Consider the following 524,820-nt stretch of genomic DNA (forward strand, 5'->3'; position numbering starts at 1 on the left):
CAGGGAGTCCGATGCGGGACTCGATCCCGGGACTCCAGGATCACGACCTGAGCGGAAGGCAGTCGCTTAACCAACTGAGCCACCCAGGCGCCCAAAGCTGTCTCTATTTTTAGTTGAAAGTGCTATAGATTATTTATTGGGACTTCTTGCATGTCTTTTGATATAAGTCAGACCCCAGAAAGCTAATACAACTTAAAAAAAATCTACTCTAGGCATTGGGTGAGGAGGTGGTATATTTTCTAATGAATTTTCATTTATAGTAGAAATATTTGTTTAAATAATTGGGTTACAATTTTCTTTATCAAAAGATTCATGGAAAGTTTTTTAGTTAACTGACTTTAAAAATATATGAAGTACCTGTTAGAAATGTATTGTATTAGACAGTCGGTACGAGTTTGTTGTAAACGTTCATTTTCCATTAGTGCATCTTAGTTCCACTAGTGCATCTCAGATGATAAATAGTATTCTTCTGATACTCACAGTTTTGTTTTGGCTTTATGAAATATTGAAAGCAGATTTCCCTGATGTTTTTCAGGGAACATTTAAGCTCAAGTGGATAGTATCAGGCTCAGTGGGGAGGGTAACTGGTATGCTGAGCTATTCTTCAGTCAAGTGAGTTGGGGAAACCTTGGGTTGAACCCAGCAGTCAGGTTTCTATGGGACTTGTTAGAACTTTCATACATGCATTGTGAATTTCTGAGATGGGATATCTTGTGCAAGGAGGAGCATTCTCATAGTAAAAGTGTTTTATTGAAGATGCTTGGCCCCGTTTCTGTATGTTTTTTTTTTAAATAAAGCATTTGAAATATAATTCACATACCATAAAATTCATTTTTTAAAGTATGCAGCTCAGTGTTTTAGTGTATTCATGGAATTGTGCAACCATTAACACTATCTGGTTTCAGAAATTTTTCATCACTCCCAAAAGAAACCTCACACTCCTTAGTGATCACTCCCTGTACTTGCAGTACCAGGCAGCCACTAATCTACTTCCTGTACCTGTGCATTTGCCTGTTTGGGACATTTCATATAAGTGGAATCAAAGCATATGTGGCCTTTTGTGTCTGGCTTCTTTTTTTTAATCAGTCTCAATGTGTGTCTTATGTCACATTGTGAGTGGGGATATCCTTTTATTTATTTATTTATTTTTAATTATTTTTTTTTTTAAAGATTTTATTTATTTATTTGAGACAGAGAGAGCACATGAGAGGGGGGAGGGTCAGAGGCAGAAGCAGGCTCCCTGCCGAGCAGGGAGCCCGATGCGGGACTCGATGCCGGGACTCCAGGATCATGACCTGAGCCGAAGGCAGTTGCTTAACCGACTGAGCCACCCAGGCGCCCCAGGATATCCTTTTAGTTTGGAACTTTCAAATGCATTCATATGCCTCTTAGGAGAGAAAGAAAACTCATTTAACTTTAAGATTATTAACAAGATACCTTAGCTCTGTTATTCCTTTATGGAACATGGCGCTTCAAATTTATAATGCCTCAGTTTTTTTCATAGTTCATAAAGTTTGCTAAAAGCTCTTAGTACATGATAGAAAATATATTTTTACTGAAAGACAGCTTGGAACCAACTGTGGGTTGTAGAGTGCAGTTTAGATTTGACTGGACTTATCCTGGACCCTCTGGGCATTCTGTCTTTGAAATGCTAAAGGAATCTTTATACAAGATGGGGCTCAATTGAAGGGTCTGACGGCATGGCCTTCCAAGTCAACATCACTGTGAGGTTCTAACACACATGGATTTACAAAGTTTCAGTGAGCATAAATAAAATCATACAGCTACCTAATTGTACCTGTGCAGAAGCTGAATCCTTCATGGTGTTCTGCCTGTCTAGAAATATTTTTATGTATAATAAGAAAGGTAGTTTGGCATTATCAAAAGCAAGTAAGATTTTTGTTCAAGAAACATTATGGAACTTGAGAATGTAAGGTGAAAGTTTTTTTTTTTTTTTAAAGATTTTATTTATTTATTTGACAGAGACATAGCGAGAGAGGGAACACAAGCAGGGGGAGTAGGAGAGGGAGAAGCAGGCTTCCCCGCGGAGCAGGGAGCCCGATGTGGGGCTCGATCCCAGGGTCCTGGGATCAGGACCTGAGCCGAAGGCAGACGCTTAACGACTGAGCCACCCAGGCGCCCCTGTAAGGTGAAAGTTTTGAAAGAGTTTTCAGTTTTTCGATAAAAACGCTTAAAACTATTGAGTAGTGAACACAGAAGTCCTAGGTAGATTTTCTAAGCGCTAAAATACTAAGCGCTGTGAAAATAATGCATGAATATAGCTACTTTTCCGAAGAACTAGTTTAATTCATCATTTTCTATTCTATTATGCAGATGAGAGAGGGAAGGAGATGATTTGAGTTCTAAATACAAAGTTCTAATCAAATTTTGCTCCATTCTTCTTTATTGGGTTATTTATTATTGAGATATAATTACATAGAACATTATATAAATCTAAGGTATACAACTGTTGATTTCATACATCTATACATTATATTATTACCATAATGGTATCATAGTATGTTAGCTAACACCAATCAGGTCACATAATTATCATTTTCTTTTTTATAGTGAGAACATTCTCCATTATTAGAATAAATTCCCAGTGAATCAGATACAGTCTTACCTTGCTGCTGTGTTAATTATTTTAGCAGTGGATTATGAGACAGCAATTTTTATTTGAATCCACACTATACATCCAGAGAAGAATTAGCATAGCATCTGTGTAGACAGATGACCTGTTTGGTAAGCTGTAATGCTAAACAGGCACATAATGAGTGATGGTCTTTTTTTCCCTTAAAGGAAAGACTGGAGGGGGGGCTTACTAAAAATTATTTTAAAATAACTAGGAAGAAGAGAGATTGTTTTTGTGAAAGGGTTTTTCTTAGCCTAAAGAAAGTATTTATGAGATGGCTAATGGTAAGTAATTTTGGAATATAGTGTATGATGGAGCATTTGAGTAGCTTTCTGTAGGCTTCTTGTTTAGATAATGCATTATTATAGTTCCAGATAAAAGATTATAAAAGGGTTTTTAAGTGCAAAGTTTTTCCTGTTTCTCCCCTAACCACCAAGTTTACTTCTCTAGAGGCTGTCATTGTTACCGGTAGGTAGCGTATTCTTGCATAAATATATTGTGCATATACAAGCAAAAATATATGGGGCGGGGGTTTGTGTATAGCTTTCCTTTTTTCTCCCTCTTCTGTACAAAAGTGGTAATAGCATAGATTGCTGTGCACTTGGTTTTTCTTCTCTGTATCTGTGCTTACATTCGCACAGAAAGAACTCCCTCCTTTCTCATAGCTGCACAGTCTAAATAACAGCTTAATGGGAGATGAGGCTTTCAGTATTCTGGATAATCGAGAGTTGAATATATTATCTTTTAACTCCAATCTGCCAGGATGGTCTGAATTGACTGAGAAAGTTTACCAAGAAGAGGAGTTGAGAATAGCCTTTGACATGAAGATAAATATGCTTGTTTTCTCAGCGGCTGTCAGCAAATTTGGAAAAGATTCTTTTTTTTTTAAGATTTAATTTATTTATTTGAGAGAGAGAGAGAAAGAGCAAGCATGAGCAGGGGGGAGGGGCAGAGGGAGAAGCACACTCCCCACTGAGCAGGGAGCCTGGTGCGGGGCTAAATCCCAGGACTGTCAGATCATGACCTGAACTGAAGGCAGACGCTTTAACGACTGAGCCACCCAGGCGCCCCTGGAAAAGATTCTTAACTATAGAAATACAGCAGCTGTCAGATATCAAGGCCTGTAGAGATAGACAACATTTATTGAGTGGTTACTATATGCCGGACACTCTGTTTACTGCTCTGTACTTACCTGGTTTGAGCCATGCAGGCCGGACGCTCTGTTTACTGCTGCGTACTTAGCTGGTTTGAGCCATGCAGGGTGGACGCTCTGTTTACTGCTGCGTACTTACCTGGTTTGAGCCATGCAGGCCGGACGCTCTGTTTACTGCTGTGTACTTAGCTGGTTTGAGCCATGCAGGAGTACTTTTGAGGCTGCTGCCGTTCTTGCTGTCACATGCAGTGGGGAAAGTGAGGATTTTAGTGGACAGGTTACTTGCCCAAGGTCACATACATAGGAGGTGGAAGAATGCACATTTCTCTAAGTACCTGCATCTTACTGTCTGCCACAGTATTGTTAACTTTTGCCTTATATCAGAGAAAGTGCTGAAAAGACTTGATATCTGAAACTACTTTTGAGTTTTAAAGAAGTAGTGATGTATATTTAACCCAGAGTGAAATTTTATGTTGTCTTGGTAATCTGATTTTCAAAACACATATACTTTGTGTATGGTCTAATAAAAGATTAGAGATTATCTGAAAACAGTCTTTTTTTTTTTTTTAAAGAATTTATTTATTTATTTGACAGAGAGAGACACAGCAAGAGAGGGAACAGAAGCAGAGGGAGTGGGAGAGGGAGAAGCAGACTCCCTGCGGAGCAGGGACCCCGATGCGGGGCTCGATCCCAGGGACCATGACCTGAGCCAAAGGCAGATGCTTAACAACTGAGCCACCCAGGCGCCCCTGAAAACAGTCTTTATAGTAACTTGAGTTAACAAATGTCGAACCTGTTTTTATATTTGATAAACTTTCCTTTCCCTCAATTAAATTTAAATATCTCTTTCAAAGTTTTATGACATCTAATTATATTGAGTATACATGTTTTGCTCAGTATAATCAGTCGCAACAAATAAAAATAAACACTTTGGGTTGTTGGTATTTTTTTAGTCAAGTGTTGTGATTCATAATGAAACCTGACAAGGTAGTTTCAGTAGTTTTACTTTAGGTTAAGCCATTTATGACATATGTATCTTTTTTTTTTTAAATGAGTGAGCAAATCCATGTCCTTATATATATATATTTTTTAAAGATTTTATTTATTTGACAGAGAGAGCACAAGCAGAGGGAGAGAGAGAGAGAAGCAGGCTCCCTGCTGAGCAAGGAGCCTGATGTGGGACTCGATCCCAGGATCCTGGGATCATGACCCGGGCCGAAGGCAGCCGCTTAACCGACTGAGCCACCCAGGCATCCCTCCATGTCCCTATATATTAACTCTTCCTGTCAGAAAAGTTAAAGCTTTAGCTGAGTTAAAGGTTTTGTGTTGTATTTCTTTTTTGTTAAAGATTTTATTTATTTATTTGACAGAGAGAGACACAGCGAGAGAGGGAACACAAACAGGGGGAGTGGGAGAGGGAGAAGGAGAAGCAGGCTTCCCGCCTAGCAGCAAGCCCGATGTGGGGCTTGATCCCAGGACCCTGGGATCATGACCCGAGACGAAGGCAGATGCTTAACAACCTGAGCCACCCAGGCGCCCCTGTGTTGTATTTAAAATTAAAATTTTTCCAATTTTTTCTTCTTCCAGAAAGTGATGCCAAGTTTTTTTGTAACGGTTTAACAATAATAGGATTATTTACTTGATGTTGCAAATAGGGTATTTAATTCTAATGTTAAAATGCTCTGGGGCTCAGTCTAATGTTTAACAAAAGTTTATTATCCATCTTACTCACTGGAATGTTAAGTTCCATGAGGGCAGGATTTTTTTTTTTAAATTGTTTTAATCACTGCTATATCCCTAATACCTAGAACAGTGCCTGGCACATGGTGGGTGCTTGAAAGAGGATTGTGGAATGAGTGTTGAAGTAAAGCACTAGTTGATTTGGAAAACATTTTCAAATTCTCCTTTAGCGTTTAAAAAGACATTTTGGTTGCTAATTGAATATACTGCTGGTTACAGTAGGGTCTTTTTATAGTCTGAAGAGTACTATATGAGGTGTCAGCAGATGAGGACTGAGTCTGTGCTAGTCAGTCAGATTAGGAAAGAGACTTGCTATGGGGACTATATTCAGAATGGATAGTAAGTAACTTTTTTCTCTCTACTTAAAGCTGCACAGTTTATTTTGTTTACTTATCTTTTGAAGTGTTCTTTGAAGATATTTTAAACCCGATCTAGGGAAAAGTATAGTTGTCAACCAAGATACTTAGTGTTAACCTTTTTTGGTGGTAACAGACAAGCAATAATGCCGACAGACTTTGGGTTTAAAAATAGGATGGGAGGTCATTGTTTTTGAGGGAGCTTTGTTTTTATTTGTAAAATCATTTTGAGAACTGTTTGCATCAATTGAAGTATAACAAAGTACACTTTTGTTTCTAGGTGAAAAATTTAGAGAACTAATGGATAAGTTCCTGAGGGTTAACTTCAGTAAAGGCTGCCCACCCTTGTTTACTACTTTGAAATCTTTATATTACAATACAGAAAAGGTAAAATTTGGTCTTTATTCAGTTTTGCTATAATCTTTTTACTAACTTATTATAGAAAGACTTCCATGTAAATAATATGCTATGATTTAATAATTTTCTCTATTCTAGTAATGTAGTCACCTTAGTTTAATAATAGATGAACTGAAATTGTATGTATGTAGGATAGATACTATCAAAGGAAATGTCAATCTGTGAAATTTACAGAATAAAGGCTTTATAAAAGCACTAAGATTATAAAGGTTGTTGTTTTTAATGGGTATACTTTTCTCGTAGAATTTTTAAACTTGATATTGACACCAGAAGTCTATATTTAAGTATTTCATGATTATTATTTCATCGTTTGTGGATTTTTAAAGTTTGTTATGCATGCTTTTAATGTTAGAGCATGGATAACTGAGCTAGTGCAACAGTAAAATGCCATTTGGTCTACAGAGTATTATTAGTTTTAACTAGTAGGCAACATTTTAATAAATAAGGATAGTTTTGGCTAATTCTTGAATAAAGAGAATAGTATTTTTCTACCTTTAAAATTAGAAAATAGGCACTTCGTCTTAAATTAGGTAATTGGAAAATTAAAAACAAATACAAATTACAAATACAAGTTATACTTCTGTTTCCAGGAATTGCTTTTTCTTTCTTAAGGTGTAAAGTCTTATGTTCTTTTCTGTAGTCAGAATGTCTGAAAGTTACTAGTGGATAAAGAAAAGATGTTATTAGAAGTGCTAATATATTTGTAGTGAAACCTATCACTTATGAGTTTAGTTTTGACCCATAATTTGTAAACTAGCAGTAATTGTGAATAGAGAATATTGAAAACAAGGTCAACCATAGGTGGTATAACCGATGACACTTTCTTTTCTGGGGAAGCAGTTTTCGTAAATAAAATGGGACAACTGGTAATATGTAGTGCTCCGTAAGTAAAAGGTGTCATTTACATTTTTAAAACAGTTTATAGTTCTTTAATGTCTGTAGCATGCTCTATTTTTTTTTTTTTTTAAGATTTTATTTATTTGACAGAGAGAGACACAGCAAGAGAGGGAACACAAGCAGGGGGAGCGGGAGAGGGAGAAGCAGGCTTCCCGTGGAGCAGGGAGCCCGATGCGGGGCTCGATCCCAGGACCCTGGGACCATGACCTGAGCCGAAGGCAGTCGCTTAACCAACTGAGCCACCCAGGCGCCCCTGTGGCATGCTCTATTTGACTGTGGTGGTACTGCTGTCGCTTTTTGGTAAATATTGTTTGATTCATGTGAAAACATGGAACAGTGCCCACCAATAATTTCTGTAGGTTATTCAAAATAACATTTGCCAAAATTCCTCCCTTACTCTTTTGGGCAAGGGTGAGAGAAGAAAGGTGAGATGAGACGTCAGAAATAATAAAGAACTTCCGTGTGTGAGTTTGAATACAGGTTTCTCCTGCCACCTGAAAGTAGAGAGTTCCTGTGAAATTTCTCTTAAGCTGAAATGGTGTAAAGTTTGAAGAGCAATTAGCATTAATTTATATGGAAAATTTCTTGAACATTAATTTATATTTGAAAAATTTTTGAAATTCCCAGACCCAAAAAATACCTCTCTTTGGCTTTTCTGATGTCTTAGGACACATCTTGCTAACAGGTAAACAAAATAAATCGAGGTAAAGCACAGATGCTCACAGATACGGTTCACATCTATGGTGACTTGATGCTGAGCGGCCTTCCTGGGGGACTGAGCTTGGCGGGGTCCCTCTCGATGCTCAGAGTGCGCACTGCCTCTGTGAGGGCTCACTGCAAAACAGATGCTGAGCACTGTTTTCACTTTTTGCTTTTTGTGAAAACCAAAGTACCAATATCGGTCTTTGGCAAAAGTGAAGTGGTGTCACGTGAGGCGTGAGCTTTTGAAAAGCCCGGGACAGCTGTACTGCTTTTGTAACAACATCTTGCAGCAGAAGCCGACTACAGTGGTCTTCAAAGGATTTGTTCCTCTTAGGCCACTGAGCCTTCACAGGCTGTCAGTTTTCACAAGGGGCACAGACTTTTTTGTGTGTGAAAGATTTTATTTATTTATTTGACACAGAGAGAGCACACAAGCAGCGGGAGAGGGAGGAGCAGGCTCCTCGCTGAGCAGGGAGACAGATGTGGGGCTCTATCCCAGGACCCCAGGATCACGACCCCAAGGCAGACGCTTAACTGACCTAGCCACCCAGCCGCCCCATACTTTTCTTTTTTTAAAATCCCTTCGGTATTGACCCCAAATTACCATCCTAAAGATGTAAAACATTTGTTGGTATTTTATACAGCATGGAAATTGCATTTTATAAGAAGGCACTGAGAATGTATTAATTTATATAGGAACCTTTGATATCTCTTTAGTGTTATTTTTTTTTTCTCTTTTTATTTTTATTTGCATTTATTCTGCAGAATTTACTCCCAGGCCATAAGTTTTTGTTTCTTCAGTTTCTTCTGGGATATCTTTTTCTTCTGTGCAACCTCCTCTTCTGGTTTAGGAACAGTCTGCTCTTTTTCAGTAAGTGCAACCTCCTCTTCTGGTTTAGGAACAATCTGCTCTTTTTCAGTAAGGATCATCTCAGTATGGCAGGGAGAGCTCATATATGGGTTAATACGGCCATGAGCCATGTATGTTCTACGCCGCATCTTGGGGGCTTTGTTCACCTGGATGTGCTCAATGACCAGAGAATCAGCATCTAAACCCTGAAGTTCAGCATTACTCTCTGCATTTTTAAGCATGTGCAGTAAAAATTCAGCGCTCTTCTTGGGCCACTGACCCTGTGTCCAGCCCCACTGTTTGGCCTGGGCACACCTACCAACTCCACCATTGTAGTGACAGAATGGTACACACTGCTTCTGTAAAGTGACGTCTTTCAGATACTTGGTGGCTTTTCGGATACGCATACCCTTGATGGCCTGGGCAGTTTCACGTGTGTTCTTAAAGTGAATACGAAGATCTGAACCTCTTGATTTACATGATTTCGTAGGGTTTTCTGGGTCAAGCGAATAGCGAACCATTTTCAGAGGTCACCTCAGACTGCTTAGGGAAAGAGGAAGAGCAGTGGCTCCTAGGAGAATTCATCTCTTTAGTGTTATTTTTAAGCATGGAATAGGAATGTTTACCAAGTGCTTTTGAGAACTAAAACTGCAGAAAATTGAGTTCAGGTTATCAGAACGTAGTATGGTAAGAAAAAATGTACAAGCATGGGAAGTGCTTTTCAAATAATTTTGGCCACATATATTTGCCACTTCTAAGGGTGTTTTAAAATTGACTTCTAACCAGTAGTCAGTCTGTTAGCTAAACACTGCATTTTAACTCTGGAGGAACTATTTAGAAGAGATTAAGGCTGATAAACAATTGTGGTTTCATAAACTTCCAAGTCTTAAAGAATGATCCATGTTAGGTAGCATGAAAATAAAATAATCTTTTGAAGTTAGCCCAGGATATAGTACAATTGTAAAAAAGTATTTTATTTTATTTTTTTAAGATTTTATTTACTTATTTATTTGAGAGAGAGAGAGAGAGAATGAGAGAGAGCACATGAGAGGGGAGAGGGTCAGAGGGAGAAGCAGACTCCCTGCCGAGCAGGGAGCCCGATGCGGGACTCGATCCAGGGACTCCAGGATCATGACCTGAGCCGAAGGCAGCCGCCCAACCAACTGAGCCAACCAGGCGCCCTAAAAAAGTATTTTAAAAATGTCTGTAGCATTTTAAATTTTGAATATGCAATTTAGAAGCATGGAGAGCATTTTTTATGTAATTCCTATCAAGGTTTTTCCCCTGTGAATTTATTTGTGGTGTCTGTATGTAGCTGTAATAATTTTGACCATAAAGTTTTGTTTTTCCTTTTCCCCCCTTGCAAGTTCATAAGCATTTTATGTGTTACTGTGTAGTCTTCTTATGTGTTACTGTATAGTCTTCATTATCTTCCTTTTTGATGACTGCAGAGTCATATCTCCATTGTTGAACTTTGGTTTTCCAAGCTTTCACTGTTAAAAAAAATTATAAGTATCTTTGAACACATAGGTTTACTCAGGATTATTTCCTTCTCACAAATTCTCAGAATAAATTAATGGGTAAAAGGTATGTATGTTTTGTGGTTCTCAGTAAACACTGGTACTTTGATTTCTATGAGGTTGTAGACACCAATTTGTATTATCACTAGCAGTGTATGTGTGTGAAAGGTTCACTGTATCCTGATCAGCATTAGATACTCTTAAATATTTTCCCTTCTTCTGTTTGCTTTTCCATGGATATAGTTTTTTTTTTTAACATAAAGAGGTTAAAAATGTAATACAACTAGGTTTGTTGATCTTTGTTTCCTTTTTTTTTTTTTTAAAGATTTTATTTACTCATTTGAGACACAGAGATACAGAGAGAGAGAGAGAGAGCATGAGCAGGGAGAGAGGCAGAGGGAGAGGGAGAAGCAGGCTCCCCGCTGAGCCAGGAGCCTGATGTGGGGCTCCATCCCAGGACCTTGGGATCATGACCTGAGCCAAAGGCAGACACTTAACCATCTGAGCCACCCAAGCGCCCCTGATCTTTGTTTCTATTATGGAAGTTCATCTGTTGTTCTAGAAACAGTTTGGAGGGTCCTCTTCCTCTAGGGCAGTATTTCTCAAGTTGCAATGAAGGAGGGGATTTTGTCCCTCAAGGGACCATTTTGCAACGTCTGGAGGTATTTTTATTATTACCATATTTTTATTATTACCAGCCCAACTATGCTACTGATACCAAATGGGTAGAGGCCAGGGATGCTGTTAAACATTCTACAATGCAAAGGACAGCTTCCCACAGCAAAGAATTCCATTATTGAAAAAATATTGTTAAAGTGATCTACAGATTCAAAGCAATGCCAGTAAAATACCAGCTGGTTTCTTATAGAAACTGAAAAGCTGATTCTGAAATTCAAATTAAAATAAAAGGAATCCTGAAGTGTCAAAAGAATCTTGAAAAAGAACAAACTAGAAAGATTCATACTTCACTTCCTAATTTTAACTTATCCCAAAGCTACAGTAATCAAGATATTGACCTGTTGGGCTAGATAATTTGTTATGTGGGACTGTCTCTAGCATTATAGGATATTTAGCAGTGTCCTTGGCCTCTACAAACTAGATACCAATAGCTTCCCCTCAGTATTTTTGTTCTTGTTAATAGCTTTATTGAGATATATATCTACTTACTTGAAGTGTACAATTCAGTGATTTTTTAAATATATTCAGAGTTTTGTAGCACTCACCACAGTGTAATTTTAGAAAATTTTCATCACCCCACAAAGAAATCCCATCCCCGCTAACATTAAACAACCATTAGTCTATTTTCTGTGGATTTGTCCCTTCTGGGCATTTCATACAAATGGAATAATACAATATGTGACCTTTCATTCTCTAGTGTTTTTTATTTAGCATGATATTTTCATCGATGTGGTAGCGTGAATGACTACTTCATTCTTTTGTATCACCAAATAATATCCCATTGTATGGCTATACCACATTTTAGCAGTCGATGGACACATTGGTTGTTTCTACCTTTTAGTTATTACGACTAATGCTGCTGTGGATATTTGTGTGCAAGTTTTTATGTGTACATTTTCTTAAGATTTTATTTATGTGAGAGAGAGAGCACACATGAGCAGGGGGACAGACAGAGGGAGAGGGACAAGCAGACTCCCTGCTGAGTGGGCTCAATCCCAGGATCCTGGGATCATGACCTGAGCCGAAGGCAGATGCTTAACTGACTGAGCCACCCAGGCACCCCTACAAGTACATTTTCATTTCTCTTAATACCCAGGAATGGAATTGCTAGTTCAAATGGTAACTCTGTGTTTACACTTTAAAAAGACTGCCACATTGTTTTCCAAAGTGGCTGTACCATTTTATATTCCCACAAGCAGATAGTATATGAGGATTCTGATTTCTACATACCCTCACCAATAATCCACTTATTATTATTTGGCATTTGATTATAGCCATCCTAGTGAGTGTAAAGTTGTCTCTCGTGGTTTTGGTTAGCATTTCCCTGATGACCAATGATGTTGAACAGCTTTTCATGTGCTTATTGGCCATTTGTAAATCTTCTTTGGAGAAATGTCCATTTAGATCCGTTGGGTTAGTTGTCTTTTTATTATTAAGTTGTAAGAATTCTTTGTATATTCTAGATATATGTCCCTTATCAGATAAATGATTTGGAAATATTTTCTACCATTCTGTGGGTTTTCTTTTCACTTTCTTGAAAGTATTCTTTGATGACAAAACTTAATTTTTATGAAGTCCAGTTTATCTTTTTCCCTTTTGTTGCTTAAGCTTTTGTGTCATATTTAAGAAACCATTTCAAATCTAGGGTCATGAAGATTTACACATATTTACTAAGAGTTTTATATTTTTAGTTCTTTCATTGAGGTCTCTGATCCATTTTGAGTTCATTTTTGTATATGGTGTGAGTCAGGAGTCATGCTTTTGCATGTGACTATCCAGTTTCCCAGCACTATTTATTGAAAAGATTCTTCTTTCTCCATTGAAAGGTCTTGGCAGTTTTGTTTTGTTTTTTTAAAGATTGTATTTATTTATTTGAGACAGAGAGAATGAGAGAGAGAGAGAGAGAGCGCACATGAGAGGGGGGAGGGTCAGAGGGAGAAGCAGGCTCCCTGCCGAGCAGGGAGCCCGATGCGGGATTCGATCCAGGGACTCCAGGATCATGACCTGAGCCGAAGGCAGCCGCTTAACCGACTGAGCCACCGAGGCCACCCTGAGAATTACAGATTTCTTACTAAAAGGCAAAAAAAAGGGAGTCAACAATACCTATTTTTTTTTTTTTTTAAGATTTTATTTATTTATTTGTCAGAGAAAGTGCACACACAAGCAGGGGGAGCGGCAGGCAGAGGGAGAAGCAGGCTCCCCACTGAGCAAGGAGCCCGATGTGGGACTCGATCCCAGGACTCTGGAATCACAACCTGAGCTGAAGGCAGATGCTTAACCGACTGAGCCACCCAGGCATCCCAACAATCCCAATCTTTAAAGATTCCAAAAGCATTATTTGCAGTGGTAACAGTATCTGAGAACTCCCCAGCCAGTACTTTTGAGACATTCTGATCAATAGTAAATGATAATTATAATTATGTGCATGAATGAGTTTTTTGTTTGTTTAAAAAGAGTTTTAAATTTGGGGAGAGGAAAATAAAAGCAAGTGCTTCTCCTACCTAGAAAGACGTCACAGTATAGTATAATGTCTGCTGACATGCATTTATTAATCTCCCTCATGATTTTTACCAAATCGAGGTAACACTGATAGTATTATTTATTTACTTCATATTTTTCACTAAATTTGATTGCTTTTTTGTTTTTCATAAAACCATGGGTTTGTGCTGATACATTTTTTATAACACACAGAAAGTAAAAATAAAACTTAAATTACAGTTGTTGAATTAATTATAATCATCTTGTATTCTACCATATGCACCACACTTTGGGAAATACTGGTCTGGGGTAAAGAGCATTGTTTTGGAATCAGGCCTGGTTTGGAATCCTGATTCCATCACTCTTTGCCTGGGTAATCATCTGAGTGTGTTTCTGGATCTTAAAGTTGAGAAAAGACATACTTAAAGGTTGGTATGTATTTTAATTAAATGATAAAATTTGTAAAGTGCTTGTTGATTTAAAGAAGATGTTCAAGAACTGGTCCTTCTCTTACTACCCCATCCTAACACCTCATCTCTGCAGGAAATCACTTAATTTTAACGTTGTAGTTCTTAGACAACTTATCTCTGTGACTAGCTCCTTCCAAACCAAAATCGTCACTACCAATCATACGTTTATTGGAAATTAATCTAGCAGTTTTGGTCCTTGTTGATAAACTATTGTGCTTAGTTTTTTAATTTGGATAAAAACCAAAAAATTTCAGTAGCTTTTGTGTTGCAGTAACTATTTTAGACATGTGATTTGTATGTGTATGTAAAAAATCTGTATTGTGCAAAATTGTGTATTGGATATGGCGTTATAGAACTTTGTTTTTAAGGTTAATAATTCTTTTAACTCACATAAGAACAGCAGGTTAAGGGCCATATTTTAGGAAATTATAGTAGTCACAGTATTTGCTCAGGTTAGATTTTATTAGCAAAAATAAAGCTGCTTCAATCCTGATCAGATATTTAAATCAAAAGAAGGTGATTGAACTTGGAAATTTTTCAGTTCATAAAAAATTTCGGCTTTATAAAAATTTTAAGATGTCCATTTTGAGGCTTTAAGTTTTTATTGTGATCTTAGATAATAAACTCAAGTGGATTGGACTTCTTGATTTTAAATGGCAGTGGCAAAATACTATTTTCAAGAAAAATATCCATTACATATTAAGTTTTATAAAAAAAGAGTTGAGTTTACTTCCTCATTGAGATATAAAGTGTAAGTAAACTTGAAATGGGTCCTTATATCTGAATAAAATTCTTTAGACTAATTTCATAGACAAATTTGGAAAATTAATTGTTCACTTAATTACTAAGTTAGTGATTAAAATACACATTTTTTAGATTAAAGAAGTATGCCTAATGAATCAGGATTGCTAGTGTTCGCCACACTTTTTTTTTTTTTTAAGATTTTATTTATTTATTTGAGAGAGAGAGAGAATGAGAGACAGAGAGCACTAGAGGGAAGAGGGCAGAGGGGGAAGCAGACCCCCGGCTGAGCAGGGAGCCTGATGTGGGACTCGATCCCGGGACTCCAGGATCATGACCTGAGCTGAAGGCAGTCACTTAACCAACTGAGCCACCCAGGCGCCCACCACACTTTTTTTATTTAGGAGATTTCATGTGGACTTTCCATTATCTTGATTTTTTTTCTTTAATCAGATTTTATTTTATTTATTTATTTATTTATTTTAAAGATTTTATTTGAGAGAGAGAGAATGAGAGACAGAGAGCATGAGAGGGAGGAGGGTCAGAGGGAGAAGCAGCCTCCCTGCCGAGCAGGGAGCCCGATGCGGGACTCGATCCAGGGACTCCAGGATCATGACCTGAGCCGAAGGCAGTCGCTTAACCAACTGAGCCACCCAGGAGCCCCTCTTTAATCAGATTTTATTGTGAAGTCATGAAGCTGGAGATCTGTTTCATTCAGTAGTTTTCATATTCCTTTATGAAGAATTATGTGTAACTTCAGTGTATGTTTTATTGTACTTTTTAAATTATTAAAACACATATGTTTTACCCTAGAAATTCAGATAACACCCTTTACCTAAAACCTGCTCTAGCTGCAGTTTTTGTGACTACCAGTAGATGGCATTGTAAGCTCGTGAAAAAATAATTGCCTCCATAAAGTAAACAACTTGAATACTGAATTCTAAGCCTGGAAAGTTTCAAAGTTACAGATATTCTTTTTTTTTTTTTTTTTAAAGATTTTATTTATTTATTTGACAGAGAGATACACAGCGAGAGCAGGAACACAAGCGGGGGAGTGGGAGAGGGAGAAGCATGCTTCAGGCGGAGCAGAGAGCCCGAAGCGGGGCTTGATCCCAGGACCCTGGGACCATGACCTGAGCCGAAGGCAGGCACTTAACGACTGAGCCACCCAGGCGCCCCAAAGTTACAGATATTCTAAGTGAGATTAATGGAATGGGATTGGTCATGGTGGGCTAAAAATGTCTGTTACCTTTAATTTTTTCTTATATAAAAAGTTGGTGGGGTTTTTTGGGTAACATTTATATCAGTTTGCAATCTCTAGTGTGTATCTGAATTAACAGGAAAGCTTGCTAAAAACAGATTGCTGGGCCCAGAGTTTGATTCTGTAAATCTGGAGTTTGGTACCAAAATTTGTATCTGACAAATTACCAGGTGGTGCTAATGCTAACATTAATGATGTTAGTAGGCTGAGGAGCACACTTGAAGAACCGCAGGTTGGTTGGTTGTTTTTTTATTGTGGTAAAATGCACTTAACATAAAGTTTACTGTCTTATGATTTTAAATGCACAGTTCATTGGTATTGAATATGTTCACATTATTATGCAGTCATCACCACCATCCATCCCCGGAACTCTTTCCATCTTCTAGAACTGAAACTCTATACTCATTAAACAGTCACTTCCCACTTTCCCCTTCTCTGGGCCCCTGGAAACCGTCATACTTCTGTCGCTATGATTTTGAGTACCCCAAGTACCTCATTTAAGTGGAATCATAGCATTTTGTCTTTTTGTGACTGGCTTATTTCACGGAGCATGATGTGTTCCAGGTTCACCCGTGTGGTAGCATATTGCAGAATTGCCTTCCCTTTTAAGGTTAATACTGCCTTGTGTGTATACACCACGTACTGTGTATCCCTTCATCCACCAGTGGACAGTTAGGTCGCTTTCACATTTTGGCTGTTCTAATGTTGCTGTGAACATGAGTGTACAAATATCTCTTCAACACCCTGCTTCCACTTCTTTTGGGTATATGCCCAGAAATGGAATTGCTGGACCATTTGGTGATTCTATTTATAGATTTTTGAGGAACTGACCATACTGTTTTCCAGAGTGACTGTACCCTTTGTGTTCCCATCAAAGTTGTTTTCTGTTTTTTTGATGGTAGCCATTTTCCTGGGTATGAGGTGCTGTCTCCTTTTAGTTTTGGTTTGCATTTTCATGATGATTAGTGGTGGTGTGCATCTTTTCACATGCTGATTGTCCATTCTTATATCTTCTTTGGAAAAATGTCTATTCAAGTACTTGACCCATTTTTGAAGTGTGTTGTGTTTTTGTTATTGAGTTTTAGGAGTTCTCTATATATTCTAGCTATTAGTCCCTTATCCAATTTGCACATATTTTCTCCCGTTCTGTGGGTTTCTTTCTTTTTTACTCTGTGTAGTGCCTTTTTTTTTTTTTTAAGAGATTTTATTTATTTATTTGACAGAGAGAGAGACAGCAAGAGAGGGAACACAAGCAGGGGGAGTGGGAGAGGGAGACACAGGCTTCCCGCTGAGCAGAGAGCCTGACGTGGAGCTCCATCTCAGGACCTTGGGATCACGACTGAGCCGAAGGCAGACGCTTAACCACTGAGCCACCCAGGCACCCCTCTGTGTAGTGCCTTTTGATGCACAAAATTTTAAATTTTCATGAAGTCCAGTTTGTCTTTTTTTTTCTTTTATAACATGCCTTTGGTGTCGTCTCCGAGAAATCATTGTATCCAGTGTCATCAAGCTTCTGTCCTATGTTTTCTCTAAGAGTTTTATTTTTCTAGGTCCTTCATTTAGGTTCTTTATTCATTTTGAGTTAATTTTTATATGTGGTATTAGATAAGGGTCCAGCTTCATTCTATTGCATATGGATATCCAGTTTTCCCAGCACCATTTGGGAAAAGACTGTCTGTCCCCATTGAGTGGTCTTGGCACCTGTGTCAAAAATCCTTGGACCACATATGTGAGGGTTTATTTCTGGGCTGTTTGTTACATTCCAGTAGTCCCTATGTCAGTCTGGGCTGTTTGTTATATTCCAGTAGTCCCTATGTCAGTCTTTATGCCATTATCACACTGTTTTGATTACTATATTATAACCTACTGTAGTAAGTTTTGAAATCTGGAGTGTGAGTCCTCTAGTTTTGTTGTTTAACAAATTGTTCTCGCTATTTTGGGTTCTTTGAGAGTCCATGTGAATTTTAGGATGGGCTTTTCTATTTCTGCAAAAAAAAAAACACCCAGAAACAAAAACACACACAAAAAAACATTATTGGGATTTTGATAGTGATCACATTGAAGCTATACATCTCTTTGGGTAGTATTGACATTAAAAATTTTTTTATTGAAGTATAGTTGACAAGAATTGACATTTTAATAATATTAAGTGTTCCAATCCATGAACATGGGATGTGTTTCCGTTTATTTGCGTCTTCCAGCCATATTTTGTAGTTTTCATTATACAGGTCATTCACTTCCTTGGTTAAGTTGATTCCTAAGTATTTTATTCTTTTTGATGCTATTGTGAATGTATAGAAATACATTGTTCCTGTATAGAAATACAACTGGTTTTTGTGTGTTGACTTTGTATCCTGTTACTTTGGTGAATTCATTTGTTAGTTTTAACAGTTTTTTGTTGTTTTTGGAATTGTTAGGGTTTTTTTTTTTTTTTTTTTGAGGTAGGGGAGGGGCAGACAGAGACTCTTAAGCAGGTCCCACACTCAGCATGGAGCCTGACTCAGTGCTCGATCCCAGGACCCTGAGATCATGACCTGAGCTGAAACCAAGAATCAGACACTTAACTGAGCCACCCCGGTACCCCAGAATTGTTAGGGGTTTTACAAGTAAGGTCCTTTAATTTGCAGACAGAGATCATTTTCCATTTTCCATGCTCTGGCTGATTTAATGGGCACACCTGGTGTTTTGTGCACTAAAACTGATCAGGGAAAGTTCCTGTCTTGCTCTTAGTCTCTAGTCTTAATGTATCCCTGTGAGTCCAGGAGAATTGCCCATTAGTTATAAATGTTCCGTGCCTCATCCGCTCATTGATACACCAAGTAGTTAGAAGCCACTTTCTGGAGCCTTGTTGCTTGGGTTAAATTCTGGCTCCACCATGGTACACTTTCAGCTTATTTTTATTTTCCTTTCACCTGTAAGATCAAGTTAATAATAGTGCACACCTCATAGGGTTCTTCTGAGGTGAGTTAATACAAGTAAAGTACCTAAAACAGTGCCCTGTCGGGTTGACTAGTTACTAAAATTATTACCTTAATACATGTAAAGCACTTAAAACAGTTACTGGCTTCTTGCTGTCGATCCCGTCTGGTATGTTCCTTTTGTCTGGTGGTATGAGTGGTACCCCAAGTTGTAAAACTAGAAAACTTTAAAATTGTCACTATTAAAATAATACTCCATTGGTCAAATACTATTAGAAGTTTTAATGGATTTCCTTCACTTTTAAAACCTTTACTCTTTTTTTTTTTTAAAGATTTTATTTATTTACTTGAGAGAGAAAGAATGAGTGAGACAGAGCACAAGAAGGGGAGGGTTAGAGGGAGCAGCAGGCTCCCTGCTCAGCCTAGAGCCCCATGCGGGACTCGACCGGGGGCTTAACCCGGGACTCCGAGATTACAACCTGGGCCGAGGGCAGATGCTTAACCAGGCGCCCTAAACCTTACTGTTTGGAGTTCACAAATGAGATAGTTATATTTTCCAGCTCATTCTGAGCAGTTAACATCAATAGGCATTTAAAACCAGCTGTATGATAGAAGCTGTTCTTTTCTTGCACTTCGGATCCATGTCACGTTTTGTTTGCCATCTTCAGAGCAGAGCAGAGTTTACAGTGTGGCTCATCGTGTTTCCGTCCTACGTGAGGGGCCGTTGAAATGCACATCTGTTCATCAAAATGGTCACTAAAAGTAAAGGGAGTGTAAACACCCAGTTTAGAGTTTACTTAACCTTTTCCATTGAATCACTATGTCATTTGGATCATTTCTCTTGACTTTTTTGTTATGAGTAAGTAGCTTTAGAAAATCTGAATATATAATGGTTTACAATTTCCCAGTGTAACAGTGAGAAGCAAAAGGCAAATAAACTGTTGGCAAAAAAAAAAAGGTTTTGTAGTAATTTTTGTCCTTCAAAAACTCAAACCTCCTTATTGGGATGAGAAATTAATGAGATTCTGTTTTACTATTAATAAAGAAAACAGTATAATTTTCTGTGTTTTTCTTGCTTTCCCCTCACACAGTGGGGAGCCGGGGGAGGGTGGGGGGAGAACAGACACCCTAGTAGTTTAGTTAATTTATAGTCCTGAAAAAACCTCTGCATTGTTTCCAAATCTAGTGTACTCCACAGTAAATACCAATACCCTCAATAAAATATTTAAAAATTTTAAAACTATGTTTCTTTAACAGATTTCTGTAATCCAGGAGCTTGTTACGAATTATGAAGCCTCTCTTAAAACGTGTGACTTTTTTAGCCCTTATGGTAAGTTTAAATTGATTGAATTGGAATTTGATTACTCATTTCAATCCAGTTTTTAAAACTAGCTTATATTTTATGTATGTGCTACATGATACCTGTTTAATAGTTTTTGGATTAGTGAATGAAATGAGAAGAGCACTTTCAGTCTTACTTAATTTAAATTTTCCATCATCTTTGAGGTGGGAGTTAACTCTGTTTTAACATGAGTAAACAGACATGAGAGGTTGAGTGGCTTGCTAAGATCATACAGTTAGTTTATATTGAAACTCCTATTTTTCCCAAATTCCTACTTCTGTATTCTTTCTATTCTTTTATTACATTAAATTCTGTATGATTTGGTCCTTTGTTTCTCTCTTTATAGGGAAATATGTAAATCAAGGCATCTTAGTTTAGAAAACATTCTAGAATGCTTTCAGTCTTGCAGATGGTAACTTTAGTCTGAGTTCTTCATGTGTCTTTTACATGTTACTGCCCTTTTGTTTTTGTTAGTTTGAAACAAATTTCGTAATAGCAGACACAGAAGTAAATAGGAGAATGAACCCTTGTGTCCCCATCACCCAGCCTCTGTGGCCAACATTTTGCCAATCCTATCTGAAGTTATCTTCTGTCTACTTTCTTTTCTGGGGTATTTTTAAAGCAGACATCCTGTTTTACCTGTCAGTACTTTAGCGTGCATCTAACTGTTTAAAACACTTACACAGAAGATGGAACCATGGTGCTGTCTCACACAAATTAACACTCGTATCATAATATCTAACACCCAGTCCACATGCAAGTTTCCCCAGTTACCTCAAAAAATGTCTCTGTATAATTGGCTCATTTGGCTCCAACAAAGGTCTAGACTTTACGTTTGGTTATGTCTCTGACAGTCTTTTAATCTTTTTTTTTTTTTTTAAAGATTTTATTTATTTATTTGAGAGAGAGAGAATGAGAGAGAGAGAGCACATGAGAGGGGGGAGGGTCAGAGGCAGAAGCAGGCTCCCCGCCGAGCAGGGAGCCCGATGCGGGACTCGATCCCGGGACTCCAGGATCATGACCCGAGCCGAAGGCAGTCGCTTAACCAACTGAGCCACCCAGGCGCCCGACAGTCTTTTAATCTTGAGCAGTAACCTCCCCTCCCATTAAAAAAAAAACAAAATGCTATTTGTTGAAAGGTCATTTGTCTTATGGAACGTTCCATATTATGGATTTGGCTGATTGCTTTCTCCTGGTATCATTTAATATATTTTGCTCTCCATATTTCCTGTAAACTTATAATTAGATTTACAGGCTTGATTAGATCCAGGTTTTTTGTGAATACTTAACGTGATGCTTTGTACTTCCTGTTGTTTCACATCTGGAGCCAGAAGACATTCTGGTTGTTTCTCTTTGTGATGTTATGATTGATCCGGGTTCAGATGTGGTCAGCCTGATCTGCTGGTTAAAAAGTTCCTCTTACCTGATGATTTTGGCAGTCCCTGAGGACCGTTGCCTCAATCCCTTATTTCATTCGAGTCATTTTTTCCCCTGCATTTAATAACTAGAATTCTTCTTATAAAGAACTTGCCCTCATCAAATATTCGGTTCCCCTGAAATATGGTTTATATAAAAGGAACAGGATAGGGGTGCCTGGGTGGCTTAGTCGTTAAGTGTCTGCCTTTGGCTCAGGTCATGATCCCGGGGTCCTGGGATCGAGCCCCGCATCGGGCTCCCTGCTCAGCGGGAAGCCTGTTTCTCCCTCTCCCACTTCCCCTGCTTGTGTTCCCTCTCTCGCTGTTTCTCTGTCAAATAAATAAAATCTTTAAAAAAAAAAACAAGATAAATGCTTGTCTCTTTCCCTTATTTATTATTTGTTTTAATTTATGCTAATTTCTGTGTTTACATTGTTCTTTCATTTGATTAGCTAGTCTAGGAAACCTGTTTTTTTCCTGTGGTGTGGGTATATTCTTCTTTCTTCTCTTTCTACCTAATTTCAGACCTGTATGTCTTCCCTGCTGAAATCCATTTTGAGAGCTTGGTATTTCTTGATCTACTCTCCTGTAGCTCAAGGTTCAGAGTGGGGACCAGGATAGAGCTCAGCTGGCTGTGGGTGACTGCTTTCATCCCATAGTAGGGTTCACTCCATCTTGTCAGGAAGGTCTCTTCATACCCTTCAACTTTGGCTTCCCCTGATGTAGCGTTGAGACCTAGGAAATGCAAAGCCCTGGCCTGTGTGGGTGTCTCGCAGTGGTTGTTAGGGACTTCTCTTCACCCAGCTGTTTCCCCTGACTTTTCCTGGGCCTGCTGCCTTACATTCTCAGCCAGGGAATTCATAGAGTTAGACCGATTGACCTCTTTCCCCCAGGACGGTTTCTTCGGAGTGACGTAGGGGTTAGAAGCCTGTGAAACCAGCATCTTGTTTCTCTGCCTGGCCTCTGCTATTTGAACTTTATGGCATGAAGTCCTACCTTTCTCTTTTGAAATTGATCGTTTTTCTGCGTTTTTACTGCTTATTCTTATAATAATTATTAATTTCATCATGCGTTGAGGGAGAAAGTATGTGATTTGCTTTACTTTGCCTTCTTCTCTATAGTAATGTTATATTTGTTTGATTGCAGAGAATGGGGAGAAGGAACCCCCGACAACACTGCTCTGGGTTCAGTATTTCCTGGCACAGCACTTTGATAAACTTGGGCAGTATTCTTTGGCTTTGGATTATATTAATGCTGCAATTGCTAGTACTCCAACTCTAATAGAATTATTCTATATGAAAGCAAAAATTTACAAGGTAAAATCTTAGTCGTGTTTTTCAATAGTTGATGAATTTGACACTTTAAGAATCCTTGGAGTTTTTTCTGTATTTAAAATAACTTCTAGGGTACCCTGATAATCTATTTCTAACACTAATAATCCTAGGGAGTTTTATGTTACCTAGTGGTATAATCAGTGTATTAATCAGTGGTAATCCCTTGACACATCTCTTAGTAAATGTGAGTTGTAATTTATCTGAAGATTTCTAGATATATTTGATAGAAATGGTACCAAATTTCTAGTTTGTCTTTATCAACTTTTTCTATTCATGTTTACCCATAATCTCTTAGTCATAAATACTGTGGTTTCTTTAATACTTTCATTTCTTAAAGCATATAGGTAATCTCAAAGAAGCTGCAAAGTGGATGGATGAAGCCCAGTCTTTGGACACAGCTGATAGATTCATCAATTCGAAATGTGCAAAGTATATGCTCCGAGCAAATATGATAAAAGCAGCGGAGGAAATGTGCTCCAAGTTCACAAGGGTAGGCGATCCCATTCGTGAGCATGCACTTCTCTGAGTTAGTAAAGTTAAATCTCCGCTCCATGCTGATTTGTGAGCTTTGCCACTAAAATTCAGAAGAATTCATTTTGTTACTATTTGTATGAATCCCGTCTGGGTCGAGTCCTGAGTATGGTTTCTTCCTGTGGTTGAGTGTGTGTATGCTTCTGGTGGCGGATGGTTGGAAGACAGTACTGGGAACAGAATACCTTTGTACACAAACAAGCAATACGCCAGACTTCGGTGCTTATGTGTAATACTCAGTTTACAACTTTTTGGTCTCATTAGTAACTTGTGGCAGCTTTTTAATTTCTCTTTTACAGTTGTTGCAGAACTGCTCATAGAATTCTTTCTATGTAGAACTAACATCTGTGGGGGCGCCCTGGGTGGCTCAGTCGGCTAAGGGTTCAACTGTTGGTTTCGGCTCAGGTCATGATCTCAGGGTCGTGAGATCAAGCCCCACGTCAGGCTCCACTCTCTGCAGAGTCTGCTTGAGATTCTCTCTCTCTCTGCCCCTCCCTCTCAAATAAATAAATCTTTTTTTAAAAAAAAGGACTAACATTTGTGGACTATAGTCTCTGGCATTTTAGAATTTAAATTCTCCAAAATTGTTGGGCTAAACATCTATTCCTTTCCTTTCCCTCCTTCACCATTCTTACATATCTTTTACCACATGGACTTTCTATCTTGTTATGAAAATAATAAGTTTATGGTTAAAAATATATGTAGACTAGGGGCACCTGGGTGGCTCAGTCGTTAAGCATCTGCCTTTGGCTCAGGTCATGATCCTGGGGCCTTGGGATCGAGCCCCGCATCGGGCTCCCTGCTCAGCGGGAAGCCTGCTTCTCCCTCTCCCACTCCCCCTGCTTGTGTTCCCTCTCTTGCTGTCTCTCTCTCTCTGTCAAATAAATAAATAAATAAATAAGTCTTTAAAAATATATATATATATGTAGACTAATGGAACAGGTAAGGTCAGAAACAGATTCACGCATATTTGGAAACTTGGTATATAGCCAGAGGTGCTTTCAGAATCAGAGCTGGAAAGACATTGCTGACACAATGAGTTATTTGTATTGACAAAATGACATATTTCTAGTGCACATAAATCAGTTGCATCTTGATTAAAGAAAGTATTGTAATTCATCTTTAGAGTTTGAGGTAGGAAGCATTTCTTAAGGCACTGAAAACCTTAAGTGTAAGAGTAAAATTAATATATTTGACCATATTAAAATTAAAGTTCACCTATAACAAAAATAACCATAAGCAAAATAAGAAGGTAGGCCATAGAATTGGAGAAGGTATTTCCAGTCCATATGATGGAATAAGAATTTATAAAGACTTCACAAAGAATTCACTGAAATAGTTATTTAATACACATTGAATGTGACTTTGAGGCATAATGAGGAAACCATGTTTCCAAGTATAATTTCCTACCTTTAATGAAGATACTTGGGAGTAAATGATTTTTACCTACAAGTGCACATTACATACACAGTGGAGGGCTTTAGTGCTGGTGTTTGTGAGTAAGTGATTTTAGATGAAAGTAAGTTGGTACTGTGCCCTGTGATACTAAGGTATTCCTAATACAGTCCCAGTGTACCACCTTCCTTAAATGTTAACTAGATTCTGGTTGTGTCAGGGTGTTTATAAAAACCTCCTGTAATTTAGAAGTCACAGAATGGCTTGAGCTTTTATTGTGAAAATTTAACTACTTAGAAGAATGTCATAGAAACAAAAATACACTAAACCTCAATAAGATAAAGACAAGAGAAACATGGGCAAAGCATGTGAATAGTTGGTTCACAGAAGTGGAAAATGGGGCGCCTGGGTGGCTCAGTTCGTTAAGCGACTGCCTTCGGCTCAGGTCATGATCCTGGAGTCCCAGGATCGAGTCCCGCATCGGGCTCCCTGCTCGGCAGGGAGTCTGTTTCTCCCTCTAACCCTCCCCCCTCTCCTGCTCTCTCTCTCTCAAATAAATAAATAAATAAATCTTTAAAAAAAAAAAAAAAAAGAAGTGGAAAATGGAATGGCCAAAAAAGTTGCTTTCATTAGTAATCAGGGAAACAGTAAGATCTCATTTTGTACTATCCAAGTGGCATAAATTTAAGTCTGGTGTTAGTAGGTATTGATAAATAATCTGTCATATATACAGATATCTCACGTATATGCATATATGTTATATATATGAAATATATGTTATGTGTATTTATTAGAGAGAGACAACAAACGGTGTATAGGTAGTAGCCTTTTATGAAAATTTAAATGTGTGATATATTTGTGTGTGTATGTGTATATATCTGTGTGTGTAATATGTGTATATATGTGTGTGTATATATATATATCTCACTCATTTAAATTTTCATTAAAGGCTACTACCTATAGACCATTTGTTGTCTCTTTGTCATCATAAAAATGGCTTTTTCTTCTGAACCTGCCTGAATTCTACTTTTTCATATTTAGAGTAATGCAAATAATTTGTACACCATTTGTAAGGGGAAATAGAAAGTAGCTTTAACAGTTACTAAGCACTGAGCTAAGTACTTTATATCCATAATCTCACTTAATCCTACCAGTCCTCTGATATCATTAGTCCCATGTTACAGTTTGTGTGGTTTTTTTTAAAGATGTTATTTATTTGACAGAGAGAGACACAACGAGAGGGGGAACACAAGCAGGGGGTGTGGGAGAGGGAGAAGCAGGCTTCCTGCTGAGCAGGGAGCCCAATGCGGGGCTCAATCCCAGGACCCTGGGATCATGACCTGAGCCGAAGGCAGACACTTAACGACTGAGCCACCCAGGTGCCCTAGTCCCATGTTATAGTTAAGAAAATATTTAGAGTGATCAGGTACTGTGCCAGCTGGAGATCAGCCAGCTAGTCATTCATTTTGGAGCCAGGATTCTAGCTTAGGGGTCTCTGACACTAAAACCCATGTTTTAGAATTGTAATAGGAGCAGAAACTGCACTGACTAATGTTTCTGAAATTCACATGCCGCAGGATCAACAGATGCAAAATGGTAGATGTATTGTGGGGGAAAAGCATTAGCAAGAATGATGGGTATCAGGTTAGGAGAAAGAAAAATAAAATGAGGAAAATCATGATAGTGTTTATGTTCACGTAGCACTGAACCATGTGTTGGCATTTTGCAGCAAGGTGATCGAGGCTCTGAAGGGGTCACATAGTACACAGTGCTGGGGCTCACACGCTTCCATGCCCTTCGCACTGCAGCACAGTTTTGGAGATGGGAAGACGGTACAAGAATAGATGTAAAAGCAGCAGTGTTTGTGCAGAAGAGAACCACCTGGAAGGCCAGAGCGGAGATGAGAAGGAAAGTGCAAGTAAAACGAGTCTACAGAACTTAAGTTGAATAAGTCCAGTGATTTTAAAAACCAACATGCACATGTGCACCCCAAGCCACACTCAGCCAGGATGTGTCTGAAAAGGCACCACAGAATGAGGAAGGGGAAGGGTTGGCTGTTTGAGGAGAGGAGTCTCTGTAATCTGTGGTCCAGCTGGCTTGTCAGAATTGCGTCTGGTCATCTACTCTTGACAAGTTGTCCTGCTGGATGGAGAGCTCCTTCTGTTGGGCCAGTCTCGTTCCTTGGCCAGGCGTGTCCGTAATGGTGGTGGATAGCCTTCTGAGCCAGAGGAGGAAGACTGCTAATCTTCAACAGTCACTTCACGTCTGATTATAAGTGATTCTATCTGATGCTAATAAGTCAGTGAAGTGGCACATTTCCTTCTTGCAGATTTTCCACAGGTTTTTTAGAGTTTTTGTACAGAGTTGCTGATGCAAGCTGGACAGTTCTAGTTAGGAAAGATTTTCAAATGAAAAATAATGTAGATTTCTTACAAAAATATGTAGTTATCAAAAAATGGAAAATATATACAACCATAAGGAAGAAATAGCATACACCTATAATTCCATTTACTGAGAGATAACCAGTTTTTATACTTTTAATGAGAATGCTGAAAATTGAACTGGTCACCCAAAAATGAGTGTGAAAAAGAACTGAAGACTGAAATTATTTATGTACATGTACCTTTATCATCTTCCCTGGTGGGGCACATAAAATATATTTGAAATAACTCTTGTAAATTGTGACAAAGCTTCAGTGGCCCTCCATTGAAACTAGGTACTTTAGGTCTTACACTCTGCTCAGAATTCTCATTGAACCCGAGTTAACAAGTATTCTTCACAAATACCCTTATTTGGCTTCATCAGTCACTGCAAATGAGAGGAGCTGGCATGGAACAGGAAGCAGACACATGGACATGAAGAAAGTATCAACCGATAGCCTAGGATGAAGGGAGGAGACTGGGACCCTGGAAAGCAGGCTTGGAACTATTCCTAACAGATTCAGCAATAATGGGTGTACATCATAGTGACCCTGAGCCATCAAGGAAAGGCTAAACAGCGTCTGCTTAAAAAGAAGATAGGCAGTGCTTCATAGAATAATGGTTCATTCATTCATTAAGTAGGCTTCACGCCCGGCATGGAGCCCAACACAGGGCTTGAACTCAACCCTGAGATCAAGACGTGAGCTGAGATCAAGAGTCAGACACTTCACCAACTGAGCCACCAGGCGCCCCTGTCTTAAATAGTTTAAATAAAAGTTTTGGTGTTCAAAAACTTAGCTTCAGCCATCTGATGTCTTTTCTGGGTAGAGTGTTGAATACCCTGACAGAGCTGGGTAAATTAAGACGTTATGTAATTTCGAATCAGCAGGAGCCTTTGGAAGCACCCTGAGATATTTGTTTATTGCTATTTATCGTCATAGTAATACTTGTAGCCATAGTCGTAAAAGAGAAAATGAGGTTTTTAGGATCTCGTTTATTGTTTGCTTCCCATATTTATGAATGCTTCCTTTTCAGGAAGGAACATCTGCCATGGAAAATCTAAATGAAATGCAGTGTATGTGGTTTCAGACTGAATGCATTTTGGCTTACCAGCGTTTGGGGAGATACGGGGATGCCTTGAAAAAATGCCACGAAGTAGAAAGGGTAAGTTGTAGAATTTTGACTTTATTTTTCTCCTGTAAGGTGACGAAAAAAGCAGGTTGATTTCTACATGGGATCATCTACCTGTTCTAACTACTTTGGAAACTTCATTGTGAAAAAAAATCTGGATCTTTAGCCTTTCAGACATTCAGAAGTTGTGAACAAACAGATGACTGCTTTTTTGATCCTCAGATGGTTATGATTGTGACATGTCTACATAATTTGGTCTGCAGGAAGAAGGAAAAGATTGATTTATCAAGCCATTATTGCTGTTATTAACATATATTCAGAATTTGTATTTCATAATCGGGCCATTGTTTGATTTCATCACTAGCCCAGCAGGACACACAAGCTGATGGCCACCTCTTTCCCCTTTACGTCAGGATCTGCTCTGTAGTCAGCCTCTCTCCAGTTTGTCTTCCCAGGATATTTGTTCTCTTCGAACAGCAGTCTGTGGCTGCTTTGCAGGCTTATTGTATTACTTGCTGTTAGGATTATGTGTGATGTGCCTTAGTTGAGGGGACTTTTCTTTTCCTTTGTGTGAATTTTGTTTTCCTGTTCTTTGTCATCTCTGAAGCACTCTCCTTCCAAATGGACAACAGGAGGAAAAGAGCCACAAAAGCGCGCCTGAGGCAGTCCTCAGCAGCCCTCAGTTGGGGGCTCAGTCGGCACCACTGCTCCCATGCTGACGCAGTCAGGTGAGCCTGATGTCTGCACTCGGCAGTCACTTTGGCCTTTTTCCCGTGTGAAACTTCTGACGTGACCCAGGAGAAAGGCTCAGTCTTAGGGGGTGGCTTTTGCTGGGAACTGGAACGAGGATTCTGCCTGAGCCCTTTCAGAAATAACCTAGTCTGTTTGTTTGTTTGGGGGTTTCTTTGTTTTCTTTTTAAGCCTGGGTCTGATGGCTCTATCTCTGGGGAAAATCCTCATCTTCTCCTTGAAAGATAGAAAGCCCTCAGATGATACGTGAAATATTGAGGCAATATTCGAGCCTTCTCGTTTAAATCCGGCTCTTATTTCTGTGATAAAACCCTAGATCACGAGCTTGTTTCAGCACTCCTAGATGACTAGCACTTCAAACACATTCTTCTTGTTATTGAGGAAAGATAACATTCGTATGAACCAGGACGTTCTCGGTGAACAATAGATTATTTCCTGAATGGAGAAGATACTTATGGATCAGTAATTCCATTATGACCATAGCTAGAAATTTATCACATTTTCTGTGAAAGTGAAATTTGCACATCCTTAGCATCATTATATCTCCAGCTTCAGCCCCACTCCTCCTAACATTAATGACTACATATTCCTTTGTAATATTTACTGAGGATTGTTAGAATATGATGAATAGCTGTTCCATTACTACGTTTCATTTAGATTATGCTCTCCCTTAAATTTATAGTGATGTTGGCTGAGTAACATGAAATAAAATTCTGTAATGTCAGATCAACTATGTCTAGTTCAAGAAATATGATTTGACTGGTAGAAAGCATTTTTGAAGAAAAAAAGAAAATCATGACTGTCAGATTAAAATACGGCAGAAATTGTCACCTTCTGTTCATGTTACATAATTATTGCTAGAAACTTTACTGTTTTTATTTCGGATTTGTTAGTGCTTGAGGAGAGAAAGAACTAGACACAGATTAAAAAAAAAAAAAAAAAGGAACTGGGGTGCCTGGGTGGCTCAGTTTGTTAAGCGTCTGCTCTCGGCTCAGGTCGTGATCCCAGGGTCCTGTGATGGAGCCCTGTGTTGGGCTCCCTGCTCCGGGCTCCCTGCTCTGGGCTCCCTGCTCGGTGAGAAGCCTGCTTCTCCCTCTCCCACTCCTCCTGCTTGTGTTCCCTCTCTTGCTGTCTCTCTCTGTCAAATAAGTAAATAAAATCTTAAAAAAAAAAAGGGAGCCTATTCTTATGCCACTTGTAAGCTAGTCTTTTATAGTGAGTAATTCATAGTAAAAGTAAGGCTTAACTCTACTAGTGGTTTTATGTAGAAATGTGAATGCTTAGTACAAATAGGGTGATTAAATATTTATTGGCTGATTAATGCTAAAATTCATTTCTAATAAAATTAACATCGAAAAGAATTCTTAATGTAATTTGTAAGGATTTGAGAGTAATTACAGAATTCACAGATTTTTTATGATAAATATTGTGCATGCGTTGCTTTTGTGCCTGGATTTTAAGTATTTTAGTAAAGAAATGAGCACCTTTCAGAAATAAAACTTTGCAATTTACCTTCACCTTCAATGAATACAGATAAAAGTTCAAATAAGGGCTAGGCCTTTCTTCTGCCTTCAAAAATCCATTCAAGAATTCTCCAAGGGCAGTTTCAGCTATGACACATATTGCTGTGAGCTTTTAGTAATTGGATTTAGAATGTTAGAATTCTGGAATGGTCCAGTGTAGTCCTTGTTCTGCTTTCATCTTGCCCCCCGCCTCAGAGGATTGTAGGATTATATGTAAAGGTTATGAAGTCCAGCCTAGTCTGTTTAGAACTTGAGTTTTATTAAAAACAAAACAACCATCTTCAGAATATTGGATATAAACTTGTGTTCAGAATAATTTTAAACTATTTTATCTTTTAAGAATTTCTTTCTTTTCCTTTTTTTCCAGGTGATTAGTTTCTTATCATTTTAGTGTGCTGGTTTATATCTGAAACAGAGCAGCAATATATATTTCTAAAACTTTATGATAAGATCTAGGATTTCTGATAGATCAGAACCATAGGCAGTTCATAATGTGATCTTCTAGTGCATCTTAATCTTGATCCAATTGACATGTGCTTTATAATGACAGATTTTCTATAAAGGACATGGAGTTGCGTACTACCCTAGTTGGTCTGGTTATTATTTTTGAGTCAGAGGTTTTTGTTGCCTTTCTGTGTAAGAGCTCTTGTTGGTCTCCTCCAGCAACTCTGAGAAGTAATGGAGTGGGAGATTCTGGGTGAGAAGAGAGGGACTAATAGGGAATTCTTAAAGGAGTCCACACTTTTAAACTGTGACTAGCATTTCTTAATTCTCCACTGACTTGTCTTACTTTGATTCAAGCCTAATTTTGACAAGTTAAGCAATTCCTGCTGGCATTGCCCTCCCCTCCCCCACCCCAAAAGAACTAGTAGTTTATGTTGAGGGGAAAATTGAGTTAAAAGCCTGAGGTATATGTTAAAATTTGGGTACCTAGTTTCTGCAGAAAGCTGATAGGTGACCATATTGTATTACTGTTTGGCTAAAGTATGGAGAAACTAACTTCACCTGTTTGTGTCAGCTAGTAGATTTTTATGTTTTATAAATCTGGAGACTTAAAAAAAAATCACCCCAAGGTTGTGTAAGGGAGATTTTGTGGTGATGGAATAGTTCTGTGTCTTGATTGTGGTGGTAGTTACATGAATCTACATATGTGATAAAATCACCTAGAACTATATACCCACATTGTACCAATGTCAGTTTTTTGGTTTTGTTCTCAAACTGTTGTTATATAGGATATAACTTATACGGGGAAACTGAGAGAAGAGTATACCGGGTATCTCTATGCTACCTTTGTAACTTTCCCTGAATCTATAATTATTCCAAAATAAAAAGTTTTTAAAAAAGAAAATCAAGCTAAGATTATTTAGTTGTTTCTAAGTAGGATTCTGCAATATAGCATTTCTTCCCAAAGCAAAATTATTTTGTTAGTATCCTCCTTTTTCTAATGTACTCCAGCCGTATCCTGTCCACCACTGTTAGCTTACTATAGAGTGACCAACATCCAGGTTTGCCTGGGGCAGAGCACGTTCTTAAGACACAGGGCTTTCCCTGGAAAACCGGGAAAGCCGCAGACAAGCTGGGATAAGTTGGTTACCCTATGTATGGAAGACTAACTGGAGAGAGGCAGCCTGTGGGCTGTTGCTGATAAAGAGGCGGCTTAAATGTTTGTGGTTCCCTCCGGCTCCCTCTAAGACTGGACTTAGCACCTGTATCTGCTAAAGCTGCTAGAGTATCTCTTGAAACTTGTGTCTGCCTTTTTACACATAAATGTTTCTCAATTTTAAAAAAGTCCTGTAATCTCTTAGATGTTGTCATCGCATTATGTATTCCTTGATTTTTGGCATTGCCGTTTTTCCTCAGTTGTATTGAATTTTAAGATCTTACGGTGCTAGACATAACTTGATTTACGTTAACCACGAACAGCTCTATGAAATACGTAATCCTTTGATTAAAAAAAGGTTCATGTTAATTCTTATGAGTTGATTTCTTATTGATGAGAGGAATGCAGTTTTAAAAGATAACCTATTAAAGCATGATTCTTAAAGTTATCAGCTAATGTTAAAGGTTCATTTTCCCCCCCTGCTCCACACTGTGTATTCTTATTCTTTTTATCTTAGAATTTTTCCCTTAAAGTCTCAGGTACTTAATGTAATTCTGTGTATAGAGTATTTCTAATTACCAACACAACTAAAATTATGAAATGATGTGGACAATTACTAATGTGTCTTCTGCACAGTGAGTTACTTTGGCCCCCAGGACAGAGGACAGATGAAGTAGGAGAAGAGCTTAATCTGGTCTTGTGTATCGAATCATTCATTTTTCTGTGTATTTTTGGAGAAGCTAAAATAGAGGAAAAGTAAGAAGATGGAGGTAGAGATGCATATAGGAAAGAAAATAAAAGTATACATTGTTTTGAAGTAGGGATGTTAATTGTCTTCTTGCCATGTAAGGAATTAGTTCTTTAACTTCTGGGGCTATCGACCCTTTGAGAATTGAATGAAAGCCTTGAACTCTGTCCTTAGGAAAATGTATTATGCTTGTTTATACATAGACTACAGATTAAGAACCATTGCTAAAATGGAACGTTGGTAGATTAATGGGAGTTTATTGAATGAGAAAAAATCATAATGCTCTGTGTCGTGAAATTTAAAATATCTTCTTATTTGATTTCTTAACAACTTTATGAAATTGGCCATATAGATTTCTTTCTCCTCACTTAGATTAAATATTTGAGGCTGTAGGAAATTAAGAGGTTACACATGCCTGATAAGTAGCTTCTCTCTTGAGTTGGCAAAAATTGTGCTTACTGAATGTTAGGCCCTATGCCAGGCAGTAGGGATAGAGATGACAGGGTTTACCCTCAGAGAACTTACAGTTGAGTAGAACAGTCTGATTTGTGAACACTTACTGTGAACCTATATGTATTTGACCTTCATTCAGAGCTCTGTTTAACCCTGCCATGCTGATTTTTGGGGAATACTGAGGAGAAATATTTCATTAGAGCGAAAAATGAATATGTACTGATTACAGAGTTTAAAAAAATCTGATCATCTAACTTACTACACAGAAATTGAGTATCATCACAAAACATGATTTATAGGAAATGGCTGAGGATTGTTGTAACAGAAGCTTACATTGAATACAAAGAACAGTTTGATGTCTTTTGTAGTGTTAAGGACTGCCCACTTCGAGAGGGCAACTAAGTGAAATTGTGACTGTTTACATTGTATTAGGGGCTTTTATGATTTTCTTTTTAGAAATAGACATTATTGACATATATGTAAGGGATAATTTTATGGTTTTTTTTTTTAAAGCATTTTTTTGAGATAACCGATGATCAATTTGACTTCCATACATACTGCATGAGAAAGATGACCCTTCGTGCCTATGTTGACCTTTTGAGATTAGAAGATATACTCAGAAGACATGCCTTCTATTTCAAGGCTGCTAGATCAGCGATTGAAATATACTTGAAATTGTATGATAACCCCTTAACCAATGAGAGCAAACAACAAGAAATAAATTCAGGTAACTGAAAAAGGAACTTACTTTAAAAGGATTGAAAAAAACACTACATTTCAGAATGTCATTAGCATAAACAACATATAGAAAAGCATATTGTCAAAACATCAGGTAGCTTGTATGCTAAAAAAAAAAAAAAACGGGCGGGGGAGGGGGATGCTTAGAAAAAGTCAGCCGGATTGTGTTCTGTAGCTGACACTTCTAAATAGCCCTAATGGATGACTTGCAATCTTATTTATTTAAAGATTTTTTTTTTTTTAAGTAATCTCTACACCCAGCATGGGGCTCAGACTCACAACCCCGAGATCAAGAGTCCCACATTCCACCGACTGAGCCAGCCAGGCTCCCCGCAATCATTTTTATTTTTATCTTCAGTAAAGCCAATTAGGGAAAAATAGAAATGTCTGGGTTCTTTTTCTTTCTTTCTTTGTTTTTTTAAAATAGTTGAGCCCCTTTGGGAAGAATACATATTTACAACTTCTAGTGCCTAGTTGATTGAAAAAAATAATGCCATTGAGAACATATGTACAGATTTTTATTCACTAAAATGTTAGTATCTATAAATATTTGAGAGAGAGTAGCATGGAGGCAAATTTCTGAACAGATCCCAAGTATGTGTAAATGCATTGTCTCACTTACCCTTGATATATTCCAAGAGGATTGTTGGTGTCATCACCCCACTGCATGCAGACTGGGACTTGAGACCCAGCAAGATGAAGTGATTTGCCCCAAGTCATGTTGTGTAGGAGGTGGAACTGGGCCAAAATTGATTGATTTTATTTTATTATTAATTTTTATTATTTTTTAGAATTAATTTTAGTTGATGCAGTGTCCGCTGGTTGCCTTCTGTGTGCCAGGGTATGTGCTAGGCAGTGGGACTACATGTTCTACAAACCTCTCTTTCTGGGGCGCCCGGGTGGCTCGGTCGTTAAGCGTCTGCCTTCAGCTCAGGTCATGGTCCCAGGGTCCTGGGATCGAGCCCCGCATCGGGCTCCCCCTGCTTGTGTTCTCTCTCTGTCTCTCTCTCGCTGTGTCTCTCTCTGTCAAATAAATAAAATCTTAAAAAAAAAAAGCAAACAAACCTTTGTATCCTTGCCCCTTCCCCCTTTCCCCTCTTTAAGCTGTATTGCTTTAATACAGTACTGTGTATTGCAGAAGAATGTGAGGAAGATGGAAACCTTGATTTAGAATTTGTATTCATTTGGATATTTATAGAAAACCTGTCAGCCAAAGAGTTGAAGAAAATGCTCAGTAAGCAAAGAAGAGCTCAGAAAAAGGCTAAACTGGAAGAAGAGAGAAAGCATGCAGAAAGGGAACGCCAACAAAAAAATCAAAAGAAAAAAAGAGATGAAGAAGAAGAAGAAGCCAGTGGTCTCAAAGAAGAACTTATACCTGAAAAATTAGAAAGGGTGAGATGAATTTGCTGTCTTTATTTGTAGGATATATGTTATTTGGTTCTGTTCTGGTCATGAACGTGTTTTAATTAAATCTAGAGATTGGAAGCCATTTTGTAATATTTCAAGGTCATTATGATAGTAGTTAATTGTTTTTGAGAAATAATATGCAAATTTTGGTTAATGCAAATTATACATAGAATTATAGTTGTGGTGGGCAGCATAGTGGCCCTTTAAATCTGGCCTCATTCCAAATCCTGAAATTTGAGAATGTGTTACATTACATGGCAAAGGGGAATTAATGTGGCAGATGGCCTTTATTAAAATAAGGAAGTTCGCCTGGATTATGTGGGTGAACCCAGTATAATCACAGTGGGTCTTCAAAGTAGAGGGAGACAAGAGAGGGGGTTGGAGTGGCATGAGGAGGACTCAGCCCTCTGTTAAGTGGTTCTGAAGAGGGAATGAGGGAGCCACAAACGGAGATTGTGGGCAGCCTTGAGAAGCTGAAAAGGGCACTGAAACACACTCTTCCTTAGAGCCTCCTGAGGGGACGTGGTCCTGCTGGCGCCTTGATTTTTAAGCCCCGCCAGACCCATGTTGGACTTTAGACCTACAGAACTCCCAAGATAATAACTATGTGTTGCTTTTTATTGACACTCAAGTTTTGGTAATTTGTTACAGCAGCCAGACAATTATCTATTACATCTGGAAACATAGATCTTGATAGGTTTTAGCTACAAAGAGAAAGCACTTCATCTCTGGGATTTTCTCAAAGTGTCCATAGTTATTTAGGGATCAGATTTAGGGAAATATTTAACTTTCAGGTTTATTTACTGTGGAATCTAGTATAAGGATTTTATTTTTTATTTTTTTTTAAGATTTTATTTATTTATTTGACAGAGAGAGACACAGCGAGAGAGGGAACACAAGCAGGGGGAGGGGGAGAGGGAGAAGCAGGCTCCCCGCTGAGCAGGGAGCCCGATGCGGGGCTTGATCCCAGGACCCTGAGATCATGACCTGAGCTGAAGGCAGACGCTTAGCGACTGAGCCACCCAGGCGCCCCTAGTATAAGGATTTTAAATTGGTCATTTTTTCCAGTTACCTGATGCAATTGTATTTGCCTCCTTACTTTAAATGTTTCAAGAATAAGGGCTCTCAGTATTTGGTGTCCCATCTCCTTAGTCTATGGAATAATTTCTTGGACTTTTTGGAGTTTTATGAGATTATATTAATTTTATGATCATAAAAACAATAGAGCTATTTCCATTTTGAAATTATTGACTATTTATTTTGAATTTGTTTACAGATGATAGTTTTAAAATGTTTTCTTGCTTATTTGGTCATATAAAGAGAACTGTAAATTACTTTAGATATGTGTTAATATGAGATTTGGGGGGAAATTTAACTTGTGTAGCTGTTTTTAAATGTAATAATTTTCCTTTCTGTTTCAAAATAGATTGAAAATCCATTAGAAGAAGCTATCAAGTTCCTTATACCTCTTAAGAACCTTGTTGCTGATAACATTGACACTCATCTATTAGCATTTGAAATATATTTTAGAAAAGGTAATTGTTTGAATTCAGTTGTTAATCCTTATTATATTGGTGACCAGATTCAGTGTAATCTTTATCAGTTAGATTGGTTTTCTTTTCATTTGTTAGAGTTCCATTTCAGCCTTCCATAAAGGCTCCCAATCCCTTTTTCCTTTGCTACTCAAAACTTTACAGGGCGATCAGTTAGAATATTATGATTAAATCCATTCTGAGAATAGTTCGAACAGTCATACAAATTGTTTACCTGAAGCATTCAATTCTACATGATTTCAAGCTTTCCTTTAGAAAATAAAAGTTGTCTTTGATAACAAAGTCAGCTTTGAATTTTGCTTATGAATGTTACAGGAAAGGTAACATTTTGTTACTGGAATTTAAGTGAGGCTAAAATAAAGTGACTAAAATAACATACATAAATATTGATGCTGTTAACCTTTATATTTTTTTCTGAAATAGGGAAGTTTCTGTTAATGCTGCAGTCTGTCAAACGAGCTTTTGCTATCAACAGTAATCACCCATGGTTACATGAATGTTTAATTAAATTTTCTAAATCTGGTAAGTATAAAAAAGGTAATATTAATGTAAAAGCAAATATGACAGTTCAGCAGTCTTCCATTAAGCTGGACATTAAAGAGATTGGCAGAAAAAGGATAATATTTATAGTGCATCGGGCGCCTGGGTGGCTCAGTTGTTGGGCGTCTGCCTTCTGCTCGGGTCCTGGTCCCAGGGTCCTGGGATCGAGTCTCACATTGGGCTCCCTGCTCGGCGGGGAGCCTGCTTCTCCCTCACCCACTCCCCCTGCTTGTGTTCCTGCTCTCACTATCTTTCTCTGTCAAAAAAAAAAATCTATTTATAGTACATCTATAAATTAAACATGCTAGCAAAGATATGTTAGAAATTAGTGCATTTTTAAGCTAGAATGTATTTATATTCGAAAGGAGCAATATTTTTACTATGTAAAATATATCAAGCTTAATAATAAATCTAAATGTATTTCAGTTGATTTTGTTTCAAAGGACAGATTAAAAAAATTTTTAATTTCAAATGTTTTGTTTTTATAGTGTCTAATCATAGTAACCTTCCAGACATTGTGAGCAAAGTTCTATCTCAAGAAATGCAGAAAATATTTGTCAACAAGGATTTGGAAAGTTTTAATGAAGATTTTCTCAAACACAACGCTACCTCTCTTCAGCATCTGCTTTCAGGTCAGCGTCTGACTCCCGGGGTTAAAACATTTATGGAAGAGGTTAGAATGTGATGAAAATAAAAGTTTGGAAAGATGTTCAGCCTTACAAATTATCATAGAAAAAGAAATGAGCACAATACCATTTTTGATCTTTCGGATTAAGAAAGGTTTTTTTTGTTTGGGAAAAGGAGATGAAAGTATGGTGAAGACATGGTGAATAAGCACTCTTGTTTTTTGCTGCTGAAAGTGTAAACTGGCCCAGCCATTTAGGAAAGCAGTCTGTCATTCTTAGTAAGAGTTCCACATCAGGGTGCCTGAGGGGCTCAGTCGGTTGAGTGTCTGACTCTTGTCGGTTTTGGCTCAGGTTATGATCTCTGGGTCCTGGATTGAGTCCGGTGCAGGCTCTGCACTGAGGGGAATCTCCTTGAAATTCTCTCCCCCATCCCCTCATACATGTGCGCACGCGTTCTCTCTCTCTCTCAAGTAAATAAAATAAATCTTTTTTTTTTAAAGATTTTATTTATTTATTTGAGAGAGAGAGAATGAGAGAGAGAGAGCACATGAGAGGGGGGAGGGTCAGAGGACGAAGCAGACTCCCCGCCAAGCAGGGAGCCCGATGCGGGACTCCATCCAGGGACTCCAGGATCATGACCTGAGCCGAAGGCAGTTGCTCAACCAACTGAGCCACCCAGGCGCCCTAAATGAAATAAATCTTAAAAAAGATTTTTTAACTGCTCATTTTTTCTTTAATCTATGTGTACATTAATGCTTTTATTATGTAAAAATATAGCTGGATTTTGTTGTAGCTATTTTTATTCCTATTTAATTTTCTCAGTCTTTTTTTTTTTTTTTTTTTTAGATTTTATTTCTTTATTTGCTAGAGAGAGCATAGGCGAGAGAGAGTGAGCGAGAGAGTACAAGCAGGGGGAGCTACAGGCAGAGGGAGAAGCAGGCTCCCTGCTGAGCAAGGAGCCCGATGTGGGACTCGATCCCAGGACTCTGGGATCAGGACCTGAGCTGAAGGCAGCCACTTAACCAACTGAGCCACCCAGGCGTCCCAATTTTCTCAGTCTTAAAATAGCCAAAAAAAAGAGAGCTTCACATTATCTGTGATTTTTGGCTGTAGTTATACTTTTGTAAATAATTTTGAAGAATTAATCCAAAGCAGAGATAGAGCTTTAAGTGTAAAGATGTTAACTGAAATGCTGTGTGTGAGTGTGGGAAATAGAATGGAAACAAATTTAATGTATGTCTAAGAAGAGAGGAAATAGTAGTAGGTTTGTAATGAAATGGAAAACCAGGCAGTCCTGTAAAATGATGTTTATTCAGAAAATTTGTAATAACAGGGGTAAATAATTTTATAATACATACACAGAACTAACATACAACATAATCTCAACTATGTAAAAAAAAATAAATTTGGGATAAAGGCTGAAAAGAAATACATATGGAAGTTTAAGAGGTTGCCTTCGTGGTTTGTGGTTATGAGTAATTTATTTTTTCTTGTATTTTTTCTACTTTATGTATTTTGTATTTCAAGGATTTATTTATATCCTCCCTGTTACAGGAAGGATTTTAGGCAGTTTATACAAATTCATAAAATGACAAAATGGCATGGATGGACAAGATGATAAACTGGACAAAAGATTGTGGAAAAGGAATTGGGGACAAAATGAAGTATATAATATAATTAACTATGCTCCTACAATAAGCCATATACTTAAATATTTCAACCTAAGTTTTCTTGTTCTACAGGGAAACTTCTTGATTCTGATGTCTGTGGAAAAAAACCCTATGAAAAATTACGATTTCTTGGTAGTAAGGGCAGATAAGAATGTCTCTTCAAGAATACAGGATAATGAAGGAAAGCATTTCTTTATTGTTATTATGGGAAATGCCTTCCCAAATATGTGAAATTCTCAGGATAAGTAATTTTGCCACGTAAAAATAAAAACCGTAAAGAAAGTCAGAAGGCTGGGGCACCTGGCTGGCTCAGTTAGTAGAGCATGTGACTCTTGATCTCAGGGTTGTGAGCTCGAGCCCCCTGTTGGGGGAAGAGATTACTTAGTAAGTAAAAATTAAAAAAAAAAGTCAAAAGGCCAATGGGAAAAAAAAATTTACAGATATGCAATTAATAAAAAGCTAATAATATATGTAGAGCTCTTGTAAATTAACAATAAACAATATAAATTGATAAAAGCCCAATAGAAAAATGAGCATAGAGTACAGACCAGGAGATATAGGAGATACAGACATGGAGAAAGAGGTTATTTGAATGAATACCTGTTGTCTCCATTGTGAAAGGGAAGACTTCACAGGTGAATTCTACCAAACATTTAAAGAGGAGTTAATACCTATTCTTCTCAAACTATTCCCAAAAATAGAAGAGGAAGAAAAACTTCCAAATTCATTCTATGAGGTCAGCATTACCCCGATACCAAAATCAGATAAAGACAGTACAAAAAGAGAACTACAGGCCAATATCCCTGATGAACATAGATGCAAAAATCCTCAACAAAATATTAGCAAACCATATCCAATAATACATTAAAAAATTGTTCACCACGATCAAGTGGGATTTCTTCCTGGGTTGCAAGGGTTTTAGTATTTGCAAAACATTGCATCAATGAGAGAGAAAAGGTAAACACCATATGATCATTTTAGTGGATGCAGAAAAATATTACATAGGAATAGGGATAAAAAAAAAACCTTTAAAAATTACTTATTTTTTTTGTTAACATGCAAGCATTTTCCTTTTGTCCCTCCGCCACAATTCTCTGTGACAGTAATTTTTTCCTTAGTTGTTTTATTTGAGGATATCATCTTTAAAAAATGATTTTAGCTGAAATATTGATTGATGCTACAGGGTAACCCATATTTATATTTTGAGTTATAGCATTTTAGGGGGAGGGGTGGTTGTTAAATCTGGTCTCCTGGTAAGCGTTTGACAACCATATCTTTTTAACAGAAGAAACCCTGATGTGCAGCATTTTGCCATAATATAAACACTCCCATTGTGGTCCCAGTCTGTCAATAGGATGTCATTGAATTGGGAGTTGGGCGGAAACTTTGCATCTGGCTCCCAAGTCCTGGTAGGAGCCAGCTCCAGCCCACTGGGACCTTAACACTCGGAACCTTATTTTAAGTCACTGTTCGATGTCAATCAAATAATTTTAAGATCTAGGAGTTCACTCATTTTGTAGTGTCTTGTTATTTCAGGGGCTAAAATGATGTATTTTCTGGACAAGTCAAGGCAAGAGAAAGCAATTGCTATTGCCACTAGATTGGATGAAACGATAAAAGATAAAAATGTAAAGGTAAGATTTTTCAGATTGGTTTCTACAAATTTATGGATACTGAGTGCTCTGACAAAACATGTGTCTTTACAACAAAATGCTTGAGTGGACCTTCAGAGTTAGGTCTGGATTTGGATCTCAGCTCTAGCAGTTACAATATTTGTCACACGCGTTAGGCAAATTTCCATTTCTTGGCTTGCTCTTCCTCATTTATAAGATAAGAATGAAAATACAGGCATACCTAGGAGATATTGTGGGTTCAACTCCAGACCACTGCTGATAAAGTGAATAGCACAACAAAGTGAGTCCAGTGAAGTTTTTGGTTTCCCAGTGCATATAAAAGTTATGTTTATACTATACTGTAGTCCGTTAAGCGTGCAATAGTGTTATGTCTGAAAAAACAATCTATATGCCTTAATTAAAAAAAAGTTTATTGCTAAAAAATGCTAACCATCATCTAAGGTTTCAGCGAGTTGTAATCACTGATGACAGATCATCATAACAAATATAATAATAGTGAATAAGTTTGAGATATTTGCAAGAATTTTCAAAATATGACACAGGGACACAAAGTGAGCAAATACTGTTGGGAAAATGGTGCCAACAGACTTGCTCAACACAGGGTCGCCATAAGCCTTCAATTTGTAAGACACACAGTATCTGCAAAGCACCACGGAGCGAGGCATAGTAAGCCCTCAGGAAATGGGAACTAGTGTGGTTAATAAAGGACTTTTTTTTTTTTTAAAGAGACATTTTCATTTTAGTGATCAGTTTTGGAGAGTCACTTTTTCAAGTATTAGAATTTTACCATTTTTTTAAGGCTTTGCAGAATTGATTTCTAAAATGTTCCAGTTCTAAACTGAGAACCCTCAGTTGGAGGGGAGGTGGGTGGGGGGATGGGGGATGGGGTTACTGGGTGATGGGCCTTGGGGAGGGCACATAATAGGATGAGCACTGGGTGGATTGTGTGCAGCTGATGAATCCCTGAGCTCTACCTATGAAACTAATGTTAATTAATGGAATTTAAATTTTAAAAAATAAGAAATAATAAAATGTTCCTGTTTTGAGGTGATTACTTACTGTGAGTAGCAAGAAGTTATTTTACACTGAGGCCTTGCCAGTGTTCTTTTGTTTAATTAACACATTGCATCTTTTGATTATTAAAGTGATTAGTAACCAACCTTTTTTCTTAAAAATTATTTTTATTCTCGTCTTTTTTGATAGACTTTATTAAAGGTTTCCGAGGCACTGCTTGATGGCAGCTTTGGGAACTGTAATTCCCAGTATGAAGAATACAGGGTGGCCTGTCATAACCTGCTTCCTTTCACTTCCGCTTTCCTGCCCGGTGTGAACGAAATGGACAGCCACAGTGTGGCACTCAGCCATACAGCTAACTGTGATGCCTTGGCAAACGAAATTTGAAATCCCATAGAAAGTTGACTCCTGTAAGACTCAGAGCTGAATTCAGATCAGGGTTTCCTTTTCAGGGTGTATTTTAATATAGGTATGAAATGGAATAATGGGATAGAATTTGTAAATGGAGTATTCGGTAAACTTACTTTATCCTTTATCTGACTCTGCCAATTTACATAAACATCTGTTGAAAATTACCTGTTTATACTTGTACAGTTTTCTTAAATTTTCCGATTATCAGCATTGTGATGGATGCTGTCACTTCTGTATCATAAATATAATTTCTTATTAAGCTAAGTTGTATACAGCCCCACTGTATTATTTTCTTGAAACCCTGGTTTCAGAATCTGTGTTTTGATGTTACGGGTTTGTTGTATTATTATTTGCTTGCTTTTTAATTAAAGCACATCAGTTTTAAAGTGTCAACTGTATGTTAAGATGAAACTTTTTTTTGGCAGACATAGAGGTTTATTTTAAAATTTATTTCAGTTTGCCCTTTTTCCACCTTAATTTTTTCATGATTTACCATTTCCTTCTTAATATCCATGAAAATGATACTTTCTATTGAATAAGAGTACTCCAGTTTTATGTAGATGATTCAGAATGTGGGGATTGGTTTGCCTCCTAATCATGGAAATTCACTGGTAAATTTGTTGCATATCCCTAGATCATTCTTTTAAAGACCCATGGGTAAGAATTATGCTATCTTGATTAAATTGCTTCATGTATTAACAAACAGTTTATATCTAAGTGCTTCAGGGGGGCAGAATAGGGAAGAATACAAATTATAAGGAAACATTCTTACTCTTATAGCCATGCATTGACTATTAAATACGTTTTTGTATCAGCAAAATGAGAATTTAAACTATTTTTAGTTTAACTATTAAAGCATTGTTGAGCAATATTTTAGGGGGGGAGTATAGTATAGGTTTTCGTTTTATCTTGTACAGAAAACAATAATGGAATCATTCATTATATTTCTTTCAGAACTGTGTAAATATGTCTAATATTAATACGTCCCTTTAAGGCAAATATGAATTCAAAAAGGGAGATTTTATTTAGAGAAGCCATTCTAATTAAAATGGTTTTCCTTTGCCCTAAGCTATTTAGATTCATAATTGTTAAGAGAAAAAAAACTCACTGTAAAATAATGCAACCTATATAATACTGTAATAAATTATTTTGTACACAGTTGCTTATTTGTGTTTGTGTTATTATTTCACATAAAATATTTTTGCAAAATGTTTTTTCTTTGAAAGACTAAAAACTTAATCATCTTCATTTTTACAAGTTTATAAAAAAGGAAGTTGGTTATTAAAAAATAAACACCTACCAGTAAATTCTGGTGCCACAGCAGCTTGGCTTCTTTTGAGCGTTTCAATAATTTTCGAGCTTGGCAGTCTTTGTCACTAAGTGATCCTGGCAAACATGTAATTCATTATGTTATTTTCAGCAAGATGCCACTTGCGTAAGTGATTCCCATTAATCGTAATGTGGAAATCATGCTGGCAGCGGCAGTCTTTTATTTATTTCTATTTTTTTCAGTGGCAGTCTTGTTACAGGGTGGATACACTTGAAATGGGAGGAATTGGGTTCACGATCTGGAAGGCAGGATAAAGGGTGAAATCCAGTAGTGTCTGGGTCAGTGTATGGAGGTTGTATCTGTTCTCCTCCCTACTCCCATCCCACTTTGAGTATAAACATCCTATAAATCTGGGATAAGGGCAGGGATCTTTTTAGTTAAGGGAGGCAGGGGTGTGTCATGTTCCCCCACCTCCTACCTCCACCCTGCCTCCAGCCTTGGCAGAGGCCCTTTACATTTCAGAAAGCTAAAGGAGAGGCATCTGAGAACCAAGTACTTGGAGAAGTCTCTAGTCTCAAGAGAAAAGTGTGAAGTCCTTTGTCCTGGGTGATCCTGCCAAGATTATCATAACAGCTAGGAAAAGACACAAAGATTCAAAAACATTTTTTTTTTTTTTGCTCTTTTTCTAGTTTTCTCAGAAGCTTAGATTATCGCTTTAGATCTTTCTTCTCTAATACATGCATTTAGTGCTATAAATTTCAGTCTAAGCACTGCTTTGCTCCATCCCACAAACTTCAATAAGTTGTATTTTCATTTATCTCAAAATACTTTTAAATTTCTCTTGAGACTTCCTTTTTGATGCATGTGTTATTTAGAAGTGTTTTGTTAATCTCCAAATATTTGGAGATTGCTCAACTATCTTTCTGTTATTGATTTCTAATTTAATTCCATTGTAGTCTGAGAGCATGTTTTGTGTGAATTCCATTCTTTTATATTTATTAAAGTGTGTTTTATGACCCAGAATGTTCTCTGTCTCGGTGAATATTCCATGTCAGCTTGAGAAGAACATGTATTCTGCTGTTGCTGGATGAAGTTATCTATAAATGTCACATCCAGTGGACTGATGATGCTGTTGGATTCAACTGTATCTTGATTTTCTGGCTGCTGTATCTGGCCATTACTGATGGAGGGGTGTTGAAGTCTCCCACTGTTACTGTGAATTTGTCTATTTCTCCTTGTAGTTCTAGCAGTTCTTGCTTTATGTATATTGATGCTCTGTTGTTAGGCACACACACAATTAAAGATTGTTATGTCTTCTTGGAGAATCACCCCTTTAACATTATGTGATGTTTCCTTTATCCCTGATAATTTTTCTTGTTGTGAAGTCTGTTTTGTCTGAAATTAATGTAGTTACTCCAGCTTTTTTGAAAAATTGATGTTAGCGTGGTAGGTCTTTCTCCATCCCTTAACTTTTAATCTGTGTCTTTACATAAAGTAGATTACTTATACACAGCATATAATAAGGTCTTGTTTTTTAAAATCCATTCTGATTGTTTTTAATTGGTATGTTTAGACCATTCACATTTCAAGTGATTATTGATATAGTTGCATTAATATCTACCATATCTGTAACTTTCCATTGCCCTTGTTCTTTGTTTTAAGAATTTTCCAAAATTAATTACAGACAACAAGCCAACAGATCCAGGAAGCTCAGAGAATACCAATTCAGGTAAATACCAAAAAACTATACCTAACCAAATTATATTCAAACTGCAGAAAATAAAAGACAAAGAGAAAATCTTATAAAAAGTCAGAGAAAAACAAACCCCACTTTATCTTTAAAACAGCATGGATAAAAATTACATCAGACATCCCTTTAGAAACCATGCAAGCAGAAGAGAATAGAGTGAAATATTAAAAGTGTTGAAAGAAAAAACCCACCAGGCAAGAATTGTTTATGCAATAAAATTATCCTTCAAAAGTGGCCGAGAAATAAAGACTTTCTCAGATGAACAAAAATTGAGGGAATTTGTCACCAGTAGACCTGTCTCATATGCAATGTTAAAAATTCTTCAGAGAAGGAAAATGATATGAGAGTTAAATTACGTAAAGAGAAGAGTGTTAGAGATGGAATAAATGAAGGTAAAATACAGTGTCTTATTTTGAATAACTTATTATTTCTTAATCTTTAATCGATCTAACATAATGGTTTCTCAGAATAATAAGAGCAACAGCATATTGGATGATTACATCTTACGGATAAGTGGTACGAATGACCACAGTGTCATATGAGACAGGAGGGAGGAACTGGGAATACTTTCTTACAAGGTACCTGCACTACCCATGAAGTGGTATAGTGTTACTTGAAAGTTAGATTAGTTGTCCCAAAGAATCCAAAAACACTAATTCAAAGGGATACATGCATCCCTGTGTTTATAGCAGCATTATTTACATTAGCCAAGATATAGAAGCCGCCCAGGTGTCCAATGATTGATGAAGGGATGAGGAAGATGTGGTACACATACACAATGGAATATGACTCAGCCATCAAAAAAAATGAGATCTTGCCATTTGCAACAACGTAGATGGAGCTAGAGAGTATAATGCTAAGCAAAATAAGTCAGAGAAAGATAAATACCATATGATTTCGCTCATATGTGGAATTAGAGAAACAAAAGGAAAAAAAGATCAAGAAACAGACTCTTCACTATAGAGAACAAACTGATGGTTACCAGAGGGGAGATTGGTGGGGGGATGGGTGAAATAGGTGATGGGGATTAAGGAGGGCACTTGTGATGAGCACTGGGTGATGTGTGGAAGTGTAGAATCACTATGTTGTACGCCTGAAACTAACGTAACTGTATGTTAACTAACTGGAATTAAAAACTGTAAAAAAGAGAACGCTGAATTAGTTGTAAATGTATATTGCAAACACTAGGGCAACCACTTAAAAAATTGTAAAAGAAGTATAATTAATATGCTAAGAAAGGAGAGAAAATGAAACCATATAAACCGCTCAGTTGAAACGAGAGAAGGCAGAAAAAGAGTAGATCAAAAACAAAACGACTCCCCCCAAAAAACCCAAGCAAAAAACAAAACGGGGCAATGAATTGAAAACAGTTTCTATCTATTCTCTGTCTCTCTGTCTGTCTGTCTGTCTCATCTAGTTTCTGTCTATCTGATCTGCAATGTCCAGTTTGGTAGGCCTAGCCACACGTGGCTACCAAGCGCTTGGCTGTGGCTAATGTGTCCGAGGCACTGGATTTTAAGTTCTATTTAAATGTAAATAGCACAGATGGCTAGTGGCTACCACACCAGGGACATCTGTCTAATAGTTCTTCCCACAGGGGCATCTTCGTGCAAGTCAGCCCCCCAGAGCAATGCCTTTTTCAAATCCCTTTGAAGGCAGCTCTTCGTGCTAGCAGCTGGGGGGCTTCTTTGGGTTCTCCATCCACTGAGCTTGACTGTAAGCTCCTTAAGGTCCCCGAGCCGGTCGGTCTAGAGGGGGAAGCCCAGAGCTCAGCCCAAAGTAAGTGTCCATAATGCTGTCGATGGATGCTTCCAGACACAAAGTGCTGTCACTAATCTATTTGCCCTGCAAGAGAGGCATCAACACCCTCATTTTCCAGGACACCAAAGCCAGTAGAGAAACCAGCTTTTCCCAGGGTCACACAGCTTTTCAGCAACAGAGCAGGATTCCAACCTGCTCCTTCCAACTTGGCATCATGTTCCTTCCCCTCTGTCACGATGCTCAGTAATCGTGTGTCTTCCTCACCCATCTGGCTCTGTTTGTGTTTAAAGTCTCATTGTCTCAACAAGAGAGCCAGTTCCCTGAGGGCCGGGCCCACACTGAGCCCACCGTGGGGGCTCCCGTTTGTCCCCTGACATACTTCTTTCCCAATGAGCGCACTCACGTGTGGTTTCAGGGCTAACATTGTGTTGCTGGAACCCTTTGAAGTACGCTGTTAGTTCGCTGTTTCCCCACTGGAGGGCAAACTTTTCCAGTTTTATTTACTTTTCTGATTTCTTCAGAATTACAAGAACCAGCGTAGAAGGGCCTGGGTTGTTTTCTATGTTTTCATTGTTTCAGGGAAATTAGATGGTTTCCATGCATGAGAAGTTGTGTAATATATACATTTCTAGTTCCATATGTCCTGATAGCTGCCCTCTGTAGACCCTACAAATTCCAGATGCAGCCTTTGTTACGTGGAGAGCGCCCCCCGCCCCGTGGTTTGCAGGTGTGGTGGAGTTTTGTGCGGCAAGAGGGTCCTGGTCTGAGTGGAGGAACCCGCTCTCAGGCAGGCCCCACCCGCCCTTCTTCTTTGCAGTGAGGAGAGTTATCAAGGCGATGGGAACTGCATGGTTCAGTGTTCTCAAGCTGGACTCCCTCAGAGTCATGGATTGTGCCAGACCCATGTTGGTGACCTCACAGGCACCTCCCCTGGCCCAGAGGGAGTCCCCTGGAGCCCAGGGGAAGTTATGCTCGGCAGCCTTCTAATTAGAGGGTAGAAGTAGCCACGGTTCTGTGCACCATTTAGTGAACTTGGCCCTCTTCCTGGGCTCAAAAGTCTAGACAATGAGAGTTTTGAATGTGGGACAAAAGTGAACCAAGCCCTTTTCTTAAAAAAATATTTATTTACTTATTTATTTTAGAGAGAGCTGTGAGTGGGGGTGGGGAGCAGAGGGAGAGGGAGAATCCACAAGCAGACTGGTCCCGGGACCCTGAGATCATGACCTGAGCTGAAACCAAGAGTCAGCCGCTTAACCGATGGAGCCACCCAGGCACCCAAAAGTGAACCAAGCCTTTTTGTGCACCCGTCCAACTTGTTCCACATATAAGATTAACATGTCAGCTTATATATGCAAATGTAGCTGCCTGCTGTCATGCACAGGAAGATTCTAGGTTGCCCCCGTGCACCCACAGGTCTGCCTTTAAGCTTCACTGCAAAGCCTCTGTCTGCAGACTCGGAGGCATGTGTCACAGCATAGCTCCACGTGTTCTCCCGTGGTCCCCAGGGCATCGGAGAGTCGTGTGCACCGAACGCAACCTCTTCCAAGCGACATGCCCATCAGCCGCTTTCACCAGGGGGATGGAGTCACTTGTATTCCCTGGGTTCTGAGACGCCCTCCTCTTGTCTTTGTCTGTCTTTGTGGTGGGAAAGAAGGTAAGTCAGCAGCATGGGGCACTAATCAGTGGAGGTTCTCAGCTCAGTTTGGGAGGGGCACCGGGGTCAGAATACTTGAGAGCCTTGTAATAATCTCATCTATTTAATCCCACACTAAACAGAAGGAATCTCCGTCTTAATAACGGTCTTACCCATATAACGTGAAATGGCAACCACTGATAACCAACAGAGAAAACAAGTTGGAGAACGGAGGATTGACTGTGACTTTCATGAATATTCATTTGTTACATATTCTTCTTACTTATGAGGACTTACACGTTCTCGGGCATCAAAGCTTTAGGAAAATTTGTGACGGAGAAACTTGAAATGGAAAAAAACACCATTAGCTGCTTAATTTTCTCACCAATGGTCTGAGGCTGCCATTATTCCAACTTCGTGGCAAAACACTCGTATGGAGCTGAAGATGTGTCCAGACCACCGAGAAGCAGAGTTTGAGGACCACTAAGCTTTGAAGGCTCTGCTGCGGTGCCCCCACCTCGCTGAATGCTTCCCCGATTTATTCTGATGAAGTTCATCTACCCCCAATACACGTCGAGCCCCCTTACAGCACCTATCATGCCACATTTATCATGCTTTATATCTTGGTGGGGCCTTATTTGGACGCATGGCTCCTCACCACTACTGGACTGTAACTGAGCTGATCCCAGGGATGAGCGTCACTGTCTGGGTTCGAGTCCCGACTCTGCCACTCAGCAGCGGTATGATTTTTGGCAAGTTCGTTAACCTTTCTATGACTTCGTTTTCTCATCTATAAAATGGGTCAACAGCACCTTCTTCATAGGGCTGCAGTGAGGATGAAGCCCTGTCAGTATGTGCTATTTAGACCACTATCTTTGTATCTCCCATGGCACCTTGCCAGGGCTTCCCACCAGGACCTGGGCTCCTGATGGATTTTGCAAAGTAAGATGGCTTTCCACCGTGCCTTGAGGAATTTATTTTTAGACAATAGGAACTTCTGACCAGTGCCTCACTCCTCCTGGGACCGCTGAGGCCTCCTGTGTTCTATTACCCTGAAGGAAACGGAATGCTACATTCAGGAGCTCCCCACCAGGCAGCCCATGGCCATCCTCTGGGGAACTTTAGAAATCCATCCAGGGCTCCTCACAGGGAGTCTTTTTTCTTAATTATCAGTGTATAATAATGGTCTAATATATCCCACAAGTCAACTTATGCAAACAGATTTACAAAGTATGGCAATTCTAACAATACCCTACATTAAACTGTAGAGTGACCTTGTCTAAAAAACCACACTCAGAGATTCGGATTGACTGGCCTGGGCCGGAAGCTGGGAAATACTTCTTTTAAGAACCTGTGCATTCTGGGCAGAGAACTACCATGTTTGGCTCTGGGACAACCCTCGGCTGCTCATCACCAAGAGCTTATAAAACACACTTGGGACCCTCCCTCCAGATATTTCAATTCCATTGATTTGGGTAGGGCCTGAGCACTGGCTCTTTTTAAAAGCTCCCTTTAGAAAAAAGCAACCTAATTTTGATGTTGAGTTCCTCTGCTTTGGACAATGGTGGGATAGGAGATGATCAGCCTGCTGGAGGGAAGTAGCAAGAGGATCTGGGGAGACCATTCGCTGCCTTATATGAGAGCAACATCTTCCTGGTTCTTCACAAACCCCTTCCTAGCACATGATCTGAGACTAGTGCATTGAGGAAAGGACCCAGCTTTTGGAGTAAGACAGGCATGGTGATACACCCAAAGATGGGTGACTTGGGGTAAGTCATTTGTCCACTGTATCTCATCAGTGCTGCGGTGGGGGCCTGATGTGATTGGAACTTGCCAGGCAACACTCTACAAATGAGAGCTGTTATCTTTAGTAAATGTTTGAGTCTCCTCTTTTTGTTTGTCTGCAAGGTGGCTTCTGAGTCCAAAGAGGCAATTGCTTCTTCAAAGCCCTTTGCATGTGAGGGAGGGTCGCAATCCTCCCATACCCACAAGTGCCAGGGTCAAGACTGTCCCTGATACAGTGACCGTGTGTCCTGAACCAAAGAGCCACACTAAACCTTATAAACTGTATTAGAAGTTGTGAAAGTTTATATGAAGAAGACTCTAAGAGGATAAAAATTCAACATCTTTAGGTAATATTTCGTATTTTTTAAATGCAAGTATGTACAGATTTCTGGTTTTTATACACTATGTGATTCTTTAAAATTGGAGCCAGTCTGGAAAATTCAAGTCATGGGTTCTAACTTTGCATCCTTATTTTTCTCACAGCATCTGGGTGCTCAGAAAATGAAGAAAGAAATCAAATTCAGAGATGTATGGAGACAGGTAAAGATCTCAAGGCTCTCAGTTTCTGGTTTGTTGTTCTCTTATCCATGGTTACTGTTGTTTGAAATATAAATGTCTATTGCTAATAATTATTTTTTCACTTCCAATTTCCTCCTGGTCTTTAGAGTTGCCACTGACATGGCCCAAAGCATATTATGAAATACTCAAGACTAGCTTGTGAGGATCCTAATTAACAACGGGACCCATGACAAGTGCTGTTCTGAAGGTTATAGGCTGGCCTGAGGGCACGGTGCTTTTCTTCTCATCAATATCGCATGTGTGTGTGTGAGAGAGAGAGGAACAGATGTTGGGTTGTGTTTCTGGCTTGTCATCTCCAAGATGGACAGAACTTGGCTTACTCTCTTTCAGTAGAGGGATGCCCTCCCACCAGCTATTTTTACTCTTGTGTAAAATGATCTGGTGACATAAAGGCCCATGAATCCCACTCCCAGGAATGTATCATGAATAACTAATCAGAAACAAAGAGAGCTGTTTAAACTTATTTTTGTAAAACTGAAAAAGAGAAGCAGTCTAAATATTGGTCAATAAGGATTTGGTAGGGTAACTGTGGTCAGAGCAGTGGAACATTATGCAGCCATTAAAAATGACAGGGACAATTATACCAATGAGAAAGGAGTTCCACCGCATATTGTTGAAGGAAATAAGCCACTTACGTAACAGCATAGATAACAATCCTCTTATATCATATTGTGTATATTTGGACACCTCTAAGTGTGTGCATGCACATGTCTATGTATGTTAGCACGGGGTCAGGTTGACTTTCTTTGTATTTTTCCAGATTGTTTTATTTACAGTGAACATGGATTATTATTATTATAAAATAGTTATTTTATAAAAACTGCATTCATAAAGATATTTACTATAACATTCTCAATAATAGAAAATATTTATAGAGCACTGTATTAGTCAGGGTTCCCCAGAGAGATAGAAATAATAGGATAGATAGAAAGATAGATAGATAGATAGATAGATAGATAGATAGATAGATAGATAGATGATAGATAGATAGACAATCAGAGGATAGAAGAGGAGATTTATTCTAGGAACTGGCTCGCCCGGCTATGGAAGCTGAGCAATCCCCCAGCGCGCTGTCTGCACGCTGAACGAGGGAAGTCGGTGGTGTAATTCAGGGTGAGGCTGAAGGCCTGGGACCCCGAGGGCCGCTGGTGTCAGTCCTGGAGTTCAAAAGTCCAGGTGCCAGGAGCTCAGATGTCTGGGAGCAGGAGAAGACATATACCCCAGTTCAAGAAGAAAAGGAGAGAATTCCTCCCTCCTTTGCCTTTTTGTTCTAGTTGGGCCTTCAGTGGATTGGGAGATGCCCATCCACATTGGTGAGGGCAGATCTCTTCACTTAGACTACTGAATCAAATGTTAATCTCTTACCCAGAAATAAGCTACAATTTTAGCTGACACCTAAAATTAACTCTCACAAGGATTATATGCCAGGCACGATGCTAAATGTTTTTCATACATTATCTCTAGAATTAGCCAAAGCAACAACAAAACCAAACACCGAACCTGAAGACAATCTAAATTATTTGACAGTAGAAAAATTGTTTAAAAAGTAGAATTGTAGGCCCTCATTAAAATTCCAATTATGAAGGCTGTATTGAATCATTGGAACACACTTAGCATAATGTTCAAAAGGCAAAGATGCTGATTGCTGCCAGGTAAATTATGTCTACCTCAGGTTGAAGTCTGGAAGGTGTCAGCAGAAAGCGGTGGGATTATGATGGGTGTCTTTTTTCTTCCTTTAAAAAACCTGCCATGTTGTTATATCATCTTACCATTTAGAACATCAAATTTATTCTTGCAAACTTATAAAACCCAAACAATTCAGCCTGACTTCCACATTCTTCCTGAACCTTCCACATTCTACCCCACCCCTCCCTGCTCCACTTTCTGGTTCTCTGCTCTAAGGTGTTACAGATAAAATGATCTCTTAACTCATTGCTTCGAACAGAGAATGTACCAGAGTAATCAGTTTATTAATTTTCTTTGGCTAAGAAGAGAGGATAAAGTTTTAAGGGTCTTCTGTTGAACAAAATAATTTGGACTTGAAATACTTTAGGAGTAACAAATGACTCTTAAATACATTTTTAATACAATTGGGTATATCCAGCTTCATGATAGTCAGGTAATTTAAAAATTATTATGGAAATTTTCAGGGATGCTTGGTTCAGGGTGCCTGGTTAAACATCTGACTCTTGGTTTCGGCTCAGGTCATGATCTCAGGGTCGTGAGATTTAGCCCTGCATGGGGCTCCCAGCTCAGCAGGGGGTCTGCTTGAAGATTCTCTCTCCCTCTGCCCATCCCCCCCACTCAGGCGTGTGCACACTCTCTTTCTCTCTCTAAAATAAACAAATCTTAATAAGATTATTATGGAAATTTTCAAATACACCCACAAGTAGAGAGAACAGGATAACAACTCTCATGTACCGATTGCCCAGCTTTGACTGAGAGAAAAGAATTAAGAAATGGGGTCCACATACATCGGACGTGGCACCAGCAGCTGTTGATCTGATTTTACCTGTTCCCATATCTCCCCCGTGACCCCCCTTTTTTCCTGGAACGTGTAAAGGAAAGTCCAGACCTCCTGTCCTTTCACCTGGCTTTCTCCCCCTCTCTAAACACCATACCATGGCCACCCCGCATGTAATGTTTTGGGATTAAAGTTTACCCAGCACAGAAGAGAGCGGTAAACTTTAAAAGGCCACCCGCTGCCAAGGGGACTTGTCACAGGCAATCCTGTACGGATCCCTTCGTGGACAGGTGCGAGTGTACATTCTCAGGGAAGCCACTGCAGAAGGACAAGCTGGTAGGAGTTTTTCTCCTGAATATTTTCGGCCCCCAGATTTGTGTAGTCAGTTTTAAACGGCTCTGATTAGCATTTGTCTATTCCCTGTAGCTCCACCAACTGCTTCTCTGGTCTGTCAGTAGCTTTCTTAATTCACAAAGGCCAACCCGGACACCCTGTAGGCTGAGGGCTACGGTCAGGATTCCACCTGCCAACCGGAATCCGAAATGCAGGACCCGAAGGCAGACAAAGGAATTAACTGGTTTTGTTTTTGAAAGAAAACACCACGTTTATAATGTTCTGCTTCCGTTCTGCCTTCTCCCTCCTCGTGCCCACCCTCCGTCCCTCCACGAACCTTGGTGCTCCAGCCGCCCCCCGCCGCCCCCCGCGGCCCCCCATCCCTCATCTGCTCCCTTTCCTCCATTAGCGCACCAGCCACTCTGTCTCCCTCCTTCCCCTGAACTCAGACCCGATGTCCCATCTTGGGGCGTCTCCTGTGCTGGTAGGACGGGCAGTTGGTCTCCCGAGCTGGGCAGAGGGGTCCTCGCTTGGGGTTCCCGCATCCCCTCAGCATCTGGAGCCCGCAGTGCCTGGCTGTCTCAGAGGGGCTCAGCGGCGCTTCAGGGCATGCATCAGCTTGTGGCTTTTCAGAGGCTGGCTATTCTTCCTTGGGACTTCCAGCCCCGCCTCCCCTCGCCACCTTAGGATGGTCGTTGCCTCTCATTTCTGCTGCCAGAGGCTGGGAAGAGGCAGAGAATGCAGCACACCCCAGCAGCCGCTACTGTCATTGGGGAAGTTGAACTTGGGCAAGTGTGTTTGGATTCTCCGTGCTGTTAGCTTTTTCCCCCTGTCATTCATTAAACCGAATTCCCCGAATCTTACGATGACCTTGAGAGGGGGGTCGTCAGAGGTTGTGTCTTCAAGAATGGATTGGATTCAGACTCAGCTGGGAAAATTCACTCAGGCCAGTCTGCCAGAGCAGAAGTGACGCGACCCAAGGCAGGTCCGTGGGAGCGATCCCCACACTGTGGGCAATGGAGTCACCGACTTTGGGGGTGGCTCCTCTTCCAGGGGATTCTAGCCACATTTTGGGACACACTGCTTGGGTACTGGGTTCTCTGTGTTTCTGGAAGTGGCAAGAATGCCAAGAGGGCGCTCACTTTTCTGTGTGCCTAGCCTGTGCTGGACTGCCTTCCACATACCGTAGTATCGAATCCTCATACCAGCCCTTAGGAAGAGATTATCTACAGTTTAGCAACAGAGTATGACAGGCTGAGTAACTTGCTGAGATTCAGGAATAAGTGAGGAGCCTGGGCTCAAATCCCAGCTCTCTCCCCAACACACGTTCTTTCCATTCCTGTAGATGCTAGTGATACAGAGAAGCGCTTCCCACCGGGTGGGATCCAAGCTGGGGGGCCTCAGGAATATCCAGTCACCTATTCATTCACAGGCAGGCCCTAATTCACCCCAAATCACTCAGTGAGACAAGTATTTCCTTTTAAAAAAAAATACATATTTTTTTATTATGTTAGTCACCATACAGTACATCATTAGTTTTTTTTCCAGTTTGTTTCTCTTTTTTATTTTTTAATTTATTTTTTAAATTTAATTTTATTATGTTATGTTGGTCACCATACATTATACCATTAGTTTTTGATGTAGTGATCCACGCTTCATTGTTTTTGTATAACACCCAGTGCTCCATGCAGTACGTGCCCTCCTTAATACCCATCACCAGGCTAACCCATCCCCCCACCCCCCTCCCCTCTGACACCCTCAGTTTGTTTCTCAGAGTCCATAGTCTCTCATGGTTCATCTCCTCCTCCGATTTCTCCCCCTTTATTTTTCCCTTACTTCTCCTAATGTCCTCCATGCTATTCCTTATGTTCCACAAATAAGTGAAACCATATGATAATTGACTTTCTCTGCTTGACTTATTTCACTTAGCATAATCTCCTCCAGTCCTATCCATGTTGATGTAAAAGTTGGGTATTCATCCTCTCTGATGACTGAGTAATATTCCATTGTACATATGGACCACATCGTCTTTATCCATTCATCTGTTGAAGGGCATCTCGACTCTTTCCACAGTTTGGCTATTGTGGACATTGCTGCTATGAACTTTGGGGTGCATATGGCCCTTCTTTTCACTACATCTGTGTCTTTGGGGTAAATACCCAGGAGTGCAATTGCTGGGTCATAGGGTAGCTCTATTTTTAATTTTTCGAGGAACCTCCACACTGTTTTCCAAAGTGGCTGTACCAACTTGCATTCCTACCAACAGTGTAAGAGGGTTCCCCTTTCTCCACAACCTCTCCAACATTTGTTGTTTCTTTCCCTGTCCATTTTGGCCATTCTAACTGGTGTTAAAAAAATTTTTTTTTAAGATTTTATTTATCTATTTGAGAGCGAGAGCACGAGAGTGAGAGAGCACAAGCAGTGGGGAGGGGCCAGGGGAGAGAGAGAAGCAGACTCCCCACTAAACAGGGAATCCCACGAGGGGCTTGATCCCAGGACCCTGAGATCATGACCTGAGCTGAAAGCTTAATCGAATGAGCCACCAGATGCCCCAAGTGTTTCCTTTTTAATTCCTTTCATTAGTCTTTCTTACAGGGAATATCTCGGTTTGGCGTTAGTGTATCTCTACTACTTCCCGAACACTTGCTAACCACCCCCCCTTTTCATGAGAAAGGAGAGCTTCAGTAGTCATCTGGATCTCTAAAATTTTATAGGGTTTTCAAAATTTTTTATTATTTTTTTCTTAGTATTTTTGTACGTTTGTTTTCTGAGTATTTATACTTATGTTCTTCTCTTTTTATGACAAATTATAATTGCTTTTCACTTACAGTAGTGCTATAGCATGTTCTTTTAAAATAATTTGTTTACATAAAAAGATTAGTTGATTTAAGGCAAAATTAAGTAAATAAATGTGTAAGTTCAGCTTTGGGTTGACCAGACAGCCACATGCAAAAGAATGAAGTTGGATCTCTTCCTTACACCACATGCAAAAATTAAAATTAACTCAAAATTAGATACAGATATATGAGCTAAAACTATAAAACTCTTGGAAGAAAACATAAAAGTAGATTTGAGACCTTGAGTTAGGCAGTCTCTTCTTAGATATGAAGCCAAGAGAATAAGCAACAAAGGGGAAAATGAATAAATGGGATTTCATCAAAAGTAAAAACTTCTGTGCTACAAGTGATACCATCAAGAAAATGAAAAAATAACCCACAGAATGGGAAAACATATTTGCAAATTATCTATCAGATATAGGACCTGTGTTCTTTTTTTTTTTTTTAAGATTTTATTTATTTATTTGACAGAGAGAGATAGCGAGAGCAGGAACACAAGCAGAGGGAGGGGGAGAGGGAGAAGCAGGCTTCCCGCTGAGCAGGGAGCCCGATGTGGGGCTCGATCCCAGGACCCCGGGATCATGACCCAAGCCGAAGGCAGACGCTTAACGACTGAGCCACCCAGGCACCCTAGGACCTGTATTCTGAATCTATTAAAGAACTCTTACAACTTAATAATAAAAAGAGGAATAAGCCGATTAACAAATGGGCAAAGAATCTGAATAGTTGTTTCTCCTAAGAAGATACGCAAAAGGCCAATCAATAAATATATGAAAAGAGACTTGATATCATCAGTCATGAGGGAAATGGAAATGAGATACCACTTCACACCTATTAGGATCGTTATAATAAAAAAGATAATAACAAGTATTAGCAAACTTATGGAGAAATTGGAACTCTCATACATTGCTGGTGGGGATGTAAAATGGTGCAACTATTTTGGGAAACAGTTTGTCAGTTCCTCAAAATGTTAAGCATGGAGTTGCCACTTAACCCGGCGATTTCACTGCTAGATAAATGAAAACATATGTCCACACAAACATTTGTACATGACAAAAAGTGGAAACAAAACAAACTTCCCATCACCTGGTGCATACATAAATAAAACGTAGTTACGATGGTTAATTTGATATATCAACATGGCTGGGATATGGTGCCCAGATATTTGGTCAAACATTATTATGGATGTTTCTGTGTAGGTTTTGGGAAGCAATTAACATTTATTTTTTATTTCTTTTTTTTTTATTTTAAAAGATTTTATTTATTTATTTATTTATTTATTTATTTATTTATTTATTTATTTTAGGGAGACAGAGAAAGCAAGGGGAGGATCAGAGGAAAGGGACAAGCAGACTCTGTGCTTAGCCTGGAGCCTGATGCAGGGCTTGATCCTGGGACCCCGGGATGACCTGAGCTGAAACCAAGAGTCAGGCACTCAACTGACTGAGCCACCCAGGTGCCCCTGGATGCAATTAACATTTAAATTGGTGGGGACACCTGGGTGACTCAGTTGGTGGTTGCACGTCTGCCTTAGGCTCAGGTCATGATTCCAGGGTCCTAGGATCGAGTCCCGCGTGGGGCTCCTGCTTGCTCTCTCTCTCTCTCTGACAAATAAATAAATAAAATCTTAAAAAAAAATAAATTGGTGGATTCTGAGTAAAGCAGTTTACCCCCCAAAATGTAGGTGGGCCTCATCCAATCAGTTGAAAGCCTAAATAAGACAAATGATTGACTTGCCCTGAGTAAGAAGGAATGCTGCCAGCAGACTGCCTTTGGATTCAAACTCCAACTCTTCCCTGGATCTCTAGACTGTCAGCCTACTCCATCAGATTTTGGACTCACCAAGCCTCCACGAACATGAGCCAATCCCTTAGAAATAAATCTTGCTCTCTTTCTCTCTCTCTCTCTTTCTATATATATATACATATTCTGTCGGTTCTATTTCTCTGGGGAACTCTGACTAATACAGTGGTATATATAAATTAAATAAATATTATTTGACCATAAAAAGGACTGAAGTACTAATTCATGCTACAGCATGGATGAACCTTGAAAACAGCCAGTCACAAATTTTATGATTTCATTTATATGAAAAGTCAGAATAGGCAAATCCATAGAGGCATAAAGTAGATTAATGGTTCTTTAGGGCTGGGGAGTAGGTGTGTGGGTTGACTGGGATGGGGTGACATTAGCTACTGCTAATGGATATGGGCTTTCTTCTGTGGGGGATGAAAATGTTCTAAAATTAGATTATGGTGATGGTTGCACAGCTCTGTGCATATACTAAAAATACGGAATTGTACACTTTAAATAGGTGGATTATATCTCAATACAGTTTTTTTTTTTTTTTAAGCGCAGGTAGTAAGTGGATATAACAAAATTCATGAAGAGAGTACAAAAATGTCTGAAATTCTGGGAAACACTGAATTGGAGCCCAATGTGCCTCAGAGAATCTTGTGAACCTCTCCGGAGACACACTGTCTGTACATGTTTCCTTTTTATCCCCTGTTGTGTTATTCATAGTCACAGCAAATCAATCCAATTTTGTCCTAGACTGGTAGCTGCATTACTCAACCTGATTAAAAATATAAGAGCAAAATATAGGTTGGCTTATGAAATAAGAGGTAGAGACGCTGACAGATGCTCAAGAAGGAATCTAAAATACACATTGGACCACTGCCTGGAAGAAGGATGGAAATTTATTACATGAGGGAGGTTTATGTGATACTTCATGTTCTGAGTGTTTCCCTCTGTGAACAAAGAGCTGACCTGCTTCTCAACCTAAGTGGAGACGGAGGTGGTGGGGGCTCGCTGCACATCCAGCGTCCTTGATTGTCTCTGACAATCAGTGTGCCTCAGAGATTTTTTTCAGAGGGTTGGTGCCAATATATTTCTGAGTGGCCGCAGTCCATTCCTTCAAAAAAAAAAAAATTTTTTTTTTTTTAAAGAATGGATTAAGCAGAAAAATCAGTTCACTAGGGTTCTATGTATAAAAAAACACTTTCATATTGAATAAAAACCTTCGTTAGGTAGTCAAACTTTTTTAACGTACCACCCGCTTCTCTGATTTCATTCATCAATAGATCACGTACTTCCCAACCCCTTGTGGCCCCTGCTGAGTGCACAGCAAGGGTTGTGACCCCACCTCACTGGCCACAGTGGATTCCACCAGGGGGAGATATCTGACCCACACGGGGCCATCAGACCCTCTTTCCTGGAAGTGTGGGATTTGGATATAGAGGTTAGTTCATATGCTTCCTAAAAGAATTTTAGAGTGACTTACGAAAGTTTTCATTGTACGTGTATGGAATTGCAAAGGATGTTTTTTCCTGGGTTTTACAAATTCTTACAATTTAAAATAAAACAACCATATCACTCTTTACCCTTATCCAGTGAAATCTAAATTCAACCATTAGGGACACCTGGGTGGCTCAGTCAGTTAAGCATCTTTGCCTTTGGTTCGGGTCATGATCCCAGGGTCCTGGGATCGAGCCTCGCATTGGGCTCCCTGCTCAGCGGGGAGCCTGCTTCTCCCTCTGCCTGCCGCTCCCCCTGCTTGTGCTTGCTTTCTCTCTCTCTGACAAATGAATAAATAAAATCTTAAAAAAAAAAAATATCTCTTTAAAACTAAATAAAAATAAATTCAACCATTAAGAAAAAAAAGAACAAGTACTTTATTAACAGCAGGACCTTATACATCATTCTTTTTTCTCTTTAAACCTATGTTTACATTGCAAATTCTCCATTTGTGTTGATCACAATATCTTATTTTCCAGAACAAAAATACTTACATAAATTGAAGTTAGAAATTTAAAAATCTGCAGTGCCCATAAGGCTCTGTGTTAAAAACAAGTAAATATGCTACATATTTTCTTTTTTTTTTTAAGATTTTTTATTTATTTGACAGAGAGAGACACAGCGAGAGAGGGAACACAAGCAGGGGGAGTGGGAGAGGGAGAAGCAGGCTTCCCGCTGAGCAGGGAGCCCGATGCGGGACTCGATCCCAGGACCCTGGGATCATGACCTGAGCTGAAGGCAGTCGCTTAACCAACTGAGCCACCCAGGCGCCCAATATGCTACATATTTTCAAAAGTATCCAATGTAAAGTAAAATATTATTGGCCTTTTAAATTCTTGGTTCATGTATTCGGTGATAAATACTTCATACTGATGACTATCCCATATTCCTACTTATCCCCATTTAAAAAATCATATCTTTAATTATATGTATCTTTAATTGATATATATAATGATTTTGTCCAAATAAATGTGCAAAGGAGACTGGAAGTAATTTGCATGCTAATGTGTCACTCCGTTCTTTGACATTCTTCTCAGCTTTCTGCCGCAAATCCCTTAGTGATCTTCCATCAAATATTATTTTAATGATCTATCAGTGGACAACTCTAGTAGCTCCTTCTTCAGTCGTGATACAAGCAATAAAGTGGAAACTTCCTGACTTGCCTAGTGGCAGATACTATCAATGCCCCACCCACTCCTGGGAGGCACTAGCATTTTGGGCAAGTTGGTGTCCTATTACAGATATATATGACTGTCTCCAAGAGCTTTCCCTTTGCCTGAGTGTGAGGGAGACAAGTGTCAGGGAGTTAATGTCCCTGGGGACAGCCTTCAGTCAATGACAGGAGATTCTGAGCATCTCTGCTTTGGAGGTGGGATAGTGCTGAGGTGTGTTCTATGCCATCGCCCCAAGGTTCCCTATGGAAGTGAGTGCTACTAGTTTCCCAGGAGTAACTTGCAAATAGGGCATTCTATATTGGCTTCCTTCTCTTCCCTGTCACTTCCCACTCTCCTGTTGGTGCTTCCTGGGGTCACTTCCCTCATATTGCATTTGCTTCTGGGGTAACCCAGCTGCAGTGGGTTGAATTGTGACCCCCAGAAAGGTATGGCCACGTCCCAACCCCCAGAACCTGTGAATATGACCTATTTGGAGAAAGAGTCTGTGCAAAAGTAATTAAGTTAAAAATCTCAAAATGAGATCATCCTGGATTACCCACAGAAGGGTCTCTAAATCCAAAGACCAATGTCCTTATCAGAGAAACAAAAGAAGGCCCAGAGTCAGAGAAGGTCGTGGGAAGACAGAGGCAGAGATAGGAACGATAAAGCCAGGAGCCTGTGAATGCCTGGGGCCACCAAAAGCTGGATAGAGGCAAGGAAGGATTTTCCCCTACAGTCTTTGGAGGGAGCATGTCCTGCTGACACCTTGATTTTGGACTCCTGGCCCCTAGAACTGTGAGCAAATAAATTTCTGTGGCTTGGAAGCCACCAGATTTGTGGTAATATTTGTTATGGGGGTCACCGGAAACCAAGTTCTGGGGATGGAGGGTTGCGCAGCAACGTGAATGTACTTAAAGCCACTGGACTGGACGCTTGAAAATGGCTAAGCTGGTAAATTTCATGTTATGTGTATCTTACTGCCCCCCCCACCACAACAAAAAAAGAAATAAAGACAAAATAATGGAAGCTAGAGATTAATAACAGTATTAGATTTAGTTAGTGCTCAAGGGATCCCATGGATTGGGAGGGAGCACAGGAGACCTTCTGTCATGTGATATGGGGTGGGGGTTGGGGTCCAGAGGGGTTGGATTTTTTGTCTTATCTCACATTCCCCAGCTGTATCCCTCAGTGGACTTGGAAGAACAAACCAGAAGGCATCCTCCCATACAAAAACCAACCAAACAAACAAACATGGCATGACTTTATCTGGAATATAGCAAGCTTTTGCATCCTCTAGATGTGGAAAGCTCTAGCAGAGCTCTTTCTCGCCTGACTCCATGTCTCCAGATGTGATGACTGCTATCAGTGAAACTAGGCTGAGATTGCTAGGCACAGCCTTTACACCAGTGAGGGTTCTTGAATATTCTTGGTTTGGGATTCCTTTGAGCATCTTTGATACTCAAAGCAATACTTTGATGACAGGTATGAACTTTTTCACCTGAAAAATCTGCATATACCCATCCTCTCATGGATCCTCCTAGGAGTTTGTGGATGTAGGGTTACATGCACCTGTTCTAGAGGCCGAGCACTTTCATGTAGGCATTGTGCATGCTATGTGAGCAGGGTCAACCTTGGTATCAATTAGGCCTTACTCATAGTTGCTCCTAGAAGCTCCCAATCTCACAGAGGACACATACAGGACACACACAAAATCAAGGTGTTAGCTGGGACTTGCCCAGGCTTAAGTGATAAGTAAACTCATCTAACAAGCTTAAGTTAAAAGTCAATACATTTGGTTCTTTTAATTGGGAATTTCAGGGATGCAGGTTTCAGGCACCTCTGGATTCAGACTTCAAGTGTATCATCAGGATTGAGTTTTTTCATCCCACAGCTCTGCTCTCCAATGGGTTCTTGGATTCTCCTATGGAACCAAAGTTCTAGGTGTCTGTGGTATTAGTACTAGTAATTTGAGGGGGAGAGACAAATTCTTTCTCTTCCAGGGTCCAAATCAAGCCTCCAAAGAGAGCCCTGCTTGGGTCACAGATCTACCCTGGCTGCGTGGTCAGCTTCATCTGGTGCCTCGCCTGTGTGTGGGAGAGGTGGGGGTCGTGTAATTGACAGCCCTAAAAAGTGGAGAAAGGAGTTTTTGAGAAGAAAAGATCCAGGCCAGAACAAAGGTAACAGATGTCTGCTGCAAGTCAGCATGAGGGATACGCTAAAGGAAACATGACAAGGTCCGTTGGGGACATCGAAGGGGTTATCAACTCCACTGGATGTGTTCCAGGTAACGCCAAATAAAGCCTCATCGACGATACCAGGCATGATGCATTTTTAAAAAATTGAAATAGAAATATATTGATTATAGTCAACACTGTTTCTCTACAGCTCCATGGCTATTGTCTTCCTTGTTCATTTTTTATTCCTGGATCCAAGCACAGTCCTTGCATATTTTAGCGACTCAACAAATATTTGTTGAATTGGAGTTCTAGAACAGCAGTAAGATAACCTCCTGTTGAGAGGAAGATTTAAAGAAGTTGAAGCACAAAAAGATCATGCTGAAATTTACATCCCACTTTTTGGGACTCTTCTAGTTAACTTTTATCCAGAGACTCCTCAGAAGTCAGTTTTATCTTTCATGTTATTTTTTGTCACAAACATCTGACAGCCTTGATTTTATAAGTTCTCAGGCTTCTTGCCCCATGATCAAATGAAGCATTATATGAGAACACTATGCAGACTGTAAAATCATGGGAAAACGTAAGCCGCTTTTATGATTTAAAGTTTGGAAACTCTATCTTTAACATATTCTTGTGATCTAGTGGCAGTCCATAAAGAATCTGGAGTGTTCTTAGTCAGCTTGCTTCTCTTTCTATCCAGCCCCTCCTTAGAGAAATGATTTATAGATTTTTTTTTTTCACTCTGATCCAAACAGGCCCGAAAACACATAGAATTAAGGCAGACTGCGTATTTATTAACTAGCAGCTAATCAGGATCCGGTGAAAAAGTTACTAGGGTGAGGAATTTTGATTTATTCATACCTGTTACTTATCCTCAATAGCTTTTGATCTTTGTTTTTAAGCACTGTCACTTCACACCTTAGGCCAGCTCATTTCGCAAAGGGTCTGTACGAATTTTCTCCCCCAACTGTATTTTCAATGGATCTCAGGCATTGAACTCATGCCCTTGGTTTACCTCCCACTCATCTCTGGTCCATGTGTGGCTCTCTTTTATTTTATCTACTTGGATGTTTATTTGTTAATAATATAATGAACACCCATGAACTCACTATCTAATTAAAGAAGGAACACACTGACCATAATCTTCCAACTTCCAAGTGCTCCTGCCCTCACCCAGTTACCACTCCCACTCCCAGAACTCCTCCCACTAGATGTAATTACAATTCAAAATTTTGTATTTTTATTCATTCTTTTTTTTTTTAAGATTTTATTTATTTATTTGAGACAGAATGAGAGAGAGAGAGAGAGCGAGCACATGAGAGGGGGGAGCGTCAGAGGAAGAAGCAAGCTCGCTGCCGAGCAGGGAGCCCGATGCGGGACTCGATCCAGGGACTCCAGGATCATGACCTGAGCCGAAGGCAGTCGCTCAACCAACTGAGCCACCCAGGCACCCCTTTTTATTTATTCGTGATTTAAATTTTTTTTTATCACACATACATGCGTGCAACCATATAATGATTAGTTTTAATTGCTTATGACTTTTTTGGAGAAGATATTATGCCCTATATAATCTTCTGGGACACCGTTCCCATTTAGTTTTCTATTACCAAGATCATTACCAATCATTCATATTGTTGTAGCTGCTCTGAGTCATTCATCTTCACTGCTATGTAGTATTTCATTGGGTGAACACACCAGCATTTATTTATCTGGCCTCCTGGACACTGGAGTTTAGGCTTTCACATTTCTTGCTGTGATAAAGAGAGCTGCAGTGGAGATTTTCACACATGGTTCTCTCTCCTGGTGCATACCTGGAGCTGTCTTCGGTTTATACCCAGGAATGGAATGTGGGTTGGTGGTAGGGTGTGGGAATGTTCAACGTTGCAAGACAATGCCAGACTGTTCTCCAAAGCAGTTGTAACAACTTATGCTCTCACCAGCAATATGTTAAGGCATGGTATTGATCTGTCCTCTTCAGAACTTGGTATCACCAGATGTCTTAATTTTTGCCCATCGAATGGACGTAAATTGGTATCTTTTGATGGTCTTCATTTGCACTTCCTAGATTATTTATGAGGGATTCAATAAATGGGACAGGAAAAAATGATTATCCATATGAAAAGTAAATCAGGTTCCTATCTCACATCAGACATGCAAATCAACTCCAGATGGATTAAGGATTCAAATGTCAAAAGCAAAACTTAAAAATTTTTAGAAGAAAACATGGGAAAATATATTTAGGTCCTGAGGGTAGGGGAGGATTTCTTAAACATTAGACACAAAAAAGCTCACTATAAAATGGAAATTGATGAATTTGACTATAATGAAATTAAAAACCTGTATTCATCAAAAGACATGTTAAAGAAGATGGAAAGATGAGCTGCAAACCAAGAGAAGATGTGTCACATACAATGAAGAATCTGTATCAAAAATATTTTAAGAGTTCCTACAAATCAGGGGGGCCTGGGTGGCTCAGTCGTTAAGCTTCTGCCTTCGGCGCAGGTCATGATCCTGGGATCGAGCCCCATATCAGGCTCGCTGCTCGGCGGGAAGCCTGCTTCTCCCTCTCCCACTCCCCTTGCTTGTGTTCCCTCTCTCGCTGTCTCTCTCTCTCTCTCTGTCAAATAAATAAATAAAATCTTAAAAAAAAAAAGAATTCCTACAAATTAGTAAGGAAAGGACAACAACTCAATAGAAAAACAGGCAAAAGAGGAAATGTATGAAGCTGATATGCATAAGGCAAACTCAATTTCCTTAATTTTGAGAAGCATCTTTTGACTAAAAACAGGAGAGTTTAAAAGCTACTATGGTCTTCGTCGAGGCAAAGAAAAAATAAACATCTAGAAAAACACAATGTGCAAAGGGTCTGTACGACTAAACATTCCTCAAATAGTCCAGGAAAAGCAATTAAAACTAAAGGAAAGTAGAATATTTACTAATGTATTCTAAGTTTACTCTGATTTTGTTATTCCTGTTGCCTTACACATTGTTGGCACTCAACAATGGTTAATTAATTGATTGATTCACTGTGCCTGATTCTGTGTAAGCCTAACTTTGATTTCTTTCAGACTTGGAACAGATGGGCACGTAGTTTTAAGACATTAATAAACATTATAAAACATGATCTTCTTTCTCTGAACTCTGTGCCTTGTTCGCTATAAGAATAAAGTATCCACTTGAAGGAAGAAATCAGATTTAATCTAAAAGGCATGGTATAGCTGTGCAGAGCCCAGACCCTGTGGTTGAAAACAAAGTGCTTAGTCGGCATTGCTAGGGAGAATCAGAGCACAAAAGAAGAGAATACCCCCAGGCCCCCTGCACAGCCGGACCTTGAAATCAAACAAATGTGCTTTTATAAAACAGGCACATTGTAAGGTGCCGTCAGAGAGCACTAGTTTGATAAAGGTGACATTTCCAGAAAGTAGGTACTTCTTTTGTATCAGATTGTTAACATGTGAGCTCATCATATTTTATTTACAATTTTTTATTTAGGAAAACAGCTCAGAATGTTCACACTTCTGAAGACTGGTCAGTAGGAGAGTATCTAAAGAAAATTGATTGATTTGCTAATACTGCCTGGTATTTTCTGCAGAAGCTATGCCCTAATTAGTATAATCTTTGTGTTGGTTGGTTGGTTAGAAATTACATACTAAAAGACTTAGAATTTTATATTTTCTTTGACCCAACAATTTATGAATTTATTCTAAGGAAACAATCATGAATAAGCCTAAATATATAGTTACTAAAATATTGATCAAAGTATCATCTCTAAAAGTGAAAAAATGAAAACAATCTAAATGTGGAAAGTGGGGAATTGATTAAATTGTAATCTATGCACATAGCCATTAAAGTGATGACAAACAATATTCAAAGACATGGAAATTGATCTTATGGTCACAGGTTATCGAGCTGTATATAAGGTATGATCCTATTTAAAGCATATACACCAAAGTGTGCCTAAAGAAAACAGACTAGAGAAATACACACCAAGTAGAAGAAGAGAAAAGGCAGCACAAATGAATAGAGGGCCACAGGACAGCCACAGAGCACAGACAGATTGGCAGAGATAGAAAGATTAGGAGTGAAAACACAAACACAGAAACAAACAAAAAAACTTAGGAAAATATTGGTTTGAAGGAATTAAAAAAAAACCATATGCTTGAATCAACTCTCAAGATAAGAAAACCAGTGAAGCTTGTGTGTAGTTGGTGCTGTAACAGATTTCCACAAACTTAACTGCTTAAGACCACAGAAATTTATTCTCTGACAGGTTTGTGTGTTAGAAGTCCAATCAGTGTTCTCAGCGGGTCAAAGTCAAGGTGTTGGCAGAGCTGTGTTCCTTCATGGAGTCTCTAGGGAAGAGTCTCTTTCCTTGCCTTTTTCAGCCTCTAACGACCACCCATGTTCCTTGGCTTGTTGTCCCTTCCTCCATCTTCAAAGTCAGCAATGCTCTATCATCAACCATTCATCCTTTGTCACATCTCCCTCTGACCACAGCCAGGAAAGCTTCCCTGCTATTAAGGACTTGAGTGATTCCGAGTTATCTCCCCATCTCAAGGTCTTCAACCTTCATCACATAATGGTCATTTGGCCACGTGATTATGGGGATTTGGACCTGGATATATTTGAGGGGCTGTTATTCTGCCAACTGCAGGACCCTTGTAAGCATAATATTTCTAAGATTCCTCCATGTTGTTGTGTGTGTCAGTAGTTTGTTCTTTCTATTGCTGAGCAGTATTCTGTTGTATGAACACATCACAGTTGTACATCTATTCTGTTGATGGATGTTTGGGTTATTACCAATGTTTGGCTACTATGAATAAAAATGCATTTTTAGGTTGTTTTCTATTTCTCTTGGGTAAAGATGTAAGAGAACTGCTAGAATGCAGGGTAATCCCATGTTTGACTTTTCACGTGTTAATCAGTCATTCATAGATCTTTTGTCAGGTGTGTGTTCAAGTATTTTGCCCATGTTTTGCTTTTACTAGGCTGCTTGCCTTTTTATTATTAGTTTGTGGATGGTTTTTCTATGTTCTAAAAACAAATCCTTTGTCAGATACATGTATTGCAATATTGTCTTTCAGTCTGTGGCTTGTCTTTTTCTTTTTGTAATGGTGTCTCTGATGAACAAAAGTTTTAAATTTTGATGAAGTCTGATTTCTCAAAAGAAGGTCAAGGAGAGACCTGGAAGTCAGAGTTTAATTTCACAGAGGAGGATTCCACAGGACTCTGAGGAGAAATGGTGAGGTGGTTAGGTGGATATTCAGGACAAGTTGTAAGGAGAGAGTGGTCAATGGTGTGAATGCGGAAGAGATGCCAATTAAGACAAAGAACTAGTGTTAAAAATGTAAGAAGTTGTCCTGTTTCAAAATCATAAGCTGCCTCAAGTCTTTTTCTGGAAGGAGACCTGTGGGACCAAATGACCTTTTGGAACCAGAAATGTGTGTAAATCCCAGCGTGAGGCTGTATGGTTAATTTAGGTTCAGGGCTGGTGAAATACAAGGCTCCCCACCCCTCCTCAGGAAGGAACAAGGTCACACTTGAACTGTGAGGTCACTTATCATCTTTGTCAGTATGGTCATATGGCCGGGACCATAGGAGCCCCTGGAGTAGGAAACGGAACAAGTCAAAAGGCTCAATGGACTACAGGTTTAACCTTTGCCTTTTGTCTGGTTCTACAGCAGGAGGAACACAGCAGTGGACTCATGTAAGCAATACGAGATAGGTAGGAGCATGTTAACTGAAGCATTGTCTGCGACAGAGAAAGACTGGAAACAAGCCAAATGTCCATCAACTGGAGAGTGGATAAATAAACCCTTCTGTAGTCACTTAGTGGAATTCGATTTGGCAGATTCAGTGAATAAACTCGATCTGTGTGTATCAACATATGTAAAGACAATGTTGAGTGAAAACAAAGCATGTTGCAGCACTAAAGTAGTTATGTAAATTTTAAAACCACATAAAGCATTACTATACATTTTTTTACATAAACATATAAACATAATTTCAGTACAAAAACATAGACTAGGAGGGTACTTACCAAATTCCTGGTACTGGTTGTCTCTGGGGAAGGAGGGGGCGAGGGCTGGAAAGGACAACCAAGGGGATATTGACCTTGTCTGTATTGTTCTATTTCTCTTATTAAAAGAAGCACAGGAAAAGGTGGTCAATTTAATTACTTATTAGGAAAATGTAAATGAAAGCCACAGGAAGAAGAAGGAGGAGAAGGAGAGGGAGGAGGAGGGAGTGGGGAAGGAGAGGGGTAAAGAGAAGAAGAATTGCAGTCAGGTACCAGACACAGTCACCAGAATGGCTAAAATTAACAAGTCTAACAATATCATATGTTGACACAAATACGGAGCAACTGGAATGCTCATACATTGCTGGGAGTGTAGATTCATTCGACCACTGTTGGTTTGAAAACCGTTTGTCAGTATCTTTGAAAGCTAAGCATATGCCTATCCCGTGATTCTGAAATGCCACTCCTAGGTATAAACCCAAGAGAAGTATGTGCCCCAAAAGAGATATACAAGGCTGTTCATGCAGCTTTGTTTATATTGGCCAATGACTAGAGATAATCAAACCAATTTGCTTATACTACTTCTAGATACATATCCTAGAGACTCTTTATCATGTCCACCAGGGGACAGGCCCAAGAATACTCATTGCAGAGCCACTTACAGTAGTGACAGCAACAACACCAAAATAACAATGCAGGTGTCCACCAGCAGGAGGATGGCTTAATACTGCAACAGTATAGATGAATCTCGAAGACATTATGTTAACCAAAGAAAGCCAGATATAAAAGAACACATACAGTGTGATTTTGTTTAAGGGTTTTCAAATGAGAAAACCAATACCTGGTAACAGAATTCAGAATAGGGGTTACCATAAGGGTTACTAATGGGGTGTTATTGACTAGAAAATGGCATTAGGGATCCTTCTGGGGTGCTGACAAAACACTGCATCTTGATCTGGTTGGTAATCACGCAGGTGTATACATAGGTAAAAATTTATCAAACTGTACTCTCAAGATCTGTGTACTTTACTGTATGCCATTTTTGTATCAAAAAATATCCAAGGCAAAAATGACAATGTTAACATGTGTTAATTCTCAGTGTGGATACAGAGTACCATTACCTAATCCTCTATATTTTCCTGTATATTAAAATTTGTAATTAGGAAAGAGAGAGAGCAGTAGTCCTCCACAGCCAAAGTGACACCCATCCTGGAGGGGCCTTTTGCCCAGCCATGTCCCCCACGCTTGGGTGAGTTCCCTTACAAAGGAGTACAGATGACAACAACCAACCAACCTCTCCTAGTAGAGACAAGGCTATCTTCATTGTCACTCGCTCAGGAAATTGACACGGCTCCTAAAAAGTGGGGCTGTTTTGTAGGCTCTTCCGAAGGTCAGCCTGGCTGATTCTTCAGCTGACAGGGACTCGGAGCCATCCTGCATGACCTGGGCTGGGGTGTCCACCACCCTGCATCCCAGCCCTGGATAAGAAGGCAGAACTGCGTTTGGAAAGCAGCTCCCTGGCCTCAGTTTCCAGATTGGTTGCTGCTCTGTTAGCCCGGGCATCACCATTGGGTGCCATGCAAGTTAAAGAGCATGAGGAAGGAAAGGAGAGAAAAAAAAAAGAATTTAAAAGGGAGGTGGGAAAGGTGCCTGGGTGGCTCAGTCGGTTGCCTTCATGATCCCAGGGTTCTGGGATCGAGCCCTGCTTAGGGTGCAGCCTGCTTCTCTCTCTCCCTCGGCCTGCCACTCCCCCTGCTTGTGCTCTCTCTCTCTAATAAATAAATAAAATCTTAAAAAAAAAAAAAAAGGAGGTGGGGAAAATAAGAAAAAGAGATAAAATGAAAGATGCTTTGCCTTGTCCCTTCAAGAACCTGGGTGATCTGCTTTCCTACTTGGAGCCTTACAGTTCTTCACCTTACAGGTGGAGGAAGGGAGGGTGTGGTGAAGCCCAAAGTGGCTCTGAAACCAAACAGACCTGCCTTTCCATCACTGGAACTGGACTGGCAACCTACTTAATCTCTGGTGCCTCAGTTTCCTCACCTGTGAAACTAGCAGTAATTCCACCTGTCAGGATCGCTGTATGGGCTGGAAAAGGTGCATGCCAGAACCTGACCCAGGAGGCTCTTGATAACCAGGGTAAGGTGCCTCTCTTCCCTCCCAGGCCAGTTTTGTGGGTCAGAGACCCTGGCAGCCTTGTCCAATAGAACTTTCTGCGATGGTGGTCGTTGAGGGCTTAATATGTGTCTGGTGAGCCTGAGGGATTTGAGGTTTTCATTATCTTCTATTTTAGTTGCCTTACATTTGCATAGCCACCTGTGGCTAGTGGCTGCCTCCTGGGACAGTGCAAGGAGAGTCATTCGGACCATGACTGGGTCCCTCGCGAGACGGCTGGGCAGGGTTGCCCATTGGTGCGGACACTGAAAGGCGCTGGGTATGCACCGCATCTACGCAGTCATTTCTTTCCCTGACAAAAACCCCTCCGGAATAAAGTGACGCAAGACCCCCTGGCAAGAAAGCCCAGGACAGAGTCAAATTCCGGGCTCTCGGATGGGAACAGTTAAGGCTTGTAACCGCGTGGACTCCACGAGTTCTGTCCCTCTCATCCTCTACCCTCTCCACTCCGTCTGCCACAATCCGTAAGTCCCCTGGGGAAATGCGGTGGGGACGCGGGAGCCTCCCTCTGCGTGTGTGACACCCGTCTGGGCCTCCCAGGGCTACTTTAGGCTTCGCAGCAAACCCCAGAGGCTCAGCTCGTCCACGTCACAGATGCGGAAACTAAGGCTGGAGGAGTAAAGGGCACGCGGCAGGAAGCGCGGGGGAGCTGCGGCCCAATCGTAAACTCTTCGGGGCTCTGCTGGCGACAGAGACACTTCAGCGAGTCGGGTTGTCAGGGCGCGCGGGCGAAGCGGCGAGTACATATTTGGGGCTGTAACCCGGGCTCCGGCAACGCACAGTCACTGCGGTCCCGCGGCGGGCGCGTGGCGGGGGCGGCGCCTGAGGGACAGGGGCGTCCCCGGCGCCTCGGCTGGCGCACGCCCGCCGGCCCCGCCCCGGCCCGCCTCCGCCCGCGGCTATAAGACGGCGGGGCTGGAGGGTGGCGGCGGCGCGAGACGGAGCGGCGTGCGCTCCGTGCGGGAGGCGACGCGGCGCGAGCGCGGCCCGGCGAGCGAGACCCGCAGGCCGGGAGCGCGGGCGGCAGAGCGGGCGCCGCGCAGCTGCGGCCTCGGCGCGAGCGGCTGCACCGTCCCCGGGCTCAGCAGCCCGCCGGACCCTCCGCCGTGCGCGCGGGGCCGAGCCCGCCCATGAAGCCGCCCGCCGCGCAGAGCAGCCCCGCGGCCGCCGCGGCGGCAGGTGAGTGCGGGGCCCTTAAAGCCCTGGCCCTTCAGGAGAAAGGGGTCCCGGGGCGTCCCCTTACCCGCCGGACCCTGCCCCTGGCGGGTTCGGGCGTCCTCCCCGCGCCGGGCTGGGGTCCTTACCGGGCGCGTCCCGACCCAGTCTTCCCACCGCCACGCGTTCGCACGCGCCCCCGGGGGGACGAGCGTGGGGACGAGTCCCCGAGGGCGCGTGGGAAAGTGTTCCGCTGCGTCGATTAGCTGGGTGACCTTTGGTCGGCACCCTCACACGGCGGAGGCTCGGTTTCCGTGTCTCTGAAATGGGCCGGATAATAGAACCGCTGCGGGGGCTGGTTGAGAGCATGCAAAGAGAAGTAACGGGCCGCGACAGCGGGGCCGTCACTCGGCACGCGCGCCGTGAATGTTAGCTATCCTCGGGGATGGTGGCGGCCCCCTCCTGGCCCCGGGGCGCGATGGCCGCGCCGCCCCGGCACCTGAGCCCGCCATCCCTGTCCCCAGCCCCGGCCCTGGACTCGGCGGCCGCCGGGGACCTGACGGATGCGCTGTGCGAGTTTGACGCGGTGCTGGCCGACTTCGCGTCGCCCTTCCACGAGCGCCACTTCCACTACGAGGAGCACCTGGAGCGCATGAAGCGGCGGAGCAGCGCTAGCGTGAGCGACAGCAGCGGCTTCAGCGACTCGGAGAGTAAGTGTGGCCCCAACGGGGAAAGTGCCGGAGCCCGGGGAACTCCCAGTAAGGAGCACTGGGGACTCGGGTCTCAGTGTGCTGATCTGTAAACCGAGGGGTGGGGCCCAGCGAAGCGAGCCCAAGGCACCGAGCCGTCCTAGGACGCCCGCGGCGGGGACAAGACCCCTGGGGCTGTGGCTCAGAGGCTCTTGGAGGGCCAGCTGGTCTACCTGCCGCCTGCAGGTCTCCAGAAGGCAGGGGGGTTTCAGCAGCTTGCCTTGACCCAGCCAGACGGGACTCCTGGGACCTAAGCCAGGCTTTCCCACAGTTACCTCTCCTGCCGTCCCCTGCCCTTTTCTCTCTCTCTGCAGTCATTTTTTCAGAGTGTGTGGGGCAAGTGCCACAGGAAGGGGGGTGGAGGGAGACATGGGAGGGCACAGTGCTGAAAAATTTGTGACACCAGGAAAGGTTTCATAAGCTGCTGTTCTTGGGATTTTTGAAATAACTTCTTGCATTATTTTCTTCTGGCTCTGAGCTCCCAGACTTTCTGCTGCACGGCGTGCAGTTTTCAAAGACTCTGGCGCAGTGGAGTTCCAGTGTTTTAGAAAGGGCCCCTGTTTCTTCAGGCAGGTCCCACCACCGGGACTGCTGGCTTCCACACCGCCCCCCACCCCCGCTCGGGCTGGAGAGGGAGCCAGAGAGCAGATGGAAATAGAGGTGCCTCCTGGCCGCTTTTCTCATAACGGAGACTGACTACCCCTGGGTCTCTTTGTCTTAAACAACCTTGCAAGGAGTGAGGCAGTTTTTTTTGAGGATCAAATGGTCTGTAAGGATTATAGACATCTGTTTAGGTGTCAAACAGCAAATTTGGTGACTTTTCAATATTATGTGATTGTTGGTTTTCAAATTCTGGATGACTTACTATTTTTCAAAGTGAACTTTTCTGAGTTATTCTTGAGACTTCATTGCCTGGATGGGTTACCAGCATGAATGTCACTCCCTTTGCTGCCCTTGACTCTGGAAGTGAAAGCAATGACACAATGACCTCTTCTTGTGACTCTCTTCTCTTGAAATCTGAAGCTCTTCTTTGTTTCTGGGAAAAGACGCAGTCCCAGACCTCAACATGAGCTGTCCTCCTGAAAATGAATAAAGGCACTCGTCACCCTGTCCAGGGTTTGAGTCAGAAACCTGGGGTCCCTCTTGACTTTCCTTGGCAGCCCTGCCCAAGGGTTAGATTTAATTGCAGCTTTTGAGGTGGACAGGAATGGAATAGTGTGCTGTTAATTTTCTGTTTTGTATTTTTGGACTTTATGGGTAATGACTGGACCGCTTATTTGCAATTTCAAAGGGAAATATAAAAACTTTTTAGATTTGTCTCAATATCTGTGGCCAAGCTTAACTATGTCTCCTTCTGCTGGGGCATGGAGCAAGTTATTTATCAAGTACCAGTTCTCTCCCCCACCGGAAAGAAAGCTGGGACAGTCTGTCCAGTGCCGCGCTATTGCAAAGAACAACTCCTTTCTAAACCACAGCCGCAGTTGGCTAGACTATGGTCTGAGCTGGCCCATCATATGGGTGATTGCAGTTCCCTCGGGGTAGGATTTCAGATTGGAGATCTGTTTTCAGGGGCCTCAACGAGAAGGCACTCAGAAACACATTCTTAATGATTTGGGGGGAGATATTTGGAATATTCTATAGTTTCTCTTGGGGGGGGTGGCGTGTGTGTGTGTGTGTGTGTGTTTTGCTTTCTGCTTTTGTTGTTAATTGTTACGCGGACCCTTAGTTTGGTGGCTAGAGGAGTAATGGGGATGGTATAAAGAAAACTCAGATGACAGCAGTCTTCCTTATAAATGTGTAGTTTGTTCCCCATAAGACTGGTTAGAAATAGTGTTGGCAGAAGCAGCGTGTATCCAAATAGTAATTTCTTGAGGAAGCATAGTGTGCTTAACTGCCACCAAGAACTGAGCACAAACATTTATTAGACATATTTGTCTGTTCAGTGCTTTTCTGAGGCAGAGAATGTTTGGAAGAGGTGGATCCTACTGAGATTTAGGCCACCAAAAGGGAGACCTACCAGGATAATGATAACAAGAGCAGCTCACTTTTACCAAGCCCTTACTAGGATTATTGTTATTATTTATTAGCTCTTACTAGTAGTGATCTCTTCGCTGTGCTTTAAATGTGTTATCTCATAGAACCTCTACCACAGTCCTATAAGATAGGCACTATTATCTCCATTTTTCTGATAAGTACAGAACCACGGGGGCCCTCTCTTAAGACCTTGCTCTTGTCACCATGGATGGTTAGCTGGAATGGGAACTAGGTCCTCAGGAATAGACTTGAAGTCCTGTTGGACCCGAATCACAATCAATAGTGGTTGTGTCTGAGGGTGTCTCTTCAAGGCAGTGGTCATCTGGCCGGGTCAGTGGGGTCCAGACTGAGTTCTGTCAGAGTCCTGGGCAATAGCTGGGCCTCAGTTTCTCTAGCTGTGAAATTGAAAGGATGCTATTTAGTAGTGCTAGTCAAAACAGCCATAAGCTCATGGTTAGGAAGAAAAAATTTGCTCTGTTTCATGCTTTCAAGAAAACATTAAAATGCATACGCCAGGCTCTATTACATAGATCAGATACATTTGAGCCGGTGTCTTGCATGGAAATGTTACATATGAGCTATGTACCTTAATTCTCACTCTGCCTTCCACCTACTGCTCTATCACTCAGAAAATGTACAGCCGCCTTACAAGATTACTCAAAGCAGCAATTCTGTTTTTTGAAGAACCCTTCCTTGGGGGCGCCTGGGTGGCTCAGTCTGTTAAGCGTCGGACTCGATTTTAGCTCAGGTCATGATCTCAGGGTCGTGAGATTGGGCTCCGTGTGTGGGGCTCTGTGCCGAGCATGGAGCCTGCTTAAGATCCTTTCTCTCCCTCTCCCTCTGCCCCTACCCCTTCCCACTAAAATAAAAAAATTAGGGTTGCTTGCATCCAAAGAAGAAACATAAACATCCCTTCCATCCAAAGAAGCAAATTACTTAGATAGAAGAATGTGCATTTAAAAAGAAATACTCCCTGTTCCCACTTACAGGGGGTCCTCCAGAGATGTGAAGAGAACCAAAATGAAAATTGCAAGATAACGCCACATGATGGGTGGAATTCAGATGGGGGCTGATCAAAACAGGCTTGTTCCTTCCCCTAAGACTTGGGTCCAACATGTCATCTCAGACACTTTGGTGGGAGCTGTTTTAACGTCGGCAGTAAAAGGGCAGTGTAATTAGGAGCCAGGGCAGTGTTGTTCAACCTTGATCCTTAGAGGTGCTCCAGAGGTTGTAAACTTCTTTGGTTTGAACTTAATTAAAAATATATATATACTGTTTTTCAGTATTTTCAAAACTGTAAATGCACACCATGATTCCTCAAATACGCTTAATGAAATTTTAACTCATGATTACAAAGTTTTAACCAACGTGTTAATTTGTTTCCACCGAATGATTTTATGCAAAGTTTATAATATTAACTTGAACTTTAAAAAAGGTGGTAGGAACTTCTCTCTTGGCTGTGTTGGGGTTTCGCACACCTTTTTCCTTTGAAGTGGGGGGATGGGGGGTGCGAGTGTTTTGCTACTTAACGGGAAGGATCCGAAGGCTCCTGTGTATGCGAGGGATGTTGTGATATTGTAGAGCCGTTTCAGGGAAAGAGGAACTGGCTTCTTTAGCATGTGCAAGACCAGAAAATTTGTCTGTCTTTGCCTAGAGTCTTCCAGCTTGCGCACCTGCTGGACCTGGGTGCCAGCATGACAGGTAGCGTATTGGCTGATCTGGCATAGGAACTCCAGAGACTGGAATCCGAACTTGTTCAAGCCAGGAGAGAATGCCAAGTTCAGAGCCCCCAGGGTGCCCTGGCATGGTGGTAGGGGTTCCAGGTGGGGGGCGGGGCTCACTCTGACGGAGACCTGGAGAGGTGTCGAGGGCGGCCGAGCAGTGCCAGAAGGGAAGCTGGGGTGATAGTCTTGAAAGGAGATTCACGCCCCGCCCCCGCACGCCCCCCCCATTCCCTGTGGCAAAAGGGAAACAGGTCCAAGGCTTTCTTTTTCCCAGTTAATTACTATAGTTTGCTTGTCTTCAACGTGTGGGATTGTTCTATATTTACAGGAGCTCTGGGCAAGGCTTACCGTCTGTGGCTTTCCTTCCCTCTGGAGTAGCACATGTCGGCGCTAACCCTAAATTACCTTTCTCCCCACCCCCAAGCTCAAAAAGCACAACTACCTTTCAAACAAGCTTCTGTTTTTACAGCTGAGTTTCTCAAGCTGTGTGGGTGAGCACTAAAGTTGGATGTTTGTATATTGAATATGCTGACATTTCTTGAGCTGGTGTCTTAGAAAACTTGGTCCCTGAGCTCGAGGTTCCTGGCTTCGGCTGGCCAAGTTGACTTGCCAAGGACATTTCTGATGGGGCTTTGAGATGCTCATGAGATGGGGCTTTAGAGCTGATTGAAGTAGATGCTGTGGAGCCCTGAAATATCTAGTCTTATCACCTGCCAAGGTTCCCCAAATCATCCCCGTATGTGCCCCTGGAACCCCTGTTAATAACAGCACCTGATATTGGGGCGGGGCGGTCATACATTAAAACGCTATCAGCCAGCAACACGTTGCTGTCATTTTATCAGACTGACTGGCCGTTGTTTTGCAAGGGATAGAGTTCCAGAGGAGTGAAAAGAACAGGAAGTCAAACTTTCCTTACCTTCTCATCTACCACAATGCCTTCCATGAGATCTTCACGGAGGGTACTTAATAAAAGTCCGTGGAGTGAAATCTTATTGGATAAAAGGAAGCGAGGTCTAGAGCTTGGGCTCCTCCTGTGTTGGTGGCTTGTTTTAGGGAGGTTTCCTCTCAGGTGCCTCCGAAGATAAGCTTCTCTTAATTAAGAGTTTTGCTACTCTCTGAGGGAGTGGAGGAAGCCTGGCCCCAGAATCTTGATGGTTACTATTCTCTGTGGCGACCTCTCCTCTCCTGGACATGTCATCCTCCATTTCGCCAGGAACTTTAGAATAAAATCATGAAAACCATAGGAATCATACATGGAGTGCCTCATTACTATTCCCCTTCTGCTGCAGAGGAAACTGAGGCTCAGAGATGAAGTGATTTTCACAGGGTCACACAGCTGTCACGGCCTCCCATCCTGAACGTCTCTACCGTGGCAGCTTCTGCTGGGCTTCCTAGTAGCTTTGGGCTTCTGGAAGTTGCTTTCTTCATGAATGACGTGTGTACAGTATTACCACAGGGTGGAACTAAACTGGGGACAGGTTTGGCTCAAGGATGCTGGGGGTTCATTTCCTGTTGATGGTTGAATATCTTGGAGCCTGGAGTCAGGTCTGGCTCAGATTGTGCGCTGAAACTCATGGAGAGAGAGAGGAATCGAGGTGTGGCAATGTGCCGGTGTGACGTGTGTGTGTGTGTGTGTGTGTGTGTGTGGTTGGGGAGGTGTAAGGGGAGAGGGGAAATGGGGAAGGGAGCACTTGCTATGTTGACATGCCTGTGTGCGTGTGTTTATATATAGATACTGTAACCTAGTATTTTTTTCTCTCCCTCCCTCATTGGGGGAGTAGCATGAGTTCATTAGCCGTAAGAGAAACTTCTGATTATTTTAAGTTTGGTTTGCAGCCAAATTTATTAGGCAAGTAACAGCCGGTTTGTCTATATATTTTCTAAGTTTGAGGAAAATACTTGGATCAAAAAGGCATTTTCACACCAGGTTTTAAAGGCCAAGAGGTCCACTGTGGCAATGTCCTGGTCCTATGACTCATTCTCTACAGAGTTTCAAAACCACCTGAGTGACCCGGAGTTTTTCCTGAGTCCTCATTTTGCAATAGCCTTTTCCATGTTGACATCATTTCTTCCCTGAAAACTCAATGACATTAGTCTACTTGTCTGTGAGGAAAAACAAATTGTGTGTGCGTGTCTCCCCCACCCCCACCCCCGCCTCCTCCAAAGGATGAGTATATGTGGCTGGGAAATTGTTGAGTTGGAGCAGAAGAGAGATGAAGTCCAAAGTCAAGGCTAGGGCTGGTAGTGCAGGGCAGGGTGGAGTGAGGTGTGATGGCAAAACTGGATCTCAAGGACTGACTGCTTTGGGGAGATAGAGACCAGAGGTGTGGCCACTAAAGTCTGGGCCAGCAAGTCTCTGGGCTGGGCACTCTGGGCCAGGGATGCAGGTGATGCTCTCTAGTGTCCTTCAGAACCAAGATTATGTGCCAAATGCCTCATATCCCTTCCTTCTGGCTCAGGGGTCTGGGCACGAGGTCGGCCTCCCTGGGGGCCCTCTCTGGTTTCCTTGCCTCTTAAGTCTTACCTCATCTTTTCCCTACAAGTTTCTCAGGTTCTATTTGTGGCAGTTCTCCTCCCTATTATGGGGTGACACACAGTAATGCTCTGCTGTAGGTCTGCAGCAGATGTGACCACTTTCTTGTATGTAAGGGAAAGGCTTTCCCTTGAGAAAATCCAGACTGCTCTAGAGGTAGGCTCAGCTGACAAAGGCAGAAAGGCTTCCCCAGCTGAGTTCCATGGAGTGCAAGTGTCCTGAGAAATATTAACTTGCTGCCATGAAAATTGTGTCCCATAGTTAAATTTGAGAAATAAGGCCAAGCTGGTTTATCATAAGACTTCTCAGGGACCTTAAAGTGGGAGGACACAGGAGGAATCTTGAGGGGTGCTCAGTGTTTCTCAAACTTAGTTGATTACATGGTTCTTCTTTCCAAAGGACCAGTGTTCTGAGGAATATATTTTTGGGGAAGTACAAGAATGAGGTTTGGTATTTTGGATCTTAGTAGGTGTTCATCATCAAAGCCCTGAAAAGTGACTGTGGTCCTTTTAGGTGACTTGGGCTGGACCTCTGAAGGGAGAAAAAATCGGGAAGGTTGGGCATGTTTGGAAGAGTGGACAAGATGAGTGTGTAGGTCAGGAAGACGAGATGGCGCTGGGGCCACCTGGTCAGAGGAGGGTGGGAGGAAAGGAAGCTGGGTGTCGTGCCTGAGAACCTGAAGCAGCCTTTTTAGGGATGAAGCTGAATTCTTTTGGGATGAGAAACCTCTGGTTGTGAAAACCCTTTTTCTTCTGAGTATATCTATATTCTGAGTATACCTGCAACTTAATTCAGGTTCACTTTAAGTTATGGAGACCAAAGAAAGATGTTTTTGCCTCCTCCTGAGTTGGACGTCCCTGGATTGAAGTGGTGAATCCCAAAGAAGAGTAGAGTCCTGGCCAGGCCCTCTTGATTCAGCTGCCCTCTCTCACCTGAAGAGCCTTTCCAGAGCTCATCTCTGCCACAACCATGGCTGGTTTTGTGTTTTGCTTTAACCAGGAAGGCTGTTACTTTGTGACCTCACAGACCACATCCTGCTTCGGCTGGCTGCTCTGCCTTTGAGCCCTTTGAGTGGGTGCAGCTCAGCCACCAGTTCCCTTCTTGTGTCACGGCCACATGGCTGGGCTGGCCGTGGGTTGGTTTCCTCCTTCTTGGCAGGGTCTAGAGAAGTAGACTCTCAGAACTTAAGAGCTGGAAGGGACTTGAAGGATTATGAAGCCTTCCCATTTTATTGGTGGCTAAGCTGAGGCTCACAGATACTGTCTTGCTCAAGGGCGCCTGAGTCCCTAAGTAGCTGAGCTGGTTCCCTTGACTCCCAGTGCAGCCCTGCTCCTGGGACCTTGCCTTGCTCTTGCCCTGGTCTTTGGGGGTATGACAATAGAGGGAGCCACAAAATCACTCAAAGTGTCTGTAATTGACAACCTCTAGAAGAAGTATTTATCTCTGACCCTCTAGCTTATCCTTAGAGTGAGTGTAGGTTCTCAGGAGAACCATGACAAAGACTCTCTTGAGCAGCCAGGAAGGATTATTATTATTCTTTTTTAAACATTTCTTCAAAAGATGTATTTATTTTAGAGAGAGAAAAAAAGAGGGGTGGAGGGGTGGAGGGAGAGAGAGAATCTCAAGTGGACTCCCCGCTGAGCATGGAGCCCGGCACAGGGGCTCGATCTCACAACCCTGAGATCAAGACCTGAGCTGAAATCAAGAGTCAGTTGCTTAACCGACTGAGCCACCCAGGCACTCCCAGGAGGGAGGATTATTAACTAATGGGAACAAACCTTGTATTTGTATTTTAGAGAATTCAGAGGGCAGAAGGGACATTTTTTAGGAAAGAGGATTCTTTAGGTCTAAAATCCCAAACACCCCGAGTCAGCCAAGTATTGGCTTGGTTGTCAGTTAGACACCTGGACAGTGGGCTCCTCTGTGTTGCAAAGGAAGCTGATCTGGTCATGAGCATCCTATCTCACTCTCCATTTGTTAGAGAAGCAAGGCCCCTGGTGTGCATGACACACACACACACACACAACACACACACACGCACATTCCCCTGCCTCAAGTCATTTCGGGGGCATAAATATAAAATCTGGAAATCAACCTGTTTTCTTTACAACTTTGCTCCTTTTAGAGAGGAGCTGTTGGTTATCAATAGATGTGGCCTGAAAACCACCTTGAATGAGTTACTTTTTCTTTCCTGAAAGGTGCAGATTCACTCTACAGGAACAGCTTCAGCTTCAGTGATGAGAAACTGAATTCTCCAACAGATTCCGCTCCGGCTCTGCTCTCGCCGGCTGGCACTCCTCGGAAAGGTAGGCTCATTAGCTGGCGTGGGAGCTTTTTGGCTTCCTTACGGCCTTCCCCTCTCTGCCTTTCCTCTCCTCCCCCTTATCCCTGACCAATCTTCCCCAAACGTGTGAAACAAATAGAACTAACATCCTCACACGGGACAATGTGAAGTGCAATTTGTTCTTTCTCAAGATTCTGATCAGTGTGAAAATGAATCAGATAAATGGGGGGTGGGGAAAAGAATCCAAATTCGCAGGGAGAGAGAAAACCTATATTTCCAGCCTCTGTTTTCTCTCACATGGTGTAATCAAGACTGCCAAATGACAGTGCTCTCTCCCGGACTGGTTGGTTCTAGAATTGAAAACTCAGCAGCAGTTAGGCTTTGCAGAAAGTGGGATTCTTTCCTTTTTTTTTTTTTTTTTTTAAAGATTTTATTTATTTATTTGACAGAGAAAGAGACAGCGAGAGAGGGAACACAAGCAGGGGGAGTGGGAGAGGGAGAAGCAGGCCTCCCGCTGAGCAGGGAGCCCGATGCGGGGCTCGATCCCAGGACCCGGGGATCATGACCTGAGCCGAAGGCAGACGCTTAACGACTGAGCCACCCAGGCGCCCAAGTGGGATTTTTTTCTTAACTAGTTGACCAACACTTTCAGATTACCAATTTAACAATTAAATGGGGTCATCCTCATGAGACAAGCAATGATCTAACATGATTTAAAATAGCAGCCCCAGCCTGGCTCTACTGTGGTATTAATAGACCTAAAAAAAGTTTTTAAAGATGCATGAGCAGTTTCTTATTTTTTGGAACTTGTCAAGTGTCTCTAGCTAGAGAGCTGAATGTTCTGTTGTATTGGACAAGTGCCCTTTTGAAAACAAAAGGAGTTTTTTTCCTCAAGAAACATTATACTGCTGAAAATAGTTGCAGAATGCAATAAAAATGGAACACAGTTAAGAAAGACATAGGAAGATTCTATTACTTTTCTCACTCCTGGCATTAAGGAGGAATTTCCCTCTTTTTCAAAAGAGTGATTTTTAAATTCTCCTCTCAACTGAGCAGTGTTAGCACCAGCCAGTGGGATCTCTGCCATTGTCCAGCTCCTTGTGGGTAGAACGGAGCTATTGAATTCAGAGAGACAGAGCAGTCTAGGAAGTGACTTCAAACGTGCCCAGATTTGCTACCTGATCCTCCAGAGATAGGAATTAAAGACAGAGAAAAAGCTCTAGTGGCAAATTAACTCTAAAAGCGAAGAACAGGGGCGCCTGGGTGGCTCAGTCGTTAAGCGTCTGCCTTCGGCTCAGGTCATGATCCCAGGGTCCTGGGATCGAGCCCCGCATCGGGCTCCCTGCTCCGCGGGAACCCTGCCTCTCCCTCTCCCACTCCCCCTGCTTGTGTTCCCTCTCTCGCTGTGTCTCTCTCTGTCAAATAAATAAATAAAATCTTAAAAAAAAATAAAAAATAAAAGCTAAGAACAAGGAGCTATTTGTAGCCAGCAAGGGTTAATTAATAAAACTATCCAGGAATGCATTTCAGAGAAGGCATGAATGATGAGCTCTACAGGGAAACGTGTATATCTCAGGATACAGAGGGAACAAAAGCAAGATAAGGACCTGTTGCCTTGTGCGGCCACCTGGATGGGATGGGGCTGTTCCGGACCCGGAAGCCTCACGTTGCCTTCCCCGTACCATTTTGACAAAGCACGGTGGCTCTTCGTTAACATTTCATCCTGGAGGGACTCAGAGCGGCAGTGTTGCCCTGGGGTGATAGCACAAACAAGAACGGGTCAGAGGTGAGGCAGAGCGGGCAATTGACTCTGGGTGTCCGCTCTGCACAGTGCCATGCTTACCGAATATTTTTTGATAGATAATTCATATCCTACATAATCAAAAAATCAAAACTTTATTTTTTAGAAAACTTTTTTTTTAAAGATTAAAAAAAAATTTATTTATTTTAGGGAGAGTGAGCCAGAGAGAGAGAGAGAGAGAGAGAGAGACAGCACAAGTGGGTGGGAGAGGCAGAGGGAGAGGGAGAAGCACACTCCCCACTGAGCAATGAGCCCGATGTGGGACTCGATCCCAGGACCCTGGGATCATGACCTGAGCTGAAGGCAGATGCTTAACCGACTGAGCCACCCTGGCGCCCCAAAATCAAAACTTTTATCTTCTCCCCTAGCCCCTCACTCCCCCTGCCCTTTTAAGGTAGTGAAGGGAGATTCTCCTTCCAGGTTGTTGGGGTGGGGGTGGCTGGAGGGCTGATGAACTGAAAAAACAAGAAGGAGACTTTTAGGTGAATCTTCAGAATCAGTGTCTGAATTGACTATAAGAAACACCAGAGCAGACACTGAGGGTTGGTATAGGACACTTGAAAATAATGTCTCTGTAGATGCAGGGATGCGAAATGGGGTCACATAATCCTGGGAACCAAGGGCGGCATGAGCTGTTGATATGGAAACTGAAGGTCGATTCTTGTTTTTCAGCCAAACTAGGAGACACGAAAGAGCTAGAAGACTTTATTGCTGATCTTGACAGAACATTAGCAAGTGAGTACATGCCTGGTATTTAAAAAAAAAAAAAAAAAAAAAAATCAAACAGAAAACCAACCAACACTGCTGGTAAAGTGCCATAATATTTACTACCTTGCTTAGGGGCAGGAAGTTACATCATCAGGCTTCTTTGGGTTCCAAAACAGAACCCTAGTGGCTCAGAAAGAAATTCTGAGGATAATCTTGCGTTCATGTGGATCGTGTGTCTTTCCAAAGGGTGAGAACGGGCCACCAGCAAACAATGACATTTTGTTTGAGAAATGCAGAGCAGTTGTTAGAGCAAGATGGGAATTTTACCACCACGATGGCCCGGCAGGCTTTTCAGAGGAGAAATGAGCCAACTGACCACAAAAGCAACATGCTAACAAGCCAGGCGGTTCCATCCCATGGGCCAGGGAAGTCCTCCCAGGTTAGATCCAGGGGCTTGGGGAGGTCTGACTTCTAGAGGGTCCCAAAAGAAAGAATTGGCCTGGGGAGACCCTGTAACCAAAGGCCCACGCCAATCAGTGAAAGACCTGGGTTAAGTACACACTACCTTGTTTACCATTTGGCATTTGCACTAATGGTACCCCTTTTGTGTGACCGAAAATGTGGGGAACTGAAGATATCAGACCATAACTACAGCGTCGGGAGGGGAGGGGCCTCCAGAAGATGGGGCCCTGAGATTCAGTCTACCCCCTGTGTTTCAAAAGGAAAGGACTGCAAGAGCCAGAAGGATCAGCTAGAGCTTCCGGGGTAAAAGTTTCAGCAACTCTACTCTTGGCAATCACAGAGCAGAAGAATTTTGTCCTAGCCCCTTAATTTTTCAACCAAAGAGTTGATTTTCCCTAAGAAATATTTTATGCTATACTCTGCTAAACAGCCAGGTCAAACCTGAAAAATGAGATCCAAAGCTGGTTATTTAAAAATGACTCTGTTCCCAACACTGAGACCTAACTATCAGGTGGAAAGTCCTTGTGTATTTTCTATTTATTGGAGAATTTTATGGCCCATTCTCTTCCATGCGGTACCATCCCACATCAGAAGACCAAGGCCTGTTTTGACAGAGATTATGGTAATTACAGCACAATTTGTATGAGACCCATCCATGGAACAAGCCTGCCTACTTCATGGAAATTGCAGCTGGCTGCCCAGTTGTACCAGTTAATCAGACATAGATTACGTGGGAAGCCTGCCGTTACGTTTGGTGCTTTCATGCCTGTGATGGTGTCATCTGGTTAAGCAGAGGCGCTGGAAACTTCTGTGAGTGGATAACCTTATTTATCTCTTCTTTACAGGCATGTGAAACAAGGAGAAGCTCTGGGTCCTTTCATCATAAGGGAGAAGCTTCGGAAAGCTCCAAGGACCTGGTAAAATGAGAGCAGACAGAGATGAGCGCTCACCTGCCACCAGGCCATTCTCAGGCTTGTCCTAACACCAGCCTTTGAGATCATCTCTGGGCAATTTAGACAGTGACACTGACTTGGTTTACCAGCTTACAGCTTATTAGAACAGATGATCCACGCTAATATTCTATTTTCTCTCAAAACCTAGCTTTCCCGTAATTTAAAGTGCTTTTGTGAACATATTTGTAATTAATTATATATAGTTGGAAACAGTAATATGCTTTTCCCAGTATAATATATTTTTGTATGCAAATAAAATTTGAACTAGAGTGTGTATTTTTGTTAACTTCTTTTTTTTCCCCTTTATTTCTTTCAGTGTATTCCCAGTCAAATAATATTCTGGTGGGAATAACACACCTCTTGACATCTAACAAGGGCCTTGGGTGCCGCCACGTTGCTCTAGACAGTAGGCTGGTGAATTTAAGGGTCACTTTGAAGATGCTTCAGTACTCCAGAGGCGAAATGTTGGCATATGATTCGTGGGAAATTTTAATTTGAGGATTGTAGAGTTTTTTAGTGAGGTATAGTTGACATACAATATTATATTAGTTCCAGGTGTACAACATAGTGATCTATGCATTACCAGGCGCTCACTGCATTAAATGTATCTGTCACCATAGAAAGTATTACAGTGTTATTGACTATATTCCCTATGTTGTACTTTTCATCCCTGTGACTGAGGGTTGTAGTTTTGGTGGAAGTTGGGTTTCTCTTCCATCTCTATTCTCCTCATATCTTACCACCTTTTCAGGTGCCATGGGCTCTTCCCTTCAATTAAGGGAAACACTCTTTGCACTCAAAATCCAGGACTGAAATATGAAGGAACGTTGGGGCAGCTGAAGGACTTGAAAATGATGGTGCTCTTACCAGATCTGTGTGCGAAGGAAGATTTGATGGTGTTGGCCTTGATGCTTGTGTTCAGGTGGCTTCCGTGGAGCTGGAGGGTTCAGATGCAAAGTCTTCCACAGAGGTGGGCTTTGCATGTGGAAGCCAAAGACCACCTCCACTCCCTGCCACCTGCCTTTTGGGGAGGATGGAGAGAGCACAAAACCAAGAAAGTCCATAATTTTCTTATCTGTGCTTTTCTTATCTTTAAAACCTCTAAAGTAGGGGCGCCTGGTTGGCTCAGTTGGTTGGGCGACTGACTCTTGGTTTTGGCTCAGCTTATGATCTCAGGGTTGTGAGATTGAGCCCCGCGTCAGGCTCTATGCTCAGCGGGGAGTCTGCTTAAGATTCTCTCTCCCCCTCTCCCTGTGTATCCTCCCTCCTTCTTAAGTGTGCATGTGCACTCGCCTCTCTCTCTCAAAAATAATAATAATAAAAGCTCTAAAATAACCAGACATTACTTTGATAATTGGAATCAAGCTATTTATAAACTCCAATCCTTATGTTTCTATAGGATACAAGTCCAAAACATAAGTACTCAGTTTTTATTTATATCTTCAGAGGCTAATTACCATATTTGACCTGTGTTTTAGGCAATCAGGAAACAACATGACCTTTTCTTTAACCTTTGCCTTTTCCTCAGTTTCCGGGAAAGCTTTTGGGTTGAGCCCAGATATTTTCTTCACTTCTTTATTGAGATAAAATTCACATGCCTTAACATGCATCCTTTTTTTTTTTAAAGATTTTATTTATTTATTTGTCAGAGAGAGAGACAGAACACAAGCAGGGGGAGAGGCAGGCAGAGGGAGAAGCAGGCTCCCCACTGAGCAAGGACCCCGATGCGGGACTCGATCCCAGGACCCCGGGATCATGACCCGAGCCGAAGGCAGCTGCTCAACCAACTGAGCCACCCAGGCGTCCCAACATGCATCCTTTTAAGTGTACAATTCAGCGGTTTTTAGCATATTCACAGAGTGTGCATCTTTGCCAGTACTTGATTCTCTGTCTCTCTGGGTTTGTCTATTCTGGATGTTTTGAATACATAGAATCATATTGTATGTGACTCTTCATGTCTGGCTTCTTGCCCTTAGCATACTATTTTCAAAGTTCATCCATATTGTGCATGAATCAGTCCTTCATTCCTTTTTATGACTGAATAATCCACTGTATGGATATGCCACATTTTTTTATCCATTTATTAGTTGAGGGACATTTGGGTTGTTTCTACTTTTTTGGCTAATGAATAATGCCATTATGAATATTCATGTACAAGTTTTCGTGTGGACGGATTTTAAAACTTCTCTTGGGTATATAACCTAGAGTGGAATTGTGAAGTCATCTGATAATCCTATGTTGAACTTTTTGAGGAATTGCCAAATTTTTCCATAGCAGCTGTGCCATTTTACATTCCCATGAGCAATACACGTGGACTCTCCTTTCTCCACATCCTCACCAACACTTGTTATTGTCTGAATTTTTGAATAAAGCCATCCTATTGGTTATGAAGTGGTAACTTACTGTGGTTTTGATTTTCACATCCCTGATGACTAAAGATGTCGAACAGCTACTCATGTACTTATTGGCTATTTGTATATCTTCTTTAGAGAAATGTCGATTCAAATCTTTTGCCCATTTTTAAATTACGTTGTCTCCATTATTATTTTTTTTTTTAAAGATTTTATTTATTTATTTGAGAGAGAGAGAATGAGAGAGAGCACATGAGAGTGGGGAGGGTCAGCGGGAGAAGCAGACTCCCCGCCGAGCAGGGAGCCCGATGCGGGACTCGATCCCGGGACTCCAGGATCATGACCTGAGCCGAAGGCAGTCGCTTAACCAACTGAGCCACCCAGGCGCCCTGTCTCCATTATTATTGAGCTGTAGGAGTTTTCTATGTATTCTGTATATAAGTCCCTTATCAGACATATGATTTGCAAGTATTTTTTCCTATTTTGTAAGTTGTCTTTTCACCTTTTTGTTAGTATCCTTTGAAGCTCCAAAGTTCTAAATTTTGATGATGTCTACTTTATCTATTTTTTCTTTTGTCACTTATGCTTTTGGTGTCATAGCTAAGAAATTGTTGCCTAATCCAAGGTCACAAAGAGATACTCATGGTTTTTGTTTTTGGGTTTTTTTTTAGGAGTTGCATAATTTTTGACAACTCTTACATTATATGAATCTTACTTTTAGATCTTTGATGTACTTTGAACTAATTTTTGCATATGATGTGAGCTGGGGTCCAACTCCATTCTTTTACATATAAATATCCAGTTGTCATTGCACTATTTGTTGAAGAGACTATTTTTTCCTCGTTGAATTATGTTGGCACCCTTGTTGAAAATCAGTATGGGTTTATCGATGGACTCTCAGTTCTGTTCCAGTGATCTGTATGTCTATCCTTATTCCAGGGCCACACAGTTTAGGTTACTATAGCTTTGCAGTAAATTTTGAAATCAGAAAGTATGTTTCCTCCAAGTTTGTTCTTCTGCAAGATTATAATGGCTGTTCTGGGTTCCTGGCATTTTTCTGTAAATTTCAGGATCACCTTGTCAATTTCTACAAAAACGGTAGCTGGGATTTTCACAGAGATTGCATGGAATTTCTAGATCAGTTTGGGTTGCCATTTTCACAACATTATGTCTTCCTTCTAATTCATGAACGTGAAATATCTTTCAATTTATTTAGGTCTTCTTAATTTCTTCCAGCCATGCTTTGTAGTTTTCAGGGCATGAATCTTGCACCTTTTTTGTCAAATTTATTCCTAAGTATTTTATTCTTTTTAATACTATTGTAAATGGAATTGTTTTATTCCATAATTTTATTTTCAGGGTTTTTTTTTTTTTTTTTTTTTTTTTTTAAAAATAATTTTTTTTTTTCCAATTTTTTTTTTTTGGGTTTTTTTTTTTTTTTTTTTGGTAGTGTAGAGAATATACTTGACTTTGCATATTGATTTTGTATCCTGCAGTCTTGCTGTACCTGTTTATTCTAATAGTTTTTTGTGTGTGAATTTTGTATGAATTTTGTTTGTACAAAATCATACCTTTTCCAAATAGAAGTAGTTTTACTTTTTCCTTTTCGGTCTAAATGTATCTTCCATTCTTTCTGCTGCCTCACTGCCCTGGCTAGAACTCCCAGTACAACGTTGAAAACAAGTGGTGAGAAGGCACACCTATTCTTCTTGATCTTGGAGGAGAAGCTTTCGGTCTTTCGCCATTAAGTGTGATAGTAGTTGTGGGAATATTTTCTTTTTTAATCCAACAAGCCCTTGACTTGTTTTCTAAGTACAACTTTTTCATTATGTGGAACTGTTTCTTGTTCATGCTTGGGAACTTTATTTGCTTTGGATAAATCTTTTTTCATCAGAATACCAGTGGCTGTTCATTGTCACTGTCACTTTTATTACTAGCTTTTTCCAGAATTGAGGATCTACCTGCATTTGGCAGCCCTTTTTTTCTGGTCTCCTGGAGCTGGGACTCCCAAAGTGCAGGGTATGTGGCTTTGTGGGCTGTTGTGAGGATAAGGTCAGTGGTTTGGGGAAAAGAAGTGCATTCCTTTAGGGCATTGTTGGGCTGAGGGTATTTTGTATTTTATAAACTTCTGTTAGATGAATAACTGGGGACAAGCAGGCTGTGGGCCATGTCACAGCTTGGGGTTGTGGGTGTGTTAAAAAGAGTGTTTTCCGTATTTCCCAAGATACATTTTAAGGAGCACATCCCTAATCTGTTTTGAAAAATAGGTATTAAGATCATATGTACTTGAAAAACGCTACATGATATGTATTCCACTTTGAGATTTATTATGCACATTAGTACATAAAATACTTAGGGTTCAGTCTAAGTTGATGGATCAGAGAACCCAAATAGAGTGGCTTAAACAGTATGGAAGTTTCTTTCTCACTAACAAGTGAGCGGTACAGGGCTGAGTGCCTCACTGGTGCAAAGTGGCTGCTGCTGCTCCTGTCATCACATTTATATTCCATCCAGCACAGAAGAGAAAAAGCAAGGCAAGCACAGGCTTATTTCTTTCAATGACATGACTAAAGGGGGCACAGATTCCTAATGCTCATATCTCCTTGTCCAGATCTTAATCACATGATCATTCCCAGTTATAAGGGTGGGGCTGGAAAAAAAAATCTCTTGCTGGGCTAAAATCTGAGAGCTCTATATTTATTTATTATTATTTTTTTAAAGATTTTATTTTTCATTTGAGACACAGAGATACAGAGAGAGAGCATGAGCAGGGGGAGAGGCAGAGGGAGAGGGAGAAGCAGGCTCCCCGCTGAGCAGGGAACCCGATGCGGGGCTTGATCCCAGGACCCTGGGATCATGACCTGAGCCGAAGGCAGACGCTTAACCATCTGAGCCACCCAGGCTCCCTAAGAGCTCTATATTTAAATAAAGACGAAGAGGATGGGTACTAGAGGACAACTAGTCATCTCTGCCACAGAATGTCGAAGGCTTTGAGAAATCCTACAGCCAAAAGACTTTTTTTTTTTTAAAGCTACCAATAATCCATAGATATAAGGGAAATGCTGTTGTAGATAATCTCACTCCAGTGGGGTCTACTGCACTCCACCTCCTCCAAGACCAGAAAGTCAACAGCGTGGCCCTTGCAAGCTGCTGAATTGTTAGGTGGAGAGTGTCAGCCAATGGGCTTTTCTGGAACAGAACAAGATCAGATATTGAGCATGCAGAGCTGGTAGGATGTGAATAGTCTATTTTTGAGCTTGGGGAATTTGTGTTCTAACTTCTGGGAGGAATAGCTAAAGCAAAACAAAACAAAAAATGTGACACACACCCAAAGTAAGAGCATCAAGTGCCAGCCCAAATACTCATACACCAGCCAGCCTCTGGGATGGGACAGAGGAACCAATAGACACCTCCTCTTGTGGAATTACGATGGAGGCTGGCCACCGAGTACATCTGCCCCAAGTGTGAGAAGGCATATCTGAGCCAGGAGACGGGGAGCCGTAGATGGTGATGGGTGGCCTCCTGGCAATCAGTCAAGATGGGGACACTGAGGAGATGTCTCCACAGAAATATCCTTCTGGGTATGGGATGGGGAAAAATCAGAAAGTATGGGCTTTCAAACTAGACCAGGTTAAAATCTCATGGAGCCACCCTGCATCTGGGCAATCCTGGGCCAGTGTATCCTCCTTTCAGAGGCTCTGTTTCCTTATTTATAAAATGGCGGTGTGAGTCGTGTTTCCCAGGGTTGTTGTGAAGAACAGATATAGAAGGTGTAAAGCCTCTAGCACTCTTCCTCCCCCTCCTCCCTATCGGGAGGATATCACAAGGACGTTGGGCTCCTGTACCAAGGGCAAAATTAAGCTCCACCTCCAGTGGTCGCAGAGGGCAATTCCAACCCCACTGTTCCTCATCTGATAGAAGAAAGCCCGCAGCTCTGGTCTCACGGGGCGGACGGAGTGAGGCAGGGAGAGAACACAGGACCGGGGGCAGGGAGAGAGGCTTCAAGCCCCTGCCTTGCCATGGACTGCATTCGGGCCCCTCTCTGTGCCCTAGTTCCCCCCAGGTGCAGCCCCTACAGTCGAGTGGGCTCTGGCCCTACCTCAGACTTGCAGCTCTTCTCTGGGAGGCAGATGGGGTATTTTTCTTGGTTTTTCAATATGTGTTTCTTCCACACCCTTCTCCAAAATGTTTTCCTTTGCTAATTTATTTGGCTAAGAAGGTTTGTGGTGACAGACCCTGAACAGGAAATGGCTGTCAGAGCTGCTGTCTGCAACTCTGTTTTTTTTTAAGGCTTTCTCCTGCATAGCTCACCTTCTCTGCATTGCTTGGTATTGATTTAAGTGCAGGGCTAAGTGGAAGGGGAAAGGGAAAGGGAAACGTATTTTTAGAAAGGAACATTTTCTTTCAAGTTCAAAGTTTATTAAAGGTAAAGGATTATGCACAATGGCAGTGTTAGGTGGCTCCTTTCCACCACCGGGCCTTTGCACATACAGTTCCCTCTGCCTAGGAGGCTCACTCTTCTCTGTTTTTCTAGTTAATTTTACTTCTTTAGGATTAGCTCGAGCATCACATCCTCAGAAAGCCTTCCTGCCTGCCCTCCCCTCCCGCAGTCTAGGTTGGTTCCTTGGTGCTATTCTGATAGAGCCCTCTTTAAGTGCACTCACCCTGGTTTCAATGAAATGGTCATTAGTGTGATTTGGGGGGTTACTTGCCTCCTGCAAGTGGACCATAAGCTCCACGAAGGCAGGGACCATCTCTCGTCTGGTTTGCCGTCGTATCTGCAGTGCTTGACATGGCTCCTGGTACACAGTCAGTGCTCAGTCTGTATGTGTTGAAGGAATGAGTGCAACTTACCTATTCCACAGCCCAGGCAGGTTGGGCATGAGACGGTGTCTGTGGGGTGCTTGTTTGTCTCGTCTGTGCTGTCCCCCGCTCCCCTTGCAGGTTTTTTTCTGCTTTCCCTTCCCCAGGGTCTTGCTCCCACCCTACCAAAGCATCTGAAGAATTGATCCAGACCAAGATTGCTTCTGGAGGGCCCATAACAGGTCTTTCCCAGCTACTTCTTAAGTGTGGGGCAAGAAGGGGTCGATGAAGACAGAGAGACCTTTGAGGCCCAAAGGAACAAATCTGTACTGGTGGAATTTCAGACACCCTAACTGGTAGTAGGGGGAAAAGAGGTGGACTTCCTAGTCACTCCAGGGAGATGTCTGATGTTAGGTGGACGCTGGTCCTGACACAGTATTTTTTTTTTTAAAGATTTTATTTATCTATCTGAGAGAAAGAGAGAGAGAGCATGAGCAGGGGGAAGGGTAGAGGCAGAGAGAGAAGCAGACTCCCCACTGAGCAGAGAGCCCGAGGCGGGGGCTTGATCCTAGGACCCTGGAATCATGACCTGAGCTGAAGGCAGATGCTTAGCTGACTGAGCCACTCAGGGGCCCCTGACACAATACCTTCTCCTGGAACTCAAAAATTAACATGTGGACCGAATATGATGAACATGCTGAGTGTATGGGAATGTAGGCATGCATGCATATATGTGTTCGTGTGTGCTTGTGTGTACTTGCTTGGGTGTGCATGTGTGTGCATGTGTGTGTTACGGATTGGTTAGAAGGAGGGACACGAAGACGCGGGCTCTGGTTTGGAAGACCCACGGGAGAAAGCAGGGCCGTGAGAGAGTCTGGTGTTCAGCTGTTCCCTAGACAGTTCTGCTCCCTAGAGCGGGCCTGGCCCTCCCTCTGATGGGCTTGTCCTTGCTTATCAACATTGCAAAATAGGATTACTTTTGTAATTGAGTTTTCATGCCTCACGTGGGAAGGGCCCATTCCCTTGTGCTCCTGGGAGACGTGTGACCTGTTGGCCTAGGCCTGGGGCCAAAGCTGTTCTGGAACCAGAAGAGTAAAGGCTTGGTTGTAGATTCTAAGCCAGAGGAAGCCCCTACCCAGCCAAGAACAGGTCTGGGAGGGGCAGGACAAGAGGGTGACCACTCACTGGTCAAGGGTATCTGGAGGGCAAGGCCTCGAGCTGCAGGAAGGAGGGGGTGGGGTGGGGAGCAGCAGAGTCATTAAGGAAGGGATTCTGAGTGAGAAGCCTGCCCCTGCTTAGGAAAGAAAGAGTGTGGAGTAAGTTCCTGGGGTAACTCGGGTAGACATGGAGTTCAGGATCATTCTGGAGGATGGGTCGGCCGCACACTTTTCAAACCGAACAAGGGCTGCCATCTGATCCCTTGTCCCAGCCCTGCCCACGACCGGCTGTGTCGCCTTGGGCTGATACACAAACAGCTCATCTAGTCAAGCTGTCTCATTCTAAGCACCAGAAAACGGACGCCGGGCCAAATGGTTAAGTGACCCTTAGACAAAAGTCTCAGACAAAAAAGGTTCAGGAAGGGGAAATCAGAGACATAAATGCACCAGGGGGAAAATGAGCTCCCCAAACCTGAATTATAATTAACCATCACTATCTCAAGATCTGGGCCTGATAGAGAGATTAGCAGGGCCCAGAAGGACATTCGTTTACCAATTGCTCGAGCACAGATAAGAGAAGTTGCGTAAGGCCGGCTGGCTAGGGAGCCAGGGAGCACGCAGACCAGGAAAACACTTGGGGAGGGAGGTCACCTTGATCTGAGGAAGCCCATTGTGCTAAGATTAGAGCCTGCCCTCCAGAGAGGCTCTGACACTGGCGAGGGCCGTGGCCCATGGGGCCCAGGGCACGTGGGAAAATTAGATCTTGATCCTTCTCTGATTTTTATTTTATTTTATTTTATTTATTTTATTTTTTTAAGATTTTATTTATTTATTTGACAGAGAGAGACACAGCGAAAGAGGGAACACAAGCAGGGGGAGTGGGAGAGGGAGAAGCAGGCTTCCCGCTGAGCAGGGAGCCCGATGTGGGGCTCGATCCCAGGACCCTGAGATCATGACCTGAGCCGAAGGCAGACGCTTAACGACTGAGCCACCCAGGTGCCCCCTATTTTATTTTTTAAATAACAAAATTTTATTATTATTATTAACATATAATGTATTATTTGTTTCAGGGGTATAAGTCTGTGATTCATCAGTCTTACAAAATACACAGCGCTCACCACAACACATACCCTCCCCAATGTCCATCACCCAGCCTCCCCAGCCCCCTACCACCGTCCCCTCCAGCAGCCCTCAGTTTGTTTCCTGAGATTAAGACTCTCTTATGGGGGCGCTGGGGTGGCTCAGTCATTAGGCGTCTGCCTTTGGCTCGGGTCCTGGGATTGAAACCCGTGTCCGGCTCCCTGCTCAGTGGGAGGCCTGCTTCTCCCTCTCCCACTCCCCCTGCTTGTGTTCCCTCTCTCGCTGTCTCTCTCTCTCTCTGTCAAAATAAATAAATAAATAAAATCTTTAAAAAGAAGAGTCCCTTATGGTTTCTCTCCTTCTCTGGTTTTATCTTGTTTCATTTTTTTCCTCTCTTCCTCTATGATCCTCTGCCTTGTTTCTTAAATTCCATATGATATCATATGATAACTGTCTTTCTCTGATTGACTTGTTTCGCTTAGCATAATACCCTCTAGTTCATCCACGTCATTGCAAATGGCAAGATTTCATTTTTGACGGCTGCATAATAGTCCTGTGTGTGTGTGTATGTGTGTGTGTATGTGTATACATACCACATTTCTGATTTTTTAATCTTGACTGAGACAGTGAAGACTGCTTCTCCTGGGCAGGCTGCTGAATGGTGTTTTTCAGACTGCGCACACTGTTTCTAATTTGTGATCTGAGATACCAAAGTAGAAAATTTTTCCTTGTGTGAATCCTGCCTTCTCAATCCCGCCACATCCTGGGGTTCAGAATCCTGTTTATGTTGTATTTAGTCCTGTTTTTGAAGGCAAAATGGTTTCCTCGTTGGAAATAAAAAAAAGATTCAGATGCGCTATCATTATCTGAAAGGTCGGACTAACATTTTCTCCTGATAATTAAGACTCTGTGCAGAGAATCACTACTTTATTTCTCTTAAGACGACAAACACCTGATTTGTGTTTCATGGCCCGAGCTTAGATACTTGTTTTCTGAGCATCACATTGGCCACACAGTCCAAGAGAGACGCAGGGAAACGAGATGATCTGAGGGGAGGTATGAGGTGTCAGGACATAAAACCTCTCATTTCAAAGGGCTGGGCTTACATTGTCCCACTTTCCTGAATGACTGGCAATTTAATGCCACTTAGGAGAGGTTACCTGCTTTCCATATCACCAAAGATGGACAAGGGATATTGGGCCATGTTGGACACACTAATCTGGTGGTGAGTGTGTAGGAGGGAGGGGTTTGCTTTCTCCTGAGGCTTTATCGTTTTTAAAGGATAGATTTTCATTTGTCGGAAAGGATGTAGGGAAGAACCCTTCTGAGGGGAGAGGGGTGTCCCTGACCATCAGGGTTTTCCGGCCCCATGGTTGTTCCTTCCATGTCTCCAGTCCTCACTGCGGGCCTCTTGAGCTGTTTCTACTTTAAAGCGCGGAATTCCACTTTGATGCTTGAACCGTGCATGAACGGGCGCCTCCGTGCACACAGCCTACGGTGTCGGCTGAAAATGAGAACCTGATGTAGGCCCCACCTACTGTCACAATTTCAGCTACGTCTCATTTGGCCATGGGATGAGGGGACTGTCACGCGAAGTGCGCCCTTTCCAGGGTAGCTCAACAGCCTCAGAGGTCACACTGCGGTTTCCAAAGGCAAGGACATCCTGTTCTGGGTTTTAAATAGATAAGTGTGGCATTTAAGGAGTGTGAAGTAATCCTCAAAAATGGCCACTTAAGGAGGGATGTTTATGAAAAGGCAATGCTGGGTGAACCCCCTCCAGGGCTTTTAAAGGGAAGCTCTGTGAGCTCTTGTGGCCGGAATTCAGTGCCAATTACAACAGTACCATGTGTGGGGCCTTTGGCAGAGGTGGTCTCCTCCCATTCCCAGGGCAGCCTGATGAGGCAGGCCTTATCATCCCCAGTCCACAGATAAGGAAACTGAGGCTTGGGTCACAGCGGTGGAGAGCTGAAGAGCAGGACCACAGCTGGGCCCATCCGGGTTAAGCGCCTGCTTTTTTTTTTTTTTTTTTTTTTTTTTATCATACCAGCCAGCCCTCAAGGAAAGTTCTGGCTTAATCGGTCTCATGCCACTCAGGGCTCAGAGGTTGGCATCCTTGGGACTTTGGTCAGGCAGAACTTTCGGAGACTTTGCCCCTTGTCGATGAAACTTAGTGTTTCACTCATCTTCCAGCCAATGGCTGACACTTTCAGAACCAAGGTCAGTGTGGCCATGGTTAACAGCTGACTTCCAGAGAAGGAGCTGATGAGTGAAGCCTCTGGGGCCTGCTTCCCAGGCTAGGCCCGGGGCAAACGTGGACAAGCAGAAACAAAGAAATTACCTGGAGAGTGCAGAGAACCAGCTTCTTCAGGAGCCAAGCAATGCAGATAGCTGATGTGGCAGCCAGCCAGCTTGGTACTCAGGGTGGCCAGAGTGACTGGGATGAGATTCATGCCAACTGCAAACCACGGCGGCCTCCTTAGCCTCACGACCCCCTTTGTGTCCCTAGCACGGCACCTGTTTCACACTCTGCTTCAGCCATGACCAGGCTTGTACAACCTGTCTCTTCCATGACCCCATGAGCTGTTTGCAGGTGTGAGTAGTCGCCCCCCACTGGGATTCCCTGGGAGCTGGTTTGTGCCTGGCACATGGTAGATCGAGGCTTGGCTGAACTGAGAAAAAAATTCACATCAGAAGCAGCCAAGAGATGCTTCTTGGCCCTTCTTGGCACAAACAGCAGTGAGAAGATGAAATTAATAGCTCCCCCTTTTTAGACTAGCTTGGACTAATGAGAATATGGCTAAACCACGAGCTAGGAGAACTGATTCGAATCTGGGCTCTGCTACTCTTTCTAGTTGGATGACTCTGGGCAAGTTATTTGATCCATTTGAGTTTGAGTTTCTGGCATAAAAAACATGTCCTGGGGCGCCTGGGTGGCTCAGTTGATTAAGAGTCTGCCTTCAGTTCAGGTCATGATCCCAGGGTCCTGGGATCGAGTCCCATGTCAGGCTCCCTGCTCAGCAGGAAGTCTGCTTCTCCCTCTCCCTCTGCCTGCCGCTCCCCCTGCTTGTGCTCTCTCTCTCTGTCAAATAAATAAATAAAATCTTTTAAAAAAATGAAAAAATAAAAAATAAAACACGTTTCCTAATCAATCTGAGGCTTAAGAGAAATGCATGAGCTCACACAGATGAAAACACTTGTAAATGGGAAGTACAAGGTGGACAATTTTTGTGCTATTGAAAAAAAAGTAATGAATAAGTCCAGTTATTGTAGCAGGGTTTTGCTGTGTTTTGTTCTCTCTCTATTACTCTTCTGCAATCACCACTCACTTCCCCACTCTTATGGAGCTCAGGTCAGAGTGGGGGAAAAAGGCAAGAGAAAACATAACGATGTATTAACATGCGTACACACCGGGAGCTGGCGATTTACCAAACACTTATGCTTCTCTCTGTGCAGTGTAGAATTCTGGTCCCAACAGGAACGAGGATTACACTTTCCTGCCTTCCCTCTATCCCAGAGGGGCCATGGGATTAATTCTTGCCAGTGGAGTGTGAGTAGAAGTGAGGCATGTTGCTTCTGGGAGGCGCTTTTAAGAAGTGGGTGGGTTTAGGGGCGCCTGGGTGGCTCAGTCGTTAAGGGTCTGCCTTCGGCTCAGGTCATGAACCCAGGGTCCTGGAATCAAGCCCCGCATCGGGCTCCCTGCTCAATGGGGAGCCTGCTTCTCCCTCTGCCTCTGCCAACTTGTACTCTCTCTCTGTCAAATAAAGAAATAAATAAAATCTTAAAAAAAAAAAAAAAAGAAGTGGGTGGGTTTTCTCCATACTCTCTCTCTCCCTCTGCGGTTTGAGCGTCAGGGACTTTGAGGCCATAAAGGGTGGCAGGTCCACGAGATGGAAGGAGCTTGGGTGCCAGAACGCCATGTGGAAGGAAGCCATATCCTGACCAGGAACATCCTTCTGGGCTGATACAGGAGTGAGAAATCAACTTCTTTTGTCTTAGGCCACTAAAATGGCCTCATTTTCCTTACACGAAGCATTAGTATTTTCCCTTTGACCCCCTTCCTCCTAGTCACACAAATAATCTTGCTCTGGATCCACCCTCTTTAAACAAAGTAGAGCAGGGGTTATAGATACCCATAAAGTTGTTTATCATAGCAAGAACTAAAAAAATGCCTGTTTTCTTCTTTCTGCCTTTTAAACACCCACAATATCTGCCAGAGCATAAGCACCCCCCACACCTTTATTGCGTTGAATCAGGGTGCTAGGAAGTACACTGAGTTGACTAAAAGAAGGCACAATTTATTTCGAAAGTGGAGCTGTGATGACTAGTATCTTAACCAGGCACATGAAAAGGGTTGTTGACCCACCCAGTGATGCAGGAGGAAAGGGCTGCTTCATGCCCACGTGGTGGCAGCTGACAGATACCAACAGGTGTTCCTGGCTTCTCGCCACCTCATGGCTCTTTCACATCTAAGTTCACCGGCCACGGACACCTGCGTTTTTGCATGTTGTTGCTCAGACCACAAAAGTACCCTGAGGGGTTAAGCAATTTGCCTAAGGTCACATGGTAGGTGAGAGGAGGAGACGGGTTTCCTTGCGGGTCTGTCTGACCCCAAAGTCCACTGCTTTCCACTAGCATGTTTCACAGCAGAAGGTGCAACTCCTGACTTGTGTGAGCGACCCAAGTATGACGCTGGGATACGGATCATTCCCAGAGCACACCCCAGAGCCCCAGGCGGTGTGGTTGGACTGGTTCAGGGCCTTTGCTGGGGGTTCAGGTCAGCTTGGAAGTGGGCTTGGAAAGAAGGAGAAGGAGAAGAAGATGGAAAGGGCTGGTTTGTGCCACTCCTTGTGCAAGGAGAAAGAGTGGTGAGGGAGGTGGGGAAAGACAATTTCAGGCTGCACTAAGCATATCCTGATGCTATTAATGCACGTTCTTTTTGTGTGTTTCCGTTGAATGGCGGTCCCCATATGATGACAGAATCCCAAACCAAATCTCCCATTGAGGGAACCTGGTGGCAGGTAGCTCAGGCTCTAGCCTCCAGCCTCTACGAAATATTAGAGTGGGGCTTTGCGATGCAGGGTGGACTGGATGGCGTTGAGGCTGGCTTGGACGGCTCAGAGAGGCTTCCGCCCCTGGTATACCCAGGAGAGAGAGAAAAGACATGATTTTTAAAATTTTATTTTATTATGTTATGTTAGTCACCATGTATTACATCATTAGTTTTTGATGTAGTGTTCCATGATTCATTGTTTGCGTGTAACAGTGCTCCATTCAATACATGTCCTCTTTAATACCCATCACCAGGCTAACCCATCCCCCCACCCCCTCCCCTCTAGAACCCTCAGTTTGTTTGTCAGCGTCCACAGTCTCTCATGGTTCGTCTCCCCCTCCGATTTCCCCCCTTCATTCTTCCCCTCCTGCTATCTTCTTCTTCTTCTTTTTTTTTTTTTTAACATATAATGTATTATTTGTTTCAGAGTTTCAGGTCTGTGATTCAACAGTCTTACACAATTCACAGCGATCACCACAGCACATACCCTCCCCAGTGTCCATCACCCAGCCACCCCATCCCTCCCACCCCCGCCACTTCAGTAACCCTCAGTTTGTTTCCTGAGATTGAGACTCTTATGGTTTGTCTCCCTCTCTGGTTTCATCTTGTTTCATTTTTTCCTCCCTTCCCCTATGATCCTTTGTCTTGTTTCTCAAATTCCTCATATCAGTGAGATCATATGATACTTATCTTTCTCTGATTGACTTATTTTGCTTAGCATAATACCCTCTAGTTCCATCCACGTTGTTGCAAATGGCAAGATTTAGGGTTTTTTTGATGGCTGCGTAATATTCCATTGTGTATATACACCACATCTTCTTTATCCATTCATCTGTTGATGGACATCTTGGCTCTTTGCATAGTTTGGAGAAAAGCCATGATTTCTTTTTCTTCCCTAGGCTGATGTCCATTAACCTGCTGACCCATCTAGGCTGGTTCTCTGGCTCAAGTCTCTCCTCTGGAGGAGAGGGGTATGAGAAATGCTGCTCAAGGACTGAATGAGGGGCTGGGGGGTGGGTGGGGTGGGGCTTTGGGGGTGGAGTTTCAACAGGGATATTGAGAAAGTACCTAGGAATAGGAGCTGTCCACAATTAGATTTTGATTAAGATATTTACTCTTCGTAAATTAATTTCTACCTTCCACATTTGCATTTTTAAATTTTTCCTTCTCTACTGGTAATGGTAGATAGATTTATTAGCTCAGATTCTTCACCTCTCCTAGGTATTCATTCACATCCCTTCCCATGCGATTCTGCAGGTCCTTCCACTAGGGAGTTTATTTGTTCTTGTCATATGACTTGTTTTGGCCAATGGACTGTTAACAGACACACAAGCAGGGACTTGACATATATTTGCGTGGTTGGGCTTATTTTTTCATGCATTTGCCTACATCATGAGAACATGCCAAGCTAGCGCACTGGTCTAAGGAGGATAAGAGACACGTAGAGCAGATCTGGTCCCAGTTTGCAGCACGAGTCGGACGCTCAGTGGGCTGTGTCACTCAGACGCCCCAGCAGCTGAGTTTTTTAACCAGAAGCAAGAGACACATCATCTGAGCATTGAAATTGAAGTAAATTTTAAGTTAACAGCTCAACAAGTAGTACGCAAAGGCTCGTTCCGTGCCGGGCTCTGTGCTTGGTGCTGGAGACCGCAACTAGGATAAGATGACCGTGGTCCCTCTCAGAGGTTCAGACAGGGAGTCAGGTGATGCTGTGTGAGCAGGGATCTAAGCAGGAGGCACAGGAAGGGAATTCCGGCTTCTATCAGGAGAGCTTCCTGGAGGAAGTGGACGTACACAGAGATTTGAAGACAGAGACCAAGAGTGGACACAGCCAGGAGAAGGACAGAAGAAAGAGTGTTCCGGCTGAAGGGGATCAGAGGATCCCCCCTCACTTGCAATAGCAGCTTTAGTATACGGTTTATTTTGAGCTGAAGGCACTTGAGAAACAGCAAATGCAGGGAGAGCTTCCTGACTTCTCCTTTTCTACCTAAAAGCAGGTGATAAAATTTCCCCTGAGAGCGATGCCCTCCCTGCACCAGGAAGAGAACATTCTTAGCAGAGGAGACTGGGAGTTGATGCTGGAAAGGCTCTTTACAAACCCACCCACTGAAATCACTCTGATCTGTCACTGGTGTCCCTCATGGATTTCCTAGTCACTGCCACACAATTTATTGCCCCAGGTCCAAGGTACCTTGTCTTGCCACATCCCCACCATTGGTCATTCTTCGTTTAAAACGGTGACTAAGCTTTGGGACCCAATGGCTTCTTCAGGTTTTTTTTTTTTTTTTTTAAAGATTTTATTTATTTATTTGACAGAGAGAGACACAGCAAGAGAGGGAGCACAAGCAGGGGGAGGGGGAGAAGGAGAAGCAGGCCTCCTGAGGAGCAGGGAACCTGATGCGGGGCTCGATCCCAGGACCCCGGGATCATGACCTGAGCCAAAGGCAAGACGCTTAACGACTGAGCCACCCAGGCACCCCGGCTTCTTCAGGTCTTATTTTCCTTTTGAAGACTTGAGCAGACATGTACAAATATCAGAAAAAATATGTATCCTTTCCTCCTGTTGATCTGTTTTATGTCAGTTTAAATCTTTGCTCCATCCTCAGAGGGCTGAAGGAAATTATTCCTTCTCTACACCTCTGAGGGTGCATCACGAGGGCGGTACCAGGACCTGACATGCTAATCATCCCTGAGCCTTAGGAGAGTTGATAGATGTTGCAACCTGCCCTCAGCTGTCTTGAGGGGAATGGGGCGCCCTGTGCCTGCACTTGGGCCCTCCCCTTTGAGCCCATGGGTGATGACTGTGGTTATTATGGAGAGGTCCCCAAAGGGCAGGAGTTCTGGAGGACATGAGGCTAGGCCTTCCAGTCGAGTCTACTCACAATGAGCTTTTACCCCTCTGCCAACTTGGGATGATCCAGGGGCTATTTTGTCAAGGCACATAGCAGCTTTGCTTAAATACTTAGACGCAGTTTGGATGATCAGTTGCTTCAGTCCCCAGGAACAGGAGGGAGACTATTCTGTGGAGAGGTAAGGAGAGGGTGTTGGAGCCGGAAGCTCGTTCTGGAGCATGGCGCCTGGTTCCAGAGGGCACTCCTGGTGGCAGGGGCCCTCAGAGGCTGGGAAAGCCGAAGGACATCAGGGACCTCCAGCAAAGGGGGCTGACAATGAGGAGAGAGCAGACTGGCAACGTGGGAGTGAGGCTGGGGTTTAGAGACCGTTTGGCCCGGGGCTAGCCCTGATGACATAATTATAACTAACGCTTATGAAGTGTTCATGTGCTACCTCCCAGAGTGCTTCACGGAAGGGGGCGGATCCATTATTACACGCCCATGGTTCCCCGGGGAAACCGAGGCACGCGAGAGTCAAGTAACTCGCTTAGCATGCAGCTCATTAGCAGCAGAGCCTGGATTTGAACTCGAGCTACCTGGCTATCCCAGCCTGTCCGTGATGCCGGGAGATAATGACGATGACGTGCATGTGCACACGCACACGGTCCGTATCTTGCTCTGGTATTGGTCTGGGTTCTGGAGGGTCAGTGCTGAACTGCCCCAGAACAAAGCCCCTGCTCTACGGGGCTTACATTCTAGTCAGACAGAAAAACAACAACAACCACCACCCCACAGCCGATAGAGAACAATGCCCAATGCCCTGGAAAGTGACCAGTGCTACGGGAAGTCCGGGCAGGAGGCTGTGACAGAGGAGGACGCGACAGGAGTGCAGGAAAGGCTCACCGAAGGGATGACTGTGATGAGCAGGGCAGCAGGTACCTCATGAACGAAGACGACCCTAAGCTAAGCCCCCGCCCCTCATGGTCTGCAGCCTGAGGTCTCCCCCGGCCTCCCCGGATGCCAGGAGGGGAGCTCGCCCGATACAGGGATGTTTCTTCAACAATCTTTTCCCCATTTGTCCAGGGATGTCAGACTTTTAGTGTGGGTATTCATTATGCATGCTATTCTAACATTAAACGTTACTACTTCTGCTTGACAAGAGAGCCCTTGGGAACTAAGAATCGTAACTTTTGAATTATAATATTCCCTCTGCTAAGCATCCCAAAGCAACTGACCTTTCTCGAGAGATGGGTCATTCTGGGTCTTTCTGGGATGGGTTGTGAATGGAAAGGGAAAATATCCCAATTTTCATGCAATTCAAAGTAAATACCAGAGGAAGGTCAGTGCCTTTGCGTAGTACCTCCCTCTGCAAAGGAAACACATGGAGCATAAAAGCTTTTCAAGAGTTCTATGGGAACAGGGCCACTGGCTCACAGTCTGTGGAGTGTCACACCAGCCCCGCACCCACCAGTCCCCTGAGCTTTAAAACCTGCAAGACAGGGTCCTGTCACATCTCCTGGTCAACAGCTGGGTCAACAGCTGGGTCGCAAATAAGGAAGGGTCTGTGCCCGGTGCAGTGACCAGAGCGGGCAGGTCAGTGCCCTGAAGGCTGGGTTCTCAGCAGCCCTTCACTGTCCACCCCCCGCCCCAGGCCATTACAGGCGCCTGGCTGTGAGGCTCCCTGTGTTCTGCGCCTTCCCCCTCCCTTCTGTTCCCTGCCTCGCTCTGTCATTGCCTAGTTCAGGGAAAGGCAGGGTAACTGCAGCACCCCCCCCCCCCCCGCCCATGGGTGGAGCTGGGACTCTCGGGTCAGCATATCTAGCCCCAGGTGTGCGAGCAGGAAGGACAAGGCAGGGAGTAACTGGCAGTGGGCAAGACCACAAAGTCACAGCAAGTCCTGGCCGGGGTGGGGAGAGCAGGATGGCAGTGGGGAGTCAGGTGACAGGTACACGCACTCTGCAGGGGCTTCCACTGGGAGTGGGTGTCAGAGGAGAGTGACAGGTAGGTAAGGCGTAGCCTTATCAGGGGACCGTGGTCAGCTTGGCAAATTAGGTCATTTCTCTGGACTTCAGTTTTGTCCAAAAAGTTTGGCTATGGCCTTCGCCTGACTGGGCTTCCCACTGAAATGAGGGCGTTCAGATGGCGGGCAGGGGCTCCAGGCGGGCTGCTCGTGCTGCAAGGTGCAGATCCAGCTCTCCGGTGGCGGCACCAGCCAGCGTGGCTTGGGTCCAGGAGGCAGGGCTGAGGGCCGAGCGGGGCCTCAGGGTGGGGCCAGAAGAGCGGCGAGAGTCCCCCGAGAACCAGGCTGGCACGGGCGCCCCACGGGTGGCGGGACTGGTTCCACAAGGTGGCCAAGGGAAGGAAGGGACGTCGTTAAGTAATTTTGAGGGGGGGAATGCCTCATGATACAGCCCCTCCTTGGTGAGTTCTAAAACCTCGAACCTACTAATGGCTTCGAGAGTCCTGCAGTTCAGAAGACGTTTTAGCTTTGCTGGTTCTCATACTACTTCCCCGCTTTTCCTGAGTAATTAACATCACTAGGAGCTATAGATGCCAGAGCCTTTTCGGTTTTATTTATTTATTTTTAAAGATTTTATTTATTTATTTGTCAGAGAGAGAGAGAGAGCACAAGCAGGGGGAGCGGCAGGCAGAGGGAGAGAGAGAAGCAGGCTCCCTGCTGAGCAGGGAGCCCGATGTGGGGCTCGATCCCAGGACTCTGGGACCATGACCTGAGCCGAAGGCAGCTGCTCAACCAACCGAGCCACCCAGGTGTCCCTGCCTTTTCAGTTTTAAAATTCTCTAAATTCCTGCTTCCTCCAGAGAGCATTGGTCTTAGGCTTGGGGCTGGGACAGAGGGCTTGGAAGCAGCCTAGCTACGAGGAAACGCTGTAGGAGCATGGCGTAGGAACGTGGCAGGGCCTGACACTATTTTGTTTCTCTTTTTAAGAAAGATTATTTTGGGGGCGCCTGGGTGGCTCAGTCGTTAAGCGTCTGCCTTTGGCTCCGGTCGTGGTCCCAGAGTCCTGGGATCGAGCCCCACATCGGGCTCCCTGCTCAGCAGGAAGCCTGCTTCTCCCTCTCCCACTCCCCCTGCTTGTGTTCCTGCTCTCGCTGTGTCTCTCTCTGTGTCTCTCTCTGTCAAATAAATAAATAAAAAATCTTTAAAAAAAAAAAAGAAAGATTATTTTGGATTAACTGTAGATTTATAGGAAAGTTGCGGAGACGGCACAGAGAGTTCCCATTTTCCCTTCACCCAGCGTCCCCTAATGTTAACATCGTCCATAGACACCGCAGTACCTTTGTCAGAGCTAGGAGATGAACGCTGGGCCAGGACACTTCACCATCTACACACTTCATTCGGTTTGCATCAGTGTTCCCACCCTGTCCTCTTTCTGCTCCAGGACCCAATCCCAAGCACCACATTACACCGAGCTCAGTGTCCTTCTTCCTTCCTTCTCTCTCTTACTCTCTCACCCCCAGTTCGTGTGTGTGTGTGTGTGCCTCCTATTGTCCCCCCTCGTGGTAGGTGAGGGGGACAGCGAAGAGAGTGCAGGAGTCCTCTCTACTGGGGACAGGTCACTGTGATGCCTTTTGTGAGGTGAGCAGTGCTGTGGGGAAGAGAAGCCCACAATGTGGCCAGATGGGGGCCGTGGGGACCTGATCGCCCGTCATGAGCAGGCAGAGGAAGCCGGAGCCCAGCAGGCTGAGAGAGCAACTGTCCACACCTGGGGAGTAACAAGACGGGACGGGGAACCCATGAAGCTCAGGGAGCCGCTTTCTGAGGACAGTAGCCCCACGACTCCCATCTCCGCTGTGGCCGCAGGCAGAGTGTGCAGAACAGAGCAGCCCCGTTTGCGGAGACCCAGCTGGTTTGATCAGGCTCCACACCGTCTGTCAGTCAAGGCAACTGGCCAGGTGAGGGAGAGCTGGAGCACCAAGGTGTCTTGGCAGGACTGGCGCTCAGAGAGCATGCTCCAAGGTGACTGAAACAAGCCGACCAACCTTTCCCTGCGTAGTTGAAGGATAAATGCTAGGCGAACACAGAACAGGCTGTGTGAGCTCCGGAGCCGTGTGGGGGAACGCGGAGAGACTCCTCTGGGTTTCTGCGAAGCCCACCCCATACACCAGTGGAGCAGACACTTCTGGATGCCTGCCCAACGTGGACTTATTCCCTTCCTCCTTGCTGGTTTAGTTGAGGTCTCTACTCCCTGTCTAAAAGTCTAAAGGGCAAATGCTTCAGGGAGGCTGGCTTCTGGGAGTAGGTCCCAACTGGTCTAAACCCATCAAAGTGCTCCCATACTGCTGGCCAGGGATTGGTTTAAGCGGGGGCATGTGGTACAATTCTGGCCAACAAGGTAGATGTGCGAGAAAGTCCTCCAAAGTAGGGGTGTGGGTGTTCAGAAAGAGCTTTCCTCACTCCGAAAGAGCCTCAAAGGTGAGATGGCTTTCTTTCCTGAGTCTTGGCCGTGGTGTACCTCGGAGGCAACATCTGGAGCTTCGGCAGCCGTCTTGTGACTGAGAGCAGTGAGCCTACAAGAACCGACTGAGGGACGGGCTCAGTTGGCATCAACATGCAACTCTTGATCTCAGGGTCTTGACTTTGTGCCCCGTGTTGGGTGTAGAGCTTACTCTCAAACAAACAAACAAGCAAGCAAGCAAGCAAACAACAGGCTGATAGGATGAACCACGTTTCTCCATAATATCACTGAGTCACCAAACCAACCCAGCTTGGTTGGGGCCACCTGCCTTTGGACTTCCCCTTGTGTGTAAGCCGGGTGAGTTGGGTTTTTATATTACTTGCTGTCACTGAATCACCCATACTAGGCGATCTGTGACCTGGTGGGTCTCTCCCTCCTGCTCCTATGAATCCTTATCCTAGATCTCTGTATTTATTTCCTATTGCTGCCCCAAAATATAATGGCTTAAACCAAAACAAATGTATTTTCTTACCTTTTCGGAGGTCAGAAGTTTAAAATCAAGGTTTTGCCAGGGTTGTGTTCCTTCTGGAATTTCTGGAGAATCCGGATCCTTGCCCTTTTCAGCTACGAGAGGCCCCCTGCATCCCTTCACTTGTGGCCCTGTCCTCCCATCACTCTGACCTCTGTCTCCCTCTTGTAAGGTCCTTTGTCATTGAGTTGGGCCCACAGATAATCCAGGATAGTGTCCCCAGCCCAAGATCCTTAACTTAATCACATGTGCAGGGTCTCTTTTGCCATGTAAGGTGACATGTTCTCAGGTTCTGCGGATTAGGCCATAGATATCTTTGGGAGGGGGTTTTTCAGCCTAACACCCTCGCTCACCAAAGGTGATCCATGCGTCCTCTCCTGGTTCCACAGATGATAGTGGTTCCTGTGGTGTCCCCTTCAGGGTATGACTTGCACAGACCCCAGCCTGACATGGTTTACCTGGTATTTCTCACCACCAACTAGGGAGACTCTACTTAAGTCTAGTGTCTGCTCTTGGTGGGAGAGGAGAGTCTGGGTCAGAGAGAGACAGGGATTGTGGAAACAGAATGAACTTTAGCTACTTCAAAGTGGAGAGAAATAGGGGCCTTGTGTGTTCTCAAGCTAAAAAAGATGTTGTTAGAGGTCTACCAGATGGCTTAAATGAGGCTCAGATTTTCCTTACAAACTCACTGCTTTTGAGGACCCTCATAGACATCAGAGCCCCAGAAACGCTGAGATCAGGGTGTTTGGGCGTCTCTCAGGGAGTATGAACATCATAGTTGGACTCTAACACCAACAGGCCACTGATCTGTTTCTCATCCATTTTGGACACTTGGGTAGGTTTGTGGTGGGGAGAATTCAGAAGAACTGCAGGGTCAGCTTTGGGGAGCTTTCCAGCCATTTTTCTCCTTTCTGCCACATGCTGGGCTATTGGCCGGGCCAAGGAGCACCGTGTATGAGTCCCGAGTGTACTGTCCACGTTGCAGCCCAGAACAGGCCTTTGCCTTCTGCCTTTGCAACACGTCTGGAGCAAAGGTCACCTTGACTGTAAAACGACGGGTTGGGAACAATCTCAAAGATGAACAGCTTTCAAATGCCATGGCTTGTGGTTGGGAAAGGGACATGGAAGAGAAATTTCTGGAGCCAGAAACAATGAGGCCAGAGCATTTTCAGGCCTCTTATCCTTAGCTCAACCCCACAAAAGGATGTGGAGGGAGGATGTCAGAGAATGGCAAACCAGTGTTAATAAAAGACAAACCTACTAGATGCTTCTGGAAGCATTTCAGCTCTTCCCTTATCTCCTTTCCCACACTCAGCAGCAAAACAGCTAGAAAACCACAGGCTCCGAAGAGTCTCTGGAGAAGGGGTGGTGGTGGTGGTTAGAGCTTGTTTTCTAGAAAGCCAAGATAAAGTGAGGGAGCAGGCACACACATCCACATGGAGACATTTTGCTTCAATAATGGTTAGAAAGGTGGCCAGCGTCTCGACATCAAGGGAGATGGAGATGGAGGTATCAGGTATAGGGTTGGGGGATATCCTCAAGGGTGTGACCACTGGGAGGCCATTCTGTCCACACTGTCCATTGGCTAAGGACCCTGGATACTTGACATACCCTTGAGAGGCAGAATTTGGGAAGATGGCATAAGGGAATTCCCTCTTTAGCCAAGAAAAGGCAAGGTCCTTTTTCAGTCAGGGCTCATAGCTGCAAGCAAAAGCAGCTGATCTTGGCTGATTAAGCAGGGAGAGAATTTATCAGCAAGACATTGAGCAACTCACAGCATCTCCGGGAGCTCTGGGCATCTGGTTTGGAAGCTGCACCCCGGGTAGAGCACCGCAACTTCTGCCATAGGACCTGGAGGGTGAAGAAACACTTGCTCTGCTGTGGGGCCCACGGCCAACACCCCAACACTGGGCACTGGGTGCCGGCTGGAAACAGAGACCCTGCTGCCTCTAGAAACTGGAGGCCCTGCCCCCCCGTGACCACCACTGCCCACTGCCAGAATACATTCTGAGCTCTTCCAGCTGCTTCTTGTAGGTGACAGAGCCCAGGCCACTTCCCTGCCTACCTGTCAGGGAACCGGAGAAGCCAGTGTCTGGCCCCTTAGGTTTTTATAGTGAGAAGTGGGCTCTGCCTCACAAGGTGGGGGGGCACACAAGCACAGAAGAAGGTACGATCCTTAGTGACCAAAGAGATGACAGTTGTCCCCCACAAGGCACGAAGTGATAGTTGCTGACTGCAGGCATTTCTGGTGCTGCTGTACTTCTTCGCCTTGTATTGATTCTGGGAACCACTATATTCTGGCTTCTTTCACCGATACTGTTCTTGTGAAGGTCTCCCATGATCGCCATCTTGCTAAAGTCCGTGGTCATATCTCCATCCACATCTTGGGCAACCTCTTAGCAACATTTGCCGGTTAGTAACTCCTTCTGGAAACACTGTCGTCTCTTGGTTTCCATGACACCTCTGCCCACTGATTCCCCTCCACCCACCTCCTCCTCTGTCATCTGGGCTGGCTCTGCTGACTCTGCCTGATGTCTGAACATCAGTGTTCCCCAGATGCGGTCCTGGCCCCTTCTCTTCATCTTTCATGTCTCCTCCGTTAGCACCTAAAACACCTGTATTCTCTTTACCCACATTCACCTCATGTGGACATTTACACCATTTGTATGTATGTACCTGTGTGGGACACACATATACACACACACACACACTTTTTTTCCTCAACCATTTGGGGGAAAGTTCCATACATCATGGCCTTTTACTTCAAAAACATTTCAGTGTTTAGGGGTGAAGTGTATTCTCTCATTCTCTCACATAACTCAGAATATTATCAACCTCAGTAAATTTAACATTGCTACGGTACTTTGATCTCATCTACCATCCCCATTTCAATTTTGTCAGTTAACCCCAACATATTTTCTATGGTGTTTTTTTTCACCTCCTGTATAGGATTTGGTCTAGGGTCAGACCTTGCATTTGACTGTCATACCCCTTTGGCCTCCTTTTACTGGAATATTTCCACAGTCTCTTCTTTCCTCATTTTGGGTTTGTCTGATGTTTTCTCATGATTAGGGCCAGGTTACTTATACTCTGCTGGAGTATTACGTGGGCTAGGCTGTGTATTTGTCAGCATGTCACATCTGGAAGCACAGTGGCCCTCACTGGTGATGTTAATTTTGGTCACCTTGTCAAGGTGCTTCTGATTTCTCCACTGTGCAATTACTCTTTTTTTTTTTCCTCATAACTATCACATGGTCTGTGGGGAGACACCTTAAAACCATGCAAACATCCTGTTGCTCATCAAAATTTACCTCTAGATTTAGCATCCATTGCTGATTCTTGTCTGATCCATCTGTTACTGGGATGGTTGGAAAATGATGCTTTTCTAATGCTAAGACTACCTACACGTTGACCTGTCAACCCTTGACATGCTGCTATAAATAAGAGCCCTCTCTCTCCCCCATCCGTCCCTTCCTTCCTCCCTTCCCTCCTTTCTTTTTAAAAATTTTTAAGTTTATTTATTTATTTAAGTAATCTCTACACCCAACGTGGGGCTCGAACTCACGACCCCAAGATCAAGGGTCACATGCTCTTACGACTGAGTGCACTCAGTGCCCCTGCTTCCCTCTCTCTTTCCTTATCAATTTATTATCAGAATGGACTCATGAATTTTTCAAAGGTTTGTCATTCATTAGTGCCCTTAATTATTTAGGTGCTCAGATCATATTTTTGACATCTTCACTTGGCTGTCTCACAGAAAGTTCAAACTCAACATGTCCAAAATGGAACTCTTAATTTCCCACCACAAATGAACGAACCCCCCATGTCATCTTAGTCTTCTCTTCCTAGGAAATGTCACCATCATCTCCCCAGTTGCTCAAGCCAGAAACCTAGATGTCATCCTCAATTCTTCTCTGTTCCTCAGCCTCTACACCTAATTCATATGCAAGTCCTGTTGGGTCTAGCCCCAAGAATACATCTTGAGCCCCCCTCCTGGCTCCATTTCCAGCCCATGGCTCGCATCCCCGCCACCCTCATCGCTCACCCGAAGAGGGGCAGTATCTCTCCCTGCTCTACCACTGCTCTGAAGCCCCCTCCAAGGCCTTTCCCCTCACTAGCCAGCGTGACTGTTTAAAAAAAAATTTGTAATCAGATCATGTGTTTCCCCTGCTTCAAACCCTCCAACGGCTTCTCATTGCATCTAGAATAAGCTACAGCCATTGGCACAGCCTCCGGAAGTCTGCAGCCTTTTTGAGTGCATCTCCACTACTCCCCCCTCCCTGTCCCTGTCCCTGTCTCCCCCCGCCCCCCCCCAGGCCCTGCTGGTGCTGCAGGCGGACATGCAGACACCTCCATCCCAGGTACATGACTGACTTCCCCGGCCAGCCTCGCCACACGACCTTCCCCAGAGCGCTTGCTCAAGAGGACCCCAGATTCTGGGATGAGTTTTCCCCTGGATCTTCTCCCTATTGAGCAGCTGCTGCTGTTGGAGGGGTCATCCTCCCAGCCCTTGGATTCGAAAGTGGTTTGTGGACATGACTCACCTGTGGCTTCATGTTCAAGAAAGCCATGGTTTATGGTTTGGTTTTGTTTGTCAAGGAAAGCGGGAGATTATGAGAAATAGGCAAAAGTTCTCCCCGAAGTCCATGAAGGACAGTGGGCCCAGGCCCCTCTCTGAACCTCTTCTTTTTTAAAGATTTTATTTATTTATTTGAGAGAGAGAATGAGATAGAGAATGAGAGCACAAGGGGGGGCAGCGGGAGAGGGAGAAGCAGACTCCCCACTGAGCAGGGGAGCCCGACGCGGGACTCGATCCCAGGACTCCAGGATCATGACCTGAGCTGAAGGCAGTCGCTTAACCAACTGAGCCACCCAGGCGCCCTCTCTGAACCTCTTCTTAACTCAGAGGAGGGGCTCCCCCAGTGGCCGCAAGTCCACCCAGGGCCTCTCGGCTCTCCCCGGGCGCCCGGGAAGGGGCTGGGGGCTAGCGACGGTACCGCACCCCACGCCTTTTCTGGTCCCCACAGACTTCCGCTTTTATAGCTCTGGACCTTGGTTGGTATGCTGGACTTTGGTGTTTGGTTCTGTCCCTGGACTGTTGCTTTTTTGGAGATGCTGGGTCACTCTCTCCTAATCTCACTTGTCTAACAGACAAAACCGAATGGAGACCTTCTCCTCTGGGTTCAAATGGGACTTCTGGTCAACTCTCACTCCACCCTGTGCTACCCAGTCCTGCCTATCTCCCGCCCTCCAGCCTCCCTGCCTGTGTAACACCCCAGGAAACTTGGCCCCCCCCCCCCACAATGTGACTCCCTGCCCAAGTGCCCGAGTTCTTAAGCCAAGACCTGGGGTGCTGGCCATGAACACGCTGGCAGCCCCACCTAATCACTTCTCCAAGCACCCGGTTGGGAGCCGTCCTTCCCGGCAAGCAGACCCTGGCTCTCTGGACCCTTGGGGCCCTGCCTTGGCAAGATGGGGTCCCCATACTACTTGGGCAGCGGGAGGGCAGAAATCTAGTCCGCGGTGTTTGCCTCTCCCTAAGCCTCGCTTAAACTCATAGGAGGACTGGCCTTAGCTCCTGCAGAACAGGCCAAGGCTGTGCGAACAGCCTGACCCCCGGAGGGGGCTCCCGGGGCTCCACCAGGGGCTTCTGCATCCCGTGCATTTCTGTTTTGCGGCTTTTGAGTATCAGCCACAGCTGACTGGCTCCGCTGGGCTTCTGAAAGCGGAGGGCTGTCTTTGGGAGAGGAGTCTGGGCATTTCTGAGGCTGTCACCTGAGCTGTGCCACTTACCCCCTGTGTGGCCTTGGCCAAGTTACTTCGCCCTTTCTGTACTGTAGGTAGGGATGGTATGAGTCCTCTGACCCTGGAGTCGGGAGGGCAAGTGAGCCCAGCACACCATGAGTTCTTTTTTTTTTTTTAAAGATTTTATTTATTTATTTGACAGAGAGAGACACAGCGAGAGAGGGAACACAAGCCGGGGGAGTGGGAGAGGGAGAAGCAGGCTTCCCGCTGAGCGGGGAGCCTGACACGGGGCTCGATCCCAGGACCCTGGGATCATGACCTGGGCCGAAGGCAGACGCTTAACCATCTGAGCCACCCAGGTGCCCCTTCTTCCTTTAGTTTTTGTCAGTCTTTTTTTTTTTTTTTTAAAGATTTTATTTATTTATTCATGAGAGACAGAGAGAGAGAGAGAGAAGCAGAGGGAGAAGCAGGCTCCCAAGGAGCAGGGAGCCCGATGCGGGACTCGATCCCAGGACCCTGAGATCATGACCTGAGCCGAAGGCAGACGCTTAACGACTGAGCCACCCAGGCACCCACACCATGAGTTCTTAATAGTGGTTATCACTGTTGGTGCGACCACTTACTCATCTCGTTTGTAATTATTTGTTCACTTTCTGTCTTCCCCAGTAGCTCCTTGCTCCGCATCTGCCGCATCCTCCTCTCTGACCCCAGAGCCTGTCATACATATTGTTTGATGAATGAATGAGTGAATGGATGAATGAATGAATTTGTCCTGACAATTAAATGAGGTGCTGTGAAAGCTCCAGGCGCAGAGAGGCTCTTCATCTGGGGCAAGGAAGTGGACGGGCCATCAGCAGCTCGGCTGGGGCAGGCCGGGTGGGCAGAGGCCCGGGTCTGAGCGTCGGGCACACAGAGGGGGAGCCCAGGTGCTGCTGTGGGAAGGTCTCCTCACTTCCGGCCCCTCTCTCCCCGTGGCCTCCCGGGTCTCCTCAGAGGAGGACAGGAAGCGGCTGCGCCATCTTGCCGGCACCTCCGATCTCAGGGGCCTGGGTCTGAGCCGTGGGGGACGGCTGTAGCCAGTCCCCAGGGGAAAAGCCATCTCTTTCCGGGCAGCTGACTCTCACATTTACATTGTTGCCAAGCTGGAAAAAAACAGTAACATAAACTCCCCTCCCCTGTGAGCCCCTGAAGAGAGAGGAGAAAAAAGCCCACCCCCGTCCAGGAAACAAAGTCCCCTCTGTTGGAAGACACGGGCTTCTGTTCAAGTCCCCAGAGCCCCTGTGGCGGCAATGGCTTGAGCTGGGCCCAGCAAGTGGGGTCTACTGTGTGGGCTGGGGCGGCCCCCCACGGCCTGGCCTTGTTTCTCACCATGGGAGAGGGGCAGCTCCCCCTGGCTGGGGCACCCGTCAAGGGGCTGATTCCTCCAGCCCTGTGGGATCCCGGGGGCCTGAATGCCTCTCCTGTCCCTGGGGGTCAGTGCCTCCCAACCCCGGCCCTGGGAGCCCTGGTCAAGGGCACGGCATGTCCCTCGCCAAACTGAAGCCCAGCGTGCATCCAGAGTTCCTCTCCTTCAGAACAGTCTTCCTTTTCACTGCCCTGCTCAGGAAGCAGAAAAGGTTAAAGTTTCCATCTTCCGCCTTAATTCCTGCTGCGACTCAGTCTCTGACAGGAGTCTTTTTTTCTTTTTCCACCTTCTGGGGCAGAGTCTGAGCTGGAGACTCAAAGCAGAGTGGTTGACAACATGGAGCATCTTGGATGTGCCACTGGAGAAGGCCATTTTGCCACCTCTACCCCCGTGTGGCCATGGGGGCAGGCAGCCCTAGGCCCAGGGCCCGAGAGAGGCTTGCTCTCCTGCAGATTTGAGAGGCAGGCGAACCTGAAAGCATCCCCCTCCTGGCCTCCCCGCCTCCCCCGCAAGAGCCACACTCACCTTCCCTTGCTCTATTTCTGCATCAGCCCAGCCTGTTCTCAGCTCATTACCTCATGGCTCTGCTCTCTGTTTTCTCAAGTGACAGCTCATTTATAAAGAAACCCTTGCCCTGTAGAGCTGGGGGCTTGTGGAGATGCCACACCTTAACTTTGAAGGCTCTACGGCCCCCAGGGCATTGACGAGGCAGACCCCCAGGAGCCCCAGCATCCCGGGTCCTGTGCTTTCTCACTCACTCTGACTTCTTGGGAAATAAGGATTTTTTCCCAGCAGCATCCTCTGGTCAGTTTTCCCTTACTTTAATTTTTCACACTAAGATGCTTCTCACAGGGCCTCTGTGGCATCTGGGCCTTTGTTTTGGACAGGGGCCCGGGGTTCTGGAATAGCTGCCCGCAGTTGGGTACGACCCTGAAATGGCTGAGCAGGGCCTCATGGCCACGAGGCCCTCAAGGTTTGGGGAAACGTGTGCGCTGAGCTGACTGCGAAGTATCTGGGGCGCCATGGTGAGCGTTTCTGTGGTGACTCAAAGCCAGCCTGCCTTTGGCCTGGAGATCTGTTAACCCGGGGACCTTCTCTGGTGCATTTTAACTTTCCGATGGTAGAGTAGGGAGTGAAATCATAATCAGCTGGAGTCACCGGTGGAAGCGAGACAAACGTCTGACCAGTGGCTCCAGGAAATGCTAAATTTTCAGCCGGATGTAAATTGTTCCACAGCTATTATAGTTTTCGCTGCAATGGGGACATCCTGAAGGGTGTTTTGCCACATTCAAGAATGCAAAAAAAGAAAAATAAAATAAGAAGGTGTTTGGAACCTCTAGTCGAGGCTTATAAAATCGAGACCTAGGTTCTCAGAGTACACAGGAAAAATGTCAGGATATGTCGATTTATTCCTATCCCTAACCTCAGAGACAGTTTCTTGTTGTTTATTTATTTATTATATTATTTATTTATTTATTTGGGAGAGACAGAAATAGGAGAGAGAGCACAAGCAGGAAGAGGGAGAGGGAGAAGCAGACTCCCCGCCGAGCAGGGAGCCCGATGTGGGGCTTGATCCCAGGACCTTGAGATCATGACCTGAGCCGAAGGCAGACGCTTAACCAACTGAGCCACCCAGGCACCCCTCTTGTTGTTTTTTTAATTGTAAAACTAAATATTGGAAAAAAAACCAAAAAATTTACACAGAATCCCGTCACTTAACATACCATAGTTATTTGCTTTGATGGCTTGGTTTTAATTTATTTGAGCCGCTTCTGGTTTAAATACAATTTACATATTTGAAATCTAAATAACGATTATGATTGCCAGACAACTGGCAAATTTGATCAAAACCCTCACAACAGACAAACTGGAGGCTTCTCAAGAGAAATTTCCCCAGTCATTCACTCATCTCTAATTTATCTAACAGTAAATTAACGTCTCTTTCAGAAGGGATTTAAGACGAATTAGAGGAATAAAGATACAAATAAACAAGTTAACTACTCACTATTGTGTAGATCAGAGGCTCTCAACTTCAGGGCAGTTTTTTTCTTTTTTTTTTTAAAGATTTTATTTACTTATTTGACAGAGAGAGAGAGAGAGAGAAAACACAAGCAGGGGGAGTGGGAGAGGGAGAGAGAAGCAGACTCCCCACTGAGCAGGGAGCCTGACATGCGGCTCGATCTCAGGACCCCAGGATCATGACCTGAACCAAAGGCAGATGCTTCGCCGGCTGAGCCACCCAGGCGCCCCTCGAGGGCAGTTTTGTTTCCCAGGGAACATCTGGCATGTCTGCAGACGGTTTTGGTTGTCCCGCCCAGGAGAACGGCTGCAACCAGCACTCGGAGGGTAGAGGCCCAGCGTGCTCCAGTGCTCAGGCTACTCTCCCCGGAGCCCCCACAATAAAGAATGATCTGCTTTAAAATTCAATAGTGCTGAGGTTGAGCAACTGTGGTACAGAAACTATGAGAGATATTAAGAAGCATAAGGCACAATTACTATTTTTTAGGAATTCACAAGCTAAATCATTTTTTGTGTAAATGCTGCATGATGGAAACCCACTTCCGCCTTCCACATGTCTTTCCTTGCTCTGGCCCGTGTTTCGGATTTATGCAAAAGACAGGAGTCCTGCCACGCTCCTGAGCCAGGCATTGTGGGGAGGGCCGAAGCGGCAGAGCCAGGGGCTGAGGTGACGGGTGTGACTTGCCATGGCTGGCTAGTCCCTGGACTCTGCACTCTCCTCAGGGTGCCCGTGAACGACTAGACCCATTTGTCCCTTCAGAGGGTCCACGGCTCTGAGCCCACCCAAGAACTCCAGGGCCGTGAGCTGCATTCTGATGGAGGAAGATGAGGAGAGGGCGTGTGGCTACAGAGGCTGCTTCCAAGTCCAGTCGGCTTTGGGGAGTCTCCTGCCTCTTTGTCTGTGGTTCTCTCGCTGTCCTCAGGCTCCCAGGTCCCCTGGGTTCCATCTAGCACCCAGAACTGGAGCTAACACCCTGGGGCCAGCCCGGCGCTCTCATCTCTCTGCCACGTTCCACAGGTGGGCCTTACCGGCGGGGGGGCCTTCCTGGGTGGGGCCTGGCCCAGATTAGACTGCTCACACCTAGGTACTGTGTATGGCATTGTGGCTGGAAAGGGTAGTCCTTGCTTCTAGAGATGCATGCTGAGTATTTAGAGATGGATGAAACGATATGATGTCTGTGATTTGTATGAGAATAATCTGCAGGGTGGGCACTGGGGAGAGCTGGTGAGGTGACAGAAAACAAGATTTGCTGTGAGCCTTGGGTGATGGTCCATGGGGGTTTACTGTGCATATCTCTCAGCTTTTGTGTATGTTTGGAATTTTCCATAAAATATCTCTAAGCCACGCTTGACCCTCAAAGCCGGGCAGGGCATCAGGTAAGTGCCAAGTCTGTGAAGGGACTGAATGAAGGGACCTTCCAGTTCTCTCTCAGAGAATGTTATTTGATTTCATTTCTGACTGCAGGCCTGGGTTTGGAGTGAGAGTTTTTAATATCATCCTGTTTATGTGGAAGATTAGGACTCCTGTCAGGTGGGTGGGTCTGGGGGGCAGTGCTGGTGGAGTGGGAGAGAAGGGGGGTGGAGGAAGTGTCTGTCAGGACGCGATGATGGGGCTGGAGTCCAACCCTTGGAGCTGCTCTGGAGGCGGGAGGGTCTGGAGGAACGGAGGCGGCCGCGTTGGCCTTCGGGGTTACGAGGACTGGATCTAGAAGTGCCCCCTGGGCAGAGAGAGTGAGCAGATGGTGACTCAGAGGATCAGGATCACAGGTGACTCCTGTGTTTTAAACCTGCCTACAGTAACTAAGAAACAGGCAGCCCAGGTCTCAGTACTTGATGTCCATCCCATCCCCTGGGGTCCTTTGCACTTATGCTTTGTGTGGAAAGGTTGGGGGATTTGATTGTAGGGCCTTTCTCTCTCTCTCTCTCTCTTTTTTAAGATTTTATTTATTTTTGAGAGCGAGAGAGCATGAGAGTGCATGAACAGGGGGGAGGGGCAGAGGGAGAGAGAGAAGCAGACTCCCTGCTGAGCAGGGAGCCGGACGTTGGACTTGATCCCATTGATCCCAGGACCCTGAGATCATGACCTGAGCTGAAGGCAGACGTTTAACCGACTGAGCCACCCAGGGGCCCCATGGGCCTGTCTCTTAGATGGGGGAAGCAGGAAGTTACTTAAGAACAGCCCCAGGGGTGCGGGTTGCCTGGGTGGCATAGTCCGTTAAGCATCTGACTCTTGGTTTCTGCTCAGGTCATGATCTCAGGGTCCTGCGATTAAGCCCCGCATCGGCCTCTGCGCTCCGCGTGGAGTCTGCTTGAGGTTCTCTTTATCTCTCCCTCTCCCTCTGCCCCTCCTGCTCTTGCCATCTCGCTCCCTAAAAATAAATAAAATCTTAAAAAAAAAAAAAAAAAGAACAGCACTGGGGACTTTTTCAGTTATCTATGGCTCTGTAACAAATCTCCTCCAGACTTAATGACTTAAAATAGTGAGCATCTTACCACTTCCCAGGCTCAGCGGGGCAGTTCTTGGGCTGGTCTCCCATGTGGTTGCAGTCAGGTGACGCTGGGGCTGCAGCCACCTGGAGTCTCCTCGGGTCTGAGAACAGTTGGTCTCTTCATGTCACCTCAAGGCATCTGCTTCCCATATGGCCTCTGCAGGACGTCTCCATGTGGACTTTCTGGCAGAGGAACTGGGCTTTCTACCCGGAGGTTCAGGTCTTCCCAATGTGCCACCGCAGAAGCCTTTTCAGGGCTTAGCAGGGGATTGGCCCAGCATCACTTCTACCGCCTTCTGATGCTTAAGCATTCGTGGGCCGACTCAGGCTCGAGCGAAGGAAAATAAATTCCAGCTCTTGATGAGAAAATGACAAAGAATTGGGGCCATCTTTAATCCACGGCAGGGATTCTGCTTGGAAGCCTGCGTGGAGTCTGCTTGGAAGAAGAAGAGAGCTACATTCATATTAAATAGTACCACCTTGTTGATGGGGGTGATCCCAGCATTGCTGTCCCTTGCTCCTTCCCCATTTTGTCTCTGACTTGGGCAGGCACAGGGATGGTGCTTCTCCAGACCTCATGTCATCATCTGTGAAATGGTGTCACAGTGATCTGTCTCTGGGGCCAGTCCTGGGCCAACCACCTCACTGTGCACGGTTCTTGAAAGCCATTCACCCAACATGATTCTGAAGTCAGACCTGTCCCTCCACGCTGGGGGCCTCCTCCATGAGGTCAGGCTTTGGCCACATCCTGGCTTCTCTTAGTCTGTTTGGGCTGTTATACCAAAAACACCAGCGACTGGGTGGCTAGGACGAAAATCATGTATGTCCCTCAGTTCTGGAGGCGGGCAAGTTCAAGTTCAAGGTGCCAGCAGAGCCAGTGTCTGGCGCGAGGTCCTGCCTCCCAGTTCACTGATGGCTGTCTTCTTGCCATGTCCTCACATGGCAGGAGTGGAAGAGCTCTCTGGGATCTCTTTCTAAGGGCACTAATCACCCAATCACCTCCCAAAAGTCCTACCTCCAAATGCCATCACACTGGGGATACGATTTCAACAGAGGAATTTTGGGGGAACAAAAACATTCAGCCCATAGCCTGGTCCTTTCATTCTCCGCCTTCTGGACCCACAGAAAGGAGGTCTTTGGGGAGGGATGTGGGAATGCGACCCTGACTCAGCTTGAAGTGAGTCTGTCAAATAATGGGTCCGGTGGGCAGCCGAGGGGAGCCGGTATAACAGAACACCTTCACATGTTAGCATCTGCTTAATCTTCCCGCGAGCCCGAAGCTCAGAGGTTAATATTGACCTTAAGGCTCTGCAAGCGGTCGTGGAGTCAAGGGTCAAGGCGAGGTTGGCCTCACCACCGCACCCAACCTTTCCCCACAGCGCCGAGTCACGGTCCCCACGGCCTCCCTTCGGTGGGCGGGGAGGGAGGTGGGTGTAGAGGGAGTCAGCCCTGCTCTCATGCCCAGACTCCTTGGGGATTCCTTTTCCTTAGTTCCAAAGAGCCTTCCCTTTGGTTTGATACCCGGGACAGATGTTCTCAATTTTCAAGGAGCAAAACGTTTCTCGTTTCATCTTACCTTAATCAAATTACTTGGGTTCTGTCCACAAAGTGTCTGGGGAGCTGGATAAATGGCAGGGGGTCCCAGCCACCCGCAGACCTGGAGGGGAGAGTCTGTGCAGTGAATGGTTCCTCCGTCTGCTGGCTGCGGACCGGCTGACCCCGGCGCGTTGCCGCAGAGGGGAGCGGAGGGGAGCAGGTCGCTCTGGCTCCGGGTCTGTAATTGCGAGTTGACCTGTTTCCAAGTCCATATGCCTCGAAGGAATCCTTCATTCTCTCCCTCTCCTCTGCTTCCTGGCCACCACCCCGTCGGTCCCAGGGCCCAGGTGGGATCTGAACACTCCAACACCGTGGGCTCAGCCCCAGGCTCTCTCCCTTCTCTGCCACATCCCACACACGGGTGGGCTCTGCTGGGAGACATTCCGGGGCAGAGCGTGGCTGGAGGTCTTAAAGGTCCTTAAAAAGTCTTTGAAATACACTTGTATTCAAAGCAGGGCTGGAGGTGGAGGAGTGGAGTGAGATCATGTAGACTGGCAATGTGTTCTTGGAGAGACTGATTTGGTTTCAGTTCTGAGCAGAAGAATGCTCTGCAGCCCTTGTGGGGGTCCCCTTACTTTACAAGGACAGGGGTGTTTCCGTGCCCCCCTCCCCCACTTAGCCCCTTGCTAAGCACAGCTGGATTCAGCAAACACCGGGAGGCACCAAAAAGAGCTCTTGTTGATTCAGGGTCGTGGCTCCCAACCTTGGCTGAATGTTAGAATCTTCTGGGAAACGGAAGAACACGGATGCCAGGCTCCCACCTGTAGATGTTCTGATGAACTGAGGAGAACTCCCCACGTGATGCCAACGTGCAGACATGGTGGCAAGCTCCCACTCTGACGTCCTTTCCTTCTCCTCTGCCAGCCCTGCTTGAGCCTGTCCATGCCTCAGCTTGGGAGGGGCTCATGTGGGGGTCCATGGCGCTGCCTCTTGTCAGCCACTGGGACCTGGTCAAACTCTGCTGGTTCCCAGTGTATTCACACAGTGTGACCCGCAGGAACAGGGTCTCAGCTGGAGATGTCCAAAGTGCCTTCAGTCCACAACTGTGGGCAGTCAAAGGATACAACTTCCCGGTGTCTGTAGACGGCTCGGGAAGCACTGCAGAAGGCATGTCATGCCACAGCTGCTCTTTGTGCTATCAGTGGAGGAGGCTTTGGAGGTGGAAGGTGCGGGGCAAGCTTCACCCCTTCTCCTTTATCTGCTTGGCTTCCCTGTCTCAGTAAATGGCAGCTTTATGCTTTCGGTTTCACAGGCCAAATGCCTTGGAGTCATCTTCGATTCCTGGCCTTCTCTCACATTTCACATCTAATCCATCAGCAAATCCCACTGGCACCACCTTCAGAATATCTTCAGATTCTGACCACTTCTCACCGCCTCTACTGCTCACCCAGGTCCCTGCACCATCTATGGTGCAACGAACTCCTTACCTGATCTGTCTGGGTTCATCCTGGGCCCTCCATGGTCTATTCTCAATATGGCAGCCCAAGTGTTCCTTTCAAAATGCAGTTCAGAGTATGTCACTATTGTGCTCAGAACCCTCCATTGGCTTCCAGACTTACATCCTGTAAAATCCAAAGCTCTTCCAACATAGTGTGGAGTCCCATCTCTCTTTGGCCTCATTGTCTGACACTCTCCCCTTGTTCACTCCAACCCAGACATACCCATCTCCTTGCTGTTCTTTGAGCTTGTGAAATCTGCTTCCACCTCAGGGCCTTTGTACATGCTATTCTCTCTGGCTAGAATGCTCTATATCTTTGATATTTGGGCAGCCCAGGACCTTACTTCCTTCAGGTTTTTGCTCAATTGTTGTCTTATCAGACTTAGGCTTCCCTGAGTACCTTATTTAAAATAGTGCCCCCTGAGGCGCCTGGGCGACTCAGTTGATTAAGCATCTGCCTTTGGCTCAGGTCATGATCCTGGAGTCCCAGGACTGAGTCCTGTATCGGGCTCCCTGCTCAGCCAGGAGTCTGCTTCTCTCTCTGACCTCCCCCCCGCTCATGCTCTCTCTCAAATAAATAAATAAATAATCTTAAAAAAAAAAACAGTGCGCCCCAACCCAACCTTAACTCTCTTTTATTTGTATTCTCAGAGCTCATTACTACCTGCATATTTTCTGTTTATTTTTGGCCTTACCACTAGATTGTAAGTTCCACAGAGCAAGTTCCTTGTTGTAGCCCAGCCCAGGGTAGCGCCTGAAACAGCAGATGCTCAGCAAATATTTGTTGAATGGGTGAATAAATTGATGAGGCGAAGCAGTAGCAAAGAAGATTCTTGGGAAATCCTTCTCTCAGAAGGTCCTGTGGCTAGGCTTTGAAGGACGGAGGGGTGGGCAGATGAGTGATGGAGTGGGAGGGCATTTCCAGCAAATGGGAGGACACACACGGTCAGTCCCAAGCTGTGGCCGACTTCGGTGCTGGGCATGGGTGGAGCGTTGGGAGAGGAGGCTGGAGGAACACTGGGTCCTCCCGGGGCTTGGTGCCTTGCTACTTAACTACCCTGCAGGGCTGCCGTGAGGCTGGGATGACGGCAGTGTGCCCCGCTCGCGTGTTCAGCCAGGTAAAGGCACTGCACAGAGTCAAGGTTTACTGCCATTACTTAGTTGCTATTCCTGGTTGATACCACAGACCACATAACCTCCGAGTTTGGTCCTCTTAGACTCATTCATGTACTAGGAAAGTCTCCCTCGCCAGGGCTGGCCTGAAGTGAAGGTGGATGGAGCTGGGGTGGTTGGAGAGGAGCAGGGTTTTTCTGCCTCCCGCAAGTTGCTGTGGCCTGAGCCGGCTGTGGCTGCGATCAGGCTTGGGACCCGTGAGCAGAACCGGGTTAAACCCTCAGCTCCCTGGAGAGGTGGAAGGATAATAATACAGTTGAGGAAATGGAGGTATGAGAAACTTCTCGAGAGGGGGTAATGTGAGTGAAAATGGTGGGGTCAGGACCTGAAAATCCTCCCTTACATAAAAGCAATGAGAACACTGGCAAAAAAAAAAAAAGGTCAGAATCAACTGTTTCAAAATTCGGCAAATTAACCAAAGACTTGTAACAATCGAGAGCATATATTTAAGAAAAGTGGCTGAATTTTAGTAAGAACGGTGAGCTTCATGGTGTTTTGGCTTGCCCTATCACAGCTAGTAAACAAGTTTGGCGAGATGGTAAGATGCAAGCTCGATATACAAAACTCAGTTGTATTTCTTTTCTTTCTTTTTTTAAAAGAGTTTTTATTTATTTATTTGACAGAGAGAGAGCACAAGCAGGGGAAGCAGCAGGCAGAGAGAGAGGGAGAAGCGGACTCCCCACTGAGCAGGGAGCCGGATGCCGGGCTTGATCGCAGGACCTGAGCCGAAAGCAGATGCTTAACCCACTGAGCCACCCAGGCGCCCTCAGTTGTGTTTCTGTACTTGAGCAATGAACAATCTGAAAATGAAATTAAGAAAATAATCTCATGTACAAAAGCATCAAAAAAAAAAAATACTTAGGAATAAATACACACACATCCATACTTAAGAATAAAAATGAAAGAAGCGCTAGCATTGTACAACTGAAAACTATAAAATATTGTTGAATGAAATTAAAGAGCTCATCTTGTGTTCATGGATTGGACAATTTAGTATCGTTAGACGACAATACTCCCCAAAGTGATCAGCAGATTCAATGAAATCCCTATTAAAATCCTGGCTTTTTTTTTTTTAATGACAAGCTGATTCTAAAATTCATATGGAAATGTAAAGGACCCAGAACAGCAAAAATAATCTTGAAAAAGAATAAAGTTTTAGGATTCACATTTTTCAAATTCAAAACTTACCACAAAACTCTACTAGACAAGACTTTGTGGTAGTAACATAGGGATAGTCATATAGACCATCAGAATAGAATTAATAGTCTGGAAATAAACCCATACATCTATGGTCACTTACTTTTTTTCTTTAAATATATTTTTTAAAGATTTTATTTATTTATTTGAAGAGAGAGACACAGCGAGAGAGGGAACACAAGCAGGGGGAGTGGGAGAGGGAGAAGCAGGCTTCCCGAGGAGCAGGGAGCCTGATGTGGGGCTCGATCCCAGGACCCTGGGATCATGATCTGAGCCGAAGGCAGATGCTCAACGACTGAGCCACCCATGTGCCCCTATGGTCACTTACTTTTTGACAAGGATGCCAAGACGATTCAGTTGGGAAAGAACTGTCTTTCTAACAAGTAGTGCTGGGAAAACTGGATATCCACATGTAAAAGAGAAGTTATACCCTTATCTCACACAAAAATTAGCTCAAAAAGGATCAAAGGTGAGAGCTTAAACTATTAAACTCTTAGAAGAAGATGTAAGCATAAATCTTCATGACTTTGGATTAGGCAATGTTCTCTCTCTCTTTTTTTAAGATTTTTAAATTTTTATTTTTAAATAATCTCTATACCCTACATGGGGCTTGAATTTACAACCTCAAGATCAAGAGTCGCATGCTGTACCGACTGAGACAGCCAGGCACCTCAGCAATGTTTTCTTAGATGTAACACCCAAGGCATAAGCAACCAAAGAAAAAGTGGACATATTGGACTTCATTAAAATTAAAAACTCTTCTGCATTGAAGGGCATTTATTGAGAAAAGGAAGGCAACCCACAGAATGGAGGAAATAATTGCAAATCATATTATCTGATAATGGTCTAATATCCAGAATATATGAAGAATTCCTACAATCCACAATACATAGACAAATAGCCAATTTAAAAAAAAATGAGCAAAAGATTTGAATAGACATTTCTCCAAAGAAGGTATGCAAATGGCTAATAAGCACATGAAAAGATGTTCAGTATCATTAGTCATTAGGAAAATGCAAATCCAAACCACAATGAGATACCATTTCACATCTGCTAACATGGCTATAATCAAAAAGATGGAAAATAGCAAGTGTTAGAAAGGATGTAGAGAAGTTGGAAGCCTCATATAACTGGTGAGAATTTAATGGTGCAGCCATTTTGGAAAATAGTTGGCCAACTCCTCGAAAAGGTAAACAGAGAGTTACCATATGACCAGCAATTCCACTCCTAGAGAACTGAAAACATATGTCCACACAAAAGCTTGTATGTGAATGCTCATAGCAGCATTATTCATATCAGCCAAAAAGTGGAAACAGCCAAAATATCCATTAGCTTGTAAATGGGAAAACAAAATGTAGTATATTGATACAACTGAATATTATTTGGCCATAAAAAAGAGTGAAGTAGTGACCCATGGTACCACAAAGATGAATCCTGGAAACTTGGTAAATGAAAGAAGCAAAAAAATGTCCCATGTTAAATGAATCCATTTATATGAAATATCCAGTGAAGGCAAATCCATTGAAAGTAGGTTAAAGTTGACAGGGGGTCTGGAGGAGCAATGGGAAATGACTACTAATGAGTATGACATTTCCTTCTGGGGTGATGAGAATATTCTGGAATTAGATGGTGATGATGTTTGCACAACTTTCTGAACATACTTCAAACCACTCAACTGTGTGCTTTAAAAGGGTGAATTTTATGGTATGTGAGTTATATCTCAATAAAAAAATGTTTAGAAGACTTCTCTAGGACAGAAAACTAATTAGTATGGTAGTCATGATTTGAATCCAATGCCCAATGAGCTTAAGGATATTTGTTGCCAAGTCCTCTGTGCCTTGCTAAGCAGCACATGGTCCCTTGGAGCTGATTCACTTACCCATAGAAAAATGGTTTCTGTTGGGTGTCACTGTGTGTCCTGGGCACAGCTGCCTGGATGTCCTCTTGTTGCCAGGGGCTGACCTGGACACAAATTTACGTTCAATACCATGCAGCATCCTTGCCCCTCCCACTACTGAGATTTTGTTATAGGGTCAAGCTTGGGTGTCTGACTTGCTCTTCTCTTGGGATGACATTCTCTCCTTGTGGCTCCTCATCTCTCATGTAAATGGATTAGGGGGGAGTCCTATGCTGTCACTCTAGCCGATGTGACAGAATTCCTGCTTAGGCTAAAGCTGAGTCTCTACCTCTGCTACACTATTATTACTAACAGTGGTACTAATCTCCTTTCCTTGAGGTATTTTAAATAGGATAACATTTCTCCTCTTCAACCCATACACACACCCATCCACCACCCCATCCATCCATCCATCCATCCATCCATCCATCCATCCATCCATCCAATTTGACCAATCCATGTTGTGCTAGGCTCTTTGCAAAGCTACTTGCTAAAGCGCAGTTTTGCCTGGGTTTGGGAACATGGGCCAACTGATTTTTTCTAAGTCTTCTAGAGATTTAGAAGTCTAGGGAGGCAGGGATACTTTCTGGGTTGTGTGTAGGGTTGAAAGGCTTGGCAGCCATGATGATCAGCCAGGGGTCCCAGGCAGCCTCACAAAGGTGGAAATGATTCTGAGTCTCCCTGCTAATTTTTCTTTTCTTCTTTTCTTCTTTCCTTCCTTCCTTCCCTTCCTCCCTCCTTCCTTCCTTTTCTTTTCTTTTTCCTTCTTTCTTTTCTTTTTCCTTCCTTCCTTTTTCCTTCCTTCCTTCTTCCTTTCTTTCTTCCTTCCTTCCTTCCTTCCTTCCTTTCTTCCTTCCTTCCTTCCTTCCTTTCTTCCTTCCTTTCTTTCTTTCTTTCTTTCTTTCTTTCTTTCTTTCTTTCTTTCTTTCTTTCTTTCTTTCTTTCTTTCTTTCCTTTCTTTCTCCTTTCTTTCTCTTCCACAGAGCAAGCCATTTTCAACAAAAGGGCTTGCAAATGTACAAGCTCCTCCCCAAGGACTCCTTCTGCATGGCACAGACCTTTCATCACCAACGCAACTTGTAATCTTGGGTAAAAGAAGGTTCTCCACTCATTTTCAAAGAGAAAAAAAAATGCAAAGCAAAACAAAACAGCCACATCATGAAGTCGCTCCATGTAATGAGGCTTGCTCTGTGGAGCTGTCATTACTCTGGGCTCCAGGAGGGCCTGGACTGCCCACTGGCCTCCCCCTCCCCCTGGCCAGTCAGGGCTGGAGTTAGCAGCTGGAGAGCCCAGAAGGCCACCCTGGAGGCTCTGAGGAGAGGCTGTTTTTCGGGCCTCACTTAGAAATTCCTGGCTGGTCAGTGGCAGCCAAGTGGGGGAGAACAGTCCTATCAGGCCTGCCACTTCAGCTACCCCTCGGAACATTCCAAATTCAGGCTTTCGCTCAAACCACTCTTACCCCTACCTTCCCCCAGGACTCCCTGACCAGTGCTCTTGGCTCACAGAATCTTGCTTATCCTCAAGAGCCAGTGTAAGTCCTGCCTCCCAGGACCAGGGAGACTCTGCATCCCACAACTATTCATTCAACAACAGTTTATCGAGCACCTTCTCAGGGCCAGGCTAAAGACAAGCAAGCCTGGATCCCTGCCCTTCCATAAGGAGGGTAGATGTGGAAACAATTACGGGACAGCTTGCTGAGCACCCATAGCTAGTCCCACTGATTTTCAGGGTGCCATAGGCACTTCTCTCTCCCTCAGTCAGCCAGTTGGCCTCTTCTTTTCTCTTTTAGGGTAGACTGTGGTCTATGCCTTTGAAATAAAATGGGAATAAGAAGAGTACCCATTTATGAAGTTGTTGTAAGGATTCAATGAATTTGTTTATGCAAAGTGCTTAGGAAGTGCCTGGCACGTGGGAGGTCCTAGATAACAGCTATTATTATTTTGTGTAATAGTAATAACAATTTTTATTGTTCTCCCTGCATATGACAGAACATGGCATCTCAGGCTTAGCCTTCCAAGACTCCTCAGTCACCCTCCCAGAAGGGACCCATTAAAGGGACCGATTCTTTCAAGGGCTATCTGAATACTTCGCGGAGTCAGGAATTCTCCCCTGATTTGAGGAAGGGGTTCAGGCCAGGGAGACATCCAGATGGACTCTGCTATAGTCTTGACTTTGACAACAGTTCTGGTGCTAACAGCCTCCAGCAGGGAAAGCCGTGGGTGCAGGCCACATGGCTTGGGGCCACTCCTAACAAAGGCCATTGTCCCTCACCCGAGACAGGCCATGGTGAAGCCTGAGAAGAAAGGTTCTGACCAGGGGACAAAGTCTTGACTGCAGCCATGTCTGTAAATAGAGAGCCTGGGCTCTGTCTGTCCTGGAGGGACGGAAAGCCCTGGAGGCTGAGTGGCCTCCCATCGCCTGCCCCTGCACCCCAACCACTCGGCCGGTATCTTCCTTTCTTTGGTCCCCACTTCATTCACCCTGGTGGAGAGGCTGCCCTGGGTTCCGCAGCCATTCTGAGGTGTTTGACCAGGCCAAAGGATGTCCTGGCCGCCAATCATAATTGGTCCAAGTCCCTCACCTCCCAAGGGACCCCTTCTCTCTTGGGGAAACGCCTGAACTGGCTGCCCCTTTCTGCTTATGAGGTGCCTTGCTTATTTTATTTCAATCTTCATAAACCCTGAGATATCCGATTATTATCCTCATCTTAAAGGTGAGAAGACAGAGCTCAGAGAGACCAGGAGATGCGTCTGAAGTCATGGGGCTTGCTTGCAGGGGCAGCCAGGATCCCGCCCCAATGCCCTTGACTCCGCATCCGGCACCACGCAGAGGGGAGTTTGGAAGTTCTTGGGTTCCAGGGCCGGGCAGGGATGCATCTGACTACAGACACGAGGGTGAGGCTTCTCTCTGTCTTCTGTGCTCATCCCTTGGCTCATCTGACTTACGTACTATTTGCAGGGTTCCAGCCGTGTGGCTTTTCAATCAGACCTTGTTGGGATAGTCTGATTTAATGATGCTCAAATGACAGGACCAATGAGATGGTCACGTGGAGGAACTGATGTGGTTTTAAGAGAGAAGCTGATGTCATGGTTTTTATAAGCCTTTGGGGAATGACAAGTAATGAGGGGAGGGGGTCATCAGCAGGCTCAGGAAATGCAAAGCTGGTTCTCTTTATATGTGCGATGACAGATGGGAACTGGCCGTATTGTGGTGACCATTTCACAATATCTACCTACATTGAATCATTCATTATGTCGTACACCTGAAACTCATATAATGTTGTATGTCAATTATACCTTAATTAAAAAAAAACACTGGTTCTCTTTGGAAGGGGAAAAAAGAGAACTGTCTCAAAGAGAAACAAAGGAGCTTTTTTTAAGAAGCCACACTCACTTTTCAAAGGTCCTTGATTTTTTTAATGCTAATAATATGTAAATGTTTTTAGAAACTGTTACACATACAGCTACTTCCTAAGGTCTGAATTACAGACGCTTCTACAGACTTCTACAGAAACTTCCTAGAAGTATACTCAATATTCCCATTGTATAGGAGGAACATTCTGGGTTTGAGGCTCCTGCTGATCTCATTCCAGTCCTCACCAGGATGGAACTCAGGAATTCCACGGCTCCTTCCTCAGGAACCTCCCCATGGCTTGCGGTGCCTGCGTCCCACGGGTGTGGCCCAGCCCTGCTTCTGCAGGGGAGGGAAGTGTCTTCCAAGAAGGGTTGTGGCCTCTCAGGGTTGTAAATTCTCTTTGGAAAAGCGCATAGTGCGGGGTAAAACTTCTCTTGGCAAACTGAAAAAAAAAATGATTGGTTGGCTTCACCAGAGACATGGCCCAAGTGTTGTGGGGCAGGTGCCCAATGTTCAAGCGCCTTGCCCTTGCTAGGGAATCAACTCCCTGATGTGCGCCCTGCGCCTGACTTTGCAAGCCAGATGCCAGAAAGGTGGAGCTTCCCTAAGCAGGACGGCAAAATGCAAGTGGAAATCTGGGTGTCTCTAAAAAAGCAGGGCTGCAGAGAAGCAAGCCACCGCCCATCCACACCTGACAAAGCCTGCGCCGTGTGCTCTCGAGAGGATGGAGAGACCACATATGCAGCCCCAGGAAGACTGTCACCCCCAGTGAGCCCTCGTCTCGTGCCCGCACGCTCTGTCCCCGGCCCGGTCCCCGGCTTGGGTGACGCTCCAAGCTGCAAGCACCCCCACCCCCTTCTACTTCCTCACTGGAACCTTCATCTCAGCTGGGGCCTGGAGGAAAGCGTGTGAATGAAGGAATTCAAACCAAGATGAGCGTGATGGATAGCCTGTCAGGGCTATTTGTATTTTAAAAGAGAAGCCCCTCTCTCCGGGAAATGCCACTCTAAAGACAGACCTCAGATGTTAGGGGCGAGGAGCCAGGCCAGCTGCGTGGAACTGTATTCCAGCCAAGTGACTGTCTGCGCTCAGGCCTCAGGCCGTCTTGTGGAACTGCCACAAACTCCCACCTCTGCAGAGAGTGTTCCCATTTCTTCCAGGCTCCACCGAGATGTCAGAGAGGGAAAGAGATTCTTTGGTTTGGGCACTGTATATTGAATAGCAGATCTCTGTACTTGAGCCGGCAATGTATGGACATGCATATTCTATCAGCGTTGGAAATAGTCATTCAAAAACATCCGAGGCCCCAAAGGACACTTTTCAGGTAAAAATCCCTTCTTTGTCAACTGCAAAATAAACAGGTATATTTCCTAGACCATGTGTTGGTTAACTAAGCCCGGAACCTTCCCGGGTTTCCCGTGTCATCTGCCCTCTTTATTTTTTGTGTGTATCTGAGCATCCTGACATGTTGCAGAAACCCTCGGGTTCCTCACCAGCCCTGGGCTCTGTGGGACGCTCCCTCAGCCGCCCCTCCCCTCCCCCCCGGCCTCAGGAGCCAAGGCCAAGGCTGGTCAACAGGCTGCTTCCCCAGGGCTGCCATTTGCTTTCCACAGGGCCTGCACATACTCTGTTCTGGGCCAGTGTTTTCAGGGCTGAATTTTATATGGGTCAGAAAATATCTGGTAGAAGGAAATGGACCCATTAGCTTTGTTAAGACTCACTCTATTCCTGGAGCCCCAGTGATAAAACAAACAAACAAACAAACAAAAACCACGTCTTAATTAGTGTTGAAATGAAGAAATGCTCAGTCTCGTTAAATTAGCATCAGTATTTATTAATATAAATATATTGCACTTAAAAACCCAACCTTAATGTCCTGTCTGAGTAAACATACTTATTTTTCTTCATTTCAACTAATAAGGCTTCATGTATGGCATCATGAGACCAATTACCCAGAGTACTCTTGACAGGCTCATTATTTGCTTGCCCCAGTCTGGCCAGCATAAAGAGACAAACCTGCTGCGGGATGTTCAGACTGACAGTTCCCCCTTCCCTTTCCAGGTCAAACTCTCGCTACTGTTTCTAAGGCTTCAGAGTTGCACGGAATTTTAAGAAATCCTGATACTCTGAAACTCCTCTGGGCTCACACCCACCATCTCTGGAGTCAGAGTTGATTGGCCAACACGGATTGCTTTTTCAGGGAAAGAGAAAGCACTTTCACAAAGCCTCCGAGAAGAGAGGAGCCCCAAGGTGAGTCTGGCGCCTGCCTGGGGGAGAGGACCGTGCGTGGGGCCGATGTTCCTTAGAGCTCACGTGTCCCCTGATGAGATTTCTTCGAGCTGAACAGGACGTTCTCGCCACACTCTGGATCCAAACCACCTTAGAAGAGTGTTATCCTTTGCTCCGAGTGGCCAAATACCACAAGCGCCACTCGATTTTGAGATTATGTGACTTCGGCATTCCGAAGCCGCGAGCACAGACACCGCCTCTGTTGGAAGGTGCAAGCCCCAGACGGCGCTCGGAGTCAAAAAAGAGTGTCAGATCATTTTCAACTGGGGAGGACTGCTTGGCAAGCATTTTTTCTCCTCTGGAGGAGATTTTTGTTTACAGGATTTAACAATGAACCCCCCCCACCAACACACAATTGTGCATTGTTCGGCTTGCGGCACTAAGGGCAGCTCCGGGCACCCAGTAGTTTTCCAATTCCTGGTCTTTTTGATCCCACTGTGCAGATCAGCAGATAGGGAGTTCTATTTTAAGGCAGCAAAATGCAAAGTAAGAGACAATGGGCAGAAATCTTGTGAATGACTGTCCAACAGAAGTATCTGTCCAGCTGATGGGGGAAAACCCTGCTTGTCCAAATCTAATGATGTTTTTGTAGCTTTTAGAATTGCATATTCTGTCAGTAACACTATATTGTCGGGGTAATGGGTTTAGGTGCCCAAATCCTCTGTTTAGTAGGGGCTGTTTGTGGGGTTCTGGAGGCAAAAACACACTGAGATGATGTGGTTCTCCTAAGATGTGTGAGGCAGAGAGTCAATTGGCTTTATGAGATCTAGAAACAGGAAGTGTAGTGTTAGAGATAATTTGGTTCAACTTTTTAAATTTAAATTAATTTTAAATAGATGAAGCAACTGAGACCCAGAAGTGACGAGCCCAAGTTCACACATCACAGCAGCATCTAGAACTTTCTTTCTACTGAGTAATTCTACTTAGAGTTTATAAATTCTCCCACCACAAGATCGAACACTGGAATTCCTTTCCATTACCTGTAGTACTTTCGTTGCAGCAAATCTAAGAAAGGTAAAGGAAAGGCAATGGTCAGAACTTTATGATAATACTCTGGCCAGAAAGTGGGAGCAAATTAGACTCTTCATCAAAGTATTTTAAAAAGCCAGATATGTTACCATTGGAATAATTTTTTTGAAAGTGGACATTTTATTTCCTAAGCTGAAAAAGTAAGGTACAATTTGCTAAATACCAACGGACAGGTGACTATTCTTTGATGCGATTCCAGAAAAAAAGTTGTCCAGGCTGGAGATATTGGCTTAGAACTTGTGGAATCTCTCTCATAACTGCGACTGTTGGGCCGTAATGGAAAGAGGACACACAGGCGGCCACCCTCCTGTTGCCCCAGCCCCACACCTCTCTGCTCCTTTCGCGGAGGAATTTAGTTCTGGCTGAGCAGACAGGCACGGGAAGGAGCCAGGTGGAGGGAGGGTCGAAGCCTCTGGAGCTGGCTGTTCAGGAACACTGATGATGCCGTCCATGGAGAGCTACTTCTAAATGGCTTTCAAAGCCCTCGAGTTCGTTCAGAGAAAATCCTGCTGGCATTGATGGATTTCTCCTCCTCTGACAGTTCACAGGAAAGAATGAAATGATTCATTCCAAACACGTGACAGGCTCGAGTAGTCCTGCTCAGATCCACACCTCGTGGCTGGGCTCGCTGGAGGGGCCCCATGTGTGATGAGGTCATCTTGCTGGGGCACACAAAAGACTCCCGGGGGGGATACACAACACATAGACGGCGGCCATTCATAGGCTTCATTCCTCCCCGTGCTCACGGGTCACAATGAACCTTCTCAGCACTACACGGGCTCACTACGGGAAGAGCTGGTTTAGAGGCCTTTCAGTGGAACCCCCCCCTGAGGCAAACAATGCATTTATTATAATGTCTTGGCCCTGGGGGGCCTGGGAACAGTTTGGAGTGGCCTATAATTAAGTACATTTAATAATAAAGGCACAAACTTCTTAGGTATTCCAAGAAGTGAAAATAACCTCAGCTCCCCTCTCTCCGCTCCTCTCCCCCATCATCTTTCCCTTTTACAAATAAGTCAGGAGTTACATGTTTTTGTGTGTGTGTGTGTGTGTTTTTTAAATAACAGTTGCAAGGATGTCTGGCCAGTGGGGAAAGGGAAATTGAATTAATGAGAACATTCTTCCCATGTTAAAAAAAAATGGCTTCTGCTCACTCAGGTAGTCAGGGCACAGGCAGAATTTGTTAGAAGGCCATTCTGTTACTGACTCTTGGATTCTGGGCGAAGCATTTGGGGGCTTTGACCCTCCCGCAGAGGGGGCACCCCAGGGGTTAAGCTGTCGCTGAGCCCACGAAGGCCCGTGAGAGGTGTCCCTCCCGCAGTGGCTCCTGTCCTGGGTCCCCACACGCTCCTCTGAGTGCCCGGGTGTGTGCAGGGAGAGGTCCCAGGGAGAGGAAGAAGGCTCCCCAAACCGTGGTCAGGCTGCAAGAAGACAAAGGAGCCAAGACGGCAAGAGCTCGCCTTCCGTAAGAATAATCCATGAAGGGGGCCAGCGTAGCCCCGCTCGGCCCCCACCTGACTGTGAGTGTGGCCTGTTTTCTTGAACTTTCCTACGCCTCAATTTCCTTATTTGTCAAGGAGGATGTTAAAAGGACAATGGTCAATTTTCCAGTTTTCAGAAAGTGACTTATCTGTAAAATGAGGCAAGAGATACCTGTTTTACATGCATCGTTGTGAGGGTGGAATGGAACGATGCCTGAAGTCACGTCGCATACCTGGGATGTTGTAAGTACTCAGTAAATGCTAGTGGTTGTTGCTGTTATTATTATTACTGTTGCTAATTCGGATACAGTTTTGAAGGTACTTATTGGATTGAAACTGCATCACTGGCTGATTCAATACGCAGAGCGCAGAGCAAGCGTCTGGCTGGAGAAACGAGACGAGCCATGTGAACTCATTGGACAGGACAGCACTGGGAATCGGATTGCTTTATTTCTTTGACAGTTGATAGGGAGTTGGGGTGGAGGAACAAATGGCTGTTTTCTTTCCTATAATGGATTAAAATGAAATGAATCAGTACAATTTCAGGCTCTATGGGCAAGTAAGGTAATATTATTAACAAGACTAATTCCTCCAACTCGTGACAAGAAAGTACACATCCACTGGTGCTCCCCGCAATTTTGACTTTGCATCACTGGTGGAGAGGAGCTTCTTACGTGGTTGAACACAGCCTGACTCTGGCTGTGGCATTTGATTTTAAACAAAGTGACATCGGACCTGTTGATAAATAAAGGTCAGCCTAAGGGTAGGTGGGAATAAGGTGCACTTTGAAAGAAAAAAGAATGCATCTTGAAAAAAAGAGTTTTTTTTTTTTTTTTTTTAACAGCTAAAGAAATCTCCAGTTCCCATTCAATTCAAACATACTGCCTTGTTTTTACTTTGCTTTAAGTAAAACCATAAGTGTTTGTTATTTCAAGCATTACACTTCGGACACCGAAATATGTGAAACTTGTGAGAAGTACTGGAGGAACAAGACGACATAGGAAGTTCAAGGCAAGACAGCCTTTATCCTTCCACGTTGGCAGCATGGAAATAGGACGTTTGCTCCTCATTATTTAAAGAGTCTTTTAAAAAGTCAAATGGGAAAGGAAGCGATGCAGGGATCTTCTGATTCCTTTTGGCTTTGGCCAAGAAAATGGAATTATTGAAAAAAAATCTAACCTTTTATAAAATACTGCTGTTAGGAGGCTTTGTAGTGGGTTAAATACTATAAAAATCATTGTTTGCCAGGCGATCAAGGGTGGAGGAGAAAATAAAAATAATTACTGGGCAGGAGCAGGTTGGGTGAGCTTACACGGGCTTGTATCTCAATGACAGAACATGGCATCAGAATCACTTCTGTTACCTCAGGTGACCAGACGTTGCGTTAAGGCAAAAGCAAGGAATTCTTTCTTCCTCAGGTTTCTGGATACAAACCAAGCACCATAGTTCTCAAACCGCCTTCCTTGACCCCTGACCTTTCATAAAACGCAGGTCAGCTCGCTTCCCTGCGAACCCATCACTGGTGGTAGATTTCCACGTGCAAGCTCCCTCCGGCTGCTTTCCTGAATTCTGATCCCTGAGTGAGCCCAGGAAGCGCCAGGAATGCCAGAATCCTTCAGTCACTGCGCAGGTTCACTTTATAGATGTCGTCTTTTCTTTGGGGGACTCTTTATGCCTATCTTATTTCACGTCCCAGGGTCAGCAGGGTGAAGAAGGGCCCGTCCTATACAGTGGACAGCATGGTGGAGGTGAAGATCTGTTGTAAAATCTGGGGGATGTCCTTGGTATCCATGGCAACGAAGGACCGGCCAGCTGGTAAAGTTCTCTGAAGCCTGCCCGGATGGAAAGAGAAAGAAAATTACCATTGCAAATGGGAGCTACCTCCTGCCCCCGAAAACCACAGCATCCAAAGGAAGTGTTTACTTTCTAATACCTTGCCCCTGCCTGCAAGGGAATGGGCTGTCAGCAGGCAATGAAAGGCTTGGACGGGCCACAGAACAGAGAGAGGCACACTGAGAGCAGTGAACCAAAAGTAAGGTCTTTTCAGTGAGAAAATCAGTTAATTTGAAAAGAAGAAATTTCCTTCCTTTTATTACTGTCATTTCCCGGTATTCCCTTGGCAGAACAGAGCCCTAGGGACAAATCTGGGATTAGCTCACCTGGATCCAGCAAATGTGTTGGCCTCACCCTGTGCTTCTAAGTGCTTTCCCTGCCTTAGAACACAGGCCCCGAAAAATGTTGCCCGGCCAAACCGCAGGTGGTTCTTTCTTTCTTTCCCTTTCTCTCTCTCTCATTTTTTTCCCCTCACGTCATACAACGTGAAGGGCAATCTGACTTACCCAGTTGCAACTTTGATGACACCAAGCTTATATAGACTTAGGATAATTTTTTAAAAATGGCCATTTATCATCTGGAACAAAGGGCCATTTTGAAAGCAATGAAAGTACAAGACACAGTTCTATCCAAAAGAACGCCTCCTTTCACTGTGCCAACAAAGTTTGGTTTTGGAATGACATTTAATAAAAGTCAACCATCCTGTGTAGTATCATACATTTGGCATGCCTGGTAGACCAGCTAATTCTGCAACATATCTTTTGCCAGTGGATGTTGGACCATTTCCCTAGGAAACCACAAGGGTATTATTGTACTTTCTTAAGTATTCAAACAGGATCTGTTCACTAGAAAGACAAAATAGCTATTTCAGCTCAACCAGTATTTGTTGAACTTGCTGTCTGCTTAACATTGGGCTGGTCCTGAAGGAAATCTGGGTAGAAAAAAGCATGGTTTGCATTTGAGGACATGGAAGTTCTAGAAGAGGCAAAAATATAAAACTGAGAAAAATGCAGTCAGTTGTAATGAAGTGACTGTAACGACATGATACTAAAGGCAGTTTTGTTTCTTTTTTTAAGATTTTATTTATTTATTTGACAGAGAGAGACAGCTAGAGAGGAAACACAAGCAGGGGGAGTGGGAGAGGGAGAAGCAGGCTTCCCGCTGAGCAGGGAGCCCGATGCGGGGCTCGATCCCAGGACCCCGGGATCATGACCTGAGCCAAAGGCAGACGCTTAACTGACTGAGCCAGCCAGGCACCCCCTAAGGCAGTTCTTAACCTTACTCTGCAATCCTGCAGCAAGGCGAAGGGAATAGAAAAAGATGCCAGCTCTCTGGAGGCTAAAACATTTCCTAGTCTATACAGGACTCTGTATTTCAGAGTGTGACAGACAAGTAAAAGACAGGAATGGCAAAAAGGTATGTGTTCTGGGCAGGAATGTTATTTTTCGGGGGTAGGGGAGATATACTTTCATTTGTGTTTTCTGCTTCATACAAATATTTCAAGCAGAGAAAAATCCCAAGTTCTTTCTGTTTATAACTCAAAAAGATAAATGTTAGTGTGTTTGAGAAATCAAATCCAGATCTCTCCTTTTAGTTCATCCACAATGGTATTTGTTATCTTACCATAAACTTCTCTACTGATTATTCAACATGTTCAGTGTAGCATCTTACTGTATATTCTGTCTTACATTGTCTCCCAATGTTTCACCTGCCTGTCTCCCCAGTGAGAAGGGATATATACACATATAAGGGGGGATATCTAAGATAGATAGATAGATATCCATATATTATCCCTGTGTGCCACGTCTCTCTCTGTCTGTATACAGATATACACTATACACATTTTATATATTATTTATATACACATTTTATATATTATTTATATACACATTTTATATATTATTTATATACACATTTTATAGACACACACATACATATACACAATCTCTTATACTAGGAAAAGTTTGCTACTTTGATGTTTGCTACTTTGAATACGATTTGAACATGAAATCGTATTCAAAGTAATTGAACTGATTAGAACTGAGCTTGAGACCTTGATCTTAAGTGCAAAATATATAAAATACTGCCCAATTTATTAGTGGACAAATCAATTTGTTAATTATTCTATTGTTGGATTAAATATAAGATGAAAAATAATTAATTTAAAACTATTATTGCTCATCCAAACATAAACTAGGGGATTATATCCTCTCAACCAGACTATCATACCAGCTCCTTGAGGGTGGCAGATCTGCTGGCTACTCTTCTTTCTTCTCCCCACTGCCCCTCAGGAGCCAGTCCCATGAAATGGCATGTGTTAGGCAGGCACTCAAGCATCTCTATAGTTGTCCTTTGCTGTATCCTGAGGTGACACTTACCTGGTTGCTTGATCACCTAAAGATCCAATGAAAATGGCAAAAGCATTTACTTGAGGGTTACTTGTCAGGATTTGGGCAAACTTGGCAGGATGTATTCCATATCGTGACAGGTTTGCATCACTTAAGACGATGACAAAGTACTCGTCAGCTTCTTCTTTGACAATCTCCTTGATGGCGTGTTCCGTCCCCTCTAACGTGTGGTCCCCACTCATGCAGAACTGAGCATGGGCATGCATTGTCTGGGAAGCAGAGATGTTGCACAGAAGCCGTGGGTGAGAAACGTTGTAAACAAACATCATGATATTTCTACTGACCATGAGAATGCACAAATACCAATTCTTACACTTGAATAGGAAATCTGTACGTGAGTTCTATTTAATTTGCACCTTAGAGTGACAACAGTACACAGTGATATTTGTATGTGGTTAAGACTTTTGTTAGAAACAGGAAATGTTCCCAAACTCTCCCAGCTGCACTGACTTTTGAAACTCGAGCTGCCATTTAAAGTGAGAAAATCTAAGAAAACATAAAACTTGGCATCTCACACACACACACACACACACACACACACACACACACAGAGTGGTAGGCAGAATTCCAAGGTGGTCTCTAAGATTCCTGCCCCCTGGTATACACAGACTGCATAATCCTTTCCCCTTAAATGTGGGCAAGACCTGTGAATATACACACACAGGAGAAAAGTAAGGAATGGGTTGAATTTCTAATAAAGTTGTAACACTAAACACTGTACTTACAACAACAGCTATGGAGGAAATTTACTTTAAGCTCATGGTGTGTGTGTGTTTCTACTGTAGATCTAAGTATGTGAAATTGAATTTATCATTAGAAAATACTAAGGACATAAAATTGGGGTTGGAGAGTACTCTAAAAGGGGTAATTCTTTTTCTTTTACTGAAATGTGTAGGGGCTAAGAAGAACTGTATAGGATACAGGAGGGGACCCAGGCTGTAGAATCCAGATATAATCCTGAGTACTCTGAAAATATGTAGGGAACAAAGTTTAAAATTTGTAGAGTAGAGGGCACCTGGGTGGCTCAGTTAGTTAAGCGACTGCCTTCGGCTCAGGTCATGATCCCAGAGTCCTGGGATCGAGCCCCGCATCGGGCTCCCTGCTCAGCGGGAAGCTGCTTCTCCTTCTCCCATTCCCCCTGCTTGTGTTCCCTCTGTCACTGTCTCTCTCTCTGTCAAAATATAAATAAATAAATAAAAAATCTTTAAAATTTGTAGAGTGGAGAAAAGGATTTTAGGCATGATGAGTAAAACGTTTTCCCAGTTTAATGCTTGAATGCCTGTAAAACAGAGTCTTTTTCTTTCCTGTAACTCCTGCTGCTTCAGTGAATCTTTTCAGTGATCAGAAGATACTTTACATCATCTGGTTGAAGTTTTCACAATAGAGAGGTGATTTATTGTATTTACCTTCAGAATTTCTAGTCTTTGCTTATTGTCCTTGGGGATTTTGTTAAGTGGAACTAGACCAATGCTGTAGCCATCTCCAGAGTGTCCAACGATGTCATACTACAGACGAGAGAATCAGAGAGTTAGAAGCCTCTGTCCACTAAAGACCTATATATAGGTCATCAGACCTATAAGCCTCCAACTTTTTGGGCTGCTACTATGCAGACGTACTCAGCGGAATGCCATGGAGAAGTACAGAAAGACAGATGTGTGTTTATCAACAAAGGCAAACTCCAGGCTCCATCACTTCTGGTCCATCCTCTTATGTGATTTCTGCCCCAGCAGGAGGTAGAAAGGACTTCGGGGGGCTACCAAGAATTTCATTCTTAACTCTCAGGGGAGAGTTCAAATAAATCACACACACACACACACACACACAGTGGTAGTCAGAATTCCAAAGTGGCCCCCAAGATTCCTGCCCCCCGGTATACATAGCTTGCATAAGCCTCTCCCCTTAAGTGTGGGCAGGACCTGTGAATATGATAGGATGTTGCTTGTGATTACTTAAGTTATGTGGCAAAGGGGGTTTTGCAGATGTAATTTAGGCTGCTAATCAATCGACTTTGAGTTCATCAAAAAGGGAGATTATCTGGGTGGGCCTAATTTAATTATATAAGCCCTAAAAAGCAGAGTTTTTCCGGCTGGTAGCAGAAGGGAAAGACAGAGAGACTTGAAGTATGGGGGGATGTGACATGTGAGAATTATCTGTGGCTGAGATGGGGGGGGATGATGGGGTGAGGCTCTGAGAGTGGCATCCAGGAATGACCCTGGCTGATAGCCAGCAAGGAAACAGGGACCTCAATCCTACAATACCAAGGAACTGAACTCTGCCAACATCCAAATGGGCTTGACAGCAGAGCCTCTAAGTAGGAAGCCCAGTCTGACTGACATTCTGATTCCAGCCTTATGAGATCCTGAGCAGAGAACCCAGCTGAGCCTTCCCAGACTCCCAAACTCCAGATCCAGGACCTAATAAATGGGTATTGCTTTCAGATGCTATGTTTGCAATAATGTGCCACACAGCAATAGAAAACACATAGACTTTTTTTCCTGAACGCAAAAGTGAAATCTATTCACCATAGAAATGACAGAAAGGCACAAAAAAGAAAGTAAAAATTATTCATGATCCCATTATTCAAAGATAACATCTGTTAATATTTTGTTGTATAAGTTTTGAGGCTTTTATTTCCTTTCAGTGTGTGTCTAAGAGGTTGTACATTCACACACACACACACACACACACACACACCCCTACATCAACAGAACTTTCAACTGAAATGGATAACGTTCACCATGTGGGTTTTATAATCTGCTTTTATACTTTAGTGTATGACATATATTTTTTGAATTTAGGAAATACCTTTTCAATTCTCTGTCTCAATGCACATGAGAAAAGGCTAGAGCTGAGAGTGGGGTGCAGCATTTTTATGGAATCTGGAAAGAAGTTTGGGACCTCGAAGCAAGTATAACTGGAGCAAGGTGGTTCTTAACTGTTGGGTTTGCTCCCAAATTCCCTTCTGCCCTCCCATCTCCCTCTAAGAATTTTCATGATGCTGATGTGAAAGTTAGAATAGACTTCAGGGTATCTGGGCCACTGGGGCATCTGCAAAGAAAACTGAGTGTGGGCAACAGATTTTCGGGAGTATTGGGAATACCACTGAGGGACAAAATGCTTAAGATTTACTGCTTTCTATTCACCAACTGACCGCCCATCAACAGCTGTCTTTTGAACACCTACCATGTGCAAAACATGACTCTAGGTGCTGTAGCGGAATGCAGTAATTTCTTTTCATGTCTATTCCTTTTTAAGTTCCTTCTTGAGTTCTCTGAGGCCATATCTTATTCATCTTTGAATTTTAGTATCTGTGAGTGTGCCTGGTGTGTTTATTGCACAGATGCAATCATGCTGGGGCAGTAAGAAGCTTGCCTTTCCCATGTGGGCTACATTCTTTTACAAATAAGCTGTTTGGAAGCTGGAATGCATTTTTCCCCACCATGTGATAAATGGTGGTTAGCCCAAGCTAGCTGACAAAAAACCCCATACTGTAACTGAAACCATTGTACTTAAAATGAAAAGAAGTAGAAAAATTCCCGTTGAAATAATTTTTATGCAAAAAAGAGGGAGTCAGAAGGCAAGTTGGGTTCATTGTGGAACATGCTGAAATTGTGCATTTGGGGAGGCATCAGAGTGGAAATTTATTTCATGGAGTCAGAGATGTGGCTGTCCTCCCCAGGAGGGAAACATGTCTGCCAAGGGCAAATGCATAGAGAAGAGCAGAGGACCCCTTCGGCTGAAACCTGGGGAGTATCCTCCTCAGAGGGTGGAAGAAGGACACACAGCTGAGTGGAGAAGACAGGAGAGACAGCACTTGGCGAAGCTGGGTAAGGGGACAGCTGTGGGGAATCTGTGTGTAGGGTCTCAGGGGGTGGTTTGCAACTGTGCTGAATTACACTAACCACAGCCATCCCAGAGAATGGTGTCTAGTGACCTCTGGGCCTCAGAATCAACAGCGACCTCTATGGCGACAAGATTAGTGAAAAGTTTGTGGGATAAGAAAGAAAAATGGAACAGCATCTAGAGGGGGCTTTGGGGGAGAGGTGTCTCTGCATTTTGCAGGCAGCAGAGAGGATGCAGCGGGGAAGGAGATCAGGGTCACAGTCAGAGGCTCTAGTTTGGAGAAGGAGGGAGGACACTCCTTTTTCTGAGACTAAAAAAGGCAGAAAAAATGGGAATGGACAGAGATAAGTGTATAATTGGAAGGGACAAGTGTACAAATGAAGGCCCATGTAAGATGTCTAAATATTTAAAATCTATAAATCAGTCTACAAATTGTTAAATAAGATCGATTCTATTCTCCTTCTTTGATCAATAAATATAGATTATAATGACCTGGAGAGAAAGGAGGCCTTCAGTTCTGTGTCAGGACAGGGTGGTGGGGGCTGCACTGGCCCCTGGCTTGCAGCCCAGGCCCTTCTCTTTCTGTAGTTGGCCCTGTCCCGTTCCCTGCGGTGCCTCCTCTGCACGTGTGTGCGAACCCAGCTCTCTTGCAGCTGCACGCCATCATAGCCCTCCACACGGTTGCCCCGCAGCCATACCTCGGACCTGGGTGTTCACACCATTGGCCAGTCTGCCCGAAGAAGACGGACCTACGAAAGGGGCCCACGTAGGGCCTGGAAGCAGCCTTGGCCTCATCTGAGGTTTCTTGGGGTATTCCAGAAACCAGGAGCATGACTGAAAAATTGGCTCTAACTGGGCCTACCCCCTTGGCCCCATAGACTCTTCACTTCATGGGAGGGGTACGGTCAGAGGAGGGCCAGAGTGGGGTCTTGGGCAGAGGCTGGGACATTATTCCAGACTTGGTTTTAAGATTTTTTTTTTTTATTAATACCAAAATGATACAAAAGAATTGTGAGGGAAATTGACCAATACATTAGAAATGCTTGATAACAAATGCTTTCTAAGGATGCAATTAATTCCATATGTGAAAAAAATATCTCCTTAGGATAGTTTGCTATCAATCTAGTGAAAAGGTAACAATTTGAACCCTAAAAGCTCTACAGCTCTTGACAATGGCTAACTGCAGTGCTGGCTTCAGCAGATGCCAAGGTCGCCCTTCAGCGCCGGCATTGGCCCAGACATGGAGAAAGCCTGCCTGATTCCTCCATGGAAGCATACTCGAGGCTCTGTCAAGTCTGACTGGACAATGGTCACGGCAGGAACTGTTTCAAGCCAAGAATAAAGCTGTCCTGAGAAGGTGCCAGGCAGGCTGCTTTTGTTAGGAGCCTGGTGAGGTAATCTGTTAAACAGGATCTTACACAGGAGGGGATAAGATCAGTTCCTTGAAACAGAAGTAGGTTTCTCTTATTTGGCTGAGGCAAGAGGGCTATAAATGTATTAGACTTTTTCCTCCCTATTAACTGAAGGTTAAAATTCTTCGTAATCAGATGACCGTGGATGAGACTATATGGATATGTATTTGACCATGTGGTCTGCTCACAGGGTTGACGTAACTGGTTACTACAAGGAAAAGAGTTGATTATTAAACAAAGAGCAGCCAAATGAGCTGCTGGATGGTCTTTATCAAAAACAGATATTGGCTGATTAAATATTTCAGAAACATTTTAGTAACTATCCATCTATCATTTGCTTGACCAATCTACCAACCTACCTACCTACCATTTAACTTTTTGCCCAGGAGAAGAAAGCATACTATCCTTTTTCACACAGTTGAGATAAAGATAGGTGAATTGCCGATCTCCCTTTCTTCCTCCCTCTCTTCTTCCCTTTCTTTCTTCTCCGCCCCGCCCCCCCCCCCTTCCTTTCTTTATTTGTGGTAAGGAAAGTGCTATTTGCAGAAGGATCCGCCTTTGTCTGTGCTGGGTTAGTACTGCAAAGACTGAGAAGACACACCTAAAGGACAGGATGGGGTTTATAAAATGGTTTGCAGGCTCTGGTTCTCATTTTCCAGACAGGCTTGGGGATTGTTCTGCGCACAAAGTAAATAAAATGGTTGAGAGGAATCCAAAGTACGTCCAAATGTGGAGCATTCCCTGGTGTTACTGTAGATCATTTTAAGCTTCCATTAAAACCAATACTTCTATGTCATAATTATTTAGTATCTGCTATCCAAGGACCCCAACACATTTTACAGACAGAAATTTGCTAATCCTCAAAACTGTCTGGGCTAAAGGAAAAAAGTACATAAACTCATTCATTTCCATTCTCTAACACCTGATCTTGCCATTCACCCAGTCTGGTTCCTGCTGTGATCACTGTCAAATCAGACTCGACAGGGTCTTAAGCATGCTTCTGCATGTGGAGGATCAGAGAGTCATTAAATAACAACCTCACTGTCATTATCAACCCCCCTAACATTTAGATCGTAACTTTTTTTTGAGCAGCTCAAAATTTATATCATCATGATTTCTCCACTTCTCATGGTCTCCCGAGTCCTTGTAGAGTCTTGCTTTTAGCACACACATAAATAATAAACTACAGTAGTAAGGAACAGCCTCAATGAGAGAAGGCCAATTTTAATACTTCTTTGCTTTAGAAGCTTGCTTTAAATGCCCTTTTGCTATATTTTCTTTTGAAAATCTCATTCATCTAGAGAAAGGCATAACAAATGAAAACAAATGCTGAGTTTCAGTCCAAGACACATTTATCAGCAAATAAGAAGGCTGATTTGTGATACTGAGACTGCAAAGAAATCTCAGCTTAGAATAAAGAACTATTAATGGTTTTTTAAAAGATTTTATTTATTTATTTGAGAGAGAGTGCACAAGAGGGGGGAGGGTCAAAGGGAAAAGCAGACTCCCTGCTGAGCAGGGAGCCTGATGCCCTGTTCCGTCCTGGTACTCCGGGGAACGGGATCGGATCGGGATCTCGACCTGAGCTGAAAGCAGACGCTTAACTGACTGAGCCACCCAGGCATCCCTAGCATTTTTTTTTTTTTTTAAACGAGTAAGATTGATTTATGTTTAGATTTCTATGGGGAAGGATAATCTTCTGCTAACTTTAGGACAGGCTTTGCTTTATTACACATCCACATTATAACTAGGTATGAGACAATCATCTGAGGCTATTTCTGAAGACCAACGATGTGTGAAATTCTAATCTCCTTCTAGAAATCCAAGTATACCATTCTAAAATGGCACCATTGACAGTGGGCAGCAAAGGCTTAGAAGATGAATATGTGATTTAAAAAGTCAAGAGAAGTGCCAACAGAATCCTAAAGTGCTAGTTAGCCCGTAAGCTACAGTAGCTAGCTAGCTTACCTTTCTTCAGATCACAGATGTCTGTGCCGAAAGGATGATCTGAAGGCCAAGGAAGGATTCTAGACTTAGCTCTGATATTACCAAGCTTTTTGACCTAGGGCAAGTCACTTAACTTTTCTAAATCTTGTTTCTACCTTATAAATATCACTGGTGTAGATGACCTCTAACATAATACGCTTATACGTCACTTAACCTCTCTGACAAACAGGAATAATCTCTGTTTTATCTAACCTCACAGGGTCACTGAAAGTATAGGACAATACATTTAATGAGTAGAATGTCAATGTTTGTATAGTTCTTCATAGTTTATAAACTGCTTCTATATATCTCATCTCATCTTGATTCTCTTCACAAACTTTGGGGTGGGTATTCTTTTTTTTTTTTTTAAGATTTTATTTATTTATTTGAGAGAGAGAGAACGAGAGACAGAGAGCAGGAGAGGGAGGAGGGTCAGAGGGAGGAGAAGCAGACTCCCCGCCGAGCAGGGAGCCCGATGCGGGACTCGATCCCGGGACTCCAGGATCATGACCTGAGCCGAAGGCAGACGCTTAACCATCTGAGCCACCCAGGCGCCCCTGGGGTGGGTATTCTTAACCTCATTTCACAAATGAAGAAATGAATGCCTGGAGAGATGAACAGCCTTTCTTAAGGTCAGAAATCGAGTGTTGGCAGAGGTGGAAGCCGAACCCAGGTGCCCCGACTCTAAATCCAATGTCTTTACCATAGAGAAATAATCATTTCCTAACTGTTCCCCTCCCTATCCTCCCCCGCCCAACCTCTTTGGTCAATACTTCTACAGCAACAATCGAGTCCATTCTGAATTCTTTCATTTTGAGTGGACCCAGAGAACTCTGTACACCCTTCTTTGGTTTTATCTCCATGTTGCAATAAGAATTTATTCAAAGCCTAAGCCTGAGAAGATGATCGGTTTCCATTTCTAAATGTGTGAAATGTTCCTGAGTCATTGGGAAAAGGTTCATTATGGACACTGAGCTAAGTTGTTGATAGAAGGAATTTTCCCAGCAGGTGCTAGTTTGTGAGTCATACCTTTCCACATCCTTCTGAAAATTAACCCAGCCTTTCTGACCAAGATAGCTTTGAGAAAAGTCATGCCTATTATACTTCACTTGGATGATGAAGTGCTAAGGGGAGGAAAAGATAGTCTTTTATGTAAATGGTACATTTGCTCCTGAATCCCAGCTTTGTCAAAATACTGATTGGGCAGAAATAAAATGGCTGCAAAAAAACCAGGGCTAAAACATCAAGAAAGGGCCCTGAAACAGGAGTCAGAAGTCCTGACTTTTTACCATGTAGCTGTGTGACCTTGAGCAAAGGACTTAACCTCTCTGGATCTTGATTTTCTCATTTGTAAAACAAAGAGGTTAGTGAAAATGATTGCCAAGATCCTTCCTGTTCCCAAGGTTCTATGAAGAGTCAATGGTTCAGTCTAGAAACAGAATGAAAAAAGTCTGCTTCACTTAGTCGTAGGAAAATCAGTGTCTTGCTTTCTCTTGTCAAAGGAATGAGTCACCTAAATGTACCTGAGGATTGATGAAGTATTTTCTAAAAAGAAAGCCCTCAGACTCTACAAGAAATAATCCAATTTTGTCTCTAGAAGAGCAGTTTTCTAACTTTTTAAAATATTTTTAAACAGTGGAAATGGAAGTCTTTCTCCAAATGAAATATTGCACAAAAGCCCAGATTATGAAACATCATGCAAAATCAATATAAGTGGAATTGTTTTGGTTTAATTGGGGATGGAAGGGGAAGGGGAAAAGTCCCATCCGTTCACCATCACTCCCCAACAGCCTTCGAGGGTTCCTTGTCGCACTGTTAGGAAACCATGGCCTTAGAGTATGATTTATTCTCCACAAAAACAATAAATTTGAATACAAAGTGCAACTTCTCAATAACTAAATAAATCTGTTTTCCGGTGTCACTACTTGAGCGCTCAGAGGAGAAACAGTTACCTCACTTTTGATGAGATGGAGTACTTTGAAGGAAAAAAAACAAAGGCATTAAGGGCTTTTGAAAAGGAGGTCTACTTTAAGGTTCCGGTGAAAACATTCTCAGGGGCTTGCAGAAATCACAAGAAACAAACTGGAATGAAGATAAAGGTTTGAAAAAATGCTTCTGGACTTAAATAAAAATGGTTCACACAACCGTTACCGTTCCTCTGTTCACTCCAGTGTTTCAGTGCTCTGTGAGCAGTAACAATTTTGCTGGTTATAAGATTAGAGGAGTTTATGATGATTATTAGCAAATAATGCTATTCCTGTCTGAAGAGACTGACTGTAAATGCTGTCCCTGAGAATAACTGAATGCAGTTGGCAGACCGATTATGAGAAACTGTAAAAGCTCCAGATGGCTTTGAAATGTGTCCTGCCACTGCATTACCTTTTCTTCTCAGTAATTCTTACTCGAGGGTCCCTGTGGTTTGGCATGGATCATGCTAAGATGGAATAGAAAGTGGAGGTGGACTCTAAATGAGCCTCCTAGACCTGGACTGTAATGACCCAGGGCTGGGGAGCAAGCCCAAACCAAACAAGACACACAGCAGATGCCAAGAGAGAGGTTTCAGGGAAGGGTCCAGATCACCGGGCCAGGCCGGTAGCTTCTGAAGGTTTCCAGCAAAGACAGACTGAACCCCTTAACGAAGGAGGGATAAGTGCAGGAGGACCACATTCAGAGTCATCTGGATCTGGGGAGTGGGGAGTCTCAGAGCACACTGCTAATTCTTAAAGATGCCACGTGCGATGCCCTCCGGGGCTATGGAATATAAACTTTTCACTAGGAACTCCTAAAGCTGTCATTTGTGCATCATTTTGTATTTGCTGGGAAAGTTACATACTTCCATTAGTTATTCCTAGGCCGCACCCTTCTCTGGCAAAGGAGAACGTGAGCACGCAGATGAAGGGAGCTGAATGTGATCATGCAGCGCACACAGACCTGAGGGAATGGGACACGCCTGATGTACACGCATCAAACAGCCCTGAGAAGACACCACAAAAAAGTCCACTAACAGTGGTCGCCACCCGAGGGGGAAGTGGGGGCGGGGGCAGAGGCTTACACAGAGGCCTCTCTCCCCCTTCCTGTACCTTCTACGCATGTCTAATTACATGTTTAATTACAAAAAAACGCTCTCACAGAATGTCAGTAGCTCCATCCCACCTCTTTCCCACACTCGACAAAGGATGCTGGGGAGCCCCAGCAGAGACTGGGTGGCCAGTGGCCACTCACACCGTAGACATGTTGGGGGGGTGGTGAGAAGATTATGTGAAGTCTCCAGGGCACCCAGTGTTGGGGGGGTGGGGCAGGGAAGCCTGTCAGAAGTTCTGGAAATTTGGGACAAGGTAAATGGCACTGTGAGGAAATAGCCAGACGAATCCAGGATAAAGGACATGCCGCAAAACAACTGATCTGAACTCTCAAGAGAGCCCCCGCCCCAAAAAGCAAAGAGGGTAGTGGCAGGGGAGGTGGCCGCTCCAGATTAAAAGAGGCTAACAAGACATTGCAACCAAAAAACAAGTGTGGGCTTTCACTGGATCCTGGATTGTGTGTGTGGGGGGGGGGGGGGGGGGGGGTACCAACTAGACAAAACTCTTTTGGGAAAGATTTATCATGGGAGCATGGAGTGATGTATGGAACTGTTGAATCATTATGCTATACAGCTGGGACTAATATAATCCTGCATGTTTATTATACTTCCATAAAAAAGAAGATACCTCTGCGATAGCTGGGAAAAGAGAATGTGGACTGGACATTAGAAGATATTACGAAATTACTGGTAATTTTCTTAGGTGTGATAATGGTACTGAGGTTGTGTTAGAGAACGTCCTCACTGTTAGGAGAAGCATAATAAAATATTTGGAGGTAAAGCATTATGGCATTTATAATTTCCTTTCAAATGAGTCAGAAGAAAGAAAATTATATATTTAGAGAGAAAACATAAAGCAAATGAGGGAAAATATCAACAGCTGGTGAATCTAAGTGAAGGCTCGTGGGTGTTCATATTACTGTTTTTCAACTTTTCTGTAGGTTCACATTTTTTCAAAATAAAAAAGTTGGGAATTAAGGGAAATTTTAAAAACAAAACAAAAAGTACCAGAAAGGGAAAACAAACAGAAGGGGAGTCCTGGCCCCATCCTACTCTGTCTCCAACTAGCCTTCTGACTTTGGGAAAAGTCCTTCATGTTCTGGGTCTCGATTTCCTATGTGAAGAATGAGGTAACTGAGTAAATGACCTAGGAAAGCGAGCCTGTTCTGAAGTCCATGGACACGGTGAGGAATTTGCAGGAAGGGGACTCCTGTGCCCTCCCCGTCCCGCCTCTCCCCCAGCCCTTGACGTCCTTGCCCAAGGACCGCTTTTCCTCAAAGAGCTTATTTTGTGAAGTCTTAAATGTCTTTTCTTTTTGTTGGAAAGATTTTAATGCACTGGAGACTTTCTGTGCTCTTAAAAAAGTTCTAAAGGAACTGCAGTGAATGTAAGGAATACATTTATGAGAAAACCCCAAACAATTAAAGTGCTGTCTATTAAGGATCTAATAGCATTAAAAAAACCAATAAACATACTTCAAACTTTGAAGGAAGTTTTGTCTTATCTTGGTGTCTTGCTATAATTTCTTGCTCTAAATAGTGACTGGATTTGGTAATAATTGGTATTACCATAGTAACATATGGTTATCTTCTCAATGTATCTGTGGTTTTACTGATAAAGACCGAGGAAAGGTTTGTGCTGTTGTGGGAATCAAAGACTATCAGCAAAATACTACTTTCAGGGTTATGGCCCAGAGTGGGGGGAGATGTCTGGAGAGGAGTGCGCTCTGTTCGTGCCTCTGTTACCACACGTCTCTCGTCGAATCTTCCATTAGAATTAGTAGTCTTTATGTGTCACCCTCACTAGGCTCTCAGCTCACGGATGGCAGGAAACTCTGCACCTGGCAGAGTACTCTGCTCTTAGCAAGTACACAATTTAGATTTGTCATTTTATGGAAATCCAGTACATCACATGGCAACAACTGGGTTGTAACTGTCAATTAGAAACAAAGCAAAACAACATCCCGGGACATGTTCATTTCCTTGATATTGGTGGTTTTTTTTTTTTTTTTTTTTGGTGCGATATGTCCAGTCTCATTAGTAGTTGTTCCAAACAACAGACTTTTCACAGAGAGAACTGGACAAATCTCAATCTCTCTGCACACTCTGCTGTGTGAGATGGAATGAAATATTCAGCACACTCCATGATAATCATACCATCTCCCTGCAGGCTGTGGAAATGGCTCTCTGAAACCCTATTACCTTTGCCACCTTCCACCTTCTGTCTAATTCTTTACCCTTCCCGAGGAGCTGTGTCAACCGATTTCTTGGTGAACTCCTAAAAAATCTTTCTAAAAACTTAGAAGAAGTAGTTTCACCTGTTAGAGCAGTTCCGTTCTCAAAGGCACAAAAAGCTTCTAACTGGAAATTTTATTCTCACTAATATGAATATGTATGCCAATTTTAATAGTGGTATGTTTGCTATGATCTATAATGGATCAACATCTCCATATAACTCAAAGGAAGCTGAGGAACACTGACCTTCAGGATTCACACAAGAGGCAGATGGGCTGATCCAAATATTAGCAGAACCCAAGGGTTTTAAAGCATTGAGTGAGATTTATGCAGATGTAGTGGATGAATGTTTAATTACCCTCTGGTTGTCTGTGGTCCAAGAAATTTAGGAATTATACTCACTCCTACGAGAAAGGATCTAAAATATTTTAAAATATTTTCTAGAAAACCATAAAACATAAAAAAGTAAAAAATCAAAATCAAGAAAAACTTACATCTGAAGGGATGGAGGGTCAAGGGAAGGAAAAGGCTGAATACCAGGGCACAACCTACAGGCCATAAAGCTGGTCTTTGAGTTTGGCTCTGAGTTTCTGGCAACTAAAACCACGAGGGAATCTTGAACAGTTCTGTGGTTTTCACGAATCACAGGGGGACATGCAATCCCATTCTTCAAAGGAAACAAAGCTGCTCCCTACATGGAAAGTCCACATCCTATTTGTATTTGCATCCTGCACTTGTACAGAGCCTGGTAACCCCAGCACTCCCTGACCAAAGCCACCTTTTCCTACCACTTCATTCTAAGAGGAATCTCTCACGTACAGCTTTTTTTTTTTTTTTTAAAGATTTTATTTATTTATTTGAGAGAGAGAGAATGAGAGAGAGAGAAAGCACATGAGAGGGGGGAGGGTCAGAGGGAGAAGCAGACTCCCTGACAAGCAGGGAGCCTGATGCGGGACTCCATCCAGGGACTCCAAGATCATGACCTGAGCCGAAGGCAGTTGCTTAACCAACTGAGCCACCCAGGCGCCCTCACGTACAGCTTCTTATAAGGGACCCTGGGAGGCCTGGAGCTCTAAAACAGGCTTAAAGTAACCCACGTGATGGGTTCCATCGATCTGTTTCCATCATAACACACAGGCATGTCTAAGGACAGTGATCCTATAAGTGGGACGTCGAGCTAAATAATGATCTAAGACTGCCTATTTCTGCAGGACATGTGTGATGCTGAATATGATCTAGAATACTGATGGGTAGATGGTGCACCCGCTACACACGTCTGCACAGACACCATTTCTCTCCACTGCACTTTTGATTAGAACCACACAGCACGTGCCGTGGTATCGGTTCTGGTAAGGGCAGAGTGCAGGTGCTCTTGTGGCTGATTAAGAGCAGACTGCTGGACTCACCCTGGGCGGTCACCTGGCTATGGGGGAACCCTTCTCCACACTCTGACCTCTGAAGGAGGATGCAGAGCAAATTGAGCAACCGCAGAAGGGACGTAGTTTCAATGGGAGACTGCATTTCTCCCAGGGTTGCCGTCTGCATTGTCGGGGGGTCATCAATTACTGTGTGATCCTCCCTCACGTGGCAAGGCAAAGCAAGGCTGAGAATAGCGCTCTTTGCGGGTGTCCTCAAACCTCGGGAGGCTGTCTGCTTGGCCATGGGGCTGGAATGGGGTGTGGCGGGAATGGGGATGAGGAGGAAGGCTCTCAGAAATTTGGGGAAGAGATTTGTGGTGCGTCCAAATGCCTGTTTTCTTCCCCCTAACATTACGACTAACATCACACACTTCTAAAGGGCAGTGCTTTCTTCGGTAGTAATTGGTCCTTTAAATCATTCTCTGATGATTAAGGCAGATAAAACAAAGGCTTCTCTTTCTCTATGCTGACAAGTGAGCTGATGAGGAGATGATTTTTGTCCACTCAGGTGAAGCCTGCACCCGATGAGGAGATGATTTTTGTCCACTCAGGTGAAGCCTGCACCCACCTATCCATCATCATGCCCTAACTCGGGGTGACTTTTGGGCAGATGTGGTCAGTGACGTCTCTCATCATTCTTAGTTCATGCCATACCTTGAACTTCTCCTCATAGTTCTCGAAGGCTTCCATGACCATACACACGGCCTCCATCGAGCGCTCCAGCCGGCCGTCGACCCCGTTAAAGCGGTACATGCTGCCAGATACATCGACCACCAGGCGCAGGCGCTTGGGTTTCTGTTGGGGGCTGCCCAGCTGAGGGGGGGAACACAGAAAAGCCTTGTGAACCAGAAAGCCATCCCTAGTTGCTGTTGTGAGGGTCTCCAGAGGCCCCAGAGTGCCAGCCGCGGGGTGGGCCTATCAGTAGCCTTGGCCTTGCACAAGGCGGTCCTGGCAGGTGGCAAGGTTTGTATTTCAGTAAATGGAATTTCAGACTTGGGCTGGCAGTTGGGGCCATATGGGAAAGATTTTCCTTTCGAATATGGTCCTTACAAAGCCCAACCTCAACTAGTAAAACCTTACCGAGGCTATTATTCTTAAAAATAATAATCTGGAAAGATATAAACCCCAACATGTCATTTTCATGTCATGCCTTGGAATCAGTTACACTAGCAAGACTGAGTTATTTTGGAAGGCCACATCCGTTTTATTCCTACCTGTTATGTAGTGACCTGCCAATCATTTCCCACAAAGCCTGCCAGAAATGTCAGATTCCTAAAACAAGGTTATGTGAGACGGGGTCTGGTGAAGAACTGAGGGAATATGTTTCCTCAGTGTCTCCTGTTATTAGTAAGCTTTCGGGTTTCTCTTCCTTCCAGTCCCTGCATTATTACTTCTCGGTACTTTTCTCGGCAGTTACAGCATGAAAGTAGCATCTAACTGCACTTGAGTGACAAGTGTCGATCAAAATGTGAAACTCCTGCGAGTTTCAGTTTGATTTTGGACTCATGCCTGCCAGTTTGCAGAATTAAAAACAAAAGTATGTTTGTCAGTTTTACTTACAGGAAAAAAGGAAGATGAAAAATTCCAGAGTATTCTGTTATTATTCACTCGCTGACATGCATGAAAGCTAATGAGCGAGGTTAGTAATTTCCAAAACATAGTGTGGGTATTGGAGGGCAATGATTTCAGACAAAATTCAATATATTTCTTAAAAACTTGCTGAGTCTGCTTAGATGAAGAACAGCGCCACATATGCTTCCATGACCACTCGCAATTCAGATACATCTGAACACATTTGTTGACCGTGATGAGTCAGTAAGGAACGTAGTTGTTGACTCATGCCAATGACACAGAAGTGAGTACTGCCCAAATTTCCAAAAGATCCTCTCTGAATAAACATCAAAATGGAGTAAGTGACTACCCTTCCCCACCAGTCACTGCACCCCCAGCTCTCAGTGGTTGCTCAGCAATTCTGGTTATTCTGGGACACAGGAGATCACAGAACGCTCCGAGAGGAGAGACGCAGTATTTCACCTACTGCCATTTTATGTTTGCCACTCTGTTGCAGGTATTTTAATATTAGGGCTGTCTAAAGCTTTACATATTATGGTTGGAATTAGTCAAGGGAGAGTTTCTTATTTTCTAAAATTTTCTTCAGGTATAGGATGGGAAGAGACCTTTGAAGTCACAGGACAGTAGAAGACCACCAAGATTGCTCTAGGGCTTTAACCAGCACAACCCTCCAGGATTCATGGATACCGACTGTCTTCCATTTCCCCTCCAGGGGCACCCTGCTCTGTGTCCTAGGAGCTGATCTGCATGGACAGCATCAGACTCTCCCTCAGCTGCTAGCTCCTGGTGGATTCTGCGGGTGGGAGGCCCTGGCAGGAGATCGGGTTGCCATATTCAGGGTTTTTGGTGTTTTGACAGAGATGGCAACTCAAGAAAGCGTTTGTCTGTAAAGAGGGCTGCACTCCACAGACTGGAGGCTACTCGTTCACCATTACTTACTTGTGGCTCCAGATCACCCCGGCGTTTGTAGATGGCTTTTTCTCCAGTCAGCCCATCAATGATCTTGGCATCATCTAGCTCCCCTGTGGCTTGGTGTCTTAGCCACTGTCTTTCTTTACCTTTAGCCTACAATGACACACACACACATCCTTATTTTAATGACTTCTGGAGGGTACCCGACATACTTTCTGCATGAAAAACAGGAAACACACCCAGGATCTTTTCAAATAAGTGATGTTTCTGCATGAACACAGTTTCATCAATGGACTGCTTTCTGCTCTGCTGACAAAGAATGCCCTTTAGGTAGATTTTGTCAGTTTTAATCGTTTTAACACATGGGATGATAAAATGAACTCACTTAAAGCACACACAAATGGGAAAGAGGTATGCAAATGAGCCCTTGGAGAAATGTGCGCAGTCCAGAAATGCAGTGGTGATACATTTCTTATGTATCTTCTGTCACGGTACTTCTGGCGAATTTCTTAGGTAACCAAATAATCAGCTTGAACTTGTTAACACTGACCACAGGCGCAGAGAAAACATGATCTTCAGAATTCTTCCTTTTGGAAAAAGAATTTGTTATTCGAATCCCCTGTGACTTATGGTGCAGGTGGAAACAGCTGAAAGTAATAGTTCATGAACATGTTGCATCCCCCATGTCAGAGAAATCTTCTGAATTACTTTCCCAAAGGTATGGCCTCATAATACTTTCCCACAATGACTTATAACTATGCCAGGTGGACCAAGATGGTAGTTAAGTGATGAAGAATGACAATATCCCAAATCAAGGCATGGGTTTGTTACAGCCAACGACTATATTTACATTAAGAAGTGGGAAGAATAGCTAAAATATTTGTATGCGTGCAAATGAGAGTGGTAGTTAAGATCATGTGAGTGCAAATGAGAGTGGTATAGTTAAGATCAGAGAGCCTGGTCTCCATCCTCCCTTCATGATCAGATATCTGACCTCAAGCAAGTTACTTAACCTGTCTGCATTTCAGTGTCCTCAACTGTAAAATAAAGATAACACTAGTTCCTACTTTGAGTTTTTATGAAGAGTAAATGAGATACTACATGGGATTGGCTGAGGAAGAGCCTGGAAGTCTATGTCAGAGGATATCATCATCATCATCACCAAGTGAGACACATTTCGGACAACTAAGCCCAGATTAATTTAAGCACACTTCCATCACTGTTTCATTGGAGGCGGCTGCAGGACAGTATGGTCATTGAAAATAGAAAGCCAAGCTTTAGGCAGCCGGTGTCTCCTTTAGGGGCAGACCAACCACTGCACAAAGAAGCTCCAGACACTATAACTCTAGGCAGGACTACCTATGTTAATTTCTTATTCCTGATACCCTTGCTGCAAACTGTGCAAAATTCCCTCATTTGAATACAAATATATTCATGTGAACATGAAAAGAGATACTCCTAAACCACCAGCATACAGAAATTACATTTGGTGGGCAGTTAATTCCAGGAATTATCTTACGTGCACCCCTTTGGAACTATGTTCTTCCCTAATGTGTGTTCTTCGTAAGAACACCATGACCTTATAGGAAAATTGGATTCATTGGAGCATAGCTCAATGAGCTCATGAAACTCTATGAGATAGATATTCAGCTGCAGCTGGTAGGAGGAAGGGGTGAGCAGAGTCTTCTAGAATCCTTTCCCACTGGGCTATGTATCAAGACAGACAAGCTTGACCACACAGTGCTGGCCTTCTCAGGCTCCCTCCCCTGCAACAGTGATTGGGACCTGGTTCCTATTTCCCTTCCCCATCATGCCTGATGTTTGGAGTGGATCATTCCTCAGGTTTCCAGGATGCTTTATGCAGGGAGATGCAATTGGGGGTGAACACTGAGGTACCTTTCGATCCTGAGGTTCTCTGATTCTTGGAGATACCAAACTGCAGAGCACTGGATGAGGACAGACCCTCACAGACCAGTCTAGACTGGGAAAATAAGTACTGCAGAAAAGTATAAGAGAATGTGGTAGCAGTAATTAGCTGTCATCAAAGCAGCACCCAGGGCTGGGTTTAAGAGGAAGACGGGATTACAACAGAAACAAGATTACGTGACATGTCACATAACAGCTGTGCTACTGTTACTATTAAGCCTTGATTTTCCAAATTTCATCAATGTGTTGACAAGGCAATGATGTTGAAGAAGTTCAAGTGAAGCTGTTCAGTTTCTAGTGATATGTAATTCAACTAAATAAAATATGGAACTCTCAGTTTAACCAAATAGTAAATGGAGAGCACATCACAGTTTCTGATAAGGCTACAAAATACATGTCAATCCTAAAGGAATGGAAGAGGTCCAAGATCATGAGCATGGGTTATTAAAAAAGAAAAAAAAAGCACTGTGCCACTTTGTAGCTCATCCCTGTTTTACTTTCTTTATACTTATCACTGTTTACAAATGTATTATTTACCTCTTTGTCTCTATTATCTGTCTGCTCCAGTAGAAAGTCAGGCTTATGGGATAAGAGCCCTTACATAACTGCAGCATCTAGAACAGTGCTTGATATGTAGTTGGTGTTCAATAAAAATTTACTGAAAGTTGATTGCTACTGGTAAAATGTTACATGATAATCATATAAAAGCATGTCCATACAGTATTATCTCAATGTATATTTATGTACATTATATACATGCAAGGAAAAATATGTGGGAGAAAACAAAAATATTAAGTCATAGTTATTTTGGGGTTGTGAAATTATGGGTGATACTGTTTTCTTCCCTTAATTTCTTTATTTTCCAATCTCCTTCCTTCCTTCCTCCCTCCCTCCCTCCCTCCCTCCCTCCCTCCCTTCCTTCCTTCCTTCCTTCCTTCCTTCCTTCTGAGTGAGAGAGCACATGCATGTGCACAAGCTGGGGATGGGGAGGGGGCGAGAGAGAGAGAACCTCAAGCAGACTCTCATGCTGAGTGTGGATCCCAACATGGGGCTCAATCCCACGACCCTGAGATGATCATGACTTGAGCTGAAATCAAGAGTTGGATGCTTAACCGACTGAGCCACCCAGGCGCCCTCCAGTTTTCATATAATGAACTCATGACTTTTATAATCTGAAACAAAAATAAGTTCTTTTTTCTCAAAAGGATTTAAAAATATCCTTTTATATTTTTATGAAATACATCTTTGAGACTAGCTTGCAAGTTATGGAGTGTAAGACTTCTCAAACTTTAATGTGCATACAAATAACTTAGGGATCTTGATAAAATGCAGTTTTTGATTCAGTAGGTTTGTTAACAACTGGCCCAATAGCACTGTGGAATTCTGCTAATGATTAGTAAAAATGATAAAAGGGGGTCCTTTTTAGGGGACCTATTATTGCCCACGGTTGGAAGGCTGCAGAATTATAAAATGCTTACTTTTCCCTTAAAATAGTATATTTGTTGGGGTGCCTGGGTGGCTCAGTCATTAAGTGTCTGCCTTTGGCTCCGGTCGTGGTCCCAGAGTCCTGGGATCGAGTCCCACATCGGGCTCCTTGCTCCGCAGGAAGCCTGCTTCTCCCTCTCCCACTCCCCCTGCTTGTGTTCCCTCTCTCGCTGTGTCTCTCTCTGTCAAATAAATAAGTAACATCTTAACAACAACAATAAAAGAATAGTGTATTTGCTGTCTCTGGATTCACCATTATGGAAGAAGCTCGGGATTTTAGGTCTTGATTTTCTTATGCCAATGTTGTTTCTTTTCCTAGATATGATTATCATCCCTCAAGGTGCTCTCTAGGTTGAAGACTATTTCCATTGTGTGTGATAGAAGAAAAGAACTTAGTAAAATTTGGGGTAAGAGTGAGGGAAGGAACCTGTTTTTTCCAATAAATCTGCTACCCCTTTTTTCCTTTTTGGGGGGTCAACTTTTACAATTGAAGTACAGCGTACTTGTAAGTAAAGTGCATAACATCTTAAGTGCAGAGCTCAATGAACTTTGCAAGTGAACACTCCATGTAGCCACCTGTACCTCCACAGCCCCCCAGGGCTCCTTCTGGAATTTCCCTCCCCCTGCCAAAGGTAACTTCCTATCCTGACTTCCACCAGCATGGCTTAGGTTTGCGTGGCTTTGGACCTCGTAAAAATGGAGTCCCACAGTATGTGCTCTTTTGTGTCTGGCTTCTCTGGTTGCGCATGACTACTGTCAGGTTACCTATGCCGCTGAGTGCGGCGCCTCTTTATTCTCGCTCGCTGTTGTGATAGCCAATCCTATGATTCGGTCGCAATTTATCCACTCTGCAATGGCGCTGTTTCCGCTCTGGGGCTATCACGAATAATGTCGCCAGCAGTGGTCCTGAGCATGTCTCTTGGAGCAGATGTGTGGGTACTTCTGTTGGGCAGGAACCCTGGATACGTTCAGCTTTAGGAGATACTGCTAAACAGCTTTCCAAAGTGTTTTTTCCAACTTATATTCCCATGAGCAGTATAAAGGTTTCATCTGCTCATATCCTCACCAACACTTGATATTGATGGCTTAAGAAAAAAAATGGTTAGCCATTCTGGTGGGGGTACAGCATATGCCCTTCCCTTTTATTTTTATCTGTGGAAAAATGAATTTTGATTCCGCTGGTCATTGGTATTTTTGGGAACATGAGCCAGTAGGTTTTTTTGAGAAGTGGAAGTATGTACTGGCTTTTTGATCCAGAGCTACTGGGCACAAAGACATTTTTATAATAGTAGCACTATTCATTAGTTTTCAAGTCTAGAACGTGCAGATAAATATGGCCAGATAATTTATTGTCTGCCATCTAGCCAGTCTACCAATTTTTGGAAACTCAAAACAGGAAGAGGCCTGTCAGAATGGATACTCTTGGAGGCAAGGGGCTGAAGCGGGGGAGCGCTTTAAAAATTTACTGTGGGCTGGAACAGAAATATTTATTATTATGGACTGTGTATTTTATGGGACTCACTGAGATACCTCCTTAACTAGTAAGTTCCTACTGCATTTAAAGATATGCTTTTATGTATAACAAAGGTCCAAAAATGAGCTTTATAGTATATTCCTATTGCATGAAGTAAAGTGTTCTTATAAATATGTCCATCTGTTTTGGATTATACAATAAGTTCATACTAATGAGAATTTATTATACATAAAGCTAGGTTTCACTAGTAAAAATCTACATTACAGCCTTTCTAGAAAAGAAATACGGTTTTATTATGCTCATGTAAAGAACACCTAGACTAATTGAAATGCTCAGAGGATGATGTATTCTGGTTAATTTATTTTCTGGGAAATAACTGGTTAACCAGAAAGTACATCCACACTCATCTGTGGCAGTGAGGACATTGGGAGGAAGACACTTGACAAAAACCAATTATCTTGTGGTTTGTGACACTTGATCTTGTGTTTGCCGCACTGAAAGTATTCTGATTAATCTTAAGTCTTTGCTTATCTGGGTTGTGGTTAATTAGGACTTCCTTTACCTGTAAACTCTACAAGTAAGCTGATTTTCTATTATTCCTTCAGAATTTATTTAATGAGGAGATTAGAAAGATTTAAGTAGCAATTTTTGTAGAAAGCACATACAGTCTACAGAATAAAGCATATAGATGATCATCACTAAATACTTCCTGTGTGAATGAATAAATGTAAGCAGATGTCTGAGGATACCTGGGAGCAGTGATTCTTTCATTAAACATTAGCTCCTGTTATTTGTAACATTTCTCCATGTTCAACCAACATATACTTATTATGCTATTAATCTGCACCTTTAAAAAAATAAGATGCTGGATTAAGGTAAACTTTTGCACAGTATTTAGAAAATAAATTATAAATCAGTGGAAACAATATAACATTTTCTTAATGGTTCTCAGTATTTTGACATAGCAAAAAATATTTTTCTAGACACCTGTTAGGTTTGCTAGCTGCTCTAAATGCTGAAACAGGGCTGCCCAGGGAAGAGAAGATACAGACCTTCCTATTTTAAGGGATTCCCTGTTTCTTGAAGTGACATCTCGCCGCAAGGTTAAATACAGATTCATGTACTTAACAAAGACCACCCTCGTTACAAGAGTTTGTTCTCCTGCTTGCTGATGTGAAACTAAACTACGACTTTGAGTCACAACGTACTGTCATTTTATAATTCATTTTTATGAATAAAAGCAATTTTATGCCTGTTCTTCAAGAATTCAGTATTTTTTACCTCCAAGGAGCCGGGAACCACACGTAGCAGTGTGGATGTATAGCAGGTACCGCAAACTGACCAGTTCGAACGGAACCCTAGATCCACCCGGTCCTGCATTCCCCCAAGTCATCCTCATCTCAGTAAGAGCAGCTGGACAGCCCCATTCTTTGGGCTGGTCAGACCACAGGCCTACAGGCGTCTTCACCTCCTCTTTCTCCCACAGCTCATGTCTAGTGCCCGGCAAATCCCCTCAGCTTCCTCGTACCCACCATCTCTTCCCATTTCCATCCCATCCCCAGCACAAGCACCTTCTCTCTCGCCTGGGCCACTGCCATGGTCTCCTACCTGGCCTCCCTGCTTCTCCCCTTGCCCCCGTGGGCCCCTCTCCACATAGGAAGCACAAGAGTCTTTATGAAAACACATAGTAATTTGCAGCAAATGCATTAAAAAATACCGGCATGATTAAATTTTTAAAAGGCCTGATTGAACATCTCTTTCTTCTTCTTTTTTTTTTTATAGATTTTATTTATTTATTCATGAGAGATAGAGAGAGAGAGGCAGAGGCGGAGGGAGAAGCAGGCTCCCCGCGGAGCAGGGAGCCCGATGCGGGACTCGATCCCAGGACCCTGGGATCATGACCTGAGCTGAAGGCAGACGCTTAACCGACTGAGCCACCCAGGCGTCCCTGAACATCTCTTTCTCTAGTTATTTTCAGGAATGAAATATAGTATTTGTCTCTCTCGCATGTAATATGAATTATCACACTTTCTGCTTCCTCCTATCCTTCCTATCGACTTCTTGATTTTTGCTTAATTTGTGAAATACTATGAGAATTCAGGCCCCGCTTGTTATTATTAAGTTCACTTTTTTCATAGCCTTATTCTTGATATTTGAGTTTTCTTTAAAACATATTGATCATAATTATTTAGAGCTGAGTCTGGGTTTAACTGATTCTGATGCTCATTGCGAGTCCTTTTATACCATGAATTTCCCATTCTTAAAGAATTCTAATTCCCTTCTTCATTGGCTGGAATATTTAAACCTATGTGCTTATTTTATATATGTATATGTGTGCACATGTGTGTATACATATTTCCTTCACAATTATTTTCAAAAAGAGTACTTAAGTGACATATATTTTAAGTCTCTGAATATCTGAAAGGGTCTTCTGTCTCCTTGTACTTTGGTAAGTAGAGAATTCTCGGCTCACAACTCCCCCGTCCCCCCCAAATTCTGCAGATGTTCTGTCACCATCTTCTGGCATTCAATGTTTCAGAGACAACTAACGTAAGATTAATTTTTATCTAACAATAGCTTGTTTTTTGTCTGCTGGGATGCTTTTAGGATATTTTCTTTGTTTTGGAAATGTTAGTGTTCTGTGAGGTTGTGGTGAGGTGCTCATCTCTTTTGATGACTTTTGCCTGGTCCTCCGTGAAGTGTTTTTCACCCATAGACATACGACTGTCTTCAGCTCAGTACAGTTTTTTTGTTGTTGTTGTTATTGTTGTTGTTATTACTCTGATTATTGTTTATGTGTTCTTTTAGGTTCTCTTTGGGAATATCACTGGCTCATTCAGCATGTATTTTCTAAACACTCACCATGTGCCAAGGTCCTACTTAACAGTAGGGCTCATGGCTCAGTGTGTTAACTCTCTGCTCTGTTTTTATTGATCAGCTTTCTTTTGGTTTTTATCTCCTTAGTTCCCCTACAGTCTGGAATAACAATTCAAGTTTCCACTTACGTTAGTACTTCGACTTAAGACTGGATTGAGTCTGTTCCTTCTACTTTTAATGTAGATTTCAGTTTGGCACAGCATTTTTAGTTTTTTTAAATAATCTTTCCTTATTGCATTCAACTCCCTTATTATTCCTGCTTGCTTCTTGGCCAGACTTTCTTTAAATCCATGTCTTATTTCACATACTTCAAGTTTCTTTGAATTGTGAGAACGCAAAGCAGATGTTTTCTAGAACTCTGGTGCTTTAGGAAGAAAATACTCTAGCCCAGCAGCATCATCTTCCTCTACAACTTGGATGCATGTTACTCTACCTCACTGTAGAATCATCTCTTAGATCCCGTGTTATTTCGTTCTTGGGTGTCCCTACTCTTGAATGATGAGACGGCTATACAAAATTGTTTAGGAACAGACTGGGAACAGACTCTCCTTGCTTGCACTGACTCGCCACTTTGTTATTATCAGAGTTCTCCTTGAAGATTTCAAACAGATGCTCTTAGCTGAATTAGATCTACACTACTTAGCTCAGGAACTCAGTAGGGAAGGAGCTGGAACTGTGGACAGTCCCAGTGTGAGAACTTCATCTCCACATCATTTCTTACTTTGTTTGGAAAAGCCATTGCAAGGGGGCCACTTAGCATTTGTTTGATCTCATCTTCAGGCCAAGTGTAAGTTAAGGCTGGTCTGGCCCCTTTCCCGGTGTTATTTCTTCTCCGGCTTTCTGGTTGTTGTATCCACGGCCTAAAATCTAGGCCTCTCCACCCCCACTGCTCTCGGTGTTGCTTCCAACTGCTGTTTGGCAGTGACAACGTGGAGGTCAAGTGATCTGCTACTCACTAGCTTGAGGTTTCTGGCTTCCATTCGCCACCTCTCCATGCAAGGGAGGCCAATCTGACTCTACTGGGTTTCATGTACTTTCTGGCTGGTAATGCTATTTCCTAGGGAGGTTTTTGAGTTGTCACTAATACTGTCATTCATAGGGTCTCATCACACTCCACTTAGCACAAATTCTTCAAAGCTTCTTGCATGTCACTCGCACTCTTCCCTAATTTCTCCTGTCATATGGTTTTTCACTGTTAGCAGCATTTTGTTATTTTAACATGTTCATGGTCGTCCAGTGAAGACTGAGTTAGAGGCCCGTGCTCAAGCAGCCTGGAAGTCAGGACTGTATTTCTAGGCTGCACTTGGTTGAAGTTGTCCCTCATGGCCACTAAGGCCATGTGCTGAGTGATGAGCCATTCAGGTGCTAAAAAGAGTAACTAGTCAGAATGGCTAAAATCAACAAGTCAGGAAACGACAGATGTTGGCGAGGATGCGGAGAAAGGGGAATCCTCTTACGCTGTTGGTGGGACTGCAAGCTGGTGCAGCCACTCTGGAAAACAGTATGGAGGTTCCCCAAAAAGTTGAAAATAGAGCTACCCTACAACCCAGCAACTGCACTACTGGGTATTTACCCCGAAGATACAAATGTAGGGATCTGAAGGGGTATGTGCACCCCGATGTTTATAGCAGCAATGTCCACAATAGCCAAACTGTGGAAAGAGCCAAGATGTCCATCGACAGATGAATGGATAAAGAAGATGTGGTACATATACACAATGGAATATTATGCAGCCATCAAAAGGAATGAGATCTTGCCATTTGCAACGACGTGGATGGAACTGGAGGGTATTAGGCTGAGCGAAATAAGTCAATCAGAGAAAGACATGTATCATATGACCTCACTGATATGAGGAATTCTTAATCTCAGGAAACAAACTGAGGGTTGCTGGAGTGGTGGGGGGTGGGAGGGATGGGGTGTCTGGGTGATAGACACTGGGAGGGTATGTGCTATGGTGAGTGCTGTGAAGTGTGTAAGACTGGTGAATCACAGACCTGTAACTCTGAAACAAATAATACATTATATGTTTAAAAAAAAAAGAAGAAGATAGCAGGAAGGGAAAAATGAAGGAGGGGAAATTTGAGGGGGATACGAACCATGAGAGACTATGGACTCTGAGAAACAAACTGAGGGTTCTAGAGGGGAGGAGGTGGGGGGATGGGTTAGCCTGATGATGGGTATTAAAGAGGGCACGTACTGCATGGAGCACTGTGTGTTATACGCAAACAATGAATCATGGAACACTACATCAAAAACTAATGATGTAATGTATGGTGATTAACATAACATAATTAAAAAAAAAAAAAAAGAGTAACTGGCATTTTACTGTTCTCCCCAAAATGCAGACGTTCCTTGATGTGGCTGTTTCCACCTTTCCTTTCCCTTTGCTCTGTACCCTCACCTTAGTCAACACACCTTTTCTCTTGGCTTGGGCAGTTGCTCTACACAGATGACCTTAAGAACGCAGACACAGGTATGTCTACAGATATGCAACCTATCCAGTCCTAACCTTGCCCCCGAACTCCAGAGCCACCTCTTAAAATCTTCAAATATCATGCTTGACATTTTTATGTGGTGTCCCAGGAGTGACAAAACATGGTAACATCCAAACCAAACATTTGCTTTCTTCACAAGCCTCTCCTCCTCCTGGCTTCCCTATTGCTGTTCTCTAGGGCTTGAAAACCTCACCATTCCCCTCACTTCACATTCAATCAGTCACTGTCTTCCCGTCCTACCTCCAAACTGTCTCATCCTTTCCATTTTCACTTCCATTACCCTGGCTCGGGTTCTTATCACTTCTTACCTGGATACCGAAAGTAATTTTAATGATTTGATTTCCGGGTTTCCCCACCTCTCTCTTATCTGATACTTTCTCTCTCCATGGTTATGAAGCCTCCTAAAGAAAATACAACTATACGACTCCCTTTCTCAGTCACGTTCACACTCCTCACTGATTATGGAATACAGTTAGCATGGTGTTCAAGGCCCCTCTTTTTTTCTCCTACTACCCACTGCCCCCGGCTTCATCCCCAAACTCTGAACTCTTGTCCTTCTGGACTGTTTGTTGTTCTCCAAACATCCTTGTATTCAAGGCTTCTTCCTCTGCTCATAGGTTCCTTCTGTCTAGACCAGAGCTATGCAAACTGCCTTTGGTGAGTAAACACCTGCTACTGGTCCACGGTGAAATAAGTTACAGAAGTGAACAGTAAGCATTTAAAAACTGGTATGGCAATATGACAAAGTGCTTTTTGTTTTCTGAATCGAATATTAAATAATACGGGTTTGTATCTTGTATGTTCATTTTTATATCTTTTTTTCAGTAATTCATTTCTATTTTATTTTATAAAAGCATTAGCTCATGGTCAATGAAAAAAACCTGGCTTCTCTCCACAGGCTGCAGAAGCTCTGGTCAAGACAATCCTTCCATCCCCATCCTTAGCAAGAGTTACCAATTGAAACCATGCTCATCCTTCATGGTCCAGCTCAAATGGCACTTCCTCTGAGTTTTCCCTAACTGCACAGCCTAGAAACTGCTCACACATTTGTCTACATAACACGGTACTTGATTTAAAATACCACTGTGGCATTTACCATATTGTGTCTTCTACTACAACTACACATGTATCTTCTTTCCTAAGTTAGTCTTTGAAGGAAAGAAATCTTAGGCAAAAGAGATACTCAACAAATGTCTACTGGATGAAATACAGTTATTATAAATTAAATAAAAGGAATGGGGAAATGCTTTCCGTTCTTTACATATGAATAAAGTGGGTGCTCAGAATAAAGTCTCAATTCCTTGCTGGGCACCTATCTGCCTCTTAGCCCCAAGTCCTTGTGTGCATTTTACGCTGAGTGGAATCCTGCTCACACTGGAGATCAGCCCTCAGCTCACCCCTGAGACCGCACAGTGTCATGCCTTTGTCTATGCCATGTTCTCTGCTGGGGCATTGGTTTCACTTTCCTTTAACTGGTGAATACTCGTGTATCCTTCAAGAGCCAGCTCATGTATATCCTTTCCTGAAAAATCTATCCTAGAATCCCTTTCCTCTGGCTTCCACCGCATTCTATGCATCTGTCTTCCTAGACACCTACCATACTCAACTGAAATGATCTGTTTGGGTGCCCGTCTTTCCCACTCCTCAAATGTATAGCCTTCTTGAGGACAGGGACAGTATCCCGTGAATCTCTGTGCTCTCAGTGCCCAAGCATGTCACACATCAATGTTCAAAAACACTGTTTATCTCAGCCTAAGCTCATTGCAAATTACTCAAGGGAAAAAAAAAAGAACATAATTATTGGTTCATGGAGATATCATGCTAGCCAAAGCAATCAGAGAAAGGCTAATTTAGTTTAGCCTGAGAATGAAATTACTGATTGTAGATCAGCAAAATGCTGGAGAGAAGATATGATTACAATCAGTGGCTTTTTGTGGAACGGATATTTTCTTTTGTCAGGGAATGGAGGAATCATTCAGATTCTGAACCAAGTATAATTGAAGTTATGACACTCTATTCTAATAAGAAAATTTTTGCTATTGATTCATAAAAGGTCCAATAACCAGGACCCTACGATATCCCATATAGAATCCAGTCAAGAAGCAAAGGGAGGTCACCGGTGATGGTTATCTTAACTGGGAAGGCCAGGAGTTGCAACGGACGCATGTGTTGAAGCAGATATTAACAGGAGTGACAACAACATTCCCTTTCTTCACATCTCAGCCCTACCGCCTGGAATCAGTGCATGGGTTTGAAGCTGTACTTTGAGAAGTCATCTCAAATGATGATTTGCTAGTTCCTGGCCAGACGATCTGCTGTTCACCAAGGAAACACCCATGGTTACTGGGATTACACAGCAACCTCAACACAGCTGGGAGCTATTAGTCAATCAGAGCCACGCAGGACTGGCAGACGGTGGCGAAAGGGGGACCAAACAAAGCCTTCTTGTTTTGGTTACAATCTAAAGACTCATATTCCACTGGAGGCCCTGTCTATCCTTGGCCAGTAGCTGTTTTTAACTAGCACTATCTGTCTACGTGGAGGACTAGAGGGCCCACCTGAGAATAACACTTCTGCGGATTTGAGGGAAACACCTGAAAATGCTATGTTGGCATCTGGATAATGATGCAAAATGCTTTACGAGTATATGTGAGAATGATTCTTCTTATAGAATTGTAGAGCTGGCAGCGGATAACAGACGCCTAATAGATAACAGGGACCCGAGCTTCAGGCTCAGATGCCCACTTCACTAGCCATATGACCCAGGCCAAGTCACATCATCTTTCTACTCTTCAGTTCCCTCAGTACAAAGCGGGAACAAAATAGCTACATTTCAGAAGACTGTGAGGATGGGTTACATGCCTCGGCTTCCTTATCTATCAAATGTAGAAAATAGTTCTTACTGGTTATCATAAGGGATTCACCAGCACAATGAATGAATGTAAAGTATGTGACTGGGTGTCTGGCTTGCAGTCCAGGCTGACGAATATTAGCAAAAACTAGGGAAGTAATGATGAAACAAATTCTTCCGCAGGGGCGCCTGGGTGGCTCAGTCATTGAGAGTCTGCCTTTGGCTCAGGTCATGATCCCAGGGTCTTGGGATCAAGCCGCACATCGGGCTCCCTGCTTGGCAGGGGGCCTGCTTCTCCGTCTCCCACTCCCCCTGCTTGTGTTCCCTCTCTCGCTGTGTCTCTCTCTGTCAAATAAATAAAATATTAAAAAAAAAAAATTCTTCCGCAGAGAATGCTACGTGCTAGGCATTGTTTAAACGGTTTGCATGTATCATCTGAGTCAATCTGCATAACTGCCCTATTATCTGTCATTGCATTTTACAGAACCCCGGGCTGTCTGGCTCCAGAGCTGGTGCTATTAGTCACTAAACGATGCTGATGACAATGATGATGATGGAAGAGATCATGATAATGGTGCTGATAACGTGAGGCATCTAGTAGAATGTCTGGCACATGGCAATTGCTCAGTAAATGCTTGCTATTATTAAAATGCTTGCATATTTGGAGAGATGGAAGCTCTATATCCGTTTTAGGTTCTCCTCCAAGGATTACATCATTTTTATTCCCTTTCTTATATCTTAAAACTCTTTCTTGCTATTATTTAAGCCTAGTTTCTCTTTTTCAGATTTCCAAGGAGGAAGAGAAAACGTCCTTGAAATAATTAGTTACTCTATTTGAGGATATCTAGAAAGTTATTAACCCTGATCCCCTTATGGTTTTTATATAGGTGCCAATTTCTTGTTTTCCATTGTGTTTGTTTCTTTTCTTTGAGCCCTTCACAGTTTTCTTTCACATCTCTCTTTGAGGATGGAAAGCAAAACTGGACACTGTTTCTGGTACTGGTCTCATCACTGTGGGCTTTAGCAGAAGTCATTCCTTAATGGTAACCTTAACTCTAACCCAGGCTTAATGGGTGTCCTACTTGAAGAAGTCACAGTAGTAGGTCTACCTTTTCTTCCTTTGGCTGATCTGGTGAACATAGTATCATTTATCTTAAAGGGCTGATGTGAGGATTAAATGTAGTGATGTTTATAAAAGTAACTAAAGCCTGGTGCCCAATGAACACCAATCAAGGCATGAACTAATACCAGATGAGGATTCTCATTCCTTCAATTAAAAATGTGTTCTCACATTCCTCTCTGGTACTGCCAATAATCTAATGGCCTATTTGTACACAGGGTAACACTCAATGTTGTCTGCATGTAATCATGGAAACCAGGGCCAGATTGTGATCTGGTCTCTGTGATTTTTTTTAAAAAGATTTATTTATTATTTATTTGAGAGAGAGAGAGAAGAGAGAGGGAGAATCTCAAGCAGATGCCCCGTTGAGTGTGGAGCCCGGTATGGGACTGGATCTCAAGACCCTGAGATCATGACCTGAGCCGAAATCAAGAGCCGGACGCTCAACTGAGCCACCCAGGCACCCCAAGGTCTCTGTGGTTTTGATGGCCTTCTCCTTTGCCACCATCCCCTACCACACACAGGCTCTTCTCAGTCCCACTGAACAACCTGCACTTGTACATCTTGTGTCCTATGTCTGGAACGCCCTGACTCCTCAACCATCTGGAAAGTCCTCAGCATCTTTCAAGTGTGAACTCAAGCATTACATTCTCCACGAAGCCCTTCTTCGTTCATTCCATAGCATTGTGCACATACTTCTCTATAGAATCTAAGAAGTCATCTGCCTATTTGTCTTTGAGTTCCTTCTTTGAGGGCAGGGGCTGCATTTTATTTTTCTATCCCTAATGTCTGGAGTGCATCAAGAACTTAAGAAATGAATGACTGACTAAAGCACTCATTCTTCAGTCTTAGCATGAGCACTGCCTCTCATCACCCTCATCTCCTGTGAACCACTTTGGCTCTTTTTCACCTTTTGCCTTGCCCTGGAGATCACCCAGAAGTTGCCCTCAATGCCCAGGGTGATAAGCACTGGTAAAGTGAGTGTCTTTACTGGAAAAAAGTAAAGTGAGTGTCTTTACTGGAAAAAAATCCAATCATTCCATGTTACTTTGTTCACACAATTTGCCTATGGATTTTTTTTTTTTTTAAGCAAATTCTCCAAATAGCAGATCTTTGTTTGGGAAATACCGAAGCATCTTAATCCACATTTTAAGGGGCAAGAGAAGTATTAACTGCTTCTGAGACAACCACGGTCTAAAACTGAAAAATGGCAGGCAAAGCAGGGGCAGGGGGAACATAGGAGGAGACGCCAGGAGACCCAGAGAATGCACAGTTTGGATGACCCAAAATGCTCTTCTGTCTCTATAGTCCATGACAGTAAAATGATTTGTAGGAAGAGAATTCTATCTGTGAATTTCTAGTTAAGGTGGGATGCTCATAGATCTTATATGAGGGAAATCAGGAAATCTAGTGTCTTCTAGGGTTACTGGTCAAATTATTGCTTCCTGGACAGGATAGGTGGGGTCAAATATTCTTCCTTGGGGAACTCACCTGAGAAGGCCATGGAGTGATCCACAGTCTTACTCAAACATTTTGGCATTAATATTTTCTGACTGGCTTAATAGGGTTTGGATAACTTTCTCTAATAGTTCTGGGATGGGTCCAACTTTGGGCCCAGATTATTTTCTTAGTCCACTGTTGGAGGATTACCTGTAAATTATCCAGGATGACTCGGAGTGAGTGCACCTGCCGTCGAACAGCACCTGAGAACCTTTCATACGTGGCGGCATCATACTCACTCATTTGGATCTCCTTTAACCTGAAGCCAGAAGGGGTAGAAAAGATAATAGCTGAAATCCTGTACATGTGGTCTTTTACTTCCATTCATCTGCTGCTAGAACTCTAGCAAGGTCCTTGGTAACTGAGGTTGCCTGGGAGGAGAAAAGGCAAGAAGTAATGTCTCCAGCTAGGAGTTTCAAAGGAAGAAGATGTCCAGCGGTGGGCTGGTACATGGTGAACAAGGAGCCTTCTAGAACAAACAAAACAAACTGAACCAATCAAACAAAAAGCCCTGATGTATAGTATTTGCTGATTTCTACAGTGTAAATAGTCCCCTCGTGATCAATTCCAAGCTACTAACAGTAAGATCACCGAGCACTGACTTGGAAAGAAAGGTGCACAGTTGGCCCTCATGAACCCGTGAGTCAGCTCTAGAGCAAACTGTTGCCATATCCCAAAGACCTGTCACGATGTTGGCAGCTGGTCAGTTCATGGGGCAGGTTCCTAGAAGAGTTCTGTGGGCTGCTTTCAGAGACCAAGGGCAGGTATTTGGTTGACTAAGATTAACAGCTCAGGCCCAAAGAATGTAATTTAATGTGTTGCTTTGTAGGATACAAGAGTTTTCTGAAGTTGCTGTGTGCTTTTAATAGGATGATTGTGTTTTCATATGATTGTGGCTTCGAAGTCCTTTCCTGCTAGTGCAGTGCTCCTTTCGATCGTTCTTCCTCATTAGCTTCCACTGCAGCCCCACCAGTGTATTTAGAGACCCCTGAACATGGCACAACCCCACCTCTCGGAGCTCCTGCCTGGGCTGCTCCCCCTCCAGGAACTTCCTTTCTCTGCCTCTTTGCCTGTAACTCCCACTTTCTCTTCAAGAGTCAAATCAATGAGGACCACCTCGAGGAAGCCTACACTGATCCCAGGTCTGTCTTCTTTGCTCTCAGAGCACGTTGTGCTTCTCACTATCAGAGCATTTCCTCCCCCTGCTATGCCCATCGGCTGCCTGTCTCCCCAACTAGGCTCCTTTATGAGAAGGATTGAGTCTCATTGTTATGTGTACAGTGCCCAGCATGGTACCCGGCACTTAATAGATGCTCAAAATGGAATGAAATGAATGACTGAAATAAAAATAAGACTCAGGATTATTTAAAATGCAGCATCTTAAACCAGTCATAAGGAGAAGGTTCATTCACTGAGTGAGGCTCTCTTGGGTTTTACAGGGTTGTATCCATAATATACTAACTTGATCAAGTGTTTCTGTAAGTTTCGATAAATGTAAAGGCGCTCATCCTCAGATAGGCACTAATGAATATACATCAGCAGAGCTTAGCAATAATAGCACAGTCTTCTAAATTGCTGTGCGTGCACACGCATGCATGTATGGGTGTGTGCAGTATTGGGAGGTATGGATCCCAGATCCATAGCTGAAACTCTTATCTCAAATACAGATTTATCTTCTTGGGAACAGAAACCCCAAATGCTGAATGACAGTGAATGGTCTCTATTCCTCCATGTCAGGCCAAGCGCCGGGGAGAATCCAGCCAACACAGGGCAGAATGTTGGAGGCTTGTCAGAATCACATAACGTTAGGCCCACACTGCCAGGGGCAGATCTGCAATTCCTGCCCTGCCACCTGCAGGGGTTGGCTAATACCAACTCAGCTGTCAAGATTCCGCTTGAAGTCTTGCTTGATCCCTCCAGTAAAACTGATCATTCCCATTCATGAATCTTCTGTAGATATCTACTATGAAACCTCTGCACATTATGGCTTTCGCTAGAAATGTCTATTTCCCTCTATCACAGTGCTTTTCAAACTTTATTTTCCACACAAGGCGATATGCTTTACACTGAGATCCAGTACACAAAACACATATGCACGTGTGTTTGTATAAATTAAACCAAAAATTCAATGAAACATACATTTACTACATATGATTTACTACATGGATATTTTCTCTTCTATTCCTCTGGGAGAAGAAATAGTCTTATTTTTTCTTTGAATCTCCAGTACCTACCACAATGCCTGGCACATGGTAGCACTCAATAAACACTGTTAGATAACACTTTGAAAACACTGACTATCAAAAGGTAAATAATAGCTGAATGGTGTTTCCCAGGGTGACATGCCAAGGGGCCCTTCTAAATCTGATTTACTCTCTGTTCTGAAGAACAGCTAGGAATACGTGCACAGGACTTGACCTCCCAACAATACCTCGTATGTTTGGTTTTGGCAATCTCCTAAACCTCTCTATAAATTTTCATTAGATTAAGTTATGTCTCAAGTATCAAGGCTGACAGAAGCTGGGCACCATGAATATTGCAGGATATGCTACTTCCTCCCTTCATACACAGGAAGCTAATATGCTCTTTTCCAAAGAAGGGGGATTAGTACTTTTCCAAAGGGAGGTTAGAAAAAAAAATGTGGATACAGCTTGTCCTTAGCAGGAGGAAAAATACATACACGCACGGGCACACACATGCATCAAGAAAGGAATCAGGCAGTTGGTAGGTCACCTTGGGCAGACTGGTCTTTGTAGTGAGATCAGAATCAGCTCCATTTATAAGGCTACTTCTGGCACGATCGTGTTGCACCCAAAAACACACCACATGCTGTTTTAATTATGAAGAAATCTGGAAATCATATTCCAGGTTGTGTCAGCTTTCAGAAAGATCACCTACAAGGTGTTCAAAGCTGATAAATTCTGAAAGATGAAGACTGACGCAGGGAATGGGGAAAGAAAATAGGAAATTATAGCCTTTGGATCAGATAAGCTTCCTGGTGCTAATACTCTCAAAGCCCACAAGACTAGCTGGAAATATGTCTTTTTGCTGCTTTAACCCTGATCAAAACTGCAGGGCACAGCTGCTTCACATCCTAGTAATCTATGTGGACTAACTGCATTTTGTTGGCACAGTATACTTTTAAAGGGTGTATTTATTGTTATGTAAGAGTCTGGGAATTTGGGTTCTCATTTTACTTTTCTTATAGGTCAGACTTAAATATTATAATTTTGGACCAGTTATGAGGAAAACAAACCTAAGCTGAGATCTACTGTGTAAGACTGATTCGTTTTACAAATGCTAGTAGGTATACCTTCCATTAGCTGACGCCTGCCTCGAACGCCCTTTTATTTATTTATTTATTTTTAAAGATTTTATTTACTTGACACAGAGAGAGCAAGAGCGAGCGAGAGAGCGAGCGAGCAAGCACAAGCAGGGGGAATGGCAGGCAGGGGAGAAGCAGCTCCCCACTGAGCAAGGAGCCCAATGCGGGGCTCAATCCCAGAACCCTGGGATCATGACCTGAGCTAAAGGCATCGGATTAACCGACTGAGCCACCGAGGCGCCCCTCGAACACCCTTTTAGGCATGGAAAATACCTCACCATCAATCTCATTCATGTTTTATTGGTTTAATGTTTCTGTCCTGCTTTCTGCATGTCTTATGCTTGTCTACCTCTGTTAGTCTTCCCGAATCAATCCTTTTTTTCAAAGTTTTAATTTAAATTCCAGTTAATTAATATACAGTGTAATATTAGTTTCAGGTGTAAAGTATCAACCAATTCTTGATATATAGAAAGAGGTACAGAACTGGAATTCAGATACAAATGAATGCTAACTAGAGGCTATTTTGATGATGACAAGAGCCAATCAGTAGTATTAGGCTCTTTAAGGCAATACGGGGGACCTCCAGGCTGATGGATGGGTCTGCCTGTCACTCTGGTTTCAGCCAGTTTCTTTTTTTTGTTTAAGTTTTTATTTTAATTCCAGTTAGTTAACATACAGTGTTATATTAGTTCTGGGTATACAATATATATTGATTTAACACTTCCATACATCACCTGGTGCTCATCACAGCAAGTGCCCTCCTTAATCCACATCACTCATTTCACCCATCCCCCCACCCAGTCTGGTTTAGCCAGTTTCTGAACTAAGTATCAGCCAGACTCTGAATAAAGCATTGGTATTCATGTGTGCATTATTCATTCCACACGTGTGTATGAGTGTTTGCCATGCACTGGGTTCTGGGATAGGTGCTGGGATGTACTAGAGAACAAAATCCCCTCCCCTCAAGGGACTAAAAGTCAGTGGAGAAGCAATCAACTCTTCATACAAATAATAATACAGTGGGAAAGAGTGATAAGAAGTGTGGAGAAAAGGTAGAGGACACTATAAAGCATAAATGGAGGGACTTGACCTCATTCTACATATGCTGAGAGTTGCAAAATAGCTTTAAAACAAACTATTTGATGATAGTGAAGAATTATTACTTTTTAAAGATACGATAGTTGAATTATATGTTTTTTAATTTTTTAAAGGGTTTTTATCTTTCAGAGATATACTCTGAAATATTTACAGTGAAAAGATAGGACATCTTGGATTAGTTTCAAAACAACGTAGGGATGGAGACTGGGAGTGGAGCCAAATTTTTCTTCTTGAAGCTGGGAGAACAGGTCCATAGGGTTCTCTCTCTGCTTCTCCCTCTTTTTATTTATGTTTGAAAAATTTCATAATAGGGCGCCTGGGTGGCTCAATTAAGCATCTGCCTCCGGCTCACGTCATGATCTCAGGGTCCTGGGATCAAGCCCCGCATTGGGCTCCCTGCTCAGCGGGGAGTCTGCTTCTCCCTCTCTACTGCTCCCCCTGCTTGCTCTCTCTCTCTTATAAATAAATAAACTCTTTAAAAAAAAAGTTTCATAATAAAAAGTTAAAGAGAATCTTCAGCAGTACTAAATTGGATACTCACCAAATAGGAGTTATTTACTACATGAAAGTAGAAAGCACCCTCTTTGCTGTGTTTTGCTATGCCCTGATTTTCTCAGGATTTCCATGTGTTTTTATTTCTTCCCCTCTTTTTTCATACTCTTGCTCACTTCCTGTCTTTCAACCACCTTATGGTCTTCTCTTTTACTCGGACTAGATTCTTCTCTGCAGTAATTAGCAGAGGTGTATGGTTTTCTTGCTCCCTTCCCCATTTCTTCCCTTTCCTCTCCCACAGACACTAAATTTAGTTGCCTTATTATCACATATGCTCCTTGACTTCTTTCCCCTGCACGGTGGTGGTGAACAGAACCAGGTCTCTTACCCCTATTATGGAAATCAGAGAAGGGGTTGCATACTCGTACCCAAGCACTTCTGAAAGGTCTTTCCACCTCCCCACGAACTATGTGTGTCAAAGCACGCTATTTGTCCACTTGTGCAAAAACTGAGACCACTCTGAGCATGGCAACCTAGGAACTCAGTAGTCGGGGAGGGGAGAATGAGGCGTATCTCATGTTTGGGTTCTTTTCCTAAGTGGATGTTTCGTTGTTTATATGGAAGGTTGAGCAGTCTGAATCCTAACAAGATCTTTCATATAGCATTCCTCCCACCTTTTTTGGAGAAGGTGAAACTGCTTTCATTTCTAACATAGTTATCTGTCCCCTAACTTCTTTGAGAGGAGGAAGAGAGGCAAGTCACCTATCTCCATGCAAGCCAATTCGGTCACAGTGAGGATAAATACATTGTTCCAGGGCTCCTGGGAAGTCAGCAGAATGGCTTGGAGGGACACTTTTGCCTTATTTACCTGCTGGGGACATGAAGCTCCTACTGCTCATAGGCTTTCCTGAGGGTGTGGCAGGAGGGGCCTGCATTCTTGTCCCTATTGTTCTGTGCTGTTTACTTGCAGGATGTGTAAGCACAGCGTGTAATGTAATACCAGATGTTCTACGTGGGAGGAACTTCATAACTCACACACACACACACACACACACACACAAGCGTGCTTTTTTCTAACGGCACCCAGCCCCTTCCATTGAGCACAACAATGTAAAGCTGCCTCCCAAATCACTACCAATTCCCTCACTCCTAAAGGAGGTACTGCCGGTCCTTTGGTATTTTTGGCTTTTAGCTAAAGAACACATGTGGATGTCTAGTGAAAGCATCATGTGGATTCTCATTTTTTAGATGGTTCCAATCAAAGTGGCCCACATGGGTTCCGGATCATCTAAAAGCCACAGGCTCGCTGGCCTGGATTTCAAGGCCTCCACGCACTGGCAGGGACTCCACATTCAACCTCCCTCCCCACCCACCCAGCTGGTACCCTTTCTCCTGGATGGGCAAGCGGGCTCTCTCCGCCACAGACACTGTGCTCATCCTGCTCATTTAGGTTTCCCCTCCTGGAAGATCCAAACCCTGGCTGAGCTCAGGCCCTACCTCACTGACTTATCCTTGTCTACACCAGCAGGAGGCATGGCTTCCGTACCATGACTGCAGCACTTAAGGAGTGTGTGTGAGTGTGTGAGTCTGAGTGTGCATATGCGTGTTTACGGGTCCTGTCCCCACACCCATCTACGAGATTCCTGAGGGCAGGAAGGGAACACTGCCTAGAGTTTGCTAAATTCCCTCTGGGGCCTAGGAATGGATGTGGATGGAGTGATTTGAACTTTAACTTCTCTTAAGAGCGGTCTCTTTGGTTTTCGTTTCTAATGGACTCAGTTCCTTTTTCTACTCAGCCACGTGTGATCAATGCATTGAACTGACCACATCAAGCAGAGAACGAGGCCTTATGTTCCCTGGGCTGTCTCTGCCGGGGAGGTGGGCGCTATGGGTCTCAGTTTGTGCTGTGCCAGGTGAGGGGTGACCCACTCACCGTTGCTGAAAGGCCTTCTGGCCCATCTCTCTGGCAGCTCTCTTCACCTCCTCGGGAACCGCGTCCTTCTCAGCCTCCGACACCTGGTACACGGTATGGCCTGCGTCCAGCCGGTATGGACCTCCTTTGCCGCCCAGACCTGCGGTGTCTCTTCCTCCTGGAAGGAAACCGTGAAACTCCAGGTGGTAAGTCTGATCCAGGCCACAAGACAAAAGTCAGATCATGGCTTGAAAGCCATCCCGTGAAGCATGTTAACTGTACCTAATTAGTAATTAAATATTCAAATGACCTTCTTCTGGAAACAAAGGGTACCCCCCTGTTTAGATGCCTTTTCTCTTCTCCATCCGCCAAAGTTTACCCATATTCCAAGGGTCAGTCCAAATCCCAGGACACCTCATCTGGTAACTCTACCTCATAGGGATCACTCCTGGCCACTATTTACTACCCTTTAATATTTATTTTTTTCTTTTCTCACCAACCATATGATGGGTGGGATTATATCTTATATACTTTTATACCTTTGTACCTATAAGAGTGGCTTGAACTCCATGGATAACTTGGTACATATTTGTTAATTAAATGAGCAACACTCCTCGTCCCTCACATGTTACCTTATTTTTCCCTAAAATAAGAGAAAGACAGGGAGGATAGAGGATACAGTCAGCTTTGGGTACTGTCCGTTTCAGAACAGTTTTTCCAATATAAACCCAAGTCTGCATGCTTATAAGTGTACACTGTTTATGTTGTAAATATAAATTAAATGCCTGGAAGACCAGGTGAGGACCTTGGCTAGCTAGAGAAAGCTTGCCTTATCTCAATACATTCAAATTATTTTAAAATACTGTGTTGACCCCCAAAATACATATATTGGCTAGATTTGGCCCCTGGGCTACCAGTTTATTACCTCTTCTTTATAATGATTAAAATACTAGCAATCAGTTTCTTTCATTCGTGCACACATAACTTGGGCACTTAGAAGAGAACTCAACATCGGAGAGAAAGTATCGTATCGTATCCTATCGTATACTAGTGTTATATAGCAGAGCATCGTACAGTTAAACTGGACTGCGTGAGTTTGCATCCTGCCCCCATACACTATGTGGGTGTCCTTGAAGGAAGTTCCTGAACTTCTGTGTGTCTCAGTCTCCTCAGCTGTAAAATGGAGATACTAATATGATTTACTTCTTGGCACTGTCATGAGGCTACGATGCTTAGAACAGTACCTGGTGCAAAATAAGAACTACCATGATTATTTAGACAACTTCCGGTCACAGAATGAGAATGAGGTCATTTCTAAGTTGCACAAAGTGGAAATTTTGAAAGCTTTTAGGTTTTGGTTAAATGATGTTACATTTATCTTTTCTCCCTTGGAGCCTTAATTGGTGTAATAAACTAAAAGTAAAACTCAGTATGCACTGCTTCCCTTACCAGGGTCCAGGCAGGTCACTTCCTTTTGGGAAATACCACGAGAACAACCTATTAATGATCGTATGTTTACCCTTTGATTTGAGCACATCTGATTTCACTCTTATTTAGAAATTGGGGGTGGAAAACTCCTTCTTAGACGTGTGTGATTCCTGGCTCTCACTCAGGGACAGCCTGGAGGCAAAGAGGACCAGGAACTGGACAATGACAATGAGCTCCAGAGGCAGAAAAGCTGTTTCTGTGACCCGATTCCCTTCCTATAGGAAGTTCTTCTTAGGCATGGGTGGGTCACAGATTCGAGTGGAACACTTCCTGGGTGCTGAGGTAACATCAGTCTTGGTGAAGAGGAAAGTACCCACAACTGTTCAGAGGCTGGTATGAGCGAGGCTCAGCATGAGTCACAGGAACCCTCGGGAAGGTTGCACCAGGGTGAAGAGGGCATGAGCGGGGAGCTCTTCATGACCTCTGCTTCTGAGAGCCTTTAATTTGTACTACTTAGGGCGCCTGGGTGGCTCAGATGGTTAAGCGTCTGCCTTTGGCTCAGGTCATGATCCCAGAGTCCTGGGATCGAGCCCCACATCCGGCTGCTGACTCAGCTGGGAGCCTGCTTCTCCCTCTCCCTCTCCCCCTGCTCGTGCTCTCTCTCTCTCTCTCCCTCCCTCCCTCTCTCTCTCTGTCTCAATGAATAAATAAAAAAAAAATCTTAATTTGTACTACTTAAATGAAAATGCTGGTCAGAGGTTCTAGACTTCAGGGCATAATCTTGAAGCTAATCCTGGACACCCTAAATCAGCTCCGAAAATATGGGAGAACACGCAAGGGAGGTGCTCTGATGATGAAAGAGGGATCAAGTGACTTGGGTCAGACTAAGTTCCACATAGAGAATTCTGAGGGAGAATGACAGACATAAAAAGAATTTGAAGTAAAAAAGATTCGATAGAAAAATAAAGGCCGAGGGAAACAAAAACATCGTCTTCAGTCTGGACAGAGGTGAGCTAGTAGATTCAAATGGAATAAAAAGCGAGAATCTCCGCTCCAGAGTAGTCCACCGCTGGGAAAAACCTACATCTGGCCAACTCGTTCCACAATGCATTCCATATGGATTAAATCTTGCTGGCTTGACACTAATTTCAAGATCAAAGGACATTTCTAAAAATATGCTTTCTTTAAAGCTGATGCTTGATGAATAAACAGAATAGGCAAGAAGTCTCCAGGCCTATTTGATAGCAATTGTCTCAGCACAGAAACCCATTTCCTCCCGAGGCTGTCAAGGCCAAGAGGCACACAGCGTCCTCGGGGAAGGTGAAGCACGGAGCTCGTACCAGAGCGGCTCATGGCCGAGATACGATCAGACAGTGCCCACACAGTCTGGCCCTATTCCTGCAGCCCAGCAGATGTGTGTGCCCCAGCGGCCGCAGGAAAGAGGAAGACAGCAGTCATGGGAACAATGCTCCTGTCAGGCAGCCAAGAGGAAGGAATGGACCAGAGCCATCAGTTCAAACTGCAGCCCACTCTCTTATCTCAAAACCCTGCATCCTCAACATACTCAGATGGGGAAGGCAAAGCCCATTTCTTTTCCAAGTCGGCTGGCCAAGAAAGAATTTACGATAGATTCCTGGCGTGATCCCAATTTAAAAGAAGGGCTTAACTTTTTTAACGAACACATTCTTCAGACCAGGTCGTGTGCTCAGCACTTTATAATCACAAGTTCATGTAATCCACACCACAACCTTGTCAGGCAGCTAATATTTTCCCCTTTCCCTGATGTGGCAATGCTGGGAGTGTCAGAACTGTCTTTGGTCCCAGGGTGGCAGAGTCTGTGGGACTCCAAATGGCAGTTTTTCCATGTCTTGACGTCATGCCGGGACGCAGGGCAAAAGTACAGAACAGCTGACTAACGGGGGAGGCAGAGAAGGCAAGTGGTCCCTGAGCCTTCTCAGGGGTGTGTGTGGTTTCCGCAGGCTCGGGAAGTCTCGGGACGCTCGACCCAGGAGGATGCCCGTGCTACCAACCTGTTCCGCCAGCCCACGTATTGCCGCCCACATGGGGCATGTTGTTTGGGTCCTCCTTCCCGTGTTTGGGGGAGCTCACGTCTTCACCGCTGTCTCTGTTGATTGTAATCTACAAATGAAGATTTGAGACATTATCACTCTCTCATGACCAACACCAGAAACTGCAGGATGGAAAGAAGAATTCTTTCCTCCTAAATCCTTAAGGTATCTTATAACCTCAGGCCACAGGACACAACAGATGCTGTTAGTGTCTGGCAAAGAATTTTATCAGAGTTAACATCCATTTGGTTGGGAAGGAGACATTTAATTTTTTAAAAAATTCCTTAAAAAGAAAAGAAACTAGACTGAGTTACAGTTTCAGAATTTTCCTGGTGCAGATCCTGCCTCAAGCGTTTACACAAGGAACACCACCTACCAGAAGCAGGGAGAGTGGATCTCACCAGAGACCGACACTCTCTAAACAGTTTAAAAGGATCACTGCCCGGCTGTTCCAGCTGAGTAACAGCAGATATACATCTACCTATTTAATTTTTGAAGAAATACCAGTCTTCTGAGAAATACTTTGTATAAAATATATGTAAAAGAAAAATAGAAAATGTATCTATGTATGCTTCAGTGACAAAGTTATACACACAGACACGAAAGACTGCTTATTTATTTTCCGGACCCTCTCTAATTTTATTATGGTATTTTGTAGCTTTCCTATTTCAGCTTTATTTTAATACTGGAGTTACCGTTCCTGCAATGGCAAACAGAATAAGCTGCATTTTAGCCCTCCTCTGTGAAAGCCTGTGGCTCACTGGTCCCTAATTTCATTCAGCACAGATTCACCAAAATGACTGGTAATCACCCAAGAATTCCAATCCTACTAAGTTAGTTCAGTAGATATCATTCCACAATAAAAGAACTCAAAGCAGTCCCACTTCATGAATCCTATGAGCCGGCTGTCAAATGTAATGATTTTCAGGGCAGACCAGATCAAATATTCATTTATTTGTCCAGTAAGACTTATAGATGATGTACTGGGAGGACATCATACGAAGTACCACGGGGCCTACGAAAGCCATAGAGGATTGGTCACTGCTCTCTAACTGCTGAGGGTAGAGCAGGGCGCTTGCAGATGGACCAGAAGCCAGATGCCAGATCAGTTTTTAGAGCTGACCCACTCCTTGTTAGTGCCTGGACTTCATTCTGGATGTTGGATTAATGAAGGTAGGCAAGTAATTTGCAGTCTTTGCAAATAAAATGGATATTAAGAATGAATTCAACAATAAAAAAAAGAAATAAAAAATAAAAAATAAAAAACATTTTTATTTTTCAAAAAAAAAAAAAAAGAATGAATTCAACATACAAACCAATATCCCTGATGAACATGGATGCAAAAATTCTCACCAAAATACTAGCCAATAGGATCCAACAGTACATTAAAAGGATTATTCACCATGACCAAGTGGGATTTATCCCTGGGCTGCAAAGTTGGTTCAACATCCGCAAATCAATCAACGTGATACAATACATTAACAAAAGAAAGAACAAGAATCATATGATCCTCTCAACAGATGCAGAAAAAGCTTTTGACAAAGTACAGAATTCTTTCTTGATCAAAACTCTTCAGAGTATTGGCATAGAGGGTACATACCTCAATATCATAAAAGCTATCTATGAAAAACCTACAGCAAATATCATTCTCAATGGGGAAAAACTGAGAGCTTTCCCCCCTAACGTCAGGAACGCGGCAGGGATGTCCACTATCACCACTGCTATTCAACATAGTATTAGAAGTCCTAGCCACAGCAATCAGACAACAAAAAGAAATAAAAGGCACCCAAATCGGCAAAGAAGAAGTCAAACTCTCACTCTTTGTAGATGATATGATACTTTATGTGGAAAACCCCAAAGACTCCACCCCAAAACTGCTAGAACTCATACAGGAATTCAGTAAAGTGGCAGGATATAAAATCAATGCACAGAAGTCAGTGGCATTCCTATACACCAACAAGAAGACAGAAGAAAGAGAAATTAAGGAGTCGATCCCATTTACAATTGCACCCCAAACCATAAGATACCTAGGAATAAATCTAACCAAAGAGGTAAAGGATCTATGCTCAGAAAACTATAAAATACTCATGAAAGAAATTGAGGAAGACACAAAGCAATGGAAAAACGTTCCATGCTCATGGATTGGAAGAACAAATATTGTGAAGATGTCAATGCTATCTAGAGCAATCTACACATTCAATGCAATCCCCATCAAAATACCATCCACTTTTTTCAAAGAAATGGAACAAATAATCTTAAAATTTGTATGGAACCAGAAAAGACCCCAAATAGCCAGAGGAATGTTGAAAAAGAAAAGCAAAGCTGGCGGCATCACAATTCCGGACTTCCAGCTCTATTACAAAGCTGTCATCATCAAGACAGTATGGTATTGGCACAAAAACAGACACATAGATCAATGGAACAGAATAGAGAGCCCAGAAATGGACCCTCAACTCTATGGTCAACTAATCTTTGACAAAGCAGGAAAGAATGTCCAATGGAACAAAGACAGTCTCTTCAACAAATGGTGTTGGGAAAATTGGATAGCCACATGCAGAAGAATGAAACTGGACCATTTTCTTACACCACACACAAAAATAGACTCCAAATGGTTGAAAGACCTCAATGTGAGACAGGAGTCCATCAAAATCCTAAAGGAGAACACAGGCAGCAACCTCTTCGACCTCAGCCGCAGCAACTTCTTCCTAGAAACATCGCCAAAGGCAAGGGAAGCAAGGGCAAAAATGAACTATTGGGAGTTCATCAAGATAAAAAGCTTTTGCAAAGCAAAGGAAACAGTCAACAAAACCAAAAGACAACTGGCAGAATGGGAGAAGATATTTGCAAATGACATATCAGATAAAGGGCTAGTATCCAAAATCTATAAAGAACTTATCAAACTCAACACCCAAAGAACAAAGAATCCAATCAAGAAATGGGCAGAAGAGATGAATAGACATTTTTCCAAAAAAGACATCCAAATGGCCAACAGACACATGAAAAAGTGCTCAGTATCACTCGGCATCAGGGAAATCCAAATCAAAACCTCAGTGAGATACCACCTCACAGCAGTCAGAATGGCTAAAATCAACAAGTCAGGAAATGACAGATGTTGGCGGGGATGTGGAGAAAGGGGAACCCTCCTCCACTGTTGGTGGGAATGCAATCTGGTGCAGCCACTCTGGAAAACAGTACGCAGGTTCCTCAAAAAGTTGAAAATAGAGGTACCATACGATCCAGCAATTGCACTACTGGGTATTTACCCCAAAGACACAAAAGTAGGGATCCAAAAGGGTACGTGCACCCCGATGTTTATAGCAGCAATGTCCACAATAGCCAAACTATGCAAAGAGCCAAGATGTCCATCAACAGATGAATGGATAAAGAAGATGTGGTATATATATACAATGGAATATTATGCAGCCATCAAAAGGAATGAGATCTTGTGGTTTGCAATGACGTGGATGGAACTGGAGGGTATTATGTTGAGTGAAATAAGTCAAACAGAGAAAGACATGTATCATATGACCTCACTGATATGAGGAATTCTTAATCTCAGGAAACAAACTGAGGGTTGCTGGAGTGGGGGGTGGGGTGGGAGGGATGGGGTGACTGGGTGATAGATACTGGGGAGGGTATGTGCTCTGGTAAGCGCTGTGAATTGTGCAAGACTGTTGAATCTCAGATCTGTACCTCTGAAACAAATAATGCAATATATGTTAAGGAAAAAAAAGAAAAAGAAGAAGATAGCAGGAGGGGAAGAATGAAGGGGGGAAGTCGGAGGGGTAGACAAACCATGAGAGATGATGGACTCTAAAAAACAAACTGAGGGTTCTAGAGGGGAGGGGGGTTGGGAGGATGGGTTAGCCTGGTGATGGGTATTGAGGAGGGCACGTTCTGCATGGAGCACTGGGTGTTATGCACAAACAATGAATCATGGAACACTACATCTAAAACTAATGATGTAATGTATGGGGATTAACATAACAATAAAAAAAGGGGAATGAATTCAACATAACTTCCCTTGTCTTTGTCCAGACTAGTTAATTTCAAATGTTGCAACATCATAGAGAGATTTCTGCCAATAGCTTTGGCAACATTAACATAGTTTTGGCCACAATTTTAGCATACTTTAAGAAAATTTAGCAACCAGGACATGACAATTGATATGAATTCCACACACATAATCATGCTCTAAAAATGGGTCAAAATAAATATTTTCTTTTTAAAATTAAGCTATGCAGAATAGCTAGAAACATTTAGAGAACAAATAAACATTTAAAAAAACTTTCCCAGAACTTGTCACCACTTTCTAACTTGTCCAGAGGTAATATAAGAGATAAGCAGTAAATTAAAATATGTATATTGGCTGTAAGAATTCTAGACCAGCACTAACCAATAAAACTTTCTGTGCTGATGGAAATGTTTGCATCTGTGGTGTCTAATATGGTAGCTATTTGTCCAATGTGGCTACTGAGTACTTGAGGACCTGAATTTTAAATTTTATTTAATTAAAATTAAAATTTAAATAACCACACGTGGGTAGTGGCTATTTCAGTGGACAGCCCAGCACAAGGACAAGCTTGCCTCAGCCCAGCAGATACTGTTTGGAGCTCTCTGTAGCATCTCATAGATGTTCTCCATGAGAAATGAGAAAAACAAGGAACAATTAAGAACTGGAATAGGGTTTTATTCTGTTGCTAATTTAAGAAATTTATATAAAAGTTGTAACTACAGTCTAACTATTTTTTTTTTAAACAAATATAATGGAACTTACATATGGAGATACATTTACTATAATAAGAATATAAGCTTTTTAGGGGCGCCTGGGTGGCTCAGTCATTAAGTGTCTGCCTTCAGCTCAGGTCATGATCCCGGGGTCCTGGGATCGAGCCCCACATCAGGCTCCCTGCTCAGCGGGAAGCCTGCTTCTCCCTCTCACACTCCCCCTGCTTGTGTTCCCTCTCTTGCTGTGTCTCTGTCAAATAAATAAATAAAAGCTTTAAAAAACATATATAAGCTTTTTAAAAGATGCATTTATTACAATACTGTCACTGCTCAAAACACTTCTGGACTGCTTCTGGAAGGATCTACAGAGTCTGTGACAGATTCTTTAATATTTTTAATGGTGGCAACTATGTGTTAAAACAAAAGTTGATTTTTAATAAACAGCCAAAGGATAGAGTTGATTTCTGGTGTAAACTGTTTGCTAACTTGTTATGTACTCTTTAGCAAGTCAATTAACTTTTCTAGCCCTCAACTTTCTCATCAGGAACTAAGGGGGGTTGAACTAAATGATTTCTACTATTCCACCTAGTGTTGGGATACTCTGATTCCAAATCTGGTAAATAGGGTGATTAAGCTGGGGTTTTAGTCAAAACCAGGTACACTTATATAATAATGAGACTAGTTTGCTTATAAGAGCTGTGACTCTTCTTTAGGCTAATTCTAAAAGATGAAGTTCCAAAAATGGTCTGAGCAATGACAGCATTATTGGAATAACTGTTCTGAGCATCATTCCTCACCTTGGGGTGCACGTGGGCGTGTGTGCGTGTGTGTGTGTGTATTCAGGTACGTTGTAAATAAAATAAAAGAACTTCAGAAGAGAAATAGAAAGCGAATTCTTATGTGTCTAGTCACTTTATTTTAATCGAAAATTAGTTATCTTCTTTAGACATTTCCTACAATCCAGATATTCTGGCATAAGAGAAGAGCCTTTTAAGAACAAATACTAAAAATGATGGCATAAGACAAAAGAAAAAGCCCCTCAAATTGCCCCTCTCAGTGACTTCTGAAATCATGCTCTTGGAGTTGCAAAGACAGCTATAATGGGCCAAGAGGGAGGCAGAAAATTGGCTATGAAACTTCTGGGCAGAAAGGAACTGGCATGTTCTCTGCCGCCTGTGTCTTCCCGGGCCATCTGCTGGGAAATGGCACTGCTCACATTGCCAACAACAAGGCAGGCTTACACCAATCCCAAATGGGAGTCTAGAGGTGTTTCAAAATTGACAAATTCTTGACAAAAACAATCACCAGCCCAAACCTGATTTATTCCAGAGAAATATATACCACAAAATTCCAGGACACTTAAAAAAAAAAGGCATTTTGGGAAGTTTATCTAATTTTTTGTCATTTGATGAATGCCATTGTACTCACAGGAATATATTTCTCTAGCGCATCTGCCAAAGGGTTTTCAAAGGCATTTTTAGGGCATCTCCTACATGAACTGACAATGATTCATAAAAAGTACAAGGCAGGAAGTCTAAGACAGTGCAAGCCAGGACAAAAACTGAAACAGATACTAGGGCAGGCCTATCATTTGAGGAAGCTTGTTTCCTGGGGACAGACAGACATGAGCCACTGGTCATTCTGAAAGCTGATAAACCGCTGAATATTTTGAAGTATGTGTTGAGGATTTGGAATGCATTTCCTTTGAGGGCTGGTTTCACCTAGAAAGAACTTAAGTAAATCATTCCAATTCCTGAAATGGACACTACTATATTCACTTAAATGGATCAAAAATTTCCCTAAGCCACAAATATCATGCACCCTTACAAAAATTGTTTAAGATTTATTTATTTATTTTAGGGAGGCAGGAGTAGAGGGAAAGAGAGTCTTAAGCCGATTCTGGGCTGTGTGAAGCCTGATAAGGGGCTCGATCCCACGACCCTGAGATCACCACCTGGGCTGAAACCAAGAGCTGGACACATAACCAACTGTACCACTCCAGATCCTTACAACTTTTGGTGCAAACTGATGCGTGTGCTGAGACTTTTGATGTGTTTCTGATGGCTGACACAATCTACTTCCTTTTAGGTAAGTGTGCCGTAATCCTAAAAACCGTAGTCCCAGAAATCCTCTTACATATGAATTAAAATGGAAAAAACACGGAACTTGTAAAATATAACTCATAAAAATGTTCCGGAGTAAAGCAACCCAAAGTCAGAGCAGGGAAAGGACATGACTCACTAAAACCTTGTAATTCTGGGCAAGGCTCATATATTTTAGGCTCCTCCTCAAGTTCAGGATTTTTAAAAACCATCAGTAAAATGATATAAATAGCCAGAATATAATCCTGGAAGAAAAGTTAGCTCTTGGAGGTATGACTGGACAAGAGAGCTGATTCTCATTTTTCAGCTGGAGACTAGGTGTGGTACAGCAGATATTTCTAGTTGCCTACCCAACATCCATGCCCTCCTCCTCCTCCTTCTTCTTTTTAACGATTTTATTTATTTGAGAGAGAGAGGGAGAGAGAGAGAGCACAAGCAGGGGGAGCAGCAGAGGGAGAGGGAGAAGCATACTTACCACTAAGTAGGGAGCCCAATGAGGGACTCGATCCCAGGACCCTGGGATCATGACCTGAGCTGAAGGCAGACATTTCACCGACTGAGCCACCCACGCACCCCTGCCTCTTTCCTCTTTCTTCTTTTTAAACAGAAGTCAGATGAATCATTGTTGAGTGGAATTAAGCACAGCAATCCACTGCCCTCTGCCAGTGACTGGTATAGGGAAAGGGATGTGAGCTGAGATGGAACAGAAGGTCCACGAGGAGGTTTCTGGGAAACGTCTTCCTCCCAGGTAAGAGAAGAGCTTGCTTGCTGCTCTGGATGCACGGCCCTGCTCTCCCCTGCAACACATGCGCACTTGTTGCCTTGGGAAGCACGAGGCTGTGATGCACAGAGAGGCAACCTACATCTGATAACCACGTGGCAACGAGACGAAGGTGGCGGAGGGAAGGATGGAGGAACTTATGTCCCCGATGGCACTGTGGAGCTGCTAAACCAGCCCTGGAGTCACTTAACTCTGATCTTCCACATAAGCAAATAATAAATGTCTGTATATTTGGAGCCAATTGCATGCAAATTAACAAATTCATGTGTTGAAGGATGAATGACAGGCAGCAGGGCAGAAGCTATTGTCTTGACCTTTTGGAGGATGTCCTATTTCTAACAAGAAGACATTCTTTAAATTTTTTGACATCAAAATTGTCATAAGAATAACAGCACAGAAATCCTATTTATTATGGTTGCCTACAATTTTCTTGATTGATTAGCAGCCAAATGAATGAATTTATTCGTTCTCTTATTCAAACATTTCTGTGTATGGTTATGGTACATCTGCTACTCACTGGGACACACAGACACATGGAACAGGATCTTTGCTTCTAGAAGGATACTATATAAAGGGGAACAAAGTCACAGTGTAGGGTGATAGAGGCCATAATAAGGTACTGAGCATACCTGCCTAAAACATATTACTCTCTGAGGTTACTCTTACAGATTAGAAATTTCTTTCACAGATACAATGGAAGTCACATTAATATGTCCCTAGGGATGATGGTCTTTCATATGAAGACAGCTGGTTAAAAAAAAAAAAGCTGACTCTCACCCAGTTTTCATAAATAACATGTAGCTTCTATAATGAAATGCGTGACAAAAATACCTTTGTCCTTAGGTACCTTCTACGTGTTCCAATTTCAATTTCTGGCAAACCATCAAGTATGCAACTCATCTTCAGGTCTTCCCTGGCAGATGGCAACATCTGCTTTCAAATACTCAATGGCCTCCTGCCCTCTTTAATCCCTCTTCATTTTTACAAAGCAGGGAAGGATCTGATTTTTGATCACTAATATTAAAAAGTTACACTGTAGCTGATATTCATTCATGTTAAATCATCAACCCCAAAGGGCATTCACATTGTGTCTTTAACACTAACGGAGCAATCAGATCTTTCCTTTGTTTGAAAGTCTAGGAATAAGCAAGCAGGCAGAGGTGGCAGCAGGAGCGGATGGGGTAGGGGATGGGGGGAGGGGGCCAGGTCTGTTCCCTGGTCCTGAAGACAAATGCCTGTTGGGGCGATTATCATATTACACGTAAGAAGCAGGTGGTCTATGGTAGCAGCTCTTGCTGTGATGGAGTGGATGGACTCTTCTGGCATCAAAAAGGGTTCCTGTCCTTTCTCGTGGGCTTCTTCACATCAACCAGCAGCCCTTCTCTCCTGATTTGGGCTGGACTCCTTTGCCCACCTCCCCAAACACAACCAAACTCTGTCCTACCCTCTTCTTTTCTGCTTCAATACTCCTAGTATGTGTATGTTGCTTCCTGGCACAAGCAATGTGCTTGGTAAGTATTTTTAAACATTTGAAATGGTAATCTAAAACACCTCCCTTCCTCTATCTGATACGCTGTTCTGGAACACATATCTATATACATCCTCTGTTACTTCTCTGAGTTTACAGTTTCTGACAAAGAACTTTCTCACTGAAATGACCCTCTTTATAAGTCTACTATTACGCAACAAAAATACCCCGCTTGATTAAAATGAAGGACACTTTGAAGATTTCACCGACTTGGGCTAAAAAGGGGGGCAAAGTATCAGTTTATTATTTTACTTTGCATTTTGTTATCTGATAGCAGTAGTTGGCACAGTGGTTTATACATATACCCTTAAACATCATCGATGCTTAATAAATATGTTAAATAAATGTGTGGGAGACTGCTCGCAACAGAATCTGAGTTTAATCCTCTGTGTACAAACTTATCCACAACAGGGGTGCCTGGGTGGCTCAGTCGTTAAGCGTCTGCCTTCGGCTCAGGTCATGATCCCAGGGTCCTGGGATTGAGCCCCGCATCGGGCTCCCTACTCCGTGGGAGGCCTGCTTCTCCCTCTCCCTCTCCCCCTGCTCGTGTTCCCTCTCTCACTGTGTCTGTCAAATAAATAAATAAAATCTTAAAAAAAAAAACAAAAACTTATCCACAACAAGCGGTCAGCTGGGTGTCTGCTAGGACTCTTCCTTGGCTCTTTCCTGTCAGCCTCTAATGGGCAACCAGCACAGCAGGGCCCAGTCGCTGGGCAGCAGATAGCCGGCTCCTAACAGAGGCAGGGAACACATGGCCCTCGTGGCTCTGGGTGCTCTGGGTGTTCTTCCATCCTGACCCTGCTCCTCCCTCTGCTTGACTCTGATCCCTGCAAGGCCTCAGCTCCATTTCTGGCTGCACCTTTCAACTGGGCCTGGGAGGACTCCCTCCCGTGGCCTCTGAGTCTGTGGGCAGGGGCCTCCTTGCTCTCCGACCCAGCTAGAGCTCTTTGAATGGCTGTCCAAAATCAAATTACAAGGCTGCAGAATCCGTCCAGAACAACCTCTTACTTTCCTTAGAGTATTTATTCTTCTCTTTCTTCTACTTCGATTCAAACAGAAACAAAAGGCGAAGGAGACTTTTGGAAAACGTGAGACTATGGAAGAGAGAGGACGGGCTCAAGAGGATGTTTCATGGGATAAGAGGCTAAAATTACAAACAAATCTTTAAGGGAAACCGAATGTTATCATCGTGTGTAGGTGAGTGTCAAAAACACATCAAGAAACCACAAATAATTGGCATGGCGACAGTTGACTGGCATGGAAACACTCCCCTCCTGCTGCCACTTGTGAGCACATTCTACGGCGTTCCCCCAGAAACAGCTGCTAATTAAATTCAGACCGCGGAGGGGGGGCAAACCAGCAGGTCTTGATATATTCTACCCTTTCTATTTTTGCCTCTTTAATTTTCAGGAGCCCTCAAAAGGTTCACATTCAACAACACTAGTGGTCAATTGAAGCCTGGCCATCCGGCTTCCATAGTCAAGGAAAAGATCAGCAATGCATGATTACCTCAACTATAGCAAAGCGTGTGCAGATGCTTCGGTTTTGGTCTGTATGAGGTGGCCCTGGCGAGAGATAGCTCCTGCCATGTACTTTGATCATTATTGCCGCTAAACGATCTCTTGAGACGTTTCCTGGCCAGGTGATTTCAGTCGTAGACTCAACTTTTGTGTTCTAAGACATAAAACCTATTTGGCAATTTTTAAAGCTGTCGTGCTTTCCGTGTCAACAGAATTCTCTGAGGTGTTGTGAGGCTAAGGAAAAGGAAGGATGGGTAGAAAGGCCATCTGTACCACGAGAGTGGGCAGAAGCAACAGAGGCTTTTTTTTTTTTTTTAAAGATTTTATTTATTTATTTGAGAGAGAGAGTGAGAGAGAGAAAGAGCACAAGAGGGGGGAGCGGGAGAGGGAGAAGCAGACTCCCCGCCAAGCAGGGAGCCCGATGCGGGACTCGATCCCGGGACTCCAGGATCATGACCTGAGCCGAAGGCAGTCGCTTAACCAACTGAGCCACCCAGGCGCCCAACAGAGGCTTTTAATATGACCCAGGTTCTAAAAGTTCTTGGAAGCACTGATCGCAACCCCACGCAAATGCACTTAACATAGGAATTCTCTGAAAATAGGAACGCTAAGTGCATCAGTGCTGGACAGGTCCTTACGGCATACTTCCTACGGCAACTGGTTCCCCATTTTCTGTTTTCACTGACGTCACATTCCGCCGCTGGCTATCCTTTCTTCCAGTTATCCTTCATACAATGGTTGGTTCATCATCTCAGGCCATAATCATGTTCATAACGTATTGCCTACTGATGTTTGAGCTGTGCTTCCTTAACCATTTCCCCAGGCACATGGAGTTCTTGTAGAACTTGTGTTGTAACATCCAGCAGCACGGTCCTCCTGAACAGGACCAGTGTTCTCACACACTTCTGACAGCCACTGTGGGTCGGAGAATGCATGGTAAGGGCATAAAGAGAGGCCAGAGAGAAATAAGCTAGATGCACTGCATACACACACACCTGAGGATAGAGCGGTGCGTTGCTCATTAGCTGAGCACTTCTGGTTTGGTGCTCCCAGGCTCACGGTGTGAGGGAGTGCTCCCGGCTGCTGCACTGGCTCAGATGGGCTGAGAGTATACGTGGGCACAATATGCATGTTAAGTGACTGTGATGTACACTTTTATTATAGTACCTTTACATACGTGTATACACATACACACACGTTTAAAAGAAAATGTTTCTTTAAGTGATAAATAGCATTGCAGTGAATCCGTGAACCCCTACAGGGGACATGCTGGAATATGTGGCCAGATAGGCACACTGGTATGGATTCTATGCTGCGAACATCCAGAGGGCAGGGCTAGGTCATAGCATCTTTGTGTCACCTTCGGCACCTGGCACAGCCTCTATGGTCATTTCAAAGCTGCAGGATGGCTCCACAAGATATTCTTGTGGTATACACGCCACACGAATATCTAAAAACCTGATAATCGCTCTCCTGGGACTTAAGGAGGCAGGTTGCAAAGCAGGAACTTTGGGGTAGGAGAAAAGAATACTACTGGATCTTGCTTTTTGTGAAACATTCTTCTAACTTTACTTGTGCCTACTATGTGAGCAACGGATTAAGACCACTAAACACCAGTGGGTAAAACTTTCTAATGAAATTTGGGCATAGTTATATGATGCAAATTATGTTATGTATCATAGATACTGAGCTACATAGTAATTAGATACAAACAAATGATTCCTAGTAATGACTATAATTAATTAGGGGCTTATATAATCAAACACAAGTGAGTTTGTCATCTTCTCCTTTGTGTTAGTCTTCCAGTTTTTTTCAACCGTTTCCATTTACACCCCGAAACTCATACTCCCCCAAAGACAAAAGGATGCCATCCCAGCAAGTTCCCTCTGTGCTTGCCTCCTGAGGTTCCCTCTCTCCCTGCACCTTGCTCTGTGGCCTGGATCTGAGGATTCTCCCAGCAGCTCCAATTCTTGTGAAGCCTGGAGGTCAAGGGCAGGAGGCAGCATGGACTCGGGGCATGAAGTGGTGTGTTTCTAGGAGTGCCGCGACAGGGTCATGGGCAATAAAGGGGATCGCCCAGGAGGGAGAGGAGAGAGCACACTCCAAAGAGACTCTAACCCAGGGCCTCGGGGCTGACCTGGGGTGAGTGGGGGGGCAGCCAATCCTTCCTCTGTGCCCTCCCGGGGCTGGTACTGTCTTCTGTTCATGACAGTAATTCTTCATGATACTTAGGAATGTTTTCTTGTCGGTCTCCTTCATCATTGTATTCCCGGTCCCCATGCAGCGTGCCGTTCTATGTGCGGTTATGCGAGGTCGCTTAACAGAACCCTGGCTTTAAGAAGTGTATTTATACCCTGCTTTTGACTTACTTTAACAGGGTTTAATGTCATTTTCCGGGGATGAGTCCGTTGAATGTAGAGAGTAAGTTTAATGTTGAGGCATGTGTAAGAGAGATGTGATATGAAGGAAGGGGCCTGCAAGGAGGTGAGCGGTGTCTGAGGGGACGGGGGTACACCGCCGAGGGAGCGTGGGCTTGGAGCTGAACTGGGATTTCAGCCCCGTGGGGCTCTAAACTCACTCTGTGACACTCGGCAAGTCATTTTAACCTTTTGGGCCTTAGTCTTCTTGTCTTCAAAATGAACAACCAGATGAAATTCTTTCTAGCTCTATGTTCTTTACTTGGGCCCTCATCTACATTTATCTCGGTTCTAGTTTATGAGAAATATAAGCTGTCACCAGGGATCAATTTGACTAAAACCAGAGTTAAGTGTAAAGAATATTTTGATAGAGTCACATAAACACTTGGCTTTTCTTCAGATGGGTTCACTAAGATTTTTAAATTAAAAAAAAAAAATGTTTTTTGAGAGGCAGCTTGATGTCATGGAAAAACCATTTTACTGGGAATTAGAAGGCTGGCTTTTGACCCTGGTTCTGGCACTAAATGGCAAAATGGTCCTGGCTAAAGTTACTTATTTTCTCTTAGCTTTCTTCACCCAGAAAATGAGGAGGTGACTGGCAGAAATGTAATTCAAGTGCATTACGTGGTTATTCTGGTTGATAACATTTTACAGAGTATAATGTGGAACCTGAATGCTGGTCTAACCAGAATCCCAGCACAAATTTGTGGCGGGGGGCGGGGGGGGGGGGGGGGGGGGAAGGGCTGTGTATCACACACCAGGGATAGGGAGGTACAGACTGTGCCTCATGCAGTAGGGATGGGAGAGTGTAAAGGTGCCACACTTGAACTCCCATGGTTGAAGGGAAGACATAATACTTAAAATGGAAAACCAAGAAGAAACAGAAACATGTAGTTGAGAGATAATGGGGGCAAAAAAATAAATCAGCAAAAGGAGTTGAAAGTGTTTGTCTCTGAACTATTTTTCATAACAAGTCTTTTGAAAAATTTTAAAAAAGATTTATTTATTTGAGAGAGAGTGAGCGAGTGAGCAAGGGATGGGGGGGGGGAGTGGCAGGCAGAGGGAGAGGGAGAGACAGTCCCAGGCAGACTCCGTGTTGAGTGTGGAGCCGGACACAGGGCTTGATCTCACGACCCTAAGATCACAACCTAAGCCAAACCAAGAGTCGGACACTTAACTGACTGCATCACCGTGGTGCCCCACGAGTCTTTTGAATTTAATTTTAAAACCATATATAACTTAGATGTACCTTCAATTGCCTCCCTTTCATCCTTTCCTGTCAGACTGCCTCCCTGCCTGTAGTAGTTTTCAGCAAGCACAGACCATCAGTGGGCCCTCCTCTAGATGCTAAGGATACAAAGACTCCTGACTCAGTCCTGTACCCTGGGGAGTTTTCACCGGCGTGTAGGAGGAGGTGGGTCTGTTCTTATTAATCAGTGCAGAGAGTGGGTGGAGTGCCATGCCAGGGGTAGTAAGCACAGTGTGTCAGTGGAATATACTGAAAGGGCTCCTGAGGATGGGCGTCAGGACAACTATTGGGGAAAGTTTCCTGGAAGAGGTAATGCCCACGAAGAATCTTGAGGGAAGCGTAAGAGTTGTTCAGTACAGGAGGCTGGAGGCTGGAGATTTCAGGCAGAAAGAACAGCAGTTGGGGTGCTGAATTGAAAAGAAGGGGGTTAAGTGATAGTTGGCATGGGGAGCCCTTTGTCTGTGCTCACACAGCTCTTGCTACAGCACCCAGGAAAATCTACCCGCATAATACATATTCACTGCGGCTTGTGATGATGAAACACCTCATCCTAGAGCCCACCCATGCTGCCAAATCTAAGTAGAATAAACTAATCACTGGCCCATCTGGAAGAGCTACATTCTGGTAGCTTCCATTTTATTTTGGAAGCACAGGACTAGAATATTCTCTGAGAATACGGGAGAGAGTAGCTTGAAGTTTGAGGAAAGTAGAGGCTGTATGAAAGTCACTCTGGAGATAGGCTGAAAAGACTTTTTTTTTTTTAATCTCAAAAGAATTTTAAAATTTCCAAACATGTTCCTTTAAATGGAAGTTTTGTGGAGTATAACCATCTGTTTGGAGATTAAGTATTAGATATGTTGGTTGTGGAAAAAAAGATAAGGAGGCTGGATTAGTGAAATCTACAGCTTTAATTTGGACAAACTGCAAGCATCTGGGCCAGGAAGACAGCCATCCTGCAAATGCTACCTTCTAGAAGTAGTTCCTGAATTTCCCCAACAAAGGATGCTTTTATTCCTCCGGGCTCCCGCAGTACTCCTTCTCCACACTGTCCTCTGTGCCCTAACAGTCTGACAACCCATGTATGCCTGTCCACCTGCTAACCTCTTTGGGCACCGTATGGGCAAAAGGCCACAGCCCATAGCTTAACTGTACAGTGTGTCTTCCAATACATGTTTGCAACCTCTGAAATGGTTATGTAATCAAGAGGAAATGTTATCTGAGTTCTACAAATTGGCCTGATGTTGAGGCAGACTCTCATGGCATAACGTGAGGTATCTCTGTAAGAACAAAGGATTTCCAGAAACAGCAACATAACAAATGGGCGGGCCACGGCTTGGAAGCGATGTGCTCTTTACGTGGGTCATGTCGCCACTCTATTTTACAATTTCAAGAGTCCGAGGTAGTCTAGCAAAGAAAATTCAAGGAAATGAAACAACTCCCTCCCCCTACTCCTATTCTTCTAAGATACAAAAGACAGATAATTATCTAAATTGTTTCTCAATATGAACAAAATGGAGACGTGACCTTTGAGTCTGTGACAAAGTCTATTCACGTCAGTGTTTTTAGCAGAAGCAAAGCCATGTCCAGGCTTAGAGAATGCGCACAGGAGCCAACTTTTGCTCTCCCTCATGTTACACAGACCATAAATAAATAGGCACAGTTTAACGGGCGGCCAGACCCACATGGCTTATACTCACCTTTGGGGAGTGATACAATTCTCCTGCCGGTAGACTTACATAAACTAAGATGCAGTGAATTTTTTAAGGATACTCCCTTTGCTCAATAAACCTGAATGTTTTAAACTTGAAAGATGGCTTGACTACGAGGGAAAAATAAATCAATCTGGCAAGAAAAAGCAATCATTCAAAGTGTTGGTAGAATAACTGAAACATAGAAGAGATCAAATTCAGTGATTTAAAAATCATATGCTTGCTAGCTAAAATCTCCATTTCTAGTTTTCTGCCTATTTTAAAACACACTAGAGGAGCTTTAGCTAGTTATCTGGCTACTTCATGCTAAAACTGGACCTTCTGTCTTGTTTATATTCAAAACAGAAGGTAGAGTGAATTTCAGGGTCTGACGCTTCTTACAGATTTATCTATTGGTTGGTGGCAGTTATTATCAGATCATAAGTTAGTTAATATAGTTGATCATTCTGATGATGATGACAATCTTGGATTTTTGGGGAAAGTGACATTTCTAATTTATTGAAGCAAAGTATCCAAATAGTTAATTGCTTTATTCTGTTTAAAAAGAAAAAGGCATAAGTTGACTATACTGGAATTAAAATAAAAAACTTGGTAACAAAACAAGACAAAAACACGAGAAAACCACAAAAACAAAAAGGACAAGATAAACAAGAACAGTTTGGAGGAAGCAGTAGGGGAATGGGTCTGAGAAGCCCTCCTATCCAGTCCCGATCTCTGATAACCACTGGGTTTATCAGCAACTTGCTAATACTGAATAGCACGTACATGCTCTGTTCTCAAGAACCCTCATTCTTTCCTCCGAGTTATATGTGCATATTTTAAAAGACTTTCAAACACCAGCTTGAATGAAGACAAAGGATAAGAAGGAATAGCAGGGGAGTTATGTTGTTTGTGGACAAGATAAGGAGAGAAGGTGAGGGGCACTTTCTGGGGGAAAGTACACACAGAGTGTACAAGTAGAGTAAGAATTATAGTCCTTTCAGAAAAAACGTAATCTTAAATATTTGTAAAACAAAACCAATTCAAACTAAAATATTAATTCTATGATGAACAATTAGGTTTCAAAGCATTTAGAAATTACAGGTTTTTGAGAGAATTACAATGCCAAAGTCAGGTAGATTATTTCACTTTGAAATCTCTTTAGAAATTTACTGTTTGGGGGACCTGGTTAGGGTCATGCATAGAAGGTCAAGTTTGTCTGGAATTCTGAATCCCTTTATGTGCACTGGCTCAGCTTTTGTGAAAAGAGTTATTATAACATCTATTTACTGGCGAGGGGCCGGTAATGCTGTGGTGCTGATTCTTAGTTTTAAGATGCTGTTACGCTCTCTTAGTACTAAAAGAAAGCAATTTCCATCAATCTTGGGAGATTCTGACCATGGGAATGATGTCCTCCCTGGCAACTCCAGGATCTTAGGTCGTATTCATACTGTGTGGTGTTCTAGAATGCATTATAGGTTTATAATGCCAAGAAGACTTTTATTTAAAAACTCCATAAGTGGGAGGAGTGGGCAAAATCTTTTCTTGGTATGCAAATATGTTTCATATGATCATATGTTCTGGGTTTATATTTCCAAAATACCAGAGGAATCCTACAAAACTGCATTCTAAATAAAATAAAACAAATGGAAATAGAATGCCTAATAACCAGTTTATCATACGTCCTGCTGTGCTGGGACAGTCCCCAATTAACGCCTGTTGTCCCAGGGTAATTATTAATGGCACCATTTCCGTCTCGTAAGTGGAATTATACAATCATCCTATAATAACTGAGCATTGTACATGTAACCGAGCCCCTTGGAGGAGTTCATTACTCCACCTGGGTATTGAATTAAACTCTGTTTCTGGGCAGCAACTGCCAAGGGCAATACTGGGTTACACCCACCTTGCCATCCGATAGAAGAACGCGTACAAGTTTGTCTATATTTGTCCATAAAAATCTGTTTATTCCATGTCCATATTAATAGCAATTTTGTTGAATGCAGAAGTTCTTGAATTTTGAAATAAAAAATTTGAAGTTTTGAAATTGTCTTCAAAATTCAGGTAAGTTTTCGTGTATGTTTCTTCCAGTGCCTCTTTATGAAAAGTTAACAGACGAATTTCAGCCTTTTGAGGTAATTCTATAGGCTCTGGACTAAGGTGGTCTGACAGCTCTGGCCACTTAGCCCCAGATGCCACTCAGCCTCAGGTCAGTCCTGCTGTGGGTCCCCTCTCTTTTTGCACTTTACATCTTAACTGACCTTCTGACTTTTCCCTTGGGAACAAGCACCTACCCTGAATCCCTTTTCTTGTAACCAGGTCCCAATTCGGTTTCCTACTGCATGATTCTATGCTTTAATTCCCCGCTGTGTCCTTTCTCTGGAGTTTTAGGGATCTCTTCGCTTGATCCTGAACCTTTCCTCCCTGGGCTCCCTGCCGTTGTCAGGCATCACACTCCCGATTCTCTCCTTCGCCTGTGTTCCTGACAATAAGGCTAGACATTCAGGACTTCTCATCTTTGAATAGCTGGCACCTGGTACAGGGCCTGGAGCATAGGAGATTCTCCACAAACAGCTGTTAAGTGAATGAGGGATGAGTGAACCCTGCAGCTTTCTTCTCATTGACTGGAGCTGGGTTTCCTTCCAAGTACCACTTCCACCCTGGCTCTTCTCACTGTTGACAGGGCTCAGGGAGCGAATGTTGTGTGCATATATTACTGTTGGGTGAGACAAGACAGGCATGGAGTTTAAAGAATGCTGGGGCTTCCGTAGTTGGCGTGTCCCTTACTGGGCAGCTGCTGTCTTGGCTGAGGGAGTGTGAGTGGGGCTGGAGTTCACACGACCCGGCTCGTGTTGCTAGCACCAGGCACGGGAGGGCAGGCTAGAGAAAGAGGCTCCCCCCTCCCCAACTGGTTTGTCCAGAGAGGGCCCCTTGGCAATCCACTGTCCCCGGGGGAGAGCCTTTTCTCCACTTGTGTCCGGTGGCCCGGTGTGCTCGAAGAGGCACTGGTAGGACCATCACTCCCAGGGAGAAAGGTTTTATGTGAGTTTCAGCAAGTGCAGCTCTTAAGGAACAAGCACCTGTGAAGGAGTCAATCTACTATCTCCTTTTGCTTCTTATTGTAGGTAAAATCCAATCACTTTGCTAGAAAGTTCATATAGATAGATTTCATCAGAATTTAAAGACAAGAATTTCAGTATGGTAGCTGACTAATTCAGATGTTTTTATTGTGCCATTATATTAAAGTGTATTTTCCCCAGGAAAGTGACCCTTAGCCTTGGGAGAACCCTTGGAGGGCTCTTTGGTAGGATCGCCTCATAGCAGCCTCCAATCCACACATGAAACCTAGGCACGTTGCACGTGAAGAAAAGCAGAGTGTAGAGAGAGGTGGCTTGCCTTGCCAATAGGTACTTTTCTAGGATGGTCAAAGAGAAATGAATCTTAAGAGAGATATGTATTACCGCTACTAAAAATGGCTTCTAATGTAGTGGTTAAGAGCAAAGACATGAACCAGATCGCTTGGATTCAAACCCTGGCTCTTGACACTTACTAGCTGGGTAAGGTACCTCATCTGTATGAGGATAACCACAATATCTACCTCATAGGGTCACTGTGGGGGTTAAAAAAAAAACCTAATCACTTAGAACAGAGCCTGGCCACAGTGTTACATAGGTTAGTTATAATAACCATTGCTTTGTTTTCTGAGAGTGAAAAAGGTATTGCTTAGTATAAAATATTCATTTTTCAGTAGAGATGTGCCAGATATATATCAAGTTAATATCAGCATTGGGAAAAAGTAACTCAGGATTTTAATCCAGGGTATTTTCTAAATTTAAGTTGAATGAGAATTCAATACTCTGTCCAATTCTTATACTAACACCCATGATCTGCAGTTCATTCATGACCTCATACAGGAAGTTCATTGTTGCTCCAAGTATTACAAATACCAAGCTGATGTTTCCTAGGGCAGTGCTTTGCCCAGAATGCAGCAGGCCTCTTTTACAGCTCTGGCAGCTGGAATGAAAACTTGATTACTTCTGAGCTCCTGAAAACATGTTTACTCTCAGCTGCAAAAGACGTGACATGAAGGGGACTCAAAACATTTTCAGCCATGTAGCTACTCCAAGCAAGACTTGAGAGAAATGGATACCTTAAAAAATGAGAATAAAATGGGGGCGGGGTGCCAAGGATAAGGCCATTCTTTGCCTACAAACTCCAAGTTAGGATTTGCACTTTATTATTATTATTATTTTTTTAAGTAGGCTCCATGCCCAGTGTAGAGCCCAATGTGGGACTTGAACTCACAACCCTGAACAAGATCTGAGCTGAGATCAAGAGTCAGATGCTCAACCAACTGAGCCATCCAGGCGCCCCAGGATTTGTACTTTAATGCACTTTACTTGTTTACTTGTTAGATTAAAATTTTTTTTTTAAATCAGGTAATATTAAATGTGAGTTTCGCATTTACCTCATATTTTTCTGGTTGCATTTGTAAGAGCGAAAGGCATTTCCAACAATGCAAAGATGAAAATGTGTACCATTTTTCTTCCTGCTAAAACTTCTTATAGAATTTTCCTGATTTATATGTGTGAAATTGAACAAGGGTACCTACCTAATCTGGTTGCTGAAGAGAATTCATGCATTCACTCACTCATTCACTCAGTAGATACCGGTGATGAGTGCCTCATGTGTCTGTCCATGCACTAGGAAGCTAATGTGGACGACATGTCCATGATCCTTGCCCTCATGCTGTTCACAATCTAGGTACTTTACACATATTAGGTCTAATATTCACAATTCTCCATGTGAGGCACTGTTATTTCTACTTTGCAGGCCAGCAAGCTACGGCCAGGAGATGTTAAACAACTTATTGTCACACAGCTTGCAGGTGGTGGAGCGAGGATTCAAGTCCCAGTCCATCTCATTCCAAAAGCTTAGGTTTGTTAGATTCTTTTTACTATATCACACTGGCTTTAAATCATAAATGTGTTCTTGAAAGTCACAGAATTCAATGTTTTATAAAGCATATCATAGTTTAAGAAAGCAAAGAATATTTCTGAAAAGCAATTGCTTTTTCCTTTTTACTATACATCAGATTTATAGAAAACAATGAATATTAGTAAATGGAACACTGGATCAAAGGGCCGGTATAGTTTTCAGAAGGTGGGTAAAATATAGTACTTATATATGATATATGGTCTGGACCAGTTTTATCCCAGACAATCTTGAACAGACCTGGCAAACTCAATGCCTGCTTTGGTGGCACAAATCTGACAGTGTCCCTTACTGGCCACAGGACACTGGGTGTATTACATAATGAGCTGCTGTTTCTTCATCTGTAAAAATCACCACCTATCTCATGGAGAACTACAAAGAGTGAGTGGAGGAAAGTATATAAAGTGCTTAACAGCGGGGGGCAAGCCCCAGACTCTCCTCCTCCCCCCACATACAACGCCCCAGCTTCTCTAACAATGGTAGTAAAGCATACCTCTGTTTAGCATTGACAAAAACCCCTCCAGTGGAAATGTACCAGAGCATGAAGATCACTGACTCTGATGCTCTGCTTATGGTAAAACGTATAAGACATAAATGAGGAGTAGAACCTTTTGGGATAAATTTCTAGATGACTCAGGTTTAGGGTGACTGAAGAAGGGTTTGAATAGCTAATCCCTAACCCACAAGTAATCTCCCACTTATGCAAATAAGGTAAGGACAGAGAAACACACAGAGTATACCCACACACCAGTTAAGATTTAAAAACAAACAAACACATGTTCATGTAAAAGACTTAATTTGAAATTGTTATCCTGGAAGGGTATGTACTTATTTCATTCATTCATCTAACAAATGTTGACAGGGTGTCCAGTAAGCTCAGGTCACTGTATTAGCACTGGGTATATGGGGATGAATAAAACAGCAATGTTTTGTCCCTTCAAAATCAGTTCACAGGGGCGCCTGGGTGGCTCAGTTGGTTAGGCGACTGCCTTTGGCTCGGGTCATGATCCTGAGGTCCTGGGATCGAGCCCTGCATCAGGCTCCCTGCTCGGCGGGGAGCCTGCTTTTCCCTCTCCCTCTGCCTGCCGCTCCCCCTGCTTGTGCTCTCTCTCTCTGTCAAATAAATAAATAAAATCTTGAAAAAAAATCAGTTCACATAGGGAGTCAGTCACAGTATTTATTGTTGAATAAATAATGCTAGAGAATTCAGATCAGAGTGGTCTAAGCCTAAATTTATCATAAAACTAGTTCTGGATCCCGCCAACTAGGAGAAAACATTAAACCACACATATCTTAGAGCATTCATGCACTTAGCGGAGCAGCTCTTTCCCAACGCAATAGAAAAGTGCTTTTGGACTAAGTCTGTAGCCCCGAGAGAGTGGTCTCCTATTTCCTGAGCCTGATCACTGTTAATTATGATGATAAAAAAAGATTCCCTTTTTTTAGCCTTGGAAAAAATCCTATCCAAATAACTTTTTTGAAGCTTGAGATGACGTTATTTATCTCTTTCAGGTTTTAAAAATGTTTCTGATTTTTTCTGCCAATAACCAAGCCCTCTTTCCTCACAGAGAACAATCTTGATTCCTGAAGCAGCTCTTCCCTTGACATTACTTGGGAGATGGGCATTATTTCCCCTGAAAAGCAAACAAGGGAATAAAAACAAGGTGACTCAAAGGATGAGGAAGTATGTTTTTCTAGAGAACAAAAGATCCTTTCACAGTATGTCAAAGACTTAACTGTGAACTTTCCTGAATGTAAACACTGTTCAAATGGCAAAAGGAATTTCATCTATGTCTATAAAAGGTCCTGCACAATAGTTCTTGCTGGAAGCTACATTTGGCAGGCAAGGAAAATAATCGTTTCTTCAGATACTTTGCATACAGACCTACAAAAACTTTTTTTTATCGTCTCAGGAATGATACAACTATAATTACCTCCACAGTAGCAGTAATAACACATAGATCAGAGTACCGCTAAAGGCAAGTAATGCTGTAAGTTACAAGTAGTACCATTTATGCTTAGACTCTTCAGGAATAAAGAAATGCTTTAGGAGAAAGTTTAAAATAATAGGCTGATGCTTTCCATTTAGCATAAGAGTTTAAAACTTACAGGGCACTAGATCTTTAAAACAGATTTTGTTATGATCATAGAAGAGGACTATTAATATTTTAAACTGACAGGAATTACAAGATATCAGTTAGCTAAAATAAATATTCAACTTTTCCCACATTAAAGTTTTATTCTTCACAAACCTCCTTGTTCTAATAAATTTAAAATTGATCCTGGTAATTATGTTTATAACATTTAACAGAGCTATATGCTATGCCCAAATTGTGTAATTATTACGGAAAGGTCAGAGATCTGTCCTTACCCATCTGTAGATTTTAACTTTTAAAATTATTTAAACTAAATGGTTATTATTATTATCAATCCAAACCCTACTGTAGCCTACTGCTGAGGTTCTATCTCCTACCATTAGAGAAGGATTGCTCAAGTTCTAGTCAATGATCTATAAGGGGTAAATGAGGATGTTGAGATTTTATTTCTGGTTCTCTATTTTCAAACAAGGAGTATAAAATTACAGTAAGATGTTCTCCAGGACCCTCTGGTGGGGGGTGAGAGAGTGAGGGCAGTGGCAGGGTTACTGTGCCTCAGAGATCAGCCTCTGGGTGACATTCCCTCTATACCTCCACTTCCATGGGTCTCTGCAGGGTCAGTTCTTAGCAGGATCGTGGAAGGAATGTGTCGTTTGGTCAAATCCTTGAGAAAGGAGCTTGGTGCTTCCTCAGAGTCCCTGGGAGAGAAGGGGGCACTGAAGAGCTCCTGAATGATTTATTCCATGTGGAAGAAAGAGGATATAATGTCTAGAGAGGGTGATGACATCTCCTGGAAGTCACCCTGGCCGGAGTGGGTCCGGCACTTCTCCTGGAGGGCGGGAGGAGCATGTGATTTCAGCTTCCTGGAATGGACTCAGGTGGGCAGAGGAATCATGAAGTTCATGTTCTAAAAACAGTAAGAAAGAACGATCCCTCCAATTCCCTCTTCCTCAATTCCCTTTTCTGAAGGAAAGGAAGAGTCCTAAAGATACAGAACTGTCTTTTCAACTTCTGCCATGAAATAAATGTATCATTTCAGGTAAGTCACTTAATCTTTCTGGGACTCAGTTTACTCATCAGGAGTGCCTGTGATCGCTGAGATTCCTAAAGTTAATAACAATAGCAAACATTTACTAAACACTAATATTTGCCTTATGATGAAATATACTCTATGCACGGATTATCTCATGTCTTCATAGCTCCTCTTTCAAATACTGTCATTCCCATTTAATATGGAGAAACCGAGGCTTAGAGAAGTATCGTTAAATTGCTCATAGTCACACAGCTAGTCTGGAGTGGAGCCCAAAGACTAGTCTGTCTGATTCCAGAGCTGGTCCTTTTCGGAGTTATGCCAGATTGCCCCATTCCATGATTTTCACAATAATGAACCGGTGTGAGTCATTTGTTATAAAAAAGGAACCATTAGTTTTCTACAGGAAGAATAAACTAGACATCATCTACAGCTTTGCTCCTTTTAAGAGCAAAGCTTCCCTCAGCTTTTGTCTGCCATATCTCCCTTCTTATCATCTGGCAGGGAAGAACTGCCAATCTGACTTGTCAAAGACCAGGACATCTATTGGGTTAGATTTTTTTTTTTTTTTTTGAGGGTGCAGAGCCATTGGGCATTCAATGTGTAATAGGCTCCCTGGTAGTTCCTACTTTGATGAAGTGAGCTGACTGGCATATGACTTCTCTCCGTTATGGGGATCCAGCCAATCTTTTTCTTTCTGTTCTGCCTCTTCCATGCTTGTACCCGAGAGGGGAGGTCAGGCTGGGGCTTCAGAAGATCTAGTTTAGAGTTTAGGGGAAGAAGCAGTAAGACCCTCCTCAGCTTCCAGACTCAAGTTTTGCTTTCTTTGTTTTTAACTACTCCTGCATTAGTTATTAGTTATTAGTTATAACACCTGTTCATGATTGTGAAAATCATGGAATGGGGCAATCTGGCATAACTCCGAAAAGGACCAGCTCTGGAATCAGACAGACTAGCCTTTGGGCTCCACTCCATACTAGCTGTGTGACTATGAGCAACTTAACGATACTTCCCTAAGCCTCGGTTTCTCCATATTAAATGGGAATGACAGGATAGTTGGGTATTGGTCCATTTACTAATAAATGAGTACATATGCATTGGTACTTTGTGTCCCATTTGGCTTATTTTCTTGAATTTCTAGCTCCCTTAGTTTAGAACCCTGAAGAGAAAAAGTGTAAGCAATAGGTAAGGCATTCCTAAGTCCTAGCCCAATATCTAATACCTTCAAGATCTCAGGTTGCCTATAAGAAGTATAGAGATTGAATTAGTGACTTAAAAAGTTCCCACAAAGGACAGTCCAGGCCCAGATTGTTCACTATTAAATTTTAACAAGCATTTAAAGAATTATAATAACAATTCTTCACAAATTCCTTGAAGAGGAAGGAACATTTTTCATCTGATTCTATGAGGCCAGTATTACTCTGATACCAAAACCAGAAAAAAGACATTATGAGAACACCATAGATCAATACCTTTTATGAATATAGATGTAAAAATCCTCAACAAAGTAATAGCAAACCTGAATCTAGCAATATATTATAAAAGGATTATACACTATGGCCAAGTAGGCTTTATCCCAGGATTGCAAGGTTAGTATCACATGAAAAATGATTCATTAATAGAATGAAGGAAAAAAAAACACATGATCATCTCAGTAGATGCATAAAAAGCATTTGACAAAATTCAGCACTCCTTCATGATAAGAACACTCACAAACTAGGAACGGAAGGAACTTACTCAACCTGATAAAGGGCATCTACAAAAACGCCACAGCTAATATCATACTTAATGGTGAAAGACTGAGTGTTTTCCTTCTTGATGAGATACAAGACAAGGATGTCTGTGCCACATGTATTTAACAATGTACTGGAGAATCTTGTCAGGGCAATTAGGTAAGAAACTGAAATAAACATCCAGATTGGAAAGGAAGAAATAAAACATCTCTATTTGCACAATGAGGTCTGTCCATTTCAGATCTACTAGGATGACTACAACAAAGACAGACAACAAGGGTTGGCAAAGATATGGATAAACTGGAATCCTCATACGTTGCTGATGGGAATACAAAATGGTGTCGTTCCTTTGGAAAATAGTCTGGCAGTTCCCCAAAAGGTTAAACATAGAGTTGCCATAGGACCTGGCCATTCCACTCCTAGATATGTACTCAAGACAACTGACAACATCTGTCTACACAAAAATTTGTATACAAATGTTTATAACAGAAATATAATAGCTATATGTCCATGAATGGATAAATAAAAAAAATATGGTATATATACAAAATGTAAACTATTCAACAATAAAGGAAATTAAGTACAGATACATGTTACAACATGGATGAACCCTGAAAATCGGCTAAGTCAAAGAAGCCAGTCAAAAAGGACCACATATTGTATGATTCCATGTCTATGAAATGTCCAGAATACGCAAACCCAAGAGACAGAAAGCAGATTAATGGTTGCCTAGGCCTGGGGGGGAAGAGGAAATGGGCAGCAACTACCTAATGGTTATGGAGTTTCATCTTGGAATCAGTTAAAACCATTAATACCAATCATCACTGGACATTAAGTGGTTTAATTTTGAAAATTATTGATTTGTGAAGTATAATACATACCAGGATCTAGAAAAAATAAAAACACAATCCCTGGCTTCAGATACTTTAAAACCATACAAAGGAGAATAATGCAATTTCATAAGCAATTCAAGGCAGGTTGTGATAAGTACCATATGAAAGGTATAAACCTAGTAGGTGGGGTGGGTGGGGGGAGGTAGCATTTGGGATGGATCTGTGAGACTGGATGGCTGTGACCCACAGAACAGGAAAGAAAGAGTGGTAGAAGGGAACGTGCCACTGATGGAAAGTAGCACGAGACCGAGTGCAGAAGGGGCAAGGATGGGCTGTGTTGGGAAACAGCCACTAGTTTAGCTTATGGTGTAAACTGGGTGCTTCCAGGCTGGAGCATACTGTGAATGCCGGCAAGCATGGCTTGTATTTTGGGTTGACAGTGGCTCAATTTCTGAAGGTTTCTGACCTAGAGTGACATGTTTAGAGCTATTATTTATGAAGATTTAATTCAGCAGTTTATGTAGAATGGATTCGAGTAGGAAGACTCTGGACCTCAAGCAAACTTCCATTTTTAGGTAAGGATTAGATATTGCAATGTCATTCTTCAGTTACTGAAGAATACTAAAATAGAATGCTAGGGAATACAGAGGCATACTTGTATCAGATGAACAATCTATGAGTTCTAGTCTGGCAGAAAATCATATTATCTGTATTTCTGGTGCGATACTTTTACTTTGTGTTTTTTGATGAATAATTTTAAGTAGAGCAGTTTTTTGTTGTTGTTAATATTTTGAGTATTGTTACTTTTTTTAGTATTGTTAGTATTTAATTACAAGGTTATTATTTTTTTCCATATTTTGTCAAAACGGACTTCCAACTTTATAATGTTTCTTAGTGTCAAAACAGAACTCACTTCCAGTAAAAAGACATATCAAAGCACAGAATTTTAGAGCTCAAGAAGCTATACCAGAATATTCTATGTATATACTCAGCCTCATATCTCAGAAGGAAGACATTCTACCACCAGTGGTTCTTTTATTATCATACAATAATACAATTAATTATATATTCATTTACCGATTCACTGATTCATCAAGAATTTATTGAGCTCTGGCCCTGTGTAAGCTCTCAAGCAGATGGCTCAATGGGACATGAATTCTGCTTTTGAAGAGCTTGCCGTTCTGACACCAGCAGTTAGAGATCACATGTGGCCAGGGCACATGGACACCAAGGAAGGAGGGATGAATTCAGCCAGGGGTGCTCAGCCTTGAAGAGTGAGACACAGAAATAGGTGATGGTCATTCCAGCAGAGAGGACGATGTGAGGGAAGGCACAGGACATGAAGATGCGCGTGGAAGAGCTGTGTGGGGAGTGTTCTAGCCTCACCCTTCTCATTCTTGTTATTAGCAGAGAATTTTGCTTTGTCATTCATAAAATGCATTAAACAAAACCACTCTGGAACCAATTAGATTCCTCTCCTTACAATTAAGAGCTACATTGTTTCTCATTATAACTTAAACAGCATACAAACTAAAAAAAAAAAAAATACACTTGATATACTATGGCTTTTCTTAGAGGATATACATGTAACTTTGGAAGAAGAAACTTACTTTTTATCTCTTTATGCCTGGATAATATTTTGAGATATTTATGTTTATTTTTCTCCCTTTATTTTCCCCCTTTCCTTTCCTCTGATTTAGGTAGATTCCATTTTTTAATCTCAGGGTAGGAATATAACAGGGCAGAAAGCAGAAGTAGATTGTCCATCTTTTTGGCTTTTGTATTCTAAACCAGGGGTTGGCAAATGTTTTCTGTAAAGAGCCAGGTAATAAATATTTTAGGCTTTGCAGGCTATGATCTATGTTGCAACTACTCAATTCTGCTCTTGTAGTACAAAGCAGCCATAGACAATGAATGAATGTAGTCATGTTCTAATAAAACTTTATTTAAGGACACTGAAATTTCAATTTCATATTATTTGTACATGTCACTAGATATTGTTCTTTGATTTTTTCAGCCATTAAAGATCTAAAAACCATTCTTAGCTTGTGGCCATACAAAAACAGGTGGTGTAATTTGCCAATTTTGCTTAACTCCATTAGGAGAACGTAAAAATTTTGTAGAGCAAGTAAGGGAATTTACCAACATAGGTAAGTTCCTTGAAAAAGCTTGTAAGGGCATGGGGCTTCATTTCTTGACACAGCTCCTCCCTGGTGAGAAGAGAGACAGATCTGTGGGTCCCAGAGTATCCTGTCATCTCTCCACCCACAAAAAATTCTGAATTTGTTGCCCAATTTTCAAATTAATGAGATTTCATTTAAAAATCTGGATTTTGGTCTTCTCTTGAAAATGTCCAAATTGAGCCTACATTCTCACAACAGCTAAGTAGAGGCTTCTTTCTTAGTTGGGGGCATGACTTCCTCTTTGCCTCAGATGTTCCTGGCCTGTGTCCTCCATCCAGCACCTGTTAAGCACTTGATCTCCAGAGCAGAGAAGGAATGATTTTCTCCTCTAAGGGTACACTCTCCATTGAAACTAGTCTTTTGGCTCTAGGGAAGCCATGTGATGAAGAGGAATAAAAACATGGCCTACTGAGTTGGAGAGATCTAGGCTGAAATCTCAGTTTCGTTCATTGTTTAGGAGAGTGACCTTGGGCAAATTACTTCACCCAACCTCAGAATAAAACAATAAAATGGCGGTTGTAATGATTATCTGAGAGAATGTACTTATAGTGACTAGCATATCCTAAGCAGTCAATAAAAAAGAATCACTAGTATGGAGAAGTTCTTTGATGTTTATCTTATTTTTAGGTCTTATCTTCATTATTGCCCTTTGTAGAAGGGCCCAAAGGATCAGCTTACAATCTATCTCATTTTGTGGATCAAGAAATTAAGGCCCAGAGGGATGGTGTGACTGCCTAAAGCCACACATGAGGTGGAACCAGGAAGACGATCTAGATCTCTTAATTTTTGACCTGAGAAAATTCTTCTGTGCACACAACTTCACTGAAAGTTCTGAATTCTCATAAAAGCCTTTCGTTTAGGGGCGCCTGGGTGGCTCAGTCGTTGGGCATCTGCCTTCGGCTCAGGTCATGATCTCAGGGTCCTGGGATCGAGCCCCGCATCGGGCTCCCTGCTCTGCGGGAAGCCTGCTTCTCTCTCTCCCACTCCCTCTGCTTGTGTTCCCTCTCTCGCTGTGTCTCTCTCTGTCAAGTAAATAAATAAAATCTTAAAAAAAAAGCCTTTCATTTAATAGTCAAAAGATCTTCAAATGGAGAGAACATTGACTCAAGTGTTCTGGTTACCCTGACTACGCTTTTAAATTACAACTTCCAAATATAGAGAAATGACAACAGTTATTAGTTATTGAAGTTCTATTAGTTGTTGAAATTATCTGAAATATTCCTGTTCTAAGCTCACAGACACCCTCATGTGGTCAGTAGAAATACTAATTCCAGCCAAATGAACAAGAAAAATCTGAAGCTACTTAATGATCAAGTATAGCAAGATGGATAGATAAGGGTCAAATAACAATAATCAAGAGTCACTATAATAATATTATTTTAGGTCCTGGCCAATGGCCAGAGGAAAATTTATCTCTCTCTGACCAAATCTTTAACGAGACTGAAAGATTATAATGGATGATTTCTTAGGCCTTGTTCACAACACAACTCTGTTATAATGAAAAAAATATTCAATCTAAATGCTGGCTATATTAACACATCTTTATAGATTTTCCTCCATTATATATGACTATGAATGACAGAGCACTCTGGGACTCTCTGAGTGTAACTAGATAGTTCAACCTGAAGGTTCTGCTAAGCTGTCTCCCGTCAAACTTAAGTACAACTCAACTAGTAGGAGTAGAAGGGCTAGGGCATATTAGAGAGAAGCTGATGAGCTGCAAATGTTCAAGCTGTTCTGGACATCCATTCAAGAGGGTAGGTTAATTTGGTGAGTTGATTAAATGGAAGAAGTTTAGAATGCTTCTTTTCTATAAACAGGTTGATCTAAGTCAAAAGGCAGGATCCAAAGAAACTGCCCAAAGAAACAGTATTTCTACCAGGACAGAAAATCAGAGACAAAAGTAATTGGATCTATTTTTTTGTGCCAAAAATTAAAGAAGTACTAAAAAAATGACTGAGGCATGTCAAAAGGACAAAGGAGCTGGCTTGAAGGGGTTCCCACTGGCTAAATCTGGAACAATTTGAACATCAAAATAAATAAGAATGGCAATAGACTATAACCTGTTAAATTAGATAGAAATCCATGAGGTAATACTAATAAAAAGCAAAGGGATAAGAAGGGGAGGGGGTCCTTTCTTAGCTTAGAATGCCAACTGATAAATGTAGGAGGACTGATGAAACTGGAAAAAATCACTGTTTGGCAACCATTGTAGTAATGATTAATTCAAATAAGAATCACTGATGGATGGTGAAATTAATGAAAGAAAGCTTGAGGAGAAATAAGAGATTTACATAGTCTCTAAACATAGGCCCACAAAAGACATATATTAATTATAAAAGGAAAAAATATTAGCTTCACGGTGGAGAAACACAGTGGAGATAACACCGTAACCAGATGTTCGAAGTTAACATCACCAGTAATGGGACAAACCAACACTGTGCCAACTAATAGGACACATTGAGAAAAACATGGCATCATTTCTGTGATATTCCTGCCACAGATGCATAAACTGAATCTAAAATGAGAAAACAGTAGCTACACCCAAATTGAGGAATGTTTTTACACAGGAATTAGACTATGCTCTTCAAAAATGTCAAGGTCAAGAAAGCTAAGGAAAGGTGAGAAACTGTTCTGGATTGAAAGAGAACACATGGGACGCCTGGGTGGCTCAGTCATTAAGCGTCTGCCTTTGGCTTAGGTCATGATCCCAGGGTCCTGGGATGAAGCCCCGCATCGGGCTCCCTGCTCAGCGCGAAGCCTGCTTCTCCCTCTGCCCCTCCCCCTGCTTGTGTTCCCTCCCTCGCTGTGTCTCTCTCTGTCAAATAAATAAATAAAACCTTAAAAAAAAAAAAAGAAAGAGAACATGTGATCCTGGACTGCCTCTTTGTGCTAAAAAGGATGCTATTGGGACATGTGAAATTTGAATAAATTCTAAATAAAGTCGGTGACCAGACATTGATGATGTCTGGTTGCCGACTTCCTGATTTTGAGGTTTGTATTGTGGTTATGTAGAAGAGTGCTTTTGTTTTGAGGAAATACTGAAGTGTTTAGAGGTAACGGGGTATCATGTCTATGGCTTACTTTCAAGTGGTTCGTGAAAAAAATATATATGGAGAGAAAGATAAACAAAAAGTTTTAAAACATGTAATTAGATTTGGTGAGGAAAAATAAAAAATTAAATTATTTGTTTATACCTGAAGACAGAAATTACAAATAGGCTTGGATTTAAGGCTCTGAGGGGGAATGCTTTTCCTTTCTATTGTTTTTATCAGCAGTTGCCCTTAGTGAACAATATGCTCCTTTCAAACTCACCAAAGTTTAGAAGAGACAGTAAAAAACTCAGAGTGGAAGAGTCACATATATTTATAAACATAAAAATAAGTAAATATAAATATTCTTTCTTTCTATTTATCTGTCTACCTACCAACCTATCTATCTAACTATTTCTTAAGCTGGGCTTGAGTGAGAAGGAGAATTATATTCAGAATTTTGAAGCCTGTTTAATCTTGAGAGCAGTTAGAAGCTTATCCTTATCGTCAAACCAGAGAGATGTGCAGCTAATTTTTTTAAAAGATTTTATTTATTTATTTGAGAGAGAGAGAGAGAGAGAAAATGCACAAGCGGGGGGGGGGAGGGGCAAAGGGAGAGGGAGAAGCAGACTTCCCACTGAGCAGGGAGCTCAATATGGGGCTCGATCCCAGGACCCTGGGATCATGACCTGAGCCGAAGGCAGACCCTTAACCGACTGAGCCACCTAGGCACTTCTAAGTAATTATGGGCTGTAAGTTAGGAAAAAACATTGTACTTTAGTATTAAGAGAGCCACAGTAACAATAATAGCTTCTATTTATTGCTGTGAGACAGTCCTTACATATTTGTTGGGAGTTCTACGGGTTAACTCAGACCAGATTTAGAACACATGAATTTGTTTCTGATATATGCCAGGGTTTCCCCTTTCTGGGCAATGACTTATATATGTAAATATGATGGCAGAGTGGTTGAGGTAATGACTCAGTCAAATGTGGCACTTTCCCTTTTGGTTAGCACAAAACCTAGTTAACATTTTAGACTTCCCTACCGGGGCTCTAGAGATGTCACTGGTCTTTATGGAAAGGATTATTCAACCCATACCAGCATTGTGAACTGTAGGGCCTTTAACAGCATTGTGTTCAGTTCTTAAAACAGAAATATCTAAAGAAAAAAATGATGAAAATGATCCAATATTAAGTTCTTTTCTCTGGGAGAAAAACCCATGGTAATACCATCAGAGCACTGTCAGAAATGACTGAATGACTTGACAATTTCATTCAGAACCCTCAAAACTGGGAAGTCTCCAGACAATTGTAACTAGAGTATTTATTTCTGCCCTACATGTGCTTAGAAAACCAAACATATACTTCTGGTACTCGCTCTAGGAATTAAATGGAAGGTGAAATTAATGAATACTATAGAACAATCATTGGCCTAATCTTCATATTGCATTTGCTAAGACTCATGTTTCATGAATGTCATGCTGAGTGCAAAACAAAATAAATCTGACAATAGTTCTAGCCTTCAGGAAGCCCTAGCCTAGAAAGGTCATTAGTTGTCACTTGCAAGGGGGTGGCTTTAGCTGTCAAAACTACAAAAAAAAAAACCCCCAAAAAACCACATGGTCATGTTTTTTGCTTATTCAGTATTTCTTTTGGGGTATTTCCCTTATTCTTAATTCCTAATTTTGTGTTTCGCATGGGACCGATAGGGTCCTCACTCATCCCAAACTCTAGGAGTGAAGACTTGACCTAGGTCTGACCAATTAAGAATATCTCACCCTTTTGGTCACAGTGATTGGTTCGGGATGGGCAAGTGACCTCACAGGCCTATTGGAGTACCCCTTAAGACTTCTGCTGAAATTACTGGCAGAGACGTGCCCCTTTTGCTGGGATTGTTATCTATGAGAACCATTTATTTCCTAGCGCTACCAGGGCTATCTTTGCCACCAGATGGAGAAAGGCTTTGTAAGAATGAAGCCACTCCAGAAAAAAAGCAGAGCCAAAGTGGAGAGAGACTAGGTCACATGAGCCAATAAATGCCCTTTTGTAGTTTATGTTAATGTAAGCTGAATTTTTGTCACTTTTAATGCTCTATGTAAGCATCATTTTCATAATTTTTTCCATACTAAATCTGAAATCACATGAAATATTAGGTCCTCTCTTCAAAGATACAGGGATAAATTATTCTTTTAACTGTCAACCCTAGCATTCCAGATTTATTCTCTGAAGTCATAAATGCCATACAATGTGGCTGTATCCTGACCTATTCAGGTCCAGAATTAGCATGAAGGTCTTGTCCTAAGAGATCTACTACACAAAGTCCATGGTGAACTGGAGTGAAGAAAACCAGGAATATAAAGACTGTCAATCAGGGCGCCTGGGTGGCTTAGTCAGTTAAGCGTCCAACTCTTGATTTTGGCTCAGGTCATTATCTTGCGGTCACGGGATTGGGCCCTGCATTGGGCTTGGCTCAGTGCTCAGTGTGGAGTCTGCTTTGCTTGTCCCTCTCCCTCTGTTCCTCCACTCCCTCTCCACTCGCGTGTGTGCTCTCATATAAATAAATAAATAAATAAATAAATAAATAAATAAATAAATAAATAAATAAAATCTTTAAAGACTGGCAACTTGCTGAAATAGTCAAAAGAATCTGAATAGATTTGTGGACTACCGAGCTAAACAAATTAAAGAGGTTTCTTTACTGGTACTTCTCAAAGCCAGATATTTCCTAATTGTAATTTCATCTCTAAGAGGCTGCTAAATTATACAGTGTCTTCCAACAGCTTGAACGTGGATTCCTTATTAAAGAGGGTTCTGAGAATATCCTTTTGGAAATATCGGTAGGTTTTTCTAAAAACAAAGCTCAGTTGTTCTGATCATTCCCTCTATTCTCCTTAGCATCTAACCATTTTCATGGTTTCAAATAAAATCTGACTGATAAAGATCGTTACAACTCTCGCTACCTTGAATCTCTAGTCCAGTGATGTATTTCTAATTACCAACTGTACACTGTCCGTGAAGTATCTCACCATTACCTCAGACTCAGCATACTCAAAATGCCTGAATTCTATCACCTCTCCAACTCTCCTGGTTCCTACAATGATCTGCCATTTTGCCAGATCTCCAAACTAGAAACATCCATAATGTCTGCCTCCATGTCACGTACTCAGCCTTTCTCCACCAACTCATACCCATGCTCACAGTCGCCCTAGTTCATTTGGGGTTCTTTCCCAGACTGCACATCACTACCAAGTCCATCTTCCTCATGCAGTCTTCAGGGTGGCAGAGACATTTTAACAATGTTATTCTTCCGATCCATGAGCATGGAATGTTTTTCCATTTTTTTGTGTCTTCTTCAATTTCTTTCATGAGTGTTCTGTAGTTCCTAGAGTATAGATCCTTTACCTCTTTGGTTAGGGTTATTCTGAGGAATCTTATGGTTTTTGGTGCAATTGTAAATGGAATCGATTCTCTAATTTCTCTTCCTACAGTTGCATTGTTAGTGCCTAAGAAAGCAACTGATGTCTGTGCATTGATTTTGTATCCTGCCACATTACTGAATTGCTGTATGAGTTCTAGTAATTTGGGGGTGGAGTCTTTTGGATTTTCCACATAAAGTATCATGGCATCTACGAAGAGAGAGAGTTTGGCTTCTTCTTTGCCAATCTGAATACCTTTCACTATTCTATTTTTCCTAGTCAATGACCTTCAGCAGCTCCTAGGCACAGGGAACCTAGAAGCCTCATTGGACCTTCATGCAGCCTAGTTTCTCCTATTCAGGTGACTCCTGATTGCACTACTCACCAAAAGATACCCCTTGCTTTTAGTTAAGTTTGTCTTACAACTTGCTACAGATATGCCTAAACAGACTAACATCCTTTCAACTGCTTTTAAAAATGTCCTGTGCCAGTAAGACTGTGCTGAAACTAAATCACACCCTGTCTTCTGAAATCCCCCAGCCTGTGCATTTCTGGTGGTTGCAGACCCAGCTCTTACTCCCACCCCTGCTCTGGTATACCCTCCACTGTCTCTTTGGTTTAGTTGGTGTTCAACCTGGATTTGCCCTCTGGGCTTTGAGCTTGCATCACACTGGCTGTGATGTTTGCCTACCATTCCCCTGGTATCTGCACCAGGTCTCTCCTGGATTTGTTCTGATCCAAGCCTATGGCACAATTCATCCTCTTATTAAGAAAACACACGGTGCTCATTTGTATCTGTGCCTGTGGTCATGATTTTTGGAATGCCTGGAATGCTCTGACCTCTCCTTTTGAACTATATAAAGACAAATAAAATAAAATAATGTTCAACCCAAGCCCCATTTTCTTCACTTATAAATTTTGTCTGCATACATATTTCTCTTCAGAACTATTATGGCACAGGGCCCAAACTCCCCAGTCTACACTGAACGACACATGGTTTTGTACTACTTGCCGCTGTTTCATGGCTATCAGCCTTATCTCCCCAATCACATAGTATAAACTCCCTGAGGGTAAAAACCAAGCTTTGTGTTTCAGTATTTCCACATCTCCCCACAGGTCTTACATTGGTGGGGACAGAGCCAAGTGTTACACAAGAACATTCTGGATGACTGGTCCCCAAGGGACTCAAATATCTATTGTTTGTCCATAATTTCCATAATTCAACAGATGACCACCAGCCCATCCCACAAAGAAACTCTACAGCTAGGATTGCCACCATCTTCCTAGGAGATAATGGTTTGTTGACTTTCCTGAAGCCAGGCCTAGAGTATATACACTGTTATATGAAAATCAACTAGAACTATGGGGTGGGATTGGGGGGGAACCAACAGAGTTTTTAAGGAACTGAGATTCAACTAATAGAACCATTAGATTATAGATATAATGGCACAATAGGAAAACTTCTTTCTCACCAAAAAAAGTATTATGGTGGCAAATATGTAATTATATTTGGATCTATAGGTGTCAATTGTGGCTTGAAATTTGTTGCTGGAGGGCCATTCGTTAATACATGTTGAGATTATATTTAAAAGTTTTCAGTATATTTATATGCAATTACTGATAAATCAATTAATTTAAAAAACGCAGGGACAGTTTTGTTTTTGTTTTTTTGTGGGTAAACAAACGTGGCTGAAATAAGATTGATACTTGACTGGTTAATTAAATAAAATCATGAGAACACAGCAGTTTGGAAAAGAAGAACAACTTCTAAGTGAAGAAAATGCCAGCCTCCTCTGAGACAGACCAGCTCGTCTGGTTCCTCTGGCTTTTGGGTCCCAGCCAGTTTTCTGCTCTGCCCTGTAGCTTGTAAGCTTCACACTCCCACTCCAGAAATAGTGCACGTTTCTCTAGGGGATCCAATGCTTTTAGCAGTTTTCTGATGGAAGCAGAGAATACTGATAGTCCTGTCATTCGGCTATAGGTCATGGGGTAAATACACAGGCTGTGCTCTGCCTGGAAAGTGAGCAGAAGTCCATGGGAGAAGACTCATTTTCCTACCTCTGTCTTCCTACAGAGGTTCACGTGAAACTGGTTGTAGAAAATCATTTTAACCCCCTACTGGGCCTTGTGTTTTTTAATTTTTAAACTTTTAAATGTGTTATAGAATTAGGAGAAAACTAGCAAATGAATGTCCAACCTCTTCTATAGAATTTATTCTTGCTACCACTTTTTCTCCCTCCATATAGCATTTGTTTATTTGGTTGGTTGGTTTGTTATTTAATTCAGTATAGTTAATATGTAATGTTATATTAGTTTCAGGTATACAATATAGTTCAACACTTCTATACATGACTCAGTGCTCAACTTCCACGACATCTTTCCTGTTCATTGAAAGTTCCTATGTTAAAATAGCATCACGTTTTTGTTTTATGATTATCGTATTTTCTCTTCTCTGAGAGTATCAATTGTTACTTTGTGAAATGTTCTTCTTTCTGCATCATCTCTATTTTCTCTGTTCATTTGTTCTGATTTCCATTTTTTTTTGTATAAGAGGCTATCCATTAATATTTAAGAATAAGGGGGCTGAAAACTTTTTTGCATAAAGGTAGGTCTTGACAATAAGTGGGTCTTCTTGTAAGGTTATTAGGGAGAAACTTCCAAATATTAGCATCAGAAAGGCTTTTCTCTTGGACATGTCAGTTTCCAGAAAGGATTTTTCTACTCTTCTGCTCAAAGTGTATAAATGTGGATGACAGCTTCATGGGATCTAAATAAGAAAAGCAGACTTTCACTTTATCTTCTTGATTTCTATATGATCTTACTCTTGTCCTAGATTGTATAAATCTCCACTACAGCTCCTGTTTTTGATCGGCCTAGAGAACAGGCAATGGCCCAGGTGCATAAGATGGAGGAGAACATCTGGATATCTAAATGGTTGCTATACAGACTTTCAATTAATCTTCCAACTTTCGGTGCCACCCTGCGCTCTCCAACCTTCAGAGGTACATGGTGTCTTCAAGTCCTGATGTCCTAATGCTTCACAGGCTTTTACGGAGTACAGCATCTTGCGTCTTATTTGCTCCCCGCCGCTGCCATGACCCCCCCCCCGCCCCCCACCCCCACCACTGGAGGAATGGGTTTAACTCTTTCCAGTTGATAACTCATTACCACCCACCCATTTATTTTCCATCCTCCAAAGTGTTGTTGCATCTCTAGTTCTCTTTGTCTGTGTGGGGTTTGTACTTTTCTTTGATCCTTTATTGTTCTTTTACTGGGATTTTGGCAAGAGACAAAACCAATCACATGCATTTGATTTATCAGGACTCCCTTCCCCCTTCCTGAAAAACTGGGTTCAGGGATTATTTCATCTTGGAATTTCTTCCAAAGATAGAGTCAAGTTTTTCTGTGCTGTCTTCTGAGCCTTTGATCATGCTCCTATCAGTTTATTTACCACATTGCACTACAATTTATTTGGTTATAGCTCTACGTGACTGTAAGTTCCCTGGGTCAGTACCTGGATCCTATTTCTTTCTTTCTCCTAGCAATTCTGGGTGCTTAGCATATGTTAATTAAATAAATGGAAGAATGCTTGGAATTATTCAAAGAAGAGCGGTTAGAGATGGTGCCTGTGGCCTGACCTTGTGAGGAAATAGAAAATAAAAAGAGAGACATTTTTAGAATGTTGTAAGGAGAGACAAAAGAGTACTGCAAATGGAAAAACTAAGAAAGACAAATCCAAATTTGACTTGCTCTTTTTACTGTTCTCAGGACTCAGGCTAAAGATGATGTATATTTTGCTGTGTGTTTTTTGGTCCTGTTCTAATCTGTCTTTTGAATAAGGCTAAACACTATAATCTGCTGCTGACAATTGTTCTATCATTGATTTCCTGCTTTTCTTCAAGCTGACAGGTTTCGGCACAGACCATTTTTTAAATTCCTTTTTTGGGCCTGACAAAACTTTTCCTAAACAGGATTATAAACAAACCTCACATCTTATAACACTAAGGTAGATGATGAATTATCTAACTCATTGGGTCATGATTTAATATTAGGTGTTTGGGGAACACAAAAACCTCTTTTTAATTCGGTTTTGTTTCCATATAAGCATTAATGAATTCTATGGCCCAATATTACCTAAATTCTAAGTTTCTAGTTTTTATTTGTTTACTGAGTACCTCTGTGCCAGGTATGAATGCATTTCATTCTTAAAACAACTTTGTAAGGTACAGTGGTTTTGTCTTTATATTATAACTGGAAAGTAGAGTCAATAGGCTATACTGCTTATGAATAAAATTACAGCTTTATATATAAATGTAACAGCAAGGTTTTATTTCTATAGTCATTGTGTTGTGATTATACAGAACTACATACATAATGAGTTCAAAATCATGAAAATTCTAGAGCTATTGCTTGTCAACATTTCACTGCATTTGACATCTCAATTTATAACTAATATATTACAGAATTAATTTATTTTCCTTACATACTTTAAATATTGCTAAGATTACTTCTTTACTTGCTGATCATATTGTTAAATAATATGCACTGAGGATATAGTAACATACAGAATAATGATCTCAAGGGCCGTCATGAAAGAAAGGAACTAAAATACTTCTGTTGCTGATGATTTGAAAAGCAATTTCCTAAGGTTAGGTCTTTTCTACAATGAGAAAGCGAGATGATATTTCTTTTTTTAATGTTAGTTTAAGACACTGTAATGCCCACAGTTATTGTAATTTATAGGATTATTATTTTTGTTGGATATGCACCAAAGCTTAATGAAAACTCATGGCCTCCCTGAAAGTCATAAGCTTGTTGATTTGCTCGTCTTAGGGAGGTGGTTGCTCATTTAATTTTCATTGTATTTAGCAATTACCCACAAAGCTGTGATCTAATGGAAGCACTGCTTCTGGAAGAATGTAAAAATCAGCTGGTAATTTCCTTCTGAAATGGTGTATATAAGAAAGGAGGCTTGTACTCATGAACCCATGAGTGTCATCCTACTTGAGTGCAGACTTCTTTCCAATTCTTTCCTCAGACTGAATTCCTGGTTCAGAAAGAGCATTGCCAATCTATAACTGGGACAACTGCAGGCCTCAACATTTCCCAGGAATAACATGATACCATCTTACCTGTGTTCTTCGTACTTTCCTTTTTCTGCTGCCTTTCCCTCTCACCCACATTTCTGTTGCCTGATTTCTGAAAGACCTTGCAGATAGGTAACTCTGATAATTCTCCTCGGGGAGTTAAAGGTTTAATCAGGCCAGTGGCATGCTGGAGCCTGACTGTACCACTTTGTGAGAGATGGCTGCTAAATATTCAGAAATTTAGCAAGTAGACTGTTAACCTTCGGCAGCTTGAAATCTGCCATGGAGGGAGTATTTATACCATGGAAATTGGCAAACATTATAAACGGCCCCACTCTCCCTCCCCAAAGAGCTGGTCTATCAGCACGCCACGGGGTATTCCTCCCCTGCCATCTTGCATTTTCATTAGAAACCTTATTCAAATCTGAAAGTCTTATTCAAAATCTAGATTTAAAATGAATTTCTATGGCTGGGAATGTCTCTAACAGGAACAAACATGGGAAAATCATTAGAGGCATTGCTCAAATGTTACCGCATAGGCAAACGGCTAGACCACCTTGCTGAAAACCAGCTCTACTCACATACAGCTAGGAGATACGGTGGGAAATTATAAAAATTAAAAAAAAAAAAGCATTAGCTTTTTGAGCCAAAGAAGATTTCCAAAGATATATATACATATAATAATCCTATAAAATATGGACTGTTCTATAATAATTGAATTATTATATGAATTAGAATTATATTGAATTAGACTGTTAAGTATTTTCAGAATTACTGGCCAAAGCGAAGAATGAAGTACAAGAGTAAACTATGAACTATCCTTCTTAAAAAGGACAAAGAATTGCAAACCCCCTCAGAGCATGTGGAGAGTACAGTCTGCATACTGCAAAACTAAATGTACTATTAGAGGTCCAATGAAACGATCTAGTGGTTTCCAAAACCGGAAGCAGGACTTCCATCTTACTGAGATTTTAAAAAAACAAACAAACCTGTTGAGCTACTGGTTTAAGACCAGGATTACTTCCCAAAGTACAGCAATCCACCTTTACTCATATTCCTAGAATATCTTCTTTAAAAGTGGGAAAGGATTAATGGTGCTTAATATAAATTAGTTATCTTTTCTATGTATTTGTTTCATGCCTCTACTATGTATCTACTGTGTACCGGGCACTATCTTCACTGCAGAATGAGTAAGTTCCAGTCCCACAATGTGTTTCAAAGATTCTATCCATTTTTTAAAAGTATATTAGGTAAGGAAGTACTGTTCAAAGGCCTCAAAGAGATTCTACCAGTAATATATAGAGGATTTTCTTTCTAATTAGTTTACTGTAATTAGATAATAACATTTGACAGCTATAACCTTTTAGCTTTTGTGCTCCCACAAGAATAGTCACCAGGAGCTTTTTAGAGAAGATGATCTGGTTTCTGAAGAAAAATGGGGTGTAGCTTTGCCTTCTTGGGATGAATCCAAATGTAACTAAATAAAAATGTGAAAAATATACTTTATAGAGAACACTATGAAGCATGGTCAGAAAAATTTTGACTTATAATTAACACATGCTTCTGAAAATATGGAGTCGAAAAGTATAAATAGGAATTCTTTCTTTAAAAAATATTTATTTGTTTATTTGAGAGAGAGAGAGCATGAGTGGGAGGAGGGGCAGAGGGAGAGGGATAAGCAGACTCCCCACTGAGCAGGGAGCCCGACACAGGCTCGATTCCAGGACCCTGAGATCATGACCTGAGCCAAAGGCAGATGCTTAACCAACTGAGCCACCCAGGCACCCCATAAGTATGAATTCTTAATTATGGGCTTTTAGAACGATAGTTACGCTGACACTGAGTTTGTTGTTATAGTTGTTTGCTGTAAGAAAAACACATGTTCCTATCAAAGCATGTAAAATTAATGAGCACATTTTCTATGCAGAGCTCAATACTCTTTTGTAAACTGTACTCATGAAAGAAAACTATCAATGAATTCATTAGGTAAAAATAAAAATTCAAAGAACAATGGCTACAGAACTAATAACTCTAGAAGGCTGAAATGTAGCAAGATATAAAGGACAATGATAAAGCGTGTAACTGATGTTTATGTAAATATCAACAGTTCTTTTGTTACCATGCAGAAGAATCAGGGAAAAAAATGGGTAGGTAAGTGGGGCATGGCTTGGCAGGTTGTTTGCCTGCCTTCACTGCTGACCTGAAGGAGCATCTCGTGACCAACAGGAACCGCACAAGCCAGGCGTGTGTATACCTCCCATGCCAGCAGGCCTGGGCTGCCTTAAACGACTAAAGTGCAAAGCAGGCCTTTTAAATTTCCGTGATGTAAAGTAAGTCCATCTCGCCACTAGATGGAGATCAGGTTACTCTGCCAGGAGCAGGGAAAGCGGCTGGCATTTAGCCAGCGATAAGGATGGCACTGAGAACACACTCTCTTTTCTCAATATTTCTAAGAAAGGCATTTTTCAAGCTCCAAAACCAGGAGTAGACATCTGCTGAATAAAGGGCCCATAAATGAGGAACAGCTTGAGGGATCACACAGTACGGGAACTGCTTAAAAGACACATTTTTGCTTGTTATTACCATTGCTCCATAATGATTCCTATTTGGATTTTGTTGTGTAAACTACTCGTAAATAATAACATGAACTGGTCTAAATAGGAGCAATTAAATATACTGTCTTTTTTATTTTTTTCCAAGATTTTATTTATTTATTTGACAGAGAGAGACACAGCGAGAGAGGGAACACAAGCAGGGGGAGCGGGAGAGGGAGAAGCAGGCTTCCCGCTGAGCAGGGAGCCCGATGCGGGGCTCGAATCCCAGGACCCTGGGATCATGACCTGAAACCAAGGCAGACGCTTAACGACTGAGCCACCCAGGTGCCCCTATACTGTCTTATTATTTACCAAACAAGGAGGGGAGGAGAGATACGACCAAAAACTAAAATAATGGTAGACCATTTGGACAATTAATCCTGTCTGTTTACACATAAAGATGCATGCTCACAGTTTGTTTCTGGGTTTGAATATGTATATAAATATATATTTCAATATCAACCAAAATGGATTCAGGAACATCAGAAATGGAAGGAGAAGGTTGGATAACATCTAAGTTTCTAAATGAAACTAACATTCAATTCTCAAATGTGTAACTTTATTTCTGAGTAAGTTTTATTTCTGCTACAGCTGAACTTTGAACTGGAGACATAAAGTTATACATTTCCTGGAAAATGTTTGGTCTGGGAAGGATCAGATGTTGCCTTGCAAACAGTAGCCAAGTATTTTGATTATTTTGGGGATGTTAGAGAATATATTTCTGTTCATTTCTAACTTATTAACTATAAATACTCATTTAATAAATACTTATTCGGTTACATTAAAAACAAATGAATAATTCCTGACAGTTTAAAAGAACAATTCCATTTCTTATCAAATAGCTTCAATGGCCAGTGCAATTTAGTATATGTGAGTGTGAGCATATACAAACATATTAATTCCCTCTGTGTAACAGTCATTATGCTAGGAGCTGGGAATAGGAAGATGAACAACAGAGTTGGGGAAGTCATGGGGATGAAGAACATACGGCTAAAACACAAATAGGGGTTAACTTTTCTAGCCGTCAAGACCAGTTATGAAAATCATGAATAAAATTCCTTTTTAAAGTTCTATTGTGGAAGAAACTTAATTTAGGCCACAGTCTTGACCATAGGAAACATATGACCTTTCATCTCTATGACATATGAGAAATTGAAATAAAATGCAAGAAATGCAAAAACAATAGTATTTACTCTTAGGCCTCAATCACCGTAATGAAAAAAGGAGCTTAATTCACAAGGAGACACTAATGCTTAGAATAATAAGAGAATCAGAACCACAGTTAATTAATTTTCCAATTATTGTTATGGGTAGTGACCAACAAGCAGTCTGTTGCTATAACAGATTCACTGCACTTAATGACATGTTTATTTTAGAGCAATACATTTGTTTTAGCTTAATTAAATTAATATATTCATACCCTTTCAAAAGAAGTTGAGGTTGTTTGCCTATGTTGGTTTGTGATCTTCACAATGTTCCTATAAACTTTTAAGAATCTAAGAGAAATATGTATTATTCATTTGCAAATCTAAATAGTTCTCCTTTAAGGGAAATCACAAAAATAACCACATAAAAGAGTAATTATTAATCAGGTATCAATGGGATAGTTTGTGGAAATTTTTTTATCTTGCTAATTGGCTCTTTACAGAACCACACAGCTGACAGGAACCTACTTTTCTTTCTTACCTTGCTGGATAAAAATGAAATGTAGACACTGAAGTTTTCTTCTGAAGATTAAAATATATCAATTACAAATAAATCCTTTGATGATATGCTTCAGTACTTAAGGGTACACAGCTTTCCTCATTGTTCACGGGAGTTCCAGACAGCAACCAGATTAGCTGGTGACTGAGTCATTTCTGGAGTTTCCTCTCACCTTAGTGCCCTATTTCCATGTTTCTTTCCAGTGCAGGGTTGGGTCTACTTCTCCCCACTGCTAAGTCTGCATGATTGGGACATAAGGAAGTTTGGAAAGATGCATCTCTACTGGATGCGTCATTTACTTATCTTCTCCAGGCTCTAGGCTTTGGCCCTAGGGTAATGGGCTGCATTTTATAGCAGTATCTCTGCTTCCTTGGTAGCATGTAGAGATGCTGAAAATGATGGCAGTGAAAGTCAGAACATGTGAAGGCGGTGCTGGAAACTGATTAATGCTGGAGGTTAGACAACAAATGTTGATTGTATTCTCATGTTGTGATGTGAGGGACCTGCATATTTAAGAACTGACCAAAAAATGGGCACATTTTAACTTTTTCACTCACTAGAGGGATAGATTTGTCTTTTTCTATTACGAGAAATTATTATAGCTATTTAAGCAATGATATTCAAGTTTGGGGGCCAAAAGTTTCCACAACTGTGGCAACTGGAACTAAATTATATACCTGAATATGCACCTTTAAGAGAGAAGGTCAATTCAAGTGGTACCTGCATATGTCGGTCACCTTCTTGTCCAATCATGTTTCTCCATTCCGTGAGTGATCGCTGCAGATGTTCAAGTCCAGTTTCCCAGAGTCTGATGCGACCTCCCATATCAACAGTAACAACACCACCTTTGCCCCACTCAGCTAGCAGAGCATCTGTGTCTGAAATAGTAGATAGCCATGTGGTATATGGCGAGAGAGATTCTGATCTGATAAGGAAATTATAGTAGTTAGTCAATTGGTAGTGATGAAGCTAGTTTACCTAATTTTGGTTCATTAAACTGGCTATAAAGAATTCTAGGGGCGCCTGGGTGGCTCAGTTGGTTAAGCGACTGCCTTCGGCTCAGGTCATGATCCTGGAGTCCCTGGATCGAGTCCCGCATCGGGCTCCCTGCTCTGCAGAGAGTCTGCTTCTCCCTCCGACCCTCCCCCCTCTCATGTGCTCTCTCTCATTCTCTCTCTCTCAAATAAATAAATAAAATTAAAAAAAAAAATTAAAAAAAAAAAGAATTCTAATAGTAAGCACATTAAAAGATACCAAGAGATTCATCTGTAAGAAAAAAAATAACACAGTTTTCTATTGGTTATTTACACTTTTCTGTATTTGTGGACTCCCGATGATACTAGCATTCACTGTCAGAAGGAAAAGAACTCTAAACCATCTCATATCTTATTCACCTGCAATGCTGGACTCACTATTTAGGGCTCTAAGTTTCAGTCTAAGTGCTGAAACTGATGTCTTGTTCATGGGCTTTAACTGCATTTGTATTTAATATTTTGCATTTTCTAACTTAGGAAGTTAAGGAATTTATAACAAGGAATTTATGTATTTCTCATATTACATATATCATACATATACATACTTCCTTTGTTATATATTCATTTCTAGGAATGCAGCTTTTGCCTATAAGTCAACTGCACACTTCCTTTTTCTGAATATAGCTCTCACTAAACAAAAGAAACAGATTAGAAATTCTAATTGATCTTTAAATACATCTGATACTTTCTATATGAAGTAAATGGTCTAAAGGGATAGTCTGATCAGATAATAAAAACACAATAAGCCATCAGTGTAGATCTGGGAAAAACCACAAAACCACTATATGTTGGGTAAAATCTTATAATATCCTAAAGAATAAACCAGGACTACTTTGACCTTTCTTTCCAGTCTGCCTTAGTAGATACTCAACACAGAGTGACAGAGCTAGCCTCTCTGGGACACAAAAGTTTTAGAAAATGTTAATATGAAGAAGATGATAACAGTAGGATGGGTCCCCAGGTTTCAGAACTACTTTACAGTTCTAGAAGGACTCACAGAAGGTAACATTTGATATAATACAGGGTTTATCTCATGGTGCTCTCCCAAAAACATGTGCCTTAGTAAAAAATTAATAGGTACAGATGGTGAAGTAAAGGGCTATTCCAGAACAATGAAATTTATCTATGTGAAACAATAATGTCTGAGATTCTTCCAAGAGCACTCAAGATGTAAGACTGTGGAATACTCTATTTACTGGCTAAATGTTTAACTCTTCATACCATGAAACTTGAAATTTCTACAGGCAATTTCTTCAATATGTCAAAAAAAAGTGCTGAAAAAAATCACATATTTACTACAATTTGCTCCCCAGCTCTAGAATCTCTTCTTCACCTTGTTTTAAATGCATCTTCCCCTTACTACATAATAGCAACGTCATTAAAGAATACACAGAATTATAGTAGAGTGAGGCCCAGATTTCCATACACCCACAGATGAGAGCTAGGCAGTATCATTTCACAGATGTAAATAATACAAAAATTTGAGGAAAAATACTCAAGTTTTACTGGGGGCAAAAGTGATGTATTCATTTTGGCCCTGTAGTTATATACAGTGTTACTGTATTTTCTGTTATTTGAAGTTAGCCATCAGATGGAAAATTCCAGCTATCTAGCAGAATGCTAAATTTAAGCAACTAGCAGGAAAACTGAAATCCAGATGGGTTGTTCTCTTGGATTGCATATATGCCAAAAATGGCAATAGCTAATCTCAAGAGAAATTCAGGATATACTGATAATGAACAGACTCCAAATCACATGGCACTTGAAATATGGCAAGTCCAAACTGAGATGTTCCAAAAGTGTAAAATACATACTGATTTCAAAGACTTAGAAGAAAAAAGGAATATAAAATATCTCATTAAAATTTTTATATTGAATATGTGTCAAAATGGTAACATTTTATGCTTTTAAAATTTATTAAAAATATTTTACTTATTTATTTTAAGGAGAGAGTGTGCATGAGAAGATAATAGTGTTTTAAATACATCGGGTCAATAAAATGTGATTAAAGTTAATTTCACCTATTTATTTTTCCTTTTTAAAAATATAGCTAATAAGGACTAGACAATGAGTGACATTATCTGGCTTGCATTCTATCTCCGGCGGGCGGTGTGGCTCTGAAGGAGCAGCCGCTCTGCCAGGTGTTCCTCCCTGGCAGGCATCACACACGGTTCACACAGAAGGTTAAAAGAGAAGAACAATGAAATAATTTCTAAGAGAAATACTGGAAAAAAGTTATTAATCCTTTTGGAAATGTAAAAAAACCAGAAGTTGTTCTTTGCTTTTGTTGCCTGAACTAATAGTATATTTTAATAAGCATATACTTCATATGGAATAAGGAATTTCCCCAAATGACTAAAAGCCATTTTCCATTAAACTGACACATAAAGATGCTCTAAGAAGGCATACTTATATATGTTGGAACAAGTAAATCTATTTTTTTTTTTTAAGATTTTATTTATTTATTTATTTATTTATTTGAGAGAAAGAAAGGAGACAGAGAAACAGCACGAGAGGGGAGAGGGTCAGAGGGAGAAGCAGACCCCCTGCTGAGCAGGGAGCCCGATGCGGGACTCGATCCCAGGACTCCGGGATCATGACCTGAGCCGAAGGCAGTTGCTTAACCAACTGAGCCACCCAGGTGCCCTCTATTTTTTTTTTTTTTTTTTTTAGTAATGCTTTGATTATTCGTATTTATTGAACCTGATTAAGGGTCCTAAGAAATGAAACTGTGTTTCTCAGTTACTGTGACCTGTCAGGCTGGGCTAGTCTCTTCTAGGGGTTGGAGGAGCGGCTAGAAAGCAGCCTGGTGATGCTGGGGGTGAGTGACAGGTCTCCGAGTAGCCGGCCTTTCTCTCATGCTGGAAGGCTCTGCAGGCTTCTCTGCTAGAGAGTTCCGGTGAGGTTTTCATCCCTGTGTTGTGAGGACTTAGTCGCCCGTCAGGGAGTGTATGTTATGAGGGGATGTAGTGTCAAAGTCCCAGAGCAGTTCTGCTGAGAGAGGGAGATCAGGCATGGATGCATCCAGAAAGGGACAGGCTACTGGTGAGGATACTGTGGTTCTCAAGGGTAGAAACCAAGCACGTAGTTTTCCTTCTGTATCCCCGGTCTAGTTGGTTTAGATACTTTGCTTCCATCACTGGACAATAACAGAAGCAGTGAATGGTCATGAGTTCCATTCAAAATCTCTGGAAGCCTTTAGCCACTGTATAGCCTTCACAACATTTTTTAAAAAATCATTTTTAAAAATGCTATTTAAATTCCTTTGACATTTTTTAACACATTTACCTCTGAAAACTACTATATAAAGTTAATAAATAAGATGGATGGAGTTCGAGAGTTATTATGCTAAGCAAAATAAGTCAGTCAGAGAAGACAAATACCGTATGATTTCACTCACATGTGGAGTTTAAGAAACAAAACAAACAAGCAAAGGGAAAAAAAAGAGAGAGAGAGAGAGAGAAACCAAGAAAGAGACTCTTAACTGTAGAGAACAAACTGATGGTTACCAGAGGGAGGTGGGCAGGGGGATGGGCGACATAGGTGATGGGGATTAAGGAGTGCACTTGTCGTGATGAGCACTGAGCAATGTATGGAAGTGTTGAATCACTATATTGTGTACCTGAAACTAATATTACACTGTGTGTTAACTAATGGAAATTCAAATAAAAACTTAGAAAAAAAGAAAAATAAAGATGAAAATTTTTTGCAATACTGAAAACGCTGTTTTAGATAAATTAAATTAATCACTGGGATAAATCAATGAACAGATCAATGACAGAGAAATGAAGCCTTGAAGGTTGTTAGACTTATACCTATATAACGTTTGAACATTTGTCCCAAATGAAAATAAAAATAGCAGTAAAGCACGCAGAACAGCAGCAAGATACAAGCCAACTGCAACTGGGGTGGGGCGGGGGGAGAAGAGCCTGCTATTTCAGGAGGCAAAAGCACACATTTATTCGGAGTGCTCGGTAAGACTTGACTTGCTTTGATCTGACATATGAACTGGGAACAAAGGTGAACGTGGATTACCTGGGAATAGGGATATATCGGAGTTTCTTTGATTGAAGATCAGTGATTTCTATATAACCAGCTGTTTGCGGAGGGGTCACATCTGCAGACAAGTCATGACATGAGCTGAGTATTAAATTACTGCATGATACCAAAATAAGACCAGAAGAAAGCATGAATGTTGCTAAAAGTGCAATGAAGTTACCAGTAGCCTAGGGCAGAGCTCTGAGACCCACCTGACAAGGTCCTGGGTCAAGTCTAGTCTCTCGGGTTATGTTTTTGTCAACAAAACACAAAGATTGTCAAATACATACATATTAGGCCATGATTCTTCACTGTCAGAAACTGACCTAAGTCCTTTTCATGGTCTTTGCTAGCTCTCCAAGACGAGACGTTATAGCACTTAGAGTTTATTTGAAAAGATTTCATCACGTGAATTCTGTTTTTCCTTCCTAGGAAGTCACAATGACAGTACAAAGTAGGGGATGCAGCACCCACTTTGTAATCGGACTGGCCACTGGCTCTGACATTTCTGAACTGTGTTTTATGCTGGTCAAGTTATCTTGCTTCTTTTGTCATTTGTAAAATGGGGATAACAACAGCATCTGAGCATCATAGACATTATTTTGAGGATTAGATGCATTTAGTGACTGGAAAGCATTTAATTAGTAGCTGCTCAGCACATGGTACCTGTAATTATTAGGGCCCCCCAAGACAGGAGAGGGTGTGGTGAGGATGGGCCCGTGGGATGAGGACTCTGGATCATGGATGAAAGGGTGGGGGCAGGAGAGGGTATGACATATAGGGGCCAGAGCCCCCACCTCTAATTCTGGAGTTGTTTCCCAGCCAATTCCAGGGGTCTGCTGACTTCTCTTCCAAAACCCTGAATACCACTACTCATCATCACTAGCTGCCACTACTGTGTGCCAGAAACTCTGCTTAGTCTTTATAGGCAGGGTGTTTAATCCTGACCACAAAGACTCATGATTCCTGCTGGAATGAGGAGGAAGCTGAAGCTAATAGAGGTGCGATGATAATGTGACCTGCTTGAGGCGACACAGCTAGAGAGTGATGGAGATGGCTTTCAAACCCAGGACTTCCTGGCTTTGAAATCTCTGCTCTGTCCACTACTCCACACAGCTCCCTCTAAGCTGACCCTAGGGCAACAATTTTTAAAATGGCCTCATTTTAGAAGATATCGGCCATTAATGTCTCTTAAAAAAAAATCTCCCCTACACAGAACCCATACTTTTTTTTTTTTTTTTAAGATTTTATTTATTTTTTGACACAGAGAGAGACAGCGAGAGAGGGAACACAAGCAGGGGGAATGGGAGAGGGAGAAGCAGGCTCCCTGCGGAGCAGGGAGCCTGATGTGGGGCTCAATTCCAGGACCCTGAGATCGTGACCTGAGCCGAAGGCAGACACTTAATGACTGAGCCACCCAGGCGCCCCCAGAATCCATACTTTAAATTTAAAGATTTTTGTCTGTTGTCTGTCCTTATTACAACTTCATGTTAGAATGAGATATTCAGGATGTTCACACTGAATTTATCCAATGTAGTTTACAAAAAATAAGAAACTTGGCATTTTTATTTCATGTTTGCAGCCGGAAGTTTTTGAGTAGACCCTCCAAAAAATTCAAAACTCAAAATATGTCTTATTTATTCAACAAACAGGGTTAGGTTTACTTTGCACCAGACACTATACAAAGCACTGAGGAGAGAGAAGGAGATGTGATTCCTGTTTCATCTGAGGAGTCCACAGCAGAAAGAGGAAAGTTCCTTAAAAAAAACAAAAACAAAAAAACATAAAAAACCCCCACACAACAAAACAAAACCCATCGTGGGCCTTTGGGGACCCACAGGCCTGGGGGCTAGGTATGAGCCGCAGAGCAAGGCAAGGAGGAGTGCCAGAGGTCAGAGGGTTAGGAGGAAAGGAAGGTAATGTCCAGGGATAGCAGAGGGTAAGAAAAGAGAGTTACTATGGTAACCTGACCACCAGCTGAATTGGCTGTCCCTAGATGGCCATTTATATAAAACAAGCATGCTTATCATCAGTCACACACAGCCTGCACTGCAAATGCTGCCTGGGATAGAAGGTCAGCCTTGGATAAAGTTTTGCACCATATATCACTTTTGACAGTTCCTGCTGCTAAGACCTATCCGAAGTAGGTTGAATTATTTATAGACCCAGGTTCTTTGCCAAAAATGACCAGTTACTGAAGCAGTTGGGATGACTAGAGCTGTCTCGTTAACCGACTTACATTTTGGCTTGTCACTCACGGGCACTTTTTTTTTTTTCATAAGTAGTACTATTAAGCTGAGCTATGGCCACCAGTACTTTCAGACGGCCCATGAAAGCAAAGCACAGTAAGCCAACTTATTTTAAAATATCTTTTCTTTCACTGTGCAAATTAATTCCGTGGCATAAAGAGGGTGAGAAAATGCAGTAATGGCTGTGTCTATTTCAAGAAGAGGAAAGCAAGAATTTTACTCCTGGTGCTAAAAAATATTTTCACATATCAGAAAAGGCACTTTGTGGCTATAAAGCACTTTTCAAAGCAGTATTAAGGGAGTGGTGGTGGTGGTGGTGATGGTGAGCACTTGAAAAATAATCAGCATTGACGTTTACTGATTTGAAAACGAATCAGCTCGGAATACATGACTGAATTAAGGAAGTGAACACCGCAGCCAGATTTCCCTCCAAACTTGGCCAAATCCTTGTCTATCCATTTTAAACGTTTCAATGCTGTAGAGAGGACAGAGGCTCAGTAAATTTCCATTACATTTATAATCAGGTGGATTTCAAGGATAGGTGTAAGCTACGCGTGAAGATGAGTTCACTAATGATGAAAGGGAAGTCAACGGCTGTGTGTTTACTGCATAGTTCCCGGGAATAGTGGGGACAGCTTCTGTGCACAGCACCAAGGTTAGGAGGAGGTATAAGAGTTGTCAGACAAAACAACTGAGAACACATTTGGAGGGAAGATGAAATTATATTAAAAAATTCACTCCTTTTAGCAATGTAATTTGATGTACATCTGTTAACTACCAAGTTTAATGCACTTCTGCGCTCACAGATTAAGAGTGATGAGCGTCCTGCAATAGCGCCAATGCCAAATCTTTTAAAACACAGAGTATCACTTTTAATCCAGAGTTGTTACTTTGTGTTTGAAGAGCTGAGGTCTGTGATTAAAGAAAAAAAGTAAAGAAAAGAAAAAGCAACTAACAACTAGGGGAAAAAAAAAAAAAAGACTGGAAGAAAGCAGTAAATCTCTCCCTGGCTGCATTAAACAAAAGTTATGCCATCTTTATGAAAGCCAGCAGAATAGCCTTTATAGTTTCTATTGATTTCTTTAATAAAAGGCTGATATGCATTAGTTCCAGACTAATCAGATGGTTGGATTCTATTTACTTAAAAGCCAAACTATTTTTTATACCAGTGTCAGCTCAAAGATTGCTTCTTAACCAGAGCAAAGAGTTCTTAAGCCATAATCTTTCCTCTACTACTTTGGAAGTTATATACTCTATTCCTAACTTACTGACATACAAACTTAATCAATATCGCATCCTTCCTCCTGAACAATGTAAGGCACTTAGAAAACTTTAACATTAGTCATTCCTCTCCTAACTTGTAGATTCTAATTGTCTCATAGTTTCGATATATGCTTCTTAAAATTTCACAAACTTTTATTATTTTTGTTCCTTATAATTAATGCTTGTTAGCCATATATTTACTACTTTCTCGTGTATTCTCATCTGAACTGGTTGATCCCTAGGCCTGTGCACAGCTATCCTCCTGGGATCTCCCTTCGTCATTCTCCTAGGAATTTTTTTTTTTTAATAGCCCACATTTATAAAATTCTTCCTATGTGCCAGACACCATCCTAAGCACTTTATGTATATTTGAAATATTTAAGGAATACTACTTAAACAAATGAGGGGAAATAAAACTCCTAGCAACAAAGAGAAAAATGGTCAAAGATATAAACAGGCAATTCTCAGAAGAGTAAATCACAGCATATGAAAAGATTCTCAAAGTTCTTAAAAATTAGGGAAAGATAAACCGAAACCACAATAGAAGGTCTGATCCCTACAAGAGTAGATAAGGATGGGGAGTGTCAGGACCTCTTTTATGAGGCTGGAACAACATTGAGAAACAATTTGGTAATTCTACTCTTAGATGTATCCCCTATGATTTCTTAGCATGTACACAAGGAGAGGGGTACAAGGATATTCATTGCCCATTATCTGTAATAGCAAAAATTGGAAAGAACCTAAGTGTACATCAACAGAGACCCGATGAATAAACTACAGTGTTCAGCAGTGAAAGTAAATGAAGGAGCTATCAATGTGGATGATGACAAAAGATCATCTCCTTTGACCAAACTCTAGTCAGGCTCTTCTGGATCCTCTTCCCAAACAGGCCCCAACTTTTAGGCTTCTGTATTCATCTCTGTACTGTTCACTTTTATCAAGAGTCCTGCTAAGTCAGTTTAACTAGAATCCCCCACCCTCCACATGTGATCAGGTTCCTCATCCTCCACCATTCCTGAGGTAAGGTCTAATCACCCTGGCCTGCCTTCAGCAAGAATCCTCCAGGGTCAATTTAGCTAGAAGTGTTCCTTTTCCTTGATTTCCTTTTAGTAGTTTTCTATCCACTGATCCCTACCAAAAGTTAGAAGATCTATACTACCTGATTTTGACACTCACTATAAAGCAGTGTCAAAGCTAGAAAGTAATCGAGTGTGCTATTAGTGAAGCGATAGACACAGAGATCAATGGAACACAAAAGAAAATACAAAAATAGACCCCAACATGTGTGGTCAGTTGATTCTGAGCAGAAGTCCAACTGCTGAAATTCAATGGAGAAAGGACAGATCTTCCAGCAAATGGTGCTGGAACAAGTGAATATCCGCATACAAAACAATGAGTCTCAGTCCACACCTTGCACCATATAAAAACAATTATCTCAAAATGGAACCTTAAATGTAAAATCTAAAACTACAAAATTTCTAGAAGGGAAATTTTCCCTTCATCAAAATGGGAGAAAACATTTGAAAAGAATATTTGATAGTGGACTTGTACCCAGAATATATAAGGAACACACAAAACTCTTTAAAAAAGTCACCCAAATGGGGTGCCTGGGTGGCTCAGTTGGTTAAGCCACTGCCTTCGGCTCAGGTCATGATCCTGGAGTCCCTGGATCGAGTCCCGCATCGGGCTCCCTGCTCGGCGGGGAGTCTGCTTCTCCCTCTGACCCTCCTCCCTCTCATGCTCTCTGACTTTCATTCTCTCTCTCTCAAATAAATAAAATCTAAAAAAAAAAAAAAAAAAAAAAAGTCACCCAAATAACCCAAGGGCAAAAAATCTGACACATTTCACTAAGGAAGGTACACATGACAAGATGCTCAACATCATTAGGCACTGGGAAAATGCAAATTAAAATCATAATGAGATACTGCTGCACAACTACTAGAATGGTGAAAGACTGGTTATACCAAGTACTGGCAAGGAGGCAGCAGAACTAGAACTTTCCTTCATTGCTAATAGGAAGGCAAAAGGTATTGTCACTTTGTAAAACAGTTTGGCAGTTCTATCATATAACGTAAAAATGCCATTCCAACGTATTTACCCCAGTGAAGCAGAGACTTATGTTCACTTAAAGATTTGTGCACAAGAGTTCACAATAGCCTTATTCATTATTGTCAAAAAGTGGAAATGATTCAACTGTCCATCAACTTGTGAATGAACAGACGAAGTGTGCACAATCACACAAGAGACTACTACTTGGCAATAAAATGAACTACTGGCACAGACAACAATATTAATGATTCTCAAAGACACGATATTAGGTGAAAGAAACCACTTGGAAGAACATATACTGTATGATGCCATTTATATGAACATTCTGGAAAAGGCAGATCCGTAAGGCCAGAAATCAGTTCGGTCAGGGGACAGGGAGTAGGTGGAAAGGCTGACCACAAAGTAGCATGGGGAGATGGAACTGTTCTCTGTCAGTTATGGTGATGGTTACACAACTGTATGTGTTTGTCAAACTCACTGAACTATATACAAACTGAACTATATATAAACTGAACCTTAATAAGAACAAAGGCATACTTTAAAAATATCACTCTGTCTGATGCATGGAGAATGGGTAGGATGGGGAAAGAGTGGAAGAGGAAACGTCAGGAGGCTGTTGCAATATTCTAGTGCAATATGGCGGTGATTTGGATGTTGGTAATAGAACTCTAGTCAAGTGGGTAGAATCAAAATATATTGGTGAGGTTGTATCAAAAGGACACGGTAATTTATGATGGGATTAGATAGAGAGGATGAGGGAGAAGAAGTATCAAGGTAGACTCCCGGGTGCACTGAATTCTAGTACAGAATTTCTTGTATTTCCTGGGATGGTGTCATGCCCCTGTACCTTTCACACAGGGTTCCCCCTTCCTGAAACAATTCCTTCATTTGATTCACTCCCATTCATCTTTTCAAGGGTCAGCTCATAATCACCAGTCTGGACTGTAAGCTTCTCCTTTTGTAGACACCTTGTGAATATTCCTGTCATAGCACTGTACTGAGACTGTCACTTTATTCACCTGCTTCTTCTACCTTAAGAAACATTTTGAGGAAATGGTGATTTCTTTGGAAGGAACTAATTCTAAATATCATCATATAACCAGGACTTGTCAACCCAGTAATAGAGTATAATACATTTAGCATTATATTTATTAAGTCCACAGTGATAATGACGAATGTAAACACAAGACAACATTTACTACCACTATGATGCAAATAACAAACAGTGGCTCAACGAGCAAACATTTTCATAATTATCCATTATGGTGAAAGCCCATGTGGTTCAGCAAGAATAGCCCTAGGCTTGGGATTGGAAGACCTGGTGCACATCTGGGCTCTGCTGGCCACTGGTGGGGTGGCCCTTGGCATGCCATCTTACCTCCCTTTGTCAGCCTCCCTGCATACAAGTTCAAGAGTACACTGATGACAGAATGGGGATTTGAATATTAAATAAAGGTATACAAGGAAAAGTGATCGGCACAGGCCCTGGCCTATGTTTTGCAGTAATAAATATAAGATGACCCTGAGAGCACTGCTGAGGGGATCAGTCTGCATGAGTCTCTGGCCTTTCATCATAGCTGGCCCCATTTTCTGTGCCTGATGGTCTAATAATTTTTAAAAGTCTATTTGAAAACATCTTCTAAGTAAAGTTACTGTGTAGATTGTAAGGCAAAGGAAGAAGAGTTTTAACAGCAGTGCCTTCCACCACACACTGCGAGAAACTGAGTGAAAACTTTCTGAGCACACACAGAGGTCTTTTTAGCTACTAGACCCTGGTAGAATTATTCACATTTATACATATAGAATGATAATGATAAATTAAATATCCTTACCCAAAGCAAACTACTTTTACTACCTCAGCAAATTAGGAATTGGTAAATTTCTTACCTTTTGGGTAGACATCTTTTAGAGGGACTTCTCCAGGGGGCAGAATCCTGACTATCTGATTAGTATCTAAAAGAGTCACACAATTGCTCTGTTTTGGAGTTTCACTTTTCTTCTTTCCTCCATAGAATGTTCTGTCAGTGACACTTGGTTTATGCAAGGATGATGGCCTTCTCCAAGAATAGACTTCACTGGGTGACTGAAAGAAAGAAAAGATTAAAGTACTGAATATAGGGGTGCCTGGCTCAGTCAGTAAAGCATCTGACACTTGATCTCAGCTCAGGTCTTGATCTCAGGGTTGTGAGATCAAGCCCCACGCTGGGCTCCATGCTCGGCATGGAGCCTACTTAAAAAAAAAAAAAAAAAGTACTGAAATATAGTTGACCCTTGAACAACATGGGTTTGAACCGTGCAGGTCCACTTATATGCGGATTTTTTACAGTTCAGTAAATGTGTTTTCTCTTCCTTATGATTTTAATGACATTTTCTTTTCTCCAGCTTACTTTATTGTACATATATAATGTTTATAACATGCAAAATGTGTGGTAATAGACTGTTTATGTTACCAGTAAGGCTGCCAGTCAACTGTAGGCTATTAGTAGTTAAGTTTTGGGGAGTCAAAAGTTATTCATGGAGTTTTGACTGTGTGAAGGGGGTCAGCGTCCCTAACCCCCATGTTGTTCAAGAGCCAACTGTACTATAAACTACATTCACCACACCCGGTACAATGCAGCCCTTTAAGCGGATACCAGTGGTAAACTTGTATTTCCAAGTATAAGAAAATCAAATTACTTCTTAACCTTTTTGAATTTGGTATAGGATATAGCTGCTTCACCAACAATCATATTTTTCAGGCAAATGTGAAATATACAACATATTTTTTACGTTGAAATGAATTGTAACTAAAGAGAGGGAATATAACAATATAGTCAGTTTAAAAATAAAATAAATCTCTACTACATCTACTCTGTGGCATTACCAGCATTCTGAAGTACCTGAGTGTGCCTTTCCATTCATATTTCCTTCTGTCTGCCCTAGATGTTTAGAACTCTTCTGGAATTTTGTATATTTTTTCCCTCTTGCTTTACTTAAAATTTTTATCATATATGCATTTATCCTTCCCTACCCCAAGATCATAAATATTCTCCTATATATTCTCTAAACGTTTTAAAGTTTTGTCTTTCACATTTAAGTCCTTAACCCATTTGGGATTTATTTTTGTGAATGGCATGAGGCAGAGATTCATATTCATCCTTTTTCACATGGATAGCTAATTGTCCAAATACCGTCAAATACCAAACAGCACTATCAACATTGCTATTATAAAATACAGTTCTGAATATGCATGCATCTGTTGCTGGGCACTTCATTCCACTCTCTTATTTATTTTTCTACTCCTACGTGCATACCATTGTCTTAGTTACTGAAGCTTTATAATAAGCCTTGAAATTTAGTAGGGCAAGTTATCTCTGCCTCTATTTGGTTCTTCTTCAGGAACATCTTGATTATTGTTTGTCTTTGCTCTTTCATAAAATTGTATGAGAGTTGGATTTGCTCTGCACCCTTGTCAGTATTTGATATTGTCAGTATTTTTTAATGTTAGCCATGTAGTAGTGTCTTATCGTGATTTTAATTTGCATTTCCCAAATGACTAATGATGTTGAACATCTTTTCATGTACTTAATCTCTGTATCCTCTTAAATCATCTGTTCAAGTCTTTTGCCTTTTTTTTCACATTTACCTCATTATTTCTGTATCTATCTAAATATATTGAAAACTGTGAGTTCACACAAATAGATTCAATTCCAATGCAATGACTATAGGATTCATTCTAGTGTTCCTTTCTCTATCTGTAACTCCCTTCTCCAACAGTGAGAAACTAGACTTCATTATCTTTAATATATTTACTTTCTTGCTCAGTTCCACTGAATGTGATTCATATCCCATCCCACTACTAACTTTCCCTCGCAAGCAAATGCCTTCCTTACTCTGCTTGGTCCTAATAGTCCACGCTGGGCTACGCTCATGAATGGACGCCCTCCTCACCTTACTTGGGCTCCTAAATCCTACACCAGGCTACCTCTACCTCCTCAGGGGCACCTCCAGGCATCGTGCCTGGAGTTCGTTACTATCACTGGTGATTACACCCTTCCCCATCTGGGATGTCCTCACCTGCTCAGCCTCTGACCTCTGACACCTCACACTGAGCCACTGTTTGCCCATTTTCTATATTGGATGATTTGTTTTCTTGCTCTTGAGTTTTAAGAAATCTTTGTATGTTCTAGATACAAGTCCTTTGTTGGAAATATGATTTGCCAATATTTTTTCCCAGCCATATCTTTTCATTCTCTTAACAGTGTCTTTTATAGAGCTGAAGTTTTAAATTTTGATGAAATTCAATTTATCAAAAATTTTGTTATGGATCATATCTGAGATGCTAGTAGAGTGTTTAATAGAAGTGATGATGGTGAGTATCTTGTCTTATTCTTGATATTAAAAGGAATGCTTTTAATGTTTCACTACTGAGGATGATATTTGCTCTAGGTTTTTATGGCTATTTGGCATTAGGTTAAGGAAGTGATAATAAGTTAATAATAATTTAGGTGCCTCGGATAATGCTATAAAAAGTTGATAGGTGACATATCCCTTTATTGATAGCTTTATGAAGAGTCAAAAGAAATTCACACAAAAGCAGAAAGGCACTGTGGTACACGGGAAAGGATACAGGTTTGAGGGTAAGTCATCCTTGACCTCAAATCCCAGCTCCTTTACTCATAATTTTTGTGGCCTAGGGGATACATCTTTCTCCGTTTCTGTTTCTTCATCTATAAAACCTTATAAAATTGTTTTAAAAATTGTCATGTATGAAAGGGTTTAGAATAGTGCAATGCCTGATTTTTGTATTAGGGTCTAAAAAATACAATTTTATCATAGAATGTTGAAAGGCTGCCTAACTGACCCTAGTCTTTCATTTAACAAATATTCACTAACACCTCCTATGTGTTGGTTACCATACTAAGTAGGGGGATAGAACTTTTTTTTTTTTTAAGATTTTATTTATTTATTTGACAGAGAGAGAGACAGCGAGAGAGGGAACACAAGCAGGGGGAGTGGGAGAGGGAGAAGCAGGCTCCCCACCGAGCAGGGAGCCCAATGTGGGGCTTGATTTTAGGACCCTGGGATCATGACCTGAGCCGAAGGCAGACGCTTAATGACTGAGCCACCCAGGCGCCCCAGGGGGATAGAACTTTTAATTTAACAAGGTCACTAGTCCTACCAGCTATGAAGGATTTCTATAGGGTTAATACAAAGTGTCTTATACTCAGTGCCAAATACTTTTACTTTCTAACCCTTTTTTACAGTAACATTATATTTCTATACTAATTTCTTCAATCAGAAGATCAGTATTTTAAATGATTCCACCTTCAGAAATATAGCTCTAGTATTTTCCCTACTGATGGCAGCAATTATTGAGAAAGCATATTAAACACAACTCTCATTTAGTCAAGGCTGCTGTAGATACTGTATTCCAACAACATGTTTCATTTTCAGTTATATAATACCATAGCAAATGCTTTTTACTTGATAATTAGGAAGACATATGGCAAAATCCTAAGCCACATATTATACACTGGGTTTTGGATTTCAGATGTCTTATACCCTGAAATAGTCACCATTCATTAATTACATTAAAAATCTGAGATTATGTGAGATTGGCGTACCATCAAGCAGAGCCCATATTTTTATCTTTAAATGATTCTATTAAAAAATAAAAGCTACAAAGGAAATTATGAAAATTAAATGTTAAATCAAAACACATGGAGCTACATCTAAGGTTATTAGATGGCATCTTAGACTTAAATAACCTTTATATTTAATTTTCCCCCCTTTCCATTAGGAGAAGATGGTGCCTCATTTCACCCGAATTCAATTACAAATAGCCTCCTCTTTACAGATAACAGTACACAACAGCAGAAGGGATCACTTAAGAGCAAATTAAGTTGAAACTATCACCATAATCTGGATGCTGCAAAGATATGATAAATCAGAGCAAAACTCAATGGAAAGTGAATTGATGTTCATGAGTGTTGAAAACATTTAATCTACAGGAATGAGACCCCCCCTTCTAGAACTTTAAAAAATTCTAGAAGACGTGTTATTTTGTTAGTCTCAAACGTTTCTCTTGACAGATTACATAAGCACACATTAAGACATGATGTAAAATTACAGTCAGTAGGTTAAACATTTCACTGTGTCACAGGGACTCATACGGGAAAATACCGGTTTCCCCTTATTAAATTACATAATTACATTACCCTTTATTTTATTTTTTATTTTTATTTTTTTTCATTACCCTTTAAATGTTAGTTTTAAAAAAGCAATGAAACTCTATAGGTAGAATGCATTTTCTTTTTTTAAAAAATATTTTATTTATTTATTTGACAGAGAGAGACACAGTGAGAGAGGGAAAACAAGCAGGGGGAGTGGGAGAGGGAGAAGCAGGCTTCCTGCGGAGCAGGGAGCCTGATGCGAGGCTCTATCCCAGGGCCCCGGGCTCATGACCTGAGCCCAAGGCAGACGCTTCACGACTGAGCCACCCAGGCGCCCCTAGAATGCATTTTCTAATGACTGATTTGGAATATAGACTTGATCTGAAATGTTTACCAGAATATCATTACATTTTTAACTAACCCTCAAATAGCCTTACAGATTATAGGTTAAACTGGAAGAAGAAATATTTATTCAATAATTGAGAAAAACTGGTGCTTACCACGAGATCTGGGAAGCCAATAACAACTGTAGCATAACTATTCTCATCTGAGAGAATTCGGTTAGGAGAGGCAATCTTTTGTCCGACAGCTGAACTTAGATTTTCAGATGATAGTTGATCACTTGAAATTGTATGAGGTATGCTGAGATCTGCTTCTGAGGTGTCAGAGAAACATTAGATACCATATGCCCCTAAAATGCTCCAGGAATTAATTTTTGCAAGATTTCATTCTTGCCAACTCAAACAGAAAAGCACAAGTTAAAAAAGAGAAAACACTTTAAATTATATTCATGGCCTTTTGTTTGAGAAAAGTCAGTGTTTACAATCAAGGCATCTTCTCTAAGTGAATGCAAGTATTTACTGAATTCAAAATTTGATTAGCAATACCTATTATCATTAATAGCACCCTGCAGGAAAGACATGAAACTGATCCAACCCAGTGCTGGTAATGGTATGTTTTAGTTTTTTTTCTAAGTACTATTCACTCCCCCCAAAATTGTGATGAATTAAGTAGAAATCCTGAGGGGCTGTGTAAAAAAAAGAAAAGATGCTACCCTAAAAGACTAATGGACTTGGAACCTAAATGTATAGAAAAATTCTGATTTCTCAGTTCAAAAAATTCAAAGACAGAACTGAAAAGATTGTACATTCTTATTTACTAATTCTAATGTAGTTACTAAGTTCTCTCTTTTGGTATAAATTTAACATATGTTGATGTTATTGTTCTTAAATGATTCTAGAGGACTGTAAGCACATACCATACAGCCATAAGCACAAAGAACAGGGAATTTACCTTGTGTAACTCCAAATCCTGTGCTAGGGGGCTCCTCTTTCAACATGTACAACTGGCAAACCCCACTATCCTCAGATGCAATGTGTGCAGGCTTACTTAAAAGATATCTCCTGTAAACAAACAAAACATCTATGTGAAAAGCTTTTCTTCTTTAATAATTGTGAGTCCAGACTATGAAAAATCAGAATTCCACACCCCCCCCACACTCCAAAGCCTTGTTTTTATATTCTGAGTATAATTTGCAATTTCAGAGTTACATCATGAATTAACAAATAACTTCTCAACACTGTCTAGAGGGAGTAGTGCAAAATAACAATGCAGTAATAAATAGGAACTAAAATCCAACACTTCCTGTATGAGGACGGGCTGGGGGAAAAAAAAAGCAACCCTAATGCGACACACCCCCATTATCATGGAACCTGCTACTGATATGACTGTTTGATCAGCCAGCAAGTTAAGTGGGAATCTGGCCTCTTATTTGTGACTAGCTGAGGGACAGAAGCCCTCACCACTGTAATCCCCTTGATCTACCTATTTTTAAGATTTCTAAAATAGGCATGTATAAATAGCCAGAAATCTTTTGCAGAAGGATACTTCTGCTTGTCACCCTAGGGGCAGAAAGAGTCTGTATTTAGCCAGTGGAGGTAATGTGTGAGGGAGGGGACTCAAAATTTAGTGTGCACCCTATTTATGCCAAGTGCATATAATGTCCCTTTCATCAAGAAGTATACAATCCAATGGGGGGAGCTACACAAACATGAACATGACTAAGTAAGAGCAACCAAGATAAAACGAAGAAGAAACTCCTAAGGGGTGAATTCTGTGAAGCTCCAAAAAGGCAACAGCTCTAGGACAGAGACCCTCTGAAGAGAGGATAAATCAAAAATCTATTTTGAAGTGTCTCTAGTTGGCAAGAATACTGTGAATTCTCAATATACTAATAGGAAAAAAAAATCCAAAGAAATATGGATCATACGTAAAAGTCATTATGTTTTTACTGTTAATTTCAATGTCATTCTCTGAAACACTTTCATAATTACTCTGCGAAGCAATATTTAATTTATTTTAGTTTTCCCCCTCCCTTTCTTCTTTCACCTACAGAGATGCCAAATTCAGAAACTGTTAAAAGACGGACGTTGGAAGTCAGAACAGTAAGGATGCTGGATAACTGATAAACATGGTTGAGCTATGGTATACTCCGTGAGATGCTATGTAGATCTACCCACTGGTTTGTTTTGTCCTCCACCAGAAGCCACTTGTCCTCTGCTACAAGAAAAACTGTCTTGAGGTTGATGGGAAGTGAGATGGTGTGAGTTCGCCCTTCTAGAACATCCAGCACAGTCAGGCTGTTCCTGAAAGAGGAGAAGAAAACTATCTGAAAGGAAATGGTGAGGATAATGGTTGAGTAATGACGGCACAGTCATTTCATGATCTATCATGCAATGCTAAGAAGAAGGTGTTCAAGACTAAATAATAACAAAGAAAAATGGCAATTGAGACAACGGGGATGGGGAGGCAGAGGGAGAGCGAGTATCTTAAGCACCCAGCACAGAGCAGGACACGGGGCTCATCTCATGACCCAGAGTTCATGACCTGAGCCGAAATCAAGAGTTGGAAGTTTAAGCCACCCAGGCACCCCAAGTTCTATCTGTTCTTAGGTCTGTTTTTAAATGTTCTACAATGTGGGAAGAGTTACTTTTATAATAAAACATTTGCAATTTGGTTACACTGGTTTTAAAATAAGAAAAATATAATTAAACGAGGAAAGAGTGGACAAAATAAGGATCCCAGTTTAAATCTTCTATAACAAAGAGCTCACCCATTTTCTTTGTAGAATACTAGCCAGTTTTTGTGCGAAAATTCTTTACACATTTTATAAGTTTCCTAAAGACAAAACAAAACAAAATATTCACATTAAATGTGTGAGATGCAGTCATGTCTCTTCGGCTCCTTTCCCTTAAATAAAGTTCTTTGACATATAAAACATGTAATTCTCTGAGAAGCGACCTCTTTACTTAAGACTCTTATGGTAATGTGGATCAAAATATATTTCAAAATTTATTTCATCTTTAGGATAAAAATTTTAAAAATAATGCCAAATACTGGTTAGAAATAAACCTGCTATCTGGTGATTAACTGTGGAATTTATATTATGACATAAACATACAGGAAACACTGTTTTTTGTAGATTTGGATACATTTATGGCATTTAAATTATCTGGTTTTTTTTTTTTTTCATGGTCTTTTAAGACTTAAGTATGCTCTTCTGCAGGGCAAAAAGTCTTGCTTTTTCTGAATGGCAGAATAAATTCTCTTGGATTGGCCTAGAACTTATTTACTAGTTTAATTTAGTTAATGTATTCAAATGTTTATTTATCTAGTAGGTGCAATCAGATGTCAAGCTCATCAGTTTATTACATAAATCCAAAACGTAAACACATAACTTGAAAACAGTTCAGTGACTACATGGTCAGGAACTTGTCATGACTATCATGCTCAAAAAGCTCATGATGTTCTATTATTATTATAGTTCAGTCCTGACAAGTCTTCATGTGAGTATGATGTCTACAAACAAAAAGTTACTGGTTACTTAATTATAAGTGTACCTATGTCTATTTGTATGACATGAACATCTACAAGTGCACAATAAGAGAATTCTCTTGTGCAGTGTAGTAGTAAACCAAAGGCATGGAGAGGGATGGGCATGCATGCATCTTTAAGGTAGAAAGCTCCAGAAATCAGAAATCCTTGGCAATTTGCTGGACACGTTGGGTGTTCCTTACTGTTTCCTCCTTGTTCCACCAGGAAGGTTTCTTAGATGGACCCTCTTCTGAAGGGAGGATGAGACGTCGAAGGGCTTGGCCAGTGGTATCTAACAATAGGATGACATTACTCTGGAAATAAAGAGAAGAGTAAAAAGCTCAAGATTTGTTTTTTTTTCCTTTTTTCTTTCTTTCTTTCTTTTTTTTTTTTTAAGCAGCAGCCTCTTGGCAACCTGGGAATAAAGGATACAGTGGTAAACCAAAGGGAAGATGACAATATTGAAAGACTTAAGAGACAGCATAAAGACACTAAATGGTTATCCTTAATATAGAATATAAAGTACTAGATGGTTATAGGAAGATATTTCCAATTATGTAATGCAGAATGTATTCTCTTTGAAGACTTTATCTTAAAACCATCTCCTTCTAAATACAGGCTACTTTAACCATGATTCTGTTTTATTATGTACTTGAGGAAATTAAGAGGATCAATATTTTTTAAAGTCCAGTTACTTTTATTAAAACTACACTTATAAAGAATATTTTGTTGAAAACTGTCTTACGTTGTGCATATTAAATCTCACCTATGTTTTCCACAAATCCAGGTTTACTTCAGAAGATATGTACATGATAAAAAGACGGGTTAGCAAGAAAAGATCAAGGATCCTAAGAACCTAGTTCTAGAATGAATGTTTCTTCATTTTAAAATTCACTAACCTTGAAGATCTCACAGTTGGTGCTGCAAAAATGTTCAAACGAGAGGTTTCTCCAGCAGTATTAATCACAGTTTTGCAAATGAAGTAATAATCTCTCAGTAATTAGCATTTTTTTAAGAAAAAAATTTTTAAATAAACCTTAAGCATTAAAATCAATGAACAGAGACAAATGAATAAGAACTTAAAATTGAGAAAGCCAGAAAAGGTGAAATATTTTATTTTATTATTTATTATCATTTTTTAAAGATTTTATTTTATTTATTTGAGACAGAGAGAACATGAAGGGGGGCAGAAGGGGAACCAGACTCCCCTCTGAGTAGGGAGCCCAACATGGGGCTGGATCCCAGGACCCTGGGATCATGACCTGAGCCGAAGGCAGATGCTTAACCAAAAGGTGCCCTATAAGATGAAATACTTTAAAGAGATGCAATGAACTTGGCTTTCTATGTTTGAAGATTAGACAAAAAGGTGTGCAAAAAGGGCACCTTTAAGTTGTCAGGCCTCATTGTTATGCAATTGTCTTCTTGTTTTTGTTTTAAATTTGAGGCTCCTCCAGTTATCCTAACCCCTATGAACTTTTCATTTCAAAAACTTTCTTTGGGGAAAATGAAGTCATAAGGCATCCAAAGAAGTAATATATAGTTTGCAAAATATAGGAAACAAATAAGAAATGTCTGTTTGCTTGTCTTTAATATTTACTGAGCAGCTTATGTTTAAAGCACAAAGGAGAACACAATGATGAATTAACCATGACCCTTGCCCTGTCTTACGTAGTCCAGTTGGAAATAAAAAGAAATGCAAAAAAAGACTGATGATTCATCTGCAAATCTGGGACCTCATCGTGTGGTTTCACGTTTATTTGACTAGCTAATTGTATTGAAGTGCTCAAGCATCAAAGTCATATTTGTACCACATAGATTCCTTCTCTCCAAATCTCGGCTGTATTAAAAAATCCTACTAAGCATGTCGACAGAGCCTAAACTTCTCTGCAAACACCACTCTTCAAGTGCATCATTGGTATAATATGCAATTCTCCTTTCAGAATGTGTGTTAAGGATATTCTTTATAAAATCATCATTTCCTATGAGAAGTATTATTTCTAGCCTCTGAAAGTTTGAAAATGATGGCAATATCTTAAAAGTTTTACTTAAGAACATGTATTAAGTTAAAAATTTACAGTCTCCATCTAGAGTAAATCTTTTCTAGCAAGTATTTTTTAAAGGAGAAAATCTTTCTCGTATGATAAGTCTGAACATTAACACGAATTCTTAGCACTTTAGCAATTTGGGATAATATTAACTCTTCTAAGCAAAACAAAGTCCTAAAAATAATGTTTGATTCCAAAACATGATTAAGCAGAAGAATAAGCAGATGATTAAACAGATACGATTAAGCAGAAAAAATAAGTTAGTACGGTTTTGCATTTTTCTTCCTTTTTAGGGTCTGATACTTATATGTTCATTATTTGGCATAAGTGGACTGAAAAACTGTATCTTTCTAAGTAAGTGACAGAAAACATATATATTTCCAGCCATGGTTGTATTTAGACTGTTTTAGAAGCAATTGGCAACATGAAGGAGTTCTGTTTCTCCATCCTTTTAGATGCTAATGGTTTCCTTCTGTAAATGACTAATAATATATTCTGTCTGAGTTTAAAAATAGAATTTTGCATCACATCTGAGTACATGTAACTGTGGCTTTGGGGCTCCTTTAAGGGGGCAGGGAGAAGAAGCAAGTGAGCAATTTTATTATGTTTGTATCTGACTGGGAGAAAAGTAACCTCTGGATGACCTCAATGTCCTAAAGTCTGAAATTCTAAACTTTGTACAGATGAAATAAGTAATCTCATGGCAGGGGAGGGGGAGGGGAGGAGGGTCTTTATTTTTAGGCATGGCAAAGTTTCCCTTTCCTCACTTAAGATTTTATTTTAGCAAGGAAGTTGAGCAACTTTTTTAGCCAGGGAAATGCATCCATAGCAAAGCTTTATAAAGACAAGGCCCAGAGGAATTAATGGGAGTACTTCTCTACGATATTTTAGCTCTGCTTTCAGGGAGGGCAGAATGGGGAAAAAGGAATTGAGGACAGTGCACTCATTTGCTAGTTGATTAAAATTATTTACCATTTGTTAAATTTTACAGACGCATGCTGTTCATTTGGAATCAAAGAGGTCTTAGCCTCCTAACAGGGCCATAATATAAAATAGGCAGCTAAGATACTATCTCTGGGAAAAGAAGAGGCAATTCAGAGTCCAGTGCAAGTACTCCTATAAGCTGTGCATGCTTGCTCAGGGGTGCTGAGATAGTTTTCTAGAAAACGGTTCAGACTGTGGTCAAAGGGCCAAGTCAGGTGGTAGAATGCAAGAATGCCAGGAGGCCAAGGGCTGCTATGGAAGTTAGGTACCTCTTTGCACTCAACAGAGTATTAATCAGCGATGTTGCCAAATAATTGGATCTTTTGAGAAAATATAATACTTGCTAGGAACCTAAAAATCTAGTACTTTCAAAGAATTGGTATATGTAGATTTGACAGTTAATTTGACAGCTGGAAATTGGGCAGGACTGTTTGAATAAATACTCCAAATTTAGATTTTTATTGAAATGCGACTGGCTTACTGAATTAAAAATCACCAAGATATCATGTGCTTTTTATGACAGACTCTTCTCCTTGTGGAATTCAATTCAATGGCATTGATATTTTATTAGAAACCTATAAAGTAAAACCCTTATTCCATGTGAAAATTAAAAAAAAAGTGAAAATCAGAAAAAAATTTAACTCAGAATTTATGATAATTTATGCAAGGCCTAAAGTTAAAGTTGACTTACTGACTCAGTGAAACACTGACATGTTATTTATGCAATATTTCCTCTTGATTAGACATGGTCTAAAAATATTGTTTCTTGGTAACTCTTTGCTTTCCTGGTGACTTTAAATACTTATAAATAACAACACTGCATTTCTTTAATATCTTCCTATTGTGAATACTTTTTAATTATTCAGATTATTCTTTTCTCCAAGTAGCTGCTGTGAGTGAAATGGTGGATGAAGATTAATTCTGGTGTGGCCAATCCAATTTGGTTTGAATCTCAGTTTTACCATGTATCTACTGGGCAGGTTATCTAAACTCTCTGAGCCTCCATTTCTCCCATTTAAATAAGGTTAAGGGCAGCCTCAATGTGCTACTGGAAGAATAACATGAAACAATGTATGTCATCTTTTATTTGGCACATTGCCAGCATTTAATAATTGATCCTTCTCCTTGAGAGGCTCATCACTTGCTTTCTGGGATACCACACTCCCTGGTCTGTCCACCTACTTCGCTGGCCACTCATCTTTAGTCCCCTTGGCTGATTTTCCCTGTATCTCCTTGATTTCTTAATATTTCATTGCCCCAGAGCTTGGACTTCTCTACCCACACTCACTCCCTTGGTGACCTCTTTCAGTCTCATGGTTTTCAATAACATTTTTCTGCCAAGTACCCCCAAATTTATATTTCCTGTTCTGATCTCTCCACTGAACTCTAGGCTCATCTACTTGGATGTCTAACAGGCATCTCAGATTTAATCAGATGTCTAATCCCTCACAAATCAGTTCCTCATCTCAGCTGATGGCGACTCTACCCCTTCAGTTGCTCAGGCCCTAAACCTTGAAGTTGCCCTTATTAACTATACCCTCTTTCACCCCATGCATTTGATCTGTCAGGAAATCCTGTTGGTTCTACCTTCAATATACATCCAGAATCCATCATTATTGACAATCTTCATTCTCTAAACTGCAATGATCTCTTGCTGGATCACTGCAAACATTTCTTAACTAGTCTCCTTCTTTCTGCCTCAGCACCTACAGACTATTCACTGCGGAGGAGCCAGAGAAATTCTTAAAAATATAAGTCAGGTCATGCTACTCTTCTGCTTAAAACACTCTTAACACTTTCCTCTTCCACCCATAGGCAGGGCCCAGGACATTACAATGGTCAATGAGGCTCTGCACAATCTGCTTCTCCATCCCTTGCACCATGCCCCTTCCCCAACCAGCTGAGCAACCTCTGTGACCTCCACCTCCCTATACTTTCCCCCTCACTCAATCTTCCCCACCACACTTCTTTAAAGATGGAACAAAAGCATGCTCCAGCCTCTGGGCCTTTGAACTTACAATTCCCTTTGCCTAGAACTCTCTTATTTTAGATATCTTTTCTCCCCCTCACTTCCCTAAAGTCTTTGCTTAAGTATCCCCTCCTCATTTAGGCAATCCCTGCCTATCCACCCTATTTTAAATGGCAATCTTCCGCCAGCCTTCTCTTTTACTCTCCCTTGCTTCTCATCTTCTAACTTGAGATATAATTTAATGATTTCTTTTGCTTATTGTCTACCTCCCTGCACCAGAATGTAAGCTTTTCAGGACAAAGATTTTTGTGTTTTGTTTGCTGCAGCATCTCCAGGAATAGGCACATGATATGTATTTGCAGAATGAATAATATGCTCAGTATTGTGGATACTAGGTGGATAATAAATATGCAAAAACATTACACTTCCTTCTATTGGTATAGTACAGAGTAACTTAGACCTTTAGAATTCTCACTAATTGCAACACAGCCTGCTTTTTGATCTCTACCTTCTGTTTGGAATTATTTTAAGCTTGACTCTAAGCATCTGTACGACCTTGAGCATCATTACATACCAAAGGATCTCAGTGTAGTCTTGCAGTGAACTGAAGGTTTACGTCCTCCCAAAAATCGTATGTTGAAATCCTAAGCCCTGATGTAGTAGGAGGTGGGGCCTATGGGAGGTGAGGAGGTCAGGAGGGTGGAGTCTTCATGCATGAGGTTAGTGCCCTCATCCATGAGACACCGAGGAGATGCCCTGCTCTTTCTGCCAAGTGAGGTTATGAAGACACAGCGGTTTAGGAAGTGGATTCTCACCAGACACCAGATCCAGATCTGCTGGTCCTTGATCTTGTTCTTCCCAGCCTCCAGACGGTGAGGAATACATTTCTGTGGTTTGTAAGCTACCTAGTCTATGCTCTTTGTCTGACAGTAGCCCGAACAGACCAAGACAAGTCCATTCACTATATTTATATGGCTATCTCTACATGAAGAAGGTCATTCAGGTTTCAGATAAAATGTCATCATCCAAGAGGAGCACTCTTTAATACTGTTCACTCTTCCACCTCCTCCTACCCCATCCCTATCACTCCCTAGGACATTACCTTGTTTCGACACAGCACTTAATCACTACCCGAGATGGGTGCATTTATTTGTTGGCTTCCTTTGTTGTTTATCTCCCCAAAGAGAATGGAAGCTTCACAACAAAGAATTATCTGGCCTCAAATGTCATTAGTGCTGAGGTTGAGAAACCCTAACTTACAGGCTTCCAGAATCACAGGTCATGTTGAAGTCTCTGCAGAGAGGAAGATATTAGCCTACCTTTGTGGTACTGACAAAACACAACTCTGATCCCTCCCCTCCATCTTTACGAAAGCAGTATTTTTACTTACAGGTTGCAAGTCACTCTTGCCTTTTCCTTCACATAGCTCATTGTTGGCATAACTAAGCAGCCTGGGATGCCTTACCTGCTGCTCATGGAGAATCACTTGACCCTTGAGGGGATTTCCCAGTGATGCCACTGTCACAAATGGGTGCCAAACTCTACTGGCCATTCTTGGGAAGACGTCAGAAAAGTCCGCCAAGTAGCCACTTTTCCCAGTCATGTTCATAAAGTATAAGGTGATGGGATTGCATGCAACTACATAGAGGGTATTTTCCTCATTTTCTGTAATGACAAAAAGGTGTTAATTTTGTGGTCTGCATGAGATTTTCTGACTGGTCAAGAGGTCCGGTGAAATCTGAATCAGGAGACAGAGTGCACAGTTGGAACTCAGCGGATGACTTGTAGATGGACTGATTAGGAGATAGACATATATAGAAATTAACTGATTCTAAGCTTTTCTCTCACAAACACAGAAGAGGTAAAAAAGCAAAGAAAAAACAACAAAAACTCTAGTCTGCATATGCGGACAATACTGAAAGAGAGAGTTAAATGATAGGAAGGGCAGCATCTGGGTTTTGTTTTTAAGGGCTAATTCTGACTGACAGCAGCTGCCTGGAAGGTTGTTTTGAAACGGCAAAGGCCAGGACAAGGTTTCACCAGAAAAGCGTCCTGATTAGCCAAGCCTCTCGTAGGCGTGGGCCGAGGATCACGCATACTTATTTCCTATCCTGAAAGATGCCACAAGGGCCAAAGTTCAAACTTTATCCGCAAAATCCATATTTATTCTCTACTAGTGAATGTAAAACACCTTCACAAGAGCACCAGTCTGCTACCAAAAAGCTCTGTATATTTTAAAGCACATACTTTTATTCAACAAAGCTGATTTTAGGAATAAACAATATTCATAGAAGTTATATGAGCAAAAAACTTGCTTCTGTCTTTTCGCCTCAACGATCCCCATCTTAGGGAAGTGACTTTCTCCCTTTCCTCTGTCATCACCTCTGTTTAACAGGATCTTAGTAACTGCCATCAATTGAAAACTTCTGCCAAAACGTACCCAAGGGCACAATGCATGAATCAGTATATAATGGCAACAGTCCAGAAATGTAGATGCCAAAAATTCACATCCTTTATTTGCCATTCTTTACAATAAGTTTAATGATTGCAAATTACTCCAGCCCTGCTTTCGTAGTTCATGTAATCATCAAACTGGAATCCCAGCCCCCAAATCCAATGTTTCTCTTTTTCTTTTCCCCTTCTATTTTTAGCATACACCTGGGTGTGTTTAACTTTGTGCTACAACTGTAATGAGAAACAGACATATGCATACAAGCTTAGCAGGGCCTATGTGGATTCCACAAAAGTATTTTGTTAGGTTGTTATAGGAAATTAGTTCTAAATTACATACAATTACTATCCAATCCAAAAATGACACAGTTACTGAGTCTATCATAGACTTCTTGATGTTTAGAGGTTCTTTTAATCCCTCTTTTTAAAAAAAAATCAGTGCAGGAATGAAAAATCAAAAGAATAAATTGACATACCGTGTGATGTAGCAATGTCACAGATTAAGTTAATTTCATCCAATGGTAACTTCCAGGAGGCACATTCTTCAGTAAAGGTTTGGGATCTTTCTTCATATCTTTCTACTGGATACTCCTGTATGTTTATAAGGGCTGGACCCTATAATAAAGTAGTTATCTGGGTTAAGGAATTTAGGTAGTTACCAAAATGTAGGAAGGCTAAAGTTCTTCGAAAATATAGAGTGTAAATTTAAATACGCAACATCATGAATTACCTCCTCTAATTTTATTGACTGACATGGTACCTATAACAATAATACCACACACTTGCATTTATAAATGCTTTCATTTGTGCTATCTTATTTAATTTCTCACTTTCTTTTCTGTTTACTCACAAAATATACCAGATGTAAAATCCCATAGGTTTCTCATTACTTCATTCCTTCCTAAGCCAAGAGCAAGTTTTGAACTGCAAGTATTAGGACCCAGGGCTGTCCAAACCAGGAGAATAATCAGTAAATGTATGAATCAGGGCCTGATACAGTTCCATTGTAAAGAATGATTATTATATCATTATATAGAAAGTATGGCCTGAACCTGGGTCTTTGAAATAAAATATATATAAAAAAAGTGACATTTGAAATAAAAAAAAAATAACCACTGATAACCACTACCATTATTTACAAAAGGCGGACTATAACACAGGTAGTGAACATTACTCAATATAAACAGAAGGAGAGGAATTAATTTAATAATGTTATTGATATTAGGGCTGGGTCCTTCGAGATGCGAACTATATAGAACTATATAGATGTAACCACACTTTCAATATCCGCATGCCGTACAGTCCTTAATTAATTAAAAATGTCTGGGTTAGACAGTGACTCTTGTAGCATCCCTGCCACCCTCGACCCCGCCCCTTTCTATCTGGTCCCTATCTCAGGAGCCGGAAGTCTAAAAACTACGTTCCTCATACTCCCATGAAGTAAGGGTTCCGGACATGATTTAGGTTCTGCCAATGAAATGCACTTGCATGGTCCACAGGTTAAACCTGACCCACTGCCTGCTTTTGTAAATAACATTTTATGAGAACACAGCCACGCTTCCCTGCTAACATACTGTCTACAGCTTCTTTTGTGCGACCCCAGCAAATGGAATAGCAGCAGCAGAATCTGCATGGCCGGAAACAGTTACAATCTGGCTCTTTACAGAAAAAGTTTGCTGATCCTGCTTGGCTATGTAGCTGCCAGCAACAGGGGTGGTGGTAGAAGCAGAAGCACTGATCTTGAGACTGAAAATCCAGTGGTGGCCCTTTGACTTCTGTTTCTTCTGTCCTTTCTGGTGATTTTATAAGCATCCAATTCCCCACAGTAAATCCCTTTCTGCTTGAAATACCTAAAGGAGTTTCTGTTGCAACTAATGATTGATACTCTTTCCCTTTGCCTTTTTACACGGAAACAAGTATCGTGGAGTCAGTGTCCTAGGATAACACACAACATACCTGACTCTAACTCAGGTTAGCTCTTAGGAATTCTATTAGCCACTAGCAATGATCTACATTGAGTTTCTCAGAGGCCAGACTGGCTTGAGAGCTGGAGCAGAAGCTAAATCTAAAATAACCTCAGAACAAGTCATTTCTGGGATTGTATGGGCTTTTCCCAGGGAAGATATAGAAAAATCTGTAACATTCAACATTTTAACGAAGAAATAATGATACCAACCTTTACGTCTATATGATGAGTTTCTGCTGGACACAACAGTTTTTGTATTCCATTTCTTGACTGACCAATCGTCCAGTAGCCCATGAACGTCGGCTCTGGCAGAGGCAACCTGGCAAGGATGATTTGAAAAGTAAACATTTCTTCTTGTTTCTAAGTCATAGAAAAAAAATTACGAGCCGTCTATTATCAACCACATGAATAAATTTGAAGAACGCTTCACTTAGAAGTGAGTTATATTTTATTTTATTAAAAGTCTATAGTATGACATTTAGAATATACTTTAAGAAGAAGATTACACTCCTGCCATTTGCAACGACATGGATGGAGCTAGAGTATAATGCTAATCGAAGTAAGACACAGAAAGGCAAATACCATATGATTTCACTCATATGTGGAATTTAAGAAACAAAACAAGAAAGGGGGAAAAAAGAGAGAGGGAGAAATCAAGAAACAGACTCTTAACTATAGATAACCAAAGTGATGGTTACCAGAAGGGAGGGGGTGGGGGGGATGAGGGAAATAGGTGATGGGGATTAAGGAGTGCGCTTGTTCTGATGAGCACTGGGTGATGTATGGAAGTGTTGAATCACTATATTGTACAAGTGAAATTAATATCACACTGTATGTTAACTAACTGGAATTAAAATAAAAACTTAAAAAAAAGAAGACTTCACATTTCTGAAACTCAGAAGGTAAGGTCCTATTCTGTTTTTACCTTGATGACAAATATAATTAAGGTTTACTCCTTAATTTCTCCTTGACTTGGTAAAATACTTAGCAATTTAACACCTCAATTCCTAGTGAAGTACAGGAAGGATTTAGAGAAAAAAATGAAATAATCCATCTATTTTTTTATTCTTTTAAATTTGGAATCAAATAATAAATAGTACACAATACTACAAGTCACATATTTCTAAGTTGTACAGGGCAAGTTTCATAGAGTGTATTTTAGTACTTTAACCTTTCCTCCTCCTCCTTCTCCTCCTCCCCTCCACTCCTCCTCCTCCTCCTCCTCTTCTTTTTTTTACTTTGAAGTGTAATATACATACAGAAATGTTCACACCAATGTATCACTTAGCCCTGAATGCACCGCTGTATCCAGGTCCTCATCTCCACTAAGGGAGCTACTATCCTGACTTTGAATGGAATGATTCTGTGTGTATTTATTTATTTATTTATTTATTTAAAAGATTTTATTTATTTATTTGACAGAGAGAGACATAGTGAGAGAGGGAACACAAGCAGGGGAGAAGGAGGGGAGAAGCAGGCTTCCCCGCGGAGCAGGGAGCCTGATGTGGGGCTTGATCCCAGGACCCTGGGATCACGACCTGAGCCGAAGGCAGACGCTTAACGACCGAGCCACCCAGGTGCCCCGGAATTATTTGGTGTTTAGATTCCTTTTTATTTAAAGTGACTTTTACATAAAGTGATTTGTCAAAATATGGCAATGCTAAACTATAAAAGCACAGACAAATTTTTGAGAATAAAGCCTTCTCATTTTAATCATACTATCTCTTCTTTGAATCTTTAAAAAGAGAACCATTAATTTGTCATTTAATTTATTATAAATTTATTCTATGGTAAGTTAAGGTAAAAAATGATTCAGAGTTAAAAAGTCATTTAAAAATAAAGCATGTGGGACTATAAATTGAAATACATGCTTGGAATGAGTTTGATGATTATTAAAAGAGTATATATTAAAAAATAGTATATATTTACATTTAGTAATTATTTTATTTTCACTAGAAGGAGTACACATATTTCCATATGCTTAATAAGACCATGTTAAGGCTCAGACAGTTTTTGCATAAAATAATGGAACCAAGCATTCTGGTAATACGCCTCTTGCCCCTTTGAAATGCTAATGTTTAACATACACACAAAAGAATTTTACAGCGAAATTCTTCTAATTCATATGACATAAATCTCTCAAAAGGAGGTATGTGCTTTTTTATCTATCATCTAAAATACATTTTAAGTGTCTGGACAATTACCCAGATTGGTCAGCCACTTCCCTGTTTTTACTAGAAATGGGGTGGGAGGGGCACTGAATCAGGGGATTTACCATTATTGTGTTTTCTCTTTTAAATGTAATAAAAACACATTTCAGTGTCAAAAGGGCAGATCTTGAAAACATGTTGCCAACTAGAATCTCTCCTTGTTTAGGGAATGAACAGCATTTTTCACTTGTTTTCAGCAGTTTACTAAAGGAGAATTAGATCTCCAAATAGAGGAGAATATAAAGGAAGGACACACCTAATTTCCCTCTAGCCTGGAAGACTTAGTGAAACAAAATGCAGGAGGCCTGTGTTCTAGTTCTTCTATTAACTAGCTCTGCAAATGTGGGAAGAGAAAAGTCAGCTAATTTCTCCGAGTGTTAATTTCTTCCTTTGTGAAATGAAAGGGATGATCGGCAAGGTTCCTTATAGACTGAGGAGTCTCTGATGATCTATCGCGGGAGCGAGTAGAGGGAAGTGTCAGTCTCTCAAGAGCCTTGCAGTACCTTCGTGCTCTGAAGTGAAAATACTCAGAATGAAAATACCTATACCCACCAACAGAATCAGTGCCCTTGACAGATAAGTATGCTTCATTAAAGCTTATAAAACAGGCTCTAAATACATCTCAAATTGGCTCTTCGAAGACAACAGAAACAGTTACACATCTTGAAATCTAATTAGAAGTGGACAATTGCTTTAAAAAATGATCCTAGGTTGACAGGTTGATATCTACCCTAAAAAATGGATCTAAAATAGCCTCTAATAATCTCACAAAAATATACAGATGCTTAAAAAAAATTCATCCACTTGAGAAAAAGTAACTTTATTCAACTTCCAGTTTTTATGGACAATTTCTGGGATGCTCATGAAATCTGGTTTGAACTTGCAAACTCATTCTAAATAACACTCATGGAAGATCAGGCTGCCTGGTTCCATCTAAAAATAGCACTAGCTGTTTGGTTGGCAGCATGTGGGAAGAACCCTCAGGTACCCCATATGGAAACTATCTGGAACCACATAACAAGATTGCTATTGGCAATAACAGCTAAAACCAAAAGACACACGTTGGGTATTCTGGAGTCATACAACAAACTGACTCCACCTTGCTTCTTGGTAACACGAAGTGTTGTCCTAAGACTTTTCCTGTGGGCTGGATCCAGACTGGCCAACTGAGGTAAACCAAAGCCCCTCATTTATTTTTCACTACTAAGTCCTCCCGATAAGCTGTGGAAAAATGTATTACTAACTCTTTCCCCTTCAATAAGTCAGTAGTCAGGGGAAAGGGGAAGCACTGTATTTGGGTGCATGAGTAAGCTTTGGAATTGGAAACATAATCAACACTAATTTGGGGCTAACTCTAAATGAATAACCAGTTAGCAAAAGACCCTATATTCCATTACTGAAATCTGTCATCCAACTTTAATCACATTTAAATTGTTACACCTGATTTCATGGAAATGACTGGTATTTTCCATGATTTTTAGATCTTGACACTTGTATTGTTTAACTCTATTAAAGTCTTAGCTGGAATGATGTCTGGATTTGATTTTAAGGGGGAGGAAGATGAACTTAAGGCCTATAAATAGCACTACTTTTTATCTTCAATGTCATTCATGAATTTATGTTTTTTAAAACAATGTTTCAATTCATATGTTGTGATGTTTCTTAATCCCTGGTGGAAGTATTAATAAAGATCTGGAAATAAAAGTTGTTTTTTTTTTTAAGATTTTATTTATTTGACAGAGAGAGATAGCGAGAGCAGAAACACAAGCAAGGGAGTGGGAGAGGGAGAAGCAGGCTTCCCGCTGAGCAGGGAGCCCGATGCGGGGCTCGATGCTAGGACCCCGGGATCATGACCTGAGCCGAAGGCAGACACTTAACAACTGAGCCACCCAGGCGCCCCTGGAAGTAAAAGTTTTCACGAAAAGTGGGGCGCCTGGGTGGCTCAGTTGTTAAGTGTCTGCCTTCGGCTCAGGTCATGATCCCGGGGTCCTAGCATCGAGCCCCGCATCGGGCTCCCTGCTCAGCGGGAAGCCTGCTTCTCCCTCTCCCACTCCCTTGCTTGTGTTTCTGCTCTCGCTATCTCTCTGTCAAATAAATAAATAAAATCTTAAAAAAAAAGTTTTAACTAAAAGGTAAATACCAAAATTATAACTCAGATCAAATTATACAGAAAGCAAAAAAAGAGTTTTTTCCTAAGCATGCCCACAATTCATAACATGATGCATATGGACACCAAAGCTGAGTAACAGAGTCTGAATGACATGCAAGAGATTTGTCTAAGATTGTTTCCATAAAGAGGTGATCTGGGGTTTTAGAGTATGTTCTGGCAAATTTCTGCCTTCTCTGAACATTTGCCAATACTATTTCTGGAGTCTGAAAGAAACACAGAAAAAGATTTGGATCTTTCTAGGGGCATTATGCAATTGGAAGTTGTTGACGTACTTATTAGCAACAATTCCTAAAACATCTCCTTACCACAAGAACTACTAATTTTCACGGGAATAGTGGAACCCCTCAGGGTAGTTCCATCAACTCTCAAAACCTCATCAGTTACTACCATCTTGGAGAAGAAAAAGAACAACTTTGATTTTAGCAGTCCTCACTCACTCCTAATGTTTTAGATCTAACCTCTCGTAAAAATTAGGTTGGACTGTCCACCTGAGTTTACTAGAGCCTTTCATAGAATAACCCTGACAAATATGTCCACTTTTGGCTCTTATGACTTCCTCTTACTCTCTAGCCAATTTAGGCCTTAGCCACCTTGAACTGCTACTTGCTCTTCCTGAACAAGCTATGCATTTTCATGCTTCCATGAGGCTATTACCTCTTCCCAGAATTCCTCTCTGCTATTGCTTCTTCGGTGAAATCCTTCTCAGTCTTAAGGCCCAATTCAAATGTCACTTCCCCTTGCATCTCCTGCCCATATTTCTTTTTGAGCAGAATGAATCTCTTGCTCTTCTGGGTTTCCATGGAAATTTGCACATTTGGAACTCTTAGAAACTCTTAGGATACAGTTCTGTAGAATTTGTAATTTTCAAATTCAAGGTCTGAGAGAATAAAGTTTTTGAGATCAAGGTCAGAAGTGAATCCCTTGCAAATATTTATATTTATTAAAATAAAAAGTCAGCATACTTAAAAAGAGAAAATAGAAAAGCCCCTTAAAACACTTTAAATAATAATGGATATTACTATTTCTCAGTTACCCTCGTTTGCTAGAAACTTCTGAGTCTCCCTGCCCTATAATCTCATATGTCGCTGGCAAGTTAATTTTGCTTTGCTGCAGATGATGTGCACACAATGAGTATATGTAGGTGTGTTTCCTGTCTTTGCCTAGCTCTGCATTAGACATGATGGCTTTCGCTTTCTAACTTAGACTTGTGTTCCTCTGCCACTTAGGTCCTGCTGACGTCACAGAAATGAAGAGTAATTTGGATGCATGAGATGGAAAAAGATTTGGGGAAACTTGCTATTCTTGGCTGACCATTCTCAAATATGCGCTCCAACATCCAGAATGACTCTGTGTGGTCTTAGTGCCGATGCCTTGCGTCACTCTGTGCCACAGCAGACATCGTCGGCTTGCTCCGCACATCTCTGGCTTTCTTCCTCCTCGAAGAAGGTGCCGAAGTACGGTTCTGGGGCCTGGGATTCCTTTCTCTCCTCTTTCTTCAAGTTTTACTGCAAAAACTTCTCTTTTTCTGCCATCTGCTTTACCAACCACATCTTAGTATTTTCTAATCTTAAGTTCTTCCATTTTCTAATTATCCACATCAAGAATGACAGGGATTGGATCTTTCCCAGTTGGAAATTCCCCACACTTCCAACCCCCCACAGAAAACCTCTGTTATTTCCCACAAGAAGGACTCATGGGATGAGATAACCCTACTGTGAATATAGCACTTTGAATATAACATTGCATAGCAAGGTTGGTCGTTTACATATTTTCCCAGTAAGATGAATTCATCAAGGGTAAGGCTTACATCTTACTTGAATTCTTGACTCTCTGGTACTCAGAATCCATCCATTCTGCCACTGAAATCTCTCTTGCTCTTGGGCCTCCTTTCCTCTCCACTGCCACAGGCCGGCCCCCACTGATCATGACCCGGATGACGGCATGGACTGCTTCCAGACAGGTCTTCCTGCTGTCAGCTTCACTGCCTTTCGGTTTTTTGTTTTTTTTTTTAAAAGAAAAAAACCCAAAGGAATCTTTCTAAATTACGCATTTGACCATGCTACTTTTTGGTGTCAAATTATTCCAGGATTCCCTCTGACTCTTCTCTCCCTTTTAGCCCCATCACAAGGCATGCCCTCACTCCACCCTTTGAGTCACCAAACTACTAGCAGTTTCCAAAATGCACCGTGGCCTCTTAAAACTGTCTCTGCTTCAAGTGTTTTCTTCTTTATTTGCCTGGAGAAGGAGGCCTAGTAATCCCTTAAGCATTCAGCCTGGTTAATCCTCCCTCTCCCCCAGGGCAGAAGGCAGCAATCCTACCTCTCTGATTCTCTCTAGTGTGACTCTAACAGAACACAAGTCACTCTTTACTTGAGTGCTTCCCCAATTAACTATGACCTCCTTGAAGGCAGATATGAAGCCTTCATCACCTTTATATTTCTGACTCCCTACCTAGTGTGTATTGATATGAGAATCAAAGGCAAAAGAAAAAATTAAATTTTCTTACTGCCTACAGCCCATTGACAAGTCTTTGAAACAGGCAGAGTGACCTTCCTCTGGGAGCTCAGCTGCCTGGACTTTGACACTTTGCTAAGGGCAAAAGGCAATCTTAGCCTGACCCCCCAGGATCCTCTAGGTCTTCTTTAACATATAAAAATTTCTTTGGAAACGTCCTTTATCTCTATCCCCCAAGATACATGTTAGCAACCATCCTCTAAACATATGGCCCACTGATAGACATCTGAAGGGTCTCCTGACTGAGGGTTTACTAAACAGTAATCAATGACCTTTTCCTAACAGCAGCCACCCCCCTCAGGATCCTGGAAACCTTCCAAAACAGGCTGGAGGCTTGTGCTGTCCCTAAGCCCCTCCCGACTTGAAAGTATGTAACGGGCCACTCCTCATGACCCCAGTGCAGCTCTTCCTGCCCACGGGTCCTGTCCCTGTGCTTTAATAAAACCACCTTTTGCACCAAAGACGTCTCAAGAATTCTTTCTTGGTCATGGGCTCTGAACCCCACCACTTTAAACCGCATCATTTATCACATAAATGCTCAATAGTGTTTCTTTTTCTTTTTTAAAGATTTTATTTATTTATATGACAGAAAGAGAGAGAGCACAAGCAGGGGGAGGAGCAGAGGGAGAGGAAGAAGCAGGCTTCCTGCTGAGCAGGGAGCCTGATGCGGGGCTCAATCCCAGGACCCTGAGATCGTGGCCTGAGCCAAAGGCAGACGATTAACCAACTGAGCCACCCAGGTGCCCAATAGTGTTTCTTAAATAAATGAATGCTTGGCTACATCAGAACGGCCAACATCTTTACCTACTTGTTTCTCATCTCAATGGCAAGTTGTAAACCACTATAGCATTCTTCCCCCATTGCGTCCTGACTACATGACTCTCAATAAATGATGCAATCTACTTTGCAGGTGTATTTGGAAGAGTTATAGGTGGAGATGGGGGATTTCTATGCAGGCAGGTGACAGGTATCACCTGCAAATGCTCAAGGAATCCAAGGATAACTCTGGGAGAATTTAAGATGAGTATGAAAGAAGATTCATAGACCTTAATGATTTCTATGTAGATTGGTTATATTTAAAATTTTTTCTGCACCTTCATAAAGGAGTTGAAAGCAAATGAAATGGCCGTGAAGCTACTTTATAATATACCAAGAGAATATGGGGCAAGGCTTTGAAACTATAAAACCCAATACCACCCTTCTGCTCATAACAGTTCTGGGATGTCATTATGTAAATCTCATTACTTTTGAAAACTAAGAGCTCTTTTATGAAATGAAAGTAAATCATCATGCAGAGTGGAATTGTACACCTTAGAACTCCATGATCAGCACCGTGAACTCATTTGTAAAAACCAAGAGTATAAAAAGAAAATGATAGCATATAATAATTTGGAAAATGGAAGGAGAAGCACAAAACTTTAAGAAGAGATTCTTAATTTAATGAGATAAACAGTAAACCGATAATTATTCCTATTTTCAAAAACAAAACCTAATGAAATTACTCCAAAGAGAGGCTCCGGTTGGAATGCTCTCTTTGACGCCTCTGCTACCCTGAAGTTGGTTTTGATCAGAGAAGCAGCTGCTGTTGATGTTCCAATTAAACAGGGTAAGTCTTTAGCATAGAAAACCAATTCTAGACAGATACCCTTTCAAAGACATTCATTATAGATGAAACTGTTCTGTCTGCAAATATGTACAACTATTTTTATTTTTGCTGCTTTAAAAGTGTTTTCTTCCCTCACTTGATATGTTTAGGCTGATGTCTACCAATGCATAAATTTACCTATATTGTGTTGAAATGCAATAGAACTGCCTGGTTAATGTGATTTCTCCTGAGCCAACGTTCCACCCTTAGAGTAGGCATTGCAGTGCGGTGCACCAGAGGCAAAGATGCCCAAATTAGCAATCTCAGAATAGACCTTTATTTCATCATTTTTATTTTATTTAAATAAGAAAACAAAATGAATAATTCCAGTGCCTAGATAGTTGGTGGACATTTAAAAAATACAATATAGAAAATAATATGCATGTTAGGATATTAAAATAGTACAGAAAGTGAGCCTTCCTTTCTCTACTCCAGGGCCTCTCTCTAAGGCAACTACTCTCAACAGCTACAACTGTATTTTTATTTATTTTTTTTTTAAAGATTTTATTTATTTATTTGACAGAAAGAGAGAGACAACGAGAGAGGGAACACAAGCGGGAGAGTTGGAGAGGGAGAAGCAGGTTTCCCGTGGAGCAGTGAGCCTGATATGGGGCTCGATCCCAGGGCCCCGGGATCATGACCTGAGCCGAAGGCAGACACTTAACGACTGAGCCACCCAGGCGCCCTACCACTGTACTTTTAAATTGCTTAAAATGTGAACCTATTTAAGAAGTTTAATAAAAATATTGGCTGGGGTGCCAGTCAGTTAAGCATCTGGCTCTTGATCTCAGCTCAGGTCTTGATCTCAGGGTTGTGAGTTCAAGCCCTGTGCTGGGTTCAATGTTGGGTGTGGAGCCTACTTAAAAAAAAAAAAAGTTAAAAAAAAATTGGCTAATATGGACCAGAACTTATTAATTCAAAGTTACCTTATTTTGCCTGAAAAATGAAATTAAAAAAAAATTTAAGAAAGCATTTGAAAGCAGAGAGAGAATACAGATGTCAACAGGACATTGGAAGAGTAATTACAAGACTCCAATTGGGCTTCTTCGTTAGCTATGGGACACTTTTTATTTTTATTTATTTAGTTTTTTAAAGATTTTATTTATTTATTTGACAGAGAAAGACACAGCGAGAGAGGGAACACAAGCAGGGGGAGTGGGAGAGAGAGAAGCAGGCTTCCCGCAGAGCAGGGAGCCCGATGCGGGGCTTGATCCCAGGACCGTGGGATCATGACCTGAGCTGAAGGCAGACGCTTAAGGACTGAGCCACCCAGGCGCCCCATGGGACACTTTTTAAATGCAGTCACACATAACAGTCATTTTTAGATGGGCAGTCTGTCTGGCAACAGCATTTTTATATGTCTGAAAGTGATAATCATATTTAAACAAATGTATAAAAACACAAAGTATTGATATCAGTGTCTGTATTCTCTATGAGAACACTTTATATGCATTATAAATCTGTTCATTAAGCTTAGAATAAATAAGCTAGCCCCAAATCTCAAGGAACAAAAAGAATGGAGAAAGAATGCAGAAAAAGAGGGGTTGGGGAAGGAGTGTTATATATGCTCAAATCTAGTTCATTACAGATATGCAGTTGCCCCTTGAAGAACACGGGTTTGAAATGTCCAACTTACATGCAGATTTTTTTTAAAATAAGTACAGTAAGTACAGTGCTGTAATAACATTTTCTTTCTCTGGCTTCCTTTATTGTAAGAATACAGCAATAATACATATAACATACAAAATACGTGTTAATCAACTGTTTATGTTACTGGTCAACAGTAGGCTATTAGTGGTTAAGTTCTGGGGGAGTCAAAAATTATATGAGGATTTCTGATTGCATGAGGGGTTGGTGCCACTAATCCCCATATTGTTCAAGGGTCAACTGTATTTCTTTTCAATAAACTTGGGAAGAAATTCTTTTAAAAAGAACCCCCTTTCAGAGAAATGTCTCCTTTTTTAAGAAAAAAACTCGGAAAAAAACTGGAAAGAAAAAATTCTCAGTGCATGAAATAACACATAGAATCACAGGAAAAGATCCATAGGAATTAACAATGGTTATCTCCAAATAGTGAGATCATAAGTGTTTTAATTTTCTTTTTGCTAATTTACTTTAAAAATAAATGGGACATCATTCTTCATTTAGTAAATATGCATCATAAGGAAATACATATAAAACCTTTTTAATTTCCTCAAATTTTTATTCCCCTTGGCTAATACAAATAAATGGTTGGTAGATAATAGGTAGTTTGCCAGTGACAAATAGGCAATCAATGCTTTGGAAAAAAAGAAACTAGCTTAAGGAGCACCTGGGTGGCTCAGTTGGTTAAGCATCCAACTCTTGATTTTGGCTCAGGTCATGATCTCAGGATTGTGAGATCCAGCCCCGCATAGGGCTCTGCTCTGGGCGTGGAGCCTGCTTAAGCATCTTTCTCTCTACCTCTGCAACCCCTATATTGGTGCTCTTTCTCTCAAAACAATAGCAACAACAAACAAAAAACAAAATGCCACAAAACAAACAAACCAACACAAGAAAAGAAACTAGCTTAAGAATAAAATGTGGAATTTGAGAAACAAGGCAGAGGATCATAGGGGAAGAGAGGAAAAAATGAAACAAGATGAAACCAGAGAGGGAGACAAACCATAAGAGACTCTTAATCTCAGGAAACAAACTGAGGGTTGCTGGAGTGGTGGGGGGGTGGGAGGGATGGGGTGGCTGGGTGATGGACACTGGGGAGGGTATGTACTATGGTGAGCGCTGTGAATTGTGTAAGAATTGAATGAATCACAGACCTGTACCCCTGAAACAAATAACATATGTTAATTAAATAAAAGAATAAAGTAAGCAGCATTAAAAAAGAAATCAACAGAGTTGAGGACAAAGAATTTAGAGTAAGAAAGATGTCATTTAAATATTTTATAGACATGTATGTCTCTTAGGGAAGACGGAGAGAAAAACACATAATGATAACTTCAGAGGGTAGAGATAATTTCTCTGAATGTTTGATTTATTTAAAAATGATCATAACCTTTTCCCCCCTCATTTTATTTATTTATTATTTTTTAAATTAACATATAATGTATTATTTGTTTCAGAGGGGTACAGGTCTGTGATTCATCAGTCTTACACAATTCACAGCGTTCACTACAGCACACAACCCCCCCCAATGTCCACCACCCAGCCCCACCATCCCTCCCACCCCCCTCCACTCCAGTGACCCTCAGTTTGTTTCCTGAGATTAAGAGTCTCCTATGATTTGTCTCCCTCTCTGGTTTCTTTTTTTTTTTTTTTTTTAAGATTTTATTTATTCATTTGAGACACAGAGATACAGAGAGAGAGAGAGAGAGAGCATGAGCAGGGAGAGAGGCAGAGGGAGAGGGACAAGCAGGCTACCAAGGAGCAGGGAGCCCGATGTGGGACTCAATCCCAGGACCCTGGGATCATGACCCGAGCCGAAGGCAGACGCTTAACCATCTGAGCCACCCACGTGCCCCTCCCTCTCTGGTTTCATAAAATGACCATAACCTTTAAGAAGACTCCATAAATTAGTTTTGTGTTCCAAATCAGGAAGGAATAATGGCCAGTAAGTTTTGTATATATAGCAGCCAAATAAAGTTTTACCTTGTGTTTTACTTCATGATCATGCAAAAAAAAAAAAAAAAGGGAAAACTTAACTGGGAATGAAGAGGTCTCTCAAATGATCTTTGTTGTGCCAAAAGTCTATGTTGATCCACTTTTTGACTTACTTTTCATTGTGAAAGATCACTGGGGGCTACCCCCCCCAAATCTGCATCTATCATAACTCTGTGAAGAGTTACACACGTATGACATCACAGTCAGCGATGTTTCTAAGTTGCTTACCTAACATCTCAGGGCCCTTTTAAACCAATTTCAGTAATTTTCAGTACCCAAAGAGTAACTCTGAATTGTAATTTGCATATCAATCTGCCTTCATTTGTCTTTAGTATTGGAATTAAAATTATGTATATGTATAGTATTTGCCCCCATTAGCCTTCTAACCTTAAGCAATTGACATAACTTCTCTGTGTCTCAAATTCCTCATCTACAAAATGCAATAATAATAATATTGTATGCGTGTGTGTATATATATATATACAGATATATATATATATAACATTATATATGATAGGTTTGTTATGAGGATTATCTAAATTCATGTAAGAGAGTGCCTGGAAATATGCTGGGCACATAGTTATCTGTAAGTTGTTTACATTACCATCATCATTATTGTTATTAATTAATATGTTTAGAGATAGAGTATTCATATTCCACTGTAAATCTATGAAATGATAATTCTCTCATCTTAAGAAACGTGAAGTTGAGAGTGGCATATAAATTTAAGATAAAATATTGTATAAGTCACTTAAAATTATGTTCCAAAAAACAAGATTTTTTTTCCTTTAAAATAAATGCTTCCCCGCAGCGTGTTAGAGATCATAAATTACTCTGAAACACACTTTTAAATTTAGAAGAACCAATGTGCTAATAGTATCTTTATTCCTAAATAAAAGAAACTTCAAAAAATAAAAGCTCATTTTAAGGAAAAACAAGAAAACTTTGCTTTGAAATTTATTATCTATCTCTACCATAGTAGATCATTGATACGCTTCTGGTTAGATCTTTAGACCTAATTGTATGTGTGCACTCATTTTCCCCTCCAACAATGACATCTGAAACTCTGTAACTCAGATTATTATTATTATTTTAAATGTTCTATTTATTTATTTGTCAGAGAGAGAGCAAAAGCAGAGAGAGCTGCAGGCAGAGGCAGAGGGAGAAGCAGGCTCCCCGCTGGGCAGGGAGCCCGATGTGGGGCTCGATCCCAGGACCCTGGGATCATGACGTGAGCCGAAGGCAGACGCTCAACCAACTGAGCCACCCAGGCGCCCCTCAGATTATTTTTTTAATAGCTCAGATTTTAACCCAAATCCTTCTATCTCTGCCTAAATTTCTCCTAGTGTGCCTCCTTATTTGGCTATGTCTGCCATCTCTTTGGTCTATCCTATCTCATATATTAGAAACTGAAAAGGGAACAATAAAAAAACAAACAAACGAACAAAAAACCTCAGGAAGTACTAGTGGGAAAAGGCCAATGTAACGTGGGGGTCTAGGTGGCCAATTCTGATCTCAGTACTAAGAATTGGGAATATATTATAGATCAGGAATAAGAGCTGTGTTACACATGACAGGCATGGTAAAATAACCATCCAATAAGACTCAGCCTAAAAGTATCCGGTTTAGCAAAAGTTTAGTAAAGAACATCAGTCATATTCACTTTATAATAGGACACTGGGCCTTTTAAAAACGCACACAGACCGGGCGCCTGGGTGGCTCAGTCGTTGGGTGTCTGCCTTCGGCTCAGGTCATGATCCCGGGGTCCTGGGATCGAGCCCCGCATCGGGCTCCCTGCTTGGTGGGGAGCCTGCTTCTCCCTCTCCCTCTCCCCCAGCTTGTGTTCCGAACCTCTCTCGCTGTCTCTGTCAAATAAATAAATAAAATCTTGAAAAAAAAACAAAAAACACACACAGACCTATGAAATAGGTACCATCCTGCACTCTTTAGGAGAACAAAAGGGGAAGTGCCAGCATCTCTTCTGGGAATTCACCAAAGAGCAGGAATGGGACATCGCCAGACAGCCAAAATATGTTCTGATTGCAGCTGAGGAAGAGGGTGCTACAGAAGACAGTACCAACAGTGCTCTAGCTTCATCCGTGTCCACGTGAAAACTGCCTTCTTCTACAAGGTCTGCCTTACAGCCCTTCTTAGTTATATACATTAGGTGGCCAATTACTTTTCCATCCCCATCTTGAGCGTGAATGTGAACACCTTATTCTGGAGTCAGTGTAATTTTGCTCCCATCCAATAAACACTATGGTTGGATTAGAGAACAAGATTAAGAGGCTGTAGCAAGGATTTTTCATTTAGGGCAAAATGATATTATCAATAATTAAAACATTTTGTCTTTCTTTTTTAGGAACAGAAGCCCAGTGAAGACCTTCTTCACTGACATAGTATATGCAGAGATGGGTAGGAGCCAGCCTGGAAGAACTGGTTCAGCAAAAGGTCTAGAAAAGTCAAAGCAAATTATAAGACCACATGGGGACAACTTTAAAACTTCAGAGGTCTATGTGATTACTATTAACAGTGTGCTACTCTAGGGAGAAAAAAGAAAACATTAGTATCACTCTTTTCTTATTTGTTTTTGTTTTTGCAAGGCGAGAAAATTAAGATTACATTAAAATGCAAAGGATGTTAAAATAGGAAGCAATCTTATCAATAAAGTTAACCTTATTAACTTTATGAAAATGACCCTATATTCTGGCCTCACTAAGACAGTCTTATTTTACACCTCTTTTTACAGTTATTATTAAATGCACCCCCTTCCACTGTTAAACATGTACTAATTAGATGCTGTCTAATATAAGTATGCTATCTAAAATGCCCTCATTTTACCAACAGGCTAAGATGTGTTTCTCCATCACTGACCAGACACACAGGTTGAATATGTGACTAATTGCTGAATTCCCAGGCTATTACTTTGTCACTTACCGTGCAATCCTATCCAAAGTACAGGACTGATTGTTCAACAGAAATAGACATATGGAACTTGTGGATTTCACTTAGAGGGCAAGAAAATGATATCACTACTCTTGAGCTGCCCTAGTCATTGCAATTTACTGGCGTGGAAAAAATGCTGTGAATGTGCGAACTGTAGTCTACTATTATCTCCAATCCAAGGGAAAATTCACTCCTCTATGAGTCCATTTTTAGCTGTATGCAGTGGGTGGACAACTAGTTGTTTCCATCCCCATCTTAGGCATGAGTGTGACCATCTTGTTTCTCGGCTCAATGTTTCCACTCACAAGTACTAGAATTAACTTGCCACGGCAAGAATTTTTCAGTTTAGAACTGAAGACTGGAATGAATAAGTTAAACCATTTTATCTATCTTCCTTAGAAACTTAAAATGCCAACCATTTTCTTTTGATTTATCTTACCAACTGATATGTATTTTAATTTTTATTTCAAGTTGTTCAAGCATCCAAAAAAAGTCATTTTTAAATCGTAAGTCTGGTTTCCATGAAGTCAAGACTCTATAGAAATTTGTTAATGATAATAAAATTAAATAAAAATAATAATAAAAAATAAATAAAAACCATCTTATTTCCAATTGAAAATAAAGATATAGTTCATAAAAAAAGAAGTAAAAAACATGAGCACTTATAGAAGTTTGTATATTAAAGATAATTTCTTGAACTCTCTAATATAGAAGGTATGCTATTAAATTAGGAAACTAGTTTCAAAATGCCTACAAACACTGCTAATCAATCAGTAAAACAGTATTCTAGAGAAAATTGTAGGTATTAACAACTGACACCAAATGACTGTTTTCAAAAAAATTTACTCATTCATTAATAATATAAACCAATTCACTGATGATTTCAAACATAACTCTGTCTTGTGCTTTTACCACAAAAGGGAAATATTTGTTTCTCTTTAAGAATCCTTGAAGAAACTGTTAAAGCTTTAAGAATTTATTTTTATTTGTATATATTCTGATGAGTTTTTATAATAACTTCAAAGAATAAATAAATTGGATGATATATCCACTTAGGATATATATGTGTATATATGTATGTGTGTGTGTGCCTAGCAGGACTAATCATTAATTTATACTTAACAACTTTTTTCCAAGGAAGGTAGAGTGCCTCCTATATGACACTAAATTTAAATAATAATTTAAAAGTAATTATTGTCCCTTGAGAATCATGGTAATGACTATTTTTTATAGAAAAGATAGCATTAGATGCATTATCAGTTGACTGACACACATCTAAAACTGTTTTCTAGTGAATTTGCACTGACTTAATTACAAACTATATCAGCTATCTTTCTGGTAAACAACGTATTTGCAAGATTCTTTACTAAGGTTAAGTACGTAGCCTATGATTACAAAATAAAAAGCAGGCAATTGGCCTACGTGAAACAAACCCACTTGTTTTCACTACCTCTCTCATCTGTTGAGCTGAAAGAACTAACCAACATTCTAAGTTAATATGATTATAAATTTAGAAAATGATCATAACAGAAAAACATATGGTGACATAAATAAGATCACCTTCATGAAATACATATTATCCCTTTATGTAGTTTTCATGTTTGTATCATGATTTTGCACTAGATTAGGAAATAATGAGAGTCATAGTAATTCAACAAAAGGACAGAGACTGTTAAAGAAACAAATATTTCCCTTTATTTGATTACATCTACTCACGGGACACTCAAAATAATTAAAATTCTCAATTTATAGGCCTATAAAAAATGCATTTTGACTGAAATCCAGCCAGCAAACAGCCACACACATGTGAAAAGCTTACTCATGGAATTTCCACCCGTCAGTTTAGCAGCATGTAATAGTAGTTCAGAATTATCACCATGTAAGAATCAGAACGGTAACCCCCAAGCGTATTTGATCAATAATGAGTTTGCCTTACTCCTTCGCCAGCTGTACACTGGTTGGTTTTGTTCCGATAGGTATCCCGTACTTGTGCAAAGTGTTAATCAAAATCTCCCTCATGTCGTTGTTGTAGGAATCGAAGTCAAACACATTCCTAACCACACTGGAGAGACCTTCAGTGGGAAATCTCTGTATTAAAAAAAAAAATTCCCTCATGACACATGTGATTATTTATAAAACTGATAGAACAATAATGATCGAATCAACTGTAGCAGATATTTACAAGCCTTGGCAGGTAACAAGATAGGAGGAATATATACATTTTCCTTTTAATGTTTGCTCTGATAACTTAATATTTTCCTTTTCAAATAAATATTAGAATTTGAGGGGAAATAGTTCCTTCTCTCAAATGCTAAATCAGTGATCAGATGCCGTTCAGTGACTTCCACTGCCTTTAAAATGAGTAGTAGATTGACTAAATAAAAAAAATACTATTTATATAGAGCAGTGTTGAATATCTATACAGAAGTAGAGAAGTCACAGGTCTATGAATAAATGAAAGGAAAGATAAAGGAGCAAGAAAAGAAGAGAAGAAGAACATAGAAAGTACAGTGAACAGACAAACAGGGAATAGAAGAGGGAAGAAAAATACTACTAACAGTGAGATTTACACTGGCTGGGTACTCTGGGTCCTCTATTGGCTCTGTCCTGATTTTCTTTAGGCTCTGGGATCTGAGCTGAGCTTCTCATCGTTTAATATACAGAATGAAGTTTTTCCTTAGAAAAGCTTCCTTAGATTTTCCTTAGAGAGTTGGGGATAGATCAGAGGTCAAGAGTCATTAGGTTGTGACTTTTTGCTCAGAGACCATTATTTATTATAAAAGTAGAACTTGGCTACAAAGAACTGCATTTTCCTGTCCATTTATTCTATCTTATAGAACTTTCTTGCAGTCTTTATAGGCATATCATAAATACTGTTAGTTCCTACTGAGTTTTCTATCTCCACGTCTTTTGTTTTCAAAATGGAAATATTTTGGGGTGCCTGGGTGGCTCAGTCGTTAAGTGTCTGCCTTCAGCTCAGGTCATGACCCCAGCATCCTGGGATGGAGCCCCACATCATGCTCCCTGCTCAGCGGAAAGCCTTCTTCTCCCTCTCCCACTCCCCCTGCTTGTGTTCCTGCTCTCGCTGTGTCTGTCAAAAAAAAAGGAAATATTTCTCACTCAGATACCACATGCTTGTGGTATGAAGTCGGAGAGTGGTAAAGTTTCCCTGCTGTCTCACTCTCTAGTCTTCCCTCACCCCCCAAAAACCCCCACTGAATTTCCTAGCTCCTTGGTAATGGCCATGGCATAGAACCTTGCCTAAGTCAATTCAAACACTAAATGTAAACTGCTCGTCAGTCTTCCAGATTTAAAATTTAGATTACAAACACTTCATATTATATCATCTGAATCAGTATTATATCTTAGAAACTGAAAGACTTGGTATACATTAAGCAGTCTAAAAAAAACCAAGATTGATGGTTTCTTTCAAACCTTTATGCACAGGCATATGCCATACCTGTAAATGTTTCACTATGTTGACAACTTCTCTGGTAGAATAAGGATAGTTAATAATCCCCTGGTCAGCTAAACTCCTCAGCTCTCCAAAGGCAGCCACAAGCTTCTGAAGGATGGGTTCAGGCACATTTGGTCCATATTGCCTGAGCATTTCGAGCTCTGAATGGGGTTTGGGATTATCAACTGCATGGCAGCTAAAAATATCACCTATAGGAGAAAAGAGATTCACATTCAGCATGCAAGTAATCCATTATAATGCCATAGGAAATACAGAATGACCATTTAAAGAGTCATTGGTTGTTCACCAAAGCACTTCTACTTTTATATGTGTGAAACTGCACAAAAAGCCTGCCCAACAATAGGATCGTATAGAGAAGAAAGCAAATGACTGAAGCAAAAGAAAAGGAAACTGAGTGATGTGTGGTTTATTCTTCGCAGATTTATTTCTGTTAAAAAATTATGAAATAGGGGCACCTGGGTGGCTCAGTTGTTAAGCGTCTGCCTTTGGCTCAGGTCATGATCCCAGGGTCCTGGGATCGAGCCCTGCATCTGGCTCCCTGCTCCGCGGGAAGCCTGCTTCTCCCTCTCCCACTCCCCCTGCTTGTGTTCCCTCTCTCACTGTATCTCTCTCTGTCAAATAAATAAATAAAATGTTTTTAAAAAAATTATGAAATATTTGAATACAATCCCACTGGGAGATACTCAAATAAAAAAGCCAAAAAAGAGAAGTCTGCCCATGTCTCTGCCAATTCCACTCCCTCCCCCATTGGCACCCAGGATTAACAGTTCAGTGTATTTATTCAACTATTATGGCTACTTGTTTCACTAAATATATCTTGAGGATTGTTTTTGGTTTTTTTAATTCAGCATAGGTAAACTTACCCCATTTTTCTTAACTGCTAGATAGTATTCTATTGTCTGGATATAATAGAATTTCTTTATCTAGTCCCGTTTGGATGGACATTTGGGTTGTTTCCATTGTTTGGCTACTGTAAACAATGCTATATTGCCTATCTTTGTACTTAAATCATTGCACGGGTAATTCTCTTGAATAAATTCGCTGATATGGAATTGCTAGATCAAGAATCCCACTAGGAGACTGAGCCTGCTCCATATTGAGTATGAGAATTAATGGTATCCAGAATTACCTTCTTGCTATAGAGAAGTCCTTCTAAAAGGCTCCTGATGATGAAGCTTGTCTCAGGGCCTCTCTGATCCATGAGAATCAGTCTCCTCAGAGCTGGTCGAAACCCTCATAGTTACGGGGATGTGACAAAAACCAAACACTACAAACCATTCCTTATTTTGTGTTTTATTCTAAGAGGCCCTAAACAACAAAGTATAGTATAATTGTTTGAGAAAATAGGCTCTGGAATCAGAGAGACTTCGACATGAAGTCAAGCTCTAATACTCGTACCTAAGTGACTCCCGAAAAAAAGGATCCCTCTGAATATCCGATATTCTCCTTCTCGAAAGTGGGGATAACAAATACTCTCACGGTTGTGAGGTGGTTGTGATGATGACATAGTACACAGTAGCATGCAGTGATAGCCACTTCAGCATTGCTACTAAGACAATATTATTATTGTTATTGCTATTATTTTTGTTATTCTCTCCATTATTGTTTTTACCTAAAGTACCGAAGAAATCATTGCCTAAGAAAGGAAATCCAGGTCTGTTGGCCAAGACAATCATTCTAAAATCAGGATGAATCACAATAACGTTTTCTCTTCCATTAACATTAGCAGAATCTGAAAAACAGAATTTCTCTTTAGTCTTTATTGATATTTAATAATTCTTAAGAATATCAAGTTATAGCCTTTAAAATAATATAAGCAGTCATGCTGTTCAATCATGAAAAACTCTAAAAATCTGGTTGTCACAATTTGGTTACAGGAAAAAAACTTTCTTGAGAAAGTTTGCTTAAGAACAGATCCTGGAGTCCCAGGATCGAGTCCCGCGTTGGGCTCCTTGCTCAGCGGGGAGTCTGCTTCTCTCTCTGATCCTCTCCCCTCTCATGCTCTCTCTCACTCTCTCTCTCTCAAATAAATAAATAAAATCTTAAAAAAAAAAGAGAGAATACTGATAAAGCATATACTGAATTTTACAGGGACTTGTATTTTTATGTAAATTCAATGTACATCTAAAAAGCAAACTTGTCCAAATATTGTCTTGCAGTATTGAAACTTGGCTTGAGATGTTATTATTCCTTTAAAAAAAAAAAAAGATAAAGAGTCCATAATGAAGGATAATCCAAAGGATACTCAAAGGATAATCCAAACATCCTTCAGATTTCATGAGATCAGTAGTTGCATCACTTTGCCTACTGTTATGCTGCCAAGGAGTGATTCCTGTTTTAGATTTCCTACTCTGAAGCTTAAGATAGAATAAAGGCCTTTGAGCACCTAGTCAGCTCGTTAGTGTAATGCCGATTTATTTCCAATTAAAGAATTCTACCTTGGTTCTTAAAATAAGTAATTGCAAGTTGACGGAAGCTTCCTTTGTGCAAATGTTTAAGGTAGTAAAGAAACTGAATATTACATTCTACTGGCTGATGTACATTTCAGATAGAACTGCTAGTCTAGACAATAATTCAGTTGGCAAAAACTTTATTGTGTGTTTTTTTGTTGTTGCTGTTTTTCTTTTTTCTTTCTTTCTTTTTTTTTTTTTAAGAAGGAACACTTGTCATCTGGGTTTATTTAAATTCCAGCCTTAGGCTGTCCATCTTTTAAAAAAGATAGCTGTGAGGCACCTGAAATTTTATTTGAGATGTGTCTGTAAGAATCTACACTTATCCTTTTTAATATAATCTTTCAAACATGTCATATATTCATGTGCTAAATACAGTAAATAGTCTTAATGTATGATCCCTGTTAATTTTAGTCGTGGTAAAGAAAAGGGTATGCCTCATAGGCAAAATTTAATTAGTTAATTAAAATAACAATAAAAAATGAAAACTTAAAAAGGAAAGAAAATGGAAAACACGGCCCTAGAAGTGATACTTTAAGAAACCATGTTTAGAAGAGCCTCAGGGGCTCTTCTGTTCAAAATGTGGTGTACAATTAAATTGGAGTTTAAAAATTAGAATGACTCCTTTTCTTTTAGATTACTCTTCAAAAATGTATTAGAAAATGTAGACAGTCACCAAGAGATAATCACTCTTTAACTACAATTTTGTTTCAGCAATTCTTTCTTGTTTTCCATTCACTGTCCTCAAAATGTATCTAAAAAGGGCAGGCAGAATTCTAATCCTGAGAGTCTGAATGATCTTTCTAGTATTCGGACTGTCTAACTCAAATTCTCATTTTTCCCATAAATTCATTGTGAAGTCGACATGTTGGAATATTTTATTATTTATATTTATATTATTTATATTTTATGCTAGTTTCCTAGGCTTGGAAATGGCCATCTTCCAATGATAATGTCTAAGAAGAACCTCTCTGGTGATGCACCTGTACATTTTTAATGGGGTTTGCTTTACATATTCTCTTTGAATATTGAAGATTTTAGTTATTAGTCTCAATTTGTTTGGTTACCCTGCTATTGGCTATATATATTTTCAATAGCTAGTTACAGATGTTCATCACCCAAAAAAAATTAAATTAGAAACTAGAAAATATTCTCATGTTACATCAGACAATTTGTCTTTAGGTAAAACAGACTGATGAGACTCATCAATCTACAGTTTTCCTAACAACAAGAAGAAAAATTTTAAATAAATAAATAAAAAGAAGAAGAGAGTCCAAAACAAGGATAGGGGTCTGTGTGTGTGTGTATGTGTGTGTGTAAATATATATATAAAATCCCTGGCAATTTTTTCTAATTATTGAGTAATAATAAATTAATTTTAATATTATAAGTCATAGAAACACGCTAGAGCTTTTAAAAAATCCAGTTAACAACAAAAGAAAATAAATTGCATAAAATAATGGAGAAATGAGTATAATGAGGATTATATAGTTGGTATTCTCAGAGTAGAAAAATATAAAGCTGATTTGTCTTAAAACTACTATGGAGATTTTCAAAGGTGTTCTCTGGCGATAAAAATGTGAAACAGACAAAGACAGATTCAGATGTATTGACTTTTATAAATGACTGTCAATACAGACAACTTCAGTTATAGTGAACTTATGCTTGTTACTTGCAGATAAGTAGTCAGCTAAGTGTGAGATTTGATACCAAAGATGTGAAATTTGCATATAATGAAAGCTTTTTTATACTCACTTGCAACAATGCGTCTTCCATCTGCTAGAATCATTTCTCCATTTTCTACTAGAGTTTTTAAAATACAGGTGACATTTGTTGGGGCTTTGTCTGCCTCATCTACCACCAGAACATGACCCAACTTTACTGCTTTAACCTTTAAAGACAGAATATTTATCATAAACAAACAAAATGAATGCAAATGTTTTAAAATTTTTATCACTCATTGCTTTGGGTTTATAATAGTAGCTAGTTTTATTTAAGTTATGGATATACTATCACAAAAAAAGTGTGTAGCAGAGTTGGAAACAAAATTTACAAATCTCCACCAAACGCTTCACATTGTTACTAAACTGTTAACTCTGCAGTAATCACTTTATTTCCCTTTAGCATCATAATTTTTTTTTTTTTTTTTTTTTTTTTTTTGCCGACTCCCCACTGAGCAGGGAGCCCAATGAGGGACTCAATCCTGGGACTCCAGGATCATGACCTGAGCTGAAGGCAGTCACTTAACCAACTGAGCCACCCAGGCGCCCTAGCATCATAATTATTCCTATGTTGGTGATGTCCGCATTTCACACCCCAGAGTAGGGGAGATTTAAAACAAGTGTAACAAATACAGAAATTAAAGTGCCATGGGAGTTAAGAAGATTGAGACATCACAATCAAAAGTGGATATTAGACCACTGCATTTGTTATGGCTCTAAAAGAATGTAGGATTTTAATAGATCAGAATGGATGGTGAGGTGTATTCAAGATAAAGGGAATCAATGGTCAAACTCAAGAAATCCTGGGGCATACTGAGGAAGGAGTGAGTATGAGTAGTCTACCTTCGCTGAAGCAGAGATTAAATGTAAGAAAAGAGAGAACAGGGTCTGAAAGGGTAGATCAGGTCTCTGCTACTAAAAACTTGATTGCCAGACTGAGAAATATGTACTTTATCTCATTAAATAATAAATTCATAAAGATTTATGAGTTCAGGCATGATCGGAATGAAGCTTGGAGCTGCACTTTAGGATGTTCTATCTGGCAGCAATACGCAAATGGACTAAAAGGGAATTACTCTAATAATTTGGTAAAAAAGTGGGTTGGGGGACCTGATTTTAGAGGAGACACGGAAAAGTGGAAATAAAAGGCATTAAACTGATCTGAAGAGTTTTTTGGAGGTATAATCTATAGTCTTGGCAACTGGTTAGATGGGAAGTAGGGAAAGGAAAAATACGAAAGAGCCCTAGGTCTTAGGTGTCTGAGTAAATGGTGACATTATGAAGAGAAACGTAAAACCTAGACTCTTAAAAACATTTTAAGAGGGTAGATAGGGGGAATGTTCAATGAATTTAAATGTAAACCCAAAGCTTAATTTTTTAATAGTAAGAAATTTCTCGTAACATAAAATAAACCATATAATAAAATTTTCTCTTTATATAGTTTTGGCAAATAATTTTAAGGAAATACAGATTGAAAAATAGATGACTCCCTCTACCACAAATATTTTATTCATATTCTAAAAAAAAGGCTGGTTAAGGGTTTTTCTTTTTAATTTTAGGGTAAAAATAAAAAGAGGGAGAAAATATATAGCTTTCTAACAATAATCCAACTTCAGCCTTCACATCTATGTTCAGGGAAAGTCAGGTCCAACCTGGGAGAATTCAGGAAGGGGATTCTAAAGACTTCAATCACTTCGAAAATCTCCGGACCACAGAGGTTCTCATGTTGGCCTGTTTGTGCCATTGATACAAAGGAATTATCCACACAGAGGGACATGCCAGCATTTCTTTGGGTCTTACGTGAGAAGGTGAAGAAGGGGTCTTTCCAGCTACCCAAAACCCGGGGCTAATATTTTATTCATTAAAATCATTTAAAAAAATTCCAGAAGCATTATCTAATTTTAAACTGTACATATTTTTAAAACAGCAAATTTTTTTAAAAAAATTCTGGAATGATAAAGAAATCATTAGAGGATTTCTATCATTCCCTAAATCACTCCAAAGAGAGAACAGAATAAGAAAACATTTTCTCAATTATTTGTATTTAAATGTGCACTCCCCAAATGACATATGAATGTTTTCCAGTTAAGACTGAAATCAATCAGAATCTATGGGAGATTTACAAATCCCCCCTCAAAGGCTGAAATACAACTATCATTCAGAAAAATACAGTCGAGAATATTCATATAGTTGGATTACTAACCAAAGGTGAGTCTTCATACACAATTAGTCCATCTTGAACAGAAGGCTGAAGAGTAAGGGTTTGTACTGTGGTGTCCCTAAAGTGAAACCAAAACACTTTATAGTAAGTAAGAAAATACAATGACATGAATAAAAATATAGCACAGGAGGACTTCTTTTTAAGTTTTTGTTCACCATCCCGCTTTTCTCCAAAATGAATAATAACAAATGAAATTCCATTCAGTGACAGTATTTTGTAGGTGCAAATATAAATTACAAGGGTTTGGGAATTCATCCAGGTTTACAGATTATTCATGTTCTTTACTTCTCTTTTTCCTTCTAGGAATTTCCCTTGTGACCACTTCACTCCTCAAAATCACCTTCTGAGGATGAAGAGGAGAGATTAAAAATATATATTTGCATTGAAGAAATAATATTTATATTATTTGGAAAGAATTTTGATGGCGAGTTTGGTGATGACTGATGTGCTCATGTGGCCAATTAAGGCAATTCTGTGAATTACACATTGTGGCCCAAACTGCCATCAGTGTGTGCAAAAGCCAGACTGTCTCACCTCCCTTCCAGAACCATAGATTTTTGAACATTTCTGTTAGGATTAAGGCAATCCTTTTCGTTTTCTTAAATCTCTTTGTTAGTATGTGCCAGACCTTCCTTTAGATCAGGATATATGAATTATTAATAGTGAGCTATGACTTCCTTACATGATGAGATATGAAGTTCATATCACCTAAGAATATTTTTGCCAAAAATGTGTACAGAAGCTGCAGGTGATAAGTCTCAGGTCTAGACATGTTCAAGGGGACCAATTTTATATTTTCATCTCTACATACACTCCATCTTTAAAATAAAAAATCCTATGGCCATCTTGATGATGTCACACAGTGAATTAAATTACTTTAAAAATGTGAGTAGCATCGTTCTTTCTAAGAATTTGAAGTTGTCTTTTCAAACTACCCTATCACTTATTCAAGTAATAAGTAGAGTTATAGTTGTGTTCTTCTGAGTACCTACAATGTGTGAAACTTGGAATGTGAACCTCAGACCTTAGTGCTATAATATGCTTCTGAAACTTCTCCCTAAATGCTAACATTTATCACAACCTATTAAAGTTGTAAAATGTATATCTCTTAAAAAAAAAAAACAAATATCATATGACAATCACAAATAAAGCAAACTTGAGACATCATTCAAGTGAGTTTTTGCTTTAGCAAAACAAATTTAATCAAAATCAGTCGACTGCCTTGAGAGACAGTGGTGGGGTAGTGGAAAGAAGATTTTGTAGTCCGACCAATCAGGACTGAAATTCTAGTTCTTGTCACTTATTAGCCATCTGATCTTGGGTAAGTAATAAAACTCCCCAGGAGGCTTGGAACACCAGGAAAGTAGCTGGCACAGCGTATGGTGGAGAGAAAGAGTGTAAGTACACGTCAGCTTTGGCTATTTGATGATCTCATTCTTGCTTTTGTTGTGACTAAAAGTTCTTGCCTGTCTAATTTCCACTTGATCTTCAGGTTTTTAGTATAGTTGGTGCTTCCTAGCAATCCCCTCCTTGAAAGATCAGGTTAGGTGACCCTATTGTGTGTTCCCTTTGAGCCCTGGATCTCCCCTATTCCACCCCTAACACACTGTATTGTAATTACTTTTTATATCTTTTAATATCTTTCTACACAAGACTATAAGATTTAAGACTGTGGACCACATCTATCTGTCCCTCCTCCTGTTCCCAGCATCTAATGGATGTCTGGCTCAGAGGATGTATTTAGTAAATATTCATTGAATAAATGAATGCATGAACAAAATGACAAAAATGCTAAAAGTTAAAAATCAACACTGTAGCTTGTAGCATAACATACAGTATGTGGATTTCCAAATTTATTAGATCATGGACCAACCCCCCCTCCTTTGGTAACAGAGAATCTGGAATATAGAACCTGCTTTAGTAAATGTTGTGTTAGATTAAGGCTGACTCTCCTAGATGTAAGGAATCTTTTTTTATTAATTTATAAGTGTGTATTAGAAAGTACAGTCATGTCGAGAAGTACACTTGGGGTTGACTAGTCAAGGGACTACCGAAGATATGGTTTATGTCCATCATGGACTCCAACTGAGTTGAATTTAGACTTACTGTTATGAGTAACTCCTCCATCAGAGTCCTCATTTACCAGGGCTTGAGCAGGTATACTGCAATACAATTATCGACATTTACAATTTCTAGACTACCCAACTTCTTTGCACCTAGCTTGAAAGGTTTCTCCCTCTAATTTGACTAAATGGCAACTGACTTCTTCAGTGAATTCCCTGGAGGTCTGGCCTATTGCTCTTCTTGACCTCTATTCCAAGCTCCCACTCTCAAGATTCTGGCCCTTATGGGTCTGATGTCTGTCCTGTGATCTACTGCTTCCTATAGCCCAAGCACTATACTTTACAAAGAATTCCATATTATGCTTTCATATTGGCTAAAATTCAAATTAATGTGTGTTTGAAATAAAGCCTTGAAGATGTTAAGAAAAGTGAAAACATATTGTGACACTTCATTGGTACTTGTCACCTTTTAGTAGGTATAGAATGTTTCTTTTGCAATGTAATGATATCTAGTCATATACCCATTTTCCATATTCCTGGGTCTTATAAGTGTCCTGTAGGACACTTATGCTATCTTTTACCAAAAAGTTAATTTTTAGAGTTTTAAACAAATAAGAACAGTTTAACCAATTTCACTTCAATTCGCTATTAATATTCTAGCAATACAGAAGCGGGGGGTGGGTGAGGAAGAGAAAGAGATGTGTTCACACAGATTTTTATAGCAATATAGTGAATTTCTCACCTCATCTGTCACATATTTAATGGGCAAAAACATGACACCTTCCAGCACCAAAATGGAAAAAGGAACTCATATATCATTGTCAGTGGGAAGGAAATTCAAGCTGAATTCAAATTTTAAAAAGGCAAATATAATTGTTCTATAACACTTGAATTCAGATAGGATACAACATGCCAAATTAGATTTATCAAAAGACTTTTGTGCTAGAAATAAAAACCATAGTTTGATGGAATATGCACAAATCAGATGATTTCCAAAAAGGACTGCAAATGAGAATGAATACAAATGGAAAGCATGCCTTTCCGTGGAATAGTCTGTGAGAAAGAGGAATTTATAGGAAAAAAGTGGTTTTGTTCTGTTCTTTTTATTGATCCTCCATCCTGTACATCAAAGGAAAAGCAAAGGTTAGTAAAATATGTAAAATAATATGCAACTAGAAAAACTGTTTGGCTTATATGACAGTAAGTTTCACTGGTTATGTAAGAGGGGAAAATAACCTACTGTCTTCTGCATAGTACTTAATACAACAAGAAAAAAGCTTGTTTTTCAAGGTAACTTACGATATTATAAACTTCAACTTAGTTAAGTGATGAGGTAATCATTATTGTCACAAGTAGCATATGAACTTTTTTTTTTTCCAAGATTTTATTTATTTATTTGACAGAGAGAGACACAGCAAGAGAGGGAACACAAGCAGGGAGAGTGGGAGAGGGAGAAGCAGGTTTCCCGCCAAGGAGGGAGCCTGATGCGGGGCTCGATCCCAGGACGCTGGGACCATGACTTGAGCCAAAGGCAGACGCTTAACGACTGAGCCACCCAGGTGCCCCTGAACTTACTCTTAAAGTCAATATAATGATTCCTTTTCAGAAAAATTGATTAAAATCATTGCTCTGTATTTAGGAGCATCTTGGATCAAAAGATATTAGTTCTCCACACAAATAGGCAATAACCCTAAAAGAATTATTTGCTACAATTTTAATTCTATTATGATTTGTTCCTCTCAAGAACAGCTTTGAAATATAAGCTCATAAAAGTTTAAATAGAGTCAATAATTTCAACAATATTGGGGAGAAGGAAATTTAAAACACACCCAAATCATATTTCCTTAGCCTAAGTTTAATAAAAAGATGGCTTTCCAGTATATAACTGTTATCCATAATGTTTGAATTAATTAGAATTTTCAGCTAATTGCTGACATAAATGTTCTCACCTCTCACTATCTTGCAGACTAAAGTTGTCTATCAATTAACACCTGTGTAGATAAAGGGGTTACTCAAAGAAATACGGTGCTAAACTCTATTCTTCTTTTAACTTTTTTTTAAAGTTTTTTCTTTTTAAATTGGAGTTATTAATGTTTTGATAGTAATTTAAAATCATTCCAGATGCAATAAAAGTAATTAGGCTGTATAAAGACCAGGTTTTTGACAAAATAAGGAAAAAGAAAATTGTCCTCTGGAAAGCAAGCCCAATCTGTTCTTGAAATGTTGCTTGTAAAGGTATATTAAGCTAGTATCTGCTAATTTACTGAGGAGCAAATGATCTCAAAATAATGATGTTTATTTTGAAAATGATATTTTAGTACGTTATGTTTAAATTGGTTATGGTTAGCTTTCTTTTAGGAAAACAATAGTAGTTAAACGTAAGAGTGAAGGAAGAAAGAAGACACCTAAGAGTTTCAAATAGCTAACAAAAATCATCTCTAACTTCACAGTTCATTAAATAAAATTGGCTACAGGAAGAGACTACTTGTTAATATAAGCCAAACGTGAGAAAGGAAAGAGAGAATATGGTACATAGGAGGCACTTAACAAATATTTGCCAAATATTTTTAAAAGAGGGATGATCATGAAAATAGAAATAAAGAGTAATTTTTGCCAATAAGAGATAAGCATAACATCACTGATTGAAAAGTAAATGATGCTGAAAGATATTTTCAAGTGAAAAAGAGTTCATGGCATCATCAAGAATATCATTTCCACAGGCTTATTTTATTTTATTTTTTTAAGATTTTATTTATTTATTTGATAGAGAGAGACAGCAAGAGGGAACACAAGCAGGGGGAGTGGGAGAGGGAGAAGCAGGCTTCCTGCAGAGCAGAGATGGGGCTCCATCCCAGGACCCTGGGATCATGACCTGAGCTGAAGGCAGATGCTTGATGACTGAGCCACCCAGGTGCCCCTCCACAGGCTTATGTTAAATAATCAATGAAGGGATGCCTGGGTGGCTCAGTTGGTTAAGCGGCTGCCTTCGGCTCAGGTCATGATCCCAGAGTCCTGAGATCGAGACCCATGTCAGGCTCTCTGCTCAGTGGGAAGCCTGCTTCTCCCTCTCCCACTCCTCCTACTTGTGTTCCCTCTCTCGCTGTCTCTCTCTGTCAAATAAATAAATAAAATATTTTTAAAAAATCAGTAAAATAAAGTAAGGGACACTAATAATAATTTTCACCAATAAAACAGAGAGTGGTACTTAGACATAGCTAAGGGCAACAAATTTAAGATTTAAACAATGTTTACAAATATTCTGGGCTCTCTTAATAGCATTGAACACCATTTTCCTAACCTTGTCTATAAAAGGCAAACATATTTCGCCATGTTGAGAGAGAAACTTCCCAAGGCCCTCAAACAGAAACAGCCACTAATATAGCAGTCCTGCCATACAATACAAAAAAAGGAAGACACAGATAACTGTGATTACTGCAGTGTTTGTTAAAAGCCAGCACTGGGGGGCCCCTGGGTGGCTCTGTCAGCTAAGCGTCTGCCTTTGGCTCAGGTCATGATCCTAGGGTCCTGGGATTGGAGCCCTGCTTTGGGCTCCCTGCTCTGAGGGGAGCCTGCTTCTCCCTCTCCCTCTGCCTGCCGCTCCCCCTGTTTCTGCTCCCTCTCTTTCTCCTCTCAAATACATAAATAAAAAAAATCTTAAAAAAAAAACACACCAAAAAACCTATCACTGGCCTAAATCTGAGTCCTCCAACATTGGTCAATCACTTAGTTTCTCAAAGCCCAGGATTACTCATTTCTAAAGAGGGAATTAAAATAGACTATATGAGGAACACAGTAGAGTAAAAAGCAAGGAAGCTCAAAGTGGAGAGAGAAATAGTATTATTATATGTGCTTTGAAGGAAAAGTCCTTTTAATAAGATAAGCAAAATATTATTTCTGCCAAAGGGACTGAAAAGACTCCAGCTCTTAAAATAGCTGTTTGGGAGGACAAACAGTTTATTTAGCAGTCAATCACTCATCACTAATGTGTCCAGATGCAAAAAATCCTAACAAACCATAAAAGAAAGGAAGACATTAGGGGGATAATATTTATGTAAGGAAGTCTACTGTGATGCAACACTTCGCCCTTCAGGGGTAGGTTCTCACTGGGAACAGCAGGTAGAAAACAGCGACAGCAAAGCAGTCATCCAATGGAAGCTAAACATTTCAAAATATGCTTCATTTTCAAAATCTACTTCCCTCCTCCCATCTCCTAGCACTATATTAACACTTCTTTAAAAAGAAATTCCTCCAATATGCAAAGCCATGCTGATAATCAAATCTTTTAACAAAATCTGAAAGTTTTGAGCTGTCCAGCCTTTAAAAATAAATCTACTAAAATGATATACTTAAAGATTGGATCTTTTGTCTTTACTCTGAAAATTGGCTTTCTGGCTTGGTAAATTTTAGGAACTCAACATGATGTAATTTCTTTGTGGGAACTTCGTTTCCCCTTTTCCAGCCAAAAAAGAAAAACAGCTCTGGTCTCTTATTTCCCTTTTCCCCTGACATTAAACAATGCCTTTTCTGATCAGTTTTTTAAAAGGAATAGAAGAACAAAATGCAGATTCAGATGCAAAACTGAGTGAGTGGGCAAAGATACACACACAGATGAAAGTAGATTGTAAGGCTGGGGAACACAGTGTCCACTCGATAAATCTTTATCAGAAAATATAGTAACAAGTAATTTATATTTCTTAAAAGCCTCAGTAATTGGATAATAACATAAAAGTGTAATAGAGTCCAAAATTAGTAAGTGAATACCTTTCCATATCAGGAAACCTAATCTTTCACTCAATAAGTATGTATTGAACATTTACTAATGGGCATCATTTCAGATGTTGGACAAGTATCTGTGAACAAAACAGGTAGAAATTCCTTCCCCTGATGAACTTAAACTCATAATATATTTAAGTGAACTTAACTCACCATACTAATAATGTACCATCTTTGGTATAGTATGAACTAGACCTTGCAAGAGATTAAATATCGAAAGATATTTTACCAGAGGCAATTCAGAATAAAATTGAAATACCTATTTTTGATCTCTAAGACAAATGAGAAATAGCCTGCTGTTATTGAAGTTCTTCAGAAGACTTAAGTCCACCAGCCCTCCATGACGCTGGCTTGGCACATGTCTTCTGGTTAATAACCCGAAATACATTTTCTGTGTAATACTTGTTGCCTAAAACTCACTATGTAAGTTGCATTTTGTATATATCATATTATCCAGTATACTATAATCTTGAGTTATTTTATCCTCATTTCTGACTGTTCATCAAATTGAAAAAATCACAATGCTCAGTGTTAAATTCATCACACTTCAAATACTCAGGGTCAAGTAGAAAATAGTATGTAAATAAGCACTGTATTTGGAGAACTCTTAAAGGAAACCCGTGTTTAAGTTTTCTGTAATATACCTACTTTATTAAGTTTTTATGATAGATTTTTCTTAAGGGAAGACACTACTGCATCATAAGAAAAAAAGATATATCGTATTTATTTATTTATAAGTTACTTGCTTTTATTTTTTTTATTATGTTCAATTAGCCAACATATAATACCTCATTAGTTTTTGATGTAGTGTGTGGACTGGGTGTTATAAGCTATATTGCTTTTAGAAGTAAAAGTTAAAGAGTTCATTTCAGTCTCAGCCATTTTCCAGTGTAATTTTACTTTATTTTATTTACTTATTTTTTATTATTATGTTCAATTAGTCAACATATAGCACTTACTTTATTTTTTTAAAGATTTTATTTATTTGAGAGAGAGAGAGAGGGCGCACACGTACAAATGGGAAGAGGGACAGAGGGAGAAGCAGACTCCCCAGTGAGCATGGAGCCTGATGCAGGGCTTGATCCCAGGACCCTGGGATCAGGACCTGAGCCAAAGGCAGATGCTTAACCAACTAAGCCACCCAGGCACCTCCATTTTATTATTTTTTAAAGATTTACTTATTTATTATTTTAGAGAGAGAGAGAGAGAGAGAGTACAAACAGAAAGGGGAGAGGGAGAATCTCAAGCAGACTCTACGCTGAGCGTGGAGCCCAATGTGGGCCTCTATCTCACAACCTGAGATCTTGACCTGAGCCAAAACCAAGAGTCGGATGGTCAACAAACTGCACCACCCAGGATCCCCTCTAGTGTCATTTTAATGGCTGAGAAGAAACAAATACGTCCAACGACTTAGAGGTCAGAGGATAGGAGCAGAGCTCTAAGCACATTTCTTTGTCATCTTATGTTTTATCTTAAAATTTGATGGGGATTTTGAATGCTATTCCATAACATACCCAGTTGTTTCAATACAAAAATGGTCACCATCAGAGAAACAGCAACAAGGAGCTGAGCCAGTACCTGCAGGAATCTAGGCTGAGCTAAAGACAGCTAACACTGCAGAGTCAGTTCAGCCTCTGGCCACTTCTGCTCTTCTGGTATCTATCTTATTTCTTGAGTCCAAATTTAAATAAATGAGCGGTTATAAATGGCCATCATGTTTCCACTGCTTTATGAACTCTGTCAGGCTAATCACTGTGGAGGGCCTCCAGAATGATGCCACAAAGCCTGTCACAGCACTTTCTGACTCGTGCCGGTGGGCATTCCACCAGCTTATGTCACGTTGGGACTTGAAAAGCTCTTTCACCTGCTGGACAATCTCTTCTACTCTTACAGGATGAATAGGAGGCTGTCGTTCATTTGTCCTGTTCTCTCATTTGAGTTTAGGGGTTATTGCTGTTTATTTAAGGTTAGTCAGGAGATCTCTAAAACCACACCAAAAAAGGAAAAAAGTACTGATCATAGATGAAACTTACAAAACTAAAAGGCCTGTTTGTAAGAGGCAAAAGATAAGAAACAGGCTACTGTCCATCAGTGGTACTCAAATGTCAGCTTCTCAGTGAGGCCTTCCCTGGTCAGCCTATTAACAACTGTAAGCCCTAGTCCAGCTCCCTCCTCTGCTTTATTTTTCCCCATGGCACTTACTACCTGATGTATCACGCATTTTAATTATCTTGTTCTCACTCTGTCTGTGTCTCTCTCGCACCAGCAACTAGAATATAAACATAAAGGCTGGGGTTTTTAACTCTTTTGTTCCTGATGTAATCACTCAAGCTAGAGGAGTGACCAGCATACAACAGAGGTTCCATAACGTTTGTTGAAATGGATGCATTCCACTCAATGATTTCAGTCACACCCTCTAAGGCTGTAATGAATTATTGGTAGTTTCTTAAGCACTGTGCAAATTGTGTCTATTTTTTCTGAAAAGTTTTTCTTCCCTTCTCCTCACTTTGCCTGGCAAACTATTCAGGCCATCCCTTAAAGGCTCAGCTCAAATGTTGCCTCTGCTTTGAAGCATTACTTGTTTCTCACTTCTCTCCTCCCGGTTGAACTAATTGTTTGATAGAAAGTACTTTACACTTAAGAACTTTTTAGTCGCTCATACAACTGTCCTTGACTGTGAGGACAAGGCACACCATCTACACACAAGGGAGGATCATCTGTATATCTAGTGCCTATCACCGTGCCTTAGACCTTCTAGGTATGCAATAAATGTTTGCTCAAAGAATGAATGAATGCATGAGTGTATTAAGTATGACACACTTCCAACATGGAAGGCAGATTATTAGCTATGATACATTATAAAAGATCAGAGATTCTGTTCTCAAGAAGCTCACATGATAGATATAAAACAAATATAATTCATGTCAGACAGTGAGAAGGGCAATAATAGAAATTAAGACAAAGTTCAGGGGGAACACAGAGGAGAAGGCAATTAATTCTGACTAAAGAGAACAGAGTCTTGATGATTAAATATTATTTTAACTGGCAGGTATGGGTAGAAAACGCTTCCAAGCAGAGGAACAGACAAACATGTAGAAGTTCGGAGATACAAGAGAAATTTGGGGGAACACTGAACATGTCTAGAATATAGTTGCATGGAGGGGAGTAGAGCTGGCCAGGTGAGGTGAGCCAGAGTGTTCAGTTTTCTTAAATGTCATGCTCAAGAGTCTGATTTTCATTTCATGGAAATGAAGGAACAATCACCTGTTCATTTCAGAGAGAGGACTCTAACTGGATGTCTCAAAGATGGATGGGAAGGAGGAGACATTGCACTTATTCATTTAACAAATATTTATCAAACATCCACCACGTTCCAGACATCATGTTGGAAGGAGGCAGTTCAAAGACATGTCCTTGCCCTTAGGGAGACCTCACTGATCAGCAGGGGAGACAGAGGTGGGAACATTTAATTGTGATAATGAATGACGTGCACAATAGCAGAGACTGTTCTAGGTCAGTGGCTCTAAAGATACTATCAATAAAAGTTTTTTCTGAAAAGGTACACTCTAAAATATACAAAAATAGTAACAAAAACTGAGCTAAGATGAAAAACAGTATCTTAAAAATGCTTTTAGGTTTTTTTATTTGTTAAGAATACAAAAAGCCTTTGTTCTCATTAAAAATTAAAGAAGGATATTTTCGGGAGAACAATGTGATTGATACACTTTAGTATCTGTGTGATGTAAAGGTCTAGTCCTAAATTCAGTTTATTTTGAGAGCTGTTAATGGCTATTATAGCCGAAAAAGCACTCACAAAGACATGGAGATCCAGACAGAAGGGCAACCCTGACTGCACCTCTATAGCACAACGTGCATCTTTCATTCTCATTTATCAGACATACAAAGGATTTTGTTACAATCAGGCTTGGGACTTTCCATCTCTCCTGACATCTATCAATGGCTCTGCAAACTAATCAATGCCACATTTTATATTTTGAACAAATGGGTTCAAAACTCACGGCAACTCTTCATTTATAAGATTTTTAAACATGTTAGGAAATTGTATTTCAAACTGTTTTAGTGTGTAGGTGAGACACTTCAGGAATATATGATCTCTTTCTACATTTCAGCACTTCTGACACCACATGTGTGGGTTTTCCATACCCAACAATTCTCTAATTCTCTGCAGACACCAACTGGGTGTCTACAAGGTAATTCAATTCAGCCATTAACTATGGGATGGAGCTGGCACAGACCCCACTGGTCAAGGGCTCAGTTTTATGAGACTGCCCCCACACTTCAGACACCAATTGCAAGTCCCAGGCCTTCTATACTTCTGACAGAACAGCTATAAGTCAGGGGTTGCCAGAACCCCCTCCCTGGGTTCCATAATTTGCTAGAACAGCTCACAGAACCCAGGAAGGCACTGTACTTACTACTCCTGATTTATTAGAAAGGATACAATTTAGGAATAGCCAGATGATAGAGATACATAAGGCAAGTTATGGGGGAAAAGGCGAATGTGCATAGAGGTTCCATGCCCTCTCTAGGCACACCACCCTCCCAGCACGGTCAGTGCGTTCACTAACATTGCTAATGCGAGTGCCCCCAGGCCTTCCACACAAGCCAAAGTGGCTCCTGCCCATGATGATTAAAAAGATGGCTCTCCTTTCCTTAGACAGACTGGCTAAGTGTCAGGAGTAGAGGTAGGGACGTACTGTTAACTCCAATGAGTTGAGTCTACAGTAGTAGTCAACTACTCCAATGAGTTGAGTCCATTAAAAAGCCTAATGGATGCATTAGGCTTTTTAGAAACTCAATGAGATTTTCAGCAATAGGCAATCACCTTCTTGCACCTGAAAGTTCCAACCCTCTAATCAACAGGGTTGGTTCCTCGGGCAACCAGCCCCCAGGAGCTATTCAGGAGCCCTAGAGTTACCTTATTTGCATACAGGAAGAGGCATCTCACTCCTGAGATTACAAGGGTCTTAAAACTGGAGAGGAAGATCAATGTTTTAACAGAAAGATACCCCTATTACTCAGGACAAGGGTTTTTTGTTTTGTTTTTTTTAAGATTTTATTTATTTATTTGACAGAGACAGACACAGCAAGAGAGGGAACACAAGCAGGGAGAGTGGGAGAGGGAGAAGCAGGCTTCCCTCGGAGCAGGGAGCCTCACACGGGGCTTGATCCCAGGACCCTGGGATCACGACCCGAGCCAAAGGCAGACACTCAACGACTGAGCCACCCAGGCGCCCCTCAGGACAAGGGTTTTAGAAGCTCCTGCCAGGAATGGGAATGAAGACCAAACACATATTTCTTATTCTATCACAATATCACAGGGTGAAATATTACTTTCAGCAACAAAAAAGTCTAACCATTCAAACAGTTATAAACACCCAATTTAAAAATGCTCTCAGGCGCCTGGGTGGCTCAGTTGGTTAAGCGACTGCCTTCAGCTCAGGTCATGATCCCAGGGTCCTGGGATCGAGTCCCACATTGGGCTCCCGGCTCAGTGGGGAGCCTGCTTCTCCCTCTGACCCTCTCCCCTCTCATGCTGTTTCTCTCCTGCTCACTCTCTAATAAATAAATAAATAATCTTAAAAAAAAATGCTCTCTGCAGAGAAGTTTTTTTTTTTTTTTTTTTGGTTTTGTTTTGTTTTGAGAGAGAGAGAAAGCAGGGGAAGGAGAGGCAGAGAGAGAATCCCAAGCAGGCTCCACACTTAGCCCACAGCCCGAAGTGGGGCTCCATCTCATGACCCTGGGAACATGACCTGAGCTGAAATCAAGAGTCAGACATTTAACCGACTAAGCCACCCAGATGCCCCAAAGATTATTTTTTTAAGTAGTTATTTTCTACTTTACTGCTAAAGCATGACTTTTACCTTGAAGGATCAAATTAAATGTTTTAATTTTTAAAATATTTGTTATGGGGCATCTCTCTGACAATCACTGAACACACATCAACGAATTGTGACCTCCTGACTTTGTAAAAGACAAATGTGTAGGTTTGACAGATCTTTTAAATTCTTTACAATAAGATTACAAGTGCAATTGTACTGTAAAAGATTTTCATGGTTAGTTCCTATCTTGTTACAAAATACTGAAATAATTCTGGCTTTATTTTAAAAGTCTTGATTATCAAATGGTGACATATATGATTATCAAACTGGTGACATCCTGTAGCACTTTGTGCAAGTCTACTTTCAACTTCTTTGTAGCAATGCTTTGTTCTGAATCGTTATGAAGAGAATACTATTCATGTGCGGTGTCCTCTGTAACCTTACTCCAGAGACTTCTCTCTTTTCAATCAAATCAGATGCACCATCTGATGGTTTTACTTACATAATTTTCTGCCAGTTTTATTTATATTTATATTAATACTATTTTCAAACCTGAGTTATTTTTCAAGAATCTTTTAAACCACTGTCCATTCTGCGAGGGCCAGCTTAGTTAAAAACGAGGTAAGTAAGACTTTTCCAGGCAGAGTTGATGAGAAAGGGCATTCCAGACTGTAAGAGTGGTATGTGGCAAGTTATGGAGTCATGAATACGCATGTGATACTTGGGAATCATAAGCAGTTCATTTGGCTTAAGCATAAGTATGTAAGAGAGAAAGGGTGGAAGTTACGACCAGTGAAGCAGATGGGGCTCAAACTAAGGAGTATGGACTGGATGCTGTTGGCAGTGGGAGTCATCAGAGGGTTCTGAGCAAGACAGTAAGTGATCAAATTTATTGATTGGAACAACAATGAAGCATGAGAAAGATAGACTGGAGGCTGAGTTCTTAGCCAGGGTACTACCGCAATAATCTAGGCAAGAAAAGATGAGGAATGGAATTATGGCCCAGAGGAGGAGGGAGGGAGATACTACATCTATTATAAGGGTGGAATTGAAAGGACTTGATTACAACTCTGGAAAAGAAACTAATGCAATAGTCCAGTCACTGCCAGTGACCATGGGAAAGGAAAAGAGGAAGATGTTTAGGAGACCTTAAAAAAATGAAGACATGATTTCATAATGATCAGCTGTCAAGATGAAGGACAGGGAAAGATAAAAGGTACACAGTTTACAGGCCAGGTGACTGGATACAGGATTCCATAAGTGCAGAGAGGAAGCATCTTCCCTTTACCAATCATGTATTTAACACTGCTTTACTGATACCTGCCATGAACCAGGTAGAAAGGGAGCTGGAGGACATTGACAAAAGAAAAGTTGGTATGAAGAGATGTCTATTTTGGATTTGAAATGCCCCAGAGATACCTATGTGGGTATTTTTAAAAGAAAAATGCAGATCTAAAGCCAAGAAAAGAAGGGGCAGAAGATGCGGCACTCACCTATATATGGATAGAAGATAATACAGACTTATATAGAGAGAGGGGATTTAATTTTAACTGGCTCCCTACCACATACCAGGCGCTGTCCTAGTTACATGTGACATATGTCATTTAATCCTTATAATAACTCTCTGATACAATTTGGGCTCAAAGGTTACCCAAACTCATGCTTTCTTTTAAAAATTTGAGACTTCCAGGGCACTTGGGTGGTGCAGTCAGTTGAGCATCTGACTCTTAGCTTTGGCTCAGGTCGTAATCTCATGGTCATGAGATCGAGCCCCGCGTTGGGCTCCATGGTCAGCGTGGAGTCTGCTTGAGATTTTCTCTCTCTCTCTCCATCTGTCCCTCCCACTCGTGTTCTCTCTCTCTCAAATAAATGTTTTTTAAAAATGTGAGGCTTCCATTTCCTTTTAGCTCAGTTTTATAATAAATGGTTTATGATTTTTATTTTTGACACAGGGTGTTCCTGAAAACCGTATCTTAAAACATATTAATAGGGTTGACTGTAGCATTACTGATCTAACCAGTGATGACCAGAAACCAGTAAAAAGTATTAGTAACACTGTTCAACTAATACACAAGAAGAATTGGAGTCCTTGGTGGGAAATGATATTCAATTATATACAACTGCCACTGAGAGCTGGTTAAAAAACCCTTACATTCAGAACATGTGTGTGTATATAATATAAAAGACACCTTTGTTGGTAGGGTGTACAAAACTCATAGTCCTATCCCTTGCTTTATTCAGTTTCACTTGGCTGCAGGCTCACCCTACTCTGTTCCTGATTTCCTATTCTAATCAGGGAATACATGACTCACTGGTCTTGCTTAAAGAGGTTGTAAATCTCGTATTTGGGGATTCATAACAAGTCACATATACTTCTGCCTCTGTGCCCTCCATTTTCTGATTATCACACCAATATTCCCCCACAGTACCCTAATTCCCTCTAATCCTATTCCCCTGGCTCTGACCCTAGCTAGGCCCTGTGCCTTAGGCTGTTGGCTAGAGTCTTATTCCAACTTATCACTAGCCTAAGTTCTCACCGCCCTCTCTCTAGTCACTGTCACCTGTAATCTTTTATGGATGCATCTTGCATTGGGTCAATTCATCCACCGAGTCTCCAGAACGCACAAAGCTACTGAAATGCTAGGATGTCTTGCTGCAAATCCCACCACAATTACGAAGAGGGTCATTGCTGCCAAACTTACCCATTTTCTTATCACATTAGCCTTTAAAACACTATCACATAATTTCCATTATAGCATTGATACTTCCCTGTTTATTGTATTATTTATTTATTGAATATTTCCTCATCACCACCAGAAACAAAGCTTCATGACAGCAATGACCTTGTCTGTCTTGTTCACTGCTGTATTTTTCAAGGCCTAGAACAATGCTAGAGACCGCACTGTCCTTCAGTAAAGGTTTCCCATAGTATATGCTGTTGGTGCCCTACACAGATCTCCTTTACCACCAAATGCACCTAGCCCCCAGCTACTGCAGCAATGATTTCTGAAAGCTCATAGCTATACCCTTCTCCAAAGAACTGCCCTCCACCGGTGGGGAGCTACTCTGCCCAGAAATGCCTGGGAGGTCACAGGTTCCCCCTTATCCTCTCCTAGGGGGCAGCCCATAACCAATGACTTACTGATAGGGGGCAAAAAAGGCTGGCCCTCTTGCTTCCAAATCGGCTAACTGGGTAGTGTCATTCATACTCCAGAGCTCTCTGTGAGGAGGCTGAGTCGAGACTTCAACTAAAACCATCTCTTTCCACCGCTGCATCCTAACTCCTTGGCTTCCCTGCAAGTTTTACCTCAAAGCACTCCCTCTAATATTACTTATACAAACATTTCCGTCTCGGGCTTTGTTTCTAGAATCCCCATCGTAGACATTTGTTGACTGTTTGAATGAATGAATGATGTAAGAAGGTAGAAACAATTCTTAGATTTTCTAGCATTGTCCTGAATTCTTCCTGTTACAAAATACTACAGTTATATCGCAGTTAACAGAAAGTACTTAATGGAGTTGTGAACTGAGCAAATCCTATTAAGATGCAAATGTACTTACTTAATCTAAGCACCTCATGCCACCCTTGTCTGTCGTCACTGCTGCCATTGTCTGAAGAGTCTGGCTTAACAGCAATATCTGCCTCACTTATAAGGAGAAGCACTTTATGAAGCATTTTCGATTTTAATAAATACAAAGACTGCTGAGAAGTAGAGGGCACTGGCCCAAGATACTTCTTCACTCTCTCTGCTCACCTAAGGGCGCTTTGAGCAACGGACCACCCATGCTCACTAGAGAGGCTGAGAGAGAGAGGAGAGCAGATATAAGTGGTTAGGATATGATGTTAAGCCTGTTCAGATAATCTGATATGGAAACCACTGTAAACTTGAGTTTATTTTTATTTTTGTGATAACTAAGGACTGAAACCTTTTTTAATCCTTCCCCCATCAGAGTAACCCTAATTTTATAATGGAAGTCAGTGAGAGAAAATAATTCTCTTAACAGAAATATGTCTTACAAGTTAAAAAAGAAAAACCCTACAAAGGATTAGAAGGTTATAAATTAAATTGGCATTAGTGACTAACTTGAAGAAGGAGAGATGAGACTGGGGTGGTGATTGAAGGGGACTTGAGCTATAATTACAGCATTTTATTTCTGTAAAAGGAAGAGTAGAATCAAATTTGAGAAAAATATTAACAGTTGTTAAATCTCAGTGATAAATTTGGGTATGTGTTATATAGTTCTATTTACATTTTTTGGATTTTTAAAGTTTTTCACAATCTAAAAAAAGTACATAACACTTGAAAGCAATGTGGCTGTTCTCTAATGGCAAGGAATATAGCAAACTAAGACAAAATGCACAGGGCATCAGTGGTTCTCAAGCTTGTTTAGCTTGTGACATCTTCCTTGTTTCCAGTCTTCTCTTCCAAAACAGCCCACAGCATGCTGGTGGCTGGTACTTGTAGATTCAGGGGTCTGTGTGAGCTCTGACTCAGCGACCTCTATAACCCTCAACCTGTGGCTGGAGCACGGAGAGAGCTGAAGTGGCCTCAGTCTGGAAGGGACATCACATAAAAAGGCCACAAGAACATAAACATTTAGTTTATGTTCTTATGAATTCTCTGGGTGACAGTTGATGATATACCTCAGGGGAGGCAAAGTAAGTTTAATAATCAGGAAAAATGGTCAAGAAAACAGAAAACGAAATTTTATAAGATTAACTTACTACTGAAAAAATGGAAAAATATGAAAAGACCTTCGGGTCAAGCTGAGCAAGGATTAGAAATATGATGCTAGAATTTAAAAAATTAAGATATTATACAGGGACTGAAGTCTAGAAAGTAAGACTTGTTTAACTGACAGTCTTACCATATGGCTGGTACTTTGGTGAGGAATCGACTAAAGTTCTTTTTTTTTTAATATTTATTTGAGAGAGAGAGAAAGTGCAGGGGCAGAGGGAGAGGGAGGGAGAGGCTCAAACAGACTCTGCACCAAGTGCAGAGCCTGACGCAGGGCTCGATCTCACAACCCTGAGATCATGACCTGCGCAGAAACCAAGAGTCGGACCCTTAACTGACTGAGCCACCCAGGTGCCCCACGAATTGACTAAAGTTCTATCATCATGAAAATACAATTCAGTCAACACAACAAAGTCAAGAAGCAACACGGTACAGTGCCTAGAGCACAGGGCTGACGCCAGGTTGTAAGAAGCCTGCTCTGTAACCTCAGCCAAGTTATTTAACTTTTCTGTGCCTCAGTGTCCTCACCTGCACAACAGAGAGGGGAGCAGTACTGATCTGAGAGAGCTGTAGTGAGCAGTAATGAGTTGCAATTTGAAAACAGCTTAGAAAAGTTCAGAGTAGCTGCAGTGTACATGCTTGTTAAAGAAACAAAAATAATACGGACATTTAAATGGATTTGAAGACCATCCGGAAAGGAGTAAAAAAAATTACTACAAACCTGAAGATCTATGTGGAAAGGTTGGAGGGACTGGCAGCAGAAGGCATTCTTAGTGGGAAAAGTGCTGTCCAATGGCTTGAAAGAACATCCTGTGGCCTTTTTATGTGATGTCCCTTCCAGACTGAGGCCGCTTCAGCTCTCTCGGTGCTCCAGCCACAGGTTGAGGGTTACAGAGGTCGCTCAGTCAGAGCTCACACAGACCCCTGAATCTACAAGCACCAGCTATTTTAAAAAAGCTTTTTCAAATTCCTCGTGGGTAAGAGGAGACAGGAGTATCTCAGAGGTTTTGTGTAGCAGCTGCGTGTGGTGTGTCTCCAGCCCTCTAATGCTCTTATCAGTGCTAAGGATGTCCTGATGGCTCAATACTAACTTTTTCTATGAGACTTAGAGAAGCTTTCAGTTTTTCTATTTTCTGTCAATACATCTATTTTCCCTCTGGGACTTTGTGAATTTCTAAATTTAGACGTCACATTCAGTGTTTGTCAGCCTGAGGAAAGCCTTGTATGTTGAATTGTGCTGTGCCCGTATCTTCCTCTTGGCAACAACCCTTGCCTCTATGCACATACAGCCCACGTTATACCAAGCTGCCTCTCACTTCCTGGTTTTCAGATCGTATGTTTCCAGTAACCATAATGCCCTGTTCTCTGCTCCATACTTAGAAAACTGCTGCCGATCCCCGCACATGCCGTTTGAGTGCCACCTTCTCCAGACACCTTCACCATATTACCTGCGGATACTCAGAGAGTTGGGCACCTCTCCCCAGCGTTCCCACAGAACCTGCACATGCTTCTTTCAGAGCTCAGATACGGCATTGTATTGTACATGTTGTAGCCTCACCCACTAATAAGCAAGCAAGCTCCTCTAGGTCAAGATCGGTATCATCATCTATAAGTCATCATGTCTTAAAAGCCACTGACAAACAACAGGAATCTAATAAATACAAATTAGATAAATGAACTAATACATAATGAATAAACCAGACCCTTGCCTTCAAAAAGTTCCCTATTTAGATGAGGAGGCATAACTGGGGAAAGTGGAGGGGATGCAAATGAAATGTGGAAATTAAATATAATGCAAATCAGAGTGAGATAAGAAAGTGGGGTATGTGGTAAGAAACTAATATTTATTAGTCTGCCTAAGTATTTAAGTGCCTAAAATATGTCAGACACTGATTGGTCCTTTCCACACATTCTCTCACTTAATTTTCACAACCATCCTGCCAGGTATTATTATTTCAATTTGATAAGTAAGGAAATTAGGACTCAAGAAATTCAAAGCTGCCAAAAAGTTAATGGCAAAGACAGGACTTGATCTCTAAAACCCATATTCTTTCTTTCTTTCTTTCTTTTTTTTTAAAGATTATTTATTTATTTATTTGACAGAGAGAGAGACAGCGAGAGAGGGAACACAAGCCGGGGGAGTGGGAGAGGGAGAAGCAGGCTTCCCGAGGAGCAGGGAGCCTGATGTGGGGCTTGATCCCAGGACCCTAGGAACATGACCTGAGCCGAAGACAGACACTTAACGACTGAGCCACCCAGGCGCCCCTAAAACCCATATTCTTTCTTTTGCAATGGTACAAATTTAGTCTTATGCCGTTTCAGAGGAGGGAAAAGTTACACTCAGAATGACAAATCAGAAAAGGTTCCATGTAGAGGTAAAAATGCACCAAATCTTGAAGGATTAGAAGAGAAACAGTGCATTTTAGATGGAGGAATAAAGACAGGCATGGATATAAACTCAAAACTTGTGAGTAGGACATAGAATGGTCTAGTCTGGAATAAGCTGAACAGACATGAGGAAAATCCCACTAAAGAGAAAGTATGGACTATATAGGGAACCTGGGAACTCTATATTCACAATGGGCATCACTATTAGAAAAATAATCAACCAAGAGCATATGGGTCATGCTAATGATTGGATCTGTGCTGTCATCTTCATATATGAAGGGGAGCAAATGAAGAAAAAAAAAAAACCTGGTAAATTTAAGTATTTCAAAGCCCTACGATAATTCTTAATATAGAAATGTACTTTTATCCACAGAGGAAATACAGCTACAGAAGGTGACATATCAAGTGTCCTCTTTAACATCAAAGTAACATAACATTGTAGAAAACCAAATAAATAGATGTACTTCACAAATATGAGGCATGTAGTCTCTTCTGTTTGTAATACATACCATAAAAGTAATTATATCCATTAATCTTTTAAATTACCTAAATCATACAAAGGACAACATTTTGATTTTAACTAAAAAACAAATTAAATTGCCCAGCTTGCTCATTTTTATGAGATCTGATCATTAAAATATAAGACGGTAACACTTAAAAAATATACTGGTTGTATGTTTTATTCATGTATGTTTGGTGATGGTTTTACTTATCAAGAGAATGTGTTGAGTGGCCCATAACTAATTTTGTTGGAATGACATCTATAAACTAAACTGAATGTGACTGATTATTTAGATGGTGACATCATAAATCCACGAAAGGGAATCTAAAATAAACAAAGTAAAGACGTTAAGTAGGTCACCCATAGATCAGAGAAGTCTGGAACATTTTTTTGGACTGCTGCTTTTAGGTCTTTTAAAACATGTTTTTCTTAAAACAATTTTATGACCTTAAATTTTATGGCAAATATAGCTCTAAAGTTGTATATAATGAAAAAACTCCCCACATTGAAATAAAGTTTAATTAATGAAGATTCTTTAATATTATATATTTTAAATAGAAACAGAGTTTTTACTTCCAACTTCATATAATCAAATATTGCCAAATAGAGATACCTGGGTCCATGTTAAAATGAGTAGATATTTTATTTGTAATATATCATCAATCAATAATGTAGCAATGGGTGCTATAAACAAAAATAATACAAATATTAGGCTTTGAAACTTATTACATTTTGAATTTAGAAAGTTTTTTCATAGATAACACATCTATATACTTATGTGGTCAATGTCAAAATTACCACAGAACATAAATAAGCAGCACATAATTCTTTACTATTTATGGATCTTTTGTTACCTTAAGACAAAAGGTTGGTATAAAAGACACTGTAGGCAGAAAGTAAGGCGTGGTATCTCTCTCTAATCTTCTAAACTTTCTAAAGCACCTTGAATACCATCTTCTTCTTGCCTATTTAAAGATACTAGAATACAGAGCTAAAAGATACTAGAAATGACCTTGTCTACCTTTTTTAATCAGAGATGAAAGAACTGAGACCCAAAGAAAAACCCAAAGACAAACAGTCTTAAACACATATATAAATTAAAGATTGAAAATCAATTATTTAAGCATTCATATAAAAAAGTTTAAAAAAGAAAAGCACATTAAACCTAAAGAAAATAAAAGGAAGGGTATAATAAAGACAAAATCAGAAATTAGTGAATAGAAAAGAAATACACAAAAGCCAAAAGTTGGTTGCTTGAACAGACCAATAACGTTGATAACCTCCTGGCAAAAATTATCATGAATAAAAGAGAGAGAAGGCAAATAACCAATACCAGGAATAAAAATGAAGATATCATGACTGAGACTAAGGTCAGTAAAATATCATATGATATTATAAACTCTATACCAGTAATTACAAGGAATAATTCCTAGAAAAATAAGACTTACCAAAACTTCCTATATCAATGAATTATAAGCAAAAGGCCTGTTTACAATCAGTGTGACAGTGACATACACCCAGAAATAATTACTAAGTACCTGTTTTATTTCTTTGCCTTTTTTTCTGATTGTGCTAAGTAACTTCCATAATTTACAATCAGAATTGATTGATGCAATTCAGCCTAATACACCCTTCTTTAAAAATATTTTGGTGTTCCATATATACAAATGGAAAAACTGCCCCATCATACAAAGGGACTCTCACATAAAGTACTTCATTTTTTCTGGGGCATAAATTTGTAAGCTAATTTCAATCTCTGATGTCATCTTTAAGAGAAATTGGTTTTTTGCTTGACGATTTTAAAAGCTAAAATTTAAATTCATTTGTTTTTGCTCTAAATTGACATCACACGCTTAAGTGACATCAGAATATACACTAATTAAAAGTTTCAAGTAATTACATATTTTTAAGGTCACCACTATATGGTAGAAACTAAATACAATGCAGCCAAAATAAAATAGCTCAAATTCTCCTAAGAATGAACAACTGCAATGCTCACTGTATCATACTTAAAATGTCAAAAATGAGTCTTTCCATGTGCCTTGTGGTTCAAAAACTAGAACTGTGATGTTATAAACAAAAGTTATTCAGGTGAGAACTAGCAAACTAGTCAATGAGTTTGATTCTTTCATTATTTTCCTCAAACTTTGTCCATTAGGTAGAAAAACTGGTTTTAAAGCTTAAAGGTGAAGGGGAAAAGTAGTCAGCTTTTCAGAGTCAGGGGAACATAAAATATTGAAATAATTATAAACAAGAACAGTATTATAGCTCCTTAAAGACAGAAATTATGTTTCTTATTTCTTTCTGTATCTTCTAAAACACCTAGTCCTATAATCTTGACATAGTAAATTCCTAAAAAAAAAAAAGGGAGGGGGGAGGGGGGGAGTTGAAATATTTAGGTTTACATAAGGCATCATTCATACAAAGAAGAATCATGAGAAGTTGAGGAAATAGACTAGAAATTCTCTGAAAATGTAAGTGACCTATACAAGTTATGGAGTTGGGTGGGCCTTGCTATGCTCTATTAAAATTAGCAAATTAAAATTTGCACATATTTTGTTAAATTTATTCCTAAGTATTTCATATTTTTATGCTATTGTAAATAATATTTAAAAATTATTTTTTATTTAAATTCAATTAGCCAAGGTACAGTACATCATTAGTTTTTGATATAATGTTCAATGATTCATTAGTTGAATATAACACCCAGTGCTCATCATGTGCCCTTTTTAACTAAATACAAAACTAAAAAAAAAAAATTATTTTCCCACTGCCTATTGCTACTATATAAATATACAACTGATGCTGTACATTGACCTTGTATCCTGTGACCTTTCTCAATTCACTTATTCTGATGGCTTTTTTTTTCCGTAGATTTCCCAGAATTTTCTATATATACAATCATGTCATCTTTAAATAAAGACAATTTTACTTCTTCCATTTAAACATGCATTTTAGTTTTAGTTTTTTCTTGTCTTATTGCACTGGTAGGGCCTCCAGCATAATGCTGAATAGTGAATATCCTTGCCTTTTCCTCATCATAGAAAGAAAGCAGCTTTTCACCATTAAATATAAGTTAGCTACAGGTTTTTCATAAATACTTCTTATCAAGGGGTGCCTGGGTGGCACAGTTGCTTAAGTGCCTGTCTTTGGCTCAGGTCATGATCTCAGGGTCCTGGGATCGAGCCCCTCATTGGGTTCCCTGCTCAGTGGGGAGCCTGCTTCTCCCTCTCCCCTCCCCCTGCTTCTGCTCTGTGTGTCTGCCTTTCTCTGTCAAATAAATAAATAAAATCTTTAAAAAAAATGCCTCTTTTCAAGTTGAGGAAGTTTCCTTCTATTTTTAATTTGCTGCAGTGTTTATTATGAATGGGTATTAAATCTTTCCAAATGCTTTTTTTGCAATGATTGAGATGATCACATGGTTTTTCCTTTATGCTGTAAATTAAATGGATTACATTATTTGATTAATTAAGTCAACCTTATATTCCTGGGATAAAACCCACTTGGTTATGATGTATTATCCTTTTTATAGATTTTTGAATGTGATTTGTTAATACTTGTTAAGGGTTTTTTGTATCCATGTTCATGGAAAATGCTGAACTGTAATTTATTTCTACAATGCAGGTCTGCTGGTGAAAAAATATTCTCAGCTTTTGTTTTTCTGAAAATGTCTTTATTTTTAAAGAATTTTTTGCCAAATACATTATTCTACACTCACTTTTTTTCTTCTTTTGGCACTTTCAAAACAATCATTTCACTGAATTGTGGTATTTATTTCACATGAAAAATCAGCAGCCGTTTTTATCATTTTCCCCTGTATGTAATATGTCTTTTTTTCCTCTGGCAGTTTTAAAGCTTTTGTTTTTCAATTTACAGTAATTTGAGTATAATGTACTTTGTTGTGGTTTCCTGTTTATCCTGCTTGAGATTCACTGAGTTTCCTGGATTGGTGATCTTATGCTTTCAATCAAATTTGGGAAATTTTCCACCATTCTATCTTCAAATATTGTTCTGCCCCATTCTTTCTCCTTTCTTTGGAGACTCCAATTGCTCAGATGTGAAACTGTTTTTTTAGGGTTGCCATTCCCATATTGAGAAGTCCTAATTATTGCCTCATTATGCTTATTTTCTCCTTTTAAATACCTAAATATATTTATGGTAACTGTTTTATAGTCCCTGTCTGCTAATTCCACCATCTGTCATTTTTGGGTTTCTTTCTTTTTTTTTTTTTTTAAGATTTTATTTATTTGCGAGAGAGAGAATGAGAGACAGCATGAGAGGGAGGAGGGTCAGAGGGAGAAGCAGACTCCCCGCTGAGCAGGGAGCCCGATGCGGGACTCGATCCCAGGACTCCAGGATCATGACCTGAGCCGAAGGCAGTCGCTTAACCAACTGAGCCATCCAGGCGCCCCTTTGGGTTTATTTCTATTGACCAATTTTCCTGCTTCTTTGTATGTCTAGTAATTTTCTATTGAATGCTTGACATTTTGAATGCTATGTGTTGTTCAATGGATTTTGCAGTCTTCTTTCATTTCATGTTAAGTTTGTTTGGTTAAGAAGTTAATGTACTTTTGAATAAGATTGATCTTTTAAAGACATTTCCCCCTAACATCCATCCCCTTAGTTTTTAAAGTCATTCTGTACGAGAAAAATTTCTAAAATACTACCAAATAGCAAGAATCCTTGTTTTCTCAAGAGTTATGTTTTAACTTATTAAGGATGGGCATAGAGTAGCTTTTATTCTAGGAGTAGATTGGTTCTACCTCTAATGCACAGACTTTATAGAATATCTTCTGAATATCAGGAGTGTTTAAGGAAGGCTCCTAACCACCTGGGAGCTCTGGTAGTTGTTCAGCTCACAGATCCCTGGTAGTTTTAAGTTTCCTAGTGTTTGTTAGTCTTGTACAGTTTTATAATTCTTTACTATGGTAGGACTAATCAGGTACCACTTACTCCATAACAGTCAGAGGTGTAAATCCCAAGAGGGAGCTTTTGACCATCTCCCAGCTTTACATTGTTTCTCTTCTCTTTCTCCTACGACTCATTAGTTCTGCCTTCTTTTCTCCTACATTTTTCTCTTAAGAACATATCATTGTTTAATGAAAGGACCCAAATGAGAAATTAATTCTTGCAAATCAACCCAACATTTTTTTGCACTACACAGTATTTTTTACCTCCTGGGATTAAAATAATAATTCAATCTAGTTTTAAGTTGCTTATTACTTGGTATATTCTTTGATTTCTCTATTTCTTTCTCTTTCTCTTTCTCCCTCTCCCCATCTCTCTCTGTCTATCTGTCTCTCTCTCTATTTTGGCGGATGTGCTACTTACTTTTATTTTAGAAAGATTTAGAACAGGCTGACTGAGAAAACTAAAACAATTCATGTCAAGAATATCTATATGATTAAAAGCTCTCCCTGGGGGCACCGGGGTGGCTCAGTCGTTAATAAGCATCTGCCTTCGGCTCAGGTCATGATCCCAAGACGCTGGGATCGAGCCCCACATCGGACTCCCTGCTCCGTGGGAAGCCTGCTTCTCCCTCTCCCATTCCCCCTGCTTGTGTTCCCTATCTCGCTGTGTCTCTCTCTGTCAAATAAATAAATAATAATAAAATCTTAAAACTAACTAAATAAATAAATAAAAGCTGTCCTTGAACCAGCATTCCGACCACACAAAACTAAATAATCCACAAAGTGTTTATAAGGAAGGCAAGGAGACTAATAACTTACTTCTTCTACATTTTTGGTTCCTCACCTCATACCTGAGATCATATAGTTTATTGGTTCTCCTTGTGAGCTATTTTAGCTTCCTGTTAGTGAATGGGCTTAGTCTCTACATATTTTTATTCTAATTTAAGAGCCTTTATGTTGGTGAAATCTGCTCCTAGAATGTAATGTTCAACACTCTCTGTCCACAAAATATCTATTAATTCATGTTTATAAAGCATTAGTCACTAAAAAAATAAATTTTCCAACGTTTTATTGCCTTTTAAGGAAAAGAGAGATAAGGACAGGAGGAACAAAAATGAAACTGGTTTATAAAATGGGTTTTAAGAAAGTATTTTTAAATTGTGCTGGGAGAAAAATAAATGATTAAACTAGATCTCAAGAGGTTATGGGTCTTATACTCTTACCTGTGCAGCTGGATGTATTCTCGGGGTCTGTTGAGCAGGTGAAGGAATCTGTCAACAACCTTGTTTTTTCCTACACCCTGTAATTACACAGCGAACATTAAGTAAAAAGAGACTTTTGTGGAAGTAAAACAAGCCAGAATAATCTGTTGCCAAAACCTACTTTCTCAAAGTTTGTACTTTTTCAGCTCATAATGAAAATATACACATATACATACATACACACATATATGTTTACATATAGCAAACAAATATAGTTTCTCTGACATAAAGGCTTTTTAAAAAATTTACTTCTAAATACACTAGCTTCATTTACATCAAATACACTAAACATGCTCTTCTTATTTAAAAGGAACTTCATAATTATTTTTAGCCCTCTACAGCTAGTTTTATCTTTTTTTTTTTTTTAAGATTTTATTTATTTATTTGACAGAGAGAGACACAGCGAGAGAGGGAACACAAGCAGGGGGATTGGGAGAGGGAGAAGCAGGCCTCCCGCCAAGCAGGGAGCCCGATGCGGGGCTCAATCCCAGGACCCTGGGATCATGACCTGAGCCGAAGGCAGGCGCTTAACGACTGAGCCACCCAGGCGCCCCTACAGCTAGTTTTTTCTGCTTCATAATTTTACACTGAAGTTTAGACATTACAATACAATATTAACAATTTCAGATTTGAAAAATGGCATCAAAGGCAATAAAGTAAGTATAAAAACAATGATTTTTTCTTATCAATTCTTTGGAAGTATGGTTTCCAGTTACAGGCAGATAAATATAATACTATACTTCTGTTTTAATAAAACGCTCATTCTTCTCTCCTTCTATCCTACTTTCTAATCCTTCAAAACCATGGAAACCTAAATTATAACCAGGGTTTATTAGTAACTCTCAACTATATCTGCTCTTGTCAGCAATGTCCTCATTTCCTTGCCACTTATTGATGCTGAGAGTTGCTGTCCTTTGGTGGAAGACAGACTGTTAAAAATGGAAACCACTCCCATGCCAGCTCCCCATTTTAAAGTTTTCACTTAGAGGTGGAATACTGTATTAATGGGATGTGACTCTTTTAACAAGTGGGTTGTGTGGGAACAGTAGAAGTGGTTAAAAAGCTAAATTCCATATATCATATGTTCTAGCAATAAATAACTTATTAATTTCTTATATCCTGCCAGACTCTATCCTAAGTATATCATGTGTTATTTCATTTAATCCTAACAGTTCTACGAGGTAGGTAGTATGATTACTCCAACCTCACAAACCAAGACACCAAGACTCAGAAAAGCTAAGCAACATGTTCATGGTCACACAGCTAATCACAGGGGAACCAGGATTCAAATCCAGGTCTGTCTGATTCTGATGCTAATGCTTTTAGTCCCAACATTATGGATTATACTTCTTTCAGTCTGAAACTGATTTAGGTAAACTGGGCCTTGAATTTTCTCTTTCCCCACTTCTAGGAATCCATTTCTAAAGAAATAATTAGGCAGATCAGGGAAATGCATGGCGCTGAGCAGTAAGAGCAGAAGAAGCCCAATAGAAGGAAGCAGGCATTATTATTGATTTTTCTGCTACATCCTCAAATGTCTTGTAAAGAAATCAGTCTATAAGCACGAAGGATAGAAATTCAAATCAATCAAATGAGTATTTATTGAGCATCATCATAGTCCTAGAACTGTGACAGTTCCTCTAAGATAAACAAATTCTCAAAGAAATTATGAGAATTTGTCCTTCACAATTCTCAAAAGAAGGCAAGACACATACATACATGTGGAGCACAGAAGACAAGCCACCAGTGTAGCTAAACAGTTGTTAATTTATATGATATAGGTTCTTTTTTTTTTTTTTTTTTCAAGTAGGTTCTGTACCCAACTGAACTCACAACCTTGAGATCAAGAGTCACATGCTCTATCAACTGAGCCAGCTAGGAGCCCCTTTGATATACATTCTAATAGCCTTAGAATCTTTCTCTTCTCTTTGGTCCACTAAATATGTCATAAGATCATAGATGCAAGAGAGACTAAGGGGACTGAACTGATTACCAACTACTTAATAAGACAGAGGTATGAAGCACACATAGACAGTAGCAAGCAATTAAGATCCATTGTACATCCTCGACTCAGAGAGAAACACAATGAAATCAATGTTTAAAGAAGGTCAATATAACAATACTATGCAAAATATACTGATTGACAAAAGGAGAAACTGGTATCTAGGAGATTTATTGTTTACTCATTCAACATAGAAACAAACATTTATTGAGTGCTGGCACGTGTCAGGAGAGATAGCAGTGAACAAGACAGATAAAGTTTCTGCTCTTATGGAGCTTCCATTTCAGGAGTGTGGAGACAGATAGATTGGAACGTAGATTAGAAAAGTAGGTAGAAAGGCAGCAAGATGTAATTAGACAACCAAATAAATAAGAAAGGTATCAAATAGTGATATTCTCTACACACAATTAAGATAGGGTGAGGCAATACTGACTGGGTGGTTATTAATATTGATTCAGAAGTGAAGACTTTTCCTTAGGTAACTTTAAGCTCAGATCTAAATGACAAGGAGCCAAGTGCTATAACGATCACAAAAGGGGCATTCCAGGAGAAGAGTTGCTATAGCTGATCCTCTAAAGTGGAAATAAGCTCAGGATATTTGAGGAACAGCCAGTGTGTTCAAGTGTTGTGGGCCAGAAAAGAATATATAAGATAAAGAAATAAAAGTAAGTAGGGCTGTGGGGCGCCTGGGTGGCTCAGTCCTACTCTTGATTTCGGCTCAGGTCATAATCTCAGGGTGGTCAGATCGAGCCCTGGGTCAGGCTCTGTACTCAGCAGGAAGTCTGTTGGGGATTCTCTCTCCCTCTGCCCCTCCCCACTGCTCTGTTTTTCTCTCTCTAAAATAAATAAATAAATCTTAAAAAAAAAAAAAGGTAAGTAGGGTCTAATCAAATAAGTTTTACAAGCCAAGTTGAAGAAGTGGGATTTTATTCTATGAGATGGGGAGCCACTGGAAGATTTTTTTAGCAGAGAAGTGGCATAAAAAAAATCATAAAAAAAATCACTTTGGTTAGGTATGGAGAGTGAATTATAAGGGAGGGAGTAAGGATGGAAACCAGGAAGCCAGTTGGAATGCTACTCCAAGAGCCCAGGTGAGAGACGGTGATGGCTTAGATTAGGGAGGTATAAATGGAGAAGAATGGATTCCAGCTGTTTTGCAAGAAAGTTGACAAAACTGGCTGATGGACTGGATACGGGAGGATAAAGGAAAAGAAAGATCAAAGATTACTTCTAGGGCGCCTGGGTGGCTCAGTTGGTTAAGCGACTGCCTTCGGCTCAGGTCATGATCCTGGAGTCCCGGAATCGAGTCCCGCATCGGGCTCCCTGCTCGGCAGGGAGTCTGCTTCTCCCTCTGATCCTCCATCTCATGCTCTCTCTCTCTGTCTCATTCTCTCTCTCAAATAAATAAATAAAATATTAAAAAAAAAAAAAGATTACTTCTAGATAGTTCCTTGAGCAAAAAGATGGGAAAGGCTGGGGGGGGGGGGGAGTCTTTTTTTCCCAGAGGAAAATCAAGAGCTAACTCTTTCTCCAAAGCACTTATTATCATTTAACATTCTAACAATTGATTTACTTGTGTGTTATCCTTCTCCCAGACTGGAAATAGCTCACTGAGAAGCTGGTTTTGTTCACTACTGTATTGCTAGTGTCTAGAACAGTGCTGGCACAAAGTAGGCACTCAAGTATGGGTCATATGAATTAATGATGTCTCCATCTCTGGCAGAAACCCCAGTCATCCTCAGTACTTCTCACTCCACCTCCCAATTCATAACTAATTCCTCTCATTTCTACCTCCAAAATATATCTTAAGTTTGCCAAATTTCTCTGGAATCATTTAAAACCAAAGGAATGTCATGTCTTGTCTAGAACAGTGCTTCTCGTGCTTTGATTAGCAAATGAGTCAGCTTTGAGATCTTATTAAAATGCAGACTGATTCAGGAGGTCTGGGGTGGGGTCTGAGACTATGTATTTCTAAGACATTTCCAGGTTGGCACCAATGCTGCTGGTCTGCAGACTGTACTTTGTACAGCAAGATACATATCTGCAGTAGTCTCATAACTGAGTTCCCTACATTCATTCATGCTATTTTGAATGTATTTTCCATACTGTAGCCGGAGTAATCTTCTTAACAGATAAATTAGATCATGTCATTCTCCTGCTCAACCCCATCTGATAGCTTCTCACTGCATTTAGAGTAAATTTGAAAATCCTTCCTGTGGCCTGCAAGGTCCTACCCATCCCTCCAGCCCTCCTGTGTGTCACTCTTTTCCTCCCAAACACTGTTCTAGTCACACTCAACTTCCTTCAGTAAAAGATTCCAAGCTCTTCCTACCTCAGGGCTTTGCACAAGCATATCCTTCTCCTCAGGGAGAGCTTTTCTCTCACTCGCTATCCTAGCCATTCTCATTCATTATCTTAATCCCCTCCTCAAAAAGGCCTTTACTACCTTCCGATATAAGTCAGGTCCTTCCTCATCTCCCACACTCCCTGTATTTTTTCCTTCTTAAGCATAAATAGATTTATATGAGTGACAACTTGTTTAAAGTCTCTCTTATTCACTGTTCTATGAACTGAAAGTGCCATGGGGGGCAGGTCCAGTTCTATTTACTGCTATATCCCCAGAGCCCTGCACAGAGACTGACAGAAAAAGGTACTCAATAAATATGTGTCCAGTGAATGAATGAATGCAGAGAATTTGGAAAGTACCGGAAAAGGGTATAAATCCCAGTAAGATATATACTGTGACCATCTTAAAAAAGATCATGAATACTTGAAACTGTGCTGAGTTACAGACTTCTAAAAACCGGACAAGATTTGCAAATGATCCAATTTATACATTTCGCCTGTGAAAGATTCAGTTATCAGAGCTGACTGTCAAAATGACAAACACATGAAAGTAAGAACAATGGATCATTTCATCCTCTAGGAAACTGATATCTAACTGGATTTCTCCCCAAAATAGTTATAAGCCTAACACGGAAACAAAGAGAAGGAAAATATTTTCACATTTGCATGTACACTACAAAGCTTTAAGCTTTAAATGGCATGCTACAACAAACATAAAATTTAAAATCTATACATTCAGATGAGTAAAATGTATTTGTTAATATGTCACATCTGTTAACTTCAATGAATCTAGAGAAAAGCAAGCATCATAAGTGCATTGTAATGTTAGAAATATAGAGGATTTCCTGAAAGAAACAATCATGAAAAGCTACGATTGGGAGTTCCTGTTCCCTCCCCACTTCCCAAGTTACTGAATCAGCCATGGTTTCTCAGACTGCTCCTGAGCAACACACTATTTTAGGGGCTTACAAGTCCCATAAATGTAGGATGGGACGTGACTTCCCCAGCTGCCACTAGGGAGTTCTTTTGCTGTTTTCTTTATATTAGGGTCTTCAGAACGTCAACCTCAGCTGTCTTCTTGCTCCATATACTCTCTCTGGGCAATCTCATTCACTCCCATAACTGGAGTTATCACACATGGCTCACACTTCTTTCCTAAGCTCCAGCTGAGATTCCCTATCCCTAACTGTCGATTGAACTTCTGCACCAGATGTTCATACTGGACTCATTATGCTGCCACCGAAACCTACTCCTTTTTCTTTTTAATCCCAGTATATAAGAGTATTGCCATGCACCCAGCTGCTCAATGAATGAATCTTGGAATGTTTCTGACTACTCTGTTTTTTTCCCATGACCTCCTTCAAAATGTCACTAGAACCTGTGTGGTCTCTACCTGCAAAATGTTTTTATTCTTTCTTCTCACTCCTTTCTCTTTCTTTCCTTCCTATCTTCCCTCCCTCCCTTTTCTAATTCATCAACTATTTTAACACACAATGTTATAGGCACTGTACTAGCTGAGCAAGATATGAAGGTAAATAGAACAGCCACAATCCATGGCCGCACTTACAGCTTACAATCTAGTGGGAAACACAGACAAGTGAGCAAATACAATAGATACACCCGTAACAAGTGCTGTGATATGGGACATCCAAGATGCCTGAAGATTTTAGCAAAGGGCTCAGCAAGGCCCACCACACACTGTGATGTTTACTGGGGGATATCAAGGACTTAAGGAGGTAAAGGGGAAGAGGAGGAAGAGGAGTGTTCCAGATGGAGAGAACAGTATGTGTCAAGACTTGAGGGTAATCGTGAGCTGGAGTGCTGGGCAGGTCTGAGAGAAGTCAAAGGCCAGAGCAGGAATGAGGGGAGGGAATGGCAAGAAACAAAACAAAGATGGCAGGCAGGGTCTAGCCCTGGCAAAGCCCTGGAAACCACTTAGAAGAGTCTGGACTGTTTCCGAAAAGCAGTAGAGGAGTCAGAGGATCAGATGTTGATTTTTGGAAAACCACTCTGCTATTATAATGACCTGGCAGAGAGAAAGAATGAAAGCACAGGAAAGCAGCTGGGAAACTCCTTCAACCAAGAGGAGATGATGGTGGCTTCAACGAAGGAGCAGAAGAAATGGAGGGATTTAAGAGATATTAGGGAAAAGAACTAACAGGATCTGGTGACGGGCTGGATGTGGGGATGGAGAGACAGAGAAGTCAAAGCTTCTATGTTGGGCAACAGGGGGAAGGTGGTGCCATTTACTGACAAATGAAACAGGGGAGAAGTGCATTTGCCGGGTGGGGGAGGGAAATCTAGTTTTAAAAACAGGCAGTTTAATTTTGGATTGTTTACTCTGAAGTGCCTGCTTCCCATATCTGCTCCTTCTTCTCCAATGCACTGTCACTACTCAAGGGAGGCCCATCGCCTTGCTCCAAATCTTAGAAAAGATCCTACTTGGTGTCCCTCCTCCACACTCACAACAGGCCAGCCCACAAGTTGTTTAGTTATTTTTCTAAAACAGAGATCTCATCAGGTCATTTTTGACTTCATTTTAAAAGCTCTGACAGTTCCTTTGAGGAAATGCTAAAAGCATAACCTCAGAAGGAATTTCTGTAAATATCCTGAGCAAAAAGGAACAATTACAATGATCTGCTCTTTCCAATCGTAGTTTTCGCCTAGAACAGAAAATCCTGAGGATTACTTTAATTAAATAAATACATAAATAGTATCTTACTTTTCCACCATAAAAGTTACACATACTCATTTTCCTTACTGGGAAATATAAAAAACAAAACATTACCCAATGTGCAACTGCTAAAACAAATCTGCTACCATTTTCATTTTGTCCCTGTGAATATTTATCTTTACTTGTCATTATTCTGTATGTAAAATGTGTATTCTTTAATAGAAACTAGGATGAAATAAATAGCTTTTACATCATTATTAACTCTTTTTATTTATTTATTTTTTTTATTTTTTATTTTTTATTTATTTGAGAGAGAGAGAATGAGAGACAAAGAGCATGAGAGGGAGGAGGGTCAGAGGGAGAAGCAGACTCCCTGCTGAGCAGGGAGCCCAATGCGGGACTCGATCCCGGGACTCCAGGATCATGACCTGAGCCGAAGGCAGTCGCTCAACCAACTGAGCCACCCAGGCGCCCCCATCATTATTAACTCTTAATGAGGATAATATTTAGTGAGTGAAAATTTAAAAAGGGAAAAGGAAGCTGTGGAATGAGAGATCCGAAAAAATACAAACTGCCTTGGGACGCCTAGGTGGCTCAGTCGGTTAAGCGTCTGCCTTCGGCTCAGGTCATGATCCCAGGGTCCTGGGATTGAGTCCCGCATCAGGCTCGTAGCTCCACGGGAAGCCTGCTTCTCCCTCTGCCTGCAGCTCCCCCTGCTTGTGCTCTCTCTCTCTGTCAAATAAATAAATAAAATCTTTAAAAAAAAATACAAATTGTCTCATGAGAATGGTGCTTTCTTTTACATTACTGTTCTGTCTCATTGTGTTCTTTCTGACAATCTACTGGAGAGAAGGACTTCTGAAGAGGTAGAAGTCAGATGGCCCTTTAACTACAGGATTAAGAGAAGTAGGGAATATATTATGTCCCACAGACAGGGATCAAACAGATAGGAAGTAAACATGCTTTCAGTTTCTGTAAGAGAAAAGATCAGGGACCAGGACTTTAAGGACTTTGAAAGATTCTGGGATTCTTTCAAATTCCTCAGGTTTATTATTTTAGTTACCCTGTTTCCTCAGAGAGATTAGCAGTAAAATACTTTAAAGAAAAAGGCTGTAGACTTGTCTTCCAAGAATATCCATAACTTGGAAACACCATCTGTATCTCATCAAGGGGAAGGAGGAGAAGGGAGTAGAGCAGGAGAGAGGACCTAAAGAGGAATGGAAAGCAGGCAAGAAAAGATGAGTCTAGGGATGGGGTTTGGGCTAAGAGTAAATGTCCTGGAACTTAGATGTTGAAGGATCCCTGCTGTAGCAGGTAAACTTGCAAACTGCTGTGTCAGCCCTCTGTAAGTCTCACTCAAACAGGTACTTTTTTTTTTATTTTTAAAGATTTTATTTATTTATTTGAGAGAGAGAGCATGAGCAGGGGGAGGGGCAGAGGGAGAAGGAGAAGCAGACTCCCCGCTGAGCAGGGAGCCCGATTCGGGGCTCAATTCCAGGAACCTCAGCTGAAGGCAGACGCTTAATAGACTGAGCCCCCCAGGCACCCCCTCATTCAAACATGTTCTTCATCAACCAACAGCCTCCAGAACCTTTGTGCTTCCACATCTTTGCTTATGTTTCTTGTTCTGACTAGAACAGCCCATCCTTCCCCCATCCAGCCATCTTCTTCCACTCACTCCTTAGTGTTCTGATGAAATGTCTCACTTCCCAGAAGCTTTGCCTGACTTTCCCATTCTTTTTTCTCCTGCTCTGAGCACCAGAATGGTTTCCCCCTTTGGGTTCCTAAACCAGTCTGACAGCACTCACCACACTGTACTCTAGTAACGTGTCAGGTGCATCGGCAAGGGGACTGGCTCCATGGGGCCAGGATCAGCCCCCAGTTCATGTGCCTCTCACTGGCGCCTCACATATAACCCGCGGGGAATAACTACTAAAATTTGAGAAAAGAAAGTTAAGAAAGGAAAGGGAAGTCATGCGACGTGCTCCTGCTAAAGGAGGGAGAAAGCTGTTCCAGGAAGCTTCTGCTCCCTTTGAGCAAACAAAGAGGAGGAAGCTAACATTTATGGAGCCCTCTGCTGTATGCATACACACCCCTTCAGTGCTTAATCACTTGAATCCTCACGCCAGCCCATGTGAGTTGGAGGTAATGTACCTGTTTTGGAGAGAAGCAAAGTTAAATTCTAAGTAGTTAAGAACCTTGCACACAGTGGGATTTGAAGGCACATCCATTCTGATTGAACAGATTGGGCTGTTTTCTGTTTCGCCATACTGCAAAGAAAATGTCAAGACGTTGCCTCCCTGAACTGATGTCCATGGGAGTTTAAATCCTGATGTCACAGAGTCAAGATCAGTGACTCCAAGGTTATAATAGCCTAAAACATGTGTCCAGGAACTCCCTGTATAGAATCCAAGGTTCAAGAGGGAGAACACTAAGAAAGTCAAATGGGATCTTTCCTTCTGCAGTAATTTTTAAAATGGACTCCAAGGAGTGTTTACCACTGCTAGTATTCGCTTTCCCTCACGTGTTTCTCTGAACTTAGGGCATTCCTTCCAGTTCCCCCTAATTCTTTAATAACGTTCATGGAGTTAGATCAGTCTGTTTAGTATTTATAGATGATTTCTGCCTAGTGTCCTCATTTCATTTTTTAAAAAGCCACTATATGATGGTCATTAACAACTGCCAACGGCAGTAAAAAATACCAAACTAAAGAGACTAATGTTACAGTAAAATCAGGAGAAATAAATGACAGCTGCTTTTTTTAACCTTAAAATGTCCATCAAATGTTGAACTTTCTAATTCTTTGCTTCCACCTGAAAACCTTAATATAAGAGCAGTTAAGAGACCTGGATTATGCTCTCTGCTTCATCTGTCCCCAGATGGAGGTCTCTACCACCATCTGAGCCTAGATTTGCTCATTTGAATATAGAGGGCCTAGACAAGCTGGTCTCTAAACACTATTTTTATTCTAATATTCTGTAATCCCATAATAAAATGTGAAATTACTGCTCTATGAATCTTTGGAAATTTCTTATTTTCTGAATTCTCTCAGCAAACATACATTACTTAGGTAATCAAAAAAAATTTTATTAAAACTGAATAGTAAACAATCCTAAACATTTGCACAATGTCTTCCCTGTCACAGAGCCAAGGAACAGCACCCAAAAGTCAGATGAGAAGACATACATTTCAACTGCACTACAGGTTTGCTTGGCTCAAAAATACACTGACTTATAAAGCTTTCTGTCTAAGTCATAACCTCTTTTTCAAACAGGAATAATAAAAGCCACATCCCTGCAATATCTCTTTGAAATACCGTGTTGCTATAAATGGCAAAGGTATACTCTTAGGTAGTTTGGTCATTAGGTATGACCAAAGAAGCTATGACAAATACTGTGGGGGGAAAAAGAATCAATGTATGTGCAAGAACAAAATACAGATTGAGAATAACTGCAGGAAAAAAATTCACTAAGAAACACTGGATCAACAGACTAAATATGAGAGACAAGGTGGTAGAATGGTAAAGAATTTCCAGATTGCAATTCAAGCAACTTCACTAAGCAAGGGGTTGGAGAAGCGACACAACACAATGTAACATAAAATAAAGATGAATGTCACTGTATTTGATAAACCCAAGTATTTCATAGGCTTGGGGCTCCCAGGCTGCTGGGGCTACTGGAAGCACAACATACTTAGTTATCAAATTCTCTGCTGCCACTACCAGCTGGGTACTACAGGCAAGAAGATTTTGGGACAAAGTGTTCAGTCCCTTCACAGGTACTAGACAATTACGCTGGCATGGCAACATGGTATTTTTCTGATGTTGCATGGTAGTAACCTGCCAGGGCTCAGTTCAAATGATTAATTAGCAAAATTCTCACATTCTTTAATTTGGCAATAAAATATTCACAGTCTCTCAATACTAAATAATTCAACAAACATGACTTTATCAGGAGAAAAACAGTCCATGATCACAGTAAGCCTATGATTAATAGGTGGAATGAGATACAAAGAATTATATAGAATTATATAGTAATAATGCACATAGAGTTCTGCTTAGTTGGCACTAAATATATGTTTACTGATTTTCATCATGTATAAATATCTCAAAGTCAAAGGCTACGAAGATCAGAAAAGAAAGCAGTTATTTCTAGCCTGGAAAAAAAATGGATATGGTTTGATGTCATTGTACAAATTAATCAGGGACTTAAACTGGCTTAACAAAATATACTCTATACAGTATTTCCTCAGAAGTTTATCAATATTGGTATAATTCTGAATAAAATGTTTATATTCATGAACATTTGTTAGCACCTCTCAGGATAAAGAGAACAGGAAGGTATATCTTTCCTTTTTCAAAGAGACTATATATTTCCTTTTTCAGCTAAATACAATTACCAGCCTTTGTTTAAATGCTGACTGAAATGAACCAACTGTAAAATGACACTTTTGGAAATAACTGAGGAAAACTGAAAAGAGAGTATCATAGTATATTCAGGGATTATTATCAATTTGCTAAGTGTAATAATGAATTGTGGGTGTATTAGAAATAAATACTGAGATAGCTATGAGAAAAATGCATTATGTAAAAGAATAATGTATGAAAAGACAACATAAAAAAGTGTAGAGGAAATAGATAAAACAAGTTGGATAAAATGTTAATTTTTGAGGCTAAGTAACTAGCACAAAGGGGTTCATTATATACTCTAGTTTTTGTAGAAAGTTAGAAAATGCCCTGTACTCCATATATGAAGCATTGTCCTGGCCTACTATAAGCACTCAACCAAAGTTAGCAATTACACAGTATTACTGTTGTTGCTGTTGTTACTATTGTTACTAGTGTAAGTATTAGAGTGCTGTGTCGGAAAAATAAGTTTGAGCTTGGGAGGTCTGAGCCTTAACTCTGCCATAACTAGCTAATATGATCTTGAGCAAATATTTTAACCTTTTTGAGTTTTAGAAGGCTGATTTGTAAAATGTATTTACCTCAAAAGGCTGTTGTGGAACTAAATGACATGATTTTAAAAAAAGGAAATTGGAAATTATAAAATGTACAAATATTACCATTTTTAACCCTTACTCATAAGAAACTTGTAATTCAATTGTAGATGAAATCAAATACATATCACAACAACTTTTAAAAGAGTGAAAAAATACTATAAAATTTCAGGAAAAACCAAGATTATTTCAGTTTGGGAAAGACTAAGAAAGGCTTCACTGAAGAAGAAACATCAAACATGCTTTTGAAAGCTGGCAGGACTTTCCTTGGTAAAGACAAGGGGAAGCACCGTATGAAGCAAACAATATGAAAAAAGGTGTGGGAGGGGGTGCCCGCAAAAGGGCCTGGTTTACTCTGGGAGGGTAAGAAACTCGAATTTGGAAGAATTAAAATTATAAAAGGAGTTTGGAGCCAGGTCACAATTTGTTTTGAGTGTGCCTATGAAAGAGATTTTATCTGATAGGCAAACAGGAGCCACTTATAACTTTGAGCAGGAAAATAAAATTAAGAGTTATTTTCTAATGATGGAACTGAAAAGAATACCTAAAGAATCAGTACTGTAAAAACATGAAGCACATGAAAGTCAGGGACAGAGGAGACATCCTATATGAAAATCAGCCAGAGCTGACTTTTTATTTGGTAAAGATATACACAATAGAAATTTGATAAGGGCAAACAATATGAACTGTGGAATCCAAGGAGAGCTTAAGTATGAAAATTTCACCACACCACTATTTTGGTAAAAAGATACAAAGGGCTGGCTCAAAAATGAAGAAAGAAAGAAACCAAAAAAAAAAAAAAAAAAAAAAAAGGAAGGAAGGAAGGAAGGATGGGAGGAAGGAAGGAGACAAATCTGGCAAATTACTAGATTATATTCATTTAGAAGTCATTTTGAATCATTAACTATGTCTCATTAATATAAATTAAAATTTGATGATTTGCTTTGCAATTTTATCTAAATTTTTATCCCCTAAAATAAAATACTACATATTAGAAAAATAACTCTTATGTAAGGGGATACCTGAGCATTTTAAAAACACTGTATGGCTGGAATAATTCTTCCTTCAAATATGTGATAAAATGCAACTGTCTCTCAAAATTCAAGCGTCCTTACATAAAATCGTAAGTTTATTCTTACGGAGTTTTTAAACAACAAAAATTATGCACCTACAGGTTGATTCTATAACTCCAAACATTCACAATCAATATTTTGTGTATCAAACAGAATACAGCTCTATAAATCAAAGGAAAAGAAAATATGGGAAGAAAAGAGGCTTATTCTCCAGTAGAGTTGGGACAGAAGAAGCATCACTAACTCAAAAATAAATAGGCATTTCTTTTTCTTCCCTCTCAGTAAAGCTAAAATAAATAGAAACTCATGCTGTGATTTAAAAAAAAAAAAAAAGGCAGCATGAGGACTCCTAATTGCACCAAAAGCACATGTGATGTTATAATTAAAGTAGTGGAAAATAATGCATGTAGAGGCATATGAAAGTCGTTCTACAATATGCAGCTTATGTACAAGGGACCATCAGACGTGTGTAATTTCAGGCACCTATCCCTTTTGGCTGACAGGCAGCAATTCTGCCTCTCTTGCTGGGAAGTTGCCACACTGTGCCATGAAATCCGACACAGAAAATTGAAAGGATAAAAAAAAAAAAATCAATTTTACTTCACCAAAATAAGATGTGGCCTACTTAATTTTGCTATGGTAAGTGATGTTTATGGAACTCTTCTCAGCTTCCCAACAGTTATAAAATCTTGTCTAATATCAGGTTTCTTCGAAAAGAGAGTATTATATGGAAAGAAAAGGTGGGATTGGGCTTATAAAGATGATAAACCTTGAGATACGTCAAGATTACCACTTACTCTTGAATTTGCTCATTGTAAAAGCTGCTCCTGATAACAGAGCAATCCTTTGAGACATCTCTAAATGTGTAACTTCAACTATGAGAAAGTTTCTTTCATGGACTTCGGCCAGTTTCTAGTTTGCAAACAGAAGGCCAGGTAGACTGTATGTATCTATAGACAGTTTGTATTAAGAGCGTTCATCCCACTTTATTGTGTAATTACACCAACCCACTGCTGGCTTCTTTGCCAATGCTCAATCCCCAAAGCTATACTTCTGATTTCTTTCTTTTCTTTTTTGAGTAGTCATCACATAACGTTTTAGAAAGAGAAATAAAGGAGCCTGATCAACTGCTAAAAATAGTTTACTTAGGTTCAAAATAAACCACGTGGGGGTACCTGGATGGCTCAGTCGGTTAAGCGGCTGCTCAGGCCATATCCCATGGTCCTGGGATGGAGCCCCGCATGAGCTCCCTGCGCAGTGCAGAGTTGGCTTCTCCCTCTCCTTCTGCCCCTCCCCCTGCTTGTGCGCTCGCTCTCTCGCTTACTCTCGCTCTCAAATAAATAAAATCTTTAAGAAAATTTAAAAAAACAAAATAAATCATGTGATTAAAATAGGCATTTTCTCACTTGTCACTGTGCATTTGAGTGAAGACACCAGTGACATCGTCCCATGAGAGTCAGCAGTCCTCAACCTACCAGCTCTACCTCTATTTGCCTGTCTTTTTTTCCTTTATTTGTTATTTTGTTTCACAAGATAGAAATAAGGGCACAGTTGAGAAGGTGCATAGAATATTGAGAGGTGCTGAAATGCCACTGATCAATGAAGCAAGGCATTTTCAAAGCTACTGATGAGTTACTATGGCTGCAAAAGCACACATTCCTGAATGAGAAATCTAGATCAGAACTCTGAGGCAAGCGCAGGGAAGGAGAACACGAAACTCCATTCCAGCCTTAGCAAAACACACCTCTGTGGGGTTCTTGCCCTGCCTTTGCCAACAAATACTGCAGGCGGCTTCACACTGCCTTGTACGTACCAAATGGAAGCAGTCAAGAGTCTAACTCTAATGAACCTTGAGGGCACTGTGAGACGTGAACTAAGCCAGAGAGGGAAAGACAAATACTGTGTGGTGTCACTTATATGTGGAATTAAAAAAAAAAAAAAAGAAGTTGAACCCAGAAACAGAGTAGAGAAGTGGCTGGGGGCTGGGGGTGGGGTAACAAGGAGAGGTGGGTAAATGGGTACCAAATTTCATCTATAAGATGAACGGGCTCCGATTTATTCAGCAAACATTTGTTGAATGTCTACTGCATGCTAGTCAAAAATAACTAAAGCTTTTCTCAAGGGGTTCTCTCTCTGTTTAGTAGAGAGATGGCAGGTAGATACATAAGTCTAAGGCAAGCCAAAAGAAATCAGTAACTGAGCTGCTATAACAGCTCAGGGAATGGGGCCAAAGCTTCAGGCCTGTGTTCAGGAAAACTTTATTAAAGAAGCATATTATAGAATATTAGAGCCAGAGGGACCTTACAAAATACCAATTCCAATCCCACCATTTTACAGATAAGGGAAAAAAGAGAGAGAGAAGAATAAAGAAAAAGCCCATTACTCTCTTATTCTCTTAAGTAGGCACTCCCTGGATTCTATCTAATTTATTTGTTTCCTTCACTGACAGTTGCAAATTTACAAAATAAGGAATTCAGTCAGTGAGAGTATATTGCCACTCTGGAGTTGGAAGAATTTCAAAAGGCAAAGATGAGGGAAAGAAGAGAGCTTGCTGGTAAGGTCAAAGACTGGGATAAGACATTGGTAAGAAGATAGGTTTGGAAAATAGTGTTAAATGTATCTGACAACAAGAGTTTGAGGGAAGGAATGAGACAGGCTGTATGCAGTGGGATTAGACAATGGAGGACATCAAATGGCAGGAGGACATCAAACAGCCTAAAAGAGTTAGTCTTGTTCACGAGATAATTCAATGGACACAGGAGCAGAATTTACTTAGTAAATCTGTAAGTTCCTCCAACATTGGTACTATTATATGACACTGATGGTCTTAGAGGTTTCTAATGAATGAACAAAAGACCCTTCTGATATGAAAAAGGCCAGTTAAACGTAGCAAATTTACACTGAATACAATCTCCCTCTGTAAATTATTCTTTCTCCAAAGCGGAGGGTGACAGAACAAGGACAAAAGAAGGGAAGACACTGTGATCTGCTGATGAAAGGTGCAGTTTGTGACCCGGTGATTGAGAGATGCCTGTGATAACCATGCCCCCAGCCTTGCTCCTTCTGAGAAAACTCAACTTGCCAGCTCTCCCCAGTGGTTGCCGAGCCAACCTGAGGCAAGCCTGAAAATCAGTGGATCTCCTATCCGCACCAAGTGCTGGGGTCCAGGCATGGACCCACAGAGCTGTAGCGGCTTTTCGCTCTGCCCTACTGCCCAGCCCTACTATCTTGTTCTCTTCTTTGGGACTGGATTTCCCACCAACATCTGTATAGTGCTCTAGAATAATTTCAAAGCACACTGCCCCTTTTTCATTTATCATAAAGTAGAAGCAAACCTCTGTTCTACCCCACCCTCATCCTGCATAGCTCTCCTCAGTCCCCAGAGTCACATGGCTCTTACCTGAGTGCATGCTATTTTTATGTTCAGGTTTGCTATCAGGGAACCGAGCCTTGTAAGATAAGCAATTTGCCCACAGTCACAGCCATCCAGGAAAGGGTTCCTACTACACCTCTAGCCAGCTAACTTCCAAACCTGTGCACTCAATCAGTAAGACATTCAACTGGCCCATTTTTATTTAAAAAAAAAAAAAAAATCAACTCTTTAAATTATAAGTTTGAGGACTAAATATATAAAGAATATGTATTGTTTTTAAAAGTTAAAAAAAAGAAAAAATAAAGACCAAACTCTTCTGAAAGTTTATTGTTAATTTAAGACCAATTTAAAAAACCAAAGTTGCTGTTCACTAATGAATCTGATAATTCAACTGGGGAACATTATCAGAACATTCTAAGTAGAAAATGTCCATCCATTGCCTCCATAAACACATGCTGAATATCTACTATGTAGCAGACACTGTTCTAGGAACTGAGGATACAGAGATAAGCAAGAGAACTATGGTCCCTGCCCTTGAGGATCACAAAGATAAGTTGGAAAGACAATCATTCTATATGTAAACAGAGTAATATGACTAGTGTGGTGACAGGGAAATAGAAAGGTGTAAAAGTAGGGGAAACCTAACTCAGCTAGGGACAAGGGAAGACCCCTCAGGAGTTAGGGGAAGGGGGTAGAGAAGGGGACTGGGAGTGCTCCATGTAGAGAAGAGCATGCACTGAGGATCAGGGCAGAGATGATAAAACTGAAGGAAGTTCAGAGTGGCTCAACCTACTACCGAGTGAGACAAAGGAAGGAGACAAGGCTTAGGACTAGAAAGGCGGGCAGAGGCCAGATCCTGCATGACACCGCTAGCCATATTGAAGACTATACCTAAGAGCAATGGGAAGCCAATTTAAGCAAAAAAGAGAGACTGAGTCAGATTTTAGTTCGACAAGTATCAATCTGGCTGCAGAGTGAAGAGTAGATCAGAGTGGAAGGAAGGTTGAGGTAGAGCTATATTAGCAAAGGACTGCTGCAGTCCAGGTGATAGGTGATGATGAGCTGGGCTAGGCTGACAGATGTGGGAAGGAAGAATCGATGTTTATGAGTCAGAACAGACAGAACTTGATGGGAGATTGAATGGTGATTTCAGCTCTGAGGTAATTCTGAATTTTAGAAGGTGGAAGACCGTTTGTGCTTAATTAAAGTTGGAAAAAAGAATCTCACAAAAAAAAATGCGCTCATTTAGTTGGAAAAAAAGAATCACCTCTAAAAACATATTCCAACAAGGAGAAAAAACTTACCACTTTTAAGCTGTTATCATGTATTCATTAGTAATTGAGTTCCAGCCACACATAACTCACCTGGTTACCAACCAATAATAGGTGTTCTCCGAGAAGAAAGTCCTTCAGCATGTCTTCCATCACTATCATGTGCTAGAGAAAAAAGAACTAGAAGTTAATTGTGTTTTGTATAATCAAGATGAAATAATAAAGTTAACAATAAAGATATCGTCATGCTAAGGAAAGCATCTAGAGTTCCAGTTCAAGATGGCAGTGTAGGAAGATCCTGAAGTCACCTCCTTCCATGGACATGCAGATTGTATAGCAACATATGAAATAATTTCCTCTTAGAAAAATCTAAAAGCTAGCTGACTGATGACTATGCAAATGAGAAGAAAACCATCAGAGCAAGTAGGAGAGGCTGGGATACAGTCTCCCCATAAACCTCACCCCTAGTGCAGTATCCTATAACTGGGAACTCAAAACCTGGAGCTTCCCCCTGAGGAATGTTCGAACCCCACACTGAGCATCCCAACTTCTAAGACATACACTTTGAGATATGAGCCCTCAAAACATCTAATTTTTTTTTAAAGATTTTATTTATTTATTTGACAGAGACACAGCGAGAGAGGGAACACAAGCAGGGGGAGTGGGAGAGGGAGAAGCAGGCTTCCCCCGGAGCAGGGAGCCCAATGCAGGACTCGATCCCAGGACTCTGGGATCATGACCTGAGCCGAAGACAGCAGCTTAACGACTGAGCCACCCAGGTGCCCCCAAAACATCTAATTTTGAAAACCAACAGGGCTCACATCCTGAGACCCACAAGACTCTAGTGATCTGAGAAACTGACCTGCCCCAGGGCCCAGCTCAGAGGCAGCTGACTGTGCCCAGACTTAAAGTGAAGGAGGCTCACCTGCTTCCATTAAAGCACTGGCCTGAGGGACAGACATCTAATTTAACACACACGTAGAAGCCTGCTGGAACACTCTCTGGGGATGGAGACTGGCAGGTGCTATCTTTGTGCTCTCCCTTTGCTGGGATTCAGTGCACCAGAATCTCCAGTTAAAGACCTTTTATGTGTGTCTGGTGCCTCAATTTCTCTGGCTGCCACCTAGGAGTCACCTCTTGATCACCTGGATCTGGAGGCCAGGGGAGCTTACACTCCTGGTCTCATACGACTATGATAATCGGTGTCACCCAGAAAGGAGCTCATACTTCTGTCTGGCACCCTGAGTTCTGGGACTGCTGCCAGAAGATACCACCACATCGCCTGGCTCTGGTGGCCAGTGGGGCTTACACTTGTGGGTCCCACAGGACTGTAACCAAAGGACAAAGAGTTCTTAAACAGCTACTACCCCCAGGGCACAGCAACAGGCAACAAACCGAGGGGCTCAGTCTTTCAATGAAGGAGGGCTATAAGCTAATCATCATGACTGAGGCCTGAGGGGCAGTATTTAATTAAACAGGCATCTTGGGGCTGGCTGTAATCCTTTCTGGAGACTTGTGCTCACCCTCTAACATACTCCAAAGCACTAGTGTATCCTGGAGGGGAGATTTACACACATCTGGTGCCCTGGTTTCTGCAGCTGTCACCCCGTAGATACTCCTTAATCACATGGTGGCTCGGGGTGCTTGGATTTCTGGGTCCCATGGGACTGTGGCAATTGTAAAGATGGTTCTTGGCAGGTTATCAACCCAGGACACTGCATAGACAGTGGACTGAGGCACAGTCTTCAGTCTTCTATGAAGGAGGCCCCTTTGCTCGTCCTGGAGATTCAGCCTGAGGAGCAAGCTTCAGGTCTGGCATACATGTAGAGGCCTATGGCGCACTCTCAAGGAACATAGGCTGTGGGTGCCATCTTGGCTCTCTCTCTTGGCCTTGCTCCAGTTCATCAGTATCACCCAGGAAAGGGCTTATACACTTGTCTGGAGCCCCAATCTTTGTGGGTGTCACCCAATAGACACCTCCAGATCACCTAGTTTTTGCGGTCGGTGGGGCTTCCACTTGTGATGCACAGCACTGTATATATTTGCATACTTTTAAAAGCTGACACCTGAGGATGTGGTTTCCAGTCAGCTTGAACCTAAGCGTTGAGATCCCCCCATTTGGGACACAGAGATCTTGGCACATCCTCACTTACTGGGAACTATTAAGAATATAATGGGCAGCTTGCAGAAGCACAAAGATTTAAGAGACAATCAAGAGCTAACACAGGGTTGAATGACAAGGTTCATCTGCATGAGGTCACTCCTTTGAAAGACTGGGAGAAGCAGTCATCTCACATACTGTATAGAAATCAAGAGAGTCAAGCAAAATGAAGTAACAGAGGATATGTTCCAAATGGAAGAACAAGATAAAACCTCAGAATTAAAAACTTTAATAAAATAAGTAATTTACCTGATAAAGAGTTCAAAATAATGGTCATAAAGATGCTCACCAAACTGAGAAGAATGGATGGATGCAGTAAGAATTTCAAATAAGAGATGGAAAATATTTAAAAAAAAGTGTCAAACAGAAGTCACAATGTTGAAGAATAGAATAACTGAACTGAAAAGGTTCAAGAGCAGACCAGATGACAACTCAAAGACAAGGCAGTGGAGCTAACCCAATCAAAGCATCAAAAACAAAAAAAGAATTACAAAAAGTAAAGATACTTTAAGGGACTTAAGGGGCAACATCAAATGGACTAGCATTTGTACCACAGGGCCCCAGGAAGGAGAAGAGAGAGATAGAGGCAGAAATTTTATTTGAAAATATAATGGCTGAAAACTTCTCTAACCCAGGGAAGGAAACAGACATCTAGATGCAGGAATCCCAGCAAGTTCCAAATAAGAGGAACCTAAAGAGACCTACACCATGACACGTTATAATTAAAATGTCAAAAGTAAAAGATGAGAAGGGAACATTAAAAGCAGTAAGAGAAAAACAACTTGCTACATACAAGGGAACACCCATAAGGCAATCAGCAGATTTTTCAGCAGTAACATTGCACGTCAGAAGGGAGTGGCATGATATATTCCAAGGACTGAAAAAAACCTTGCTAACCAAGAATACTCTACCTGGCAAAGTTATCACTCAGAAGTGAAAAACAGATAAAGAGTTTTCCAGATAAGCTAAAGCTAAATGAGTCATCACCACTAACCCAGCCTTACAAGAAATGTTAAAAGGACTTTAAGCTGAAAAGAAAGGGTGCTAATTAGTACTAAGAACACATATGAAAATAAATCTCACTGGAAAGGTAAATACATAGTAAAGATAGTGGATTAATCACTTATAAAGACAGTATGAAGGTTAAAAGCCAAAAGTAGTAAAAACAGCTATAATTATGATAATTAAGGGATATGTAAGATAAAAAATATAAAATGTGGGGCGCCTGGGTGGCTCAGTCGTTAAGCGTCTGCCTTCGGCTCCGGTCATGATCCCAGAGTCCTGGGATCGAGCCCCGTATCAGGCTCCCTGCTCAGCGGGAGGCCTGCTTCTCCCTCTCCCACTCCCCCTGCTTGTGTTCCCTCTCTCGCTGTCTCTCTATCAAATAAATAAATAAAATCTTTAAAAAAATATATAAAATGTGACAGCAAAAACAAAACATGAGGGGGAAGAGCAAGAATGTTGAGATTTACAATGGGATTAAACTTAAGTTGTTATCAACTTAAAATAGGCTGTTGCAGATATATTATATGTAAGCCTCATGGTAACTACAAAGAAATAACCTATAGTAAATTCACAAAAAATAAAAAGAGAATATAAACATAACACAAGAGAAGAACCACAAAAATAGCCACAAAACAATTAACAAAATGACAATAAACACATACCTATTAATAATTACTCTGAATGTAAATGGACTAAATTCTCCAATCAAAAGACATAGAGTGGCTAAATGGATAAAATACCAAGACTCATCTATAAGCTGTCTACAAGAGATTCATTTTAGATGTAAAAATACACACAGACTCAAAGTGAAGAGATGAGAAAAGATATTCCATGCAAGTGGAAACCAAAAGAAAGTGCAAGTAGCTGTACTCATATAAAGCATTTTGCTAGTAAGGAAACTGAATCTTTAATCAAAAAGCTCTCGACAAATGGAAGTCCAGACCAGATGGCTCTACTAGTGAATTCCACCAAACATTCAAAGAAGAATTAATACCAATCCTTCTCAAAGTATTCCAAAAAAATAAAAGGGAATGCTTCAAAACCAGCGTTACCCTGATACCAAAACCAGACAAGGAAGAAAAATTACAAGTCAATATCCTTAATGAACATAGATGGAAAAATCCTCAATGAAATATTAGCAAGCCATAATTTAACAATACATTTAAAAAATCACACAATATGATCAAGTGGGAATTACTGCAGGGATGCAAGGATGGTTAAACATCTGCAAATCAGTCAATGTGGTACACCACATTAACAAAGTGAAGGATAAAAATCATGATCTTTGCAACAGATGCACAAAAAGCATCTGACAAAATTCAACACCCTTTTATGATTAAAAAAAAACCCCTCTCAACAAAGCAGTATAGAGGGAATATATCTCAACATAATAAAGGTCATGTATGATAAGCCCACAGATAACAACATACTCAATGGTAAAAAGCTCAAAGCTTTTCTTCTAAGATCAGGAACAAGACAAGAATGCCCACTCTTGCCACTTTTATTCAACACAATACCAAAGAAATTAGGCAATTAAAAAAAAAAGGAAATAGGAAAGGAAGAAGTAAACGTGTCACTATTTGCAGACGGTGGTATTAATATATAGAAAACCCTAAAGACACTATCAGAAAGCTGTTAGAACTAATAAACAAATTCAGCAAAGTTGAAAGATACAAAATCAATACAAAAAAATTTGTTGTTTTCCTATACACTAATAATGAACCATCAGAAAAAGAAATTAAGAAAACAATCCCACTGACAACTGCATCAACAAGATTAAAATACCTACGAATAAACTTAACCAAGGAGGTGAAAGACCTGTATACTGAAAACTACAAGACATTAAAGAAATAGAAGACACAAATAAATGGAAAGATATTCCATGTTCATGGATTAGAATTAATGTTGTTAAAATGTCATACTATATCTATATATTCGATGTAATCCCTATCAAAATTTCAATGGCATTGTTCACAGAAACAGAACAATCCTAAAATTTATATGGAATCATAAAAGATCCTAAGTAGTCGAAAAGTCATGAGAAAGAAGAACAATGTTGAAAGTATCACACTTTTTGATTTCAAACTATATTACAAAGCTATAGTAATAAAAAGGCTACAGTAGTCAATTAAAAAAGCTACACTAATAAAAAAAAGCTATAGTAATCAATCAAATTATAATATTGGCAGAAAAAGACATATAAATCAATGGAACATAATAGAGAGCCTAGAAATAAACCCATATGCATCAACGGTCAATTAATTTATGACAAAGGAGTCAAGAATGAAGAAAACAATGGAGAAAGGACAGTCTCTTCAATAAATGATGTTGGGAAAATGGACAGTCACATGCAAAAGAATGAAACTGGATCACTATCTTCCACAAGATTCACATTCACAAATATTAAAAACTTGAACGTTAGGCTCTGAAACCATAAAACTTCTAGAAGAAAACATAGATGGTAAGCTCTGTGACATAGATCTTAGTGATAATTTTGGAATCTGTCACCAAAAGCACAAGCAATGAAAGCAAAATTAAACAAGTGGGACTCCATCCAACTAAGCAGCTTCTGCCCAGTGAAGGAAACTATCAACAGAATGAAAAGGCAACCTAGAGAATGAGAGAAAATATTTGCAAATCATGTATCTGATAGGGGCTAATATCAAAATATGTAAAGAACTCATATACCACAACAGGAAAAAAAACAAACAGTCCAAGTAAAAAATGGGTATATGGAAAAATGCTCTACATCACAGTCATCAGAGAAATATAAATCAAAACCATAACGAGACTGTCACCTCCTATCTGTTAGAATGGCTATTATCAAAAAGACTAGAAATAACAAGTATTGGTGACGATGTGAAGATAAGGGAAACTTTGTGGTATTGCTGGTAGAATGTAAATTGATGTGGCCACTATGAAAATCAGTATAGAAGTTCCTCAAAAAATTAAAAACAGAACTACCATATGACCCAGCAATTCCACTTCTGGATATTTTTTTGAAGAAAATGAAAACACTAATTTGAAAAGATATTTGCACCCCCATATTCACTGCACCATTATTTATAATAGCCAAGGTATGGAAACAACCTATGTGTCTACTGATGGATGAATGGATAAAGAAGATGTGGCATATATATACACAATGGAATATTATTCAGCCATAAAAAGAATGAAATCTTGCCATTTGTAACAACATGGATGGTCCTTGAGGGCATTAGGCTAAGTGAAAAAAGTTAGAGAAAGACAAATACTGTATGATCTCTTATATATGGAATCTAAAAATATATATGTGTACATTTTTAATATGTCAACAACATATATATAACATATATATATTATAAAAAATAAAATATCCAAGCTCATAGATATAGAAAACATATTGGTGGTTACTAGAGGCTGGAGGTAGGGCTAGGAGAAATGGGTAAATTGTTTTTGTTTTCTTTAGTTTAAATACATTGAATAAAAAAGAAAGGAAAGCATCTATTGTAATAGACAATACTCCATTTGATTTTTTTTTTTTTTAAAGATTTTTTATTTATTTATTTGACAGAGAGAGACATAGCGAGAGCAGGAACACAAGCAGGGGCAGTGGGAGAGGGAGAAGCAGGCTTCCCGCGGAGCAGGGAGCCCGATGTGGGACTCGATCCCAGGACCCTGGGATCATGACCTGAGCCGAAGGCAGACGCTTAACGACTGAGCCACCCAGGCGCCCTCCATTTGATTTTTTAAAAAAACAAAAATTAATGCTGTGGTTATAATTTATGTAACTAGTTAGATCACTGGTACTTAAAACGTGAAGTAGTCCACTTAAGCAAGACTAAGCCACTCACCAAAGAGTTTTTATAATTTAACTCAAATATATTTTAACTATTGCTCTATGTAGGGGTTGGCTTATAATTTAATATAATATTTAATATAATATTTAAATTACTACTTGCTAATAATGTAAATATACATAGGCTTTCCAAAATAACTGGAGATTTCTATGGAACATTTTACACTAACTTGGTCTTAACCATTACCTTCAAAGGATGTATAATTTTAGAATTAGAAATATAGTATTTAGCGTCCACATTTTTATTTGAATTAGGACACAATATAATAAAAGAACAAGATTAAGGTTGTTCACAACAGCCACAAAGGAAATTACATTGCTCTTTTATATCTGGAAAAATAGGACAACCACAAGTAGGTCATGAAGGCTCATTGGTGGGGGGAGGTTGGGAGAAGAAATATATCCCAGAACAATTAATATCCCTATTTCTTTCTCTATCAAAACAGTAACAGCCACCTAAGGACTGAAGTTATTGAAGCTCCCTATTTGTGGAAAAGGCAAATTAAATGTTTGCAGATATTTTCCTAGCTTGTTACCTGCTTTTCTTTTTTTAACTTGTTTTATGGATTTTTTTTTTTTTTTTTACATCTCAAGCATTTCCCGTTTAACTTGTCCAATTAAGCTGTACTTCCTTTCAGAGTTTCTTTCCTAGAAAAACAGAAAGTTTTTTCTTTCCTTCAAAAACAGATGGGTATTTCCTAATGTTTATCTTTGTAGTTTTTATTTTTTTGAAATGTTTTCAGATACACCACTGAGCTAGAGTTTTAACAAAGCTGAAAGTAGGATGGGCTTGTCAATTTATTGTCCACTCCGGAACATTTTTAAGACTCAAAGAGACCTCGTTAATAATAATGGACAACAAATGTAAACAGGAACTATTTTAGGGACTATCTTAAGCAAGCCAACGTGTGTGGTTACCCTACTTAAAAGGGAGTCTTAGAACACCCCTTTATTCTGGGTTCTAGTGATGATGTGGTCTGGAGATCTCTTCCTTCCAGCTAAGATGAAAAGTCAGTGCCAATTTAAGTCTTCTAGTAACAAAGGGGCTAATCTGCATGAGGAAAAGACAGAAAAGTTGGAATGAGCACCTGCATAGCCAGATAAAAAAGCAATGTAAATACTGAAAAACAATTCAAAGTATAGTTGTATTCTTCTATACTGTACTCATGTTCTCCTACTTCACACCCTCCTTCCATCTAACTAGATCATTCAAGTCAACAAACATTAGCTAAGGCTAAGGTCACTGCCTACGTAATTCTTCTCTTAATCTCTTAGCCCACTTAAGTACCACAGACAATTTCAAGATTTTATTTATTTATTTGAGAGAATGAAAGAGAGAGAGAGAGGGAGAGAAAGCAAGGGAGAGGGAGAAGGAGCAGGGGAGGGGCAGAGGGAGAAGCAGACTCCCCACTGAGCAGGGAGGGTGGGGGAGGGGGGCACTCCATCCCAGGATTCTGGGATCATGACCTGACCTGAAGGCAGATGCTTGACCAACTGAGCTACCCAGCGCCCCAACCACAATTTTTTTTTAATTTTTTTTTTTTTAAAGATTTTATTTATTTATTTGACAGACAGAGAGAGAGAACAGGCAGGCAGAGAGGCAGGCAGAGGGAGAGGGAGAGGCAGGCTCCCCGCCGAGCAGGGAGCCCGATGCGGGGCTCGATCCCGGGGACCCTGGGATCATGACCTGAGCCGAAGGCAGCCGCTTAACTGACTTAGCCACCCAGGCGCCCCGACAATTTTTTTTTAATTTTCTTTTTAAAAAAATTTTTTTTATTAACATATAATATATTATTTGTTTCAGGGGTACAGGTCTGTGATTCATCAGTCTTACACAATTCACAGCACTCACCATAGTACATACTCTCCCCAATGTCCATCACCCAGCCACCCCATCCCTCCCACCCCCCACCACTCCAGCAACCCTCAGTTTGTTTCCTGAGATTAAGAGTCTCTTATGGTTTGTCTCCCTCTCTGGTTTCGTCTTGTTTCATTTTTCCCTCTCTTCCCCTATGATCCTCTGTCTTGTTTCTCAAATTCCTCATATCAGTGAGGTCATATGATACTTGTCTTTCTCTGATTGACTTACTTCGCTTAGCATAATACCCTCTAGTTCCATCCACATCGTTGCAAATGGCAAGATGTTATTTTTTTTTTAATGGCTGTGTAATATTCCATTGTATATATATACCCCCATCTTCTTTATCCATTCATCTGCTGATGGACATCTAGGCTCTTTCCATAGTTTGGCTATTGTGGACATTGCTGCTATAAACATTGGGGTGCATGTGTCCCTTTGGATCCCTACATTTGTATCTTTGGGGTAAATACCCAGTAGTGCAATTGCTGGGTTGTAGGGTAGCTCTATTTTCAACTTTTTGAGGAACCTCCATACTGTTTTCCAGAATGGCTGCACCAACTTGCATTCCCACCAACAGTGGAGGAGGGTTCCCCTTTCTCTGCATCCTCACCAACATCTGTCATTTCCTGACTTGTTAATTTTAGCCCTTCTGACTGGTGTGAGGTGGTATCTCACTGAGGTTTTGATTTGTATTTCCCTGATGCCGAGTAATGTTGAGCACTTTCTCATGCGTCTGTTGGTCATCTGGATGTCTTCTTTGCAAAAATGTCTGTTCATGTCTTCTGCCCATTTCTTGATTGGATTCTTTGTTCTCTGGGTGTTGAGTTTCATAAATTCTTTATAGATTTTGGATACTAGCCCTTTATCTGATATGTCATTTGCAAATATCTTCTCCCATTCTGTCGGTTGTCTTTTGTTTTTGTTGACTGTTTCCTTTGCTATGCAAAAGTTTTTTATCTTGAAGTCCCAATAGTTCATTTTTGCCCTTGCTTCCCTTGCCTTTGGCAATGTTTCTAGGAAGAAGTTGCTGTGGCTGAGCTCGAAGAGGTTGCTGCCTGTGTTCTCCTCAAGGATTTTGATGGATTCCTGTCTCACATGTAGGTCTTTCATCCATTTTGAGTCCATTTTTGTGTGTGGTGTAAGGAAATGGTCCAGTTTCATTCTTCTGCATGTGGCTATCCAATTTTCCCAACACCATTTGTTGAAGAGACTGTCTTTTTTCCACTGGACATTCTTTCCTGCTTTGTCGAAGATTAGTTGACCATAGAGTTGAGGGTCCATTTCTGGGCTCTCTCTTCTGTTCCATTGATCTATGTGTCTGTTTTTGTGCCAGTACCATACTGTCTTGATGATTACAGCTTTGTAATAGAGCTAGAAATCCGGAATTGTGATGCCACCAACTTTGCTTTTCTTTTTCAACATTCCTCTGGCTATTCGGGGTCTTTTCTGGTTCCATACAAATTTTAGGATTATTTGTTCCATTTCTTTGAAAAAAGTATGGTATTTTGATAGGGATTGCATTAAATGTGTAGATTGCTCTAGGTAGCACAGACATTTTCACAATATTTGTTCTTCTAATCTATGCACATGGAATGTTTTTCCATTTCTCTGTGTCTTCCTCAATTTCTTTCATGAGTATTTTATAGTTTTCTGAGTACAGATTCTTTGCCTCTTTGGTTAGATTTAGTCCTAGGTATCTCTTGGTTTTGGGTGCAATTGTAAATGGGATCAACTCCTTAATTTCTCTTTCTTCTGTCTCGTTGTTGGTGTATAGAAATTCAACTGATTTCTGTGCACTGATTTTATATCCTGCCACTTTACTGAATTCCTGTATGAGTTCTAGCAGTTTTGGGGTGGAGTCTTTTGGGCTTTCCACATAAAGTATCATATCATCTGCAAAGAGTGGGAGTTTGACTTCTTCGCCGATTCAGATGCCTTTTATTTCTTTTTGTCGTCTGATTGGTGAGGCACAGACAATTTCTTAAAAGTTTCCTCTTCCAGTTAATTGTCCATCTCTCCTGAATCCCTCCTACTTCTCTAACAATTTCTCTCTGTAACCTTTTAGATTGGATCTTCTTGTTGTAACAATTCCTTAGATAACTGATTTCCCCCATGTTCCTTCATTTGCTCTCTCTCAGTACCTTTTTACATGCTCTCCTCAGGGGTCAAGGTTCAGGGCAGAGTAGCTTGTGCCTGCTTGTACATGGGCACTCACCCAAGGGTGAGGGAGGGCTGTATAAGACTTGGGTATCCATAAGTCTGTGCTTGAAGAGCTACTTCAGACTACTCTCCCTAAATCCTCGCATCCATTCCATTGCTTTAGCTACCAATGCTATGCTGATCTTCAATAGTAAAACTCTCCTCTTCAACTCCAGCCTCATATTCTGAGCACCTATCAAACTATGTACTTGGTTATTTCCCAGTTTCTTCAACCTCAACGTATCCAAAACTTGTCTCATTGTTTTCTTCTCAACTTCATTCTTTATCCGGTATCTTTTATCCCCATGAATAGCATCATTTCCTACCACCTGACCAAACCTCTACCATCATCTTCCTGCACACTTCACTCTTCCCTTACCAGGAGCCAGTGAGACACCAAGTCTAAGCCATTCAGCCACCCCAAAGTCAACGGTATCTATCCCTTCCTTTCTATCCCCAGTTTTCATTTAGGATTTTACATCTCTGGCCTAGATTTTTATCAGCCAATTTGGCTTCTCTAACTTCAGTCTCTGCTTGAGGCAATGTGTTCTTTAAATAACTGACAGTTACTTCTTCGTTCAAAATCATGTCACTTCTTTTTTCAAAATTCCTTAAATGACTCTTAATACCTTTGAAACAAAGGTTCATCCTTCCTTCCTTTTTTTTTTGTTTTTTTTTTTTGCTAAAGGATATTTATTTATTGAGGTATAACTGACATTATAATGTTAAATTAGTTTCAGGTTGTGCAATATGATTCAACATTTATATACAGTGTGAAATGATCACCACCATCTGCCACCTTGCAAAGTTGATATAATATTATTGATTATATTCCCCATGCTGTACACTACATCCCCATGACTACTTTAATTTATAACTGGAAGTCTATACTTCTCAACTCCCTTCACCAATTTAGCCTCTCCCCAGGACTCCCCTCCCCTTCTTATCTTCCTAATTTAGTCTTGGCCTCATTTCCTGTCACTCTTCTCCAACATTATATTCAGTCAAAAATTTAGAATAATCTTCTCTTTTCTCTTCTGTTTACTTTTCCATCAGACTATGTGCTGCCTGAGGATGAATCTTGGCTTTCATCTTACACATAGTTCCACTGACTCTACCCACCGCCTAAACAGCCCTGCTACGTGTCCTCTCCACTCTATCCCCACTGTCACCCCCTTTGTTCAGATCCTTCATAACTTGTACTTAGACTACTGCAACAACCCCCTAACAAGTCTCTCTTTGCCTTGGTTCCAACTCATAGACAACATTAAAGAGTGAATGCAAAGTTAGCAAGTGGAAATGTGCTTAACATCTTTCAATGGCTTCCTCACTTCTTCTGAATAGCATCCAGATTCCTTAATTAGCAAGGTCAAGATGTTCTGACCCTTTCCTAACCCACTGGCCTCATCGCTTGTCACTCTTGCATTTGCAACCTCAGCTCTGTGTCAGTGATAATTAATTATATGTAGCTTCCTAAATGAACTAGTCTGTCACATAGCCAAGTCTCTGCAAATGCTAGTCTCTCTGCCTGAGAGAGTCAACTTTGCCTGGTTAGCTCATTTTCCATGATTATTCCAATCTGGGACAATCATCTCATCAGTGCTACCATAGTAACCTGTGTGTACTTCCACCACACTGTACAGTAATCATGTGTACTTTCTTGTCTTTCTCCCTTGACAGAGCCCTGGAGCTACACAACCACATGTGTGCATGTGTGCATATTTTAATCCCTTTATCCAAATACCTTAGAACAAGGCTTGATACATAGTAGATATTTTAAACATTTTTTCAGAACTAAAATTCCTTGGGGTTAAAGAGGCTACTGCTTTCTCTTTCTTCCAATTTCTCCTTACTACTATATAACATTCTTTAATGACAGATTTAATAAAACAATAGCCTCATTATAAACATTCAAAATCTTACTCCTTCTTTATTAATCCACTCACCACATACTTGCTCAGCATTCACTATCTGCCAAGCACATGCTATTTGCTGAAGACTCAAAATAAAGAAAAACAGACTTTACTTTAGTGGTGTGGAAAACACATTTAAAAAATCGATTTCAATACCATGTGGCAAGGGGACCACAAGACATAGAAGAGATGGTAGAGAAGCCCCTAAATATTCAAGAGACACCAAAGACTACTGCTTCAAAAGGAAGTACAGACTAAAAGGAAATCATAACATATGCAACAAAAGCAAATGTAATCCAAAGCCATGGTTCCTTGAATTGGTACAGCTAAAATTTTTCATTAGTGGTTAATTCATAATGCTTTATGAAGCAAGGGTACATCTGGAGACAGGCGACAGCAAGTCCCTCAGGGCCACTATGTAAAGTTCACAGCAGCCCTGCGGTCCTCACTGTCCATGTCACAAACACCATGGCAACAGACACTGTGTTCAAGGGCACAATGGCTCTCGCTGCTACTGAATTTCCTATGTTCTCAAATGCTGGGAGGTCTTTTCAACCTTTGCTACCATGGGGTTTTTCAAATTGTCTCTTCTAACAAAGTTTCCTGGTTCTTTTTTCTTTATTCCTTTCCACTACATGGGCAGAACACAATACCATCAGTGCTTGGAAATAGTCTATTTTCCTTACAATCGTGTTTTTGTCTTTCTTTGATAGGCAAGATTGTTTTCCTTCTTTGTGTCTTAAAAGTAACTTTATTGTCTGCTCATTTGTCCACTGCTTGTGTAAGAGCATTAATGCTCTGGAAGAGAAGTAAAACTTACATTAGTTAATGGGCTATAGAACGGATACAAAACAAATCCAGGTTATGTCTTTGCCTATTTCATAGGTAATAATTACAGTTTTGACAGATTTCAAAATATTGGATCAAGATTTTTATTGAGAAAGAACAATTTGCCCAGATACCTTCTATACTGCTAATATAATGTAGGGATATAAATTATGGTACTCACTGAACAACAAATATGATTGGGAAATGGCAGATAAAAAGCTTAATTTTTCTAACTCCTTAATATAGTAAAAATAGTAAGAAGTGGGGCACCTGGGTGGTACAGTCAGTTAAGTGTCCAACTCTTGGTTTCAGCTCAGGTTATGCTCTCAGGGTCGTGAGATTGAGCCCCAGGTGGGGCTGCGCACTCAGCGAGGAGTCTGCTTGGGATTCTCTCCCTCTCCCTCTGCCCCCTCCGCTCATGTGTTCTCTCTCTCTCTCAAAGTAAATAAATAAATCTTTAAAAAAAATAGTAAGTAGAGTTCTTCCAACATTATTAATATAAGGTTATTATTTACATTCAGATTAGGGACCAAATATTAGAGAAAAATTTTAGTATGTTTCTTTTTATAAAATAAATATATAACCACTTAACATAAAATCTGGAAAAGAAAAAACTCCTACATTATGGGTAATTTTCTCCGGAAAACATTCTTATTAAAGTGAACATCTATAGAAAAGCTTTCTGGATATACACTTATTTCTGTGTCTTAGTGGAAGGTCCATAATTATTGGTTAGTTTACAAGTGAGAAATTATCTACTTTCCTCCTTAAAAAGGAAAAGTGAACAAGAGAAAAATATTAGGAATTTTCAGGAAAAGGAAAGGAATATGTAGAAAAGAATGCACAGGATACATCCTCTTTGAACTACTGAAATAATTTAACAGGAAAGCAAAAGAGAGGATGAGTATTAGTTCATTTTGTTTTTCGTTTAGTGATATATTCATTTTATTTACCTGGAGTCTAGAGCATGTGCACATATAAAATATATTACCCTAATCACAGTAGTAACTCTTCCAATTTTCAAGTGTCTTGGGAAAGAATTTAAAAGTTTACAATGCCTTAATAAAAGATGTGTCAACACTTCATTTGGCATCATCTGAATTGAACTTAGCAAATTACAAAAATAATTGAACATCAGTTTCATTGTGGAGTTAATTACCACAATGTAAGAGGAGATTTATTCATAAATGCAAAGCAATGATCTTACCTGAATGTTGTCATAGAACAGAACATCAGGCACTTTCATTTTCTCATGGGCATTATAGATCAGTGCACTAACAGCCCCAATCCTCAGGGATCCAGATGCTGTTTCACCTAAACATTTCACACAGGACGAAGAATTACTCATAGCACTGTGCTCAGAGAAGCCAAGTCCAATGTGAACATAACGCAACATAGCATCTTTAATATCTTATGGGCTCATTAAGGAATTTCAATTTAATATCTAAAAGAAGTAAGTTTGAAGGTGGTAATAAAACATAATAGCTCTACATAAAATGCCTAAAATGTTCTAAAAGATAACTAATTTTATATAAAATAATGCATGTCAGCAAACAACAGAGATACAATTAGAGAAGAACCCCAGAACTCCGTTAAGCCACCTCCATGAGCTTGTTTTGTCCGAGACTATAACACATAAAACAAACCAAATATACATTCAAAAGCTCTGAAGTACTCTGAATATCATTTTGGGGGACCCACCCATTGAAAAACTCCAAGTGAGAACCCCCTGGAATTCTAGTAAAAAATACTGATTAATCAACTACCCCAGACCTCTGAAATTATGATTTCCAGGGATGGTCTAGGAGATCTGTATTTTCAAATAAGCACCCCAGGTGTTACACAGCTATTCTGTGATGATTACTATTGTGTCATCTCCTATTTGCTTTAAACAGTTGGTCTAGAATAGAATATGAGCTCCTGACAGCCAGCAAACCCAATAATAAATCTGAAGTCAAGGAACACATCTCATATACATTCTCTCCATGGTTAATAATCATAACATTAATGGTAGTAGTTTTTATAATAGTACTGATGATCACAATAGAAACTATCATTTATTGAGGCCCTTCTATGGGCCAGATCTCAAATCAGAAGCTTCATTGTTTTCTCATATAATTTCATGTAATTCTCAACAATGAGACAAGAACTATGAGGAAGCTAAGGACATAAATTAAGTAATTTGCTTATAACCACCCAGCTAACATGGACAGAGCTAAAAATAGAACTTAGTATAGTCTAATATTCTTTCTGCCAAGTAGGGTATGTTTAATCCTTTGACTCCAAATAATACTCCATCCTGTGGAAATACCCGAGCAAGCAGACAGATTATCATGATGCCTTAAACAACTGACCCATCTACCACCTTCCCACCCTGCCACCCTTCAAATAAGAAAACTGCCCTTTTGTGCTAAAGCATTTTGAAAGACAAGTGGAGAAGAGCAACATTTGCGTTCTGCAGTACCACGAATGATTTTGAGCTAAAAATAATTAAACTGTCACCCTGTTTAATCAGTGTTCAGTGCTACACTTTTGCCAAAGCACAGGAGACCTCTCCCTCCAATAGATCCTTGCCATTTCCCTTTTATTAACAAGTTCCACAGGGAAGAAAACCTATAAGCTGTCATGCTGAGAATCTACTGTTTATTTACTACCAGCAGGGTCTCTGAAACAGACCCAATACAAAACTGTGCAGACAAAGACCAGGATTGTGGCAGGAATTTTACTATATGCTTGTATGTTAAGATGACAAACAAAATTTCAGATTCAAGTAGCATCTGATACCATCTATGGTTTAGTTTATGGAACACATCTGTTCAGTAGATTTAGGGCTTCAGGACAATTTAATTCACTCATCTAATGTTTATTGTTAAAATCTCAAGCTTGAAAAGGGAAATGCACTCAGAGGATGGTGATGCTTGTACTTCCCTGGGGGAAACCCGCTAGCTGTCTGCTAAGAAATCTCATAGGATGGCAGTATTTTAGTCCATTCATCAAGGTTCTTAGTCTGGTATACTCAAAACCTAATTTTGTTATGTCAACTGACCACAAACCTGACTCTCAGGAGAATATTAAAGACATATATTCTGATCTATATATAAATTCTGATATATAAAACAAGACTTGAAAATATTACAGTGTAATGAAAGCTGCGCCTTTCATATGGACCCTATGATACACTGGTTGCCATGCCAGCATATTATCTGGAGGGAGAACTACACAGAAAGCTAAATCCTCATCAGGTTATTTGGTGAACCTTGTCCTCTGAACAAGGAGAGTACATTAAATGAATTCTCCTCAAGAGATAAAGGGAACCAGATGAGTCAACAGTCTCTTGGGTTCCTTATCCCCTACGCCAGGCTTAGATGGGAACTGCTGACACTGGCCCATTACCAAGACTGAAAAATCTATTGTCAGAACAACTCAGTTCGTCTTTGGATATGTTAAGAGATTCAGTCAAGTAACATTACAAGTTTGACTTGTAATGTTCTGTCTCTTTGAACTGGCTCCAGAGTTGTTCTGTCTCTTTGACTTGGCTCTGCATATCTGGACCCAGATCCATCAGTAGGTAGAATTTTTAATTTTACTCTTAAAAAAGTCATCTCAGGGACACCTGGGTGGCTCACTTGGTTAAGCGGCTGCCTTTGGCTTGGGTCATGATCCCAGGGCCCTGGGATCGAGCCCCACGTCTGGCTCCCTGCTCGGCGGGGAGCCTGCTTCTCCCTCTGCCTGCTGCTATGCCTACTTGTGCTCTCTGTCTCTCTGTCAAATAAATAAATAAAATCTTAAAAAAAAGTCATGTCATTTAACACCAAATTCTTGTCTCAGTAGCCCCAACTATTAAAAACACCTACCACAAAGAGAGCCACAATAAGTGCTCATTAGAGAGGGGGTCCCACATTGGATTTTTGATAGAATAGGATTTTTGATAGAATAGGTACTTATCTCAAAAAGTAGAGAAACTTTCGTTGTGCTCTAATTGAAGAATAAGGAACTTCTATAGGAAGAGCTAAACCATCCCAAAGTTCAAAATACGTATGGTTATCCAGAAGAAAAGTACCACAAAAGACAATATGAATAGAAATGGAAGGAGTAAGAAGGCATGAAATGGTACTCTGAATATTATTTTATTTTACATCAACCTAGAACAGTTTCCTGAACATATCCCACAGAACTAGTGGTCCTCAAAATGTAAATGTTTTGCAAAGAAAGCAGAATTCTAGATTCTATGGTGACATATATTTGGGAAAAAAAAAAAGGTAAAACCAAATCATTCAAGTTTCTTTAGAGCAGGAATTCTCAGAGCCTCATATGTTTGTGTCAATTGTGACTCTTTGGAGGAGGACCTGTATCTGGTATGCACTGAAATAAAGGAAATATTCTTTTTTTTTTTTTTTAAGATTTGAGAGAGAGTGTGCGCGCACATGCACGAGCATGGGGGAGGGGTAGTGGGAGAGGGGAAGCAGACTCCCCGCTAAGTAGGGATGATCCCAGGACCCCGAGATCATGATCTGAGCTGAAGGCAGATGCTTAGCCAACTGAGTCACCCAGGCAAATAAAGGAAATATTCTAAGATTTAATTTGTAAGTGGGTTTCAATTTAAAAATTAATAAATAAAAGATTGATTTCTTCAACCCAATACATAAAATAAAGTAGATGGAAAACAAAACCACTTTTTATTGATATTAAAATAATCATACAAATGTTTGATAATAATTATTTCACTAAAAAAAGAAACAAGTCAAATACTTACATTTGTAATCCTCCAGTTTTGGTTCCTGATGATTATCAGTACTTACTTCTATTGCAGCATCTGCCAGGTTTTTTTCTAATGCTGACCTTGCAAGGTTTGGTAAGAACCTGATAGGACCGGGAGGACAGAATGATAAAGTCAAAGCTTTCTGTGATTTCTAAATATCTTTTGGCACGTACACACACAAACTCTCTCTCTCTTTCTCTCCTTCTTCCTCTCTTTCTATCTCAAGACAACCAATTAAGGAAGCTCAGTCTTGAGCTGTGAAATCCAAATAATAAAAAATTTTGAAATAAATATAAACTTCAAGTACCTGTGAAGATGAATATCTGTTTATCTCCTTTAATAAAACTTACATGTAATTAGCAGTATTCACGTATATACAACATTTTACAGGACAAGACTTAAAATGATTTGCTTTTTAAAATGGATTTAGTATACTTAACAAATCTTGTTTAATTGTTTAACTGGATTATCAAATTTTCTTAAATAGATAAAATAACACCTTAACTGGCTCCAACTTGGCAATTAGAAATTCAAATTAGTGGAAGTGGATTAATGATGTTTGCTTTCTAACACAAATTATTCAATTTAGGATTATACAGTTTGGCCTTTCCTTCCATTTAAAAAATATACCTGCCTGTCTTCTATACATATGCTGCCAAAGCAACAATCTGGTGAGTGACAGAGGCATTCTTCATTTACAAATAGATGGTATGAACATCATGGGCTTAATGAAAATGGAGTTTCCTACCCACACAAATAAAATTGTATCTGGAATTTACGATCCCAAGTGAGCCCACAGAAATGATTTTTAACCTATTACCTGTGCTATACTACTATAAACTAACCACTATGTGCCACGATAAACATACTAAGAACATCACACTTCTAACTTGGGTTTTCCATAGCTCTAAATCCTTTGTGGTAGATTAGAATCAGCCTTGAGTATAAGCTCTAATAAAAGAGATGCTGGTGTAAGCAAAAAGGCAAATGAATGAGCGTGTGAGGAACTGATGGATTTCCTCTCTGTAATAGAATTTACGTAGCTGACCCTATCTCCCAACTACCTCCTCATTTTGGTTCCAGGCTATGATGGGGGGATTTATATCACTCTGGGTCAGGAGCTCAACAGTTAAGCATCAAGTAAGACTTACTGTTGTTCATCTCTGACCTTTCATCATAGTTCTTAGATTGTTGCCTTGTTTAAAACCAAGGCCTCACTTTATGTCTCAGACCCAATAACTGGGCTTTTAGCTTGTTTCCTGAGCCCTTGTCTTGGCACCATGCCCACCCGACTTGCCTCTCTCCACTATACCATAAACTAGAGTCTGGCCTGGTGACAGCAGGCTCTGCAGCTGCATCTCCATTACTTCCTGTCAGACTACCTTGATTGACAATAACCACGTTCAAGCTTAGGCTGTGTGCTATTCCCAGAAACCCCTTACATCTATATAGTCTGCTCTCAACACATCCTCATTTGCCCCCATATTGGAACATTTCTAGATTGTCCTCCAAAGCCTATAGAGAACTGCAAAAAAGGCATGTATGCTTCCCTTCCAATGTCAGTGACAGACACTGCTTGCCAATGTGATACTCTTTTCTACTGAGATTGAACATGTTTCAGAATTATTTTCAACCTCACACCCAGACAGCACTACCAAATAATCAGAAGTAGTATGGAAGTTGAAATATATTTACCTCTAGAATTTATATTTTAAAAGATACTGACTCACCCCACAAATGACAAGAAAGTATGTCAGGTAGTATGAGGTCAACCTTAATTTTTTCTAGGTTTCAATTTTTTCTAGTTAATGGCTTCTTTTTCCATTGCTCACTGATATTTTCTACTTGCTTTTTCCTCTCCTTCTGTGGCCTTTTGTAAAATAAGTGAGTAAATGAATGAAATATCGCTCTATCTATCCTACTTTCCTAGAACACAAACAAATACATATCCTACTGTAAAGTTTTCAAGGGTATTTATCATCATGAGCATCATAGTGCCTTTTAAAAATCATTATCATCATTATATTCATTTACTACCAGCAAAAATAGAATTGGAAAGTCTCCAGTCTCTATGGTCTTGGTTGTAACAAAAAACTAAAGAAAGATTTAACCATATTATGGGAAACACAGAAACAGAAGTAGTTACCCTAAGCCAACTCAAATAACTGTGTCATTGTCACAGAAGTGAGATACGATCTTTGGATTAAAGAATAAGATAGGATTTCTCAAGATGGTAGCATGAGAAGCTAGAGTAAGGATAGGAGATGCTCCCAAATTACCAGTGCTGGGAAGATGGGTGTTGCTATTAGTAGTAAGAGTGGGAGAAAAGACTGTGGGTCTCAGGGATTATCGGACAGCCTTTGACTTCTATTTAGAGTGTATAATTACTTAATTAATTGATTGATACCTGTGATTTTAAGTCTTAAGTTTATAAACAGCACTGGAATATTTAAGACAACTTATGGCTCATCTTATTTATAAAGTTTATTATATTTGTGAGTAATTTACTTTTCCGGGAAGGTTTTATTTGTTAATTCAGACATGTGAAGTACTTAAAAGGAAATAGGGCATATAAAATTTTTTAACAAATTTCAGAAGATGCTTAATGTAACCAAGATATCTGGAAGATAAATGGAACCAAACATTTTTCAAAGCCCCATTAAAATAATTCAGATCTGCCAGACTTATAAAGTAAGCTGAATAACAGAAAAACCTAAAGAAGATCTAGGTTTCTTAAATTATAGCCTTAGAACACTGAACAGTAATGTTTTTTTTAAAGTAGATGTCATTAATTTTATGTCACAAGGGAATTCTTGAAAAATATTGTATTTTGGTGAATGGGAAAACGTCTCCATTACCTCAATGTCAGAGACAGTTAATCTTCATTTCTAATTCTTAATACCTCTGCCTCAAATTTCTATGCTAAAGGATCGTCACTCCAAGATTTTCTTTAAGTAAATACTGTAATGGAATGCAAAATACTTGAGCGGAATAGAACTCATTCCAGGAACTTCTAGTTAATGCTTCTATAATAAAAGAACTTTTGGAACATAAAATATCTGATAACTTCCTCATCTTGTAAAATCTTTCTTCCCTTTGGTTTCTTAGGTTTTCAACTATCCAGAAAATGAATTATACATCTAGCTCCAAGACTTGGTGTACATATTTTGGATATGAGGATGAGGTACTAGGGAACCATTCCCTCAGATGAAGAAATGTTCCAGTCTGAACTTAACTGGCATAAACAAATAAATGAAAAGTATTTTAAAATTAAATTAATAAGACTTTTAAAAGCCAAGCTAATATTCAATAAATTTAATGTTTAACAAACTAACACTAGAGAATTTCTTTTGATTTTGTTTGCTAAAGAATAGACGTCATGAATATAAACTATTCATTTAAAAAAACTTTTGTGAAATTCAATTTTCTTTTCACTGCTTCAATATGGAATGAGGTCATTAAAAAAAGAAAAAAAAACTTTATGCAGCAATAGATTTTTTTTCCTTTCTGTGATTGTGCTATCATGAATAGAAGGTTAGTAAAAAAGGTTTTTGAGTTTGTAGGCTTGCTAAAGTCAACAGATAATGCATAAACAAGATAGCTGTTTCACTTTTTGCGAAGTGTAATAGGGTGGTAACAAAACAGGGTTTAATGTGGTCAGTTGATAACACTGGAAAAGTTAGCTATTTAATTCAGTGAAATATTTATGAGTATGAAAAGGAAGTAATTTTAAGTTTTTAAATTTTTTTAAACTATGAAATATTTCAAGCACATAGAAAATTATAGAGACTATTAAGCATTCTATTAATCTCTCTCCATTCCTGGGTAATTCTCACCCTAAACTGGTGTGTATTTCTCCTGTCCATATTTTTATTCTGCTATACATGTATGAATTAAAAATATATTGCATTGGGGCACCTGGGTGACTCAGTCGTTTAAGCATCTGCCTTTGGCTCAGGTCATGATCCCAGAGTCCTGGGATCGAGTCCCGCATTGTGCTACCCGCTCAATGGGGAGTCTGTTTCTCCCTCTCCTTTGCCCCTCCCCCTCCACTTGTGCTCTGTTTCTCACTTTCTCTCTCTCAAATAAATAAAATCTTTAAAAAATATATATATATATATTGCATTTTTGTTGTATTTAACATTTTCATAAATGGCAATAATACCAAATCTCCTCTTGCAAATTGTTTTTCTACTTGATATTAAACTGTCATGATTGATACATACAGATCTACTTCATTTTAATGACTGTTTAGTATCACATTATATAAATATGTCAATGTATAGTCATTCCCTACTGTTTCCAATTTTTCATTGTTACAAACAATGATGCCATGAACATTCTTACACATGCCTCCTTATCCATTCATTTAAGTCTTTCTCTGAGGTGATATCAAGAAACAGAATTGTCAAATCAAAGAGTATTAATATACTTAGGCATAAAGATACTGTGAGATAACCACAAAGTGATGAGACTTCCATTCCAACAGCAGTAATATAATTCCATTTTCTTTTATTCACAAAAAATGTTAATTTTTACAGGTAAAAATTATAAAAGTATGAAATGATAGCTGATTATTGTTTTAAATCTCATTTTCCTGATTAATAATGAAATTGAGCATCTTTTCAAATGTTTGTTGGTCATCTGAATTAACTTGTATGCATGCCTATTCATCCTTTGCCCATTTAGTGTTGATTCTTTCATCTCAATAATTTGTATACTTTACAGTCCCTGAATACTAATCCTTTTGTGATTACAAGTCTTATCAAACATTTCTTAGTTTGTGGCTTGTAACTTGTAGAGTAGCTTATAGTGTTTCTGTCATCTATCTGGATTTTACTTTTTTTGTATGGGATAAAATGGATATTTTTTATTTTTAATCATTTATTGACAAGTCCTTCCATTCCCATACTGATTTATAATGCTACTTTTGATATATACTAACTCCCTACAGATGTGTGGGGTCTGTTTCTGGTCTTTGTAGTCTATTCTAATAGACTATTTGTCTTTTCTTGCACCAATATCGTACTGTAACAATGAGTACAGCTTTATGATAGATCCTGATTATCTGATAGAAAAAGTACAACTCCTTAATCTTCTTCAAAATTTCCTTTGCTATTTTTTCCATGCCAATTTTGAGATCAGCTTGTCAAATTCTGTATAACCTTAGTAGTATTTGATTAGATCATATCTATAGAGAATTTGGAGTAGAACAGCTTTACAATACTGAAGCTTCCCTTCCATGAACATGGTATAGCTTTCCTTTTATTTAAGTCCTTTACAACTTTCAATAAAGATTTATGCTTTTCTCCATAAAAGTGTTATATGTCATTAGATTTACTCTTAGGTGCTCAAAGCTTCCTACTATTATTCTGAATGGGATTATTTTTAAAAATAATTAGACTTCCTCAATTGACTTTTAGTAGTATATAGGAATGTCACTGATTTGGATTTATAAGTAATCTCACTAAACTCTATTTTTCTAAATGACTTATATATAATTTCTATTGAATTTTTTACATAGTCAATCAGATAACTTTGAGCAAATGCACTGGCTGAAAGTACAAAAAGGTGACATTCTTGTTCTGTTCCTAACTCTAAAGGAAATATGAGTATTTAACATAAAGATGTTTGCTCTAAATTTTTGGTATATACCCCTTATCAGATTGAAGAATATTCCTTCTCTCCATGGTTTACTATGAATATTCCTGGTTTTCTAAGAATTTGGTTTGTTTTTAGGTTTGGTTGCTGGGTTTTATCAAATCCTTTTTATTCATTCAAAAAAATTTTTTTTCTAATATGTTAATATAGTGAACTAAAAAATAGAATATTAAACTTTCTTCACTTTCTTTTTTTTTTTTTTTAAAGATTTTATTTATTTATTTGACAGAGAGAGACAGCAAGAGAGGGAACACAAGCAGGGGGAGTGGGAGAGGGAGAAGCAGGCTTCCCACGGAGCAGGGAGCCCGATGCGGGGCTCGATCCCAGGACCCTGGGATCATGACCTGAGCCAAAGGCAGACGCTTAACAACTGAGCCACCCAGGCGCCCCTTTCTTCACATTCTTGAGATAATTCAAAATTGCTCATGATTTTAAAAAGATATATATATATATATAGTTAGATTATTTCATGATTTGTAATTTTCCTTTCATACATTATTCTTGTTGGGTTCAGGTATCAAAATTATACTAGACACAAAGTGGATTGCAGTTTTCACTGTCTGTCTACTCTTTGGAACAGTTTATAGAATGCTTTGAGTATGACTATTTCATTCTAATATTCAAAATATTATTTCCCCTTAGGCTCCAAAACTGTTTACATTGCTTAGTATTAACTATTTATTTCTATTAACACATATCTATACCCAAGTTCTGACTAAGAAAATACTGGGTAGGTAATGAATCTCTCTCTCTGTCTATATTTTTTTCAGTTCATGACCCTGAAAAATAAGCAATTGAAGCATTTTCTTTTCTAATTTTCATTTGGAAGCCCAATATTTTTCTACTTAAAAGAAAAGAAGGGCGCCTGGGTGGTTCAGTTGGTTAAGCGACTGCCTTCGGCTCAGGTCATGATCCTGGAGTCCCTGGATCGAGTCCCGCATCGGGCTCTCTGCTCAGCAGGGAGTCTGCTTCTCCCTCTGACCCTCCCCCCTCTCATGTGCTCTCTCTCATTCTCTTTCTCTCAAATAAATAAATAAAATCTTAAAAAAAAAAGAAAAGAAGAACCAATTTCATTATTTCTCATAATTATCAGTTTTTTAAGGGGCGCCTGGGTGGCTCAGTTCGTTGGGCGGCTGCCTTCGGCTTGGGTCATGATCCCGGAGTCCCGGGATCGAGTCCCGCATCAGGCTCTCTGCTCGGTGGGGAGTCTGCTTCTCCCTCTGACCCTACCCCCTCTTGTGCTCTCTCTTTCACTCTCTCTCTCTCTCAAAAAAAATAAAATTAAAAAAAAAATTATCAGTTTTTTAAAAAATTATTCTAAAGACACTGGAAAGGAGCCTCATTTTAGCTGGATACACCATAAGGAGAACAAATTTAAGTTGCAACACAGGAAGCTTACTTTCACTGTAAGAAAAATTGTCATCTAAACTGGAGATTGATAGAGGGCAATTACAGATTCTCCTAAGCTGAAAACAGGTTCTTTTAATTCCTTTTTTATATCAAGGAATGAATGGGACAATAGTCATAACCACCACAAAAATAATTGCCAGATCATATGAAAAGAGTCTAAAAGAAATCTCTGGGCTTCTTGGGTATTGTTACTAATCCCTATTATTCTTTATTTTTAAAAAGATTTTTTATTTATTCATTTGAGAGAGAGAGAGTGAGATCACAAGCACGAGCAGTGGGGAGGGTCAGAGGTAGAGGGAGAAGTAGACACCCCACTAAGCAAGGAGCCCGACGCGGGGCTCCATCCCAGGACCCTGGGATCATGACCTGAGCTGAAGGCAGATGCTTAACTGACTGAGCCACCCAGGCACCCCCCCCTTTTTATTACTCTTTTTTTTTTTAAATATTTTTATTTATTTATTTGAGAGAGAGAATGAGAGACAGAGAACATGAGAGGGGGGAGGGTCAGAGGGAGAAGCAGACTCCCTGCCGAGCAGGGAGCCCGATGCGGGACTCGATCCCGGGACTCCAGGATCATGACCTGAGCCGAAGGCAGTCGCTTAACCAACTGAGCCACCCAGGCGTCCCACTTTTTATTACTCTTAAAATAGTTTCATGCAAGTGTGATTTTGTAAGAAAATTCTATAAGCCAGTATTTTATAATAATTTCCAAACAAGTATAAAAAATATTAGTTTTGTTAAATTTAGGCAACAGAACAGTACTATCAAGCATGGAAAGTTCCAAGGCCAATTTGGGAAGTGCTTAGTGTAATGGTGAAGAGCACTAGCTGAGAAGACACATACACCAGCGTTCAAATCCCAAACCCACTTTTACTTATTTACTACTCTCTGACTTAGGCAAGTGACTTAAACAGTTTTCTCACCCACAAAATAGCCCTTAAAATTGTTGTTATGCCTAAGTAGGATAAAATGGGTTCTAAGTGAACATGAGGTTGAAATAGCTACATATTCAGGCAATACTTTCTCCAGACCTTGGGTACTATTAATTAAACATCTGTTACTGTTTTAGCAAAGACCCAGAAACTTGAATTCAGTGAGAAAGGCGAACGTGGTTACCTGGAAAGGCAGGCTTTCATAACTGCACTGTGAAGATTTTCATTAGGGTACTGTGACAGCCGACGAGAAATCCGCAACAGCTGTCTGGTAGAAAGTGATGCGGCCAGTGACTGTGCCTATCAAAAGGCAAAGACAGCCTGTTAAGAGCCTTGTTTCCACTTGCTGAGAGTCCCTTTAGATGGGATCAGAGCAGAATTCATTATTCCTGAAGGACAAGGCCAAACTTCAAATACATAAGTACTGTTAATGAATTACAAATAAAAATAAAGGAAAACCAATTTACACTTAAGGCATCCTTAAAGATAGTTTTTTAAAAGAATCTATAAAAAGTGTTTATCAGTTAAATTCAATAAAAGCGTTTTTACTATGCTAAGTGCTGTGCATACATGTTTTTTGGGTGGAGGGGAGAAGAGGTTGGATGGAGGAAAGATGTTACATAATACAGGCCACACCTGACTTACAAATAGCTTTTATGTACAAGTAACTATTTGTTCTTTTTTTTCCCCTGCCTACACAAAGCTGAACTGTTCAGATAGCCCGAAAATGCTTAGAGCTTTAGGTAAATCTATGGCTTCTGAAATGGAGAAAAGGAATTGTGGATAATTTAGGTTGCTGACCACAGAGGTGTCAACCAGTTTGTCCCTTGGGTGGCAGCTTGCAGTTTGAAATCCTTCGCTTATAATGCCAGAAGAATTTCACTTTGTTTTCTTATTCTTCAAAAAAAATAAGAAATCCCATTAATAGAGCTGCTAGTACAGAACTGGGATATGTGAGTACCAGTAAATATTTGTTAACGTGATTTTGAAATTATCTTAGTGGGCAGCGTAATGCAATGACTGATAAAGTTTATCAGCTATGGAATCAGACAAATCAGGCTCTCATGTATTAGCCTGGTGGATTATTCAACATCTTCAAGCCTTGGTTTTCTCATCTTGAAGTTGGTGACAATAATGCCTTCACATTTAAGGTTGTTATGAGGGTTAGTATCCACTATCTATAAAGAACTTACCAAACTCAACACCTAAAATAAAAATAATCCAGTTAAAAAATGGGCAGATGACATGAATAGACATTTTTCCAAAGACATCCAGATGGCTAACAGACACATGAAAAAATGTTCAACATCACTCATCATCAGGGAAATACAAATCAAAAGCATGATGAGATAGCACCTCACACCTGTCAGAACAGCTAAAATTAACAATACAGAAAACAATAATTGTTGGCAGGTATGCAGGGAGGGGGGAACCCTCTTATACTATTGGTGGGAATGCAAACTGGTGCAGACACTGGAAAACAGTATGAAGGTTCCTCAAAAAGTTAAAAATAGAACTACTCTCCAATCCAGCAATTGCACTACTAGGTATTTACCCAAAGGACACAAAAATCCTGATTCAAAGGGATACATGCACCCTGGTGTTTATAGTACAGTGTCATTATCAACAACAGCCAAATTATGAAAAGAACCCCAATGTTCATTGACTGATGAATGACAGAATATTACTCAGCCATAACAAAGAATTAAATTTTGCCATTTGCAGTAACATGGATGGAGCTACAGAATATTATGCAAAATAAGTCAGTCAGAGAAAGACAAATACCATATGATTTCACTCATATGTGGAATGTAAGAAACAAAACAGGTGAACATAGTGGGGAAAAAAGAGAGGCAAACCAGAAAAGAGACTTTATAACTATAGAGAACAAACTGAGAGGTGCTGGAGGGGAAGTGGATGGAGGGTGGATAAATAGGTGATGAGGATTAAGGAGTGCACTTGTGAGGAGCACTGGGCATTGTATGTACATGATGGATCACTTAAATTCTACATCTGAAACTAATATTACACTGTATGTTAACTGACTGGAATTAAAAACTTGAAACTAGAAAAGAAGAGAGAGAAAAGAAAATTGTTCTAAAGCACTTAGCAGAGGTCAGACACATGGGTGCTCAACAAATGTCAGCAATTATTGTTAAAAGTCAGCCTCTTCAAAATGAAAAAAAAATCTAACACAGGAAGGGCATGCGACCTGCACTTCAGTATGAATTTAATGCATCAGATTATTATTGGATTAATTTCTAATTTAGATCAGCAGCACTAGGAGACAGCAGTTTTCATTGAAAACCAGGTGAGAGAAGAACTTTTGGAGCAACTAGCCCTTTGCGGGGGTGGGCAGAAGAGGCCAGGAGGAAATGTCACAGGGGTAATGGGGGCAATACAGTGGTCCTGAGCCCCTAAGGGAACACAGAGGAGGACTCCATGAAGTTAGCAGAGGGTTCAGGATGGATGGTGGGAGGGTGCCAGGATGCCAGAGACACACTGCCTATTGGCTTGTTTCAGCATTTCACTTAAGCTGATCTTGGTAGGTCCCAAGGAAGAACAAAGGGCAGGGATTTCTCCTCCTGTGTGTATTTTGCGTCTCCATGAGATGCTGGTGTGCTGTGCTATTATATCTCAGCTACAACATAGGTTAAATGGTCCTTTGGGGACTAGATTGGGAGCATGATCACCATTTATGATGTATCCCTTTTTCTATTAAAAAACACATTCTATGTCTCAAAGAACTCATAAGCAAACATTTGGTTCATCCTTGTTTTCAACAAATTTGCATTCTAGACATGGAGACAATATTTAAATATAAGAAAGTATAAACTGCAATTCAAAATAGCATATAATTTAATGCCAAAATAAGTGAAGCACTTGACAACTGTTAGAGGGGCTAAAATGAAAATATTCAAGTGGGCACAAGAAATGCTATGAACAAAGGCATGAGAGCAAAAGGAACAGAAATAGATGCAGAAATGTGAGGAAATCAGCCCAGCTTTACTAGAGGATCTTGCTGGAAAACTTGCTCCTAAGTAACAAAGACCTGGGACTAACACTTGGAGGAGTCTGGCCTTACTCCTAAAGGCAATGGGACTTTGTTATGTGCAAAGTGGTAATACGATTTTAGAAAGATTAATCTGGTGGTAGCATGCAAAGTAGCTGAAGGACAGAGAGAACTGAGACAGGAAACAGAAAGCTACTGCAATGATCTGTCTATAAAACGATAAGGTACAGTAAGATTACTGGCAAAAAAGGCAAAAAAGAGTGGAGAGAAGGAATCAACAAATATTTCAGAGAACTTGGCCCCTGATGGATATGAGAAAGAAGGCAGAATTGAGGATAAGATTAAGGTTATTTGAGCCGGTATAATTTAAAGTATCAGATGCTAAATATGACTTAGCAATTCCCATTCTGAATATGTGGGCCCACGAAAAATTCCTATTTTAATCATGGAAAATGTTTGACAAATGATTCCAACCTGAAGATTCTCATCCTAATAAGCCATACCGTAACTTCCTCATGTACAATATTCTAATCTCATCCAAGAATGACACTGAATTCAGGCTTTACATTTCATTCCAGTTATCAGTAAGGACGTCTTGCGAATTTGACAATATCAGCTTTCTCAGTTGCTAACATCAAAATGCTTTACAATAACATCCAGTGTTAAAAAAAATCAGAACAAAGCTTTACATTGAGCCATTTAAATGTTGAATAAAGGGTTTGCTTATTTCTGCTCTTGCGTTATCAATTAAAAATTCAGAATGCACTTTACTTAAATTCCTAATGTGTTTAACGTTTATAACATTAAATTTCTAACTGCACTTTTATCTTGCAAAAAAGAGTATGAGGATATGAGCACATTCCCTTAGTTACCATGGTTATGGAGTTTAAGCGCCCACCTCAAGGGGTTTCTTGTATTGGCATTATTAGTAGTAGTAATTCAGCTTAAAAATATGAAGGATCTGATCAGAAATTTTTTTCAATAAACCTTCTCTTTTTCCTCTTAACACATTATTTCTTTTATGAAAACATACTGTTTTCAGGGAGAGAAAACGCTAGGGACAATGTGTTAATAAATTAGTACTTAATTAATCAATCACTTTATTCATTCATCCACCAAACATTTGTTAAGTGTCTCTTATGGGCCCGGCACCAGGCTGGAAAAACGAGAAAGAAGAATAAACCACACTATTCAAGGAGTTCAAATACTAATTGAGGAGATGAAAATAAACCTGTGATACAGCGACCACAGGTCCATAACAGAATCGTAAGTCAAGTGTCATGAGAGCAGGTTGGAGATAGAGGTTACTTCTGTCTGAGGGGCTGAGAGAGATCTGACAGGGGACAGGGAGAAAGCACATTCTGGCGGTGTCATAGGAAGCTGGGGCATCTGGGTATGTGCCGGGCTTAGCAAGCAGGAAGAAGAGAAGTGCGGGAGGGCTGAGGGTGCTTCAGGAGAAGCCGTAAGAAAGTGAGGCTAGAAAGGCAACGTACAGTCAGACAGAACTGGGCAGGCATGCTTATTTAGCAGGCTGTCCTTCAGTCCGTAAGCAGAGATTTCATCCCTTAACAGTTTAATGATGGGGAGAACTTAGGAGCTGGATTTGGGAAAGGCCACTCCAGAGATACTATGGATGAGTCATTCATTCATTAACTTAACAGACATTTGTTGACCGTCTACTACATAGCAGGCAAAATTCCAGATGCTGCGGATACAGCGGGGACCCAAGCAAAAACCCCTGCTATCCTGGAACTTAAACTTGAGTGAGGGAAAATAAGCAATTAAAAAAAGTGAATAAAACATATATTATGTCAAAGGGTAATAAGCCTTATGAAGAACTTTAAAGCAGAAAGAGAGGAATGAAATGGGGGCTAAATGTGATTCTAAATGGAGTGCTTCAGGTAGGCCTTGTTGAAAAGGTGACATCCGAGCAAATCCAAATGGGGGAGTTTGAATTGCAGTTATCCGGGGTAGAAAATCTAAGTGGAGGAAACACTGAGTGCCAAGGGCCCTGAGGCAGACATGAGTGGGTTTAAGGAAAAAGAAAGAGAATGGTGTAGCTGAGAAGAACAAGTAAGGGACAAATTGGAGATGAAGTTATTAATCCCTGGGGTTTAGGGGGTCTGTGACAACTGGAAAATGGTCCCCTCCCCAAAGATATCCACATCCTAATCCCTGGAACCTATGAGTTTTACCTCATATGACAAAGTTAACTTTGCAGACCACGTTAAAGATTTTGAAAAGAAGAGAGCATTCTGGATTATTTGTGTGGCCCCTAAATGCAAGCGCACATATCCTTGTAAAAGGGAGGCAGAGAGAGGTCTGAACAGACACATGGAAGAGAAGGTGATGTGAAGATGGAGGCAGAGATTAAGATAATGAGGCCACAAGTCAAGGAATGCTGGCAGCCACTGGAACCTGGAAAAGGCGAGGGACAGATTCTTCCCTTTAGCCCTTGAGGGAGTGCTGCGGATACCTCGACTTGGATGCAGTAATATGCACTCCAAACTTCTGGCATCCAGAAAGGTGAGAAAATAAACTTCTGTTGTTATAAACCAGCAGTTTATGGTAATTTGTTACAACAGGCCCAGGAAAGTAATCCAGGGCCACATGAGGAATGAACTGTTGCTGGTGAGGGCAGTCAAAAGGAAAGGGCAATATTCCAGGAGAAAGATTATGAAACCAAATACCAGGACAATTACTGGCAATAGGTAAGAGAATGGATGAGACATCATGATGCTAAATTGATGAGATTTGCTTTCGGGTTAAGTGGAGATCATGGGAAGGCAAGGAGACAGATTATTTAACACAGCCAGAAAATTAAATAAGAAATACGAATAGATTTAAAGGGGAAAGACAGTTTAGTGGTACAAGATATGTTGTATTTATAGTGATCCCAGAGTATCCAATTGGGAAGTGAAGGAAACTACCATTTATTAAGCAGCTACTAAGGAAGAGATTCTTCACACACATTTTCATGTTTAATCATCACAACCTCCTTATGAAGTAGATAGCACTTGCATTTTAGAGATGAGAACACTGAGATTCACAGTTGGTGACAGCCCTTGATCCTTTCAACAGATGCAGTGGCTTCCAACTTTTTAAACATCAAGTCCCTCTTTTTTATTCCCCATGTGCCCTGTGTTTTAAAAGACTTCTCTTACCAAACTGCATGTATTAAAGAAGAGTTAGTTCTTTATGTTTTGCTATCCAAATGCATGTATGTATAATCACCAATCATGTTTCAGATTGGCATGATACAACCAGGCTTTGGTATTAAAATTCCAGCTCAAAGCAAGTAACATTTTTGTTAGTCCTTTCATCCCTTTGTGCACAAATACATAATTTGCCTTGGTCTATTTGAAATATTAATTATTGCTTGAAAACCTCAGATTAAAAACTAACCTTTTTATTTCACCCCTAATAGAGCATGAATTATATTGAGTATATTGGACTTTGACAGCAGGGGGAACTTTTTGTTATAGTGCAAAAGTGTTTTCAACTGTGAATGCTAAAATAAAAGTTATGCAAGAAATTTTAAAAAGGGCAGGGGGGCAGGATATGCCACCCCAAAACATGCCATTTTGACATATTTATTACTTTGAATTAAAGTTACATAAGAAACAGCCAGTACAAGGAGGACATTCTGACCCTCCTTTGTCCCCCGAAAGCAGGAAATAAATCTCCCCTATGAAAGGCATCCTTTCTGTCCCAGGAGGGTAGAAGGCTTCCTTAGCACCAGCAATAGGGAACATGGGGCCAAGATGGCAATATAAACAAACTTTGTTATCTCATCACTAATTTGCTACCTCAAGCCCAAACTTCTTTGTCTTGTCAATTCTTTACAAATTTATTGTTTGTCTAAAAGGTATAAAAGCTGTCTGCTTTGATCACTGCTTTAAGTATAATATTTTTATGGGGCCCGTGTATATATGGAATTAAATTGGGTTTTCTCCTGTTAAGTCTGTCTTGTGTGAATTTAATCGTTAGGCCAGCCAAAGAACCTAGAAGGAGGGAAGGGAAAAGTTTTCTGCCCCTACACCATCCCAGGATGGAAATACAATTAGAAACAGAGAATCAATGAGAAAAGAGAAGTTAGAAGCTGAAGAGAAAGAGGTCAGCGTTAATAGAAGAGGTCACACTTGGACTAGATGAGATTGCTCAGCACAGGAGATTGGGGGCCAGAATTGAACCCCCAGGATCACCAAGCTCGAAAGCTAGTTTTCTTTCTTCTATGAGACCAGCCATGAATAGCTGGAGTCAATGTTCAAATCACTGAAAGAGTAAAATATATATGCACAGGGCAAAGCACAGCATAAGAGATAAAAATACCAGCTTGAAAAATAGATTTTAAAGCATTAAACTCTGAGAACTTAAAGCAGCAGCATGTCAACAACAAAAAATCCTACGGGAAAAAGCCCAGACTTACCGTGGGATCCTGTGTCTCTCTGAGTTGGTGTGTAAATGATAACAATCTGTCCAAAGCTTCCTGAGGTATATTTGGGACCTATGTTATGAGAGAATTGAGAAAAGACAGAAAGAATAAATGGGGATATCTGATCAATCAACCAGAAATTCTGGCTACTCGGCAAACAATATTAGAATTATATTTTTAGAAAGTACCTGGTGATAGGTAACATGTTGAACTCCTTGATAAATTTGCTTATTCATTTTCTCAGGAAACATTTCTGCCTCGGCTTTCTCTTTAACAATCAGGTAGTTAAAACCAAGCCACTCTTCATTTATAATTCCACCACCAGGATAAAACTGAAAGGAGCCTCTAACTCAATTAAAAACTGGCATAAAGTGTACCCATAAAAAATTTTTCATAATTATTTCCCTGTTTGTTAGCTTCGACATGATTTTTTAAACTCTAATTTAGGCATTTTTCTTACTAAAACCAAACTCCTTCACTTAGTAATCTTATTATCTACCAAGTGAAATGGGTATCCTGCAACAAAGAATGGATGCCCACGCTGTTCATTTTTTCAAGGACTTTTAAACCACATACCTAAGGGGAGTAATCAGTTTATCAATGAATTCTGAAGAACAGTTGCCTAAATAACACATGCTGATTTCTTGAGCAGTAATAATCTTAATCTAATTAAATATTTAACTGAATTAAATTATGAGAAATTAAACTAAAACAATGACATTTTATAATTTTGATTTAAAAAGATCAGAGAGATATTAGAACAATGACTAGTATAATGTAACCACTTCAGAAGTAAACTGCTCAGGGTTTCTTTGTCATTTAAGTGACTGGCACTTGAAAATTCTACATTCTTTTCAGTACCTATTTTATCTCATTCATTCTTTAAATTAAATCCTGTGATATAAGAAGCAGTATTATCCCCAACTTCAGATGAAGAAACTATGGTTGAGTAATTTACCCAAGATCTGGAGGCTGATGAAGAGTGGATTTGGCATTTATTTTTTTTTTTAAGGATTTTATTTATTTATTTGACAGAGAAGAGAGAGAGGGAACACAAGCAGGGGGAGTGGGAGAGGGAGACGCAGGCTTCCCACTGAGCAGGGAGCCCGATGCGGGGCTCCATCCCAGGACCCTAGGATCATGACCTGAGCTGAAGGCAGACGCTTAATGACTGAGTCACCCAGGCCCCCGGATTTGGCATTTAAAAGTAAGCTGTTTGACTTGAAAGCCTATGCCCTTATCCACCTCCATGCTCACAAGACCTAAAATTAATCAGCTAGTTCTGGTATTTCAAAGGGGATGAGTGCATTTATGTAAAAAGTTACTTATCTGTGATCGAGAACAACACCACCCAGTAGAACTTTCTGTGATGACGGAAACGTTCTTTACCTATGCTATCTAACATGGTAGCCAAAACCCCCCAGGTGTTTATTGACCCCTTGAAATATGACTGAGAAACTGCACTTCTAAAATTTATTGAATGTGGCTGGGGTGCTACATTGAACAATGCAGTTCTAAAACTCCAAAAGTGTGAAGCACTTTAGTTAAGGCAGACATTGAAATAACGCATTACGTATACTGCAAGCCACTGGATAACTAATCAGGTAAGCACAGATACATTACAGTACTGAGGGGAACAGGACGACTTTGTATTTTCTAAAATCTAAGGAACTAAAATATATTTGGCCTCCCTTTATAGTAGGAACTTAAAATAGTCATCTCTGGCTGATAATAGAGGGAAAACGAATCCTAAAACTGCCTCCACATGCGGAAAGTGGAAAGACAACTTACATCCATGGTTCTCAAAGTGTGATCCCAGATCAGCAGCATGGGCATCACCTAAGAACTTTAGAAATGTAAATTCTCATGTACCGCCCTAGACCTAGGGACTCAGCAATCTGCATTTTATCAGGCCCTCCAGATGATTCTGAAAAATGCTAAAGTGTGAGAACCATTATATCAGGAAATTTGGGAGTAAATGGGAAGAAGCCAGAAATGTCCAATTCTGCTCCGACAGGTGTCAGAGTACTTTGAAAGAGAACAGCTGAAGGCAACAGGCTAGAGCTCGCCTTACTCTTACCATTTCCTTAATCACTTGAATTTCTTCACTTTTGACAAGTGGTTTCATATAATGGAAAAAGAACATGGTTAAGAATTCTGGTCCCAGCCACTGCTGTGTTGTGCTTCCGATAACAGGGGGCTCTGCCAAGGCGATGATTCTGAAGGAGGGGTGGACAGGAAAAATGGATCTAAAAGGGGAAAAACAAACAAACAAACAAACATAAACTTTCATATTAGAAATTAGGTCATGGTAGCTAAAGCCTAGGCAACGATAAGCCTACTGCTATTAATATAGTCAAAGCTATTATCCAAAGAACAAGCCTTGAAAAAAATCAGGACGTCTTAAGAACTTATTATTAAAACAGAAAAAGAGGGGTGCCTGGGTGGCTCAGTCAGTTAAGGGTTCGACTTTTGATTTCAGCTCAGGTCATGATCTCAGTGTCATGAGATCGAGTCCACATTGGGCTCTGTGCTGAGTATGGAACCTGCTTGAGAGCCTCTCTCTCTCCTTCTCCCTCTGCACCTCCTCTGCCCGTAGGAGGCACCGTAGCCCACTGCTAGTAGCTGTTAATTACGAGACCCTATGGTATCAGACTCACTGCATTCTCTCTCTCTCTCTCAAATGAATAAATAAATCTTTAAAAAAAAGAAAAAAGAATCATCTACTGCTAAAACATCATGTACTGTTTCCACTGATGATCTCCATCCCTGCACAAACCACTGTTCTGGATATCCTCTTATGCCTCCAATAAATTTTCTCCATAGTCCCTTGAAACAAAATTCCATCCAGTTCATATTCATTACATAGGTTCCTTTTCTTTATTCAAAATCCCCTCAAAATCTCCTGTCTTGCAAGGAACCCACTCTATGTCAATCATAGAAAGACCAAGGAGTATGATCCAGGATGTTCACTTCACAACACAGAAGATTTAAGCAGCATAAGGGGCTGGGTTAAATTTAAAATCTGGATTAACAAAAAGAATACTTAGGTCTTCAAAAGATAGAGAAAATTAAATGTTTATATAATTTACTCTTTTGTCATTTTATAGGAAATATTGTGATTTTTAAAGTGATCTCTTTTATAGATCTCTGCTAGGGAATCTAGGGATGTAAGTATTCTAGGACACATAGAAGAATAAGGTAAGACTGCCCACCATTTGTGAAATGACTTGAGTATGTTTTGGAGAACAGACTAGACACCCCTTAGAATCTATTCATGTGTGTGATAGTGTCAGTTCTTATTAATTGCACTCTAAACCGCAGTGGAAATATAACTTTAAAGGGTAATATCACCCTTGCTGTAAGAAAGAAAAGATAAAATGCAAACACTTGCCAAGATCTTCACAAAAATAAAAATTTAGGTACATAACTGGCATTTCTCCAGAAATAGACTATTCATTGCCATTAACTATTATAATAGAACCCAACAGTTAAGTGATTAGGCAGCTAGAATATTAGGAGGTAGGATATGTGTGGAGAGGATTAGTTAGGTACTTGGAAGATTTAAGATAAGAAAATGCCCTCCCAATACAACAGGTAAGGCCACTGAGTCCCTGACTACATGATCTGTAATTTTAGAGGCCACACCATAATTTGCAAACCAGGGAAAAGCAGTTTTTAGAAATGGTCATATGAAAGGTCTAGAAGTATTCATAAAAGCTACCAGATATTGTTTCATTGTGCTAGGTAGGAAAAAAAATCCTTATTTACAGATATTCAAGCAGGGCATGGGAATGATCTATCCAAAGGAGTTGTTCTGGGAAAACAGGAAAGAATAACATGAGCAGAGTCAGAAAGTCCTGAGGATAGCATGATCACTGAGGACTGCCAGCAATTAGATAGTCCCACAAGAGAATCTAGACACAAAAATTCTGTGATCTAAAAGCTAAAAGAGAAGGTTTTTCCATTTTCCACTTCTGCCAAGTGGTTTGCCATATTCCAGAAAACTCAGCTCCATGGCCCAACAACAGATGTTGGATTCATCCTTGATCCTCCTCTTTCCTAGCTGGGACAAAAGAAGGTGGGAGAGACAGAGCTGCTTTTTTGTGATTTGACTGCACAAAATTAAATCTGCAGATGTAGTTTCTTATTCAAGATAATAAGGGATACTAAATCAGGGAAAAAACAAAGCCAAAATCCAACACGTAAGCCAAAAGAGGAAGTCCAATTTATATCCTTAAACCAAAAGATCAGGAAGCAGGTACCACAGCTGAACTGTGAATTTAGGACTAGAAGAGCAATTAACATGAGAGCAAGCCATAGGAGAGCAAGCTAGGTGGCTTGAATTTAAATATGTGATGATCATTGCTTAAAACATCACTGTCTGTGGCTTGCTTTTTGGTATTGACTCTAGCAGGGTACCCGAGTAAGCGGGCCCAATTTAAAGAGGGCAGTTTCTGAGACAGCTGATGTGTCAGGGAGAGAAGTGTACACTGACTATAAAAACAGCCAGCAAACTACTGAATAACAGGATAAGGACCGTTGTGTTGCTAGGTCTCCCCCAAAGGCTTCCTTACATATAAATAGGTCATATGGAAAGTCATTTCCTGATGATGATAGGATCTCCACGTCTGAAAGTTGGAGAGCAGAGTACTCCTGCGGATCTGCCACGTACTTTCAGGTGATTTAACATACTGGCGTGTAATACAAAGGTTGGATAAGTGGTAAACAGTTGAGAATTAGGAAACAAGAACAGTTAAAAGTTAAAACCAAGGTTAACTTTAATTTTACTAGAATTTAACAACATCGAATAACAAATGAAACTAAAGATATAGCTTAACTTCAGATAAGTAAATATTTCATAAAGATTAAAGATTAAAAACGCAAAATGCTCTTTTTAAAAAAGATTTCAAAAATAAAAGTACTGAGGTCAGTATGTTTGTTTGGGGGCACTGAATATAAGTTTTAGAGAGTAAAGCACTTTCCACTGCTTCTCAGCAATAAAAAGGAATGAATTATTGATATACATAACATGAAAGATCTCAAAGTAATTATGCTGAGTGAAAGAAGCCAGATCAAAAAAAGTATATACTGTGTAATCCCACATACATAAAGTTCTAGAAAATATAAAATGTATCAACTAACTGGAAGCAGATTCCTAGGGGTTGGAGAGGAGGGTGACAAGGGTCAAGAGAGAGGGACTCCCCAGGGGTCTGAGTGCACTTTGGGGGGATGTCATAGATGTATTCATTATCTTGACTGTGGTGATAGTTTCATAAGTATAAATGAATATCAAAAATTATGAAACTGTGCACTTTAAATATTCACAGTTTATTATACATCATTATACCTCAAAAAAGCTATTAGTAAAAGAAGAAAGACTTCAATAAAATCGAATCTTTTGAAGGAAATTAGAGGGTAATTTTTGTCAAATGTGTCTATTAAGGAATTTGAAAGAATAACACAGAAGGTTTTTATGAAGACATTAATCATAAGCCGAAGAGGATTTTATAACTGGCCTTCTATACTATTACTAGCGTTCCCATTCTGAACCTACAGGCTGTGCAGCCTGTATTTCACCTTTATTTCCTGTGCAATGTAGCAAACCGCATGGACACATTCCTTACTCACCCTTATACCACACAAGGTCTAGGGTGATACCTGGAAGAGAACAGATGCTAACTAACTAAATAAATGTATTGCTATGGTTAAGAGCCATCACTGCAAGAAACTTTTTGAAGACCTTTGATGGCAAGGACAAAAGAAAGGTAACTGATAAGAACTGGGAATAATGGTTTTTCACCCAAAAGCAGAGCAGTTAATATAATCTGGTCTTGCACGAGTACGTTAGAGAAGGTTCATCCTCTATCAAAAAGACAAAACCAAAACACACAATAATAATTAGACTCTTCATGGAGTTTGGAAAAAATGGTTCTTTTTCAAAATCAAAATTTCCTTAAGCCTCTTTGTTTTGAGAATCAAACACAAAGACTCAGGCATAAAATCTTGGATCTATCTTGAATTTTGTTAAAAACTTACATGGCCTAATTTCCTAGCATAAAGATGCTGAGGTTTCTGGGGAATGCAAGAGAGAATGCTCAGATCCTACTGTCTTCAAGCATAGGAGGAAGAATAAAAGGGTCCAGAGAAGCTAATCAATCAAGGATTATACCTGATGTCCAGTTATGGTTCACTACTGATCAAGAAAAACTGGGAGATTATAAACTGTTTTCAATATTCAATCACAATCAATACAAATAAAATATACAATAAAAATGTAAAAACATTAGAACATATATAATTATAACTGAGACTAGGCCACTAATCTCTATTGCTTCCCTGAGATAACCATAAGCTCTTTCTTGGCAAAATAAACAATTAGTAATGCACAGACTCTTGGCCCCCTCATCTATGCTCTGACCAACGGCCGGAAGGAACACATTTAGCAGCCTATAGTATTTGAACTCCCCTTTTCCCCAAAGAAGTTTTTCTCATCAAAGGAAGCAGTTCTATTTTGGTCGTTATTTCCTGTGAGAAATGCAGGCATGGTGTCTGGTGTGCATGGCCATCATACTATTTCTAACCACCATGTCTGCTGGATTCTTGGAGTCTTGCAACAAAAGAAAGAGAGTCACTAACATTTCTGACACCATATCTAAGGGCACATGAGCCATGTAATTACCTGCAAAGAATGCCTGCAGAGGGTTCTGATCAAGATAAAGGATCTTGGTGAAGAATTAAAATATAATGAAGGTCAGCAAAGGAGTCAAAAACAATTGTTTAGAAATTGGGTTTCACACTATGAAGCTGAAAGGCACCGTAGCCCACTTCTGGTAGCTGTTAATTATGAGACCCTATGGTATCAGACTGGTCATAAAAGGAGAACTATTCTTGTTACTAGGTTTATAAAAGTAAGCACTACTAGTTCAGAAGGTCATCTAAAACCAGATTAATAGATTACCTTTACCTTGGGTTTCCTAGAATTTATACAAGTTAAGATTTATTCACTGTTCAAACACACTAAGTAGTCTACTACATGTCAGGTATTGTGACATTCGAGACAAAGAGATGAAGTACAGAGCAACAATGTCCTGTAAATAGAGCAACAATGTCCTGCAACATTAAAGTCTTAAGTTCTGGGGGTGCCTGGGTGGCTCAGTTGTTAAGCGTCTGCCTTCGGCTCAGGTCATGGTCCCAGGGTCCTGGGATCGAGCCCCTCATCGAGCTCTTTGCTCAGCGGGAAGCCTGCTTCTCCCCCTGCCACTTCCCCCCCCCCCCCCGCTTCTCCTTCCCCCACTCCCCCTCCTTGTGCTCCCTCTCTCGCTGTCTCTCTCTCCTCTGTGTCAATTAAATAAATTTTTTAAAAAATTAAAAAAAAATAAAGTCTTAAGTTCCAGTCATTTCCTGACACCCAACTGCATCCTTGCCTCTCCTCTGACCATGTGAAATACCCTTAAGTTCCTTTTGCAACAATTTAACGTTTTTTTGGTTACTTGTAACTAAAGGAGTCCTGCTAGACATAAATATGGTAACTGGTCCTATCTGAAAACAAGCAGGTATCAAAATTTACCAAACTGGGTCTAGAGACAAGGACGCTCTTAAATCTGCTTTCCCTTCTTTCTAACTTTGACTTTTTCCTCTATCTCAAAATTCCCCAAGGAAACAAAGCATTAATAGCTGAGTTTGTTTAAAGACTATCAGAAATAATCATTTTGCTGAACTTCAATTCTGTGCTTAGGTGATTCAGATGATGAGTTTCTAATTTATAGTTCAAATGCTAATGCCAAGAGTGGCATATTAGACATGCACAGCATATAGGATCAACCCATGTTAGATAATGGGTCATATTACTTATAAGAACAAGTCATGAAAAATTAACTTCCTCAATGAGTACAAATTTCCCACTTTATGCGATGCTATGTCCTTCTGGTCAGCCTGTCAGCTCTCTACCTAATAAACACAGCCCTGAAAGAAATACTGTCAACTGGCATAAATTTACTATATTCCACCCTATTATAACCTATTATAACCCTAAAAGAGAACATATTTATTCTCGGAAAGTCAAAAATGGGCCACAAAATTAAATCAAGTTTAGCCAGGAAAAGATAAATTTACTAAGAATCCATCTCATCAGAGTGAAGTAGAGTCTGTAACATGACTGTTTAGCAATGAAATAGAGAAAAACTGTTTACAATCCTAAGAAAATAGTGTGTTTCTCAGGCAAAAGGAAGAGGAATACTGATAAAGGAATTTGACTTTCAACTGGCAGAAATATTTCAGACGGAGGAGAATCAACTGTTGGACATCTTGCCTCTGGGAAGCCAGCGAAGACCTGACAAACGGACAGATCGTAAGAAAGAACAGGAAATTAGAAGGCCAGCCCAGGAGGTTCAACATCTAACTGACGGAAGTTGCAGAGAGACCGGAGGAAATGGGAAAGTGGGAGTGGACAGAGATCTATCATGACATGTGAGCTACAAGTATGAAGGGCAGCAGGTCCAGATCAGGGCTGTCGGAATGCACTATGGGACAAAGATGAAACTGATAAAAGCCTCATGTGCCTCAACATGCTGAGAGGAGATTTATACAAGAGGGGAAGCGTCTGGGATGGAAAAGTGATAAATACATAGAAAACAGGGTCACTTTGTCTTCTGTGTTCCCACAGCATTATTGCAGAGATCTCTGTTCTAACATTTAAAAGCTGCATTGTAATTATTTATCTCTGTATCTGGCTCTCTTCATATATATGCATTCATTAACTTTAGGAAAAACAAAACGTATGCAAGAAAGGAAAAACAACTGTAGTTTACCAAATGACTCAGCTGTTGTACAGTCCTTATGCTGTGATAATCATGCAGATGTTGAGTGAGGTTCCAAAGAAAATTATTCCATAACTACTTAGGAAGAATGAGAGATGGGAAGGATGTATATGTAGTGGGAAGAGAAGTGGTAAAAAGAGCTAAACCTTACCTTTCCATAGGAAGAAATCAATCAATAATGCCTAACACTGAAAAATAAATCAAGAAATACCAATGAAAGCATATTATGATATTGCAGTAGTGATGTACGGGGACAGGGTAGCTACACTTGTGGTGAGCATAGCATAATGTATAAACTTGTTGAATCACTATGTTGGACACCTGAAACTAATGTAGCATTGTATGTCAACTATTCTTAAAAAAAAAAAAAAGTATATTATTTAGTGATACGGAGGTAAGTACCTGGGGAAAAAAAAAACAACAGCTCAAAGTTGAAAGGAGTAGTCTCTGGACTTTGGGAAATGGGAAAGTGTCTGAGGACAGATGACAGTGGACTGGTATTTTTCATAAAAAGTCTTGAAAAAGCTATCTTGCTCAAGTTTCATGAATGTTTAACAATGATATAAAATTTAAAAAAATTAAAAATAAGTGAAGGAAACCAAGCAATGCTCTTATGACTTGTTTCTATCTCCTCAGAGTGACCTCTAGAAATAGAACTGAGCCTGGTTTGTATTCATGCGAGTGATGAAAATCAACAGTGATGAAGATGGGACACTTTGAGAAGGAAGTACTACTAACCAGTGTGAGCCAAAACCTCAACACAATGTTCAGGGCCACTATGTTCCTGAAATTGTTTTCATTTGTAAAACCTCTTGTGACCATTAGGGAGAACTTGGGTACTTCTCAGGGAAGAGGGCTGTCATTTCCTGGACACTGGACTACAAATACAATGCTCCTGAGGTCCTAAAGGAGCCTGACAAGCAGACTTGCTCAGAGCTACTGCCCAACTGCTTTGATTCGTCTCCCTGAAAATATAAACTGTTCTCTGATGTGTGGTTCACACTCAAATAATGTACAAAAGCTGATTGTTATAAACTAAAGGTATGAAATGAGAGGGATCTTGATAACTTCCCTCCCTAGATACTCAACCAAACTATTTACTGGGCTAGATGAATTTGATGATGTGGATCCCAGCTGTGTATAATCAAGTGAATTTTTTAAATAACTTATACAGAGGTAGTAAGGAATTTAATATTTCCTCTCTATAAAAAAATTCCAAGGAAATTTTTAAACTCTCCTTAAAACAGAAACACAGTAAGAAATACACTTAAATATCATTTGTAAAATTTTAATGTGTTAAATATGTCAGCAAGCCAGTGCGGGGAGGGGAAGCTTCAATTAAATAAGATTCAATTAAGTGACTAGGTACTTGCCAAGGTAACAATCTCTAGTTATGTCAAAATATCCATGGAAATGTAAGGAGACAGAAAACTTACATTTGCCAAACGTCCTCTAAAGGAAAGTAGTATTTAGCTAGAAGAAATCTTTTGCAATTTTTCAAACACATCGAAAATTTGAAGGAGTAGAATATGAACACCTGTTATCTCCTTCACCTAGATTTCGCCAACTATTAAGATTTTACCACCTTGGGGGCGCCTGGGTGGCTCAGTTGTTAAGCGTCTGCCTTCGGCTCAGGTCATGATCCCAGGACCCTGGGATCGGGCTCCCTGCTCTGCGGGAAGCCTGCTTCTCCCTCTCCCACTCCCCCTGCTGTGTTCCCTCTCTTGCTGTCTCTCTGTCAAATAAATAAATAAAATCTTAAAAAAAAAAAAAAAAGATTTTACCACCTTGTGTTCTCATTCCCACTTGCTCTTCCTCTGTGTGCGTACATATACACACACGTACGTGTCCTTTTTTTCCCCTGAAACATCTGGAAGGGAGTCGTTGACCTCTTTTTACATTATCCCTTAAATATCTCAGTGTGCATTTCCTATGAACAGGAATATTCTCCTTCAAAACCAGAATACCATTATGATACCTAAGAATGTTAACTCAATATCATGTAGTATATATATTCCACATTTAAACTTTCCCAACTATCCCAAAGTATCTTTTCTAGCTGTTTCCATTTGATTTCCCGATCCAGGATCCAAGCATTTGGTTCGGACATTTCTGGGAGGAATATGTAAGTAAGCCACAAAGGGTAATCCTGCATCAGGTGGCTTACCTCCATAATAACTGACTGCTTCCTAGGATGGAGGGCCCAGTAAATTATGAGGCTTCCCCCCCCTCCGAAGGGATACAAAGTATGGGGCCAAAACTGGGTTGCTATGACAACCGGGGGGATTACCTTATCAGAGCTAATGTTCTTATGAAGTTGTTATTGAAACATGTATGTGAAAGTAAGGCTGAGAGTGCAGAGCACATCTTGGATAGCAAGCTCAAGTTGTAGGAAATGCCAGATTATGAGTATGCTCAGGACACCAAATTATTAAGGGATTCAAAGTTAGCTTGGCTTGACCCTAGGTTCAGAAGAAGAATAACAAGAGGGCACAAGTGACCACAAGAATGAGAGCAGGGCGCCCAACATTACCTCTGCTGTAGCTGCTCATCAGACAGTTGCAACTCTTCCTTTAAGCGTATATACCTGTCTTCTTTCAGCAGCCTAGAGCCGTCGTAGAGGCTTAGCTCCCGGTCGTGGATCAACCTAAGGGACAGGGGAAAGTCAGGGAACAACTTCATCGGTTTTGAATGTTTAAGTCACTGGAGGTGGAATCGGTTAACATTTTAATCCTGTCTATTATTCTGGGCGATTGAGTCTAACAATTTTGTTAGATGGACCTTTTGCAATTTCAAGTTGGCTAGTGCTATTATACTTGGCAAAACTATTGGTTTCTGTACTGGAGAGCAGTAGTCATGGTTACTAGATGCGGACAGCGGGGAGGAGAAGGATGAGGAGGAGGGGCTGGAAAGGGAACGGAGGAAGGAGATGAAAAGCAGCAGCTGAATGGGTGACTGAGGATAACCATGAGGTGCATATTAATGAACAAGGCAGGTGGTACATACTCAGAGTCTAAGGTAACTCTTTAAGGGATAGTATTATCCATGTATTTCTGTCTTTGGAATTACAGGATTTAAAACATCAAAAATCTGTAGAATGAAATAACTGGTGCTATTTTATATACTAACTCTGATGGTGACCTAACAGTCCACAGCACAAACAGCATCATCTTCCGGATGCTGCAGGGGTTGAAAAGCACTACTGCTAGATTTTACACCAACCGCTCAAGTCTCCGGATGCCCACACCACAGTTGCCCCACATGACCTCCACTCGGCAAGCACTGAGGTGAGGGGAAGCTGCATAATGCAAGGGTTAGGAGCATGCGCAGTGGAGAAGTCAGATCTGTGTTCAAATCCAGCTCTGTACCTTATCAGCTGAATGACTGGGGCAGGGGGAGCACTACTCCTCCATCTCTCTAAACTTTTCTCTGTTATAAAATCAGGGCACTCATACCAACCTCATAGGACTGCTGTGAAAATTAAACATCTAATACAAGGCAGATGCTTACTGTAGTTGTTCTCAATCTTGGCAGCACATTAGAACCTTCTGGGAAGGGTTTAAAAAGGCTGGTGTTCAGGCCTCACCCTGGATCACTTATATCTGAATTTGGGGATGCAGAACTCAGGCATCAGTAATTGTTAAGCTCTACCCACACAAGGTGATGCCAGGGCTGAGAGCCTGAGAAGCACTGGCCAGGCACAATGCCCCGAGGAGAGTAAGGACTCAGTTAATGACAGCTGCCCCTTTTCCCAAGTGCCTGGCCGAGCAGGCAAGAGGTAACCAAGAAAAGGGGAGCAGTAAGGATGATTTCTGGTTTTGTCTGTATTTATCTGTTTAGAAGAAAAAACTACCCTAAATCTATGGAATATTTATGGCAAATCGCTAAAAATTTGTGGTTATTATTTTCAAATGCTCCCAAGTCTAATCAGGATTAACACAATGTTTTTGAAATTTTTAATTATACTCAGTATCTGCATCTTGTCAAGGACAAGAAACTCTGAATAGCTGGTTGGGAAAATGGATTATTCCATAGTTAGAAATCAAACGTCTAGAAGTGACAGAATCAAGACAGAACAAATAAAAAATTGGTATCATTAATCTTCCAAAATGACACAGGATGGAAATACTTTCCATGAAAGTTACACATGAAATTTTCTCTTAACATTACATTCTAGAGAAATTAATTAGGAATGTTTTCCCCACCCAAACTGAAATAAGGAAACAACAGTTACAAAATGTTCGAGGTTGTAAACACAACGTGAGTTTAGTCTATATAAAATATCATCAAACATCCATTACACATTCCATTTTTTTAAAGATTTTATTTATTTATTAGATAGAGAGAGGGAGCATGAGTGGAGGGGAAGGGACTGAGAGAGAGGGAGAAGCAGGTTCTTCACTGCGCAGGGAGCCTGACATGGGGCTCGATCCCAGGACCCTGGGATCATGACCTGACCCGAAGGCAGACGCTTAAATGACTGAGCCACCCAGGCACCCCTCTATTACACATTTTATATAAGGAACCATAATTTCTCTCTCAAAAAAATCCAACAGAATTAACCAATAATTTAGATCTATGATTCATAAGGTGTTTATGTAAACAGTGATGCTGTGACTAACAGATCATAAGAAACGTGAGCTGCATGACTTACTGTATGTATCAATAAGCATATATGAAGTCTTTCAAAATTTTTACCTAAAAGTTTTCTTTTTTCAACTCTTACCCAGAGAATTTTGCCATGGCATTGTTTTTTTCCCAAAATGTTCAGTATTGGAAGTTTTACTGTCCTGTGTTTACAAAGATAAAAATCTCTGTTCTGGCTGGATACAGAAGTAAGTTTCTCACGATCTACAGGACCCAGTTTAAAAAAGACGACGATAGAGTTCCACGTCTACTGTTTACATGGAGTGTTTCTGTGTGTGTGTGTGACTCATACAAACCTTTGCAATACAGCAAGCGTGCCCACATTGACGCGGTGGATGCCATCCAAGAGGACGAGCTTTCCTTCCAGAGCAGCGTTCACAAGGGGTGAGGACCGCCACGCAGTGTCTCCGTTGGGAAGAGTGTATCTCTGTTGTAGCAGGTCACGTGCAGTCATATCCTGAAACCAAGCCCCACCACCCACCACAGAAAATGCAGGATTAATTTTTAAGAGATGGATGGAAGCTTATTTAGCTTTATAGTTACCACTCTGAACATAACATTCCATATAATAACTGGGAAGTCATCTTCTCCAATCCACTAAAAAGAAAAACATTCAAAAGCTTTTCTTGGTCATTTGAAGTTTTTCATGTTACTCATCCACACACTACAGTAAGAGTGAGGGCTTTTCTCCCCACCTTTTTTATTTAGCATTTTCCCCCTCCCTTAAAATGTTCATTTGATATCTATACAGATGATGGCAGTCATTGCCACTTGACTGTAATGAAATTTAATTCAATCAGCTTTATTTTTGTGGGGACCAAAATGTGTGGATTCCTTTTTAAGAATTAGAGGCCATACAAACTCAATGGGAAGAGATGCTTTTCAATCCTGAGCCATTTTCTTGCAGCTGAGTTCTCCTGAAAGGCCATGCTAGGGACCCATCACAGTGACTCAGTCTATTTAAAGAGGTTTGAAAACGGAGGAAACTGAGGAGGACAGTCATCAGATGAGGTACAGGAATTGACAAACAATAGCATGGCAGTTATAAGCAATTTTTAAAAAAGATTTATTTATTTGACAGAGAGAGAGAGAGAACACAAGCAGGGGAAGTGGGAGAGGGAGCCCGCCGTGGGACTCGATCCCAGGTCCCTAGGATTGTGACCTGAGCAAAGGCAGACACTTAATCGACTGAGGCATCCAGAAGCCCTATAAGCAATTTTTTAAAGCACAAACACAATGCGCTAGCACTAAGACAGTGTGACAGATTTAAGCAAACTATTAATAGCAGTGGCATAAAATGTCCATTTTTTAAAATTTGGGGTGCCATATAATATCAACAACTTTTTCTTACATGTATTAATGATGAAGACAATAGTTTGTTTTCTGTTATCAGCTTCAGATAACTTTTGTGCAACTTATATCAAACAAAATTTCAACTTCTACAATCAATTTTATTCAAAACTTTAGTCTTTTGTAAATTCTTTGATATCCAACTGCAGTTTTAAGAAGACAGAAAACTAAAAAATTTGCTTATATTCACAATGGCAACAGATCTACACTGAAACCAAGATTAAAATATAGGTCTTAATTATTTCAATTTTCTCACTATCAAAAAAGTACTGACTTAGGAAGTATGAATAGGCTTATACTGAATCATAAAGACACTTGAGAATAGTAACATTCAAACTCACCAGATCCCCATAGCCCTAAAAGTCTGGCTTTGACACATTATCAAAATTTGGCTTAACTCATTAATTTTAATTTTTAAACTATGAACTTTAAATTCTATGCAAACTATATGAGCATGGCATTCTAAGCTGCCAATGATAGTTGCAATACTAAATCGAGCACCATCATCAGTGTTTACTGAGATGGTTTATGGTGAGAATGAGCTCATTCCTATTCATGGGTATGCAATATAAGAACAGGAAAAGAGGGGCACCTGGGTGGCTCAGTTGGTTAAGCCTCTGCCTTCGGCTTAGGTCATGATCCTGGGGTCCTGGGATCAAGCCCCACCTTGGGCTCCCTGGTCAGTGGGGAGTCTACTTCTCCCTCGCCTTGTGCCGCTCCCCCTGTTCCTACTCTCTCTCTCAAATAAATAAATAAAATCTTAAAAAAAAAAAAAAAAAGGAAAGGAATAGGACAAATCAAAATAAATGTTTGTGGGTCATTTTCATAATTAAATTATGAAAAAAAAACTAATACACACACACAAACCTTTTTTAAATTAATATAAAAACAGGTAAATTTAAAGAAAACTCTTGGTAGTAATTATTTCAGAAAAATATTCACTATAGAGTTACATCATATATTGTTCTAGAGAATAAAGCAAACAGAAAACATGCTTTAACACAGCAGTTCTAAATCAAAGATATATACCGGAAATAGCTGGGGGAACTTTTGGAAAATACATTAGCATAGGCCCCATCACCCCAAGATCTGGATTCAATAGACCCAAGATGGGGCTTACCACCTGGATTTTATTAGACATTAATTACATAGATGATAAATTAAATATCCCTTAGATGGGAAACACTACTTTAAAAAAGAAACGTTAACTCAATGTGAAATTTGGTCTCATCCTATTTGTTTATACCCCTCTCTTATTCTAGTAGGAATTATGAGATTACATGAGGATATATGAGATGTATAACAAAACAGTATAAATTAAAAGGTGAAAAAAATGGAAGAAAGAAGACGGAAGAGTAAGCCTTGTTTCCTTCAAGTATTCCTATTGGTATTCAGAGAGGAGGTAACATGAAGAAAATATCCCATTGATACTGTATTTTTAAAGAAATGAATGGGTGTTGATTTTGAAAATGCCAGCTTGACACTGAAAATATATGGTATCCTGACCCACTTTAGCTCTGGAGTCCTTTGCGTGGGCCCAGGAAAAGAAGATGAGGAATGTGACTCTGGCATGAGAGGTTCAGACTCACAAGGAGCTGAGGCTAGCAACTGGTAACATTTCAAAAAAAATTTCAACAGAGAAAATTCCTTACTCTCATACCAAGACATCCTGAATCACCGTTCTAACGCACGCTATGAGAAAGCACTACTTCACTGGGTGATGATTCCAAAATTCTTTCATATCTTGTTAATGCACACACTGTCCACAATAGTTGCCTCATCCAAATGAGTAAATATTTACCAGGAAAGATGATGAGAAAGACAACCAGGACACAGGACGACTCTTCTACAACCTAGCAGTTAGAGATTCCCTTATTCTGACTGAAGTAAAGCATGATTATTTGTTGCCACACAACAATGACTAACAGATCAACAGAGCTCAGAGCTGCTAACAACTACAACTACAGAGCAGGAATTCTCCCCCTTTCTTCAATCCTCACAGGAATAAAAAATGGAAAACACCTGGCATTTCTTATAAGACTAGTTCAGTCCAGTTTTACCACCTAAACTCTTTCATACTCTCATGGTAAAAAAGAGTCATTCTTCACTGCTAGTATGAGTTCACATTAAAATAAAAACCCTCCTTAGAGAAAGAAAAAAGCATTCCTTTTAATACAAGCTGCTAGTTTTCATAATTAAATTCCTATATGGGAAGAAAAGATGAAGATTCCAGCTTTTCCTTAAGGAGATAATTGCCCCCACTTTCCATAATATTAATTAAAATCAGAAATTATTTTTGATTGTGTGAGTGAAGAACACCAAAATAAAACTGAACTTCTGTGCAACTGAACCTAATCAAACCTAATTATTGACAGAATTTTTTCAGCATAGTCTGAAAGAGTCAGTGATATGAATTAATTTCAATAATAAGTTAATCTTTAAAATAGAGTAACAGCATCTCCATCTATAAAATACTTGGATTTTAGTACTGTGAAACTGTTGTAATATCGGTATTTATTTTAACATACACTGTATCATGAAATTGTTAAAAACATATCATTTCTTTATTCTTCCTGCCTACACATGCATCCCTAAAGCAAGTGGAGGGGCAAAATTAAAAAAAAAGAGTGTGCTTACTCCATATGATTATTTTGAAAGTACACTAATAAAAATAAAAAACGATGAATATCCCAATTTTTGCATATATTTTTCTTATCCATGAAACTTCTGAACTTAAGAGAATAAAAATAGTACTAATGATATCATAGAGCCTGAACCATTTCCTCTTTCTGTATTTCCTTAAAAATTTTAAAACAACAGGACATGAAACCAAGTTCCTTTAGCACTACCATTGTCTAACCTTGAACACCTCACCTTCTCATTCAGATCCCTGGAAAACACTTAAGATTCACTTAAGATCTCTTAAGATTCAGTGACATTTGGAATTTTGCTCTTTTATTTTCTTTATTTTTATTTTTTGTAATTTTGCTCTTTTGATTTGCAATGGAGAAACCCTACTGAAAAAAAAAGTCCTATTAAAGTGAGAAGCATGGCTGCATGAAATGTATCAGAAAACATAGATCTGAGCCTAAAGTAATTATACATCTTACAGGTTTTTAGTACCTTTGAATGACATGCTAATTTTTCTGACATTTCCTTGAGAAACCTGGATGTTAAGTCATTAGTTTGATGAGATAAGTTCAATAAGCATCTTGTGTGTCAAGGGGCTAGAATAAGGCTAGAATTAGTTTTCCAAAGCATAATATCATTCAGAAAGATAAGTGAAAATATTATAGTGAGTTTTTAGCATATAAAGAAATTTGAGCTACGTCTCTTTAAATATGAATATTGATAAGACAGTAAAATTTTTCAGCATAAAGCATATATAATTTTTCTTGTGGACAATTTATATTACTATAGTAAATGGAGGATATCAAAATCTATTAAGAATATGACCTTAATTAGATTAAACATACACTTTTCCACTACATATATGAACCCAGAAGAATTTCAGGAAGTATTTGAGTTGGCTTGCAAAAATATGTATAGTATAACATTATAAAATTTGAAATAAGTGGATAAAGACAACTAAACAAGGGAAGATGAAATGAAGAAAGGTAAAGATAATACATAAAATATGTATTATAAGAAGAATTTAAAATGTGAATCTGATCTTTTTACTAACACACAAAAAAGAGTGACATAAAACAAGTTATGTAAGTCACAATAAGCACAGCATTGACACCAAAAAAAGAAGCAGCACCTTAATTTTTAATGACGAGATAGAGAAAAATTTGTTCCATGGGTCAGGTCATCATATAAAGTACAGTGTGTTAAGGAGTTAAAAACAGAAGTAACAATAATTACAGCCACTAATACTTAATGGAGAGTTTACTAGGTGCCAAGTACTCTATATAAATTAATTCATGTAATCCTTATAACCTTAAGAGACGAGTACAATTACTGCCTTCATCCTACAGATGAGATAACCGAGGTATGAAGGGGTTAACTTACCCAAAGAAGGACACACAGCTAATAAGCAGAGGATCTGGGTTGTCCTCAAAAATATTATTACAATAAATACAGCACCAAATTTCAGTAAAAGAAATTCCACAGTGAAGGAACTAGCTTGGATGAATCAGGACATGGATACACTGGAGAGTTAATATAGGAATGTACCAATGGCACACCTCTCAGGCTGCCCTCCACAAATGCTGTTTCTCAATCAAGTTCTTTGAGAAGAGTGAGAAAGTAGTGACTACGGTGTTACCACTCTCCAAACTGCCCCCAAACACAGCTAGTCTCCATTGTTGTTTAAAAAGATCTTTGTATACATGTGTAAAAGATTAAAATAAAGATGCTTTAGCTAACAGTAATTATATCTCTAGGTGGATATGATTCTTCACTTTCTTATTTCTAAATCAAAAATATACACTGTGGGCACTCAAATTTTTTTTGATTGGGCTAAGTATTATTAATGATTTTTTTTCTCCCAATAGAAACTAGCTGTAATTCTATGGGCTTTCCAGGTCGATCTCAAGTAAGTTTCGCTCAAATAAGCAAAAATATCCTGCCAAAAAATATCCTGCCAGTAGAGTATAAATATTAAGAAAATCTCAGACTTAAGTGAAACAAAGAATACATCAAGGCTAGCTGATGTAAGCCATCGATTTTGCAATAAGGGATTAATTATGTCCATACCTATTAGTGGCAGAATACTGCATAAATATTGTAGAAACACATAATGTTAGTAATTTTTAGGTCCCCAAATAGAAATGAAGCCATTATTTACAGTCTAAGCATGCTCAGTGAACAAAATGGAAGGCATGCTGCCAACGTTCCTCAGTGTCATTTATGTTTGATCTTAAAGAAGCCTCTCATTTTACATATTGTAAAATTATCTATAAACTTTTCCATGCTTCTCCTGCAAGTTCTTCTCTTAAAGACCTATTTTTAACTTGTCACATGTATAATAAATGCTTCTTTTATGTATACAATGATGTATACATAAGCCTACTATGATTGTTTTAAATGACTCTTCTATGGATGGGAAGAAGCTGATTTTGAATCATCTATAGCTCTCTTCATTATAACCAGTGGGATCTCTTCAAGATGATCTGCTCTGCTTAAACACTTATTCTATGAACACAGAACAAAATTCTTCTGACCAAAGCTAACCAGAAGTCAAACCCCCTGTCTTACTAACAACTGATCCAACAAAAGAACATCTTAATATTAAGTTGCAAAATAAAACATAAGTCAAGGTCAGTATATGTACAAAAAATGTCATATGTATTCAATGAAGATACCTAATCAAATACCCTTGTAATCTTCCTGTACTACAGAGGCTAAAAAATGAGAAACATTGTTTCTTAGATGCTTTGCAACTAAAGTTCTGTAGGTGACCCAGGTTCTACTAGCATTCTCACATATACACAACTGGGAACTGAAAAAAGTGGCGGCAAGCAATGAGAGGAAGGTGGCAACCAGCTCCAGGGGACCTGTTCTCCTAGAAAGCCATGGCTGAAGCTCTCCTGCTCTGTCATTCCTTACTGGGTAAAATCTAAACACTGTTCCTTGTCTCTCCCAGAAATTCTGTAAGCTACCTAATACCCAGTGGTAAGTCCCTCTCAGTATTAGATAGCCAGGATGGATTCTATTGCCCACAACAAAAAAACCACAACCTAAGGATAATAATACTTTAAAAATAAGCCAACTTATTAAAGCTTGTGCAGAAATGTTCATGGACAATGAAGTCTACGGAAGAGGGTGAAAAGACTTTCCAAAAGTAAGGTCAAAGGCAGAGACATTACTGAGCAGAACCCCAACAACACACAAACTGAAGAACCACATTTTACTCAAATGGTACGGCAAACTCTGCTGCATTTTATCACAAGTGTGTGACTCTGTTAGAACACGTGGGAAAGCTGCAATCAATTCTAGCTTAAATATTTGGAATGATATTTGCCTTACATTAAAATTAGTTTTTTAAAAGCAAGAAACAAGATATAAAATCAAGGTTGTTATAAGTACTATGGTATTCAGTAAAGACACCTGAAACAGATATGGCATTTGGCCTCATTTAGCCCCACTCAAACCCCTTCTGGTCAGCCAATGTGGAAGCAGCAGGTACAGTATGAGGAAAGCAGAGTTTCGATTCCAAATCTGCCACTTCCTTATAATGCGATAAATGGATGATGTGAGGAAAACAACTTTAGAATTAAATGAGATGTCTGGCACCTAGTGGGTATTTGATAAATAACAGCTGAATCAGAACCAAATGAAGAAAAAAATACAAATACATTAAAATTTAAATTTAACAATAAGTTAAAAGTTCAAGACATTAATAGAAGTCATGTGACAATGCTATATGACAGAAGAAATTCTTGTTTTAGGATTTATTTTTTTTAAAGATATTATATATTTATTTGACAGAGAGAGACACAGCAAGAGAGGGAACACAAGCAAGGGGAGTGGGAGAGGGAGAAGCAGGCTCCCCACCGAGGGGCTCGATCCCAGGACCCTGGGATCATGACCTGAGCTGAAGGCAGAGGCTTAACTACTGAGCCACCCAGGGTGCCCCTTGTTTTAGGATTTAAAGATAATACAGAAACAAGTAGGGATTAGTAAAGAAAAGCTGACAAAGGTCAGATATGAGCCAGTCCTTTAAAAATAATGTATATTTTTCAAAATTATTTATCCACTCCTTCATATATTGACTGCTTATTACTTGCAAGTCACCGTTCCAGGAGCTGAGGGTACAGCAGTGGAACAGATAAACATGGTCCTTACATTCCAGGGGGGAAGAGAACAAAAATAGACATAGGAAAGGGGACAGAGGACGAGAAGGAAGGAAGGGAGGGAGGAGACACGAGTAAGAAAAAAGATCACATAGGGGGTCAGTGCTCTACAGAAAATATCGGGTAATGTGATAGCAAATGACTTGGTGGGTCAAGGATGCTTTCTCTAAGTATATTTAAGTTGCAATTTGACAGACGAAAGGCCATGTGAAGATCAGGGGTGAGAGTATTTGAGGCTGAGGCAACAGCCTGTGCAAAAGCCCTGAAGGAGAAGCAGCTAGACGGGTTTAAGGGACTGAAAGTAGCCAGTGAGGCTGAAGCATAATTAGCAGAGGGTCCAGCAGGGAAAGAGAAGCCTGGAGAGGCAGGCATGGACAGTGGTTCTCAACCCTGGCTGCCTGTTAGAACTACCAAGTAACTTTTGGAAAAATACTGAAGTCTGGGTTTCACTCTGACCAACTACTTCAGACCGCCTGGTGATAGGGCCTCAACACTGGAAGTTTTTCAGAGTTCCCTGGGTAATTCTAGTAGGCAACCAAGGTTGAAAAGCATTGATGGAGGGCTCATAAGCCAGGCTAAGGCGTTCTTAACCATATTCTATGTATGATAGGAAACTATTGACAGATTCTAAACAGGGAAATGACATGATCTGATTTATTTCCACCATTCTTTTTTTTAGATTTTTATTTATTTGACAGAGAGACACAGCAAGAGAGGGAACACAAGCAGGGGGAGTGGGAGAGGGAGAAGCAGGCTCCCCGCGGAGCACGGAGCCCGATGCGGGGCTCGATCCCAGGACCCTGGGATCATGACCTGAGCTCAAGGCAGACGCTTAACGACTGAGCCACCCAGGCGCCCCTACTTCCACCATTCTTTAGAGAATAGATTATGGGATACAACATCTTCTAATTAAGTATCTACACTTGTTTCATATCTACCAGTTAAATATCTACAAAAGAGTAGATATTTAATATTTTCACCAAGAGATAAATTTTAAAATAAATAAACTGAAAACTGTAAGATATTAATGAAAGGAAGTGAAGAAGACACAATTAAATGGAAAGATAGTCCGTGCTCATGAGCTGAAAGAATTAGTATTATTAAAAAGTTCCAAAGCCTAAAGCAATCTACAGATTCAATGTAATCCCTATCAAAATTCCAATGGCATTTTTCACAGAAATGGAGCAAACAATCCTAAAACTTATATGGAACCACAAAAGGCACTGAATAGCCAAAAGGTCTTGAGAAAGAACAAAGTTGGAGGCATCGCATTACCTGATTTCAAACTGTATCACAAAACTGTAGTAATAAAAACTGTATGATATTGGCATAAAAACATACACATAGATCAATGGAATAGAACAGGGAGCCCAGAAATAAACCCACACATACATGGTTAACAAATTTATGACAAAGGAGTCAAGAACATACATTGGGGAAGGGATATTCTCTTCAATAAATGGTATGAGGAAAACTGTAGAGCCATATGCAAAAACTGGACCTCTATCTTACACCAGACACAAAAAATCAACTCAAAATGGATTGAAGACTTGAATGTTAAGACCAGAAACCACAAAACTCCTAGAAGAAAATATAGACAGTAAGCTCCTTGACATTGTCCTTGGATTTTTTGAGTGTGACCAAAAGCAAAGGCAACACACCCAAAAATAAACAAGTGGGACTACATCAAAAGAAAAAGAAAAAGCTTCTGCACAGCAAAGAAAACCAACAAAATAAAAAGGCAACTTACTGAATGAGAAAAAATATTTGTAAATCATATCTGATAAGGGTTAATATCCAAAATATATAAAAAACTCATACAACTCCATAGGAAAAAAACAATCTGATTTAAAAATGGGGACCTGAATAGACATTTTTCTAAATGGCCAGCAGGTTACAAGAAAAGGTGCTCAGCATCACTAATCTGGAAATGCAAATCAAACCTCAATGAGATCACCTCACACCTGCTATTATCAGAAAGACAAGAGATAACAAATGTTGGTAAGTATGAGGAGAAAAGAGAACACTTGTGCACTGTTGGTGGGAATATAAACTGGTATTGCCACAATGGAAACAGTATGAAGGTTCCTCAAAATATTCAAAATATAACTACCATATGGTCCAGCAATCCTACTTCTAGGTATATATCCAAATAAAATGAAAACAGGATATTAAAGAGAAATCTGTACTCCTGTGTTCATTGCAACACTATTAACAAAAGCCAAGATAAAGGAAACAACCTATGAGGTTGTCCTATAGGAAACAACCTATGAGGTGTCCATCCATGGATTAATGGATAAAGAAAATGTTTTTTATACATATAATGGAATATTATTCAGCCATGAGAAAGCAGGAAGTCCTGCCATTTGTGACAACATGGATGGGCCCCGAGGGTACTATGCTAAGTGAAATAAGCCAAACAAAGAAAAATAAATACTCTATGGTATCACATGTGGAATCTAAAAAAAAAAAAAAAAAAGAAGTCAAACTCTTAGAAACAGAGTAGAAAAGTGGTTTGGTTGTCAGGGGCTGGGAGGTGAGGGAAATATGGTAAAATGGTACAAACTTTCAGGTATAAGATGAGTTAAGACCGGGCACCTGAGTGGCTCAGTCGGTTAAGCGTCTGCCTTCAGCTCAAGTCATGATCTCAGGGTCCTAAGATCGAGCCCCATGCTGGGCTCCCTGAAAAAGTCTGCTTCTTCCTCTCCCTCTGCCCCTCCCCCCACCCTGCTGGTGCTCTCTCTCTCAAATAAATAAAATCTTGGGGAAAAAAAGATCTGAAGATACAATGTAAAATGTGATGACTATAGTATTATATAATTGATATTTGTTAAGAGAGAATTTCAATGTTCTTACCAAAACAAAAGAGAGAGAGACTGAGAGAGAAAGAAGTATCTACAAATATTCAACCAACATAACTGATGTGTTCTTAAAAATCCTAAGTAAAGTTCCATATGCCAAATACATTTTCCACCAAATTGTCAACAATAGGTCTAGAGATAGTGGGTTAGAGCTACTGGAGATGTTCATAGCTATAGTAGATCCTACAAAAAGCAAATGATGCTAGACTACTAACTGGCTGTGGGGGTTAGGGTAGATGGGGAGAAGGCTAAGAAGTGTGTCATGGTTATATTGCTTAACAACTCTTTTGATCAACTTAATGTGTCCCCTTTGGCACTTTTCTAACAAAACTAAAGCTGCTCTCTCTGAATTAATCCCCATTGGCAGACACTGTGCAGCAGGGAGCTGAACACTTCTCATTAGGTGGGAGATACGGAAGAGCTGATGGATTCAAGGAGGGTCATTAAGGATAAATGTGGAGTCTCCTGCCTGAAGCAGCACAGAAAGAGGCTTGCTAAGGTTCAAGAAATAGGCTGGTGAAGGTAGCAACCTCACCTTGCTCACCTTCCCACCTATGTGAGGGCATAATGGACATCACTCCGCTCCTGGGCAGAGGCTGTCTGCCCACACCTACCTAATCCCGGAAGAGTTTAAAGGAACCAAAGGAAGCATCACAGGAGCTGGGAATGGCCAAAGATCCTCTTCAGATTGTTAATCTCTTAACAGTAGTCCATAGAGTATAAAATCAGGAATGTGGCAGCTTCTACATTCTTTTTTTTTTTTTTTTTAAGATTTTATTTATTTGACAGAGAGACACAGCGAGAGAGGGAACACAAGCAGGGAGAGTGGGAGAGGGAGAAGCAGGCTTCCCGCTGGGCAGGGAGCCTGATGCGGGGCTTGATCCCAGGACCCTGGGATCATGACCTGAGCCGGAGGCAGACACTTAATCGACTGAGCCACCCAGGTGCCCCAGCTTCTACATTCTTAAGGTCCAAGCTACTTCAGCTCTGAGTCCCCAGAAGCACTAAATGAACTCTGTTAAAGAATACCTTTCCCTTTGCTGTCCTTTTTTCTTTTTTAAGATTTTATTTATTTATTTTTGAGAGAGAGAGCAGTGTGCACAAGTGGGGAAAAGGGGCAGAGGGAGAAGCAGGCTTCCCGCTGAGCAGGGAGCCCAATGCGGGACTTCATCCCAGAACCCTGGGATCATGACCTCTGTCAAAGGCAGATGTTTAACCAACTGAGCCACCCAGATGCCCTGCTGTCCTTTTTGACTGTCTCTATGGTTTTGTCAAATGGCCTTCATTTCAAATACCTCAGAAAGCCCTGTTTCTACTATGAGACTGGCTTATAAATCACCAATAAAAGTTCTACACATTCAGAAAGGGTTTGGATCCTGAGTAGTTGCATTTTTTTAACAGGGAAAAATAGAAAAACAAAGCATTTCAGAATCACCAAATGCAACTAGACAATAAAGCTGAGAGGATGTATTTACTTTTTATTTCCAAGAATAAAATATGTTTGCAAAATACACTGTACATACAAAAATTGTGAATTCCAAATCAAATCAAAATTATATCCTTCTTTCTTTTCTTTTTTGACTTTGACATATTCCTCATAAAAGAATATAAATATATAACATCATCACTAATCTCATTAACCTCTAGCAAACTCCTCATTCTTGCCATGATCTTTGATGACTATAAAATCCTGAGGACTCTTAAAAGACTGCCCTAAGGACTTAAAGGTGGAAAATAAGTGGCCATAATTAATTTTCATATGAAAATTATGAATAAAAAGATATAAAGTGTAACAGCACATACATGAAACATGGAGGAAGGAATAAAAAAAGGGGTTTTTTTTAGAATGTATTTGAGCTTAAATGACCATCAACTTAACATAGACTGCTATATATTTAGGATGTTATAAATGAACCTATGGTAACCACAAATCCAAAACTATAATATATACCAAAAAAAAAAAAAAAACCACAAAGAGAAAGAAATCCAAACACCACACTACAGAAATTCATCACAAAGAAAGAGTGCAAAGAACAGAGAACTATAAAAATGACCAGAAAACAATGAACAAAATGGCAATAGGTATATACCTATCAATAATTAAACATAAATGGCCTAAATGCTCCAATCAAAAGACACAGGGTAGCACAACAGATTAAAAAAAAAAAAAAAGACCTATATACTGCCTATAGGAAACTCACCTCAGACATGAAGAGACATGAAGACACATACAAAATGAAAGTGAAGGGATAGAAAAACATTTACCATGCAAATGGACATTAAAAAAAAAAAAAAAAAGGCCAGGGTAGCAATACTTGTAACAGACTAAACAGATTTTAAAACAAAGACTGTAACAAGAGATAAAGAAGGGCATTACAAAATGATAAAGGGATCACTCCAACAAAAAGATATAACAATTGTAAATATCTCTGCACCCAACACTGAAGCACCTGAATACATCAAACAAATATTACTGAATACAAAGGGAGAAATTAATGGCAATACAATAATAGTAGGGGACTTTAACACCCAATCTACATCATTGGATGTAAGGAAAATCAATAAGGAAACAGTGTCTTTGAATGACACATTAGAGCAAATGAACTTAACAGATATATACAGAACATTCCATCCAAAACCAACAGATGACACATTCCTTTCAAGTAAACATGTGACATTCTCCAGAACAGATCACATGTTAGGCCATAAAACAAGTCTCAATAAATGTAAGAAGATGAAATCACACCATGCATCTTTGCTGACAACAGCGGTATGAAACAAGAAATCAATCACAAGAAAAAAACTGGACAAAACACAAACATGTGGAGGCTAAACAATAGTAAACAACCAATGGTCAGCGAAGAAATCAAAGAAGAAATAAAAAAATACAGGGAGACAAATGACCTACATACAAATGGTCCAAAATTGTGAAAACAGTTCTAAGAGGGAAATATACAGCAATATGGACTTACTTCAAGAAGCAAGAAAAAGCTCAAATAAACAATCTAACTTTACACACCTAAATGAACCAGAAAAAGAATAAACCAACCCATGGTGAGTAGAAGGAAAGAGAAAATAAAGATCAGATCAGAAATAAATGACACAGAGGGTGCCTGGGTGGCTCAGTTGGTTGGGCGACTGCCTTCGGCTCAGGTCGTGGTCCTGGAGTCTCAGGATCGAGTCCCGCGTTGAGCTCCCTGCTCAGCGGGTAGTCTGCTTCTCCCTCTGACCTCCTCCCTCTCATGCTCTCTGTCTCTCATGCTCTCCGTCTCTCTCAAATAAATAAATAAAATCTTAAAAAAAAAATTAAAAAAAAAAAAAAAAAGAAAGAAGTGACACAGAGACCAAAAATAAATAACCAAAAATAGAAAAAAAAAAAATGAAAGCCGGCGCCCGGAGAAGCAGGAGGAGAGGTCGGAGCCATCTCCAGGAGCCTTAGAGACCGAGTCCTTGGCAGCGGTGGCGGTGGCAGGGGAGCGCACCGGCAGATTCATTCCACCACTTACTTACAAGCTGAAAACGGTAGGCCACGGGAAGTCTTACTGGTTTCAGGTAGAAACAACAGTTGAAGATGTCCAGCAAAACGGCAAGCACCAACAACATCGCCCAGGCCAGAAGGACGGTGCAACAGTTGAGGATGGAAGCCTCCATCGAGAGAATAAAGGTTTCATAGGCGTCAGCAAACCTCATGTCCTACTGTGAGGAGCACGGCAGAAGAGACCCTTTGCTGATAGGGATACTGACCTCAGAAAACCCTTTCAAGGATAAAGAAACTTGCATCATCTTACAGAGGAACAGTGAAATGGCTCCTCGCCTCTTCTCAACAAAGCAAATTATGAGCAGCAACTTGGAAGAAATTTACCTTCAGCTTATTTGGTAACCACTGCTAATAACTAAAATAATCTAACTTGGGGGGAAAAAAAAAAAGAAAAAAAAAAATGAAACCAAGAGCTGGTTCTTTGAAAAGATAAACAAAATTGATAAACCCTTAGCCAGACTCATCAAAAAAAAAAAAAAAGAGAGAGAGAGAGAGAAAGGACCCAAATAAATAGAGAAGGAACAACTGACACCACAGAAATACAAAGGTTTATAGAATACTATGAAAAATTATATGCCAACAAATTGGACAACCTAGAAGAAATGAATAAATTCCTAGAAACATACAATCTTCCAAAACTAAATCAGGAAGAAATAGAAAATCTGAACAAACCAATTACTAGTAACAAAATTGAATTGGTAATCAAAGAACTACCAAAAATTAATAATCCAGGACCAGATGTATTCATAGGTGAATTCTACCAAACATTTAAAGAAAGAGTTAGTACCCATTCTTCTCAAACTATTCCAAAAAATGGAAGAGGAAGGAAAGCTTCTAAATACATTCTATGACACTAAAATTACCCTGATACCAAAACCAGACAAAGACACCATAAAAGGGAAAACTACAGGGCAATATCCAACAATACATTCAATGGATCACTCACCGTGATCAAGTGGAATTTATTCCAGGGATGCAAGGATAATTTAATATTTGCAAAACAATCCACACGATACAACCCATTAACAAAATGAAGGATAAAAATCATGATCATCTCAATAGATGCAGAAAAAGCATTTGACAAAATTCAACATTTGTTCATGATAAAGACTCTCAAAATAATAGGTTTAGAGGGAATATACCTCAACATAATAAAGACCACATATGAAAAACACAGCAAACATCATACTCAATGGTGAAAAACTGAGAGCTTTCCCTCTAAGATCAGGAACAAGACAAGGATGCCCACCTCTCACCACTTTTATTCAACACAGTACTGGAAGCTGAAGCCATAGCACTCAAACAAGAAAAAGAAGTAAGAGGCATCCATATTGATAAAGAAGAAGTTAAACTGCCATTATCTGCAGATGAAATGATATTACACGTAGAAAACGCTAAAGATTCCACCAAAAAGAACTATTAGAAGTGATAAATGAATTCAGTAAAGTTGCAGGATACAAAATGAATACCCAGAAATTAATAGTAGCATAGGGAATATAGTCAATGATATTATAGCATTGTTGGGTGACAGATGGTAGCTACATTTGGGGTGAACATAGCATAACACAAAGAGAAGTTGAATCACTATGTTGTACACCTGAAACTATATAACATTGTGTCAACTATACTCAAGTAAAAAAATTAAAAAGAAAAAAAATTGCCCCAAGACCCCTAATCAGAATTACTGCAAAGTACATTTAAAACAAAGGTACTGACTAACAGAGATGATCATGTATAACAATGTGTTCTTACCAATAGTACCAGACTTCGTTACATAGTGTCCTTAAATTTGGAGCTATTCCACAGAGAATCCCCAAATTTGCAAATCCTTCCCTCTTCAAGCTTACAGATCCCATGTTTTTAGATCACCAAGGATGGTAAATGAAATACCTCTCAGGCTAGAGTTCCTTATTTGGTAGGATTCCTTGGTCACTTGTTTTCTTCCCTGGGCTAATGGATTTGGTTTTATCGTAATGTTTATTTTTATACACATGCCCAAAGGCCTCCTACTTTTTAGAAACCTAATAAATACTTCATGATAACTAAATTTGTTAAGATAACACAAAAGATTTTGTCTATTACTTAAGAAGTACATGGTTTCAATTAAATAAGCAGTCCAGTGCATAGTTCAAAAAAATTATAAAAGATTTGAATATCAAATTTGGATACTTTTTTGTAAAAAGCAAATATAAAGCCTATGGCCTTTTAAATGGCAGGTTTGTGCAACATAAGCCTGTTCTTCTAAATGAACCTCTGTAATTGCACAGTTAAACTTCAAGGTGCACTTTGCATTTTTTACAATATATAAGTTGAAAAGATTATCGAGTTAAACCAGCCCGTATCTTGCCTTTTCAATACATAACTTTGTGCTATGTCCTGTCCTATACACACTCCAAGTAGTTCTAGTCATGAGCTTAATGTAAATACTGCAAGTGTCATTACACTGAACTTCTGACTACATCTCTGTCAAAATGAGAACCTAAGATGTATTTTACAAAGTTTCAGTTATAAAAATAACACACTCTTTTTTTTTTTTTTTTTTCCGAGAACGAGAATGAGAGAGAGCACGAGAGGGAGGAGGGTCAGAGGGAGAAGCAGACTCCCTGCCGAGCAGGGAGCCCGATGCGGGACTCGATCCCAGGACTCCAGGACCATGACCTGAGCCGAAGGCGGTCGCTCAACCAACTGAGCCACCCAGGCGCCCTAAAAATAACACACTCTTGAGATGGATTTCTATCAGTTGAAGGCAACCTTTAATTTTTTGAAATCCCTCCATTCCATTATATTGTTTTTGAAAAGCCAGCAAGTAGAAAAACAGACCAATCCTGAAGAACAAACTGATGAGCCAACACTAGCATGCTAAAGCAAATCAAGCTAATGTGAAGGAAAGCATTCCAAATAAAAACAGATGGTAGTGTAGGGCCTCAACCCAGTTCCCTCTTATCTCAGAGTGAGCCTCATTGTCTGCTCCTTATTGTTTTTAAAGATGTACAATCTAGCAGGCAAAAAAAAAAAAAAAAAAAAAAGGCTTGAAAATTAATAAGCTAGAGACTACTGTACAAGCTTTGGCTAATTTGAGGTATAAACTCTGGCACTTAACCTTTCTCATCCTTAATTTTGAAAGTCAGGAAATTCCACTTTACTGGCATATTTTAGAGAAACTAGTCAGTTAACTTTTGGTAAATCACTTTGATCACTTCAAAGAGGCTATAGAAAGAGATTACTAAATCATCATGAAACTTTATTTTGGAAAAACATAGAAATACATAGAAAATTGTAATTCTAGAACTGAAATGAGTTTGTCTCAAAATAGAGTCTCCTGCTTTATCCTATAAGAACTTGTTCTCAGAAATCAGGAGTTGATCTAAATAATTCTCTCGCTTTTTCTACATTACAGAACGCTATAAATAGAAAAGCTCTTAAATGTTTTTATGGGGAGAATGAGAACAATGTCTGAATAATCACACCTATCCCTGACATACATTAAAAATAAAAGTCATTCCACTTAAAATATTTTTAGATTTCCCAAGCCTCTAAGATGGTGCACATTTCCTTGAATATCGTCTTCATGCCAAGCACTGTGCTGTGGTCTAGCCCACTGGTTCTCAATTCTGTTGGGCCTAATACCCCTATTTTATAAACAATACCTTCAAACATTTGCTTTATAAGCTTGAAAAAATCCACAGGTAATAAATTGCACCTACACACGTAATTTCAAATAAAAATAGAGGATAATGCCTAAACTTTAGTACAAGGAAAATAACTTGTTATAAAATACTACATAACTTCAACAAATATATGGTCACAACTACACCAAAAAATATAATGATGAAGTCAAGTGCTTGCAGTTACAGAGAGAATCACTATGGATATGAAAACTGTATCAGCTGATGCAAGTGTGCTATATTTGTAACTCAAATACCATGAACGGCAATACTTTTAGTGATGTGATCTTCTAAAATGGTCAGGGGAGTAGGCAGAATAATACCCCTACACAAAGATGTCAGAGAGTCTGTGAATATGTTACTCTGCATGACAAAAGAAACTTTGCAGATGTAACTAAACGAAGGACCTTAAGAAGTGGAGATTAGGGGTGCCTGGGTGGCTCAGTTGGTTAAGCGACTGCCTTTGGCTCAGGTCATGATCCTGGAGTCCCGGGATCGAGTCCCGCATCGGGCTCCCTGCTCGGCGGGGAATCTGCTTCTCCCTCTGACCCTCCCCCTCTCATGCTCTCTCTCTATCTCATTCTCTCTCTCAAATAAATAAAATCTTTAAAAAAAAAAAAAAAAAAGAAGTGGAGATTATTCTGCATTACCTATGTGGGCCCAATCTTACGACATGAGTCTGTAAAGCTGCAGGACGTTTCCCAGCTGTGGTCAGAGAGAGAGAGGGCAGCACGAGAAGGACTCAGTGCTCTGTTGCTGGCTCTGAAACAGAAGGCATAGCGCCTTCATGTGCGAGGACTGGAGAGAGTCCAATCTAGAAGCTGAAAAAGGCATGGGTGAATTCCTTCATAACCTGGATGTAAGGACTCAAAACCTAGATGTAATAGAACAAAATATTAATAAATCTAACTATAAAAAAACTTTCTTTAATTCTATGAGGCAAAAAAAAATTTATGCCTAGGGCGCCTGGGTGGCTCAGTTGGTTAAGCGACTGCCTTCGGCTCAGGTCATGATCCTGGAGTCCTGGGATCGAGTCCCACATTGGGCTCCCTGCTCGGCAGGGAGTCTGCCTCTCTCTCTGACCCTCCCCCCTCTCATGCTCTCTATCTCATTCTCTCTCTCAAATAAATAAATAAAATCTTTAAAAAAAAAAAAATTTAAGCCTAGATAAAGCCAAAGGACAACAGACACTGATAGAAAATACATGCAGCATATATCACAGACAAAAAGCAAAATGGCTAATACATTAAGAACTCAAAAACAGAAGGGAAAAAGGCCAAACATTCAATAGAAAAATGGGCCAAAAAAAACCAAAACAAAACAGGTAACTTAGTAAGAAAAGACATGATATAATGTCCCTTAAAATTAGAAATGATTTTCACAAACGTCTGGGTGGCTCAGTTGGTTAAGCATCTGCCTTTGGCTCAGGTCATGATCCCAGGTCCTGGGATTGAGTTCCACATCAGGCTCCCTGCTCAGGGGGGAGCCTGCTTCTCCCTCTGCCTGCTGCTCCCCCTGCTCTCTCTCTCTCTCTGATAAATAAATAAAATCTTTAAAAAAAATAGAAAGAAATGATTTTCAATTCCCTCCTAATATAAGAAATACAAATTAAAATTACTCCTTAGATACCATTTCGAAGTATCAAACTGGCAACCATAAAAAGCTTGGTAGCCCTGTCTGTCAGCATTGTTGATGGGAAAGCAAAATGGTATCATGATTACAGAGGAAAATTGGGCAATTCCTGACAAAACTACCCATGCATTTATCTATCAACCTCACAATCCCACTTCTAGGAATTAATCCTGAAGATACACTTCTAACAATATAAAAACACATATGTACAAGGTTATTCACTGCAACTTCACGTGTAATTATAAAATATTGAGAATAAAGCCAATTATCCATATATAGGAGACTGGTTAGATAAACTCTGGTCTGTCCATATGAGAGAATAACATGCAAAGACAATCAGGAAGAATGAGAAAGATCGTTATGAAAAGGTAACTGCCCTTAGTTTACACTTTCTATTAAAAAATTCACAGAGGATATAGAATTTGCAAGTTTTACTTTTTCATCTTGACATCTACTATGTGCCCATGAAGGGAATAGATTGTTGAACAGCACATTGTCCTTGCCTCCAAGAAGTTTGCAAACGATGAGACAGACAAATAGCTAAATTCCATCAATTCCAAGATACACACTTTTTACATTTTAATATCCCTGGAATCAGGACACACCTTCAATGGACAGAATCTTACAACAGCTGCTGGCCAGCTAATTATTCTCTGCCCATGTCTGAACTTAGTTTTGTACATCTGTCTGTGGCAAAAAGGGGCAACTATAATCCATTCATGTTTTGGTCAACAAATTAAAGACCACTTGGGAAAAGAATATGAGTCATAGCTATTGCCTTAAAACATTTCAGTCAACCCCTTCTGTTAAAATTAAGTATCAAAACCCAAATGGCTATCAGTAGCTTGGAAGAATATCCTGGAAATAATGGAAGAGCACTCTGTTCTTGACAAAGCACAGAGGATGCAGAGGATATTATGTGAAACAACATAAACATCTACACCTGAACCAAAAAGTTCTTTAGAAGAGTCAGACTGAAGGTGAAGAAGTTTTAAAAATGTTTCCACCATTTATCGCATTTATATTTTCTTTTTTCTGCATACACAAGAGATATATGATCTAAATTAAGTTTAAAAGAGTTCTTTCATTAAGAATAAAATAAAGGGGCGCCTGGGTGGCTCAGTCAATTAAGCGGCTGCCTTCGGCTCAGGTCATGATCCCAGAGTCCTGGGATCGAGCCCCACGTCGGGCTCCTTCCTCAGCGGGGAGCCTGCCTCTTCCTCTCCCTCTGCCTGCCACTCCCCCTGCTTGTGCTCTCCCTCTATCTCTATCAAATAAATAAATAAAATCTTTAAAAAATAAAATAAAATAAAATAAAAATGCTAAGTGATAAAGTCATGTCCTAATTTTATTTGCTGCACGACTTTCTTAGTGGAACACAAAATAATGGTGTGTCTTACAATTGATGGCAGATTGGCCTGAATGAAATATAGTATTATTCCAGTACAGAATCACAATTTTTCTAAAAAGAATTTATTTATTTATTTGACAGAGGGAGACACAGTGAGAGAGGAAACACAAGCAGGGGGAGTGGGAGAGGGAGAAGCAGGCTCCCCGCGGAGCAGGGAGCCGGATGTGGGGCTCGATCCCAGGATCCTGAGATCATGACCTGAGCCGAAGGCAGACGCTTAATGACTGAGCCACCCCGGCGCCCCTGGAACCATAGATTTAAGAGCTGGTGAAACACACAGGGAGTACATATAAATCGAACTGGGGACCAATCAGAAAACGCAGAGATAGCAGTTGTGGGGCTAAATTGTGAAGAGTAAGCAAACTGGTCCACAGGAGAAGGAGGTTCATACAGCATGAGCAAGGCAAGAAAGTATGGCTGCCTCACACAACAAGTCATGCTGAGGAGACCACAAACCATTCTTTATGGCTGGAGTAAAAGGTGAATGTTAGCTGCATGAGTTAAAGCCTCAAACCTGGCTAAGGGAGGTTTGGAGGGGCCAAAAAAAAAAAAAAAGCAGTGTGCTAAGCAACAGAATTTGAAATTATCTTCCAAACTATTAGAAGTGATTCAAAGGCTTAAAGCAGGGGGAAAATTAGAAAGAACAAATTTCAGTGTTGGAAGTATGGATTAGGAAAACTCCAGGCTGGAAACAGGTGGAAAGCCTAGAAAGTTAGTGTTGATAACCGAGGTGAGAAGGGCTGAGCCCCAAAAGTAAAGCTACTGTAGCAGGAACACACACAAGTACCGACACAAACACCAATAAAAATGTGAGAAGGTTCTCAGCAATTAAAAAGAACTACTGAAACATGCAACAGTGTGGATGAATCTCAAATGCATTATGTTAGTGAAAGAAACCAGACTCAAAAGGCTGTTCAAATCCATTTTTATGCCATTCTAGAAAAGGCAAAATAGGGAGAGAAAACAGATCAGTGGTTACCCGTGTCAGGGAGGGGGTGACTACAAAGAGGCACAAGGGAATTTTTTAAGCTGATGGAAATGTCCCATTATCTCAATTGTGATAGTGGTTATACAACCAAATTTGTTTGTCAAAATGGACGGATTTTACTATATGTGAATTGCACCTCAATTAAAAAAAAAAAAAAAAAAAACCTTAATTAAGAAAAAACAAAAAACAAAAAAACCAAAGGGGCACCTGGGTGGCTCAGTAGTAAGCATCTACCTTCGGCTCAGGTCATGATCTCAGGGTCCCAGATCGTGCCCTGTGTCTGGCTCCCTGCTCGGCGGGAAGTCTGCTTGTCTCTCTCCCCCTCCCCCTACTCATGCTTGCTCTCTCTCTCAAATAAATAAATAAAAATTTAATTTAATTAAAAAAAAACAAAAAACACCAAAACTGTGATAAGGTGGAGCACAGACACATTCATTCACAGATATCGCCCATGGCTGTTTTTCTACTGCAAGAGCAGAGTTGAGTTGTTTCAATGGGGTCCACCTGGTCCATAAAGACCAAGACATTTATGATCCAGCCCTTTTAAGAAAGAGTTTATCAACCCCATTATAGAGTAATATCACCCATTTGTTTGGTTCTCCTTTAAAAAAGCCCTTAATTGCCCATAAAAGGAATAGGAAGACAGTAACAGAATGTGCATAAACACTCTGTTCAGCCCAACTAGAGGATAGAAATGAGTTGTTTTCTAAATACATCCTGAATTAAATCTCTAAAAGACGAGAGTATATATTCAGTTCTAAATAACAGCCACAGATTGTTTTTAGAACATTTCTAAAAACCCTCCCATTATCTTCTGATTCAACCTATTGTTTAAATTATATGTTTGATGGTTATTTTTTCTTGTTAAAGTGGCAAGAGACCAGCTTTTTATTGAAGTAATTACTAGCACTCTAAAACCGCTTCTTTACATAACTTCTACATGAAACAACCAGCTTTCCCGTGTATTTGAGGTATGAAGTGTGCATTCAAATAATTAGAGACGTGATCACTTCTCTGAAGCTGCAAAATATAGATAATAAAGCTTGTGGCATTTTTACATAAAATAAAGCATAAGCACTATGTGAAAATCTTAAAAATGTGGTAAGGAAAAAAATTATACCAGTTGCCTAAAAACAATTTTGATATAATATGAGTTGTTTTCATTATTCATTTTTAAAATGAAGAAGTGTGATAAAATGTTAATATGCATAGGCAATAATCACAATGGTGGCTTTAAAATTAGTTGAGCATAAACTTGAGTCGCCTTTTCCAATAATGGTGATATATTACAGAGAGTCATCTATACTCTGTTGTTTCCAATAAAGTATATTTGTGAAGCAACTTGTTAGAGTAAAGTTGTAGTTTGTGGCTTTACAATTTGATTTGTAAAATTCCCTGCGTGTGTGATTGCCACCTGCTTATTAGTATCCTGATGAAATTTACTGAGGTAACTATTCCATACAATGTATAATATTTATAATTTTGTAATTATAAATAACATAATGCACTATAACTTATCTATGAAATTATGACAAACAACATTATAGTTATTGGTCCTCGTAGCATGACTCTTGACATTATAAGCAAGAAATATGGAATCATATTGAATAAAAACGTCCCTTCAAACTGAAGGGAAATTTTTTTCTGCTAATCTTTAAATGTTTATATGCATTAAATTTTATACTTTGATGGACTGCAATAATTTTTAAAGCACATTCTGTACAAAGGAGGCAGGACACAAAGCAACGTCATTAACAAGGAGAATCTGAAAAAGACATGAGATAGGAGCCTTAGTAATCCTGGGAGTTGAAAAGGATTGTTCAAGTCAACCATTTTAAAGTTCTCATGTGATGTTGACATACACTGTTCTTTAAAAATAAGTTTTATAATAGAAGAAATTTGAAGGAGCTGAGGTAAGTAAATTCTTCGATACCCTCATGAAGGTTAGTCTCTGTGGGAAAAGAAAAAATACAAAGAAGACAGGAAGGATGACAGATGGTAGCAAAATAAGAAATCAAGAAAACAAGATGAGCTACAAAGAATCATGTAGAAAGTCAGCCTCCAAGGTTGAATATTAACCATTTAAGTGAATATAGCTATCTTAAAATCTTGAGAGAAAAGTATAAAGTCAAGGCAAAGACAAGAAGTGAGTAAATAAATCCAAGACACAGAGCAGTAAAAACAAAGGAGAGAATGAAAGAAGGATACTTTCCACTGTATTTGGATAAACAGGAAGAAGTAGATTGTAGATTAGATGGAAGACAGAAAAAAGGATTTGGTTTGAGTTCAGCTATAGGAGAAAAACTTAGCTAAAAATTAAAAATGACTCTAAGATTTCAAAATGTTTTAGATAGTGATTATTTTCATTAAAAGTCCCATGAACTTATCTGTTCTTAAAATTCTTATTGGAGTTGACTTGGCTTTTATCCAACTAGTACTTTAACAAAAGAAAGATATCTCAGATCTGGTGCTGTTTATGATCGTGCGGAAAGAAATCTGGAAACATGCCCTTATCTGGTTGTGAAGGAAAAGAATAATAACTTGGATTTCTTCAATACTATGAAATCACTGGCTTCAACACTAAAAAAAGAATAACCAGTTAAAAGAATCTGACCTAACACTTGAGCCAAGTGATTTAAGATTTTTACAACCTATTAAACTTACTTTATGTACTACCACAAATTTGTGTTAAGGCTCTGTTTTTCTTTTTCTTCATATGAAATCCAGTTCTAAAAATAGTCAAGTCTAAAAATAAAGCAAAACCCACAGATTAAGTGTAGCTTTATACATGTACAAATAACAGGGAAATCTCCACATCTTCTAGGAAAACAGATGTTGGGTTACTTATTCCCACTAAATTCTCTATGTCAGCTCAAACTTCCAGAAATTTTTCATTAATATGGACTATATTATTATAAAATCCAAACCCATCTTTAATTCTATTAAATTCGTTCCTCTGTCCCATTGAGATCAAAGAGCTCTACTAATAAATAAGAAAATGTGAACAAAAAGTCTTATACTATCATGAAAACCAACTGATTAATAGTTTACAAAACTGCAAATGACAATACAGTCCCTAATTAATGCTTTGATCCAGTTCATGGAAAGAAGCTATATGGAGAGAGATGGAAACAAACCTCACCTACATTTTTATATTTCTTTAACCTTTTCTGAAGTCTATGCTTTCAGAAACCACTTTTCTTCTAGATATTTCTGTGAAGACTAATGAGCAGAAAGGCAAAATTGGAAAAGGGGTTTCCAGAATATACGATTAATTTGCATAATTGTCTCTGTCCCAGTTTTCCCAATCCTTAATGGTAGAATTCTCCTACCTTTGTTTATCCATCAATCAACAAACTGAACAAGAAAGTAAAAAAAAAAAACCATTAAAATAGTATTTTTATTAGCTTGCTGTCACTCTCCAAAAATATATAAGAAATCTGTTCTTAAACTACTTCTTCCATATATAAAGAAAACATTCTCAATGGCAGGATACTTTGGGTAAGTTTTCAGCAGAGTTGAGATCTGAACTGATGAATACATACATACTCTCTTGCTTGGTTTTTCTTTTAATGAAAAACAGAATGAGGTGACCATAATTTTCACAGCTCACGTATATAATCTTAGGATAATTAACCACTACCAAATCACCATAAACTGGCTACAGAAACCTAATACAGAAACAGTATTATCTGGAAAAATTTATAAGGCTAAATTATTTTCAGCTTTCATTAGAATGGGAGCTTTTATTTTAATGTGAAGAAAATAATTATGTGTCTAATTTTAGAAATAATATTACTAATAAATTAGGTTAGAGTCAGGGGAGCCTGGGTGGCTCAGTTGTTGAGCGTCTGCCTTCGGCTCAGGTCATGATCCCAGGGTCCTGGAATTGAGGGTCCTGGGATAGGGCCCTGCATCAGGCTCCCTGCTCAGCAGGAGGCCTGCTTCTCCCTCTCCCACTCCCCCTGCTTCTGTTCCCTCTCTCGCTGTCTCTCTCTGTCAAATAAATAAATAAAATCTTTAAAAAAAATTAAATTAGGTTGGGGTCAGAGAGAAAAGAAATGTTATCCTCTAAAGGTCTTCTCCATATGATTTCAAAGCAATGGCACCTGGGAAATAAATTATGCTTGTATTTATCCTTGACCTATAAGTGGGATATAAAATATTAGAGTAAAATTTAACTAATTTGACAAATATATTAATGATTTGGGCCCAACCCCCCAATTATTTGGTAGAAAAGTATTTGCATTGGAAATTAGAAAGGTGATAGTTAACTGGTTGGTGAGATGATAAAATGCCATCCTCAGATCACTTCTAACATGAGGTATGTAAGGGTAGAGACACATGAACTAGCATACTGAGCTAACCATCTGCCTTCTGATCTCTGCAAAGACATCAAGAGGAGTGATTTCATAAGATGTCAGGGTATTCCTCATGGCATCTTCCATATATTAAAGTTTAAGATAACCCCTTCTCCCAATTTCCTTAATTCTCTTTAAAAAGCCAGTAGGTCTACAATCAATTTATAAAAACTCATTTCAAAATATATTTTCAGTGGGTTCCAAGACTTGCCACCTCCTGTACAGTGTAGAAATTTATTCTCTTTTCTCTACATGTTTATATCTAAAGACCAAGGATGTCACTACTATTTTAATCTTGTCACCTTTATTTTCTTCGTGATTTCATAAACTTGGATCATATGCTTCTTCCTAGATTTTATTTAAACTCTGGCCAATTCAATCAATAGGCACAAAGTAACCTAGAGCAGCACTGAAAGGAATCTTCTCAATACTCTGAAGTATGAGCTGCCAACATTTTCTATAACCCAAAGTCACAATAAGTAACTGGTTTAAATGTCATTTTTCAAAAATAATAGGATTCTTAATGTTAAATTTATTTAGTGTCAGTAACAATAAGAAAATTTAACTAAAGAATAAACTAAAAATGCAAAATTCAACCTAAAATATAAGTAAGTAGTATCATATCCACTTCAAAAATTGTTCAAAGGATCTGCTATGAGTAAAAAGATATCATAACCACCCAAAGACTAACATACAGAATCAATAAATTAGCAGGATAAAAATGTCTTAGGAGGTATCATTACAAACAAATACATGAGAGAAAATTTTACTCTGTAAAATTACCAGCTATAAGTTTGCTTTTTTTCATACTATATACAACATGTACATTCATAAAAATTATCTATTCAAAAATATTTAGGAATAAATTTAACCAAGAAGATAAAAGACTCGTAGACTGAAAACTATAAAACATTGCTGAAAGAAATTAAAGAAGACAAATATCTGAGAAGACATTCATGTTCACAGATAGAAAGACTCAATATTAAGTTGACAATATTATCCAAAGCGACCTATAGATTCACTGCAATCTCTATCAAAATCTCAACAGCATTTTTTTTCATAAATAGAAAAACTTATCCTAAGATTCAAATGAAAACTCAAGGGACCCTGAATATCCAAAACAATCCTGGAAAAGAAAATAAAGTTGGAGGTCTCACACTGCCTGACTTTAAAACTTACCACAAAGCTATAACAATCAAAACAGGGTGGTATTGACATAAGGACAGACAGAAAGACCAAGGGAATAAAAGAGAGAGCCCAGAAACAAACTCTCGCCTATATGGTCAACTGATCTTTGACAGGGATGCCAAGACTACTCCCATGAGGAAAAGACTGTCTTTTCAACAAATCGTGCTGGGAAAGCTGGACATTCACATGCAAATGACCTGAAGTTTGACCCTTACTTTTCACTGTATACAAAAATCAATTCAAAATGGATCAAGGAGTCAAAGACCTAAATGTGAGACCTAAAACTATAACATTCTTAGAAGAAAACATAGGGAAGATTCATGATGTTGGATTTGGCAATGATTTATTGTATGTAACACCAAAAACACAGGCAACAATAACAAAAAGATAAATTAGTCTTTGTCAAAATTAAAAACTTCTGTGCATCAATGGATAGTATGAAGAGAGTGAAAAGACACCTACAGAATGGGAGAAAATATTTGCAAATCATGACTGAAAATGGGTTATTATCCAGAATATATAAAGAACTCCTACCAACTCAGCAACAAAAAGACAACCCAATTGAAACCCAGGCAAGGAACTTGAACAGGCATTTCTCCAAATAAGACATACAAATGGCCAATAAGCACATAAAAAGATGCCTAATCTCATTAGTCATTAGGGAAATGCAAATCAAAACTACAAGGAGTTATAACTTCACACACTGCTGGTGGGAATGTAAAATTAGGTGCTGCTGCTATGGAAAACAGTTTAATAGCACCTCAAAAAGTTGAACATAGAATTACAATATGGTTCAAGCAATGTCACTTCTAGGTATATACCTAAAAGAACTAAAAGTAGGGACTCAAATAGGTACTTACACACCAATGTTTATAGTAGCATTATTCACAATAATCAAAAGGGGGAAACAACCAGAGCATTCATCAACATTTGAATAAACAAAAAGTAGTATATCCATACAACAGAATATTATTAAGCCATAAAAAGAAATGAAATTCTGATTTATGCTATAACATGAATGAACCTTGAAAACATACTAAGTAAAATAGAGACAAAATGACAAAAAAAGTGTATGATTCTATTTAAAAGAGGTACCTAGAATAGGCAAATTCATAGGGACTGAAAGTAATATAGAGGTTACCAGAGTCTGGGGTTGGGGGGGATGGGAAGTTATTGTTTAATGAATATAGAGTTTCTCCTCGGAATAAAAAATTTCTGGAAATAAGTCAGACAGAGAAAGACAAATACCATATGATTTCACTTACATGTGGAATCTAAAAAACAAAATGAATAAACAAACAAAAAGCAGAAACAGACCTGTAAATACAAATAACAAACTGGTGGTTGCCAGAGGAGAGGGGATGGGGGGGTGGACAAAATGGGTGAAAGGGAGAGGGAGATACAGGAAAGAAAAAAAAATTCTGAAAATAGACAGTGGTGATGGTTACACAACACCTAATTCCAGGGAACTGTATATTTAAAAATGATTAAAATGGTAAATTTTACGTATATTTTTCCACAATAAAAAAATAGTCTATTCAATGAATACCTAATTATCTCCCACTGCTGCTGAAACCCATTTGGTTTAGATTTCCAAATTACTACTAAATGTGTTCTGTGTATGTGTGCACATGCAGGTAAATTGGATCTCTCTTGAAAAGCAGACCCCAATATGTTGAGCACATGAGGTATCCTAGAATGCACTTTCAAAAGTTCCAAATAATTATCACTGTACTCCAATTTGATTGTTGTTATTTACGTACATCAAAATTAACAGGTCATAACTCAAGGAAGAATATTCATAAATTCTACTGATGGTACAAATACATATGCTTATAGTCCGAGTACTAAAACCGAATGTCATACCTGATAGAGCATGATGGGTTCTATGTTGTATCCTAAGTTATCTGCAAAGTTCTTAACAATGACTGTTTTTCCACAACCCTACAAATGGAAACACAATCATTCAAGGGAGAAGTCGAAATAACCAAAAGCCAGGAAACAGAAATCTGCAGTGAAACTGCAATTCTTACTTTTCCTCCAATTAAACATATGTCCTTAACCATGTGAGACTGCATCATCTCAGCCAGTAGTTGTTTATGGCTTAAAGTTTGTATAAAATGGTCTGATGCACAAGGTTGATTTATTGGCCTGGTCCCAGATGGCACCTATAATTAAAGAGAAGTAAATATAATATGCATATGTTTTTCTCAAAACATCAGTAAAAGGAAGCACATAACTGCCATTTAGAAGCCCCTAATAATTCCTTGCTCAATTCAATTCTATCCTGTTTTTGATATTTCAATAGAGCAACAACTATTTTCTCATTCACAGATCTGATCATTACCATCAGCCCTCCAAATCAATCATCCCTCTAAAATGAAAGCTCGGTGCTGTCAGACATTTTCATAAGAATCATGTCATTTTCAGGCTATTTTTAACTTAAAATAACAATGTCACTACTTGAGAATGAAGGTTTTTATCCAAATTCCAGTGCTAAGTACAGAATTTAGAGTCAGTCTACTAGGACTCTCCAAAGTCAGCAATGACCTCTTGATTTCTAAAATCCACATGTCTACAAATCCTTTTCCGCTCTTAGTTTACCACTCAGAAGCATCTGTTCTTAAAATCTTTCTTCCCATCCCTCACACCTACTTCTTTTATTTCCTATCTCCTCCTTATTAGTCTCCTGGGGACCCTACTAGGAGAAGATTTCTACATTCTGCTGAGGACTCAGTACTTAATCATACTGTACACAACATGAACCCTGCAGAATTATAAGTTTGGAAATGACAAGATCAGATTTGAGTTTAGGAAAGATCATCCTCGTGGTAACATAGAAGGCTGACTGGAAGGGACTGGAGGCAATGAGGTCAGAAAGCCATTACCAAAGGGAAGCAAATAAGGAAAGCTTGTTCACACCTCATGCCTCTGGACATACTGTTTAAACTGCCTAAAGTATCCTATTACCTTTCCATTCCTGAGCCACTAGAAAACTCCTGTGTCATCCTATAAGACTTAGGTCACTCTATATCCCCACAGCCTTCCAATGCAGTCCTTACTCATCTGTCTCTATTTAGACCATCAGCCTAGTGAGGTTATTCATCTGAAGGAGACAGAAGAGTGTAATGAAAAGTGACCCTGTCTAGAAGTCTCATCTGTGACATTTCTTAGCTGGTGACCATGGGTGAATCGATTACCCTCTTTACATCTCAACTTTCGAATCTATAAAATGGACCTAATAAAACTTGCCTCCAGGGTTATTGGGGGATTTAGTGGCATAATATATGCAAAGAGACAAATACAGTGACTAATACAGAGTGGGCACTAATAATTCTTAATACAGAGCCTGGCTTATAGTAGACATAATGAATGAATAATACAGCAACATTAATAAGTATTAATAATACCACATTAAAGCACATAAAAAGCTTCTAATTAAAGTGTGCTCTGGCACATAAGAAGGCAACCGTTTTTCTTTCCCACATTCACTTACAATTCATTTAAGTCTCTGGTTTTCAAGCTGTGTTTGCTAGGGACAGTTTCTCATCACCTCTTGGGGCTCTCAGGGCCCTCAAAGGGTTACAAGAAAGGGAGGCAGAGCGAGCAGATGGAGCTCTGTGACCACATATCCTTCCCTTCTTCTTTTTCTTTTTTTTTTTTTTCAAGATTTTATTTATTTGACAGAGAGAGACACAGCGAGGGAGGGAACACAAGCAGAGGGAGTGGGAGAGGGAGAAGCAGGTTTCCCGCCAAGCAGGGAACCCGATGCGGGGCTTGATCCCAGGACCCTGGGATCATGACCTGAGCCAAAGGCAGACGCTTAACGACTGAGCCACCCAGGCACCCCCTTCCCTTCTTCTAAACACTGTGCAACTACAACAGCTCCTCTTTTAAATAGTGCATCTAGCTAAGAATGATTTTATTTGAAAAGAGTGTTCCTTAGCTGTTAAAATATGTTTGAAAACACTATTTCTTACCAAGGACTCGGAATACACAATGCTTTATTCAGTACTTGATTTTCCCAGAGGTCAATTTTGGTTTTTGATGAAAGGCTATCCCCATGTTTCTCCTGAACTTTTCTAATTTACAAACATACATTACCGTGGAGACAAAGATAAATACAGATACAGATACAGATATATAGATGGGACCCTACAGAACCAGAGATTTATAAGGAGATCATAAACCCAATTTAGGTCATAAAAATGGGCAGGACAAAGCATATCTCAGAAAGCATAAAGCTTGATCCGTTACCTGAATGGTCACCTCTTTTTCTGCTATCCGGATAGTCACGTTAGCTTGTGGGGCAGTGCTCTCCGCAAGCCTCTCCACTCTCACCACCTCTTTAGGAAGCACAGAGCTTTCTGAATCTTGGAGTTCAAAGCGCTACAAAATTACAAGAAAATCATGTAATTTACTTTTTATGTTAGTATTAGTGTTGGGTATCCGGAAGGTTCCATCTTAATTAGAACTGAAACTCACTCTATATTATAAAAGTAGAGATAAAAAATTAATGAGTATTTTTTACCGTTTTTACAAATGTCATTCTCCTTAAGCCAATTACTAAAGGTGATATGCAAATAGTTCCTAAAATTTACTAAACGACAGGAAAGGGAGTCACTGAATTCCAGTTAACAGTTTGCAGCCTATACGTCCTGTTAATCAAAGGTTCCAGTTTCCTGGAAAGGACGATGAGACTCTTGACAACATGTTAAAGTAAAATAAAACTTATTTTGGTTGATTTCTTAAATCAACTGGCATTAATGTTGCCTGAAATTCATGAAACCAGAACTTCCTGGACACCATTCTGCTGTTTGCTTCTGTGGTTAGCCTAACTGATTACAATAAATTATAACAGTCTTCCACAGTATCTGGCACAGTGCCTTCTATGGTGTATGTTCTCAGTATTTGTCAAATTGGATGTAAAAGACCAAGACCACTGATTCTTTCTCCACGTAGACCAATTATCAATGCTCTAACTCTTGGTTACAGCCCTCATACCAGCTAGTTATATAAAGAATGCACACAAAGAACACAAACAAGTATATGGAAAATGAGAATACTAATTGAAAATTAATTAAATCCTATGCCCTAGAATAACAGCATGTTCATTATGAAAAGCTTAACTCATTTTTAGTATTAAGCAGGCAGAAATTATCCGCCCCCACCCCACCAAAATCCTACCTTAGTTTTAGAACATTATCACTATAGTGAAAGAACTGAACCTCAATGCAAGAACAGATCACTGCTTACTAAGCAGAATGACCCAACTCCAGAAAATAGATTTTGGGGAAGAAAATTATTTTCAACCTCAATGTTCTAAGCCAAACAACCCAATTAAAGTCTTTTTGATGTCAGAAGTACTTAAGACAATCACTTACTCCTTTACCCAAACCTAAGAAAAATTGTCTATTTGTGTTACCATTAAAAAATGTAAGTCTTATATAGTATGCATTTTATACATATAAATTCCCAGAGTATCACGTAATTTGGTAGGAGTTGCTTTCATGTTGTAGACAAATAACAATTACTGACACTTTAATTTCATGCAAAAAAACCCCCAAAAACGTTACGCTGTATTTTAAGGGAGGTTCAACAGGAAAGGAGTAAGGCCTTAGTCAAGTAATTAAAGTCATTAGAATTTAGAACCTAGAACTGTAAAATTCTAAGAAAACAAATATATTAGCTAAAGCTATGTTTTTAACCCCACCTATAATAACGTCAGCCTAACTTGATATAGGACTGATTGCAGAGCACTTGTATTCCAGAAATGAACACTAATGCCTTGAACCACTTGCTATAACTGGTTATGTCCTTATAAATAATTCAAGCGAAAATATTTCAGTAGAATCAAAATAGTAGGCTAGAATACCCTAAGATAGTAAAAGAACTCAAGTTGCAAGATGAATTACCATCTGCTGCCATAGGAAATTTAAAGGACTGTTAATCAAAAAGGTATCTAAGGAGTAAAATATATAATTCTCACAGACTACATGTTAGCAAGAAGTAGAAAATCAAATAAACCAAAGTGCATTTACTTTACCATTTTACATTAATGAGTAGCTCCTATTAATTCTGGAATGTCAATTAAACAAACAATACTAATGTATTTTTTGATACACTTTCTTTGGAATTACATTATTTGAACTGTGAAATATAATTTAATAAAAGCAAATGTTAATTACATGTTGATCTGCAAGGCCTCCAAACTCACCCTCACAGTTCTCAATCCTGTCCCTCCAAAGTATTAATTTTCTTTATACCTTTTTCTAGGCTGTGGAGCACTAAAAAAGAAATTCTCCATATCCTATTTCCTGGCTACCAAAAAAGTATGTAGCCCTTAGTCTCTGCTAGGCTCCTTTCCAAAGCCAATCAGCAACTAATACAAACCAACACTACTCTCCCTTAGGAGTCATCTGAACCGATTCATTCCTGTGTCAGGTCATCTAGCTGCCTCCTCCAACCACAACAGAGCCTTCAGGTACATACCCCTCCGTTCTTTGCTAGAATATAAACTCCACTGACAAAATTAAAAATGTATCTATTTGGTTCAGTCCAAATCTCCAGAACCTAGAATCATACATGGGGCATAGTCAGTAGTCAATAAAGTCTTCTTATATGAACAAATGAAATTCTTTCCCTTTAATTCTCAAAATCATCTATATTTTCATCAAACCTCACTTCTTTTCCCACCATCTCTGTAGAAAGGACTTCCGCTTTAATTATGAGTGAATGGAAAGCCAGTGAAAGTCTGCTTTCTCCATCTCAGTTGATGATAACTCCATCATTCTAGATGCTGGGTACAAAAATATGTTCTTCCATCATTCCAAACCAAGGCACAATGGTGCTCTGGAAATGTCCTTTCCCGCCTCTCCCAGATCATATTTCCACAAATATTTTCCATGTATTCCACAGATTACATCCCTTCCTCCTATGAAGATGTTTGTCTTCCCTTTTCAAGAAACAAACAAAAAGTCATTTCTTGATTCTACATAATCCTTGAGTGACCCACCATCTTGTTGCTTTTCACCATCAAACTTATTTTACAAGTATATAATCACTGTTTCCGCTTCCTCATCTCTGATTTACTATTCGGCCCACTGATTTTTTTGGCTGGTGTTCCCACCACTTCACTAGCATTGTTCCTGTTAAGTTCACCAGTTAATACCCTATTTGCCAAACTAAATGACTAAATAAGTTTTCCTCCTATTTTACTGCTCCTTCCTTCTCAGTCCTTCCAGCAGGGTCTTCTTCATTTACCTGACCAGTGCACATCAGCGTACTTCAGGAGTGGACCTTTTACATTTTCTATGTTCACTTTTTAAAATAATCTCATCCAGTTTCAGACTACAAACCATCTGTATGCTCTGACTATTCTTCCTCTGCCTTATTTGACGGTTCTTGGCACACTGTCCAATCCTTAAATGTTGGCTCTTCCAGCGTTCAGTCTTCAGGCAGTATTTCTTCTCACCATATATGCTCCTCTTTGGTTCTTTCATCCGTGTGATCAATTCAACTAACACCCATATATTACTGACTCCCAAGTGCTTATCTTTAATATCAAAATATCTCCAGATCCATGCCCATGTTTTCAAGTCCACTAGACAGACCCACTTGGTCCTACCTAAGAAGGACCGAGAGCCAAGACACGGTACTAGAAGAGCAAATGTACTTGTTACTACACTGTAACAAAAGTATACCACTCTCAAAGTATAGCAGATTCAGAGACAGAGTATTTTAAGATATCCTTAACTAAAAGTGAGGAGGGATTTTATGACTACAGAAACATGTTTTTAGAGTATCAACATCATACAACGAGCACCATCTGAGGAATGAAAGACCATTTTTATAGCTTGTTTGGGGGGAAAAAAAAGGTGTTCCAAATTTTAGCTGACTGTACTTTCAGTGAGTAATAATTTTTCCTTAAAAATTGTCTAAGTGATTACACTAAAATCCAAATGGATATCTAATTCATATTCAACTATCCATTAATTTCTATGACAATGTAGGTCAGAAAATGATTATCAAGGAAAATCATATAATACGTTCTCGGTTTGCTATTATAATAGATATTTCTAATTCTTAATTCAATTATATTTTCCAATTCAAAAATATTGCCTTAATTTTCACCTCTCTTAATTCAAAATTATTTGAGGATATATAAAATTTTGTTCATCTGTGAACATTAGCTTGAGAAAATAGAGAAACTTAGAATAACAAATGGGGCAGATGGACTGTCCCAGGACAGATCACAAAAATTATACCAATCACTAGACTGCTACCATTTTTTTTTTAAAGATTTTATTTATTTATTTGACAGAGAGAGAGTTAGCGAGAGCAGGAACACAAACAGGGGGAGTGGGAGAGGAAGAAGCAGGCTTCCCGCCAAGCAGGGAGCCCGATGTGGGGCTTGATCCCAGAACCCTGGGATCATGACCTGAGCCGAAGGCAGACGCTTAAGGAGAGTAATTTAACACTCTGATCTGGTTGTATCTATCAGTGTGTAATGATCTCACAAAAAGAAACTTCTTCTTTAGGTTCAGACAAATGGATTTAAGCTCTCCACTCATCCTTATTTATCTACTAAGGAGTTGGAAAAAGAAGTACTGTTCCTTAACTAGCTATATACACTATTAAGGCAAGAAAAGATAACCACTTTTTCTAATCTTATCTAAAAAATATCATGCCCTTTTCATTTTTTTAGACTCTAAAATGAAATTTAAATTATTTTCTGTTTGTAATATAGACCTTCAGTCATTTTTCTCTGTTCCCCTTAATTATAAAGGTCAAAGGCCAAACAAAATGAAGCAATACTAGCTACGTTCTTTAGAAAACTCAACTCCTTATAGGTATTCTATAACTTTAACTCATTTGTATGACTAGCTGGTTGTTGTTTTTTTTTTAATTCCAGTAGAGTTAACATAATGTGTTATATTAGTTTCAGGTGTATAATATAGTGATTCAACACTTTTATACATTACTCAGTGCTCATCATGATAAGTGTACCCTTAATCCCCTTCACCTATTTCACCCATCCCCCTCTGGTAATCATCAGTTTGTGCTCTATACTTAAGAGTCAGTTTTTTGGTTATTACTCTTTTTTTTCCTTTGTCCATTTGTTTTGTTTCTTATATTGCACATGTAAGTGAAATCATATGGTATCTGTCTCTGACTGACTTATTTCTCTTATCATTACATTATACCCTCCAGCTTCAGCCATAGCAAGATTTCATTCTCTTCTATGGCCGAGTAATAAATATTCCATTGTATATATAACTGCCCCAGTTTGCATTCCCACCAACACTGTACAAGTGTTCCTTTTTCTCCACATCCTCGCCAACACTTGTTGTTCTTTGTGTATTTGATTTTAGCCATGTTCACAGGTCTGAGGTGGTATCTCACTGCGGTTCTGATTTGCATTTCTCCGATGATGAATGATGCTGCACATCTTTTCATGGTCTGTTGGCCATCTGTATATCTTCTTTGCAGAAATGTCTGTTCATGTCTTCTCATTTTTTAATTGGATTGTTTGGGGTTTTTTGGTGTTGAGTTGTATAAACTGTTTATATATCTTGGATACTAACCCTTTATTGAATATGTCATTTGCAAATATCTTATCCCATTAAGTAGTTTGTTTTCTTGACTGTTTGCTTTGCAGAAGCTTTTTATTTTGATGTGGTCCCAATAGTTTATTTTTGCTTTTGTTCCCCTTGCCTCAGGAGACATATCTAGAAAAATGCTGTTATGGCTGATGTCAAAGAAATTACTGCCTGTGATCTCTTCCAAGATTTTTATGATTTCAGAGCTCACATTTAGGTCCTTAATCCACTTTGAATTTATTTTTATATATGATGTAAGAAAGTGATCCAGTTTCATTCTTTTGCATGTAGCTGTCCAGTTTTCCCAAAACCATTTGTTGAAGAGACTGTCTTTCTCCCATTGCCTATTGCCTCCTTTGTTGAAGATTAATTGATCATATAATTGTGGGTTTATTTCTGGGCTATTTTATCCTATTGATCTATGTGTCTATTTCTGTGCCAGTACCATACTGCTTTGAATACTATGGCTTTGCAGTATATCTTGAAATCTGGGATTGTGATCCCAGTTTTGTTCTTGTTTTCAAGATTGCTTTGGCTATTTGGGGTCTTCTGTGATTCCATACAAACTTTAGGATTGTTTTTTCTAAATCTGTGAAAAATGCTGTTGGTATTTTGATAAGAACTGCATTAAATCCGTAGATTACTTTGAGTAGTATGAACATTTTAACAATATTTGTTCTCCTAATCCATAAATATGGAATATGTTTTCCATTTGTGTCATCTTCAATTTCTTTCATTAATGTTTTATAATTTTCAGAGTATAGGGGTTTTTTTTTGCCTCCTTGGTTAAGTTTATTCCTAGGTATTTTACGATTTGGGGGCAATTGTAAATGGGATTTTCTTAATTTCTATTTCTGCTTCTTTATTCTTAGTGTATAGATATGCAAAGGATATCTGTATATTGATTTTGTATCCTGTGAGTTTAATGAATTTATTAATCATTTCTAGTAGTTTTTTGGTGCGGTCTTTAGGGTTTTCTCTATATATCATGTCCTCTGCAAACAGTGAAAGTTTTACTTCTTCCTTACTAATATGAATGCCTTTTACTTCTTTTTGTTGTCTGATCTATAGCTAGGACTTCCAGTACTATCCTGGATAAAAGTTGCAAGAGTGGACATCCTTGTCGTGTTCCTCATCTTAGGGGAAAATCTTGTCATTTTTCACCACTGAATATGATGTTAGCTGTGGGTTTTTCACATATGGCCTTTATTATGTTCAGGTATGTTCCCTCTACACCTACTTTGTTAAGGGTTTTTATCATGAACAGATTTGTACTTTGTCAAATGCTTTTTCCATATCTATTGAAATGATCATATGTTTTTTATACTTTCTCTTATTGATGTGATGTATCACATTGATTGGCTGGTGAATATTGAATCACCCTTGTCTCCCAGGAATAAATCCCACTTGATTGCGGTGGGGGAATGATTTTTTTTTAATGTATTGTTGGGGGCTCTCTGTGCCTCCTGGAGCTGGATTTCTGTTTTCTTCCCAGATTCAAAAAGTTTTCAGCTATTATTTCTGAAAATAAATTTTCTGCCCCCTTTTCTCTCTTCTCTTTCTTGGATTCCTATGATGCAAATGTTATTATGTTTGATGGTGCTGCTGAGTTCCCTAAGTCTATTTTCATTTTCTGTTGTTTTTTTCTCTCTCCTGTTCAACTTGATTGCCTTCCAGGCCGTTGATCCGTTCTTCCGCTTCCCCTAATCTACTATTTATTCCACCTAATGTATTTTTAATTTCAGTTACTGAATTCTTCATCTCTGATTGGTTCTTTTTTTTATTTTCCTATCTCTTTGTTAGAGGTCTCGCTGAGGTCCTCCGCTCTTTTCTCAAATCCAGTGAGTAGCTTTATGACCATTATTATAAATTCTCTATCAAGCATATTACTTATTTTCATTTCCTTTTCCTCTTTTGCTGTGAATCTGTCCTATTTTTACATTTGGGAAATATTCCTCTGTCTTATTTTGTCTAACTCTTTGTTTCCATGTGTCAGGAAAGTCAGCTACATCTCCAGCTCTTAAAAGTAGTGGCCTTATATGAAGAAGAGGTCCTGTAGTGCTCTGCTGTGTAAAGTCCCCTGTTATCGGAACCTGGCACTCCAGGGGTATCTCCTACCCGTGTGGTGTGCACCACCCTACGATTGTGGCTGAGCCACTTTTGCCTTCAACCCAGTCATCTGCAATGGCTCTCCTTCCCTGTTGTGTGCAGGGTTTGATCCCTGTGTTGTTAGTGGACCAGTCTGGGGCCACCTTGGGCCAATCTGGGGCAAGAGTGACTTTGTTGTGCTGCTCACACCTGTTGGATATGTTTGCACACTGCAAGGCCTGTGGCACTACTTTGGGTGTGCTCTGGCCAAGATGTATTGGAGGGGGTGCGTCCACAGAATGTAGGGCAGGGTGCACTATTAGCAAGTTAAGTAGGGTGTGCTGGTGCTCGAAGGTGTCCATGTGTCTAGGCTGGGGGGTGGGGGAAAGAAATGGTACCTGCCAGCATTTTTGTTCTTGGAGAGGTCTCCCAAGCATCCCTATTTCTCTAGCACATGCTCTGAAATTAGTAAACAAATCTCCCTCCCATATACTCCAGTATTTTTCAAACTGCTGTTTCTATGCTGTATCTCGGTGGGGCTATTTGGTATGCTGTCTCTTTAAGGGTGGGGACTCAGATTCCTGTCACCCTCTCAGAGCTGAGCCCACAGATTTTCCAAGTTCCAGGTGTTAAGCCCTGCTAATTGTAAGAACTCACAAAATCAGCCCCTCTGGTTTTCAAAGCCAAATGTTATGGAGATTTGTCTTCCCTGTGCAAGTCTCCAGTGCCTGGCGTACCTGGTGTGAGGGCCTGTTCTTTTCCTCTCTCTGAGCCCAAGGTGTCCCTCCCTGCCACAAAGAGTCCCCCAGGTCCATTTAGCTCCTGACTACATCTCCCCCCCTTCCTACCCACTTCAATGTGACTAGAGAGTGGATTCTGCCAGTCTTCAGGTTGTTTTCTGGGTGATTTACACTGATGTGGGTGTTCGCCAGCTGTATCCAGGGGACAAAGTAAGCTTAGGATCTTCCTACTCCGCCATCTTCACTGGAAGTCTAATTTGTATGACTAGTTTTGAAATTAGAGATCAGAAACACATCAAAGAGGCTTCTTTATAAAAATAAATACCTTTGTTCATAACTGACTCTTGCAGGCACTGAATATCTTCTTTCAGTTGTGTCACAAAAAAGTTTACATTGCTTCATTTTATCAGACCTTCCCACGACATGTTCTTCATCCCTGACTATTTACCCTTGTTCTGTAGGAGTTGGGCACTGTGCTGATAGGCATCGAGGGAGCACATCTGGAATCACAGCCTTTTTCTTAAACACTGTGTGCTCTATTTCAATGACCGATGATGCCAACTTAGTTCAGATGTTGATCAAATCAAAGATGAATTCTAATTCTTTTTTTCAGTGCCAAGAATAAAACTTAAAGTGAACTATATAGTTATATTTTCCCTTTGCTTCTTTATGCTTTTCATTTAGAATCTGTCCCCAACTATACTTCTCAGCATCTATGAGGAACAGCTTTTTATTAGTTTTATTTTTTTATTACTATTATTATTATTATTATTGACACCACCAATCAATGAAAATAATGTTTCTTTGGCTAGCTGATATGTGGAAAAAAAAAAACATGCTAGCGTACCTAGAATCTACTTCTGAGTTCTCACTATTACTACCTACATAAAGAATACAGTGTTACACACAAACAATGAATCATGGAACACTACATCAAAAACTAATGATGTAATGTATGGTGATTAACATAACATAATAAAACAAAACAAAACAAAAAAAGAATACTTCTTTCTGTACTCCCTTTGTAGATTTTGGGATAGGAAAGAAACAAATACCACTCCATTTGCCTAAGGTGGTAAAATCCTGGCCTCCAGAAAATGAAGGGCCTATACATATAGAAACAACTTAAGTGTTCACATTCTACCTACTCCTTAGAAATCTGCTCCTTAAGCCAACTGTAAAAGAAAAAGAAAAATTGTCTTTCAGAAAAAGGAATTAATTTGGTAAGTCAATAAATCTCTACCAAGAGTCAACATGTTCAAATATGTAGTTATAAGATAACATATATTGTGACTGGCCCTTTAGAAAACACTACCGTTAAACTATACAATGAGGAAATTATGCCATGCATGCTTTGAAAGAAAATCAGGTTCCATGTATTATGAACCACTTAAGATAAAAATAAGAACTTAATTAGTTTAAATGACAGGTCTATAGCAATTTCCATAGTTTTATATAAAGTGCTTACTTTTCAAGTTAATAATTTAAGTTATAGGCAGATAAATTTTACCTTAGTGCTATATTAGTTATATTTATTTTTAAAATTTTTTTATTTTGAAACACTTTATAGTGGATATTCACTTTTTAAAATGTTTTATCTTAAAATAATTTCAAACTTACAGGAAAGTTGCAGGACTCAGCTGTACGAAGAGCTTCTGTTTTGCCTTCACTCAGATTTCCCAATGATTACCACTGTAGCACATTTATTCCCTTCCTCCTACCCCCAGCAGCAACCCCACACCAGACCATTATCACTGGTCTTTTATTGAACCACTGAGGAGCAAGCTGCAGATATGATGCCTCATCATTCCTAAACATTCTAGTTCCTATTTCCTAAAATAAGAACTCTGGCCAATGTAATCACTACATAAGCTTCCAAATCAGGAAATCATTTAATAGAACACTGCTATCTAATCCAAGGTTAACTGTGTCAACAATGTCACTTTCTCCTATCTGGCCCAGGATCCAACATAGGAGCACATGTTGGGTTTAGCTATCATATCTCTTTAGTCCCTTTTAATCTGAAGTAGTTTCCTCAGTTTCTTCTCTCTTATGGACTGGACAATTCTCAAGAATACAGGCCTTTCGTTATGTAAGATGGCCCTCAACCTAGGTCTATACCATACTTTCTCACGGCCAAACACACACCGTGAGTCCTTATCCAGAATATCCCTGAAATGAGGCTGAGCTCTTCTCAGCTTAACACTTGGGAGGGACGCTATGTCCCAACTGGTCAAGTTGGCCTTTACCATAAAAGTATCATTTTCTTGTTTTGTAGTCAACTGCGTATTTTGGTAGGAGATATTCTTAGGTTACATCAATATCCTATCTTTTTTTTTTTTTTTTGAAGATTTTATTTATTTATTTGAGAGAGAGAGAGCAAGAGAGCGAGCGTACGCACACATGGTGGGGGGTGGGAATCTCAAGCAGACTCCTGCTGAGCATGGAGCCCAACGTGGGGCTCAATCTCACAACCCTGAGATCATGGCCTGAGCCAAAATCAAGAGTCAGATGTTTAACTGACTAAGCCATCCAGGCACCCCAATATTCTATTCTTCATAGAACCTCCACCCACTAGCTTTAAAACCTTTGATGACTCCTGCCTAAATCAACTGCCACACTGATGGTTGCCAAATGGTGATTTTTCTGTTTATATAATTCCTTCTGCATTTATTCAAGAGATTTTTCTTCTCCCCCTTGTATTTATTTATTCATTTGTATCAATATGAACTTAGAGATTCCTATTTTGTTCAATGGTTTATAATCAATTGTTATTCTTGTTTATTTTGATGCTAAAATTGTCCCACATTTTAGCCAACGGGAGCCACTTCAAGCTGGCTCCTCTGTTACTTTTGGCACGTCAACATCATTTGTTAGACATTTCCTTGCTTTCTGGCACAATAAGATGATCCCGGTTCATTTCATCACGTAGTTCCCCTGTGTTGATCCTTGAACCAGCCCTATTTCCTAGGAGTCCTGATTCCTTTTAGCAAGTGTGGTATTTAGAAACCAATGTCTCGGCACTTGGCATGATCATTGCCACTGGAGTGTCAGTTTTTAGGCCTTCTTAGAGGACAGAGCTAGAAAATACATGTCTGCATTCACATATACACACACTATCTATACCTATTACTCTGTTTACATATATTGAAAAAAACATGAGTTCATTCTGATTTCTCCAATTCCAATCTAACACCTCAGGAGTCTCTTTCCTTCTCCCTTTCTATGTTTATAAATTCTTTTTCCAACAGTAAGTAACACAGCTCTCATAATCCTCAATATATCCACTCATTTGCTCAACTGATTTACTTATTTGTTCAATGTAGTCCATGTCCCAACCACACCAGCCACCTCAGTCCTTGCTTCCCTATCACTGGCATGCCAGTGCCTCTATGCCTGGAAAAAAAGAGAAAAGCAAGGGAAGGCAAGGGAAAGGAAGAAAGACGGGACGTGAAGAGACAATGGAAAAAGAAAGGAAAGTGAAGCAGACACTTATTTTTTTTAATTTAAATTCAAGTTAGTTAACATATAAGATACTTACTTTTTTTTTTTTTTTAAGATTTTATTTGTCAGAGAGAAAGAGCACAAGCACGGGGAGCTGCAGGCAGAGGCAGAGGAAGAAGCAGGCTCCCTGCTGACCAGGGAGCCTGATGCGGAACTCGATCCCAGGACCCTGGGATCATGACCTGAGCTGAAGGCAGACACTTAACCAACGGAGCCACCACCCAGGTGTCCCAAGATACTTACTTTTAAAACACCTTCCACAGCCATCTTCCCTTCGTGTCCTAGTAAAATAGTGTATGGGTAAAGCCACTGGATTGCATGTTTGATTGACATCATAGGAAAGGAATCCTATTTAGGGGCAAAAATACATAGGAATGAGGAACATCTAAAATAATCACAGAAAATTTATCTGAAATGCATATGACATTGAAATTGCCTTATAAACAATAACTAATAGGTTTCTCATATTTTCCAGAAGTCTACAAAAGTAAATATTCATTGCTTCCTCTTCTCATTTCACACCCTTTCCCTGGATAAGCTCACCCACTCCCATCTTGCAGTTGATATCTATCTGTTAATGGCTCCCCTGTCTCTGTCTCTGATCCTGACCTCTTTCCTGAGCTCTAGACTTGAACTCCCAATTGCCCAGATGTGACTCTAGATATCCCATTGACCCCTGTTCAGCATGTCTGAGACTAGATGTCTGAACACATTTCCCTACCCTACTGATCCCAAAGTATCTTCTCCTTCACTCTTATTCCTAATCTGAGTTAATCTCATACACACATGTACTTAGCCTCACAGTTATAAACTACAAGTTAGAAAGTATTTATTATTCTCAAAACCTTCCCCCAAATCAAACTGCATTCCCAATTCTGTTCACTCTACTTTCAGAAGTCTACTAACAGGGACAACTAGAGAAATTTCGATATAGGTTGACTATTAGATGATATTATAGAATTCTTGTTAACATGCTGAGGGGTATGATTAATGGTTCTGGTTATGCGGAACGTCCTACTTCTTACAAATTGCACACTGACGTATATAAGAATACTGACCATGGGTTACTTTCAAATGGTTCAGAAAAAAAGAGAGAGAGCAATCAAATGTGGCAATATGCTAAAAATTGGTGATTCTAGTTGAGGGATTGTGGTATTCATTTTACTACTTGCGAACTTTTTTTTTTTAGATTTGAGAACTGTCAAAGTAAAAAGTTCCAAGCAAAAACAAAAAGAACGAAAAGTAGGAGCTATGATAAATAGGAGGAGAAAAGCTGTTCTAAATATATAGAACAGTGTAAACAATACCTGTGAAACCTAACTCAGTCTCAGGAGACATAAACGAATCACAACTATAGTTTAAAAATAAATCTCCTGTCTAGGCAGGATCCCTACTACCTGGGATTATGCTCTCCTTAGCAGAATCTCTCACCGATGGTTACAACTGTTTCCTATTTGCTCCTTATGCCACCATGCTCTCCCCATCCCTCCTCCCTGCCAGCAGAGGTATCTTCCTCCAACATATAACTGATTATACTATACACCCCACCTACTTCATAATATCTAATAGGCCCCTTCTTCCCCACCATAAAATCCAGACAACTTCACCCACCATGCAAAGCACTTCACACAAAAATTCTCACCTTTCTCTTCACCATACATGCTTGCTCTAGCAATACAACTCAGCATTCCTCAAACCTACCAAGCCCTTTTGTGATTCAACACCTTTGTCTGAGCTGTTCCCCCTGCCTGGAGGGCATTTCGACCACTTCTGACACTACTGTCGTGACCTCTGCGAAACTGTGGTGGACAATGTCTACGCTCCAGCAAACCCCTCAGATCTGTTCTTACCCTTTCTGAGCCTCTCACCTTTCCCTTTCAACAGCCAGCGGGTGTTTAAAAGCCAGGGCTTTTAAAGAAGACTGCTCTTGAACTCCTGAAGCCAGCTTGCTACAGGCCAAGAGAGCAGCTAGCGCCTGGGAATCGGTGTCCCTCGCGATGAGCACTGGGCAATGACTACTGGTGCCCAAGTGTGAAAGCCCCAGCTCCCGGCCTCAGGCTGCGGCAGGTGTGAGGCACAGCCTGCTTGCAATACGCCTCTCCCAGCTCTTCATGCCTCTGCAGGCTGAGTCCTCCCTCCCTCTGTGGGACTTTTACCTGAGCTGCATGTCTGCTTCCCCCTCCACAACACAAAGCTGGAAGCTCTTTAAGAGCTCAGAACACGTGGCTGGTCTCTGTACAGTTTACGGCGCTGGAGCCAATTAATCTCAGGTCTTGTAACATTTAAAGAAGAATAGGACAAGGCAAACTGAAGTGATTAATCCCCAAGGATTAACTTTTAAATGTTCTTTCCCACATAGTCATTAATTTATTTTATACATACCAGGATTTGAACTGCAGCTGGTAAACTATCTAAAGGAAAATCTGGAAGTCCAAGAGTAGAAGATTCTTGGGAACAGAGAGTGGTGGCAAAGGACAGGAGCTGAGAAATTCTAGGGGAAAAAAAACGAAGTGATGTTAAATGTTATTCTAATAGTTTTAATATATAAAATGTATTCATTTTTTAAATATAAAACAGCTGAGCCAATTTAATTAATCTAAAAGATGACATTTGCTATTAAATTCTCAAGAAACAACAGCTTCATATTATAATATTCCATTTGAAACTCAGAAGCTGGGGCACCTGGTGGCTCAGCCAGCTGAGTGTCTGCTTTTAGCTTGGGTCATGGTCCCAGGGTCCTGGGATCGAGCCCCATGTGTGGCTCCCTGCTCAGCGGGGAGTCTGCTTCTCCCTCTCCCTCTGCTGCTCTCTCTCTCTCAAATAAATAAATAAAATCTTTTAAAAATAAATAAATAAAACTCAGAAGCTGATTAAATACACAAATATATTTCTTTTTTTAAAGATTTTTTAAAAATTGATTTATTTGAGAGAGCGAGCGAGCACAAGTTGGGGGGAGGCAGAGGCAGAGGGAGAAGCAGGCTCCCCACTGAGCAGAGAGCCCAACACGGGACTCAATCGCAAGACCCAGGGATCATGACCTGAGCTGAAGGCAGACGCTTAACTGGCTGAGCCACCCAGGCGTCCCCAGATATGTTTCTAAAATATGACAATATGTGAGGTTTTTCACAACCTGGCCCACATTTATCCTGCCAGTCCCCCCTCTGACCTTTCTCAATCCAAACCTGAATTCCAGCCACCAGGAACTTTTTATAGCCTCAAGAACAAGGTGTACACTCTCATATCCCATGTTTTAAAAATAACTTCTTCCAATTCCTTACTTCCATTCTTTATCTGGCAAAAGCGTACTCATTCTTCAGGACCCACCTCAAATGCTGACGCCTTTTTAAAATTACGACCCTGGGACACCCGGGTGGCTCAGTCGGTTAAGCGTCTGCCTTCAGCTCAGGTCATGATCCCAGGGTCCTGGGATCGAGTCCCGCATCGGGCTCCCTGCTCCGCAGGGAGCCTGCTTCTCCCTCTGCCTCTGCCTCTCTCTCTCTCTCTCTATCTCTCATGAATAAATAAATAAAATCTTAAAAAAAAATAAAAAAATAAAAATAAAATAAATAAAATTATGACCCTTACTATACAATATTAAACTAATGTACTCCCATATCTTTAAACTCTACCAGATCTTGAGTTTCTTGCCTCCAAGGATCATGTCTTATTAAGTTTATCATCAGCATTTACCAAAGCTACTGAAAAATTCTTCAAAGAATAGTTGTTGAATGGACGAATTAATCAATCAATCAATGGGCAAAACAAATAAACAAATTCAATGTTAAGTGTCCAAATATTTATATAAATGTCTCCGTGTGTGTGTGTGTGTGTGTCTGTGTATGTGTGTATATGTAGCTGAAATACTTACTTCTCAGCAGGAACACTGGCTCCAGCTGAATATAACAGTTTAAGTTGGTCCTAAAATAACAGAAACATATCAAATCATAGTAACGTTTTTATAGTGACCAAATATAAGTAGAAAAACTGTTTAAAAATAAATTATCCTTGTTCATACTTACCTTAAAGGGTAGATAATAAATATCTCTGGCCTGAAATCGAGAACGGAGAGGGGGGTCTAATGGATTCCCAGAGTACTTAGGCACTGGCAAGCCCAACGCAATGACTCGGAAGTTTTCACTAACCCTAACAATCTTCCAAGCATCCAACTCTGTTCTGGTATGAGCCTGAAAGAAAGAGATCAAAACTTAGAGCATAAATGATGCAGATTACAACAGCAAGAGCTGCCAGGCTAAGAAATTTAGGCCCTGATTGCTGAGTAAATTGTATTTGAGAACCACCTCAAAACCAAACTGTCAAGGAAGGAAGCAAAGTGAAATCAGGATCAGGGCGCCGGGGAAGGCTCCCAACATGAGGACTGGTGTTGAACGGAGAAGCAGCTAACACATCAAGGAACAAAGGCAATGTGGGTCAGATCTCTAAGCTGTAGTCATTAACTCAGAGAAACTGAGTGAGGACGGTAAGGAAAATATACTGATTCAGACCAGGGAACGTAAAAAGGTAGTCCTAGAGGTAGAGCAGAGACTGCCCATGGACCTCAAATTGACATTTATGTTTATGAGTCTATTTCTGCCAAGGTGTATTAATAGTAACAATTAACATGTATTGAAAACTCGCTACATGGTAAGTACTTTCGATGAATTTTGCTCATTTAACTTTTACCAGAATGCAAATAAACATTTATTTCCTTTTTAGGAATGAACAAACTTATGTTCAAAGGAATTATATAACTTGCCCATGGTCCTGCAACTAGCACCTGGTGGAGTTGAGACTGCCAAACAGTACAGGGCTTGGCGTTATAAACCCTGGCTCCAGCACTGGGCGTAAACTCTAATGAAGTGACCAAGAGCATGTTATTATACCCTCTGACCCTCGGCTTTGTCATCGATAAAATGGGGCCAGTATCACCAACATTCCTGTGCCAATTAGGAAAACTAAACATGACAGTGTGTGTGAAAGCAACTGGTCCACAGTAGGCACCTGTTAGCTGTCATTCCTTCTCTCTCTGCCTGACCCTATCAATGGCTCTTCACTGTCCTCAGACGTATAGCTTACAAAGCTCCTGTGAACGTGCATGTCCTCAGCTTTCAGCACATCTTCAGGGGATGCGACCCACAGAACAGTGTAGAAGCTCTTCACGTGACATTCAAGGACCTACCTGGCTTGATTCATGTCCCATTCTCCCAGGCTCAGCAAGCACTGCACTCCCACCCCTCAGCCCGCCTTCCCTGACCCTGTGCTCCAGCCCCATCTCACAACTGTGGCCCTCCAGACACGTCCTGCTGCCTCACCAACGCTGCTCCACTTGCCTGAAACACCCTTTCCACTTTGCACAGCATACGCACAGATATCATTTCAAGCCTAGCACTAACAACATCATCACTTTCTAATCCCTCCCTCCATTGGAACCAGTTTTGTACCCCTCCACTGTATCCTATGCAAGCTGTTATCATTAAACATGTGTGCAGTGACTTCTGTTCATTACCACCTCATGCTGAATCCAAGCTCCCGAGAGGACTTATTTCTTAAATATAATAGGACAAATGTCTGTTGATTGTCTGAAATCATTTAAAAACATAATGAACAATTATTTTAAGCATAACCAAAATTATGACCCTACTGTCTTTTTTTTTTTTTTTTTTAAGATACAGAGAGAGAGCATGAGCAGGGGGACAGGCAGAGGGAGAGGGAGAAGCAGACAGCCCGCTGAGCCAGGAGCCCGACGTGGGGCTCGATCCCAGGACCCTGGGATCATGACCTGAGCCGAAGGCAGACGCTTAACCGTCTGAGCCAGCCAGGTGCCCCGACTCCACTTTCATTAACAGAACTAACAGTGATGCTATGTCACCATGGAAAACAAGAGTCAGGATCTAGCCCTGCCTGAGACACCAACAGCAAAATCTTCAGAGAGCTGAATATTTTTCTTTTCCACTTACCAAAAAATGCTCATCAGGATATAAATAAAATTTATACAAACTGATTGTATCTGTTTCCCTAATAACAACATTCTACTAAAATCACCTCTATGAAACCATTAAAACTTTGAGGTATTCAAATTTAGCATATTGAATCTCGCTAGAAAAAGTGGGACTTAAATTATGGTGTTGAAATCCTTTTATCATAGAAATTGTCTTAAAGTAGTGGTGCTTTGTGAAGGGATCTTGCCTATATTCTCTGAGGGTCTTATGAGACAGATGCTATGAATATAGAAATGACATTTATCAAAGAAAATTAAGCATGTATACTGATACTTACATTGGGAAAAAAACAATGTAGTACGTCCTTCTCAATAACAAACACTCCTTGTATACTAAAACCCTCTTGACCCCATATCTCAAATTCTTATCCAAAGTAATATAGATCAATAACTTTGCATAAAATTCTAACACAAATAAAGAATATATCAAACTTCTTGTTGTGAAGTAACTACTATACTTAAAAATATATATATATCCCATATCTGAGTATTCTCTTCCAAATCATTTACTAAAAATAGCAAATAACTAAATAACTATATAGGAGCCAATAATAGTTCTTTTGTAATCAAAAAAGTATCTAAGGAGAAAATGTTCTGCATAACATTGACCTACTTTAAAAATAATAACTATAAATTACTATTCTTATATTTATTTAAATTCATATTATTTATAAAATACTAATTAAAATTTAAAATAAGTTTAAATAAATGAATAATAGACATGTCTTTCATCTCAGTAAATTAACTCTAACAATACAAATGAATGAATTTAACTTTTCTTACTGATTAAATCCTCAATTATCTTCTTCTAATTACATTAGTATGATGTCATCTTCAGATAGAGCCAAAACAAGACTATACCTCACAGTGAAAACACCATCTAGAGACTCCTATAAACAGTAAAGAAACAGACTGCTAAAAGGGTAGCAAGACAGGTTTCTGAGAAAACAGACTCACACAGCAGGAATCAGAAAGAGCTATTTCTGGTCCTGCCAGCCATGCAGCATCAGTTCAATCAGACCCTCTGGTGTCAACATCTATTATTTAGTGCCTAGTGTGTCCTGGGATTGCATCAGCTGTATCACTAAGAAAGGTAAGACACAGACTCTGCTCTTGAGCAATTTGTAACCAACTTGGGGCAGTAAAATTAGCGTACATGTATCTCTGCCACACAAGCGTCAGAGAGACTCTGAATCCTACAATGCCGAGGCAGAGCCACCAATCCCCGGAACTCTGGGTTAGCCGGACAGCTCCAGTGTAGCACAGACGGCGCTGAATGAGCAAGGGCTGTCTTCTCGTCCTTTTGTGACATTACATGAACCCCTTCCCCAAAGCCTCTGAAGGGCCCCACACTCCTTATTGTGGTCCTCTTTCTATCAACTTGCATCACAGCATTTAAAGATTTTATTGCACTGATTCATTCATTCAACAAATAGTTACCAAGCAGCCACCAAGTGCCAGGCACTGCTCTAAGACCTTGAGATACCACTGGCGACAAAAATCCCTGCCCTAGTGAAAGTTGGAATCTAGAAGAGGGAGGCAGCCAATAAACTAAAAACAGAGCAAGGAAATAATTCCTGTAGGATGTTAGAAGACTAAGGAGAAAACAGAGCAGAGTCAGGGAGCATGAGGGCAGAGGGGACACTGCAATGTCAAATAGGAGGGTGAAAACATAACATTGGAGCAAAGACTTGAAGGAGTATGGAAGCCTGGCAGGTATCTGGGAGAAAACCATTCTGGAAGAGCAAAGGGACTTGCAAAGCACTAAGAGAACGCCCACCCAGTGGGTTTAAGGTATAGTAAAGAGAATACTATCAGCTGGAGCGGAATAAAAAAGGACAGCAGGCGATAAGGCCAAAGAGACAGGAAGAGGCCAGATAGACAAGACCTATTTTCCACTGGAAGGCCTTTGGGTTTAGAACAGAGGTCTGATCTACTCCACCCCATGTTTTAAAGTGATCATAGACAGCTGCTGGGTAGCCAGAATGGATTCAGGGATTGTTAGGAGGCTCTTTAAACAACTCAGGCATCAGATCCAGGCAGCTTGGGCCATCTGGGTATCTTTTAAATATCTTATTCATTTCTGTCAATATCTACTGGATTTTGAGCTTCTGAAGGCCAAGAACTACACTCTGTTCAGCTTTGTTTTCCCTGCACCGTCTAGAAGCCATTAGACTTTCAGTACATGGTTGTTGGGAGATAGAGAAGGAAGATAGGAAAGGAGGGAGAAAGAGAAGAGAGAATTAAAAGGAGGGAAAAAAAGAGAAACAAATAGTTCTTACATTGGCAAGAAAAAAAAAAAAGGAAAAATCCGAGAGGTCTTCTAACAGGATCTGCAAACTGAAGAATTTGTAAAACTGCAAGCTCATGACTGAAGTGCAGCAATCTGCAGATACGAGCCACCTGAACGCTGTCCTCATTCCCATACAATCATGTCTCACCAAAAGTAGCACCACCCACAGCTCAGGAGCCAAGACAAAGGAGCTGGATTTTTCTTTTCTTACTTGGAGAAGTTTGTCATAACGCTCTGAAGACATTAGGAAGCGTCCATCCTCAAGCTGCATTTCCCTGTTTTCCAGCAAGTTGTTCAAAACAGGCAGAACATTCCTCTCCACCTTTTCCAAGCCTTCCAAAATGAGGGTTCTGCCTTCTGTGGCTGCACGGACCGCACACTATTTCCAAGAAACAAAAGCAATATGAGACTATGGAAGATGCCAGAGCATGGCCTAATTTTGCTTGTAACGCAAGCAGGTGAAGAAGAGGTCAATGCGTAATGCAACCGCTGATGATTAGTAACTTCACAGTCTAGTTTTATTAGGCATTAGAATTTGTTGTGTGCCTATTTAGAAAGAGAATGCTTGCAACATACATAACAAAGACCAAATAAATATGCTTAATATAAAAAGAATTTTTCAGATTAAGAAAATAAATAATATCACTATGAAATGCAAATGAGCATAATAAAATATTTTCCATTTCACTGGTTAACAAAGAGTTGCACGGTAAAACAAGATATTTTTAGAACTTTAAATTGGCAAAGATTAAAAAAGAATGATAATACCTAGTGTTGGTAAGGTTAAGAGGAAACGCATTTTCATTCATGGTTGGTCTATGTGCAAAATGACAACCTTATGGAGAATAATTTGGCAAGGTATATTTTTTTAAAGATTTATTTATTTGACAGAGAGAGTGAGAGAGCAAAAGCAGGGGAAACAGTAGAAGGAAAGGGAGAAGCAGGCTCTCCGCCAAGCCGGGAGCCTGATGCGGGGCTCGATCCCAGGACCCCGGGATCATGACCTGAGCCGAAGGCAGACGCATAACCATCTGAGCCACCCAGGCGCCCCTGGCAAGTTATTTTTAAAAATTTAAATGGCTATGTTCATTAATCCAGTAATTCTATCTCAAGGAATTTACCTTAAGGGAATAGTCAGGAAAATGTACAGTGATACATGAAAGGATTTATAATTACCAAAAAAACCCCAAAACCCCCAAATGCCAGTCTAGATGATTGGCAAAATATACCATAATAAATCAGTATGATGGACTACTATATAGCTATCAAAAATAATGATATAGCTCTATCTTTACTAGGACTATGCCATTTCTTACCTGATTACTAAACCCCAAGTAAATATGCTGCTTCTTTTAAGAACCTTGTTTAAGAACCTTGCTATAAAAAGTACTTAATTCATGAGTGATGGGATGGGCTGGGGAAGACAATGCTCTAGAGATGGGACATTTGCTCCTCCCATTAGCTCTATTACAAATCTGTGACAAAACGTGAGGAGAAGCCACTACAAATTTGCGCTGGTCAACTTCAGCTGAATCGTCACTACTATTTTTTTTTTTTTAAGATTTTATTTATTCATTTGAGACACTGAGATACAGAGAGAGAGAGAGAGAGAGAGAGAGCATGAGCAGGGGGAGAGGCAGAGGGAGAGGGAGAAGCAGGCTCCCCACTGAGCCAGGAGTCTGATGTAGGGCTCAATCCCAGGACCCTGGGATCATGACCTGAGCCGAAGGCAGACGCTTAACCATCTGAGCCATCCAGGCGCCCCTTGTAACTACTATTTAGAAAATACTTTCTTCATTTCTTATAAAAGTTATTGCCAAGACAAGCTTCCAGTCTTTTTCATCTCTTTCTATGACCTTGTCCAATACTTTACCATGATAATTAAAGTGATGGAATTGCGATTCCATGATTTTTCTTCATTCCTTCACACAACCCCTCTGTGTCTTCCCTACTCTGATTTCTGTATTTGACAATCACTCTTCCTGTCCCTCCAAGGCCAGCCCTTTCTGTCTTGAGCTTAGTGGCAACCCCTCCAACCTCTTCCAAAATCTTCCATCAACTATACCACCTCTTAATTGCACTTTCAACTTCCTTCTCTTCTACAAACATGTCTGTACTTTAGGAAAACCTATAGTCTCCTGATACCTCTTAACATCCTCTCTTATCTTCAAGCCCCATGAGGAATAGTCCCATACACACTGCCTCTAATAAGCCTCCATCACCCTTATTTTACTGAAACTGCTCACTTGCAAGCACCAAAAATCAGAGCCAAATACCAGGTATTTTCTTGATCTTCATGTTCTCCTTTCCCTCCACCCTCTTCCCTTGATCCTCTCTTGTGCTTCATCTTCTATCTTAGATATTTACCAAGTAGGTTTTCCCTCTGACTTTCCCCAGCCCTTCCTCTGACTCTTGTCCTCTTAAAAAAAAAAAAGAAAAGAAAAAAAAAGCAAGAGCAAGCAATTCCTAAGGTTCTCCCCTTAACCTTTCCCCTCCTCTTCTCTCACTTGTTGTTTCATTGGCAAAGCTCTAACCTACTCCCATAAATCCTCACTTGGTTCACGGAGTAGCCATTATATGGCAGGTGCTATGTTATGTGCTACATTAAGTAAACAGCAACAATAACAATAGATAACATTTTTTTCACTTTATCTCATCTTTCTTGAGAAACATACTATGTGACCCTGACCCTCCTCCTGATCTCCATTCTCCCATTTCCAAATACCTTTTTAACATTTTCATAGAGGTGTTCAAACTCAACATGCTGAATTAAATGACTTCTTTCCAAACCAGGCCCTCTTCCTGATGGCGATTTCAATTAAAGTCTCATTGATTCTCCTGCCCCCAGAATTCAGTCCTTTTAATTCCTCAAACAATGCAAGTGTAACCTCTAAATAGTCCATGCACCCATCACCCTTCCAACCTCACCACCACCATCTCAACAGGAGCCTTCCTTCACTCCCTGTTCATTTTACTGAAAGAGTCAATTGGAACAGGCACCATATCTCCGTATCTCTCCTTCTCAGTTGTGCTCCAGATCATCATATTTTACCTCCTGGAACTTAGAGACTGAATCATGCCATCTGAAAAGTCTATTTCAGTAATGAGATCTATGATTATGCAATTTACCTCAACATGATTAAGAATATTATTTTTTTTAATCCCCCTAAGCTTTTTTCTTATTAATTATTTATTTATACACCATTTGAGTGGCAATGACAGTGGATGCTTTATAGTGCAAATGGATCCAAAGTTAAGAATATAATAAGAGGAATATAAATTTATAAGAGTGGTATATTTTTTAGAAAAAAATAATGAAAAATAAAATCATGCAAAGGATCACCCAAGATTTTTAACTTTCTTCCTGACTTGCCCTTTGGATACAGAGTTACAGACCCAGTACATACATGTAAATTAAAAATTTTAAAGGCAGGCAAGAATACTGGCTAAAAGGAGAAAACCTTAAGAAGACACTTTTTAGTAACAAAATCTGAATCGCTGAATTTACAGAAATACTACTAGTTATTAATTCAGCATCATCTTGCTTCCTGATTGTTCCTAAAAATAGTCTATAAAAGTATGAAAGTACAAAGTATGAAAATACTTTAATCAGTACTGTCAAACTTTATTAATGCAATCTCATCACCTTTGTAAAGAAGAATGTTAAAAACAACTACATAGGGGCGCCTGGGTGGCTAAGATGGTTAAGCATCTGCCTTTGGCTCAGGTCATGATCCCGGGGTCCTGGGATCGAGCCCCATGTCTGGCTCCTGGCTCAGCGGGGAGCCTGCTTCTCCCTCTGCCTCTCCACCTGCTTGTGCTCTCTCTCTCTCTATCTCTGTGTCTCGAATGAATAAATAAAATCTTTAAAAAAACCCAAAAACTACATAGCAAATCCATTAAGTACTCAAATATATCAACAACATATTGTACCATGCGATAAGTCTCAGACCCAAACATCCTACCCTGCCTGCATTGATGCCCCCTTTGCCCTCTGTTTGCTCAGCCCGTAAGTGTGGAGCTACAATGCTCAAGTTCTCCTAGTTCTCCCATATGCCTGTTTCATCTCCCCAGCAAGATTCTCAGGTCCTCAAGGGGTGAGAACCCTGCCTTTTATGTCGTCCCAGTGCAAAACTGGCTCACAGAAGGCTTTTAGTGTTTATGGAATAAAAATGTAACCACTCAGTTAAAAGATGCTGTTATGTAAGTTTAGGAGAATTTTTATATGAAGGATGATAGTTATCTATGCCCACACCTGTTATGAGAAGAGAACAGAACAAGTTTAACTGTCAGCATGAATGATTTAGGCTACACAGTTAAAAAATTTTTTATACAGACTTTTAAATAAAGTAATGGTGGTATACTTTTTCTCTTGAAATCTTAAAGAAGGGAACAATGTATACATATTTTATGTGGAGTGAATACTTGTGATCATTACTCAAAGTAGAAATTACATCAACCATAAGGATCCTTTCCTGCCCTTCAAGCTATAGAACTTCCAGAGACCTCATTTTCTCAAACAGAAATCAGAAAAAAATGCAGCAAGATCCTTCTGGACAAACCATATCAGTTTGGTTTTTTTTTTTAAGATTTTATTTATTTATTTGACAGAGAGATAGAGAGCACAAGTAGGCAGAGTGGCAGGCAGAGGGAGAGGGAGAAGCAGGCTCTCCGCTGAGCAGGGAGCCAGACATGTGGCTCGATCCCAGGACCCCAGAATCATAACCTGAGCCGAAGGCAGCCGCTTAACCAACTGAGCTACCCAGGTGCCCCAACTATATCAGTTTTAACAACCCAACACGAAGGCATGAAGGGTTTCAAGATAAAGGAGGCTGCATGACCTAAAAATCAAAAACTGTCTAAGCCCCTGTTCTAGATTTGCTTCTGATTTGATAAAAGACCTTAGGCAAACAATTAATCTAGAGGTCTGTGTCCTCATTTATTAAATGAGAATATCCCCAAGGGGTATTGTACAGTGTCACTATTCATGAAAAGAAAGCAGTACTGGAAATGAAATTTAAAGCTATCATACCTATTAAAATAGAAATTATTGTTGCTATAACCATGATTTAATGAATATAGATTCCAAATAGCTTCAAAAGACGCAGAATGGCTATAGTATAACAGTACTGAGGATGCCAAAGAAAAATGCAAAAAAATTAAATTTTAAGTTCTTTATTTTAAAATATCAGAATAGGATCAGACTAACTTTTCACTGCTCTGCCACTTACCTGCTATGGGTAATTGAGGCTAGTCACTTCACCTCTCTGAGCTTCCACTTCTTTCTAAAGCCACACTATTTACAGTGCTTATCTCCCAGATTATGGTGAAGATTACCCAAGATAACCTCTGGCTCATAGTAAACCTTTACAAAATGATTAGCTATTACATTATCAATACTATCATCCTGTAGTCATGGTGGCCACAACCACCATCATCATCATCATCATCATCATCCATCATCGCTCTTTCAGGGAAACAGCATTATAATACAAAGAACCTAAACTTTGGAATTGGACAGATCCTGGTTCAAATTCCACCTCTCCTATTTATCAGTTGTATGACCATGGCCTTCTAAGACTCAGTTACTTTACCTATAAGATGGAGAAGTCATCTCCCTCCTAAGGATGTTTTGAGGATTAGATACAATCACATAAAGCACCTAGCACAACAGAGGTCTCAATAAAAGTTGTTCTTATGCCTTGATTTTTAAATTTATTTTAAATTCCAGTATAGTTAACCTATAGTGTTATATTTTCAAATGAATTATGTGAATCTGTCAAACAGTTAACATTTTATGAGTACACAAGAGTTGGCCTGAGCAAGATGGCAACATGGTAAGGAGCCAAGGCCTGAGTTCTGACTAACACAGGGGCCAGAATAAACAGAGAGACCTTCTCCAACTGTCCAAGTGACAATTAGAACGTATTATAACAATATAAACTGTAAAGGGTGTGGTGCAAGTAACAGAATTCAGCCACTCTCAACAGCCTTTTTTCTACAGGTGATGCTTTCCGAATTCCAAATACTTAATTTATCAATGGACTTCTGAAATACAGCTTTGTAATTTTAACAGTGGTTACATGTGGAAAGTAGCTTCAGCATCCACAAATAGGATTAAGTTTACAAGTAAATGTTTTTCCCTATTTGGTAAAATAAGTAAAATTCATTTTGACAAAATAGAAATCTTATTTTCTGATCAATAGCACTGTTATTCAATTTATTAGGAGTTGCTTTTGATGCCCTATAATATTTAAGCAGTGCATTAAAAACAGGTTAATCCTTATTTTTTTCTATTAATAAGAGAGAATCAAGAATAATCCCAAACAGGGGCTCCTGGGTGGCTCAGTGGATAAAGTGTCATTGGCTCAGGTCATCATCTCAGAGTCCTGGGAACCAGCCAGGTCTCAGGTTCCCTGCTCAGCAGGGAGTCTGCTTCTCCCTCTTCCTCTGCCTCCCTCCCTCTGCCCTTTCCTCCCTGCTTGTGTACACTCTTTCTCTCTCTCTCAAATAAATAAATAAAATCTAAAAAAAAAAAAAAAAAAAAAAGGGAATAATCCCAAACAGAAGACATTAAAATACTATGTAATTGTTTAAAGTGCATTTTTATGCTTAACATTAAATATGTGTATCACAATTATGAAATTGCACAGTACTGTGTCAAACAAATGAATAATATTCTAATGTGAAAAGCTAAAGAAAATAATTTGAACTTCCCCATCCTGGCTTTCTACTCCCCAAATCATCTTCAGTGTCTCCTCTCAGTAAGACATTAAAGCTGAAATGTAATTTATTTGTGGCTTAGTTAATTTATATTGGCTCATACTTGAGTACTGCAAGCAATTTTCTATTGATTTAAAGTCTTCCACTCCAGCTCTCTGGAGTCACATGGCAATAAAACAGAATTAATAAAGAGAATGTCAACAAGTAAGGTAAGGGGGGGAAAGTACATTAATAGAATTTTAAAAGGTTAGAATAACAATGATTTAGATTTTTTTCAGGTTATTTTATCTTCTGAGGAAAATGAAAGGTAATATGGTAGCAAAATATCTTTTAGTCTCCTTAGGTCTCCATGGGTGTCAAAATACCAATCATATAAATTTTCTTATTTCTCTTCTTTAACCAATTCTTTTTTAAAAGCTTAATCTGTAATCCGCTTAGCAAGGTAACTGTATAAAAAATACTTAAATTACCTTTACATGAACAAGTGGGTAAGTTTTGGCAAATATTTACATATACAAGCATAGTATAAATTTCAGCATTTCTTAACAGGCTATAACTTACTTCATCAGTACCCTTCTCCCTTTCCTTATCCACTCAATTCATTGACATCTTATAGGAGCAATAGCCAATGAACATATTAAAAAGATTCAGCCTGCTTAGTAATTTTTTAATGCAAATTAAAACCTATTCCTTTGGCAAAGTACATACAAAGAAATAGCCAGTGCTGTCAAGAATCAATGAGGCAATCAGGCATAGGGCACTGATGAAAGTGTGAGTTAGAACACCCTTTCCGAAAAGCAATTTGACGATATATATTATTCTTGAATTATTTTTGAAAATGTCTAGACCTTTTGATGAATAATTATACTTCTAGCATTCAAGTGTACAAAATACTCAGAGATTATAAGATATAAGTACAGTGATATTCATCAAAGCCTTATCTATAATAGTGAAAACTTAGAAAGAACCTAAATTACCAACAACATGGGCATGTGGATAAAATGGGAATGTTAAATAAATAATAGCACATCTACTTGATACAATATTGCATGGACACTAAAAATTATATTTTTGAGGAATATCTAGTGTCATAGGAAGATGCTCCTGATAAAATATCAGGTTTTTAAAAAAGCAGACTATAAAATTTTATATACATGGTACACAGTTTTTGCAAAAATTATTGTACATGATTAGATATGCATATAGGCAGAATAGAAAATAATATAGGAAATATTTACACTGTCGATCTTGAAGGGGAAGATAAAAGTAATTTTTATATTCTTCCCGATGCCCTTTAGCATTTACTTTTTATACTATACTTTTTTACTATGGTTTTGTTTCCCCCATTAAAACATAAGCTCTATGGGGTGCCTGGATGGCTCAGTCAGTTAAGCAAAGGACTCCTGGTTTCAGCTCAAGTCATGATCTCAGGGTTGTGAGATTGAACCCCACGTCAGGCTCAGGCAAGGCTCCGTGCTGAGCAGGGAGCCTCCTGAAGATTCTTTCTCTCCCTCTTCCTCTGCTCCTCCTCCCACCGCCCTGCACCCACTCGTGTGTGCTCTAAAAATTAATAAAAAAATTTTTAAAAAAACAGCTCTACGATGACAGGCATCTGTTTCTTTTGTTCACCGCACCTAGACAGTGCCTGCACATAGCAGTCATTTTGATAAATATTTAAGAAATTCTCTCTCTATAGTATATATATATACATATACATACACACAATCTATAAAAAGCATTTATGATATTAATAAACATATATCTATAAAAAGCACTTATAATATTATTAATCAGAAAAAATAAACATTATTTTAAAAGAAAATACAAATTCCCTACTATAGAATTACTAACCTAATTCTAACCTTCAAGAGTAGCAGTTCAGTTTAACCTCTCACTTTATCATCAATCATCCTTAATCTTGCGTGAAAATAAGTGAAGAGGTTGATAGTCATGACCCCTCAACTCGGAATTGGGGGTTTTGCCAAGGTTTCCAGCTGAAAAGTCAATTAGTAATTACTTGAACGTCGGTCACATGCGCCTGCATCAGGCACACTGAACAATCTGAACTTTCTCTCCCAGCACCCACCAGATGGCCACAGGCCTTTTTTCACTTATGTTGGCCCACCTAGGTTAGAGCCATCACCTACTGGTAAATGAAGATACTGCCTCTCCCTTGATCCCAGACATCAAATTAAGAATATTACCCTTATTGTTCTGTTATTATGGTTAAGAATATTAAACAAATAAATTTCCAAATAAAATAAAGACCTTTCAGTCTAACAAACATATGACCAACTGGTAATCAATTGGCAACTTCATCTATCTAGAATTCAGATGGGAATTACTCATTCTGATGACTCAAAATAGATGTCAAAAAGATAAATACCTTTTCCACTGGAGGGTCCCCTGAACCTATTTATTCTTAATTTACTTAAAATTTTAACAAGATTGATTATCCAAAGGAGAAATCTATCATCAAATATAAGTGCCAATCATCTTCCAGACAGTTTTTAGGTGCCAGAGATAAACAAGAAAGTTACATTCTGATAGGGAATGCAGACAATTAAACATGGAAACACAGAAATAATAAGGTAAATTCAGATAGTGATAGGTACTCTGAAGATCACATTGTATAATATAATAGCACTGTATATGTGGAAGGGGGGTGGGCATCGTCAGTGATTACTAAAATGTTCTGAGAATTTATAATCTGAATGATGAGGAGGCAGGACTATACAGATCTGGGAGAAGCTTGTACCAGGCAGAGGAAATACTAAATACAAAGGCTCTGAGGCTGGAAAGCATTAGATCTATTTTTAAGATAACAAGGCCATGTAGCAAGAGCCTAAAAAGCAAGGGAAAGAGAAAAAGGAGCTGAGGTAGACAAGATCAGGTCCTACAGAGTATTGTAGGCAATATTAAAGGGTTTGGATTTTATTCCGGGCATGATAGGATTGCATGGGTGTAAGCAAGGAACTGTTAGGATCTGATTATGAACAAATAATAAAGAATATTAAGAGACAGAAGAAAAAAATATGAAAATCAGATATAATCTCAAAAAATAGTCTGAAGTAACTTAGGAAAAGGACCAATGTTCCTATGCCACAATCACAGGCTCAGAAGTTGTCTGTGCATTACATTCCAAATAACGGATGTTCGTCGTAACAAGCAGGATTTGCCAAGAAAACATGAAATATAAGGTATTACCATACATTTATAATAGTACTTTAAATATTTTATAAACCGTAAAATAGGTATCATCCAGAAATATGCTTTTTAGAATGGCAGGCAGAGTATATTACACCGTGTTATCTAAATAATTTACTTTATGTTTCAAGAAATACAAAGTTTTAAGGTGCCTTTAAAATAATAAACATATAAAAGTCCACTTTCTCTTCTTCACTATTTGCATTGCAACTATCAATCCAGATATGATTCATTCAAAAAATTTGTTTTGAAATCCACACTCTACCAAACGGCCAGTTCTTTTGGCATCATTAAATCTGTTCCCATCTGGGCGCCTGGGTGGCTCAGTGTAGTTAAGCGTCTGTCCCGAGCTCAGATCATGATCCCAGGGTCCTGGGATCAAGTCCTGAATCAGGCTCTTTGCTCGGCAGGGAGCCTGCTTCTTCCTCTCCCCCTCCCCCTGCTTGTGCACTCTCGCTCTCTCATATAATTGATTAAAATCTTTTAAATAAATGAATAAATGAATCAGTCAATCAATCAATCAATCGGTTCCCATCTCCTCTCCACTCCTTGGGCCGTAGTCTCAGTTTTCTACGCTCTCTCACCAACTCCTTACTCTTGGCCTCACTAGATAAAGAAAAGAAGCAGGTGTTGTAAAGGTATCTTTTTTTCCCATGTGTAATTAGAAATAATGTATAAAGTGAACCTTTGCATTATGTGAATAAGACAGATTTCTTTAAAATGTACTTCTGGGTTTCATCCAAAAAGGATTACTTTGTAATTGGAAATGTGAACTCAGATTTTCTCACTACAAGGTGCTAAGTGTGATCACCATCCTTTAAGGTGGTGACTGCCAACTCTCCCCGTTTTAAGTACATTTTTGCTTTTGTAACTAATAAGTAATCTATAAGATAATGTGAATATCCTGGTCTCCAAATATTCTTTCACTCAGTGATTTTTTACACTTATAATAACTTGACCCTTGAATAACACGTTTGAACTGGATGGGCCCAATTATATGCAAATATTTTTTCAATATAGTACAGTACTATAGATGTGTTTTATTTGTGATGCTCCTAAGAACATGTTCTTTTTTCTAGCTTAGTTTAAGAATATAGTATATAATACATATAATATGCAAAATACAGTAATCGACTATTTGTCATTAGTAAGGCTTCCAGTCAACAGTAGGCTATTAGTAGTTAAGTTTTGGGGGAACCAAAATTTATATGCAGATTTTTGACTGCTCAGGGGTCAGCAACCCTAACCCACTTATTGTTCAAGGGTTAAATGTATACTCTTTTAATTATAAAGTAATAGTGCGCTCATGAGGAAGCTTCAAATTTAAAGAACTATCAAAATTCTTTCCTCGCCCCACCCCAGATGCTGGGTCACACTTCCACAGAGGCAAGCTCTGTTAACTGATCCTTGTGTATCCTTCTGGAAATTTCCAACATATACACAAACATTTACATATTTCTTTTTTTCTTTTTACCACAAATAGGATCATATTACATATGCAGTCTTGCAACGTCATTTTTATGCTTTATCCTGGACTTCTTTCCTATTACTACATTCTTTTTAATGGCTATAGAGAATTCTACTTACTGTTATTTATTTAACTAGTTTAACTAGTTTCCTAAGTTATTATTTTTTTTTTTAGAGAGGGAAAGAGAAACAGAAAGACAGAGCCAGAGACAGGGGGAGGGCCAAAGGCAGAGGGAGAGAGAGAGAATCTCAAGCAGACTGCAGCACGGACACCAACATGGGGCTTGATCTCACAATCCTGAGATCATGACCTGAGCCGAAATCAAGAGTCAGATGCTTAACCAACTGAGCCATGCAGGCACCCTTCCTAAAGAGGATTACAGTTTTCACTTATAGTTTTATATGATATCAAACAATGCTACAATAAATACTGTTGCATACATAACTTTGCTTGCTTTATATGAATAACATCTGGAAGAAAAATTGCCAGAAATATAACTGCTGAGTCCAAATATATTTAATTTTTCTTTTCATAGATATTGCCAAATTTTCTTTCAAAATTGCATCAACAGCAATGCTGTTTCCTCATCCCTTCTTTCCCATCAACAATGGACATTAACAGGGGCGCCTGGGTGGCTCAGTCGAAGGCTCTGCCTTCGGCTCAGGTCATGATTCCAGGGTCCTGGGATGGAGCCCCGCATCCGGCTCCCTGCTCCGTGGGAAGCCTGCTTCCCCCTCTCCCACTCCCCCTGCTTGTGTTCCCTCTCTCGCTGTGTCTCTCTCTGTCAAATAAATAAATAAAATCTTTAAAAAACAAAAAAACGAACAAACAAAAAAAAGATTGGACATTAGCAGATTCTTTAGTTTTTGCTAATATGAGAGGTGAAAGAAAAGCAACAGCTCATTAATGTTTTAATTTTTATTTTTGTAAACGAGAAAGCAAAGCATCTTGTCATGAATTTCTTGGACATTTGAAATCTTCCCTCTATGAGTTGCTGATTTAAGATCTCTGTCCTTTCTCTATTAAGTATTCCTAATGAAGAACAATATTCAATATTTTAAGCTATATGTTTGTAAGAAACGTTCAACGAGCTTCATTATAATATTGATAAAATATAATGATAAAATATTATGTTGGTAATCTGCACCTCCCCCCACAAAAGCTGTAGTTTAGTATATATTTAATTTCACTATGTTTAATACACCTTTACCTGACTTTTAGATCAAGAATAATTTCTAAATATGCTAGAGAAGTTCCTGTATTAAAATCTCCTTAATTCCTTTTTAAAAATTCTTATTTCTATGTATAAGTACTAGGAAGCAATTAAAAATTAAGAAATCAGCATATTGATCTTTAGGTAACATTTCAGAACCACTAATTTCATCTACAGTTTTTTATTTAGTGCTAAACGAAGAAGGCATTTCCAAGAACAGGAAAACCAAAAATCTAAATTAAATCTGTCTAGAGAAAGCACAATGCATTATCTCTATCACATGAGCTATCTCTTTCTACTTTAAAAAACAATTTTGCATAGACCTGGACTAAACAGTCATGTGCTGGAGTGTGATCAGAACTTGCCTGATCAACGTAAAAAGCTGTGCCTCCTCGGATCTCTCGACGCTGTTTGAGATCGGTTTCAGTGGTGTCCCTTGACAGGGCAATGTATTCAACTTCCCTTTTGGTCAGCTCCTGTAAAGCAGAGAGTGAAATTGTTTCAATATTAAATCAAATTCCCAACATATGCTTTGGAGCCAGTTATCCAACAATGTCACTACCCTAGAAGAACATTTTAAATCTAATTCTGAATGAAAATCCTCTTGAGTCTTAGCTTTGAGAAAAATGCAAAACATTGAGAATTAATGAAAACATGCATGTACCTCTCTCTCCTCAGAGCTCTACGTTTGCTGCATCCAATAGTTTACTACTTAATAATCATTTACTTCTTAAGCAATAATAATCAGTCAGATCTTACAAATCTTAGTATCTTTTATAGAATTCTTTTCAAATATCACGAGTGATAACTTGCCAACTTAGTTTTTGTTTTTCCACAAATGATAGTCATTTCAGTAAGTAATGTTCACCTTTTTTTTAAAGGGCATCTAAATTAATTTAGTCCATTAACCGATGTTTACCAACCATTGTGATATGTTGGGTTCACAGGGTAAATACCAATAGGAAGGTCAACAGAAGAGGGAAGGAAAACAAACATAGCTATTCAGGAAGGACAAGAAGAAGGATGAAAGAAGGAGGGGAAGGAGAAGAGGGGAAAAAAGAATTCTTTCACACAAAACAAACACTTTTGGTTTGAAGGGGAAACCATCCAGAATTCATTTCTTTTAGAATAATTTATCCATCCCTAATGTCATTTTGCCCTGCATGTGACAATTATGTACAAAAAGCTTTTAACATTATCCTTGGTTTTACAATATTGAATTAAAAACAATGATGCTCTCCAGTTGAATAAGGCATACAATATGTTGTTATTAAACAGGAAGAACAAATTAATTTACTGACGTATAAAGAAGAAAATTGAATGAGCATGCCATTCATGGTAAAAGAGGATAAGTCCATACAACAGGATTTTTTTTTCCTCTGCCTTATCTCCATGTGATGTTGATAAAAATACAGTATCATTTTCATTTTGTTTTTATAATATATGCCTGTTCCCGTGCACCCATAAATTTAAGTATGTATGGAAAGAAGAAAACATTTTAAGTAGAGAAAACACACATATGGTGGTGAAGATGTGGTGATACCAAACAATATTTTTCTAAATAAGAATGAACTGCCCGTGAAAGCACACTTTCAGACTAAAGCAGCAACTTCTCTTGTTAGTGAATACCTCCTTCTTGCTTTGGGAACACATTGCTGGTACCATCATGTCTGTTTCACTGATTGGTTGAATGTGATCACTGGAAAAACCCTGTCAAAACTGGTTGACAAAGTCATACATACTCTTATTGTTAAATTGTACCAGAGTAACACCCTGAACTGCCACACTGAGAATATTATCCTCAGTCTTGACAGCTTCCTGAGATTCTTCCTCAGCCCAGACAAGCACCAAAGTCTCCCCTGCTGCTCCTTCCAAGGGATGGTCTGAGCAAGTTCACCAACAGTACTGGGAGCAGCAGATGGAGGAGGCAGCGGGGGTCTGTTGAGTTTTTTGGGGCTATCTATAAAATTCCTTCTATATGAATTAAATATAAAAGAGACACAGCTATCAAATTATTTCTACTTCATTTCTCATTGGTTCAGCAGGCTTGCCCCAAAATCTCTGCCTGTAAAGATTTCATCTACTCTGGATATTACTAAGCATAGGATCTTTTATCTAATGGCAACAGTACCCATTTGCAGGGTTTGCAAGGAAGCTTAGGCTAGTAAGCCTTCTTACGTGTATTTCCACATCCTAAAGCTGCCTCGGCTCTGTTTCATAATTTAAAGTTTGTGGGTTTTTTTTTTTAAAGATACAGGTTTCACACTTACAGACTTATATTGCATTTCTGAACCAACAAGACTCCTGTAATCTCCCAGCCTTTCTCATTCCACATTCCTAACAAGCTTCACAGTCTTGCCAGAAACAAAATCAAAGTGAGATACTGTGGTCGTTGTAATGAACCAGGTAGAGTGGATTCTCAGTAGCTGACTTGGCATTCATAGAAAAGCCACTTTTGCCTTGTTTATTAGGAAAAAAAGGCTAATACTACAATGACCCATTATACCTCACAAGCCAGTTCTAGGAACAAATAAGATATGAAAGGTATGGGCTCAAAGGAGTTAAGTTCTGATTTGCCCGTTGTATTTTTATCATTCTCACCCTACATGATTTTAGAAGTACCAAAATAAATCTACCACTGAAATAAAAGAGTACACAAAGTATATTTCAATAGCACAGAAATCAATTCTTTAATATCAAGTAACACAAGGAAGCTGAAAACAAAGTTCTTCTCTTCATCCTAAAAAATATCTTCAGACAGAACAACTTCATCTGATAGCATTCTTCCTCCCTCAGTAAAACAATGCTTATTAATGCTGGCAAAGTAGAAAAAAAAGTCCTGTACAATTTTTTTAAATCTGTGTTGAGATTTTAATATTTCAATTCACTTCACAATTGTACTCAGAGAACTACAAACATTTAAGAGGATAACAGGTCAAAGAGAGGATCCGAAGTCTAGCTCCATCATTTACTAGCTGGATAAAGCTCAGTGAGCTATTTAATAAACTTGTTTTCTCATCTATTTAAAGGGGAAAAAGCGTGTAACACATAAGAGATATTTTACAAACCATGGCCTCCCTTTAAAGACCATATAACATCAAAAAGTCAAGAGAACTATTTGACTTTATAGAATGTGGATCTCAGATAAAAGAATATTCCCTGAATAATATAAAACTGAGTTTTGTTTTGTAATCTCAGAGTTTATGATCCTATCTGCCACTCATTGCCTGAATTTGTATTTCTTTTTTATCAGAAGTTGAGAACTTTCTAGTTGCAGCAAAAATTTCCTAAAGCTATGAAAGATAAATGTACATTTGCTTCCCAGAATACTTATTCCAAACTCTTTATTAAACAGATCATCTAAATGAAATTTTTTTTCAAGGAATGAATAATCCTGATATTTTTGTAAATTCTTAATTTATTTTAGAACATAACTAATCCAAGTTCCCTTAGGAATCCCTAAGAATTAATCAATTCTCACCAGGTACTGCATAGCAATAGAGCGTCGAAGAGGCCCAGGAGGTCCTATTAGAAAGACATCTTGCCCCAGAAGATCCTTCTGCATTATCCATCTTAGATGCTGAATTACAGATTGAGCCACAGAGTCTGAAACTTCAAGTGGAAAAAAAGATAAAATGAAATGTAGATCAGTCTACTACTTATAAATCTCCAAGCAATCAGTGCATTTAGTATATTAGATTTTAAAAAGCATATCTATCTATGTGTATACACACACACACATACATTCATTTATACATTCACCTGGTCAATTCTCACACTGCTTTACAATAAACCATTGTTATCAATGTTAAAACAGGACAAAGTTTATGATCTCATAAAGAGTCACATAATCCCACATTTAAAGCCTTTAAGAACATTTGAATGATCACCTGTAAGTGTCGCTAAAGAAACAAAAGTGATTTTCTAGGGCGATATAAGGCACTAGAATCATTACTTTATTACAATTTTATAGTCCAATGCGTTTGTTCTAATAAGGGAACATGATCAAATCCTCCCAGACAATTAATGATTCTCACAGTCTTAAAAATTGAAGAAAACTATAACTTAAGTTGGCAATAGGTTGTGAGATCTCCCAAACTTCACAGTGAGAAGATTAAATGACTTAACATCTTCAAGTCTATTCTTCTATACCAACTCGGGAATAGAAGACTACCTCATTCCAATGCCCTTCTAAGTCTACTATTAAATCACCCATCAATCTGCTTATCTTCTGCCTAAGCATTTTATAAATGTTTGAATTAATATAATTAATTTGTGTTTGCTCATTTGTAAATCACCCAGTGACCCAGGAAGTGCATTCCTAGGTATCTAAGAAACACTCTTGCCCTTGTACATCAGGAGACAGACAGAATACTCACAGAATGTTATTCAATATAAAACTAAATATAACAAAGAAAAAGAAAACTTACTCATTCTTAAAAAAATAAAAATACAACTGGAGACTGGAAATGGATAAAATGCACATAAATGAATACTACATAACAACAAAAACAGAATGAACTACCACTACTTCCAATAATATGTTTAACTCTTAAAAGGTATTCAGTGAAAAAAATTAAGTCACAGAATAAATCTCATATGATACTATTTTGATAATGCTCAATAAACTAACAAATTGAATTCATTAGAAATCCATACATATGTAATAAAACAGTGCTTGAGAAGCAAAAAAGCAAGAGAATGATAAATTCAGGATAATGGATACCTGGGCAGGGAATCAGAGAGATTCTCATGGAGAGCTTCAATGGTTTTTGGTAATATTCTAGTTCCTAAATCGGATGTGGGTTATAGTGTTTCCTTTATTATTGTGCTTCATTTTACACATAAACACATACATATATCCTAAAAGTCCTTTATATGTACTAAATATATTCCATATTTTTTACACTTTGTTTAATCACCCAGCAAGGTCATAAAAGAATTCAAAGATCAAACTAAGAACACTTGCCAAGGCTAAAGCTGTGCTTCCCCCACCAAGCCCAACAGCACAACTTTACAAGTGTAGTCTACCTCCTACTCCGCCCACAAAGCTAACATTTAACCATTGGAAAAATAAAGATAAATTTCTGATTTCCTTTATCATGGAGAAATGATCAAGAACAAGGTTTGGGGGACAGCCTGGCTGGTTTGTCATGTCACTGGGACCACACTAAAGCATCTTATAATTTCCCCAAACCAAGTGCCTCTATGTCTGAAAATCAGGAGACTCATCACCTAAGTGGAGGTGCTTGACTTCACTCCTGTCCTCTATGAATCCTCTACAACATGCACAGGGAGCATATTACCCCCAAGGGGGCAAAAACTGGTCCTTGGAAGAGGGGTTGAAAAAAATTCTTAATTCTTATTACAATGGTCTGTTGCCCACTAAAGGGATACTGCACGTAAAAGATAGATAGTATATCTGCGGTATTAACATTTCATGAGATTGGAGAAAGACAATTGGGGGGTAAACGTCCTTAGACGAGCAATAATGAAAAACAGATTGAGAAACATTGCTCTAAGACCTAGACCTTTGAGAAACCAAGAAGTTTCAGGATGCTACAGAAGCAGTTCACCTGAGACTGGAGATTCAACTTCATCTACAACTATCAAATGTCCACTTAAACTATTTTCTTTCCTACTTCAGGCCTAAATCCATCTTTGTGATATATAGTTTACTCTTTTTTATTTCAAGATGAGTAAGTCTGCTTGCTGTGTAAGGGTGACACAAGATAAGAATTAAGAAGCTCTAACTTCTCTATCATAAACTTACACAATGTTCCCTATCCCACAGAACTACTACCTCTTCTTACGCCAGTATCAAATACATAATTAAAAACATAAACACTTTTGGGATTTTTTTTCCCTTATGTTTTTACAAATCTCAGCTTACTTTGGCCACAGGCTCTCTCTGCACTGTTCTTAACAGTTTGGTGTCACTCCTTTGTATTTAGCTTTGGCAATGTGCCTGACCTTCCATTACCTGGACTTGACTATTTAAAATATGACCATTTCCAAAGTTCTAGAAGGTAGAGCCAAGTAGGTCTCTTCAGCTTCCTCCCACTGTTTATTATTTATAACTATTTGTAACTGTTCATAATTACAGTCTCCATTTAGTTCTATTTAGTTCTATTCCATTTTGAATGCCTTGACCTTGGAACTATATACATTTTTAAGACTTTTTTAAAGCTGAAGGCAGCAGTTCCTAATCAAATGTGAGGTCTGCCCCTCACAAGTTGTCAGTTAAAGTGCTGAGGCTTAAGAATTTTTTTTTTTAGCAACTCATGAAGAATCAATTATACCTATAATTACAGAGCAGTTTTATACCATATACTTAAGTAGGAGAGAAAGGCATAGTTATTTAAAGTGGGAACTGAGTATAATCCTGAGTATGCTCATAGGAGCCCTTCCACTCAGCATGATCCTCATGTGTTGAGAACCACAGGCCTAAGGCACATCTGACAATTCTCAGCAATCCCTTCCTTTACTCTTGCACTCAACAGTGGTTCTCATCTAGGGGCAATACTGCCACCACTCTATGCCTGCCAGAAGGCATCTGGAAATGTCCGGGGGTACTTTTAGTTGTTGCAAAGCTTTGGGGGATGACGGATAATTTGGTACACTACTGACATTTAGTGATGTTAAATACAATGTCCAAGATAGTCCCATCCGCCCATTATGTCAATGGCACCCTTGTTGAGAAACACAGTGTCTGACGTTTTTTTTTTTTTCCCCCAAGGTTTCTGTTGCTTGCATACCACTAATGGATTATTTCTAACTAGTCACAATTAAGCCCAGAGGAAGAGTTCCTCTTAGTTTCCCCTAGCTTCTGAAAGATGAAATTGTCAGGGAGGCAAGTCAGCAGTGAAGAAGTTCTACCTTTAGATTGATCTGCTAGATGTTATGATATCTAAGGCTCTCATCACCACATTTCAATTCTACCTAAGTTTCTTAATACATATAAGCAGCTTCTGAATCCTGTGGCTGGCTTTGTAGTCTATGCTATACTTTCAATAAGACTTCTTTTCCTTTATTTTTTCCTTTTCCAATAAACAGTCATAATAATAGCAATAATTTATTGCATCTTTTTCATGTGCCAGGTAAAAATACAAATGATTTTCCTTTTTCACAAAGGATCTCTTTTAGAACTCACAACAACCCTAGGAGGTAGCAGACTATACTGTATCAGGATACAGAATCAGGCCAAACTGTTCAAATCCCAACTCTGCTGCCTACTAGGTATGAAAACTTCATCAGTTATTTCAATTCTCTGTACTTAGTTTCTCCATCTGTATAACAGATATAACAAATGTACTTATTTATAAGGTTATTACGAGGATTAAATCAGGCACTTAGAACAGTGTCTGGTAATAGTAAGTGCCATATAAGCATTCTTTAAATATTCATTACATACATTTCACAAAAATCAAAGTTCTTCAGGTGCTAGCATTTGTCCACAGTTGCTATGTGCATGAACCAGACTTAGACCTAAGCTTTTGAGTTCAAAGCTTGCACTCTAGCCATTATGTCCTACTGCCCCTCCCAAATCTTTTTAACAGGCTCTTTCTTCAGATCCAAGATTTTCCCTACAAGTGTTGACCTCGTGGGGGCTCCACTGAATTTAATGGACTTGCTTTTCTGGCCATTAATTCTATTTCTTAGTTTTTGAGGATGCCAGTGATACCATGTTTTACTCCTTTTATTGAAATTCCCAACTCATTTTGTTGTTTACACTATGGTATGAGAGGACCTGTTTCTCTAAAAAAAAAAAAAAAAAAAAACTCCCATTTTTACTTATTCATATTTTAGTTTAGTCTCTTTTATCAAAGAAAATATTTAATTTGTCAGAAAACTATATTAAACTACTGAGAGAAAGCATCATGTACTGCTGTATGGTGTCTGTGTTGTATTTTACATTAATGCTCAAAACTAGCTGTATTTTTAGGATGGCCTCAAGAAAACATGAGTCATACTTAAAAGCATTCCAGAAATAGAAACAAGATGTAAGACTGTACATTACGAACATCTGCAAAACAAACTGCCAAACTGCCATGCATAACCTAATATAAACACAGCCCTGCGTGCACGAGAAAGCCCTGACTTCAATGTTTTCAGGCACAAGATGCTACCTTCCAGGAGTCCACATAATGATAAACTGATGTCAAAATAATACCAGAGAGCTTGATCCTATATTCTAACATTTCCTTCTCTATGTAAAAATAAAACATCTGGTTCATGTTGGGCTACATTCCTTACTCAATCCCTAGCCAATACTTGTTTCAAAAAAAAAAAAATGTGTACTATTTTTGCCCAGGCATATTCAAGAGCTTTAAAATAAGTCTATTAAAGGAATCCAAATTATAATTTTCTCCCTCCACAGACTTAAATTTGTCATACATGTAAAGATTAAAATTAAAATTTCAGAAAATTACACATAGTTCTAGTTTCAGTATAGTAAGTCCTTTAAAACTAGTGATGTTTTGTAATCATCCCAAGGGGCAACATAATATAATGGAGAAAAAAAAAAAAAAGCCTTTGAAGCCAAACAGACCTAGTTGTGATTTCTCATCCTGTCCTTTATCAGTGTCCTTGGACAAAAATTCTGAATCTTCCGGGCTTAAGTTTTGTTATTTTCAAAAGAGCAGTAATAATACTTATCAAGTATGACTATTATGAGGATTACAGGTAAAGCTCCATGTCAAACCCCTCAGCCAGTGAGAACCACGAATGGAAGAATATTAAAACCTTATCCTCACCTGCAAAATCCTCTACCTGGTGTGCATCCTAGACAGCAGGCTGCACAGTGTGGACTCAGTGGTAATGAACGGGCTTCTGGGTTTATATTCAAATAACCTTCTGGACCTAGAGCCCACCCTGAAGAAATAAAGGAGAAAGGAACCCAACATTTACCACATCCCTGACTAGTAGAGCTTATGTTAGGTACTTCCTCCTGGCATTTCATTATTTTCACCACAGTCATCCTACAAAATAGTTCAGAAAGAATCTGAACCCAAGCCTGCCACACTGCCCTGCATTCACTCCTACCACATCACAATGAGAGATTTCAAAAGAATCACAACGAATCTCACTGCAAGTACATGTTCATTTACTGAAGTGTCACCTATCACATAACATTCGGTACTTCATATAATGGACGTCAAGGGAAAAAACATACAGTATGTTTAGAACTGAAGGCCACATCATTTACCACATGGGCTAACTGAACTAAGAAATCACTCACAGAGCTACGTTTGTTAAGGATCTACTATATAGGCTTAGCACCAGGAACACAAAAATGAATACAAAAAGGTCCTCTGAAGGTGTCAAAAGAAAACACTGCATATATATAAAGCCTCAGCTTATAAAAAGCCACTCATCTATAATGTAGACTGATGCGTCTGATCCAATAAAGCTATAATCCAAATTAAATGGGAAGTACAATATTGCCTAGCACAGTACTCAGAATAGAGAAGCCATTCAATTTTTTTAAAACTGGAAAAACACATCAATATGTTAAATAAATGGAAACATATCCATATACAATGATTAAGGGTCAAGCTGTTTATTTTTTGTGTAGAGATGTTAGAATAAGAGTGTATATATATGCATGCTTTTCTTGTATTTGCATAGAGAAATACAGAAAAAATACCCCTGAAACTAATAATATGGCAAATAATGTAAATGGAAACAGGGATGAAACTAAGATTTCTCAATGTGTACTTTTTTATATTGTTTTGGTTTCTGAACCACATAAATGTATTATTTCTAAAAAAAAAAAAAAACTAAGTTACTTTTTAAGTCAAGTTTTAGAACATCCTTGAGACAGGAAAATTTCTATAATATAATGCTTTGTGAAAATGGTCACAAAATAGTACATATAGAATGTTTTCTTGGGGCGCCTGGGTGGCTCAGTTGGTTGGGCGACTGCCTTCAGCTCAGGTCATGATCCTGGAATCTCAGGATCGAGTCCCGCATCGGGCTCCCTGCTCAGCGGGGAGTCTGCTTCTCCCTCTGACCCTCCCCCTTCTCATGCTCTCTCTCTATCTCATTCTCTCTCAAATAAATAAATAAAATTAAAAAAAAAAAAAGAATGTTTTCTTAAACGATGCATGTAAATACACTCATTTTTAAAAACACTGGGTACATTTATAAGATTCGACTCACACAAAGTATGTTCTCTGACCAAAATTAAATTAAATTGGAAATTAATAATAAAAAGATCTTTGGAAAATCTCCAAATATTTAGAAACTGAATAGCACACTTGTAAATACCACATGGGTCAAAGAAGAAATCAAAAGGGAAATTGCCAAGCACACTTAAACTAAATGAAAGTGAAAACACAATGTATCAGAATTTATGGCATGCCACTAAAGCAGTACTTAGGGGAAATTATATTGCACTAAATGTCTATATGGAGAAAAAGGAAGGATTTCAAATTAATGGCCTCAGCTGCTGCCTTAAGATACTAGAAAAGGAAGAGCAAGTGAAACCCAAAGAAATGAAATTTATAGTGATCAGAGCTTAAATCAATGAAATAGAACACAAAATAATTTTTAAAAATTAATGAAACCAAAAGCTCATTCTTTGAAGAAATCAATAAAATTGACAAATCAGGAAAGACTGATCAGGAAAGAGAGAAGACACAAATTACCAAAGTCAGGAATATGAGCTAGGGGTTGACATGAAGTGCAGATACTTCAGATATTAAAAAGAGAATTAGTGAATATTGTAAAAATTTTTATGCCAATACATTCCACAACTTGGATAAAATGGACAAATTCCCTGAAAGACAAATTCCTTTAGAAAGGCAGCTGTTCTTGGGGCACCTAGGTGGCTCAGTCGGGTAAGCGTCCAACTCCTGGTTTCAGCTCAGGTCATGATCTTGCAGTCAAGGGATCCAGCCCCACCAAGCTCCGCACTGAGTGTGAAGACTGCTTAAGATTCTCTCTCCCTCTGCCCCTCCCCTCCCCCCACCCACTCACATTCACTCTCTCCAAAAAAAAAAAAAAGTCAGCTGTTCCTTATCTAATACAAGAAAAGGTAACTTCAATAACTATATCTAACAAAGATATTGAATTAATTAAAAACCTTCCCTCGAAGAAAACTCCAGGCCAAGATAGCTTCAAGGTGAAACCTACCAAACATTTAAGGAAAAATGCCAATTTTATAAAAATTCATTCAGAAACCTGGAGAGGTTGAAATACTTCCCAATTCATTCTATGAAACCAGCACTGCCTGAATACTAAAATCTGACAAAGACATCACAAGGAAGCTGTTATGGACTGAATGCATTCCTCCAAAATTCACATGTTGAAATCCTAACTCCCAATATGATAGTATCAGGAGGTAGGGCCTTTGGGAGGTGATTAAGAGCCCTCATGAATGGGGCTTAGAACCCTTACAAGAGAAGACACAGGAGCTTGCTCTATCTCTCCATTCTTTTTGCCATGTGTGGATATAAGAAGTCAGCGGTTCACAACCCAGGAGAGGGCCTTGCCAGAACCCGACCATACTGGTGCCCTCATCCCAGACTTCCAGCCCTCAGAACTGTGGGGAATATATTTCAGGATTTTTATAAGCTACCCAAACTATGATGCTTTGTTATAGCACCTGGATCTAGGACGAAAAGAAAGTTCCAGATCAATATCCTTCATAAATACAGACACAAAAATTCCAAACAATTCTCTCAAACTGAAACCAGTAATAGGTAAAAACCAAACAACACATTATAACGAAGTAGGATTTATTCTAGAAATGCAAAGTTAGCTTAACATTTAAAAGCCAATCAATATAATTCACCGTGTTAACAAGCTAAGAAAGAAAAACCACATTATCACATCAAAGAACACAGAAAAAACACCTGACAAAATAGAATACCACTTCCTAATTAAAATCTCTTAGCAATCCACAAATGGGAGAAAACTTCCTCAACTTGATAAACAACGCATATGAAAAACCTATGCCTACCATACTTCAGGGTGAAGGGCAGAATGCTTTCCCCCAAGATCAGGAATAAGAATATTCTCTCCACTCACCACTTCTATTCAACATTTACTGGAGGTACTAGCAAAAACAGTAAGGCAAAAACAAACAAAAAGCACCACCCAATTAAAAAGCAGCAGCATTACCTTTATTTATATATAACATGACTGTTTATACAGAAGCTGTGATGAAATCTACAAAACAAGCTCTATAATTAATAAGTGAGTTTAGCAAGGTGCCAAGATACAAGATCAATATATAAAAATCAATTTTACTTCTATGTTGAAATTAAAAAACAATACCATTTATAATAACATCAAAAAATATGAAATACTTGGATGATGACTGACAAAATGTATGCAAGACCTGTACACTGAAAACAACAAAAGAGGTGCCTGTGCGGCTCAGTCATTTAAGCATCCAACTCTTGATTTCGGCTCAGGTCATGACCTCAGGGTCCTGGGATGGAGCCCTGAGTTGGGGTCTGTGCAGGGCGTGGAGCCTGCTTAAGATTCTCTCTTGCCCTCTTTCTGCTCCCCTTGCCCCCTCCCCGCTCTCTCAAAGAGAAAAAAAACAACAACAAAACACTGCTGAGAGAAATTAAAGATCTAAATGAATGGAGAGATTCACCTTGTTTACAGGTTGGAAAATTCAATATTATTAAGATATTGCATCTATAGATTCAATGCAACCCCAATCAAAATCTCAGCAGGCTTTTTTTTGTGGAAACTGACAAGCTGATTCTAAAATCATATAGATACAAAGGACCCAGAATAGTCAAAACATCTTTGTAAAAGAACAAAGATGGAAGACTAATTAACATTACCTGATTTCAAAATTTATTGTAATACTATAGTAATCACGATAGTGAGACTTTGGTGTCAAGACAGAGATCAAAGGAACAGTCTAGAAATAGACTCACTATATATATAGACAACTGACTTCTGACAAAGGTACAAAGGCAATTCAGTGGTGAAAAGATAGTCTTTTCAGCAAACGGTGCTGAAACAATTAGATATCCATATGCAAAACATGAACTTTGACCCATACCCTATATAAAATGACCTTTGACTCACACCATATACAAAAATTAACTTAACATAGACCTAAATATAAACTATGTATACAACTGTGAAGACATCTAGGGAAAAACAAGAAAAAAATCTTTGTGACCTTTGGTTAGACAAAGATTTCTTAGGTAGGACACCAAAACCACAATCCCTAAAAGTAAAAACTGATAAATCAGATTTCACTATGCCTGCTCTTCAAAAGACACAATTAAAAAAATTAAAAGACAGGTCACTGACTAAAAGAAAATATTTACAAATCTTATATCTGGTAAATTTCTTATAACCAGAATGTATGAAGAAATCTCAAAACTGGGGCACCTGGGTGGCTCAGTCAGTTAAGCATCTGCCTTCAGCTCAGGTCATGATCCCGGGGGTCCTGGGATCGAGCCCCACATCGGGCTCCCTGCTCAGTGGGGAGCCTGCTTCTCCCTCTCCTTCTGCAGCTTGTGCTTGCTTACACTCTCTGTCAAATAAATAGATAAAATCATAAAAAAAAAAAAATCTCAAAACTCAAAAGAACACAAACACCCCAATAAAAACGTGGGCAAAGGTTGTGAACAGATACTTCGTCAAAGATATACAGATGGCAAATAAGCACATAAACAAATGTTCAACATCACTAGTCACTAGGAAACGCAAATTAAAATCACTATGAGATACTATACATACCCGTTAGAATGGTTGAAATTAAAAAGACTGACCATAACAAGAGCTGGCAAAAATGCAGAAGAACTGAAACTCTTATACACTGCTGGTAGAAATGGAAAATGACACAACTACTTTGGAAAACAGAATGGCAGTTCCCTGAAAAATTAAATATCTACTATGTGATATAGCCATTCCACTCCTAGGTATTTACACAAGAAAAAAGAAAGTTATTATGTCCATATAAAGACTTATACATGAATGTTCAGAGCAGCTTTATTTCAAGAGCCTCAAAATTGTAACAGTGATGTCCATCAACAGATGAACAAACAAACCGTAATTACTCAGCAATAAAAAGTAATGAACTATTGAGATATGCAACATGAAAGAATCTCAAAATAATTATGCTAAGTGATAGAAATCAGACAAAAATAGAGTATATATTATATGATTCCATTTATGTAAAATTCTAGAAAATCCAAATATATCTACAAAGCAGATCAGTGATTCCCAGAAAAATGGAGGAACCAGGGCACATTATAAAGGGGTACAAGTACACTTTTGGGGGTGATGAATTTATTTGATCAATATTTTGACTGGTGATATTTCATGGTTACATACAGATGTCAAAACTTACGAAACTGAAAAAAAAAAACTTACGAAACTATACATTGAAATATGTGAAATTTACTGTATGTAAATTATACTTAGTAACATTATGTTTAAAAGATTAGAATAACACATTAAAATGTTAAGTGTTTATAATTAGACTTATAAATGATTTCAGTTTTATCCTTTTGTTTTTCAGTATTGTAGTATCCCAAGTTTTTTGTATTCATCACGTTTTACTTTTGCAATAGGAACAAAAAGTTATAGCTCTTTTGAAAAACCACATTGCAAAGTAATAATAGCCATATTGGAAGTAGAGAATAACTGTGATACACAGGGAAAGTAGTAATATGATGGGTAACATCTATTAGAATATTTTGACAAATTGATCACAATTTAACATCCAAAATTCAATTTGCAACTCAGCTACTTATAAAGTTCTTAACATCCATAACATATTGTTACATTATGATAATTTACTGAAGATATCTTTATTGTCTTAGGGTAGCTAGTCATATTCATGACAAGACTACACCAACCAAAAACATAAAATGAAATAAAAGGAATGACCTTTAGTTATGAACACACCTCAGAAGAACCAGGAATTTTTAGGTCCTGTAAAATGAGTCCAAGTTCTTTAAACATAAAGCATGAACTTTTTATTTTTACGGCTCAGGTGACAGAAAAAGCAGTTATAATAGGTGTATTCTTTAGTAAGTTTCACTTTAAACATGAGGGTTTATTAGCTATTTTTTTTTTTAAGATTTTATTTATTCATTCGAGACACAGAGATAAAGAGAGCATGAGCAGGGGGAGAAGCAGAGGGAGAGGGAGAAGCAGGCTCCCCGCTGAGCCAGGAGCCTGATGTGGGGCTCGATCCCAGAACCCTGGGATTACGACCTCAGCCGAAGGCAGACGCTTAACCATCTGAGCCACCCAGGCGCCCCTTATTAGCTATTTTTAAAGTTATAATCTAATACATGCTTACTGTAACAAAGAAAAAAATCCAAAAAAGTAAAAAGAAAAATGATCTCTCTTGACCCCTTCCATTTGCAGCCTCATTCCTAACCCAATGCCCTCAAAAAAACTCAAAGTTAAAAATCTGGAGTGTAGCCTTCCATACTTTTCTCTGTATACAGAAAGACATATAACATACCTTGCGAAAGGTGTTCATACTGTTAAAAAAACACAACAGAAAGTATCAGACTTTATACACTACCCTGAAGTCTGCAACTTTTTTTTCAGTCGCAATTTTTGCTTACCAATATGGCATGTACACCCTCAAGGTCCACAGATATAAATCTAACATTCTTTTTTAGCAGTTGCAGAAGTCCATAACATGGGTAAACAATAATTTATTCAACCATTCCTCTACTGATACACTCATTGCTTCCCGTTTTTGTCACTATCAGTAACACCAAAATGCTGGAATACATATTGTGTACAAATATCCTTTATATACTGATTTTTTCCTTAATGAACATAACCTGACAAAGAAACTGCTACATCAAAAGGTATTACTTTATTTTATTTTTTTAAGATTTTATTTATTTATTTGAGAGGGTGAGCAAGTGCGCGCATGAGTAGGGGGAAGGGGCAGAGGGAGAAGGAGAAGCAGACTCCCCACTGAGCAGGGAGCCTGACACGGGGCTCAATCCCAGGACCCTGAGATCATGACCTAAGCTGAAGGCAGACAGTTAACAGACTAAGCCACCCAGGCGCCCCTATTTTTTTAATTTTAATAGCTACTACCATATTACTTTCCAAAAAAGCCATATCAACTCACACTTCTACCAGCAATGTATGACAACACCTTTTCCCTGCAATCATGTAGGTACTGGACATTATAATACTTTTTGTTTTTTTTAGATTTATTTATTTGAGAGCGAGAGAAAGAGTGCGCACATGCATGCGGGTGGAAGGGCAGAGGGAAGGGCAGAGGGAGAGAATCTTCAAGCAGACTTCCCTCTGAGTGTGGAGCTCCACACAGGGTTTGATCCCACAACCCATGAGATCATGATCCGAGCCAAAACCAAGAGTCCCACGCTCAACCAAGCCATCCAGGTGCCCCTATGATACTTCTTAATTTTGGCCCAGCTGATGCATGAAAATTGATATCTTATAGTATAATTTGTATCTCTCTAACTCTTAAGCAGGTTTAGAACATACCCATTTGGATTCCCTCTCCTGTGGCATGCCTATTTAAATCCTTTGCCTATTTTCTACCAGATGATATGGTGTTTCTCATCAATTTGTGAAATATATTTGTATATTAAGAGTATTAATCCCTTATCATATGTGTTAGATATCCATTAAAATGTGACTTTTAAGTTAAGGGTTTACTACTTGAATTCATTTTCTCTTTCAAACAATGTCATCAGTAGTTGTTAAATTACAACATAGATCCAAAGAAACCTATTTATACATTTCATAGTTCAAAAAGTGTACATCTGCAATGAAAGTTGCAGAAAGCAGCAACGGAAAATACAAAGCAACAAAATGCATCATGAAATGTTAAGTTGTCTTTAGTATGGTGCCTGGGAGAAAGAGGACTAAAGAAAATTTAGGCACTGAATAAAGATTGCTGTGGAAACTCTGGTGGAGACTTCAGGCCATGTCATAGGGCTTTAAAAGTTGATGTGACTCTTCCCTTTGAGGGCTCTTTTCTAGCTAAAGAAATCTCAAATGAAATCCTTTTCTCCAAGTAAATTCTCATGTAATGAGTAGCAATTAGTGCACTATTGAAAATGAGGCTAATTTTAAGATTGGAGGCTTTGCCCCTCAGATTGTTGTTCAAGCTCTGACTCGTGAATCTTACTTAGTTAACACCTTCCTGGAGGCCTTTCGTGTAAGCTTTGCCACTCATTCATTAAAACTGACAAGTAGCTGCAATGATTGTTCAACATTATCCAGACACAAAAATGACAGTTTTTCCAGGCTATTCTGTTATTTACATGTTGATGAATTTCTCAAACCTCTTGAAATTTTTACAAGCATCCCCCCTCCCCAAAAAAATCTTTCACATGGTTGCCTTTATGCCAAAAATCACCACTTTTAAAGCACATGTAATTCTTACAGAAAACCTTTGTGCCCTAACTGCTTGGATATGAGTTCAGTGTGTCCAGTAAACCTTAAATGACTTCACATATAATTGGTCCATGGACTGCAACAAGATTATGTAAGGAAGCAGAAATATAACTCTGAAGTCAACTTTGAAGTCATCTATTGAAAACCTGCTACCCTGGAGCATCACCTCATAAGGCAAACACTGGAAGAAATACCAGCTTGATACAATACAGTTTAACTTCAAGAACAAAAACATGAAGGAACCCCTTTTCAACAGCTGACAATTTCATCTAAGCCTTGAGATGCGGTTTTCATACAAAAAGGCAAAAATCTTCAATTACCCACTTCAACACTTGCAGGGGAGAGACTAGGGACTAAGATGATAAGTGGGAGTTATAACGGTTAAGGCAGGAGGTGACAAGACCTAGATAATAAAAAAACTGAAGAACAGTTCAACTCCCCTGTCCCGGCACTGGGCTAAATGCTGTGTCCAACACTGTTCAAATGAAAAGCTGACAACCAACTATAAGACACAAGCATTCATTATCTCAGTCAAATGGTCAATGAATTAAGAAATTTTACTTTCATGAGATAATATTGCTTTCACGTGGTTTTAAATGGAATTTTAGACTTCCACTTGAGAATATTCCCAGACTATAGCATCTCTGTCAGCTAATAGGATTTATACCACTTCCATTAGATAGATATTAAATATGAATATGAGGGTTCATCTTTCAATACTGTGATTTTTATTTCTTCATTACTAAAAGACAGTAGTTGATTTTCAGTGCTCTGAATAACTTTGGAAAAGACAGAAATAAAATAGCACCACCATGCCTCAACTATTTCAATATTTTTCAGTATTTTCAATATTTTCCACACTCTTAAGTTCCAAAAGAGTTATCTAACATACCAGTCTTCTTTTCATTCCCAGACTTATTCTAAAGTAGCCAGAAATACTGTGATAGACTATAAAAGAAAAATCAAACTGCAAGTCAGGAAATCTGGGCTTTGCTACTAATTAATTAGTCTTCCAACCTCTTTCTTATGGTCCTACTTTCCTGGTTATGAAATGAGTTTCAGAGAGGATAGTAATTGCTGAAGTTCCTTTCCTTAACAAAAGTCTGTCATTTTATGTTTCATTTAAAAATGTTAAATATGCAAAAAGCAAAGAGCTAAATCGAAGCATAAATATGGGCAGGAAAGTAACAGGGTATCAAACTTCATTCAACAAAACAGCATTTTCAAAATATTTTAAAAAGTAACTCCAAGGGACGCCTGGGTGGCTCAGTCGTTAAGCATCTGCCTTCAGCTCAGGTCATGATCCCAGGGTCCTGGGGTCAAGCCCCACACTGGAGTCCTTGCTCTGCGGGAAGCCTGCTTCTCCCTCTCCCACTCCCCCTGCTTGTGTTCCCTCTCTCGCTGTGTCTCTCTTTGTCAAATAAATAAATAAATAAATCTTAAAAACAAAAACAAAAAAAGTAACTCCAAAAGAGGGGGGGAAAAAATTATCAAAGTTCTCATAACCAAAACCCATAATCTCCAATCAGTCATGTAATAGCAAGAGTGAAGCCAAACAACTATGACTTTCCCTGCTTGGAAATCGTCCCTGAGAGAGGGAGAAGTAGTTCAAAGAATACAATATTTGGACCTAATATAGTAAGTAGATGCCCAAAAACATGTTTTATTAATAAATATAACTACCCCAATCAATATGTAGCAACCATATAATGTTTATGTGGATATGTGAGATGTTGACTTACTAGTTCAGCCACTTTTCCTATTTCAAGTTAACCAAACTCCCAATAGTCTTTCCCTTACAAATGGGTGCTGTTGCTCATACAAAAGACTAGTAGAGACAATGTTAATAATTTGCTACTGGGTAAAACATGCTACCATCATTTTGATATACAAACAATAATGTATCTAGGGATACTTATATTATGAATATGGTGGGAACAATGATGAATGCATAGCAAGCCAGAAAATGCAAATTGAAGTCTATACACCATCCAACTGCTTTCAGTATAAACTATTTTCTGATAAATTTCAAAGGGTAAGCTACTAACAACTAAACACAAAAGAAGTGAAAAATTTTGATTGCATAAGAGATGTATGAAAACAGCAATAGAAATTCAAAGTATATTAAACCAGAAAATGTTGAGGGTTTTTCTTGGTTTGCTTTTCTGGGGTTTTTTGGTGACAATATATTTGAGTCTTGCTGTATTTAAAAACAGATACCTTTTACACATGGAACTTGATCTAAGCCAACTACTGCTATATTGCTCTCCAGTCATTTGCAAAATATGGAAATATATTCATTCAAAGCATATGTTTGTAAGTCTTAAAACTGATATTATTACTAGGCTCCCTTGAATCCTTAAAGCTGGTATACATTCTCTCACTTAATAAGATCCCCATCCCCCAAATGATTAAGCATCTGTGGCTACGGTAAAATATTTTAGCAGATCCTCAATAGGAGAGAGATGGTACCATCTTAGTTGTTAAAAGAAGGGAAGGATAGTGCTATCCCCTGCTGACAGCAGTCAGGCAATGACTATGCCTCCTATCTAGGTGAGGCTTGAAAGGCCAACATTCTTTCCACACTATAAACACGTGATGTTTTATCTTTGAAAAAAAAACTGAAGCTTTTTTGAAGAGGCTACCACCACCATGTGTGATCCTGGAAACAACCTAACTAAGAGCAAATTCAAAATCAAATCTAGAGAAGATGTATTCCAGATTCATTTTTTATTTATTTTATTTTTTAGAGAGAGAGAAAGTGGGGGAGAGGGAGGGGTAGAATCCCAAGCAGGCTCTACGCCCAACATGGAGCCCGATGCAGGGCTCAATCTCATGACCCTGAGATCATGACCTGAGCCGAAATCAAAAGTTGGATGCTTAACTGACTGAGCCACCCAGGCGCCCCTCCAGATTCATTTTTTAAAAGTTAGACTGAATGAAGACGAAAATGTTTTTAGCGTATCTCTTAAGCAGAGTCATAGCAGCCATTAGTATTAACCATATTCAACAGTGTTACAAGCATGGGATAATGGGAAGGAAGAAGGAACAGAATCAGGAGACTGAGGAAATGGTTGTGTCAGGGACTCAAATTTATTGAGCACTATTGTGCCAGGCATTATCCTATTCATTTCACATAGGCTATCTGATTCAATCCTTACAATATATCATCCATAAGGTTGAAATGATTGTTCCCACACTGGCAAGGAAATCAGAGCCGTTAAATGACTATAGAAATTCACACATCTAAAAAGAAGAAGAAGGAGGAGGAGGAAACGAAGAAGACAAAGATAAAGATGAAGAAGAAGAAGAGGAAGAAAGAAAAAGAAATTCATATCTAGGAAATAGTACAGACAAAATCTTAAGCATAATCCTCCCCCTCAAAATAGATGTTTCCATATAGAACCCAAACTATATAACAGTTTTCCCACTGCTATTCCTCACTTCTGAAGTTCATTATAAAAGTTAGCTACATTCATAATAAAAAAAGATCCAGAAATCAGGGGGAAAAAATGAGTGTTTTCAATTATCATGTAAGGTGTTATAAATCTATTTTGTTAAGTTTTCTCTAGGTAAATATAAAAACTTGTTAAAGATTTAAGTCCCCAGTCTCACCCCCAGAAAAGATTACCTATCAATACAATAATACGATTAGGTATAACCATTAAATAATGAATACTACAAATAAATGTTCCTGACTCCCACTTCCAGTTAGGATGAAGAGAACTGAAGAGAATTTTACTTTCAACCTAACAACCAGAACTAGGCAGTTGATCTGTAAAAATCACAGTTTCTTAAAACCTACCACACAGCTAAGAATACAAAGAAACCTGAATGAACTAAATTCTAGAGAATAATGAGCATTTTCAAAGAGAGAAGAGACCCACAGCTAACAAACATATCTGGCAGAATGGTAGGAGGAGGAAGAATCCGCCATAGGTGTATCAGGAGAAGCAAGGTGAACTTATAGCAAACTTACAATGGCCACGCACAAGCTGACATGATGAACTAATCTACTGAAAAGTCTCAGTCACAGAGAGAATCTGCACCTACCCACTAATTCTTCCTCACTGGCCTTCACTGAGTGCAAAGGGATACACACTAAAAACCAGACACAGGGCAAGAACTGAGAGGTATTCTTCCTGAAGCATACTGGACCTTTTGTTAATACAAGGCAATAACCCACTGAAGGCTGGGGGTGGGACAGAAGAAGCAACAGAAATCCCTTCAATGCACTTCACAACTTTATGCCGTATAAGGCAGCAGTTCTCATGGACGGTGTTAGGGCAGAAGAGCTGAGATAAAAACCTCTTTGGCACTCTTGGCCTTCACTAATATGGCCTCTGGAGGCTGGAGGCAGGGCAACAGCATGAAGAGAGATCTGGGTTGGAGAAAGCAGAATACAGGACTAAATGGCAAAACTCCCCAGCAATCCAAAGATGGAGCCATAAAGCAGAGACTAGCCATGGTTTGTAGAGCTGGAAATTCAGCTATAAAGCATAAAGAAAGCTCTGGAATCTCACCAGAATTCACATGCTGAACATTACTAAAGAAAAAGTCCTGATCTCTTCCTCAATGCCTTTGAAGGCAGAGATAAGTGGAATCTAACTACTCTACAGAAAGCCCAGTCCCAGCTCAAGCACATATTAGTTTGACTCAGCATTCCTCCTTCGGTGCCCGCCCCCCCCCTCCACAAACACGGGACTTAGCAGATGAAGAGGCATGCCCTTTTCTGGGGTAAATATCATTTACTTCAGTCTCTACTGTTCTTTTATACACAATGTCTGGCACACAATAAAATATTATGACACAGAGAAGCAACAAAATATGATCCATGTTCAAAAATCAATAAAAGAAGTTCTAAAAATGGCCTAGATGCTAGAATTATTAGACCATGAAAAATATGTTAAAATATCTAGTGCAAAAGGAGGACAACATGAATGTATTCAAGCATGAGACTGAAAATATAAAGAAAAACTGAATGGATGTAGAAATGAAAAATGTATTAACAGAAATTAATGAATCATCAGATGAGATGAAACCAAGACTGTACAAAGCTGAAAAGAAAATCAATTAGCTTAATTATGGCCAAGAATTTTCCAAAATTGATTAAAGTTATTAACCCAGAGGGGCACCTTGGTGGCTCAATCGTTAAGCGTCTGCCTTCGGCTCAGGTCACGATCTCCGCGGGAAGCCTGCTTCTCCCTCTCCCACTCCCCCTGCTTGTGTTCCCTCTCTTACTGTGTCTCTCTCTGTCAAATAAATAAATAAAATCTTTAAAAAATAAATAAATAAATAAATAAAATAACGTTATTAACCCAGAGACTCAAGGACTGAGAGAAACACAAAGAAGATAAATTCAAAGAACACAACTATGTACATCAAAGCCAAACTTTTAGCTTAAAAAAGAGATAAAAAGAAAAATTTTAATGTAGGCAGAGAAAAAGGACAAGTAACAACTATGAGTACAACAAAAATGACAGCTGACTTTTTATTAGAAACAACAGAAAACAGAAGACAATAAAATGATGTCTTTACAGTACTAAACAAAACAAAACAAAACAGAATAAAAAACTGGCAGTCCATATCCAGTGAGGGGGGAAAGCAAAATAAAAACACATGTTAAGACAGACAACAGATGAGGGTCACCTGGCTGGCTCAGTCAGAAGAGCATGCAACTCTTGATCTCAGGGTTGTGAGTTTGAGCCCCACATTGAGTGTGGAGCTTACTTAAAAAAAAAAAAGAGGGGTGCCTGGGTGGCTCAGTTGGTTAAGCAACCAACTCTTGATTTCAGCTCGGGTTGTGATCTCACGGTGGTGAGATCTAGTCCAGTCCAGCTCTGTGCTAAGCGGGGAGTCTGCTGAGATTCTTTCTCTTTTCCTCTGCCCCGCCCCCTGCTCATGCTTACTCTCTTTTCTCAAAATAAATGAGTAAAATCTTTAAAAAAACAAAAAACCAGATGAGAGAATTCCTATCACAAGGCTATTTAAAAAAGGTGCTAAGATAGTAGGAAGGGAAAAATGAAGGGGGGAAATCGGAGGGGGAGACGAACCATGAGAGACTATGGACTCTGAGAAACAAACTGAGGGTTCTAGAGGGGAGGGGGGTGAGGGGATGGGTTAGCCTGGTGATGGGTATTAAAGAGGGCACATATTGAATGGAGCATTGGGTGTTATATGCAAACAATGAATCATGGAACACTACATCAAAAACTAATGATGTAATGAATGGTGATTAACATAACATAATAAAATAAAATAAATAAAAAAAATACAGGAGGAAAAGAGTGCTAAAAGAAACTCTTCTGGCTGAAGAGAAATGCTTTCAGATGGATGTCTGAATCTGCAGGAAGAAATGAAAAGCAGCACAAAACATTAAAATATGGGTAAATATTAAAAACTTTAAAAATCAGGGCGCCTGGGTGGCTCAGATGGTTAAGCGTCTGCCTTCGGCTCAGGTCGTGATCCCAGGGTCCTGGGATCAAGTCCCACGTCAGGCTCCCTGCTCGGCGGGAGCCTGCTTCTCCCTCTCCTCCTGGCTTATGCTCTCTCTCGCTAGCTCTGTCACTATCTGTCTCTCTCAAATAAATAAATAAAATCTAAAAAAAAAAAAAAAAAACCTTTAAAAATCATCTCCATTTTATACATATGTATTTAATTTAAAATTCCATTAATTGCCTAAAGTAAAAAAATAACAAAATTGTGGCATTTTAGTATATACAGAATTAAAATATATGATAGCAAGACTAGCAAGGTTCTGAGAGGTAAATGAAAGAATAGTGTTGAAAAGTTATCACATTGTTCCTAAAATAGATCTATTATTTGAAAGTAGACTATGATGAGTTGAAGATGTATATTATAATCCCTAGAGCATCACTGTTCAATAGAGTACCCACCAGTCACATGTTGCTATTTAAATTTGAGTTTAAATTAACTTAAAATTAAATAAAATCTAAAATTATTTTCCTTATTGACTGCACTGGTCACACTTTGAATGGTTAATCACCACATGTGGCTAGTGCCTGCTATATTGGACAGCACAAATATAGGACATATCCATCACTTCAGAAAGTTCTATTGAACCAAACTACACTAGAAAAAGAGGCGTAACTAGAAAGCCAATGGAAGAGACAAAATGGAATATATTATCTCTGAAAAGAAGATGATAAAAGATGTATATAAAAATATAAAGAGGACAAAGAGCAAAAAAAAATCAAGATGGTCGACATAAACACATCTACATCAATAATTATATTAAATATAAAAGGGTTGAACATTCCAAATCAAAGAAAGAGCTTGTCAGAATGGATAAATAAGCTGTTCATAAGACACAATTAAAATATAAAGGCACAGACTAGATGAAAGTAAAAGAATGAAAAAGAGCATACCATACAAACACTTAGCACAAGAAAGATGGTATGGTTTACATTACTATCAGACAAAATAAACTTGAAGAAAAAAAACTGTTACCAGACAACGACAGCATTGCGTAATAATAAAAGGGACTGTTCATAAAGAGGACATAACATTATAAATGTGTATATACCTATTAGAGAGGTTTGAGATACACAAAATAAAAATTAATAGCATAAAGGGCAAAAAAATCTACAATTTACAGTCATAATAGAGGTTTTAATACCACTTTATCAGCAGCTGATTGAAGAGGTAGATAAAATCAACAAAAACATAAAGGACTTGAACAATATTGTCAACACTGACCTAACTAATATTTATAGACTACAACACCCAATAGCAGCAGAACACTAATTCTTTTCAAAGTTTACATGAAACACTCACCAAGAGAGCCCTTATGCTGATTGTTAAGTCTCAATAATTTTAATTTCAAAGAACTGAAACTCTACAGAATATGTTCTCTGACCATAATAGTATTAAGTTAGAAATCAATAACTGTAAAATAAAGAAAAACCAAATACTGGAAATGAAGCAAACATACCTCTAAATAACCCCTGAGCAAAAACAAATCTGTGATTTTTAAAAATATCTTGAATGGACTAATAATGAAAACTTAACATATTAATATCTGTGAGGCAGGGCTAAAGCACAATTTAGATGGAAATTTACAGCTTTGGACAACTAAATCAGGAAAAAGGGGGCAAAAACAATAATCTGAACCTCTACCTTAAACAGACAAAGAATAGGAACCAAAGTAAATAAAAGTAAGGAAGTAGTAAAGAGTGGAAATCAGTGAAATAACAAATGGACAACAATAGAGAAAAATCAACAATTAAAAACTATTTTTTTAAAGTTAATATCATTGATAAACCCCTAGAGAAAGAAAAAAACCCACATTTCCAATATTAGGAATAAAAGAGGGAATAGCAATATAGACTCTACAGATATTTAAAGCATAATAAAGGCTACGTTATAAAAAAAAGTCAATAAATTTTAAAACTGAGATGAAATGGACCTATCCCTTTAAAATAAAACAGAACTATAAAGTTCTTAGAAAAAAATAGACTATCTTCACAACCTTGAGGTAGGCAAAGATTTCTAAGACATAATAAAGCACTAACCATAATAAAAGATAAACTGTATATAATCAAAACTTCTGCCAACTAAAAGATACCACTGAGAAAATGGTTAGGCAGGGGAGAGACTGAAAAAAATATTCATAATACATATATATGACAAAGGCCTTGTGTCTAGAGTATATGAAGAACTTTTACAAATCAACAATAAAAAGGCAAAATCCGCTTTTTTAAATAAGGAAAATATTTTAATAGATACAACACAAAAGATATACAAATATCCAATAAGCATAGGAAAATATCTTGAACATCATTACTCATCAGGGACATAAAAATTAAAACCACAACGAGAGGACTTGCACTACTGGAATAGCCGGGCAAGGACCTCTGAAAATCCACTCATCCATAAAAGCAATGGCAACCCTGGCAAAAATTATCAAAATTAAGTTTTTCAGAACTCTAGAAATTAATAAGAGACTTTCAACAATCTGACAAGCATTTTTCCAAGAAAAATGGGTGAACCTTAGTATGAACTATAAGTTTTGTGGTCTTTTAACTTGCCCTGTTCCCATCTCTTTCCCCAGCTCTGTGGTAATCTTGAATACCAACCTCCTACAACCACTGAAGGGGACGGAACAGGGTTACAGCTTCCTAACCGTCCCAGCCCTAGAAAACTACCCCTACTTGACTTCTCTAACAGCTCCCTGAAAAACTCCTTTTTTAGAATTTGACTTCATTTGACCCACTCAGAGCTCCCAGTGTGCAAACAACACTACCCCAGGGTGTGTGTCAAAAAATTAAAAAATAAAAAAAAATCAACAACTGTTTAACATCACAGCTGTGTGAGGCACCAAAACAAGTTGGAGCTAACGAAAGGATGACCAAAACACAAACAAACAAACAACTTAAAAGGAAAAACTGGGAATAAGATGTCCAAAGGAAGGCTTGAAAAACTACAGTGTATGTCTAGGAATCTAGAAGGCCATGCACATGTCTGGGAAAGTTCCGAGAAGGGCCTAATGGCTCACCTCTGGCTGACACTGAAGCTTTGCACAAGCAGTAAGACATACTTAAAAGCTGCCTCTGGAGCTTCACTGGAAATCATGTCCAACATGCACACACAGGCCCTGGTCAAAAACTAGAACAGATTTGTTTGAGGCATTTAAGAAATCTCTGTCCCATTACTGGCAGGCCAGTAAGCTAACTGAGCAGAAACTTCAGTGGCTGCACATGACAAAGAGCACAGATTTCAGAAAAACAGTCTACATACGTCATTAAACAAACAACTGGAGCCAAACTAAATCCTAGGCAAGGAGGGGAAGCTGATGTCCAGAGTAGTCACATTATACTATTTAATAAGTCTACTTTACAAAAAAAAAAAAAAAAAGGTAAGTAACACAAAGAAACAGGGAAGTACAGCATACACAGAAGAAAAAAACAGTCAATAAAACTATCTCTGAGGAAGCCAGACACTGAACTTAGTAGAAAATACCTTAAATTAGCTTTTATAAATATGTTCAAGAACCCAAACAAACCATGTCTAAAAACTTAAAGTATGACAACAATATCTCACTAGAAAATATCAATAAAGAAAGAAATTATAAAAAAGATTCAAATAGAAATTCTAAAGTTAAAAACTACAATGAGTGAAATGAAAAAAATCACTAAAGGGCCTCAACAACAGACGTGAGTGGGCAGAATAATCAGCAAACTTGAATTTATTAGATTAGATTATCCAGTCTAAGAAACAGAAAGAAAAAAGAATGAAGAAAAATTAACAGGCCCTCAGAAACCTATGGTACACCATCTAGTATATTAACACACACATAGTGGGAGTCCCAGAAAGACAGAGAGGAGGGAAGAAATGATGTTTACAAAAGAACTCCCCCAAATTAATAGAAAACATTGATTTTGATATTGAGAGTAGGCAAATCTACAGAAGCAGAAAACATATTAGTGATTGCCAAAGGCTGGGGGTGGGGTGGGGTGTATACAGTTGTCGGAGGACGAAACAAGGAGTGACTGTTAATGGGTACGAGGTTTCTTTTTGGTATGATGAAAATGTTCTAAAGTTAGATGGGGCATGGTTGCACAACTCCATAAATATATTAAAAACCACTGAGTTGTACACTTTAAAAAGGTAAATTTTTTTAAGAAGATAAATTTTATGGTATACTAATTATATCTCAATAAAGCTGCTATAAAACAAAAACCATGACAAGTTACTATTTCACACATAGTAGAATGAGTAAAATCGAAAAGACTAGAAATTCCAATGTTGGCAAGAATACAGAACATCACTGTTGGTCAAAGGGTAAAATAGCACAACTACCTTGGAGAATTGTTTGACAGTGTCTTATAAAGTTAAACAGCCATCCATCCTATGACACATCAGTTCAACTCCTAGTTATTTATTCAAGAGAAGTGAAAAGTTATGACTACAAGACTTGTACAGGAATATTCATAGCACCTTATTCATAACAGTCTAAAAATGGAAACCCTCCAAATGTCTATCAACAGAACAGGTAAACAAATTGTGGTATATTTATACAATGTAATACTACTCAGCAATTAAAAACAAACTGATAAGTATGGGAACATGGATGAATTTCAAAATCATTATCTTGATAGAAAGAAGCCAAATACACACCAAGAAAAACTATACTATATGATCCTATTTATAGAAAGCTAAAGAACAGGCAAACCTAATCCATCATGATAGAAAAAAAAAGAACACTGGTTTCCAGGCTAGAGCAGAGGGGAAGGGGCACAGAAGAATATTCAGAGGTGATGAAAGTAATCTTGGTGGTTATACAAGTTTATAAAATTGTCAAAACTAATCCAAATGAATACTTAAGATCCGTGCATTTTATTATATGTATATTTTATCCCAATTTAAAAAAGAAAGAATAGTACATGAAAAAATAAATGTTTTACTGAAATATTCAAGGGTGAAGTGATAGGATGTCCGGGATAGGTTTTAAATACTCCAGAAGAAAAAATGGGTATCAGTTAAAAGAAGATTGACATACATTGATAAATGTTCAAGTTGACTGGTAAGTACCTCATGTTTATACTATTTTTTTCTGGTCTTGCATATGTTTGAAATCCCCATAATGAAAAGTTAAAAGTTATTCATTCATAAATAAATGACTATTTCTTACTGTAGTTCTGTGGCACAAGTTCTGGGCTCTTAGGAGTTTTCAACTTGTAGGATACATCTCCAATATTAATTGTATCGCCTAAAAAGAGAATAAGGAAATACACCATTACAAGAGGCAAAACCATGCACTATGCCTTTCCCAACGATGACTGTCCTGCCCTACAGAGAAGGACTTTATAGAAATGCACCCACATCTGCCTGTGTTTGGCCGCATAGACATACCTGTCTGTGTCAACCACTATGCTCTAAAACTTGTAACCAAAGTATAAGTTATATAATGGAAAAGGGAAGCATTGGTGAAATTCATATTTTAAATGCTACATTAGCAAAAAAAAAAAAAAAAAGTGAAGTACAATAGAATTTTATCAAATTATTTTCTCATTAATGACAATTTTCTCATTAATAGCAATACTAATAAAGTCAACAACAATACAGAAGGATGCGTTTTGTTTAAGATCATCCAAAGCTTCCATAAGGTGGCATCTTTACCACAAGTTACAACCTTTTTACATCCTTATAGGTTCTTATTTTTACTACATACAACTTCAAGTTCTCTAGCAACATAATCCAAAAATGCAGTATTTCTAGGAAAGCCCCAGCCTATATGCCAAAATTCCTACATGAAACAAGCAAAACAGGCAAAAGTTCCCACTTCTACATGATTCTAATTTTAAGTAACATTAATTTCTGGCTGATCTTCTAAAGTGCAGGACTAACCCAAACACTCTCTGCTTTGCTCTCTCCCACAGCAAAATAGACATACTGATCCCATCTGCACCTGGGACTTCATTTATAAAGGGCTCAACGACACTTAGAAAAAATAGCTGTGTAAAACACAACTTTCAGCATTGCCAGTTGTGAGCTACTTAGGTATCCCGGAGACTAAGGCTTTATATCATCATAATAATAACAAAAGCAGCCAACATTTGTTGAATGATTACGATTTTCTAAGTACTTTATACATTCCCAGAATAACCATGTGAGACAGAGGCTTTACAAGTGAGAAATCTGTAACTCTGTTAAAAAACATTAAAAAAAAGATTTTACAGATAAAGAAATGTATTACAGCTATGTGGCAAGTTGAGAGAAAACATCATGTAAAACACAGGTACACCTTCTAATACAGAAAACAAGTATTTTTAGAGTGTAAGTCAAAGGACTTTTCCTCTGAAGTAGTCTAGACATCAGCTAATACTTACTGAATCCTGGTTATTTGGCAAATATTGTTATAGACACGTTATTTATGTTACTTCATTTAATCTCGACTCTAAGTAACCTGTGGTTCCCACGAGTTATTTCATATAACTGCTCCAGCGGAAACCCCATCTCAAACTAGCTTAGTAAAAAGTCACCCGAGCTTCTGTGACAGCAGTACGTGAGGCAGCTCCCAGGAAGCGTGGGTTACTGGAAGAGACCTCGGCTCGGTAACTAGTCCACAGCATGGCACGAAGGCAATGGAGAAACACAGCAGTCACACAAACAAAAGTCACACCCCGGGATAGGCTCACTGAGGTACCACCCCTGGCACCACGAGATCCACACCTGGGACACCACGACCAGAGGACAACTTTTTTCCCCATTTCATTTTGATATTTCTCAAACCTGTAGAAAAGTTGGGAAAACATTATTTGAAGTTACAGAAATCATGATTCTTTATCTTTAATCTAGGCTTCAGATGCATCTTCTAGTAAGGACCCTGCACAGGTAAACTGTGGTAAACTCTGCATAATTCCATCGTGACTCAAAGTCCTGGGCCGGGCACCTCGCTGGCCAAGCCTAGGTTACTACACACAGCCCAGCTGCCTGGACTTTCCAGGGTAGAGTCGGGGCCCTGCCTCCTTTCAAGACTTACACCATAGGCGATTCCACCTCTTTCTCCCTCTCCCTCCCTCTCCCAGGTCCCTCTCCTCCTCTGTTTCCTTCCTCCCTCACCATGACTCCCAGGTCTTCCTTGCTTGCTCTTCCTCTTCTCCTCAACTTCTCTTTTTCTAGCCTCTTTTCTATTCCCCCTACCACCTCTTCTTGATGAGCTCATCCAGTCTTACACCTTCCGGTGCAACTAACATATTCCTGGCTCTCAAATTTGTACCACTAGCCCAGACCACAGAACTCCAAAGATGGATACCAACAGATACTGAGATGCCTAACATATGTTAAGCCTAACATATTCAAAACTGAACCTCTGATCTTTCCACCAAAATGTGCTCTACCCATAGTATTCCCCAGTTCTGCTAATGGCAACTTAATCCCTCCAGGGGCTCAGACCAGAAATCTTGGAGCCCTTCTTAACTTTTCTCTCTCACTTCCTCAGAAAATCCCACAGACTCTGTCTTTTAAGATATATCTAGTATTGTCCACTTCTCACCACATTCTCTACCACCACAATGTTGACCCAAGCCATTGAGAGGTTTATTACTACTTAAACTCATTTTCTCATTTAAACAGTGTTAACTCTCACCTACTGACAGATCTCCGGTCTCAACTCTTGCACCCTGAAGCTTATTCTCAACAGAGTGGCCAGAGTGATAGTAATAAAATAGGAGTCAAGTAATGCAAGTTCTCACTCAATCCTCATTGTTGCGATGGCCCCAAAGGCTATTCTGATCTGGCTCCCCCATTTCCTCTCTTACCTCATCTCCTGCTAGTGTCCTCCCAACTTATTCTACTCCAGCCACCTGGTCTCCTCACTTTTCCTTGAACACGTCAGACACATATTCATTTCAGGTTTTTGCACTGGATTTTCCGACTGACTGAAATGCTTTTCCTAAACATATCCGTTTATCAATCAGGGCCCCAGCAAAAACAGACGGTACATTCAAACTGAGTAACTGAGGAGAGTATAATAAAAGAACCATTTGTGAAGGTGGGGCAGAGTTTAAGAAAACCAGCAAGGATAGCGCAGTGTCCCGGGACTAGCAATAACAGAAAGCCATTGCCACCACTAGGCCTGAAGGAGCCTAGTGCAAGCAGAGAGAGTAAGTAGAAAGCTTCCTAAAAGGAACTGTGACCCTTTGTGGAGGAACACAGCAAATCAATGGTAGTCAGACCTGGCAAGGAGTAAGCTGGGGGATAAACATGAAACAAAAATTGACAGAACTAAAAGTAGAACGAGGGGCGCCTGGGTGGCTCAGTTGGTTAAGCGACCGCCTTTGGCTCAGGTCATGATCCTGGAGTCCCTGGATCCAGTCCCGCATCCGGCTCCCTGCTCGGCAGGGAGTCTGCTTCTCCCTCTGACCCTCCTCTCTCTCATATGCGCTCTCTCTCTCTCATTCTCGCTCCCTCAAATAAATAAATAAAATCTTTTTTAAAAGTTTTAAAAAAAGTAGAACGAGATAAATCCATCATCATATTTCGATATTTTAATATATATCTCAGTAACTGATGGAAGAGCGAGAAAAAGAAATAGGATAGGAAAGTTAAGAATCATTTCTCAGCCTTTGGCTAAGATCAACTGGAAAATAGGATAAGGAAGATCTGAAAACACTATTAACTACTCAACATAAATGACCTTTACTGAACACTATATCCAACAAGGACAGAATATTCTTTTTATTTTTATTTATTTATTTATTTTTAAAGATTTTATTTATTTATTTATTTGAGAGAGAGAGAATGAGAGACAGAGAGCACAAGAGGGAAGAGGATCAGAGGGAGAAGCAGACTCCCTGCCGAGCAGGGAGCCTGATGCGGGACTTGATCCCGGGACTCCAGGATCATGACCCGAGCCGAAGGCAGTCGCTTAACCAACTGAGCCACCCAGGCGCCCCAGAATATTCTTTTTAAATGCACATGAAACATTCACTAACTAGATCTTAGGCTGGACCACAAAGCAAATCTTAATAAATTTCAAAGGACTGAAATCATACAAAGTATGTTTTCTGATTAAAACGGAATTAAAAATCAGTAACAAAAAGATAAATGGAAAGTCTTTTGAACATTTGGGAATCAAGCAAAAGACTTCTGAAGATCCAAAGCAATCACAATGGAAATTAGACTTGTTAAGAAATAGGGTAGTGATCAATTAGTCATGTCTGCTGCAGGCAAAGAGAAAAAAATGACATTTGTCCTTCCTGCCTCAACGGTGATATTCTTGGCCACCTTCTGTTACCATGCTATGCTTTTCCTGAATCATCTAATCCATGCCAATGTCCCAACTCTGACCTCTGTACAACTAAAGTCTTAAGTGTCTCCTTTGGCTAAGATCTCTCTCCTGAGTTCCATACCGATCAGTAAGCTACTGGACATGATACTTAACATATTCCAGAGATGACTTTAACATAAGAAAAATGGAACTCTAGATTTTCTGTTGTGTATTGTCCAACCATCTCCAACCAGCTCTACCTCTTATATTCCTATCTCAGTGACTGATGCTTTATTCCCTGGCCTGAAAGGCCTTCCACATCTTTCTCACATCCCTTTCACTTCAGACAACTACTCCTCAAATATCCTCATCTTCCCATTGAACTTTCCCTAACTTTTCCTTTTGCATGCTCTCCACCTCCACCAAGAATCCCATTCCTGTCTTTCTGCTAGCATAGTATCTGGTTCATGTTTCTCACACTGTATTACAATTATTGACTATTATACCTCTACAATAAATGTCTTTAAATTAGGGTACACACTTTTTTTTTATTCTTATGTTAATCCCCATACATTACATCATTAGTTTTAGATGAAGTGTTCCATGATTCATTGCAGTGCTCCATGCAGAATGTGCCCTCCTCAATACCCATCACCAGGCTAACCCATCCTCCCACCCCCCCTCCCCTCTAGAACCCTCAGTTTGTTTTTCAGAGTCCATCGTCTCTCATGGTTCGTCTACCCCTCCGATTTCCCCTGCTTCATTCTTCCCCTCCCACTACCTTCTTCTTCTTTTTTTTTTCTTAACATATATTGCATTATTTGTTTCATAGGGTACACACTTTCTAAGGGTACAGAGCACGGCAATCTTAAGGAGATCAGTTTTTCAGATCCTCACTTCCATGTGTTCTTCCCTAACACTGATCTGACTGAGAACTGGCCCTGCAGGTTCTCCATTCCCACAGGCTCTTTCAGGAGCCCTCCCACTTATTTCTCTATGATGGATGCTGCATTGCTCCAGGGGACTAAACAAATGAGACATATTACATTATGGTTTAGGAGAAGCCTCTTTTAAAGTTTATTCAAATCAACATACACCTGCCTAGGAATAGTTTCTTCATGTCTTATAAATTCCTACTAAAAGCGAAGAGTAGCTTTAGAAATGGCTGGTCTATTTTGGCCTGTGTTGTCCTGTGTCGGATATAGTACAGAGCAGAGTAGGGAAGTGAGAGTTAATACTGTCAAATAATCCAAGGTGGGAGAGCTCTGCGTGCAAAGCAAAGAAAGCTTCAAAAACTGGCTTTTCACATACTTAAAGGTAAGCTGTTTTTTCAGCTTTTCTCAATACTTATCTTGAGAACATACTCTTCATATGAACACACACACACAAAGGCACCTCTGAACATCTAAAGCAGTACATATAATTGATGCTGATCCATTTTAAAGTAATTGAAATAGTTTTCAATACTACTAAAATTTTCACAATACATTGGATAAAAACCACAGAGAAAACTTTTAATGTTTCTTTCAGATCAGATGTTTATCTTTCAAAAATGTAGTTAAAAATTTCTCAAATGTCGTCATGAAATATTCATTCCAATTATAGTCATTCCTCATCTTATAAATGGCTGCTTTCTAACTCTTATTATGAAAATGTTCTATACTAGTTTCTCAATCAGTTAGTTTTCATTTCACTAAATAAAATGTCAAAAATTTGATCATGAGGTCTAAAACTGATGAATTTATTTCTGATTTTTATACATGACTTTAATTGTACTCTAAAGCCCATGAACAAAGTTCACTACACATTTAATAGAACAATACCATGCCTTCTACCATAGTCTTTATATAAATAACTTATTTTAACTGCTATTACATTACTTAGTATAAATTAAAGAACAAAACTGCATGACCATATATTATGAAATAGGTAATTTAAATATGTAACCACTAGATTCCTTTATTCTTGTCTTTATTGTATTTAGTAATTGAGCCTATAAAATGTGGCCAGTAATTCATCTTTCAGTGGCTTTTAAAACATTCCTTAAAATATACATCAACAGTCATTTGAATTGAAAGGAAAAATACTTTTTTCTGCCAGAAAGTCTAATTTAGCTGATTGAATTGATAGTTACAGATTATCCTTTTTAATTATGAAAATTAAAATTTGATAAAAAATGTACTTAAACATATGATAAAAGCATTTTCTCAAAAAAATACTGTATTGGCAAAGGTCTGATGAATGAAAGGTTAATTTTATCAACTCTTTCTGAGTACATTAAACTAAACAAGCAGCCTCTTTGTGAGGAAATAACCATAGCCATCTGATAAATTTTGGTAATGCCTTCTTAGCGAACCTTCCAGAAACGGAGGCAGGAGTGATTCTACTGGCTAGGTTAGCGACTCTACATGCAAGTCAAGTGCTTTCCAATTCTTTGCTTTGAACAAAACTGAAAAGGCTATAATCAAGTTGTCAGTTGATAGATCACTAAAAATAACATTTTTGATAATTAATCAACATATTATTTTTGGCTTGTAAGTAAAAAGTCTATGAAGAATTGAGTGATACTGGTATATCAAAATTGTTTACATTGCAGCAGTAATTAATATTCAATTAGGGACTATTAATTACACTAATTAATATTTAACTGGGGGAAAGCACCACTCATGTTATTAACAGGTATGTTTCCATAAAATTTTAGGTTTTTTAGAAATCTGAAACATATTGATATTCTTGTGAACAACTCTGCTTTAATAACTGTAATGACAGACATGTTTTAACATTAGACATTTTTTGTTGCAGAAAAATATGATAAAGACAAAACATTTCAAGAAAAAAATATTTAGATAAAATCATGAGGAGTAAATGTAATTGAAATTGGAATACAAATTCAAGGAGATAAAAAAATAATGTAAACTTTCTGACAGTTAAATAAGAGCTTTTTATCTATTTTTCAAAACAGAGATAGTGGCTAACAAATTACTAGGATATTCTGATTCCATTTAAAAGATACACTTTTTTTTTTTAAAGATTTTATGTATTTATTTGACAGAGAGAGAGAGACAGCAAAAGGGAACACAAGCAAGGGAAGTGGGAGAGGGAGAAGAAGGTCTGCACCGAGCAGGGAGCCCAATGTGGGGCTCGATCCCAGAACCTTGGGATCATGACCTGAGCAGAAGGCAGACGCTTAAAGACTGAACCACCCAGGCGCCCCAAAAGATACACTTTGACTGTTAGCAATTTTTGTTTTAAATGTCAATATTTACAACACACTGGAAACACCATACTCTGCAACTATTTATTCTTACCGGGAAAATTTCTAGGTATACGAAGGGATACATATTTGCAAAATCCTTTTAGGAGATAAGTGAGAAAAATGTTTGAAGATCACTGTTCAGTCTATAAGGCCATAGCATTTTGTGAGCAGGACCTAAGTTTTAATCACGTTTGTACTTATAGTGCCAAAAATAGTATCTTAAACCAAGCAGGTGTTCAATAAATGTTTGAAAAATGAATAGATGAATGATTATAACTTTTAATTAAATACTATTTTCTTAATTGAGTATTGTTTTAAGCCCCAGCTCTCCGATTTTCTGTATTCTTTGAGAACAGCCTACCTTTCAAAATGCTCAGAAATCAAGTCATTTGTAAAAAATTCATTTGAATGAAGTAGTATAAGTATTAATCTAAAGGGAAATGAAGATACTTATCATAACACAATAGGTAACATAACTTAGGCAGAAGAAACTAATGTATACCATTCCTCAAATACACTATTTTAGTTAAGTGCAATCATTTTTTAAAAAAGATTTTAGTTAATAAGATAATGGAAATTATTAGAATAACTAAAAGGAATTAACAAGTACAGACTGTTATAGAATATGCTCTTGAGCGCCTGGGTGGCTCAGTTGGTTAAGCGACTGCCTTCAGCTCAGGTCATGATCCTGGAGTCCCTGGATCGAGTCCCGCATCGGGCTCCCTGCTCGGCAGGGAGTCTGCTTCTCCCTCTGACCTTCCCCCCTCTCATGTACTCGCTCTCTCTCATTCTCTCTCTCTCAAATAAATAAATAAAATCTTTAAAAAAAAAAAAAAGAATATGCTCTTAACATTTAATTACATTTATTATTACAATTAATGCAAAAAAAAAAAAAAAACCCACATATAACTCAGATTAACCTAAATCCTGTATAGCACAAACTGTCACATAAATACTACTACCAATAAAATGATATATATTTTTTTCAGGCATGGAAAGTATGGACTTGAAAATTAAAAGCCGTGAAAAGAATCCAAAAGATAAAAGCTCCCAAAGGAAATTAAATTTAAGGCTCATTTAGAGTAATAAGGCTTGCTTTTATCACTTGCAATGATCCTAATTTAAAGGAATTTCCCAAAGGTTTGTAGGAAAATAATTTCTATATTCAAACAATAATTAATAATATCTTTTAAATAACACTTATTCTTCTACTAACTCCTTTGGATATTATGTACTTGATTTTTAGCAGACAGCTGTTTTGTTTTACCTGCTCAATATTCTTTCCCCTTTTGACAATAGAATCCCTCTCTCCAGTGGGGAAACCCATCCCATTTGGTTTGGGTAGGGTACCACTCATTCCACCCTTTACCCCTGCACCAAAACCTCCAGAAGTAAGTATCCTGCACAACCCCTGCCAGAACATTCCACCATCTGGCCACAGTGATTGGTTTAGGCACACGATCCAAGGTTGGCCAATAACTGTTCTCACCTGGATTTTTGCCGGAGCTCACAGGAAAAGATGTTCTCTCTTCTAACAGTGTGAATTATAAGGACGATCAAAATCTGGGGCTGTCAGCAAGGCTATCACTGCTACTACTTGAAGAAATCCTGGCAGATGCTGAAACCAATACAGCAAAAAGCAAATCCAACAAATGGAGAGTGGAAAGTGGGGGAACCATGGGGAAAGGCAGAGAGAACCCTAAAAATATTTGAACATCCTGTATCTAGCCTACAACCATTGGACCTCCCACCTATGTGAACCATGTTTTTCTATGCACATTTTCCTCCGAGGAAAGGAAATCACTCCTGGTTAAGAACCACTGATTTAGTGTCACCATTTTTTTTTTTTTAAGATTTTATTTATTTTTCAACAGAGAGAGAGGGAACACAAGCAGAGGGAGTGGGAGAGGGAGAAGCAGGCTTCCCGCGGAGCAGGGAGCCCTATGTGGGACTTATCCCAAGAGCCTGGGATCATGACCTGAGCTGAAGGCAGACGCTTAACGACTGAGCCACCCAGGCGCCCACCATTTTTTTTTAATACAAAAATTAGACCCAAGAGAAAACCAAATATATCAGCAAATTCCAGGTTAGTCTGCATGTTCCTAACACAGGTCTTCCTAACGATTTATTAGGTAACAACTGTTTGGGGATCTTACTGCTAAATTATTTAATATACAAGGGTCACAATGTCCTCAGAGTCACAATAGCCTGCTGCAGGTTCAGGGTAGTTAATAATTTCCCCAAAGTTCAATACCCAGTAAATACAGATCTAAAACCATAGTGCAGTTTTTCCCTTTACACTATATTTCTCAGTTGAGCAAGAGTTCTCTATTTCCCCTCCCCAAAGTCATTAATTCTATTGTAGCCCAAGAATAAAATCTTAAAATCACAAAAAAAATGCATCATGGATGGATGTCTATTGCACTTTTTATATATTTAAAAATAGACGACCTGCAGCTCCTGGCTGGCTCAGTCGGTAGAGCATCCGACTCTTAATCTCGGGGTTGTGAGTTCAAGCCCCACATTGGGTGTAGAGATTACTTAAATAAATAAATAAATACATACATACATACAACCTGAATGTCTAAGAATGGGAAACTGGTAGAATAAATTATATGGATAAATACATGAACTTAATATATACTTAAAAGAATCATGTATAGCAATATTTATCATTTTGTTAATATGTTCACAATAATGGTTAAGTGAGAATAAATTATAAAACATACATGATCCCATTTTTTAGAAAAGAAATACATATTTATACAAATAGATATTATATGTATTTTTACAAAATTTGCTAATGTTAATACCAAAAAGTTGACAATTACGACTTTGCATGGGAGAATTAGGTCTTAAGGGATTTGTATTTCACTTTCCTACAATGAACATAAATTTCCTGCACAAAAAGTATTTTTAAATATTTCTTTAAACAAATGTATTTCATACACAAAGTCATAAAGACAGAACAGTGAATCCTTTTAATAACAATGGTGTTAAATGACAGCACTAAACATGTCATGGTAGATTTATACAGTTATGTTCCCAAGTTTATCATCTGATCTTGCTCTATGGTATATCTAAACCTGTTTAATGTCAGAGTCCTACTGAACCAATTCGTTTGGCTCCATCTGTGAAAACACCAATAATCTTTATTGAAAACTCTAGGATGGCCATCGGGTTTCCTTGCTCAGCGGGGAGCCTGCTTCTCCCTCTCCCTCTGCCTGCTGCTCCCCCTGCTTGTGCTCTCTCTCTCTGACAAATAAATAAATAAAATCTTTTAAAAAAAGAGAACTCTTTGCAGTTGCTAACCTCCTTGTAAATCTCTTTGTTCCTAAAACTAAGAGACAATACTATTTATTGAAGTATAAAGATATAAAGAACTTACAAATTATGGATACTTAAACTATCCAATAGCAAAAGATAAAAAGCAGTGGGTTTGGGGATTTTTTTTTTTTTTTTTTAACATAAACGACCCTCTCCTCCTTCTGCTTACAAGGCTTTATGAAGCTCCTATCTTGAAAGCCAACAAGGCAATCCCAGCCTCTCCTGCTCCTTCTCTGTATGAATTTTAGCGTTATAAGCCACTGAGTGCTTATTATTAGGTACAAAATGTTGACAGGCACCAAAAGGAATATAAAGACAAATATAATAAGACATACATACAATCCAGGAGAGATAAGAACAGTATATGATGTCAATCTACTGCTTATGTACCTTGTTGCTCTGTTTCCAAACTACTAGCAAGCAAGGTCAGTTACATGCAGAGAGATGAGTTACTGGTCACGTGTGTATGCAGCTGGGAGAATCTTTCCAACCTAAACTGTAACTCACCGCAGCATAGTGCTATTTGTGGTTTTATTTTATCTGTGTATGACCTCTGGTTCAAACTGAGACACTCCAAACTTGATGGCCAACATTACGTCCCAGGGTAGCCAAGAGCTTGCCTCCTGTTTACTTAGCTCTCAATTGTTCTTTTCTTTTTTTTTAAAGATTTTATTTATTTATTTATTTATTTGAAAGAGAGAGACACAGCAAGAGAGGGAACATGAGCAGGGGGAGTGGGAGAGGGAGAAGCAGGCTTCCCACTGAGCAGGGAGTCCAATGTGGGGCTCAATCCCAGGACCCTGGGACCATGACCCGAGCCAAAGGCAGACGCCTAACAACTGAGCCACCCAGGTGCCCCTAGCTCTCAATTGTTCTTAATAGAATTCATATCTCTGGTGAGGTTCCAACTACATTCATCCACCATCCTCCTACCTTCAACCTTGCAGCAGCAAGGCAAGTAGGTTTAGCACAATTTATTCCTTGTGATATGATCCTGCTAGGGTCAGTGACTGAGTCTAAGAAGTTAATATGTTGTCTGTAATGTGTTCATGAGTCTCACATTTGAAGCAAACCCTGTACTTTGATTTGCAGGACATAATTTTGAGGACATTTTTAATGTTTTTATAATCAACATGTATTATTCTTGTACAAAGAACAATTTTTTTAAGTTCATATCAATTAACTTTTTTCCATATGCCTACCCAGCTAGTTCTGACAGTTCTAGACCTAAAATAACTGGTTTCAATTTCACCTAAAGCCAAGGAAACAGAAAAACCTTCGTATAGCTGAAAATACATATTCTAAGAATTATAAAGAAGTTAACTTTTATTGAACATTAATATGTGGCAGGAATTACATGAAATAAGTAAATCCTCAGAACAATCCTGTCAAGTGTACTCTCCTTATCCTCATTTTACAGTTAAGAAAACTGGGATACAACACCTGCCGTGTGATGAACACTGGGTGTTATATGCAACTAATGAATCATTGAACACTACATCAAAAACTAATGATGTACTATATGTTGGCTAACTGAACATTAAAAAAAAAAAAAAAAAAAGACACCTGGGACACAAAATTAAGTAACCCACCCTCAAGTCTCCATATCCAGACAATGCAAAAATGGACTCCAACCCATTTTTTTAACGCCAACCTGTTTGTTTCACTCCAAAGCCCAAGTTAAAGATTATGCTGCACTTCTACCCTTGTCCTCTCTGCTTTCTAGGACAAAGAAGCAACAAACAAACAAAAACCTCTAACAGGTAAACAAACACCATAGAAGTCACAATAACCGATAAAGGGGCAAAATTTGAAATCACAACTCTACACAGGAGAAAGAAAAAAAACATTTGTTGAATGAATGAATGAATGAATGGATGGATGGATGGATGGATGGATGGAAGGTATGGGACCTAAACTTCCTGGCAAGGAAAATTATTGGGGCAGAGTTGCAAGAGGAACAATGAAACCTGCAACTTCATAGTAAAAACCTCCATTATTCTAAGCAACAGTGACACTGACAACATCTTGCTTAGAATCACTTTGCCATTCAAGAGCAGCAACAACATCCATCCCTCCCCTTAACCAGCACAAATGCTCTAATTCCAACATACAACAACAACAACAATAAAAGATTCCTAAAACCAGCTCTGGTAGATCCAAACAAACAAGCAAAACAGAAACAAAGCAAAGCAAAACAAACAAACAAAAAAACAAAAACTGAGCTTAGGAATCAGAGCACGTGATTCTAAAGCAGTCACTAGTTAGCTATGTGATCTCCTTAAGTCACTTTTCCCTTCTGGGTCTCAATTATTCAATTGTACAGTCGTGAGTTTTAAACTTAAGTCGTGATTTTCAGCTCTAATAAGATGTGAGCACTGTGAGAAAGGAAAACCCCTGGAAAAGTTAGAAAGGCTTGTGTATACGTTTAAAACACTGTGACAATGGGATCCTTGGCGAGAATGCACACTTCTAAGCCGCCACTAGCCCTGGCTGGAACAAAACACAACCCGGCTTCCAGGCCCTTGAGACTCGGAAGGCAAGGTCAAGTCCAGGTTTCAACAATTCCTGAGGGCTGCTGCGTGAACCCCAGCGAGTACTGTAATCCAAATCAGCATCGTGGGGGTAAAAGCAACAGTGAGGGAAGGGGAATGCACTATTCCGGGTCATCAGAAACCTTAGCGCCGCTCCCTCGGGACTACAGACTGAGGCCCAGAGAGGGCAAGCGCCTGGCCCCGCGTTACACAGCAGTGAGCCGCGAGACCGGGACGTGAACCTCTCTGTCTGGGCTTCCCGCGCAGCGCTCCTTCCCAAGCGGCGCGGCAGGGAGTGGGGCGCAGTGGGGTGCAGAGGAGCGCGGTCCCCCCTCCCCCCGCACAGACAGCAAGGGCGTCCCGGGGTTACCTGTGTCGGCCCCCGCCCCGGCATGCAGCAGTCTGACCTCCGACCACCTCCCGTCGCCGCCGGGCCTGCCCCGCACCACCTGTCGCAGGAGCAGCCGCACGCGCCGCGCCGCCGGGCCGCCGTGGCCGCCTGGCGCCCCGAGGAGCAGAAGCCGGGACTGCATGGCACCGGGGAGGGGGGCCGTCGCCGGGGAGCGGGTCCCGCGCGAGCCGCGTCCGGGACAGGGAGCGTGAGGCGGCGCGGCGAGAGGGACAGGAAGCGGCACCGCGCCGAGTCCGCCGGAAACTCCTTCCCCCGGCGCGGCCGGCTCCGCGCTGCCGGGCCGGCTGGGCCCAGGCGGGCGGAGGGATCCCGCGGAGCGCGAGCCGCGGGATCCCGCACCGGCCGCCGGGGGTCGACCGCCGAGCGGGCCGGCGGAGTGCTGAGCCCGGCCCGCCGCCCGGGTGCTCGTGCGGCGCAGCGGCGGGGCCTGGGCTGCATGGCTGGCCTCGCCCGCACCTGCGTCGGTTCGCCTGGATTCACCAGGCCGGCCTCCAGTCGGTACCGGGTGGTCCGTAAACTCTGAGTTCAGGAAATGCCCCAGGGTTTTAGGATGCAACTCTTCAGATGCAAGTCTTCGTTTCTTGGTTAATGGCCCAGTCTTACTATACTGCGCTTTCCCTGTACGTTGCTTCAGATCCTTTTCAGAAATTGCGTACGTATTCTCGAGATTGCGGGAACTTTCACCTATTTCTTTTTTTTTTTTTTTTTAAGATTTTATTTATTTATTCATGAGAGATAGAGAGAGAGAGAGGCAGAGGGAGAAGCAGGCTCCCCGCGGAGCAGGGAGCCGGATGCGGGACTCGATCCCAGGACCCGAAGGCAGAGGCTTAACCGACTGAGCCACCCAGGCGTCCCTCACCTATTTCGATTCATTGTAACCATACCTGTGTTTCCATACAGTATTTGAAAGCCTTATCCTTTATCTTTTTTTTTTCTGTATGTGTATTATCATGTCTTATATTCTAAATGCAAAAGTCACATCTTAGTGATATACACAAATGGCCAAAATATCAGAAAGGACCCAAATCAAGCACTTGTTCATTCTGCAGTGGAAGAGTTATATAAATATAACTTCTGTCTTTAGTAAGAGGAAAAAAGTAGGACACTGGCCAAAGGTGGAAGAGCACACATAAAGCAAACTAAGCATCTCCAAAATGTCAGGAGTGAGTTGACCAAGGCAAAGTGTTTAAATCAATACAAAGCAAACAGCAAACAAAAAGAATGCAGAAGGCTTCACTTGCAGCTAGAGGCCTTGGTAATTCTGGAGCTGTCACTCTCTTTAATGGTGCACCTACTATGTCATAACCCTGTGACAGGTGCTGAGAGGTGATAGGAGGCTGTGAAAGAAAAGCTGAGCTGGATAAGGCTTTGTGCATCTTGCTGAGGACCTAAGGGGTGAAGGCTGAAACAGGCTTTTAACCTAGTTAGGACACAGTGAAAATAAAGGTAAATGTTTGCATAGTGTATTACATCGTTTCACGTGTATGTTCTCATATCATCTTCACTAGAGCCCTATGTGACTGCTAGGGGGAAATGACAGAAATGCAAGATGTTAACAGTGTATGAAATGTTTGTCCCACTTTGTGTTCATACTATGTGCCAGGCCTTGTGCTAAATACTTCAGTGCAATACTTCATTTCACACTTTGATTGAGGTACTATTATTATCCTCTATTTTACAGGTGAAGACACTGAGGCTGGAAAAGTGAAGTCTTGATCAGGACATCTCTATGTAATCTTGCTGGAATCTGGCATACACTTGAGACAGTAGAAGAACAATGTGAGGAAACTGAGCAAAATGACTGATGTAAGCACTAAGAGCTCTTGGAGTTGAGACAATGGGGAAATCAATACAGGTTACAGCATTCAAGCATTCAGCAACATTTTTCAAGCAACTGTTGGATAAACAGTACCCTACTAGGTACTGTTCAGCAATGGGCCCACATCCAGTACAGAAAACAAACCTACAAATGAAGAATTGCAATACAATGAGATCCATGTTTAGGATATTTAGACTCAAGATACTCTGGGGTGATGTGCTTCACCAGGGAGTGGTCAGAGGTTTCACGGAGAGTTTAAAATGGGTCTTGAAGGATATTTGAGAGTTTTTCAAGGGGAGAAAAGGGTAAGTCATATCTGGCAGAGGGAAGAGCATGTACAAAGGTACGGAAAGCTGGACATAACATGACAAGACTGAGAATCAGAGAGTGATTCACTGTGTCAGGAGGTCAAGTACATAAAATTTGTAGAGATAAGACTGGAAAGAGAAATTGGGGCCGTGTTGTATATGAGGTGAAAGAGTTTACATATTATCCTCCAGGAAATGGGAAAATGAAGATATTTTAGAGTGACAAATCTGCAGTGTGAAGGAAAAATTTGAGCCAGAGAAAAGGTAACACCTGAGCTTTACTTTGAATGCCACTTTAGATTTGGATAAACAAAGAAGTGGATATTAGAGCATGAGCAGAGGCTTAGAGTCCTGACAAGCAAGTCCTGACAGGGACGATGAGACCAGCCAGGTGAGAAAGGCGTAATCTTAGAGAACAGGGGCGGGAAGAAAAGATTATACAATGAAGAATCTTGAATGGCTGTTTGAAGTTGGAAATTTGGACTTCATCGTATAGGCAGATTGCATAGCCACTGGATGTTTTGATCATGTTTTCGATGTGACATGAATTGTGAATTGAGTAAGGAACAAAGGAAGCATCAAATTCTAGCTATGTGGCAGTAAAAATAGTCTCTGCTTACAGTAATGAACCCCTGTTGGTGGCAATGAGTCTGAATCGGAAAAAGTAGACCTCAGCAATGTTTGAAAGATAAACCAGAGGTCTTCAGTTTTAAAAGATGCCTATCACAACCTCTGTGTAATTTCTCTCAAGTTCTCACTGAAATAACTAGTCATATACTTTTAAAAAACCATACTACCAAAAACTGGTATTGATTGTTAATCTTTTTTCCAGAGTCCAGAAGGAATATTTTTCCTACCATATTAATGTAACTGGATGGGAAATTAGACTAATAATCCATCCCTGTTATGCCCTGTTTTAAAAAGGTAGGTGCTTCATCCCTCTTTACTGTTCGCCCTCCTAAGAAATCATAGGTCCACACCAGTGGTTCCCAGATTTCAGTGTGCATCCCGATCATCTAGAGAATTGTTAAAATGTAGATTCTCAGGCTTCACTCCCCACCCCCACCCTGAGATTCTGACTCAGTAGGTCTGAAAAGCCCAAGAATATGCATTTTTAGCAATATCTATAGGAGATCACCTGCATGCCACACATTTTAGTCACAAAACTAGATAACAGTTCTCTCCATTGTTCTGTTTTGCTGCTAAAGCTGTCTTCTAAAACAATTTGTAAGTACTCTCCCCTTATCTACAAACAATTAAAATAAAATAAAATAATAAAATAAAATAAAAACCGAAGAAGGAATTGGAGAAAAGAGGAAAGAAGAGAAAAGATGATGGCCCCTTTATATCATGACATGTTTTTAGACAAGGACATGGCAGGAATAGCAGCCCTGAGAATACTTTGAACTAGGCTTTCTTGAAATCCCATCTATTCAGAGTGTGGGAAGGAACCCAAAGGAACCACAAGAGCCAAAGCCTGCTAGATCTTAAGATCTGTGAAGGGAATTTGACCACCACACAAGTGGACAGACAAGAGGGCCAAAGACAATTCGACCAGTCTGTCCGCTGGTAAAGACCAGGTAAGGATCAATGGAATATTCTATATCCAAAAATAAGTAAAAAGGAGAAAAATGGAATCCATTTTAAAAATACTGTGAGACAAAGAAAATAAAAATAGCATGTCAATTCAAAAGATAGGTAAATCACTGAAAATTTATTACAGTGATGAGGGGGTAAAATGCTGCTTGTCATGGTTAAGGATGTAAGAATACATAGCCTTTATGAAATAAGAGTGAGCAAGAACATGAGAAGTTGAGAGAGATGAGTAAGGTAAGAAATATACACTGGAGGAACACCACCACCCACACAAAATACTCAATAACACTGGATAAAATATTTTAAAACAGCACTTAAAATGAATTAGTAAGCTTATAAGAAAGTAGGAAAAATTCCCTAAATTCAGGAATAAAGCTGGAGGAAGAGTCTGGGAGGTTGAGGAATCACGAAAGGTTGTGGATGCCCTGAAAACATCTACTCTCCCAGGTGCCTATAGCTGTAGGTGACACACAGGACAAAGAGTAGATTGAAGACCCCAGCATAAAGCCAGGGTGGGAAAAGGGCTACACAATTAGCTAAATGGTAGACTAGGAGAAAAAATTGCTGAGGTAGACAATAAGGCATCACACCTATCTGCTTGATTCTAGGTAGAACTTTTTTTTCTTTAATAACTTGTGGCTTCTATCTGAAACTCAGGTGGGTTTGATGCCTGAATATAGAGTATTTGCTTGTTATAAAGAAAATATCGCCAATAATTTTAATTTAGGTTGACTCAGTAAATATATAGGATATTTGCACAGCACCGTTAACAAGTTTTTTTTTGTTTTTTTTTTAAAGATTTTATTTATTTATTTGACAGAGAGAGACACAATGAGAGAGGGAACACAAGCAGGGGGAGTGGGAGAGGGAGAAGCAGGCTTCCCGCCGAGCAGGGAGCCCGATGTGGGGCTCGATCCCAGAACCCTGGGATCATGACCTGAGCCGAAGGCAGACGCTTAACGACTGAGCCACCCAGGTGCCCCTAACAAGTTTTATTTGATTAAAATACAGAAAAAATAGCAAGCATAAATTGGAGAGTGCACATTATCTGCAAGAACAAATAGAACATTAGAAATTAGTTATGTTAAAGGCCATAAAGTAAGTTTCAACAAAAATCAAAGAACAGAGAACACAATTTTGGATCTTAATGCAATTAAGCAAGAAATCAATTTTATGACATTTTTTAAAAATAGATATGCTTCTGTATACTAATGGATCAAAGAAGAAAATAAAATTAGAAAACACTTGGAACTGAACATTAATGAAAATGTCTCCAATTAAATCCTGTGATGTGGATCTAAAGCTTTACTGTGCTTAGAGGCTAAAATTAATGGACTAATCTTTCAACTTAAGTATAAAAAAGAAAAACACATTAAATCCAAAGGAAGTTGAAAGAAAGAATACTAAAGACAAAAATTAAAGACTTGAAAAACAAAGATAAGAGAATCAACAAAAAAAAAAATTAGCTATGTGTAAAGACCAATTTTTGTAGCAGAAATAAAATGAACTCAAGAGAGGGGTTGGAAAATAAAGTTGCATTAGTCTCCCAGAAAAAGGAACAGAAATATTGAGAAAAGGAAAAGAAAACGTTTAAAAATTAAAGGATCCGTCCAGGAGTTCTAATGAATGAGTTCCAGAGTTCAAGAGTTCCTGAAGTAGAGAACACAATGAACAGGGAAGGAAATCATCAATATTGAAGAAAATTCCCCAGAAATGAAGGAAGCAAGTTTTCAGATTAAAAAGGCTTAGCCAAAGGAAGCTGTTTGTGAAATTTCAGTAAAGTGACAACAAAGAAAGACATTTGCTAGCTTTCAGGGAGAAAATCAAGCTTTACATCAAGAATTAAGAATCAGAATAGCATTGGACTTCCAAAGTCATAGCCAAAGGGAAAAGAGAGAGACAGTATACCCCCAGGTGCCTGTTTACAAAACATAATAAAGATGCAAATAAGAAAACTTTTTTATTTTACTTTTGCACTGAGTTACAATATTTAAGTTTGTTGAATGTATAAATGGCGTATTTTTTATTTATGGGTACATTAGGGCAAGAAGTATATTCTCTATACATTATACTTGCCCCTGGGAGAAGTTTGTCTGCTATAACAATAGTGGACGCCAGAAGACAATGAAGCAATGCCTTCAAAATTCTGAAAGAAAATTATTTTCAAGAATTACATACCCAGCCAAACTATCAATTAAGAGTGAAGGTAAAAGAAACATTTTCAGACATGTAAAAATCTCAAAAACAATGTATTTTGATGCACCTTTCCTCAGGAAGAGAGAGAGGAAGCCAAGAAAGAGGAAGACATTTGACATAGGGAGATAAAGATGTGACACAGGAGAAAGGAAAAGGAAATCCCTAATTGATGACACAGAGCCAAAGGAGACAGCTGTGCAGCAGGCCAAAAGGCTACCAGTCTCCATCGGATCTGATCAGAGGGTTCAAAGAGACTTCAAGAAAATCAAAGTCACTAGATATTGCCAAGAAAATGGAAAACAACACTAGTTAATGAGTTAATAATGAGCCCATGAGAAACTAAACAAACAGAAGATAACTATTAATTTCAAGGAAAACAGAATGTACAAGAAAAGGTAAAGTACAGTGTAGTATGCGGCTCGACTGTAACTGGCATTTATGTAGTCATAATCACATAAACATTGAATATTGAGCTAGCCAAATTATGATATAACTGAATTAGTAAGATAGGAGGATAGTAACTAGTGAGGACAGAGCTAAATTCCCCTCTTTCAAAGTCGAAAATCAATAGATAATGCCTACAACTGAAAACTCAAGAAAACACCTAAAATTGAAAACTCACAAAGTAGTGATATAAGCATGTTGTTAGAGATATTAAGAATTCAGATAATAAGAATCAGCTAAAGATTTGAAAACAGTTGTGGGAAATGGATTGATGGGGTGGGGGTCAGGGGATTGCTGTTTGCTCACAATAATCTTAAAAAGCTAGATTTGGGGAAATAAAGGGATTGTACTAGTATTTACTCTCACCGGTTTGTATGAAGGTCTCTGCTTCCCTGATCCCTTCCCTACACAATTAAAAGAAGAAAGAAAGGAAAGAGGGAGGGAGGGAGGGAGGGAGGAAAGGAAAAGAAAGAAAATCATTGTCTATTTGGTACCCCCAAACTGACATTGTTATTTTAATTTTTATGCCTTTGATCACCAGTGAGGATCAACACTTATTCATACGTTTAAAAGTTATTTGCACTTTTGTTACTAATCAGTCTAATACTTTATGTATTTTTTGAAATATTGTTCTGATTTTTTAAAATATTGTTCTGATTTTAAGAGCTCTCTCCATATCAAGAATATTAATGCTCTTGGGGCGCCTGGGTGGCTCAGTCGTTGAGCGTCTGCCTTTGGTTCAGGTCATGATCCCAGGGTCCTGGGATTGAGCCCTGCATTGGGCTCCCTGCTCAGTGGGGAGCCTGCTTCTCCCTCTCCCACCCCCCCACCACTTGTGTTCCCTCTTTCTCTCTCTCTCTGTGTGTCAAATGAATAAATAAAATCTTAAAAAAAAGACTATTAACACTTTTTCAGTAGGTTGTCAATACACTTACATAGTTATTTCCCCCCAGTGCACTTATCTAGCTCAATCCTCAAGTCCTTGTGAACGAATAAGTTGAACTAAGGAATAAACATGAAGTAGTAAAACTATAGGCTTTGGAACCAGGCAAATCTGGGCTCTAATCACACTTCATTTCTAGTTGTGTGACGTGGGGCAAATTACTTAGCCTGTCTGAACCTCAATATCCTCATCTGTAAAATATAAATAATACTTAACAGTATTGTGAGGATTCAACAATAAATGGAAAGTGTCAACAAGTCACACAGTAGGTATTCAGGAAATAACGATTTGAGTAAACAAGCTTTGGACATTAGGCAACTTGATAATTTAAAGGATTTTAAGTGGATGTTAAATGTAAATTCAGTGTGGGGGGTGTCTAGAAGTCTTGATTACTATGATAAGTAGCTTTTGTTATATTTAAAAAATGTATCTATATAAAAGAGTACAACAGTCTTCTGTCCCTTCTCCTCCAAAAGAGCAATTTCCTGGTTTCTTTCTCTGCTAGATAGTCTCTTATATATATGCCTGCCAGAACTGCCCTTCCACTTTTTCTAATGGGAGTAACCATTTTTCCTTTGGGCACCTGCATCTCCCAGACCTGGTCCCACTTCACCAGGCAGAGGGTTGGGTTTATGACTCAGACTCACAGAGCTTGACCCAGCACCAGTCAGAGAATTTCATCAGGGATGGCTATGGGTGCAGGGACTCTTCCTTACTCAGATTACACGTGTTTACAGCCCCCATGTAATTCAAGAACTGCTGAGGCCATATTTGCTGTAATTCAGGGAGAGCCTGCCTGTGACAAGAGGAAAGCAAAACAAATGATTAAGACAAAGAGAAACAAGGTGTCCTGGCAATATACTTTGAACTCTGAATCAGCCAAATCTGAGCCACCCCCTTGGACATCGGCTAGCAAATACAGATTTATTTAATGTAAGTTTGACTTAGCTTTTGCTACGTGTAATTTCAAGAGTTCTGACTGATGCCAGTTTTTCCCCAGAAGCCTTACAGGAGTGGCTTGGCTGAGAGATGTGGCTGTCCTTGGTATCCATCACTTTGCAGGACCTCTCGATATACGTGAAAACATGATGAGCTGTAGATTATAAATGCAAGTCACATCAAGCTCCTAACTTATTAACAAAGGAAAAAGATCTTGGTGGAAGCAAGATGGCCACACATGTGTATTTCCCTTGGCCCCCAAAAATCCCTAGTGCAGGTACATCCTTCCAGCACAACTGCTCGCTCCAGGTAGGGTATGGCCAAGTGTGGAAAGCTCGGTTCTAGTAACAACATAATTTTCATTACATTCAAGGCCTATTCAGGAAAAATGTAATCAATCTATGTACTTCTAGCTAAGGAAATACTTATGTCAAGCTCTTTTGATCCCTGCATCTCAAAGGCCAGCAAGGGAGAGCAGAGTGAGCCCCAGTGTCTCAGTTCCACACTTCCCAGCATTCTGGAAACCCATTTTCCTAGCACCACCCTTTGACTCTGAGTTAATACCTGTTATGTCAATTGTTCTAATACTGGATTTGGTCTGAGAACCACAAACACAAATCCATTTCACCATATATGAGCTTATGAAGAAGCTAAATTAGAGACCAATTTTCACTACTTAAAAAGATTGTCAATAAATTTCCTTTAAAATTGTCAATGTCAATGACATGTCAATGTCATGTCAAAAATGTCAAGTGTATACAATTAACTGATAAAAAGCAACATGTGCCCATTTTTTCAAGAACTATTTATTTTAGAGATTTTTTCCTTAAAATATTTCTTCAAAAGCATCTAGTTATCACAGAATATTAGCCTCTTATTTTATAGCTGAAAACATCCTATCTCCTATGTCATTACTCTGTAACCTTGTGGAAATCCCATTCATTCAGCACCATTCAAGGTAAGCAACCATGTATAAGTACCACTTTCTTCAGTAGTTCAGGAATTATTGAGCTTTTACTCCCACTATTCCCTCGACCCAGAATTCTCTTCCATAGCTGGTTCTTTCTCAGAGAAGCTTAAAATGCTACTTCTCAGAGAAGCTTCCCGACTCCCTATCAAAGTAGGCCTCCTTCCCTATTTTCAATCTCATTGCCCTTATGACAACCTGTAAGGCTATTATACGCCTTTCATTGTCTCTCTCCTTCACTGGGCCCTAAGCTGAAGGGGGCTGTCTGGTTGAGCATCTACTCCCAAGTGCCTAGCACATGACCTGGCAGAGTAAGTGCTCATTAAGTATTTTTGAATAAATGAAAATGTTATTTTTTCTACATTCTTAACAAGTCTCAAAAAATTAGCAAAGGCTGGTAATAGCTGCCATTACTCCCACCAATACCAGATTCCATAACACAAACCATGGATAATGAGATTGGGAAATAACAGTCACACTGCTACATTGGGTTGTCATCACAGCTAACTTTGGTATGTTTAATAGTTAAGACTATTAGTTATGGGTTTTTTTTTTTAACATTTAAAAATTTTTTAAAACTGTGGCAAAATGCACATAACATAAAACTTACCATCTTAACCATGTTTAAATATGCAGTTCAGGGGCATTAAGTACATTCACATTGTTGTGCAACCATCACCACCATCCATCCCCAGAAGTCTTTTCACCTTGCACAGTCAGAAGTCTGTACCCATTAAACAATGACTCGCCATTCTTCCTGCTCCCAGCCTCTGCCCATCATGGGTTTACCTTCTGTCTCTAGGAATGTGACTACTAGAAGTCCCTCATATGTGTTTAGTCAGGGTTATCCAGAGAAACAGAACTAACAGGACATATAGATATATGTATAGACATAGATATAGATACAAAGAGATTTATTATAACGAATGGGCTGACAGCATTATGCAAGCCAAGAAGTCCCAAGATTTGCAGTCAGCAAGCTGAAGATCCAGGAGAGCTGACAGTGTGGTTTCACTCTAAAAGCTGGGAGGCTTGCAACCCAAGACGAGCTGATGTTTCCACTGGAGTCCAAAGGCAGGAGAAGACCCACGTCCCAGCTCAAAGAATCAGCCGGTGGGAGTTCCCTCTTCCTTTTTATTCTATTTAGACCTTCAATGGAGTGGATGAAGGCTGCTCATATCAGGGAGGACAATTTGCTCTACTCAATCTGCCAATTCAAACATTAATCTCCTTTGAAAACACCATCACAGACACACCTACGTGCCCAGAATGTTTAAGCAAATAACTGGGCATCTCAGGACACAGTTACCAGTCTTATTCCTTATTACTTAGCGTAATGTCCTCAAGGTTCATCCATCTTGTAGCATATGTCAGAATTTCCTTCTCTAATTTTTTTTTTTTTTGCAAAACAACAACAATACAGTTTCTTTTTTATATATATATTTTTAAATTGAAGTATAGTTGACACACAATGTTCCATTAGTTTTAGGTGTACAATATAGGGATTGGACATCTCTATGTGTTACTTTCTGGTACTCTGTCTGATTTATTTCAGTTAGCGTAATACACTCCAGTCCATCCATATTGTTGCAAATGGCAAGATCTCATTCATTTTTTTGGCTGAGTAATATTCCATTGTGTATATATACATATATATATATATATATCGCTTCTTCCTTATCCTTTCATCTATTGATGGACACTTGTGTTGCAGAACTTCCTTCCTTTTTAAGTTTGAAAAAAAAATGCCTTTGTATGTATCCACCACATTTTGTTTATCCACATGTCTCGTGATGGACTCCTGTATTCCTTCTACCTTTTGGCTATTATGAGCAATGCTGCTATGAACATGTGTAATACAACTATCTCTTCCAGTCCCTGCTTTCAATTCTTTTGAGATATACCCAGGAGTGGAATTTCTGAATCGCATGGTAATTGTATTTTTAATTTTTTGAGGAGCCACCATACTGTTTTCCACAGTGGCTGCACCATGTTACATTCTCAACAACAGTGTACAACAGTGCACAAAGGTTCCAGTTTCTCCACATCCTCCCAACACTTGTTATTGTCTTTGTCTTGTTTTGTTTTAATATTTTATTTATTTATTTATTCATTTGAGGGAGAGAGAGAGAGAGCAGGGGGAGGAGCAGAGGGAGAGTGGGGAGCAGACTCCACCCTGAGCACAGAGCCTAACACGGGGCTGGATCCCACAACTCTGAGATCACAACCTGAGCAGAAATCAAGAGTCAGATGCTTGACCAACTGAGCCACCCAGGTTCCCCTCTTTGTTTTGTTTTTAATAGCAGTCTTCTTAATGGGTATGAAGTGTTTATTAGTTTTTTTATACTTAACTTTAGCCACTTTGTGTCTGTTTTTATCACTTTTACTAGATTCTTTGGCATTACCTTTTTAAGACTGAAGGCCCAGATGTCAGAGATGATGTCTGATAAAGTAGATGACTAATGAGTACTATTTAGTGGTGATTTTCAAAAGACAATATGGTAAACAGAGGCTAGAGAAGAAATAGAAGTGGTTAGGCTTGGACAAAACAGTCCATATAGATAGCAAAGAGGAAACAGGCATGCATGGGGGCAGTATGTTATGGAAAAATCATTTTCCTTAGAACCAAATCCATATAATAAGCAGTCATTTATATTTATAGTTTCAGTGCGAGGCAAGAATGGAAGAGAGAGCATAGTTCCTCATCATTTAGAATGACTCCATACCAAATACACTGACCATCCCTGGAATGATAGAAATATTAGCAGGTATATCTACTAATAAAATGTAAATTTTATAACAGCTTCAAAAACTATCTCTTAGAAATAAAAAGTGGTTTTGGAATATAGGTGAGGTTTGGTGGGGTGAGAGCCGATGACCAAGCCAGAATTCTTGAGACATCTTTGGTGCAAAATGGTGGTTTATTAAAGTACGGGGACAGAACCCCTGGGCAGAAAGAACTGCTGCACCGGGGTCTTGAGGAGTGGTGATTATATACTCAGGAATTGGGGGAAGTAAGGAAAAGGGAGGTTTCAAAAGAACTTTCATATGCTAAAGAGGACCGACCTACAAGATATCTACAAGATCCGGGAGGCCTTGCCATTGTCAAGTTAAGATTGTTTTCCCCTCTAGCAAGGTATTAACATTAAGATAGTTGGGAGATCCCTGGAAAAATGTCACACATATCCCACCCAGGAGTGAGGGGTGGGGGGAGGTTGCAGGGTGTCTGCTTATGCTTTGTCTTCAGCTAGCCTTCAGCTAGCCCCTAGCCCCTGGTGATGAGGGAAATAGGGAGAAATTGGTAAAAGGGTAAAACTTTCAGTTATAAGATGAATCAAGTCTGAGGATCTAACATATAACATGGTGACTATAGTTGATAATGCTGAATTGTGTAATTGAAATTTGCCAAGAGAATAGAACTTAAATGTTCTCACCAAAAAGAAATTCTCTCTCTCTCTCTCTCTATGCATATATATACATACATATATATGGATGTATTAATGAATTAGATGAGAGGAATCCTTAAAAATGTATACACATATCAAATCATCATGCTGTACACTTTGAATATTGTACAATCTTATTTGTCAAGTTATGCCTCACTAAAGCTGAAAAAGAAAAAGGAAAAACTATCTCTTAGAACACAGATGAACCTTGACCCTTTTTCTAAACTGTTCATCTCCACACAACCTAACCCTTTATTTTCTCAAAGATCCCCAAATTTAATTGTAGATGATTATCTAAAATTACCATTGTGCCTTATTTGTGTTATGACCAAATCATGTGTGGTATCAGTTTTCTTTTAAATTACAGCACCATTTGAAGTCAATCATTCTTTTAGGATCGTGTATTATGATTATTCATAAGGAAGGATTAATTTGTTTAACAAGCATTTATCATACCCTTAGAATATACAAATGCATCTAGCCTCTAGGAGCTTACATATTAGATACAGAGAAGGGAAAATACATTTTAGAGCTTGAAGTAGCTAGGAAAAAAAGTCACAGACAACATATGATTCAGTTTAAGGAAAGTGCTGTGCAACCTTACGAAGTGTTCACCATATGCTACTCACTGTGTAATTCACTAGAGGAATAGTAAATCAGTCAGCTCCCTGCCCTCATGGAATTTACATCTGTTTAGGCTATATTATATTTAAAAGCTTCAAGTTTGCTCTGTTGGTCAGTGGTTTTCAAATTTTGCTTTGGAGCCTGTCATACAATAAAGAATTTTGTCTTTGTTTCAGGTTCCTGGTAGGGATAGAAGTGTCTTTGTTACTCATGAGCCCCTTGGATCACATTTGAGTTATGCTAATGGGGAGACTCATGGTGGGCCCCTAGATAGCTTGATGGGGGACAGTCATGCTGGAAAGATCAATGACATGATTAGAGGGTTGGGGCTTTGAACCACATATCAGGCCACCTTCCTGACCTCTGGGGAGGAGAACCAAGGGGAGGGGAAGCTAGAGATGGAGTTTAATTATGGAATCAAAACTCCTATAAAAACTCTGGTCACCAAATCACATGGCCAAAACTCTGGACAGAGAGCTTCCTGGTTGGCGACTACATTGATGTGCTGAGAGATTGATACATCCTGGTACCATAGGGAGAGGGCATGAAATCTGTTTGCTTGGGATCTTCCCAGACCTTGTCCTATGTGTCTCTTCATTTGGCTGTTCCTGATTTGTACCCTTTATAATAAAACTGTAGTCTGAAATATAGTGCTTTCCTGAGATCTGTGAGTCATTCCAGCAAATTATCAGACCTCAGAGGGGTCATGCAAACCCTCCAGATTTGTAGGCAGTTGGTCGGAAGTGAGGACAGTCATGCTGTGGACTGTGTCCTTTAACTCATGGGGTCTGGGCTAACTCCCAGTAGTTGGTGCCAGAATTGGATTGTAGTACCCTTCAGGGGCTGCAAAGGAAGGGGAGGAGAAGGAGGCTCCATCCTAGTTGTAAATCCTGTTTTCCTTATTGGCTTCCTGAGTAAGCTTTATTGAGCTCTGATTTCGTTTCAGCCATTGTTGTTTCTGTTTTAGGAATGGGAAAACGAAGGCTTAGAGGGGATAAATAACTTACCCACATACAAATGTAAAGTGTCTAGGGATTTGACTGTTAGGAAGAACATGTTAAATCCAAGAACCACTGTGGAAGAAAAATTACCAGGTGCCTAATTGTCTGTGAAAATCAAAAGAGAAGAGCCAAAGCTAACTTAAGATTGTTACCCAAAGGAAACCAGTGTTTGGGAATATCGGCAACCACAAAAGAAGAAGGATGTCACTTTGAGCAGAGGTGATTACTTTGCATAAAAGAGAAACAAAAACATTTAAAGTTCAAATGTGAGTGGAAAGGGGGAGTAAGGAGAGAAGGATCACACAGGCTGGCTACTTTACTCTTCATTAAAGCCTTTGCTTCCTCACAGATAAAATGGAGAGCTAGGGACCTGAGGATTCCAGGTTAGTTACCCAGCATCACCTTGGCATGTTGCAGCTTCTCAACAGACAAGAATCCCCTGTCCTTCTCCTTAGTGGGTGCACAGTTAGAGCAGGAGGGAAAAATGATCAGGGACCCAGAACCAAAACTCAACCCCATCAGTCTGTTCAATGTTTACCCTATTTAGTAAGACCCTTTTACAAACCCAGTGAGATGCTGTGATTTTAGAGCAGAAATACCACAGTGTGCTTCATATCCCCTAGCTAGTAGTTTAGGATTGTTGGAGAGGGGTCATGTTAAATCACAACCCATAATCACTGCATAATAAAATTCAGTGTATATTAAAACATTGCAAATAATCTTTGTTTTTGCATTGAATATTTCTCTAGGTATATAAACAGTAAAATGAAATTATAAAAATATTTATATTTAAAACATCGTTAGGTCCTAGGCTCAGATAGGTCTGTATAGGTTTCTGACATGAATGAGCAGAAGAACACTGGGTAATTATGGGGGACAGTTTTATAGTAAGATAGACCACCTAGCATCCCTAGTCCCTGACAACGGTGCCAGGAAGGGTTTCTTATCATTGCAACAACTTCAAAAACCACCTCCGCAAATTTCCAAACTGCACCCTGTAAGGTGCTACCAGACCAGGTGAGAGTTATTGCCCAAAGCTTCTCAGACCAGAAAGACATCTAGGGCAAAGAACAAAGGTCTCTTTATTTACCCAGTACAATTATAATCCTCTCCTTGCTGCTTATCAGCGGTTCGAGCTCAACTGTGGTCATCACTGCCGTGTGGCCATTGTCCAAACGTGGGCACTTCAAGGGCTGTAGGCCCATCTTCTTCAGAGGCCCCTCTCTGCCACACAGTGTCCCAAGGAGACCATGCAGCTCTTGCCAGCTCAGCTCCTGCCCCTGTGGCACATTCCATAGCCTTTGTAGCTGGGGTTCCCCTCAGGGCTGGGGAGGCCATATGGCTCTCATTCAGCTGTGGGCAACAGTGTCCCTGACTCATAGGAAGCTCCAGCACCCTTGTCGAGTAGAGTCGTGAGGAAATGGCCATGCCGTTGCCAGCTTCAGTCACTGTCCTTCCTTCCCTTGGGCCCTTCCCTCTTCACTTGGCTCTGGGAGTGGGAGGAGTAGTATGTACAAGAACACTGCCTTTCTCTCCCCTTAAGGCCCTGGATGATGGCGAGGCTCTCATATCCTCTCGTCTCCTCTGCCCTCCTACATGCTAGGGAGTTAGGCCAGTGCCGGCTGGGAGTGCTAAGGCACCTTTTGCCTGCTCTGGGGAAGGTGTTTGGCTCCAAATGTTGCTAGGAGTCTATAGAATGTGGAGTCATGTTGCCTCTGTCCTTAGCTCTGGGCCGTGCTTGCCAATTCCAGGGAGAAAGGAAAAACCCTTCTTAATGTCCTGTTGTTATACACAGTTGTTGCCTCTGGGGAAGAAGACTGAGTGTCTGGGGTGGGAGGCAGACAAACATTTCACTGTATACATTTGCACTGTTTGAACTTTGTACCATGTGCCTTTATTACTTTATTAAGTTAAAAGCTATTTATTTTGGGGCCCCTGGGTGGCTCAGTCGTTGGGCGTCTGCCTTCGACTCAGGTCATGATCCCAAGGTCCTGGGATCGAGCCCTCCATCGGGCTCCCTGCTCCGCAGGAAGCCTGCTTCTCCCTCTGCCCCTCCCCCTGCTTGTGTTCCCTCTCTCACTGTGTCTCTCTCTGTCAAATAAATAAATAAATAAAATAATAGCTATTTATTTTTAGAACCCACAAATGGACCCACAACTCTATGGTCAACTAATCTTCGACAAAGCAGGAGAGAATGTTCAATGGAAAAAAGACAGTCTGTTCAACAAATAGTGTTGGGAAAACGGGACAGCCACATGCAGAAGAATGACACTGGATCACTTTCTTACACCATACAGAAAAATAAATTCAGAATGGATGAAAGACCTAAATGTGAGACAGGAAACCATCAAAAAGCCTAGAGGATTTTGCCCAGTTAAGAAATGGGCAGAAGACATGAATAGACACTTTTCCAAAGAAGACATCCAGAGGGCTAACAGACACACACAAAAATGCTCAACACCACTCAACATCAGGGAAATACAGATCAAAACCACAATGAGATACCACCTCACACCTTCAGAATGGCTAAAATTAACAAGTCAGGAAACAACAAATGTTGGTGAGGATGCTGAGAAAGGGGAACCCTCTTGTACTGTTGGTGGGAATGCAAACTGGTGCAGCCACTCTGGAGAACAGTTTGGAGGTTCCTCAAAAAGTTAAAAACAGAACTGCCCTACAACCCAGCAACTGCACTACTAGGTATTTAATCAAAGGATACAAAAACACCGATTCGAGGGGCACATTCACCCCGATGTTTACAGCAGCACTATCAACAATAGCCAAACTATGGAGAGAGCCCAAATGTTCACCAACTGATGAATTGATAAAGAAAATGTGGTGTATATATATACAAGGGAATATTACTGAGCCATCAACAAAATGAAATCTTGCCATTTGCAACAACGTGGATGGAGCTGGAGTGTATTATGCCAAGTGAAAGAAGTCAGTCAGAGAAAGACAAATACCATATGATTTCACTCGTGTGGAATTTAAGAAAGAAAACAGATGAGCATATGGGAAGGGGGAAAAGAAAAAAAGCAGGGGGGAAACAGGACATAAGAGACTCTTAACAATATAGAACAAACTGAGGGTTGCTGGAGGGGACGTGGGTGGAGGATGGGTTAAATGAGTGATGGGGATTAAGGAATGCACTTGTGATGAGCCCTGGGTGTTGTATGTAAGTGATAAATCACTGAATTTTACTCCAGAAACCAATATTGCACTGTATGTTCACTAAAATTTAAATTAAAAAAGTAAAAGCTAGCTATTTTTAAAAGGGAGGAGGAATGAATTAGTCTATATGCATTGACTTGAAATGATATACGTAATGTATTGTTCAGTTAACAAAGCAAGCTGCAAAGAAATGGGCATAATAGTAATAATAGCAATAGGCATAATAGTAAAAGGAAGGAAAAGAAATGAACAGTCCCCCCATGCTCATGTTGGTGCATGTTTTGTAAGTGCAGGGAGAGGTGTGGAGGGTCACATACCAGTCTGTTAACGTAATTACCTCAGAGGCATGGATGAAGGGATAAGAGAAAAACTTTTGCTATTTCCTTTGATATTATTTTAAATTACAAAAACAACACATGCTGTTGTAAAAAATGCAGCTTCAAACAAGCATGTGTTTTGTTTTGTTTTGTTTTGTTTTTTGTAATTTGACAAAGGAAGGAAGGAAGGGAAGGGAGAGAAGGTGAAAGAGAAGAAGGAATATCTCACACCACCATGCCTAAAATCCCAAATCCAAAGAGCAAGTCAACAAAACAAACGAGAGCTCTCATCTACAGGCTTACCTGCCTCCGGGGAGGCAGACTTATTTACTCCCTCCGTTTGCTCTGACACTTGGTCAGACAGGTTTCAGGAATAGCTACTTAACATACAGGCATTGATCTCACTCTCTCAGGACCAGCTCAGTCTTTCAGGAACAGGGATCTTCTCTTAAACCCGCCCGGACTTATAGATGCTATCTACCATCCTTCTCTATGGTAGAAGAAACAGATCACTGTACTTGTAAGTAAAAGAAATAAAACCAAAATTTAAATACCCATCAATGGGAAGGCCTGGGTGGCTCAGTCGGTTAAGCGTCTGCCTTCGGCTCCGGTCATGATCCCGGGGTCCTGGCATTGAGTCCCTCAGCGGGAGCCTGCTTCTCCCTCTGCCTCCTGCTCCCCCAGTTTGTGTTCTCTCTCTCTCTCTCTCTTTTTCTCTCTCTCTGACAAATAAATAAAATCTTTTTAAAAATAAAAAATAAATACCCATCAATGGTTAAGAAATTTAGCCTTCCCCAACATCAATTAATTGCTTTTGAGAGCAAAAGTTGAAAGAGGAAAGAAGCATAAAGATGCTGGATGCCCCTAAGACAGGGGAGGTTGTAGGAGGAAACTGTGCATAAAGGAGATTGGGGGGATGCAAATTCACTGCGCATCCCTCCTCACGGTGACCTGACCTGGGCTCGAAGCAGCAGATGAGCCTGAATGCTTTTCCCTTCCCACTTTAACAATCGGTGTTGTACACCTTGGGAAACAATTAGTAACACAAATTTTATTGCCTAATTTAAGGTGGAAAAAAATGATTATGCACATCAGATAGGCAAAGATTTTTGTTAAAGCCTTGATAATAAAGGTGAGAGTGGGGTAAGAGATGCACCTTACACATCACTGATGGATGTGTAAAGTGGTGCAGTTATTCTGGGAAGCAAACTGACAACATGGATCAGGGACCTAGAAACATTTTATACCCCTCTAGGACTCTAGCTTGAGAAGATACGCAGGGATGTTATCAGAGATGTGGTCTAAGAATGTTTTGTGTAGCATTATTTATAATTCTGAAATAGGGAAAGCTAATTGTTCAATAGGAATGACTAACTATAGTATAGTTATAAAATCTTTGTAGTATAATGTTTATTTTTTTTATTTTTATTTTTTTTTAAGATTTTATTTATTTGCGAGAGAGATAATGAGAGACAGAGAGCATGAGAGGGAGGAGGGTCAGAGGGAGAAGCAGACTCCCCACCGAGCAGGGAGCCTGATGCGGGACTTGATCCAGGGACTCCGGGATCATGACCTGAGCCGAAGGCAGTCGCTTAACCAACTGAGCCACCCAGGCGCCCTGTGGTATAATGTTTAAAAAGCTAGCAAGTAGAACATGATTCCAATTTTTAAAAAATGTGTAATAAGGATAGGGGTGCCTGGGTGGTTCAGTCGTTAAGCGTCTGCCTTCAGCTCAGGTCATGATCCCGGGGTTCTGGGATCCAGCCCCGCATCGGGCTCCCTGCTCTGCAGGAAGCCTGCTTCTCCCTCTCCCACTCCCTCTGCTTGTGTTCCCTCTCTCACTGTGTCTCTCTCTGGCAAATAAATAAATAAAATCTTTTTTAAAAAATGTATAATAAGGATATAAAATATGGAATATGTCTGAGTGGTCAGATCATGAATAATTGTAAATTTTTTTTATCTTTTTTATGTTTTAAAACGTTTCTATAATAAATATACATTCATTGTATTACTGGAGAAGATAATAAAATGAAGGGAAAGAATCAGCTCTATTCCCACATAGAATGCATTCTCCTTGACACATTTAAACCCATGAATTTAGGCCAACCCTATTATCTGACCAGTATCAAGTGATTAAACAGTCTGTTTCTGAATTCATAGATTTCCCTAAGGTCCTAAAAAATCACCTATTTAACTACTAAGGAGCCATTACTCCCAGGAAGAAAGAAGACTCCAAAATTTAAAAAAAATTTTTTTTTCCTTTCTCATTTTTCTCTTTTTCTTGAGAGACACTTCTCTATACAGACAAAAATTTGACAACAGGTTGTGCCCCCTTATGCATTTTAAAGAACTGGCACCCTGAATGGGATTCTGAATAGAATTTGTGCAGATGGAATGTAAATATCATCCTGAACTGAACTGGGCCCTCATCTTTCCAGCCAATCTGGAAATGTCTAGTAAGCTGTTTATTGTGTGAGTCTAGAACTCAAGAGAAGGTGTGGGCTGAGATGCAAATGTGAGGACATTAGTTTGTGCAAGGCCGTGGAAACCCTGGGAACAACTTCCATCTAACCCAAGGATTCTCAACGGGGAGAGATTTTGTCCCCCAGGGAACACTTAGCAATGTCTGGAGACGTTTTTGGTTTTCAGGACTGGGGATCGGGGGTCCTGGCATCTAGTGGGTCTCAGGCTAGGGATGCTGCTAAATATCCTACAGCAAACGGGACAATGGCTAAAATGCCAGTGGTGCCTAAATTGAATAATCTTTTTTTTTTTTTAAGATTTTTATTTATTTATTTATTTGAGACAGAGAGAACGAGAGAGAGAGAGCACATGAGAGGGGGGAGGGTCAGAGGGAGATGCAGACTCCCTGCCGAGCAGGGAGCCCGATGCGGGACTCGATCCCGGGACTCCAGGATCATGACCTGAGCCGAAGGCAGTCGCTTAACCGACTGAGCCACCCAGGCGCCCGTAAATTGAATAATCTTAATCTAAGGACCCACAGGTATGTTAGACTCAAAGCTGAACTCATCCTGTCTCCCTCAAAACTTGCTTCTTCTCCTGTGTCCCTATGCTAGTCAATAATAACCCATTTTAATCTTTTAACCAAATTAGAAGCTTTAGACCTTTTCATACCTTTACTTCTTACATCCAAATGATAAGCAAATCCTGCCGAATTTCTCTATCTCATAGCCATCTATCCTTCCCTCTTTTCAATCCCTCTGCCATTGCCCGGGTTCAGACCTTCATGCTAACTTTTCTGTTTGCTGCAGGAACCTCCTAAAGTTTTCCTCTTTCCAATCTTGTCACGCTCTCATCTCTTCTCTACATTCTTTCCAGTATGATCTTTCTAAAATGCAAATCGCATTGTGTCACTTTGTTGTATGATATCTTTGACTGATTTCCTTACCCTCAGTGTGTGTGTGTCAAAATCCCCTCCCCATTGGAGCAAGGTGGGTGGGTGGTTGATGGGGAGCTGCAGGGACAGCTAAGAGTTGCTGCTCCATAATGGGGGGGGGGTGGTCAGGGTAGGATATGTTTGGTGCTCAAGTAATCCATGCGAGCATCTCTTGGTTCTCAGTGCCCCATTTTATGAGACTGACGCGCTACCTACTGCGCTAACGAGGCACCTCAGTGCCCCATTTTAATAGTAAATCAACGAATACAGAAGCTACAGGGTCATGGTGAGTCTGGGTCACTTACTAGGCACGCCACTGAGGCCAGCATAGCTCCTGGCTGAGGTTAAGGGGAAGCTAGAATGGGCAAAGAAAGAGGTTGGTCTCAAGTATCCATACATTCTCCAGATCAACTGCAGAAGTAGGGGCTTTTGTTCTTCCCACTGACTTTTTTTTTTTTTTTAATTCTTCGGGAAATGAGACCAACCAGAATCCTGGGTGAGCTATTTCCAGACAAAGGAATTTACTATGAAAACACACGTGGCATAAAAAATGGACTGTAGTGGATACTGTAGTGTTCTGCTGAGAAACCTCTTTTGGGCCTAAACACCCCTACCTCAGACGCTGGGACTATCATCTGCTGATGTCTCACAGCTTCTACAACTCATAAGCAATGGTATGACTGATGCAGAAAACTTCCAGAAGAGATTTAAGTTGTCTAGAAAATAACTTTGTCAAGTAGGTTCAGCTCACTGTCAAAATGTGGATCATTTATGAAGCAGGTTTGCATTTGTAAGTATGTTAACAAGATCTTCATCTAGAAGGATCTGAACTATAAGGATAGGCATCATTTCCTCAACTCAATGTTTTTGAAAAAAAAATGTAAGGTCTCAATAAGAACTCTTAGTTATAGTTCAAAAGAACTATTTAAACTCTTGAAAATTCATGTAAATAAAAATCATGCGGTGAAAATTTGCTTTGTTAAAATATGTTAATTTAAAACTACCTGATTTCCTGGAAGATTTTATTATTGGAAATTATAGTTGTATAAAAGAAATAGTGATGTAAATAAATATGTCCTCTTCAAAAAAAAAAAAAATGCTCTCCACCACAGGAAACTGTTCACTGTCCTGGAGAACAGCCCATGGCCAGTGACTAGCAACTGCAGATATACAAAGGCCCAGCTGGGCTTGCCTCAGTATGGAACAACACTGAAAGGCCCCCCCCCACCTTTCAGATTTGGCCGTAGGATTAGCTAAATTCATGGCCTTTCCATCTGTTCTATCTGCCTTACTTACTTCTTTACAGATATGTCATCTGAGAGCACTCCCCGAAACACCTGCTGCACATAATTCTGCATCTCAAGTCTGCGTCCTGGAAACCCATCCTAAGTTAGGGAGGCTTGGAAGACAACACCCCTTGCCGTGGACTTCGACATTCTTGGTATGGCCAGCATAAATGGTGATACTAGGAATCTCCAAGTGGCTTTGCGACTAGAGGATGCAAAAAGACGTGAAACATCCCTCTAGATGCTCAGAAATACCTGAAGAATCTCTATTGAGGAGATAGAGGTCCCAAATGAATGATGGGGTTAAGGAAAGAAAAATTTTAATTGTTAAAGTTAATGAGACGTCATTTGCTGAAAGACAATGGTGAAGTACCAGGGAGATTTAGGTTATACTTCTAAGGAAACAGTCCAATTACTTCATGTGTGTCTCTTTTAGGTTATATCATGCTGTACTGTAATAACTCTATCTTTAGAAGAGAGATACTCAAAATGTGTTTTGTGAACCAACTGCATCAGACCACCTCGGGGCTTGTTAAAGATGCAGATTCTAGAGTCTCACCCCATACTTACCAGGTCAGAGTCTTGGGAACCTGTGAATCTGCATATTGAACAAGCTTCTAAAATAAATATTTCCAGACTGCTTAATGGGTATGGGGTTTCTTTTGTGGGTGATGAAAATTTCCTGGAATTAGGCAGTGGTGCACAACATTGTGAATATACTAAAACCCACTGAATCATGCACTTTAAAATGGTTTCAGAGGCCAATTTTAAGTTATATGAATTTCATCTCAATTAAAAAAAACCCCAAAAACGTAGCATCAGAAATCCACATCACGTTGCCAGCGGCCACAGGTGGGGGAAGAGGATGGACTACAAAGGATCATGAGATTTTGGGAGGAATGATAGAAATTTTTCATGAGATTTTGGGAGGAATGATAGAAATTTTCCATATCTTGACTGTAGTGGTGGTTCCATACCACCTAGAACTATATGCCTAAATAGGTAAATTTTACTATATTCAAACTATTTCTCAATAAACTCACTAAATAAATGAATAAATAACCTCCAAAAGATTCTTAGACAGTCTAACGTGTGAGCACTCCTACTCTGAAGTAGTCAACTTGAAAGTGGGGACACATGTCTCCCTGGGTTTTGGAAGACAAACTAACGGGGTATAGGAGGAAAATAATAGAAACTCTTTATCTATATGTTTTTAAATCTACAGACAAGAAGAAAATTATACTTCCCTAACACTTTGAAGTTCACTTTAAAGGCTTTCCTAATATTTATATACAGAATAACATTGTTGTCCCCACTGGACCTGTGTCATGTCAGGTACACAGAATGTTCCAGGGAAGAGTGGAACATCTTGCGTAATGAGGAAGTTGACCTTTGTGATCTCATTCATTCACTTGCTTTCAGCAGACTGCCACAAACTGCTATTTACTTGGCTTTGTGGATTATAATATCTACCTTTATTCTCTTTTAATAATATCTACCTTCAAACAAATCCTCAAAAAATGTAAAAGTGGTTTTAAAAAATCACTGCAAAGAAGCTGCTGATTGAAGATGGTACTGATATTCTGAGCCCAGGGAACATGGAATGGCAGAGCTGACCTTTTTGGTAAGTGCCCTTTCATCAGCCACATTGGGAAGGGAAGCAATCATGGTCTAATCAGATATGAAAGAGTGAGCTGAAGAGTGAGAAATTAATTACTTTTCAAAAGAAACTTGTGTTATGGAGAGAGCATGTTGAAAACAGAAGTTTGGCAAAGTCTCCACCAGTAAGTGAATCTGTTGCCTCATCAATGGAAACATGACATCTACTAAAACTGTCATGTCTGCACATCTAAAGTATTTGGGCAAAAACTTGGAAATATAATTTTCTAACCAATTTAAACATTGGTCCAATGAAGAGTTTCAGCAAGCTTTCAACCCACTGATTAAAAAATTTTAAATACACTTTCCAATTACTTTGCAAGAGCAACCAGTTGATATCAGGGAAAACGGAGATCGACCATCTGGATTTCAACAGAGACTTCTGCATAATTAATGTATAGGAGAGAAAAATGAGTATCATTATTTAGCAAGTGCTGCCAATGATGCACTTTTTCCCTTTGATTCTGTGTGTCTCTGTGAGATACTTTGCCATTAAAGCAAAGTATAGCTATCAATCAAATTAGAAATAGGCATTGAGATCAATGTATCACAAACTGTCAAACCCCAATGTTGCAAACTAATGCAGCATATTCAACCACATGGGTTTCACTGGAAAAACCTAACATAAGCGTTTAATGAAATCATTCTGTAGCATTCACTGTGGGTCTCTTCTTCCTTCACTTTCCACCTAGCACTTTCTTCCTTTTGCTTTTACACCATTAGTCTCTAAGGGGATGAACTCCCAATTTAAGTCCCTCGCTCTCAGTCTTGTCATTTCAACTCTTGAAATACAGCCTCCACCTGGTTCAGCAGCAGGTCCTTCAAACACAGTATGTCTGAGAGAGAGCTCAGTATTCCTCCTCACCCCTATGCCCTTCCCCTCTTGGTCTTCGTCATCTCAGTTAGTGGTACCACCTTCTTACTGACGTTTGAAACCTCTGCATCTTTCTCTTTTTACACCTCACATTCAATCGACCACCAAAACTTAATTCTTCTACCTATGTGGCTCTGCTTTTGTCTTTTAGCTTTCCGTTTGTATCTTGAGTTCCCTGTGCCTATCTGTCTCTCATCTTTTCCTCTCATTTTATTTCTGATTCTATTCCCTTCCCCATCTTTTCTATCCTCTGCCTGCCCTGTCACCGAAAGGAAGTACCAAAACATTTTTTTGTTTGCTGTATTTATTAAATATTTGTTGTACTAAAGCATGAAATGGAACACTTTCTATTTCCCTTTTTAAACCCTAGATTTATGTATGCCTTGATTTTTATTGTTGTTGCTGTGGGTCAGCAGGTTTGGATAGAGGAAAAAAAAAAAGAATTTCCACTCCAGAATTAGTAAATTAGTGTTTTCCTTGTAGCCTGACATAGTTAATACATGGCCACTTCAACTCCTAAGGAAGAAAAATTCTTAGGCAAATGTTCGTGTTACCAGGAATCTGGGGCTACTTATGTAGCTCTGGTCAAAAGTGCTATTTTTAAAGACAAGATTTGCCTGGGAGGAAGAAGCTTTGTAGATTGAAGGAGGGCCTTCTAATGCAAAAAGGGATCTCAATTAATACTCCTTAATAATAATGTTTATTAAGCACTATTCAGCACAGTTTGTTTCAGAAGGTACATTACTTATGTATACATTATTGTGTACATTATTCAGAATATATATGATTTAGGAAAGTATCCTAGGAATTTTTTTTCACAAAAATTACTGCATTTCAGAGAATTTTTCAAACAAGATATATATTTAGCATTCGTTGTCAATGGGGCATTTGAGCTGTGATGCTGATTTTTGACATTTGCTTTTGTTGATGCTGTGATAGATTAAAACAAGAGCACAGGAATTTCCTGACTTACTGGTGCCCAATTTAGCACAAGTTCCTTGCCTGTGCTCTAGCTGCTGACTCTCTCTTACATCAGCTGCTGAGAGTTTCCCTCCTTCACTCGGATCCCTTTCCCTCCTGCTAAAGCAGACCCTCTGCAGCCCAGAATGACACGGGACTCCCATGTATGCTGCTCTTCCTTAAACCTCATCACTCCTGGTCACTCTCGTCTGTCCAGGGCCTCGCTCCACTTGTCCCTGTGCCCCAAACCGGTAGTAGAGTGGATCCAATTCTGTAACACTGCACTACTGACAAAAGGATTAGTGTCCACCCTCGAAGTGCTAACCATCTCCTAGCAGCAACAGAAGGATGCAACTACAAATGCTAAGTTAGAGGTATACCCCAAGGAAGGCTCAAGGGGGTCTGCCCAGCCCAGGCTGAGGGGGGTGGGGTGGGAAGGACTTGGTCAGACGTAATGGGTGGAGGTGTGGTAAGGAGATGAGGCGCGAGGGAAGGCAGGGGCCAGCTATGAGTTTAGATTTGATCCCCAAAGTATTAGGGTCCTTAAGGAAGAGAGCAACGCGATGAAATTTGTCTTATATCCAGGATGGAGAATGGATGGGATACATGAGGAGAGACAGGAGAACCATTCGTGTTGCCAGGGAGAAATGGTGAGAGCCCGATCCAGGCAATGGCCATGGATGCAAAAAGGAGATAAACTAGAGAGGAGTTTAAAGGTGGAAATGAGACAACATAAGGCATGATGGGGCATGTGGCTCAGGGAGTAAGAAGAAAGGAGAAGGCTTTTAAGAAAAGGGTCGAGAGAAGAGGGGAAAATGGAAGTGAGAGGTGGAATCCAGAGAAAGAGGGGAAGGGGGAGGAGTGAAAGGGAGACACTTCCCATCACAGTCCTCACACCACTCCCAGAAGCACAGGTTTGTGTTTGCAAGGTGAGGGAGGGGCTGGTGGACATAGGAAGTGGTAAAAGCTAAGACAAATTGAGATTGGCATGAAGGAGGGGGAAAATCCATCTAGTCTTCCTCCTCACGTCCACCCTCCAAAGCCTTGTCCCTTCCTCCTTTTTGAGTTTCTGTTCCCATTTTTTGAGTCTTCTTTACACTGTAAGTCGCCATGTTGAATTGTATTGTGAAGGAGGTGAATGATCTTTTAAAAAATGTTTTGATATGCATAATATCCCTAAGAATATATTATAACCAGGGTGCCTGGGTGGCTCAATCGGTTAAATGTCAGGCTCTTCATTTCGGCTCAGGTCATGATCTCGGGGTCGTGAGTTCAAGCCCGGGGTGGGCTCTGCACTGGGCATGGAGCCTGCTTAAGATTCTTTCTCTCCCTGTCCCTCTGCCCCTCCCCACCTCCTTCTAAAAAAAAAAAAAAAAAGAATATTTTATAACCGCAGAAGAGGTAAATTCTTACAGTTCCAGGTACTCTGCCTTTTGTGGGTTCACCCAGGAAAGTAAATGCCATTTATGGCATTGTTTCGATGGAAAATATGTTCCGAGTTCCAAACAAAGGTCTTACAATTAACTTTTGAAAAAAATCTGTATTTGAGCTTGAGACTAACCATATTAAGTATATGCTATGAAGAGGAAAATCAGAAAATGCTTTAAACGCTCTCTTCTTAAACTTTGGCATGTTCCTGCTGATTACTCACTATTTGAAAGTACATGATAGCTATATTTAGAAGGAAAGTGAGAAATTCAGTCAAGAATGTTTTCATACATCCATAAATATTTGGCACTGTATAGATAATTTCTTGCATTTACACAGAAAATGAGTCTCAAAGCACTTTTCCATCTATTATTTTTTTAAATAAAGTGCCCCCGGATGCAACTAGATTCCAAGATTGCGGTACCCTTGAAGAGAAAAGACTGGTAAGGATCTTTACTGAGGCTGGCGGAGTGCCATTTGGATTAGCTGTTGAAATGCCAAATGTGGTACTTTTCAAGAGGGAATAGGCCATATTTGGGGAATATACTACTATTAGACATTTGTGTGATTGTCTTTTTTTTTCTAAAGACTTTATTTATTTGATAGAGAGAGAGAGAGACAGCAAGAGAGGGAACACAGCAGGGGGAGTAGGAGAGGGAGAAGCAGGCTTCCCGCCGAGCAGGGAGCCCGATGCGGGGCTGGATCCCAGGAACCCGGGATCATGACCTGAGCCGAAGGCAGACGCTTAACGACTGAGCCACCCAGGCGCCCTTGTGTCTTATTAAACCAGCCACACTATTGTGAATGGCAATAGTGTTTCTGAGTGGAATGGACTTTCCCATTGTCAGTCATGTGGGAGAGAAGTCTATGGGACATGGCGCAGGACATGAGGATACAGGAATTGACCTCAGACTTTCTCTCATTTCTGGGGTCAGTGATCAGTTTGGCTAGCCTGGGAGCCCAAGTGATGCAGTGGCATTTCTGATGATTTGGAGTGGATACCTAGAGGTGTTGAGCTGTGTGCAGACACAGGAATGTACAGTGCTCAGAGACCCCTTCAAGAAAGACTCCTTGCCCAGCTGGAAGTAGTATGGTTAGCTGACAGCCTCCAGCTGTTAACTCCTTCAAGCCCACCTCAGCAAAGACAGTTTTCGCGCTGGAGCTCCCATTGGACAAGAGAGGCTTTGTCAGATCTGCAGCTTGGTCTGATGGCTCTCCTACCCAATCCTAGTCCTTCCCTTTTCTTCCAGCAGGTCTTATTCCCCAGTAAACCTTTTGCACTGCCAACTCCAAGCCCACATCTGCTTTCCAAAGGATCTAACTGACACATGCCACAACAAGGAAGCAGTCAGCAGATAGTTGAGCGTGGTCGCTCTAGGCAGCCCTGGAATGGCTCTGGACCTGTGCAGAAGGTATTCTCTGTGTCATACTTTCTTTCTAATGTCCTTTAAATGTCAGAAAAATCTCATTAAAAGTCACATGCTGATATCCACCATGTTGTGGGGAAAGGGGGATGTGTCTACCCCTTGGGAAAGCAGAGAGAGAACAGCTCAGGAGAGCCTTGATCTCTGCAGCAGCAATATGGCAGCTTGACACAGAAGTTGGAACGGAGGAGCTCAGGGCTCAGATCCAGAGCTCACCTAGGCAAGCCCCTTGGGGCCCCTCAGAGATAGCTAGGATCACCCTGAGCGTCCTTGTTCCTCGTAATAAGTCCAGGACTGACTGACACCATTAATCCTGGGTGGCAGTCCACTAGATTTGCACCATGAGAACCCAAAAGATAGATAGATTTTATTATCCCCGTTTTACAGATGAAAAAATCAAGACACCATTCTAGAAGTTAATTAGGTATTCTTTTCACTATGTCATGACTGCCCACCCCTCACCTTTTCTTTTTTTTTTTTTTTAAAGATTTTATTTATTTATTTGACAGAGAGAGACACAGCAAGAGAGAGAACACAAGCAGGGGGAGTGGGAGAGGGAGAAGCAGGCTTCCCACTGAGCAGGAAGCCCGATGTGGGACTCGATTCCAGGACCCTGGGATCATGACCTGAGCCGAAGGCAGACGCTTCACTGACTGAGCCACCCAGGTGCCCCGCCCCCCACCTTTTCAACACAGTGTAGCTCTTGGGTCACCATTTCCTATGAAATAATTGAGTCTAATGTCAAAGGGCATCTTAGTGGTCTGAAACAATTCAGTGCTTTAGGTGTGGGAGTCAGTCTTCTAAAGAGCAGTGCCATAGTCCTTTCACCACTAGATGCCTTTAATGTTACCAGGAAGCTCATTTGTTTGTTTAACCAAGACCAAAGTAAGTTTGATGGGGGGAAACGAGAGTCTGTGATAGTAAAGTTAAAAAAAAAAAAAAAGTACATTTGCCCCTGATTTTATTTCTGACTCTCACCCATCTTACGACAGGACTTTTTGTTGAAAGACTTAAATAAGCAGGTATTTTCTGATCTTTTTTTTTTTTTAAAGATTTTATTTATTTATTTGAGAGAGAGAGAATGAGAGACAGAGAGCAGGAGAGGGAGGAGGGTCAGAGGGAGAAGCAGACTCCCTGCCGAGCAGGGAGCCCGATGCGGGACTCGATCCTGGGACTCCAGGATCATGACCTGAGCCGAAGGCAGTCGCTTAACCAACTGAGCCACCCAGGCGCCCGTGATCTCTGAATTATTTAAAAGAAATTTAAGGTTAAAATCCTTTTTCCTCCTAATTCTAAACTTTTCGAGCCCAGTTGTGTGACCGCCTTTGATCCCTGTAACTCCTCCTGCTCTCTGGGCTTCCCCTCAGAATCAGTTACTTCCTACAACACATATTTCCTTACAGGTAAGGAATGCTGCTTGATCCTTTTCCCTTTCTGGTGAACTTGTTAGGAGTAATGCTGCCCTGGTCCCTGGGCTAGCTTTTCTTTACTGTCTCTGTTTTTGTTACTGTTGCTGCATTTTAACATTGGCAGCGGCTAAGCTCCTTTGTTTAAACCCTGGAAATGGTCTGCGCCTACCAGTTCCCACTCTGTTCTCTGGTTTTTTAAAGTTGTATCTTCTTTTCTTTCTTTGGGTCCTCTGGGGATTTTATTTTTTCTGCCCTCACATCTTTCTTACACAAAAATGAAAATAAGTGTAAAATATTTACCAATTTCTGATTTTGTTTCGGCTACTCAAGCCTTCCCATAAGAGTAAAGTAGTCGGAATTCTTTATTATGTCTTCATCTGGTATAAATTCTCAGCCGCCCTGGGCAAACAACTGAGTGGTTATTGCTAAGCCTGCTTTATAGGAGTAAAAATAATTATCCTTGGATTTCTTTTTCACGCTCAATTTTCTCCTGGACTTTATTTCTGGGCTTTGTATGTTTTCCAAGGAAAATGAACAATGATTTTACTGACCTTTATTATGCTTCAAGCTCTTTATCTTACTCTGCATCTAAAGGAATTTTACTTTTATTCTCCAGAGCGTGGGCCAGGAAGTATTTTAACCAATGTTTCTTGGAACTTTTATTTCCTGGTTGTTATGCTCTGTGGACAGTTTAGCAATTTCCTTCTACCTGTCATGACCACAGAAGCCAAATGGAGTAGCATTGCTCTATAAAGGCGCTTTGACCTGACCTCTACAACCGAGAGGTGAAAAAAAAGAAGTTAAATGGGAAGGATTCATGTTTAATGTTGTCTGCGTGATTTAACACCTGACAGGAACTATTGTACTAGGAAATAATTCTTTATTAATTATATAACACTATTTTCACTGGAATGCTGAACCCTGCAAACTTTTTAAGGTTTGAGTAGTATTTCTAGTATGGTTTCTACTGGATGACTTTTGGCGGGGGGGTGGGGGGGATGGATACTTCTTAAAATAACTTCAACATGACTATTCAAGATTCTCATACATCTTGACTGAGAAAAACTTTTATGTTGACCAATATTATCTTTTATAATTTGAAAATGTGTACTTTAAAAGAATCATAGAATTTAGAAAAGAGGTCTAAACCAAGAGATTATCTAGTTTAACTTCCCACAGAATGTTCCAATTCTTTTTCCAATAGATCATTGAGATGTGCCCATTAAGTTCTTGCTTGGATGCCACCATTGCAGAGAATTTCTCTGAAAGCCCATTTTTGTTGAACAAGTCTAAGATTTAAAATCTTTGAACCTGCATCTGCTCTAGTTCTTCCATCTTTGGCACCAGTTTTTCCTTGGGGAGTAACTTATGTCTGCTTGCTGTTTTTTATGGCAGCTCTTTATATATTTAAAAATTGAGGTACATGTCTCCTTACTTTGTTCTTTCCAGTTCAGCACCGACACCTCCTTCAGCCATTCTTTATGGTTTGCAAGTCCTTCTCTACCTTATTTAATTCATGAATGATACTCTTAAATGTGATGTGCAAAGTTATACTCAATTCTTTTTTTGTTTCTGTTTTTTTATTATTATTTAATTTTTTATTGCAGTATAATTGACATAAAACATTATATTAGTTTCGGGTGTACAACATAATGATTCCATAAATGTATATATTGCAAAATGATCGCAGCGATATGTCTAGTTAACTCCCATTGCCACAAATAATTATAATTTTTTTCTTGCGATGAGAACTTTTAAGATCTATTCTCTTAGCAACGTTCAAATACACAATACAGTTATTAACTACAGTCACCACACTGTACATTACTTCCTCATGACTTATTTATTTTACAAATGGAAGTTTGTACCTTTTGACCACCTTTACCGATTTGCCCCCCACACCCCACCTACCTTCCCACCCACCCCCTACCCCAGCTGCTACCTATCTGTTCTCTGTGTCTTTGAGGTTTGTTTTGTTTTTAGATACCACATATAAGTGGGGTAGTATAGTATTTGTCTTTCTCTGTCTGGCTTATTTCACTTAGCATAATGCCTTCAAAGTTCACCCATATTGTCACAAATGGCAAGATTTCCTTCTTTATTATGGCTGAATAATATTCCATTATATATGTATATACTATGTCTTCTTTATCCATTCACCTAGGTGGACACTTAGGTTGTTTCCATGACTTGGCTATTTTAAATAATGCTGCAATGGCCATTGGGATGCATATATCTTTTCAGCTTAGTGTTTTCATTTCCTTTGAATAAATACTTAGAAATGGAATTGCTGGATTATATGGTAGTTCTATTTTTATCTTTTAAAAGAAACCTACATATTGTTTTTCCATAGTGGCTACACCGATCTACATGCCCACCAACAGATCATAACAGTTCCCCTTTTTCATGTGGCGCTTGGGTAGTTCAGTCAGTTAAGTGTCTGACTCTTGATCTCAGCTCAGGTCTTGATTTCAGGGTTATGAGTTCAAGCCCCATGTTGGGCTCCATGCTGGGTGTGAAGCCTACTTAAAAAAAAAAAAAGGAGTTCCCTTTTCTCTATATCCTTGCCAACATTTGTTATCTCTTGTCTTTTTGATAATAGCCATTCTAGCAGGTACAAGTGATATCTCATTGTGGTTTTGATTTGCATTTTCCAAATGATTAGTGATGTTGAGCACCTTTTTATGTACTGATTGGCCATTTCTATGTCTCCTTCGGAAAAATATCTATTTAATTTTTCTGCCCATTTTTAAATCAGATTGTTTTTTCTTATTAAGTTGTATGAGTTCTTTATATATTTTGGTGATCAATCCCTTATCAGATATATGATTTGCAAATATTTTCTTCCAACGAGTAAGTTGCCTTTTAATTTTGTTTATGGTTATACTCAATTTTAACTTTTAACTTTGTTGTTATACTCAATTCTTGCTTCAAAAGACACTTTCCAGAAAGTGAAAACACAGCCCACAAAGAAGGGAGAATATATTTGCAAACATATAACTGATAAGAGACTTGTATCCAGAATATTTGAAAAACTCTTACAATTTATCGATAAAAACCACACAAATAATCCAATTTAAAAACAGGCAAAGGATTTGAATATACATTTCTCCAAAAAAGATATTAAAAGTCCAATAAAGCCATGAAACCGTAGTCAACACGACATGCACAGACACTGTGCAACTGCAAAAAGACAACCAAACTTCCCATCCCCAGCTAACGTGAGTGACTACTGCTTCTGTGGCGACAACAGCCTCCTCCATTCCTCCTGCTCTCTGGATCAAAAGTATTAAGCTAATCAATGAATTGCCCCTGCTCCCTGACAGCACCAGAACAGACCCCTGTTTCCTTGAATCCTCCCCCAAATCACCTAACAGAAGCTCATATACCATAATAAGCCCTCTTTAACATCCACATCCTGAGTCTTCCCATGGTTCCCCATGGTGTGAGGTCTCCCTCAGCACAGCAGCTAATAACCCTTCATTGTTTGGCCATAACTGTCTGGGTAGTCTTTGACGGGCATCACCAGTATGAATAAATTCATATTTCAGAAAAAAAAAAGGATTGGGAGGATTTGAATATACATTTCTCCAAAAAAGATATTAAAAGTCCAATGAAGCAATGAAAATGTACTCAACATCGTTAGTCATTTAGGGAAATGCAAATCAAACCACCAGGAGATACCACTTCACACTCTTACATTGCATAAAGGAATGTAAAAAACTTTGGAAAACAGGTTGGCCATTCTGTAGAAGTTCAACAGAGCCACCCCCATGGACTGAGCCCCTCCCAGGACAATATTGGGAGAAATATGGCTCTTCTCAGTCTTTCCATTTGGCAAGTCAAGTGTGTCTTCCAAAAGATGGGGATCATATGTGAGTTCTAGAGATGTAAAACAGTTAAAGAAAAAAAGGAAAGCTATCATTTAGTGGACCAGAGAGAAATCCAAAGCCCAGATTTCATTTTATTTCTGGGAGGAAAAACAAAAAAACAGAGACTACTGAATTCATTTCCATTTCCTGGTTTGAGTTCTCATCAGCTCCAATTGCCTTCCTGCAGCAGAAAAAGGTTTTCGTGACCTACAGGTGTTTTCCAAGAAACTGAAATCCAGCAGAGTGGAGCTACCCACCTGGCAGGGCTGCTGTCTTAGCAGAGTTGGGAAACTGTCAAATGTGTGAGCCTCCTATGTGTGTCGACAAATAGAATCCAAGGGAAGGAATTCACACACTCGGGAGGAGGGAGAAATGAAACAATTTCAATGTTGCCTCCCCATTCAGTTTCTGGGTATATAGTAATGAGTTTCTGCACTGAGATGAACCTCAGAGCTGTCTATTGCCTATTGCCTGTTTACAAGAAATGAAATACAGGGGGGCGCCTGGGTAGCTCAGTTGGTTAAGCGACTGCCTTCGGCTCAGGTCATGATCCTGGAGTCCCGGGATCGAGTCCTGCATCAGGCTCCCTGCTCCGCGGGGAGCCTGCTTCTCCCTCTGCCTCTGTCTCTCTCTCTCTCTCTCTGTCTCTCATGAATAAATAAATAAAATCTTAAAAAAAAAAAAAAAGAAATGAAATACAGGGAATTATTGCAACCTGAGCATACTCTCCTGGAGTTTCTTCCTTGCATCTTTGTCTGCCTATCCTGTTGAACTAGCTGGAGAAACACACCTGACACGCAGTGTATCCTCCTCTTGAGCCTATGGCTGGCTCTAAGCAGCCAACTTGCACATTCTACTCTGTTTGTCCTTACCTTGTTTCCTCTTAAAATTCCAGAATCAAAGAGACTGCCTAAGATGGCACAGATAGCCCATGCCTTATTCTGCAAGAGAGAAAGCATAGAGAAAGGGGAGAGAAATCCTGTCACTCCTCCTGTCGCTAAGTGCTGTAGCCTTCCACCCTGAGGAGACCCACCCTGAGGAGGCTGTAATGAAGGGGTGAATCTGTGTGTGCCTAATACTTCCACACATTCTGTAACATAAATTGCTTTGGGCTTCACCAGGCAATAGGTATAGATAAGGTTATGTTAATAGCATTTATCAAATTTCTTTGGGTAAATGGACTTTGGCCCCATCCAGCTTACCTATAAGTCCTTCTGCAAAGACTCCTCCAAATACTTCTGGGAGTCCCCAGACAATATTTTATATGCCTTTGCAAACAAATTTCCTCTCCCACCTGGCATCTGCCAACTTACTGGGGCATTAGCTCCTCCCCCAACAGTGGAAGATACACCAGAGCTTTCGAGATGTTAAGGCTTTGCGGTGTTGTGTTCCAAAGCAGGAGAGTGCCTCTCCCGGGTTACACTCTCAAAGCGGATGGAGAGCTAAGCTTGTACTGTGAGGTTATCTCCTTGAGTTTTTCTTTTACAGATACCCTCCTCCTAAGAACCCACTTTAACTCCAGTGAGTTTTGGGTCAGGAAACAAATGTCATTATCAGTATTGAATATTTGAGATTGATACTTGAGTATCAGTGCTATTTCCATAACGTTCCCTCCTCCTCCAACAACAAAAGCTTTCTTACTGGAGTCAAGCTCTTACAATGTCTAGCATCTGCTTTCTGCAAGATGAGATTCCCCCAAGAAGCTTTTCAGGGCTCAGGAAACTGTGCTTCTGGAAGACTCATCCCACTGTTTTGTCAGCTATGCTCAGACACATCTGATTTTCAGCTTCTCTATGATGCAGATGTATTATTTCCACGGTAGCCCTCTCTCAGCCAAGACGGAGCACTGGTTTGATTAAGAAGGTGTTCCCAGTGCAGTTAACATGAAGCCCGACTAATAGTAGCTTAAACAAATAGGATTTCATTTGTGTCTCATTACAAAACATTCAGATACAGCAGCCCAGGGCCAGTGTAGTGGCTCAAGGAGACTGTCAGGGACCCTTGCTCGTTCTCTCTTCTCCCTGCCTTTGCCATCCTTAGCTCATCAGCTGTTCTTCTTCCGTCCTTCACGATCACTATATGGCTGCTGCATCTCCCAGCCACTGGTCAGCACTGTGTGCAGAGGAAGAAGGAGAAAAGGCACACCTTACACACTTACCCTTCTGTTCCTTCCACCCGAGCTCCCTGCAGCCAGTCACTGGTGTGGGGTGGAGAGGGGGCTCTCCATTTGGTCTGAGCTGTACATGCCGAACACAGATTCTCCATTAGGCATCACAAGGACGTCTACTGTGTGGAATCCTTAGGCATTCTCCTGGCCACACTGGACTGTTGTCCACTCACTTTGTGTCCCACCCTCAAAGTGGGCCACACATCTCCATGTCTCACCTGTCTTTGTGTAAATAATATGAAGCTAACTAATTAAGTGGACAATTTAGGACCTTAAGACTTTTTCTGAAGTTTTTCATTGGCTCCTAGAAAGCCACTAAAATGTTTTAGGACATTACTTCAACTAACTATGTACCATGCCAGACTATTCTCTAGGTCAAGAATTCATCTGATATTCCAGAATTTCTCAAAGTGTGTTTTATAGAACACCAGTCCTATCAGATGAAACAGGTACAAAGGCACGTTAGAAATGCTGCATGTTATAGCTGACTCTCAGAGCTGTAACTGCACATTGGCATTTTAAATGTTCCTTAAAGGCACACTGTAAATAAGCTTGTTTAACTTTGTTTAACCCACTGTTTCCCAAATTTTCTGGATAAAAGAACCTTTTGAGGGGCGCCTGGGTGGCTCAGTCGGTAAAGCGTCTGCCTTCGGCTCGGGTCATGATCTCAGGGTCCTGGGATCGAGCCCCACAACGGGCTCCTTGCTCAGTGAGGAGCCTGCTTCTCCCTTTCCATCTCCCTCTGTGCTCGCTTTCTTTCTCTCTCTCTCTCTCTCTCTCACTCTGTCTCAAATAAATAAAGTCTTTTAAAAAAAGAAAAATGTTTTAGTTTTACTATATACCAAAGTCTTAAAAATAAAAAACAGCTTGATTTCTTTAAAAAGGGAAAAATAACTGCACATACTTAAGGAAAGAAAATGATATAAACAAAAAAAGGTAAACTTAGAAACATATAGAGATACTAAAGAGAAGAAGAATTTTTTTTTAGGTATGCCACAATTAGGTAGGAAATAACCAGCTTATGATATTGTCAGTTACCAATGTGAACTCAAAAGAAATCAGTAGCTCAGGCATAGAGCCAAAAATAAGGGGGGGCGGGGGAAGAAGTAAGAGAATAAGAAAAAAGGAACTATTGGATTGTAACCGCTGACAAATTTCCACAAAGGTAAATAATTGTGAGGAATCAAATGATTGAACAGAACCCAAGTTCAGATTATATGCTTCGTTAAAACGTTTCGTCAGTGAGCAGAACGTTCTCAAGCACCTTAAGCCCGTACAAATTTTATATCATGTACACATAGTCACATGCAGAGTCACGGTGATGAAGCACCAAGAGCGAGAGCCAAATACGGCCGGCCTCTTGATGGTGCTGGGCAAGCAGTGGAGCCTGTGGTCCCAAAAGCCACGGTGTGGATTTGTGGCCTGCCAACAGATCGGGCCCTAGAAGAGAATGCCTTCTGTCAGTGCCGTGATGCATGTTGCAATTAACCACAATGTCATATTTAACTCCTACACGGCAGTCTCTGACTTAAGGGTGGAGAATCAGTACCCTCTACAACAGAGCTCAGCAGAAGCCAAAATGATTAATCAGACAATACGTAACTCTAAATCCCTGCAACAGAAACAAACACGTATGGATGTCATCATTTCCAGAAACGATTTCACGTAAAATTTATACTGACTTTGAGTAGCTCTTTTACATCTCATTTCCCTAAGGAAGACTCAAATTTTACTTATTCTTCTGATCAGATCTGTTCATCAGCTGCAACAAAATACTGGTGCTGTTTTGTCACTCTTATAAAATAACAGAGGCTATTGTGGAAAACATGTAACCCAATAAGATGAGATTCTTTTTTTGTTTTTTAAGATTTTATTTATTTGACAGAGAGAGACACAGCGAGAGAGGAAACACAAGCAGGGGGGAGTGGGAGAGGGAGGAGCAGGCTTCCCGCAGAGCAAGGAGCCCGACACGGGACTCGATCCCAGGGCCCTGGGATCATGACCTGAGCCGAAGGCAGACGCTTAACGACTGAGCCACCCAGGTGCGCCATAAGATGAGATTCTTTGCTGAAAAAAATCTTCCTGAGTGTTGGGAAGATGAGCATGGGAAGCAGGGGAAAGGGAATTTCGGTATGTCTAATTATGTATTTGATGGCTTCTGAAAAAATGAAGCCTCAAATACTATGCCAGTGTCAACTTTAGTAATTGCTTTGGGGTAGAAATTTTAAAATCAAATATTATGTATGAAAATTTAAGGAAGAAGGGATTTATTTTTTAGAGGGGGGAGGGGCACAGGGAGAGGGAGAGAGAGAATCTTAAGCAGGCTCCACGCCCAGCGCAGAGCCCAACACAGGGCTCGACCTTACAACCCTGAGATCATGACCTGAGCCGAAACTAAGGGTCCCTGCTTAACTGACCGTGCCACCCAGGCACCCCGGGATTTTTTTAAAAAAGGGATTAACATATAGTTTGTAAATAGACTGTAAAATAAGAGTTCTCTTGACAAAATGGTGATTGGCATTGCAGGTACAACAGCATTTGTTTCAAGGCAGGACTTGATCATGTTGGACATCTAGCTCTCTGGTTGTAATCAGAACAAGACATATTCAGCACCTAGACAAAAATACGGAGGTAGGTGGAATTTGGAACTCTAATATTTATTTATCTGGACATTTATTTCGGAGGAGGAAGAGGTCCTATTATACCTGACCCACCCTCACTCTGAAGACTTGCCTGTTGAAAGCAGGAAGTGTGTTGTGTTTCCTTTCTACACCACAGTGTCATGCTTGCTGACAATGCTATACCACACAAACAAAATGGAATAAACAAATTTGTTAAAATGTGTTAAAATTTGCTATGTTCAAAGAGCTATGCTCCAACACATGGCCAACCCAGGACTGAAGCTCTGGGTTCTTAAAATCATTAAATTGAGTGGGAAATTTTTTTCTGTCAAAGTGTTGTTGTTCTATGAGAATACAGTAGAATCCCCAGGGAAAGAAGCTTGCTAAGGAACTCTTGTCACTCTTCCTTAATACGGTTTCCCTTAAAACATTTTTTAAATTGTAGTAAAATATACATAACCTAAAATTCACCATCTCAAACATGTAGAAGGGCACAGTTCAGTGGCAGTAAGCACATTCAGATGGTTGAGCAACCATCACCACCGTCCATCCCCAGAAGTCTTATCATCTTGCACAACTGAAACCCTACAGCCTTTACAGCTGAACTCTATTTCCCCTCCCCTCGGCCCCTGCCAGTCACCATTCTGCTTTCTGTCTCTATGAATTTGACTGCTCTAGGTACTTCATGTAAGTGTAATCATACAGTATCTGTCCTTTTGTGTCAGGCTTATTTCACTTAGCCTCATGTCCTCAAGGTTCATCCATGCAGGAGGATGTGTCTACAATCTCCCATGTTGATGGCTGAGCAAAAAGAAGCAGCCCCAGACACTGAGTCTTTTTATATCCATATAATATTTCATATCCGTTTTCTTCAAAGGGATTTTTCGTAAGTTTGCCTGGAGTGCGATTTCTTTTTTTACCGTTTTATTCATTTATTTATTTATTTAAATTTTATTTTATTGTGTTATGTTAGTTACCATACATTACATCATTAGTTTTTGATGCAGTGTTCCATGGTTCATTGTTTGTGCATAACACCCAGTGCTCCATGCAGTACGTGCCCTCTTTAATACCCATCACCGGGCTCACCCATCCCCCCACCCCCTTCCCCTCTAAAACCCTCAGTTTGTTTCTCAGAGTCCATAGTCTCTCATGGTTCGTCCCCTGGGGTGTGACTTGAATCCCTTTTAAGAGAAACCCAATAGACTAGAGGAGTGTTAGTGGTGGGGGGGTGCGCTAAGCATAGGGAAAGGCACGAAAAGAAGAGGCCATTTCTACCCTAGGTTACAGTCATCGGCTCTGCTCTCAGAGATTCTGGAATCCACAGATTTGGGTAAGGTCTCATAATCAATATGTTTTGAGAGCCTTTTTGAAAAATACACAGAAGGCAGAGAATACAGATTCTTCTTTGTATTGCCCTGTGCTCATGCAACCTGTGTCTTCCACCCACCACCACTTGCTGCAGAGATAAAGCCCATCCATCCTCTGTGACAGCCTTTTAAATTTGACTTTGTCTTCTTCTTGAGGCAAAACACCTCAGTTTTGCTGAAGTAACAGACTTTATTTTATGTGGTTTTCTGGTCTTTTAACTTCCAGTGTGCTTTCTTTTAGATGTCTATCAGGTGGTCAATATCCACTCAAAATGAGGCATCCCAAACTGCTGCTTGTTCGGCAGCATTCCCGAAGATTCTACCCGTGGTAGGCAGAACTCTAAGACAGCAGATGGGATTAAGATTATTAATCACTTATTAGTAAGATAGGAAGATTGTCCAGGCTAGTCTAAATGAATCACAGGAGCCCTTTAAAAAGCAGAGCAATTTCTCCTCGTGGCAGAAGGAGAAGTCAGAGAGATTCAGAGTGAGAGGGATCCCCCGTGAAGCAGGATCTCCACTGCTGAAATGGAGGGGGCACAGGGCGAGGACCTGAGAATGAGTGGCCTCTAGGAGCTGACAGTGGTCCTCAGCCGAGAGACAGCAAGATAACCAGGACCTCTGTCCTGCGACTGCCAACAACTTGAAGGAGCTTGGAGACGGATCTTTCCCTAGTCAAGCCTCCAGGTTCAGCAGCCAGAACCTTGATTTCAGCCTCCAGAAACCCTAAAAAGAGGACCCAGCTGAAATGTGCCAGACTCCTGAATAACAGAAACTGAGCTAATAGGCAGGTATTGTTTGAAGCCACTGAGTTTGAAGTAGTCTGTAAGGCAGCGATAGATAACAAACACACCGCCCTTTATGTTCCAACAATCCTTCTCTACTTGCACTTCCTGAACAGAGCTTGCTGTCAGGCTTGCAGACTTTTGTTCATGAAATTTTCTGGCCCAGATATCCTCTCTTACCTGTTCAGATGGACAAACTTTACTCTTAGTGTGCAAGATACATCTCAGGCATTACTATCACCGGAAAATGCCACTGTCTTCCCCAGGTAGACTTACTGTGTATTAGTCCCTTTGGACTGTAGGCATTGAAAAACCCTTGGAAAATCCCACTGGAAGAATTTCCAATTAGAAATTTTAAGATTTTATGGAAAAAAAATAAGACTATGAAGGCTGAAATTGTGAGAATAAGTTTACAAAAGTACTCACAGATGTTTTATATTCCTTAAAATAACACAAGTAGTTTACCAGATAAAGATAGTTAACAATGGGGGCGCCTGGGTGGCTTAGTCGTTAGGCGTCTGCCTTCGGCTCAGGTCATGATCCCAGGGTCCTGGGATCGAGCCCCGTGTTGGGCTCCCTGCTCCTTGGGAGGCCTGCTTCTCCCTCCCACTCCCCCTGCTGTGTTCCCTCTCTCGCTGTGTCTCTCACTGTCAAATAAATAAAATCTTTAAAAAAAAAAAGATAGTTAACAATGATATATTCTACACATAATACTGGCAATGGTTAATGATTGGCTGCCTGCTTTCTGTATTTACCACCCTTTGCTAAACAGAAACTTTTAGGGACTTCCTTCCTCTGAAGTTTTAGTGAGATGCTTGTAAATTTCTCCCATTTTTGTTCCAGGGGGTTGTGCGTGTGTGTAGGTGTGTTTGTGTGTGTGTGTGGGGGGTCTCACCTAAATAGTCCATGATTTTTTATAACTTTTAACTCTGAGGTTTTGACTTTTCCTCCTGCCTCCTATTCTGCGGTGTGTGGCGCTTGGGTTCCCTTCACGGGGAACAGTGGGAGCAGAGTAGGTGTTTCTCAAACCACTCCCCAGTCCCAAGAGGTTACATAACCTTCCTGATCACTTCATACCAAACCACAGATCCTCGTATGCTCCCTCCCCACCAGCAGCTGAGTGAGCTCTGCCTTTCCCTTGACTGTAGTACTAAAACCCAAGAGATGAACACCATCAGTTTCATTTCTCTGGCCCCCAGGATTGCAAAAACAGACTCTACTTCCTTTTTGTATCCTAATTCTAAACTCATTTTTCTAATTACAGTATATCCTTTGAACTCACAAGCACTGTACCCTCTAATCTTTGATAATCCTCAGATTCGCAAGTACATCATGGCCTGTAACAAGCCCCTCGCGTGAGACAGGCCCCCTGAGGCTACAAAAGGATAATATGTAATTTTATGTTTTCAAGAAGTTCATTTGCTGATACAAACAATCCAATTCAGCAGATAAAGAAATCATTAAAGTCATAAATATAAAGAAATTATAAATATAAATATAAAATATAAATATAAAGATAAAGATAAAGATAAATATAAAGAAATCATTAAAATCATAAATAAATATATTAAAGAAATCAAAGCAAAAAATGGTAGTCAATGTAAATGCCATCAGTGGGATACAACAGGTATCCCAATAGGCAGACAAAACATGGGGAAAAATGTAGGTATGGAAAATATTTCAAGATTCAAGTAGACATCAGAGAAGTCTGTTAGGAAGTGGCAAGATAGCAAGATGCCTAGAGGTTCAGATGCAGGATTTGAGTCTCTAGTAGGGAACTAACAAAAGCAGAGCGGGGTCTTGGTTCTTCAGGGATTAGAGTGCTGGTAAAAGAAAGGCAAGATTCCCAAGTGGAAAATCAAATCTGTGACCCAATTACCAGAAGTAGCCCACAAGGCAAGGGTTGGGTCTTGAATACAGTTTTAAAAACTGGAGCAAACCCCAAATTCCATGTCATTCTACAAATCTACTTGCAGAAGCATGCAAATATATACATGCAAGGCAGTTAGTTGCAGCCATTGGTAATAGTGAAAAACTTAGAAACAACTAAATGGGGGTGCCTGGGTGGCTTAGTCAGTTGGACATCTGACTCTTGATTTTGGCTCAGGTCGTGATTTCAGGGTCCTGAGATCAAGCCCTGCATCAGGCTCTGTGCTCAGCAGGGTGTCTGCTTGGGATTCTCTCTCTCTCTCTCCAAAATAAATAAATAAATTTTAAAAGAAAGAAAGAAAGAAAGAAAGAAAGAAAGAAAGAAAGAAAGAAA

General features: G+C 40.1%; 4 protein-coding genes, 1 long non-coding RNA gene and 1 pseudogene across 12 annotated transcripts in view; 4 read left to right on the forward strand and 2 right to left on the reverse strand.

Annotated features, from left to right (window-relative positions):
- Positions 1-44,210, forward strand: part of NAA16 (N-alpha-acetyltransferase 16, NatA auxiliary subunit) — a 64,684-nt gene extending 20,474 nt beyond the window's left edge. For 2 of the 4 annotated variants that reach the window (XM_035003283.1, XM_035003285.1), the window contains 12 exons: positions 6,165-6,271; positions 20,074-20,146; positions 22,720-22,889; positions 23,245-23,397; positions 28,289-28,417; positions 33,972-34,185; positions 35,395-35,588; positions 37,030-37,138; positions 37,580-37,678; positions 38,185-38,328; positions 41,529-41,626; positions 42,830-44,207. In XM_035003283.1, coding sequence (XP_034859174.1) covers positions 6,165-6,271; positions 20,074-20,146; positions 22,720-22,889; positions 23,245-23,397; positions 28,289-28,417; positions 33,972-34,185; positions 35,395-35,588; positions 37,030-37,138; positions 37,580-37,678; positions 38,185-38,328; positions 41,529-41,626; positions 42,830-43,027 — 1,688 coding nt within the window. In that variant the 3' untranslated portion in view covers positions 43,028-44,207. Of the gene's footprint in view, positions 1-6,164; positions 6,272-20,073; positions 20,147-22,719; positions 22,890-23,244; positions 23,398-28,288; positions 28,418-28,991; positions 29,397-33,971; positions 34,186-35,394; positions 35,589-37,029; positions 37,139-37,579; positions 37,679-38,184; positions 38,329-41,528; positions 41,627-42,829 lie in introns of those variants that run through there. The other 2 variants (XM_035003284.1, XR_004678907.1) reach the window with 2 other exon arrangements.
- LOC118009381 (60S ribosomal protein L17-like) lies at positions 8,669-9,317 on the reverse strand. Its single transcript, XM_035003297.1, has 2 exons — positions 8,783-9,317; positions 8,669-8,734 (listed from the first exon to the last, which is right to left on the reverse strand). The coding sequence occupies exons 1-2, from the start codon at positions 9,269-9,271 to the stop codon at positions 8,669-8,671; spliced, it is 555 nt and encodes a 184-aa protein (XP_034859188.1). The 5' UTR covers positions 9,272-9,317.
- Positions 44,211-73,299: 29,089 nt separating the features above from the next.
- On the forward strand, positions 73,300-86,959 carry RGCC (regulator of cell cycle). The gene is made up of 5 exons (XM_035003299.1): positions 73,300-73,461; positions 73,962-74,147; positions 82,676-82,783; positions 85,235-85,297; positions 86,578-86,959. The coding sequence occupies exons 1-5, from the start codon at positions 73,413-73,415 to the stop codon at positions 86,583-86,585; spliced, it is 414 nt and encodes a 137-aa protein (XP_034859190.1). The 5' UTR covers positions 73,300-73,412; the 3' UTR covers positions 86,586-86,959.
- A 49,488-nt stretch (positions 86,960-136,447) lies between these two features.
- VWA8 (von Willebrand factor A domain containing 8) lies at positions 136,448-481,755 on the reverse strand. Of its 5 annotated transcripts, XM_035003300.1 has the most exons (46): positions 481,490-481,755; positions 467,923-468,000; positions 442,357-442,487; positions 439,241-439,351; positions 426,476-426,643; positions 421,996-422,160; positions 421,845-421,894; positions 420,359-420,467; positions 418,220-418,324; positions 406,300-406,431; positions 404,076-404,210; positions 403,909-403,986; positions 374,545-374,705; positions 372,135-372,248; positions 362,863-363,031; positions 360,971-361,114; positions 360,777-360,854; positions 353,519-353,634; positions 345,326-345,432; positions 341,780-341,886; positions 326,861-326,932; positions 308,992-309,068; positions 282,533-282,608; positions 280,364-280,499; positions 277,771-277,890; positions 276,141-276,346; positions 274,617-274,768; positions 257,770-257,878; positions 256,070-256,208; positions 254,608-254,807; positions 248,348-248,458; positions 247,384-247,448; positions 246,791-246,916; positions 245,565-245,674; positions 244,772-244,926; positions 240,004-240,199; positions 232,553-232,634; positions 228,204-228,408; positions 182,727-182,835; positions 179,290-179,446; positions 172,592-172,700; positions 156,741-156,866; positions 154,884-155,042; positions 141,664-141,762; positions 140,228-140,466; positions 136,448-137,848 (listed from the first exon to the last, which is right to left on the reverse strand). In XM_035003300.1, the coding sequence occupies exons 1-46, from the start codon at positions 481,650-481,652 to the stop codon at positions 137,740-137,742; spliced, it is 5,865 nt and encodes a 1,954-aa protein (XP_034859191.1). In that variant the 5' UTR covers positions 481,653-481,755; the 3' UTR covers positions 136,448-137,739. The 5 variants fall into 5 exon arrangements, with proteins under 5 accessions (XP_034859191.1, XP_034859192.1, XP_034859194.1 ...); XM_035003301.1 differs by lacking the exon at positions 360,971-361,114; XM_035003303.1 differs by lacking the exons at positions 136,448-137,848; positions 140,228-140,466; positions 141,664-141,762; positions 154,884-155,042; positions 172,592-172,700 and having other exon boundaries at positions 156,747-156,866.
- LOC118009618 lies at positions 388,731-389,139 on the forward strand (annotated as a pseudogene).
- Positions 481,756-481,840: 85 nt separating the features above from the next.
- LOC118009386 lies at positions 481,841-485,944 on the forward strand. Its single transcript, XR_004678909.1, has 2 exons — positions 481,841-482,183; positions 483,213-485,944. It is a non-coding gene; the product is annotated as an uncharacterized LOC118009386 (long non-coding RNA).
- Positions 485,945-524,820: the final 38,876 nt, after the last annotated feature.

The sequence above is a fragment of the Mirounga leonina genome, unplaced genomic scaffold (genome assembly GCF_011800145.1).
Source record: "Mirounga leonina isolate KUSES-001 unplaced genomic scaffold, KU_Mleo_1.0 Mir_127, whole genome shotgun sequence".
NCBI classification, from domain to species: Eukaryota; Metazoa; Chordata; class Mammalia; order Carnivora; family Phocidae; genus Mirounga; species Mirounga leonina.

Bases quoted from the DNA above. Each gene is read 5' to 3' on its own strand.
- LOC118009381 (XM_035003297.1), bottom strand. From the start codon at position 9,271: ATGGTTCGCTATTCGCTTGACCCAGAAAACCCTACGAAATCATGTAAA. The intron at 8,735-8,782 runs GTTGCACTTACT...CCAGAAGAGGAG, and splicing joins TTCCTAAACCAGAAGAGGAG to GTTGCACAGAAGAAAAAGAT.
- VWA8 (XM_035003300.1), bottom strand. From the start codon at position 481,652: ATGCAGTCCCGGCTTCTGCTCCTCGGGGCGCCAGGCGGCCACGGCGGC. The intron at 421,895-421,995 runs GTAAGTATGAAC...CTGTTATTTTAG, and splicing joins TTTATTATCTACCCTTTAAG to GACCAACTTAAACTGTTATA. The intron at 280,500-282,532 runs GTTAGTAATCCA...CTGTCTTTAAAG, and splicing joins TGTATGAAGACTCACCTTTG to GTTAAAGCAGTAAAGTTGGG.
- RGCC (XM_035003299.1), top strand. From the start codon at position 73,413: ATGAAGCCGCCCGCCGCGCAGAGCAGCCCCGCGGCCGCCGCGGCGGCA. The intron at 73,462-73,961 runs GTGAGTGCGGGG...CCCTGTCCCCAG, and splicing joins CGCGGCCGCCGCGGCGGCAG to CCCCGGCCCTGGACTCGGCG. The intron at 74,148-82,675 runs GTAAGTGTGGCC...CTTTCCTGAAAG, and splicing joins CGGCTTCAGCGACTCGGAGA to GTGCAGATTCACTCTACAGG.